The 530136-nt window shown below is 39.4% G+C and overlaps 3 protein-coding genes across 8 annotated transcripts; 2 read left to right on the plus strand and 1 right to left on the minus strand.

Moving 5' to 3' along the window:
• Positions 1-60043: 60043 nt before the first annotated feature.
• On the minus strand, positions 60044-392799 carry si:ch73-22o12.1 (nectin-2). 3 transcript variants are annotated; one of them, XM_057833548.1, is made up of 10 exons: positions 392406-392797; positions 276132-276241; positions 267321-267570; positions 256229-256522; positions 255981-256098; positions 246879-247027; positions 65267-65402; positions 62504-62561; positions 62213-62296; positions 60044-60766 (listed from the first exon to the last, which is right to left on the minus strand). In XM_057833548.1, exons 1-10 carry the CDS (start codon positions 392488-392490, stop codon positions 60560-60562), a joined length of 1491 nt encoding a protein of 496 aa, XP_057689531.1. In that variant the 5' UTR covers positions 392491-392797; the 3' UTR covers positions 60044-60559. The 3 variants fall into 3 exon arrangements, with proteins under 3 accessions (XP_057689531.1, XP_057689529.1, XP_057689528.1); XM_057833546.1 differs by having other exon boundaries at positions 62213-62299; positions 392406-392795; XM_057833545.1 differs by lacking the exons at positions 60044-60766; positions 62213-62296; positions 62504-62561; positions 65267-65402 and adding an exon at positions 197484-210473 and having other exon boundaries at positions 392406-392799.
• A 29217-nt stretch (positions 392800-422016) lies between these two features.
• g6fl (g6f-like) lies at positions 422017-479011 on the plus strand. 4 transcript variants are annotated; one of them, XM_057833375.1, is made up of 11 exons: positions 422017-422157; positions 422259-422411; positions 422550-422603; positions 429085-429351; positions 429594-429629; positions 432521-432847; positions 449572-449820; positions 473562-473684; positions 473802-473875; positions 474052-474078; positions 478425-479011. In XM_057833375.1, the coding sequence occupies exons 1-11, from the start codon at positions 422076-422078 to the stop codon at positions 478470-478472; spliced, it is 1440 nt and encodes a 479-aa protein (XP_057689358.1). In that variant the 5' UTR covers positions 422017-422075; the 3' UTR covers positions 478473-479011. The 4 variants fall into 4 exon arrangements, with proteins under 4 accessions (XP_057689358.1, XP_057689356.1, XP_057689357.1 ...); XM_057833373.1 differs by having other exon boundaries at positions 422259-422603; XM_057833374.1 differs by having other exon boundaries at positions 422259-422603; positions 473832-473875.
• A 2914-nt stretch (positions 479012-481925) lies between these two features.
• Positions 481926-527327, plus strand: abhd16a (abhydrolase domain containing 16A, phospholipase). Its single transcript, XM_057834325.1, has 20 exons — positions 481926-482049; positions 489137-489193; positions 489673-489739; positions 489912-489998; positions 491277-491362; positions 491446-491519; positions 499105-499206; positions 499327-499441; positions 510773-510874; positions 510938-511001; positions 511090-511139; positions 516196-516319; positions 517931-518035; positions 518109-518172; positions 518247-518303; positions 519079-519141; positions 520796-520872; positions 520957-521073; positions 521155-521201; positions 527034-527327. Exons 1-20 carry the CDS (start codon positions 481948-481950, stop codon positions 527115-527117), a joined length of 1644 nt encoding a protein of 547 aa, XP_057690308.1. The 5' UTR covers positions 481926-481947; the 3' UTR covers positions 527118-527327.
• Positions 527328-530136: the final 2809 nt, after the last annotated feature.

Genomic DNA, 530136 nt, shown 5'->3' on the forward strand with positions numbered 1-530136 from the left:
CATTTGCCGCGTCCATGTGTCACCCGGTCAGACATTACGCCATCAACATATGTGTGTTTTGGATGCATCAGTGCACTTGAGCAGCATCACTCACTATGCAGAGTCAGCATTTACTTATCCATTATTCATTGCTGTAGTGCAGGGGCGGGGGTCCCTTTTCCCTACATTCCATTTTTTATAATCTCATAAATTTACAAAATGAAATGTGACGATGCAACACTGTATTTAAACAGTCATGTCTCAATGAGTTCAGATTTGCACAAGTCATTTTTCAAGCAGTGTATTTTTGTTATTTAAATTTGTTTAATCCACACTGCAGACAACTGGTTGGCACCTAAAGGTTCACACAAGTAAATTAGGTCTAATGAAGAATATTGAGCCTATGAAATGTTCTGAACACTAGCCTTATTGTATGTTCCTTGATCATATAGCAAATTGGCGACTAATCCAGGGTGTCAGACCCCACTGAGGGTAAAATGTAGAGAAAATAGATGGAATATTACAATCATTGTTAAACAGCTCTGGATAAACTTGTGCATATGTATACAGAATAAAAAATGAATAAAATCTCACACCAAAATTGAGAATATCATTGGATAAACATATGAGGCCTAGTTTTTAAGAAAACAAGGATTCAAATTTTGTTCATTTTACAAGAATAGGCTCAAACTGACTTGAGTGAAATTCTTTGAATGTGTGATTTTGTATGTCCAAATCAAGAAAATCTTTGATCTTTGCCAGAACCATAGAAAATCTCAACCAAATTGAAATTTTTTAAAAAGGAAGCCATAAAGGAGTTTCCCAACAATGTTATCTGCCACTACTAATCTACAAGGATTTTCTTCACGAACAATCAGTAACACAATTTAGGATATTGATTACATCTTGCATTATTTCCTTTTACAGAATAACTTTGGGTGAAAGTACACATTCAAAGACACCCTCACATCTACATACTTGATTCACAAGGTCAACTTTACACGCGAGTGACTGTTATGACACGAGTGTGTTATTGTTAGGCCATATAAAGCTTTAACACGCCTTACATGACCTTATAGGGGAGCTATCGAGCATTTTATTCACTACTTAAATCTGTTCAAAACTTTTAATAGTACATGTATGTCTGTGACATGACCCAATGATAAGGAATCGTAGTGTACTGAGTTTTGCACTCCTTTTCTTGCTTTGCTACGGCTGGTTATGACGTTTTACTGTGAAATGTAAAATTACGGTAGGTCATTCTGAATATATTTAACCCCAGTTTTACAAAACTGTATATTATATACTGTACAGTAATTAAGCATATTGACACTGAGAAAAAAATGCATTTAATTTATCTTGGTCTCATTTTCCATATCAGAAGAACACTGTATTTGAACAGGGGTGTGTAGACTTTTAATATCCACTGTCTTTTCGCCGAGTAAAGGTTTAGAAACATTGCACTCGTGCTGCCAAATCAAATGTTCCTTTCTCAATGATGGACTCAATTGCTCACTCAAATGTTTGGTATTCGTGCTGTAGTGAGAGATAACATTTTGAGCGCACCTTTTTATTTTGCATCTCTCAAGTTGACACAAGCAAAGGAAATCACACAGAGAAAAAGAATAAATCAAACTGATATGACAGAGAACAGGCTACGCTCCAGGCCAACCTTGCCGGATTGGATATAAAAATCATTTTACGTAACAGCGCCACAGAATCAGCAGAAGGCGACCCTTATGCAGCAACTATGAGTCACGTTTCTTCCCCGCTGCGTTTCTTTCCCAAGCAACGGGACGAAGTAGCAGCGCAGAGAGGCTTCAGCCATGCACTGCTAATTTGCAAGGGAAAAGCAGAGCTTGTTCTCACACAAGGCCCCAGAGCGACGCGCTAACACGCTGCTGCGGTTTGATGTGCTTAAAGGGGACTGGCCACTAATGGATTTATTTCCAATCTGGTTGCAAAATGGCTGCCGCTGCCTATCCTTTCATAACCTCATCTAGTCCAACAAGTTGCATCCGTTTCCTTGCGTGTTTACTGGGGTAGAAGGGTAGCGGGGTATGAGGAAAAATATCCTCCAAATTCTTGGTCACCATGGTAACAGAAGTAAGATGACCTTGTCTGAGGCTTATTCTGCTGAGTCAGAAATGGAGGGATGGGCAGAATTAAAGGGTGGGTGCTGTTTCCCATTTTGATGCGGTGGGAGGATGCTCATCAATTTAGGCGTGGTAAATGCACTCACAAGCTGTACACATGTTGAAGTACAAAGTATTGATTTGACTCCTGTGCATCACAGTAGAAAAAAATGTTGTTTAAGTAATACAAATTACATAGAATTGATTTTTTCTGAAATTTAATAGTGGACAAAAAGTAAATAAAAGCCAGTATTTCAAGGAAGTGGCCACCCAACATGTGGGCAGACATGCCTAGGATAAAAGAAAGGGTTTGACGAATATATAAGTGTGGGCAAAATGAACTCTATACAACTATGGGGGCAGACATTTATCAATGTTGGCACTATCTCAGCCAATAAAATGTGATTATCCCATACTGCCCCTTCCAAGGATGTCATTAAAGCTCATTAGGACATGCAACTGTGATCAAGTCTACTTGTGTGTACGAGTGTGGGTATAGCTGATGTCACAAAGTGGTTGTGCTCGTACGTGGTGTCTTTTTTTTTTGTGAGAAGTTCTAAGAAGTTCCCAATATGCATACTTGAATATTTTTACTTGAGAGCTAACAATATTTCAAATATAAGTCATTTATACTAGGTGTTGTCCGTCCCTTTAACTGAAAAGTACAGGCTAAAATGTACTATGGCAAAAAATGGAAAACTTTTTTTTTTTCTTTCACAGCGTTTCCCCTCATATTTCCAACTCAAGAATTCAACTAGTTCCAAATTTTCGGGAGAACCTATTCTGTTATTTGCATAAAAACTGAAATCAAAGTAATATTGAATTAGTGCTTTTCATAGACATTGACTCGATTTTAACTGGGAGGGACTGGTAGCGAATGATCGGGAATTTGAAAATGAATTTGACATCTATCACTATCAATGGCAGCCAATCATTTAATGATCACACTCTAAGATGTCCGTCAATCACCAAGATTTCAACTGCACTTTTTTCTATTTTTATCTTTGTACAGTGTGTCGTCATATGCCTATGTTGAAAAGACAAATCTATTGCTACAAAGTAAGAAGGAGAACTACAGTGAATATATTTCGTAACACCACAGTAACTTATGTAGTACCATGTCACACACAATTTAAAGCGTCTACACGACACACACGCTGAGTCAAATGAAGGCCATGGAGCATTTTTGGAAACGTATGTGACGTGAAGCGTGAGTCAGGGCTGCGGATGAATACCAAATGTCACAAGGTCTCAGTGTCATACACCACAGGCTCACAGTGAGTGCTGTGCTGTATTTAGAATCACAGAAAACGTGTATACTCAACAGTAGGGGTGGACAAAATATGGATGAACAGATTTTTTACCCCTAAAATATATATTCATGCATTTAAAAAAAATTTTTTTTTTTTGACAAAAGGGATGTTTTCACCTTTTCAGGCAATCCTGAAATCCTGATTGTAAAGTACCACCCTTTTGAAAAAATACTTATAATTTATTCAAATACTGATATAGTTTTCACATTCTTTGCAGGCTGAAGGCCTGTGAAGTTGCCGCTGTTGTTCTTCTTCTTCTCGTTAAAGTTCTCGTTAACTTTGAAGTCCTACTCTATTGAAATAGCCCATGGTTTAAACCATTCTTTTTGATTGATTTGATTGGATTGTTGTATAACCAACCAATGTAGTATTCCACCCCTATGATTTTCTAAAAACTGCGGAGGATAACGTATTTTTGCACAATGCCTTTTGACCATGCTGGTTACCAGCCAGCATATTTTAAACGATTGAAGTAGGAACAGTTACAGATGTGCACATGAATTCTGGCAATGATCATCAGAATCATTTCAAGTGAGCCAGTTTCACCCGAGACACCTCACGTTTCAACATTTTCTCATATTGAATAATGTTTGCAAGCTCGTAAATTCTTTCGATGTTTTGCTACACTTAGCCACAATGCATCTATCTGGCATATTTGCTTGAATGTACTCAAATCTTTTGCAGAAAAAAACAGGTTTTACTCAATAGAAAAGAATAGGAAAATGTGACCTACAGTGGGGGAAAGAAGTATTTAGTCAACCACAAATTGTGCAAGTTCTCCTACTTTAAAAGATTAGAGAGGCCTGTAATTTTCAACATGGGTAAACCTCAACCATGAGAGACAGAATGTGGAAAAAAAAAACAAAAAATCACATTGTTTGATTTTTAAAGAATTTATTTCCAATTTAGAGTGGAAAATAAGACTTTGGTCACCTACAAACAAACAAGCTGATACACCGGCGCCCAGCCAGCGACCCGCGACGGAGCGCAGGGCGGATACCCAGCCAGAGAAGAGAGGGGAAGGCGGAGGCAGGAGAACGCCCAGGAACTGCCACGGGGCGATGCAAGATCGGAGACCCGACCCCCCAACCCACTCCCGCGGCCGGCAGCCGAGGCAGAGGGGAGGCCACACCCCGGGAGCCACGCCATATAGAAAAAGTGTGGGACCCACCTACCACCCTATTACTGTGGCTGCCAGGTTCCCGACTGGCAGCCATCACCCAGCACCGTGATGGGGGTGTGAGGGGAGGGTAGTGCAATGTATGCATTAAAATAGGAGAGCTTGGCTTGGGGCAGTGGGACCGCAGCATGGAGTTTCTGTCCAGCCGCCCGTCCCACCGCCCTTTGCCGGAGCTCTCCTGTGGAGTATGATGTGTGTGGTGCATTTAAAAAAGGTGCAGGGATGGCGGGGCCTGTGGTGAGGAGGCAGCCGTGAGCCCCCCCCCCCAACAGGTCCCAACCATCCCACAACCTTGGTGTGTGGTGCATTAAAAACAGGGGGGAGTCGGGCTGGGACTGTAAAGCCCCGTCCCAACTCTCCCCGGAGAAATGTATGAGCATGTAAGTGCCAGGGTGAAAAATATTGCGTCAAAATGATAACAAGAATGGTGAGCAAAAATCCCAGAACCATACAGGGGGACCTAGTGAATGACCTACAGAGAGCTGGGACCACAGTAAGAAAGACTACTATCAGTAACACAATGCGCCGCCAGGGACTCAAATCCTGCACTGCCAGACGTGTCCCCCTGCTGAAGAAAGTACACGTCCAGGCCCGTCTGCAGTTCGCTAGAGAGCATTTGGCTGATCCAGAAGAGGACTGGGAGAATGTGTTATGGTCAGATGGAACCGAAATAGAACTTTTTGGTAGAAACACAGGTTCTCGTGTTTGGAGGAGAAATAATACTGAATTGCATCCGAAGAACACCATACCCACTGTGAAGCATGGGGGTGGAAACATCATGCTTTGGGGCTGTTTTTCTGCAAAGGGACCAGGACGACTGATCTGTGTAAAGGAAAGAATGGGGCCATGTATCGGGAGATTTTGAGGGAAAATCTCTTTCCATCAGCAAGAACATTGAAGATGAGACGGTGCTGGGTCTTTCAGCATGACAATCTTTGCAACATGGTGAAGTCCAAGGAATGGTCAAAAAAGTTCAGAGAGGAGGTCATTGCACTTCATAAGCAAGGATATGGTTCAGAGTGGAGGTCATTGCATTTCATAAGCAAGGATATGGTTATAAAAAGATAGCAAAAGGACTAAAAATTTCAAGAGACACAATTGGGAACATACTGTAGTACGCACGTTTAAAGCTAAAGGCAAAGTGGAAATGCTATCTGGGCATTGTAAAAAGAGGTTACTGTCTGCAACTGCTGTGCGATACCTGAAACACAGCGACAGGACATGTCATAGGAAGGTATTCAGGTTTCATTCCAGACAATAAGACGCACACTGCGAAATGATGGCTTTCATGCAAGAACTTCCAGGCGCACCCTCTGCTTACTCCAAAGCACAAGAAGTATGCCAAAAACATTGTGGACAAACCACAAAGGTTTTGGGATACTGTTCTCTGAAGTGATGAGACCAAACTTTAACTTTTGGGGCCAATGGATCAACTGTACGTGTGGAGGAGAAAGAATGATGCATATAAAGAAAAGAACACCCTATCTACTGTGAAGCATGGTGGGGAGTAAGTCATGCTCTGGGTTTGTTTTGCTTCTTCAGGTACAAGGAAATTCAGCGTGTGCAAGGTGTTATGAATTCAGTTCAATACCAGGAGATCTTGGATGCAAATATCAGATTTAGAAATTCAGATTCAGAGATTTATTTGTCATTGACACCAGCTCTCACAAGATAACAACAGATGCAACGAAATTCCATTTGATGAGTAAGCATCGGGCTGCTGCAGACTTTGGTCCGCGCTGCCACTTCTCTCAAAAAAGAGTACGACCCGTCATGGCTGGAGGAAGGGGGAAGTCAGTGATAGTAAGAAAAAGGCGGTGGAGGACTGAAGGGGGGCGGGGGGTTCTGTGTGAGTATGTGTATGTGCAAGTGTATCAGTATTTGTAAGTGTCTGTAGACAAAATAAGAGTCGCAGGGCCCTGCGACCGGCCTTGGGAAGAGATCAAGGGCAAGAGATAGGGCCATCTGCGCGGCTCTCTCCAGGAGAAGGGAGCAGTGGGGTAAGGGTGTTCGGGAAAGGAAAGGAAACTTATAATCAAATTAAGCCGAATAAGTAATTTAATATAAGCGAATAAGTAATTTAATATCTCCAAATACGGTTGGTCTTCAGTCAAATTCGCGCTCTTCATGGCGTAGGCGAGATCTCAGGTCCCTTAAGTCATTGCCAATAGTCGCAGTCTGCCTTGACAGTTCAGTCACCTGCCCCGACAGTTCCGTGACCTGGCGCAAGGTAGCTTCCACTTTTCTCCATCCTTCCTCGGACCGAACCGTTAGTCCACGGAGCCAGTTCTCAGTCCGAGCCTCGATGCGATGTTCCAATGCCTTGAATCCCACCGTTTGATCCGTGATCAGTTTGTTGATTTCCTTGAAAGCTGCAGTCTTGGACCCTAACCCTAACCCTTTCCGGTAGAGCACAGCACCTCCTAAACCAAGCAGAAGGATCCCCACAATTGTTGCGCCACACAGCCAATGTCATGCAGTCATTGACAAAGCTGAGGCTTGGGTGAGGTTGGACCTTCCAACAGGACAATGATCCGAAGCATACCTCAACATCTACCACATCTTGGTTGCAAAAGCAGTACTGGAAGATTCTGGAGTGGCCATCGCAATCAACAGACTTAAATCCAATTGAAAATCACTGGTGGTATTTGAAAAAGGCAGTTGCAGCACGCAAGTCCCAAAATGTTAATGAAGTGGAGGCCATTGCCCATGAGAAATGGGCAAAGATACCTGTGGATCCCTGCAAGAAACTTGTGTCACGCTATGCTTCACGTCTAAAGAATATTATTGTTGCAAAGGATGTTGTACTAAGTCATAAAGCTATACATACCTAAGGGGTTGAATAATTTTATCAATGAAGTAATCACAGAAAGGACATAAATTGGAATATTCCCAAAAATATTTTTGTTATTTCAGTTGTATTTGTCTATGTGACAGGTCATTATTTAATGTGATTATAAACAAGATGAAAAATAAATGTCAAACTTGCAAAAACACATATTTACTGTGGGGGTTGAATAATTTTGAACACAACTGTACATTGGACCTTGTATGTCATAAACTGAATTCTACCTAACAAAGAATACTCCTTTTTTGCCATCCATTTCAAAACACACCAGCGCCAACTTGCCAAAACTGCAGCTTGTCCAAACTTGCACAGGCATATTTTTGATTAGAAATGTGTGCCTGTATAGCAGTGCGGGAGTCATCTGCGCGCGGTTGCGTGTGTGAAGGTGATCCTAGCTAATCCGCTTTTAGAAACGTCTGACATAATCTGTGCTCCGCTCACGGGGTCGTCAGCGGGGAGAGAAAGGCGGGTGGAAACGGGGGGCAAAACGAGGACTCGGGATCACCGGGGATAGATGATGGAGAGGCAGATGAGGTTAAGGAGAATGAGGGAAGTGGGGAAGGGAGGTATGGAAAATGACAGTGATGAAGGCGTGAGTCAGGTGGGTGGTGATGGAAAATTCCTTTGGGTGTTGGTGAGGAGGAAAGATAAGAACGCAGGATATGACTAGTCCTCTCAGTATGATAAACTCAATGGAATCCAGATTTGAAACTGACCATGTAGCATGCCTACATGAAAACACCAGGACACTCAATCGAGAGAACCCTGAATAAGCAGAAAATGTTCCTTTTGTCTGCTGTGTCATCATAAAATCTGTATTTATAACATTAGCAATAGCAACAACATCACAGTCTAATATCTTTCAAAACAAGAGCTGTGTAAAAAGCTAAGGTTCAACTCGAGGTAAAATGCAATTAAAAAATAATATCAAGAGTTTAGTGACCCAAATAAATCCCATATCTGCGCTAAAATATCTAAAAATACATTATTTAAGTGAAGGAAAAAAAGAAAATCAGAAAGAATTAATATGAATATATTATGAAAATAATAGAATTGTAAAATACACTGTGTACAATATTTTTATGTCATATCATGTGAAAGATGAAGTCATCTGGACATCAAAGTAAAAATATTAGTAAATGAAAGATTAATATAAAAAATATGACAATGTAGTAAAAGAGAAAAATTTAATATGAACTTATAGAAAAATGAGGAAGAAGTCAAATCACTGGCTAAAAATATAAACATATACATGTTATATGCAATTAGATGAAAAATGTAAAAATAACTGGAAAAATGCCCACCATTTGGTTTTAAAAAAAATCTGTCCATCTGAAATATAAAATCGATTGATAACTAGGGATGCAACGATACTCAGTTTTATATTGAACCGTTCGATACGTCTTCTTCGAATTAATACGCAAAAACATTCGATCCAATAGAAAAAGCTCCCAAAATATATTTTCCGAACTTTTTTTGTGGTCTCTCTCGCCATAATGTCCGGCACATCTTTGCCTTGTAAAAAAAAAAAAAAAAAAAAAAGCTATGAAAAGACTGCCCCCCGCTAGCAGCCCCCCCCTCCAATCCTCCCTCATACTGCCTGAAGAATGAGGATCATACTTCATTCACTTCACTCACTGCCTGAAGAATGAAGACCATTGCTCGTGAGGAAAGACAGAAGCAGGAGGCGGCTTGCCGGCTTCAACGTCGTACAAATCCATTGTGTGGCAGCATTTTGGGTTTGATGATACGCTATCCCCACACGTACATACTCAACAAAGACTATCTTTACGGATATGTACAGCAATGCTCGCCACTATATTGTTGCCGACTTGGCTGCTACGAATAGGCTCAGTTTGACACCAGACAAGCTAACTCACAGTTACATGATGAACAATGAGTGACAAATTAAGAGCGCTGTACTTCAAACTCATCCTGTTTATGAAAATCGATTGTCAAATGCTGGTGTTGTACAGTAATGAGCAGATGTGACTTCTGTGGCTTTTGTTAACTTTTTTATTGCCCCGACAACACTCGCGCAATTCACACTAGACATCATCAAATAGCAACCTAGATGTGCTACGTTAGATCCCCCCAAGTCCCATGCCATTGGCTGCGTGAGCCCAGAGTGATCATGGGATGCGTAGTCCATATACTACATCCATCCATCCATCTATCCATCCATCATCTTCCGCTTGCTCCGGGGTGGGGTCGCGGGGGCAGCAGCTTTAACAGGGAAGCCCAGACTTCCCTCTCCTCAGCCACCTCAACCAGCTCCTCCGGCGGGATCCCAAGTTGTTCCCAGGCCAGCCGAGAGACATAGTCTCTCCAGCGTGTTCTGGGTGGTCCCCGGGGCCTCCCGCCGGTGGGACATAGCCGGAACACCTCTCCGGGGAGGCGTCCAGGAGGCGTCTGAACCAGATGCCCTAGCCACCTCAGCTGGCTCCTCTCAACGCGGAGGAGTAGCGGCTCGACGCCGAGTCCCTCCCGGATGACTGAGCTTCTCACCCTATCTCTACGGGAGAGCCCGGACACCCGCATGGGAAACTCATTTCGGCCGCTTGTATCCGGGATCTTGTTCCTTCGGTCACAACCCACAGGTCGTGGCGATAAGTGAGGGTAGGAACGTAGCTCAACTGGTAAATCGAGAGCTTCACCCTTCGGCTCAGCTCCTTCGCCACTACGGACCGGTGCATAGTCCGCATTACTACAGACGCTGCACCGATCCGCCTGTCGATCTCCCGCTCCCTCCTACCCTCACTCGTGAACAAGACCCAAAGATACTTGAACTCCTCTACTTGGGGAAGGATCTCATCCCCGACCTGGAGAGGGCACTCCACCCTTTTCCGACTGAGGACCATGGTCTCGGATTTGGAGGTGCTGATATTCATCCCAACTGCTTCACACTCGGCTGCGAACCGCTCCAGTGAGAGTTGGAGGTCACAGCTTGATGAAGCCAACAGCATCACATCATCTGCAAAAAGCAGAGATGCAATGCTGAGGTCACCAAACCAGGCCCCCTCAAGGCTTCGGCTGTGCCTAGAAATGTCCATAAAAATTATGAACAGAATCGGTGACAAATGGCAGCCGTGGCAGAGTCCAACCCTCACTGGAAACAAATTCGACTTACTGCCGGCAATGCGGACCAAACTCTGACACCGGTCGTACAGGGACGGAACAGCCCTTACCACGGGGCTCGGTACTTCGTACTCCTGGAGCACCTCCGCAGGACTCCCCGAGGCACACGGTCAAACACCTTCTCCAGATCCACAAAACACATGTAGACTGGTTGGGCGAACTCCCATGCACCTTCGAGGACCCTGCCGAGGGTCTGATATTCTTCCCGACCGACCATCCTCTCCAGCACCCCTGAAAAGACTTTTCTGGGGAGGCTGATGAGTGTGATCCCTCTATAATTGGAACAAACCCTTCGGTCCCCCTTCTCAAAAAAGGGGACCACCACCCCGGTCTGCCAATCCAGAGGCACTGTCCCCGATGTCCACGCGTTATTGTAGAGGCGTGTCAGCCACGACAGCCCCACAACATCCAGAGCCTTTGGGAACTCCGGGGGGATCTCATCGACCCCGAGGCCTTGCCACCAAGGAGCTTCATATATTCGGATTAAAAACCGCCATGACTGGATGGAGCTTAAGCAGGCCAAATAAATTCATGCCAGTGACTATAGATAATGCTGTAAATATTGTTAATTCAGTACAAAACACAGATGGACTTGGACCACAAATAAGATGTTTTGCTCTTATTTGTAAGCATAACTGCTAAGAGAGCTGTAACAATCAACAGTGTGCCCCGCGTCACTTTACAAACAGTAAAGATCGTTCTCAGCACTTTTATACAAAATTTCTTCAGATCAGTAAGAAGTAAGCACACAAATATTCTGCACTAAAATGCAAGTTTATAAGATGGCATTGTTATTTTTGCTTGTTAGCAAAATAAGAAAATGTAAAAAAACAATAAGACTTGTATTTTTTGTTTCTGAGCATTAAATGTATTGAATCGAATCAAAAATTGTGTCCCTCGTATCGAAAATCGTACCGAACCGTGACTTAACTGTATCGTTGCATTCCTAATGATAACAAAACAAAACATAAAAATATGAAAAATACAATTCCAAATATACTTGGCCACTGTGCATTTTTTTTTTCATTGCAGTATTTGATTTAATTCGATTGTCCAATTGTCCCTCATTTTCTACACAGTAGACCATTCCCTGTTTTCACTGGTTTCCTCTGTCCTTGCTCACCCTATCTCCCTCCTCCCCCCTCAGTAGCTGTTCTTTCAGCACTGCCACCACTGCAGAAAAAAAATCAGGGCAGTTGCTCCCACCTCATTCATGTGTCATCAGACATCATGTAATGTTTATAAAGACATTGTCCATGTTCTCTTAATTGGCCAGAAAACCATGCATTTATACTATAAATAATATGGTAATCTGGTAAATCTATCCATGTCAGGGACATCAAGTGACAGGCAAAAATAATTCAATGTTTTTTCCATAAATGGCAGAAGCTACACTCAAAATAGCCTGACCATGTCAAATATGTGGCTTTTTTCAAAAATGATTTAATCTTTTATTGCAGACTTAATGAAGTAATTGGCATTGAGGGCGCGTGACGTCCAATCCATTTTGACTGTGAGAAACTGGCAGCGATCATTCACTGCCAACCTTATTCGATCAGTCACCCCTAATGAAAATAAATGTATTACAAATATATTTCCTAAAAAAGTCATGTTCACGTAAATGAAGTCAGAATTTTAAAAAGTTTTACAAAATATTTGTAATTTTAGTTTTAGTTTGAAAAAATAAAATAGAATAAAATAAAAAAGGTAAAAGGATGACAATAAAACAGTTGTGAACTTGCAGCTTTCCAAAAGACGCTTTGTTACATAGTAAAAAATGATAATTATAATGATAAAGCTGTGATTGATTAGGGGAAAAAAAATCTGAATTTGAATAAAGTAAAGAGTAAAATCATTAAAAAACAAAAAACAAAAATAAACTTAGGACACTTACAAGTAAACAAATCTGAAATTGTAGCATTATAAAAGTATGCGTGTACCACTGCAAAATTCGAGTGATCACATTTTGATTGTTTTCAGGAACACAATACACAGTAGTACCATAATTTTTGGACTATAAACTGCTACTTTTTCCCCCTCATTTAGAATCCTGCGGCCTATAGTCCAGTGTGGCTTATTTGTTGATTTATTCGGGTTCATAGGTAACACTTTACTTGACAACGGCGTCATAAGACTGTCATAAGACCATCATGATTATGACATGACACTATCATGGGCATTACTGAATGTTTATGTCATTAAGTGTCATCTGACAAAATAATGTCACTAACTCCATTTATGTCCATCTTGGATCTAAAATTACAACCATTCAAAAGTGAGATAATACCCAGATAACACTAAATGACATCTGTTATAAGTAGGGCTGTCAAACGATTAAAATTTTTAATCGAGTTAATTACAGCTTAAAAATTAATTAATCGTAATTAATCGCAATTCAAACCATCTATAAAATATGCCATATTTTTCTGTAAATTAATGTTGGAATGAAAAGATAAGACACAAGATGGATATATACATTCAACATATGGTACATAAGTACTGTATTTGTTTATCATAACAATAAATCAACAAGATGGCATTAACATTATTAACATTCTGTTAAAGCGATCCATGGACAGAAAGACTTGTAGTTCTTAAAAGATAAATGTTAGTACAAGTTGTAGAAATTTTATATCAAAACCCCTCTTAATGTTTTCGTTTTAATAAAATTTGTAAAATTTTCAATCAAAAAATAAACTAGTAGCCCGCCATAGTTGATGTCAATGATTACACAGTGCTCATGAGTGCTGAAGCCCATAAAATCATTCGCACCCAAGCCCCAGCAGAGGGCGACAAAACTCCAAAAAACACAAGTAACAAGTGGACATTGCACTGTGCTGTCATTTTAATCTGTTTGAGCGGGGCATGTGCGTTAATTGCGTCAAATATTTTAACGTGATTAATTTAAAAATTAATTACCGCCCGTTAACGCGATAATTTTGACAGCCCTAGTTATAAGCATTCATTCATGCTCATGACAGTGTCATGTCATAATTAATGACAGTCTTATGGTGCCACTGTCAAATAAAGTGTAACCAAATACAATAACTAGCAATTAATGAAACAACCAGAACAATAACTGAAGAAATAATTAGCACAGAAAATGAATTTTGTTCGTTAACATCTGTAGCGCTGCAATGCATGCTAAGAGGCATGTTAGACAACAACACTGTTGACAGCAGGTGGCAGCAGAGGTTGACTGTCTCCCCCAAGGGAGCAGTGATGGCCAAAAAGCTTCTTGAAGCAAAGATTTGCAGCCAATTGGTTCAAAGCTTCATAGTGGTTCATTTGGTCTTATGACAATCATTTCATGCCGCTGTCAAATCAAGTGTCACCAGTTAATATCTTTTGGTGTAAATATCTCATAATACAGTGAGGACTGCTGCTTATAGTCCAGTGTGAACAAATGCTGTTTTCGTGCCAAATTTGGTGAGTTGCGGCTTATAGTTAGGCGTGCCTTATAGTGCGAAAATTACGGTATTATAACCAGAATATTTTAAAATGTTACTAAATAGTTATTAAAAATTGGGACTGAGTAGAAATACTGTAGTTGTAACCTTATAGCCCAAAAAGAATGGAGTAATTAAAGCTGTGAGATTAATATTTTCATAAGAAAAAAAGTTCAAATTTCACAAATTTTTCAAATTAAAATTATGTTCCATTTCAAAGTCTTTGACACTGAAACATTCTCCTGCTGCTCTGTAAATGAGGTTACTAGAATGAGGGCAAAATAGCTTTCCACTGCTATTATTGCTCAGCAGATTAGCACCGGCGCACTTCAAACCTATTAGGGGAACATTAGAGCAAGCCTTTTTGTCTTTGGTGTGACTGTCAATCCGCTCTTCTTGTTGTGTAGCACAGTAGCAGGTGGCCACGTTTGGAGTCTGTTGGGGTTTATTGTGTGCTTGAGCTGCTTTCAGGCGGTTTGCTTTCAGGTCTGCTGAGCTTGGAGTGTGTCACCATCATTTACCACAAAGCAGAATGACACTGCAGGCTGTCTGGAAGCATGTCTCCAGTGCACCCTCCCAGCATCATCCTGACTCTTTCCTCACTGCAAATGCAAGCATTTTCTAGCACTGTGATAGTGGACTGTCATGCAAAGTGCAGCAAGGGGTCCAATCACCAAGCTAGTTGTAAATAACAACTGATAATTTTAACCTAATATAGCTAAAAATACACAAATGTTGGCAACAAATTTCAAAATATCAGACAAAAATAAATTTATGTAATAAAAAATATGCAAGGGAAAGACAATATTTGAAAAAAAAAAAAAAGAAAATATGCTAGGAATATGATGGAAATATGTACAGAATAAACAGTGGCAATTGCACCAAGACTGCAAGGAAAGATCAGCTTCCCCCTACTTGTCAAAAATAAGTGATCGAATGTATACTGTTGTGTGTACATGTCACTGACTAAAAAGGCGCTACAACTCGCTTAACTTTTGTTCAGAATTAGCATCTTATCACTGGTTAAGATGCGGCTTGCTTTTCATTCATTCGCGCAGCTTCACAATCCTTTAAACAGTTAAGAGTGCATTGCTCTACCACAGCGAAACGAGACGAGTCATTGGCTAAAGGCTGGGTTTATTCTGCCCACAGGACGCTGTGCATCTCTGGGGGTCTATAGGTAGTGGGCGGGGCTTGGCCGGCCCGGACGCTCTGCTTCTTTGCATGATGATTGGATGATCTGTCTGAAGCCGATTCCCTTTTTGATTGACTGTGATCTTGTCCTGTTATCTTCCAAGAGAGGCATTTTTCAATTTTCATGCTGTGCTGAGTTGAACCGGAGACTTTCAGAGTCATCCTAGCGATGCTTGCTTTGTTAATAACAACTAGCGAAAAACTGAGCTTCTATCTCTGGTGTTTTTTTTTATTATTATTTTTTAATTATTTTATTTTAGCTGCTTGTGTTTGGAGACTTGACTCCTGACACTCTAGTTTCATTCCCTACTGAGCAGTGGGTACTGCTGAGGCCCTCCACTGTAACAAAACACTCACAGGCTTCCCCTAATTGAAACACCAGCATCTGTCATTGTGTATAGAATAAAGAAACTAAAATACAATTTAAAAATAGTACAGTAAAAAAAAAAAAAAAAAAGCTACAAATGAAAATGTACAGGTGAAATAAAAATCAATATGAGGAAAAATAATTATATAAACGATTATTGGATACATTTTTTAAAAAATGTTGAAATAAATGAAATACCTATGGTCAACATATGAAATTATTAGACCAACAAAGCAAGATAAAAATTAAAAAGATTTACCAAAATATTAGAATATAAACTTGTTTTTTTTTTGAAGAAGAAGAAGAAGAAAATCAACAGATTGAAAATAATAGCATGATAAGAAAAAAACATATACAAGTAATAGATGCAATCTACAAAAAAATAGAGATATCGTAGAAAAAAAATATAAATACACAAATATAAAATCTATGTTAAAAAATGCAAAAATAAACAAAAAACTAAATGCAGTCTAAAAAAAATAATAAATGAAAACATTTATACAACAACAGAAAAAAAGGATGAGATCTACATATCATATGTTTAAAACCATTGGAAAAAGCAACAATTGTGGAAAAATACGAAATATTAGAAAAATACAAAATTAAATTTTATTAGACCGAATAAAAACATCAGATAGCAAAATAGTAGAAAACATTTTAAAAAACACTGTGACTTAGGCATTATTTCTAAAGAGCAGCACCCCCCCACATACACAAACCCCCCAGTTTGTGGTTGCTTTTGTCAGCATCTTGTAATACTAAACTCGTGCGTATGTGTGTGTGTACGCTACTCGAGGATCGACGGCAATGTTGCTGCAATGCCGACGTGTGCTCGTGTGTGCGAGGAGCCGGCCCTTTAATACCTGTCATCCAATCGTGCGGCAGGGGGATGCTGGGAGAGGGTTGTCCTTGGGAATAACCTTGCAGGGAAGCGGGCTGCGGGATGGGCCTAGGGGACGGAGAGGGTGGCAGGGATAAGAGAAGACAGTAACAAAAGACAAATGCCCTAAGAAAAGACATGTTAAAAAAAAAATATATATATAAGTCACAAAGTCATGCATAGCAGATGGGCGGCTGGGATGCATGAATGAGAGTGTGATAGTTGAGAACGCTAAGAGGATTTAAAGTTCAGCCGCATCGGTGAGCTTCGCGCACTTTGCTGTCTATTCCCTCCGTGACCGTCGAGCATGTCATCGTTTACAGATTAAAGCACACGTTCTTACTCCGATATTGCACAAGCATTCTCCGAAAGCAGGATTTGCAATGATGATACGTGATTGACTCAGTTGTCAGATGGGTGTAACAGTGTTGCAATAAACACTTGTCACAAATATGATGAAAGAACAACATTCCTGTAGTTACAAGTGGAACATTTTGAATTTGACGCTAAAATGATTTGTCAAGATGTGCTTTTTCTTTTTTTTTACTTCCATAATTAGGTCAGAATTAGAGTGAGGAGACCAGGCACAGGCAAGATGATGATGTATTCATTTACCGAATGCTAAGTAAGTCTGTAGTGTTCTCAGCATAAGGAAGACAGAAAGAAAAAAAAACAAGTTGACAGCCCACCAGATGCTTTGGTACCCTTATTCTGTTCCACATGACAAAGCATGCTTCTGTCGGGTTGCATGCGCCATTTGCTTGTAGGCGTCCACCCCATTAGCTTCCGCATATCAAAGCCACCCTTAAAATAGAAATGTTCTGTAAGTGTAATGGCATACTGTAAAGAAATAGATTGCTAACATTACGATTATGATTGTCACAATATAAAAATCCTAAACAATTCAAAATCACAAATTATCAGTGTTGTCACAGATTATTTGAAAAAGTAATTTAATTACTGATTACTGATTACGCCTCAAAAAGTAATCAAGTTACTACTTACTATACTGATTACTTCATTATCAAAGTAACTAAGTTACTTTAAAAGTAATTTAACATCAGGCACTTGTTACCAAATTTTTCTCCCTTTGCCACCTCAACATAAGAATGACACCAGAAAAATGTCATCGCATGCAACTGACTTACTGATAATTGAATTTAAAGGGCAAAATGAGAATTTTTCATACAGTGGGGCAAATAAGAATTTAGTCAACCACTAATTGTGCTAGTTCTCCCACTTGAAAATATTAAAGAGGCCTGTAATTGTCAACATGGGTACACCTCAACCATGAGAGACAGAATGTGGAGAAAAAAACAAAAAAACAACAACAACAGAAAATCACATTGTTTGATTTTCAAAGAATTTATTTGTAAATCACGGTGGAAAATAAGTATTTGGTCAATACAAAAAGGTTCATCTCAATACTTTGTTATGTACCCTTTGTTGGCAATAACGGAGGCCCAACGTTTTCTGTAACTCTTCACAAGCTTTTCACACACTGTTGCTGGTATTTTGGCCCATTCCTCCATGCAGATCTCCTCTAGAGCAGAGATGTTTTGGGGCTGTCGTTGGGGAACATGGACTTTCAACTCCCTCCACAGATTTTCTTTGGGGTTGAGATCTGGAGACTGGGTAGGCCACTCCAGGACCTTGAAATGCTTCTTACGAAGTCACTCCTTTGTTGCCGTGACTGTGTGTTTGGGATAATTGTCATGCTGAAAGACCCAGCCACGTCACATCTTCATTGCCCTCGCTGATGGAAGGAGATTTTCACTCAAAATCTCTTGATACATGGCCCCATTCATTCTTTCCTTTACACAGATCAGTCGTCCTGGTCCCTTTGCAGAAAAACAGCCCCAAAGCATGATGTTTCCACTCCCATGCTTCACAGTGGGTATGGTGTTCTTCGGATGCAATTCAGTATTCTTTCTCCTCCAAATAAGAGAACCTGTGTTTCTACCAAAAAGTGTTATTTTGGTTTCATTTGACCATCACACATTCTCCCAGTCATCTTCTGCATCATCCAAATGCTCTCTCGCGAACCGCAGACGGGCCTGAACTTGCACTTTCTTCAGCCTTTTAGCCTTTGTTACTGTGGTCCCAGCTCTCTGTAGGTCATTCACTAGGTCCCCCCGTGTGGTTCTGGGATTTTTGCTCACCGTTCTTGTTATCATTTTGACGCCACGGGGTGAGATCTTGCATGGAGCCCCAGATCAAGGGAGATTATCAGTGGTCTTGTATGTCTTCCTTCTAATAATTGCTTCCACAGTTGATTTCTTTAAACCAAGTGTATTACCTATTGCAGATTCAGTCTTCCCATCCTGGTGCAGGTCTACAATTTTGTCTCTGGTGTCCTTCGACAGCTCTTTGGTCTTGGCCATAGTGGAGTTTGGAGTGTGACTGACTGAGATTGTGGACAGGTGTCTTTTATACTGATAATGAGTTAAAACAGGTGCCATTAATACAGGTAACGAGTGGAGCCTCTTTAGACCTCGTCAGACCTCATTAGAAGAAGTTAGACCTCTTTGACAGCCAGAATTCTTGTTTGTTTGTAGGTGACCAAATACTTATTTTCCACTATAATTTGGAAATAAATTCTTTAAAAATCAAAATTTTTTCCACATTCTGTCTCTCATGGTTGAGGTGTACCCATGTTGACAATTACAGACCTCTGTAATCTTTTCTAGTAAGAGAACTTGCACAATTGGTGGTTGACTAAATACTTATTTTCCCCACTGTATAAGGCTTAATCTTCGAGTTAGCGGTGTTTTAATTGGTCAATGGAGTTGGAGTCCCGAAACTAACAAATAACTAACAATCCGCAGGGAAGTTGTTGAAATCAACTCCACCGACTAATTAAACCCCGCTAACTCAAATATTAAGCCTAATGTCAAAAATTCTGAATTTCGGGTTAGGGTTAACAGCATATCAGTGAAAACAATGCAAATTGACTGCATAGTAATCAAAAACACACGAATAAATTGCACAGTGCGATAAACACATAGGTGGGGGCAGGCACGGATGCGCGCGCACAACCTGGAAGTACGCCGTACACACACAATTTGGCCACTAAACGTGGCAGCAACTAAGCACTTTCCACTCAATCGGACTTACAACAAATCCAAAGATGCTAAACGAACACGTCACCTCACGGCATGAATGTGCAACACAAATATGATGTAAACAATGCTTGCCAACTTGGAGCGATGACTGCCCGTCGTTGCAACGAAAACTACGAAAAGGCCGCGCATATAGGGGCTCCAAACTATCGCTGATACCCTCCAGAATGAAGGAAAAATACTCACCTTCATTCAAGGATGTAAGCAGATCAACGTTCCCTCGCACATCTCAACACTCGGCTCGAATTTGCACCCGCACTGGCAGCCTGGCCCACGCCTTTCTCAGTCCCAAAACATGTAGCTCATGTGACTCGAGACCAAAACAGGAAGTAACTGTGAGAGGTTACCATGGAAACACAGACCGGGGAACCCTTTTCTAGCATTTTCTATTCAAAATGCTCTTCGTACATGACTAATATTCTTCATTCTACATACATAATGAGGCAATAACAAAATAGTAACTCACAGACACTAAGGAAACTAACTTTAAAAAGATTACGGATTTGGAAAAATGAACGTGTTAGATTACTCGTTACCTGAATGAAAGTAGTCAGATTACAATAACGCGTTACTTAGTAACGCGATACTGACAACACTGCTAGTCATATAACAACTTAGTTTTACATGAAAAAAAAAAAAAAAAAAAAAAAAAAAGGTCAAATATTAAGACAAAAATATGTCTATAAATATGATATATTATATAAACATGTTGGCCACCCCCACTTGCCGGTATAATGTCTGGAGGCGCCACTCGTACCCTACACAGCGGACATGTTTGCCTTGCGGTTTGATTTGCAGCCGTTAAAAATTGTGATGGTGCTGAAAACACAGGAATACTGGATCGGCCCAAATTTCATGACCAAATCCTATACTCCAAAAAGAGCCGTATCGAGCGGGGGTTGATACCGATACTGAGTATCCTATTGAGACAAGACCAAGGGCGTAGGTTTCCATAGGGACGGTAGGGACATAACACTACCAACTTTCAGGATGCTGAAACTGTCCCCACCAACTTTTAAGCAAACTTATTTGCCTTATATAATGACTTCAGTTATATGGATCATTTAGATTGTCTTCCCATATGTTGAAAGGATAGAATTGACCTGACCATTATTAAGTGAATTACAGTACTTTCATTATGTTCAGACTTACATTGACCCCTTTTCACTTGCTGAATGTGCCAGTCCATTTTTCCCGCAAACGCACATATGATTGGCTGATGACTTGACCCCCCCTCCCCACACACACACGCATCCACAGCCAGACAGAAATACAACTCCGCCCCCTTCGAAGATGAAGGATCTTAGAAGTTTTTTTCCCACTAGCAGCAGCCACTGTAAGTAATGTAAAAAGACGTCAATGTTGTGGAGGTGGGGAACAAACCACTAATTTTGCTACTGTAAGTCCGACCTGCATCACAGTTAGCATAACATTCATCTGTGTGAATTTCTCGAACTTCAGGAGGAAGCTACGTTGAGAGAAATATCTTCCTGTATGTTTTTTACTGTTAACGTTAAACTGGAAGAAATGTAGCGAACTAAGGCTTACCTCCTTATAGATAGTTAATTGATGATTAACAAGTTTGTATTTCTTGTGTATGTTCATATAATTTGTGTTCAAATATTGCAATTTAAATTTGCTAATAAAATCCAGACATTTATTCAAGTTTTCAAAATGGTTCTATTTTTGAAAACAACAGTTTGAATCGAAAGGTGTATCACCAATACACAGGAAAATTAGAATAAGTCAATACATATTTTTTTTTGCATCTAATCATTTAGCCTATCAATTAATTATGTTCATATTGGTGAGAAATGCGGCCCTGACCCCCGTTCACCCAGTCTGTTTGGTCTCATAAATGTCCCACCCCCAGCAAAAAGTGTACATAATTTATATTATCCCTACAAATGTTGAGACCAAACCTACGCCCTTGGACAAGACTAGTTTAAAAATAAATAACTTAAGTAAAAATATCTTTTGCAAATGGTAGGGCACTGTCCTTCTTGCCCCAAAAGCAAAAGACAAAATGCCTCACATCTTTATGACTACTCTGTATTTTAATACGAATCCATATTGTTAGTGTGGAGGTTCAGCATACAGTGAGGATGACTGACAGGTTGTCTCCATAAGGGAAACATTTATCCTTGGACAGATGCAGAGAGCGCTGCCCCGTCATGGCCGCACATCTCAAAAGACCCTGGAGACTGAAGGTCGCCGCGGCAACAATAGTTCTCTCTTATCCCCAACCCCAATTCATTTCACTCCTCATCACGTCACTCATTTATCATACACACACCAGTTTAAATATTAGGCACACACATTTAATTTACCTGTTTATCTCTTTATAGGTGTTTTATTGAATTGTAAATGTATTCGTGACTTTTTCATGTGTCATTGTGAGGATGCTTGGCAAAGCAAAGCTCCCCACATATATTTGTTTGTTTTTTCTTGTCCACTTTATGGGTGAGCCACACAGCACACACAATTTGATCAATTCTCACTATTACAATAAAAGCCATTCTGATTTCTTTCGATTTTGCTTCTCGCATTTACAGTTGCAGCAGAAAAGCTGATTTGCTGACCCAAAAAAAGCCTCATCATATCCAATGGCAAAAACACTGTAGATTTCAAAATTTTACTCGTCCTACATTTTTTTAATCCAATTTCCATAATTTACACATTTAAAAAATTCAGGAAAGTTGTATGTATACAGTTTTTTTCCAAAAATGTGTGGTTCCACCAAAATTAGAGAGCAAAACCTTCCAATTCATTTCAAATGGCCGCATTCATTTCTAATGCAAAAAAAATAATCACCCGACATCAACAGAACCTGAAAAAGCCTCAAAATCTACATAAAGGGAACCAAAAATGACCTAAAATCAACATGAAATGAGCCGAAAATGTACAAAGAAATGAACCCAGAATGCCCAAAATGTGCATGAAGTGACCCAAAATCAACAGGATGTGATCTATGTGACTCAAAAATGCCCTCCATTGACAACAATAGACTGGCTGTGAATGCTCATCTTTCAGTGCCATTGACGCCGGCTCCTCCCACTCAAAATGTATTGGATGTCTGTCAATGGCAGCTAATGACTCAACAAAGAAGTGACCCGAAAATGACCCAAAATTAATAGGAAGTGACCTAAAATCTACAGGACGTGACCCATGGGTGAGAGAGCAAGTATCCCTAGAAATTGGATTGTCTAGGTTTTTTTGTTTTTTGTTTTTTTTGGTTGATTTTAATGGTTCTGACTATCGTGGCAGTATTATAGGTGTAAATTTATTATTATTATTTTTTTTAAACCTGTCCTGTTCAGCCGTTTGACACGGAGATTGGAAGTCTAAGTGTCTGGTTGTTCTGAACAGTTTTAATGTTTCACATTGAGAGTATGACATACTCCCATTGTGATCATTCAACATACCTCGTTTATTATGACAAAGCAGCGAACAGGAATGGGTTATGGGGGAACAGAAGAAAAGAAACACAAGAGAAGAAAGAAAAGAAACACAAACAACAACAAGAAATACATACACTAACCATTAATATGTTGGTGCTATCGTCAGCTAGATGTATTTCTAGTTGACACCATGTGCAGTTTTACCTCCATAAATTTCTCATAGGGGTGGCCAGATGGGGCCACTTAAAATCTTGGGGTGGCACACCAAAACTAAAAGCCATAATTTCAGGTTTTCATTATATTATTGCAGTAAAAAGGTCAGGGGAAAACTATCAGAAAGACGTAAGGACACGGCTACTGATGTACTTAGGTTTATTGTGTAATATTTAATGTTACTAATGATTTAATGTGCATAGTCCATAACTGTCCACTCAACATTTTGAGTTCCACAACAATTCTGCTATATTGTGTTATGTATACATTAGGCATAAGGTGTACATTTAACAAACCAAAATAATCACTGGGGAAAAGCAGGTGCTGGAAGATACAAAAAAAAGCAAGTACAGAGGCAATCATAACTTAACTGGATAGTTCCCAACACAATGATAATGTGACACAAAAATAATTATTACTGAATGAACAAAACATAAAAAGTACTTCCCAACAGGGATCAACAGATTACCAGGCTATAACGTATATGAAATGCATAACTGATGCTACAGCAATCTAACGATATACAGGCAAGCGGGGTGGCCAGTGGGCCGTGGCCACCCCTGGCTGGTGGCGCCACTGACCATGAGGGGGACCTGTTGACCAGGGAAAGAAGGGGATGGGGGTGGGGGAGTCTATAAATTAAGTGATTGAAAGGGGTAGAGTGTATACAAATCAGCTCTGTGATCTAGAACCTAGTAATCGTGTGAATCCCTTGTGAGTGTAAGCTCGTTGGCGACCGACCCTACGCCGCCCCAACGCCACTCCCAGCACCGGGACCCCCTATCCGAGTGCACCCAACACTTAATCACATTTAGCTGCAAGCGAGCCCCACCATGTACGTAACAGCCACGCAGACAAGCGGAGACGCCACGCGGGCGCCACCCCAGGGCCACGGCCCCCACCCAGCCAGCCCGGGGAGGGAGGGTGGTCAGAGGTTGGGGGCAGCGTAGCCCATCCCTCATCCCGCAGCCCAGCAAAGGAGCCATCGTCCTCCCTCCCCCCGGGATCCATGGTGGTCCCCCGGGCCACCCGCGCACCCATCAGCCGGCCTTCAGGGATGGCAAGAGGCAACGTGCCACCAACCCCACGCACACCCCCGCCCCCGTCCGCCCACTCGGCCCGCGAGCCACTACCGCAGCCCCCAAACCGGCACGGCACGCCACTGGACCCCCAGCGGCCCACCAAGCCAAGGGCAGGGCTGGGTCCCCCCACGGAGTAGGCAACATCCAGCCGATACACTGGCGCCCAGCCAGCTACCTGGGACGGAGCGAAGGGCGGATACTCAGTCAGAGAAGAGAGGGGAAGGCGGAGGCAGAAGAACGCCGAGGAGCCGCCGTGCGGCGATGCGAGATCGGAGCCCCGACCTCCCCCCACTCCCGCGGCCGGCAGCCAGGGCAGAGGGCAGGCCACGCCCTGGGAGTGACGCCATAGAGAAAAAGTGTGGGACCAACCTACCACCCTATTACTGTGTCAGGTTCCCGGCTGGCAGCCATTACCCAGCACAGTGATGGGATTGTGAGGGGAGGGTTAGGGATAAAATGTTAATTCACAACACTTTTTTAATATGACGTCAAGCAATTTTTAACATGGCTCCTGTATTAGTGTGTGTAGGTTGACCGAATGAAGCATCTAATGTGTTTTTATGACTTCAAAAATGGAGTATGACTCAACAGTTCTATTTCATATTTAAAAATAAAGTCGGTCCATTCTCCATGTCAAGGCATCTCTCTTTTAATATTCAACGGATTATTGCCCGAAGCCCATCAAGTGGGAGTAAGTTTACATCTTGAATGTCGGCCACAAATTAGGCCGCCCACCACATGTCTGCTCCAGCTCCTTCTTCCTGCTAATAAGTGCACATGAATGCATCTACCCTGAGAAAATCACTTTCTCATAAAACATGTCAATAACCACAGAAACAAGGAATGAAGGCACATGCTTTGAGCTGTTGATTCGTTAGAAACTAAACACTAGAGACTTGTTGGCGTGCGGACAACAATGAAAACATAGTACAGAAACGAGCAGTTCGCATCATTCATAAGACTGGATTTCTGGATCACACCCATGAACTATTTCTTCAATCTAAATTGTTTAAATTTCAAGACATAGTCGATTACAACACTTCCATAATTCTATATAAAGCTTTTAACAACACATTACCCGCAAAGTTACAAACACATTTCACCATTCGTGAAAGAGCTCACAATTTAAGAGCTTGCGGGGAGTTCGTACTTCCTAGATTTAGAACGACTCGTAAGAGCTTCTGTGTGTCTGTACGAGGAGTTAAATTATGGAACAATCTGAGTTCATCACTAAGAGAGTGTAAAAATATTCACATATTTAAATTTCATTATAAACAATTAATTTGGTCTAAGTATACTCAGGGAGGGTCTTAAATGTACATCACTGTTTGTGTAGGTCTTTTTACCATACTGGTATGGATATACGCAATGTAAGTGTGTGTGTATTTGTATATATTTACACACACACACACATGTATATATATACACATATTTTGGTTTTGTTGTTCTTGTTTTCTCTCTTTTGACTGAGGGAATCGATATTGAGGGTTCGGCCCTCCCGTTACATGTGTTGGGGAAGGATGTATTCTATGTAACTAAACAGAAACAGGTTGCAGGAAAATAGTTATTTATTTTGATGATAATTGAGAAATCGGGGTGGGATTTAATAAGTTTTCTTCGTCCCACTCCCTTTCAGGCATTTTGTTTTGTTTTGTGTCTTTTTTTTTTTTTTTTGTCTCTGTTGTTTCTTGAAAGCAAAGATCTGTATTTGTGAAGATGAATGTAACTGCCTGCCTGAAATGAAATGAAATTAAAAAAAAAACAAACAAACAAAAAAAAAAAAAACAGCTGCCTTAATTTAAGTTGTTTTTTCATTCCATCATGTTTGACGAGCACTCGGAATGTTCTTTGGTCCTGTGTGGTATTCGCAAGAATCAAACTTGTATTTCTTCTCATTACTTTATTTGATGTTCGGCACACAGACATAACATTGGTTGAACATTTTGGTGTTTAAATGTACAGTTATTTAGCTTTTTCTCTATTATTACGCATCAGAAAAACAAAACAGGTTTTTTTTCTATTAATTACAGTAATTGTCAGACTATAAACTTCTGCTTTTTTCTAGTGTTGCACTAGTATCGGAAAGGACCCCGATACAGCATTAAAATGCAGGTATCGGTATATCGGCTTAAGAAATAATACGCCGATGCTGTGCAATATTCCGGCTGCTAGCTGCCTTTCCTAAGAATTTTTTTTTTTTTTTAGCCAAGGAGAGTTATCATTCAAGTAAGTATTGTTGAATGCGCTCATTTAGTGGTCATATTTTGAATGGCCTATTCTTTAAATGGTGGATAAATGTACTCGTTAAATGGTAATACCAGCCAGGATGTTTTATGAACGCTGGCATTGACATGAATATCTATAAAGATTTTAGCTTTGTTAGAAGGAGGGAGAACGGGAAAAAAGCAGGCTAATGAACTTGTTCTCTGCTAGCATAAGTGATTAGCACATGAGCTAAACTAATGTACTAATATGGCCTCTTCTGTATTGGCATTGACTGCCGACTTAATATGAGTATCAAGCTTGATACCAAATTGATAAAAAAAAAAAAAAAAAAAAAAAAAAAAAAGAAACATGAAAATTTGGCCTTTGAGAGCATTTTAATTTTGGAGTTTTAGAGGAGTTCATTCATTTATTGTCACCCATACCAGGTAGGCACAAAGGTTGTTAAGCAGTGTCTGACCAACCCATGACAGCAATTACTTTACATCCAAGTAAGTATACAGTACGTTAGTACTAAAAAGAAAGATACTGAATTTGTACAGGTATCGACAACTGCCGATAAATCACAGCCGGGTAGCGGAATCAGTACCGGGAACCAAAAAATGGTATCGGTGCAATACTTTTTTTAGACGTGACCGAAAATTCTGTGCCTAAAACTTTCGGTGGAAAATAGCTAAAGTTTTCTGTTAAAAGACTGTAAGTTTACCACCGAATAGTGTGAAGAACCACAGTCTTCTTTGATGACGCAATCAAAACATGGCGAGAAGCAACACTACCGGGCTGACAGCCCAACGTGTTTGCGCTTTGGAATTATTTTGAGGTATCAAAGAAATAAATAAATTATTAAATTAAGAAAAATAAATTTGCTTAATCGCTGCTACATGCTCGTTCTGAAGTTGCTTACAAAATGTTTGAGAGAAAAAGCATGTTATTTTGCCTCATTCAAATCTTAATATCTGAACATTTAAATATGTAAACTAAAGTGCAATCACATTCGTAAATTACTGCATCTGGTTTTTGAAATGTAAATAAACCAATCTATTGTGATAAAACGGCAAAATTGCAATAACTGCATTAACCATCAAAGTGAAGTCTAACTGTAACTGTAGTCTTGAAACAAATGTGAATAAGGAAAAACAATGCAATAAAATAATGCAACTGGTTAAACTAAAAAGAGTAGCTGAGATCTGTCATGACAGAAAATCGCTTCAATGATATCGGCGCCATCTAGCGTCGTGAATGGGGAGACTAGCTGAGATCTGTCATGACAGAACCTCGCTTCAATGATATCTGGCGCCATCTAGCGTCGTGAATGGATAGAATGTATAGACCGCGAATATAAGACGACCCCGTCTTTTTTTTTCAGTGTTATTTCAATGCAAAAAACACTGTTTTATATTCGGGCCAATATGGTGTTTAAATAGATACATGTGCATTTGCTGTGGTTTAGTACAATAATTTAATGGCACGACAACTGCCTCTTTTTGTCACATTTTTTCCCCTGACTTCCACAGCCCCTCTGCCAGTTGCCATTTAATCTGGCTGGGAGCTACTTCATCGCCGCTAGGGCTCGGCCCACTCGCCTGGCTCTCAAACGATTCCACTTGCTGCACAAGAAAACAAAGAATCATTTTAACTTAGCAACTGGTGGCGTAGGACACATTTTTCGAGTGTCCCAAACTTCCAAGAAAGCCCATTTATCAAGGTTTCATTGGCCGTGACGTCCACCGAACGAAATGCTACGATGATGCCGGCACCGCTGATAAAGAACGCGTCACCTTTTAAACAAAACAATATTTGGTTTTTGGTTTCGGCCAAAATTTTTGCTTTCGTTATATTCCTACTATTTTCCCACCTGACTTTAAACTCCGGTGGTTTTGTAGTCCAGTGTGGCTGATATATGGATTTTTACTGGCAAATAATCTTTCGATGCAGTGACGTTACCATGGGGGCGCAGGGGCGGGCAATGCCCACCCAAGGACAGGCTCTGCCCACCCGAAGAAAACTGGATGTAGTACTAACGGCAGTCTGGGCACCACGTATGGTATCCCATTCATATAGTACTGATGTGTTCTAAGTTTTAACGTTTGCGTTGTTACCTCCTCTTTCACCTTAAAAAAAAAATGAAATGTTGGTTTTGTTACTACCCACATTTACGGATATTATTGATTTTTTTTTTGTTTTTGTTTTTACATTTTATCAAAGTTTTCACCAGTGTTCACCTTGCTGTTGAGTTTGGAAGCATTCTGAGGGGGTCAAAGTAGGGCTCAAAGCGTCGGCGGGACAAAGAATGACTGCTAGGGGGCGCTACATAGTGTATTTGGAATTTGTATCCTCAAAGATTGCACCTGTCTTGACCTGCCTGCCAATTTTGGTGCATTTTGAAGCATTCTAAGGGCGTGCGGAACAAAAAATAACTATAATATCCATAATAATAAAACCGAGGAACCACAATAGTTTGCCTAAAAAAATACATTGTCACCTGCATGTCCATACCAGAGGTTGCGCTAGACATTTTCGTTGTCTGTCATTTTGACTGACAGGGTCATAAAAATCCGGTCATAGTCTATTTTTACCCGTCACGTAAATTTTTAAAATGATAATGATGACATATTCAATAGTATTTAGTTTTCATTCATTTTTAATTAATATTGTAACGCTTGCTTGGCGGCGAAAAATTAGACACGGAAGTCGTGGTATTTTTCTCCCTTTTTACTCTGCTTACCGCCAACAACTCCGCCCCCAAAGAAAAGGAGGCAACGATATAGACCCCAATCACCAACGTCACACAATGATCTTAATTGTGGTTGTCAGCCCAAAATCTTCTAAATATATATTAAATGCATCTTACCAGATATAAAAAGACTACTACATAGTCTGTGGTGATCGTTTGGTGCCCAGATTTCTTGTCGAATTACAGCAGTCCATCTCGCTCTCATCTTCGCGTCTCTCAGAATACGGTAGAACTTCAAGTCTCTCCGTCTATCTTCTCTGTTACAGCAACCAACCGCCACACACGCCTTCACCATTTTGATTATTAATATCAACGAGCAGAAAAACACGCCGTAATAGGAGGCATGTACGTAGCGGTAATGTATAAACATGACGGGCTGACACACAATATGGCGGCTCCGGTCAGGGGGGCGGAGTTGTGACGTCATGTGATTGGGGTGTATACACAGGCGGCAATCTTGTCCATCAATTGGATGACGCGCTGGCACACCGGGTGCACCAATAAGAACCTCGCGTTGATGTGTCAATCACGGTGCCGCCGCCAGACCCCGGTTACGCTACAATATTTTGACAGAATAGCCAACGACGTCATGCATTAAGAGAGACAATAGCTAATTAATATGCTAACTCGCCACCCTGTGGTCTGGGGTGTGAATTGCAACCTCTCAAAATGACTGACGGACTTCAGTTTTTTCCATCACCGTTTTAAAAAAACGGTCAACGACGGAAAACTTCCGGTTAACGCGACCCCTGGTCCATACTGTTCAGTTATGGATGTGTTCTAAGCAGGGGTGAAAGTGGGTAGAATTTGTTGCTGGAACTCCCCGATGTGAAGTTCGCCACGGAGCCAGAAATTTTGTTTATTTATTTAATTATTTTCTTTCTTTATATATATATTTTTTTGGTGGGTGGGGTGGCGGGGGGGGGGGGGGTGTACAAAAACAGATTTTCATTCAAAATTTTTTTCAATGATTTGCAAAATAAAAGTTAACAAAAACAGCAATAACCCCAACCTCCATCTCCTAATTTTTATTTTTCCTCATTTCCTCACATACTAAATGCCAATACTCAATTTTAACTACTTAAGAACATAGGGGGTATATTAAAATTGAAGTTATTGTAAACATTTACTTTTGCTTTCTTTTTTTTTTTTTTAAAATAATAGATATAAGTAACATACATTCCGAAAAATAAGTACAAATGACTTATATTTTGCAGAGTGAAATGGCATATCGCGCAAACATTGACTTTTTTAAATCATAATGAAATGAATTAGTAGCCTAACATAAATGAACAAATATAAGTCCAAAGTGCACATTGACAGCTAAGATGTTCTGAACCCCCCCAACAGAGCAAATAAAACTAAATATGATAAATAAGCCTTCTCAACTCTTTTACATATCGTTTTGACATTTTTGGAATCAAAGCACCATGTACCAAAACAGCATTCCAGCCCTGAATCTTATACCGGAACTGCGTTCCAGCCCTGATTCTTATACCGGAACTGCGTTCCTGACCGTTCTGGCCCAATTTCACCCCTGGTTCTAAGTCAAACAAAATAAAATCAACTTTTATTTGTTTAGACCAAATCATAACAACAGTTATCTCAAGGAGAAAACAAAACATGGTTAAATGTGCAGTAGCCCTACGCTGGATTTCGACCTTCTTGAGCATTGTAGCTTTTTAAATAAAAAAAAATTTTTTTTTTTTTTTAGACATTTTTTTATTGCCCCCCACCCAGGTAAGAATAATGCCCACCCAGACCTGGCATCCTGGTCACACCACTGTTTCGATGTGAATATCCCTGCGGCTTCCAGCCCAGTGTGGTTTATAAATGAACAAATGCCGTTTTCTTATAAAACTTTATGGGTGTGGCTCATAGTCAGGTAAGCCTCATAGTCTGAATATTACAGTAAACAAAATTCTATCTTCTTGGATGGATATGAGGAAGGAGTTGCCTTTCCCTTTAAAGTCAACTTTAACTGGGAGCAGCAGTTTGACATAATGATCACACTTTGCCCCTCATTTTAGACGATATTAAGTATTGTTAGTAAGTTAGTAAGTTTAGTAGTGGGTATTCTAACAAGTTTTGAGTGTTTAGAGGGGTGAACTTATAAGCCGCTCCAAGATTAAAGGGAATACTTATATATATGCACTGTTAAAATACAGGAAACATGTTTAAAGTGTTATTTTTATTATATTAGTAGCACATACAGTATACTTGTATAAGGCCTCTCTATATTGTGAAATTTAACCAATTTTGTGATATTAGCTCCTCTCTGTATGTTCTTATCCTCTTTCCTCCCCCTAAAGAGACTATTTTTGGCTCCCACTCGAGGTCTTATCGACCTACACGTTAGCGTCTTCCATATGCGTCCTTTCATACTAGTAGACATCTTGTGCTGTGTGTGAAGTGATGAGTAACACAGAGGCGCTGATGTGCACTGATTGGCTAATCCTCACCCTCCTACCACCGCTGTCCTCTGAGCCTTCCCATGATGCTCAGAGGAAGGAGAGCTCCCAAGGTTATATATGCCAACACATGGAGGGGTGGGGGTGACAAGCATTGAGCGTACACACACAAACACACACATACACCCACACACATATGCAGACTTATCCTTGACAAAGCTCAGGGGGGATTGTCACATTTCCATTTAAAGTGCTACACACATGTTACTGCAACACATAAGAGGTCATCTGGTAGCATCGGAAGAGCGACGTGACTGACACACAAGGACAAAACATGTGACCCTCAATGCTGTATGCATATATAGTTCTCTAAGATGCACTGATCGTTTTTTGTTGTTGTTTTTTTTTTTTAATGTTGGAATTATAGAGTATTGATTTTGGAAATAATAGATATATCAATTTCATTTTACAGTAATTAAATAAAATAATGATTAAAAAAAAATTTCATGGACTGGATTAATTGAGTTGCACACCATCATGTTCCTGGCTGTGCTGTACAGTGTGCTGTAAGAATATTTAAGTTAATCAATCCTAAAATATTGGTGGTCTTATTTGATACGTACTGTACATTACAGATGATGATGATAGCGTGCTTTACATTTTTTTTAGGTAGGTTTGGATTCACTCAAACTGGAAATGTTTTAATTTTTAAAAGTACTATGTAATTAGAAAAAAAAAAACTGGGGAAATGGATGTAAAACTTAACAATAGTTTTGATGATACAAAAAAATTTTTATAAATTAATTGCTTTGGACTTGAAAAAACATATGTATATGGCGAAAAACGTAGACAAGACTGAAAAAGCAGTTTTGCTCTTGCACCCCTCTTTAAAATAAACTGTTATATTTTTTAATAAACTGCTGTATTTTAAACCAAAAGAACTGTTGTGTTTGATAGAACAATATGTCTATATGCTGCCAAAGCAGATTCATGGCGCATTAAGCCCCCAAACTATATTTAATTTGTCTGTCTTACCCTGAAAACCCCCGTTTACAGACATCGCGCAACCGCTTTTGTTTCAACCCAGCCATAAAAACAACGGAAGTAATTATATTTATTATTCAAAAATGTCTGTCATTTTTATCTTAGAATCATTAATTGATGTCTAATATTTCGTTTTAAAAAAAAACAAACAAAAAAAACGACTTTAAAAAATAATTCACTCACATATTTTAAACTTTTAAACAAATTACGTCACAATGAAAAAATGGCGTCTGTGAAAAAGTCACGGATATCTACCTCATAACTATCCGTTTATTATTTATTTTTTTACTGTCGCATTTTCCCCAATATGTTAGATGATAAATAATTGATCCAAACAAATAAAAATTGAAAAAAAAAAAAAAAAAACGTTTAAAAGGGTAAATATATGAAAAAGAACATATCGACCACTCCTTGATGTCTGCGATTTCTGCATCGCGACCCTTGTTATATTACCATGTTTCACCCATAAAATCCCCCCAAAATCCGGCTGTGGCCATTCACATCTGTGTCTTGACACTCGATGATACATGCTACATGGAGTTTTTAGACCGAAACGAGGTAAATACACGATAATATTTCGTTAAAATCATGCCGTCTTTAATTCTGCTCTCGCGTGCTCTCGCCTCCAGTTAGGGTTTTTCTGTATAAACATTTTTTAATTTTTTTTCAAATACCCTCCAGTTCAAAAATTTTCTTCCCCCAGAAAATAGAGATTTTAAGCTTTCCAATGATGTATCACACATGGATATAGGACAATTTTGAAATTTGGTCAAATTGTTTTCCGCCTTATATATGATGTGATATGATTATTAGGTATTACCTAAAATATTCGTAGCATATTTCATATTTTGATAGACCAATATGTTGTATAGGGTCAGGGTTTGGATTATATAAATACCACAATCAAATTGATCCTTTTTAAAATATTAGAAATGCTAAAAATGCACAATTTTTAGGACTGATTCTTCTTTGTCAGCATTAGTAATAAATCTAAATATTTCAATGGTAGTTTTTTTTTTTTTTTTTTTTTTTACTCATCTATAACATGTTTCGGGAACCTTTTTGGCTAAGAGAGCAATGAATACCACATTTTTTAAAATGTAATTCTGTGAGAGCCATACATCATGTTTAAAACTCAAAATACAAGTAATGTGTGCATTTTATGTAATTTCAACAGCTTTAAAGTGCTTGTGACACGAAAAAGCATGTTTATTTCATAATACACGCGGTATTTTATGCTCCTGAATGATATGGACCGCTTGGATGTGTGTGGAAGCGATCGCTATATTTATTTAGTTTTTTGAATCCCGCGCCAGGAAAATGAGTGACTTCCGGCTTCGGTCTCGCATTGAGGAGGAGGGCGCTGTGACGTGTACGGTAGAAGACGTCCTCTTCACGCTACAGTGTACTGTTGTGTATGAGGACGAAGGATTCAGCTGATTTTGCGGATTAATACTTTTATTTTTTGCATCAAGCCAGCCAAACGGCTGCAGAAAAATCATTCTGTATGCGGGTTAGGCGTATGCGCCTTTTTGGAGTTTCAAAAGGTTCCCATTCACCGTGGATATTTACTGTGGGACCATTGGACTTACAAGGAAGTGAGTAAACATCTTGTTTTGTATTATGTCAAATACGAATACAGTGATTACAAAGTAAACACTATAAAATTCCTTTAAATAAAGGACTACTTACGTTTGATCATTGATAGGCATGTAAAAAGCTATCCTCACGCTCATTAGCAGTTAGCTATTAGCACGTTAGCTACACAACAATTCCAGCCACCCTCCTCCAGGGAACGAACTGTAAATTGCTCTCCGCCGGGCGGTTTGCCGATCCGCAAAGAAACTCGACAACCGGGTCGTCATGTCAAATAATCCAGGCTAGTTATGTGTGATTTTCCACTTTGAAGACTTTGAAACATCCCTCGGTTCGGGTTAGCATGTCGGCTAGCTGTCACTCCTTCTGGTCTGTTTACATTCTCCGAAGCCGGGGAAGGGAAATGACATATGTCCGATTTAGGTGTCATAAAATATCGTTCGGCAGGTGTGACAGTAAAGGTAAAGTCGACTGTTTTGACCATTATGGAGTAATTTTGCCATGTCGTCTTGAATAAATGGATTTTTATTATTTTATATTCCATTTAGCACAAGTTATTTGTCATGACCATGCCATTTATTTAGCAATTGGGGAAAGTACTTGGGTAAAAAGAATATCCTGTAAAAATATTGAAGTAAAGAGACAGAAACAATGACATTTTGCCGCTCTCTTCGTCGCGTTTTCCTCATTGTGAATAGTTCCCCCTCGACGGGCTGACTGGTCCTTCTCAAGCCATTTATATAGCTATTGGGGAAAATACTTGGATAAAAAGAATATCCTGTAAAAATATTGGGAGTAGAGAGACTGAAACAATGACATTTTGCAGCTCTCTTCGTCTCGTTTTCCTCGTTCTGAACAATTCCCCATCAATGGGCTGAATAGTAAAACCAATGAGCCTAGTCTACCGCTGACGTCATCCACCTGTTGGGGACGCTAAAGCCCTATAATTGTAGGCGTGGCTAACCGGCAGATTAAAAGACTAATTTCTCGTCATCTGTGCTTTCCTAAATTGTTGTATATGGTCGAATCGTCTCAAAATATGATTCTAATTCACATAATAATGCCATTTAAGACTTTTTTTCTGGTGTCGTATGCTCTTTAAAGTACTAGGGCTAAGGTTAGTCTCTGAATTCTTTTTAATAACATTGTTATGCAGTTGCTAATCAATGATGAGTATTTTTTACCATTCATGCGACTTCTGGTGCTGCATGGTTTTGCTGATGATTTTGCTTCATGCAGGCATTGAGAAACTTAGGATGCGTCTCTTTTCATGTTCACGATGCGCCACGAATACTGTTTTTCCCGCCACGCACGGAGCACAATCTGAGCACACCGAAACAAGTTTATCCATCGGTAGATTTTTTTTTCTTTAGCGAACTCAGTGAAGGACTTATATAAATCCTCCCCTGTTGTTGTCCCTTTCATGGTGAAAACCTTGTAATCACGCTGAATTGGGATAAATCGCTTACGTCTGTTGACTCATCCAAAGCGAGAGGAAAAACGGTGCCGCATTTATGTCCTTCACTTGCGTTGCCTCAATTTCATTTGAAATCATGACAGTCTTTATCCGAAAAGTTGTCAAAAACTCTCCACAAAGGCAAAGTCCTCTGTCAGTTCCTGCAGAAAAGTGCGATACTCTTCGTCTTTTTTTCTTTTCCCATCTTCTCAAAAGGGTTTCTAAAATTACTGTAGCTGATAAACACAGAAAATGAAACTAAAAACGAGGGTAGTTTACTTCGCGCACATGCGCACATCGGCCGCTATTTTCAACAGCTAAATACGGCGACCCCACTTGAACAGTGTCTCTGCCTTATCTGCGTTGCCAATGCGATTGATAGATAAATAAAAATATAGATAGACACAACGACATGTATGTTTGTTACTTTCCCACTAAAATTACTGCGAACTGGCTTTCTAATCGCCGGTTGTAGTATACAGACTACGTGTCTGTCCCATGATCACCCTGGGCTCACGCAGCCAATGGTATGGGACTTGGGGGGATCTAACGTAGCACATCTAGGTTGCTATTTGATGATGTCTAGTGTGAATTGCGCGGGTTTTGTCGGAGCATTAAAGTGCGTACACGCGACACGAGAAAAAAAGTCTTAAATAGGATTATTATGTGAATTAAAATCATATTATGAGACGATTCGACTATATACAACAATTTAGCAAAGCGCAGATGACGAGAAATTAGTCTTTTAATCTGCCTGTTAGCCATGCCTACCATTATAGGGCTCTAGCGTCCCCAACAGGTGGATGACGTCAGCGGAGTCACGATTTCATCTGATTTAGTATGCAGCCCATTGAGAGGGAATTATTCACAACGAGGAAAACGTGACAAAGAGAGCTGCAAAATGTCATTGTTTCAGTCCCTCTACTCAAATATTTTCACAGGATATTCTTTTTATCCAAGTATTTTTCCCCAATAGCTAAATAAATGGCTTGAGAAGGACCAGTCAGCCCGTTGAGGGGGAATTATTCAGAACGAGGAAAACGTGATGAAGAGAGCCGCAAAATGTCATTGTTTCAGTCTCTCTACAATATTTTTACAGGATATAATTTTTTATCCAAGTATTTTTCCCCAATAGCTAAATAAATGGCATGGTCATGACAAATAACAGTCTTGTGCTAAACGGAATATGAAATAATAAAAATGCATTTATTCAAGACGACATGGCAAAATTACTCCATAATGGTCAAAACTGTCGACTTCACCTTTACTGTCACACCTCCCAAACGATATTTTATGCAACCTAAATCAGGCTTATGTCATTTCCCTTTCCCGGCTTTGGAGAATGTAAACAAACCAAGAGGCATGACAGGTAGCCGACACGCTAACCCGAACCGAGTGATGTTTCAAAGTCTTCGAAGCGGAAAATCAGCCCGGATAATTTCACATGACGATTGGGTTGTCGATTGTTTTCGCCGATCGGCAAACCGCCCGGCGCAGACCAATTTACAGCTCGTTCCCCTGCTACAACGGACAGGAGAGCTCGTTGGGGAAGCAGCTGGACAATGACCGCTGAACATTTACATGCCAATCCATGATCAAACGTAAGTAGTCTTTTATTTAAAGAAAGTTTGTAGTGTTTACTTTGTAATCGCTGTATTCGCGGTTATTTTTAACTCAAAGTTGCAATTTCTGATCGGTCGGAAAATTTGACAGAACACCGGGCACTTGAAGAGGGGAATAAGCCGAGTATACTGGTAGTGCTCTCCCGGCTGGGGGATGTGTGACAAGCCGCCAGTCGTCGGCCGAGGAGACAAGGAGCATGTCACAAAATGCAAGCCACCTACATATTAAAATGATCCCAGTATTTGGCATAATACAAAACACGATGTTTACTCACTTCCTCATAAGTCCCATGGTCCCACAGTAGTAGGGCTTGTTTTGGCCAATATCCACCGGTGAATGGGAACCTTTTGAAACCCCAAAAAGGCGCACACGCCTCTCCCTCCTACAGCAAGATTTTTCTGCATCTGTTTGGCTGGCGTTATGCGAAAAATAAACATATTAATCTGCAAAATCAGCTGAATCCTTAGTCCTTCTCATACAACAGCATGGCTGTATAGTGAAGAGGACTTCTTCCGCCGTACACGTCACAGCGCCCTCTTTCTCAACTCGAGACTGTTGCCGGAAGTCAGTCATTTTCATGGCGCGGGATTCAAAAAACTAAATGAATATAGCGATCGCTTCCACACACATCTAAGCGGTCCATTTCATTCAGGAGCATAAAATACCACGTGTACTATGAAATAAACATGCTTTTTCGTCTGCTCATTGCTACACAACACCAGCATATGACCGGTGACCGTCGCTGTTTCGCGCAAAGAAGTATACGAAACTTTTATTTATTTATTTATTTTTTTAATGATTAAAGATTTGTCTGCGAGCCAGATGCAGTCGTCAAAAGAGCCAGAGCTGGCTCGCGAGCCATAGGTTCCTGACCCCTGATCTATGTTTACTATAGCTTCTGTTATTTTGATTTGATATTGTTTTCAAGACTAGAAATGCTCAAAATGTAAAATGTTTTTGGGTCTGATGACTGGTAAAATTTTATTGCATTATCTAAAACACAAGACAAAACAATGTTATATTTTAATTTATCAAGTACCACAGAATCTTGTAAAGAAAAAAAAATACAATTATGAAACATAATGGTAACATCATAGCTTCCATTAACCCTTTATAGGGCAAATGACTATTTTTGATAATTACAAAAAAAACCTTCAAGACCTTCAAGACTTACGTGGACCCCCATAACATTGTAAAGTTGAGACAGTATTTAATACTTTGCCTACCATTGACATGATAGACATCTACCGTATTTTTCGGACTATAAGTCGCAGTTTTTTTCATAGTTTGGCTGGGGGTGTGACTTATACTCAGGAGCGACTTGTGTGTGAAATGATTAACACATTATTATTAGGGCTGTCAAACGATTAAAAATTTTAATCAAGTTAATCACAGCTTAATAATTAATTAATCAATTTATTGCAATTCAAACCATCTCTAAAATATGCCATATTTTTCTGTAAATTATTGTTGGAATGGAAAGATAAGACACAAGACGGATATATACATTCAACATACTGTACATAAGTACTGTATTTGTTTATTATGACAATAAATAATAAGATGGCATTAACATTATTAACATTTTTTCTGTTAAAGGGATCCACGGATAGAAAGACTTGTAGTTCTTAAAAAGATAAATGTTAGTACATGTTATAATAATTTTATATTAAAACCCCTCTTAATGTTTTCGTTTTAATAAAATTTGTAAAATTTTCATTCAAAAAATGAACTAGTAGCTCGCCATTGTTGACGTCGCCGAACGGTGACGTCACATCGGGCTCCCTGCTGTTCTTCCAGTGTCTTTAACTACGTAAAGCAGTGATTGAAATACACCACAAGGTGTCAATAGCGAGTTTTAAATTACTTAAAAATCAAGCCCATGAGTGTGTTTTGTCCCTTGACTGACGCCGTAGTTCCCTGTTTCCTGGTCCATCCACGTCATTTGAGTGCTAGCTACACAACATACGAGACCTCTGATAGTTTGTATATTGTGACCAAATATTGCCATCCAGTGTATTTGTTGAGCTAAACGAAATGTTTGAATAGAGTTTGACCAAAGTCTGAGAAAGTTTTATGTGTATTTTGCATAGCTATTTTGATTGTGAATGCCAGTTCTCTTTGCATTGTTGTTTAACTGTGTGAGAATAGGGCCTCGCCTCATTAATACAGATTGAAGCGCCTTTTTTTTTTTTTTTGTGAACATTATTTTTTGGAGAGATAGAAATATTATTTTTGCTGTGCTTTCACTAAATGATACTTATGTTTGTTGTGAAGGAGTTGCCGAAGCTTATGCCAATAAACAGCGTGGTCCAATGAACGCCTGTGTCACTCTAAATGTGCAAAAAACGGCGTCATTGTAATCTGTTTGAGGCAGTGTATGAGAGGGTCATTCCGCACATGCGTTAAATGCGTCAAATATTTTAACGTGATTAATTTGAAAAATTAATTACCGCCCGTTAACGTGATAAATTTGACAGCACTAATTATTATATCATTTCACATGTTATTTTGGTGCTTTGGAGTGACATTGATGGTTTAGTAAACTTGTTAGCATGTTCTTTATGCTATAGTTATTTGAATAACTCCTAATAGCCATGTTACTTTAACATACCGGCCACGTTCGCATTTTGTTGTTCACACATTATGTAACATTATCATGCTGTACACTTATTCAGCATGTTGTTCTATATTGTATTTTGATTTTAAATTGCCTTTCAAGATGAAATATGTGATCTATGTGCTGGATTTTGTCAAGTAAATTTCCCCCCAAAAATGCGACTTATACTCCAGTGCGACTGATATATGTTTTCTTTCCTGTTCATTGGGCATTTTATGGCTGGTGCGACTTATATTCAGGTGCGACTTATAGTTCGAAAAATACGGTAGTTCATTTGAACTGGAAGAACTGGCTGCGAATTCTCATCTTTCCGTGGCAATGGCAGCCAATGAGTGTCCTATAAAGGGTTAACTGACCTTGCAATTTCCTCTACAATTCATGACCTTTCAGGCAGCCAAGATGAAGTTTTTTTTCTTCCCCATTTAAAGAGTAAAGTAGCACATCCTTTAATTGCATGTCTGCACCCCAGATAACCCACAATGCAGTGCAGCAGCGCTAGTCAGCAGGGTCCAGCTGTTCATGGCTGCTGTATTAGCCACATTATTGTGCCCGGGGACATGCTCAGTGGCTGAGCTCAATTAGGATTAAGTTGTGGCATATTAAAATAGACCTGTGGAGTCTGCCCACGTCAAAAGGTTAATCTCAATCTGCGTGACATGGAATCAGGAAGAGTTTTGTAATTACATGAGATGCTATTTTGCCCTTGAAACATTTTCTGTGTGGACATGTGGAGTTCTAATAATAATCCAATGACAACCCATGGAAGACAAAAATTAAGCCTTTATTGTTTCAAGTAGTGGAATAGAATTAATTAATGAGTCGCCTAAGTGTGTATATACAGAAACCTCATTAAAGTGAGTCGCTGTATGGCAAAAAGAAGTGCAAACAAGTAAGAGTAAATCTTGTGCACGTTGATAGAAGGAATGAGGCCATTAATCAGTGTTTTCTTCTTTTTCTTCTATTAGTCAAGTATTTCCTGGCAACCACTGTATTACTGTGCGTGTGTGTGCGTGGGTGAGTCGACACGTTTCCACTTGTACCCAGATATGTGATGAGGGATTAAAATGGAAGGAGTGATGATGATGATGACAACAAAGATGGAGCAGCAAGCCAAGAATAAATAACAAATTGTGCCAAATAATGAATGAAAATATATCAAGCGAAGTGTTGACTGCCAATAAACAGCTTGATGGCTGTGTTTTAGTGTGTTTCGGCTGAGTCAGAAACTAAATGCTTACAGGGAGCCACAAGGAAGGTATGCAACAAGGCAATTGGAGCTTTTGTCATTAAATATTCATCACCTCAAACCCTCCGGCAATGTTACTGCATTCAACAAACACACTGGAAAAAAAGGCAAACACAGGCATACCCCTACAGAGTTGTAAAATGTATGGAAACGATAACTTGCAGACACTATACTATACCATATACAGTGGGGCAAATAAGTATTAAATAAGTCAACCACTAATTGTACAAGTTCTCCCACTTGAAAATTACAGAGGCCTCTAATTGTCAACATGGGTAAACCTCATCCATGAGAGACCGAATGTGGGGAAAAAAACCCAGAAAATCACATTGTTTGATTTTTAAAGAATTTATTTGCAAATCATGGTGGAATATAAGTATTTGGTCAATACCAAAAGTTCATCTCAATACTTTGTTATGTACCCTTTGTTGGCAATAACAGAGACCAAACGTTTTCTGTAACTCTTCACAAGCTTTTCACACACTGTTGTTGGTATTTTGGCATTCCTCCATGCAGATCTCCTCTAGAGCAGAGATGTTTTGGGGCTGTCGTTGGGCAACACGGACTTTCGACTCCCTCCACAGATTTTCTACGGGGTTGAGATCTGGAGACTGGCTAGGCCAGGACCTTGAAATGCTTCTTACGAAGCCAGTCCTTTGTTGCCCTGGCTGTGTGTTTGGGATCATTGTCATGCTGAAAGACCCACCCACGTCTCATCTTCAATGCCCTTGCTGATGGAAGGACATTTTCACTCAAAATCTCTCGATACATGGCCCCATTCATTCTTTCCTTTACACAGATCACTCCTGGTCCCTTTGCAGAAAAACAGCCCCAAAGCATGATGTTTCCGCCCCCATGCTTCGCAGTGGGTATGATGTTTTTCGGATGCACTTCAGTATTCTTTCTCCTCCAAAAGCGAAACCTGTGTTTCTACCAAAAAGTTCTATTTTGGTTTCATCTGACCATTACACATTCTCTCAATCCTCTTCTGGATCATCCAAATGCTCTCAAGCGAACCGCAGACGGGCCTGGACGTGTACTGGCTTCAGCAGGGTGACACGTCTGGCAGTGCAGGATTTGAGTCCCTGGCGGCGCATTGTGTTACTGATAGTAGCCTTTGTTACTGTGGTCCCAGCTCTCTGTAGTTCATTCGCTAGGTCCCCCCATGTGGTTCTGGGATTTTTGCTCACCGTTCTTGTTATTATTTTGACGCCACGGGGTGAGATCTTGCATGGAGCCCCAGATCGAGGGAGATTATCAGTGGTATTGTATGTCTTCCATTTTCTAATAATTGCTCCCACAGTTGATTTCTTTACACCAAGCGAAGAGTGAAGAGTTACAGAAAATGTTTGGCCTCCGTTATTGCCAACAAAGGGTACACAACAAAGTATTGAGATGAACTTTTGCTATTGACCAAATACTTATTTTCCACCATTATTTGCAAATAAATTCTTTAAAAATCAAACAATGTGATTTTCTTTTTTTTTTCTTTTTTTTTCTCCACACTCGGACCTCATGGTTGAGGTTTACCCATGTTGACAATTTACATGCCTCTCTAATCTTTCCAAGTAGGAGAACTTGCACAATTGGTGGTTGACTAAATACTTATTTGCCCCAAGGTACATCCTTACAATGAATGTTTAGGAATGCAAAGGGCAGAATATTTTATGAGTATTTCACCAAATAAAATATTTTTTTATTCATTATTTTTCATTCATTCATATCATACCTGAAAATAGATCAATATATCCCGGACATGTCCACTTTATATATCCTGTCCGGGCATCCGGCGGGGTCTTTTCATTCGGGGTAAATTCATGTAAATGTCCGATTTTCATTATTTTTCATGGGACTGATTAGCGTGTGTTGAAATTGACTGATGATTTGCACAGAATACCACGGTACTGTGCTCCCTGTGACGAGTTCCCAGAGAGCTTGCCCAGTGGTTGGCTCTGGTGTGCTCCGTAACAGAAAATAGACGTCAGAGCAGTGTGCCATCTTCCCCCAAAGTGCTATAACACACACAAAAAAAACTAAAGACTAAAGTGAGGTTTTATTTTTTTATTTTATTTTTTGTGAGATTAGTATTGTTTCGAGGCTACGGTTTTATTTACATTATTTCACTGGAAACAGAAAAGAGCTTTTTGTTAAAGCTGGATTTTCTACAGAAGAGGTATTACTTACAACATTATTTCAGGTTTTGTGTACAGTAAGAATTGAAAGGACAGCTATTATTTTGTTAAAGGATAATTCGCTAAAACAGAAGAGCATTGTTTTTGTTTTTTTGTTTTTTTTTCATAATTTCATTCGATTATTGTTTTTAAACATTATTGTTCTGTTATTTTGGGAATAATAAAGCCTGCTGAGTAACCTCTGAGAATTTTGAATTTGTGTCTTTGGTTATATAGCTATTATTTTGTTATTAAAACTGAATTTTCTATCCAGACGGAGGAGGCACACTTTAAAAATATTAAAGTGATAAGGCATGTTTGAGTAAACTTAGAGTCAAATTTAAGTATCTCGAGGCCGGGCTGAGTGTCCACTTTTTGGAAATCAAAATATGGTCACCCTAAGCTAGTTAGCTATTGAAGTCAGTATGCACCTTGCCTAATTCAATCATGTCCATAAATGGAGTTGTTTTTCACAGAAAAGCGCTGACAGTTAGTTTTGCCTCAGATAATCATGGACTTAACTGCCAACAATAATCATGGACCTTTAACTTCCATCAGCAAGGCTCATGACCTATTTTGCAAGATGAGTTAATCACCAAACAGACATACCTCCTTATCTGTAGAGCATATAAGCAACGCCGAGCTCTCTGTTCAGGGTGCATTTCTCCACACAGCTTTTGTTCTGTCATTGAAACCACCCAGAAACTTCTGAAATTAAAACTGCGCAGTAATGATCTCTTGCCTCCAGTCTTTTATTTAGCCATCCTGACTAGCCGTCTCACCTGAATTGAAAACGAACACGCTGAGCACCTTAAAGACTGCCTCCAAAGCTATATACATACAGTGGGGAGAACAAGTATTTGATACACTGCCAATGGGTTTTCCCATTGGCAGTGTATCAAATACTTGTTCTCCCCACTGTAGATGCCTGTGCTCAGTGCGCGAGGTCAGTTTTTATGTACGTACAGTCAAATAAAGATCTTGAAGAATGCTTACTCACAGGTGGAAACTTAAGAAAATGAACAGTGACAGCAGTAGGAAACCGAAACTGTGAAAGAGTGAGCAGTAAAATCTCCAGCAGTCGTTCTGAGCAAAGACCTTATTGCTATTGATGTGAGTGTGTGTCATTGGTTTCCTGGCATTTCTAGACCTAAAGCACAGTATAAATTTGCAAAAATTCAATGCCCCAAAGGGAGCAATTGTGGGTCTAACTAGGATTGTGGTTTGTGTCTGTTTGTTGGTAGCATCCTGGCTTTCCTGGACCTAAATGTTTTTTAAGTAGAGATAGACCGATTAGTAGCCCTGATATTTGGAAAGTTGTGGTGATATCAGCCCCCCCCCCCCTTTTTTTTTTTTAAATCCGACCAGCTGATACGAAAAAAATCTAATCTAACTGGGGTATACATTTGTTATTTCGTTGATTAGTTTGTTGACTAGTCTAGACCTGTTTTTATATTTGTGGTTATATATTTTCTATGGAAAATTTTCAGACAGCTATTTATTTAACCTTTTATTCAACTTCTAAGGGATGTTTAAAAAAAAAAAAATCAGGCACTTCTGGATCGTGATTCAATAAACATGCTTTACGCATTTCAATGAAGTTCAGTGTTTGCATTATTAATTTTTTTTACGCAATTTTTACACTTTTACTGCGAATGAAAATCAGCTCCAAAAATCGGTTATAGGCCCCTCTAACTACAAATAATCGGTATCGGTCCTGAAAAGCCCATATCGGTCAATCTCTAATTTTAAGCAATGTAAAGGTGAGATTTTCAGGTCCTACCAGTTACACTGTTGGTGCGGGTTTTCCAGCCTTACTTGAGTAACCGATTTTGTGCTGCCTCGGGTCATGCATAGTGCCTGTTGTTATTTGAGATGTTAGCTATGTTTATCTTCTTAATGATATGCTTCTTAATGATAATCATGCATTTGATTGACATAGTCAGACACACTTAATTACAATAGTATAAATAGGGGTGTAGCATGTTGCCTCATCTTTCTGTTTGATCAGCTGTTCTCCCTTTTCACTCCTCTTCTGACTCACATGCATCCTCCCCAACAGTGCGGAGGCGTATTCTTGACAGCATCACTCACCGCGTTGTTGGCGTTCGTCCCGCCGTCCTCTTCTTCTCCTCTCGCACATTGTGTCCTTCTGGCCTGGTGTTTGCGCAAACAGTGGAGTCATGATGAACCAGGAAATATGGGGAGAGGAAAGAGAAGTTAGTAGTGTGAGGGCCTCAAATTTCTGGCAGAAATACATCATGAATTTTAGAAAGGTGTGACAAGTAGTGGTGGCTAGCTAATTTGGAAAACAAAAATCACAGAACATGTTACTACAGGGTGGGGCAGAGCAACTTGCTTATTTGAATTTGGTGCCCTGAAGCGATGGTTGCTCTGAGGATGGAAGGAATGGACTTATTTGAGAGGGTGTGGCTGAAAGTTTGGTCCTTAACGTGCGTTCTTTATTTTGTGTTTATTTTTGAGGAACCACAGTGAGCATCATGGAGTGGTCAAAGTTGGAACGCGCCTTCGCTGTTGAGGCATTTAAAAATTTTTTTTTTTTTTTAAGCCGTTGCTCAATCGTTGCAACGCAATGTGCATTCCGTAAACCTTTCAATAGTGCCCACCCATGGTTGTGTTCCTGGCCGGCAGTCGATTGTTTCATGGGTAAACAACTTCAGGGAAACGGGTGATGTAAAGGAAAAGAAACCTGGCCTCCCATGAACAGCAAGGTCAACCCAAAACATTGATGCGGTGAGACAACCTGTTTTGAGATCTCCCCAACAGTCTGCCTGCAAACACGCATCTGCTCTTGGGTTGTCTGCTTGTTCTGTGAGACAAATTCTCCATGAAGAATTGAAATTTCATCCCTACAAATTAGCTATGGTGCAGGAACTTAATCCGCGCGATTTTATGTATAAGTGTAATATTGAGGTAAAATGGAATTAAGTGAAAAGTTAACCACACTGTCTTCTTTGCAGTGGGAAGTGCATACAAAATATGCGGATTGGTCAGGTTCTTTGCACTTATAACTGTAAGAAATAGCTAATTTTAGCTGAAAATTCCATATAAAAGCAGAGGAACATCAAGACAGAACACTTTCATAGCACAAAATGAGAGGCAGGAAGTTTAATGCTTAGGCAGGCTAAGTCCGGTAAGTATCCAGACAAAACAGTTTAACTGTACTAACTCGACATATATTGGTTTCAAAAAATGGTTTGGGTATCGCTACAGCTAGCGAGCCTTTAGCCAGTGGTGCATTTCCAAACATCGTCAGTAGGAGGCGCTTCTCTTTGTTGCTATACACTTTGAACAATTAGCAGCTAAAGAGAGCTGAAGCGCCCCTCTCCAGAAATAAAAAAACTGGGAAAATAAAAAATAAAAAAATTAAAAAATGATATTAAAGCAATACAGCGTAATAAAAGATTTGGAAGTGCTCTTTTAACACAAATAGGGCAAAGACCTATTGTGAGTGTTAAAATTCACTCAAACTGAGGGTGAATTCTATTTTTTCTAAACTAAATATTCTTCTAATAGCGTGCTAAAAATTTTGGGGTGACATCATTACTGAAGTAGGAAGGTATTTAGCTCAACTTTCTCGTGTACCAACTTTGAGTTTTCAGATTTTGTTTAGTTACAAGGTAGTCGTGAAAAGGTTTCAACTTGGAAGGTACAGCTCTATCATACAAAGCAAGGCCAGATTGAGTAATTAACCGACGGCAACTTTTTAGCTCTTAAAATAGATGTAGAAAGTCATTGTCTGGGTCCTGGGCCTTATCAGACTCAAGCAGGCCTCTATTTAGAAATGTGCGTGTGCGCATGCGTGCGGACTTACCAACCAAGCTAGCAGCACACAGCCAAACATGCTCATCATGGTCATACACATGATAACTGTCCCATCAGATATGCATCCACATTGCTGTTTGTTTGTCCAGCCACACGAATAGAGGTCACCTTCTAATTCTCCAACCACCTTCTTTCCAGGAAGTGTTTCCACCCTCCCTCACGTAGAGCCCTCTTCTCTCAATCCTCGTCTTCTTGTCTCCTACCGCTATTTTTAACCGGCTTAGCGGCATAGAAACCAGTGGAGGTTTATTCTCGGCCTTCATCAGTTACCTGCCTCACAATTTGTCGGTTAATCTCGTTATGCTAGAATGTAAAAGACACTGTTTAAATTAAACTCTGAAACACCTGGACCCTACTGATCATTGTTTGTTTAGTCAAAATTCCATATCCTGCCATTTTCCCCTGCTTTTTAGCAGAAGCCAGTTTTTGTATTAACAATCAATATCATTTGGAAGTGTTTACCTGGACTACATACAGTGGGGAGAACAAGTATTTGATACACTGCCGATTTTCCTGGTTTTCCCACTTGCAAAGCATGTAGAGGTCTGTAATTTGTATCATAAGTTCTCTTCAACTGTGAGGGACGGAATCTAATACAAAAAAAAAAACAGAAAATCACGGTGTATGATTTTTAAATAATAAATTTGCATTTAATTGCATGAAATAAGTATTTGATACATCACAAAAATCTAACTTAATATTTGGTACAGAAACCTTTGTTTGCTACTACAGATACCAAACGTTTCCTGTAGTCCTTGACAAGGTTTGCACACACTGCAGCAGGGATTTTGGCCCACTCCTCCATGCAGATCTTCTCCAGAGCCTTCAGGTTTCGGGGCTGCTGCCGGGCAACACAGACTTTCAGCTCCCTCCATAGATTTTCTATAGGGTTCGGATCTGGTGACTGGCTAGGCCACTCCAGGACCTTAAGATGCGTCTTACGGAGCCACTCTTTAGTTGCCCTGGCTGTGTGCTTTGGGTCGTTGTCATGCTGGAAGACCCAGCCACGAACCATCTTCAGGGCTCTCACTGAAGGAAGGAGGTTGTCAGCCAAGATCTGAAGATACATAGCCCCATTCATCCTCCCCTCAATACGGTGCAGTCGTCCTGTACCCTTGGCAGAGAAGCAGCCCCAAAAAATGATGTTTCCTCCTCCATGTTTCACGGTTGGGATGGTGTTCTTAGGGTTGCACTCATCCTTCTTTTTCCTCCAAACACGACGAGCCGAGTTTAGACCAAAACGTTCCCTCTGGATCATCCAGATGTTCAGTGCCAAACTTCAGACGTGTCTGGACATGCACTGGCTTCAGCAGCGGGACCTTGCGTGCACTGTAGGATTTTAATCCATGACGGCGTAATGTGTTTCCGATGGTTTTCTTCAAGACTGTGGTTCCAGCTCTCTTCAGGTCATTGACCAGGTCCTGCTGTGTGTTTCTGGGCTGATCCCTCACCTTCCTCATGATCAGTGATGCCCCACGAGTTGAGATCTTGCATGGAGCCCCAGAACGAGGCAGATTGACCGTCAACTTGAACTTCTTCCATTTTTTAATAATCGCTCCAAAAGTTGTTACCTTCTCACCAAGCTGCTTGCTTATTTTCCTGTAGCCCATCCCAGCCTTGTGCAGGTCTATTATTTTATCCCTGATGTCCTTACACAGCTCTTTGGTCTTGGCCATTGTGTAGAGGTTGGAGTTTGTTTGTTTGAGCATGTGAAGAGGTGTCTTTTATACAGGTAACAAGTTCAAACAGGTGCAGTTATTTCAGGTAATGAGTGGAGAACAGGAGGGGTTCTTAAAAAAGAACTAAGAGACGAAATATTTTTTACTAGTTATTAATGTATCAAATACTTATTTCATGCAGTTAAATACAAATTTATTATTTAAAAATTATACAATGTGATTTTCTGGATTATTGTATTAGATTCTGTCCCTCACAGTTGAAGAGAATTTATGATACAAATTACAGACCTCTACATGGCTTACAAGTGGGAAAACCAGCAAAATCGGCAGCGTATCAAATACTTGCTCTCCCCACTGTAGCTCAGGAAAAACACTGATGCCACCTGCTCTAGAATTATGTTCTTTCAGTGATGGGCTGTGTTGTTTTTGGCGAACAATACCTTTTAGAATAACAGCCAAAAAGTTCAGCCTTGGTTTCATTGGAACAAACTTTCTCGCATTTTTGCAGATTTTATTATTTAATTTAACTTGCAAGACAAAAATAGGCATTCACATCACATTCATAGTTGTAATAGTTATTAACTATTCCTCTTGGTCTCGTATTTTATATCATTAAGCCCTGCATTTGAACAGCAGTGTGTAGATTTTTTACTCCTGGGTGTGCCACAAATTGTATTTTTTGCTGGGAAATAAATGAAACTTGTGTATAATGAAGGATTTAGCCCAAATCTTTTTTTTCAGGTCCACTCCGAGAGTGTTTAGAAGCTATTTAGGCCTCCTTTTTGGTGCAGTCAGTCTCTATGCGGCAAAAATTCCATTTAAAATGAATGGAAAATTTGGACGTGCATAGCCGTCAATGGCATGGCCTCCAAAACTGCGATATACCCCAAAAAATACCTTATACCCCCACCAAAAAAATGCCACATGGCAAAATCAATTTTGCCACATGGCAAAAAAAAAATGCCACATGAGTGTCATATTTGTATAGCACTTTCCCACCTTTCAAGGCGCTCAAAGCGCTTTACATTACATCGCCATCTACCTACTGGTGACGCAGCACCAGGAGCAACGTGGGGTTCAGTATCTTGCTCAAGGACACTTAGTTCATCAGGTCAGAGAATCGAACCCACAACCTCTGGGTTGGTGGACAACTACTCTACCACTGAGCAAAAGCAATTTTGCCACATGGCAAAGAAAAAATGCCACATGGCAAAAAAAAAAAAAAAAAAAAAGCCACATGGCATAATAAAAGCCACATGGCAAAATCAATTTCGCCACACGCCAAAAAATTCCACATGGCAAAAAAATGCCAAAAGGCAAAGAAAAAATGCCACATGGCAAAATCCATTTTGCCACACGCCAAAAAATGCCACTTGGCAAAATCCATTTTCCACATCGCAAAAAAATGCCACATGGCAAAATCCATTTTCCACATTGCTAAAAAAATGCCACATGGCAAAACAAAAAAATGCCACATGCCAAAAAATGCCACATGGCAAAATCCATTTCGCCACATGCCAAAAAATGCCACATGGCAAAAAAATGCCACAAGGCAAAGAAAAAATGCCACATGGCAAAATCCATTTTGCCACATGCCAAAAAATGCCACATGGCAAAATCCATTTTCCACATTGCAAAAAAAAAAAAAAAAAAAAAAATGCCACATGGCAAAAATTGCCCATTGGCAAAATCCATTTTCCACATCGCAAAAAAATGCCACATGGCAAAAAAATGGCCACATGGCAAAAAATGCCACTTGGCAAAATCCATTTTTCCACTTCGCAAAAAAAATGCCACATGGAAAAATCAATTTTGCCACACGGCAAAGAAAAAATGCCACATGGCTAATTCCATTTTGCCACATGGCAAAAAAATGCCATATTGCAAAGAAAAAATGCCACATGGCAAAATCCATTTTCCACATCACCAAAAAAAAAATGCCACCTGGCAAAATCCATTTTGCCACGTGGCAAAAGATTTTTGCTACATGGCAAAAAATGCCACATGGCAAAAAAATGCCACAAGGCAAAGAAAAAATTCCACATGGCAAAATCCATTTTGCCACACGCCAAAAAATGCCACATGGCAAAATCCATTTTCCACATTGCAAAAAAAAAAAAAAAAATGCCACATGGCAAAAATTGCCCATTGGCAAAAATCCATTTTCCACATCGCAAAAAAATGCCACATGGCAAAATCCATTTTCCACATTGCTAAAAAAATGCCACATGGCAAAACAAAAAAATGCCACATGCCAAAAAATGCCACATGGCAAAATCCATTTCGCCACATGCCAAAAAATGCCACATGGCAAAAAAATGCCACAAGGCAAAGAAAAAATGCCACATGGCGAAATCCATTTTGCCACACGCCAAAAAATGCCACATGGCAAAATCCATTTTCCACATCGCAAAAAAAATGCCACATGGCAAAATCCATTTTCCACATTGCAAAAAAAATGCCACATGGCTAAAAAAATTGCCACATGCCAAAAAATGCCACTTGGCAAAACCCATTTTTCCACTTCGCAAAAAAAATGCCACATGGAAAAATCCATTTTGCCACATGGCTAAAAAAAAAAAAAAAAAAAAAACACATGGCAAATTCCATTTTGCCACATGGCTAAAAAAAAAAAAAAAAAAAAAGCCACATGGCAAAATCCATTTTGCCACATGGGAAAGACAATGCCACATGGCAAAAAAATGCCACACGGCACAATCAATTTTTCCACAAGGCAAAAAAATATTGCCACATGGCAAATGGCAATGGCAAATACCACTTTTGGTTCTCGCTCTCTCTCCATTTTAGCAGATTTTGCTATTCGATTTAACTTGCAAGACAAAAATAGGCATTCACATCACATTCATAGTTGTAATAGTTATTACCTATTCCTCTTGGTCTCGTATTTTATATCATTAAGCCCTGCATTTGAACAGCGGTGTGTAGATTTTTTACTCTTGCGTGTGCCACAAATTGTATTTTTTACTGGGAAATAAATGAAACTTGTGTATAATGAAGGATTTATCCCAAATCTTTTTTTCAGGTCCACACCGAGAGTGTTTAGAAGCTATTTCGGCTTTTTGGTGCAGTCAGTCTCTATGCAGCAAATGAATCACACTGGTCTAAAAATGGCAGTTTTTTTTTTATGTCACTGGAGGATGTGGAGCTTAAGATAGAATGATGAGTCAGACGAGACTTGCGTGCATTTCATTGGATACCAATCATACCGAGCTTTTGAGTAAAGCCACCAGAAAAAGACATCTGCTCTCCTTGTGTGATGGATTTATTATCTCACCGCTTGGTATTCACGAGAATTGAAAACAGTATTATATTCCTCCAGTGTTAGGAGTTGCAATATATCCTGTTTTAAAACCCTACTGCCACCAGCTGGAAAAAGGGATGAATTACAGCAACTTTCAGATGGATTTTAGACCATGACAAGCATCTTTAAATTCCACATTTACTCATTCTCTGATGAAATTAAAAGGTGTGTTTGAATTTATAACTGAGCTCTTTAAAAAAATGCCTTTAAATAATATGGAATTTGATGCTATGGAATTACAACTATTTTATGCCAAAGGTTAGAAAGTATGTATTTGAATAAAATTACACATACAATAAATAAATTAGGGGTGTAAAACGATTAAAAATTTTAATCGAGTTAATTACAGCTTAAAAATTAATCAATCGTAATTAATCGCAATTAATCGCAATTCAAACCATCTATAAAATATGCCATATTTTTCTGTAAATTCATGTTGGAATGGAAAGATAAGACACAAGATGGATATATAAATTCAACATACGGTACATAAGTACTGTATTTGTTCATTATAACAATAAATCAACAAGATGGCATTACCATTATTAACATTCTGTTAAAGCGATCCATGGATAGAAAGACTTGTAGTTCTTAAAAGGTAAATGTTAGTACAAGTTATAGAAATTTTATATTAAAACCCCTCTTAATGTTTTCGTTTTAATAAAATTTGTAAAATTTTCAATCAAAAAATAAACTAGTAGCCCGCCAGTGTTGATGTCAATAATTACACAATGCTCATGGGTGCTGAAGCCTATAAGATCAGTCGCACCCAAGCGCCAGCAGAGGGCAACAAAACTCTGAAAAACACTACACAACAAGTACACATTCCACTGTGCTATCATTTTAATCTGTTTGAGCGGGGCATTTGTGCGTTAATTGCGTCAAATATTTTAATGTGATTAATTTAAAAAATGAATTACCGTCCGTTAACACGATAATTTTGACAGCCCTAAAATAAATACATAAAAATCACAGATGAAGGCTTTTTGACAATTACGGAACAGTCGGACCTTAACCCAATAGAGCACGAAGGAAGCAAAAAACAGAAACATAAAAAGGAAAAATAAGGGACAAAGATTCTATAGATACAGAAAACCAATTCAAGACTTTGAAGGCAAACAAATGGACTAATTAGTTCCCTGATATCAACCCAACAGTACGGGAAGACAGTGAGATCCCCAAACAAGACGTTGGATAGTCAACTTAATGAAAAAAAAAACAAACAAAAAAAACGTATTTTTGGACTATAAGTCGTACCTTAGTATAAATTGCACCAGCCCAAAAATGCGCAATGAAGCAGAAAAAAAACATAAGTTGCATTTTGGGGGGAAATTTACTAGATAAAATCCAACACATAGAACAGATATGTCATCTTGAAAGGCAATAGGGAACAACATGCTGAATAAGTGTACAGTATGATAATGTTACATGATGCATGAACAACGGAATGAGAATGTAGCCAGTATGTTAACGTAACATAGCTATTCATTCATTCAGTTATTCATTTTTTAAAAATTTCTAAACCTGTCCTGTTCAGCTGTTTGACACGGAGAATGGAAGTCTAAGTGCCCGGATGGTCTGAACAGTTTTAATGTTTCACATTGAGAGTCTGACATACTCCCATTGTGATCATTCAACATACCTCATTTATTATGACAAAGCAGCAAACAGGAAGGGTTATGGGGGAACAGAAGAAACACGAGAGAAGAAAGAAAAGAAACACAAACTACAACAAGAAATACATTGAATGTCTAGACCAGACATGTCCAAAGTCCGGCCCGGGTGCCAAATGCGGCCCGTGGTCACATTTCATCCGGCCCCCAGCCTCTGTCATAAAATCAATAACGTCTGGCCTGCACACAGACTTAATAAATTGGTCAGCAGGACTGCTTCCAGCATATGAAGTAGCTTACACACTAAATCAGGGGTCGGGAACCTTTTTGGCCGAGAGAGCCATGAACACCACATATTTTTAAAAGTAATTCTGTGAGAGCCATACAATATGTTTAAAACTAAAAATACAAGTAATATGTGCATTTTCAACACTTTGAAAGTACAATAAGTCTCTGAATTATTTTAAAATAATAATTAGATAATATTACAATAGTTATTTTATTATTTTGTTGTGTCCACAGAAAGATTCAACCTATGTTTAAAATGTTTAATCTTATTTCGTTGTGTTTGTGCTAGGGCTGTCAAACGCTTAAAATTTTAATCGAGTTAATTACAGCTTAAAAATTAATCATAATTAATCGCAATTCAAACCATCTATAAAATATGCCATATTTTTCTGTAAACTATATATATATTCTGTAAAATAAATTGTTGGAATGGAAAGATAAGACACAAGACACATTCAACATACGGTACATAAGGGCTGTATTTGTTTATTATAAGAATAAAACAACAAGATGGTATTAACATTATTAACATTCTGTTAAAGCGATCCATGGATAGAAAGACTTGTAGTTCTTAAAAGATAAATGTTAGGACAAGTTATATAAATTTGATATTAAAACCCCTCTCAATGTTTTCGTTTTAATAAAAATTGTAAAATTTTCAATCAAAAAATAAACTAGTAGCCTGCCATTGTTGATGTCAATAATTACTGACACAATGCTCATGGGTGCTGAAGCCTATAAAATCAGTCGCACCCAAGCGTCAGCAGAGGGCGGCAAAACTACATAAAACACAATTAACAAGTGGGCATTTCACTCTACTGACATTTAAATCTGTCTGAGCGGGACATGTACGTTAATTGCGTCAAATATTTTAGCGTAATTAATTTAAGAAATCAATTACCGCCCGTTAACGCGATAATTTTGACAGCCCTAGTTTGTGCAAAATACACGAGTTTCAGTCTAAAAAGACTGTTGTACTTACGGTTTTAAACCAGTAGGGGGCAGTGTTGGCTTCTTGGTGTGCATGGGCAATAACTGTCCGCATTTGAGAGCGAATAAGAAAAGAGCCGTCTGTGCAGCAATGCGAGATGGACGTTGTTAAAAGTTTTTTTTTTCTTGTGTCAGGTGAGAGAAAGAGTACAATTTGACTGTGTATATTAGCGGATTGCTTTATTTTAGGATGGTTGTGATATGTATTGTGTATTAATATAGTTCAGAAATATGTTGATCTTTAAGTATGTTTAAGTATGACTGCAGATGTGTTCGTAGTGGCACGCGGACGACGAGTGAATGCTAGTAGTGTCTAAAATTAAAAAATGAATATAATTATATAAGAATTAGCATTTTAGAGCAAATAAAAAATGAGCCGTCTGTGTGCAGCAATGCGAGACGGACGTTGTTGTTTTTATCGTTTCAGCTGTACAAGTAAAATGGAAATAAAACAAAATTAAATGTAGCAACAGACTGAAGCATTTCATCTCTGTCTGCACCACGCTACGGATGCATAGCTATTATTTAAACCAACTGCCAGACGCATCATCAGACTTTTGCGTTCTCCCATGCCGCACCTGTCCTGAATGTCGCTTGATCACTGGCTTGCCAAAGGAAAAAATGTGAGCGCCCCTTACTGGTTTCTAATTTTAACGCTTCCCCTGTGGCCCTTACGCCCGCCCGTTTTCCCCGAGGTTCTAGCGCCCTCTCATTACATAATTAAACTTTTTTTTTTTTTTTTTTAAATGAAGATTTGTCTGCCATCAAAAGAGCCATATCTGGCTCGCGAGCCATAGGTTCCTGACCCCTGCACTAAATGCTGCTTCTTATTTACCCACTAAAAGGCAGCAGCACTCTAAGCAACATTACCCCGTGTGACCCTTTATTCCAATTTTCTAAAATGGCGTCAATCAACAAAAAAAAGTTGACTGCGACGGCCGACGCTTCAAGAATAGGTGGAAATTGGACTATTTTTTTCACTAAAATACGCAACAACTGTGTCTACCTCATTTGCAAAGAGACGGTCGCCGTTTTTAAAGAGTTCAATGTGAGGCGATATTACCAAACAAGACACGCTGACATGTACGACAAGATTACAGGGAAGATACGCAGTGAGAAATTGAAGCAACTTGAAGCTAGTTCAATTTCACAGCAACAGTATTTCGCAAGAGAGTCGAAAGAGAACGCCACAAAGGCTAGTTGCGAGATTGTTGAAATTATCAATAAAAAAAATAAAATAAAGCAAATGTAACACATAGAATGGCTTGCTAAAATTTGCTTAAATATATTGTTCTACGTAAAGGACGTCAGCCAAGGTCGGCCCCCCTACATTTTTACCTCACCAAATCTGGCCCCCTTTGCAAAACGCTTGGACACCCCTGGTCTAGACTAACTACTAATACGTTGGTGCTATCGTCAGCTAGATGTATTTCCGGTTGTCAGCATGTGGGGGGGCCTGTATTAAGAGTTATTCAGATAACTATAGCATAAAGAACATGCTAACAAGTTTAGCAAACCATCAGTGTCACTCCAAAACACCAAAATTACATGTGAAATGATATAATAATTAAAGATGTCGGACCGACGTGATCGGACCCGATTTTCACGTCATTTTCAAAGTATCGGAATCGGCAAAAAAATATCGGACATGGCTTTTTTTTTTTAATATATATATATATTTTTAATTAAATCGTTTTCTAATTGTATTTAACGTTACAGACAAAATGTCTTACACTCATCCAGAGTCTTTAGTTTTGGCTTAAAGTAGGGCTATCAAATTGATCGCGTTAACGGCGGTAATTAATTTTTAAAAAATTAATCACGTTAAAATATTTAACGCAATTAACGCATGTGCCGCACGACCCACTCACGCATTGTCGCGTTCAATCTATAATGGCGCCGTTTTACCTATATATATAGAGTTAAAAGGCAGCATTAAATGAGTAGAGTGACTTTTGGCAATCATTGGAGCCTTTTTTTAAATGGCTAAAGCCTTACAATCCCTCTCTCAACAATTAGAAAAATTGTGGGAAGCAATGTGGGGAAGAAAGGTAGTAATTGATCTTTTTCTTAACACCCTATTTTATTTCCCAACGCAGAGAAGATATATCAATTGGTGCCACTACGCACAGTCATGGTTGCACTTCCCATCATGCATTTGGGCAGAACAGTTAAATGGCTACAGTACCATTTACTAAAAGCTCAACAAATACACTAGATGGCAATATTTAGTCACAATATACAAAGTCACATTTATCCTTTAAGAATTACAAGTCTTTCTATCCGTGGATCCCTCTCACAGAAGGAATGTTAATAATGTAAATGCCATCTTGAGGATTTATTGTCATAATAAACAAATACAGTACTTATGTACTGTATGTTGAATGTATATATTTGTCTGAGTTTTATTCATTTTTTTCTTAATGAATTGCCAAAATGTATATGATCGGGAAAAATTATCGGGAATGATTGGAATTGAATCGGGAGCAAAAAAAAAAAAAGCAATCGGATCGGGAAATATCGGGATCGGCAGATACTCAAACTAAAACGATCGGGGTCGGATCGGGAGCAAAAAAACATGATCAGAACAACCCTAATAATAATGTGTTAATAATTTCAGACATAAGTCTTCTCCAGAGTATAAATCGCACCTCCAGCCAAACTATGACAAAAACTGCGACTTGTCGCAGTTTGTCCGAAAAATACGCAATGTCCGAAAAATACGGGTAGTGGTCAGGTGTGAAAGTGGTTAGAATTTCTTGCTTGAACTCCCCGAAGTGAAAGTCACCACGGAGCCAGAAAATTTATTTATTTATTTATTTATTTTTGGGTTTGTCAGGCCGGTCAAAACTACTGAAATGCAAAGAAAACTTTTTTTGGGGGGGTGGGGGTGGGGTCAAAACTATTGAAATGCAAAGAAAACTGTTTTGGTCAGTTATTTCTATAACACAAACAAACACTGATTTTCATTCAAAATTGTATTTTTTTTTCAATGATTTGCAAAATAAAAGCAAAAACAGCTATAACCCCAACCTCCATCTCATAATTTCTATTTTCCCTCATTTCCTCACATACTAGATGCCAACTCTCAATTTTAACTACTTAAGAACATAAGATGTATATTGAAATTGAAGATAATGTAAACGTACTTTTTGCTGTGTTTTTTAATACTAAAGATATAAGTAACATACATTCAGAAAAAATAAGTACAAATGACTTATATTATGCAGAGTGAAATAGAATATATTTTGAAGATTGCACAAACATTTACTTTTTTAAATCATAAGGAAAGGTATCCTAACACAAATTAACAAATATAAGTCCAAAGTGCACATTGACAGCTAAGATGTTCTGAACCTACCCATCAGAGCAAATAAAACAAAATATGATAAATAAGCCACCTTAGTTCTTTCCTTGCTCTTCAAGATTTGATCCATTTTCTGTTGCATTGCCCTATTTTTTTATTTTTTATTTTTTTTGCTGTTTCAGGAAAATTGCATATCTGAACCAATCAGAGCTAACTATCTCTGGTGATCACTTGTCAGTATGTCAGCCAATTGAACAGATAAATGAGTCCAGGCGTTTTGCTTTGCTGCGTGGATTCGTCAGACTCAAATAACTGCAGCAGCTGGGGAAACCTCCATGCCGTCCGTGGAATAAAATAAATAATAAATATCGGTGGAAACGGATTACCCTACACAGCAATTTATTATGCTTGTTGTTAACACTTGTGTATGTAAATTTGATGTTGGTAGATTGTTTTCTTCTTGGAGATGAAATGCATGTGTGGCAGCTTTGTATTTTTCTTTTTCTACATAGCGTTTTGACAGTTGCCGTCATATTTTCAGACTCAAAGCACCGTATACTGGAACAGCGTTCCTGCCCTGAATCTTATACCGGAACTGCGTTTGGTTCTAATGTGGCGGATGTTTTGCGTGCTACCTGAACGGACCGCGTGGCTGATGTCACAGTAAGATAGTAAAATCTCTACCGCACGCTCTATCTCTTTTAATGATTTGTTGCTGGCATCAACTCTGGCAGACAGTAGGCGCGTTGTGTTGCACAAGTTGATGGAATAAATGATTAGAAACCTGACAAAGCTGGCAATTTCTTTGGCGATGTTACCATAATAACAATTGTCACTTAATTTTATAAAGACTGGCGAACGGAGGTTGGAGGAGGACCGTCAAGATCGTAGACATTCTACAGCCGTATCGTCGAGCCAGTTCACGGATGCGCACACCACGCTCATATTTTTCTATCATTTCCATCTTCATTTCACTGGTAAGCGTCACCTTTTCCTTTTTTTCACCACCTGCACTAACCTTCTTGGAACCAGTGTTGATTTCTCTCACAAAAAAAATCCGCAGTGCATCCGTCTTACGGCAAACAAAGAAACTGCGGCGCAGTCATAAATCGTAGTATTTTGAGCATGTCGTCAAATGTAGCAACAAATGGCGAATCAAATTTTACGTCGGATGTCAAAAAGATCGTGTGTTGAAGCAATCGTATGTCGAGGTACCACTGTACAAGACTATTCTAAGGTAGACAAATTGAAGATTGGTCAACTACCAAATCGGTACCTGATCTCAACCCTATGGAGCATTCAGCAAGTGAAGAAAACAAGAACCACAAACAAATTGGATAAAAACTTAACGGACTACAACCATTCATGCTTTACAGTTCACATAGTGTGAACGTACTGAGTCATGTGGAAATATTTATAATGAAAAAATTTAGCTAGATCGGCTTCACGCACACGATTATCAAATAAAAACCCTTTATTGTTATTCTATACAATAACATTAGCATTTATTTGCATTTTAAAAAATTTATTTAAAAATATTGTACAAGAAAACATGGAAAATTGTTTTAAAGGATATTTATTCATTTAAAACGTGTGAATTACAGTGTGGCAATCAATACAAAAGTAAATTCTTTACAAATAAAACAATGATTCGCAACATAATCAACAGATTGGCACAAAATAGGGGAGGGTTTCAAATGATTTACCCATTAAATCAGTACACGATCCGGCTTGCTGACATAATGTAGGGAATTAATCCTTAGCAGAGATTGTAACAGATTTTGTCAACCTAATCCAGATTCCCTCTGCAATCTACACCATGACGCTAGTTATACTAGTTACATGCTTAAAAAAGGTGACGTAACAGATACCATATAGAAATAAAATTGGTTTTATCCACTCTCGTGTAAAATGAATAAGTTATTTCTCTACAAGCACCTATAAATGTCCCTTTCAAAAAATTGAGATTTTGAACTTGTGCTGGCTCAAAATTAAAACAATGACTAAAAAAAAAGCTCGAAAAGTTTACATTATCAACACACACTCACACATGGTACACAAGAACACATCTCTGGAGAGAGGGCCACGTTTACACAAACATGGCAGAAGAAATAAAGCTGTCCCCACGGCTGACGTCGGGACCGTGATGAGACTCGTTTTCGCTACGCTCGTAGAACGGTGGTGCTTCACCGTTGCCCGGATCATCCCACCCGGAAGGAGCGGCGGCGTAGTAGTGGACTCGCGCCCTGTCATCGCCGTTGTCATCCTCGTCATCGTCATTATAAGCGTCCAGGTCCTGCAAGAAGGAGTTCTAGCCGTCAGTGAAGTCAACTCACATTTATTTGTACTTAATCCCAAAAGTTCTGCAACGATTAATCGATTAACTCGAGTAATTTAGTTAGAAAAAAGCTTCGGATCAAATTTTGCGGCTTCGAGTATTCGTTTGAGTGGCGTTGTAATGGTTTGTTTTGAAAGTGTTTGCATTTAGTTTTATATATTTGGGCGGATACACTGCCCTCTAGTGGCAAAAGTGAATATGACATAACTCATTTAACATGGCTGATTCCAGCTGCTCCCTGTTAAGACCAACATGAGTTTTTGTTGAAGCTAATATGTTTTTTTAAGCATTTGTAATTTAATTTATCAGCATATTTAACCATTTTTGTGGGAATGTGTGTTTGAACGATTTTTTGTAGAGCATTGTAAAAAAAAATAAAAAAACATTAGCATTTTGCAGCATTTAAGCTAGCGGACTTTTCCGATTCAAATTAGCCAATTTAATTTTGTTGTACTTAGATTTTTTTTTTAAAACCGTGTGAAACTAAGCTGAGGTTTTTTTTATTTTTTTTTTTTAATGAAAGTGCAATTCTGCATATTTTGAAGAAACACTCGGGAATTTCATTTTGTGTTTTAAATTTAAGGCTCTTTTGAAAGTGCAATCTTAGCAAGCCTTTGTTTTACATTTCCAAGAATTTATTCTGCAACGCATTAAATGTTCCTAATCTGAACACTCGATTTTTCGAACTAACTAGTTGATTAATTAATCGACTACTAAAATAATCGATAGCTGCAGCCCTACTTCACATGTTGCAGTGTTTACTATGGTAACATGTCGGGAGATCTCTGGTGTCGCCATTTACATGATTATTTGTACTTTAATAAAGAATTTAAGCGTTCCAAAATAGCTTTGTGAATCAATAAGTGTCAACAAAAATGCCATGTCAAAAAAAAATGTCAAAATTATTAGATTAGTCGATTAATCGTAAAACTAGTCGGCTGACTAATCAGGAGAAAATTTGTCGTTTAGGACAGCCCTAGTGTACCAGAACATATTTCCTCCACACCCTTCTCACCTTTTTAACCCCTGACCCATGAAGAGGGCCCCTGGATATGTTCGCCTTAGGCCCCAAAATTGCCAAGTCCGCCACTGCTGATGCCACACCTCCCACCTTTCAGGCAGTTTGGGGGATGAGGGGGGCTGCTAGTGGCAGAGTTTTTTTTTTTCAAGGCAAAGCTGCGGCGGACATTTTAGCAAGAGAGACGGCAAAAATAAATTTGGAAAATACATTTTGGGAGCTTTTCATTTGGATCGAATGTTTTTGCGTATTGAATCCAAGAGGGTGTATCGAACGGTTCAATATAAAACCGAGTATTGTTGCATCCTTAGGGACCACTGGTTTATATCATATCACGGAAATACAAAAATCCCCTCTTTGTGAGTTAAGGGCAGTGTTATTCTCACTGTGACTGGCTCTGCATCCTGGGTTCTGTAGTACTGATTTTGTAGAAGGTGCTCTTCTGATGCGGGGACGTGAGTGGTGGTCACCTGCTACACACGAACACAATTATTTTTAAGTGATTTTGCCATTGACGATGATGGACAACAAATCCATTTCAACTAGGAAGGTTTGCAGTGAATCCCAGTCCAAATGGATTGGTCGTCTATCACCATTAATGACAGCCAAAGTGTTAAAGTTGCATTATGCTTATTGTAATCACACAAAGGAGCAAATTATATGTGTTGAAGTCTCACCGGCCTCACGGCAGTGTTGTTCTTTTTGGGTGGCGGGGGCTTATGCTTGGGCGGACCGCTGCAAAATAACACACAGCAATTTTAAAGTGCATGTGACAGAAAAAGCATGTTTATTTCATAATACACACGGTATTTTATGCTCCTGAATGATATGGACCGCTTGGATGTGTGTGGAAGCGATCGCTATATTTATTTAGTTTTTTGAATCCCGCGCCATGAAAATGAGTGACTTCCACCTTCGGTCTTGCATTGAGGAGGAGGGCGCTGTGACGTGTACGGTTGAAGGCGTCCTCTTCACTTTCCAGCCGTACTGTTGTGTATGAGGACTAAGGATTCAGCTGATTTTGCGGATTAATACGTTTATTTTTTTACATCACGCCAGCCAAACGGCTGCAGAAAAATCTTGCTGTATGAGGGAGAAGCGTGTGCGCCTTTTTGGAGTTCCCATTCACCGTGGATATTGGCCAAAACAAGCCCGACTACTGTGGGACCATTGGACTTATGAGGAAGTGAGTAAGCATCTTGTTTTGTATTATGTGAAATACGAATACAGCGATTACAAAGTAAACACTACAAACTTTCTTTGAATAAAGGACGACTTACGTTTGATCATTGATAGGCATGTAAAAAGCTCTTCTCATGCACATTAGCTGCACGTTAGCTGCAGCAGAACAACTGCGGCCGCCCTCCTCCGGGGAACGAGCTGTAAATTGCTCTCCGCCGGGCGGTTTGCCGGTCCGCGAAGACAATCGACAACCCAGTCATCATGTCAAATAATCCGGGCTAGTTATGTGTTATTTTCCGTTTCGAAGACTTTGAAACCTCACTCGGTTCGGGTTAGCATGTCGGCTAGCTGTCACGCCTCTTGGTTTGTTTATATTTTCCGAAGCCGGGGAAGGGAAATGACATATGTCCGATTTAGGTGTCATAAAATATCGTTCGGGAGGTGCGACAGTAAAGGTGAAGTCGACAGTTTTGACCATCATGGAGTAATTTTGCCATGTCGTCCTGAATAAGTGCATTTTTATTATTTCTAGGGCTGTCAAAATTATCGCGTTAACGGGCGTTAATTAATTTTTTTAATTAATCACGTTAAAATATTTGACGCAATTAACGCACCCGCTGGCATATTGCCTCAAACATTACAATTAGGCCGTTTATGGACATTAAGAGTGAAGAGAATGCCACCGGCCGCTTGGGGGCAGCGCTGTTCCATACTCATGTTATGTCTTCTAAACGTGGGAGAATTAGTAGTTGTGAGACGTTTATGCTGTATTCACAATGCAATGCAAATTGCTATTTGTGCTCCACACATATTTCGGTAAGTTTTCTTTCTTTTAGTGGCAATTATGTGTCTCTTGTTTTATTTTGGGTAAGATATGTACAGATACAGTGGTGAGAACAAGTATTTGATACACTGCCAATGGGTTTTGGCAGTGTATCAAATACTTGTTTTCCCCACTGTATATGTTATACAGTAAAGGCGAGTGGACACAGGCGCGCCGTTTATTGGCATAAGCTTCTCCTTCACAACAAACATAAGTATCGTTTAGTGAAAGCACAACAAAAATAATATTCCTATCTCTCAAAAAAAAAAAAAATGTTCTCAAAAAGAAAAGCACTTCAGTCTATAGTAACGAGGCCCTATTCTGACACACAGTTAAACAACAATGCTAAATAAACTGGCATTCCATATCAATTTAGCTATGCAAAATACACGTAAAACTTTTCACTATTTTTATTCTTCTTATTATTATATTAACTCTACTTTTGATTGAAAATTTTACAAATTTTATTAAAATGAAAACATGAAGAGGGGTTTTAATATAAAATTACTATAACTTGTAACTATAACATTTATCGTTTAAGAACTACAAGTCTTTCTATCCGTGGATCACTTTAACAGAAAGAATGTTAAAAATGCCATTTGTGGATTTATTGTTACAATAAACAAATACAGTACTGATGTACAGTATGTTGTATGTATATATCCGTCATGTGTCTTATTTTTCCATTCCAACAATAATTTACATAAAAATATGGCATATTTTAGGGATGGTTTGAATTGCGATTAATTGCGATTAATTATGATTAATTAATTTTTAATTAACTCGATTAAAAATTTTAATCGTTTGACAGCCCTAATTATTTCATATTCCATTTAGCACAAGACTGTTATTTGTCATGACCATGCCATATTTTTAGCAATTGGGGAAAATACTTGGATAAAAAGAATATCCTGTAAAAATATTGAAGAGACAGAAACAATGACATTTTGCAGCTCTCTTCGTCACGTTTTCCTCATTGTGAATACTTCCCCCTCAACGGGCTGACTGGTCCTTCTCAAGCCATTTATTTAGCTATTGTGGAAAAATACTTGGATTAAAAGAATATCCTGTAAAAATATTGGAGTAGAGAGACTGAAACAATGACATTTTGCGGCTCTCTTCGTTGCGTTTTCCTCGTTCTGAATAATTCCCCCTCAATGGGCTGAATAGTAAAACCGATGAGCCCAGTCTCCCGCTGACGTCATCCACCTGTTGGGGACGCTCGAGCCCTATAACGGTAGGCGTGGCTAACCGGCAGATTAAAAAACGAATTTCTCATCATCTGCGCTTTGCTAAATTGTTGTATGTAGTCGAATCGTCTCAAAATATGATTCTAATTCACATAATAATGCTATTTAAGACTTTTCTTCTCCTGTCGTGTGCTCTTTAAAGCAAGTCTTTCCGCATAAGGAGCCATAATACATGGGAAACTTACTCTCCGTTGAGCTTCTTGGCACGATGTTTGCGGAACATGACGACAGCCGTGCCAATGATTGCCACGATGAGGATGACGCCGATGATGGCACCGATGATGCTTCCCGTAGTCGCACCTTTCTCAGGAAGACGAGTGCCTGAAAATCACAAAAGAGTTTAATTTCGTTTCATATTGAGTGGTAGCTTGACTAAAGAATTTTATGTGTTCCATGACAATGTAGCCAATTTTACCTGTGTTAACATGTTTTTAAAAAAAAATTCAATTACAAAATGTTTATTTAACAATAACCAGCGTTACTAGCATAGTTATGAATAAATTATATGCACTTCATAAAGGTACCTTTATTGAAAAGTCGATGAATAGGACTAAGCATGCATTAGGAGCCAATAGCCAATATACAGACATATACAAAGCGATGTCATTATACTGCAGTCTCCCAGGGGTATTATGGTAATGAGGAGGCAGTTAAAGGGCAGAGAAGATGTGAACACGACTTGATGATAACAAACTGCGTTCCTGCTAATTGGACAGGTCATGATTGAGTGTTTTTGTGATTGTCTAATTACATTTCTCCCCTAAAAATAAAACATCCTTACTGAAAGCAATTTTCCTGTGAGGCACATTGAAAAGCATATTTTTGTGCCAGGCTCCAAACAGATAATCATCAACTTTTTGTAAATATGCGTGATCTCATTTACGAACAGGGACAACACACATTTACATGTCTTAGTGTGGGGGGAAAAAGCAATATCAGTATCTGATGAACGATCATATTACAAATGTGCTCATTGTGAATGTAATAAAAGCTGATGGTTTTCTATTTGTCTTCACTATCCTTTAGATAAAGATGTTGAATCTTTCAAAAAACATGTAAAATGACTATGTATAATAATTCATTCAGATTAAAGAATGGTAATAAACTTTCATTTTCTTCCTTCCTTCCCGCATAATAGATGTTTTCTTTATTTTAAGCAAATAATATGCATAAATAATAGAAAAACAATAGAAAAGAAATTGGATCCACATTATTACAGTGCCTGTGACACGAAAAAGCATGTTTATTTCATAATACATGCGGTATTTTATGCTCCTGAATGATATGGACCACTTGGATGTGTGTGGAAGCGATCGCTATATTTATTTAGTTTTTTTAATCCCGCGCCATGAAAATGAGTTACTTCCAGCTTCGGTCTTGCATTGAGGAGGACGGCGCTGTGACGTGTACGAGAGAAGGAGTCCTCTTCACTATACAGCAGTACTGTTGTGTATGAGGACTAAGGATTCAGTTGATTTTGCGGATTAATACGTTTATTTTTCGCATCACGCCAGCCAAACGGCTGCAGAAAAATATGGCTGTATGAGGGAGAGGCATGTGCGACTTTTTTGGAGTTTCAAAAGGTTCCCATTCACCGTGGATATTGGCCAAAACAAGCCCTACTACTGTGGGACCATTGGACTTACGAGGAAGTGAGTAAACATTGTGTTTTGTATTACAGGGTGACCCAAAAAAAAAGTTTACACTCAGTTGACTGCTTGTTTAAAAGCCATTGAAACATATCTAAATAGGTTGTCATGCTTAAGTGATTCATTAAGGTCACTCAATGCAGCTGGTAATCTCTCGTCTCTACAATTCCTGTGCTTCTACTGAAAATGAACAAACTTTAGCTGTACCTGAATTGCTGCGTGCCGGTCTGACACCTACTGAGATTGCAGCAAATCTGAGAATATCCAGATGTGCAGGCTACAAAGTTAAAAAGAAGCTGAAAGATACTGGAACAGCCTCACGAAAACCTGGGTCTGGAAAACCCGATCTGTGCGGACCAAAAAGTTGATTGACAAGGTGATATGTGGCCACCCCAGAGTCCAGATCTCAATCCCCTGGATTATAGCATATGGGCAACTGTGGAGGACAGTGCCTGTAAGAAGCCACAAACTTCTGTGGCAGCCTTGGGGAGGTCCATTGTTAGATCTTGGGAAAAGATGACAGCATCCTACATAAAGAAGACCTGTCAAGCGTTCCGCAGGCGCCTGGAGGCTGTTGTGACACTTAAGGGAGGACACATTGAAAAATAGAGTGTACTGTACATGTTCTTTACAATAATGTATAATTTGTGATTAAATTCTAATTCTAAGATGAATAAACATGGCATTTAAGTTGTATTATGGCAGTGTAAACTTTTTTTGGGGTCACCCTGTATGTCAAATACTTGGATCATTTTAATATGTAGGTGGCTCGCATTTTGTGGCTGACATGCATGCGGGGCGGCTATTTTTCGGCACAACACCGGTGTCTTGTCGCACATCCACCCGCCGGGAGAGTAATATATTCAGATTATTGTGCTCATGTGCCCGGTGTTCTGTCAAATTTTCCGACCGATCAGAATTTGCTACTTTGAGTTAACAATAGTCGCGAATACAGCGATTACAAAGTAAACACAACAAACTTTCTTTAACTTAAGGACTACTACGTTTGATCATTGATAGGCATGTAAAAAGCTCTCCTCATGCACATTAGCTGCACGTTAGCTGCACAACAACTGCAGCCGCCCTCCTCCGGGGAGCGATCTGTAATTTGCTCTCCGGCGAAGACAATCGACAACCCAGTCGTCATGTCAAAACATCCGGGCTAGTTATGTGTGATTTTCCACTTCAAAGACTTTGAAACATCACTCGGTTCGGGTTAGCATCCCAGCTAGCTGTCACGCCTCTTGGCTTGTTTACATTCTCCCAAGCCAGGGAAGGAAAATGTCATAAGCCCGATTTAGGTGTCATATAATATCGTTCGGGAGGTGCGACAGTAAAGGTGAAGTCAACAGTTTTGACCATTATCGAGTAATTTTGCCATGTCATCCTGAATAGGTGCATTTTTATTATTTCATATTCCATAGCAATTGGGGAAAATACTTGGATAAAAAGAATATCCTGTGAAAATATTGGAGTAGAGAGACTGAAACAATGACATTTTGCGGCTCTCTTCGTCGCGTTTTCCTCATTCTGCATAATTCCCCCTCAATGGGCTGAATAGTAAAACCGATGAGCCCATTCTCCCACTGACGTCATCCACCTGTTGGGGACGCTAGAGCCCTACAACGGTAGGCGTGGCTAACCGGCAGATTAAAAGACTAATTTCTCGTCATCTGCTCTTTGCGAAATTGTTGTATATAGTCGAATCATCTCAAAATATGATTCTAATTCACATAATTATGCTATTTAAGACTTTTTTTCTCCTGTCGTATGCTCTTTAATGCAGATGATAGTATCCTACACATTTTAAGAATCATGATAAAACCTAGTAACTATTTCAAAATGACACATTCAGTTATTTGGGTGTATTAATAGGTATCCGATGAAAGTTTAATTTTCATTCATAATTTATAAAATAAATTCCATTCAATAAAATGTCTAATTTCAAAATGAAGAAAATAAAATGCAAACTATATACCTGCATAAGATGGTTGCGTGTACTCCAATGTAACATGAAAATACAAACATTTTAAACCGAAATATACAGTACAGGTCAAAAGTTTGGACACACCTTCTCATTTTTGCGTTTTCTTTAATTTCATGACCATTGTAATTGTAAATCGTCACTGAATGTAATAAAACTATGAATGAACGCGTGTGGAATTATGTGTTTGGCAAAAAAAAAAAAAAAAAAAAAGGTGAAATAACTGAAGCCATGTATCATATTCTAGTATCTTTAAAGTAGCCACTCTTTGATTACTTATTTGCACATTCTTGCCATTCTCTTAATGAGCGTCAAGAGGGAGTCACATACTGTAAAATGGTTTTTGACTTCACAGTTATGCCTTTTCAGGGTTGATTAATGGAATTTATTGCTCTATCAATGGCGCTGGTACCTTCATTTGTGTTGCATTGAATGAGGTGTGTCCATACACCAGTACTTCTCAAATAGTGGGGCGCGCCCCCCTGGGGGGCGCAGAGCGATGCCGGGGGGGTGCATGTGACCTCGGGGAACATGCTTTTTTTTGTTTTTTTGCCGTACTTGCACATCCACTCAGTAGGTGGCAGTGGCGCTCTTATTTTCAGAGTGCGCGCAGTATTTTTGAACTAAGGAAGAGCACTCAGCACACAGAAAACAGATATGAAGAGCAGTGTGCCACTGCCGTTTTCGAAAGCCATTTTCCGACCGGACTCACTCACGCAGCGACCCACTGTCTTGTCCGGTTCTCACGTCGCCGCCCGAGAAGTGCCATTTTCGGCTTGGGATCGTCACGACGACCGCCCTCACCTACGGTTCTACCTCGGCCGCCGAGAATGCGCTTTTTTCGTGCCGTTTGCCTTTTAGCTTTGACTTTTAATATAGTGGGTGATGAGGAAAGACCACTGTTTACTGTGTCTAAAAATAATTATAGCGGACAGCCAGAAGCCAAATCAATTAAGACGCCACTTAAAGACATTAGACCCCAATCTCATTGATAAGCCGCTTGATTGTTTTTCTGTGAAAACGTGCCGAATATTGCCAACAATCGTCCTGCTTTGTCAGTGTTATATCAATAATCCAGTGAGCATTGTTAGCATTCTCATTGCAAAATAACTCCACACCATTGCAAAGGAGGTAAATACTGTGAGCAGCAAAAATAAAAACTGTCCTGTCCAAGGACACTCTTTTTTTTCTTTTATTCAGTTTTGTTTTTTCGGTCAAATTTTTTGGCATATTGTCCTCATGAGTGAATGTTTCTAATCAATTTTAATTTGTTATTGTTTACTGATTTTATTACATTTTATTTTTCTATATCAAATGGTCAAAAATGTACCTTGAGTGTATTTTTTACAGTTTGGATGTGACTTTTTTTTAAATTCAGGCAAATTGATGCACGTCAAGTCTTCTCTGTTACAAACAAAACAATGTTAATAAAGTTATACTTTATTATAAGTTGATCTATGTTACTTTTTTTCTTTATTAGAAAAAAAAGGACACAATGTTAGGCAGATGCGTATTTATAATAGTAATTTTATAGACAAATGATACTATTTACAGTGGCGGCAGAGAGTTTGAGGGGGGGGCGCGAAACATTTACGGCTTCCTTGGGGGGGCGTGACAGAAAATAATTGAGAAGCACTGCCATACACGGAGATTAAGGGTAGGCCGGGGAGGAGCATAGCCTCCCTGGTGGCCGAAAAATATCATTGCATGTAATGGACTTTCCTACACAGTGTATATAAATTTGAAATTAAGACTTTGCCAGTAAAGTGTTGTCAATAAAAATTGTAAAGCAATACAACAAACAACATAAATAAACAAAATAAAATGGCCCAAAATACATTTTCAAACAGATCATGTGACTAGCACCTTAGAGACGGTCATTTGCTTTACTTAGCCAAAACTACCTGAGGACATAAAATACAAGATGGATAATGACGTAATTTTTTCAAACCTAAGTTTTCAAAAGCGACAACAACTACTGAATGAGAACCAAGGGTTTAAGATGTTGACCATGAAATGCCAGAGAGCACTGCCAAAATGGTAAGCAGAGTTTCAGTTTCCCCCACTAAAGACGCTAATTGTACAACAGAACCACCACTGGGTGTACCAAACTCAATGGAGGATGATCTTGGCCAAAAGCATAGCTGTCCTAAGCAGCCTACTTAAGAATTCCCCTAAAAAAAAAAAAAAAAAAAGATAGGAAACAAACAAACAAACAAAAAAAATCATTTTCAACTAGGCCTGTTGTGATAACAAATTTTAGTGCGCGATAATTTATCTAATAAATTATTGCGATATGCGATATTATTGCGCCCCCCCAATTAAAAAAAAAAAAACAATTTACAATGGCACAGTGAGAATACAGCATATATTAATAGATCAAGTACACCCATTTAAATGCGATAAGAAATCACAACTAAAACCAATAGACCATGCCTCTTAAGTAAAAGACAACAATATTAATACCGCACAGAAACACAGAATAAATAAAATGTGTTTTTCAAGAAAAAAAAATATAATTGCAGTTAATGACTTAAGCATTTAGGCAAATGAAAACTTTTCCCCTCATAGCTTCTGCAATGGTGTTCCATAGGGATGCAAAGATTCAGTTAAGTCACGGTTCGGTGCGATTTTCGATACGGGGGACACGATTTTCGATCTGATTTCAATACATTTAATGCTCTGAAAAAAAAAACCCACCACTATTTTTTGTTTCTTTTGTTTTTGTTTTTTTGTTTGCAAACGAGCAAAAATTAAATTGCCATCATATAAACTTGCATTTTAGTGCATAATATCTATGTGCTTACTTCTTACTGATCTGAAGAAATTTAGTATCAAAGTGCTGAGAACAATCTTTACTGTTTGTAAAGTGAGGCGGGGCACACTGTTGATTACTACAGCTCTCTTAGCAGCTAGGTTTACTACATGAGCAAGACATCCTATTTGTGGTCCGAATCCATCTGTGTCACGTACTGAATTAACAATATTTGCAGCATTATCTATAGTCACTAGTATGGATTGATTTGGCCTGCTTAACTTCCATTCAGTCATAGTGGTTTTAAATTCATCGATGTAGTATTTGGACTACGTGTCCCATAATCACTCTGGGCTCACGTAGCCAATGGCATGGGACGTAGCACATCTAGTTTGCTATTTCATGATATCTAGTGTACGCGCATTAAAAAAGTTAGCAAACGCCACAGAAGTCACGTCTGCTCATTAATGCACAACACCAGCATATGACAATCGACTTTCATAAACAGGACGAGTTTGAAGCACAGCGCTCTTAATTTGCCACTCAAATATCCCGTGTTCTGCCGAAAAATAGCTGCCCCGCGTGAAATGTCACCCCTGACAGGAGCGCCCACACATCAACAACACCGGCACGCCAGAGATGGTCCGCAGTCAATCCGGATCACTGACGCGGCCGGTATACGTTGAACAATAGGATATAATGGGAACGATTGGCTCCGGCGCTATTTTTTGCCGGACCTGGAATGAAGATTCATTTTGCGCAGTTGGTAACAAGGAATCCGAACTTTTAACAGCATGTCTGCCACACATGCACGCGATAAATCGCAGCGGAAAAATTACCGCCTTCATTTTTATTTATCGTGCGAAAAATGGAAATATTGCATATTGCGACAGGCTTATTTTCAACGTATAATTGTAAATATTCCTGCCTGGAATATTCACTCAAAAAAGATGCCGTCTCCTGTTTTGCTTGTCACCATTTTCAAACTGACCATGGTGAGGATTCGTTTCGCAAAGGTGTGAGTGACTGGAAAAAACTCAATTGGGAATCTGCATGGAATGCAAAAATCTATGAGCCATCTGCTTCATCACAAGTTAAGACAGAAAAAGGCGCACAAACACACACGTAGATGGGATGCCTGTATTAACATGTATGGGCTAAGCTACTAACTGAACGTATATCTTGTAAGTTAATTTTATTAGTGACACATCGTTTCGGGGTCATCAACATGTTTTGCCCCCCTCCCCCGCCAAGTCAAACTCTGCCTATGGGTGTGTCCAAACTTTTGGCCTGTACTTCACGTCTATCGCAATTCTCTGTCATTTCCTTTTTAAATGAATAGAGCTTATTTATTTTTTTGTTCAAGGGAAGACTTTTGCTTCGTATTTAATATTTTTTAACTTCAAGATGTGCATGAATGGTAAGCGGTTTGGAAAATGAATGAACATTTGCATGAGCGGCCTTACTTCCCATGACTGGCTGACATGCACAGTGGGGAGAACAAGTATTTGATACACTGCCGATTTTGCTGGGTTTCCCACTTGCAAGCCATGTAGAGGTCTGTAATTTGTATCATAATTTCTCTTCAACTGTGAGGGACGGAATCTAATACAAAAATCCAGAAAATCACATTGTATAATTTTTAAATAATACATTTGTATTTAACTGCATGAAATAAGCATTTGATACATTCTCAACTAGTAAATATTTCGGCTCTTAGTTCTTTTTTAAGAACCCCTCCTGTTCTCCACTCATTACCGGAAGTAATTGCACTTGTTTAAACTTGTTACCTGTATAAAAGACACCTGTTCACATGCTCAAACAAGCAAACTCCAACCTCTCCACAATGGCCAAGACCAAAGAGCTGTGTATGGACATCAGGGATAAAATAATACACCTGCACAAGGCTGGGATGGGCTACAGGAAAATAAGCAAGCAGCTTGGTAAGAAGGTAACAACTGTTTGAGCGATTATTAGAATGGTAATGGAATGGTGTTATACTTTTATAGTGCTTTTCCACTTTTCAAGGCGCTCAACATGAAAGAAGTTCAAGTTGACAGTCAATCTGCCTCGTTCTGGGGCTCCATGCAAGATCTCACCTCGTGGGGCATCACTGATCATGAGGAAGGTGAGGGATCAGCCCACAACTACACGGCAGGACCTGGTCAATGACCTGAAGAGAGCTGGAACCACAGTCTCGAAGAAAACTATCGGAAACACATTACGCCGTCATGGATTAAAATCCTACAGCGCACGCAAGGTCCCGCTGCTGAAGCCAGTGCATGTCCAGACACGTCTGAAGTTTGCCACTGACCATCTGGATGATCCAGAGGAGCAATGGGAGAAGGTCATGTGGTCGGATGACACCAAAATGGAACTTTTTGGTCTAAACTCGGCTCGTCGTGTTTGGAGGAAAAAGAAGGATGAGTACAACCCCAAGAACACCATCCCAACCGTGAAACATGGAGGAGGAAACATCATTTTTTTGGGGCTGCTTCTCTGCCAAGGATACAGGACGACTGCACCGTATTGAAGGGAGGATGGATGGGGCTATGCATTGCCAGATCTTGGCTGACAACCACCTCCTTCCTTCAGTGAGAGCCCTGAAGATGGGTCGTGGCTGGGTCTTCCAGCATGACAACGACCCAAAGCACACAGCCAAGGCAACTAAAGAGTGGCTCCGTAAGAAGCATCTTAAGGTCCTGGAGTGGCCTAGCCAGTCACCAGATCTGAACCCGATAGAAAATCTATGGAGGGAGCTGAAAGTCCGTGTTGCCCGGCAGCAGCCCTGAAACCTGAAGGCTCTGGAGAAGATCTGCACGGAGGAGTGGGCCAAAATCCCTGCTGCAGTGTGTGCAAACCTTGTCAAGGACGACAGGAAATGTTTGGTATCTGTAATAGCAAACACAGGTTTCTGTACCAAATATTAAGTTCGATTTTTGTGACGTATCAAATACTTATTTCATGCAATTAAATGTAAATTTATTATTTAAAAATCATACACCGTGATTTTCTGTTTTTTTGTATTGGATTCCGTCACTCAAAGTTGAAGAGAACTTATGATACAAATTACAGACCTCTACATGCTTTGCAAGTGGGAAAACCAGCAAAATCGGCAGTGCATCAAATACTTGTTCTGCCCATTGTAGTACTACCCTCTGTCCACATGGTGATGCTGTGCCTCCTCGTTTATATCCCAATTGCTCACTGGGCAGTGTTTTTATTTCAGTGTGATTGCTACTTACTGCACCAATTGTCTTTCCATCAGGACACTGACAGTCCTCCATTTTACTGCCGGCATTTCGTTCTATTTGAACCCACTGCGAAAAAGATACCACTTTACGTCCACGCCTTTATCTCAACAGTCGTCATTACATGCTCACAGTGTCATACCTGCTCAGCGGGGAGGCGTCTGACATGCGCTCCCACCTATTTGATAACCTCTGCCAGGGAATTCTGGCGGGAGACGAAGGCCAATTTCCAGCATGGAGGAGGTGCAGCATGTCAACTTGAACAACGTGTGCCCTCTGCTACGTACCATAATGAAATAAGCACACAGAGCACTGGCTTTGTGTGTTTGTGTGTCTGCAGAGGGTACACACACTAAATCTAAGGCTCACAGACAGAAAGACACAGATGCATACTGCTGCACTGTCTGGTAAACAGTAAGGTATGGAATTATGTATGAGGCAATACTGGGAGTTGCTACCATTCGAGCTGAAATGAATTTATGACTCTAAATCTAGTGTTTTCCATCACAACCAGACCCGGCTGCAGAAAGAAATTACATGGGAGCATTACATTTTTTTGAGGGGGCACACTTCTTCAACGTAAATTTAGCCTGAACAGTGGCGTTATTACCCGTACATTACTACATCAGTGCACTGAAATATTTTCTGTCACTGAAGTCACAAGTGGTAGTTCATCGTAAAATCTATAAGACAAACGAAAACATACCTGTCAACCCGAGGCCGTTGGCAGTCTTACAAATAGTGACGTATGCCCTTAAAAATTGGTGACTAATCTAACAAAGTTTTATATAGCGTGCAATATGAAACAAAAATAAAACTCAATTTTTAAAATAATATGAATTTATTGGTAATATTGTAACATATAACCTAGTGCAATCAAAGAACAATCAATATCTTCCGCTACATCGTGATTACTAAAATTTAACAGTGACTTTTGTTATAAATGTATGTAGCACTTTTGGCAATATCTATCATGTCTTGATGGCTGCACTTCATGGCACTTCAGCTCGCAATTCAGTTTGACTTGAATGTAGTTCGTTCATGTGTCCAATTATAAATTAAAAAGATCAGTTGATAGAATTAACTTACCGATGCAATCTATGAGTCAGGGAACATTTCTTTTGCCAATTCTGAGAAGTGATCAGCAATAGTTGAGGGCAAATTATGTTCGGCAACAAATTGGTAGAATGAAATCTCTGCTTTCGTCACTTTTCATTCTGCAGACTTCATCTTTACGACCAATGTTGTTAAAATGTTACTAAAAAGTAATTAATTATTTACAAATTACTTCTCCCAAAAGTAATAGAGTTAGTAACTCAGTTATATGCGAAAAACAATGGTGCATTTCTGTGTGCATTTTTTCAACTAAAGTGCTTCAGCGTAAACATATTAACATGAGCAGCCAATGGCTGGCTACTCGGCCCGCCCCCCCCCCCCCCCCTTATCTGTGATTGGCTAGAAATCGCCTTCGTTCGATGCTCAGATTGGTTGAATGGCGTACCGCACGCATGCTAATTTTAGACCGTGACGTCGCATCGTAAAGCCGAAGTGGGATATTATAGACCCGCCCTCGCATAGACTTAACGTAATTTGTGCTACTTTTCTCCGGTAATCTTTCAAAAACGAACATGCCGATTACGCATTGCTTTTTTGGAACTTGTAGAAACGACTCTAGACATTGCGACACATGAAGGATGGTTTCTTCATACGTTTCCGGAAACCAAAAACTCGGGAGGAAAAAATGTGAAGACCGAATCAACTTGCGCGGACTTTAACACTAGGTCGGTGAATCCATTCACATTTCATACGTAGTAAACATTTTGTTGGGTTAGCATGGTCTTTCAGAGGACAAAGAGGTAAGCCATTTTTATATTTTGAACTTATTTTTTTAGCGTAACGTTGTGCCGTACTGCTTCTGTCTGACAATGAATGACCTGAAAAGAATTACAATGGTCTCTGACTGCCACGGTTACCGTTTCTGTTATATATACAGTATATATATTAAAAAAAAAAAAAACTTCAGTAAGGGGGAAGTGTAAATAAATTTTAGAATTAAGATTTGTTATCAAGGAAAAAATTAAAAGTGTTCGTTGGCTGTCACTGAGTAGCATTTGCGATCGCTACACAAAGCTAACTAAATTACCCCCAAGAACGGTAAGAGACGTAGGACAACCAGAGGATATATAAGAAAGACAGGGCTGATGGTAAAGGATAGCTTGTTGAAACAGGAGAATGTCATTGTCAGTCGCGTCGATAAAAAAGCTAAGGCTATGCTTAGGTCGGCTCGTTTTTTTTCATCTTTTTCAGCCTTCGACACTCAAGCCATCTCTTTAACAGAACATTTTTATGTCTTTGCCAGTGAATTTGGCACCAGGCACATCATTTTCAGAGAGAATTGGTAGGTTTAGCTCTGTAAACATCTCCTTCGTACACAATTTCCATTCATTTCCTAAGTAGGGACAAGCCACCGTTTGTCCCTACTTAGCAACAGAAGCTAATGTCATGAATATTAATGAGCGGAAGTGACGTGTTGCCTGCGGTACGCCATTGAATGACGACAGATCAAGATAGGATGAATAGAGTGTTCGTCCTCTCCGTGTGTGTTTTGTGGAAGATTAGAAAAAAAAATACACAGTACAGTCTAATCGAGCTAGGGCGTGAACAGCAGTCTCTAAGGGCGGGCCCGGCCCCCTAATGCCCGCCCAAGCCGCCGGGTCTGATCACAACATATAGCATTCGAGATGGTGGTAAAGTGGAATTCCCATATGTGGAATCATTCCTTTAAATAAACTTTGGAGGTTTGGACGAGGAGTTTATTTGCAAGCAAAGTGCACCATTGTTTTTCTCTCTAGGTTACTTATAAGCAAAAGCTCATCATGACGACAATAGCTGTACATTGAGATATGAGTTAAGTCGTTCAAGGTTGTGTGTGTAACTCACACTTATTCCACATTATCTTTGTCATTGGAATGGAAGAAAATGACACTAATGGGTTCCAGCCTCACCGCATAAGTCAGTGTTTTTTCTTTTTTTTTTTTTTTTTGAATAAAATTCTATAATTTAGAATGCATTGACAAAACATACAGCAATTACATAATTATATAAAATGTAAAAAGGGCTTCAATTCTACGAACACTACGAACATTGGCCACCTGGGGGCAGTATAATTTAAATATTATACTGTATTACATACTGAATGGAGACCCCGTCAGCTTTTCTATGTGTTGTTCTTCACAGAAGATAAAGAATACAAATCTGAGAATAGTGATATATCTGTCTACAAGTGTTGCAGTACTTTTTGTTTTATAATCACACATTGCTTAAAGCGGTTACAACACTGCAACACAAATACTATTAGTTGATTATACAGTGCCTTGCAAAAGTATTCGGCCCCCTTGAACCTTGCAACCTTTCGCCACATTTCAGGCTTCAAACATATAGATATAAAATTGTAATTTTTTGTCAAGAATCAACAACAAGTGGGACACAATCGTGAAGTGGAACAAAATTTATTGGCTAATTTTAACTTTTTTAACAAATAAAAAACTGAAAAGTGGGGCGTGCAATATTATTCGGCCCCCTTGCGTTAATACTTTGTAGCGCCACCTTTTGCTCCAATTACAGCTGCAAGTCGCTTGGGGTATGTTTCTATCAGTTTTGCACATCGAGAGACTGACATTCTTGCCCATTCTTCCTTTCAAAACAGCTCGAGCTCAGTGAGGTTGGATGGAGAGTGTTTGTGAACAGCAGTCTTCAGCTCTTTCCACAGATTCTCGATTGGATTCAGGTCTGGACTTTGAATTGGCCATTCTAACACCTGGATACGTTTATTTTTGAACCATTCCATTGTAGATTTGGCTTTATGTTTTGGATCATTGTCCTGTTGGAAGATAAATCTCCGTCCCAGTCTCAGGTCTTGTGCAGATACCAACAGGTTTTCTTCCAGAATGTTCCTGTATTTGGCTGCATCCATCTTCCCATCAATTTTAACCATCTTCCCTGTCCCTGCTGAAGAAAAGCAGGCCCAAACCATGATGCTGCCACCACCATGTTTGACAGTGGGGATGGTGTGTTCAGGGTGATGAGCTGTGTTGCTTTTACGCCAAATATATCGTTTTGCATTGTGGCCAAAAAGTTCAATTTTGGTTTCATCTGACCAGAGCACCTTCTTCCACATGTTTGGTGTGTCTCCCAGGTGGCTTTAAATGAGACTTTTTATGGATATCTTTGAGAAATGGCTTTCTTCTTGCCACTCTTCCATAAAGGCCAGATTTGTGCAGTGTACGACTGATTGTTGTCCTATGGACAGACTCTCCCACCTTAGCTGTAGATCTCTGCAGTTCATCCAGAGTGATCATGGGCCTCTTGGCTGCATCTCTGATCAGTTTTCTCCTTGTTTGAGAAGAAAGTTTGGAAGGACGGCCGGGTCTTGGTAGATTTGCAGTGGTCTGATGCTCCTTCCATTTCAATATGATGGCTTGCACAGTGCTCCTTGAGATATTTAAAGCTTGGGAAATCTTTTTGTATCCAAATCCGGCTTTAAACTTCTCCACAACAGTATCTCGGACCTGCCTGGTGTGTTCCTTGGTTTTCATAATGCTCTCTGCACTTTAAACAGAACCCTGAGACTATCACAGAGCAGGTGCATTTATACGGAGACTTGATTACACACATTTGGATTCTATTTATCATCATCGGTCATTTAGGACAACATTAGATCATTCAGAGATCCTCACTGAACTTCTGGAGTGAGTTTGCTGCACTGAAAGTAAAGGGGCCGAATAATATTGCACGCCCCACTTTTCAGTTTTTTATTTGTTAAAAAAGTTTAAATTATCCAATAAATGGTGTTCCACTTCACGATTGTGTCCCACTTGTTGTTGATTCTTGACAAAAAAATTAAATTTCAAATCTTTATGTTTGAAGCCTGAAATGTGGCGAAAGGTTGCAAGATTCAAGGGGGCCGAATACTTTTGCAAGGCACTGTATATTATGGTATTTCTAAATATGTATTAACACTAAACGATCTTTAAGCCTCTAGGAAGAATCCTTTCACTATTTGCCTATCTATTGCTTATTGCAAACTGAGTTGCATTCACTAACACTATACAGTACTCATATTTATCCTACAGATTTGGAAATCCCTCAGAATGATGTCTTATTTTTCTTAAAGGGAACCTCGGACTTTAAGACTTGTAGGCTGTAAAAAGCCACAATTGTTCTCTTTTACTAATATTGTCATTGATTTAAAAATCTATAATATTTAGTACATGTTTTGACCTACGGAAGGCGCCATGTTTTATGGACACTCGGGATGATGACGTAGATCAGGTGTCCCCTAACTTTTTCCTGTGAGGGTTACCTAACTTTTCCCTTCTCTAATGAGGGGCCCCGCGGGGTCAGTTTGTAACAGAAAAAGTGTGACGATTGCAGGAGTGCCTAAATGTAAAAATTTATTGTTTTTCAGAAAGCCACAATCAAATAACCCTTTCTGGATTCTTCACATAAAAAAAGTAAATAAAATAAATAATAATAAATAATAACATTATCAGTTAAATAGATAATAACCAAATTACCCTCTCTGAGCTCTTCACAGAAAAAGGCCAGGAAATAAATAACACTAATGAGAAAAAAAAAAAAAAATCTAAATGCTCTCCGGTTTTGTTCAGGGGGCCGGACCAAATGTGGAGGTGGGCCGTATCCGGCCCGCGGGCCTTAGTTTGGGGACCCCTGACGTAGATTGTCACTTTCACTCGACAAATACTACTGTCTACCGGTGTTCTGCAATTCCTTCCTACGCGTTGAGACTTCTACACATTGCTCAGTGTCCTTGCGCAAGGATCCGCACGCATGTGCACATCGGTTAAAAGCAGCGAGTACTCACTATTTTTGTTTTTATTGAGTTTTATTACCTTTTCATTGCCTCAAAAATACTTTTTGCATGTATTTCCCTCCATACCTTTAACCGTTGCGTTTTCTTGTGATTATCTGTTGACCACATTAGTTACGTAGCGTATTTAAACCACCCTTATTTGATATTACTACGTTCAAGTATTTTCTTAAGGCATCTTTAGTATTTTTCTGTCTGTATGCATCTAAACAAAACAAGTTGAAAGCACAAGGTAGTACTTTGGGTGTCAAATTCGCCTCCAGTAGGACTTTTGCTGGTGTAACACATTTTGGCAGAACACAGTTTTTCCCCCCCTACTCCCGTCTCGTTTCATCCAGTCTTTCCTCTTCATTTTGCTTTTGCTGCTTGTTTTGTGAAATATTGACAGTGCTTTCATGCTTATTAATGTTCCTCTTGGGTTCAAATTGAAAAGGTTGAGTCATACTCTGGAAGCCCGGCCGCATAACCATGTGACGTCACCACCCTGCGACGTCAACAACAATGGCAACCTACAACTAATTTTTATTAGTTTATTAGTATTGCAAATTGTATAAAAACGAAAACATCAAGAGGGGTTTCAATATCAAATTATTCTAACTTATCATATGTTACTCTTTTAAAAAACACAAGGCTTTCTATTCGTGGATCCCTTTAAGAATGACCACACAGAACAGATCCCTTTTATAAAAGGATGAAAGGAAAACAAGCTGCTTGAAAACTTCTCACGTAGCATTGAAATAATCACAGTGATATCTGGCCAACAGAGGGCGCTAGGGCACCACCCTACACTCAACAACCATGTATACATTTATTAATTAATGCGCTATAGGGCTTATTCTTACTGGAGTCGTGGGTGTCTGGAGCCTATCTCAGCTGACCTGTACTGATCCCCAGCCAATTGCAGGGCAAATGTAAATAAAAAGCTCTCCACATTCACGCCTGAGGACAATCAGAGCCATCAATTAACCTAATAAAAATGTTTTTAGAATAGGAGGAAGCCAGGCCATGTAGGAGCCAACATTTAAACACACAAGCAGGATAAATAACAATAATCAGTTAAGTTGTTGCGGTCATCACTAACTTGTAACTGCAGTGTTTTCAGCATTTAAGGGCAAAAATTAATGTGGGAGCTACATATAGCATGCAAACTAATGTAAATTGTACAATCTCCATGTGATTTGATCTAAAAATTATACAACATTTTTTAGTTTTATTTCACTTTCATTGTGGTGTTATCTTAGCAAAAAATAAATTGGAACAGTGTTTCAATATTTTTGGACCTACTACCTCATAGTGAAGCATGGCATCGCATGGTAGTGCCACTGTGTGTGCATGTATGGCTTCAGATGAAAATTTCCCTTGCATTTATTGATGGTGTTGCCGCTTACAGAAGCAGGCGGATGATTTCTGCGTTTCGGCCAATATTATCCGCCGGAATTCAGTCAAATCCTTCAGAACTATTTGGATGGCGCTTTACAGTGCAGATGGAAAATGATCTGAAGCATACTGCGAAAGCAACCAAAGAGTTTATGAAGGCAAAGAACGAGAATGTTATGCAATAGCCAAGCTAATCATTTGACCTGAATCCAAATAAGCATACATGACACTAGCTGAACACAAAACTGAATAGAAAATGCCACAAAGAAGCAGGAACTGAGGAGTCTCAGTAAAGGCCTGGCTGATTCAAATATTCTAAAAGTATTTCCTCTGTAAAGGCCACTCATTTGACTCACTGGCTACATGTCCAATTTGACATTCAAACTGGATTGGACCACCTTTCAGAAATAAGAAATGCGGGACGCCCCCCCTCACGCCCAAAGCTGTACAGGCAGAGAAAAAAGGGGACATCCCCAAAACTCTGAAAATGCATAGAAATGTATCTACTCATTTATATTCCGTATTGAACTAATACGGAACGCAACATTTAATTCCGAATTTCGGATTGTTCCTTATTTTAAGGGACAGGTGGCAACCCTAAACTGGTGCCGTCAATGGCATTAAATCTTAGATTTCACTCTGTTATTTGCCATTTGACATTTTTGACAAAAAAAGACAATATCACTAATTCAATTGACATCGAGACAATTCCAGAGGTGGGTAGTAATGCATTGCATTTATTCCCCTGCATTCACTTGAGTAACTTTTTGGGAAAAATGAACTTCTAAGAGTAATTTTACCACAAAACACTTTTACTTTTAGATTTGTGCGTAGATTTGTGAAGAGGAAACGCTACTCTTACTCCGCTACTTTGGGCTATGCTAGTCGTTACATTTTTCCTCTTTACTCTACATTTTAGAGTTTACTTCATTTCTGCCAGAGATACCCACAGTGGCTCTACCAGTTTCACCAATGAGACGTCACAACTAGGGTTGTTCCGATCATGTTTTTTTTGCTCCCGATCCGATCCCGATCGTTTTAGTTTGATTATCTGCCGATCCCGATATTTCCCGATCCGATTGCTTTTTTTTTTGCTCCCGATTCAATTCCAATCATTCCCGAAAATGTTTCCCGATCATATACATTTTGGCAATGCATTAAGAAAAAAATGAATAAAACTCGGACGAATATATACATTCAACATACAGTACATAAGTACTGTATTAGTTTATTATGACAATAAATCCTCAAGATGGCATTTACATTATTAACATTCTTTCTGTGAGAGGGATCCACGGATAGAAAGACTTGTGACTTTGTATATTGTGACTAAATATTGCCATCTAGTGTATTTGTTGAGCTTTCAGTAAATGATACTGTAGCCATGCCCAACTGCATGATGGGAAGTGGAACTATGACTGTGCGTAGTGCTACCAATTGATATATCTTCTCTGCGTTGGGAAATAACATAAGGGGTTAAGAAAAAGATCAATTGCTACCTTGCTTACCCACATTGCTTCCCATGATATTTCTAATCGTAGTGAGAGGGGTTGTAAGGCTTTAGCCAATTAAAAAAAGGCTCCGAAGGCTGCCATAATTCACTCTACTCATTTTACACTGCCTTTTATCTCTCTATATAGGTAAAACTGCGCCATTACAGATTGAGCGCGAAAAAGCGGGAGTGGGTCGTGCAGCGCATGCATTAATTGCGTTAATATTTTAACGTGATACATGTTTAAAAAAATCAATTACCGCCGTTATCGGGATAAATTTGATAACCCTACCTTAAGCCTAAACTAAAGACTCTGGATGAGAGTAACATATAATGTCTGTAACGTTAAATACAATTAGAAAACAATAAAAAAAAAAAAAAAAAATATATATATATATATATATATATATATATATATTTAAAAAAGGCATGGTCGATATTTTTTTGCCGATTCCGATACTTTGAAAATGACGTGATCGGACCCAATCGATCGGCATTCACAACAGTAATCACATGACTCCAATATAACAATCAGATAGAATATAGTCACGTGACCACACACAAGTCGGATGTCCTATGAACACGCTAGCCTGTTCAATAATGGCATCCTTAAAGCACCGTGAAAAATAAATTACTGTGATCCCTCGCTAATTCGCGCTTCAGACTTCGCGCCCTCAGTCCATCGCGGATTCTTTTTTCATTCAAAAAAATAAAAAATAAAAAAAATAAAAAAATACAGATGAGCTTTCCCGAGCCAATTGTGCAGTCTCACTCTTTCTACCTACCTCCCTCCCTCCCTGTTTTTTGTTGGTCACGCAGTGAGTGCACTGGACTTCCTTATTAAAGTTAACAATAACTGACAGACATTGATGTTAGAGCTTGCCAGAGAAGCGAGCTTCAAAGTGCCGCATGCGTCAATCATTGTTTAACTTGTTAAACAGTTGCTGTGGCAGCTCATTGTGTGTAAATGAGCAGCTTGAGTGGATTTGAGTGGCCTCACTAAATGAAGCATTTAATAAAGCCAAGCATTGTTCTGCTTTGATTAAAAATAATTCGATGGGACATTAGCATGTTTAAAACTTATTACATTTTATAGTGCTTAAAAACCATTTTATGCATAAAAGTTTTTTTTTTTTTTTTTAATTATACTTTGGGAAAAAAAAGTGAAAAAACATTGCTTATATATCTTTCCAATGCTAAATTTGCATAAATACTGAATGCAAAAAAATTAAAATAAAAATTTAGGACGGGGGGGTGGGGTGCTACTTCGCGGGATTTTTTACTTATCGCGACACGTTCTGGTCCCCATTAACCATGAAAAAACAGGGATCACTGTATTTGACAGAGCGCTGCCATCAACATTATTTGAAAGAGGGGATTTCAACCTCTCTCCCAGTTTTTATTTGGTACCAATAGACTACGGAAAACTGAAGACATGATCGTTTTCATTTCATGGTAGGAAATAGGTTTTCTCCACTAGAGGGCACTCGTGCTCTTTGGATGGGTGATGTCTCATTTCAGTTGATTTTTCTCGTCGGAATTAATTGATTTTTGTGTATTTTTTTGGCCTTATAATCATGTAGTAGTACAGTATAATAATGAGTTTATATAGATGATGTGCTGTAAAAACATATACCATTGTTAAAAAAAAAGACATTTTCAGCAGTTCCTCATTACTTGAGTATTCTTTTCACTGAACTTTTTTTTTTTTTTTTTTTACATGTACTTGAATTAATTTTTTGGATGACTACTTTTACTTGAGTCATATTATTTTGAAGTAACGCTGTTCTTAATTGAGTAAATATGAAATATATTTATTAAATATTATTGAGTAATATTTTGGCTACTCTACCCACCTCTGTTCAATTCTCATTGTCACTGCATAACACCCCCCGAAAATGAAAATTGTGTCACGTTCCCAATAACTGTATTGGTGGACTGGACTGTAAATTGCCACCCCTGGATAAAACCCCAGCAGCCGTCACTGCATAATAGGGGTCTGCTATGGTATTACATCATGGCGACTAGCTTTGACATATTTACACAAACACGCAGCTCGGACGAGAGCCCTTTGACACTCTCGTGTTCCTGCAAGGGCAAACAACAGACTCACCCCACTCGCATCGCACACATGCAGATATGCATATTTAATAGGCAGACAGAAAGTGCATTGCAGCGAACGGGGAGAAGGTAGCTGCACTCTGACTAAATCAAGCAGTGTTTGTGGACAAAGTTCACATTCCAAGTGAAACAGTGAAAAGGTCACTGGCGCTCCTTTGGGCGGATCAATGTGAGGAGCAGCCTGTTAGTTACACATGTATACCTTCCTATCTGTTCTCTATGCCCTGACCCGTCACTCAACCATACACCAGTGCGCTCCCATGGGGCCTAAAGGAGGAGGAGGTGGTGGTGGTGGTGGTGATGGTAGAGGGATGATGGAATAGTAGAAGGAGGAAGAGATGAGGCTGAATGCTTGGCTGCAAGTGTCAGAAATGATAGCAGATCCACTTGAGCAAGTTAAAAATGCTGCTGGGTTGTTTGAAGCGTGGATGTCAAGGAATACTTAAACTTTTATTACCTCCAGCATTAGAGGAGGTCGTGTTTGTTTCTTTCACTCTTAGGATTTCTCGAGCTGATAACTGTTTTCTTAGTAGTTCTATGAAATGCATATACGACTAGAGATTGCCTTGAAATTGGGATCAATAACTTTCGGGTTAATTTGACACGCCAGGCTGTTTCATTCCACTGACATCATGGGGAGTGTGGTAATGAACCTAACACATATACCCAGGATTTTGTCACCAGAGTGCTAAAACATGGTCTTAAAGAGCACATGACAGGAGAAAAAAAGTCTTAAATAGCATTATTATGTGCATTAGAATCATATTTTGAGACGATTCGACTATGTACAAAAATTTAGCAAAGCGCAGATGATGAGAAATTAGTCTTTTAATCTGCCAGTTAGCCACGCCTACCATTATAGGGTACCCAACAGGTGTATGACGTCAGCGGTAGACTGGGCTCATCGGTTTTACTATTCAGCCCATTGAGGGGGAATTATTCAGAACGAGGAAAACGCAACGAAGAGAGCCGCAAAATTTCATTGTTTCAGTCTCTCTATTTTTACAGGATATTCTTTTTATCCAAGTATTTTTCCCCAATAGCTAAATAAATGGCTTGAGAAGGACCAGTCAGCCCGTCGAGGGGGAACTATTCACAATGAGGAAAACGCGATGAAGAGAGCTGCAAAATGTCAATGTTTCTGTCTCTTTACTTCAATATTTTTACAGGATATTGTTTTTATCCTAGTATTTTCCCCAATTGCTAAATAAATGGCATGGTCATGACAAATAACAGTCTTGTGCTAAATGGAATATGAAATAATAAAAATGCACTTATTCAGGACGACATGGCAAAATTACTCCATAATGGTCAAAACTGTCAACTTCACCTTTACTGTCGCACCTCCCGAACAATATTTTATGACACCTAAATCGGACATATGTCATTTCCCTTCCCGGCTTCGGTAAATATAAACAAACCAAGAGGCGTGACAGCTAGCCGACATGCTAACCCGAACCGAGTGAGGTTTCAAAGTCTTCGAAGCGGAAAATCACACAAAACTAGCCCAGATTATTTGACATGATGACTGGGTTGTCGATTGTCTTCGCGGACCGGCAAACCGCCCGGCGGAGAGCAATTTACAGCTCGTTCCCCGGAGGAGGGCAGCTGCAGTTGTTGTGCTGCAGCTAACGTGCAGCTAATGTGCATGAGAAGAGCTTTTTACATGCCTATCAATGATCAAACGTAAGTCGTCCTTTATTTAAAGAAAGTTTGTAGCGTTTACTTTGTAATCGCTGTATTCGTATTTGACATAATAAAAAACAAGATGCTTACTCACTTCCTCATAAGTCCAACGGTCCCACAGTAGTAGGGCTTGTTTTGGCAAATATCCACGGTGAATGAGAACCTTTTGAAACTCCAAAAAGGCGCACACGCCTCTCCCTAAAAAAAGCAGTATTTTTCTGCAGCCGTTTGGCTGGCGTGATGCGAAAAATAAATGTATTAATCCGCAAAATCAGCTGAATCCTTAGTCCTCATACACAACAGTACGGCTGTTCAGTGAAGAGGACGCCTTCACCCGTACACGTTACAGCACCCTCCTCCTCAATGCAAGACTGAAGCCGGAAGTTACTCATTTTCATGGCGCGGGATTCAAAAAACTAGATAAATATAGCGATCGCTTCCACACACATCCAAGCGGTCCATATCATTCAGGAGCATGAATTACCGTGTGTATTATGAAATACACATGCGTTTTCATGTCACATGCACTTTAATGCAAGCAAGAAGCAATACAGGGAAAAGAAGGGAGCTAGTTGACTGATAGCCAATAAATAAAAAGGAAAACCTCAACAACTCACCAATCAATCATCCAACCGACACACCTAGTGATGGATTAACCATCTGACCAGCAAACCAACGGACTGGACAAACAAACATACCTACTAACTACAAACCAAATAAAGAATCAACCCCCTGACCAACAAACAAACTGACTGATGACTAGGGATGGGAATCGAAATCCGATTCCAATTCCGAATTGGTTCCTAGTGTTTCGAGGCGTCGACATCACAATGAAAAAGCCTTAACGATCCCTTTAACGATTCCTAAGGACGCATATTGCGTCGTGACGTGTCTTGTTGTCCAGACGTGTCAAACTAGCATGGCGCCAAGAACCACTCGCTCCAAAGTTTTGCTACACTTCACCAGGAAAGAGGGTGGAAATGAAAGATTACGATGGTTTAGCACGAGCATTGCAGCCGTAAACATAACAATGACAGCACGTAGGTTCAAACGCTCGAAAGTGTGTCTTCACTTCACGAGGAAAAATTACATCAAAGCGACTTGCAGTCATTGCAAGGTGGAGATAACTGCCTCGGGAGGGAATACGACTGCACTGTCCTCACCGAGACGCTAAGGCTCAGTCCTGGTTATAAAGCTAGCTAAACTCCCAAAAGACGATGCAGAAGACGTTGGTATAATTTGTTGACTTTATTCAACCATCACTTGAAGAGTGAAACTAAAAATAGAAATGAAACAAATCAATTACGTCCCCAATAACAAACAGGTTTGCATTAACGTGAATCAGCGATGATTAGCTGCTAATACAATAATAACACAAATAGTTAGCATGCGTTCGCTAGCATTGGCACACCGCTTAAACCGCTACACAACTGGATTTAATTGTCCGATCGCGAGTGGAAGCACACAACAACAACACAAAAGATGATACATATAGACGTTGCCTCTGTAGATTATTTTACAACCATTAACAAAGAACGTAGGCTTGTGGCAGTGTTTCCCTCTCACTAACTAACTTGTTCACTCGCTTGGCTGCAGCACACGTTTGTTCTTCTTTTTCCCCAAATTAGAATCGATGAGAATTGATAAAGAATCGAATCGTTAAGCAATACTGATAATTAGGGTTGTTCCGATCATGTTTTTTTTGCTCCCGATCCGATCCCGATCATTTTAGTTTGAGTATCTTCCGATCCCGATATTTCCCGATCCGATTGTTTTTTTTTTTTTTTTTTGCTCCCGATTCAATTCCAATCATTCCCGATAATTTTTCCCGATCATATACATTTTGGCAATGCATTAAGAAAAAAATGAATAAAACTCGGACGAATTATTACATTCAACATACAGTACATAAGTACTGTATTTGTTTATTATGACAATAAATCCTCAAGATGGTATTTACATTATTAACATTCTTTCTGTGAGAGGGATCCATGGATAGAAAGACTTGTAATTCTTAAAGGATAAATTTGACTTTGTATATTGTGACTAAATATTGCCATCTAGTGTTGAGCTTTCAGTAAATGATACTGCAGCCATTTAACTTCTGCCCAAATGCATGATGGGAAGTGCAACCATGACTGTGCGTAGGGGCACCAATTGATATATCTTCTTTGCGTTGGGAAAGTACATAGGGTGTTAAGAAAATGATCAACTACTACCTTACTTCCCCACATTGCCTCCCACGTTATTTTTAATTGCTGAGAGAGGTATTGTAAGGCTTTAGTCACATAAAAAATGGCTCCAAAGGCTGTCAAAATTCCCTCTACTCATTATACGCTGCCTTTTAGCGCTATCTATAGGTAAAACGGCATCGCCGTTAACGCAATAAATTTCATAGCCCTTCTTTAAGCCAAAATTACTCTGGATGAGTGTAAGACATTTTGTCTGTAACGTTAAATACAATTAGAAAACGATTTAAATAAATAACTAAAATATATATATATATATATATATATATATATATATTTATACTAGAGCTGTCAAACGATTAAAATTTTTAATCGAGTTAATTACAGCTTAAAAATTAATTAATCGTAATTAATCCCAATTAATCGCAATTCAAACCATCTATAAAATATGCCATATTTTTCTGTAAATTATATATATATTCTGTAAAAGAATTTGTTGGAATGGAAAGATAAGACACAAGATGGATATATACATTCAACATACGGTACATAAGGACTGTAGTGGGCATTTCACTCTACTGTCGTTTAAATCTGTCTATGCTGTCCTCACTCCGAAGCGTCTACTTTTTCCAAAGCTAGACAGCTAGTGAACGATGCCTTAATAATCAGATTTCTTCCTTTTTCATCTGATTTATTAATAAAATGGCCTCAAACCACTGTCCTCTTTAGACCGTAGTGAAACTACAAAAAAAAAAGTACACAAGCATTGCATTAGCAACAACGTTAGCTTAGCACGCTATACAGGTTTACTAAACATAAACAAAAAGCGTCTCATACAAAAAATATAACATTTCGCTTACTAACATAATATGTACATTCTTTACAACAACCGTACTTACGGACAAATCTTGTCCAAGGATCATATAAGCACAACATTACAATGTAGGCGTCAGCCCGAGACGTCGTGCAGCCATATTGAACTGGCAAGAAAGCAATAAACCATGTCGCAAAGCGACCACAAGAGTTCACTGTTAGACAGCACAAAAAACCTTGCTGTAAAACTTACTAAAAGGCAGAATACTGTCTGAGCGGGACATGTGCGTTAATTGCGTCAAATATTTTAACGTGATTAATTTAAAAAATTAATTACCGCGCGTTAACGCGATAATTTTGACAGCCCTAATTTATACCAAAAAAAGGCATGTCCGATATTTAATTGCCGATTCAGATACCTTGAAAATGACGTGATCGGACATCTTTATCGATAATGGAATCAGAATCATAAAAATCGTATCAATTCCCATCCCTACTGATGACTGGATACCCACTGCACTAAGAGCTGTATGCCCTTTATGTATACCTACCATAAAACCAATTAATTAGATGACAAACCACCCAACAAACCAAAAGACTGAAGGGCCAACCAACCAACAATGAATCAACGTACGGTATTTTACTTATTACTGACCATCAAACCAACTAAACAACTTTCACCAACCAACCAATCCCCTAAAAAAACAACCAAAGGACCATGGAACTAATCCGTATCACTCAAACTGCCAGCCCTCAAGCCACAGTATGTAATTACATCCTGCCTGCAAAGCCATTTAATAAAACACTCGCACAGAAAGTGTATCAAGGTCATAAAAGAAAGGTTTTTTTTTTTTTTTTTGGTGGCTCAAAGACAATATATGAGGGGCATTCAAAAAGTAATGCACTCAAGTGTATTGCTCGTACAGGATTTTCCCAATCGTGTTTATATTTGGCACAAACATGATAGGACACACCTTTTTTCGATTGTTATATGTGTTTTTCTTATTTTCGGATTTTTAAAGCTTATACTAACTCATCAGCATAAGTTTTGTTGTCAGGATTGACAGAGGTGGATGGGTGACCACTACGGGGCTTATTGGCTATGCTGGCTTTACCCTCCTCTTCATGGTCTTCAGTATTGTTGTTAAATCGCTGTATCCATCTTTTTACAGTACTATAGTCTATGGTATCACCCTTGTAGACATTTTCCAGCCGGTTGTGAATCCTCAGAGGAGTTTCTCCCTCTGCAACAAGGAATTCGATTACAGCTCTTTGTTTCTGACGAGCTTCAAGAGGGGCGGCCATTTTGGAAGCTAGTTTAAGCTTTAAAAATCTGAAAATAACAAAAACACATAACAATCGCAAAAAGGTGTGTCCTTTAATGTTTGTGCCAAATATAAACAAGATTGGTAAAATCCTGTACGATAGGGGTGTGGATCTCCATTACTGTGGCGATTAGATATGCATCTCGATGCCCTTCCAGCGATACGATATAATTTGCGATACACTGAATCCCTGTCCGATACGATACTTGCGATTAATCCATGTTTCCGATACGATGCGATATGATTCACCCTCCATCCCAATTTGATATGATACAATACAACCTGTTCCCGATATGATGTGATGCACTTCGATAAAGTGCGATACACCTGTTTGTGATGCTTTTTGATAAATTAGTTCAATCAAACGTGATTCAGAGGGAAGCAAAAATCGTATATATCGTATTTTATCTACGAAGCAAGCAAACAAACAAAATAATATGGCAATTAAGTTGGTTACAAAAGGCTTTGCTTTATTAATATAAGAGTAAAACAAAACAAAAATAGCTTAAAGATGCTGTACGTGTAAACGTTACAGTAACATTAATCACTCTCAATGAGTGACTTAAAGTAACACTTTGCAATGTCTACATACTTGTCTGGGAGACAAAACCTAATATGAAATACACACAACTGCTTGTGCAAAGAAGACCACAACTTGGCAGTGGCATCTGCTGTAAACTGACCACTCTCACTGAGTGTAGTAAGTGCAATGTCCATCTATATCCCAAATAGTAATATGAAAAACAATAACAAATAATGACATTTCAGAATTAGGTCAATCTTTAACAAATCACAACTGCTTGTGAAAAGAACAATACAAACAACACGAACACCCTCTTTGCTATACCTGAATGCTAGCCTTGTTCCCATCCCCCACTGTCAGCCAGCAAGAATGCTGCTTCCATCTTGAGGACGGCAGACGCATTGAGGCTGACAGGAGGAGTAGGGGGACAAGGCTACCTGAATGCACCACCTGGATAGATGCGATGGAAGTGATTGTGATTGGCTGACGGTTAGAGTCATGTGTCATGGTAAGTCAATCAGAGCCGGTGTTTTCACACACAAACCGGAACAGCGCGTGCGGCAAACACACACACGCAAAACAGAAATTTGTCCTTTACGAAGTGGAGATATGAACACTATTTCAAATCAAAATACTTGAAGTACAGTAGGCTATGTCTACTTGACCAGTTGTCTCAGGTTGTGAGAGTTAGATTTAATTGATTAAACTCACTTTATATTGTTTACTGCTGATTGTTATTTTATTATATTGTTTACTGGTTATTTTTGTTGCACTTCAAGTGGAGGATAAATCTGTTGCTGGTGAGGTGCAATAATTATTACAAGGTTCTATAACACAACTACCTGTCTGTTGTTCTCTATTCTACTGACTCAAATACTGCTCAGAAAATTTCAAATTCTTTGACAAACAACAACTTCTTTTTTAAGTAACGAATATAATTACTTTCCCTGGCAACTAGTTACTTTTACTATATAGTAATTCAGTTACTAACTCAGTTACTTTTTGGAAGAAGTAGTGAGTAAATATTAGAGATGTCCCGATCGATCGGCATCCCGATTGATCGGGTCCGATCACGTCATTTTCAAAGTATCGGAATCGGCAAAAAAAATTCGGCCATGCCTTTTTTTAATGTATATATATATATTTTAATTAAATCGTTTTCTAATTGTATTTAACGTTACAGACATAATATGTTTCATACACTTATCCAGAGTCTTTAGTTTAGGCTTAAGGTAGGGTTATCAAACTTATCCCAATAACGGCGGTAATTAAGTTTTTTAAAAAAGTATCACGTTAAAATATTTAACGCAATTAATGCATGCGCTGCACGACCTACTTACTCATTGTCACGCTCCACCAGTAATGGCGCCATTTGGACAACATAGATGCTAAAAGACAGCGTAAAATGAGTAGAGTGAATTTTGGCAGCCTTTGGAGCCTTATTTTAATTGGCTAAAGCCTTACAATCCCTCTCCCTACGACTAGAAATATCATGGGAAGCAATGTGGGGAAGCAAGGTAGCAATTGATCTTTTTGACACCTTGAATGATATACCATCGCAGAGAAGATATATGAATTGGTAGCATTACGCACAGTCGTGGTTTCACTTGTCATGGTTCCACTTCCCATCATGCATTGGGCATGGCCTTCAGTATCATTTACTGAAAGCTCAAGAAATACACTAGATGGCAATATTTAGTCACAATATACAAAGTCACAAGTCTTTCTATCCATGGATCCCTCTCACAGAAAGAATGTTAATAATGTAAATGCCATCTTGAGGATTTATTGTCATAATAAACAAATACAGTACTTATGTACTGTATGTTGAATGTATATATTCGTCCGAGTTTTATTCATTTTTTTCTTAATGCATTGCCAAAATGTATATGATCGGGAAAAATTATCGGGAATGATTGGAATTGAATCGTGTGCAAAAAAAGCAATCGGATCGGGAAATATCGAGATCGGCAGATACTCAAACTAAAACGATCGGGAGCAAAAAACATGATCGGAACAACCCTAGTAACTATAACTAATTACATTTTGAAATAACACTGCTGGTGACTGAATATAACAAGGAAACCATAAATGTTAATTGTGTGCACAGTAATTCGAACATTTACAGTCTGATGAAAGAAGTCCACTTGCCTTCAGATCCTTGTTGGTCATCATGACCTGGATAACTAAAACCCTACACAGACAAAAGCATTCAATGACTCACCTGCTGTAAAATGAAATGTTAATTTCTATGAGATGAGTCTGGCTTTGCCTGTATGGATTTGATCTCTTCCATTCTTTTCATAAACTATGAGAGGACATTTGTTTGGATGACCTCAAAGTTTGAGTGTGGATGGAACACTCGGCCTGAGAGGAACTCGTTGACAGACAAGTCAAGGAGAGCCGTCGGGGGGTCCAGAGAGTGAAGTGGCGTTCTGGAGAATGACATTGTGCGTGTATGTGTGTGTGTGTGAGAGAAAGACTGAAGGGTGATGCAGAGGCAAGCCAGATGAAGGCTGTGATTAAGAGGCTGGCTTCAGATAAGCACAGAGGGATTTTCCCCACTCGCAGCTGCTTGTTCGCTTGCGATGACTGCTCACACACTTCAAGGCATGAAAATCAGGAAGCGGCAAGACACAGATCTACCATTCCTGCTCAATCCCTTGCTTCCCGTGACTACTCGGCAGGATTACCGTAAACACGCCTGGCTAGCCTGTATCGGGCCACCTTTGTTGACCTCCCTCCCTCCTCACCTAGCTGAAATTTGGGATTCCACTTGCTTGGTGAGGTAATAAAAAGGCAAAAATCTGCACCACCCTCACCCCGAGCAAACCCTTATCTGCTGTGCCTAACCAATGGAGATAAGCCTGTTTATATTACCCTCCCTGACCTCCTCCACACATACAAAAGTTAACACTTCAAAATTGTCATTCTTTCCACACTCACTGCATACCCATAGCAGAAAACTTTCAGCTAGATAATGTGACTGCTTTGGCTTAAGAGATTAGGTTCTTGATGGGGAGGGGGGCAATCCTACTGTAGCTAAGATCAATTCCTAATGGGTTGGCTTGACTTTTTAAAAGGGACAGTAGGGCAAAAAATATCCCCAACAGCCTCGGGTGACCTATGGGACCGGACCACATGGGCCATGTTGGCAGTGACGATGTAGGATTGTCCGACCTCGCATAAATCCCTTTCCAGAGTCTCCCTCAACGCAGCATGCTAGTCAGTAAGATGAGGAGCGTCTGTTTAATTATATAGACCAGCGGCGTTTGATCATCACCAACACCATTAATGCGCAAGACGGAGCAAACATTTGCTTGATTTCGTATTCCCTTTCAAAATCTCCTCCTTTTGCTTCAGAAATTTACATCCAAGCAAACTTTCCTCAAAGAGACATGACAGAGTTACCGTTTTTGTTTTTTAACCTTTAATAAGTCCTTTAAATATACTGTCATGTGCCTCCTGATGAAAACTGTCGTCGTGTCGAAAAAAAAAAATTCTAATATTTCTTTACTTCTTTAAACCAGCGAATCTTTCAAATGCACTTTAAGATGAAATATACATATCAACTTCAATTAGAGTGTCGATATCAAAGAGGAAAAACTTGGGAAGTTGGATATGAAATGCACACACTCACACTGATTAAACATACACACTATTATCTAACTCCTAGGCACCTTTGTGGAATATACCGTATTGGTTTTTCTGCATTGAAATGAGACTGAAAAAGAGCGGGTTGTCTTATATTCGCGGTCTAGACATTATACCCATTCACGATGCTAGATGGCGCCATATATCATTGAAGCGATGTTCTGTCATGACAGATCTCAGCTACTCTCCTCATTCATGACGCTAGATGGCGCCAGATATCATTGAAGCGATGTTCTGTCATGATAGATCTCAGCTACTCTCATTATTTTATTGCAATGTTTTTCCTTATTCAGATTTGTTTCAAGACTAGATACAGTTAGACTTCACTTTGATGGTTAATACAGTTATTGCAGTTTTGTTGTTTTATCACAATAGATTGGTTTATTTACATTTCAAAAACCAGAAGCCATTCATTTACGAATGTGATTGCACTTTAGTTTACATATTTAAATGTTCAGATATTAAGATTTGAATGAGGCAAAATAACATGCTGTTTCTCTCAAACATATTGTTATCATTTGTTTCGGATGTACTGTAATTATTTTCTGTATAAAAATTAATTTGGTGTTCAAAAAGTCTTTTTTCAAACTTGAGTCTTGAAAACGAGGGGGTCGTCTTATAATCGGGGCCGTCTTATATTCGGGCCAGTACGGTATATAAAAAACATTCTTTTAACGAGAAAATGCAAATTCTGGAGAAATTGCGATGTAGCATGTCATAGCTGTCATAGGCTGAGTTGGACTTTTATGGCAGGGGGGGTCACAATATGTTGATGACCCCGAAAAGCAGTGTCAGCAATTATATTAACTGACAACAATATTTGAAATAATAATTTGAAAATGAGAGTTTTTTTTTTTGTTTCCTTTCGTTCTTGAGGGGAATTCTTAAATCAGGCTGCTTAGGAAAGCTATACTTTTCGCCAAAATCGTCATCCACTGAATATGGTAAGCACGTTGGTGTCGTCACAATGTCAAAAATTGTATCCCCTGGGCGGAGCCACTGCGCTGCACTGATTTGCTTGATTTCCGTGTTTTGGTGATGGAGTTATCTACGAGATTTTAAAACATGGCCCATCCATAAAAAAAAGGCAATGTTTTACTGTTTTACTCGTAAGATGACCTAAAACTGTAATTACTGTAATTCAAGTCCTGTATGGAGTTTCTCCAGTTTAAAAACGTCGATGTCCAAAATATATAACTGTGGTTCTTTTCTGGCTTCAATTATTGTTTAAGTCGACTCAAAACTCGTGTGTGTGTGCGCTCCCGCGGCCAGCGGATACAATTTTTGACGGGGGTAACTACCTTGGCAAGACACCGGTGGTGGCTCTGTTGTACAATTAGCGTCTTTAGTGGGGCAAATTAAAACTCTGCTCACCATTTTGACGGTGGTCCCTGGCATTTCATGATCCACATTTTAATTGTTGGTTCTTGCTCAGTAGGTATTGTCGCTTTTGAAAGCTTAGGGTTGAAAAAATTACGTACATCCATCTTGCCTCTTCGATCCTCGGGTGGTTTTAGATAAGCAAAGCAAATGACCCTCTAAGGTGCTAGTCACATGATCTGTTCGAAAAATAATTTTGACCTGTTGTAAAAATATCTTTTTTTGTTCATTTCATTCATTTTTGTTGTTTTATTGCTTTACACCTTTTATAGACAATATTTTAACAGAAAACGCTTAATTTTAAAATCAGATGTAGGAAAGTCAATTACATGCAACAACACTTTTCGGCCTCTAGGGGGCCGTTTATGCTTCCTGTTGATTTGGGGGCATTTCGGCTTCACTTCCTGGACATATTGGGTCACTTCCTATTGATTTTAAGGCATTCCAGGGTCATGTGCTGATGATTTTGAGGTATTCCATAGCCACTTCCTGTTCATATTGGGTCAATATTCTGTTGATTTGGGTGCATTTCAGAGTCCCTTCCAGTTGATATGGATTCACTTAGGTTGGGAATCAATATGAAGGAACGGAAGTTTTTGTGCTATTGAAATTAATGGCAAATAGGGCCAATGGAAATGAATGGGAAATTTTGGCCATTACAAATGAATGGGTACGTTTTTGGCAAATTCTGGCCAAACCGTATATTTTTAGCAAAAACTGAAAAGTACTTTCGTGCCCCTTAGCATCCTGAATTTTGTGAAGGATTTTTCTTCAGAAGCAAATATGTCACATTTTGTGCAGCTTTTTCATTTTACTCTAATCCAAGGAACACATTTCCATTCCCTTTTCCTTTTCTAAAATGACTATCCTTTTGGCAAATTCAGTCTAAATTCATTCAACCAAGCCACAATAGCTTGAAAATAGAAAGCAGACACAAAATATCCGTAGGATCTACTTTCCCACAGTGAAAGACAGCGTGCACGCGACCAGCACAGTGCCTGGAGATGAGATGAGATTAGGACAGAATAAATTGATGGCCTCTGAAGGAGATTAAGTCAAAGAACAGCGTGTGTAATCTCATTGCTCACTAAGAGAAATCCTAGCCTTTGGATTGGGAGGTTAACTGGGCACAACCCATTGCAAATCTATTGATGCTGAGGCAGCGTGTACGCCCGCGATGGCGGGATAATGAGCCGCATAGAAAGAAGCACAGTGTGTATATAGACTGGAGAAAAATAGAGTGAATAAAGCAAGCGGTGGATGGACACGATACCGCATCGATGACGGCACACGTGGCCGTAAATTATTCATAATCAATGCATGTGCTGCACTGCAGATATTCTTTTTTTTTTAAACAGTCTAACTTCGGACAAAAGTATACAGACACTGAAGTACAGGGTGTTCATAAAGCCTCTTTACCATTTCAAAAATGTATTAAAAATGCAATTGATTAGATATTTTATTCAGATTTGTTCTATTGTATTCAGCGTTTATTGAAGTTTTTTTTTTAATGTCTTTTAATTAGGGGTGTAACGGTACACAAAAATCTCGGTTCGGTACGTACCTCGGTTTTGAAGTCACGGTTTGGTTCATTTTTGGTACAGTAAGAAAACAAAATGCAAAATATAAATGTGCTAGTTGTTTTTTTACACACTTTTGTGCTTTCAACAATAGGAACAGTAGCCTATACAAAGCTAGAATTCTGCTCAAAAAGTAGCGGGTATTTAAAGATAATAATCCAACAACAATTTGCCTTCCAGACCTCGCGTATTGGTCAACTTTCTTTCTGAAAGAAAGAAGAAAAAAGAAGTCCTGTGCTAAAGAGAAAAGCAATCCCATGACAAATGATTTTAATATGTATTTTACAAATGAAATGCCTCAATGAATCTTTTTTTCTAATGAACGGTTTTCAAAAGCTTTATTGGTGGATTTTCTCAAGTTAAAGCGCCAGAAATTAATAAATTTAATTGTCTAACCAGGATATGTGTATTCTTCTTATTATTTAGTTACAGGTGTTTTAGATCATTTCAATTTATTTTATTTAAATGGGCTATTATTTATTTTATTATGTGTTTGTATTTTACAAATGTGATGTAGTATTCATTTATATTGTATATTTTATGTTGTATATCTTTAGTTCCTATGTGAATATTAGTTCCTACTTTTTTTGTTGTGGTAGGAGGGTTTTGTATTGAACACGGGGCCGTGCTGGTTATTATTATAGCAGAGAAGACAACTGTAAATCAACAAAGACAAGTCAACTGTGCCCGATCTACCACTGAAGAGATCTGATGGACTCAAAAAGTGGGTTACGATTGCATATTAGTTTGAAAATCGACCGGATCCACCGTATTTTTACACGAGTGACTTCCGGTCTGCTAGCCAGTAGTATTGACGCAGGAGGGCCGCATCTCGCGTCAAATAATAAACTCTGCCGTTCTTTTCACGTGCATTGCGTTGAGCCGCTTCTGGGACGTGTCTAACACGCGGTCGCACTGCGACTGGTGTGCATTGGCTGATTGACTTTACCGGCCGCGTTTCACTGCGTTCTCGCGGCGGACACGTTGTCACGCCGTTGACGTTTCTTACTGTCCTACCATGTTGGTCCTCATTATAGCAGAGAAGACGGAGTAAATATAATCTACACAAAGAAACTGTAACCCGATCGACTCACAGCCTCGAAAAGTAAGAGTTACATTACGTCAGAAACTCGTTCGGTACGCCTCAGTTCCGAACCGAGCACCAAGTACCGAAATGGTTCAATACGAATACATGTACCGTTACACCCTTACTTTTATTACACTTCTACATGGGCACCATTAGTTGCACGAAGCACATCAAGACGGTACTCGATTTCTTGCCATGTTCGCTTTAGCATAGCCTCATCAATTGTGGCAATGGCATCAGTAATCCTTCGCTTAAGGTCAGTAATGTCCCTTATCTTTGTACGATAAATGATATCTTTAACATAGCCACATAGAAACAAGTCCAGTGGAGTGATATCTGGTGAACGTGGCGGCCAAAGAATAGACCCATCCCTTCCAATCCATCGGTCTGGAAATGTTTGATTGAGGAACCCACGAACATGCAGCCCCCAGTGTGGTGGTGCACCATCTTGCAGAAAAATGATGGTTGATTGAAGGTCATTCAGTTGTGGTGCCACATATTCAGTTAAAAGGTCAAGGTAAACATTAGCAGAAATTGATGTCTCGATGAAGAAAAAAATATTAAAATAAAAAACTTTAATAAACACGGAGTACAATAGAACAAATCTGAATAAAATATCTACCCTAATTTTCGGACTATAAGCCGCTACTTTTTTCCCCTCATTTTGAATCCTGCGGCTTATAGTCCAGTGCGGCTTATTTGATGATTTATTTGGGTTAATAGGTAAAACTTTATTTGACAGCTGCATCATAAGACTGTCATTAGAACGTCATAATCATGACATGACACTATCATGGGCATTACTGAATGCTTATGACAGATGTCAATATGTGACATGTGGCATATTATGTCACTAACTCCATTTATGTCCAGCTAGATCTTTTACGTCCATTCAAAAGTGAGATAATTTGCTGGATGACACTAAACGACCTCTATTATAAGTATTCAATAATGCTTATGACAGTGTCATGTAATAATTATGACAGTATTATGGCACCACTATCCAAAAATGTTACCAAATACAATAACTAGCAATTAATGAAATAACTGGAACAGTAACTGAAGAAATACTTAGCACAGAACATGAATTTTGATTGTTATTTACATCTGTAGTGCCGCAATGCATGCTAGGAGGAATGTTGGATGCAGACATGAAAATGGGTCAGGGGTTAAAAAGGTGAGAAGGTGTGGAGGACATATGTTCCGACGTTCTGCCAAAAATGTCTACATCGGCGAAACGTCCTATATGAGGCGAATTTGACACCCAAAGTACTACCGTGCACTCTCAACTTGTTTTGTTTAGATCAGTGCTTCTCAATTATTTTCTGTTACGCCCCCCCAAGGAAAACGTAAATGTTTCGCGCCCCCCCAAACTCTGCCGCCACTGTAAATAGTATCATTTGTCTATTACTATTATAAGTACGCCTCTGCCTCACATTGTATCCTTTTTTTCTATTAGAGAAAATAACAGAGAACAACTTATAAAGTATAACTTTATTAACATTGTTTTGTTTGTTACAGAAAAGACTTAACACGCATCAATTTGCCTGAATTTAAAAAAGAAAAAAAAAAGTCACATCCAAACTGTAAAAATACACTCAAGGTACATTTTTGACCATTTGATACTGAAAAATAAAATCAGTAAATACTAACAAATTCAAATTGATTAGAAATATTAACTCACGAGGACGATATGCCAAAAAATTTGACCGAAATAACAAAACTGAATAGAAGGGGAGATATTTTCGCTGCTCCCAGTATCACCTCCAGTTTGCAATGATGTGGGGTTATATTGCACTGAGCATGCTAACAGTGCTCACTGGTTTACTGATATAACACTGACAAAGCGGGACGATTGTTGGCAATATTCGGCACGTTTTCGCTGAAAAACAACCAAGCAGCTTATCAATGAGATTGGGGTCTAATGTCTTTAAGTGGCGTCTAAATGGATTTGGCTTCCGGCTGTCCGCTATAATCATTTTTAGACACAGTAAACTGGTCTTTCCTCATCTACCACTGTATTAAATGTCAAAGCCAAAAGGCAAACGGCCAGAAAAAAGCGCATTCTCGGCGGCCGAGGGAGAACCGTAGGTGAGGGCGGTCGTCGTGACGATCCCAAGCCGAAAATGGCACTTTTCGGACGGACACGTGAGAACCGGAGAAGACAGTGGGTCGCTGCGTGAGTCCGTCCAGAAAACGGCTTTCGAAAATGGCGCACAGCTCCCCAGCTCTTCATGAGTCTCTTCCGTGTGCTCTTGCTTACTTCAAAAATACTGCGCGCACTTTGAAAATGAGAGCGCCACTGCCACCCACTGAGTGGATGTGCAAATACACTTTATTCTAGTACGGCAAAAAAAACCCAAAAAAACTTATTTTTGAAGTACTGGTTTAGATGCATACAGGCAGAACGTACTAAAAAATGCCTTAATAAAATACTTAAATGTAGTTATATCAAATAAGGACGGTTTAAATGCACTACGTGACTAATGTGGTCAACTGCTTTAAAGCTACGACAAAAAAACATAAGAGTGAAAAATATGTATAGAAAACGTAAAAAAAAGTTTAAAAAACTCAATAAAAACAAAAATAGTGAGAACTCGCCGCTTTAACCAATGTGCGCATGCGTGCAAATGTTTGCGCGAGAGCACTGAGCAGACGTTTCGCCGCGTAGCAAGGAATTGCCGAACACCGGTACACTGTACAACCCAACAAAATACTGTATTGAGCTCTGTCGAACCACACTGTGTTTCATTAATCTGCAGGAGGCACCACAGACACATATACCTTGTGCTGGCCATGTTTTATTTAGAAACATAGTTTACTTTGAAGCTAAACGAGTTAGGTGTTCAACACTGCACGAATGTCGCACTGAAAAAAAGGCGCCACATGTCCCTGAAATACCAATTACAGTGTTATTAGAAAGAAGCTTGTGTTTCTTCTTTTAAATTACCGTTAAATACACAAGCTTGACGCTATTTTTTCACCGAAGATTTGGCTAGCTGTGGCAGTGCTCAACACAAGCTGCAACAAACGGCAGTAACACCGCAAAATATGAAAAGGATTAAAACCATAACCCACCAAATTCAATATGCTGGCAAATGCATTCATTTAAAAAATATTGGGCATGAAACCTCACCTCGTCCAGCGAACGTGAATTTGTGCTTAGGGCAAGATCATCTGTCGCAATTAGCGATCTTTGATGCTATCATTTTTCCCACTTCAAGCTTGTTCCTCACTCAGCGGCTGTGAGACTAAAATTAAAACCTCGACGAAGTTGCTCTCCTAGCTGAGCCTAGGCTAACATTCGTCTTTGTAAGTTTTTAATTAGTTTTTATGTTGAATTTGAAAGGAAAATGTGTTTTGTTTTTGGCGAACTTGTTCATGTTGCTAATCTGTTGAGCTACTCACACATGGAAAAATACCATTGTACAACGTTTTAAATGTATTCATTTTGTATATTTCAGTTACCACAATTTGAGAGCTCAATAAATTGAAGAAAAGTACGTCTTGTGTTTTGTTTTTGTGTTCGCTGGAATAGCGTCACTGACACACACCGCAACAAACCGGGGAAGGGGTGAGTGCTGCCGCCGCGAAACTTTTGGCTGTATTTTTGACACACGAAAAATAATAGCGAATCCCGTACTACGGTGGGACAGATCATTTTAGTGGTTTTGAAACCGCGACGTTTTCATAACATGGTAAACGGTGACACTGGTAACCAGCACATGCCTACTCCCAACCCCCCCCGCCCCCCCCTTTAAAAAGTTTCTCCTCGGATCTACACAGTTCACGTAGGTCACCCTTTCTGACTTCAAAACGGCGAATTTCACCGAAAGGTGAGAGATTTTCATGCCTGTGGATGACAACAGTGTTGACAGCAGGTGGCAGCAGAAGTTGACTGTCTCCCCCAAGCGACCAGTGATGGCCAAATGAAGATTTTTGAAACAATAAGGCTTTGCAGCCAATTGGTTCAAAGCTTCATGGTGGTTCATTTGGTTTCATGACAGTCTTATAATGCCTTTGTCAGATGAAGTGTTACCAGTTACTATCTTTTGGTGTAAATATCCCATAATACAATGAGGACAACTGCGGCTTATAGTCTAGTGCGGTTTATCAAATGCCGTTCTCATGTCAAATTTGGTGGCTGGCGGTTTATAGTCAGGTGTGCCTTATAGTCCAGAAATTACAGGAATCAATTGCATTTTTAATAGATTTTTGAAATGGTAAAGAGTAGGAATGGGAATCGAAATCCGATTCCAATTCGGAACCGGTTCCGAGTGTTTCGAGGCCTCGACATCACAATGAAAAAGCCTTAACGATCCCTTTAACGATTCCTAAAGACGCGTATTGCGTCGTGACGTGTCTTGTTGTCCAGACGCATCAAACTAGCATGGCGCCAAGAACCACTCGCTCCAAAGTTTGACTACACTTCACCAGGAAAGAGTGTGAAAATGAAAGGTTACGACGGGTAAGCACGAGCATTGCAGCCATAAATATAACAATGACAGCACGTAGGTTCAAACGCTCGAAAGTGTGTCTTCACTTCACGAGGAAAAATTACAACAAAGCGACTTGCAGTCATTGCAAGGTGGAGATAACTGCATCGGGAGGGAATACGACTGCGCTGTCCTCACAGAGAGGCTAAGGCTCAGTCCTGGCTATACAGCTAGCTAAACTCCCAAATGACGATGCAGAAGACGTTGGTATAATTTGCTGACTTTATTCAACCATCACTTGAAGGGTGAAACTAAGAATAGAAATGAAACAAATCAATTTCGTCCCCAACAACAAACAGGTTTGCATCAATGTAAATCAGCGATGATTAGCTGCTAATAACAGTAATAACAAATGGTTAGCATTCGTTCGCTAGCATTAGCACATCGTTCAAACCACTACACAACTGGATTCCAGTGTCCGATCGCGAGTGGAAACACAACAACAACAACACAAAAGATGATACATACAGGCGTTGCCTCTGTAGATATTAACATTAACAAAGAACGTAGGCTCGTAGAAGTGTTTCCCTCTCTCACTAACTCGCTCACTCGCTTGGATGCGGCATTTCTTCTTCGGGTGTAAGCGCGCTCTTCTTCACGTGAGCGCGTTCTTCTTCGCGTGAGGAAGCGCAAGGGCGCCCCCACTTGAGCGTGTAAGCACCACAAAAACTAAAAGGCATGCATTTCAATGTAATGGTAAATAATACACGTTAACCCAGTTGTAGCCAAACTGCGGCCCGCGGCCCAAATACGGCCCGCCTCCACATTTGATCCGGCCATTTTGAATTTTTTTTTTTTCTCAATCGTGTTATTTATTTCCTGGCCTTTTCCTTGAAGAATTCTGAGAGGGTTATTTGTTTATTATCTATTTAATTAGTAGTGTTTTTATTATTAATTATTATTATTATTATTATTATATTATTATTTTTATTTTATTTACATTCATTCCGTGAAGAATCCAGAAAGGGTTATTTGATTGTGGCTTTCTGAAAAACAATAATTTTTTACATTTATGCACTTCTGCAATCGTCACACTTTTTCTGTTACAAACTGACCCCGGCCCCTCATCAGAGAAGGGAAAAGTTATGTGGCCCTCACAGGAAAAAGTTTGGGGACCCCTGCTTTAACACATATTGCCAAAGGCAGAACAACAACCTATCTGCCAATATATACCAATATTTTTTATTTCTATTAGATAAATGTTTCAGTAAAATGTTACACATTCTTGTGTATTTGCCACTTATTGCCAAAGTTAACATTGAGGCTTTGGGCCTCTTTTGATCTCGTTGTGAGTTTGTAAGGTTGTGACTTCTGATAAAACAAACATGATGCCAATCAAAACGTTTGTTCTTCTTTTTCCCCAAATTAGAATCGATAAGAGAATCGATAAAGAATCGAATCGTTAAGCAATATCGATAATGGAATCGGAATCGTAAAAATCCTATCAATTCCCATCCCTAGTAAAGAGACTTTATGGACACCCTGTATTACTGCTTTGAATGCGATGAAAGGATGACATTTCAGAACAGTTTGCACCAATGTTTCTCCTTTTCAAGCAAGAATAATTCATCAATAGCCCCATAACAATACAAAACAGAGTGAGGTTGAGAGATGTTGAAAGTGAGTTCCCGTGAGATACTGTAAGCTCTCAGTGATGTCATGAAAAATTTATTGACATGTCACTTGACATCACGCTTGGTGATCCATCTTTTGTGATATGTGGCACAAAAAAAAGGTAAAGAAAAAGTCAAGAGTGCATAGTTAATCCACTGACTCTGGCTCAATTGAGCTCCGGTCACGCAAGATTTCGAGATAGACCGATTTAATATGTTGATACAAACAGACTCTTTATGTCATTATATGCAATCTGAAATAACAATTTCCTCTCATTTATTGGTATGTGTTTATGTTCAGCCATGCCAAAAATTCATAATTAGCTGTGATTACAATGCTTTCTATTCATTCAGGCAAAGACACTACTGAGCCTGCCTGCGTGACGGTGTCGCGTGGGCACATGACAGCGTTGCGACTTTTTTTTCTTCTAGAATTACACAGTGGTAATGGGGAGACTGCATGGTTTGGTTGTTTGCCTCAATGTGTGTGTCGCTGGGGAGACAGTGTGTTGCCTGCCACAGTGCATCAAAGCACACTTGGTTACCTTGGGAGAAAGCAGGAACCTTCTCTTTCGCTCTCTGACAAGGTCACCGAGCGCCGAGCGTCTGCCCGTCGATTTTTACAGTCCACTATATGTTACCGTAAACAAATGCAACGACGGGGTAGGAAACAATGTGAGTGAGAGTAGTTGCTTTTGCCAAATGTAGCCACTCAAGGATGTGCTGCAGTGCAAAGTTGTGTACTATGTTCAGTATATATAACCTCGGCGCAGGAAAAAGGCAGATGAATAAGAACACAATCCACCTAGTGTTGGTCAAAAGTATTGGCACCCCTGCAATTCTGTCAGATAATGCTCAATTTCTCCCAAAATTGATTGCAATTCATTTATTTTGCTTGCAATGAAAAAACACCAATGAGAATAGAGAAAAAAAAATAATTAAATCATGATCATTTTACACAAAACTCCCAAAAAGGGCCGGACAAAAGTATTGGCACCATTTGAAAAAGCATGTGATGCTTCTCTAATTTGTGTAATTAACAGCACCGGTTACTTACCTGTGGCACATTACAAGTGGTGGCAATAACTAAATCACACTTGCAGCCAGTTAAAATGGATTAAAGTTGACTCAACCTCTGACCTGTGTCCTTGTGTGTACCACATTGAGCATGGAGAAAAGAAAGAAGCCAAAAGAACTGTCTGAGGACTCGAGAAGCAAAATCGTGAGGAAGCATGGACAATCTCAAGGCTACAAGTCCATCTCAAAAGACCTGAATGTTCCTGTGTCTACCGTTCGCATTGTCATCAATACGTGTAAAGCCCATGACCTCCCTAGATGTGGACGGGGAAAAAAAATGATGAGAGATTTCAATGAAAGATTATGCGGATGTAGGATAAACAACCTCAACTAATATCCAATTAAGTTCAAGCTGTCCTGCAGTCCAAGGGTATAACGGTGTTGACTCGTACTATCCGTCGGCGTCTCAATGAAAAAGGACTCTAGGGTAGGATACCCAGGAAGACCCCACTTCTGACCCAGAGACATAAAAAAGCCAGGCTGGAGTTTGCCAAAACTTACCTGAGAAAGCCAAAAACATTTTGGAAGAAGGTTCTCTGGTCAGATGAGACACAAGTAGAGCTTTTAAGAAAAGGCATCAACAGAGTTAACAGGGAAAAAACAGGGCCTTCAAAGAAAAGAACACGGTCCCCACAGTCAAACATGGCGGAGGTTCCCTGATGTTTTAGGGTTGCTTTGCTTCCTCTGGCATTGGACTGCTTGACCGTGTGCATGGCATTATGAAGTCTGAACACTACCAACAAATTTTGCAGCATAATGTAGGGCAAAACACACTTCAAAAAGCACGAGAAAGTGGTTTGAGAGAAAGCACTTGAGACTTCTAAAGTGGCCAGCAATGAGTCCAGACCCGAATCCCAGAGAAAACCTGTGGAGAGATCTGAAAGTGGCAGTTTGGAGAAGGCACCCTTCAAATCTCTGAGACCTGGAGCAGTTGGCCAAAGAAGAATGGTCTAAAATTCCAGCAGAGCATTGTAAGAAACTGGTCTTCCAGCAGGACAATGACCCAAAACACACTTCAAAAAGCACTAGAAAGTGGTTTGATAAAAAGCACTGGAGACTTCTAATGTGGCCAGCAATGAGTCCAGACCAGAATCCCATAGACAGCCTGTGGAGAGATCTGAAAATGGCAGTTTGGAGAAGGAACCCTTCAAATCTCTGAGACCCGGAGCAGTTGGCAAAAGAAGAATGGTCTAAAATTGCAGCAGACCATTGTAAGACACTCATTGATGGATCCCGGAAGCGATTGTTCACAGTTATTTTGTCTAAAGGTTGTGCTACCAAGTATTAGACTGAGGGTACTAATGCTTTTGTAAGGCCCATTTTTGGAGTTTTGTGTAAAATGATAATGATTTTTTTTTTTCATTCTTTTTTTTTCTCTTATTGAAAGCAAAATAAATGACGATATTATAACAAAAGCATTTGTAATTGCAATAATTTTCTCGGAGAAATTGAGCATTATCTGACACAATTGCAGAGGTGCCAATACTTGTGGCCAGCACTGTAAGTGTCAGTGTTCAAAGAAAACACATACCTGTAAGTCGCACCTGAGTATAAGTTGTAGTTTTACGAGAAAAAAAAAGTGTGACTTATAGTCAAGAAAATATGGTATCGAGCTGAAGCAATTCAATATTTGACAATATAGTCTGCTACGATTCAACTCAATACAAGGGCCTTTGATCGAAGTTCGATGATCAATCCGACTTTAAACATTATTGTATTGCATTGAAACTTTAAATGACAGACACAAGCTTTGAAAACCAAACTGACTTGCAATACAGATGATGGAATACATACGCAATAGGATTTGACTGACAACAACAAGAGATAACTTCTCTGTTCAGCACAAAGGATAAAAGATGACAGGGAGAAGACGGATACATTCTTCAAGACGCGAACTCGCACAGGTTTTAGTATGCGCTAGAAACAAAAGGAAATCTACACTGTCAATGGCCCAGCCCAAGGTTAAAACATAACTCAAACACGACTGTGTTTACATATTTTTTAACTTTTCTCTATAGAAACGACAGTCAGAGATTGCATCCACTTTAAGACCATTTGTCTGTCTGTCACTAATCTCTTGTTTTTTTTCCTCCCGTGAAAGAACAAACAGCATTAGGCTCAGATAAAAGCTCCACAGCACCAATTTCTGAGCAAGCCTTTTAGGTTTTTTTTTTTAAGCTTGCTAAAACAACAGGTATTGCCTTGGCCTTGTCAGCGATGGCCATCATTTTAAATATATGTACAGTGGGGCAAATAAGTATTTAGTCAACCACTAATTGTGCAAGTTCTCCCACTTGAAAATATTATGAATAGAGAAGCCTGTAATTGTCAACATGGGTAAATCTCAACCATGAATGACAGAATGTGAAAAAAACAACAACACAAAATCACAGTTTGATTTTTAAAGAATTTATTTCCAAATTACAGTGGAAAATAAGTATTTGGTCACCTACAAACAAGCAAGATTTCTGGCTATCAAAGAGGTACCAGTATTAATGGCACCTGTTTTAACTCATTATCGGTATAAAAAACACCTGTCCATAACCTTAGTCAGTCACACTCCAAACTCCACTATGGCCAGGACCAAAGAGCTGTCAAAGGACACCAGAGACAAAATTGTAGACCTGCACCAGGCTGGGAAGACTGAATCTGCAATAGGTAAAACGCTTGGTGTACAGAAATCAACTGTGGGAGCAATTATTAGCAAATGGAAGACATACAAGACCACTGCAAATCTCCCTCGATCTGGGGCTCCATGCAAGATCTCACCCCGTGGCGTCAAAATGATAACAAGAACGGTGAGCAAAAATCCCAGAACCACACGGGCGGACCTAGTGAATGACCTACAGAGAGCTGGGACCACAGTAACAAAGGTCAGTAACACAATGTGCCGCCAGGGACTCAAATCCTGCACTGCCAGATGTGTCCCCCTGCTTAAGAAAGTACACGTCCAGGACCGTCTGCGGTTCGCTAGAGAGTATTTGGAAGATCCAGAAGAGGACTGGGAGAATGTGTTATGGTCAGATGCAACCAAAATAGAACTTTTTGGTAGAAACACAGGTTCTCGTGTTTGGAGGAAAACAAATACTGAATTGCATCCAGTTAGCCAATTGTTCTTTTGTTGTACATAGATGCTTTTTTTTTTTTTTTTTTTTTTAAATACCTTTTGAGGCTCAGCTCAGGTATTTTAATTTTTGATGTTCCTGATCCGATTACTCGATTATTCGAACTAACTAGTTCCTCGATTAATCGACTAATAACTGATAAATTAATAATAAATAATAGTAATATATTTATATATATTTATATATTATATATTTAATATATTTATTTATATATATAAAAATAGTAATAAATTGACGAATAATCAATAGCTGCAGCCCTAATTGTTATAATCATTTGTTTCGGATGTACTGTAATTATTTTCTGTATAAAAATTAATTTGGTGTTCAAAAAGTCTTTTTTTAAACTTGAGTCTTGAAAAAGAGGGCGTCGTCTTATAATCAGGGCCGACTAATATTCGGGCCAATACGGTATTTTGCAGATCCAGGGAGGGAGTTAACGTGTTTGGACTCTTACGCCGTCAATTTTTTTCTTTCTAAGAATCAACAGTCATCTTTCATCTACTCCAGTAGCAATTATTTTCATTTGTTGTATTATATAAAATAGTCACCAGTCCTGAAATGCATCAACAAAATTCATAGAAGATGATTTCACAAAATTTCCCCATTTATTAGCTGTTTGATAATGACTCACTCCTCGAATGATCGCTGTCAGCACAGATGCCAGCCCAATGAGTTAACAATAGCATTTTTCCGAAGCACAATTTCTCTGAAATAACCAACCTGCTTTTTCCACCACCCTAGCCTCAAGACATCACGTAGCCAGAGAGGAGCAGCTGCTGCGTTTACCTGGCCTCCCACCTCTGACTCAAAGGCACTCTCACCTCATTAGCCTGCACTCAGCCGAGCTCAAACGGCTTCGTCCTCCCTCACGTCCCGTCCAGTGCAGGAACAGAGCCGCGGTCCATTCCCCAGCGAAAAGCATATAATGGCCAATTATGTGGCGGACATGTCTTCTCGCAGTTTTCTGATAGTTTTATAGTATCATGCTTTGGCTGTTACCCTCCTAAAGTGGTGTCAAGTGTTGGGGAATTAAACTTTTCAGTGTATCATTTGTGCCTGAGCACGTTTACATGTGACGATACAAGATTGCATCGCTGGAGGGCAGCGCCAAAGGCTTTCCCTGGCGAACCACTAACTGAATTTAGGTGTCAAATGTTGCTAAACACGGCAGTTGTACCGCATCAGGCCTCAGCACAATCACATCGATTAAATGTGCTGAAGTGCAGGGATGAGCACTTCAACTAGTCAAAGAATTCTAGCAAAAAGCATCAAGGCCAATCCTTAGACATTCAGTCCCCGAGCGCACCAAAATAGTGAAGATTACTGCAATCTTCTTGACATTGTGGCTTTTTTTCTTGTTACTACTAAAATGCGTGCTCCAGCACAGCCCTGAGCGTCGACATCTAAAGTCTGGATTCTTTGACTTTAGTACAGCGCGGACACAGTGGCAAGCATTCCGGAGCATTTTTAAGAGTCTGATATTTGTCAGTTTTGGGAAATTCGTCAATAGTTAGTCAGTGCGTGTGAGGAAGAAGCTGCAGAGGAGTTGAGGACGGGAAAGAGACGTGAGCGAGATGTGTGGGAAGAAAAGCAATGGAAGACGACGGCATAAAAAGTGCATGGGCGGCGTAAGGAAAGTCTCTTGACAGCATCAACTAATGAGCTCATTCAGTGCTGGCAAGACATTTAATACAAATACTTTTAGGTATCTATACTTAAGTATTTTGAGGGGACGAGTGTACTTTTTCATTGGAAAACATTTGAATTTTCACCAGGGGTGAAAGTGGTTAGAATTTCTTGCCGGAACTCCCCGACGTGAAGGTCGCCACGGAGCCAGAAATTTTATTTATTTATTGATTGATTTTGGGGGGTAGGGGGGTGTAAAAAAAAAAACTACTGAAATGCAAAGAAAACTCTTTCTGGTCAGTTATTTCTGTAACACATACAAAAAGTGATTTTCATTGAAAATTGTATTTTTTCAATGGTTTGCAAATTATAAGTTAACAAAAACAGCTCCAACCTCCATCTCCTAATTTTTATTTTCCCTCATTTCCTCACATACTAAATGCCAAATCTCAATTTTAACTACTTAAGAACATAGGATGTATAATAAAATTGAAGTTAATATAAACATTTACTATTACTTACTTTTTTTTTCATAAGAAAGATATAAGTAACATACATTCAGAAAAATAAGTACAAATGACTTATATTATGCAGAGTGAAATGGAATATATTTTGAAGATCGCGCAAACATTGACTTTTTTAAATTAAAAGGAAATAAATAAGTAGCCTAACATAAATGAACAAATATAAGTCCAAACTGAAGCTCCCCATCAGAGCAAATAAAATTAAATATGATAAATAAGCCACCTTAACTCTTTCCTTGCTCTTAAAGATTTGATCCATTTTCTGTTGCATTGCCTTTTTTTTTTTTTTTTTTTTTTTTTTTTTTTTTTAATGTTTTTTTGCCTTTTCAGAAAACATGCACATTTGAACCAATCAGCGCTAACTATCTTTGGTGATCACATGTCAGTATGTCAGCCAAATGAACGGATAAATGAGTCCAGGTGTTTTGCTTTGCTGCGTGCATTCACACATTAACGTGACTCGTCATCGTCAAACTCAGATAACTACAGCAGCTGGGGGAACCTCCATGCCGTCCGTGGAATAAAATAAATAATAAATATCGGTGGAAACGGATTACGCTACACAAGCACTTTATTATGCTTGTTGTTAACACTTGTGTATGTAAATCTGAATGTTGTAGATTGTTTTCTTCTTGGAGATGAAATGCATGTGTAGCAGCTGTGTATTTTATTATTATTATTTTTTACATAGCGTTTTGACAGTTGCCGTCATACTTTCGGAATCAAAGCACCGTATACTGGAATGTTCTGGCCCTGAATCTTATACCGGAACTGCATTCTGGCCCTGATTCTTATACGGAACTGCGTTCCAGCGCTAAATCTTATACCGGAACTGCGTTCCTGACCGTTCACGCCCACTTTCACCCTTGATTTTCACTCTTTACGAGATGGCTTTGTGCCTTAACATAATATAGAACAATCATTTAACTTATTGTCTGCCATTGATGGCAATAGACGACAACCCATTTTGGGCTAAATAAAAAAATATATATGGCGGAAAACACTCAGGTGACTTGAATTTCCACTCTGAGACCCCCAATTTGGCCAAATTTCAAAATTGTCCAATATGCATGTGTGATACATCATTGAAAAGCTTAAAATCTCAATTTTCTGGGGGAAGAAAAATTTTGAACAGGAGGGCATTTTTGTTTTTTTTACCTGTCCTGCTCAGCTGTCTGACACGGAGAATGGAAGTCTAAGTGCCCGGATAGTCTGAACAGTTTTAATGTTTCACATTGAGTGTCTGACACACTCCCTTTGTGATCATTCAACATACCTCATTTATTATGACAAGCGACAGCGAACAGGAAGGGATTATGGGGGAACAGAAGAAAAGAAATGCAACAGAAGAAAGAAGAAACACAAACAACAACAAGAAATACATTGAACGCCTAACTACACTAACTACTAATATGTTGATGCTATCGTCAGCTAAATGTATTTCCGGTTGACACCATGTGGGGGGCCTGTTGACCAGGGAAAGAGGGGGAAGAACGTGGGGGAGTCTAAGCTAAGTGATAGAAAGGGGTAGAGTGTACACAAATCATCTCTGTGATTTAGAACCCAGTAATCGTGTGAATCCCTAGTGAGTGTAAGCCCGTTGGCGACCGACCCTACGCCGCCCCGCCCCCAATCCCAGCACCGGGACCCCCCACAGGAGGTGATTTAAAAAAAAATGTTTTTTTTTTTTTTAAACAGCAAAACCCTAACTGGAGATGAGAGCACGCGAGAGCAGAATTAAAGACGCCACGATTTTAACGAGATATTATCGCGTACCTACCTTGTTTCGATCCAAAAACTCCATGTAGCATGTATCACCGAGTGTCAAGAGACAGCCGTGAATGGCCAAAAGCAGATTTTGGGGGGATTTTATGGGTGAAACATGGTGATATAATAAGGGTCGCAATGCAGAATTCGCAGAAAAGGAGTGGTTGAGATTTTCTTTTTCATATGGTTACCCTTTTAAACGTTATTTTTCAATTTTTCTTTGTTTGAATTGATTATTTATCATCTAACATATCGGGGAAAATGCGACAGTAACAAAAAAATACAATTAAGCGATAGTTATGAGTAGGGCTGCGGCTATCGATTATTTTAGTAGTCGATTAATCGATGAACTACTTTGTCGAATAATCGTGTAATCGGATAAGAAACATGAAAAATTAAAATACCTGAACTGAGCCTCAAACGGTATAAAACAATTAAATAAGGATCTATGTACAACAAAAGAACAATTGGCCAACCTACATCGCAAAACTCCACTAGCTTAAATGCTATAAAACACATCCCAATCGATCAGGTCCGATCACGTCATTTTCAAAGTATCGGAATTGGCAAAAAAATAGCGGCCATGCCTTTTTTTATATATTTTTTAATTAAATCGTTTTCTAATTGTATTTAACGTTACAGACATAATATGTTACACTCATCCAGATTCTTTAGTTGAGGCTTAGGGTGGGGTTATCAAATTTATCCCGATAATGGCGGTAATTAATTATTTTAAAAATGTATTACGTTAAAATATTTAACGCAATTAATGCATGCGCTGCACGACCCACTCACGCATTGTCGCGCTCAATCTGTAATGGCGCCGTTTTACCTATATAGAGAGATAAAAGACAGCGTAAAATGAGTAGAGTGAATTTTGGCAGCCTTTGGGGCATTTTTTTTATTGGCTAAAGCCTTACAATCCCTCTCCCTACGATTAGAAATATCATGGGAAGCAATGTGGGGAAGCAAGGTAGCAATTGATCTTTTTCTGAACACCTTATTTTATTTCCCAACGCAGAGAAGATATATCAATTGGTAGCACTACGCACAGTCATGGTTCCACTTCCCATCATGCATTTGGGCATGGCTACAGTATCATTTACTGAAAGCTCAACAAATACACTAGATGGCAATATTTAGTCACAATATACAAAGTCACAAGTCTTTCTATCTGTGGATCCCTCTCACAGAAAGAATGTTAATAATGTAAATGCCATCTTGAGGATTTATTGTCATAATAAACTAATACAGTACTTATGTACTGTATGTTGAATGTATATATTCATCCGAGTTTTATTCATTTTTTTCTTAATGCATTGCCAAAATGTATATGATCGGGATAAATTATCGGGAATGATTGGAATTGAATCGGGAGCAAAAAAAAGCAATCGGATCGGGAAATATTGGGTTCGGCAGATACTCAAACTAAAATGATCGGGATCGGATCGGGAGCAAAAAAAACATGATCGGAACAACCCTACTCTTAACAAATGGTTCAGATATTTCCACAAAAACCGCTAAATATATAATATACCCATAAACTAAATTACGAATGCATAAAAAAAAAAAATTAGCTCAAACAAACACTTAGCTTATGTTGGTTTTAACATGAAGCAGCTGGATTGAGCCATGTGAAATGAGGCAGACTATAGGGCAGTGTATCCACTCAAATCAACACAACTGAATGCAAACACTTTCAAAATAAACCATTACAACGCCACAATAATTAAACGAATACTCGAAGCAGCAAAATTTAATTCGAATCTTTTTTTTCTAATCGAATACTCGAGTTACTCTATTAATCTTTGCAGCACTAGTTATGAGGTAGATATCCGTGACTTTTTTACAGACGGCAAATTTTTCATTGTGAACATAATTTGTTTAAAAGTTTAAAATATGCGAGTGAATAATATTTTAAAGTCGTTTTCTTCTTTAAACTAAATATTAGACATCAATTAATGATTCTAAGCTAAAAATGACAGACATTTTTAATCTAAAAATAATTAGCTTCTTTTTAGGGCTAGGTTGAAATAAAAGCAGTTGCGCGACGTCTGTAAACGGGGGTTTTCAGGGTAAAAGTGTAGGAACATTTCATCAAGGCATAGCTCAAACTGCATGTCTAAACTATTCAACATGCGTCAATTACAGTACTAGGTGATTTTGACTATGTGTGGGCAAGCAAAACAGCATGAGAACACTTTTATTTTTGACAGTTTTTTAAGAACCTTTGCTAGCTCCAATCTCATTACAACCGCCACTGTGTTTTGCTGTGTTTTTTGTTTGTTTACTCTGTTTCTACCTGTGAGCATGCTGTGAGACCAAGCGGCGCACAGCAGTAACAACCCCTCTCCTCCCTTCCATCCCTCCACACTCAACCTCATCGGGCATCTGATTAACGACAGGCCGGGCCATAACGTTCTCCATGTTGGTTTCTCCAGGCGACGTGTGGAGACTCAACAGAAAACGGGGGCGGGCTTGCCGCACTCGAGCTCAAAGGCTCGTTAAGGAAGACGTTTTCCTTCATTGCCATTCAACGGCACGTCGGCGCGTGGGCGGACGCGACCACAATAGAACACCCGGGAGATGCTTGTGTTTTACTTGATCGGCGTGGCAATGTACGCGTGTGCTTTTGTTGGTGCTCAAGTGTCGAGGACTGGCCGCCTGTTTGGGCCCGGTGTGAGTTGTGGGCTCGCAAATTTGATGCATTACTCGGTGGCAGAGGTGCTACAGGGATACACGGTTCAGTCGCCATGTGTGCAGTAAAGCCATACGGTACTTCTATACTGCCCACAAATGGCCAAGGCACACATCACAAGGACCAGTACGATTATAGAGGGAGGGCACTACATGTTGACGACCCCGAAACGCAGTGTCAACAATAAAATTAACTTACAAGAATATTTATAATAATAAGTTGAAAATAAGCATTTCTTGTTTCCCATCATTCTTGAGGGGAATCCTAAATAAGGCTGCTTAGGACAGCTATACTTTTTGCCAAGATCGTCATCCATTGAATATGGTACGCATGCCGGTGTCGTGCCAATGTAGTTACCCCTGTCAAAAATTGTAACCCCTGGGCAGAGCCACTGCGCTGGACTGATTTGCTTGATTTCCGTGTTTTGGTGATAGAGTTATCTACTAGACTTTAAAACATGGCCCGTCCATCAAAATAAAAAACTTTTTTTTTCCGTCATATAACATAAAATACTTAATGAACGTAAAATAAGGCAATGTTTTACTGTTTTACTCGTAGGATGACCTATAACTGGTATTGCAGTAATTCAAGTCCCTTATGTAATTTCTCCAGTTTCATAAATGCCGATGTCCAAAATATATAACTGTGGTTCTTTTCTGGCTTCAATTAATTGTTTAAGTCGACATATCTCAAAACTCGTGTGTGCGTGCGCTCCTACGGCCAGCGGGTACAATTTATGACGGGGGTAACTACACTGGCAAGACACTGGTGGTGGCTCTGTTGTACAATTAGCATCTTTAGTGGGGCAAATTGAAACTCCGCTCACCATTTTGGTGGTGCTCTCTGGAGTTTTATAGTCCACATTTTCAATTCTTGGTTCTTGCTCAGTAGTTGTTGTCGCTTTTGAAAGCTTAGGTTTGAAAAAATTACGTATATCCGTCTTGTCTCTTCAGTCCGCGGGTGGTTTTGGCAAAGCAAAGCAAATGACCCATCTAAGGTGCTAGCCACATGATCTGCTCGAAAAATAATTTTGACCCATTATAATTTTTTTTTTTTTTCATTCATTTTTTGTTGTTTTTTTTGGTGTGTGTTTTACAACTTTTATAGACAATATTTGACAGGAAAACCCTTAATTTTAAAATCAATATATAGGAAAGTCAAATAAATGCAATGAAACTTCTCGACCACCATGGCGTGCCTGGCCCCCCTGGTCACCCCTTTAACTCCAACTATGAGTACGATGTACATTAAATTGAAGCAATAAATGCGGGAACTTTGTAAAAGGTCATTCCAGAAATTAAAGACTTCATTCTCATATCAAAAATCCCAGAGCCACACGGGGGGACCTAGGGAATGACCAACAGAGAGCTGGGACCAGACTCTCAATGTAAAACATTAAAACTGTTCAGAATCTGGGCACTTAGACTTCCATTCTCTGTGTCAAACAGCTGAACAGGACAGGTTTAAAAAAACAGAGAGCTGGGACCACAGTAACAAAGGCTACTATCAGTAACACAATGCGCCGCAAGGGACTCAAATCCAGCACTGCCAGACGGGTCCCCCTGCTGAAGAAAGTACACGTCCAGGCCCGTCTGTGGTTCGCTAGAGAGAATTTGGATGATCCAGAAGAGGACTGGGAGAATGTGTTATGGTCAAATGAAACCAAAATAGAACTTTTTGGTAGAAACACAGGTTCTCGTGTTTGGAGGAGAAAGAATACTGAATTGCATCCGAAGAACACCATACCCACTGTGAAGCATTGGGGTGGAAACATCATGCTTTGGGGCTGTTTTTCTGCAAAGGGACCAGGACGACTGATCTGTGTAAAGGAAAGAATGAATGGGGCCATGTATCGAGAGATCTTGAGTGAAAATCTCCTTCCATCAGCAAGAGCATTGAAGATGAGATGTGGCTGGGTCTTTCAGCATGACAATGATCCCAAACACACAGCCAGGGCAACAAAGGAGTGGCTTCGTAAGAAGCCTTTCAAGGTCCTGGAGTGGCCTAGCCAGTCTCCAGATCTCAACCCCATAGAAAATCTGTGGAAGGAGTTGAAAGTCCGTGTTGCCCGACGACAACCCCAAAACATCAATGCTCTAGAGGAGATCTGCATGGAGGAATGGACCGAAATACCAGCAACAGTGTGTGAATAGCTTGTGAAGAGTTACAGAAACCGTTCGGCCTCCGTTATTGCCAATAAAGGGTACATAACAAAGTATTGAAATGAACTTTTGGTATCGACCAAGTACTTATTTTCCACCATGATTTGCAAATAAATCCTTTAAAAATCAAACAATGTGATTTTCTGTTTTTTTTTCTACATTCTGTCTCTCATGGTTGAGGTTTACCCATGTTGACAATTACAGGCCTCTCTAATATTTTCAAGTGGGTGAACTTGCACAATTAGTGGTTGACTAAATACTTATTTGCCCCACTGTATTTATACGTTTTTGGGAGCAAATGAGTTAATACGAATTTGCAAACTTGTTAACTGCAACACTGTTATGCCAATCATCAGAAGAACACAGTTATATATATATATATATATACATATATATATTTTTTTATTTTATAAGTAAATTTATCCTCTTGATTAGCAGTAACAGCTAGCTAACAGATATCTTCTACTCCTGAGAAAAAGCTAACTTTAGTAAGCTACGTATTTGCAAGCTCGTTATCATGATTATGTCAAATATTGTCAATAATTATTAAACAACAAAAAACAAACATTTTACCATTAATCTGTAGGCTGAACCAATGATGTTTTTTTTTTTTTTTTTGGAATCCAGTGTTTCAATTATTTTGAGGCCAAATGAAATATCCTTCAAATGTGGAATGACCCATATCTATGTCACTACTACACTGCCCACAAATCACAAAGGCACACACTAGAAGGGGCAGCACAATGCCCATTAATTCAAAGCAGTCAATGTTGTCTGACCACTTTCAAAAGTCAAACAATCCTAAGATATTTCCATGTCAAACATTTCATATCATGATACTTGCATTGTCCCCTGCTCAGCACATTTTGTATCCTAAAAATGCAAGAGCCACTGTTGATTGTTGTGGTTGTATTTTTTTGCTGTAAGTGTATTGCATCCTAGTTGGAGCTAAGCATCTTGTATTGATGTCATTAGAAAGAGTAGCTGGGAAGAACATGTTGGAGTTCATTACAGTTGATTAAATAACTGCGGCGGGAATCCAACTCCTAAAGCTGACATTAATATCTGCCATTTAAGGCTGTTGGAGACCCAGGAGACGCAAGTCCTGCCTCAAGCTACGCGATCAATACTCCCAAAACCTTCTTATGCCAGATGTGGGCCGCAAATGTTCTTGTAATCACATTTCCCGTGTGCACTCATAGACAACATCAGTGGATGCTACAACCACATCAGTTGGCCTCTTTGATACCACAGTGTGGGATCACGGGCTTACATCGAACTTCGTTATCCTCTCCCAGCTGGGACTTGCACGGCACTGACGGGAGTTCAAAGCTAGGGGTCACGAATTGTTCATCCTTACAGTATGTGTCTGATCTTTTGCTTTCGGTTTGACCTGTGAGGGGTGCCATCTCCTGCTGTAACGCCAACTCCTACACCTTCGCCACTCTCTCTTGTATGCCTCCACCTTACTAAACGTGCATCCCCTGCATATCAAAATGTCATCAATGAACATTAAGTTTCCATGGGGATTTTGATCTCAACTCATCTGTCAAGAGTGCAAAGCGGAAGCGAATCAGAGTAAACTATCTGCAGTGAAGTCTTTCGTTTTCTCTACACTACAAACCATGATCCTTCCATTCAGTAAATACCTTCAGATTGTCTTGATGTCTTTTACGTCATATAGTATAGGCAGTGTTTTTCAACCATTGTGCCGCAACATACTACAGCGCCATGGTGTAGCACCCGGTGTGCCGTTTAAAATCATCCGCTTTCACCTAATTGCTCTAAAACGTTTCTGAAAATGAATCCACAAATGTACTATTGCTGAGTGTTTGCGCTGTAAAAAAAAAAAAAAAAAAAAAAAAATTGGAATACTTTATATATAAGAAAAATATTTTTTTAAATTAACAAAAAATACACAAATAAAATGATATTTAATAATTTGTTTTTTAATCACATGACTCACCTATTTTTGAGGAAAAGAAAACCAAGATGTATTTCATGCAAGTGTTTTATACAAACATTTTCATTTGAAAAATCTAACATTGCGTTCCTCCTAATAAACAGCAACAAAATGAAAATGTGCTTCAGATGTCGAAATAACCCTTTTCTAGTTCACGACCAGTGTTGTTAATCTTACTGAAAAAAAGTAATTAATTATAGTTACAAATTACTTCTCCCAAAAAGTAATTGCGTTAGTAACTCAATTACCTGAATGTAAGAGTAATTAGTTACTTGGCAAAGTAATTGGTGATAATTACTTCTTTTTTTTCTCTCAAAAACAAAACAAAACAAAACAAAAAGAAACAAAAAACAAAAAAAAGGTCACAATGTGAAGTTTAAAGGGCTTTGGGGACAATTGGCCCTAGCCCAATTCTTGACCCTAATTTACCCTTTACCCTGAATCAACTGTTAAAAGTTGTTAAAATTGCTCCCATTATTGCATTAGTTCCCTTCTCTCTACTTTTGACATATGAAAGTTTTAAAACTGTTTCATCATTTAAAGATAGATTCAAGTCAAGATTTTGCCGATTTAGAAGTAATTTAGATAAAAAGTTACTTAGGTTCGCTAGGAAGGTTCTCTACAACAGAGCAGTCCTAAAAAGTCTACTGCTTTAAGATGGCGGCTGTTTACTAAGGCATCTAGTGCCGTGTCTGTCATTTTGCATCTAGTTATATCTATATACAGTATATGTGATATCTACCATGTCTACCATATCTACCATAACATGTGGGCATAGTTTGTAGGCTATCGGCTACAACATGTATTATTGGAGCTACCTAGCATCGCGTTTGCTCGGCGTCACAACTTTCTTGCCTCCTCCCCACTCCTGACTGCTCTGTCGTCTCGGTGAGTCAGTCTCCCTCAGACTTTTCGACCAATATAATAACGCAACATCCTCAGTAACGGTAACGGCGTTGCCAACATTAGAAAAGTAATTAATTAGATTACCCACTAGTGAAAAAAATAACACCGTTAGTAACGCCGTTATATTGTAGCGCCGTTATTAACAACACTGTTCACGACTTGTCACAAAATTGGCATTGAAAGAGTTACACATAACACGCCTAATGCACAGCGTCTTAAAAGCATACAGACACTAAATTATGTATTCTTGTGAGCTTAATTTTTTTTAAAACTACATTTACCATGCATTGTTATAGACAAGTTTCCGAGGTGTTTCCGCTTTACTTCCGCATTTCTGCTCGCGACTTCCGTTTGACACATTCTCTAACCAAGACAACAATGGAGCTGGAGTGGCATTACTCATCAAAATCCCTCAAAAAAGACCATTTGGAAATGTCGCATTCATTTGCCATCATCACGGCATGGGAGGACAACATGAAGAAATGGTCACGAGTCGCCATAACCAAAATATTTTTGTATTTTATTGATTTAATAGCAGTGGATGGAAACGGAATCAGGGCATTTAGGCAGCCATCAGGGCCTGCACATCAACAAAGTTGAATGTGTCCTAATGCATGAATATATTTTGTGTTCATGAAGGCAGCTGTGGAACCAAGACAGTGCCATCACAAAGCAATACCAGGTACAATTATGCTCAATTTGACACTTCTGCATTCGGCAAGTGTAATATTATTTGTAATTTCACCTCATTTTGGTCACCCAAGTGGCCGGCCTATCAATCTACACCTCATGTTAACACAGGATGCACTGTTAGAATTTTGTCCACCAACGATCACCGAAGTGATAACAACAAACATACAATCTTTTAGGCGAATCATTTAGGTGTAAAGCAGCGAGCCACATCCTATAGCTGGTCGCTGATCAAAACATTTCACTTCCAAGCATATGTACTGTATAGGCGCTTCCAGGAGTTCACACAACCAAGCACAGCACAGAAACTTGCGGAGAATCATCTACATCGTGCTGAAACCATTTTTGGGGATTCCGTGGGTTCCTCTGGTTTGATTTAGCAGTTTAATTACAACGTCTACACACCGCTTACTTCGACCACACTTAACTCACTGGGTTCTGATTCAATTTAGCTCCAGAGCACAAAGCTGAAAATCCATTTTAAAGCAATAAAACTGGCCACTGGAGGGCAGTAACGGATTTTGTAAAACCCACAACCCGATTCAATGGCAACGAACGGCTGGGCCGCACGGCCGGGGCGCTGGCAGAAGGTGACCGAACGGCGTCCAGGATGCCAGGTGGCCGACCGAGCAGAACAACCTAGAGGACACCAGGGATGCCAGGTGCTGGAAGAACGAGCAGAACGACCGGGACCACCAGTGCAGCGGACGATGCCGTTGAGTCTGTGCTGCTCGCCGAGCAGACCCCGCAGAAACTCAAAAAAAATCGATCTTTATGAGACAGGCGGCAATGAGGGAAATGTCTACCGGCTGTCGCGGCCGCAACAGCGTCAGTTACTTATGTGTAAATAAATTGTTACCTTGCTATCAAAAGCTCTATTTGCCTTGTTGTTTATGTTATTTTGTAAAAGGAAAACATTATTCAGATGTTTGGGATGTAACTAAAGCAAAACATAGCTGTGTTAAAGTAAAAGTTATGTTTGGAAATGTATGCTTTCACATAAAGCTCAATTTCTTTGTTTTTTTCATCAGAAAAGAAAGAATGGAAAAAGATAGGAACTTACTTTTTTTCCTGCTGAAAGAAGAGAGTCTAATCTTTCTTTTGGTGGGTTCTATGTTTATATACTGTAGCAATAGAACAGAATATTCTGTGGGCCTTGCAAAATCAGTCAAAATCCAGTAAAACGGCCGGGAGCGAAGGGGGTTGCACCGGTTAAAATAGCTGGGAGTGAATGAGTTAATGTTGTTCTCTCTAAACCGAGAGTCCATATTAGAAAATGTCAAAGATGGCGCCGCCCATGGTTCGCTCAGGAAACTTGTCGATAATGCATTCTTTAAGGCAGGGGTCATTTACTCATGTTTAATTAGTGTTTGATGGCAGGTGCAGCTCCAGATAACCTAATTGTATTAGAAGAAAAAACGGCAAACAAACAAAAAAAAAACGCAAAACTCGTCTTAAATAATCTCATTGATTGCTTTTATTGCAAACAAAGCGAATAATTGATTTTTCTACTTGAACCAAAGATTTTCCTGTACGCTGCTTTGTTGACCTCACGGAAAAAGAGGCATTATTATCCTCGTCATCATCATGCCTGTATTCCACTTTTCTGTGTCTTTACTGTCAACGAATGCTATTTTTTTAGCATTTGATTGTGACTGTGTGCCTCATCACTATGTGTGCGCGTTTGTGTCTGCTCTGCAGGAGCACGCCTAACAATCTTTGACATATCTGTGCCTTTTCCAGGCAAATCAGGGCCGGTGCCAAAATGCCAAGAAATCAATGCAACAGACTTGTTTTCTCCTCCTTTCTCTTGCTCTCTAAATCCTGCCTTCTCCTTGTTGTCGAGACCCTTTTTCTCTCGTTTATTTTTTTTGGTCTCCCTCGCTCCCTCCCCTGCCCGGTGTTTCGCTCCCAGCCTTATTAAAAATGGAAGCGAGTGTGTGCTGCATATTTAAAAAGGCTCGGCGGGTGGATTTAAGCGGCCGCCGGTGTTTAGCGTCTCCTCGGGGAGCTGCAATGAGCCCTTAAGCTGACTTCTCTGAGTGGAGCCTGACTGACTGCTGAGCGCCAGCTAAACCTTCAATAATGACTTGTGTACACACGTGTGCACACGTAGGGAAAGTGTATTTATTAGTGTGTTTAGCGGGTGAGAGTTTATTAGCGGAAAAAATCAGATGTGTCGTATGTTCATCATGGTACCACAGCATCAACCATCAACACTGAAAAACACTTCGTGTAAAGCGGTGAACCTTTTTTATTAGTCACCAAGGCTCCCTTTAGCCAACAAAACTTTTGCAGCAGCTCAGCTTGGAACCAATTTTGGAACCACTGAGAATCAACCAATTTTTGTCTGTTTCGGAGGACAATTCGGCTTCAAAATTCTTGAAAAATAAGCCTCTACTTTTCTGATTTTCCTGCTACATATTCATCAATTATAGGTTATAAACTATTAAAGGCTTCTTACAGATCAATGTTATATGACGTGATTTTTTTTTTGGTGTTTACACTATTTGGTACAGTGGGGCAAATAAATATTTAGTCAACCACTAATTGTGCAAGTTCTCCCACTTGAAAATATTAGAGAGGCCTGGAATTGTCAACATGGATAAACCTCAACCATGAGAGACAGAATGTGAAAAAGAAAAAGAAATCACATTGTTTAATTTTTAAATAATTTATTTGCAAATCATGGTGGAAAATAAGTATTTAGTCAATACCAAAAGTTCATCTCAATACTTTGTTATGTACCCTTTGTTGGCAATAACGGAGGCCAAACATTTTCTGTAATTCTTCACAAGCTTTTCACACACTGTTGCTGGTATTTTGGCCCATTCCTCCATGCAGCCTCCAGAGCAGTGATGTTTTGGGGCTGTCGTTGGGCAACACGGACTTTCAACTCCCTCCACAGATTTTCTATGGGGTTGAGATCTGGAGACTGGCTAGGCCACTCCAAGACCTTGAAATGCTGATGGAAGGAGATTTTCACTCAAAATCTCTCGTTACATGGCCCCATTCATTCTTTCCTTTACACAGATCAGTCATCCTGGTCCCTTTGCAGAAAAACAGCCCCAAAGCATGATGTTTCCACCCCCATGCTTTACAGTGGGTATGGTGTTCTTCGGAAGCAATTCAGTCCTCCCAGTCCTCTTCTGGATCATCCAAATGCTCTCTAGCGAACCAGAGACGGGCCTGGACGTGTACTTTCTTCAGCAGGGGGACACGTCTGGCAGTACAGGATTTGAGTCCCTGGCGGCTCATTGTGTTACTGATAGCAGCCTTTGTTACTGTGGTCCCAGCTCTCTGTAGGTCATTCACTAGGTCCCCCCGTGTGGTTCTGGGATTTTTGCTCACCGTTCTTGTTATCCTTTTGACGCCACGGGGTGTGATCTTGCATGGAGCCCCAGTTCGAGGGAGATTATCAGTGGTCTTGTAGGTCTTCCATTTTCTAATAATTGCTTCCACAGCTGATTTCTTTACACCAAGTGTTTTACCTATTGCAGATTCAGTCTCTCCCAGTCTGGTGCAGGTCTACAATTTTGTCTCTGGTGTCCTTCGACAGCTCTTTGGTCTTGGCCATAGTGGAGTTTGGAGTGTGACTGACTGAGATTGTGGACAGGTGTCTTTTATACCGATAATACCACATTCTGTCTTTCATGGTTGAGGTTTACCCATGTTGACAATTACAGGCCTCTCTAATCTTTTCAAGTAGGAGAACTTGCACAATTGGTGGTTGACTAAATACTTATTTGCCCAACTGTATGTACACACCTAAGGCCACTAAATTTCACAAATTTATTATTCTTATTTTACCATTATTATTATTATTATAACTAGAGTTGTCCGATATTATCGGGCAGCCGATAATACAGTGCCTTGCAAAAGTATTCGGCCCCCTTGAACCTTGCAACCTTTCGCCAGATTTCAGGCTTCAAACATAAAGATATAAAATTTTAATTTTTTGTCAAGAATCAACAACAAGTGGGACACAATCGTGAAGTGGAACAAAATTTATTGGATAATTTAAACTTTTTTAACAAATAAAAAACTGAAAAGTGGGGCGTGCAATATTATTCGGCCCCCTTGCGTTAATACTTTGTAGCGCCACCTTTTGCTCCAATTACAGCTGCAAGTCGCTTGGGGTATGTTTCTATCAGTTTTGCACATCGAGAGACTGACATTCTTGCCCATTCTTCCTTGCAAAACAGCTCGAGCTCAGTGAGGTTGGATGGAGAGTGTTTGTGAACAGCAGTCTTCAGCTCTTTCCACAGATTCTCGATTGGATTCAGGTCTGGACTTTGACTTGGCCATTCTAACACCTGGATACGTTTATTTTTGAACCATTCCATTGTAGATTTGGCTTTATGTTTCGGATCATTGTCCTGTTGGAAGATAAATCTCCGTCCCAGTCTCAGGTCTTGTGCAGATACCAACAGGTTTTCTTCCAGAATGTTCCTGTATTTGGCTGCATCCATCTTCCCGTCATTTTTAACCATCTTCCCTGTCCCTGCTGAAGAAAAGCAGGCCCAAACCATGATGCTGCCACCACCATGTTTGACAGTGGGGATGGTGTGTTCAGGGTGATGAGCTGTGTTGCTTTTACGCCAAACATATCGTTTTGCATTGTGGCCATAAAGTTCAATTTTTGTTTCATCTGACCAGAGCACCTTCTTCCACATGTTTGGTGTGTCTCCCAGGTGGCTTGTGGCAAACTTTAAACGAGACTTTTTATGGATATCTTTGAGAAATGGCTTTCTTCTTGCCACTCTTCCATAAAGGCCAGATTTGTGCAGTGTACGACTGATTGTTGTCCTATGGACAGACTCTCCCACCTCAGCTGTAAATCTCTGCAGTTCATCCAGAGTGATCATGGGCCTCTTGGCTGCATCTCTGATCAGTTTTCTCCTTGTTTGAGAAGAAAGTTTGGAAGGACGGCCGGGTCTTGGTAGATTTGCAGTGGTCTGATGCTCCTTCCATTTCAATATGATGGCTTGCACAGTGCTCCTTGAGATGTTTAAAGCTTGGGAAATATTTTTGTATCCAAATAGGCTTTAAACTTCTCCACAACAGTATCTCGGACCTGCCTGGTGTGTTCCTTGGTTTTCATAATGCTCTCTGCACTTTAAACAGAACCCTGAGACTATCACAGAGCAGGTGCATTTATACGGAGACTTGATTACACACAGGTGGATTCTATTTATCATCATCGGTCATTTAGGACAACACTGGATCATTCAGAGATCCTCACTGAACTTCTGGAGTGAGTTTGCTGCACTGAAAGTAAAGGGGCCGAATAATATTGCACGCCCCACTTTTCAGTTTTTTATTTGTTAAAAAAGTTTAAATTATCCAATAAATGTTGTTCCACTTCACGATTGTGTCCCACTTGTTGTTGATTCTTGACAAAAAAATTAAATTTCATATCTTTATGTTTGAAGCCTGAAATGTGGCGAAAGGTTACAAGATTCAAGGGGGCCGAATACTTTTGCAAGGCACTGTATATGCTGAAAAAAACATTTTAAAATATCGGATAATGTCGACAGAAGCACTATGTGAGCCATATGTGATATGGCAGTGCCGTATTGGCACTTTGCACGTGCAGCTGATTTTAAAAAACTGATGTTGCACTATTTTGATTTCAACAATAAATATAGTGGTGCAATATAGGCACTTTTCCCATAGCTTCAAATGAAGTTGTTCTCCTATTTTTCACTGAATGTTTATTTGGAAAACCTTGAAGTTGTTACATTTATCATTATTAAAGCATCCGGTGGTGCAGCACAATAAAATTAACCATAATAAGTAAAGTCCACGACCGCATATAGCGGCAACGCATAGACGTCACTATCAGTTGACGAGAAAGCTCCTACAGACATTGCGCCACGGCTTCCCGTAGGGTGCCGGCCAGGCAGACCGCCGTGCAGCTTTCACTGCTGTAAACTCAAATACACGCTGCGTTTAAACGCCGGATTTAGGTGGAAAGGGACGAAAGTTTTACTGCGTACAAGCAGGCAGGAGTGTCTCAAGAGTGATTTGGTCGAGGAGTCAAGGTAATTATTATATAAAATGCATGCACCATAGATGACTTTGAAATGTCTTGGAAAAAAATTAAAAGAATGGAAAAGATTGGCGTAACTTTAGCTTGAAAAATTTAGGTAAAATGAATGATAACTGGCCTTTTTTTTTTTTTTTTCGCTTTAAACCAAGGAACTAGACTGTTTTACGTTCATATCTATAGAGATGACGGGATTTACGTATTTATTTATAAGGATTTTAAATTTAAAAAGCTCTTTGTTTTGTGATGGCCGCCATGTTGGATTTTGTATCCATACAAAATAGCGTAACTTTACATTCAAATAATCAGGTAATTTTCGGCCAACTGCCCGTTTTTTGGCAGAACTAGTAATTTAGACATTTATGCGGCCATACAGCTTTATGTAACATTGCAATTTAAAAACGACGGGGGCCAGATAGCCGGCAAGACGTGCTAAAGCAATACTGACATCGGAATTCAACCTAAATAAGTTGTGATTTTTTTTTTTTAACGCAAAATTTGCTTTAGTTGAGTAAAATTAAGATGATTCTGCATGCTGCTGCTCAAGTATTAAGTTTCTTATGTGAAAATCGAGTGATTTATTAACTGTTAATAACTTATGTCAAAATTGAACTAAAAAAAAAAAAGTCAGTCGCTATATGTTAAATATTACTATTGATCCTGAAAAATTGGTGATTATTTCTGCATTTGGTGATTTTTGTGCATCTAAAAAATCGGAGAATTTGATAGCCAGTTTATGAATGAATGAATGAAATTTATTGTCATTGTCATCATCATCAGTATCATTGACAGGTACAGAATGTTGGATAGTTTGGCCAAGAAAGAGAATCATTGACAGACACAGAATATGGAATAATTTGCCCGAAAAGACGATGACAAAGGAAGACGGGAAAAAAGCATATGCTTATCGATACCCGTCCCCCAACAGCCCGGGACGCACAGTCTAGCATATTAGTGTTGCATAGTCCATTTTTTACTCATATATCTTCCCAAAAGTCATTGACTGCCATGGCATTACGCAATATTGTCCATTTGAGTAGGTTATGTTTTTGTTATACTTATATAAAAATAATTGATCAGCAGTTCATCAGGGAACCACTTTGAATTTTTTGATGCCGCTGCTCATGGGGATTCATATATGCCTAAGGGAGGCGCCTGTTTTGGTTTTAGGCCGCTAGCAGCTTTGGTTGTGAAAATATTTGAACGCCAAATTTCCCGTCAACTGATAGTGAAGTCTATAACCATAACTGGAAAGAGATATACCGTAATTTTCGGACTATTAACCGCTACATTTTCCCCCTCATTTTGAATACTGCGGCTTATAGTCCAGTGTGGTTTATTTGCCGATTTATTTGGGTTAATAGGTAACCGGTTAATATCTTTTGGTGTAAAATTACAGTCCTTGGGTAGATACTGCTGGAAAGGGAGTTTTGCTTTTCTTACTGGAGGATTCTCAGCAGCTTTGGTTTTGTAAATATTTGAATTTGAAGTTTTTGAAAATAGGCCAATCTCAAAAACAACAATAGAGGCTAAACAGTACAAGAGGGTTCATGTGCTCACCTTTTGTAGACGCACACGGGACTTAGTAACACACTAGGGACATTTTCCAATTAACACGACCTGAACCTACTGCTGGACAACTGAAAGGCAAGAAGCAACGAACTATCTCTCTTCCAATCTCGCTCTAAAAAATAACGAGCACAAAAGAAGAAGAAGAATCTAATAATGTATTTTTGGCACACCCTTACTAAGCTAACCGCATGATAATAATAACAATCTAAAAACATCTCCCGACTCCCACACCTAAAAATATTCTCCTCGGATCTACACAATTCACGTAGGTCACCCTTTGTGACTTCAAAACGGCGAATTTCGTTGAAAGGTGAGAGATTTCCATGCCTGATTCTAAATCTTTTATTTTTTTCAATTTGATTGAACTTGGTCATTTGGGGGTTGGTATTATACGGGGTATGCCAGACTTTTTGATATTTTAAAAGTAAAATAAATACGAACAAACACAAAATATTTTCAAGCATTCTTCTGGAATTACCTTTTGTATTTTTTGTGAAATTTTCTCAAAAGCCCTGAAGGATTATTCTGATAATTAACTAATTAGTTTTGTGATGTGTTGACTAATTTAATCATGTAGTATTAACCATGTCATATTTATGCCAGCAGGCAGCTAGTCTTATATAACCATTGTTAGCTTCAAGGTTGAAGGCTTTAAAGTTTAATAATTATTTTTAATAAAAATGTTCAACCCATACTAAAGATACTCCTTCCACCTTTATAAATGATGATGCAATTTTAATTAAAGGCCATACCTCAGTATTTGTGCTCAAAATGTACACTGAACCCTATTGATACAGTAATTAAATATGGATTATGTAGTTCTATGAATACAAAACATACTTATCCCAGTTCCCTCCGCTAAGGCATGAAACATTTTTAATACACAGAAAAGAATGCAATCAGATGAGTGAAATGATGAAAAGAAAGCACAGTGTATAGATTTTTTTGATTTCACGTTTTTACGAAACCTTCATTCAGGTAAAGCAATTGCGCATGATCTAATCGTGGGCACGTTTTGGCTGGTCGTCAGGTCTACATAATGTGTTTGTATATGCTACGATGAGGCCTTTCAGCTTGAGTAGCAAGTGTTTCTGTCATGTCGCCTTTCATTCCAGCTCGAAATTGGGCTCCAATTTTGTCCCCAAGTGTCCTTCAGTGAAAACGCTATTGATTGCCCTCAAAGCATTTGCCAAGACTAAACATGAGCAACACACACACAGACACAAACACACACACATATATATATTTACGTATATAGTGTTCCAGCCCCCCAGACATGGAGCATGTTGCTGAAGAGGTGGAGAAGATTAGGTAATATTGTACAGTGCATGAAGGAGAGGTTGCAGTATGCGGAACAATGAGATCAGTAGCCCCAGTGCATGAAAACACACTTCATAGGATCAGATGTATTCATTATTGATGCCGGCGGGGTTGTGTTAACGGTGTGTGACGCCGTTTGATGTGTGCGTACAAGCGGTGCGATAAGCGCTGACACGTGAGGGTTAAGCGGCAATGTGCATCTGTAGGTATTTTTTCTGACTTAAATGTGTTTTTTTAACTCATTACTTGCCATTGAGGGCAATAGATATTCGTTCATTTGAACATTCGTTCATTCGCTCCTCGCCCTTCCACTTCAGATGGATTGGACGTCCAGTAGTGACAAACATAGGTGTGGGAACCTCTTGGTACCTCATGATTCGATACGGCATGCGATACAAAGCTCACGATAACGATGATCTGACGATATGGCGATACAACGATTATCAATACATTGGTCAGGAAATCATTCTAGGATATTCTAAAAACAACTAATAAAAAGAAAAACAAGCTTCTGCTGTGAATTGGAATAAATTTATCACTAGTCCACGTCCAATCCATTTGAAATGGGGTTCATTCGCTGCCATCCCTCCCACCATCAAGGCTTCCAACGCAGTTTGGAAAGTTCCATAGCCACCTGAAATTTGCTATGGCTTCCCACTGGCTGGTTGTAGGACAAGGCAAAACATCGGGCTGGAGGGCTATCCACAATGCTTTGCAGACCTCCGACAAAACGCTGGACACAGTTCTCGACGCCAGTTTGAAGCTAGCCGCCACAGCTTGGTGGCTTCCACCCGAGGCTAGAATTTGTAATGTGACTGCCAGTCCCTGTGCGGCATTAACAGTCGGACAGACCACCTCCGCAACGGTCTTCGAACCCTAACCCTAAACCCTAACCCCTCAACATTTGTATGAGCAACATTTGTTGTTCATTGTTGATGAGCTGAAGATCCACATCCAAGCGTTCCATCTCCGTTGCCATTGTTGTCTAACCCAGAAGAAATTTAAAGGAATTTGACAGTCCCCCAAAACCGTAAAAACACAACGCCACAGCTCTATAGTGGCTTGGCGGTGAATTACAGAGCAATGTGTTCCCTTGACACAGAACTTCGAATGCTCATCGACGACGAAGGGTCTACGCCAGGGGGCCCCAAACTACGGCCCGCCTCCACATTTGGTCCGGCCCCCTGAACAATACCAGAGAGCATTTTTATCCCCCCCCCCCCCCCCCCAACGGTGTTATTTATTTCCTGGCTTTTTTTCTGTGAAGAATCCACAGAGGGTAATTTGGTTATTATCTATTTAATTAATAGTGTTATTGTAGGAAAGCCCCATTGCATGTTTGTGCTTTAGTTTAATTGTTACTACGCTGGCCCTTTACGAAAAGCAATGCGTGCACGAGTCACCTTCTCTCCTCCCTTGATTGGCGCGCACGAGTTACTGTCTCTCGTCCCTTCACTGCCGGTGTTCTGACAAATTTTGCAACTCATCAAAAATTGCTACTTTGCGGTTATGCCCATGCGCGTAACAATAGAAATGGCCGCGAATGCAGCGATTCCAAAGTAAACACTGCAAACTTTCTTTAAAGAAAGGAATATTTACTTAAGTTTGATCATGGAGAGACGTGTAGAAAAGTTTTCCTCAGACACATCCTACCATGTTAGCGGCACACAACAACTGCACCCCGCTGTCTCACTGTTAACGATTTCGCCATGTCGTTAAGTATTAATTTACGCCATTTTCGTGTTGCTCATGTATGTTTAGGGTGACCAAACGTCCTCTTTTGCCCGGACAAGTCCTACTTTCACGTAGTATCCTCGTCGTCCGGGCGGGTTTTATAAATTCATAAAAATGTCCGGTTTTTATGATTTTTCACGGGACCAATTTGAAGAGAATCCCTCTGGCCGCTGGGTGGCAGCACCTGCCTACGATGACATGGCTCCTAGCAGTAGGAAGGGAAGGAGTAGTTCTTCTTGTTTTTGTTGGCAGTTTACCCCTATCATGAGGCATTACCGCCATCTACTGGGTTGACGATTTGGCCGCAACACCTGCCCAGTTGTTTTGTTTTTTACGATAAATACATATATAATGGCAACTGTTGACTTCTGTTGGAGCTATGACTGTAAAATCCCGTTTGGTGTTGCATCGTTGCGCTGCCGATGATTGTAAACTTTTATAGCAAAGTTTGATTTTTGCCTCAGCTAGCTATCAGTAAGCTAAACCACGCTAGGCATTATAGGAAAAATAGTTTTGAACTGCTACGTTTGGAAACATGCTGGTTGAATAGTTTGTCAGTTTATTTTAGTTATCGTTTGTGTGCAATCCAGAACATTGAATGAGAATATTAACTGAATGGGAATAACAATTCGTCAAGGACAATTGTCGTGATAGTAATTTATGAAAATGTTTAGTTGGCACATAGCCTAATGTGTGTATGTGTATTGACTGGACTATATTTCCATGGGTCTGCATTCTATATATATTATTATTATTATTATTATTGTTATTTTTTTTTCCCTTCAAACTGCATTTTTCCACCCAGAGTGAGGGGGCACACTTTAAATATATTAAAGTGATACAGGCATCTTTGAATGAACTTCGAGTAAAATTCAAGTATCTTGAGGCCGGGCTCAGTGTCCTCTTTTTTTGGAAATCAAAATATGGTCACCCTATGAATGTTTATGATGTATCTAGTTTAGTTAGCACCTTTGGATAACATGTAAAAGAGGGCTTTTTCAGCGCCACAAAAGCTTTGGGAGCAAAATTTTATAAGGGAGAAAATTTTGACAGAACACCGGTGTACAAGAGTCACTTTTTCCTCCTTTCTCTGCCTGCGGTTCGTTCCTCAAGCTGCCATCCTGTTTAGTGGCAATCCAAGTGTTGTGTGTGAATGAGAGAGGTGTGTAGGCCTATATTGCAGAAGTGTGCCTTGGCTGTACATAAATCCTTGTATTCGTTAGCCGCCACGAGCTAACCGCTAGCCGCTGTGTGCTAACCGTAGCCACTAGCGCTAATCACTAATGCTAATCGTTGGCCCCTTTTGCTACATGGTGGAGGCTGAATTTTGTTTGTTAATTCACTTATATCAATTGTTAGTTATTTTCCTGCTTAATGTATATGCTCATTATTGTGAATGATTAGCATTGTATGCATTATGTAAGCAGATTATTTCATTTATATTTAATGTTGTCCCTGTTAATTTAGATATGTTTATAATACAGTATATGTTTATAGGTTATATATATTATATTACTGACATGTTATGTAGTTATATATTGCAGAAGTGTGCCTTGGCTGTGCATAAAACCCTTGTATTCGTTAGCCGCCACGAACTAACCGCTAGCCGCTGTGTGCTAACCGTAGCCGCTAGCGCTCATCGCTAATGCTAATCGTTGTCCCCTTGGGCTACATGGTGGAGGCTGAATTTTGTTTGTTGCCAAATCACTTATCTAAATTGTTAGTTATTGGAGACATGGATGGATGGATGGATGGAGACAGAAATATATATATATATATACTGTATAATACATATACTGTATATATAAACTGATTTTTTTTTTATTGACACGGCCACGTTGTGTTGAAGAAACGTATGTGGCGACCCGTTGCCGACCATTAACGGTACGTGACGTCACCATTTTGTTTTGGTAATACTTCACTCTAATCAGCCGAATGATTTCATCTGTGTTGAATTCAGCTTTTTTCACTCTTCATAAATCACAGAATTTAGTTTCTTGAACTCATTTGAGTCAACGTTTATTGCAGCTCCGCAACTCGGACCATAACAAACGTAAGCACACAGACTTCCTGTGTCTGTCAACTATATCTGTCCCTCAGGAAACTCAAACCCAAATAACAATAGTTCCTATTGTTACTGTCGTGTTGACAGCGATGAGCTCTCACGGATTTCCGACTTACGTTCTCACTTTCATTTTACCGTATAAATCCATGGAAGAAACATTTATTCATTCTTGATGAAACGAGCAAGTTATACAGCAGCCTTTAAAAGAAAAGTCACATCTGTTTTGTTTTCACCTAGATTCTGGTAAATTGGAGAGTTGTCTAATCAGGGCCGGCCCAGGCTATTTGGGGGCCCTAAGCAAAATAATGCAAAGGGGCCCATATTTTTGGCCCACCATTTCGTCACAGTGTATTGTGAAACCCATACATGCAATCCAACCCATACGTCCTTATTTTGTATATTAATCAGATTTTGTTGCACTGCATACTTCAAACTTCAAAGAAGAACTTCAAAGAAGTTAAGGAATAACTTTATTTTTTTAAGCTTGTAATCAAGTATCAAAACTCACAAAAGTCAAATAAAGCAAACTGTAGTAAACAAAATAGAATATAAATTAAACAATTGCCAAATTGGGGGCCCCCTAGTGGTCAGGGTCCCTAAGCAGCTGCATAGTTTGCATATAGGCTGGGCCGGCCCTGTGTCTAATCATATTATTACCGTAAATATTGTCAGTTTCTGGTAATGTTTTGAACTACCAATGTGCTATGCTTGTGCTGTGTTTCACCAGTCAGTAAAATGACATTTCTGTATCTGTACAGGAGCTCTGTTTTCTTGTATTCTATTTATTGGTGCTAAAATTAGGGTGCGCGTTATAAACGGTACAATAATTTCCCCTAGATTTTACAAGTAAATTTGAGGTGCACAATATACACGGGTGCGCCTTATATTCGGGAAATTACGGTATATATTATTATTGTATTTATTTGTGTTCCGTGAAGAATCCAAAAAGGGTTATTTGATTGTGGCTTTCTGAAAAACAATACATTTTTACATTTAAGCACTCCTGCAATCGTCACACTTTTTCTGTTACAAACTGACCCCGGCCCCTCATCAGAGAAGGGAAAAGTTATGTGGCCCCCACAGGAAAAAGTTTGGGGACCCCTGGTCTACGCTGTCGCTAAGCCGTCACCACAATGTAGAAGCACGAATTAGGCTTAAGGCATCTGATTAGAATGCCTCCTGGAAACTTGCCTGGTGAGGTGCTCACAGCAAGTTCCAGGAGGAAGCCCCAGGGACAACCTCGGACAAGCTTGAGACACTCCTGACTGGTCTGGGAACATCTTGCCTTTTCTATTACTAACAGGCAAAAGAAAAGTCACACTTTGCCATAATGAATCCTTGGTTGTCACGCGCCTGAAACGATCTTGTCGCCATTGATGTCGGATTAAAAGAAAATGGGTGTGTCTTACTCGTCCAACTTTTCTCATTAGGTTGGCCGCTTGTTTACCACGCTTTGACGAGTCGCTCAAAGGAAACGCGCACAAAGACGCCGTTTGTCTTGACGACTCGGATTGTTAATCACGGCGGAAACCTATTATCTGCACGTCCCCCAGCCGTCTGCTTTTAAACGCTGACAAAACCTGCCAGGCTGCTTACTAGAGAGCAACCATAAAGAGCAGCCATTGTCTCACGCAGAGAGCGACACAGATAAGAGGAGGCGGAGGCCCGCTCGACGGCAGACAGAAACAGGCAATTGTACCGAAAACATAAAGCGTTGTCGCTGAATTAATCTGCCAACAATGATGAAAGTACGCAAAACCGCGGTGAGCCTGCAGTCGTCTCCCTGAATTTATAATCAAGACTTAAATGTGTATATAAAGTTGCACATACATTGAACAATTGTATAAATAAGTTTTTTCCGAGCTGAACTCAAACGCGTCAAACCTTGTGCGTGCAGAAAAGACCTATTTCTCTCCTAATTTCTTTACAAATCAGTGTTAGCACATGCAAACTCCATCACAGGTAGGCAAAGTGTTAACTTTGAGGCGCATTCAACCATTCAAACCACAGCACTGTGAATTCCCATCAAATCGAAATGCAGTGGCACACATATCCGTGATCAATATGCAAGCGGTGTTGGATTCCCTCTTTTATATTTGCCATGTTTTGAGACTTCGGACAAGTGTTAAGCATCACGGCATGTGTCGGTAATGAATGACTCTGCGGGGGGAGCGAGGCATTAAGCATTCAATGCTCGGTGTACCTGAATTAGAAGGGAAAACGTGGCAAGGAAGAAAAAAGAAAATCCATCAACCTCATGGAGAGTTTGGGAAATGTCACCTTAATGGAGACGAAAAAGAAAGGTGCGGATGGATGACGATGACATTTTGACATTCAAACTATTCAGAAGACACTGAGAAACAGTGGCCAACAGACCCATTCAGAGTCCCCAAAATAGCATTTATTATATACCGTAATTTTCGGACTATAAGCCGCTACTTTTTCCCCTCATTTTAAATCCTGCAGTTTATAGTCCAGTGCAGTCCAGTTATCGATTTATTTAGGTTAATAACACTTTATTTGACAGTGACGTCACAAGACTGTCATAAGACCGTCAAAGTTATGACATGACACAGTCATTGGTATTAATGAATCCTTATGACAGACGTCATCAGTGGCGTGGGAAATGGGATGCTGAGGGTCCTGCAGCACCCCCTGGTGTTGGGGAGAAGTTGTTTTTTGTTACAAATATATAAATAAATAAAACATTGAAACAATAGCATATTTAATTTGGGGATTAAATATACATATATGTACAGGTAACACTTTACAACAAGTGTCCCTTGTTAACATCAACTGATTAACATCAATTAATGCATTTTTAGACAACAACTAATGTTTAATTAACATTACAATAATTCATTTAATCCCTTATCTAACATTTATTAATTTATTAATTAACATGAGTTAATGCAATGAGTTAATGCATTAGTTAATGCATTTTAAGACAATAACTAATGTTTAATTAACATTACAATAATTCATATAATCCCTTATTTAACATTTAGTGATATATTAATTGATATTAGTTAACGGATTAGTTGATGCACAACCAGACAGTAACTAATAGTTTGGCAAAATTAAAAAAAAAAAAAAAAAAAGGCCTATATAGGGTTAGGGTTTGTTAATTTAAGGGACACATGTGCTACACTTTACAATAAGGGTCCAAAATGCATTCAGTAATGGTTAATAAAGGTTAAGGGGGGGGGGGCTTTAGCATTTATAATTTCTTAGTTAAAGAGCATACGACAGGACAAAAAAATTCTTAAATAGCATTATTATGTGAATTAGAATCATATTTTGAGACGATTCAACTATATACAACAATTTAGCAAAGCGCAGATGACGAGAAATTAGTCTTTTAATCTGCTGATTAGCCACGCCTACCATTATAGGGCTCGAGCGTCCCCAACAGGTGGATGACGTCAGTGGGAAACTGGGCTCATCGGTTTTACTATTCAGCCCATTGAGGGGGAATTATTCAGAACGAGGAAAACGCGACGAAGAGAGCCGCAAAATGACATTGTTTCAGTCTCTCTACTCCAATATTTTTACAGGATATTCTTTTTATCCAAGTATTTTTCCACAATAGCTAAATAAATGGCTTGAGAATGACCAGTCAGCCCGTCGGGGGGGGGAGTATTCACAACGAGGAAAACGCGATGAAGAGAGCTGCAAAACGTCATTGTTTCTGTCTCTTTACTTCAAGATTTTTCTGCAGCCATTTGGCTGGCGTGATGCGAAAAATAAACTTATTAATCCGCAAAATCAGCTGAATCCTTAGTCCTCATACACAACAGTACGGCTGGAAAGTGAAGAGGACGCCTTCAACCGTACACGTCACAGCTCCCTCCTCCTCAATGCAAGACCGAAGGCGGAAGTCACTCATTTTCATGGCGCGGGATTAAAAAAACTAAATAAATATAGCAATCGCTTCCACACCATTCCATATCATTCAGGAGCATAAAATACCGCGTGTATTATGAAATAAACATGCTTTTTCGTGTCACATGCACTTTAAGGGACACATGTGCTACACTTTACAATAAGGGTCCGAAAAACATTCAGTAATGGTCAATTAAGGTTAAGTAGCACTTATGAGGTACGTTCACATGAAATAATACCATACTTAAGGTTAGGTTATAATATATAGTATACAGTATATAATACATTTATTAACATTATTTCACATATACATTATTGCATTAATAAATCAATAGTTATTAATGTATACTGGTACTAGTAAGTGATTGTTATTTTAAGATGAATAATATATATATAATACATTACCATTATTTCACATATACATTAGTGCATTAATAAATAGTTATTAATGTATAGTGGTACTAGTAAGTGATTACGTTATTTTAAAATGACAAACATTGCTCTGCGAGTATTTCGGTGCTGCTAACCTAACCTTAAGTATGGTATTATTTCACGTGAACGTACCTCATAAGTATTACTTAACCTTAATTAACCATTATTGAATGTTTTTGGACCCTATTTGTAAAGTGTAGCACATGTGTCCCTTAACTAAGAAATTATAAATGCTTAAGTTGCCCCCCCTTAACCTTTTTTAACCATTACTGAATGCTTTTTGGACCCTTATTGTAAAGTGTAGCACATGTGTCCCTTAACTAAGAAATTACAAATGCTTAAGTTAACAAACCATAACCCTAAACTCTAAACCCTAACCCTATATAGGCCTATATATTTTTTTTTAATTTTACCAAACCATTAGTTACTGTCTGGTTATGCATTAACTAATGCTTTACCTCATGTTAATTAATACATTAATAAATGTTAGATAAGCAATTATATTAATTATTGTAATGTTACTTAGACATTAGTTATTGTCTAAAAATGCATTAACTAATGTTAATTGAGAGACCCTTATTGTAAAGTGTTACCATGACATCTGTCATAAGAATTCATTAATGCCCATGACAGCGTCATAATTATGATGGTCTTACGACAGTCTTATGACACAGCTGTCAAATAAAGTGTTACAAGTTAATATCTTTTGGTGTAAAAATCCCATAATACAGTGAGGACAGCTGTGGCTTATGGTCCGGTGCGGCATAGCTATGAACAAATTCCGTTTTCGCGTCATATTTGATGCGCGGTGGTGTGCCTTATAGTCTGAAAATTACGGTATACTTTTCAATAACCCTTAAGCCAGAGTTATGCTCCTGCGTTGTGGTGACGGCGAAGTGACTACGGCGTCAATTAGCATTCGATAGTTCTGCGGTGAGGTAAAGCGTTGCTCTGTAATTTACCGCCAAGCCACTAGAGGGGTGTGGCGTTATGTTTGTACGATTTTGGGGCATGCCTGTTGACTTCCTCTAGTCTAGTTTAACAGAGAAAAAATAAACAATGCAAGATGGAACGCTTGAATGTGGATCTTCAGCTCATCAACATTGAATAAATGCTGATCATACAAATGTTGATGCGCAGGCGACGCAGAAGACGGTTTCAAGGCGGTCTGTCCGACTTTAGATGCCGCACAGAGAGTTCTAGCCTCGGGTGGAAATCAGCATGCTGTGGTGGTTAGCTTCAAACTGGCGTCGAGCACTGCGTCCAGCGTTTTGCCCGAGGTCTGCAAAGCCCTCCAGCCCAATTTGTTTGCCGTGTCCTACAACCAGCCAGTGGGAAGCCATAGCAAATTTCTGGCGGCTTTGGAACTTCCCAAACTGCGTTGGAAGCCTTGATGGTAACGTTATCATAAAAGCACAGAGGCACTCTCAACCAGTGATGATGTATCGAGTGTGAACTGTCTGTTGTTGAATATTAAACATCGAAACAACTTTTTTGACACCAAATCTGTGCTTCATTCTTCATATACTTGAAGTGTGACACGTAAATAAGTCACAGACTCACAGCAAACATATGTACAAAATAAATGATGAAGTGCACCAACCAAAAATACGACAAAGTGATTTGCTTGCCATTTGGCAATCTTCATAATCAGGGTCCCCCCAGAATTTATAAATCTAAATTCAAGACTTTTAAGCCTTTTTTTAATGCCATTTCAACTGAAAATGAATACTTTTCTTGCACCCATTATTTAGATCATATTGAATCATATTAAATAAATAAAGCACTGAACATCAAATTTAACCTCAATTACTAAGTGTTTGACAAAAGAATGCACATATATTGAAGATACAATTAAAACACATTTAAAGTAACAGTATAAAGTCTGTCAGAATTGTTTTAAACACACACACGCACACAATAATTATGGACAAAAAGAGGAGGAAGGCAGGACTCAGACCAGCCATCTTCTGCAACAGGCTAGCCACTAGTGCACCTGCCAAGACCCCGGTGAACATGGCTAACTCTTGAGTTAAAATGGCGAAATTCACATTCATTCGAAAGGCAAATCGAAATGTTTAAGCAGGTCCACTGCCTTCGCATGACCCATAAACTGCAACCTAAAGTATCTCTGGATGTAACTTGAGCCCCTATCACATATTCCAAAACAACGGGAATATCGCAGGACTTAACCGTGCAGCAGTTGTGTGTGAAAACAATTTCCCGGGTCGACTGACATGGGAAGCAGTGTGCGTGAAAGCAGGCGTTAAATTCCCGGGTCACAGAAGATGGCTAATGGCAGTAAGAGGAAAAGCGGTAAACAAACATCGCAATTATAAACAGCAAGCTGGAAACAGCTAAATTAAACTGAAAACATGACCAAAATTAAAATATCAATTATTACGTCGAGCCGGGCCAGGGTTTTTTCTCGCTAACTTTTTGAAATAACTATATATGATGTATGAATGATAAACTAAGGAATACTTGTTATAAAATAAATAATTTGGATTAAAAAAAAAGAAGGCGCTTTATGGTCATTGCAGAGCCAGAGCGTGCCTATACGCCCTTTTTAATCTTCCCCTCTGCGAGTCCGCAAAACCGCATGTTTATTTATATTTAACAAACTTTTCCAGCGTTATTTCGTTGTGTAAATAAATTAATAATGATCGTAAAAATATGTAGTCTATTTAAACATTAAGAAAATGTGCGTTTTTTTTTTTCTCTGCCAACTGAGAATTCATTACAAAAGACAGGCTTTTATGCAGACATCGTCACAAATGTTATCACACAAAACGCGGGTCGGGCTTTAATACCCGCGGACCAGTTCGGGTCGGGCTGGATTTTTTAGGCCCGATTTTACCTCTATCTTAAAGTCTCAATGAGCTTAAATTGGCTGCAGTTACGAAGTTGGGAATGCTCCCTCTGGAAAAAAACACGATTTTACTAACATTATGTTTAACAAACTTTTCCAGCGTTATTTCATTGTGTAAATACATTTATAATGATCATAAAAATATGTAGACTATTGAAACATTAAAAAAATGTGTGGGTTTTTTTCTGCCAACTGAAAATTCGTTACAAAAGACAATTACGACATCGGGAACGCTCCCTCTGGAACAAAACACAATATGACCAACATTGTAACAGCCGATGCCGACCAAAAATGACGTAATATCCGAAACAGATCACCAATGGACTCATTTGAAGTATATGAATGGTGGTCTGTTTTGGTGTTCAGAATCCACAATACTTCTGCCTGCAGGGTTTTCGTTCCACCGACAAACGGACGCATTCCCGATGCAGAGGTGGGTGGATTCTCCGTTTTGCCGGTTGTGGTGGTTTGGCACGCACGAGTTGCATTTCGATTAAATTCTATGCGTCATCTTCGTTATGGATTAAAAAAAAAAAAACTTTGTCGGTGATATAATTTAGGTTGCACTGAGATGTTCTTGAAAATTAAGACCACGGTCAAAAAAATTCCAGACTTACAATAGCTAATTAATACTTTTAATACCTTTAATCATGGAAAACTAAATTCAATGCTTTTTTAATACTTTTAATAACCCGCGGGTACCATGATAATGTCTTGACGAGACACTGTAGAAGTTGCCGTACTTGCTCTTCATTGATAATCTTGACGGCTTGGTCCATTTTTGCGGGTAGAAAAATAATGTTTGACAATGTCGGTGATTTTGCGCTTAACCGGAAACAACAGTCTGAGCGGACCAATCATAGTCCATTTCCACCACGTCACACGTGTTGATGCAACGCAATGTCAGAAAAAAAAGAAGGAGCCAGAGAGGCTACGGCAGAGGGTCGTAAATCGGGTCTTCCTTGACAGCGCGGGTCTGACGTGGAAGCATAACTCAGCCTTTACAGGGCACTCTTAACTAATTGGCTGCCATTGACGATGCTAGACGTCCAATGAATTTTAACTGGGAGTGGTGCATAAACAAATATTCAGCGGTAACCACCCTATTAGGTCACAAAGAACTGAAAACTGTCGCACAAAAAAAAGGTTTTGGGGGGACGAAATATAAGTGCGCACATCAGCTCTATGTATAGACCTATAACATATAATTCTTGCCAATGGTAAACTTATTCAATACTCCCTTTAAAGGGATCCTCTATTTTTAAGACAAGTAATTCTTATAAGATAAATGTTAGTATGAGTTATCATAATTTGATATTAAAACCCCTCTTAATGTTTTTGTTTTAATAAAGTTTGTAAAGTTATTTTAAGTGATAGGTCGCCATTCTTGTTACGTCGCAGTGCGTGACGTCACTGGCCTCGATGCCGAAATTCCAGCGTGTCAATAGTTAGCTATCCCAACATGTCGTCAGTTCTACCCTTCCTATTTGAACCAGATCTGAAAAGTGAAGAGCAGGACAGCACTGTCGGTCATTCACAAGACGAGCTTCAGGGAAAAATGCGTGCAGCAAATACCTGATCAGACAAAAGTTGGGCAAAACTGGTGATGCACTCGCTGTCTCGATGGCAACAGAGCGACAGAGTGCTATTGGGAACTCGGGTTGGGAGCGAGAGTGTTGGGAATTCCGATTTTATTAGCAGATATTCAAGGTAAGCATATTGCGTTTTCAAACATCCCAATATAATTATGTAGACTGTTAGCATCCAGAGCTGTCGTGTGCTTACAGTACAGGCCAAAGAGCACACCTTGTGTAATCCATGTCTTGTACATTGTAACGCGTGGTAGTTAGGATACGTGTATAAAAGTACCAAAAAGGGGAAAGGCTTTCACTTATGCACATTTATTCACAAAAAATAATATTTCCACCTTGACCACTCTTCACTGAGGAGCTCAACAGTGCGCAAACCCGTGTTCCCTGACGAACTCCAACATTGTTGTAAGGTCCACGTCAGTCACTGTCATCACTGTAGCGTGCCATAGTGCTTTAATTATTTAGTATGATTTGGGGAAAACTCCCACGAAGAATTGTCAACAAAAAAGATAGCAATAGTAATCCAAATCCGCGTTTTTTACCTCACTCGAAGATCCAGGAATTAGACTGATCCCATGGCAATGTTCCAGCGCGATCAGGCCGTCGATTCCACAAAATAGACTGATCTGAAAAGCCGCAGTTGGACCGACGAATCAAAACAATGGACAGATCCGAAACCAATATTGCAGACGCGGTGGGACCTTGCTTGACTAAGGATCCAGGATACATGTTCGGGCGCCAGTTGCATCGCGTGGTGGGTAGGATACGTGCACACAGGGACCAAAAAGGGGGAGAACCTTCCACTTATGCACATTTATTCACTAAAAATAATAATTCCACCTTGACCACTCACTTCACTCCCCTTGTTTCCATTTGACTGGAAATTGCATCCAAAAGCAGCACATCGTGGCATTTTACTTCGCGAGTTTAGGCAGCAATAAGCAATTGTTGAACACGCTACACATTTGGAAAGATGCCATTGACGTCATCACTGCGAGCCCACAAACCATGGCGTTAACTAACGGTCAAAATATGTACTAAATATTATAAAATATTGCCATTGATTTAACATTTTATGTGTTTCTAACAACATATTTAGATAACATAGAGGATCACTTTAACTAAAAAAATAGGGGATGGAATAGTGCCTAAAAATGTACCCCTTCAGTTCTGACACATGGATTATTGCAAGAGTTCTATAAGATCTGACTGCCTTTGAGACCCTGAAGGCCTCTTCATCTCTTTCACCTCGCACTGCCGACTCAAGTATGATGCCAAAGAGAATTCATTAGCTTTACCTTTCTCTTTTTTCATTGCAGAAGTTATTGACGAGTGTGGCTTGCCTGTTTCGTTGTGTAGGGCAACGCTACAGTACATTGTCAGTCTTTTTACTTTAAAGAATTCTGTTCTACAGTCTCTTTAAGTTCCACTGCTTCACATCTGTGTTTAATGGCTTAGCCATGACAGAGTTGCGTTCACAATAGCAGAAAATTAATTTAAAAACCCGTCGTTTCTTCAAAAAGTCCTGAATTTAGTCCTGTTGCTTTGTGCAAAAATGTGTCGCGGCCTCCTGTGTCTGTTCTTCTTGCAACACCGATTGCATTTAAACACTGATAAGCCCGAGTCGTATTTTAGGTCTAATTAGCCTCCAAGCTTTTGTCTGCCTTACTTTCATCTTAAATGTGCGGCCATCAAACGTAGTAATCTTTAGTCGACATCAAACAAAACTGTTTTTTGCGCTTAGCTTTGTTGCTTTTTGATTCTTTGGGTTTAGGGACATGCACTCTTGCGTATCCCGATGAGTCACATTCCAATTAACTTAAATGCTTGCTGAAAATGAGCCAGCGTGTTGAGGTGAAAATGGATCCCCCAGGTCGAACCAGTACAGAATAAAATTGGATGGAAATACAGTAATCCCTCGTTTTTTGCGGGACCAGAACTATCCGCGAAAAGTGAAAAACCGCAAAGTTGGATTTACCAAAAAAATACAAACAAAATATAATAAAGGTCGAAGTAAACAGTATTTTAATGCTGCAACGATTAATCGTTTCACTCGAGTAATTCGATTAGAAAAAAGATTCGAATTAAATTTGCTGCTTCCAGTATTCGTTTCATTAACGTGGCGTTGTAATGGTTTGTTTTGAAAGTGTTTGCATTTAGCTTAATTGATTTAGGTGGATACACTGCCTTCTAGTGGTAACAGTGAATATGAAATAACACATTTCACATGGTTGAATCCAGCTGCTTTCTGGTAAGACCAGCATAAGTTGAGTTTTTGTTTGAAATAATATTTTTTTAATGCATTCGTAATTTAGTTTACAGGTATAGTTAGCTGTGTGTTGTTGTTTTTTTTTTTTGTAGGAATACGTGTTTGAGCCATTTGTTAAGAAAATTGTCAAAAATGAAAAAAAGTTAGCATTTTCTAGCATTTAAGCTAGCAGACTTTTGCTATGTAAGTTAGCCAGTTGTACTTTTGTTGTACTTAGATACTCATTTATTTTATTTTTTTATATCGTTTGAGGTATTGTTTGAGGGCTTAGGTATTTTAATTCTTTATGTTCCTTATCTGATTACTCGATTATTCGAACTAACTAGTTCATCGATTAATCGACTACTAAAATAATCGATAGCTGCAGCCCTACAGTATTTATTTACATGTATTTACATATTGTATACTTCACCTTTTACTCAAAAAATTTAAGTTGGGGTAAATCGTCCCAATTTGGTTGGTGATGGATTCAAAAGATCTTTATTGTCACATGGCAAGTGGGAGGAATGGCAGCGTCATTCGCTGCCACCCTCCCAGTTTAAATGGATTGGACGTCTACTAGTGATAAACTCATTCCAATTCACAGCAGAAGCTTGTTTTTCTGTTTATTAGTTTTTTGTAGAATATTCTAGAGTGATTTCCTGACCAATGTATCGAAAATCGTATCGCTATATCGTCAGATCACCGTTATCGTGAGCTTTGTATCGCAAATCGTATCGTATCGTGAGGTACCACTAAAAGCAAAACGTGCACTATGTGGAACTACATTCTTTGGAAACTAATGATAATAGTAACAGTGCAAAATTTATCTTGAAAAAAAAAAAAAACAATAGTACTACACACTGTCTCAGCAACCTGTCTATTATACAAGTTGTTAAACCAAATAGATGTAACGTGGAATTTGGTGGGTGCGCCAAGAACAGACGGATATTAAAACATCATAGCAAAAGTAGCCTGGGATGCAGATATGAGGCTTAAACTCTTCCTCCGGGCTGTAAGACCCCAAGCCGAGCTGGTCCAATGACAAAGAAGCAGCCCCGGTATTAATATGGATGTGGAGCGCATACTTGCACATATAGTGAAAGATGAAGGAGTGCATTAGCCAGGCTTGATATTCCTGAATTTCAAAGAAGCGCGGGCGTGTGCGTGCATGTTTGCTGCTGGTGACCTTTGAGGTTCCTGAGGTGCTGAGCTGAAAGGCAGAAAAGACGGACGGCTGCCCGAGATAAGCAGAAAGATGAACGAGGAGCTGCCGTCTCATTCCTCCCGCCTTCCTCCCCCAGCTGTTGTCCTCTCTCCATCACGTCTCATTGTCACTCATTCCCCCCGCACCCCCAGCCCCACTTGCCCCCTGCCTCACGTGCGCTCTGCCGCCTCTTATTTCGCTCCCTCGCTCTCACTCCATCCACACAAATGAGTCAGTAAAACAGGTCAAGTGTTACAAAATTCACCCTGCAGCCCAACCTGCCTAATTCAAGGCCTGGCTCGTTGCACCGAGACAACTCACACACACACACGCGGCTTTCAGTGGAAGGATTTGCATGTATATCGTCTTTATATACCCTACATACTGCGTGGGCCATAACTCATCAAATACATCAACCACCCCGTCACCTCAAGTGATGTTCCTCAAGAGGGGATTTCAAGTGGAGTCTATTTAAGTGCAAATTCACATGTACTGTATATTCAGAAGTCACCCATTGTGCCCTACATTAAACACAAAATCAGAATGATCTTGTTTCAATCGAGTGGCTGGCAGCGAATTCCAGTTCAAATGGATTGCACATCTATCACCATCAGTGGTAGCCAATGTTCACTGGATTTGTCATGTTGTGTGTTCTTTTACCTAGTTTCTTTTTTGGCATTTAGCACCTGATTGAACCGGATAGCCGGGGCCATGCAACACACCTGTGGCGCATTAGGAACGCAATATTTAAAGCAGAAATGTGAAGTAATTTCATAACATGCCAAATAGGGTCACAATTAAAGTAATTAAACATTGTCCAACAAATAAAGCATGAAAAAATAATTTATATGATGTATATTTGACAAAATAATTGAGTTTCCGAAGTTCGAGCCTAAAAGGGGACGAACCCGGAAGTGATACGTCACACCGGGAACAGCGATGGCAGCTCCATACATACGGCCGCCATACAAAGCCCTTCAAACAATGATTCAAACAGCGATATAAGCGATAGAACGAGCGCAAGGGAGGGGATCCAAGTTTTTGAAGAGTTGGAGGAAGAAGAGGAGGTTGGAATTTTATGTTGGACCTAACATGTATTAGCCAGACGCTAATCAGGATGCAAAAAATGTGCCTAGACTACCTGACATGGAATGGATACAAGACCCATCGAGATTACAAGATTGATAAGATATAGGCTGTTATTATTTTCATGATTTGAAGATGCAGGCATTTGCACATAATTTTATGGTTTTGTCTATCTGATGACATTGTTAAAAAAAAATAATAATCAGACTTCATGTTCATTTTGGCAGATCTGGCAGCCTTCGTGCATGTAAAATAATAATATAAAAACATTGGGGGGAAAGAAGGAGATGAGTCATTGATGGCTTTCTCCACTTTATTGTGGCAAAAATAAGAAAACAAAATAATAGCGGACTGCCGCCACATTCGACCGCGTAGTTTTTCTTCTCGCTGATCTCCTCCTCGCCTCCTACTACTCCAGCGTCTCTTAAACGGATCATGCATAGTGTCTTGTTATGAGCTTTTTGTTTACAAATGTATCGAACACACAACGTGCTGACAACTTTCTTTCTTTATTAACACATGGAGCTAACACTATGAACACAGTTTGGGGCTCTCTGCAGGAAGTGGCGTCTAATGGCGTGAGGAAATGTAGTTTTTTCACACAAGTGAACAGATTGCAAAGCACCACTTCAGTGTTGTCCCGAGACCACATTTCCCATGATTCATTGCGTGACCTGCGCGCTCGCTGATTCGCTGTCAGACATTAAAACCAACACGCTTTGTTGTTGTCACCTGTCAGCGGCTCTCGTACGTAAAGCACAAACTAGAAGGCTATCAAGCGATCACCGTGAAAGAAACGCCGAACCGTACAAATGCAATGCAATCCTGGACGCATGAAGCTGGAAATACATAATACAAATACAAATAAATGTGCACAAACTCACCGGCGGTGTGTGTCTCTTACGGCAACGTGACCGTGAATTACTGCGACGCTGGCCCGCTAATATGCACATCCACACCCCTTTCCCGATTGACAGTGGATTAACCCTTTCGGACAAGATCGTAGATGACGCACAATTTAAACATGCTTAACCTAGCGAACGCAACAACAACTAAGATCGGGGATTGCCACGAGTAAACTTTCGGCTAACGTCGCTAGCTTATACTGTTCATTCCACAACAGTTGACAGCTCTGCTTTGACAAAGTCATCAGTCATCTATCCAAAAATCACACTTATTTTTTGGCAAATCCTTGATCATAAGCAGACCGGTTAAGGAAGCAGGCATCTTCGAAGTGTTTGCAGCAGAGAACACTACTCGATGATGGCGTGAAATTCATTCGCTTCGTGCGAACGAAAGATGTCCATTTACGTGCCGTGCTATCCTTTGGCCACTCATACAACTTTTCGTTTGAGTGAGAACAAAACATCGCCACACACCGCCGTGGCATCTTACCGAGAAGCAATGCAACAAACAATACTGTTCTATGGCGGACTTCCCTCGCACTTCCCGGTGCGACGTAATTTCCAAAGATTTCCGAAGAAAAGCATTTTCGTTGTCAAGGGCGTTGCTATGGGTTAAACAAAGAATCTGGAAGGGTTGCATTAAAAAAAAAAAAAATGAAAATATGCTTATAATTGTTTAGCCATTGATATTATTCAGAAACATGGTTGGCCAACCTTAGTTCACATTTCCGCTTTAAAGTGCCTGCGACAGCATAAAAAAAACCTTAAGTAGCATAATTATGTGAATTCGAATCATATTTTGAGACGATTCGACTATATACAACAATTTGGCAAAGGGCAGATGATGAGAAATCCGTTTTTTTAATCTGCTGTTTAGCCACGCCTGTCATTATAGCACTCTAGCGTCCCCAGCCGGAAGGTGACTTCGGCAGGGTCACGATGTCAGCTGACTTAGAATTTAGCCCATTGAGAGGGAAGATTCAGAACGAGGAAAATTCGACACAAAGCTGCAAAATGTCATCGTTTGAATCTCTCAAATCCAATATTTTTTAAAAATCTTATTATTCTTTTAATCTAAATATTTTCCCCCAATTGCTAAATAAATGGTATGGTCATGACAAATAACAGTCTTGTGCTAAATGGGATATGAAATATTAAAAATGCATTTATTCAGCAAGAGAGGGCAAAATTCCTGCATAATGGTCAAAACTGTTGACATCTTGCACCTCCCGAACGGTATTTTATGCCACTGGAGTTCGTCCGGCTTTTGTCATTTCCCTGCCCCGGCTTCGGAGATGGACGAAAGAGCGTAAACAAAGCAGAAGGCTTAACAGCTAGCCGACATGCTAACCCCAACCGAGCGGCGTCTCCAAGTCTTATTCACGCCTTTCAAAAACGAAAAAGCACACAAAACTACCCTGGATCATGTCACACGACAGCAAGGGTGACAGTCTTCACAGACAAATTGCGGCGAGCAAGTTACAGCTCGTCATTCCCCTGCTGCGTGCAGGAGTGCTCGATGAGGGGGAAGCAGCTGGACAATGACCACCGAGCGGTTGTTCCAATCTTTTTCACCTTTGGAAAATAAAAAAAAAGCCCCACAACTACCCCAACTCATATCACACACGACGGCGAGGGTGACAGCCTTCACCGGTCGGCGGCAACCAGCTCGTCGTTCCCCTGCTGCGGACAGGAATGCTCGTTGAGGGGGAAGCAGCTGGAGAATGACCGTCGGAGGAGTGTGTGACTGCCCGAGCCCAACCCGAGGATAGCGGTCTATTGCCGGGCACACAAAGAGGGCAGAAGGGGCTGGAAGTCTGGAAGATATGGCGAACCGCGGACGAGAGTGAGGGGCTTCATGAGCATAGCGCTTTCTCGGCGGGCACGTGAAGAAGACCGAGGGAGGTCTACTGTCCGCCACAGTTGACGCCAACAACAAAACATTAAAAGAGAACGTAAAATTTCTACCACACCTTTCTTACTCTGGCACGTCAGCCACGCGGTGCGTTCAGGTACAGCACACAAAACATTAGAGCCCGATTCGTTTCATTATTGCAGGAATTATTATTATTCAGTCATAATTTATTTGTTTTGCCATGTGTAATTGCCATTTGTAATAGTACCATGAGTATTTATTAAGGATTTAGTGTTGGGTTTCGGGTTTTGGAACAAATTTATGGAATTATAATATATTCTTACGGGAAAATCTTGCTTGACATACGACCATTTCGAGTTACAAACAAGGTCCTGGAACGAAATTACTTCGTATGTAGAGGCACCACCGTATATATTGAATATTAGGTACAATAACATTTTCCATGCTAATCAAAATTCTTATATCACAAGTTGCCATAGCTTTTTAGAACAGACGTGTGTTTTGTGTTCCAACCTTGCGCGCACCATTTTGGTGTTCTTTGTGCTACAAAAAACAAAAATATAAAACACATTAACAAATGTCTATCAACAATTAAACCTTTTCGCATTCTTTATTAGTGGGTGAACTAATTGTGAAGGCTTCAAAATGAAACAACAACACAAGAAAATTGGGCAAAAACAGCTTTTACTTGGCTTGTCTATAGTTAAGATTAGTATTGTGAAACAGCAAGTGCCTCAGCTTTGAGAAGCTAATTTGGTTCCTTCTAGCTGTTTTGAAATGACTTGGCCCATTTAGGATAAGTTGCAACATTGCACAGGCTCCAGAATAAGCTGAAAATAGTAAACACAATTGTGCCTCTTTAACTCATTGATTGCCGTTAACTTCCCAGTTCAAATGGATTGTACGTCTACTGATGACAAACTCTTTCATATTTAGGGCAGAAAGATGAAAAAAGAGCCACATGATTGGACGTGAGTCATCGTCAACGGCAGCCAATGAGGTTATAAATGTATTTAAAGCTGTATGTTTTTGTATGCCTTTTGGATTGACAGTAAAAATTGAAATGTGCATTTGTATGATTCAGAAGAGGACTGGGAGAATGTGTTATGGTCAGATGAAACCAAAATAGAACCTTTTGGTAGAAACACAGGTTCTCGTGTTTGGAGGAGAAAGAATACTGAATTGCATCCGAAGAACACCATACCCACTGTGAAGCATGGGGATGGAAACATCATGCTTTGGGGCTGTTTTTCTGCAAAGGGACCAGGACGACTGATCTGTGTAAAGGAAAGAATGAATGGGGCCATGTATAGAGAGATTTTGAGTGAAAATCTCCTTCCATCAGCAAGGGCATTGAAGATGAGATATGGCTGGGTCTTTCAGCATGACAATGATCCCAAACACACAGCCAGGGCAACAAAGGAGTGGCTTCGTAAGAAGCATTTCAAGGTCTTGGAGTGGCCTAGCCAGTCTCCAGATCTCAACCCCATAGAAAATCTGTGGAGGGAGTTTAAAGTCCGTGTTGCCCAATGACAGCCGCAAAACATCACTGTTCTAGAGGAGATCTGCATGGAGGAATGGGCCAAAATACCAGCAACAGTGTGTGAAAAGCTTGTGAGGAGTTACAGAAAACGTTTGGCCTCCATTATTGCCAACAAAGGGTACATAACAGAGTATTGAGATGAACTTTTGGTATTGACCAAATACTTATTTTCCACCACGATTTGCAAATAAATTCTTTAAAAATCAAACAATGTGATTTTCTTGGTTTTTCATGGGTTTACTCATGTTGACAATTACAGGCCTCTGTAGTATTTTCAAGTGGGAGAACTTGCACAATTAGTGGTTGACTAAATACTTATTTGCCCCACTGTATAATGTTATTGGATTTATTGGTATGATGTCATAATTCCTATTATATAATATCGGACCGATAATTATCGTGCACCTCTAATTTGATCATAAACGTATTGATTGTAATAAAAGTTTTAACAACTGGGCAGGCTCTCTGAGAACATGCCACAGGCAGCACAGTATCATAGTATTCCGTGCAAAATGTCAGTCAATTTCAACACAAGCTAATTGGTCCCGTGAAAAATAATGAAAACCGGACATTTTCATTAATTTATAAAACCCTGCCGGACGCTCCGGACAGGATGTGAAAAGTGGACATGACGTTTGGTCACTCTGCTAAAACTAGACAAAGACGAACACATTTTGAAATGACTAAAATATGAGTCAGAGTAATTTCATCCAAAAGACTCCGACTATGACGAAAATGAAAAGGGCTGCCAAAAACAACACTGGTTGTAGTAAAGATGATCTTACATTATGTAATGACAAGCATTTTAGTTGACTCTGTAGTGGTTTCGCTACAATGTTATGTGGGTCTTTATACATGTATGACCCTTTTAACACAACAACAGCTTGTTTCTTTGCGTAGGCTTTTACTACTGATGCGACTTACCTGAGATAAAACCTGTTGTGGTACAAACTAAAAAAACAAAGAACATTACTTGAATGCACTATGACCACCAGGGACTGCGTGTGTGTGTGTTTGTGCGTGTCGGTGGGGGTGTGTGTTTGTGAGCGTGACAGCGTGAGTCGAAATAAAAGAGATTTATATCAGGGAAAGAATGGTTTGTTGGAGCGCCTAAGAATAGATTCTGTGACGGAAATGATTTCGATGCTGTGTGCAAGCCGCTCTCTGTGCGTGTATGTGTGCGCGTGTGCAGAATTTGTCTCATTTCGTGTGTATTTGCCCCGAAGTGCTTTGCAGATCAAATGCACTTGCTGTTTAATTCACCGTCTCAACAGGCAGCTCTTACAAAGTGCACGTGCTCAGTGGGGCGTGCGCGGCACCGCGTGCATACACACATATAGAGAAACAAACACGGAGAATCTGAGATGGAATATGGAGATGAAGAGACTTTAAATATTTGGTCTGAGGAATGGCTGCGTCGTCAGCTGGGGAGTGTCAAGTGTGTCGTGATGGTGTTCGTGTGTATGTGCGCGTGGAAATGGGCTGCAGATGCTCGCCACACACACACAAGAGCTACTACAATAATCAGATGCAAGAGTGTCCTCAGCTGTTGAGAAACTTCATGCTTATGGGTGGAAAAAGTCCAGCATCTTGCACAATTGAGATTTGTTTTGTTTTGGTTTTTTGTGCTGAAGTAGCACAATTAGGATATAAAAATGCATAAAATCAAGAATGCTTAGATGTTACTTAAGCTTCTTTGTTCTTCTAAATCAGAGTTTGAATGCCAAAGTACGGTCTGCGGGCCAACTGCAGCCCGCTGAACAGTTTTTTACTGGCCTCCAGATAATAATGAAAACACCACAGAATATTGCCCGCACAAGAAGATTAAATGAAACCTACATTTTGTTGCATCTCTTAGCTTTAACACTAGATGGTGTACTTATACAGCAAATCTCCATTAGCTCAGGAGTCAAAACCTGACTACCGTATTTTTCGGACTACAAGTCGCACCTGAGTATAAGTCGTACAAGCCATAAAATGCCCAACGAAGAGAAAAAAAAAAACATATACAAGTCGCACCAGAGTATAAGTCGCATTTTTGGGGGAAATTTACTTGATAAAATCCAACACAGAGAAAAGACATGTCATCTTGAAAGGCAATTTAATATAAAAATTAGGGCTGTCAAAATTATTGCGTTAACGGGCGGTAATTATTTTTTTAAATTAATCATGTTAAAATATTTGACGCAATTAACGCACATGCCCCGCTCAGACAGATTTAAATGACAGTAGAGTGAAATGCCCACATGTTAATTGTGTTTTATGGAGTCTTGCCGCCCTCTGCTGGCGCTTGGGTGCGACTGATTTTATAGGCTTCAGCACCCATGAGCGGGCTACAACAATGGCGGGCTACTAGTTTATTTTTTGATTGAAATTTTTACAAATTTTATTAAAACGAAAACATTAAGAGGGGTTTTAATATAAGATTTCTATAACTTGTACTAACATTTATCTTTTAAGAACTACAAGTCTTTCTAGCCATGGATCGCTTTAACAGAATGTTAATAATGTTAATGCCATCTTGTTGATTTATTGTTATAATAAACAAATACAGTCCCTATGTATCGTATGTTGAATGTATATATCCATCTTGTGTCTTATCTTTCCATTCCAACAATAATTTACAGAAAAATATGGCATATTTTATGGATGGTTTGAATTGCGATTAATTACGATTAATTAATTTTTAAGCTGTAATTAAATCGATTAAAAATTTTAATCGTTTGACAGCCCTAATAAAAATACAATAGAGAACAACATGCTGAATAAGTGTACAGTGTACAGTGCATGAACAACGAAATGCGAATATACTGTCCTCACCAGGACGCTACGGCTCGGTCCTGGCTATTCAGCGGACTGAACTCCCAAATGACGATGCTGGACGTCCATATAATTTGCTGCATCAATTTCGTCCTCGATACCAAAAAGGTTCGCATCGACGTAAATAAATGATAATTCGGTGCTTTTACAGCAATGACATGACACAAACGGTTAGCATGCGCTCGCTAGCATTAGCGCATCGTTCAAACAACCACACAACTGCCTCTAAGTGTCCGATCGCGGGTGGAAAACCCACAACAACAGAAAAGATGATACACACAGGCATTGCCTCTGTAGGGATATTTTACAAGCATAAACAATGAACGTGGGTTCGCAGCCTTGTTTCTCTCTCGCTAACTCGCCCACTCACTCAGAGCTACGTAGCTTTCGGTCTTCTGGCGTGTGAGCGCTTTTCTTCACGTAAAGTGCAAGTGCGCCCCCACGTGGGCGTGAAAGCGCCACAAACTAAAAGCATGCATTTCAATATAAAAAAGTCAATAATACAATTGAACACACATTGCCAAAGGCAGAACGCGAACGTGGCCATAGCTATTAAGTTATTCAGATGACTATAGTTTAAAGAACATGCTAACAAGTTTACAAAACGATCAGTGTCACTCCAAAACATAAAATATAACATGTGAAATGATGTTATAATGTGTGAATAATTTCACACATAAGTCGCTCCTGAGTATAAGTCTTACCCCCAGCCAAACTATGAAAAAAACTGCGACTTATAGTCCGAAAAATATGGTACATGCTAAAATCAATGTAAGAAACTGAAGAATTGAAAGAAGGAAAATGAAAAAACAATAACTAATGCAGTCGTTTTTACGGGCAGGAGAATGTTAGTAACACAAAAAATTGAATACAGTATAAAGCACAATGGTACCTCGGGACACAGAAATTGAATACAGTGTAAAGCACAATGGCATCTCGGGATACGAAAGCCTCAGTACGCGAAAAATTCCTTTCACAAAAGATGTGTGAGGATTTTTTTCACTTCATAAATATTCATATATTGATAATATTCAGCATACGAAAGATAGTACGTACTGAAATAAACAAATCCCGCTGGCAGAAAATTTTAAAAGTCGCGCCATAAAATCCTGCTGCTCTATGAGTCAGAATCCCACCACGCTCAGGACCATGATCCTGCTCTCCTAGATAAAATGTTCACGGACAGCCAGCCAAGCCGGGGCAGGAGGCTGCTACCGTGGCAGCAGCTGCTCAGGTTCAGCTCCACCCGGAATGGGGGTCAGCTACAGTGCCAGCAGTCAGCCAGGTGGACCACCAACAGCTGGCGCAACAGGCCAGTACCCTTATGGGAAATTCGGGTTTGTAAGGTGGTGGGAACTTTGGGGGCAGAGAAGACGGGTGGGGGATGAAACTCTCAAAAGAATGGGTTTGTGTTATTTATTCTAATCACAGATTTTTTTTTTTTTTTTAATTTATGTTTTACAAGTTAGACCTATTGAGAAACTAATTGCTGACTGCATACTGTAAGTCCGTAAATAAGCCTAAATAATTGTAAATTGTTGTCATAACGTTTATACTATGGATATAATCCTAAATTGAGGCTTGTAAATCCCACAGCATGGCAAGTGGGCATTTGTGTGTTGTTTTCAGCACCATTTTCTACGTATGTTCCGGGACCTGTGCCCGTCTTGTCATCCCTGCGCGGTCATATGTACTTTGTGTTCCGGCACCTTATGATTTACAAATTAAGCACTGATTGTCACCTTAAGGCTGGAGGATGACCGTCGAGATCGTAGATATTCTACGGCCTTATTGTCGAGCCAGTTCACGGACACGCGCACGCTCGTATTTTTCTATCATTTCCATCTTCATTTCAGTGGTAATCATCACTTTTTTTTCCTTTTTTCACCCCCTGCACTAACATTCTTGGAACCCATGCTGATTTCTCTCACAAGAAAATCCGCCGTGCGTCCGTCTTACGGGAAAACAAATAAATTGTGGTGCTGTCATAAATCGTCATATTTCGAGCACGTTGTCAGATGTAGAAACAAATGGTGAGTCAAATTTTACGTCTGATGTCGAAAAGATCGTGTGTCGAAGTGATCGTTAACGTTAGTGATCGAAGCTAAAGAGGCTCTGACATTAGTTCCTCTAAAATTTTACTGATTTACGTGTATGTCAATCAAAAACAAATCCAACTAGGCCTGCAAGCAGGACTGAACGGGCCCTCGCAATCTAGCGCAACTCGGACGTCACGCAACCCGGACAGTGTGCAGGTCAGGGTGGTGGCAGATCGTCCTCTCTAGTCATCTCATTAGAACCAAACATGCTCGAAAGTTGCCTCTTTACATTCACACACCTAAGAGATAAAAACCCCTATTGGAGAGAGTACTACAAAAAAGGAGCGAATAAAGGGTCATCACGGCAACAGACAGAGACATGTGGACATGGGCCGTAAAATAAGTATTTTAAAAGGTCTTGAAACTACAATTACCAACCTAAAAAGAACTGGACATATGTTCGAAAAATGAGTGGCTTTCTATTGCCACTAGTTGGCGCTATAGCGTTGATGCAAATGACCCCTACAGGACCCTTCAGAGTATGACTCAACAAGCACGAGATGTTTGGCGCAGATATGTTGTAGAAGTTATGACTGTTCAAAAGTTGTGGTGAGACGAAATGGCTTCAGCCATTTTCACTTCTCCTGTTGGACTCTTCTGCTTCAACCAAACCTCAGTATTTTTCATCAGGCACCTGAACACATGTCTTATGGCTCCCCTGATGCAGGTTTCAGGTGAATATATTTTTTTTTTCCTTGGAGGAAGAGGCTGTTTAGTAAAAAAAGGCATTTCCTGTTCCCACTAGGGGGCGCTAGGCCTAATGGGTAATGTTTCAATGCACTCGTGTTAAGGGTGGGATCCCGCACATACATGCCAGATATGAAAAAAAAAGATTGAACGTTGTGTCAAGGAGCTATTAGTCTTTTACTGAATTTGTCATTTTGCCGAAAAAATGGCCGACTTTGGCACCACGCTCAGGTCAGACCCATGAATGAAAACGCACCATTTTGAAAATTTTAGATCTCCTATGTCTCCTGAATAGTCTCACCAATTTTAAAGATGATCCAACTAACTCCCTCTGTGACAAGGTCTCAATTGTGCACCCTGTTAATTGATAAAAAATTCACATTCGATCCAAAATACCCGATTTCCTGTTGGGTTTGGAATATGGGTTCAAGAGACTTTCTGGAGCAGTTTTGCACAAGGTATCAACTCCCCAAATTTCATTGCTCTACGTTAAAAAAACCTAATTGGAAAGGCCTTTTTGAAAAATTCAAGGGGGCGCCACTGAGCCATTTTGTTAGATTTTTTTGTAATGTTGCAAGATTATCAAAATCCACGCAAAGCCGCATGTATGTGCAAAATTTGGTGAGTTTTCGTGCATGTTCAGGCCTCCAAATGTAAACTATACTACAAATGCATAAAAATTTCACATTTGATCCAAAATACCCGATTTTCTGTTGGATTTGGAAAATGGGTGCAAGAGACTTTTTGGAACAGTTTTGCATAAGGTATAGACTCCCCAAATTTCATTGCTCTACGTTGAAAAAAACCAATAGGAAAGGCCTTTTTTAAAACTCCTTTCTGTCGCCACTAGTTGGCACTGTAGAGTTGATGCAAATGACCCTTACAAGACCCTTCAGGGTATGACTCTCAACAAGCACGGGAAGTTTGGCGCAGATATGTTGTATATCTGCTGAGTTATGACGGTCATTTTCACTTTCCAGTTTGGACCCCTCCGCTTCAACGAAACCTCAATATTTTTCATCAGACACCTGAACACAGGTCTTAAGGCTCCCCTGATGCAGGTTTGAGGTCAACAGATTTTTTTCCCTTGGAGGAGGAACCTGTCGGTAAAAAAAGGCATTTCCTGTTCTCACTAGGGGGCGCTAGGCCTAATGGGTAATATTTCAATGCACTCGTGTTAAGGGTGGGATACCGCACATACATACCAGATATGAAAAAGATTGAACGTTGTGTCAAGGAACTATTAGTCATTTACTGAACTTGTCATTTTGCCGAAAAAATGGACGACTTTGGCACCACGCCCAGGTCAGACCCGTGAATGAAAACGCACCATTTTGAAAACTTAAGATCTAATATGTCTCCTGAACAGTCTCACCAATTTTGAAGACCATCCAACTAACTCCCTCCGCGAAAAGGTCTCAAATGTGCACCCTGTAAATCGATAAAAATTTCATATTCGATCCAAAATAACCGATTTCCTGTTGGGTTTGGAATATGGATGTAAATGCTTTTTTGGAGCGGTTTTGGACAAGGTATAGACTCCCCAAAGTTCATCGCTCTACGTTGACAGACCCTAATGTTATAGGCCAATTTTAAAATTTCAAGGGGGCGCCACTGAGCCATTTTGTTATTTTTTTGCAACGTTGCAAAATTATCGAAATTTACAATTTTCCGCACGTATGTGCAAATTTTGGTGACTTTTCGTGCATGTTAAGGCCTCCAAATTGGCCGTTTTCATTTGCCCTGAAAAAAATAAAAAATAAATAAATAATAATAATCCTTTGCAAAACAATAGGGCCTTCGCACGCTTAGTGCTCGGGCCCTAACAAGGAAGTAATTCACTAGCAAACACCCCCCAAATGAGTACGCAATTGACCGGCACGTATCGTTAAATCTGAATGGACATTTTTGTTCTCTCGGGAGTCGGGACTGTTGCAACCACCGCAAAAGTGTTTTTTCAGATTTTTTTTTTCCTCAAGAGGAGAAATATCACACATTTTATGTCATCAGATAACTTCTCTGACTTGACTTATTTATCCACCTCATATACACGCACGCGCACACGCAAACAGATGAGTGGGAGGCTAAATCAACACAGCTGCAACAACTCAGCCTTCGTGACTCTTATCTCCGCTATGAGTGGTCTGCGCTGACTTTAATCAGCCTTCTGCCCGCTTTCCCTGCTCTCCATTTTGCCCTTTGCTCCCACATCTCTTCTCCAAGCCACTTTGCAATATTCATGCATGCATTTTCAACGTTGAGGCGGGAACCTAATAACCTACGCTGTAAGGAACACCAGATAGCAAACTACAGTATTGTCGACAAGCATTCTACAGTGGATTTTCTGTAAAAAAAAAAAAAAAAACCTTTAAAAGCAACAACTGTATTGTAATATATGATATACTGCTTGCCCTTCAGTGCTGTTGTGAGAAAGACATGCCTCATCATCATCATCGAACAGGAAGAGGTAAACGAGCAGGGGCCTCCAGGGGAAACAGGAGCATCCATTTCCTCTCTTTCGCTCGCAACGCCCAGCCTGTGTATTTATACACTGTACTTGTGTGTATGTGTGTGTGTGCAAAAAAACAGAAGATCGGATGTTATCGTTTACTGCTAGACAGCGGGCATGATAGCATTTTCAATTTCCTGCATGTTCTTACATCTGCGGTCCAAGTCCAACACGAGTCCAAGACGGGGGAAACACAAATAAGCGTTCAAGCAAGTGGGCTCTAACACAAGCACACACACACAAAAACAACTTCCCCCTTTATTTTTATAGGTCACTCGTGTTGAATTGATTGCTGATTCAAGCGATGGAGTTTTTATAAGGTGTTGTGGAGTGAAATTGATTGCAACTCAACTAGGGCTGCAGCTATCGAATATTTTAGTAATCGAGTAATCGACTGAAAATTTTATCGATTATTCGAGTAATCGGATAAAACAAATATATTTTTAGTTGAAGAGCAATTATAAATATACATGAGAAAACAAGACCGTTTTCAGTCAATCATTGTCTTTATTTTCGATGTATATTGTTGAAAACAGCCAACAATTGCATTTCAGATGTAACTAGAATACAAAAAAAGATTAATTCACTGCTTTCACTCAAAAAACTTTTAGATCTTAATAAAAAAAAAATATATATATATATACATATATATATATATATATATATATATCTTACCTAAAAATGCTGTTACGCATGATAATGCACATCACTTAAAAGTTAGGATTTTTCCCCACATGTTTCAATTGAATTTCTATTTGTGTCAAGCCATTTTGAAGTTCTAGTTAAGTTTTAAGTTAGTCTTAACTGATAGGATTTTGAGTTTTTGCAGTGTTCAAAATAAATGTATGATACAGGCTGTATTGGAGCACATTAGGGACCAGTGCTACTTGGTGTTTTATCCAGCAATGACTACTGAGGTAAAATTGATAGTTAGCATTAAGTTTTTATTTTACACCCTCATCACTCCACAATGCTATGTTATGGTAAAGCCTGTATGTAAGACACGTTAGCCACGCATCGACAGTGGTCATAATTAATAGAAACCTAGCCCTCCGCCGGGCTAATGTTACGTGAGCTAGTAGTGACAGTAATGGTAATCTTATTTATTAGCGCTTAGCGCTCGTTATTCGCGCTTAGCGCTCTACTGCCTTAAGATGGCGGCTGTTTACTAACGCTGCCCAGACGCGGCCGAGTCTGTCATTTCGCATCTAGTTCAACATACATGTGATCTCTATGAGACGCATCAGACGCTACCTGCTACCAACATAGCATCGTGCGGGCTAGTGTTTAACAACGTCGGCGTCGTTTTTGTAGCAGCTGTCGGCTGCAGTAAGTTTTTTTTTTTTTGCCTTCTTCCTCTCCGCACGTGACATCAGCGCGTTGTCCCGCATTAAAAGTAGTCCGAGCAAAACGTGATGCTTAGAGCTGTCAAAATAAACGATTACTCGAAGTGAATAAAATTACTCGGATCAGTTTTTAAACTCGAGTTACTCGAGTTGCTCGAGTATTCGTTTCAGCTCTAAATTCAACATGTGTGCAAGTCTAAAGTCGCACAGTTAAACAACTACCTGTAAAAATGTTTTAAGGCAGTGTTAAAATCAGTGTTGTTAATCTTACTTTAAAAATTTGATTAATTACAGCTACAAATTACTACTCCCAAAAAGCAATTGCGTTAGTAACTCAGTTACCTAAATGTAAGAGTCATTAGTTACTCAGCAAAGTAACTGGTGATAATTTTCTTTTTTTTTTCTTCTCAAAAAACAAAACAAAAACAAAAAAACAGGTCACACAATGTGAAGTTTAAAGGGTTTTTGGGACAATTGGTCCTCTCCCAATTCTTTACCCTAAACTTAACTTGACACAGGGGAATTGCGGATATTGCGATAACTAGACAGTAACCTTTGTGAAAGCTGTGAATGGCCACAGCTGGATTTTTTGGGGATTTTATGGGTGAAACATGGTAATATAGCAAGGGTTGCGATGCAGAAAACGCAGACATCAAGGAGTGGTCGAGAGTTTCTTTTTCATATATTTACCCTTTTAAACTTTTTTTTTTTTTTTTTAGGGCTGTCAAAATTATCGCGTTAACGGGCGGTAATTAATTTTTTAAATTAATCACGTTAAAATATTTGACGCAATTAATGCACAAATGCCCCGCTCAAACAGATTGAAATGACAGCACAGTGAAAGGTGTACTTGTTGTGTTTTTCGGAGTTTTGCCGCCCTCTGCTGGCGCTTGGGTGCGACTGATTTTATAGGCTTCAGCACCCATGAGCATTGTGTAAGTAATTATTGACATTAACAATGGCGGGCTACTAGTTTTTTTTTTGATTGAAAATTTTACAAATTTTATCTCAACGAAAACATGAAGAGGGGTTTTAATATAAAATTTCTATAACTTGTACAAACATTTATCTTTTAAGAACTACAAATCTTTCTATCCATGGATCGCTTTAACAGAATGTTAATAATGGTAATGCCATCTTGTTGATTTATTGTTATAATAAACAAATACCGTACTTATGTACCGTATGTTGAATGTATATATCCATCTTGTGTCTTATCTATCCATTCCAACAATAATTTACAGAAAAATATGGCATATTTTATAGATGGTTTGAATTGCGATTAATTGCGATTAATTACGATTAATTAATTTTTAAGCTGCAATTAACTCGATTAAAAATTTTAATCGTTTGACACCCCTAGTTTTTTTCCCCCCAATGTTTCTTTGTTTGGATCAATTATTTATCATCTAACATATCGGAGAAAATGCGACAGTAACAAATGAAAATACAATAAGTGATAGTTATGAGGTAGATATCCGTAACTTGTTTACAGACGCCATTTTTTTCATTGTGATGTAATTTGTTTAAAAGTTTAAAATATGCGAGTGAATAATTTTTTAAAGTCTTTTTTTTTTTTTTTTTTTTTTTAAATGTAATATTAGACATCAATTAATGATTCTAAGCTAAAAATGACAGACATTTTGAACAATAAGTATTATTAATTACCTCCATTTTATGGCTGGGTTGAAACAAAATCGGTTGCGCGACATCTGTAAACGGGGGTTTCCAGGGTAAAATGGACAAATTAAAAATACTTCGGGGGCTTAATGCGCCATGAATCTGCTATGGCAGCATATAGACATATTTTTCTATCAAACACAACAGTTCTTTTGGCTTAAAATACAGCAATTTCTTTTAAAGAGGAGTGCAAGAGCAGAAACTGCTTTTTCAGTCTTGTCTGTTTTAGTACTAGACGACTTACTAAAATGGAAGGCCCATGTGGAACAGCTGCGCAACAAGCTTGCCAGGAGCATTTCCATTCTCTTTAGAGCCCAAAATATGCTAGATGAGAAGGCTCTCCAAACTCTTTACAGTGCATTTGTCTTGTCGCACCTTAGTTACTGTTCGGAAATTTGGGGACACACACACACTACTCACCTTTATCCTCTTTTTATCCTTAAAAAAAAAAAAAGTAATTCGGATCATTCACAACACACCGTTCAGAGCACACACAAATGAGCGCTACATCAAATCCAAGCTATTAAAATTTTATGACCTGATAAACTTCAAAACTGTTCAAATGATGTACAAGGCCCACGCAAACTGTCTCCCGCCTAACCTACAAGCTCGATTCCAACTGAGGGAATCAAATTACGACCTAAGAGGAATCAGATTGTTTTCCTATCGGACAATTAGGACAACCTCAAAATCTTTCTCGATTACGAACATTGGGGCTCGCCTATGGAATATATGTGATGCAGCGCTTATGAGTATAGAATCATTTAGTTACTTCAAAAAGATCTATAAGGAAACCCTTCTGAGTCGCTACTCGAACCAAAATAACACATAACTCCACTGGCACACACACATCCACAACAAAATGTTCCCACAACAAAAAGATGATTGAATGTCAGGGACAGAGACATAGACATAACATTGTACGCCCTGAAGATATGCCCTGTAGCAAACTCAGATCACAAATCTCCAAGTGTAAATGCCCGCTGTGTGCTTTTAACGTTCGCTCGAAATAGAGCTGCTTGACTGGACGCTAAGCTCATTGGACAGAATCTTACAATATTGCAAGTGCCATGGCAATCAATAACTTTTGGGAAGTGAAAAAGGACAAAAACACAACAACAACAAAAAAACGAAAAAGAAAAGCTCATGTAATGTGATGTATGCAACTCTACCATGTTAGACTGAGCGTCCCCGGCTGTAGGGGGATGGGTATTGATAAGCATATGCTTTTCCCATCTGCCTTTGTCTGTCTACGGTTTCCTTCCTTTCTTCGCAAATTATTCCACACCACTTTTGTTATGTACTTCCTTAATCTAAGTACATGTAAGGCCGAGACTTGAATGGAACAACACTTTATTCAGTGTGCTTCTCAGCATATATGTCACAGAGACATCACAGAGATTCCTTTTTATACCGTAATACTACACCCACAGGAAGTGCACACTATGGCAACAGCAGTGTGACATAAATATGTCACATCTCCTCCCCCCTTACATAACATGTCCCAGAAATAAACACAAAAATACCTCCTGTTTTTCCCCCATTACTTATTACTTATAAATCCAATCTATCAGGCCTGTCGCGTGCAGGATAACGACGTTCCACAGTCACTTCCGATTTTCCACTTGTGGAAACAGGTTCTGTTTGTGCATTGGTTGAATTAGACACAATTACAGCAGGATTGTTTGGGTTTGACACATCCGGTAAGCCAGACATTTCTGGTATTTTTGGCACATCCGGTAAGCTTCATATTCATATTGACTTTGCGGGGCCTTTTGAAAATCAAATGTTTCTGGTTGCCATCGATGCCCATAGTAAGTGGCCAGAGGTAGCTATCATGAAATCAACCACATTGGAAAAGGCAATTGAGAAGTTAGGGGAGATGTTTAGTTGTTTCGGAGCCCCTGCACAACTCGTGTCAGACAATGGGCCCCAATTTGTGTCAAAAGAAATGGTTGAATTCCTGCAAGCCAATGGGGTTCAACACAATAAGTCGGCTCCCTATCACCCGGCCACCAACGGCTTGGCAGAGAGGTTTGTGCAGACCCTCAAACATCCTCTGAAAGCATCACAAGGGCAAAGTACACTCCATCATAGAATTTCTCCTCAAATACCGAACATCTGTGCATGCAACTACCAAGGTATCGCCAGCGAGCCTCATGTTTTCTCGAGAGATACGAACTGGCATTGGAGCTTCTGAAACCACCAACCCTGAGCGAGATTGTTCAAATGGATCAACGAAAGCAAGTCAAGTACAGAGACCTACGTTCCAAGAATCGAGTTTTTGCACCTGGTGACTCTGTTATGGCCCGTAGTTACCAGAGTAAGGAAAAGTGGGCCCCTGCCACCATCATTGCTCAAAATGGGCCTGTTTCCTACACAGTTCAGACAGCTGATGGTGTTTGGCGTCGCCATGTGGATCAATTGTTGGGAACACCAGACACTACTCCAGAACTGTCTATTGATTGTGATGATGCTAGCAGTGTAATTTTACCAGAAATGTCTAGCTTACCGGATGTGCCAAAAATACCAGAAATGTCTAGCTTAACGGATGTGTCAAACCCAAACAATCCTGCTGTAATTGTGTCTATTTCAACCAATGCACAAACGGAACCTGTTCCACATTTTGTAACTGTCAATGATGCCGATGATGATGACAATAAACATTTCATTCATTCCACCATGTATGTATATATATATATATATATATATATATATATATATAGGGCTGTCAAAATTAGCGCGTTAACGCGCGGTAATTAATTTTTTAAATTAATCACGTTAAAATATTTGACGCAATTAACGCACATGTCCCGCTCAGACAGTATTCTGCCTTTTGGTAAGTTTTACAGCAAGGTTTTTTGTGCTGTCTAACAGCGAACTCTTGTGGTCGCTTTGCGACATGGTTTATTGCTTTCATGCCAGTTCAATATGGCTGCACGACGTCTCGGGCTGACGCCTACATTGTAATGTTGTGCTTATATGATCCTTGGACAAGATTTGTCCGTAAGTATGGTTGTTGTAAAGAATGTACATATTATGTTAGTAAGCGAAATGTTATATTTTTTGTATGAGACGCTTTTTGTTTATGTTTAGTGAACCTGTATAGCGTGCTAAGCTAACGTTGTTGTTAATGCCATGCTTGTGTACTTTTTTTTGTAGTTTCACTACGGTCTAAAGAGGACAGTGGTTTGAGGCCATTTTATTAATAAATCAGATGAAAAAGAAAGAAGTCTGATTATTAAGGCGTTGTTCACTAGCTGTCTAGCTTTGGAAAAAGTAGACGCTTCGGAGTGAGGACAGCATAGACAGATTTAAAGGACAGTAGAGTGAAATGCCCACTACAGTCTTTATGTACCGTATGTTGAATGTATGTATATCCATCTTGTGTCTTATCTTTCCATTCCAACAAATTATTTTACAGAATATATATATAATTTACAGAAAAATATGGCATATTTTATAGATGGTTTGAATTGCGATTAATTACGATTAATTAATTTTTAAGCCGTAATTAACTCGATTAAAATTTTTAATCGTTTGACAGCCCTAATATACATATATACATACATATACATATATATACATAAATACATATACATATACATATATATATATATACATATACATATATATATATATATATATATATATATACACTGAATCTTGAAATAAGCAAACTTTATCCAATACAAACACATTAGAAATTTGGCCAAGTAGTAGCCGGGGGAACTTACTTTTAAATATTTATAGTTAATACAGAGCTAACATTTTAACACTTGGCTACATAATGCTGTCTCAACATCCTTTTAGTGTTGTTGTGATGCATAATTGCATCCATTCACAAATTTCTGGTTTGTCATTCAACTAAAACTCAAAGATGAAGCCCTCTAAAGTCTGCCTAGCAACAAGTGACATGCGTGAAGGGCAACCAGCCCCCCCAAATATTACGGACAGGAGATAAGAGCACATGTACGTTGATGACAGGAAGAAATTCTGGTCTGCTCGAAACATTCGCCTCAGTAAGCCTGATCGATGCGGCGCTACAGAACAACAAGTTTGTTTTATTATGTTCTCCCCCCAGGAGTGTCGTTTAGAATGATTGAAGGTTCAATTGTGGATTTTCCCCCTGTGGGGAGTTCAGCTCAAGGGAGTCCAGTTTTCACGGAATGCTATCGCTTGGCAAATGCAACAGAGGCTGTGGGAATAAATGTGGCGTGATCGACATGCCGAGAAGCTTTACGGCGGAGGAAAATTTGCGGACAATAGCAGAATGAACAAACGGATGACATGAAATTGAGTGGATGTGTCTCTTTTAACAAGACATATCGAAAACTAGGGGGGAAAAAAACATTCAATTGAAACTCACTTACTGCCTACTGTCCTAGTTAACTTGGATATCTCAATAGCTGTTAAGGGCTGATGCGATTAAATAATCAACTAATTTAATACTAATAATCAAAATACTCTTTGTCATTGCACATCTTAAGTAGACAGCAAAGGGCAATGTCATTTCAAGTATACCCCAGTGTGGATAGAATGGAATGCCTGCCAGGTTGCAAAACAGACGCCCTAGTTCAAAAGATGAAAAATGGGATCCAGGAGGGTAAGGGGGGGAGGGGGTATAAGACGCCTCACTCTACATCTTTGGAAGAAAATTGAGTAAACTAGGTTAAAAAAAATACAGCATACCAAAAAGCAACAGGAAAGAACAAAAAGAAGTCAAGACAAATATACAACGGTTTTAAGGTGGGAGGGGTGCGTCACGGAGGACATAGACATTGAACAGCTGGCAATCAGGCACTTACGCCACCCACCCATGCTACCGAAGACATGGGCAAGGGTCCGGGAGGAAACTCAGCGTTTATAAAATGAATCGGCAACTACAGTGGTACCTCTACATAAATTTTTCTCGACATACGACGTAAAATTTGACATGTCATATGTCGAGACAGAAATGCTCGAGATACGACATTATACGAAAGCGTCACAATGTCGTTGTTTTCCCGCAAGACGGCACACGTCAGATTTTCTTGTGAGACAAATCACGGGTCAAAGAAGGTGAATGCAGGTGGTAGTAGTGGTTAAAAAGGAAGGAGGTGACGCTTTCAATTGAAATGAAGAAATAAATCATAGAAAAATATGAGCGTGGTGTGCATGTGAGTGTACTGGAATTAGACGGAACACCATATCCTCCTCTACCACCACACCCTGCTGTTTCCACCGACCTGTATTTGCCAGTAAGTTAAGGTTGACAATAAAAACGCATTTTTTTTTTTTTTAATTTCTTATCTATTCATTATTTATTTGTTTTACATGTGTCTACTTTAATGTATTTGTTAAATTAGAACACCAGTCTCAATAGGTTAAGGTGACAATAAAAATGCTTTTTTAAATTTCCGATGTATTCATAATTTATCTGTTTTGCGATGTGTAATTGCACCTGCAGTATTTACTAAGGTTTTTGGGCTTTGGAACAAATTCATTGAAGTTTCATCTTACTGCGAAGAAAGAGGAAATGACGATCGGCCCGCCATTATATTTAGGTCATCAGCCTTCGTGCTGTGACCAGGAAATTTAAGGCCTGCTGTCACACATGCCTCGTACGGGGAAAGTCACAGACATAATACTAAGGCGTCTCTCTCCGTGTCTGACTTCTCGTGTCTTTCATTCAACGTAACCAGGGTCCCCCCAGGATGGATAAATCTAAATTAAAGACTTTTAAGACATTTTTTAATGCCATTTCAACTGAAAATTAATACTTTTCTCGCACCCATTATTTAGATAATATTGAATCATATTAAAAAAATAAAGCACAGAACATCAAATTTAACCTCAACTACTAAGTGTGTTTGACAAAAGAATGCACATTTACTGAAGATACAATTAAAACACATTTAAATATAAGGTCTTTCAGATTTTTTTTTTCCCAGGATAAAATGGATTTTACACTATTTTTGTAAAGCAACTTCAGAAATTACATTTGCAATACAACAGGTTTCCCTTTTAAGAGGACCTAGTCAAGGTGGTAGGTTGGTGATTGTCAAGTTAGTCACCTTAACTGGTGATTGTCAAGTTGGTCACCTTCACTGTAAAGTGCTTGGGAAAATCTTGCAATTGGCAGTGAAAGTTTAAAAAACAGCCACTAAATGGCAGTAGTTTACCATTAATTACCACAAAATAAAAAAGCTACACGCGACCATTTCCCTTGGTAATTGTTTTTTTCTAATCACATTACAAGAAGTATACAAAACACATGTTAATCCTTTGTTAGCTATTGAAGACATTTCTTTTAATCAGAAAGAGAAAATCCATACTCTTATTCAATCAAGAAAAACATTTAAATATACCAGGAGGTGTTTTACTATCACCTATATAATAATTTGCCTATCACCATGCCATGTTATTCAGATCAACGTTACCCCGCACTCGTTCCAATAATAGTGTCAACCGTGTTGTGTATCTGAGGGTGATGGTGGATCTACGACTCCGGTTTATCCATGCTAAGGCTAGTGTACCTGCCAATACCCAATTGAACATGGCTAAATCTTGAGTTAAAACTACGAAATTCACATTCATTCGAAAGGCAAACCGTGCAGAAATACATTTTTGCATCTAACACATTTTAATTGGAGAAATTGGCAACTTACTTTGAAATGTTAAGCAGGTCCACTGCCTTCGCATGACCCATAAACTGCGACCCAAAGTATCTGGATGCGACTTGGTCGCCGATCCAATACCTCACATGCTGGTCCAACTGTTTGGACTTGGTTGTCTTGTTGAGGCTTTCGTCGAACATAACAACTAAGGCATCTGAACAGTTCCTTACGTTAGCACACAGTACTGTGCGATTGCCTGCTGTTGTGATGTTGAGGCTAATGATGCTAACAGCGCGCACGCACGAGGTGCATTATGATTTGTAGTGCAGTGCGTCGTAAAAATTCTACGCGTCATCTTCGTTATGGATTTTAAAAAAAAAAAAAAAAAAATTCGCCACGGATATAATTTAGGTTGCACTGAGATGTTCTTCAAAATTAAAACCACGGTGAAAAAAATTCCAGACTTACAACAGCTAATTTAATACTTTTAATACCTTTAATAATGGACAACTAAATTCAATGCTTTTTTAATACTTTTAATAACCTGCGGGTACCCTGGCAACGCATAGTAATGCACAATGTCTCGTTGCCGAAACGGTGACAAAATCCGAGCGAAAAAAACTTAATGCACGAAAAATGTACAGATTTAGAACGTACGGCGTACACATTTAGAAATCTGTGCTCAATTGTACAAATTACGCCGAAACCGTACAACTTGACAGGTATGCTTGTAGTAACTAGCAACTGGGCGTTGTTTGTAGCGGCTGTCGGCCGCAGTAAAGTATTATTGTTTTTTTATCTAGCAGCATGAGTTGAACATGATATTTACTCTCGGTCCGTTCCTCACTGCGTCCCGAAGACCGTGCTGACTGTGTTTTAGTTCCACTTTACCTGGTATAATTCAATAATGGGAATTTGGATGTTTGTGAATCGTTCTCGAATCTTCCATGGCTGAATCGCAAATAATCTAAGAATCGGAAATTTCGTACGCCTCTAGAAGTGAATGAGTAATAAATAGAGGTGTGCAAAATTTCCGATTCTTAGATTATTCGCGATTCGGCCGTGGAAGATTCGAGAACGATTCACAAACATCCAAATTCCGATTATTGAAAAATGGCAAGTAAAGCGGAAGTACAACACACTCAGCGCGCCGCGCGGTCTTCGGGACGCAATGAGGAACGTAGCGAGAGTAGCTAAACATCATGCTTCTCATTACCCGGCCCCTCGGGTACTGCCACTGCTCAACTCACGGCTCTAGCTCAACTCATGCCACGAGATAAAAAAACACAACAACATAACTGACTGCTGCCGAAAAGCTGCTACAAAGTACATCCACATAATGTTACGGTAGATATCATTTATATAGGACTATATAGATTCGATAGCGTTAGCAACACATCTACAAAAAGCTAGATGCGGGCGTTAGTAAACGGCCGCCATCTTAAAGCAGTACACTTCCCTGCAAGGCTGTTGTAGCGAACCTTCCAAGCGAACCTAATTAACTTTTTATCTAAAATACTCTCAAATCGGTAAAATATTGACTTGAATCCATTTTTAAAATAGTTTTAAAACTTTCACATGTCGAAAGTAGACAAAAGGGAAATTATGGAATAACGAAAGCCATTTTTAACAACTTTTAACAACGGTTGATTCACAACATTCAATTAATTGAATGTTGTTTAAAGCTGCTGATACAGAATGGAGACTGGAGTTTTTTATTTACTTATTTTTGTATATTTGTTTAGTGTTATATGTTAACTTGATACTGAAATCGTAGTTTGGTTTTGAACACTTTTGGAACTAATGTACAAAACATTAAAAAAAAAAAAAAAAAAAAAAAGGAGAGGAGAGGAGTGCATCAATAATCGTTTTATAATCGAATCGGAGCCTCTGAATCGTAATCGAATCATTAGGTGCCCAAAGATTCCCAGCTCTAGTAATAAATATGGTATGGGTTCCTGCATTAAATTGCTCTCCGATGTACGCTTTTGGAGAAAGAATACACTAAACATGCATGATTGTTTTTTTTCTTGAGTCTATTCAATATTCTTGGACGATTGCGCCATGAAAAAAATGGTGCAAGCGTTCCATTTCATCACTGCTTGCCACTTTAATTATTCTTCTTTCACACGTGTAGCAAACAACAAGGTGCAATGAATAAAATGGCTGCAATCACCCATAAATGTAATGCTTTTACCAACAAACCCATTGGGGGGAAAATGATGACTGCTTTGGAGTGATGACAATCAGCATGAAGAGGAGAAAAAGATTGGCGCGCGCGCGCGTGTGCGCGTTCGCTGACGACAGGCGCTCGACGATAAGGACGCGGCCACATTTATCATATTCAACGTTTACTGCAGCGAGACAACTTGCTCCAAAAGCACACTGGCATTTTTCATCTTTACTAAAACAAAGAAAGTACACAAAGCCAGTGTAAACATCATCTAATGAATTCTCGTCTGGGTGCACATTTAGGAGGAAAATCTGCGCCAGTGATCAATTCATCAATCGAGGTTTGTACAAGGCGCATCGGTTCTCCCTGAATGGTAATGACTTTGCATTTTGGGTGGATGCAACACGCCTAACTTTGTGGAAAACTTAAACCAAAGAGGCCTAATCCTGTTTTTGTGCCATTGACAGCGATAGACGTCCAATCTACTTTGACTGGGAAGGCTGTCAGCGATAATTCGTCTATGGAGTTTTACAAGTTGGAAAGATTGTTAAAAGATTATTTTATCATAGACTAAACTATCAGTTGACGGAAAACGGGATGCCAGGCCGATTCGTATATGGGGCAGATTTTCAAAAACTTAGAAATCATAACCAAAGCAGCTAGTGAACAGGCATCTCCCTAAAACACGTAAAAGCCACATTTTTTTGGGATGGACACAGAAATGTCCAAATTACTAGTTTTTTGCCAAAAAAACGGAAAGTTGGCTGAAAATTACCTGATTATCTGAGCGTTAAATTAGGCTATTGTGTATTGATACAATATCCAACATGGTGGCCATCACAAAACAAAGAGCTTTTTAAGTTGAAAATTCTTGCAAATAAATGCATAAATCCCGGAATTTATATATATATGTATATTTGAACGTAAAGCAGTCTAGATTCTTGGTTAAACGCGAAAAACAGGGCAGTTATCATTTAGTTTACGTAAATATTTCAAGCTGAAGTTACGCTAATTTTTTCCTTTCATTTTATTTTTTTCATAGAATGTTTCAAAGTGCACGCATGGTGCTGTTTTATATAATAATTACCTTAAATCCTTGACCAGATGACTCTAGAGACACTCCTGCCTGCTTGTATGCACCAAAATTTTCGTCCGGTTTCCAACTAAATCCGGCATTAGAACGCAGCGTGTGTTTGAGTTGATCGCAGTAAAAGCTACCAGGACGCTTTGCCTGGCCCGGCCCCCTACGGGAAGCCGTGGCGAAATGTCTGTAGGAGCACTCTCATCAACTGATAGTGAAGTCTATGATTTTATGTTAGTGAAGATCATCTTGCCAGGCACCATGGTGACTGCTTGACGAACTCATTTTAACTAGGGATGCTCCAAACTAGGTTTTTTCCAACTGATTATGTTACCGATCATCTGTGAGTAAGATCTGCTGATCACAATACCATTACTGATTATATGGATTACTGTAGGTTTTTGTTCTTTCTTTTAGCTTTGTTTTTAGTTAACCTTAAAAAAGACCACCTTCATTTAACCAAAACACACATATATGTATTTTTTTAATATATTATTTTGAAATTAGTATAACAGATTTTGATATATGTTTATTTTGTATTTTGTATCTTTATTTTATAGATCAGGAGATGTAATTATTGATTGCGTGAATTGCTTTCTATATTTACTTATTATATTTATTATTCATTGATTATTTAAAGGGGACGAGAACGCCTTTATCATGTCTATCCTGGCAGAAAAACCTGAATTAAAAAAACAATTCTGATGTGTAATGGTGCAGACAAAAAAAGCCAGTATTTCCAAGAAGTGGCCGCCCGGCATGGTACCAGCCATTTAATCAGTCCAGGTAATATTTTAGCCAATCAAATTTGAGCATCCGAAATGACTTGCAGTTTCTCATTATGTCATTAATACCCACGATCACATGCACATGCGGTTGTTCATATTACTGTCTATGTATTTGGGTATAATTGACAACACAAAAATGGCTGCCGGTTAAAAAAAAAAAAAAAAAAAAATCCATCATTTAAGGTTTAAAATCAAATATCTTCCAAATGAATGTTATTTAAACCACATGTTGTCTTGCGCTTTTAAATGTTTATCGTGAACTGATGTGAGTCTGTGAAGCCCTTTAAGATATGTTTGATAATTCGCGATTACAGTGATCTCTTGCTACTTCGCGTTTCAAACCTCACAGACCTCAGATTTTTTTTTCCAATTGAAAAATAAATAAATAAATGCAGTATTTTATAGATCTGTCCCAATTCGATCACCTTGTCTCTCACTCTCTCTCCTGCCACTTTTCTTGGTCAGGCAGTGCACTGGAGTTGCTTATTAAAGTTAACGATGATTGACAGACGTTAAGGTTTGATTTTGCCAGAGATGCTTTGAAGCCGAAACTTCAAAGCGCCGCATGCGTCAATCATCATTTAACTTGTCAAATAGTTGCTGTGGCAACTCCTAAATTGCACTCAAATGTATTTTTAATAATTATACTTTGGGGAAAAAAAGTGAAAAAACATGTCGTACGTGTATCTCTTTCCAATGCTAAATCTGAAACACACTTGAAACACAAACTTAAAAACACATACACACACACACAAAAGAAAATGCACAACACAACACAGGATGCCCTAAAAATAAGCCCCGTTGTAAAGACTGAACATTAACTGCTGACATACGTGAATGCTGTTCACTTCAATTTGAACTGTAACAATTGTGTATAATGGAGTTGCTAAGCTGGTTGCCGAGTTCACTGGACAGAATTTTTTCAACAATGCGACCTACATTGAGCCAACGCCCAGGTCCAGCCAACACCTTCATGTCTGGATCTACGGAGGATGGCTGGGGGAAATGGAGGCCCATATGTTTGACGGCGCTTCAGATCGAGGATGTGGAAGATGTTTTCATTTTCGGCACACTGCTGGTTATCGCCCTACTGCTGCTTATTGGTGCCCTTTGGATGCACCGTTTCTCGGTGAGAGTGATGCGGCACCATAGAGAAACAATGGAGCTTGCTCGCAACATCGGCGACACTATCAATGCGGGGGTGCCAGCCTCAACAAGGCCCGTGATGATTTGTCCCAGGTGAAGATGGACCAAGCAGCGTCAAGTGTTGCCGCCGCTCAAATGGTGACAAAAAAATAATTACGGAGATTCGGGACCAAGAGAGGCTCGCTCGCGGGAACCATGCCAGGGCGGATGCAGACTAAACCACCTGACCGGATTGAGGCGGAGGTGGGGCTCCATGACTCCCTCGGCTAATCTTCTTTACACAAATCTGACAATCACCCTAATTGATGAACTTACAATTGATCGACAACTTTACCCAAGTGTTACGTCGAATCAATGACTTTTGGGAAGAAAATTCATGTGAAAACAACAAAAAAACGCTGCTCATGTACCGCAATGTATAATGCCTACTCTACCATGTATTGATTGTGCGTCCTTGGTTGAAGGGGACGGGACTTGATGAGCATATGCTTCTCCTGTCAGCCCTTGTCTTTTCTAAGTTTTTTTTTTTCTTCGGGTTAATCATATCACAAAGACATCTTGTAACTGTCAATGATACTGATGATGATGACAATAAATAAATAAATATGTCAAAAATTTGTGTGTCGCTACTTCTCGGTTTTTCACTTATTGCAGCGGGTTCTGGTCCCCATCTAAAAATTTTACTTGACTTCAATTTCCTGTTTGAATACAGAACAAAATCTGTAGCGATGATTCATTTTTAAAAGATAACAGAAAAATGTTAATTTACTCTTTTAGTAACAATTAAGAGATGGAAATAACTAGACTTTAAACGGACTCTAGAAACCCATAGATATCAAATTTTAAAAATGCCTCAAGGACGTTGCTTGGTTCACATAATTTAAAAGACGTCAGTTTCAGGTTTTATTCAAGTAAACGTTTCAGTAATTGTGCACATAAATATAATGACTCTGTGTTTCAGTTTACAAAGTAAAATTGGCCAATTTTCTTTTTTAATAATCAAGTTAATAATGTCTAACAGATCTCAAGACAAACAAAAGGGCACAAGTGAAATTAAAGTGCATTTGCTTTGATTAATAAAAAGAAAATCCTAAACATACTGCCTTCAGATACTTTTTATCACAATGTTTCCATCTTAGAGTAGACTGTCTTGTTTAGCCACCATTTGACTGTGCCCAGCTCGTCTGTCTCACTATATTTTGCCAGGTGTTTGTTCGAATGTGGAATTAAATTAGTTGTGTTGAAGCTTTTTGATGTGCTTCCCCCTGTGAAGTCTGATGTGTTGCAGCCTGCAAATTTAACATCACTCTAAAAAAAACATGAAGTTCCACATGGAAAACATGTTTGATTGGCTCTGTAGCTCCCAGCCCAGACGGTACATTATATTCTGAATTCAGCCCGGCAGTGTGATGGCGGGGAGGCAGAAAAGGGCGTGGTAGCCATGAACTGGTGTCACGCCAATTTATTGATGATGAGCTAATTAGTTAAAAAATTAAAAGTCTATCAAAACACATTTTGATGGCAAAAGATGTCCAGTCTAATTGATCTTTACTACTTTTTAACTCAATCACTGCCAGACGAAGTATATGGATAGTATTCAGAGTAGGGTTGTTCCGATCATGTTTTTTTTGCTCCCGATCCGATCCCGATCGTTTTAGTTTGAGTATCTGCCGATCCCGATATTTCCCGATCCGATTGCTTTTTTTTGCTCCCGATTCAATTCCAATCATTCCCGATAATTTTTCCCGATCATATACATTTTGGCAATGCATTAAGAAAAAAAATGAATAAAATTCGGACAAATATATACATTCAACATACAGTACATAAGTACTGTATTTGTTTATTATGACAATAAATCCTCAAGATGGCATTTACATTATTAACATTCTTTCTGTGAGAGGGATCCACGGATAGAAAGACTTGTGACTTTGTATATTGTGACTAAATATTGCCATCTAGTGTATCTGTTGAGCTTTCAGTAAATGATACTGTGGCCATCCCAAACGCATGATGGGAAGTGGAACCATGACTGTGCAACGTGCTACCAATTGCTATATCTTCTCTGCGTTGGGAAATAACATAAGGTGTTGAGACAATGATCAATTGCCACCTTGCTTCCCCACATTGCTTCCCATGATATTTCTAATCATTGGGAGAGGGATTGCAAGGCTTTAGCCAATTAATAAAAGGCTCCTAAGGCTGCTAAAGTTCACTCTACTCATTTTGCGATGCCTTTTATCTCTCTATATAGGTAAACCGGCGTCATTACAGATTGAGCTCAACAATGACTGATAGGGTCATGCAGCGCATGCATTATTTGCGTTAAATATTTTAACATGATACATTTTTTTAAAAATTAATTACCGCCGTTATCAGGATAAATTTAATAACCTACCTTAAGCCTAAACTAAAGACTCTGGATGAGTGTAACATATTATGTCTGTGACGTTAAATACAATTAGAAAACGATTGAATTAAAAGATATACTGTATATATATTAAAAAAAGGCATGGCCGATATTTTTTTGCCAATTCCGATACTTTGAAAATGATGTGATCGGACTCGAAGATTGTAGTCATGTACGAAGAGCATTTTGAATAGAAAATGTTAGAAAGTTTCCCGCTACGCATTCGTTTCCATGGTAACCGCTCATAGTTACTTTCTGTTTGGGGTCTCGAGTTACACGCGCTAAGTGCTTTGGGACTGAGAAAGGCGTGACGAACGCAGCTGCACATTTGAGCTGAGTTCCGGTGCACATTTGAGCTAAGTTCAGCCACCTGTTTAGATGTGCTAGGGAATGTTGATCTGTGTGTGTCCATGAATGAACGTGAGTATTATTCCTTCATTCTGGCGGGTTCCAGCGATAGGTTGGAGCTGCTACATGCGTGGCCGTTTCGTAGCTTTTACGTTGCATCAGTGGGTAGTCATCGCTCCAAGTCGGAAAACATTGTTTACACGTTCGTTTAGCATCTTTGGGATGTGTTGTAAGTCCGACTAAGTGTAAAGTGCTTAGTTGCCGCCATGTTTTGTTGCCAAATTGATCGCGTGTGTGTACGGCGTACTTCCGCTCCACCTTTGTGATTATTGCACTGTTTATTGCACAATTTATTTGTGTGTTGATTACCGTGCAGTCAATTTGCATTGTTTTACATAGGCACTCATATGCTAAACTCTAACCAGATGTTGAGAATTTTGACATTAGGCTTAATCTTCGAGTTAGTGGGGGTTTAATTAGTCGGAGTTGATTTCAACTCCTACAATCCATGCAGTTTGTCAGTTATTTTTTAGTTACAGGGCTCCCTAGTGGCTAAGCTAGCACGGGTCAATGGTTGTTGAAATCAACTCCATCGGCGAATGAAACCCCCGCTAACTCAAAGATTAAGCTTTAAGTGAAAAATTCTGATCTTCCTCTTTAAATTCAATTATCGGAAAGTCAATTACATGTGATGACATTTTTCCATTTTCATTCTTATGTTGACGCATCAAAGGGAGAAAAATTGGTAAAAATTAATAAAACCAATAAATTACTTTTAAAGTAACTTAGTCACTTTGATAATAAAGTAACTAGCTTACTTGATAATGTAATCAGTGAGGAGATTACTTTTTCAAGTAATCTTTTTCAACACTGTTAACAAGTACAATTGTGCTACCAGTGGCTGAATGCTGTTACCCGAAGAGCTATTGGCCAACTCCTAACCTACAGGGAACGATTAATGGGCAATTAGTTAATCAGCCCTGAAAGAAAAAAATAAATATCGGGCTCTGAGGAGGGATGCGTATACATTCCTAGAATATGCCTACAAAATGTCATAGTGATCCATCCACAAGTAACGGAGAACTAGCTCAAAATGATAGTGTACACACCAACAACAACATAAGCAGGAATTTGACAGGCCTTTAATCCGTAAAAAAAACCTATTGACATTGCTGCCAGCGTCTCCCAGTCAAAATGGATTGATGGTCTATCGCCATCAATGGCGTACAATGAGTTAATTGCTAGCATACTGTTTTTCCACCGCTCCAATATGTTCAATGGCGTCCTGCACGCAGGCTATTTTTAGAACGTGACGTAGCATCGTAAAGCGGAAGTAAAGCTGAAATAGGACATTATATAGACACGCCCTCGCATAGACCCAACGTAAAAAGTGCTACATTTCTCCGGTAAGCTTTCAAAAATGAACATGCCGATCACGCATTGCTTTTTTGGAACTTGTAGAAACGACTCTAGACATTACGACACATGAAGGATGTTTTCTTCATACGTTTCCGGAAACCAAAAACTCGAGAGGAAAAAATGTGAAGACCAAATCAATTTGCGCGGACTTTAACACCAGCTCGGCGAATCCATTCACGTTTCATATGCAGTAAACATTATGTTGGGTTGGCATGGTCTTTCAGAGGACAAAGAGGTAAGCCATTTTTATATTTTTAACTTAATTTTTTAGCGTAACGTTGTGCCGTACTGCTTCTGTCTGACAATGAATGACCTGAAAAGAATTACAATGGTATCTGACTGCCACTGTTACCGTTTCTGTTATATATATATAAAAAAACAACTTTAGTAAGGGGAAGTGTAAATAAATTATAGGATTAAGATGTGTTATCAATGAAAAAATTAAAAGTGTTCATTGGCTGTCACTGAGTAGCATTTGCGATCGCTACACAAAGCTGACTAAATTACCCCCAAGAACGGTAAGAGACGTAGGACAACCAGAAGATATATAAGAAAGACAGGGCTGATGGTAAAGGATAGCTTGTTGAAACAGGAGAATGTCATTGTCAGTCGCGTCGATAAAAAAGCTAAAGCTATGCTTAGGTCGGCTCATTTTTTTCGTCTTTTTCAGCCTTCGACACTAAAGCCATCTCTTTAACTGAACATTTTTATGTTCTTCCACATCTTTGCCAGTGAATTTAGCACCAGGCACATCATTTTCGGAGAGAATTGGTAGGTTTAACTCTGTAAACATCTCCTTCGTACACGATTTCCATTCACTTCCTATTAGGGACAAACGGTGGCTGGTCCTTACTTAGCAACAGTAGCTAATGTCATGAATATTAATGAGTGGAAGTGACGTGTTGCTTGCGGTACACCATTCAACACATCGTTATTCCACCACTGGATGGCGAAAGCACTGAATTAACCTCATAAGTCAAGGCGCTACCTTGACAAATAAACGTTGGAAAACACTGCTGTAAACATTTCACACCAGATTCACAGAAAGAGCTAAACAGGCAAAACAATGACAGCGTTGATTAAATACAAACTGCAACGTTTGTACTTAAGTGTCAGACAAACGGGCCTTAATATTTGATGATTCATCGCCTCGGGCGAGAATGTAAGTGTGAAGGCATCTTCAACGCTCATGAGGAAATATGCACCAGTCTACTTTCATAATTGAGGTCAGAGCAGATACAGTATTTCTTTTAATCCCTGTGAAGGAAGTAGGACGGGTTGGGCTGGTGGTCACATCCATCACATCCCAGAAAACAGGCCAGACCGTTCGTCACTCACTCTGGGATGTATTAGTCAGGTCTGGGGACTGACTTGGGCCACAGGTTAAGCGAGGAGGCATTGTCTTAACTCTTATCGCCAAACAGCCTAAAGTGCTTTAGAACACACACACGCACAGGCAAACGCACACAACGTGGTTAATCAACATTGTGGTTGCAGCTGCCACAGGTGAATTTCTGCAAATAGTAACCGGGGATGTTTATTCATTTAATTGCAGATGGAGAGGAAGACTTTATTTAGATAACAGATGGTGTCAAATGAAAGTGCAGTAAAAAAGTAGTTAAAAAAAACAAAACAAAACAAAAAAAACAATTGAAGAAAGGAACCATATTTTTTCCCCTCTCTCTTTAAATTGATGACAGCACCTGTCATACTCATTTAAAGCAACACCAGGTAACTTTTCAAACTTTATAAAATATTTTCATAAAATTTGTGGTGATATGTTGACTGACAGCTAGTTGAATGACACGTATTTTATATCTTAAGGGGGTCTGTATTGCTTTCACCAGCACTAATTAACTTTGAGGAGGGTGGCAGGAACCCTGCTACACAAAAAAAAAAAAAAAAGATGTGCAGACTGCTTTATGAAATATGTCACTTCCTCCTTTCCCCATTCATTATAAGGACGATGCGAACGCTTTCGCACGAATTCTGCAAAGATGGCAGAGCAAAAAAGAGACAAAAAGTTTTGTCCGAGGAGAAAAAAAAAAGGGAGGCTACCAGGATACTCAAGAATATTGCCCCGGCTTTCACTCGCTGGCGTGACGCCGGCCCCCCTCAACCGAACTCGTCATCGCTGCCAAATTCGGGTATGGTAGGGGGGCTAGCCACACGATTGCTAACTGTCATTTGCTATTGTTTAGCCACAACTGGATTCACCACCTTCATCTTTCACACATCCGTTGGAAAAAGAAATGTTGTTTAATACATCTGGAGGCGACAAGAAGATCATGCTTTTACGACACTATGCGGATGTGCGCTGGCCGTCATGGGAAACGCAGTCTTCTTGAAGGCAAAACATTCTCGCTTTTGTCTACTGGCGTGGCTAGAATCGACCAAAACGGAAAAGTTACCGAGTGTTGCTTTAAGTTGGGGGGGGGGGGGGCATATCGTAGTTCTGGTTTCCTTCGGAGGGCTTTTATTTTGGATTGACAGTGCTGGATGTCCAATCAATTTTGAAAGGTAGGGTTGGCAGCGATAAATATTCAGACCTCCCAGTCAATCAAAATGGATTGAACATAAACATAAATAATCCAAGACAAATCGAGAACTAACCGATTAGCAAATGAATTGACAACTATTTTGAAAGTCTATTGAAATACATATAAAAAGGAGACTAAAATTTATCGCGTTGACGCACGGTAATTAATTTTTTAAATTAATAACGTTAAAATATTTGACGCAATTAACGCACATGCCCCGCTCAAACAGATTAAAATGACAGCACAGTGCAATGTTACTTGTTACTTATGTTTTTAGGAGTTTTGTTGCACTATGCTGGCACTTGGGTGCGACTGATTTTATGGGCTGAAGCACCCATGAGCATTGTGTAATTATTGACATTAACAATGGCGGGCTACTAGTTTATTTTTTGATTGAAAATTTAACACATTTTATTAAAACGAAAACATTAAGAGGGGTTTTAATATAAATTTTCTATTACTTGTACTAACATTTATCTTTTAATCGCTTTAACAGAATGTTCATAATGTTAATGCCATCTTGTTGATTTATTGTTATAATAAACAAATACAGTACTTATGTACCGTATGTTGAATGTATATATCCATCTTGTGTCTTATCTTTCCATTCCAACAATTTACAGATTTTATAGATGGTTTGAATTGCGATTAATTACGATTAATTAATTTTTAAGCTGTAATTAACTCGATTAAAAATTTCAATCGTTTGACAGCCCTATTATATATATATATATATATATATATATATATATATATATATATATATATATATATATTAGGGCTGTCAAAATTATCGCGTTAACGGGCGTTAATTAATTTTGTAAATTAATCACGTTAAAATATTTGACGCAATTAACGCAGATGGCCCGCTCAGACAGATTTAAATGACTGTACAGTGAAACGCTCACTTGTTAATTGTGTTTTATGGAGTTTTGCCGCCCTCTGCTGGCGCTTGGGTGCGACTGATTTTATAGGCTTTAGCACCCATGAGCATTGTGTAAGTAATTATTGACATCAACAATGGCGGGCTACTAGTTTCTTTTTTGATTGAAAATTTTACAAATTTTATTAAAACGAAAACATTAAGAGAGCTTTCAATATGAAATTTCTATAACTTGTAATAACATTTTTCTTTTAAGAACTACAAGTCTTTCTATCCATGGATCGCTTTAACAGAATGTTAATAATGTTAATGCCATCTTGTTTATTTATTGTTATAATAATCAAATAGAGTCCTTATGTACCGTATGTTGAATGTATATATCTATCTTGTGTCTTATCTTTCCACTCCAACAATAATTTACAGAAAAATATGGCATCTTTTATAGATGGTTTGAATTGTGATTAATTGCGATTAATTACGATTAATTAATTTTTAAGCTGTAATTAACTCGATTAAAAATTTTAATCGTTTGACAGCCCTAATATTTATATATTCTTTTCATCGAGTTGTTTATTCTTCAGTTGTATGTTCTGTATTTTATATATGTACAAAAAAAGGGCAAACACATTTTTCCCATTTTGGGATTAATTAAAAACCGAGAATATTACGTTTTAAATGGTTAAACAATTTTTTTTTTTTTTTTTTTTAAAGAAAAGGACAAACCATTGCATATATTCCGGAGTCCTAGACATTATAAGGACGACATAAATGACATTAAAAAATTGTATTTTAGCATGAAACATGAAGCCAATGCACATGATTTCCTCAAGTGGGCCACACAAAACAATGCGGCGGGCAGGATCTGGCCCCCGAGCCTTGAGTTTGATATCATGCAATAGACAATCAATTGACATTTACAATCCATTTCATTTATTGTTATTTGACTCTGGGCTTAACATTTGAGCTGGAACTGTGCATTGAAACTAAAAAGCATTGAGAATACTATGTAACTATCATTGTTTTCCAAAACAAACATACAGTATGATTGCAAATACAGTATCTTCTTTTGATTCATTACAATGATAATCAGTCTTGTTTCATGATGGACAACGGAAATGTAAGAAGATATTTAAAATTGAGACGCAAAGTAGAGGACTTCGACCACTTTTAAGTAAATATTGGCCATGTTTACATGCAGCCAATAACTCTTTCACGGCCATGTAAACATACTCAAATACCTGATGAGATTGAACATCTCCCGCCGTCACCGACTCTGAAACATGCGCACAAAAACATGGATTTTTTTTTCTATCTCTTACACCCACACATAACCCATTTGAGCAAGTCGGAGTGGATAAGCCATCAGTGATTGACGTGCACACAAACACGTGAGGCATCTATTTGAGAGAAGTTTATTTCTTCAAGCGGATGACACACCCACAAATTTATTGACATGCATACACAATGGTTGCATCTACTGTATTTATTTCCTTTCTCAAATGAATAACACTGCAACACAGGCGGCAGTATTTTCAAGTGAACGACTATAAATTAACTCTGAGGAAAACTTTTTTATTGAGCTAGTTAAAAACAGCTGACAGACCATTTTTTTTGTCTGTCTCACTTTATCTCGTGCAACCCAGTTATATTTAAAGCTGTATGAAAAAACTTCGGAATTTTTTACCTTTCTGCATAAAATCACCATCAAATGTGATCTGATCTTAGTCAAAATCACACAGATGTAAAAACTGCTTTAACTGAAACCATCCAAACATTTATAGGTTTTCATAATTTAATGAGGACAGCATGCAAACAATGACAGAAGGGAAATAAGTGAACCCTCTGCCTAAGGACACTTAAAGAGCAATTGAAACCAACTTTTACCAAACAATTTAAGTCAGGTGTGCGCCCAATCACTGATGAGTGGTTGAAAGCTGCCCTGCCCAGTATAAAACTCACACCTAGTAAGAATTGTCTTGATGAGAAGCATAGTCTTATGTGCATCATGGCTTGGTCAAAAGAGCTGACTGAAGATCTGCGATCAAGGTTTGTGGGATTGTATAAAGCTGGGAAAGGATACAAAACCATCTCGAAAAGGCTGGATGTTCATCAATCGACAGTCAGAGAAGTTGTCTACAAATAGAGAGAGTTGGCACTGTTGCTTCTCTCCCAAGGAGTGGCTGTCGACCAAAGATGACGCCATGAGTTTAGCGCAGAATACTCAGAGAAGTAAAAAAGAACCCTCAAGTGTCTCCGAAAGACTTACAGAAATCACTGGCACAGTAAAGTATGTCTATGCACACGTCAATTATATGTAAAACTATGGCCAAGAATGGTGTTCATGGGAGGACTCCACGGAGGAAGCCACTGCTGTCTTAAAAAAAAAACAAAAAAAACATTGTGGACTGATGAAAGCAAAGTTGAATTGTTGGGAGTAACACACAACATCATGTGTGGAGGAAAAATAGAACAGCTCACAATCATCAACACCTCATCCCATATAATCATCTTCGACCCTGCAGCCCACATCATAGACAGTCAATTTTCCCTCACCATCGACAAGTGCACCCTGCCTCTCTCAACACATTCCTGCAACCTTGGTATCATTTTTGACAATAAACTAAGATTCGACCACCACGTCAACCATATCACCAGAACTGCCTTCTTCCACCTCAAGAACATAGCCCGTCTTCGCCCCTCCCTCACCTTCTCTGCTGCTGAAACCCTCATTCATGCCTTCATAACCTCCAGACATGACTACTGCAACAGCATTCTTATCGGTTCTCCATCCAAACTCATCAATAAACTACAATATATCCAAAACTCCGCTGCACGCCTTCTCACCCGGACCCCGTATAGGAACCACATGACCCTCGTCCTCCACAAACTGCACTGGCTTCCTATTTCATACCAAATTCAGTTCAAAATCATCCTTCTCACTTACAAAGCACTCAATAACTTGACCCCTCCCTACCTCACAGACCTTCTCTGTCCCCTCACCCCCTCCCGTCACCTCCGCTCTTCTAATGGAAACATCCTCGCACCGCCGAAATAAAGAACACACCGAACTTGGGGGGACAGAGCCTTTTTCGTTGCTGCCCCCTCCCATTGGAACTCACTCCCTAAACCCATCCGTACCTGTTCAGACCTTCCCACATTCAAAAAACTGTTAAAAACGCACCTTTTTTAAACTAGCTTTCAACTTATAATTATTTTCCTTGTTTTGTTCTGTTCACGTTGTTTGCTGTTTTTGTTCCTACTATAAAGCGTCTTTGAGCATTGGTAAAAGCACTCTACAAATAAAATGTATTATTATTGATTATTATTATCCCCACCGTGAAGCATGGTGGAGGGAGCATTATGATTTGGGGCCGTTTTGCTGCCTCAGGGCCTGGACAACTTGCAATCAAAATGGAAGGATCAATTCAAAAGTTTATCAAGATGTTTTGCAGGAAAACCTGAAGCCGTCTGTCAGACAGTTGAAGCTAAAATGAGGATGGATTCTGCAACAACACAATGATCCAAAACACACAAGTTCAACTTCAGAATTGTTTCAGAAGAACAAAATACACGTTCTGGAGTGGCCAAGTCAAAGTCCAGACTTGAACCCCATTGAGATGCTGTGGCATGACCTAAAGACAGCATTTCATGCCAGATATCCCAGGAATCTGACCGAACTATAGACCCTACTCACGTGACGTCACAGCCACGCCCCCGCGCCATGTTGTCCGTCTACTCGTCATGTTAATGCATTAGCGCTTCGTAAATTCCTCCTATTATGGCGTGTTTTTCTGCTCGTTAACATTAATAATCAAAATGGTGAAGTCGTGTGTGGCGGTTGGTTGCAAAAACAGAGAAGATAGACAGAGAGACTTGAAGTTTTACCGTATTCCGAGAGACCCGGAGAGGAGAACGAGATGGACTGCTGCAATTCGAAGAGAAAACTGTGCTCCAAACAATCACTACAGATTATGTAGTAGTCATTTTATATCTGGTAAGATGCATTTAATATATATTTAGAGGGTTTTGGGCTGACAACCACAATTAAGATCATTGCTAGGCTATCGCCGACAACATACACTCAGACGTTGTGAATGAACTACCTGAAAATATATAATTATAAGGGGATAATAAGACAGTTGTTATACAATTCATTTACATTTTCACTATTGAGGTCAAAAGCCAAAAAATAAATTCAACTAGGGACAATCTGGAGTAGTGCTATCACACTTCATATTTATTACATATTATATATGTATGTAGTGCAGTACTTCTCAAATAGTGGGGCGGGCCCCCCCAGGGGGGCGCAGAGCGATGCTGGGGGTGGCGCATGTGACCTTGGGGAACATCCTTTTTTGTCATACTAGAGAAAGTGTAATTGCACATCCACTCAGTGGGTGGCAGTGCCGCTCTCATTTCCAGCGTGTGTGCAGTACTTTTGAACCAAACAAGAGCACACAGCAAAGAGAACTGAAGCTATGAAAAGCTAAGACAAGGAAATATGACGAAGCATATGTAGCATTTAGCTTTTGGCTGTCTTTTAGTACAGTGGGAGACGAGGAAAGACCAGTCCGTCTACTTTGTCTAAAAATGTTCGCAGCGGACAGCAGGAATTATTTTTTCGCTTTGTCAGTGTTACATCAGTAAACCAGCGAGCACGGTTAGCATCATATAAGGTGGCATACCAAGTTGCTCAGTGCAAATAACCCCACACCATAGCAAAGCAGCTGATACTGCCTGCAGCAAAAATAAAAACTGTCCCTCTGCCAACTGCCATGTCGTTTTTGTTCTATTAATTTTTTGTTTTTTCGGTCTAATTGTTTGGCATGTTGTCTTCATGCTTGATGTTGCTAATGAATTTGAATTTTTTATTATTTATTGATTTAATTAAATGGTCAAAAAAATTATCGGTGTATTTTTACAGAATGATGTATTTTTTTGTTTTTTTTACACTTTATTGTAAGTTGATCTGTATTACTTTTAATTAATTATTACTCTTTAATATTAAAAATAACACTATTTTATGCAGAGTTATACTTATAATAATAAGAATTTTATATACAAATGATACTATAGTATATTTACAGTGGTGGCAGAGAGTTGGGGGGTCGCGGAACGCTTACGTCTTCCTGGGGGGGCGTAACAGAAAGTAATTGAGAAGCACTGATGTAGTGAGAGTGCTATCGCTAAACCATATAAACATTAAAAGCCCTAGCTCCATTGACAAATGACATGAAATACATTAGACTTGACAGTAGCAAGAACAAAAGATTTTGAATTGAAAATTTCGCAACTCACCTTCCCGAGCACAAGATAGATTCCTGCCGAATTTTCGTGGACGAGGACCTGTTTCACCCAACCAGCAACGAAGTATTTATAAGCCTCCAAGCTCTTAAAGTTTTTCAAACCTTCGTGAGAATAGGCTGATTTTGTGTGGACAAGATAGTTGTAAATATCAGGGCAGCAGATGTCAGGCAAAGACGGCGAAGACAGCGGGTCGAAAAACATCGACTTAGGCATCAAATATGGAAAAAAATGAAATGTGATGGTTTACTTACTTATTTTCCTCCACTTCTGTCATTGTTTGCTTAATATCTTCATTAAAATATGAAAACCTATACCGTATTTTTCGGACTATAAGTCGCAGTTTTTTCATAGTTTGGCTGGGGGTGCGACTTATACTCAGGAGCGACTTATGTGTGAAATTATTAACACATTATTATATTATTTCACATGCTATTTTGGTGTTTTGGAGTGACAGTGATGGTTTGGTAAACTTGTTAGCATGTTAATTATGCTATATTTATCTGAATAACTCTTAATTGCTGTGTTACGTTAACATATTGGCCACGTTAGCATTTCGTTGTTCATGCATTTTGTAACATCATGCTGTACACTTATTCAGCATGTTGTTCTCTATTGTATTTTTATTTTAAATTGCCTTTCAAAATGACATATCTGTTCTATGTGTTGGATTTTATCAAGTATATTTACCCCAAAAATGCGACTTATACTCCAGTGCGACTTATATATATGTTTTTTTCCTCTTCGTTGGGCATTTTATGGCTTGTGCGACTTATAGTCTGAAAAATACAGTCAACGTTTGGGTGGTTTTAGTTAAAGCAGATTGTTTTTTCATCTGTGTGATTTTGACAAAGATATGATCACATTTGATGGTGATTTTATGCAGAAATGGGAAAACTTCTTAAAGGTTCAGATACTTTTTCATACTACTGTATAACCTGTATAACATTATAATTGTGTGTGTATAGTAAAAACGCAAAGAAAAAAGTGCCTGCAATTTTGGAATCAGCATGGCATTTTTAGATTTACCCGCAAGATAATCTAACTCAACAGATTCTTTTTTCAAATTGTTCCCCGGTGCAATTGACAAACACAGACATGCAGCCATTAACAGCCATATACGTACATTTAGGAATGACCACGGCCAGCACGCCATTTGGCCGTGGGCCTACGCACCAGCATGTCTCATCACTGTAAAGTGCAGTTGAAGACCGCATTGGTGGTGCTGCTGTCACTTTGGCTTCAGATCCAGGTTAACGGCCCCAGGCTCACATCGGGGGGTTGGACGGACACGTTCTACTGTATGCTATAGAGGTCACCCTATTCACATCAGATATGCACCTTTGTCTCTAGCAACCCCCCACCCCAAAATGCTCGGAGGCTTTTACTCCACACATTCATCTGGCAAACCAAAGTGAACGTTTGTGTGTGCGCCCAAGCGCTTTTAGAAGTCACCAGCCTCCAATCCAAAGCAATTAGACTGTCCAGATGGCGCTCCTGGACTGGCAGTAAATAGCTATGCATTGACAGAAGACGCCTCACACAAACAAAAGAAATGGGAGCCAGCGATGACACGCGTCACGGGTACGCGACGGCAAACAACGGCGTCGTCGCCATTAACCAACTGTTCGACCAACATCCACAAAGTCAGTCACTTGTTAAAATTTGACTGAACAAATCTAGTTTGAGCCAGAATCCGAACAATGCGGCCTTTCTATGTCGAGTTCATTCGGTTAGCGGTGTTTGCTAATCTTTATTGAGCCAAGGAAAATATTTTACATGAGCAAAATCCCACGCCGCAAGACTAATTGGAAATCCACGTTCTCCGAATAACAACACTAACCGCGCCACCTTATCTTCACTGGATAACACACTGTCATCACGCTCCACTTCGTCGAGTACGTGTTAGCGAAAAGGCGCGTTCACTTTCGATGGCGACAAATGAGAGAAAGGTGAAAATGATCTTTAAAATGGCTTCTCCTCTTGCCACGCTCACTTTCCCACAAGACCGTTATCACGATTGAGTTGACACGTGAACAGATTCATCAAGGTTGAAGGAAGACAAATGGCAGGAAATGAGAGCGGGGCAAATAAAAGGAGCAGTGTGACCAGCTGTTTTCCACGCTGAAGTGAGGCATATATTTGTGACATGTTTCTATTTTTACAGGCTGAACACTGTCAAATCGCCACTGAGGTTGTTGTTCTTTGTGGACATCACCTTTGAAGTCCTTCTCCTACATCATTTCTGAACCTATCGTCTTGAAACTTGGTAGTTATGTAGCGTAGGCCAGTATTTAATCGATTTACAGAGCCTGATTTTTATTTTTTGTATCCATACTAGAGCTGGGAATCTTTGGGCACCTAACGATTCGATTACGATTACGATTCAGAGGCTCCGATTCGATTATAAAACGATTATTGATGCACCCTCCTCCTTTTTTTTTTTTTTTTTTTTTAATGTTTTATACATTAGTTCCGAAATTGTTCAAAAATACTCTCAGGCTAAACCAAACTACTATTTCAGTATCAAGTTAACATATAGCAGTAAAAAAATATACAAAAATAACAGTAAATAAAAAACTCCAATCCCCATTCTATATCAGCAGCTTTAAACTACATTCAATTAATTTAATGTTGTGAATCAACCGTTAAAGTTGTTAAAATTGCTCCCGTTATTCCTTAATTTCCCTTTTGTCTACTTTCGACATGTGAAAGTTTTAAAACTATTTTAAAGATAGATTCAAGTCAATATTTTACCGATTTAGGAGTATTTTAGATAAAAAGTTAATTAGGTTTGCTTGGAAGGTTCGCTACAACAGCCTTGCAGGGAAGTGTACTGTTTTAAGATGGCGGCCGTTTACTACGCCCGCATCTAGCTTTTTGTAGATGTGCTGCTAACGCTATCGAATCTATAATGCATCTAGTCCTATATAAATGATATCTACCGTAACATTATGTGGATGTACTTTGTAGCAGCTTTTCGGCAGCAGTCAGGTATGTTGTTCTGTTTTTTTATCTCGTGGCATGAGTTGAGCTAGAGCCGTGAGTTGAGCATTGGCATTACCCGAGGGGCTGGGTAATGACCAGCATGATGTTTAGCTACTCTCGCTCCGTTCCGAAGACCACGCGGCGCGCTGAGTGTCTTGTGCTTCCGCTTTACTTGGCATATTTCAATAATCGGAATTTGTATGTTTGTGAATCGTTCTCAAATCTTCCACGGCCGAATCGCGAATAATCTAAGAATCGGAAATTTTGCACACCTCTAATCCATACTAATTAAATATTCACAGAATTATTAACCAGTAGCAGGCATCCTTCTGTAGATTATGAATTTGCCATTAGAAGACATGTTTTAACAGCCTTTATCCTGTTAGTGTGCCGATTGTGTGGACTAAAAAACTCCAGCAGTATGGGCGGGGGTTAAAGTGGGCTGGAACAGTGTTCCGGTATGACATTCTGGGGTGGAACAGCGCAGAACGTTGCTTTGATCCCGAAAATATGATGGCAACTGTCAAACCTCCATTTTAAAAAAAAAAAAATGCCAGACTGCCACACGCATCTCCAAGAAGAAAACAATTTACTAACGTCATATTTACATACACAAGTGTGAAAAACAAGATTAATAAAGTGCTTGTGTAGCGTCATCCATTTCCATCGATATTTATTATTTATTCATTCCACGGACAGCACGGAGCTCCACAGCTGCAGCAGATATCGGAGTCTGCCGAGTCATGTCGATGTGCACATGCGCTCAGCTAACCACCCTCCCTAGCCTGGACTCCAGTTATCTGTTCAATTGGCTGACATATTGACATGTGATTAGCAGGGATAGTTAGCTCTGATTTTGGACCAAAAAAGGGAAGGTCAAAGATAAGCAGGCACCTTAGCAAAATGTCACTTACAGCTACAAATCAAGTCAGAAACCCTGGCGTAATTATTGACTCAAACCTAAAATTTGATAGCCATCTGAAGTCTGTCACTAAATCTGCTTATTACCACCTAAAAAAATATAGCCAGAATTAAGGGTCATTCTGACTCAACAAGACATGGAAAAACTTAAAAAAAAAAACATTAGAAAAACATTAGAAAATGGAATGTGCTAAACATGACGTTCAGTCTCAATTGGAGTGGAGCCCCATATACAGTGGGGAAAATAAGTATTTAGTCAACCACCAATTGTGCAAGTTCTCCTACTTGAAAAGATTAGAGAGGCCTGTAATTGTCTACATGGGTAAACCTCACCCATGACAGACAGAATGTGGAAAAAAAACAGAAAATCACATTTTTAAAGATTTTATTTCCAAATTAGAGTGGAAAATAAGTATTTGGTCACTGACAAACAAGCAAGATTTCTGGCTGTCAAAGAGGTCTAACTTCTTCTAACGAGGTCTAACGAGGCTCCACTCGTTACCTGTATTAATGGCACTTGTTTTAACTCATTATCGGTATAAAAGAGACCTTTCCACAATCTCAGTCAGTCACACTCCAAACTCCACTATGGCCAAGACGAAAGAGCTGTCGAAGCGCACCAGGGACAAAATTGTAGACCTGCACCAGGCTGGGAAGACTGAATCTGCAATAGGTAAAAAGCTTGGTGTAAAGAAATCAACTGTGGGAGCAATTATTAGAAATTGGAAGACATACAAGACCACTGATAATCTCCCTCAATCTGGGGCTCCATGCAAGATCTCACCCCGTGGCGTCAAAATGATAACAAGAACGGTGAGCAAAACTCCCAGAACCACACGGGGGGACCTAGTGAATGACCTACATAGAGCTGGGACCACAGTAACAAAGGCTACTATCAGTAACACAATTCGCCGCCAGGGACTCAAATCCTGCACTGCCAGACGTGTCCCCCTGCTGAAGAAAGTACACGTCCAGGCCCGTCTGCAGTTCGCTAGAGAGCATTTGGATGATCCAGAAGAGGACTGGGAGAATGTGTTATGGTCAGATGAAACCAAAATAGAACTTTTTGGTAGAAACACAGGTTCTTGTGTTTGGAGGAGAAAGAATACTGAATTGCATCCGAAGAACACCATACCCACTGTGAAGCAAGGGGGTGGAAACATTATGCTTTGGGGCTGTTTTTCTGCAAAGGGACCAGGACGACTGATCTGTGTAAAGGAAAGATTGAATGGGGCCATGTATCGAGAGATTTTGAGTGAAAATCTCCTTCCATCAGCAAGGGCATTGAAGATGAGACGTGGCTAGGTCTTTCAGCATGACAATGATCCCAAACATAAAGGCAGGGCAACAAAGGAGTGGCTTCGTAAGAAGCATTTTAATGTCCTGAAGTTGCCTAGCCAGTCTCCAGATCTCAACCCCATAGAAAATCTGTGGAGGGAGTGGAAAGTCCGTGTTGCCCAACGACAGTCCCAAAACATCACTGCTCTAGAAGAGATCTGCATGGAGGAAGGGGCCAAAATACCAGCAACAGTGTGTGAAAAGCTTGTGAAAACGTTTGGCCTCCATTATTGCCAACAAAGGGTACATAACAAAGTATTGAGATGAACTTTTGGTTTTGACCAAATACTTATTTTCCACCATGATTTGCAAATAAATTCTTTAAAAATCAAAAAATGTGATTTTCTGTTTTTTTTTTTTCCCCCACATTCTGTCTCTCATGGTTGAGGTTTACTCATGTTGACAGTTACAAGCCTCTGTAATATTTTCAAGTGGGAGAACTTGCACAATTAGTGGTTGACTAAATACTTATTTGCCCAACTGTAAGATATCACTTCGTGGGGTCTCAATGATCCTAAGAAAGGTGTGGAATCAGCCCAGAACTACACAACAGGATTTGTTCAATGAACTGAAAAGAGCTGGGACCACCGTTTCCGAGGTTACTTTTTGTAATATACTAAGACGTCATGGTTTGAAATCATGCATGGCACGGAAGGTTCCCCTGCTTGAACCAGCACATGTCAAGGCCCGTCTTAAGTTTGCCTACGGCCATTTGAGGAGTCATGGTAGAAGATTTTGTGGTCAGATGAGATAAAAATACAACTTTTTGATAACAATTCCACTAACGGTGTTTGGAGGAGGAAGAATGATGAGTACTATCCCAAGAACACCATCCCAACTGTGAAGCATGGGGGTGGTAGCATCATGCTTTGGGGGTGTTTTTCTGCGCATGGGACTGGACTAGTGCACTTTATTAAAGAGAGAATGATTGGAGCCCTGTACTGTAAGATTTAGGGGAACAACCTCCCTCCCTCAGTCAGAGCATTGAAGACGGGTCTTCCAATATGACAATGACCCGAATCACGCAGTCAGGAGAACCAAGGAGTGACTGCGTAAGAAGCATATCAAGGTTTTAGCATGGCCTAGCCCAGGGATGGGCAAACTATTCCACAAAGGGCCGCAGTGGGTGCGGGTTTTTGTTGCAACCCATTAAGAGGACACCTTTTCACCAATCTGCTGTTTTACAAAAGTCAGGTGCTTTGCATTTCTGCTGAAACCGCATTGGTTAAACTATCTGTGCTTGGTCAGTTGGAACAAAGACCAGGACCCACTGCGGCCCTCGAGGACCGGTTTGCCCACCCCTGGCCTAGCCAGTCTCCAGACCTAAACCCAATATAAAACCTATGGAGGGAGCTAAAACAGTGTTTCTCAGCGACAGCCCAGAAACCTGACTGATCTAGAAAAGATCTATGTGGAGGAGTGGGCCAAGATCCCTCCTGCAGTGTGTGCAAACAAAGACTCCAGTACCAAATATTAACATTCGTTTTCTCGGGTGTTCAAATACTTACAGTATTTGCAGCTGTATCACACAAATAAATCGTTAAAAAATCAGATGTTGTGATTTCTGGATTTTTCTTTTTAGATTCTCTCTCTTACAGTGGACATGCATCTACTATGAAGACTTCAGACCCCTACATGATTTCTAAGTGGGAGAACTTGCAAAATAGCAGGGTGTTCAAATACTTATTTTCTTCACTGTAATTAATGCGCACTTTGGACTTATTTTTGTTAATTTACCTATGTTGGGCTACTTATTTCCTTATATAAAAAAAAAAGTCAATGTTTGTGTCATCTTCAAAATATATTGCATTTCACTGTGCATAATGTAAGTCATTTGTACTTATTTTGTTCATGTATTACTTTAAAATACAATTTTGAATTACAATCAGTTTCTCATGTACACCTTGTTACAGTAACAGTAGGGGTGTGCCATCTTAGGCAGGGATTCAGGGTGCTACGATTCGATTCTTGAACGATGATCACTGTTTTGACGATGATCACGGTTATCACGAATCGATGCATCGTACATTGCTAATTAATAATGTTGACAAATTTTTGTCCATTATTTATTTAAAATGTCCCTTTGTTTCAACAAGAACAATGGAAACATGCCCATACAACAAAAAGCTGCCCTTAAGCTGCTTATTTATTTATACAAGAAAGTGAAAAAACATTAACCATTTTAAAAGGGACTACATATTTCACTCAACAATACAATGAAATTTACACAGGTGGAATGAATTCCACATTTTCTGGAAACAAAGAGTCTTTAGAAATAGGCCTTATTTTAACCAATATACTTTGTTTTCACAGATTTCTGTACTATTTTGCATGTTTGTAGTGTTACCGCTGTACTTGATGATTTTACACGTTCTGCATTTGAAATACAAGTTAGCGAATTGGCTAATTAGCTTAGCGCTTGGCGCTAACTATTAACACCTCAAAACCACAATAAAGGCTAAACAGTACAAGAGGGTTCGTGTACTCACCTTTTATAGACACACACTGGTCTTAGCAACACACTCAGGACATTTTTCAATTGACATGACTTGAAACTACAGCTGGACATCTAAAAGACAAGGAGCAACGAACTATCTCTCTTCCCCTCTCGCTTTAAAAAATACAGTGCACACAGAAGGGCCAGTCGTGCTTCTGCCTGTCTGGCTCCTGCCTGTCTCATACACAAATTTATTTTCCAGTCTTTTAAAAAGGAGTAAATCTATCACTCAGTTACAGGCAGCATCCATTATAACGTTGTGTATGCGTCCGTTAAAGGTGTCCAGGTGGCAGACGTGTCTTGAATTTCGTTCCGCTACGAGCGGCTGACATAAAGTTATGAGTGAAAATCATCGTTTTTGAACCTTTATGAATCGTAATCGACACATTTAATAATCGATTTTTTGGAACTCCTCTAAGTAACAGGCAGTGCTTAATTTATAAATCATAAGGTGCCGGAACGCAAAGTACATATGACAGCGCAGGGATGACTAGACACGCACAGGTCCCGGAACACAGGCAAAAACTGCTGTCAAAAACAACACGCAAATGCCCACTTGCCATACTGTGGGACTTACAAGCCTCAATTTCAGATAATATCCATGGTTCACCTGGCTGACTGCTGGCGCTGTAGCTGGTCCCGAATCCGGGTGGCGCTGAACCTGACCAGCTGCTGCCACGGTAGTAGCCTTCTGCTTGGCTGGCTCCCCGTGAACCTGGCTACCTGCTGCGGCACTAGCCTCCTGCTGCACCTGCTTCTCACTGTTAGCATGTTTGCTGCAGCTTCCCTGTTCGCCGGCTGTGGCTTTTTTGACTCGTTTTGAATCTTCCTTATTTTGAAAGAAAAACTGTAAATTCAATTGCCTTTTTGGCATGTTGAAATAATGTTTAATCCGATTCCGGGCTGCGTGCTTTCCAGATGCCGCCGAATTTTTTTTTTTTTTTTTTTAATGTCGGGGAGGGGCGTAATTTGTCATCACCAAATCTCCGACTCTTTCAAAGGACGTTTTTTTTTTTTTTTTTTTTTTTTAAATAAACAGCATACAATTGTTGGGATTTTTTTCTGTAAATGAATTTATGCACATTATTATTTTTTTATGAATTAAAAAAAAAAAAAAAAAAAAAATTTTATATAATATTATGGGCTCTTATTGGTGCGCCAGCACGACGCTCCGATTGGTGGACTGCATAGCCGCCCGCCAGTGACTTGTTTGTTTTGCATTAGGGTGGCGGAAAGAAGAATAAAATGAGGGGGTAAAAAGCGTCAAGGTTCCTGTGTTATTTTCGCTGCCAAGCTTTCACCTAGCAAGTGTTACAATTTAAAGCAACTGTTTTCTGTTAAGGCCAAATGCTCGATGAAAAGTTTGGGAAACCATGACTTTAGAGTGGTGGTTGGTTTCCAGTGTTATTTAATGTAAGCTCCGTGTCTCAAACTACCGTAAGTCGTGGCGTAATGTACTGAAGAGGGCGCCAGCATTAAAGGAGACGATTGTCGCTTTACGCTCTCCTCTAAAATACCTGGCATATTATTATCATGAATATTTACACTCAAAAGGTGCCGGAACGGACCAAAGAAGTCCCGGAACACGTCGAGTGTAAAATCAAGAGGTACCGGAACATGTTCCGGCACAAATTAACCCCTGGTAACAGGGTAATGCAGTCGCCCAAAGCATGTGTAAAAGCTATTTTTTGTTGTTTTTGTTTCGCAACCTCGTTTTAGGAGGTTTGCAAATAAATCAAGAAATAAATAAAGAAATCTGGCTCTGTGGCGACCTTTTTGTCTGGGAGTTCCGGCAAAAAATTCTAGCCACTTTCACCCCTGTGTATGGGTCTATTTAACTCATTGACGGGAATAGACCTCCAATAAATTTGAACTAGGAGGGCTGGCAACGAATGAACTGCCAGTCCTTCCTGTTATTTTGGAATGTCTACAACTAAAACTAATTGAAATTCACATCAGACAGATGAAAAGAGCCACATGATTGGACGCCTATTGCCGTCAATGGCACTGAAAGTGGGTGAAAGAGGCATGGCTATACCGTAAATAACACCAGGAAAGAAACCCTACTTCAAAACTGCATCAATCTTAGCTGCAGTAAAGAGACACACCAAAATGTGAAACACTTCAAAAATCAACAAATCTTTAATAATAACAACCAAGTACAAAAAATCAAGACATGACAGAAGCAGTGGGAACCAGTCTAATTCACCTGCTTGAATTTTTCTCTCTCCATTCTTCAGCTGCTTGAAAATCCATTTTCAAAAATACAAATTAAAAAAAAAAAAAAGCATCGAGTGAAAACAAAGAAAAACAACTTTCACAGAGCAGTCGATAAAAAGCACATTTCGGAATAAGAGTTGTTCTGCTGCGTGTGTACATTTCAAATTGTATAGACGACGAAGCATATTTGCCGGCGTTTTGGCAGCAATCACAGCACGCCAGTCGGGAATAAAGCACTCGCAAAGAAAAACTGTTTAAATTATAAAGCACTGAAAACAGCAAATGAAAATAAATCCTTCATGCGTTGCCGTCATTGAGCGATACACAAAACGTGACACCATAAATTAGTACTTTGCTTTTTTTCCTCTTCTCTGCTACATATTTATATATTTATACTATTTACACAGGAATGATTATTTGTTGTTTTTTTTTCCCCAAGGTGAGATGAAGGATGTTAAGGCTTTGTAATATCACAGGACGTTTGCTGACAATTCAAACAGTTGGAGACGTCGGTGTGGATGCTTCTGTTGTGTATATTATGATGTGAATTTTTTTAATTAACAATGAGGAATTTTTATATATCTGACTGATGGCAAGTGGAGCTCAAAATGTCAATATCATGCTGCTTCTTATCACTTACTGCCGCACTACAGAAGTAGTACATCAAATAGGGATGCCATTAAAAGAGTTGCTAGTGGCTGCCGGGTGGGATGAAGTATCAATATTATAATTTAGTGTAGAATGATATCTGTCGGTCGGGTGTAAATATTGAATATCAATTCCAAGAATAGCAGATGAGTAGCTAGCAGACTAACTTGCAAATCAAGTTGAGTATCTACTAAGGGTCGGACAAAATATCAATATTACGATGCATCGTTCGTTCCGGCTGAACTGCTATTGTGTGAATGTTCAGTCGTAATGATTGGACTGGATTTCACATTTATGTTCAGTTTTCTTGGGGGAAATTATATATCACCCATTTCTTAGTTTTCGAATTGTCGGCAAATCCCCAAAACCACTAGCTTTTAGCAAATTAAAAAAAATAAAAAAAATCTTCACATGAGCTATCAACATTGCAGTGTCTGAGCGTAAGCCACTGGTGTCAAACCCGGGGACCAGATCTGGCCCACGAAAGCAAATTCTGTGCATTGACTGTTTTATTTTAGAGGACATGTGACTATTTTGGGTAATTAAAAAAAAATAACCTCAAAAAACTGGTGTCCATGTACAGTGGGGCAAATAATATTTAGTCAACCACTAATTGTGCAAGTTCTCCCACTTGAAAATATTAGAGAGGCCTGTAATTGTCAACATGGGTAAACCTCAACCATGAGAGACAGAATGTGGGGAAAAAAACAGAAAAACACATTGTTTTGATTTTTAAAGAATTTATTTGCAAATCATGGTGGAAAATAAGTATTTGGTCAATACCAAAAGTTCATCTCAAAACTTTGTTATGTACCCTAACGGAGGCCAAACGTTTTCTCTAACTCTTCACAAGTTTTTCCACACACTGTTGCTGGTATTTTGGCCCATTCCTCCATGCAGATCTCTTCAGATCTCTGCAGTGATGTTTTGGGCCACGTCTCATCTTCAATGCCCTTGCTGACGGAAGGTGATTTTCACTCAAAATCTCTCAATACATGGCCCCATTCATTCTTTCCTTTACACAGATCAGTTGTCCTGGTCCTTTTGCAGAAAAACAGCCCCAAAGCATGATGTTTCCACCCCCATGCTTCACAGTAGGTATGGTGTTCTTCGGATGCAATTCATTATTCTTTCTCCACGAGAACCTGTGTTTCCACCAAAAAGTTGTATTTTGGTTTCATCTGACCATAACACATTCTCCCAGTCCTCTTCTGGATCATCCAAATGCTCTCTAGCGCACCGCAGACGGGCCTGGACGTGTACTTTCTTCAGCAGGGGGACACGTCTGGCAGTGCAGGATTTGAGTCCCTAGCGGCGCATTGTGTTACTGATGCTCCTTTCCCACTGAAACTAGTGGGTCAACGCGTGTTTTTTCCAAGCCGATGCAACCCACTAGCAATTGGCATTTGGCACCTTTCCCATTGACAAAAAAAAAATCTGTCTTTTTTTTTTTCCCCACCCGTCTAACCCCCCACCCCTCCTCAGCCATGCGTAAGGTTACGTGACGTCACCACGCTAAAATGCGCGTCGACAAGTGCGACCGAATTCATTCAGTTCAAGGAAGTAAACAATGCAGAGCAATATGGAACCCTCCTTTCCTTTTGTGTTCTCTCTTTTCATGCTTTTTACTGCCCTCAAAATGATCGAAATGCAGCAAAGGATCAACACTTTGCTTGTGCTGAGGCAACATAGGCGACGTGAATTCTTCTTCTTCTACTAGTTTTGTTATGAGCATCGACGTAACTACAGTTGGGGGGCGTGTTAAATGGGAGGCGACTGGCATGTTGTTATGACGCATCACGTAAGAGCCTACGTCACCACGTAGATTAGGGTGTTGACTGTTGACCCGGGGTTTTGCTTTCACACTGCATGACAATCAGAGCCGAGGTGATTTTAACGCGGGTCGCTTGGCGGGTTGATTGACACGGGTCGAGGCGGGTCGCTGCATCTTTCCCACTGCCACCAAAAGCCGATTGTTAGTGGGTTGACATGGGTTTTTTGGCCAGTGGGAAAAGGGTATGATAGTAGCCTTTGTTACTGTGGTCCCAGCTTTCTGAAGGTCATTCACTAAGTCCCCCTGTGTGGTTCTGGGATTTTTGCTCACCGTTCTTATCATTCTGGCGCCACGAGGTGAGATCTTGCATGGAGCCCCAGATCGAGGGAGATTTTCAGTGGTCTTGTATGTCTTCCATTTTCTAATAATTGCTCCCACAGTTGATTTCTTTACACAAAGTGTTTTACCTATTGCAGATTCAGCCTTCCAAGCCTGGTGCAGGTCTACAATTTTGTCTCTGGTGTCCTTCGACAGCTCTTTGGTCTTGGCCATAGTGGAGTTTGGAGTGTGACTGACTGAGGTTGTGGACATGTGTCTTTTATACCAATAATGAGTTAAAACAGGTGACATTAATACAGGTAACGAGTGGAGCCTCGTTAGAAGAAGTTAGACCTCTTTGACAGTCAGAAATCTTGCTTTTTTGTAGGTGACCAAATACTTATTTTCTACGCTAATTTGGAAATAAATTCTTTAAAAATGTGATGTGATTTTGTTTTTTGTTTTTTTCACATTCTGTCTCTCATGGTTGAGGTTTACCCATGTTGACAATTACAGGCCTCTCTAATCTTTTCAAGTAGGAGAACTTCCACAATTGGTGGTTGACTAAATACTTATTTGCCCCACCGTACAGACTTCCAGTGTAGATGTACAGTGGAGTGGACAAACCACTTCTCGGAAAAAAAGAGCAGGGGTGAAAAAGTGCACGGAGGCTTTCCGAATGATTCAGCCAACGGCTGGACTACTTCGGTGATGGAAAGCAACAGAGCGCAGGAGACAAATCGGACTCTTTCCAAACTAGCGGGTATATACAGAATACGCGCCTTGACAGAATAATGTGCAAAGAAGGAGGAAGAAGTGTTTTTTTCCCCCTTATGTTTGTGTGTGTGGGCCTGTGTCAGGCTATGGCAGGTATGAGGCTTCTTCAGCACAGTTTGGCTGTGGGAGTTGAGCATAATGAGAGCGGCTGCGGGGCGTTTGCGAGTGGGCGAATGCAACTCGGTGACGACGTACAACAAGCTCGCTTTGCCAATTGTTTTTGTATGTTTTCCCGTACTGTAATAAAAGGTTGGCCGACGGAAACCCCACTCCTACTTGATTGCAAAAGTTTACTCGCAACTCACGTCGCTAGTTGGTAAATTGTAACTGTGTGCGTCTTAAGAGGTTCACCTCGTCCCCTCAGAGAGCCAACTGTGCAAAACAACAGTGTGCTTATTGTGTGGAATTGTGGAAAGAGGCGCGTAAATTCAGCAAACATATAATCCCACCGTGCTATTCATTTCAGTAAAGATGTACATTCACAAGGACTGCCTTTACACCGCGCCACATGGGCTCCGTCTGGCTGGTATTTACATTTTCATAAATATGCACTTTTTTTTGTTTGTTTTCACAATAAAAATAAAGATGCTCACATTTATAGTATACACAAAAACACCCTCAAGACCAAAAACTGTACAGAGCTGGAGCATTTGGCCCGCCCGCCGCAATTTGCACCCCCCAGACATCAAACATTAAGAGCACATTTCTTTTTGCAGCAATGACACACACACACAAGTGCAAAAATATTTCTATTTTTTTTTTTTTTTTTTTACTTTTTTTCCTACTTTGGGGTGGGTCGTGGTAATCTCATTTTCCCGTATTTGTGTGTTGGGCTTTTTAAAAAGAAGCATAACTGACTAGGGATGTCCCGATCATATATTTTTGCACACGAGTCACCTGATTTTTAGAATCTGCCGAACTTCCAGAAATTCCAAACATGTTACTCTCCAACAGTCAAAATGTAAATTTTTCTTAACAAGAATAACGTAGAAAAATGCTTGCCTATATTAAATGCTTCATTGAGTGAGTCCACTTACGCTGCAGGGTACAACCTCTCACTTCCAAAACGAGTTGCCACAGCACACTTAAGCAGGTTTAACGATAATTGACAGATTTCTGCCTTTGATCGTAGAGCTACATAGCTTCTCTGGCAAGATTAAAGCTACAAACCTGTCAATCATAGTCAACTTTAAGTACCAAACACAAGCTGGACAGTTTGGCCGCACTGCTTAGCAGGAGGGATGTTGAGAGGCTGTGACGCTGTACAAGCATGAAGCAGAAAAACAAATATAATTAAAAACCCGAATCTTCTCATACAATTCCAATCCTCTGAAAAACGGCGCCATCGGCCCGATTTCAGATCACGTGATCCGATCGGGACATCCCCATTACTGACAGGCCACAATTCGTGAATTTAACTCTGGACAAAGTGTCCTCCAATTGGTCGCTGATAAAAATACAGGTAGGCCCCGTGTTACGACAGACCCGACTAACACCATTTCGATTTTACGAGGCCTGCGTCTTGTCATTTCTGTTTTTTTTTCTTAATGTTGACTTTTGTTTTGTAATGCATGCTTTTATTTTGGCGCAGGAAGCACGGAACAGGAAGCCAGCACATTTAAAGATGCGCCCGGCCTCCACGCACATAGAAAGCAGCCAAGAGACAGAGGTGACAGCCTGCGTGCACATTTGTTGCTTGTGAAGCATCCAGAGGCGACCACTGTATATAACCCCTTTTTGTACTGTTTATTGTGGGTTTTCAATTGTGGTCGAATACTTGGGGCGAGTTTATGTGTTTATTGATGATGTGGGGACGCTAATTGAGACATGCTAATCGTTTCTTATTGCCGCATCAGCAACTACTTGTAAAAGCAAACTTGAATTGCTTTTATTGAAGATGAGACTGAGGGGCAGTTTACATGGCGACTCTGCGACATGAAGACGCAATGACTAATGGCCTTGCATGCATATGGTGTCGGCAAAGACGAAAAATTCTGAATCCTGCCTCCAAAGTGGAAGAATTCGATTATGGGGGTCGCAGCACATTCATACGAATGGAAACCGCCTTCGCTTCTTTGATGTAAGCACTCGCAAGCACTCGCACACGTCACATGGGCGTGCGCAGCGGTGCTATTAAACATTAAAAACAGCAAATGGCGGAACGTCTGCTTTAATTGACCATTTTAATAATATTTTTAAATTTAAATATGTTGAATGTTTCCATTTTTTGTGCCTTTTGGAGCAAAACAAAAATGCCATTGCTTGGAGTGGGCGGGCATGTTTTTTTTTCCGGGCTGAGGAGCTTGGTGGGGTCAAAGTGCATAATTCGCTGTCACCTTGTAAATCTGCACTGCCCCCTAGGGCCTGGCATGAATACTACATCGTTTTCATGCAGAATTGTGACATTGTACGAATGGAGACTGAACCATATAAATGCAAATTTGAAATTTTTCGTATTCTCAGAGAGTCACCGTGTAAACAGCCCCTGATTTTATTTCATTTTATTTTATTTTAGTTTCATTCTGCAAGTGTTTCGGTCACGAGCAGCTGAATAAAGTCAGCAAACCACACGGACATCTGACATCAACTTTTCGGAGCTTTGCTCACTGTCTCGCTAGACTTTGCTCCATCGTCTTGGCGAGGACAGTGCTTTCACGTGTAATATATTTTAATGTAGAGGTATTTATAGGGTTAATTCCGATACGTGGAAATCTGGGTTACATTGCCAGCGCAGGAGCGGAACTTGTTCGTAAACCAGGGACTACCTGTAGTGGCAACACTGACGTTTGTCAGAGTCAGACGGGTTCTATCTTTTGCTTTAGTTCCTTTCTCACCGAGAGATGTGATTTTGTGCTACAGTACGGGGAATCCTCAGTTTGAGGTTCCCGCCACACAAAGTTTCGAGGTTACGAAGAACGAGCAATGAAATATTTAGCGCAGCAACGTGTAAATGTGATCACAGTACTATAAGGCACACTCAGCTATCACTGTACTTCCTGTTTTTCTGATTCTAACACAAGCGAAATTATTGGTCACCTTTGTTTTAGGCTATGTTTACACATCAGATCAGTTTCCAATTCTTTCTGTAACACACTTTTGATTTTTTTTCATGCCATGTGAACAGTAAATCCAATATTTTTAAATTTGAACTGGGCCTCCTTTGTGTCTGGATATACTAAATCAGATACGTCTAGCCCCTTTTAGACTTATATCCTGGTAAATTCCCGTGTAAGGTAATGCGGGATTTACCCGCGTCATTGCTTTCACACATAGAGATATCACGAGAACAACGCGGGTTGGACACTTTCACAGACTTATCCCATGTTGCCGACTCGGCACTCTCTCTCTCTTATAACCCAGACATTACGTCATTTTTTTGTCGGCATCGGCGACAAAATAAACCAAAAATGGAAGATGGACTCTCGGCTCTACGATCCAGTAGCAATTTTAATTTCGTTGTTTTCAGTTTTATTTTGCTATTTCCAGTTTGCCATGTTGATAACTGCGATGTTCGTTTACCGCTTTTCGTCTTACTGCGAAGAGGAAATGACGATCGGCCCGCTGTGATATTTACGTCATCAGCCATCGTGCTGTGTCCCGGGAATTTGACGTCTGCTTTCACACATACCGGGGAAAGTCCCGGACATTAGACTAAGAGGCGACTCAGTAAATGTCTGCATTATCTCAGTGTCAGTCGACCGAGGAAATTGCTTTCACACATAAGGGCTCCCCGTTAAAATCCCCGGATTTCGATGGTGTTTAGGTATGTGTGAAAGGGGCTTATGTGACGCTCCTGCAGCATAAACACTCAACCGTAAACGTATACATCATCAACAGGAAAAAGCCGTTAACACAGTTCCACAAAACAAACGTCAGGCCTGGACAAGCAACGGCGGACAAAGGTACCGAAAGTACTTTTCTTGATGCCATGTTTTAAGCTATTAGCAAGACTCTGACTCTGGACTCCGATTGGACAAAATTGAAAAATCTGAGACCTGCTGTGAACACACTGCAACACATGACGACATATTTTGTGCGCATGTCACTAACCGACGTGTTCTATTCACCAAAAAGTCGCATTTGTTTTTCAATATGAACAACTGCTAGGGTAATGTGATTTTAAGATCAAGATCAAAGTTTGGAATATTTTTTTCCAATCACTCTCTGTGATCAGCAGTGTCAGTGTTTACGAGATGCAAACTGATAAATTTTGCAGAATTTGAACAGTCACTCAAAAATAGTCCAATGTAGATGATTTACAGGTTCATTACACTCAAAAGTGAGGTCAACTGTAAAGCGCACAAAGAAAATTACATATATTGTGCCATAGACTTCACTATCAGTAGACGAGACTGTGCCTCCAGACATTGAGCCACGGCTTCCCATACGCCAGGCCAGGCTGAGCGATGTGGCAACACACGTTGCGTTCTAAGGCCAGATTTAGGGAAAACAGGACGAAAGTTTTAGTGCATACAAGCAGGCAGGAGTGTCTCAAGAGTGATTTGGTCGAGGATTCAAGGTAATTATTATATAAAATAGCACCATACATGCACTTGGAAACGTGGGGAAAAAAAATGGAAAAACTTAGCGGAGCTTTAGCTTGAAATGTTCACGTCACATTAATGATAACTGATTCTTTAACCAAGAATCTACACTGTTTCAGGTTCATATCTATAGAAATTCTGGAATTGACGCATTTATTTACAAGATTTTTCAACTTAAAAAGCTCTGTTTGGTGATGGCCACCACGTTGGATTTTGTATCCATACACAATAGTGTATATTTTACATTCAAATAATCAGGTAATTTTTGGCCAACTGCCTGTTTTTTGGCAAAAAAAGAAAAAACTAGTAATTTAGACATTTCTGCATCCATTAAAAAAAAATTATGCCTTTACGTGTTTCATCTTATGTAACATTTCACTCTAAACATGACGAAGGCCAGATAGCCGGCAAAATGTGCTGAGGCAATAGTGACATCTGAATTCAACCTAAATGAGTTGTGATTGCATATAGAAAAATGCAAAATTTGCTTTTGTTGAGTAACATTAAGAAGGTTATGCATGCTTTCATCAAGTATTAAGTTTCTGATGTGAAAATTGAGTGATTCATTAACTTTAGAAAACTCAAAATTTGCACTAAATAAAAAAAGTGCTATTGATCATGAAAATATCAGTGATTATCTCTGCATTTGGTGATTTTATGCATCTAGCGTACAATCTGAGAATTTTATAGCTATTTTAAGTTTTGTTATATAAGTAATAATCAAGAATTTATTCGGTAATAACTGAATTTTTGATGCCGCTGCTCAACTCATATATGCTTCAGGGAAGTGCCTGTTTTGGTTTTAGGTCGCTAGCGGCTTTGGTTTTGAAAATAATTTAAGTCTGTGAAAATAGCCCCTCTACAGAGAGGCCGCGCGTCCAGTTTCCCGTCAACTGACAGTGAAGTCTATGATTGTGCACAGAAATACAAATAACTTTTTGAAAGCCAGCTAGCTTAATGCTAACATACTGTACAATGGTTGACGTCATTTGATAAAAACTACCAATTAAAAGGAAAAACAAATCATGATCAGATAATGAAAAAAATTGGGGGTCCCGATTGCCAGCCCTAACGGCTTAAAAAAAAAAAAAAACGCACAAAAAAATCTGAATCACCCTGCAGTTTGTAAATAGCCTTACTGAGATGCCAAGCCTTTCCTCGAATAACAGATGTCTAAAAAAATCTTTCATCGTCCCCTCTCTGCCTTCAAGAAGGTTACGTACCCGAGAGGCTAAACAAGGTCTCTTCCGTTAGTCAAGGTTAAAAGCGCGAATATAGTCACCGCTGCCTTCGGCAGCACTTTAGCCAGCGTTTGACCTGACGAACGGCGGCGTGCAGCAGGACTCTGCTGGGCCGTACAGACTCATTTGCCAATGGCGTTGAAAAAAAGAAGCTGATCAGAAGGTCAGGAAAATTCACGATGCGGCCGATACGGTGACTAAACGGCAAGTACAGACGCAGCAAGGGAGCGCCCGGGAGGGCCTCCCGTGGCTCATTAGCGAGATGAATTAACAGTCAGGAGACAATCAGGCCTGGAGCTGCATCATAAAGGGCCATTTTGCCGCGTGTTGCCTGTTAGTCAATATAACTCCGCCGGCCGAGGCAAAGCTTTTATGTCCCCCAATCAATTCTCCACACTTAACGGCATCCGCTAATGGAGAAAAATATTGCATGATCTCAGAGGAAAATCTATAGATGCAAATGCGCCGATGCCTGGCGCCATCCGTCAAGCTACCGTTAGGCGGCGGAGGGCTGCCGCAGGTGGATTCGTCAGTGCTGCCGTGTCAGGCCGCATCAGAATGGAAAAGTCTAAGTGGGCTTGTTTGACACATCAAGTGTCCGTGACCTGAAAACCGCCCTAGTCTAAATCACAGTGGTCACAAACGCAAAAAAAATGTAACATTAAATACAGAGGCCAGGTCATAAAGTGGTGACAATCTGCTGGTCCTAGCTAAGCGTCTTCACGCTTCATTAGCAATCAAGTTCCTCCTGTCAGGAACACTCGTGACCGGACGCTCCCCTCTGCCATTCCCCGGACTCCTTTCGTCCCCCTTGACCCCGTCAACTCGACTACGCCTCACTCCCGTCACTCTCTTGTTTACCGTCTACCTTTTAGCTGGCGGCGCACGGCATGACGGTTTTGCATGTGAACACTGTGTCAGCGCTTCATAGCCAAAAAGCGCTCGGGTTTATACAGCACATAAAGACCCGTGGCTGCGAGGCTCAAGTCATTTTGTTCTGCGTTAGGCATTTATGTGAATGGACAGACAGAAGCGTGATGAAAGCAACATGTCATATGGCGGTATCAGGACTCGGAATAAAGGCTCAGCTGTTACACACGCAGAGAGCACTTAAAATGAATGGGCAGTAGAGTTTTCCTTTTTAGTTCTTTCGAGGCCGAACGATTCAATCACACAAAGAATAAGTACGGCCTCTGGCGTAAGAATATGTGGTGGATTATTCTTGCATCGCTGTACAAATGAGTTAATCAGGTGCCGTTCGTAACCTCAAAACGTGAAATATCTATCCCGGGGTTAACTGAGGACCCCCGTAGTAGATTCCTTTTTAAAAGTTGAGTGTTATATTACAAAATCCACAGAATCAAAAGAGTCAACCTTTGAGTTCATGGCTTCACGTCTACTTCCAGTTTGAATTAATCAAACCGATAGCTGCAGACTATGGAGCACGGGACTTAAAAAAAAAAAAAAAAAAAAAAAACAGATGTCAACCAACACAAATCTTAAAGATTTGGTGCCTTCAAAACCCATCATGAGCGACTAACCCACCCGGCGCACGTTACAGTACGACAGATTACTAAAAGCGGGGGTGAAAAAAACACGGTTTTCTACAGGAGACCTGAGAACGCCGAGCATACTGTGTGACAATTGCGATGCGTCACGGAGCGAATAAGAGTGAATTTTCTAAAGTTTTGATGTCATTTGGCCACGACATGATTTCTTCCATCTCTGTGATAGACCGTGAAACAGACAGCAAAACTCCACTCACAACACTACACAACAATGTCCTCTTCCAGTCCAGATTGGGGCTACACTTAATAATAGCATATATGGAAAATACATGATTTTTGTTTTAAAATAAGAGTGGTTTCCTTCTCTATCTATCTGACGGAGGCACAAAATATTCCCGGGACTCCTCCTCAACGCTTCTTTACTTCTCGTTTCTGCTTTATACGTAAACAGCAGTCCGAGAGATGACCGAGCCATCCCGTTGGGACTCCATGTCGTCGTCTAGGTATACCCCGATCATTTCCTCCTGCTCGTTGGGTGGGCGTAGCTGCAGGATGGGGGCGACACCGGAGAAGTGGTCGTACCGCTCCTCCTCCTCCAGCTCGTCGAACTTCCGCCTCTCGGCGTCGTCTAGCTCGCTGCTAAGTAGGATGTCCTGGGCTGTGGGAGTGCCGGCGACTACCTCGGGCCGGCCCCCGATAGTGAGGGGCCCGTGGTTGTTTTTCTCCCCCTGGTTGGCCGAGCCGTCGTCGTACACATATATTGGGCCGTTGTTGTTGCCGCCGACGCCGCCCGTGCCGTTCTTGTTGGCTGTCTTGCCGCCACCGAATATGCGCGCCTTCAAGTCGCTGCCGCCTTTGGCGCGGTAGCCCTGTTGCTGGCGGCGGCTACGAGTGACCAGCACGGCGACCAGCGCGGCCACCAAAAGCAGAGCCAGCAGGGAGCCGATCACAGCCCCCGCCACCACGCCGGCATTGGACGGATTCACTGTAGGCTCTGTAGGAGGGAGAGGAAGAAGGGTGGGAGAGAAAGAAGAGTGTAAATTGTGCCAAGAGAGGAAAGTCACCAGACACCAAAAGAGAAAGAAGAAATGGAGGTGGAAGGGCTTCGCTGATGTCATTGTAGTCTTGATATAAAACTCTTCATGTGTTAGTGTAGTGGCTTGCGCCCCAGTCTGATCGACCCAACAAAGTGTCAATCAATAACACTGCAATCTGGAAGACAGTTTGGTCACGCCACACAGCTAGCCAGTTAGCTTGGGCATTAGAAGCGTTGATGATTTTTGGAATACCCCCAACTCAAACATCACTGTCTACCAAACGTTCTGGTTCATGGAGATTAACACATCTTCCGATCTTTTTTTTTAATTTTTAATTTTTAAAAAAAATTTATTTCATCCACCACAGTATACTCGTATTAACTTATAGTTCATATTTTAGTGCTTAAAAAAGTATTTTTTTAATGTGTATTTAGTAGGGCTGTCAAAATTATCGCGTTAACGGGCGGTAATTAATTTAATCACGTTAAAATATGTGATGCAAGTAACGCATATGCCCCGCACCAACAGATTAAAATGACAGCACAGTGCCATGACCACTTGTTACTTGTGTTTTTTTTTTTTTTTTTTAGTTTTGTCGCCCATTGCTGAAGCTTGGGTGCGACTGATTTTATGGGTTTAAGCACCATGAGCATTGTGTAATTATTGACATCAACAATGGCGAGCTACTAGTTTATTTTTCGATTGAAAATTTTGCAAAATTTTATTAAAACGAAAACATTAAGAGGGGTTTTAATATAAAATTTCTATAACTTGTACTAACATTTATCTTCTAAGAACTAACATTTATCTTTTAAGAGCTACAAGTCTTTCTATCCATGGATCACTTTAACAGAATGTTAATGTTAATGTCATCTTGTTGATTTATTGTTATAATAAACAAATACAGTACTTATGTACCGTATGTTGAATGTATATATCCGTCTTGTGTCTTATCTTTCCATTCCAACAATAATTTACAGAAAAATATGGCATATTTTATAGATGGTTTGAAATGCAATTAATTACGATTAATTAATTTTTAAGCTGTGATTAACTCGATTAAAGATTTTAATCATTTGACAGCTCAAATATTTAGCTTTTTAGTTGACATGACCTTGAGTTTAAAAATCACCAAAAACCACTAACATTTAAAAGGGACTGTTCAAAATCCGGCATACTAGGCACTCTGCATATGCTTGATTAAATATAACATGTCCGATTACTAAGATGAATATTTTTCCGATTTTCAATCGCAATCTTAAAATTGCCGAACCCTACTGTAGGTGAAAGATTTCTGATTTTGTATGGTTACTATGTCGGCTTTATCTACAGTATCTGGATGCTAATTGCAACTCAGAATCAGCATCAATTGAACTAGTGCTGTAACGATTAATCGATTAACTAGTGTTATTCATTGAGAAAAAAAAGATACAATTTTGCTGCTTTGAGTATTTGTTTAATAAAGGCGTTGTAATGGTTTGTTTTGAAAGTGTCCGTATTTAGTTTTATTGATTTGGGTGGATATACTGCCTGTGAAGTGAATATGAAAACAACTCATTTCACATGGCTGAATCCAGCTGCTTCCTGTTAAGACCAACATAAGCTAAATTGATGTTTTTTGTTGTTGTTTTTTTTTTAAATGCATTTGTAATTTAGTTTATAGGTTTATTTAGCGCGTTTTTTGCGGGAATATGTGTTCGAACCATTAAGAGCATTGTAAAAAAAAAAATAATAATAAAGTTGGCATCTTAAAGCATTTAAGCTAGCGGACTTTTGCTATGTAAGTTAGCCAATTGTTCTTTTGTACTTAGACCTTCTTTTATTTCTTTTTTTCAAACCGGTTGAGGCTCAGCTCAGGTATTTTACTTTTTTTGTGTTCCTTATCCGATTACTCGATTATTTAAACTAACTAGTTCATCAATTAATCGTCTACTAAAATAATCGATAGTTGCAGCCCTAAATTGAACCCTGAGATGCTGGGGACATTTACAGGAACAAATATTCTTAATCGGTTACGTATCCAAGTAGGAACCCTGCCTGCCCCTGCTCCCCTTCTGAGATTAGAGGAGATATTGTCTATAGTGTGTCATCCTGCCAAGTGTACATTCACACTGTTTACTGTTGACTTTTGTGCAGAACTGTAAGTACAACCCAAATAAGGCTAGTCAAGTAGGTCAGACAGTTTCTCCAACAAAGAAAAAAAAAATTATTTTGTGTGCCTTTAAGCAAAAGAACAGCATGGATGCTCTAGGGTTAAGTAGCATATATCCAGGTAGCCTCTTGCTACTCTGACATTTCCCTTGCTGCCTACCAACTGCTCACATCCCCATTCCCACCACCATGTCACAAAGAGGTCTCTGACACTTTGCCCTTCATCCGCCAAGCATCCGTACAAGGCCGCCGCAGCGCCTGGCCACAAATCACGAAGCAGAGACGTTGGTGGCGGAGGGGAGTAGGCGAGGCCGGTGGGAAGTGCTTGCTGCGAGTCACGCGCAATTTTCGGGAGTGTAGAAGAGAATGGCACGTGTTTGTGTGTGTGCGCGGCGGAACAGGTGGAGGCCATGCGGGGGTTGATAATGATGAATGGAGCAGCGGAGGGTGGGAATTAGATGAAGAAGAGCAGGAGGAGGTGAAGGAAGAGGGTGAGTGAGTGACAAAGTGATGCAGCAGAATGACAGCGCCTCCTGGAAGGCATGCAGGAAAAGCACGACAGAGAGCCCCCGCCACCACAACCGGTCCCTCTCTCTTTCCTCTCCTCTCCCCTTTCCCAATACGAGTGTCCATTTGATTGGTAGAATCCCAAAAAGAAGCCTCTTATATTCTATTTGGACTTATTTGGAGTCTCAACAGGCAAGGACGCTGACATCCACAGCGCAGTATTTCTTCCGGCGCGTGAACACTGCAGAGAAGAAGCGGCAGCGTCTAAATCAGAGCTCCCGGATGACTCGTCAGCCATATACTGCGCTCGCTCACTCTCTCGCAACTCATACTTTCCTCTCCCATGTGCAACGCAATATTTTTTCAAAAAGGATGTTTGACAGCAAAAAGACTAAACATTGAAACTCTGCAAGCAATACCTAGCCTCAGTCTGAACTTGAATTGTTTTGTCTAAAAACTAAACGCAAGACATTAAATTACCATATTTACTCAAACAATAACGCTCCTAATCTTCCTTCTGGCGAGCCCCAGTTAGTCGCCACGCATGACATTTACTTGGACAAATATGTACCAAAGTAAACAAATTCACGCATTTTTCCAAAATAGGAAACATACTGGAACAACAATCTCAATTTCTGAAGCTGGTAGTGCTTTTGCCGGCGGAATAGTCAACAGTACGGACGCGCTGTAATCGTCAGCTTCCTATCACCGTGTCGGATGATTTAGGTCAGGAGATCCGAGCGAGCATCCGCTGCTCTGCGTTTAGCAATATCTGGCACCACAGACGTGCTTCAATTGGCACTATAAAGGAGGAGATTTACTAGAGTGTGCTAGAAGCTGAGTAAAGCCACAGGAATCACAACACAGCACAGCAGCGAGACTGCTTGGCACAGGCGCCGACTTTCGGGTGCCAAGGGTTCAGGGCTCTAGGTGCTCTTTGGGAGGCCAGCCAGTTGCCCAGCATGCAACCCCGCGACCATTGTCCAGTCCCGGTTGTCAGCAAGCGCAAACGCTAACCCTGCCTCGTCAGGATTTACTCCACTGTGAGGCAACAGATTAAAAACGTCCTCCAAACAAAATGGGTTGTTGTGCATTACAAGTGTCATCAGGAAAGAGAACAAGCAACCAAATTAAACCCTGAAGATGTTTTTCAATCAGTGCTTCATTAACTGTAAGTTACTCATATGTACAACACAATGTTACACTATAATTGCAGTTCCAGTTCTTGATTACTATTTGCCGAGTCATAGGCTAATCAAGTAAAATATTTTCTTTCCTTGTTAGCGTGATAAAACTGTGAATGAAATTACATCCATGCTTGTATGTTATCTGAACTTCTTTGTTAGTGATGGATATTTAACACAGAGTCCACATTAGCACTAGGTGTGTGACAAAAATATCGAAATGTTGATATATCGTGATACTTTGTATCCCAAAAAGGTTATCGATATGCTACTGCCAAGAATTGAGATATCGTTTTAAAAAGGTGTCAAGGGTTATTTGCAGGCCATGACATTGACTGGATGAGTCTTTCTCCAAGGAATGCTTTAACAGTTTTAGCTCTGTGGCATGATGCATTGTCATCTTGGAAAATGACAAACATATTTTCAATTGAAGGGATAAGCTGTCTAAAATTTCAATGTAAATTTGTGCATTTATTGAAGATTTGATCACAGCCATCTCCCCAGTGCCTTTGCCTGACACGCAGCCCCATATCATCAAGGACTGAGGGAATTTTGATGCCTTCTTCAGGCAATAATCTTTGTAAATCTCACTGAAACAGCACCAAACAAAAGTTCCAGCATCATCACCTTGTTAAGAGTCAAGAATCTGCATTGGACAAGGTATCAAGGGTCAAGAATCTGCATTGGACAAGGTGATGATGCTGGAACTTTGGTTTGGTGCTGTTCCAGTGAGATCTTAAATGGCCCAGAATTACCTAATTGCCTGGCATTGACGGCCATAGACGTTCAATCCCTTTGAAGTGGGAGGGATGGCAGCGAATGAACGAATGTTTTTCCGCTGCCATCCTCCCAGTTCCAATGGATTGGACTTCTACTAGTGATAAACTCATTCCAATTCACACGAGAAGCTTGTTTTTCTGTAAAGTAGTTGTTTGTAGAATGTCCTAGAAGGATTTCCTGACCAATGTATCGAAAATCGTTGTATCGCCATATAGTCAGATCGTTATCGTCAGCTTTGTATCGCAAATCGTATCGTAAGGTACCAAGAGGTTCCCACTCGTAATTAGTACTATATCATAACAGTGGTATTAACTCATTTGCACCCAAAAACGTATAAATATGTTCTATTTTTAATTGTTTCGGTGTCCCAAAGATGTATTTATACGTCTTTTACGTTTTTTTTTAACAAGAGACATCTCTAGGTTCTGCTTCAATTTAGCTCCAAAGCACAAAGCTGAAAATCCATTTTAAAGCAATAAAACTAGCCACTGGAGGGCAGTAGCGCATTTGGTAAGACCCCCAACCCAATTCAACGGAACGAACGGCCGGCTGCACAGCCAGGGCGCCGGCGGAAGACGACCGAATGGACATCCAGGATGCCAGGCGACGGACGACCGAGCAGAACAACCGGGAGGATGCCCGGGATGCCAGGCGCAAGACGACCGAGCAGAACGACCAGGACCACCAGTGCAGCGGACGATGCCGTTGAGTCCGTGCTGGAAAGACTCAAAAAAATTTATCTTTATGAGACAGGCGGCGATGAGGGAAAAGTTTACCCCGGCCGTCGCAGCCAAAACAGCGTCATCTCTCAGTTATGTGTACATAAATTGTTACTTGGCTAACAACAGCTCTATTTGTCTTGTTGTTTATGTTATTTTGTAAAAGGAAAACATTATTCAGATGTTTGGGATGTAACTAAAGCAAAAAATAGCTGTGTTAAAGTCAAAGTTATGTTTGAAATGTATGCGTTTACAAAAAAACTTAAGTTCTGTTTTTTCGTCAGAAATTGGGAAATTGCTCAAACTAAGCTATTTTCTAATGCTGTTTTCTAAAGAATGAAAAAAGATATGAACTAACATTTTTTTCCTGCTGAAAGAAGAGAGTCTAATCTTTCTTTTGGTGGGTTCCATGTTTATATGACAATAGAACAGAATTTTCTGTGGGCCTTGCAAAACCAGTCAAAATCCAGTAAAAACGGCCGAGAGCGAAGGGGGTTGCACCGGTGAAAATGGCTGGAAGTGAATGAGTTAAAATGCCTATGACAGCAAAAAGCATGTTTATTTCATATTTCACGCGGTATTTTATGCTCCTGAATGAAATGGACCGCATGAATGTGTGTGGAAGCGATCAATTTATATATTCAATTTTTTGAATCCCGCGCCATGAAAATGAGTGACCTCCGGCTCCATTCTCGGGTTGAGGACGAATGCAAATGTGACGTCACCCGGGTCAGCATCTCACAGTATGGCTTTGCTTTACTGCATGCAGATGGACTGCGGATTCAGCTGATTTTGCTGATTAATTTGTTTATTTTTTGCATCACGCCAGCCAAATGTTCTGCAGGTTTCTGTTGCTGCACCAGGAAGAGACGTGTGAGCCTTTTGGGGTTTCTAAAAGTTGCCGTTCACCCCGGAGATTTGCCAAAACAGGTCCGACAACGGTGGGACCATTGGACTTACGAGGAAGTGAGTAACTAACTGTTTTGTATTATGTCAAATACTGGGATCATGGCACACGTTTTAATAAGAGGTAGCTTGCATTTTGTAGCTAATTGTCCACCGAGAAGGCCACTCGGCTGACGACCGGCGGCTTGTCGCACACCTCCCTTGATCTTTTTCTCGTGCCCGCTGAGAGAACGCTATACTCTGCTTATGCTCGTGAAGCCACCCGCTCTTGTCTGCGGTTCGCCATATCGTCCAGACTTCCAGCCCCCTCTGCTCTCTTCGTGTGCCCAGGAATAGACCACTATCCTTGGGTTGGGCTCAGGCAGCCACGCACTCCTCCGATGTCGGCCGTTTTTTCCGGCGGTCATTCTTTAGCTGCTTCCCCGTCAATGAGCACTCCTGCACGCAGCAGGGGAACGACTTGCTGTAACTTGCTCGCCGCAAGTTGTCGGTGAAGACAGTCAACCCCGCCGCCGTGTGAGATGATCCGGGGTTGTTTTGTATGCTTTTTCATTTTTGAAAGGCGTGAATAAGACTTGGAAATGCCGCTCGGTTCGGGTTAGCATGTCGGCTAGCTGTCACGCCTCCTGCTTTGTTTACGCTCTTTCCTCCGTCTCTGAAGCCGGGGTAGGGAAATGACAAACGCCGGACGAACTCTGGTGGCATGAAATACCGTTCGGGAGGTGCAAGAAGTCAACAGTTTTGACCATTATGCAGTAATTTTGCCCTGTTGTACTGAATAAATGCATTTTTAGACTTATTTGTCATGACCATACCATTTATTTAGCAATTGGAGGAACATACTTAAAAGAATATCCTGTAAAAATATTGGAGTAGAGAGATTGAAACAACGATGACATTTTGCTGCTCTGTGTCGTATTTTCCTCGTTCTGAATCTTCCCCCTCAATGGGCTGAATTCTAAATCAGATGAAATCGTGACCCTGCCGGCGTCATCATCCAGCTAGGGACGCTAGAGTGCTATAATGACAGGTGGGTCTAAACTGCAGATTAAAGGCTAATTTCTCGTCATCTGCGCTTTGCCAAATTGTTGTATATAGTTGAATCGTCTCAAAATATGATTGTAATTCACATAATAATGCTATTTAAGATTTTTTTATGCTGTCAAAGGCATTTTAACACCGAGTTCACATTAGCACTACGTCATAACAGGGGTATTAAGCTAACTTAATACCATAACTATGGTACTCTTTTTTTTTTTTAAAGCTTGATCAGACTTTGAATTCATACATAACATTAAAACATGCCTGCTTCCATCATGCATTGTTAATGATGATTGGTTAACAATGAATTCAATAAATATAACATCAGCTGTGTGTCTGCTATGTTTAAAAGCTAATGCTACAAAGGGTAATATAAGCTTGTGGCTTTTTTTGTAAGATGAATAATTCATTGATCATAAAACATTCATATCAATGTAACATGTATAAATAAGATGTAGCTTCTAAGCTAATGCTACATGAGCTAATATGAGCTTGTGGTTTTATGCCAGCTCAATAGGACTACAAATATAATCTTGAAACTTATTTTTTGAAAGACCAATTTCCCATTAATCTAATATACAGTATAAGGCTCGTCTGCTAACCTCACAAGTTAGCAGGGCAGAGGAAGTACATTCACATCGTATTTTTTCATCAGCTCCATAAGGCTTTGGCTAAAAATGAAATATTCAGTCTTCATCCAGTTGTAATGTTTTTTTTTTTTTTTTTTCCAACAATGAATTCTGGCTATGAATATAACATCTAGCTCGCTTGTAGACTTATCTAATATGTGTTGGCAATTGAATGCAAGGCTGCCCCTTTATTTGTTAGGTTTTAAAAGAAAAAGAAAAGAAAAAAATATATATATATATTTATATATATACATTCCATTATAAATGCTAACATAAACCTCTCCAAAGACTATCAACAGGACAGCCTCATCAAGTTAGGAACTTTATGTAGAGGTTTTGATAACAAGAAAAGTCTTTATCAGTCATATAGTGCATTAGGATATTTATTGTGCAATGTGTCAAATACTGCATGTTCTTCGCACCGCATCAAACGAAAGAACACAGGCTTCTCTTTTCAGAAAAACAGACAAAAGAACCGACGCTTCTTTCGTCTGTGAGATTATGCTACACAATGAAAAGCAAATAACTCCGGGTGACACGTTTCAAATGTATTCCCGGTTGCCAAACTGATCAAAACCCCTTTGCTCTTAAAGTTCACCACCGTTCCCTCGGTTGCTCCGGCTTTCGCATTTCCGGCAGCCACTGCAGAGGATTAACCGGCAGCCGCTGTGGAAAACCAATCAGCCCTGTCCTCTTGTTGTCATTCACTCATTTTGTGATGCAATATGACACGAGCCCTCTCGATGAATACGAGGAGAGGGCCAACTGAATTATTTTGGTAACGGCGATTATTTTAATGAAACAAATTGCTAGTAATGCTACCGTCAAACACCTGCGCTTGCCCTTCTTTATAGAAGCCTCTCTCCATTCCTCCGGATCCCATTTTCTCCATCTCAGCTCACGCTCTAGCAGATGTCTCCTCTAAACCCATTTTCCATGCCATCTTTAATTTACACCCGCGTTTCTGTCATGTTACGTCTCCTTGCACTCCCTCACGCCGCGCTCGTCCCTTGACGTAAGCCCTCGGAAGGAAATTAATCATGTCATGTGGCTATACTTCATGATTATTTTACTATTCACCCAAGCTCTACAAATCACCCTCTCTTATTCTTGTGTTTATGTTTCGGGTAACTACACGACTTACTAGGTCATACCAAAAACGCAGCACTGACCAAAACAGTATGGAGCCTCTACGGCATGTTGCACATTATTTCCCTGTGCAGTATTAAAGATGATCTTATGTTTTACAAAGCGAGTTCCAGAATACCGATACGAGCACTCCAGGAAGTTGTGTGCTTACATGCCAGCTAACAATGCAACATATAACTTCCAATTAGTAGTAATAAGCATTTTACTTCAGCTGTCCATATTTCTAATAGGGTTGGGAATCTCTGGCATGAAGCCGATGTATCTAGATACACAGGTTACGATTCGATTAAAAAAACGATATATTTTTAAGGCCGAGCGAGTCGATACGATTCGATACAGTTTAAGAACGATATGATCGTAAACATTTGTTGTGTGTGTTCGTACAGTATTTCAAACATATAAAAAAGACCACATTTCTAATAGCAAGATTAAACAACAAAATTCCATACCAATGTTATGCTTCATTTTTTAATGAAAATAAATAAATAAATACATAAATAAACCTTACTACATGACCGTCATTTTGTTGGATGGGATTGATAATAAAATAAAACTCCAGTGACAGACAGCAATAAAGTGAAGTAATTTAATTACTGTATTTCCTAGTGTTTTGAACACAATAAGTAATTTAAGTGCAAACTTTCAACGTAAACATCTGACAAGCAAAAAATATTAATTATACGCAGCAGCTCTAGAAAAAAATAATTAAACCTGCTAGTGTTATCATAAATAAATAATAAATTATGCTTTACCACTAGTATAATTGGGAACTGATTCTCATGTTCATGTTTAAGTAGACTGTTTCATGGAAACAATATGCCGCCCTTTCCACCATTGTAGTGGGTTATTTTTCAGGGTTAAAAACTCAAGATCTCTCTACCGCTTCACACTAGCTCTGTCCCATGCGAACAGATCTGGCTGCCTTCATCACTTCAAAGTCGGACTTTTGTTTTCCTGGGTGCGTTGAAAATCAATTGCTGCACGTCGCTGGCATGGTGCTCAAACTGTCCATTGTTTTAGCATGTTGCTTCGTTGCCACTACTCGTTTCATTTTGGGCTGTGAAGAAAACGCTACGGAGTGTGCGTTACAGTAGTTTTGTTAGGTCTCGCGTTGTTATGACACGCCCGTCACGATCGAGTAATGACGGCGACTACTAGCGGTTCTGCCGAAATGCATGGGAAGTTAAGGCAACTACTACTGTGAGTGGTGCTTGTCCATATTATATCATGCGTGCAGTCACAATCTAAGTGCGCTGTGTGGTGAATGAAACAAGCGCAGCATGTGAAGTAAAAGCTACGTTATTATTATATTAAGCAATGAATTGGAACTAGGCATTAGAAGCCGATTCTTGTGCTCGCGATAGCTGAATTCTCTCTCTAGTATCGGTTCATTGAATATTTAATGGCTAATTACTATAGGTGGGCATCTTTGGGCACCTAACGATTCAATTACGATTACGATTCAGAGGCTTCGATTCAATTATAAATCGATTATTGATCCCCCCCCCCCCCCCGCTTTTTTAATGTTTTGTACATTTATTTATAAAATTGTTCAAAAATCATCTCAGGCTAAACCAAACTACTATTTCAGTATCAAGTTACCGGTTTAAAAAAAGTAATTAAAACACTCAAGTCCCCATTCTGTATCAGCAGCTTTAAACTACATTCAATTCATTTAATGTTGTGAATCAACCGTTGAAGTTGTTAAAATTGCTCCCGTTATTCCATAATTTCCCTTCTGTCTGCTTTTGACATGTCAAAGTTTTAAAAACGTTTCATGATTTAAAGATCGATTTAAGTCAAGATTTTGCCAATTTAGGGTATTTTAGATAAAGAGTAAATAGGTTCGCTACAACAGAGCCTTCTTGAGAAGTCTACTGCTTTAACATGGCGGCTGTTTACTAGTGCCGGCAAGTCTGTCACTTCGCAGCTAGTTCTACATATATGTGATATCTACCATAGCCGTATGTTGCCGTATGTTTGTAGCAACTAACAACTGGGCGCTGTTTGTAGCGGCTACCGGCCGCAGTCAGGTTCCGTTCCTCATTCCGTCCCGAAGACCGCGCTGACTGTATTTTATTTCCGCTTTTATAAATCGGAATTTGGATGTTTGTGAATTGTTCTCGAATCTTCCTCAGCCGAATCGCGAATAATCTAAGAATCGGAAATTTCGCACGTCTCTACTAATTACTGCCGAATGGTAACTTTACTATCGATACAGCTGTATCTCTCACCTGTAAAACCAGATATCCGGTCATATCGGTTTATCGTTCTCAAGCTTTATTTTTAATGACTGTGCTTTTGGGCTCGCTCCTATTGTACAGTCCTCTGATCATGTGCTGTTGGAGGCTCTTCTAGCAATTGGTTCTAAGAAATCGGCCGGCAAGGATAATCTTGATCCTTTCCCCATCTTTCTGCCCACTTAATTGCTAAATCACTATCACATATCGTTAAGCTGTCCTTGTCCTCTTGTGTTGTCCTGAGGATTTGGGAAAATGTTTTCCCTGCATAAAAAGGGAGAAGTAATAATTACAGGCCTATCTCTAGACTACTTTACATTACTCTAGATCAGAGGTATCAAACTCATTTTCGTTCGAGGATCAGCATTTATGGCAATTTGATCTCATGTGGGCTGGACTAGTTATTTTTTGGCCAAATAAGGCCAGGTTCATACCGCAGGTCTTAATGCACAAATCTGATATTTTTGTGTTTTTCCGACTCAAGTGAGGCATTAACTTGACGTTATGAACGGGACAGGTCGCATACAAGTAGACCATTTCACATTCAATCGAGGTCACTTTCGTATGTGGTTGAAATTCATGCCGCAATTACGTCAGCAAAGAGCGAAAGAGGCAGGGAGCTACGTCAGCTTGGCGCTATGCATGAGCGCCTAGCTTGATCTTGGCTTTTAGGGTCGACAACAGTCATAAAAAATTAATAAAAATTTTTGGTGGGAGTAAACCCCGAGAATGCTCGGTTTTCTTTCTGTGCACCAAATGAGCAATATTTCTAAGTGCGCTTGTCCTGATGTCCTCGATAATAACGTATTGCTCGGCCGCGGGCGCAGCACATTTGTTCCCGGAAATAATTAGCCCCCACACGAGCGAAGATGACTGGGAAACAGACGTCTTTGGAGATATTTTTACGGCGAAAAGGGCACCTGACGAGCCTACAACCTTGAAGACCCACGAACTGCGAAGGAGTGGATTCGTGACCCGTTTGTGAATAAACCGAGTGATTCGAGCATGTCTGTACAACAGGAAGATCAACTTGTAGAGATCGCAAATGACGGCGACCTTATTAAATGTACATTTGAGACAACAACTCTTCTGAGGTTCTGGATTAAAGTCATTCTGGAATACCCTGAAATCGCTACAAGAGCATTGAAAACCTTGCTACAATTTCCAACATCGTATCTTTGTGAAGCGGGCTTCTTAATTAATGTTTAATGACAAGGCGAAGTCATTAATGGTGAGAGCGGTGTGAAGTTGTTGTGTGCAGCTTACATGGCAGGATGTATCTGAGGAGAACTTTTCTACAAGTCCTTCCATGATCAAACGTAAGTTAATATTCCTTTCTTTCAAGAAAGTTTGTAGTGTTTACTTTGGAATCGGTGCATTTGCGCATTTTGCGGCTATGTTTAACGTTACACGCATGCGCAGAACCGCATCGTTGCAATTTTGATGGGTTGCAAAATTGGTCAGAACACCGGTCCGTGAAAAAAAGACCCAAATAACACCGGTCCGTGGTGCAAAAAAGGTTGGGGACCCCTGGCTTACATGACTGAGAGTCGGGGCAAACTGCCCATATGTGTGTGCGTCATGCACGCACAGTGCATGCATGTGTTCTATCAAGCCGTATAAACTTTGAATATAAGACTAAACGGGCAATGTTTATGTCAGTTCTTTGTGTCCTCTTTTTGGAAATCAAAATATGATCGCCCTAGAATGACGTAGAGCCAGCATTTGTAGGCATTTGTTTTGACGCTTGAGCGCATGCTGGGCAGTTTGCTCAGCACAGGTCGGACTAGTGCGCATGCGTGCTACATTTATGGGCTCAATGGAAAAAGGCAGTCTGAACCAGCACGCCAAAAAAAAAACATGAAGAAAAATCTGATTTCTGCATTAAGATCTGCGATATGAACATAGCCTATGTGAACTTAATGGCACTGGAAGATGAGCATTCACAGTCAGTCCTTCCAGTATAAGTGAAATGGACATCCATTGTTGTGAATGGCAGTTGGTTTTTGATAGGAGTGGGAACCTCTTGGTACCTCACGATACGATACGATCTGCGATACAAAGATCACGATAACGATGATCTGACGATATGGCGATACAACGATTATCGATACATTGGTCAGGAAATAATTCAGGATATTCTAAAAACAACTAATAAACAGAAAAACAAGCTTCTGGTGTGAATTAGATAAGAGTTTATCACTAGAAGACGTTCAATCCATTTGAACTGCCATCCCCCACTTCAAACGGATTGAACGTCTATGGCCGTCAGTGGCAGCCAATGCCAGGCAATGAGGCAATTTTGGGCCATTTAAGATCATTTACCTATTGATGTTCAGTTACTTTCTGTTGATTTTGGGATATTTTACAGGTCACTTCCTGTTTATTTTGAGTTACACAACAGGAAGTGACCAGGGAATCACCCAAATGAATAGGCAGGGACTCAAACTCAAGAGGAAATGACCTATAAATGCCCTAAAATGAACCGTAAGTGACCTGTAAATGCCCTGAAAATCGGACAGAATGACTGAATGCTCTGGTTTAAAATGAACGAATGTTCCCAGTCTAAATGGATTGGGCGTCAAGCATCATCAATGCAGCCTTAGAGTTCACTGAGACACTATTATGGTGGAAGATTTCGGTATCAACTTGCTGGTTCCTTTTTTATTTTTTGACATTGACACCTTTTTAAAATGATATCTCGATTCTTGGCAGGAGCATATCGATAACCTTTTGGGACACAAAGTATCACGATATATCACCATTTCGATATTTTGTCACACCCCTAGTTTTTGATCACTTCCTTGTTAACACATGGGTGCCATTGACAGTGCTAGACGTCCAACCATTCTGACTGAAAGACGGCAAATGAACAAATTTAACTGCGGACACGGAAGTGAACCAATTGAAGTCGTGCATGCCCTCGATCACCCAAATCTACGGTTTTACGGCACTAATCTGATTTTGTATGTACACAAGGTTCGTATGGGTCCTTGAAAATGCTTGGATTTTACTGTCGTGTTTTCAAGGTTTGAAAAATGCTTGAATATTGTGCCAAGACATTGAAAATCCTCGGAAGTGTTTGGTACACAATATTGTTCGGCAGCCTGTCTGCCTTTAAATCATAATTTCTCCAGCCTCCCAGGTCTTAGAACATTTTGGAAGACGTTTGCGTACTTGCGAGAAGGTACCGTATTTTATTACTGCCTCATTGTAAAAAAAAACAAAACAAAACATTGGGATATTGTTTAAAAGGTACTAGAAAAACTGGACAATTTGTCTTAAAAGTCCTTAAAGGGATCCTCAGATAGAAAACCTTGTAGTTCTCAAAAGATAAACGTTATTGTGACTTAATAATTTGATATAAAAACCCACTCTTGATGTTTTCGTTTTTATACAATTTGCAAAATTAATTTAACTAGTAGGTCGCCATTGTTGTTGAGGTTGCAGAACGGTGAAGTCACATGGTTACTAGCGACATAAACACGTCATCTGTTCAACGCTTTCAATTTGAACGAGAGGAACATTAATGAGCATGACAGCACCGTCGATATTTCACAAAACGAGCAGCAAAAGCAAAATGAACAGGAAAGAGGGATGATACAAGATGAGAGTATGACAAAAAAAAGTTATGCCAAAATTTGCTACACCAGCGAAATTTGCTACAAGAGGCGAATTTGACCCCCACAAAGTACTACCTTGGGCTTTCAGCTTGTTTTATTTAGATGCATACAGACAGAACATACTAAAGATGCCTTAAGAAAATACTTAAAAATAGTATTATCAAATAAGGGTGGTTTAAATACGCTGCGTCACTAATGTGGTCTACAGATCAACAATCTGCTTTAAAGCTACCACAAGAAAACACAATGCCTAAAAGTATGAGAGGGAAACACATACATAAATGTATTTTAAGGCAATGAACAGGTAATAAAAGACTCAATAAAAACACAAATTCTGTATTGGCCCGAATATAAGACGGCCCTGATTATAAGACGACCCCCTCTTTTTCAAGACTCAAGTTTGAAAAAAAGACTTTTTGAACACCAAATTAATTTTTATACAGAAAATAATTACAGTACATCTGAAACAAATTATTATAACAATATACTTGAGCGAAAAAACATGTTATTTTGCCTCATTCAAATCTTAATATCTGAAAGTAAACTAAAGTGCAATCACATTCGTAAATGAATGGCTTCAGGTTTTTGAAATGTAAATAAACCAATCTATTGGGATAAAACAACAAAATTGCAATAACTGCATTAACCATCAAAGTGAAGTCTAACTGTAACTGTAGTCTTGAAACAAATCTGAATAAGGAAAAACATTGCTATAAAATAATGCAAACTGGTTAAACTTGAGAGTAGCTGAGATCTGTCATGACAGAACATCGCTTCATTGATATCTGGCGCCATCGAGCGTCGTGAATGGGTATAACGTCTAGACCGCGAATATAAGGCGACCCCCAGTTTTTCAGTCTTATTTCAATGCAAAAAAAACATCCTATATTCGGGCCAATAAGATAGTAAGTACTCGCTACTTTTAACTGATGTGCGCATGTGTTGGACATCTCGCCGCGTAGAGGGAATTGCAGTAACCCGGTAGTGTCATCACCCCGAGCGTCTACTGCGCGCATAAAACATGGCGCCCTCCGTAGGTCAAAACATGTACTAAATATTATACATTTTTAAATCAATGGGAATATTTTTTTTGTTTCTAAAAACACATTTTAGTAAAAGAGAACAATTATAATAATAATAATAATAATGCTTTTTATTCATAACGCACTTTACATTTCAAACAAATCTTAAAGTGCACCTAATTGTGGCCTAGTAGAGCTTACTAGTCTTTATGTCCAAGTTTCCCTTTAAAAAGTGCTTGAATTTGGCCATGAAAAAGGTGTACGCACCCTTTGTACAGTATGAAGGAGCTACAACATGCCTAGCAGGCAGAACAACCCCGCGGGCCAAAATGGATCCCCTGCCGGGCCGCTCACATTTGTCGCCCCTGCTCTAGATCGCCACATCAGTCGTGCACTACAGCTAACCATAGTACTTTATATCACTTCGGTTACTGATCAGAGTTTTTGCGTTTCAGAAACTATAAGGTCCTGTGCTCTGTTTACCAAGTTTATTGAGGCGGTCAACACTTTTGATCATTTATGAACTATTGTACGCAAAATTGCCTGTGATGCAAGTGCTCGAAAGTGGATGCAGAATAATCGGATAGCTCTCCATTTATCAAACTAGCATGTTTTTTGTTGGCTATTTTGTTACTATGCTCGTGATGGCACCATTTGCTGAAACAGCCTGTTGGAGTACATTGAAACCTACGTAGGTAATTTTTCAGTACACCCATTTTATCACTCCACAATGTTCTGTGTTTACATTCCTGGAATCTCGGCAAACAATTATTTTAATTGTTGCCAACCAAAATAGCAGGAACTTACTTTCTTTATTAAGTTTCCTAGGTTTGTGCAGTTTCTCCATTATTAGTTCAATGTTGAAATTCAGTTTCACTTGTTATAATTTCACCCAAAATCACCAGGACGTGACCCGAATTTGCCCCAAATTCAACAGGAAGTGAGTGGGAGTTTAATGACCAGCATGAAAGCATTACCTAGAATACTACTAAAATTGTTTAACATCACTCCCAAAATTAGCTTGCACAAATCCAGCTAATGTTGAAGATCAGTAAACACCCGGCCACTATTTGCAGACATAACACTACAAAATAATTCCTATTTTTTATTGAACAGCAGAAATATTGTTTCGTCAGTACTTTTATAAAAAAACGTAAAAAAATAACACTTCCCATTGAAAAATGTTCATCCAGAGATTGCAAGAACTGCGGCAAAGTAGAAACTGGTGTGTGAATTGCTGCAAACACAATGGAAAACATTTCTCAATGTTTGGTACAGTCCCCATTTAGTTCAATAATCAATATAGCCCCCCCTTACCTGAAAAACACCCTCTGACCCTCATTTTCTCCTACAGGGCAGCACTAAACATCACAATTCACACACACAATGGCGACAGTTTGCCCCTTGGCGCCTGCTCGCGAATAGAACACAAGAAGTGCATTATCACCTCAGGCTCCGAGGAGGACTGCTACATGCAACCTGACAGTAATCTCTACCAAAATACATTCTGCATTCATATCAATGGGGAAGTAGTCCATAGTGAAATACCAATCTTGGCCAAATTCTTAGTTGACCTGATTCTCTTCCACATCAGCCATACAAAATGTGACAACCATTATATCCATGTTTAAAACGAATTTAGCCATATTGCATCTTAACAGAGAAATATTGAAGACAATCCTTACTGATGATATTATCCAGATATTTTTGAGTTAACGGCTTTTAGTATGATTGACGCTTATTGCAATATAACCTGCCTTGAAAGCAGGAGTAACGATTCTTAAAGTAGGTGAATACAAATATATCTTTCAAACATCCAAGAAACCACTGTGCTGTTTTGAAAAGTCCAGATTTTCCACCTCAGCAGAGGTCTATGGAGGCAAAACAAGGTGAAGTACTGACACTGAAAATGATGGAATTGTATTTTGACATTGTGTTTTTCTGATGTCAGTCCTAAGATTTCACCTTCACAACCCGTCAAAACGGTGCCAATTACTTGGAAAATGACAGAAAAAAATATGAAAAGGTAAAACCAAGACTATTGACAACAAAATAAGATGACAAAAGGCAATTTTGAATGAAAAAAAATGTTATGAAAGGAAAGTCTGTACAGACTGACATTGAAAAACATAATACAAATAAATAAGGAAACGCAAGGATTTAATTTTCATGTCTCGGTTATTTTTTTCAAAGCAGTCTTTTCCAGCGCAATACTTGTTTTAAGTCAATACATTCTACAATGTCAAAGTGTATTTTCAATGCCAAAACTTAACCGCAGTGTTCTAACTCTATCGAAGTCTGGCTGTATTTCAAGTTTTCAGTGTCGCTCCTGTCAGCGCTCTGCATCTCTCTCTCCCTAAAGTCTTGTTGCAAATCCTTTAGTGAAATGTTGTCTTCTTGAGACAACACTTTAAAGATTTAACAGCGTGAAGTAATGGAGACGTCAGGGGCTCCCCGTGCAAGCCCTATGCGGACACCTTCTAACAAGCCAAAGATGGAATTAAAATAAGTGGGTTAGGGAGAGAAGACATCCTGAAACACATGCCGCTGAATGAAGCAGATGAAACGCTGCAATATGTATACTGTGTTAACAAGGAGGTGGGGTGGAGAGAAAAACGATGTACAGTGGGGCAAATATGTATTTAGTCAACCACTAATTGTGCAAGTTCTCCCACTTGAAAATATTAGAGAGGCCTGTAATTGTCAACATGGGTAAACCTCAACCATGAGAGACAGAATGTGGAAAAAAAAACTAGGGCTGTCAAAATTATCGCGTTAACGGGCGTTAATTTTTAAAATTAATCACGTTAAAATATTTGACGCAATTAACGCAGATGTCCCGCTCAGACAGATTTAAATGACAGTACAGTGCAACGCTCACTTGTGTTTTATGGAGTTTTGCTGCCCTCTGCTGGCGCTTGGGTGCGACTGATTTTATAGGCTTCAGCACCCATTACATTGTGTAAGTAATTATTGACATCAAGAATGGCGGGCTACTAGTTTATTTTTTGATTGAAAATTTTACAAATTTTATTAAAACGAATACATTAAGAGGGGTTTTAATATAAAATTTCTATAACTTGTACTAACATTTTTTTAAGAACTACAAGTCCCTCTATCCATGGATTGCTTTAACAGAATGTTAATAATGTTAATGTCATCTTGTTAATTTATTGTTATAATAAACAAATACAGTCCTTATGTACCGTATGTTGAATGTATATATCCATCTTGTGTCTTATCTTTCCATTCCAACAATAATTTACAGAAAAATATGGCATATTTTATAGATGGTTTGAATTGCGATTAATTGCGATTAATTACGATTAATTAATTTTTAAGCTGTAATTAACTCGATTAAAAATTTTAATCGTTTGACAGCCCTAAAAAAAACAGAACATCACATTGTTTGATTTTTTTTTTTTAAATGTATTTGTAAATCATGGTGGAAAATAAGTGTTTGGTTAATACCAAAAGTTCATCTCAATACTTTGTTATGTACCCATTGTTGGCAATAATGGAGGCCAAACGTTTTCTGTAACTCTTCACAAGCTTTTCATACACTGTTGCTGGTATTTTGGCCCATTCCTCCATGCAGATCTCCTCTAGAGCAGTAATGTTTTGGGGGTGTCGTTGGGCAACACAGACTTTCAACTCCTTTCTATTTTGGTTTCATCTGACCATAACACATTCTCCCAGTCCTCTTCTGGATCATCCAAATGCTCTCAGGAGGACACGTCTGGCAGTGCAGTCCCTGGCCGCGCATTGTGTTAGTGATAGTAGCCTTTGTTACTGTGGTCCCAGCTCTCTGTAGGTCATTCACTAGGTCCTCCCGTGTGGTTCTGGGATTTTTGCTCACCGTTCTTGTGATCATTTTGACGCCACGGGGTGAGATCTTGCATGGAGCCCCAGATCGAGGGAGATTATCAGTGGTCTTGTATGTCTTCCTTTTTTTAATAATTGCTCCCACAGTTGATTTCTTTACACCAAGCGTTTTACCTATTGCAAATTCAGTCTTCCCAGCCTAGTGCAGGTCTACAATTTTGTCTCTGGTGTACTTCGACAGCTCTTTGTCATAGTGGAGTTTGGAGTGTGACTGACTCAGATTGTGGACAGGTGTCTTTTATACCGATAATGAGTTAAAACGGGTGCCATTAATACAGGAAACGAGTGGAGCCTCGTTAGAAGAAGTTAGAGCTCTTTGACAGCCAGAAATCTTTCTTGTTTGTAGGTGACCAAATACTTATTTTCCACTCATTTTCCACGAATTTGGAAATAAATTCTTCAAAAATCAAACGTGATTTTCTGTTTGTTTGTTTTTTTTCCACATTCTGTCTCTCGTGGTTGAGGTTTACCCATGTTGACAATTACAGGCCTCTCTAATCTTTTCAAGTAGGAAACCTTGCACAATTGGTGGTTGACTAAATATTTATTTGCCCCACTGTATACAAACTAACACCATATAATTGTTTCCATGTTGTGAGGCTTTATTCTTACTTTACTGGGAGGCTTCACATTATTTTGACACCTTGCACTGATAATGTGATGTTTATGTGGTATTAGTTGAACCAGACCATTTGTTCCACTAAAACCGTAGATAACCAAATACAACGTGCACCCGTGTATCACGCGCACCTTTAATTTACCCGTAAAATATAGGGAAAATTCTTGTACTCGTGCATAAAGCGCACCCTAATTTTGTCACCAATAAATATAAGTCTCGTGTCTCGAACTTTTATACGTTTCTTACCGGTGGTCGGAAAGAGCGGCTCACACTAGAAACGAAACGAACTCACGGACATCATTCCACCAATCAGAGTGAAGTATTACCGAAACAAAATGGTGACACCATATCCCGTAATAGTCGGCACGGATATGATGATAAAACACCAGTAAAATCTGCATTTTTTTATTTCTTTTGTCAAATATTTTTTTTAACAATAGAATTTTTTGTAGTAATTGCTCACAGTTTACGGTAATAATTTTCACAAAGTGACCGGTTGTAGCAAGTTTGAACAGAATTCACCTGCGGAACTAATGTTGACAAGTTGTGTAGTTCCCCGGGTGTAGCAAGTTTGAACAGAATTCACCTGCGGAACTAATGTTGACAAGTTGTGTAGTTCCCCCGGGAGAGTTTAGTTAAGGGAACAGACGGAAGTAAACAGATGTCTCCCGCGAGTTGCATGCAAGACTTTCATTGTTACTTTGTGAGTATCGATGTCAACATAACAACGCGGCTTGGCTCCGTGATACGACGCTCCTCAGACTCCTGTCCTAGCTCGCCACACGGTCAACATTTGTAAGAAACGGATCGCTGTATACGTTCCCTTCAAGACAACATGGCCGTGTCAATAAGCCGGCATGTTGCGACAATAAGGTAAGAAAAATACCAGTAAATAATAGAATAATTGTACAACAAAAGCATTTTAATTTTATTAGATGTGAAAAATATCATCATGAAAACAATGATTTACACGAACATAAAAGTTGATTATTTTATCACTGACACTGTCGTTCGTATCAGGTAATATTGTTCTGGTCCATGCTGACACTGGAAAATGAATCATGATGAATCTTTCTGTCTCCATCCCTGTACCTGTGTATAACGCGCACCCATGATTTTACAAGTGCATTTTGGGAGGAAAAGTGTGCATTGTATTTGGGTATCTACTAGAGGTGTGCAAAATTTCCGATTCTTAGATTATTCGCGATTCGGCCGTGGAAGATTCGAGAACGATTCACAAACATCCAAATTCCATTTCAAAATAAAAGACATACTTTAAAAATGACGGCAAAGTATAAGCGTGTTTTCATCGAAGGCCGTTTTTCGGAAACAGCCTTAAATCTCGTGACGTCTCTTCTTGCAAGATTTTACTGAAGGAAAATGGATGGCCAAAACCTGTGGCGGAGAACTTATCATCATCCAGTGTATTTGTTGAGCTAAACGACAGCTAAACGAAATGTTTGAATAGTTTGTCCAAAGTCTGAGCATCATTAATACAGATCGAGGTGCTTTTCTTTTTGTGAACATTATTTTTTTGAGAGATACAAATGTTATTTTTGCTCTGTATTCTGTCCTCAATGTGTGTGAGTACACACATTGACAGATAGCGAACAACAGAAGCTCCAAAGAGGAATCAGACGTTGAGGCAAAGTTGAATGGGCTTTACTGTAGCCATAAATTCTCTTGACAAGGGCACGTTTCTGTTTATTGTAAAATTGAAAATAATAAACATTGTGCCAATAACTTGCACAAGTCACAAAATATCACAAAGTATACGCACACGTTTCCATTTGAGCAGTAGCACTAGCCAATTAGCTCACAAGCAGCAAATAATGTAACTACATTGCACCATATATGCAAACAAAATGAAATGTATATCACCAATAATTACACAATGCTCATGAATATATACAAAGAAAGAATGCAACTCACAAACGATGCATGTATAAGAGACAAACAGTGTGATGAGACAGCGAGAACTGCCACTGAATACTGGATGCAGACGTTAGCTGGTCTGTATAGCACTGTATTGGTATGAGTTCGCATCAACACAATCACGTCAGCAGAGCATGCTGAAGCCTGAAACCCATAAAATGATTTGCACCCAAGCGCCAGCAGAGGGCGACAAAACACCAAAAAACACAAGTAACAAGTAGACATAACACTGTGCTGTCATTTTAATCTGTTTGAGCATGTGCGTTAAATGCGTCAAATATTTTAACGTGATTAATTTAAAAAAATAATTACCGCCCGTTAACGCGATAATTTTGACAGCCCTTATATATATACACACGTATATATATATATATATACATACACACACACATATATACATATATACACACATATATATATATATATATATATATATATATATATATATATATATATACACACATATAGACACTGTATATAGGAGCTTCCAGGAGTTCACACAATCATGCACTGCACAGAAGGTTCCAGAGTCATCTACGTCATGCTGAATCTATTTTTGGAGATTCCGTGGGTTCCTCTGATTTGATTTGGTAGTTTAAAACTTTGTCTACTTCAACCGCAATTCATGGTGTTCTGTCTAAACTAAAGATACACGATAATATCGGCTACCGATAATTATCGGCCGATAATGGCAATTATGACGTCACACAGATAATACAGATAATAAAAAAATCAACCGATAATGCAATCCGATAATTATATACTTGATTTAGCCTCCAAATGTGCGCAACCAAGCAGTTTTCTCCACTTCTTCACTGCCGCCTGCTCAACCCCTCCCCTCTCTGAAGCCTCTGTGGGAGGAGGGGTTTAGGAGTACGGCGTCATAGAGGAGGCAGTGTTACACATCAGTGTTGACACTGTTGAGGCGCTCTCACTAGCGTGCGTTGCTTTTCCCATGTGTGAAATGAAATAAACGATGCTCTCGCCATCTACAAAACAGTTCCTCAAGGCCTAAAGAAAGTGTCCTCATTGAACACCACTAGCACTAACCCAGCAGCCATTTAAAACTGCATCACAATGATTTTTGGAACGAATATGAGGCTGCTGCTAGCACGAATGCTAAAGCTATTGTTAACAAATAAACTATAAAGGAAGCTACGGGGCTTGTGACAACACAGAGACGCTGCGGTCCTCCCGGAGTCGGGGTGTTTGGGAATGCAGCCCAAAGCGAGTGGTAAACTCCCATCTATGGCTAAACACCTCACGAGATCGATAGTTGACAAGTAGCTGTCTTCCGACGGAGCCCGCCGGTCCGGCAGGCCGCCGCCGCCTCGCCCTAGGCGGGTAGAGGATGAGAGCAGAGCCATGCACCGAATGCGCCGCAGCGAGCCGGCCGGGGCGGGCGGATATCCGGTACGAACTTAGCTGCCACCGCCACTCCGGTTCAAGACAGAGGCCTGGCGCGGGTGCTAATTTGGCAGCCGGGCGGACTGAAGGGCACAGGCGGGAGGAAATTCCCGAAATGACCCGATAGCCAAATCCCTGGATGAAAAAATAATGCAGTTTATACGACCACGATTCTTCGTGAAAGACATGCCGATCACATCAGTTTTACCACGGACATTTACACAGGTGATGTCAACAAACCATGTTTATCATGACGGCACAGTGGTTAGTTGATAATTGTAACATGCACCAAACGACACAAAGAAGTCATCCAGTCAGTAATGCATTCAGTACGCTTTAAATTTATGACGTCTTAATCAGATCATTCTTCTTAAATCTAGTCAAATAATTTTCCCCATCTTGTTTGAGTGTTGAAGACTAGTTGAATGCGCCAGATTATTCCACTTACTTGAACTAAATATTGCAATTTGTTCTTATTAAGCCCAAACATCTAAAAAAAATAAGGTCATTTTCACCTAAATCAAGAAAAAATTGCTTTCAAATAATGTTTTGAACCATACATATTCTTGAATAAAGAACATTTCTGACAAGTTTTTTTTTTTTTTTTTTTTTTTTTTTTAGGATTATGTATAATAATTTATTGCTTAAAATAAGGCTGTTAATCTTATTTTCAGCTGGCCATTTTTCTTCAAGAAATCTGAGTGAAATATACTTGAAGTGCTGGCAGTTAATTTAACTTATTTCCAATAGATTTACACTGAAAACAAGGGACTTTAACTAGTCTTAAGGAGCTGTGTTTTTGCTGTGTAGTAATGTTATACTTTAGGAATGGCATACTTTTAAAGCCATTTTTGTGCAACTTATGTATTTACTCTGTAAGTAATTGTTGCCAAAAGTTTACCATTACACAATGTCAGACAATCTGTCTTTATTTAGATGTTGGAATTTACTACTACTACTACTTGTTCACATTTGATGTTGAAAAAAAAAAGAGCAATATTATTTTTGCACAGCAATATTTTCTCTTGTGTATACTTTAAAATTTTACATAAATCTTTAATAAAATTATCGGCTTGACATTATCGGTTATGGGTTGGAACGAGGAGGAAATTATCGGTTATCGGTATCGGCTGAAAAATGCATTATCGTGCATCACTAGTCTAAACCAGAAGTCCGGACCAGAAAAGAGATGGCGCCGACCATGTTTCGCTCAGAAAACTTGTCTATAGCCTATACAAAATAATTTGTTTACCAAACTTGGGGCTACTTGAAATCACGACTTCTTGAAATCGTTTTCGACTTCTTGAAATCTTTTCATATCTTCAACTTCAGAGTCAATTCTGAATAACTCCGCTAATTCTGCAAGTAGGGGGCACACCTCGAGCACCCTTTTCACAATTGTCGGTTTGAGAAAGTAAAACATATGACACAGCCGAACTATTTTGTCGGGAAAATAAGGTATATATAAACAACCCAAAATCAGCATGCTTCTTCTGAAGCCATGTCCAGCGCGATCATAAGCTCCAAGTGACCGAAAGTAATTAGAGAGATGGAGTGGAAGTAACCTCTGCTGCAGCTTTCCAAAAAAAGACGCATACCACCGTGGCGGTCTGCACCTCGAGCATAGCTGTGGAGCATTTACTGTCAAGCACGTTAAGTTATCGAATGAGGGGTGTGTGTGCATGTGTGCTAATGGGCGGCTGGCAGCGGGCCAGTTTGATTCCGCCGGCGGACTTGGCTCCACCGGACCTGTTCTCTGGCTAACGCTCGCATGACCGGAGAAACACACTCGCGGACAGAGCTGCACCAACTCAGACCGACCAGAAGCCACCCGGAGGACGAAGACGCGCCGGCCCCCTTTTGCCCTTGTGCTCCCTCCTAGCAGGAGTCGCGCGCATCGAATCAAAAGGACGTTTATTTCCGACAGACCCGAAAGCCCCTCAGACCATGTGTGCAGATTTAGACGAGGTCATCTTAACTTTTTTGAGTCACCACTGTACGGACTAAGACGGAGGACGGATGGAAGCGCATGAACACCCTCTGGGGACGAGCCTAGCAGAGGGATGCGCGAAGGGATGGAGACTACTTAGCTGTGATTAAGAAAAAGCTATACTGGTATGGAAGACGAGGAGGGTGGGGGGGTAGCAGTGGGAAGGGAGAGATAACTCTAGGGGGGCAGAAGTCTTCTCTGAGCAGCGGGGGAGATCAGACGCAAACTCACTGAAAGACAACCTGCGAGATAAGGAGCAGGAGGAGACGCAATAGAAAAAGCAAATGTCAGCAAACTACCGAGAGAAAGTGGGATATTTGGGTGTAAGGCTGCCTGCAGGTGCACAGGACAAGAAGTAGGACACGGATACCCATACAAGCATGCTGGTTGTAAGCTCATGCGCATGTGTGTCATGCAGCTGTGGGCTGGAAGGCGAGGTTGGGGGATGGAGGACCAGCTATCCAGCAGGTGTTGGCCATTTCACGCTTGTCGGCCCTTCTTAGCTCCGTTTGTCTACACGCTTCCACGTTAGCATCCACAGGTTTTTACTGCCAATCCATCTGGAGTCATTCCGCATCTCTTCTAGGTTCAAAGTAGTACGCACCACCAACATTCATATACACACTTAGAGTAAAAGTCATCCTATTCACATGTATACAAACTATGAACCGTTCTTCGGAAAGCTACAGCTTCTCACTGTGAATTTTATTCATCCTTAAAACACAATTATTATCCATCATATTTTGTATACTTTTGTTATGCTTGCATGAGAACATTGTAGCTATTCCCAAATATGGACTGTTATGTTCCTGTTTTTCAACATGCCCTGAATGACTACAAGGGAGGACTGTGGTTTCTTATCATCGTTCTAGCCAGCCGGTGGTCAAGGTTATAAGTTGAGGTGGTTTTCCCCTAGGAGAGATGTTTTTCTGTAACTTGAGATGTTTTTACCAGGAGATGATATAGTAAGTTTCGGTTGTGTTTCTATGATATCAACCCATAAATAGAGGCATGCCCTGCATTTCTCTTTTGTCCACATGCGGAGAGGCGCTTTGTGCGTGGCTCCGCGTCTTTACCCGAGAGCTCTTGTACATAAAGCCTTCAAAGCAAAGCAATCCATGGTTGGGGTCGTATTCATTTCTCTAATCGAGCTATCTAGGTAACACTTGTCTTTGAGTTCAAATTTGAATTTCCCTGACACTCACACAGTGTTATTTTCTAAATTACTCATAAATTAAGTAATGTTTTACCGATATTGATATTATTTTCAGAAGGTGCCCTGATACAGAACAAACTGCAAGCATCAGTATCAGCGCGGACTAACAAATAACGCGCCAATGCCATATGTACTCTTCGAGATGACGTTTACAACCGCGATAAAAAAACAGAGGAAGATGGTTTGTGCTGGCATGTAGGGTAGGGTACCAAAACACTGCCTATTGAGTTCCGTTTCCGACGTAACCAGTAGTGAACAGAATAAAAACAAAAACATTTTGGTCCCTGATTTCAGTGCCTTTTTACCGACCTATGTTGTAAAAATGTTTGACATCAGTGAGAGTAGTCCTGGTTGATATGATAGTAGAGATGACGATCCAATGACGCAAAGCAAGTTTGGCTTATAGATGAGGACAATGACAACAGCCATTTTTCAATTTGTATCACTCAATTATGTAATTTAATACAAACTGCCCAAAAATCTATTTGGGCTATTTTTCATAAGGTGTGATATGGCTAAAGTATTGGCCTATACCGCATAGCCTACATTGGGATCAATATCATGAAGCAAAATATGGTATAAACTAGGAGTGGGAACCTCTTGGTACCTCACATTACGATACGATTTGCAATACAAAGCTCACGATAACGATGATCTGACGATATGGCGATACAACGATTATCGATACATTGATCAGGAAATCATTCCAGGATATTCTACAAAGAACTAATAAACAGAAAAACAAGTTTCTGCTGTGAATTGGAATGAGTTTATCACTAGTAGACGTCCAATCCATTTGAAATGGGAGGGTGGCAGCGTCGTTCATTCGCTGCCATCCCTCCCACTTCACACGGATTGAACGTCTATGGCCGTCAGTGGCAGCCAGTGCTTGGCAATGAGGTAATTTTGGGCAAATTAAGGTTTTCAGTTACTCCCTGTTGATTTCGGGGTATTTTATGAGTCACTTCCTGTTTATTTTGAGTTACAGAACTGGAATTGACCTGGGAATCACCCAAATGAATAGGCAGTGACTCAAACTCAAGAGGAAATGACCTGTAAATACCCTAAAATGAACAGCAAGTGACCTGTAAATACCCTGACAATCGGACAGAATGACAGAATGCTCTGGTTTCGAATGAACGAATGTTCCCAGTCTAAATGGATTGGGCGTCGAGCATCATCAATGCAGCCTTAGAGTTCACTGAGACACTATTATGGTGGTAGATTTTGGTAGCAACTTGCTGGTTCCTTTTTATTTATTTATTTTTTTTTAGACATTGTCACCTTTTTACAACAATGTCTCGATTCTTGGCAGGAGCATATCAATAACCTTTTGGGATACAAAGTATCACGATATATCACCATTTCGATATTTTGTCACACCCCTAGTATAAACCCTCACCTCAGAAACTCACTTCAAGGTTTGTATTGTAAAGTCGTGCTTACCTTTGCATTACATTCAACGACAAAACAGCTAGAAGATTTTTTTAATACACCAAAGTTGACCGTTTTGACTGGTTAACAAAAATGGTCACAGATTTCAGCTGCAAAATGTAAAACCAGTTAGCAAGGCCGTTGCACAAATTTTCCAAAAATGTTTAAAATATGCGGCACAATTCTGCAAAAAGCAAACAATCTAGTCTTAGAATAATGTAAAAATGTTTATGTACATCTATACACATAAGATTGTAATGATCCATCCATACAGTTTCATCACGACACATAATTAAACTCCACTTTATCGCTTTCACAACAGCTGCAGCTATTCTAAAGCACTTTACAGAACGTGTCAAATAGCCGTCAGTCAAAATGTAGCATGATAGCGCACTTCAAGTCACACTCCAGGATTATTGTCCAGGGATTTGATTGCACACTCACGGTGAGTCATTTCACCACCCTTCTCCTTAAAATTGAACCAACACTTTCAAGTCAAACTGCTCCATTCCATCTGTCTGTTCTAACTGCAAATTCAGGTCCCATCTTGTTCTCCCTACCTCCCTCCCTGCTCTTCTGCTGGTGACTAAGACTTGTGGGAAGAAGGTGATGGACCACAAGAGATGGAGTAGGAAGATGACAGCAGAGAGAAACTGCACAAAGTTTAACTGGAGCTCTGGAAAAAAAGCAAGGGTGAGGTGAAAAGAAAAATGAGAAGAAGGAACGTGGGGATAATATATATTAAAGGAAAGGAGTGAGAAAGTGGTGAGCGGATGGTGAAATAGCGAGTAAAGCAGCCAGCAGCTCAAGCAGCAAAGGGTGACTGATCCGCTCTGAGAGGTTTGGAGACAAGACAGACACACGCTATATAGCCACAGATAGTGCAGGCCAACAGCTCTGCAGATAGGATGCAGTGGCACAAGACTCCCATGGGAGCTTTAAATGCCTTCAGCATCCTCTCTCGCTCTCTCTCTCTCTCGCTCTCCATCCCCTCGTGTCTTCGTTGGATTGCACGCTGGCACTGATTCATCCTGCTGCACACTCGCTGACTTCTCAGTCCATAAAAAGCCTCAATCTTCCTCCCCGCCCGCCTGCCTGCCTGGACTTTTACTTTTTACACCGGGGCTTTGCTCCTCGCCTATAAAACCGCAGCGGGATGTGTTGTGATCGCTTGTGCGACATAGAATGCACGCCAGAGCAGAGGGGTCCCACAGGAGGGGTGACGCACGCTGTGGCACCGTATGGGGAGCCCAGGGAATGGAAGAAAGACAGAAAAGAACTAAACGAGGGCAGGAACAAAGATTGCTCAAAGAAAAGCATGGTCGGTCATTCACCGCCAGCAGAAAATAATTTGCTCTTGAGTGGCGTAAAAAGGAGGAGGTGAGGCGTATTTTTGCAATGTAGGCGGGAATGACATTGAGGGACACAATTAAAACGGTTGAGGATCGGCAGGAGGGTGGGGGTATTGATTTTTCTGCACCTTAAGTGGCATTCTATTGCTCTGATTGCACATGGTGATAGTCAAAGTCCCAGTAAATGACAATAAATGTTGTCTACATTTCACACTTGTTATGAACAAACCTGCTAAATTGATTAATTAATTGGCAGCGATAGACCGTCGATCCATTTGAACAGGAAGGGGCTGGCCGCGATCAAATGATCAAGCCAAAAGGGGTAGCAATCTCGAAATGCCCCGATGCCTACGGCCATAGTCAATTAGAACACTGTCTGGGTCCTAGGGCGATCCCCCGGCCCATCTGAATCACACTCAACCAGCATTCAGGGATCAGACCAGGAAGCGCACAACACCCCACGCACACACCCACCAACACAGGAGCGGACCATGCCGCTGGGAGAGCAATGGCCCGTACCCACTCAGTGCAATGTAGCCACTGCCAGCACCCAAACAAGACATCAGGAAAGAACAGACAAAGAGTGGGGCAAGAGAATGAGAGGAGGCTACCACTGGGTGAAGATGGGGGAACACAGGCACACCAGTTCCACTGAAAAAGCCACCTGCCAAAAGAAATGTGGGACCCAGCTACCACCTTATTATTATGCTTGCCAGTTTCCCGAATGGCAACCATTAACTCAACACTGTGATGGAACTGCTCAGCAATAGAAGTGCTGGTTAATCATTTTAAAAGACTGGATTTCAAAATGTTGACAAATGGCTCTCAGCTAGGGATGCCAACAGTCCCGGATTGCGCTGGACATCCTGGAATTTAGGAAGTTCTGATTGGTACGCGGTAGAGCTGAAACGAATACTCGAGTAACTCTAGTTTAAAAACTGATCCGAGTAATTTTATTCACCTCCAGTAATCGTTTATTTTGACAGCTCTAAGCATCACGTTTTGCCCGGACTACTTTTAATGCGGGACAACGCGCTGATGTCACGTGCGTAGAGGGAGAAGCAAAAAAAAAAAAAAACTTACTGCAGCCGACAGCCGCAACAAACGACGCCGACGTTGCTAAATACTAGCCCGCACGATGCTACGTTGGTAGCAGGTAGCGTCTGATGAGTCTCATAGAGATCACATGTATGTTGAACTACATGCGAAATGACAGACTCGGCCGCGTCTGGGCAGCGTTAGTAAACAGCCGCCATCTTAAAGCACTAGAGCGCAAAGCGCTAATAAATAAGATTAACGTAACGTTAGCCCTGCGGAGGGCTAGGTTTCAATTAATTATGACCACTTTCGATGCGTGGCTAATGTGTCTTACATACAGGCTTTAACATAGCATAGCATTGTGGAGTGATGAGGGCGTAAAATAAAAACTCAATAATGCTAACTATCAATTTTAGCTCAGTAGTCATTGCTGGATAAAACACCAAGTAGCACTAGTCCCTAATGTGCTCCAATACAGCCTGTATCATACATTTATCTCGAACACTGCAAAATATTCAAAATCCTATCAGGACTTAGTTTAGAAAAAACTTAACTAGAACTTAAAAATGACTTGACACAAATAGAAATTCAATTGAAACACGTGGGGAAAAAATCCTAACTTTTAAGTGATGTGTGTTATCAAGCGTAAAGGCATTTTCAGGTGTGTATATAATTTATATATATTTTTTTTAAATAAGATCTTAAGGTTTTTTGAGTGAAAGCAGTGACTTAGTCTTTTTTTTTTTTAATTGTAGTTTCATCTGAGATGCAATTGTTGGCTGTTTTCAACAATATACATCGAAAATAAAGACATTGATTGACTGAAAATGGTTCAAGATTAGATGAAATGTCTTGTTTTCTCATGTATATTTATAATTGCTCTTCATCTAAAAATATATTTGTTTTATCCGATTACTCGATTAATCGATAGAATTTTCAGTCGATTACTCGATTACTAAAATATTCGATAGCTGCAGCTCTAGTACGCGGTAGGGCTGGGCGATATGGCCTTAAGTAGTATCACGGTAAATTGAGCAAATTTACCTCGATAACGATAAATGACGATAAATTCGCCCAAGCGGACTGTTATATAATTTGAAAATCTGAATCAATGCATGAAATACAAATTAACAGTTTCTCGTTAAATGTATTTACCAGCTTTCAAGTTGACAATCGCTCATTCAGTCTAAACATTAAGTATACAAACATTTCTTAAACAATAAGAATTCTAGTGTGAACATTTATAACAGCTTGTATGACTCGAAAAATGTACATTATAAAAATCAATATGACGACTGTGCAAACATGTCATTGTAACACAAATGACTTACAGCTTTAAGAGTACACTTCAAACAGACAACTTATTGGTAATGGCTGCTGTGACATAAGTACTCAAAACAAGTTTTTACGTCAAGGTTTCAGGTTCTTTTTTCCCACAGCAATTTTTAATACATGCACGCACACATGCACCCCCACACAGACACAACCACATTAATTCTATATTGCTCTTACGCCAATGAAATATGTAAGATTTTATGATGGCAGAATAAAGCAAGCACATACAGGAAAAAAGCTGTGGCCTTTAAACGGTCATATTATACATAGGCGTTACTGTTGGATTATACTTTATGCTGAGTGCTTTACCGTCATAAGAGCTATCAGAGAAATCACACAGAGAGACACAAAATAACGCGACATAATGATTGCTAGATGCAGTCCGTGCCCAGTCCACTCATTTCAGCAGTTTCGATAAGGTTAGAGCCGCTATCCAACTGCATCACGTTCATTTGTAGCGTTAGCCGCTAGTTTTAGCCTGTGGCCTGGCTACCAGTAGGAAGCACTGAAAGCACACTCTCCTGAAATCGTGAGAACCAGGGAGGACAGCAGGTGAAAGCCTGTCTGGAAGCCGCCAAAAGTCTACTTAATGTCGGTTGAAAGTTGGGTGAAGCTCCCTTAAGACCGACTCCATCACGTTTGCTGTAGCGTTAGCCGCTAGCGTTAGACTACCGGGCTTCTGTTGTTTGATTTGCTGATAACCACGTGACTTCATACGTAACTGACTGCTTTCTTGATGAACATAGCCGAACAACACAGAGTCAAAGCAGGATGAAAAGACTATATTTTCTTGTTTTATTAAATTACCGACTTTACCGACATGGTCAAAATTACGTCGGTCATCGTGAAGAATTTCGGTAACGGTAAATTTTCGGTTTACCACCCGGCTCTAGTACGCGGTGGTACCTGCTAGCGTTTAGCTTTGTCAGGCTAAATCAAAAACTTTATCAACACAAAGGGCTGGCTTTGATGTTATGTACCATTACAGAAGAATTATTTTATGGCTAACTATGTCTGGTTAGACAGAGTTAAAAAGGATGGCTTTGGACTGTTTTCTACAAGTAGCCTCTATGCTAGTGCCGACACATGGCAATTGGCTAACCATTTCCATTGAGCACTCTTTACCCCGGTAATACACCAGGCACGTATACGTCGCATCAATGTTGCCGCCGCATCAACGATGTGAAACGCGGCCGTTTAAGTCAAGCAGCGTGTGCACACCAGTCGCAGTGCGGCCCTAAGGGAGCGCCCGAAAAATGGATTATTAGCTGCATCGCGATTTGACACGTGACGATTCGATTTTGATTCATAAATGTTCAAAAACGATGATTTTCCCTAATAACTTTATGACAGCTGCTCATAACAGAACGAAATTCAAGACACGTCTGCCGCCCGGACACCTTTAACGGACGCACACACAACGTTATGATGGATGTCGCGGGTTACTGAGCGAGACTTTTACTCCTTTTCGAAAGACTGGAAAATAAATTTGCGTATGAAACAGGCAGAGACCCGGCGGTCACGCTTCTTTGCGCAAGTTATTTTTTAGAAGAAGAGAAGAGAGAGATAGAAGAGAGATAGTTCGTTGCTCCTTGTCTTTCAGTTATCCAGCAGTAGTATCAAGTCATGTCTATTGAAAAATGTCCTGAGTGTGTTCCCCGTGTGCATCTATAAGACGAGTACACGAACCCTCTTGTACTGTTTAGCCTTGATTGTTGTTGTTTTTGGGATGTTAACAGTTAGAGCCGAGCGCTAAGCTAATTAGCGAATTCACTAACGTATATTCCCATGTCCATTTGTGTGTTGTTTGTTGTGTATACAAATGTCACTCCAGATGTTTCAAACCAGGATTGAGTACAGCGGTAACACTACAAACATGCAAAATAGTACAGAAATCTGTGAAAACAAAGTATATTGGTTAAAAGAAGTCTTATTTCTAAAGACACTTTGTTTGTTTCCAGAAAATGTGGATTTTATTCCGCCAGTGTAAATTTTATTGTATTGTTGAGAGGAATAAGTACTTCCTTTGAAACAGCTAATGTTTTTACACCTTCTTGTGAAAAACAGTATCTCAAGGTCAGCTGTGTGTTGTATGGGCATGTTGAGGAATAAGTACTGCCTTTAAAATGGTTAATGTTTTTGCCCTTTCTTGTAAAAAAATAAGCAGTTTAAGGGCAGCTTTTTGTTGTATGGGCATGTTTCCATCGTTCCCGTTGAATCATTAGGCAATATTAAATAAATAATGGACATAAATTTGTTTGGCTATTTTATTTATTAGTGATGTACGATGCATCGATAATCGTGATAATCGTGATAACTGTGATCATCATCAATACTGTGATCATTGCTCAATAATCGAATCGTAGCACCCTGAATCGTAAACGAATCGAAACGTGGGGTTCCTAAGATGGCATACTCCTAGTGCGGCCACGTTTTAGACGCGTCCTAGAAGAGTTTCAACGTGTTGCACTCGAAAAGAACTGCAGAGTTTATTATTTGACGTGAGACGCGACCCTCCTGCTTTAATACTTCTAGGTATGATCAGGCAGATTGGAAGTCACTCGCGGAAAAAATACGGTGGATCCGGTTGACTTTCAAAATAATATGCAATTAATTTTATTATTTTCTGCATTGCGTTTTAACTTGAGAAAATTTATCAATAAAGCTTTTGAAAACCATTAATTAATAATTAATAATTAAGAAAAAAAAATGATTCATTGAGGCATTTAATTTGTAAAATACATGTTTGAATCTTTGCCATTGTGATTGTTTTTCTCTCTAGCACAGGACTTTTTTTCTTTCTTTCAGAAAGCAAGTTGACCAATACGCGGGATCTGAAAGGCAAATGATTGTTGTATTAGTATTTTTAAATACCCGCTACTCTCGTGCGGTTTTGCAATCCTCGCGTGAACCCATCGAACCGCTCCACAGACCCTCCGCTCGTAAAACGTGTCCTGTGGAAATTGGGGCGACTGTCAGTGGTGTGTTGACGCGAAGGCAACGTTGACGCGCCACAGACGTGCCTGGTGTATTAACGGGGTGAGGACAAAAATAGCCAATGGCCTCAACTTAGGCTTAGTGTGCTTACAGAAGAACAGTTAGCTATGGGTAGTTATACAGATTTTAAAATGGCAGATAGCCACACTTTGCTGTGACGAAACTGCTAAGCTAGTGCTTAGCCCAGTTCATCAAGCACTATAGACAATAGACCTTATTTCAATCAAATCTTTTTCTTAAATATGACATATTCAAACGTGAACAACTGCGGCTTATTGACTTCTTGCACGTGATGTCATGCTCTATAGTGCAGGAATCACAGTAGTTAAGAGTACTGCACTCCATCTTGCCTCAGTTGCTTTAAGAAGCAATTTTACACAAAAGTGGTCATTCTCAGCAATCAAAGGACTAATGGAGCAGGTACGCACACAAGGCACCATAAAAGTTCACTAGATGTGAGAGTCATTTTCCATCTGGGTAAAGCTCGGCCGACGTTTGCAGCCTTGCTTCTAATGAACGCAACTCGCTTGCTTTACTTAAGTCTTTCCTGTAATCACTTTTTAAAAAACATATATACATTTTTTTTTTTTGATGAAGGATTCACGGAGCTCATTAAAAATAAGAAAATGGTTGAAAGCCAAAGGATTGGAGAGGGCAAACAGTCAGCATAGAAACATTAATAGGGGAGTATGCGATGGAGCATTCGCCAAGAAAACGAAATGCCATTAAAAGTAGGACAGGAAGGGAGGTGATACACACTCGAATGTATATACCCACACATGATGGACTGAGCAGCTGGGCTTTTCGCTACATTACAGAAAGTGTGAGTATGTATGTGCGTCACTCCCTAGAGACCACATAAAAGCTGACTACATCAGGAATGTGTTGCCTGTGTGATAAAAGTCCTATTAAGTGTTTTTGTTAGGATGAAGGCATGTGATTTCATTTGTTGAAAGCGTGATTTGATTCTTTGACTTGAAACAATGTTATGACACTCCCAGCATAGTGTTGCTGAATAGATGATGATGAAAAGAACAGCTTTGAATCATCACAGAATGCAAAAAGAAACAACTTTTGCATCATTATCTACAATTGCAATAATTGTCCCTGGTGAGATTCCATACACTAGTTGAAAATGTGGTTTTCTTTTTAACATCCTCTGGCCTGCATGCATACACTGTTTAAGCGTGTTATTTGACTGACCTCTGACAAGTGCAGTGACCTGGTCCCTGCCGGTCCCGACGCGGTTCTTGACCTCGCAGACAAAAGTGGTGTTGACGGCCTCGTCCACCTTCAGTACCTTCAGCTGGTTGTCTTTGATTTGCACCGTATCAGGCATCGCTCCTGTCATACTGGAGAAAAATGTATCAGACTGGATTTACTCTACATAGTTCAAGCCACACATTTTTTTTGTTCCCCCTTTTTGGATAAGGGTGATATAGGTCAGGAGATAAATTCTATTGGGCCTAAAATGAGATATGAACCGGATGGCTGACAAATCTAACCTGGTAGTGCGAGTCTGACATTACTACGATTGATGGAGTACTCACAAACGCAGCAATACACAGCTACCGACTATAAAAGGTAAATCAAAACTTTGCAAAAGCATAGACCAAGGATTCACAACAGGACCTTCTGCAGGTTATGTGACATTAAAAGACCGACAGTGATCTGGTGTAATTATATAAGAGGTACTGTATTTACATTGATTTGAATCAACCCTAGAAACATGCAAACATGTACTGTATATTGTTTAGTAATTGCATGGTACCCTACTATTCCCAGACTAAGTATCCTCACAGTATTAGTATGATAATAATAATAATGACTAGGTATACTTGATTGAGCCATTACGTCTTCATTTTAACCCAATATTGTTCAAAGCTCCAGCAGACAGTCCTACTCAGGATTATTGGCAACCCTTCATGATTTGTATAATCCAGGGGTATCCAACTCCTGAATATACACCTGAATCAAATCATCAGCTCATCAGCAAGCTCTGCAGGAACCTGATAACAATCCTGATTATGGTGTGTTGGAGGAAGGAGACATGGAAAACAAGCTGAATAAGGGCATTCGAGGACCGGAATTGGATAACCCTGGTATAATCTCTACAGTACAGGAATAGAATAAATGGAAATTTATGTTATTTATTGAATTTCTCTTTCATCCATCCATCCGTCCATCCATTATCAACCGCTTAATCCGGGATCAGATCCTAGGGGCAGCAGCTTTAGCAGGGAAGCCCACACTTCCCTCTCCCCAGCTGCTTCAACCAGCTTCTTCGGCAGGTTCCCAAACCAGCCGGGTGACAAAGTCTGTCCTGCATGTCTTTGGGTCGTCCCAGGGGCCTCCCTCCAGTGCGACATACAAAGAACACCTCCTCCAGGGAGGACTCCGAAAGTCACCTCAGCTTGCTCCTCTCAACGCGGATGAGTAGCAGCTCAACCCTGAGTACCTCCCGGAAGCTTCTTCACCCTATCTCTAAGGTAAAGCCCGGACACCCTGCGGAGGAAACTCATTTTGGCCGCTTGTATCTGGGATCTTGTTCTTTTGTTCACATCCCACAGCTCGTGACCATAGGTGAGGGTAGGAACATAGATCAACTGGTAAATCGAGAGTTTCGCCTTTTGGCTCAGCTAGGACTGCTGCAGAGTCCATCACTGCAGACGCTGCACTGTTCCGCCTGTCGATCTTCCGCTCTCTCCTACCTTCACTTGTGAACAAGACCCCAAGAAACTTAAACTCCGCCACTTGGGGCAGGATCTCATCCCTGACCCGGAGAGGGCACACCACCCTTTTCCGACTGAGGACCATGGTCTCCGATTTGGAGGTGCTGATATTCATCCCAACTGCTTCACACTCGGCTGCGAACCACTCCAGTGAGAGTTAAAGATCACGGCTTGATGAAGCAGAGATGCAATGCTGAGGCCACAAAACCTGGCCTCCTCAACACCTAGAAATTCTGTCCATAACAGTTATAAACCATCGGAGCCAACACATCATCAGGTAGTGATCAGTTGACAGCTCCGCCCCTCTCTTCACCCGAGTGTCCAAAACATGCAGCCGCAAATCCCATGACATGACTAAAAAGTCGATCATCGAACTGTGGCCTAGGGTGGCCAAGTGCACATATGGACACCCCTATGTTTAAACTTGGTGTTCGTTATAGCCAAACCGTGACGTGCACAGAAGTCCAATAACAGAATGCCGCTCGAGTTCTGATCGGTGGGCCGTTCCTCCCAATCACACCCATTCAGGTCTCACTGTCATTGCCCACCTGAGCGCTAAGACCCACAGCAGAACGAGGGAGTCCCCAGAAGGAGCGCTCTCCAGCACACCCTCCAAGGACTCCAAAATGGGTGGGTACTCTGAGCTGCTGTTCGATGCATAAGCACAAACAACAGTCAAGACCCGTCCCCCCACCCGAAGGCAGAGGGAGGCTACCCTCTCGTCTACCGGGGTAAACCCCAACGTACACCAAGCCAGGGGCAGAGGCGTCGCGTCCCATTAGGCTAACCAGGCAACCCCCAGCCAGCAGGGGCCCCTAGAGGGCCAACAGATTTAGCACACGCAGCTTTACTGCACTGTCGCAGCGACAAGTGTAGGGAGTGTTTCAATACTATGGAATCATTTGGCAGATTATCTAACGATTCTGTTATCAATCCCAATCAGCACTAACCATGTCATGTAGATTATACATGTTTAAGAAAGTCCAATCAGCTATTAATACCATATGATTGTTTAAAGAGTGACGCACCAACTACTCTCTGGAAAGTCCTTGCCGAGTTGTTTTACGTTGATTTTCACAGGCCCCCTCATTATTCATGTGACTACTTAAAGAAATGGTGATTTTTCCCAAAAAGTCTATTAATGGGTCTATCGTATTCCTTGTCGAATACTCTATCAGAAAAATATAACATACAGTTGTGGTCAAGAGTTTACATACACCTGTGAAGAACATAATGTCATGGCTCTCTTGAGTTTCCAGTTATTTCTACAACTCTGATTTTTCTCTGATAGAGTGATTGGAACGGATACTTCTTTGTCACAAAAAACATTCATGAAGTTTGGTTCTTTTATGACTTTATTATGGGTGACCAGAAAAAAGTGATCAAATCTGCTGGGTCAAAAATATACATACAGCAGTGCTAATATTTGGTAACATGTCCCTTGCCCATTTTCACTTCAATTAGGCGCTTTTGGTAGCCATCCACAAGCTTCTGGCAAGCTTCTGGTTGAATCTTTGACCACTCCTCTTGACAGAATTGGTGCAGTTCAGTTAAATTTACCACTTTTGATGTGTGTTTGGGGTCATTGTCCTGTTGGAACACCCAACTGCGCCCAAGACCCAATCTTCGGGCTGATGACGTTAGGTTATCTTGAAGAATTTGAAGGTAATCCTCCTTCTTTATTATCCCATTTACTCTCTGTAAAGCACCAGTTCCATTGGCAGTAAAACAACCCCACAGCATAATACTACCACCACCATGCTTGACGGTAGGCATGGTGTACTTGGGGTTAAAGGCCTCACCTTTTCTCCTCCAAACATATTGTTGGGCATTGTGGCCAAACAGCTCGATTTTTGTTTCGTCTGACCAGAGAACTTTCCTCCAGAAGGTCTTATCTTTGTCCATGTGATCAGCAGCAAACTTCAGTCGAGCCTTAAGGTGCCGCTTTTGGAGAAAGGGCTTCCTTCTTGCACAGCAGCCTCTCAGTCCATGGAGATGCAAAACACGCTTGACTGTGGACACTGACATCTGTGTTCCAGCAGCTTCTAATTCTTGGCAGATCTGCTTTTTGGTGATTCTCGGTTGAATCTTCACCCTCCTGACCAATTTTCTCTCAGCAGCAGGTGATAGCTTGCATTTTCTTCCTGATCGTGGCAGTGACAAAACAGTGCCATGCACGTTATACTTACAAACAATTGTTTGCACTGTTGCTCTCAGGACCTGCAGCTGCTTTGAAATGGCCCCAAGTGACTTTCCTGACTTGTTCAAGTCAATGATTCGCTTTTTCAGATCCATGTATGTAAATTTTATACCCAGCAGATTTGATCACTTTTTCTGTTAACCCATCATAAAGTCATAAAAGAACCAAACTTCATGAATGTTTTTTGTGACAAAGAAGTATCTGTTCCAATCACTCTATCGGAGAAAAATCAGAGTTGTAGAAATAACTGGAAACTCAAGAGAACCATGACATTATGTTCTTCACAAGTGTATGTAAACTTTTGACCACAACTGTATATGCATCTAAAATAATCCTAAACGATTTTATTAGCAATTTTAATACTCCTTTTAGCAAGGTTCCTTGGGTATGCGTACGTTCCCATAGCAACCAGTCCTGTTATTGTCCTACGTCACAAACGCCGCGTATTCTGGGAGCAAGAATAGGCGTAAGGTGCGCATTTCGAGCAGAGGACGGCCACCTTTTAAAATGTGTGCGTCCATGAACGAATGTAAGTACATACATATCAGTCAGTGTAAAGTGCTTAGTTTTCGCCACTTTTATGGCCAACATGACCGAACGCAGCGCGCACTCACACCCCCCCACCTTTGTGTTAATTATACTGCGCGAGTATGTATGTGTGTCACGTGACTCAGAAGAGCCTCATGTTGCTTGTTGCCTGGGGCCCTCAGGGACCCTTGCTACGCCTCTGGCCGGGGGGAATTAAGTATGCCCACAGCTGCTTGGCGCCCCCCACCGTGGGCAACCCCAGAGTAGAACAGAGTCCAACCCCTCTCGAGAGGATTAGTATCAGAACCCAAATTGTGTGTAGAGGCGAGTCCGACTATATCTAGTCGGAACTTCTCTGCCTCACACATCAGCTCGGGCTCCTTCCCCACCAGAGAGGTGACATTCAATGTCCCAAGAGTTAGCTGCTGTAGCTGGGGGTCAGACCACCAAGGCTGCCGCTGTTGGCTGCCGCCCAACTCCCTACGCACCCGACCGCTTTAGCCCCTCCCAAAGGTGGTGTGCCTATGGGAAATATTTCTGTAAAAAATGTAAAATTAGTTAAGAAAATGTAGTATTTCTTTTCTTCTAATTTATTTGAAATATATATTTTTCAGTATAATTTGATATTTAAAACATGTAAACAATGATTTTACTATTTTTCTTTCATAATAAAAAAAATAAAAACCTTAATAAATAAATAAATAATAAACATACTTTATACCGTAATTTTCGGACTATAAGGCGCTGCCAACTATAAGCCGCCACCCAACAAATTTGACGTGAAAATGACATTTGTTCATAGATAAGCCGCACTTGACTGTAAGCCGCAGCTGTCCTCACTGTATTATGGGATATTTACACCAAATGATATTAACCGGTAACACTATTTGACAGCGGTGTCACACGACTGTTATATTACCAAATTAACCATCATGAAGCTTTGAACCTAACGGCTTCATTTGGCCTTCACGATCAACCTCTGCTGCCACCTGCTACCAACATTGTTGTTGTCCAACATGCCTCCTAGCATGCATTGCAGCACTACAGATGTAAATAACAATCAAATTTCATTTTCTGTGCAAATTACTTATTCAGTTACAGTTACAGTTGTTTCATTAATTGCTAGTTATGGTATTCGGTAAAATTTTATTTGACAGTGGCGCCATAAGATTGTCATTACACCATCATAATTATGACATAACAATGTCATGACCATTAATGAATGCTTATAATAGATGTCATTTAGTGTTATCCGGAAAATTATCTCACTTTTGAATGGATGCAAAAGATCCAAGCTGGACATAAATGGAGTCAGTGACACAATTTGCCGGCTGAAACTTAATGACATCTGTCATAAGCATTCAGTAATTCCCAATGATAGATAATTATGACAGTCTTATGACGCTGCAGTCAAATAAAGTGTTACCTATTAACACTGAAAATGAGGATTTGGACAATTTTAAGGTGAACAATGTCTCTAGACGATTCATCAGCTCACATAATAGGTACCAACTAATTTGAGAATTTATTAGTCGATTACCGTATTTTTCGGACTATAAGTCGCAGTTTCTCCCCCCCCCCCCCCAGAGTTTGGCTGGGTGTGCGACTTATACTCAGGAGCAACTTATGTGTGAAATTATTAACACATTATGGTATCATTTCACATGTTATTTTGGTGTTTTGGAGTGACACTGATGGTTTGGTAAACTTGTTAGCATGTTCTTTATGCTATAGTTATCTGAATAACTCTTAATAGCTATGGCCACGTTCACGTTCTGTCTTTGGCAATGTGTGTTCAATTGTATTATTGACTTTTTTATATTGAAATGCATGCTTTTAGTTTGTGGCGCTTTCACGCCCACATGAGGGCGCATTCGCACTTGTTTACGTGAAGAAGATCGCTCACACGCCAGAAGAAGAAGAACAGCTACCCAGCTTGAGTAAGTGGGCGAGTTAGCGAGAGAGAAACACGGCTGCGAACCTACGTTCATTGTTTATGCTTGTAAAACATCTCTACAGAGGCAACACTTGTGTTTATCATCTTTTTTGTTGTTGTTGTCTGTTTTCCACCCGCGATTGGACACTTAAAGCCAGTTGTGTGGTTGTTTGAACGATGTGCTGATGCTAGCGAACGCATGCTAACCGTTTGTGTCATTGCTGTAACAGCACCTAATCATCATTTATTTACTGTATTTTTCGGACTATAAGTCGCAGGTTTTTTTTCATAGTTTGGCTGGGGGTGCGACTTATACTCAGGAGTGACTTATGTGTGAAATTATTAACACATTATGACATCATTTCACAAGTTATTTTGGTGTTTTGGAGTGACACTGATGGCTTGGTAAACTTCTTAGCATGTTCTTTATGCTATAGTTATCTGAATAACTCTTAATAGCTATGTTACGTTAACATTAGGGCTGCAGCTATCGAATATTTTAGTAATCGAGTAATCGACTGGAAATTCTATCGATTAATCGAGTAATCGGATAAAACAAATATATTTTTAGGTGAAGAGCAATTAAAAATATACATGAGAAAACAAGACATTTCATCTAATCTTGAACCATTTTCAGTCAATCAAGGTCTTAATTTTCGATGTAGATTGTTGAAAACATCCAACAATTGCATCTCAGATTAACTAGAATAAAAAAAAAAGACTAATTCACTGCTTTCACTCAAAAAACCTTTAGATCTTATTAAAAAATATATATATAAAAAATGCCGTTACGCTTGATAGCACACATCACTTAAAAGTGTTTCAATTGAATTTCTATTTGTGTCAAGCCATTTTTAAGTTCTAGTTAAGTTTTAAGTTAGTCTAAACTGTAAGTCCTGATAGGATTTTGAGTTTTTGCAGTGTTCAAAATAAATGTATGATACAGGCTGTATTGGAGCACATTAGGGACCAGTGCTACTTGGTGTTTTATCCAGCAATGACTACTGAGTTAAAATTGATAGTTAGCATTATTGAGTTTTCATTTTACACCCTTATCACTCCACAACGCTATGTTATGTTAAAGCCTGTAAGTAAGAAACGTTAGCCACGCATCGACAGTGGTCATAAGTAACGTTAATCTTTATTTATTAGCGCTTAGCGCTCTTTATTAGCGCTTAGCGCTCTACTGCTTTAAGATGGCGGCTGTTTACTAACGCTGCCCAGACGCGGCCGAGTCTATCATTTAGCATCTAGTTCAACATACATGTGATCTCTATGAGACTCGTCAGACGCTACTTACCAACGTAGCATCGTGCGGGCTAGTATTTAGCAACGTCGGCATCGTTTGTAGTGGCTGTCGGTTGCAGTAAGTGTCGGTTGCAGTAAGTTTTTTTTTTTTTTTTCTTCTTCCTCTACGCACTTGACATCAGCGCGTTGTCCCGCATTAAAAGTAGTCCGAGCAAAACGTGATGCTTAGAGCTGTCAAAGTAAACGATTACTCGAGGTGAATAAAATTACTCCGATCAGTTTTTAAACTCGAGTTGCTCGAGTATTCGTTTCAGCTCTAGTTAACATACTGGCCACCTTTGCATTTTGTTGTTCATGCATCATGTAACATGATCATACTGAACACTTATTTAGCATGTTGTTCTCTACTGTATTTTTATTTGAAATTGCCTCTCAAGATGACATATCGGTTCTATGTGTTGGATTTTATCAAGTTAATTTCCCCCCAAAAATGCGACTTATACTCCGGTGCGACTTATATATGTTTTTTTCCTCTTCGTTGGGCATTTTATGGCTGGTGCGACTTATAATCAGGTGCGACTTATAGTCCGAAAAATACGGGACGTTGATGTGAACCTGTTTGGTATCGAGAACGAAATTGATTCTGCAAATTATACCGACTTCAAGCATCGTCATTTGGGAGTTTAGCTCGCTGTATAGCCAGGACCGAGCCGTAGCGTCCTGGTGAGGACAGTATATTTGTGTTACGTTGTTCATGCACACTTATTCAGCATGTTGTTCTCTATTGTATTTTTATATTAAATTGCCTTTCAAGATGACAGATCTGTTCTATGTGTTGGATTTTATCAAGTAAATTTCCCCCAAAATGCGACTTATACTCCGGTGACTTATATATGTTTTTTTTTTTCTCTTCGTTGGGCATTTTATGGCTGGTGCGACTTATACTCAGGTGTGACTTGTAGTCCGAAAATACAGTAATTGTGACAGCTCTACTGCCCAGTATTTATTATTGATGAATGGATTGTCAACGGTGATGCTTGTGTTTGACTGTGTTTGTCCATATCCAAAGTTTCAAATGCAAACACAATGGAATTCTGTTCATGACTCATTGTAAATGACTGTACAAATAGACAGTTGGATATATGCACTAAACCAAACTCCTTAGAAGCCAGACTGCTTACACAAGATTTTCATTTGCATAATGCACTCACTGTGCGATGTCATCCAAGTCCGCTAATCTTATCAGTGAAACATTTGCCTTCCTCAACATCCAATATTAAAATATGATAGATATGGCAAGGATCTGAGTTCAATATCTCATCACTATCGTTTCCTAGTTCTACACTTTCGGATGATTATTTCTGCCAATAGAGGCACAGTCAAGGTAATTGAAGAAAAATCAGAGTAGCCGAATGCAGCGAGTCATATTGTGTTTCTCATCGGGGAAGGGTTAAATTTTAGGTTCGAGTCCATTATGAGAAATTAAGTGGCTATTTCCATAATCGCAGCAGAGACCTGCAGTGGTAATAATAATTGAAAAAAAAAAAGTGCTGATTACAGCTTTACTTCTTGATTGAAGACTTGGAGATGAAGGGTGAGGAGAGAGGGACAAAGGATCCTAAAAATATATAGAAAGGGTGCGGAAATGAGCCGGTACTTACGACTTCCAAAGGACTGTCGTCGGTACTGGGTTTCCAGCAGCCTGGCAGGTGAGCAGCACATTTGTACGGCCTACGTACCAATTATTGTCATAACCCACAATTGTCACCTGGGGAGCGTCTGGGGAAAGAAAATGAGAGAAATGAATTTAGGGAAAATATCACAGTACAATGAGTTCTAATAATTACTTCAAGCTCAGATGGAGACAAAAAAAAAATTGAGCAATTGAATGAAAGTTGAAAAATCCTACATAAAACTTTGAGTTTCATCTGGAAGCTTTCCGGCGATGTCTGCGTCCGATGAGAAACAATGCAACTGATATCTTTGCCGTTGTCTGCCGCAGTGGGAGCCACACGGTACTCGCTGGTGACAGACACAGTGTTGTCCTGGCCCTGCTTGGATGTCGTGGTGGCGTTGCCATTGGCCGTGGTCACCCAGCGTATCTGTGCGGCGGGGCGGCCGTTGAGGGATTCGCAGCGCGCCACCGCCGTAGGTTTGGGGCCCGCTTCCACAGTTAAGGCAGATGCAGAGTTCTGGGGTTTTGCTGGTGGGAAAGTTTAAATGTTGAATGTAGATAACATAGATTTTCAACACCAAATTACACATTGAATTCAATTATACAGGGTCTGCGAAAAATAGAAAAGTAATTGAAAATGAAAATATCTGAGTAAATGTTTTAAAGATCAAATCAAATAGGCGTTGTGTTGTCTTTATCAGACTGCCAAAAGGGAGGTCACAAGTTCTCACTCACTTTGTTCTTGTTATGTTCTTCTTGATGAGGACACTAACTAAAATCAGCACTCCTCCGTAATATGTGTACGGTTCACTTATTAAATTTGGTAGATATATGCTGGCAATGTATAAGCATCGATCCTCAGAGCACGATTTAGAAATTTTGTCTCAGGGCATTACAATTACAAAAAGTGACTGCGGAATTATTGTTGGTTTCAACTTTTGCCGGATATAAAAAAATACTGAGAAAAAGACTTAGATCAACTCTTTCGGGAGTCGAGTCTGAGAGCCGACCAATAGCTTCGAAATGTAGTCTCAATTATAGAATACTCACTCAAATGTTTGTAAAATTCCGCCTTTTCACCATTTCCTGTGGGAAACTGGGAACATTACTTTTCCTTAGGATTTTAAGCTTTTGGTTTGGGGGGACAATTAGGCCTGGGCATCAAATCATTTTTATGAATTTGAGTTTTTTTATTGCAAATAATTACAAAAAAATATTTATTCGTTTCGAGGGATTTGCTGTTGTTGCTGATTTTTTTTATTTTTTTGATTTTTTTTTCCAAAAAATGAGATCTGGCAACCACTTAGTCAATAGATTAGTTGAGGAGAAAGTTGACTTCTTTGTGTAGTTATTATTTCCTGCTAGGGGGCTGATAGACGTGTTACACTTTCTTTTATGTTACTTTTGTTTAACATTTAACAATTTTTAAACAAATGTTTTGAGCTTCCTGTCTTTGGCTCTTATTGTTTCCCTTAAAGCGGGGGTGGGGCGTCATTGGGGGGCAAAAAAAAAAAAAAAAAAAAGATTTTCAGGTCACGTCACTCAGCCCAATTATAACTAAAAATTACACTAATATTTTTGTTAATTACAATAGCGTAGGCCTGCTTTCTTAGCAAATGAATATGATTTTGGGGTGCTCCGTTGATGTTAAAGCGCAATGGTATAAAATGGCAATAAAAGGTATAAAGCCACCTTGGTCGATTTTTCTGAGAAGTCATTTTGGAGATGCGAGGATTCAAACAGATTACATTTCAAGTCAGTTCAATTGTGAAGGATTCGTAATATGAGTCGCTACAAGCGTGGTAACGGAACAAATTAAACTCTAAATTCCTGGCTGTGCCTTATTTTCTGATATGCCATTTATTTAAAATCATGTATCCTGGCAACCTCTCACCGCTATTGCTTCACTCTCCTTTGTCTCCTCCCACCGAGAAACTGCATAAACAAACAATTACTGATATTAGTGCAATCACATTTTGAAATGTTTTTAATGAAGAGTGGCTGTCTCAGTCATTGACTATTTCTTGGAAAAGCATTACAATAAAATAATGGATCACCAACTATGACTCAGTACAGGCCCAATTCTGCCCCACACGCTTTGTTTGAAACTGGAATTTGATCAAAGCGGAGATGGACGCTGACAAGCTCGGATCGATATGCAGTCAAAGGAGGAGGCAGAGAAGGCGTGTTGCCTCGGTGAGTGAAGCGAGCAGAACCAGACGTACTGGTGTTGAGCCAAGGTTAGTCCAACAGTTCCATTGCATTAACAAGAACACCATTGATCTGACAATACCACTTATAATAGCAATTAAGCCGCTGCTGGGACGGGCTTTTAACCTCCATGGCACCTCTGAGAGACGCTGGCACGCCTGGGAACAGCTTGTATTTATGAATACGCAAAGAGGAGATCAATACTGACAACTGGCCACACACAGCAAGGCAAGTCTTGACAGCAAATCTCAAGTTAGATGATTAACGCCTAGTTTGAAAGCTACTCCATCGAGTGCTGGTTTAAGTTGTTTGCTGCCTCAAGTGGAGCTTTAAGGAATGTTTGATTCTCTACTGGTTGCATCCAAGTATTATGAACACTAGTCCAGGAGTGTCAAACTCTTCTTTGTAATGGGGCACATCGTAGTTATAGTTTCCTTGCTTTGACGGGCTATTATGTCTGCCAACTAGGGCTGCCACGATGAATGGAGAACTAATCGATTATTAATCAACAACTTTTTTTGATAGTTAATTGTTTAGAGACATTGACGACCTAAAAATGGTCAAACTCTTTTTTGAGCCTATTGAATGCAAATATCGAACTTTTGTCTACTTTAAAAAAAAATTATTATTTTTTTTAAAAACCTAAAAACTAAATAAATGTAGTCCCCAGGTTATGAACGAGTTCCGTTCCTACGCTGGCGACGGAAATCGGAATTAACACCTTAAAAAGAATAGCTACTGTATTTTTCGGACTATAAGTCGCAGTAGGCTGCACTAGTAGGCCTATTATCCGGATTAGTTGTTGTCAGGGAAGTTGAACTCCAAGACAAGTGTTACCTCGATAGTTTGATTAGAAAATGAATACGACCCCAACCATGGATTGCTTTTCTTCGAAGGCTTTATAAACAAGAGCTCTCGGGCAAAAAATGATGTGACCCAGCCAGGAGCTGAGATCACCCAGAAAGTACGAAGAAGTACAATAGAGGCTGGACATTTATGCTGTTGAAAGGGCTGTGCCGAAGCCCACCGTGAAACAAAACTTACTAAGAAACGAAACTCATCATCTCACAAACTTAGGTATTTTTCCATACAAAAACTTCTTTGAGCAGAGACCTTGAACACCGGTCCCGGCTAGAACGAAGATAAGCTTAGTCTGATAAACCACAGTCACTCATTGTATTCATTCAGGGCATATTGGAAAACAGGAACATAACAGTCCATATTCGGGCATATGGTGATACAGTCTGCAGTAGTCAACGCCATGAGAAGGCACACTCAACAGATTAATACTACAATGTTCTCATGCAAGCCTAACAAAAAGCATACAAAATATGATGCATAATGGTTGTGTTTTAAGCATGAATAGAATTCTCTAACAGTTGTTAGAAGGATAATGTAAATATGGACTGCTGCCTCCATTCAACAGTCTGATACTAAGGAAGTGAGTGCATGCCGTCGCCATTTTTAGTGCGGCATGACGGCATCATAAACAATGGAAGTGGACAGTTACGATTTGGCATTCCTGCTCCTCTTTTCTGCTACACACATTTTTCTTGAACCTTCAAACTATTTCGCAATAATAGGCTTCAATTCAGTGCCCATTTGTGGTCCTCCCATCGCATTGTCTCCGATTAGCCAGCTGCGGGGCTGGCCCCCGCAACTCAATGCCGATCAAACATGAGTATATAAAATGTGTCGAGGAAAACTGAACCCCGAAAACTGACCCGCGTGGTACCCCCAGTCAAACAGGCGCACGATCAGTTTTTTCCATGACATTTTTGCCTGTCGCCACTTCCAGGATCGCCACTGTTATGCACAAGCACTCCTGGTTGCGGCTTCCAGGAAATACACGCAGCGCCACACCATATGCTTCTATTTGTTATTTTCCAAGTGGTGAGAGCGCAACTGAGAATCGATTGTAACATCCCAAGTAATGATGTCAGGCTTTCGTTGTTTTCTAAAGATTTATTTCAATCACAACTCGGCGACTGCTCGTAAAAGCCGAGCGTACTCGGCCTTCACTCTCGCTCCTAAGTGATGCGTTCAATTGCGTTCAGGAAAAAAACAGTGATCACAAAATAATGACATTTTAGAAGGTGTAGTAATTTCGAAATTTGCCACTAGCGAGTAATGAGTTTCCGGTTCAGAGGTAAACCGCTCGGGCGATGAGGTAACACATGAGGCCACTCCTTTCAAGGCATGTTTGCGCAAATAACTTGCCTTAAACGCGCCTTAAACGTAAGTGTGGACAGATATAAATATAGTCGGCAAAATACCCTGGAGAAAATTATCTGTCCTAGTGTAGACGTAGCCTCAGTAGGAGACTCGTCTGACATGGATATAGGACAGCTGCTCTCTTTCCTACATAAGGCTGTAAGTTTTTTAAGCTAATATATATTTGTGTATGCATTTGTAATTAAGGTTAGAACTAAAGTTTGAGGAGTTATTTGCGAGCTATTTGCTATGAAAATTGTAACTACGTTAGCATTCGTCGCATTTAAGCTACAGGACTTTTGCTAGGCAAATTAGCCAAATTTAATCTACTAAATTTACATTTTGATCAGATGAGATGGACGTTTGAACACCAATTGTTTTGTGTCAGGTGTTTTGTTGTTAAAATGTATGTCGTTTTGAACATAAGTGAACATATGTATGTTACAGCTTTACAAAAAAGTCAAAAGTGAAGGAAAAAGTTTCAAAGTTTTAGTTAGTTTGTATATTGAATTTGAAAGGAAAATGTGTGTTTTGTTTTTGGCAACCTTTTACCATGGTGCTAATCTGTTGAAGCTACTCACATGGAAAAATCTAATTGTACAACATTTTAAATGTATTCATTTTGTATATTACACTTAGCACGATTTGAGAGCTCAATAAATTGAAGAACAGTACGCCTTATGTTTGAAGTATTTGTTTTTGGGTTAGCTGGCTGGCTAGCCGATAGCGCCACTTTCACACACAGCAACAAACGGGAGGGGGTGAGCGCTGCTGCGCCAAGCCGCTTCTGGCTGCATTTTTGACACAAGAAACATAGCGAATACCGCACTACGGTCTGACGGAAAATTTTAGTGGTTTTGAAACTGCGACGTTTTCACACCACGGTAAACCGTGAAACCGGTAACCGGCACACGCCTAGTGAGGACAGAACTCGTCAGGTTAATAAAGTTAAAAATAAGATGCTGCCTGGTACAATAAAGTACTGTTTACACAGCTTTAAGAAAGAAAGAAAAAAAAAAATGACTGGAGACAATGGCGGATGAGACTCCGGCGTCGTAATGTCAAAATCGCGTAAGTCAAGTCCGTTCTATCCAAGGGACTACCTGTATTCTTTTTTCTTTTTTTTTTTTTTTTAAACCCATTTTTCTTTCAAATATGTTTACATCTAATAAAAATAGAAAAGAGGAAAAATGGCAAAAAACATTTTACAGTTTATTTCAGTTTTACTAAAGCTAAAATATATATATATTATTTTTAAAAATGTATTTTAAAATTTAAATGTTTAAATGTAAATATTCTCTAAATTCTGTAATCTTTCACTCTTAAGTGAGGACTACATAGATTTTATTTACATTTTATTTTAGTAAAAAACCATTAAGTTGATGCACATGTTTTACTCTCGCGGGTCACACAAAACGTTATGGTGCCACAACTCGACCCCGGGGCTGGAGTTGGACACCTGTGCACGAGCTTTTGCCTTAATTTCTTCACCAACCGTTATTTCAATACAATCGACCAAATACTTCATGATAAATTGAACGATTAGTATGCACTCCATATTTAAGGCAAATTGGCTACTAAGATTAGAAGAGAATAAAGATGTTGCATATTTTAATTACAAAGACACACTGGACTATAATTACAAGCTTCTTGTTGTATGCCTCTGCAACTCACTTCAGCAGATAATATATTACATCCTGTGCAGACAAACAATTATCCACAGAGTATTTATAGTGAGTCTCTTATAGCAAAACACAGAGGTATGATGTCAATCATCTGATGATCAATAGCAGTAGTAAAAAAAACATGAAAAAAAGATTACGTGTTGAGAGTCTGTGCGTTTAACCTTTCAGCTAGAAAATGTCAATGCTCAATCATGCTGTCCTTTTGGACATTGGTGCGGTATTTTGTCATCGCTAACTGGAGACTTAGCCACAAATGCGTTTTAGTGCAATGGTGGGATGGCCTTTTCAAATGGTTCAAAATCCCAAAATTGACTTAAGTCCAACAAGGCTATGATTAGACAGAAAACCGCACGAGTTTTCTAGTATATGCGGATGTTTCTCTGGTGTGGTTTGTCTACTGTGCAGCATTTCAGAAAACTGGGAAATCAAATGTCTCATCTTTAACTAGAAATCCGTTTGAAATCTGTCTCCCTATTCGCTTACTGGGTGACTTCATCGAAAAGCAACACCGAATATCACCCAGAGACGCCCTCAAATATGATAAATGAGTTCATAAACCGTGTTTATTGGCTATGCTGTTCGCTGCCATTCAAAACTACCAGTTCTGAATGTAAATTGGTATGTAGATGTTGCCTCTCTGCATGCACTTACAGTAAAACGTCCAGTAAAATATCATAAAGTATGCCACAACAGATTACTTTTTATGACAAGGACTGACTTAGCAAATAAGCAACCAAATTTGCTTATCAAGGTTGTCAAAAATGCTTTATGATTCTGTTTGACTTAAAGGCTTTGAGGTCAGACCTCATCTCTAAGTGGAATATTTAAGTCTCAATAGCAGTATAAGCTGTGATTTTAGCTACAGTCATGGCTTAAACTAAAGCTCACTCCGAACCTGAACCTACAAAGCAGGGATATACCGAAAGCAAAATACTTGGCCGAAACCGGAAACCGAATATTGGGAACACTTGGCCGAAAAACCGAATAGTATGCATTAGGCCTGCACAATATATCGTTTGAACACATCACAATCTGCGCAATAGTCCCATCGCAGGACATGCAATAGTTTTTTTGTTTGTTTGTTTTGAACACATAAACTTTTGTTTTGCTTCATAAAAGCAGCAAGTGTGCAGTAATATATATTATATATATTAGTGTTGTCAAATTGATCCCGTTAATGGGCTGTAATTATTTTTTTTAATTAATCACGTTAAAATATTTGATGCATTTAACGCATGTGGGGAATGACCCGCTCATGCATTGCCTCAGATTACAATGACGCCGTTTTTTTGCACTTTGAGAGCTAAGAGGCAGAGAAACGTGTCTCGTTTTGTGATTTTTCTTAACAAATGTATACCACACGCGATGTGCTGGCACTGTTTCTTTATTAGCACATTCAGCTTCAACATTAACACAACTTACGGCTCTCGGCAGGCCGCAACTCTAACTCACTCCTGCATCATGTGAGTAAACTAAAGTGCACTTCAGGGTGCCTCGGATAATTCTATATCAGAATATTTCAAAAGGCGAGTGGACACAGGCGTTTATTGGACCGCACCGTTTATTGGCAAAAGCTTCGGCAACTCCTTCACGACAAACATTGGTATCATTTAGTGAAAGCACAACCAAAATAATATTCCTATCTCTACAAAAAAAATAATGTTCACAAAAAGAAAAGCGCTTCAATCTGTATTATTGAAGCTAGTGATGCACGATAATACATTTTTCAACCGATACCGATAACCGATAATTTCCTCCTCATTCCAACCAATAACCGATAATGTCAAGCCGAAAATTCTATCAAAAGATTTATGTAAAATTTTAAAGTATACACATGAGAAAATATTACTGGGCAAAAATATAATTTATTGCTCTTTTTTTTTCAACATAAATATGAACAAGTAGTCAATTCCAACATCTAAATAATGACAGATTGTCTAACATTGTGTAATGGTAAACCTTTGGCACCAATTACAGAGTAAATACCTAAGTTGCACAAAAATGCCTTTAAAAGTAAGCCATTCCTAACATATATAACATTACTACACTGCAAAAACACACCTCCTTAAAACTAGTCAGTTTTAAGTGGAAAAAAATTGGGAAAAAGCGAAATTATCTGCCAGCGCTTCAAGTGCATTTCTCTCAGATTTCTTTGAAGAAAAATAGCTAGCTGAAAATAATCTTAACAGCCTTATTTTAAGCAATAAAATATTATACTTGATCCTAAAAACAAACAAACTTGTGGCTACAGAATATTGTTGTTATTTCATTACAACAGGAATGTGCATATTTAAATTGATAAGTGTTAATAAGTGAAAATAAGTTTTGATTATCTACTGTGACTGTAATTGAGCAGACAAATAAATAATTTGAAAAGTGATTGCTAATGTTATCTGCTTTGTTGCACACTGTGAAAATGATTAACTCAAAAGAGCAAGATGTCATGTACCTATTCTTCAGCGCTTTGTCTACATTTGCGGCACTCACGACACTTGCTTTACAGCAGCTAAACTGATACACGGCAGTACTATTTGGACGGAGTTGGAGCTTGCATCCCCGTGCGTGTTGTTTTGTGTGAGTTTTGTTAAGCCGAAAATAAAGGCAGCGTTACAAAGTCATCTGACCGCTCGTCATTTTACATACTGAATGCATCACTGACTGGCTGACTTCGTTTTCTCCATGTTTAACTTATCATCTAACCACTGTGCCGTCATGATAAGCTTGCTCACTGGACACATCACTTTTCCAAATGTCCATGGTGAAAATGATGTGATTGGCATGTTTTTCATGAAGAATGGTGGTCGTATAAACTGCATTATTTTTTTTATCCGGGGCGTTGGCTCGCGGGTCATTTAGGTATAAAAAAAAAAAAAATCGTGTTTAATCTCGGCGGCGGCAGCTACGTTTGTACCTGCTAATCCGCCCGCCCCGGCCAGTTCGCCGCAGTGTATTCGGGGCCTGGCTCTGCTCCGGACGGAGGCGCACGCCGTGGGGAAACGCTCAAGAAACCGGGGTGTTCGCCGGAGGTCCCGCCGCCGGAGAACCGGGCTCGGCCCGCCCCGCTGCGGCGGCCTGCCGGACCGGCCAGAGCAGCGGGCTCCGTCGGAAGACGGCTACTTGTCGACTATCGGTCTCGAGTCGTGCCGGTGTTTAGCCTTAGATGAGAGTTTACCACCCGCCTTGGGCTGCAATCCCAAACAACCCGACTCTGTATCGTCACAAGCCCCGTAGTTTAGCTTGGTTTGTGTTTACAATAGCTTTAGCATTCCCGCTAGCAGCAGCCTCATATTCGTTCCAAAAATCTTTGTGATGCAGTTTTAAATGGTTGCTGGGTTAGTGGTGCTAAATGAGGACGCTTTCTTTCCGTCTCGTGGAACTTCTGCGGTGCATGTTTCACAGATGGCGAGAGCGTCATTTTTTTAGTAACAGTCGCCATAATATACTACTGCTTCTTGTCAAGGAACTCCGCCTCCTCAACCCTTCGTCCCTCAAGGGCTTCAGAGAGGGGAGGGGTTGAGGAGGCGGCGTGCTGAATTCTTCGGTTACGTACATTTGGAGGCTAAATCAAATTTGTAATTATCGAATTGCATTATCGGTTGAATTTTTTTATTATCTGGATTATCTGTGTGACGTCATAGTTGCCATTATCGGCCGATAATTATCGGTGACCGATATTATCGTGTATATTCTTTAATTGAAGCCCTATTCTCACACAGTTAAATTGAGAGAGAACTGGCATTCCCAATCAAAATAGCTATGCAAAATACACATAAAACTTACTCAGATTTTGGTAAACTCGATTCAAACATTTCGTTTAGCTCAACAAATACACTGGATGGCAAAGTTTAGTCACATTATACAAACTATTAGAGATCTCGTACGTTGTGAAGCCTGCACTCAAATGACCGTGAAGTACAATAAATGCACCAGTAAACAGGGAACTACGGCGTCAGTCGAGGGACAAAACACACTCTTTGGCTTGATTTCTCAGTAATTTAAAACCATTGACACCTTGTGGTGTATTTCAATCACTACCTTACGTAGTTAAAGACACTTTATCTTTTATGTGGTGTCACCGCTTGGCGACGTCAAAAATGGGGAGCTACTAGTTCATTTTTTGATTGAAAATTTAACAAACTTTATCAAAACGAAAACATTAAGAGGGGTTTTAATATAAAATTACTATAACTTGTATAAACATTTATCTTCTAAGAACTAACATTTATCTTTTAAGAGCTACAAGTCTTTCTATCCATGGATCCCTTTAACAGAATGTTAATAATGTTAATGCCATCTTGTTGATTTATTGTTATAATAAACAAATACAGTACTTATGTACAGTATGTTGAATGTATATATCCGTCTTGTGTCTTATCTTTCCATTCCAACAATAATTTACAGAAAAATATGGCATATTTTATAGATGGTTTGGAATTGCGATTTATCACGATTAATTAATTTTTGAGCTGTGATTAACTCAATTAAAAATTTTAGTCGTTTGACAGCCCTAATATATTTTTGTATTTATTTACATTTTTAACAAACAAAAAAAAAAAATTAATACGATACTATTTTTTTTTCATTTACATTTGTTGTATTGTTAATGATGAAAACAAAAAGTTTAAAAGTTTTTTCTGTAAATATTCCCTTTCAATTTCAAAGCAAAGCACATTTTATAAAAGGGAGGGGGGGGGGGTTAAATTTTTGCTGATTTCTGTGGTCCTCCAGCATCACAGAAATTTTGTTTAAATTTCATTTGTGCGACCAAACATGTGGTCTGACTCTGAGTAACAGCTTGCACTTTTAAACTATTTTGATGTAACATTGTTAAGTCATCCAAGTATAACACAAGCCACTATTTCTATCTTCCAAGAAGCAATTCCAGGAATAAGACTCTTTCTTTGCCCCAATATCATCATTAAAATGAGACCTTTTGGCCTATCGCCACGGATACCGTTATGAAAGTGTATGCACACACACACACACAAAATTAAAAATTGGAAGAAAAAAAAGAACGTCCAACAGTGAAGAAAAAAAGGAGAAAATGATTGAGCTCTCTTAGCATCTCAGCTGCCAATGAAGGTAATAGATGTGCAAAAATTGGAATTGGGAAGGCTGGTATTTAATTTCATTTTACTTCATTTTTATTTTTGAGAAATATGAACGCATGTCTGTGTTTAAAAAAAAAAAAAAAAAAAAAGTAAATGGAGACTTACTGAGCATAACCAGTTGCGTGACTCCCTGCTTGTGTCCACTGGGGTAGGACGCAAACTCGCAGATGTACTTCCCCTCATCAGTCATGCGAACATTGCTGATCTGGATGGAAGGGCTGGCCACGTTGGGGGGGCTCTCCATGAAGCTGACCCTGTCCTTGAGCGGCGACTCGGGGTAGTTGGGATCGTAGCTGGGGTGTAATACGGCAATGTTTGTCCGCTCCCCCTCCTTGGGCTCGTAGATCCAGGTGACCTGCAAGTGAAGGACACTAATTTAGCGGAGTACACGGAAACCGACATTCAGATCAAATTTGAGCATTTTTCCTCCTTTGCCATCAAAGTTAACAAAGTCATGAATATTGGATATCTATAAAAGGTGATCACATTGTGTGAAGAATGCTCAAAATTCAGTTGGGGATGAAAATAGCAAATGATAAACCAGTTCCATATAGGGATGGACAATTAAGTGTTCAATTATAATTAACCATTTATAATTAACCAGGAAAGGTTTCTTTTAAATATTTTTTAGTATGTTTTTGTTTGTTTCTGTAAGTTGCTGATCAGCTCTGAAGTTTCTGATCATGTAAAAAGCCCTATTAAAAATATCGGCCAATAAACTTGAACTGCTAAAACTCTGCATGGTTCTCCAAGCAGACAAGTCAAAGTAATTTCAGTGCTCTTCAACAGCATTACTTGCCCTAAAATTAATAATGAAAATTGGAATATTACTTGTTGGTAAAACGGTGACAGCGGTAGCATAAACGGATTTATCAAAGTGCCCATTGGATAATTTCATTTTTGTTTAGTGTGAAGTTATTTGGAAGGGGGAATTGCTAATCTATTCATTTATTTTAAACAAATTGCCATGAACGCGTCAAATACCAGTGATCGCGTTGCCGGTCAAAGTTACCAAATTAGAGACTGAAACAACCCAACTTCTTCAGACTTTGTTGGGCAAGTGACTATTTTGCAATCTAAAGAGGCCTACATGACCCAAAATGTGATATATGTGAACACCAGTGATAATTCTATATGCAGTGATCTTAATTTTTTGCGGTTAATGGGGAACAGAACCCGCTGCGATAAGTGAAAAACCATGAAGTAGCGCAATTTTTTATTTTATTTTTTTTGGTTTAATGTATTCATTCAGATTTAGCATTGGAAAGAGATACATATAAGACATGTTTTCTCACTTTTTTGCCAAAATCTAATTTTAGTATATTTTAATAGTTTTCAATCACTTCAAATGTAACAATTGTGTTTTTAACATGTTACTGTCCCACCGAATTATTTTTGAACAAAGTAGAAAAATGCTTGTTTTTATCAAATGCTTCATTGAGTGAATGCACTCAAATCCGCTCAAGCTGCTCACTTACACACAGTGAGTTGCAACAGCAACTGTTTAAAAAGTTAAAGTATTATTGACGTATTCTGCGCTTTGAAGTAAGCGTCTCTGGCAAGTTAAAACCTTAATGTCCGTCAATCATCGTTAACTTTAATAAGCAACTCCCCCCCCCAAAAAAACGTGATCGGATCGGGACAGCTCTATTAAATACTGCTTTTATGCTTGTATTTACATTTTAATTTAAAAAAGGATGGACTGAGGGCGCGAAGTTTGAAGCGCGAAGTATTGAGGGATCACTGTATATATTTTTTCAATTATTATTAATTATTGTATCGTATTTTATATGAATAAATAAAAATTCAAATTAACACAATTATAATAAAAACATAACTAAAACAAGTTTTTTTTTTTTTTTTAAATACACCATGGTTATGGCCACAAATATCACTCTATAGTAGATTTTTTATTTCGTAGTATGTAACTTATTGCCTGCCATTGGCAACTAAGGGCATCCAATTTCCTTAAACCGGAAGGAGTGGATATGAATGCTCATCTTTCAGTGCCATTGAGTTAAATGAATTTAAAAAGTTACTCAGCTACTTTTTAACACAACTGTATTAGCAACTTCTGTGTAGTAACCCAAATAGCAAACCGTTAGCTTAGCTTCTTCCAAAAATATTCTCTTTTGTTTGTATTTTTCATGTGTGGATGCCCTGCCATGCTCCCTCATACAAATTGAACAAAACAACAAAACAGAGCAAGCGCAAGAGGACGGACGGACGGACGGACGGACGGAAAACAACAAAACATTCTTGTGTGCATGTGTCGGTCATTTAATTGACAATACATTATAAAAGCATTAAGAAAACATTCAGCTTTTCCTAATTTTGCATCGTAAAAATCCATTGGTTGTTGAAAAGCTACTTGTAGCAAGCTTTAGGTAGCATTTATTAATCACTTTCATCATTAAATGTCTCAATTTTCTTCTAAACTCCACTCGGCTGCACGGAGAACATGAAAAACACCTAAGTGGAGCAGGTATGAATATGGATGTGAATTTTCAGGAGCAGCACGCCATTCCAACTACCTCCACCGCCACCTCCCCCTCAGAGCCCCTTCTCAGCTGCTCCCACAGACTTTCCACTTCATTGAGATGCAACTAAGGAGTGTTCCCATTAGCATACTCAATCCCCTAAAGCAAAATGAAGCTTAGCATTGTTTGTTTGGCGAAATAAAACGTTAAGCCTAAATGTGATAAAAACCTATTACTAGCCTTAGGATTATTTCCGCAAACCATGATTTGTTAGATTAAAATTTAATACTGGAGGCAAGTAAATCTTGTATCCCACAACCATTTTTCCATCAACAATTGAGGTCCGAGCAAAGCAAATGCAAAAAATTCACACAGAGATATAATTTTGGGAGGGGGCATCCTTTATCGCATGGACTGAACACCAGGGGCAATTTGGAATTACAATTTCTCCAAACTCAAATCACAACTCTTTGGAAATTGGGTGGGCAACATGACAGGACAACAGGACAAAAAGGCTCAAGAACCCCATGTCTAAAATTTAACAGTAGGGGTTGGGGGGTGTAACGGTACACAAAAATCTCGGTTCGGTACGTACTTCGGTTTTGAGGTCACGGGTCGGTTCATTTTTGGTACAGTAAGAAAACAAAATGTAAAATATAAATGTGCTAGGTGTTTATTACACACCTTTGTGCTTTCAACAACAGGAACATTAGCCTACAAAAAGCTACAATTCTGCTGAAAAAGTAGCAGGTATTTAAAGATAATCCAACAACAATTTGCCTTTCAGACCCCGCGTATTAGTCAGCTTTCTTTCTGAAAGAAGAAGAAAAAAGTCCTGTGCTAAAGAGAAAAGCAATCCCAATGACAAAGATTTTAACATGTATTTTACAAATTAAATGCCTCAATGAATCACTTTTTTTTTTCTTATGAACGGTTTTCAAAAGCTTTATTGGTGGATTTTCTCAAGTTAAAGCGCCACACAGAACTTAATAAATTTAACTGTGTAAGCAGGATCTTTGTATTATTCTTATTATTTAATTACAGGTGTTTTAGCTCATTTCAATTTATTGTATTTAAATGGGCTATTATTTATTTTATTATGTGTTTATATTTTACAAATGTGATGTAGTATTCATTTATATTGTATATTTTATGTTGTATAACTTTAGTTCCTATGTGAATATTAGTTCCTACTTGTTTTGTTGTGGTAGGAGGGTTTTGTACTGAACACGGGGCCGTGTTGGTTATTATTATAGCAGAAAAGACAGCAGTAAATCAACAAAGACAAGTCAACTGTGCCCCAATCTACCACTCAAGAGATCTGATGGACTCAAAAAGCGGGTTACGATTGCATATTAGTTTGAAAATCGACCGCATCCACCGTATTTTTTCACGAGTGACTTCCGGTCTGGCCGATTCTAGCTACCGGTAGTAGTATTGACGCAGGAGGGTAGCGTCTCGCGTCAAATAATAAACTCTGCCGTTCTTTTTGCATGCGTCGTGTTGAGCCGCTTCTGGGACGCGTCTAACACGCGGCCGCACTGCGACTGGTGTGCATTGGCTGATTGACTAACGCCAGCGTTTCACTGCGTTCTCGCGGCGGCCATGTTGTCGCGCCGTTGACGTTTCTGGGTTTTACTGTCGTACCGTGTTGGTCCTCATTATAGTAGAGAAGACTGAGTAAATATAATCTACACAAAAAAACTGTAAACCGATCGACTCACAGCCTCGAAAAGTAAGGGTTACATTATGTCAGAAACTCGTTCTGTACACCTCCGTTCCGAACCGAGGACCACGTACCGAAACGGTTCAATACAAATATATCGATCGGGTTACAGTTTCTTTGTGTTGATTATATTTACTCTGTCTTCTCTATTATAATGAGGACCAACACGGTAGGACAGTATAACCCAGAAACGTCAACGGCATGACAACGTGGTCGCCATGAGAACGCAGTGAATAATAGCCCATTTAAATAAAATAAATTGAAATGAGCTAAAACACCTGTAATTAAATAATAAGAATAATACACACATCCTGCTTACACAATTAAATTTGTTAATTTCTGTGTTGCGTTTTAACTTGAGAAAATCCACCAATAAAGCTTTGAAAACCGTTCATAAGAAAAGAAAAATAATTTATTGAGGCATTTCATTTGTAAAATACATGTTAAAATATTTGTCATTGGGATTGCTTTTCTCTTTAGCACAGGACTTTTTTCTTCTTCTTTCAGAAAGAAAGAAAGCTGATCTATACACAAAGGTCTGAAAGGCAAATTGTTGTTGGATTATCTTTAAATACCTGCTACTTTTTCAGCAGAATTGTAGCTTTTTGTAGGCTAATGTTCCTATTGTTGAAAGCACAAAGGTGTGTAATAAACAACTAGCACATTTATATTTTGCATTTTGTTTTCTTACGGTACCGAAAATGAACTGAACCGTGACCTCAAAACCGAGGTTCGTACCGAACCGAGATTTTTGTGTACCGTTACACCCCTATCAAATAATCAGATTCACTTCAGGCTTCAACTGATTTGCCGATGAACACTGACACGGCTTTAGAGTGAGCACAGAGAAGCCTGTTTAATGAAACGCAAAGTCGCATTTTGCCAGTCAGTTGGAATAGTTTTGAGGTTTCAGTGTCAGACAGTTATCAACATACTGTTCACCACAACGTATGTTAAAAAATCCGTAGGTGAGGATTACGACCAATTTGTCAGCATTTAAAACTGCATTAAAACAGCAGCAACAGCATTAAAAAGTCCTTTTCACACACATATCCAGGAAAATTCCAGTGTAAGGTGACGCGGGATTTACTCGCGTCATTGCTTTCACGTATGTAGAGATCTCCAGAGAATGACGCGGGTTGGACACTATTACACACTTGTCCCATGTTGCCCACTGGCGCTCTCTGTGCGGGGAAAGGCTACTGGCGCGATTTTATAACCCGGACATCACGTCCTTTTTGGTCGGCATCAATGTCTGTCACAATGTTGGTCAAATCGTGTTTTGTTCCGGACGGAGCGTGCCTGACGTCGTAACCATAGGCTGAGTTTGACTTTTGGGGCAGGGGGGGCAAAACATGTTGATGACCCCAAAACGCAGTGTCAGCTATAAAATTAACTGACAAGAATATTTATAATAATAAGTTGAAAATGAGCGTTTTTTTGTTTCCCATCATTCTTGAGGGGAATTCTACATCAGGCTGCTTAGGACAGCTGTACTTTTCACCAAGATCGTCATCCATTGAATATGGTACACCCGCCGGTGTCCTGCCAATGTCATTACCCCAGTCAAAAATTGTATACCAGGCGGAACCATATGTAGGTAGATTTGTGTCTTCATTGTCTTAAAAAAAAGTTGCTTCAACCAAAAAAAAAAAAAAAAAAAAAAAAAAAAAAAAAAAAAAGTTGCTTCAATCAAAATATATATTTTCAATTTTAAAAATATATAATATTTTTTTCAGTAGCGAAAGTAGAGTAGAAGAGGAAGTGACGATCAACTCGCCATGATATTTACGTCATCAGCCATCGTGCTGTGACCCGGGAATTTAACGCCTGCTTTCACGCACACTGCTTCCCGGAAGAATCCCGGACATGATACTAAGACGCGACCTATGAAATGTCCGCGAAATCTCCATGTCAGTGGACCCGGGAAATTGTTTTCACATACTACTGTTGCACGGTTAAATCCCGCGACATTGTTTTCGGAGTGTGTGAAAGGGGCTTAACAGACACGCAGCAGCAGCTTGTATGTTGCATTGGTCATGTGACACTACTTCACGTTTTACCGCACTACTTCAGGCAGGGTAACTTCACAATAACAGCATACGCTAGGTCATAGACTTCAGCATCCGTTGACGAGACAGCTCCTACAGACATCACGCCATGCCTTCCCGTAGGAGGCCGGCCCAGTCAGAGCATTTGGTGGCTTTCACTGTGACAAACTCAAACAGACGTTGCATTCTAACGCCGGATTTAGGTGGAAACAGGATGGAAGTTTTACCGCATACAAGCAGGCAGCAGTGTCTCAAGAGGGATTTGGTTGAGGATTCAAGGTAATTATTATATTAAATTAGCACCATGCATGCACTTTGAAACATTATAAAAAACATGAAATGAATGGAAAATATTAGTATAACTTTAGCCTGAAATATTTACGTACAATGAATGATAACTGCCCATTTTCCTGCTTTTAACCAAGGATGTAGACGGTTTTACGTTCATTTCTATAGAAATTCTGGGATTTAATTTTTTTCCAATAATTTTTCAATTTAAAAAGTTCTTTGTTACATTCAAATAATCAGGTAATTTTCAGCCAACTACTCATTTTTGGGCAGAAAATTGGTCATTTGGACATTTCTGCGTCCTTACAAAAAGCTAATTGAACTCTTACGTATTTTATTATATGTAACATTTCAGTCTAAAAACGACGAGGGCCAGATAGCCGGCAAGACGTGCTGAGGCAAAAGCAACATCAGAATTCAACCTAAATAAATTGTGATTGTATATAGAAAAATGCAAATTTTCCTTTTGTTGAGTAAAATTGAAATGATTCTGCATGCTTTCCTCAACTATTAAGTTTCTGATGTGAAAATTGAGTGATTTATTAGCTGTTGAAGATGAGTGGAATTTCCTTTTTTTGTATAAGTTTATTTATGTAAAAATGAATACTCAAACCTAACTTGTTTGCAGTCTTATTTTGATCTGGATAACGGATGTGGGAAAAAAGATTTGTGTAAAAAAGGATTTGTATTTTTTTATCAATTGGTTATTTGATATGGTTACCATGTTGGGTTAGTCATGTTTATATAGTAAAAAAAAAAAAAAAAAATTCCAAAGAGATTTTTTTCTCCTTTTTGCCGAGCTATAGGATCAGGACTAAAAATGAGTGTGTGTGTGGGTGATTGGGTGAGCCCTAATTACTTGTTAAAATGTTTTAAAAACTAGGCAAGTTAGTTGTGGAGCATATTTCATGTAGATTTGTTGACATATGGCACATGGACAAAGGTTCATTTTTGTTTTGAAGCAGTACCGTTTGCTCGTGAATGCTTACACATAACTTTAAGCATCCCTAAATTTACTGTACAATGAGGGTTTTAACGTCATGGATATTACAAAAGCCAGCCACTTCCCCTGTCCAGTATAAAACTGAAAACTTCCACACAGACCAAATTACATATGTTATGCTGAGAATCTTCTTACATCCTGTTCATTAACATAGTAGGCAACCACATGTACAGGGTGTTCCAAAATGGTTGACCCCATTCTAAATGCCCATTTCTCGGAAACTACTTGATAGATCTAAATGAAACAGAATACACTTTATGTTGAAGGTCATAAATCTTATTGGTTAAATTTACAAAGAAAAGCACAAATATTTGTTGGTTCTACGACAGATTTTCATAAATGTTCTATATGAGTGCCGCCTGCGACTCTGCAGACATCGAGTCGGTATTTGAGCTTGTGCCAAATTTGCTGAAATTTCTCGAAATCTTTAGTGCCAAGTCCTAATTTGTTTTGTAGTTGGTGCCTTCTTTGCAAAATTTGTGAAGAAGGCACACTGTACCGTCTTCGGCTGAATCTGAGTCCGAGCATACTCTAACACGCAAAATGCCTTTTCTTTTGAAGTGAACGGCATTTCTTAACCTGAAAAGATAGAAATGCCAAACGTTACTAGGGCTGCAGCTATCGAATATTTTACTAGTCGATTAATCGGTGGACTAGTTAGTTCGAATAATCGAGTAATCGGATAAGGAACATGAAAAATTAAAATACCCGATCTGAGCCTAAAACGGTATAAAAAATTTTTCTTAAAATGAGGATCTATGTACAACAAAAGAACAACTGGCTAACTTACACAGAAAAAGTCCGCTAGCTTAAATGCTATAAAATGCTAAAGTTTTTATTTTGTTTTGTTTTGTTTTTTTTGTTTTGTTTACAATGCTCTTGACAAATGGTTCAGAAACATTTTCCCACAAAAAAAACGGTTAAATATACCAATAAATTAAATCATGAATGCATTAAAAAACATTAGCTCAAACAAAAACTTGACTAATGTTGGTCTTAACAGGGAGCAGCTCGTTTCAGCCATAAGAAATGAGTTATATCATATTCATTGTTGCCACCCAAATCATTAAAACTACTTGCAAACACTTTCAAAATAAACCAATACAACGCCTAATTAATTAAACGAATACTCGAAGCAACAAAATTTAAATCGAACATTTTTTTCTAATCGAACGCTCGAGTTAATCGATTGATCGTTGCAGCACTAAACGTTACACACGAAAACTTGAAACGTTTCTACACATGCTGTGAAAATTTGAGGTCATTCCAACAAAAATTGTCAAAATTATGAGCCAACGAAACGGGGTCAAACATTTTGGAACACCCTGTATTTTTGACCATCAAAAAGTAAACAAGGAAATAACTTACCATTGTGATCTGAATCTTATTAGTGTCTGTGAAGGTACAAATTAAGTTGACTGTTTGCCCAGGGTAAGAGGTCACCTCGGGCTCCACTTTCACTTGCTGACCGAACACCCCTAAAAAACATACAGAAGAGAGAAAACATTAATTCTGCCGCTCAAAGTCGCAGAGAGGAGATGAGGCAAAGAGATGCACAAAATAAACTCTCCTGGTGATAAATGAGAACAGCGCAACAGTGTCTGCTACAACGTATGAACTCCGGCAAGTAGGCCAAGACACTGCAGTCCCCTGCATGACTGAGCCCATGTGGACAGAGGCCGAAATAAATATAAAAACAACAACAAAAAGTGGGGACATAAAGAAGACAGTCATAAATCATCTAGACGGCCCTACTGCTCCATCACCTCCCACTTGCAGATACCAATACATTCTTGAGTAGCGGCACAGAGTAAAAGATACAGATAGTCTTTGTTGCAGAAGCGGAGCTTTAGAATGACAGTCTGCCAATATGGGTAAATTGTGCATGTGTGTATGCGTGAATGTGTAATCCAGGTCTCTGTGAAAATGTAATTACTTGTATGAGTAAGCCAGCAATAAGTATATGTCAGCAAGATGGCACCTGTTTCAAGTAAAAGTGGATTACCTGCAAATACGCAATCTGAAATTTCTGCAACTGCAGTGTGTGTGTGCATAGTTGTGAATTTGTGCTCACAGTGTACACACCACACTGTAAGGTGTTAGAAGTGTTGTTTTTAAATCCCAACTCCCACTATACGAGTTAATCGCCTGCGACAGAACGTCTAAGCTGACAATTGAAGTGCTCACACGCCGTACACTACTGGAGTCCCTGCTGTTCTACTTCCGTCCTGTAGATGTTGCGAAGGTTTTAATGCATTTACAGTGGTATGAAAAAGTATCTGAACCTTTTGGAATTTCTTAAATTTCTGCATAAATTTACCATCAAATGTGATCTGATCTTTGTCAAAATCACACAGATAAAAAAAACTTTGAACTAAAACAACCCAACATTTATAGGTTTTCATATTTAAATGAGGATAGTATGCCAACAATGGCAGAAGGGGGAAAAATAAGTAAGTGAAACATCACATTTAATATTTTGTCCCCTCCTTTGGCAGCAATAACTTCAACCAGACGCTTCCTGTAGCTGCAGATCAGTCAGGCACATTGATCAGGACTATCTTGGCCCATTCTTCTTTAGTAAACTGCTGTAGTTCAGTCAGATTCCTGGGATATCTGGTGTGAATCGCTGTCTTTAGGTCATGCCACTGCATCTTAATGGGGTTCAAGTCTGGACTTTGATTTGGCCACTCCAGAATGTGTATTTTGTTCTTCTGAAACCATTGTGAAGTTGATTTACTTCTGTTTTTGATTATTGTCTTGTTGCAGCATTCATCCTCTTTTTAGCCTCAACTGTCTGACAGACGGCCTCGGGTTTTCCTGCAAAACATCCTGATAAACTTTTGAATTCATTCTTCCATTAATGATAGCAAGTCGTCCAGGCCCTGAGGCAGAAAAACAGCCCCAAATCATGATGCTCCCTCCACTGTGCTTCACAGTGGGGATGAGCTGTTGATGTTGGTGGGCTGTTCTAATTTTCCTCTACACGTGACATTGTGTGTTACTCCCAAACAATTCAACTTTGGTTTCATCAGTTTACAAAATATTTTGCCAAAACAGCAGGGGTTTCCTCCATAGAATCCTCCCATGAACACAATTCTTGGCCATAGTGTTACATATAGTTAATGTGTGCACAGAGATATTGGACTGTGCCAGTGATTTCTGTAAGTCTTTAGCAGACACTTGAGGGTTCTTTTTTACCTTTCTGAGTATTCTGCGCAGAACTCTTGCCATCATCTTTGGTGGAGGGCCACTCCTTGGGAGAGACGCAACAGTGCCAAACTCTCTCCATTTGTAGACAACTTTTCTGACTGTCGATTGACAACCATCCCGACTTTTAGACATAGTTTTATATCCTTTTCCAGCTTTATACAAATCAACAATCCTTGATCGCAGGTCTTCAGACGGTTCTTTTGACCGAACCATGATGCACATCAGACAATGCTTCTCATCAAGACAATTCTTACCAGGTGTGAGTTTTATAGTGGGCAGGGCAGCTTTGAACCACTCATCAGTGATTGGGCACAGATCTGACTTGAATTGCTTGGAAAAATTGGTTTCAATTGCTCTAAGTCTCCTTAGGCAGTGTGTTCACTTATTCCCCCCTCCCCCTTTTGTCATTGGTTCCATGCGATCCTCATTAAAATATGAAAACCTTTAAATGTTTGGGTGGTTTTAGTTAAAGCAGACACTGTTTTTCCATCTGTGTGATTTTGACAAAGATTAGACCACATTTGATAGTGATTTAATGCAAAAATGTGAGAAATTCCCAAAATGTTCAGATACTTTTCATACCACTATACATTGCTGGGAATTATAGAACATTTCATGAAACCCTCTGCTGACAAGCTGTATCGAGATGTTACTTTTCTTTTCAAGCAGAATTTGGCACCTGCCCACACTGCCGAAAGTACCAAAAGCTGGTTTGATGACGATCGTTTTACTGTGCCTACCTGTCTGGCAAACTCCCCTTACTTAAACCCCAAAGAGACACCAGACTTAACAAATAAAGATGAGATCAAAGCAGTTTTTGAAGCAATCGCAGGTTAATCAACCTCCACAGCAAAATTATGCAGTAATTCATGCAAATCAAAGTATGAAGTAGATAGATTTTTTTTTTTAAGCCTTAAATTTATGGTGGAAACATTGTTTTTGATTGGTTTAATGTGATGAACTGTTGAAGTTTAAAAAAGAAAGGCTTAAAATAGTTCCATGTTCTGAAATGTCTGACAAAAAATGAACATTTTCCACTACATTTTAATTACATGAGATGCAAAAGAAGTGGCTACGAATGATGCCGCCCAGTCATTTTCTTCTTCACAAAACTGAGTTGCGTCTATTTGTCTCAATGGCTTATTTTCCCAGAAACAAAATGGAAAAAAAAAAAAACACTCTTGAAACATTTTTTCTTTTATCTTGTCACTTTAGTAATTATTTGGATAAATTGTTTGGGCGAGGGCAGATGTTTTGATTTCGCAACAGGATTCAGCTGGGCTCAGGAGTGTGTTAATATTAGATGCGAAAAATAGCGACCAAATGATAACATTACAGTTTGTCATCCTCCTGTCTACGTATTTAAAGAAGACAATTTTCTTAAGTGGGTGACGCACATGGCGAAAAACTTGGGCATGTGGCCACAATTTAATAAAACACTTAATAATGTTATTTTATTTCACTGTTTATCCATGTTTTGCAGAACCGCATGAATAAGCATCACTATAAAGGACCGCAACATTGAGCCAATTGTACGTACTTTTCTTTAAAAGAATTTCCAGTCGAGTCCTAACCAACCATATGTGACAAAAAAGTTGTTTTAAGTCTACCCTCATTGTAAAAGAGTATATTTTACTTCACGGTACTTATCTCTGCAAAGAAGCTCTGGCTGGTACAGAATGCTAATCGAGAGTTGACTAGAACCTAGAATGGTCCTTTGATGTCTTGAATTAGCATCACTGTGAAACAGCTTTAAGTTTATGGCACTTTGCTATAAAGTTGCTCTGACTGGTCCAGATTGCTAATTGAGTGCTCACTAGATCCCAAAGAAAAACACTGTTGTCTTATATTAGCCTAACTGTAAACGACAGCAGTGAAAGTGGGGCAAATAAGTATTTAGTCAACCACCAATTGCGCAAGTTCTCCTACTTGAAAAGATTAGAGAGGCCTGTAATTGTCAACATGGGTAAACCTCAACCATGAGAGACAGAATGTGGGCGAAAAAAAAACAGAAAATCACATTGGAAATAAATTCTTTAAAAATCAAACAAATTAGAGTGGAAAACAAGTATTTGGTCACCTACAGACAAGCAAGATTTCTGGCTGTCTAACTTCTTCTAACGAGGTCTAACGAGGCTCCACTCGTTACCTGTATTAATGGCACCTGTTATCAGTATAAAAGACACCTGTCCACAACCTCAGTCAGTCACAGTCCAAACTCCACTATAGCCAAGACCAAAGAGCTGTCAAAGGACACCAGAGACAAAATTGTAGACCTGCACCAGGCTGGGAAGACAATCTGCAATTGGTAAAACACTTGGTGTAAAGCAGGGGTGTCCAAACTTTTTGCAAAGGGGGCCAGATTTGGTGTGATAAAAATGTGGGGGGCTGACCTTCGCTGACATCCTTTACGTAGAACAATATATTTAATCAAATTTTAGCAAGCCATTCTGTGTGTCACATTTGCTTTATCATTTTTTTAAATTAATAATTTCAACAATCTCGCAACTAGCCTTTGTGGCATTCTCTTTCGACTCTCGGGCTCTTGTGAAATACTGCAGCTGTAAAATTAAACTAGCATCAAATTGTTTGAATTTCTCGCTACGTATCTTCTCTGTAATCTTGTCGTACATGTCAGCCTGTCTTGTTTGGTAATATCGCCTCACATTGAACTCTTTAAAAACAGCGACAGTCTCTTTGCGAACGAGGCAGACACAGTTGATGCGTATTTTAGTGAAGAAATATTCCAATTTCCACCTATCCTTGAAGTGTTGACCATCGCAGTCAACTTTCTTTTTTTGTTGTTGATTGTTGTTATTTTAGAAAATTGGGAATAAAGGGTCACCCGGGGCAATGTTGCTTAGAGTGCTGCTGCCTTTTAGTGGGTAAATGAGGAGCAGAATTTAGTGTGTAAGCTACTTCATATGCCGGTAGCAGTACTGCTGACCAATTTATTAATCCTGTGTGCGGGCCAGACAATATTGATTTTATGACAGAGGCTGGGGGCTGGATGAAATTTGAAAAAGGGCCGCATTTGGCCCCCGGGCCGGACTTTGGACATGTCTGGTGTAAAGAAATCAACTGTGGGGGCAATTAGAAAATGGAGGACATACAAGACCACTTATAATTTCCCTCGATTTGGGGGGCTCAATGCAAGATCTCACCCCGTGGCGTCAAAATGATAAGAACGGTGAGCAAAAATCCCAGAACCACACGGGGAACCTAGTGAATGACCTACAGAGAGCTGGGACCACAGTAACAAAGGGCCGCCAGGGACTCAAATCCTGCACTGCCAGACATGTCCCCTTGCTGAAGCCAGTACACATCCAGGCCCGTCTGCGGTTCACTAGAGAGCATTTGGATGATCCAGAGGAGTGGGAGAATGTGTTATGGTCAGATGAAAACAAAATAGAACGTTTTGGTAGAAACGCAGGTTCTCGTGTTCAGAGGAAAAATACTGAATTGCATCCGAAGAACACCATACCCACTGTGAAGCATGGGGGTGGAAACATCATGCTTTGGGGCTGTTTTTCTGCAAAGGGGCCAGGACGACTGATCTGTGTAAAGGAAAGAATGAATGGGGCCATGTATCGAGAGATCTTGAGTGAAAATCTCCTTCCATCAGCAAGGGCATTGAAGATGAGACGTGGCTGAGTCTTTCAGCATGACAATGATCCCAAACGCACAGCCAGGGCAACAAAGGAGTGGCTTCGTAAGAAGCATTTTAAGGTCCTGGAGTGGCCTAGCCAGTCTCCAGATCTCAACCCCATAGAAAATCTGTGGAGGGAGTTGAAAGTTCGTGTTGCCCAGCGACAGACCCAAAACATCACTGCTCTAGAGGAGATCTGCATGGAGGAGTGGGCCAAAATACCAGCAACAGTGTGTGAAAAGCTTGTGAAAAGTTACAGAAACCGTTTGCCCTCCGTTTTTGCCAACAAAGGTTACATAACAAAGTATTGAGATGAACTTTTGGTCTTGACCAAATACTTATTTTCCACCATGATTTGCAAATAAATTCTTTAAAAATCAAACAATGTGATTTTCTGTTTTTTTTCCCCACATTCTGTCTCTCATGGTTGAGGTTTACCCAGGTTAACAATTACAGGCCTCTCTAATATTTTCAACTGAGAGAACTTTCACAATTAGTGGTTGACTAAATACTTATTTTCCCCACTGTAAGTGTCAGTCCCTAATCAAAAGTGTGTTGGTGCCTCAGATTTTAAAATAATACTAAGTGTAAGTTCTCCTCAAGACACGTGCAAACTAAAAATAGTGAAGTCCCACCTTTACATAAACAATTACCAGCAAATCTAGTTCAACTGGTTCGTGTTAAGCCAAAGTTGCTGTGTTGAAACTAATATCAGGAGGCTTGATAAAACACACACAAACACACAAGACTGAAAAGCTATAGGCTGAGAGATAAAAGGAAAAGGGCAGCGCTGTCTTTCTTTTTGACGAGCAATAAACTCCACACCTTATTTTCTCTGGGGAGATGTGAGATATCAATACGAGCGGTGAGGAATGAGGAAGAGAAAAGAGCAAGAAGGAAGAAAACAAGGCCTTTCCTAGAATAACAGCAGCTCTCAGAGGACGAGCCCAATTTGCAACCACAAAACAACACCCTTGTAAGCCACAGAGGACCCTTTGGACAGGAACCAGACGGCGGCCCGCCGAGGCTTGCGCCAGCTCGCTTCTCTGCCATTATTTTTTCTTTCCCAGCAAACCACGCAAAATTCCTACGTATGAAGGCCTGGCGATGGCTTCATTGTGATTTTTGCGTGCGCTTGCAGTATTTTGCCAGCAGGAGAAGGCTCTGTCGATCAACTTGAACTAGACGGACTAGCTCCAGATTAGCTCTGGGAACAAGTTTGTACTTAAGTTGCCACAGGATGGAGCAGGAGAAACAGAGGGGAAACACTAGAGCGCTTCATTAAGCATCTTGATTGGAGGAACTGACAAGCAAAAATGTCATTTAAAAGAAAAAAAATGGAAACTGAAGCTGCTTTGCTCTTGTATTTCATGCTAAATATTGAGTTGAGCATGGGTTTGATATATGATAGGGATTTTCAACACCAAATGACAGTAGTGAGTAGTGACTGAACTGGGACATGAGATATTTCATAAAGAGAATTTAATTTGCACATTCGTTAACTTGTCACTTCCCCATTGTTGTTTCTTACAAAAGATCTCCAGGTGTGCTCCAATTTCCATACAAAATGACTATTAAATTGCATAGCAGGTTATAGTGAACTCAAATAACATTCATTTGAAACAAATTCTGCTACTAAACTGAGAAACAAAGACAACCTAGCGCTAGTTTCATGATTAAGACGCAAAAAGGCAAGAAATAAAACCAAATTAGGCCATGGCAACAGTATGTATAAATGTCTAAACAATATTTAATAACAAAAAGACACACAATGAGGCCTTTTTTTAAGTCCATGTATGAAAACCCACACTTTTGGCAACACAAATCACTAGAACTGAGGTGCTTTGACCTATAAGTGTAATTACCCTTGACTTTGTTTACTTGTTTATCAAATCAATTTCCCCATTAAAATGCCATTACACTTTCCAACACCAGAAAAGAAAAAAAACACTCACTCATTTTTGTTACAAAACAAAACAAATACATTCCATTACATGTACCAGCAAAAAGTCGTAAATCTGGGTACCACTGTAAATCTGGCTTGTACTTTTTCCTTTGTTTTACATGCAACAACAACAGAAAAATTAACCAATATCTATTTTCCCCACCTTTGCATCACCATGACCCAGAAGACTTTCTTCTGCTGCGACTTCAATGGGGTTTTGTGCCCTTCCTGCCACCAGTGTTGTTAATCTTACTTTAAAAAAATAATTTGCTAGTTACAAATTACTTCTCCTATAAAGTAATTGAGTTAGTAACTCAGTTACCTCAACATAAGAGTCATTACTTACTCGGCAAAGTAACTGACGTTACTTTTCATGTTCTATACGTAATTACACGATCCATTCTATAACGTCTGTAAAATTTCCCCTGTAATGGTATACAAACTTTTAACCATCCAATTCTGTGAGAAAAAGCCTTGTTTTTCCTGTTGTACTGAACCCCGTGACCCCATAACGAGGTACGTACTGAACCGTGACTTGTGTGTACCGTCACACCCTTAACCCTTAAAAACCTGCAACATGAAGCAATTATCAGATAATCCCAACATTTGATAAATAAGGTCCTAATGAAACCTTTTTTTCAAATTTGTAAAAAGAAATGTCAAAATGAATATGTGTAATAAGCGCTCTAATATCTATAACCCTAGCCAAATCCTGTTTTGTTTTTTCTCATGGAACCTGCAGATGCATGTATTGACTTGCATCCATCTTTTTTTTCCAAAAAGAAATGTCAAAATTCTGAATTATTCTCAAAATCATGAAATTTTAGGTGTATCATGATACATTTGGCAGTAAAGGGCTAATAAAGATACCGTATTTTTTGGACTAAAAGTCGCAGTTTTTTTTCATAGTTTGGCCTGGGGTACGATTATACTCAGGAGCGACATATGTGTGAAATTATTAACACATTTTTATATCATTTCACATGTTATTTTAGTGTTTTGGAGTGACACTGATGATTTGGTAAATGTGTTAGCATGTTCTTTATGCTATAGTTATCTGAATAACTCTTAATAGCTATGTTACATTAACCTACCAGCCACGTTCGCATTTCATTGTTTATGCATCATGTAACCTTATCATATTGTACAATTATTCAGCATGTTGTTCTCTATTGTATTTTTATTTTAAATTGCCTTTCAAGATGACATATCTGTTCTGTGTGTTGGATTTTATCAAGTAAATTTTGCCCAAAATGTGACTTATACTCTGGTGCGACTTATAGTCCGAAAAATACGGTAGATATATTTTTCAATATTAAAATTTTAAAAAAAGAAATACAATAAAATAACCACACAAGGTTTATGGATATGTCATTCAAGAAAAGTTTAGGGCAAGAGACTATTTTTTGTAATAAAAAACAGAAACAAATTATTATTATATTGTAGCATTTACAAGGACAACGCCCACTTGGTAATGATAATGCATCCTGAAAAGGAAAACAGTCCATTATTTTCAATTAATTTTACCCACCTAAACGCCACGAACTGTGTGTAAAAAAAAAAAAAAAAAAAAAAAAAGGAGTGCGAGAGTTTAAGACAACGGTTGCAATGATAAAGGCTAATGCTAGCGAGAATGCGAATGCTAAGCTAACGCTACGAGCCACCTAACCTTGATTGTGGTAACTCACGGCTTCACACCCTCAGTAACAGTGATGGCATTGTTAAGATGAGAAAAGTAATTAATTAAGATTACTCACTAGAGGTGGGAATCTTTGGGCACCTAACGATTCGATTACGATTCAGAGACTCCGATTCGATTATAAATCGATTATAGATGGCACCCCCTCCATTTTTTTTTTTTTTTTTTTTTTTTTTTTTTTAATGTTTTGTATATTTGTTCCAAAATTGTTCAAAAATCCTCTCAGGCTAAATGAACCAAACTACTATTTTAGTATCAAGTTACCGGTTAAAAACCGTAAATAAAATACTCAAGTCCCCATTCTGTATCAGCAGCTTTGAACTACATTAAATTAATTTAATGTTTTGAATCAACCGTTAAAGTTGTTAAAATTGCCCCCGTTATTCCATAATTTCCCTCATGTCTACTTTCGACATGTGAGAGTTTTAAAACTGTTTCATCATTTAAAGATAGATTCAAGTCAAGATTTTGCCGATTTAGGGGTATTTTAGATTAAAAGTAATTAGGTTCTCCATAACAGACTACTACTACTGCTTTAAGATTGCGCCTGTTTACTAGCGCGGGAAAGTGTCATTTCACATCTAGTCTAGATATATGCGATATCTACCATAGCAGTATGTTGCCGTATGTTTGTAGCAACTACCAACTGGGCGCTGTTTGTAGCGGCTGACGGCCGCAGTCAAGTATTACCGGTATTGTTTTTTTTTTTTTACCTAGCGGCATTAGCTGCACATGATATTTACTCTCGGTCCAATCCTCATTGCATTCCGAAGACCGCACGGACTGCGTTTTATTTCCACTTTACCTGGTATAATTTAATAATTTGAATTTGGATGTTTGTGAATCGTTCTCGAATCTTCCACGGCCGAATCGCGAATAATCTAAGAATCGGAAATTTTGCACGCCTCTATTACTCACTACTGACAAAAATAATGCTGTTAGTAACGCCGTTGTACTCTAACACCGTTATTAACAACACTGCCCACCACTGATTATGAATCGGGAAATAGACCACGATTTAATACCGTTTTTGGGGGGGGGAATAAAAGAAGGAAATAGCCTCGTTTTCTGTTTTTCTCATTCTGAAATTTAAAAGTAAAGTGAAATGCTGAAAGGTATGTCTCTTTTCAGCCTACTGCCCAATCTCAGACACATCTCTTTAAAAATTATTAAGACAAGGCTTCACCACAGGCGAAAAAAAATCTTTTCACATTTACAGTATTTTTACATACCAGTTGAGAACCACCATTTTCAACAACTGGATTGTTGCCATTTGCCAAACTTAGCTGGAAGATTGGTACCCCCTCGTTCACTATGGCCGTCAAACATTCATGTACCACGATGTGGCGTCTTCACATCACGCGGCAAAATCAGAGCCGCCTGTCTGTCATTCGAGGGGCAATAAGAAGAGAGCCAACACAGGTCAACTCTTGCCAGAGTCGAGAAGAGACAGGCTGGCCTTATGAGATGCTACGCCGCCTTGGGGAAATTAATATTACACATACAAAAAGACACACAAAGGGCCTTTTGGTTGATGGTCCCTGAACCTTCAAGATTCGGTCATTCATGTAGAGGCGATGCGCGAAGGCAAGGCAAAAGGCATTTTGAAAGAATAATTGAGAGTATAAATATGTAAAGAGTGGCGGTCGTATGAAGAGGAAGAGAGGGAAACAAGCGGAGTGGCGGAACTGAGGGAATTGGAGGATAAAAAAGGCAGTTCAAGGGTAAGAACAAAGAGAGGACGGAGGGTTGGAGGGGAGGAGAACGGCAAAGACGTGTGTCGCCTACAAGTGACGCTGCAGACACCGACGGATGCCCTGAACATCTTCAAGTCGTCAACTTCTGTCATCTATGGTTATGTCTCATGGCAGATGGCCAAGAACACACACACACACACAAAGGCGCACATTAACAACAGGCTGCCTGATCCCCTGGCTGGTCACGTTGACATTTCCATATTTCCCACCATTGGTGTGTGAAGAAGAAAATGAACAAGGAGAGGAGGAAGCGAGGGGTAGGTGTGGATAAAAGAGTGTGAAAGAGAACACTGTGCCAGGAATAGGGAATGAAGGAGCGAAAGGGCGGCAGAGGAAGAGAAGGACGTGGAAAGGGAGAGACAATGTGATAAACAAGGTTAGCGGGAAACGGCCGGAGGGACAAAAAGCGACAAATAAGGCAGGGAGAAAGAGAAAAGAAGAGCAGCTGAAAAATGGAGCTCGTCAGGAGACCGAATGGAAAGAGGTGGCACGGGAAGAAAGAATCAGAGCGAAGCGGCTGAGAGCCTGACCTTGTAGAAAACACAAGTCACACACCCCCACCAAACACAGAACGAGAGAAAACATCTGTGAAAGCGCATCAATGCCAGAGAGTCACTTAAGAAAAGGCTCCAAGTAGGCACGGCAGCTCCCTCTCACCAGAGGCGTCGCGTCCCATTAGGCAAACTAGGCAATTGCCTAGGGCCCCCAGAGGGCCAACAGATTTAGCACACGCAGCTTTACAGCACTGTCGCAGCAACAAGTGTGGGGAGTCTTTCAATACCATGGAATCATTTGGCAGATTATCTAACGATTCTGTTATCAATCCCAATCAGCAATAACCATGTCACGTAGATTATACATGTTTAAGACAGTCCAATCAGCTATTAATACCACATGATTGTTTAAAGAGTGACTCACAAAGTACTCTCTGGAAAGTCCTTGCTGAGTTGTTTTACGTTGATTTTCACAGGCCACCTCATTATTCATGTGACTACTTAAAGAAATTGTGATTTTTCCAAAAAAGTCTATTAATGAGTATCATATTCCTCGTCGAAAACTCTATAAGAAAAATATAACATATATGCATCTAAAATAATCTTAAACGATTGTATTAGCAATTTTAATACTCCTTTTAGCAAGGTTGAATGAATAATGCAATGGGGGGGCACTTTGAGTGTCCTAAAAAGCGCGCTATGAGAGCGAGGCGTTAGACTTTTATTAAATATGCTATTGCTCCAAGTCCAACGGTCCCCCTTACTTGCACACGCTCGAAAGGCCCCATGTTGCTTGTTGCCTGGCGCCCCCGGGGACGCTTGCTACGCCACTGCCTCTCACAGCCCAAAAACATGAACGCCAGTTTATGCCAGACTACAATTTGTCCATTAAAGTGAAAGTAGGTTTGTCCATAAATGACTTGTCTGGCCACTAGTCAAGAATGAACCCCACCTCCCGCCTAGCTCACCTGTCCTCTTGTAGTACGAGTTATCATTCAAGTCATTAAAGAAAAAAATTAAATATGACACTTTTGATCACCAAGATTGATCCCTCCAAAAAAAAAAAAAAAAAACATCTTTGATCTTAAAAGTATCCTAGCCCAACTAGTATTCCAACTTGGGGACAAATCTGGGTTATAGTTTTGTGTTAAAAAAAAAAAAAAAAAAAAAAAAAAAAGTCAACTCTATACTTCTTGTGTAATCCCATATCCCATGCTGCAAAAAATGTATTAGCGTTGATTAATATTTAGTACAGCAAACTCATAGTCTGACTCAGTTGGACAGCAGGTTAATTTCCAGGTACCAAACTCCTGCAAATCCGTGAAATGGATTCCTGCCAATGTTTTCAAGTGAATTTGCTGGAAGCCACAACTTTGTCACAGAGAAATTGAAGAAAAGCTCCAAAAATTCATTCCCTTATAATGCAATAAGTTTGGTGTCAAGTCATCCTTGTATAATTCCGAAAAATAACAAATACCAGCGCCGAAAACCAGGCAATGTAATATAAAAATCCCAATTTTCTCTCCCGCCTATCTAGGACAGCTTGTCTGCATACAAAACAACACACACACACAGACACACAGTCTTGAGCCGGAATCTCCTCGCCTCATTCCCTCCGAGGCTGACTTTGACGCCTAATGGCATCCGTGCCCTCCGCGTGATCCCCACTATAACGGAGAAGAAGCGGCGCATCCGAATGGGGAAAGCGAGCGGAGGCCATCACCTAAAATATCCAATGGCCTTCACAGCTAACCCACTCTGCCACTTCATCAGGCTAGAGGCTGCAGACTGACAGGTTGGCTGCCAGCAGAGTGCCAGCATTGTCCATGCTCCTTCAGATTGCTTTCACTCTTCTGTGCCTCGGAATATACCAATTGATAGATATTTTTTAGCACGATACAAAATTTGAATATCAGACATTAACTCATTCACTCCCAGCCATTTTCACCAGAGCAAGTCCCTTCGCTCCCGGCCGTTTTACTGGATTTTGTCTGATTTTGCAAGGCCCACAGAAAATTCTGTTCTATTGCTATATAAACATGGAATCCACCAAAAGAAAGATTAGACTCTCTTCTTTCAGCAGGGAAAAAAAAGTTCATATCGTTTTCCATTGTTTAGAAATCAGCATTAGAAAGTAGCTTAGTTTAAGCAATTTTCCAATTTCTGATGAAAAAACAGAGAATTGAGCTTTTTGTGAAAAGCATACATTTCAAACATAACTGACTTTAACACAGCTATTTTTTGCTTTAGTTACATCCCAAACATCTGAATAATGTTTTCCTTTTACAAAATAACATGAACAAGACAAATAGATCTTTTGATAGCAAAGTAACAATTTATTTACACATAACTAACTGAGATGACGCTGTTGTGGCCGCGACAGACGGGTTCATTTTTCCCTCATCGCCGCCTGTCTCATAAAGATGGATTTGTTTGAGTCTCTGCGGGGTCTGCTCGGCGAGCAGCACGGACTCAACGACATCGTCCGCTGCACTGTGGTCCCGGTCGTTCTGCTCGGTCGTCCAACGCCTGGCATCCTGGGCGTCCTCTCGGTCATTCTGCTCGGTCGTCCAACACCTGGCATCCCGGGCGTCCTCTCAGTTGTTCTGCTCGGTCGTCCAAGGCCTGGCATCCCGGGTGTCCTCTCTGTTGTTCTGCTCGGTCGTCCGCCGCCTGGCATCCTTCTGCCGGCACCCCAGCTGTGTGGCCCGGCCGTTCGTTGACGTTGAATCGGGTTGCGGGTCTTACCAAATGCGCCACTGCCCTCCATTGGCCAGTTTTATTGCTTTAAAATGGATTTTCAGCTTTGTGCTTTGGCGCTCAGTTGAATCAGAACCCAGAGATTTCTCTTATGAAAAAAAAAAACGTAAAAGACGTCTTTGGAACACTGAAACAATTAAAAATAGAATGTATTTATACGTTTTTGGGAGCAAATGAGCTAAGGATCACAAGTCTGCAAGCATTTCTGATGATTTGGCACCGAAAAGGAGCAGCAAAGTCTTTAGTGCATGGAAGTGGTTTAGCAGAAAATTGTACTCTGCATGTAGTCAGGTGGGATAGGCTCCAGCACCCCTTCCCCCTTTTAAGCGGAAGTGGTACAGATAAATTAATATTATAAATTGGGCTGTCAAAATGATCGCGTTAACGGGCGTTAATTAATTTTTAAAATTAATCACGTTAAAATATTTGACGCAATTAACGCATGCACTGAATGAGCCGCTCTCGCATTGCCTCAAACAGATTTCAATGACGCCGTTTATGGACATTAAGAGTGAAGAGAATGCCACCGGCCGCTTGGGGGCAGCGCAGCGCCGTTCCATACTTATGTTATTCCTTCTAATAGTGGGAGAATTAGTAGTTGTGAGACGTTTATGCTGTTGCTTTGTGCTCCACACATATTTCGGTAAGTTTGCTTTCTTTTAGTGGCAATTATGTGTCTCTTGTTGTATTTTGGGTAAGATATGCACAGAGATATATCTGTTATAAAGGCGAGTGGACACAGGCGTTCTTTGGGCTGCGCCGTTTATTGGCATAAGCTTCTGCAACTCCTTCACAACAAACAGAAGTATCATTTAGTGAAAGCACAACAAAAATAAAATAGCTATCTCTCTCAAAAAAAAATCATGTTCACAAAAAGAAAAGCACTTCAGTCTGTAGTAATGAGGCCCTATTCTCACATAGCTAAACAACACTGCAAAGTGCAAAACTGCTGGCATTACTCAGAGTTTGGTCACTCAATTCTTATTATTGTTATTTTTATTCTTCTTATTATTATATTAACTCTACTTTTGATTGAAAATCGTACAAATTTTATTAAAACGAAAATATGAAGAGGGGTTTTAATATAAAATTACTATAACTTGTAACTATAACATTTATCTTTTATGAACTACAAGTCTTACTATCCGTGGATCACTTAAACAGAAAGAATGTTAATAATGCCATTTGTGGATTTATTGTTATAATAAACAAATACAGCACTTATGTACAGTATGTTGTATGTATATATCCGTCTTGTGTCTTATCTTTCCATTCCAACAATAATTTACAGAAAAATATGGCATATTTTAGCGATGGTTTGAATTGCGATTAATTACGATTAATTAATTTTTAAGCCGTAATTAACTCGATTAAAAATTTTAATCGTTTGACAGCCCTAATTATAAATTAATATCATTTACGGAGGTCCTTAGTTTACAACCATCCCTATGTACGTTGTTTCAAGGCCTCAAGTTTCTGTGAGAATCGCAAAACAATCTAAAACTTACAAAGTACATTCCACTTTTAATTACTAAAGAACAGAAAGCGGTACAAAATATTTTAACTTTGTTTCTTGCTCAAATAAGAAAGTCAATTTTTTAATTTGGTGTCTAAATAAATTTGACAATATTCTGTGGACCTTGAAAGATCAGGAAGCAATCTTTTAAAAAGCCCGGTGCTGAAGGAGTTGCTTTGTTGAAAAAGGCTGGTATTTAATGTTAGAGAAAAATGTTCCAAAACATTCTTAATATTTTTAAAAAGCTCAAGGTTTCCTGATTGGTTTGTAGCGTAGGCTATATGTGAGCATCGTCTTCACAACTGATGCGGAAATTCATGAGCATGTGCAGAGGTTCAGTTCAGTACAGTACAGTTTCTGTATGTACTGTAATTTTCGGACTATAAGCCGCTACTTTTTCCCCCTCATTTTGAATCCTGCAGCTTATTGTCCAGTGCGGCTTATTTGTTGATCTATTTGGGTTACCGTATTTTTCGGACTATGAGTAGCACCTGAGTATAAGTCGCACCAGCCATAAAATGCCCAATGAAGAGGAAAAAAACATACAAGTCGCACCGGAGTACAAGTCGCATTTTTGGGGGAAATTTACTTGATAAAATCCAACACATGGAACAGATATGTCATCTTGAAAGGCAATTTAAAGTAAAAATACAATAGAGAACAACATGCTGAATAACTGTACAGTATGATAATGTTACATGATGCATGAACAACGAAATGTGAACGTGGCCGTTATGTTAACGCAGTACTTCTCAAATAGTGGGGCGCGCCCCCCTGGGGGGGCGCAGAGCGATGCCAGGGGGGGCGCATGTGTCCTCGGGGAACATACTTTTTTCTTTTTTTTTTTTTTTTGCCGGACTGGAATTAAGTGTACTTGCACATCCACTCAGTGGGTGGCAGTGGCGCTCTCATTTTCAGAGTGCGTGCAGTATTTTTGAACTAAGGAAGAGCACTCAGCACACAGAAAACAGATATGAAGAGCAGCGCGCCGCCGCCGTTTTAGAAAGCCGTTTTCCGACCGGACTCACTCACGAAGCGACCCACTGTCTTGTCCAGTTCTCACGTCGCCGCCCGAGAAGTGCCATTTTCGGCTTGGGATCATCACGACGACCGCCCTCACCTACGGTTCTACCTCGGCCGCCGAGAATGCGCTTTTTTCGTGCCGTTTGTCTTTTAGCTTTGACTTTTAATACAATGGGTGATGAGGAAAGACCACTGTTTACTGTGTCTAAAAATAATTACAGCGGACTGCCAGAAGCCAAATCAATTAAGACGCCACTTAAAGACATTCGACCCCAATCTCATTGATAAGCCGCTTGATTGTTTTTCAGCGAAAACGTGCCGAATATTGCCAACAATAGTCCTGCTTTGTCAGTGTTATATCAATAAACCAGTGAGCATTGTTAGCATGCTCATTGCAAAATGACTCCACACCATTGCAAAGGAGGTAATACTGAGTGTGAGCAGCAAAAATAAAAACTGTCCTTCTGTCCAAGGACACTCTTTTTTTCCTTTATTCATTTTTGTTTTTTCGGTCATATCTTGGCATATTGTCCTCATGAGTGAATGTTTCTAATCAATTTGAATTTGTTATTATTTACGGATTTTATTACATTTTATTTTTCTGTATCAAATGGTCAAAAATGTACCTTGAGTGTATTTTTACAGTTTGAATGTGACTTTTTTTTTTAATTCGGGCAAATTGATGCACGTCAAGTCTTCTCTGTTACAAACAAAACAATGTTAATAAAGTTATACTTTATTATAAGTTGATCTATGTTACTTTTTTTCTTTATTAGAAAAAAAGGACACAATGTTAGGCAGATGCGTATTTATAATAGTAATTTTATAGACAAATAATACTATTTACAATGGCGGCAGAGAGTTTGGGGGGGCGCGAAACATTTACGTCTTGCTTGGGGGGGCGTAACAGAAAATAATTGAGAAGCACTGTGTTAACGTAACATAGCTATTAAGTGTTATTCAGTTAACTATAGCATATGGAACATGCTAACAAGTTTACCAAACGATCAGTATCACTCCAAAACACCAAAATAACATGTGAAATGATATATTAATGTGTTAATAATTTCACACATAAGTCGCTCCAGAGTATAAGTCGCACCCCCAGCCAAACGATGAAAAAACTGCGATTTATAGTCCGAAAAATACGGTAATAGGTAACGCTTTATTTGAAAGTGGCAGCATAAGACTGTCAAAAGACCGTCGTAATTAGCCCATGACACTATCATGGGCATTACTGAATGCTTAAGGCAGATGTTATTAAGCTTCCAGCAAATTATGGCACTAACTCCATTTATGTCCATCTTGAATCTTTCACATCCATTCAAAAGTGAGATAATTTGCTGGATGACATTAAATAACATCTGTTATGAGCATTCATTTTTGCTCATGACTGTTTCATGTTATAATTATGGCGCCACTGTCACATAAAGCATTACCAAATACCATAACTAGCAATTAATAAAACAACTGGAACAGAAACTGACGAAATAATTAGCACATGACATTTTTGAACAGTTACCGGTTAATATCTTTTGGTGTAAATATCCCATAATAAAGTGAGGACAGCTGCGGCTTATAGTCCACTGCGACTTATCTATGAACAACTGTTGTTTTCGTGTCAAATTTGGTGGGTTGCGGCTTATAGTCAGGTGCGCTTTATGGTCCGAAAATTACAGTACATCGCAAGGCTTGATGCTCAGTATGGATTTTTTGCAAATTCCGATTTTTGGGTGTAGGTCGTTTACGATACAAAACATATCGCAACTTCAGAATGCGTCCATGATCTGACACGTATATATGCCCTGTAACACATCGTCACATGTTGCAGTGTCTATGGAAGTTAACATGATCCCCTCGGAAGTTCTCCACTAGGAGTGGGAACCGCTTGGTACCTCACGATACTATACGATTTGCGATACAAAGCTCCAGATAACAATCTGAGGATATGGCGATACAACGATTATGAATACATTTGTAGAATATCCTCGAATGATTTTCAGACCAATAACTAATAAACAGAAAAACAAGCTTCTGCTGTGAATTGGAATGAGTTTATCACTAGTAGACGTCCAATCCATTTGAAATAGGAGGGTGGCAGCAAATGAACATTCGTTCATTCACTGCCATCCCTCCCACTTCAAACGGATTGAACGTCTATGGCCGTCAGTGGCACCCAATGCCAGGCAATGAGGTAATTTTGGGCCATTTAAGGTCATGTACCTGTTGATTTTCAGTTACTTCCTGTTGATTTTGGGCTATTTTATGGGTCACTTCCTGTTTATTTTGAGTTACATAACAGGAAGTGACCTGAGAATCACCCAAATTAATAGGCAGTGACTCAAACTCAACAGGAAATGTAAATGCCTAAATGCCCTAAAATGAACAGCAAGTGACCTGTAAATGCCCTGAAAATCTGACAGAATGACTGCGAATGCTCTGGTTTTGAATGAACGAACGTTGCTAGTCTAAATGGATTGGGCGTCGAGCACCGTCAATGCAACCTTAGAGTTAACTGAGACACTATTATAGTGGAAGATTTTGGTAGCAACTTGTTGGTTCCTTTTTATTTTATTTTTTTTAGACATTGACACCTTTTTAAAACGATATCTCGATTCTTGACAGGAGCATATCGATAACCTTTGGGGATACAAATGATCAGGATACATCACCATTTCGATATTTTGTCACACCCCTAGTCTCCACAGTCACACTTTTGTGGCAATTTTGAGGATTTTATGCTACTGGAGCTAACATTTTTTTAACCTGGCAGACTCACGTGTTGTATCAAAAAAGGAAAATGTATTTTATGTACCTTTGTTGTCCGTTCACCTCAGCTGTTTGACGAAACAAACGGTTGATGACGTATATGTCAGATATGTACAGATCGCATTCATACTACAGAGGCAAAGTATACAAATTATATCCACTTACGAATGAGCCCAGGTCTGATTTGATATAATCAAAATGAACTGTTGACACTCCCTGGAAAGAAAATTCAGTTAGGTGTCGCATTAAAGAAATCAGATTTGACCTGCAGTGTGAATTTCGCCACAGTTTGATAGCACAATTTATTACGCACCGATGCTGTGCTAACTACAATACATTTTTTTGTGAAAATACTTGGTCAAAAGGCCATAAATATGAAATAAACGAAGAATAAGAAGAAGGCTGGTTACTGAACATGACTTCTCTTGCCAAGTGACTGTTTTTAAGCCATTGTGTAAAGTAGTCGCTGTGTACCTTACTAATGTCAAAATCTTGAATTGATCTTTACTGTCCTATACCAACAACCTTCTGTGTGCTCAGCTATAAGAAACTTATTTTACCAATAGCTCCACTCTAGGCTGTTCACGGTAAAACACACCCTGCACCGAAATTACTGTTTAATGTCAATTTTTGACATATTTCATTAGTGCGATATTACCACAGTCAAAGGTCATATTCCAGACTTTGAAAGGGAAGATGTGGGAGTGGCATCTTTTGGTCTTTCTTGTGCCCCAATTCCTCTACAGCTAATTATATCCATTATTTTGGCACACAAAGTTCTCACTTTCTATTAAATTCTAGTTGTTGTTTTGCACACCCACTCCACTGGTGAACAATAACAGCTTTGACATAGGTGGTGGCAGAGTGGCCAGTCACTGTTCTGCCCTGATGGAATCTAGTTTCTGCCTGGTTACGTCCTCCCTCAAGCGAGGCGTTTTATTAAAGCGGAACTAGATGGCTTCACAGGCCAACCTATCAAAGCTGATGACTTGACAAGCTCCATTTTTGCACCCGAGGGCGGCACCCGTGTAATGAAATGAGGTTTTTCCTCGATACCGCCAGAGCCATTTGGGCAGGAACACAATGAATGTCAATGTCGGCAGCTTAATGATTGCCTGCCAGTGACCGCAGCGACGCAAACATCCACAAATATGATTAAAATGCTAAAATATGTTTCTTTTCTTTTTTTTGCTCTCAGTGCTTGACGTTCATATGGTTTGAGCCCTAGCCTTGGTTTCAAGCTTCTTATAACCGTCAACGACACTTGATATGCTAAAAAAAATATATGGCGGAAAACACAGACAATACTGAAAAAGCAGTTTCTGCTCTTGCACTCCTCTTTAAAAGAAACTGCTGTATTTTAAGCCAAAACAACTGTTGTGTTTGATAGAACAATATGTCGATATGCTGCCATAGCAGATTCATAGCGCATTAAGCCCCTGAACTATTTTTAATTTGTCCATTTAACCCTGAAAACCCCCGTTTACAGACGTCGCGCAACCGCTTTTTGTTTCAACGCAGCCATAAAAGGAAGGTAATTAATTATATTTAATATTCAAAATGTCTGTCGTTTTTAGCTTAGAATCACTGATGTCTTTGTTTTAAAAAAAAAAAAAAAAAAAAAAAAAAAGACTTTAAAAAATTATTCACTCACTTTTATGTTACTGTCGCATTTTCTCCTATATGTTTGATAAAAAATCAATCCAAACAAAGAAAAATTGGGGAAAAAAAAACGTTTAAAAGGGTAAATATATGAAAAAGAAAATCTCGACCACTCCTTGATGTCTGCAATTTCTGCATCGCAACCCTTGTTATATTACATATTTCACCCATAAAATCCCCCAAAAATCCCGCTGCGGCCATTCACAGCTGTGTTTTTACACTCAGTGACACATGCTCCATGGAGTTTTTGGATCGAAACAAGTACGCGGTAATATCTTGTTAAAGTCGTGTCGTCTGTAATTCTGCTCTCGCGTGCTCTCACCTCCAGATAGGGTTTTGCTGTTTAAAAAAACTTGTTTTTTTTGTTTTAAAAATGCCCTACTTTTTCAGAAAATTGAGATTTTAAGCTTTCCAATGATGTATCGCACATGCATATTGGACTATTTTGAAAGCTGGCTAAATTGGGGGTCTCAGAGCGGAACGTTAAATCGAGATTTTTCTGCCATATATGTTTTAATGGTTTTGCAAAAGTCCTTGATTCACTTCTATGACGACTGAAGATACTTGCACAACTCCAATTCAATGTACAGTGCAGGGAATCCTCCATTTATAGTGGTGGATGGTCCAGTCATACTGCGTTTTCAGGTTATGAAAGATGAAACTACTTCGCACTGTAGCTGTACTTAATACTTGTCACTGACAGGTAATGTTTATCCTACTAACATTAACTGTAATTATGACTTAAATGTTAAAGACTCCAGATTTGTTTGGTGTGTGCCATTTTAACATTTTACACCAAAATAATGATTTAATTTTACACTGGCAGCTTAATTTAGGAGTTCCCCAACTTAAGAATTTTCCCCAAGGTACGATCCATCTCTTTATTTATTTGCTTCGCGTCAGAATGTGTGTGAGAGCAAGCTTCGGATATGATACTACTCGAGCCAATTGAATTGAATTTTACAAACAAATCTTTTATGATGATAAAGAATGGTAATTTTTTTACAGTTTCATTCCATAAAGAACCACATCTTTTACAGTACATCGAACTGTATATGCACGCGTTCACAAGAGGTTTCTTTAATCTAAGTCCCCAGGCAGTGTGTTAGCGGTGACGCATTTCTCACGCTAGCACGTTCCAAATTTAGAAATTCATTGACTCATTTGAACCAGTGCTCAAAAGACTGCACATGCCGCATGCTCATTTGCTCTGCTAAATGTTAGCCGCTTCAGTGGCAGTCAAATGCCAAACCAAATAATTCATGAGATTTATGACACTTTAAATTACCTGACTTCTTACTGACATTTTCGTATGACCATAAAATTGGGGCACATCAGTCAACCACTTAACGTAAAAAAAAAATTTTTTTTTTAATACTATCGCACTGTTGCCGATTTATATTGTACGAATTGCTGATTAACGTGCCATGAAACAACTGAGGCAGGATGGAGTGCACTAAGGCTAGGTTCATACTGCAGGTCTTAATGCACAATTCCGATTTTTTGTCATATCATTTTTTTGGCGTGCCCATTCAAACTGCCTTTGTCTGCCCGTTCAACTATTACGCATGCGCTTAATTCTCAGTCCGACACTCGTTGAGCAAACTGACCTGCATGCGCAGAAGCATCAAAACAAATAACTACACACTGTGTATGCATGACGCACACACATAAGCCATATGTATGTCCGTCAGTTTGCCCCAACTCGGCCATGGAAGTAAGATTGAAATATTGCTCATTTGGCACACAGTAAGGAACCGAGCATTTTTAGGCTTATCCCTTTCTTCATTGTATTTTTTTATGGCTGTGGTCAAGTCCACCTCCTGCGCAGTAAAAGCCAGGCGCTAACGCTAATGAACAGCTACATCGCTGCAGTCTTGCGTGCCGCTCTCTCACTCTTTGCTGACGTAATTGATGCATGAATTTTGATTTGGGAGACTGGACAGTTCAGACCGCCGCGACATTCTGGAAAAATGTGGCCCAGATCGGATTTAAACCACATACGAAAGTGACCCAGATCGGATTTGAAATGGTCCACTTGTATGCGACTTGTCCCGTTCACACTGTCAAGTTAATGCCTCACACGAGTCGGAAAAAAAAAAAAAAAATCAGATTCGTGCATTACGACCTGCAGAATGAACCTAGCCTAAAAGCAGAGGCGCTGTTGATTCAGTCTCAGCTAGCATAAACAGGAGCCCAAAAAATTTAGACATGCACTACAAACATGAGTGTTCCCACTACATTCATTTAGGAGCAGCTGCCTGCCACACCTTCAAATGTAACCGCGCGCTTTTTTTTTTTTTAATACATATATATATATATATTGCTAATACACCGCGTATCTGCTCACATTTCAAACCCCACGGACGTTTGAAGGGCGTATGGCAGATGAGTTATTACTGGCTAATGGCTATAACGGAAAGTCGTAGGTCTCTTCTTACGTTACAGTGTAGTGTTGTTTGACATAGACACTTTTTACTGCCTCCTATGGCGTAGGACAATATCGGCTAACTGTGGTAGCAACTAGCAAGTCGAACCGAGTATACGGTAAATGTTGCAAAACGTGTGCTGGCTGGACTTTACACATCTAATATCTGAGCAATTAAAGTAAAAATTACCTTCCCAATATATGGATGACACCATTTAGTTACTTAACTTATCGGTAATTTAAGATAATTTGGCCCGGTGAAAACTCATTCCCAAAAAATATGAAATATCCAATTTATAGAATTGGTCTTATGATCTTATGAAAATATTTCTTATAGAAGAGAAAGACGCTTGATCAAGATGAATTGTCAAGTATTATTGGCTTGTAACTGACTTATGGATCAAGAACACTGAGAATGGTGAGTATTTTTTTTTAGATAAACTTGTTCTCATTATACAGTGTACATTATAATTCTGTAAAAAAAAATATATATATAATCTAAAAAAAAATACATTTAATTATATATACTTCATGGAAGCATGCATCCATAAAATAAATCAATTTAAAATAATTTAAAGTTTTGATTTATTTCTGCTTTCACTGCTGAAAAATAATCTTAGAGGAAACACTGAATATTGATGATGTGTTACTGCCTGATGAACTAATCAAAACACAAAATTTATTGGCTCTCATATCTGCCACACACCATTCATTTCCTGGTTCTTGCTCAATCACCTGTTACTTACACAGCAAAAGAGACATCAATAATTTTTTTTTTTTTTTAATTTTATTTAAAAAAAAAAAAAACAGTATCAGAAGGTGTTTTACTTAGATTTTGTTGTCTTTTGATTGCTTTGTTTCTGACAAACTCATCAAAACACTAACTTTATTTGCTCTCATATCTGCCACACATCATTTACTTCCTGGTTACTCACACAGCAACAGAGACATCAATTTAAAAAAAAACAAAAAAAAAAACAGTATCAATAGTTTCTATTGTTCCCTTTTATTAGCAAGTTGTGCTTTGTCATTGCTGCTGTATTGTACTGTCACGTGTGATTCAGTCAAAGGCCAAAAATTACAGCTAAGTTAGCGTCACTCCTCGTGTGGTAGTGCTTTTTTAAGACAGTTTCATAAATGTCATTTGTTAATTAAGTAGTAATTGACGACATATTTTAAAACTATGCCAATACTAATAGTTCCGCAAACAGCAGCGTTAGCTGCGTAATTAGCGGTTAGCTATTGCATAATTAGGCGCAACTACTACTGCAAACATCCACCTAATCCATTGAAAATTTCTTGTTAATATTTTATTTACTATATTTTTTAATGTCATGAATACAAACAGTCTCCTGTAGCTTGAGTGCTTGCCGACTCAGCAAGTGTAATATTAAACAAGTTAAAATGTAGTTAGCTAATTATTTTTAGCAAAAGTTCTAGTGAACAAGCTCAGTTCCGCAATTCTGCCTACTGTAGTGGAACGCACAATGCACCTTCGAAATCCAATCTATTGTTTCCATACACTTTCCTCTGGTATGAGAGGCAGCCTGCAAATCCTCCATGATTGCAGAGCTATAAGGCCAACCATTGCAGGACACTATTGGAAGACTCTGCTCTTTATTCAACAGAAAATACACCAGCTGAACTAAACCCTAAACCACTGCCCTTGGCATAGAGGCAAACCAAATTCCCACAAACCCATGAACAGCACAGCACTGGTTCCTCTGACCTTCACATCCACACACAGATGTGTGAGCTACCACACAAACCCTTCCACACATGCACTCGCATGTACTTTGGTATGCAAGGAGCAGAGTGGAGAAAGGCAGCTTAGCTTTGACAGGCGAGGCGGTTTGACAAGCCAAGAATAAAACTCGGAAATGAAGACTTGAGCCGCGCGTGTCATCTCCTTATTGACCTTTCCCGATGGACTCTCCAATCAATAGCACGCGACCAGGTTTTGCAAGCAGCCGCCTGTGCATTTACAGCATCTCCAATGGCGTCCCTCGTATAATCCATGTGTGCTGTCAGCTTCTGACGAGGGTTGCCGAAAACAAGTAGTTTAATACAGTGGTTGGACTAAGCCTGTCGCAATATACAATAATTACATTTATTGCACGGTAGATGAAAATGAAGGTGGTAATTTTTCCGCTGCTATTTATCACCTCGTGTGTGCACGTGTTGCAGACGTGCTGTTAAAAAGTTCAGCTTCCTTGTTACCAACTACGCAAAATGCATCTTCGTTCCGGGTCCGGCAAAAAATAGCGCCGGAGCCAATCCGTTCCCACTACATCCTATTCAACGTATACCGGCTGCGTCAGTGCTCCGGATTGAATGCGGACCATCTCCGGCATGCCGGAGCCCGCCGGATGGCTATTTTTTTTTATATTTGCCGGAGACGCATCCGTAAAAATGGGCGGAGCCAGGCCTGGAGTCAACAGTCCAGTTGCCTATTCACTGTTTAACCAGCGAACATGGACGAAGAACGCTCCATCATGGAGGTGGAAAGTCACAAAGTGATTCATGATGCAGCAGATCATAATTATAAGGACCATTAAAATGGTGTCTTATTATGTGCGTTTTTCTGGCAATGATATCAAACACACGACGTGTTGACAACTTTGTTTTTTAGTAACACACGGCGCTAACAGCACTTCCTCAACCTGCGACTCTCGGCAGGCTGTGCCGCGTCACATGAACATAACAACATCACCGCTGCGTGCACTTCAGGGTGCCTCGGAAAACATCCAATCAGAATATTACACATGGAACGCCATAGCAGAAGCTATGAGGGCAAACGTTTTCATTTGCCTAAATGCTTAAGCATACGACACGAGAAAAAAAGTCTTAAATGGCATTATTATGTGAATTAGAATCATATTTTGAGACGATTCGACTATATACAACAATTTAGCAAAGCACAGATGACGAGAAATTAGTCTTTTAATCTGCCAGTTAGCCACGCCTACCATTATAGGGCTTTAGCGTCCCCAACAGGTGGATGACGTCAGCGGTAGACTGGTCTCATCGATTTTACTATTCAGCCCATTGAGGGGGAATTATTCAGAACGAGGAAAACGCGACGAAGAAAGCCGCCAAATGTCATTGTTTCAGTCTCTCTACTCCAATATTTTTACAGGATATTCTTTTTATCCAAGTATTTTTCCCCAATAGCAATATAAATGGCTTGAGAAGGACCAGTCAGCCCGTTGAGGGAGAACTATTCAGAACGAGGAAAACGCGACGAAGAGAGCGGCAAAATGTCATTGTTTCTGTCTCTTTACTTCAATATTTTTACAGGATATTCTTTTTATCCAAGTATTTTTCCCCAATAGCTATATAAATGGCTTGAGAAGGACCAGTCAGCCCGTCCAGGGGGAACTATTCACAATGAGGAAAACGCGACGAAGAGAGCGGCAAAATGTCATTGTTTCTGTCTCTTTACTTCAATATTTTTACAGGATATTCTTTTTATCCAAGTATTTTCCCCAATTGCTAAATAAATGGCATGGTCATGACAAATAACAGTCTTGTGCTGAATGGAATATGAAATAATAAAAATGCATTTATTCAGGACGACATGGCAAAATTACTCCATAATGGTCAAAACTGTCGACTTCACCTTTACTGTCGCACCTCCCGAACTATATTTTATGACACCTAAATCGGACATATGTCATTTCCCTTCCCCGGCTTCGGAGAATGTAAACAAACCAGAAGGCCTGACAGCTAGCCGACATGCTAACCCGAACCGAGTGATGTTTCAAAGTCTTCAAAGCGGAAAATCACACATAACTATCCTGGATTATTTGACATGACGACCCGGTTGTCTATTGTCGTCGCGGATAGGCAAACTGCCCGGCGGAGAGCAATTTACAGTTCGTTCCCCGGAGGAGGGTGGCTGGAGTTGTTGTGCAGCTAACGGGCTGCTGCTAATGACCATTAGGACAGCTTTTTATATGCCTATCAAACGTAAGTAGTCCTTCATTTAAAGGAAGTTTGTAGTGTTTACTTTGTAATGGCTGTATTCGTATTTGACATAATACAAAACAAGATGTTTACTCACTTCCTCGTAAGTCCAATGGTCCCACAGTAAATATCCACGGTGAATGGGAACCTTTTGAAACTCCAAAAAGGCGCATACGCCTCTCCCTCATACAGAAGGATTTTTCTGCAGCCGTTTGGCTGGCGTGATGCGAAAAATAAACGTATTAATCCGCAAAATCAGCTGAATCATTCGTCCCCATACACAACAGTACGCTGTATAGTGAAGAGGACGTCTTCTACCGTACACGTCACAGCGCCCTCCTCCTCAATGCAAGACCGAAGCCGGAAGTCACTCATTTTCCTGGCGCGGGATTCAAAAAACTAAATAAATATAGCGATCGCCTCCACACACATCCAAGCGGTCCATATCATTCAGGAGCATAAAATACCGCGTGTATTATGAAATAAACATGCTTTTTCGTGTCACAGGCACTTTAAGTTATTAGGTGCAATTTTATTTTTTTCTTGAAAAGACATTTCTTCTGTGTTTCTGTGCAGTATTAATATTGTTGTCTTTTTCTTAAAAGAGATATGGTCCATTGTTTTTAGTTGTGACTTCTTAAAAAAAGTATTTTTTAATTCAAGAGTAAAGATCGTGTTTAAATGGGTGTACTTGATCTATACTGTATTCTCACTGTGTTATTGTAAATTGGTTTTAAAAAAAAATTGGGGGTGCGCAATAATATCGTATATCACAATATTTATGAGACAAATTATCACACACTAAAATTTGTTATCGCGACAGGCCTAAATTGGACTAATCTCAAATTGTTTTTGCAATGAGTTGATTAATCGCCTACATAAATCAGGTTATTATATAACACCCATTGGTTTTCCAGTGCAAAAGCAGATACAGTGGTGCCTCGATATACGATCACTTCGACACACGATCTTTTCGACATCAGACGTAAAATTTGACACGGCATTTGTTTTTACATCCGATGACATGCTCAAAATTCGACGATTTATGACAACATGACAGTTTCTTTGTTTTGCCCCAAAACAAGACGCACGGCAGATTTTCTTGAGAGAAATCAACACCGGTTCCAAGAAGGTTAGTGCAGGTGGTGAAAAAAGGTGACGCTTACTATTGAAAATGAAGATGGAAATGTTCGCAAAATATGAACGTGGTGCACGCATCTGTTAACTGGCTCGACAATACGGCCGTAAAATGTCTACGATCTTGACTGTCCTCCTCCGACCTCCGTTAGTCAGTCAAGTTAAGGTGACAATATTATTGTGGTAACATTGCCAAAGAAATCACCAGCTTCATCAGGTTTTTAATCACTTATTTCATAACTTGTGTTTCAGAACTTGTGCAACACAGCACTCCTACTGTTGTACAGTTGACGCGAACAAAATATTAAAAGTAAAATCTCTGCCGCATTTTTCTTACTTCGTCACATCAGCCGCGCGGTGCGTTCAAGTACAGCACGCAAAGTTTTCAGTCTGTGGAATGAATTAATGGAATTGTAATGTATTCTTATGGCAAAATCCTCATACGACCATTTTGACTTACAAACAAGGTCCTGCAACGAACTAACTCGTATGTAGAGTTACCTGTTGAGATAATGATTAGGTTTATTATACATTTGCTCAAGTAAATCGCCGCTGTATTTCATATATAGTTTGCTCATTGAATTAATGATTCTTTAGGTCACAATGATCAACTTCTCTATTAAACTGGTACCAACCAGTTTTATCCTGTATGCTGAAGAAGAAAGAAGAAGTAAAAGATGCTGCAGATGTTTGATAAATGATTTGCACAAATATGAGATGAGCGATCTGTACACATGTACTAATTACACTTACATGCACACACATTGACTGATTGCAGGGAAATATTTTGTTTATTTGCATGATAATTGGGAAGTCTGAGTGGGATTAAATAAGTTTTCTTCGTCCCACTCCCTTTCAGGCATTTTTTGGTTTCTTTTGTTGTTGTTGAAATCAGAGAAACTGTTTGTAAACTGAATGTAACTGCCTGAAATGAACTTAAAAATAAATAAATAAATAAAAAACCTTCACGGGGTTTCACCAGCTAGCTTCCCCAATTCCCTATTAGGGGAAGATATCCATCTGTTGCTAGGGCCAACCCAAATAAAAAGAAAGGTCACAGAAGGGGTAGGCTTAGAACAACTTGGGAAGTGTATTGTGTAGTGTAGTATTGCATTGTATAGTTCCCTTCCACTGTCCTTGCAAGTTTCACAAAAATTGTGTGCTTTCTCTACTTATTTTGTGTAAGATTTATTGTCATCCTAAGGATTTCTGTATGAACTTGACACACTATACATAATTCTGACTTGTTATAAGGGTTATTATCTGCCTTGAGGACTACAGAGATCACAGAATATTTACTTTTTTTTTATTTATTTTTTTTTTATAAAACCTAACAAAAACAGACTAATAAAGAAAAGTTAAAAATTGAAGTATTTTAAACAATTTTAAAATGAAAATACAGATTAGTTTTTTTCCTATTGTTTCTGTATTAAAGTTAAAATGAATACAAATAAAAATAAAGATTATTTTTCAATTTAAAAAAAATATATTAAACGATAAAGCAGTATACAGTTTTGTACTTGTTTTCATGTCTCAATTAAAAATGAATATGGTGAATATTTATATTCTCAAGGTTGATATTGTAATATAAAAAAGGATTTTTTTTTTTTCCTTCAATTTTTTACTATTAATCTATTGGCTGCTATTGACAGCAATAGATGTCAAACAAATTAACAAAGATAACATAAAATTTCATAGTTTAAAATTTTATAATTCATTCACTGACGCTGCCAACGACAGAGGTCCAATCCAGTTGGAGTCGGAGGGCTGTCAAGGATTCAACGATTGCTGCCAGCACTTCCCAGTTCAATAGATTGGCAACAAATGGCAGCGATGAGTTAGGAGTTAAGAGTGACCCAAAAAATTAGTATTTGGACAATTTTTAGGTCCATATTGTCTCTAAACGATTAATCGAAAATAGCCATCAATTATTACTGTTAAAACTGGAAAATAATGCTTATTGCCATATTGTGAAAGAACAAACTGTATGGATTCTCTAGATTGCAGATTCTGAACTAACGTGGGTGGGTCTTGAATGTATTCCCCACAATAAATGGGAGTTTCACTGTACCAAAAATTGAAACATGTGGTAGCCCTGACGCAACCAGACGAAGGCCTTCATTTTCACTTTGTTCGACGTGATATGATGAAATATTTGATAACTGAATGTGTGAATGCGAGAATGGGGGGAAGTGAGGAAAAGTCATGCAAGACGAGCCGAGTGGAGGAGACGTTCAGGGCGGGAACAGAGAGACACAAAAAGGCTTCAAAGCGTCAAGGAGAAATGAACAGCTGGAGGAGAAACCTGCACAGGGATGTGCATGCGTGCTTGCGTGTGCGTGTGTGTGTGCGTGCGTGCGTGAGCGAGCAAGAGTGAGAGACAGCGAGTCAGCGAGCATCCGCACACTGATGCATATTCCTATTAAGTCGCCTGTTTATACAAACATGCCCCGAGAAAAAGAGAGGATATTATTTGCAAAAATAAGCGTTTACCAATTCAATTTAGTGCATCACATTATTAAGAATGCCCAGGGAGAGATATATGGAAATATGGCTCATAAAAAGTGCATGAACTTTACCTCGAAATGCTAAAAACCCTCCTTGGTGCATGTGGTGGAGCGGGACTTTTAAGTCTGGCTATGGGGGTGTAGTATATATATATAATACAGTTAAAGGTCTGCTAAGTAAACAAAGTATATAGAATGCACAAGTGTGCCAAGCTGTGAGCGGTTTGACAGAGAACCAGAAAATGAATGAATTAGAATGAATTATCATTTCCAGGTAGCGGTAGTGTCCTTAATACACAATACACAGTATTTACATTACTATCACGGAGTAGTTTTCAAAACGGGAAAAACTATGAGTCTATATTAAGTTTGATGCTCCAGATAAGAATCTGGTGTACTCCATTGTCTTAAATTGCTGAATATAAACCGCTACTTTTTTCTCTCTCAATTGGAACGCTGTGGTTTTAATAACAAAGTGGCTTATATATGGATTTTTGGGGGACAAACAACCTTCGTTTTCTGAACAAACAAAAAAAATTACTCCACAGCATCATGATGACATTCCATTTTGCCACTACTCTCTACCAGCTAGAGCCAGTGTTCCATTATGACAACTCTCCTGAGTTACCATGTGTATCCACACGCACTCTATGTATATTCTTCAATGCACCCTGAGCTAGTATCGCATTCTAAAGGCTTTGTTTGTGAGGAGGCAAGTTTTTTTTGTTTTTTTTTAATTGTATATGCCGACTTGTCAGGAGAAAAAACCCTAGAGCCCACTACAGAAGAACCATTTATGTAAGGCCAACCATGGCGGGTTAGATATATACACTAGTAGCGACAAAGCTTGCCAGCCACTTTGGCAGTCTTCATCAAAAACTCTGGGGATTTTATAGACGATCAGGGCTCCATCAGATGTCATTTGCCACTACAGAAGAATGATTTCAGTTTAACAATGGGTGGTGAGGACGCTATGCTAGCGCCAATTAGCCATTTTCCTACTCCATCTAATGCATAATGCCAGTACAAAAGAACAGTTTACAGCTAGCTGTGGGTGCTTTGACAAATTTAAAGGGGAAGTTCAGAATTTTTCACATTAAGCTTAATCTTTGAGTTAGCGGGGGTTTAATTAGGAGTAGGAGTTGGATTTCAACAAATTCCGTGCAGTAGGTTAGTTATTTGTTAGTTTCAGGGCTCCGGAGTGGCTAAGCTAGCACGAGTCAATGGTGCAATCGTAGCATGCCAATAAAAAACATCATGCACACATGAAAATCACTGATGACCCATGCAATCAATGGTGTTGGCCATGTTTTCAGGATAAAATTATTAAAACTTACTATTGTATGCCAATAATTTTAGTATGAGCAGCAACATTTGTAATCCAGCAGCTCTGCAGGGAGCAGGGCGGAGTGATATCGCATAGTTTTTTACACCGCTGATTTTTTTGTGTCGTAGCAAGCAGCAAGTAACCACAGTTTATATTGTTCCTCATTCTTTATAGGGAATTTGTGGGATTTTTTCCTTCGCCCATTTCTTCTGTCTGTTTCCACAACCTCTAAATCAGGGGTTCCCAAACTATTCAACATTGGGCCGCTGTGGGTGCTGGATTAAATGCTACCTGCACGTTTTTTTTTGTTTTTCTTTTTGCTTTTAACCAAGAATCGAGACTGTTTTACGTACATATCTATGAAGAATTCAGGGATTTAAGTATTTATTCACAAGAATATTAACGTAAAAAGCTCTTTGTTGGGGTAAGGCGGCACCACAGTGTGATTTGAAGATTAGCAGCACATTCGACATATTTACTTAAAATAAATTCTACCTGCAAGTTTTTTTGCTTTTAAACAAGAATTGAGACTGTTTTACGTCCATGTCTATAAAGAATTGAGGGATTTAAGAATTTATTTACAAGAATATTAACGTAAAAAGCTCTTTGTTGTGGTAAGGCGGCGCCAAAGTGTGATTTGAAGATGAGCAGCACATTCGACATATTTAGTCAAGATAAATGCTAACTGGCAGTTTTTTTGGTTTTTTTTTTTTGCTTTTAACCAAGAATTGACTGTTTTACGTCCATATCTATAAAGAATTGAGGGATCTAGGCATTTATTCACAATAATCTTTTTAACGTAAAAAGCTCTTTGTCTGCGTTTCCACTTGGTCAGCTTTGACGGAGATGGGCTCCCTATTAATCGGCTCCGCGCCCAGTGTCCCGTCAATACCATTATGAGGTCTATGATGAAGCGACCAGTTTTTGTTGTTGTTGTTGTTGTTTTTTACCTTAAAGTTAAATTTGTATGGTTTCAGAGTGCCTCAGAAACACAAGTTGTGGTGTCTGGATCCCCTGACAGGCCACTGCATATGAATGAGGCACACACAACTTATCTTGATTAATTAACATCACGCTATTTTTGATCATTCAAATATTTCTGTGTAAAATCTATGCAAGTAATCCTATTTTAAGACTGACATCTGCAGTATATATTCAGGTGTGGTATACAGTAGTCAACCACTAATTGTGCAAGTTCTCCCACTTGAAAATATTAGAGAGGCCTGTAAATTGTCAACATGGGTAAACCTCATCCATGAGAGACAATGTAGGGGGAAAAAAACAGAAAATCACATTGTTTGATTTTTAAACAATTTATTTGCAAATCATGGTGGAAAATAGGTATTTGGTCAATACCAAAAGTTCATCTCAATACTCTGTTATGTACCCTTTGTTGGCTATAACGGAGGCCTAACGTTTTCTGTAACTCTTAACAAGTTTTTCACACACTGTTGCTGGTATTTTGGCCTATTCCTCCATGCAGATCTCCTCTAGAGCAGTGATATTTTGGGGCTGTCGTTGGGCAACACGGAATTTCAACCCCCTCCATAGATTTTCTATGGGGTTGAGATCTGGAGACTGGCTAGGCCACTCCAGGACCTTGAAATGCTTCTTACGAAGCCACTCCTTTCTTGCCCTGGCTGTGTGTTTGGGATCATTGTCATGCTGAAAGACCCAGCCACGTCTCATCTTCAATGCCCTTGCTGATGGAAGGAGATTTTCTCTCAATACATGGCCCCATTTATTCTTTCCTTTACACAGATCAGTCGTCCTAGTCCCTTTGCAGAAAAACAGCATCAAAGCATGATGTTTCCACCCCTATGCTTCACAGTGGGTATGGTGTTCTTCGGATGCAATTCAGTATTCTTTCTCCTCCTAACACGAGAACCTGTGTTTCCACCAAAAAGTTCTATTTTGGTTTCATCTGACCATAACACATTCTCCCAGTCCTCTTCTGGATCATCCAAATGCTCTCTAGCAAACCGCAGACGGGCCTGGACGTGTACTTTCTTCAGCAGGGGGACACATCTGCCAGGGCAGGATTTGAGTCTCTGGCAGCGCATTGTGTTACTGATAGTAGCCTTTGTTACTGTGGTCCCAGCTATCTGTAGGTCATTCACTAGGTCTCCCGTGTGGTTCTGGGATTTTTGCTCACCATTCTTGTTATCATTTTGACGCCACGAGGTGAGATCTTGCATGGAGCCCCAGATCGAGGGAGATTATCAGTGGTCTTGTATGTCTTCCATTTTCTAATAATTGCTCCCACAGTTGATTTCTTTACACCAATCGTTTTACCTATTGCAGATTCAGTCTTCCCAGCCTGATGCAGGTCTTCAATTTTGTCTCTGGTGTCCTTCGACAGCTCTTTGGTCTTGGCCATAGAGGAGTTTGGAGTGTGACTGACTGAGATTGTGGACAGGTGTCTTTCATACCGATAATGAGTTAAAACAGGTGCCATTAATACAGGTAACGAGTGGAGCCACATTAGAAGAAGTTAGACCTCTTTGACAGCCAGAAATCTTGCTTGTTTGTAGGTGACCAAATACTTATTTTCCACTCTAATTTGGAAATAAATTCTTAAAAATCAAACTGCGATTTTCTGGGGGGGGGTTTCACATTCTGTCTCTCATTGTTGAGGTTTACCCATGTTGACAATTACAGGCCTCTGTAATCTTTTCAAGTAGGAGAACCTGCACAATTGGAGGTTGACTAAATACTTATTTGCCCCACTGTATGTATGGATTTGTGTTTTGTGAAATTTTAAGCGGTGCGACTTATAGCCTGGTGTGCTCTAAAATGCAAGATTTACAGTCATTTACTATTCAACCACAAAACAAGGTGCTATTGTCAATGAAGCGGAAACAGGCAATTTGCCTCAAATATGAATCCAATGAAACCTGTTAAAGTTTAGTAGAACTGTGTTTAACACTATCCGTGGTATTTATTTATGATACTGCTTTAAAGTGTGACATTTGGCAGCAGAAGAAAAGACTGAGAATTAGAGATTTTTGCTTTCCATGGCAAGGCAAGTTGTAAGGTCTTGTCGCCTTCTGCTTTGATTTTTACAGACCAATGCAAAAGAACTTAGAAATATGTCTCTCAACAAATGAAAAAACTAAAATGCAAGATGCTTCTTATGTAATACTGCTCCATATCATCTCATTTAAATCAACAGTAAAACAAGAGTGGAAAATGTACAAGAATGTACAACAAGAATGTAAAGTGAGCAACTTTCTTGCTCTTTTCCTCCCAGTATGTGTCAGTTCTGAATGTTTAAACTTCCATCTAAAACATTGCTCGTACAGTTCATAAAGGCTTACTGGTGGTGACACATCATTTCTATGGAAATTCCTATGGGAGCCATGTGACAAAATATGAACAAATCAGAATATGATTGCAGAGACCGCACACCATAGACCACAAACAAATTGGCCCGTCAAATGTGATGCAAATGATGAGTCTGTGAATGAAACTGGAAAAGAAATACCCTCACATGTCAATTAATTAGGCACATCTCAGGAGAGGAAAAGAGGCAATATAATGCAACAGTCGCGCAGTAAATCGCCAGCCTTTGTGGAGGCTGTGACATTGCGATTTTATTGGTTGTATTTCACAGAGGTGCTGATTTATATTAATTGTCATTTTAATGGCTGTACAATGGTGGCGCGAGTGAACTCCACGAGGTCATGATGTGAGGTGATCCTGATACACGTTGCACTGTAAACGTGACATTATCATTTTTCACTTGACCTCAAGTCAGCTATCATCAACACTGTCGTGTGTTTTGCTTTAAATGGCTCCGGGTTTATGACAGTTTTGGCTTCTACGTTGGCAACGTATGTAAATTTGTATGCAACTTTACTCAGGCAAAAATATTTTTGGTGTGTGCTGTGTTTGGACGTTTAAATTTAATAATTGAATGACTTCACACATATACATGGGATGCTCTGTATTTGGAATTAGGTTTAAAATGGTGTGCCAAGAACTGGTTTTGCATAGAATAATATCAGAAAGCTCAGTAACTGTGGTACTAATGTTTTTTTTTTTTTTTTTTTAATTGTTAAATATTCATGGACCATACATGTTTTCGTGGAAATATTTAGTAAATTTCAAATTTTATTATTGCGCTAAATAGAGATGTCCCAATCGATCGGGTCCGATCACGTCATTTTCAAAGTATCGGAATCGGCAAAAATAAATATCGGCCATGCCTTTTTTTAATATGTATATATATTTTTTTTTTTTTTATGAAATCGTTTTCTAATTGTATTTAACGTTACAGACATAATATGTTTCACTCTTCAAGAGTCTTTAGTTTAGGCTTACGGTAGGGTTATCAAATTTATCCTAATAACGGCGGTAATTAATTTTTTAAAAAATTTATCACGTTAAAATATTTAACGCAATTAATGCATGCGCTGCACGACCCACTCACGCATTGTCGCGCTCAATCTGCAATGGTGCCGTCTTACCTATATGGAGAGATAAAAGGCAGCGTAAAATGAGTAGAGTGAATTTTGGCAGCCTTTGGAGCCTTTTTTAAATTGGCTAAAACCTTACAATCCCTCTCCCTACGATTAGAAATACCATGGGAAGCAATGAGGGGAAGCAAGGTAGCAATTGATCTTTATCTTAACACGTTATGTTATTTGCCAACGCAGAGAAGATATATCAATTGGTAGCACTACACACAGTCATGGTTCCACTTCCCATCATGCATTTGGGCATGACTACAGTATCATTTACTGAAAGCTCAACAAATACACTAGATGGCAATATTTAGTCACAATATACAAAGTCACAAGTCTTTCTATCCGTGGATCCCTCTCACAGAAATAATGTTAATGTAAATGCCATCTTGAGGATTTATTGTCATAATAAACAAATACAGTACTTATGTACTGTATGTTGAATGTATATATTCGTCCGAGTTTTATTCATTTTTTTCTTAATGCATTGCCAAAATGTATATGATCGGGAAAAATTATCGGAAATGATTGGAATTGAATCGGGAGCAAAAAAAAAAAAAAAAGCAATCAGATCGGGAAATATCGGGATCGGCAGATACTCAAACTAAAACGATCGGGATCGGATCGGGAGCAAAAAAACATGATCGGAACAACCCTAGCGCTAATGTCGGGTGGTGATTGTTCATAGCTTTGCTCCTAAATGTAGGTTGTCACCACAGAAGAAATAGACCTCTGGCACTTATCTGACATTTGAAAAGGTGATCAGGAATGTTCTTAACCATCACCTCATTCATATTTGAAGTCAGTCAAAGACAGCAAATCCCAGCACACACAGTACAGTGTTCATATATTTAGGTTTTTTTTTTTTGTGATTTGTGAAATCTCCCTGCTTATTACCTCCATCAGTAGGTGAAACGTACTGAAGTTGGAGGTTATTAAATTGGTTCCATATGTCTATGTTCAAGATAACTTAAGAATGAATACAGGGATTACTATCAAACTTACAGGATATGATTGTAATATGAAATTGAAGATGCGATTAAGTTTTGGAGATCAAAGGTCACAGAGGTCAAAAAAGGAATTTCGCTATTACTTGATTACTGGTTTTCCTATTTAATCTAAATTTGCAGGGTTGGTGACATGATGAGTGACAATATTTTGGGGAATGCGGGAAGAGCGTGCCCACTGTAACAAATTTGGCGATGCTTTGAATTTAGCTTCTTAGGCAGATATCTGCTCTCTGAGTGCTCCTCTAGTCTGTATATATTTTACCTGATCAGTTCATTAGCCTTATTTCCAATTACTTTCCATTTCATTCATGTAGAGCATCAAATAGTCTTTGATTTTTCACTTTGCCTTCAGATTTATATGACGGTTAACTCATTGGCTGCCAATAGTGATAGATATATCGGAGTTGCTTTAAAGATGAACATTTTTTATTTCACATTGGCCACTCAGTAACTTACTTATTACTACTTAACAAAACTCAAACTAAAGAAACGCATCAGCAAACCTCTTCCAATCCCTTTTGACGTAAATTAAACTATTGAATACGTGGTTGCAAATTCAATTCAAATCCGAATACCTTCAGTTTTGTCTTCAGCAGAAGAAATGCATGCTCAAGGGGATTTAGGTCAAGTAATTGAATGTCATTCCACTCCTTTGCTTAACTCATTTGCTCCCAAAAACGTATAAATACATTCTATTTTAATTGTTTCAGTGTTCCAAAGACTTATAACCCCCCCCCAAAAAGACATCTCTGGGTGGTGATTCAATTTAGCTCCAAAGCAAAAAGCTGAAAATCCATTTTAAAGCAATAAAATTGGCCACTGGAGGGCAGTAGCGCATTTGGTAAGACCCGCAACCCGATTCAACGGCAACGAACTGTGCGCCGGCGGAAGACGACCGAATGGATGCCAGGCCGCGGACAACCGGTAGGACGCCCGGGCTACCAGGCGCTGGACGACCGAGCAGAACGACCGGGACCACTAAGGACGATGCTTTTGAGTCTGAGCTGCTCGCGAGCAGAGCCCGCAGAGACTCAAAAAAGATTCATCTTTATGAGACAGATGGCGATGAGGGAAAAGTTTAACCGGCTGTCGCGGCCAGAACAGCGTCATCTTTCAGTTAGTTACATTGGGGAGAACAAGTATTTGATACACTGCCAATGGGAAAACCCATTGGCAGTGTATATGTGTGTATGTGTATATAAATTGTTACTTTGCTATCAAAAGCTTTATTTGTCTTGTTGTTTATCTTATTTAGTAAAAGGAAAACATTCAGATGTTTGGGATGTAACTAAAGCAAAAAATAGCTGTGTAAGTCAAAGTTAAGTTTGAAATGTATGCTTTCACAAAAAGCTCAATTTCTCCGTTTTTTCATCAGAAATTGGAAAATTGCTCAAACTAAGCTATTTTCTGATGCTGATTTCTAAAGAATGGAAAAAGATATGAACTAACTTTTTTTTCTGCTGAAAGAAGAGAGTCTAATCTTTCTTTTGGTGGGTTCCATGTTTATATAGCAATAGAACAGAACTTTCTGTGGGCCTTGCAAAAATCAGTCAAAATCCAGTAAAACGGCCGAGAGCGAAGGGCCTTGCTCCGGTGAAAATGGCTGGGAGTGAATGAGTTAAGAATGTCAAAATGTTACTTTAAACATGGCTGTACTTGGCCGATTTGGACATATTCATCATATAACTTGTCTTAAAGTCACCCATGTGTCATTTGTGCAGATAATGAATTCATAGTCTAACAGTTACACTAAATGGACTGTGGTCAACTATGGAGGTTTTACCATAAAAAAACAAAACAACACTTTGCTTCATGTTAGTACAACAAACTTAACACTCAAGCTCAAGAAAAAACCTGCATAATAGACAAAGTGTAGGTGCAAAATAATGTGCGTGAGGTAGAACTGAAACAAAACCCGAGCATACACACGATAGCCAGTGCACCACCACACCTCTTCCACACACACATTGAGGTTCGGGGTGGCGGGGGTAGTAGAGGCACTCTTCTCCACTGGGTGAATAATTCATACTCTGGTTGGAACGAAAGCACTGTGCTCTCCTCCTCCTGCTCTCATCTCTTCATTATTGATAAACAGCAACATCTACACTGTACTTGACCCAGGAGAGAGAGCGCGGAGAGGCACATGGGTGCGGGGGGCAACGCAAAAGACGGCAATAAAAGAATAACTGGCTGGAATAAAACGCAGTAAAAAGCAGAACAAGGGAAAAAACAAAGAAGGCTGGATGACAAGAAGAGAGTTTAACAGGCTGGCTGAGGCTGCTTTAGGGTCCGTAAAAGTCTTACAGGCGGAAGTGTAGTGTGTCCAGAAAAAGGCAGAGCCCTCCTGAGACGGACAAACACTGCACTGAATAAGTGACTGAATAAGTTAGAGGCTGGACGGCTGACAGACACCCAGTTCCCCCACGGCTCCTGGATCTGCTTTGTCGGACCCTTCACGTCAGTCTACCTCCACCGCATCGCTTCTTTCGTTCTATTATTTTCTATACACACACACACTCCCTCTTCTTGGTTATGTAGCCTCGTCCTGTCTTTTCATTTTGGAACAAATCCGTTTTATCCCTCTGGCTCATTCTACTCTCCCTTCGTTTTGAAGCGGCTGATTCATTTTCTGTCTGGCTTCTTCATACAAGACCTGTGTGCCAGCGCGCATCATGGTAATTGGACTAGCCATGAGAATTTTTTTTCTCTAGATAAAATACAGTGGAGAAAAAGCTCTTAAAAGCTTCACCTCCATTTTTGTTTGGATTTCCAATTGTGTTGCTGTCAGGAAACGTAAATCTGCAGGCGCAAGGTCTTGATTTTTGTATTTTTTCCATTTCTAAGCAACAATTCAACACTGTTAAGGTTAATTATGGATGAAAAGGCCATAAAAGAGGCCACATTTATAATAGAGGGGTCAAAAATGTATATAGCCTCGCTTGAAATCAGAAGGAAGTCAGATAAAATGCTTGTCTTATGTCTATATTTGAATGACAAAATGTTCGTGTGTCTTTTTGAACATGGCTTGTGACCTTTGTAGGCCTAAGAGGTGAAACTGGCTTTGGACTCTGGAGGAGAGCTGTCCTGACCAGTCAACGTAGTCGACGTCATCGCTTGGACGAGCACAACATCCCATCAACTGTTAATGAAGGGTTAAAAAATATGCGTGGAATCTTGACAATGGCGAAGGCTCAGCATGCAAGCGGGGAAAGCGGCACAAAGCCAAAAAAGCACACCAAAGTGGCCAAAACATTGACTTATTTCAACGAAACAAAAGAGTGTTCACTGTTGGGTCCAGTCTCTTCATTGCCAAGCTTGCATACCAGGCTGCATGTCGCCCATGAATGAACACCTAAAGCGCTGTCACCCAGTTGTAACTTTGGAAGACAACAGCAGACAACAAGCTGGCAGATCGCAAGTCCATCTGATTAACTAACAACATATTTTATTGAAGTTGCTAAGCCTGTCACGAAAGGGTGTAACGGTTCATGTATTTGTATTGAACTGTTTCGGTACGTAGTGCTCGGTTCGGAACAGAGGCATACCGAACGAGTTTCTGACGTAATGTAACCCTTACTTTTCGAGGCTGTGAGTCGATCGGGTTACAGTTTTTTTGTGTAGATTATACAGCATTTACTCAGTCTTCTCTACTATAATGAGGACCAACACGGTAGGACAGTATAACCCAGAAACGTCAAATGCACTACAACGTGGCCGCCGCGAGAACGCTGTGAAACGCGGGCGTTAAAGTCAATCAGCCAATGCACACCAGTCGCAGTGCGGCCGCGTGTTAGACGCGTCCCAGAAGCGGCTCAACACGACGCATGCGAAAAGAACGGCAGAGTTTATTATTTGACGCGAGACGCGACCGTCCTGCATCAATTAGTGTTGCACCGATACTATTTTTTGGTCCCGATACCGATAGCTGGCTGTGCAGTATCGGTCGATACCGATACCATAACGATACCACCCCGTTTATATATATATAATTTTTTTTTCCCCCCCAAAGAGCTACATAATTGGATGTGAAATCATTGCTATCAAGTCTTTGTCAGGCTGTTGCTTACCTTTGCAAAATAGGAAAAAGACTAGTACAAAGTATAATACTAGCCCAACAGTAAGAAAGTAAAAATAAGTTCATAATAATAAACTCTGAATGAACTGAGTAAACTTTTTTTAAACCTCTCAAAGGCCAAACAGTGCAACTTTCATGAAATTATTGTCACATTCTGCTGCTGGTTAGATTGTGTTTTGTTGCTGGGCTGTTAGTGGGGGCGTTCCTGACGTCGCACCTGAATCCAATGCGGGCTCATCAACGCAGCATTTAAGCACGGGTGAGCTCAGAGAAGGCTGCCGTGATATTTGTTTTGCTGATTGCCATTTGACATCTCGCACTATAGTCTCGCTACATTTGCTTGTTACGCCCCTGCATTGGGGTTTTTTTCTGTTAGTGTGCTGCACTCGTTTGTAACCTCTACCCTGTGCAGGTATTTGAGTGTTTTTATTTTGGCTTTTTGGCTCGCTGCCTATCGTCTTAGTTAACCTTCGAGTTTGTAGTATTGAGCTCCGTCGACCTGCTGTCACAGACTCCTTTTGTTATTTCTACTATCCCGCGATCGCGTGTAATTTTTTGTTTGCAATTAAACCCTTGTACGTATCCCCCGCTTGATGTCCGCTTCGAGATCCAACCTTGTTTCCGCATTTGCGGACGCTAACAATTATAAGTAATAATAATTGACCACAGCATCCCGTCTCTCTATTAGCCTCCTTTTTTTGGGGAGGGGGGGAGGGGGGGTCCCTTATTTCTATTTCTAAAAGGTGGCAACCCTACTTTGGAAACAGGTCCCAAATTACTGCGGCATTTCTTTCAGTAAAAGACAATAAAAGTAAAGTAGACGAAGTAAACTGACCAGAGATTGTTGCTCCGGTCTTGCGCCCTTCCTCTGGAGAGCAGTCCTGCTCTTGCAGGCTCAAACTCGTTGTGTTCGTTCACGTTTCGTCTTCAAATGTTTTATCAGGTGCGAGGTATTGAAACTGGCCGATTTAACTCCACATCTCCAAACTTTCAGGCCGCAAATCTTGCATGCAGCCATTGATTTTAATTTACGGGATTTCTATTTTGAAATATTCCCCGACCGCCGCCATGTTGGCGGCGCCGACATAGCGGCCTTGTCATTGGTCAGGAGTGGCTATTGGCCCGTTCTCATTGGTCTGGAGCAGGCCAATAGCGATAGCTGCGTGGTGTTCACGTGTCATCACACAACACAGAGACAAAGTGTAGTGAGCGCCAGGAGAAAAAAAAAGGCTGTGGTCAAATGTTATAATAATGGACCGGTAAATGGTATCGGCGCCGTCTTTGTTGGTACTCGCCGATACCGATACCACCATTTTGGGCCGGATCGGCGCCCCCCTGCCGATACTAGTATCGGTATCGGTGCATCTTTAGCGTCAATACTACTACTGGTAGCTAGGATCAGGTAGACCAGAAGTCACTCCCGTAAAAAATACGGTGGATCCGGTCGATTTTCAAACTAATATGCAATCGTAACCCACTTTTTGAGTCCATCAGATCTCCTGAGTGGTAGATCGGGGCACAGTTGACTTGTCTTTGTTGATTAACTGCTGTTTTCTCTACTATAATATCTCTACTATAATAATAACCAACACGGCCCCGTTCAATACAAAACCCTCCTACCACAACAAAACAAGTAGGAACTAATATTCACATAGGAACTAAAGTTATAAAACATAAAATATACAACATAAATGAATACTACATCACATTTGTCAAATAAAAACACATAACAAAATAAATAATAGCCCATTTAAATAAAATAAATTGAAATGCGCTAAAACACCTGTAATTAAATATAATAATACACAGATCCTGCTTACACAATTTATTAATTTCTGTGTGGCGCTTTAAATTGAGAAAATCAACCAATAAAGCTTTTGAAAACCATTCATAAGAAAAAAATTATGATTCATTGAGGCATTTCATTTGTAAAATACATGTTAAAATCTTTGTCATTGGGATTGCTTTCCTCTTTAGCACAGGACTTCTTTTTTCTTCTTTCTTTCAGATAGAAAGCTGACCAATACGCGGGGTCTGAAAAGCAAATTGTTGTTGGATTATTTTTAAATACCCGCTACTTTTTGAGCAGAATTCTAGCTTTGTATAGGCTGATGTTCCTATTGTTGAAAGCACAAAGGTGTGTAAATAAACAACTAGCAGATTTATATTTTGCATTTTGTTTTCTTACTGTACCAAAAATGAACCGAACCATGACCTCAAAACCGAGGTTCGTACCGAAACGAGATTTTTGTGTACCCTTACACCCATACTGTCGCGATATGCAATAAGTCCATTTATCGCAGGGTAAATAAAAATGAGAGCGGTAATATTCACGACTGCGTTTTATAGCCGCGTGTGTGCATGCATACATTTGTGCGTGCATGTACAAGTGCGTGTTGATGGCATATGAGACTCCAGTTTCTTTCACAGATGTTTGTTGGTTATCAAAATGCCGTAAAATTAAAGTTCAGACATACAAAATGACGAAACGCATGGATATTAAACACTGTAAACGTTTGCATTGCTACATTGAAGCTAATAGGGAAAAAAGACAACCTACAAACCTGCTATAAAACATCGGCAGTCTTCTCCAAAACACAAGCTTGCGGTTAAAAGGTCACACTTCAAACATGAAAAATCGCTGGTTAACAGCATTTGCAAAAAAAAAAAAAAGAAAAAAAAAAAAAGAAAAGAAAAAAATATTACTGACACCACATGCAATGACGAAAAGTGCCCTTTTTTGCGGAGTGTAAAACTTACGGTTAGCGGTTTAGCAAAGGTACTTCCGTTAAAGATTTCAAAATAAAAGCATGTCATGTTTAAAATATAAACAATGATTTCTGGTGTTAATCTCACATACTTCAAATTCTACACTAAGAACAGCTTTAAAATGACACCTTTTATAATAATTATTCATTGCCAATCAGATTTGCTATTATGTATAGTAGTATAATATATTAATGCGAGATTTTTTTTGTTTTTGAGAATTGTTTTGAATCATGTCGGAAAGGCGAAGTCAGTGTTCTGAATCTGTTTGCATTCCATTCTTTTGCACTAGTTAATGCTATCTGACCTCATTGTTCAGTTGTGATTAAATATTGTTATTTACATGTTTATTAGTACTTAAAGAATAAAGATTTACGTGTTCCAAAATGTTTTTGTGAATTAATACGTGTCAACAAAAATGTAATTGCTAGATTAGTTTTTTTAAAAAATGATTAGATTAGATTAGTCGACTAATCGTTAAAAAAAAAAAAAAAAGTCTGCTGGCTAATCGGGAAAAAAATCGTCGTTTGGTACAGCCCAATTTTGGAGGCTGAATTTAAAAAAAAAATTTTTTTTTTTAAAAATCAGGATGAGCAAAAAAAATTAAAATGCATTTTTCTTGCATTTTGTCTGCAATTCTGATCAAACATTTTGACCACTGATGTGTAATTTTTAGTATTGGAAATTTTTCAAAAGTAACACAATGAGTGTTAAAATATTGTACTGTAAAGATAAACAACATATAAAGTACATCTTTCCTACCAGTCCTTGTTGCAAACTTAAATCAGAGTGAATTTTTTTTCTCTGACCTTTTTTAATGGACTTATTCCATTCATCATTTCAGCCTGCATTACACATTCCACAGTATTGTGAGGAACAGAGCTGGAGAATGAAATTCAAGAATCAATGCAAAGCTTTGTACAAGCACAGTTCACGGCGGTGTGGAGGTCATCCCTGTTTGAAGCATCTCCGTTGCGCTGCCGTTGCTCATGTGGAGGCCTTGCACCTTTTTATCAGGCCTGACAGGGCGCTTGCCAGACGATCTTTCACACACACATCACAATAGGGAGTATGTTTATGCGCTCACGTACAAACTTGGAAGTGCTCGCACGTCGTACGCACTCATGAATTAAAGGCAATGTCACAAGTACACAAATGGAGAACAGTGCCAGGTAATTCAACAAATGCTCCCTTTGCGGTGTGTGTGTGCGTTAATCCATCACTTTGTGTATTTGTGCGCACATCCATCCTGGCAATGTGTTAGCATAATGTGATTATACGTCCTATTTTGGTGGGTGTGAGAGTCTGGAGAGGTGTCAGCGGATATTTCAGGGGGGGACCGCGAAGTGATCCTTTTCGGAGAATTAATGCGGTACCGCCCCTCAAAGTGAGAGAAATTCCATGACAACACCGCCTCGGGATCTAAACACAGCTGTGTTTTGCGGTTTTGTTGTTGTTTCGGTCACCTTTGCTCCACCTTGAGGGAGTACATTTCACTTCCCAGCTGCTCGTTCCTTTGAATAGTCCAGCGACAGCTCCCCCCAACCAACGCGATTGGTCAACTTCAGCTTGTCATTCATTCATGGACAGACACCACAAGGAGGAGCACTCCAGTTCATACATCACATTAAAGTATTGAAAACAAAGAGACAGTCCTGTCATATAAGACAGAGGCTAGGGCATTAAGCGTTGTCAGTCTACCGGGGGGGTGGGGCCACACCGCAGGGTAGCAAAATCAATGGCGGCCATATGGGAGACAGAAGGTCAGACACAACAAGTAAACAAACACAAAAGCACTGCTGAAATATTGTCATAAACTGATGATCGCGTCTGTCACAACATCCAGCGACGACCAGCTGGATTGAATTACTGATGAGTGTGTGTGTGTTTGCTTGGAGAAAGAAGGTGAAGCCGGGAATATTTGAGGACGCCAGGGAAGATTATGTTCCAAACAACTGTTACGGCTGCTCCTCATTAAGTTATTGCGCATGTTAAGACAAACCTTCAGCGTGTCCATGCTGGGAGACTGCACACTTGCGCCATTTTGAGTAAAAAATAGATGCGCTACACCAGATATGGGCAAATGTTTGTGCTTTTTTCCAAATATATACTTTAGGCCAGGTCGTTCATAGATTTGGCAATAACATCAATTAAAAGTGTATTACAGTTAGAGGTGCACGATAATTATTGGTCCGATGATAAGAATGATGACGTCATCCCAATAAATCCGATAACATAATTAATAGGCCCGATAATATATAATATCTTTACCACTGTGTCGGTTGATTGGGATGTGTGTGTTTGTTTCCACTCCTGTTTTGCCAGTATGCAAAGTTTTATTACTGTTGTAGAGGCCATATTTTTTCATCACTAAGTGATAAACTTTACTATGGCAATTAGTAAATGTTTGCATTTTACAGTTTTATGAATGTTTACAAGTTCTTGAGAGGCCTTTTGGTTGTTGATAGACTTGCTGTCCTATAATTACCAGGTTAAGAAAGTTGTTTCATGGACCAAGACCACAAAAGTCACCTCTCCTGTTGCACCAAATGTTTTATCTGCTGACAAAGCAGAAAACATGTTGGGATTACCGTAATTTCCCGAATATAAGGCGCACCCGTGTATAATGCACACCCCAAATTTACTTGTAAAATCTAGGGAAAATTATTGTACCCGTTTATAACGCATACCCTAATTTTAGCACCAATAAATAGAAGAATACAAGAACACAGAGCTTGTGTACAGATACAGAAATGTCATTTTACTGACTGGTGAAACACAGCACAAGCAGAGCACATTGGTAGTTCAAAACATTACCATAAACTGACAATATTTACGGTAATAACATGATTTGACAACTTCTCCATCTTACCAGAATCTAGGAGAAAACAAAACAGATGTGATCTTTCTATTAAAGGCTGCTGTATAACTTGCTCATTTCATCATGTTGAATAAATGTTTCTTCCATGGATTGATAAGGTAAAATGAAAGTGAAAACGTAAGTCGGAAATCCGTAAGAGCTCATCGCTGTCGACACGACAGGAACAATAGGAACTATTTTTATTTGGGTTTGAGTTTCCCGAGGGACAGATATAGTTGACGGACACAGGAAGTCTGTGTGCTTACGTTTGTTATGGTCCGAGTTGCGGAGCTGCAATAAACGTAGACTCAAACGAGTTCAAGAAACTAAATTCTGTGCTTTATGAAGAGTGAAAAAAGCAGAATTTAACACCGACGAAATCATTCAGCCGATTAGAGCAGACATGTCCAAAGTCCGGTCCGGGGGCCAAATGCGGCCCTTGGTCAAATTTCATCCGGCCCCCAGCCTCTGTCATAAAATCAATAACGTCTGGCCCGCACACAGACCTAATAAACTGGACAGCAGTACTGCTACCAGTATATGAAGCAGCTTACACACTAAATGCTGCCCCTCATTTCCCACTAAAAGGCAGTAGCACCTTCAGCAACATTACCCCGTGTGACCCTTTACTCCCAATTTTCTAGAATGGCGACAATCAACAACAACAACAAAAAGTTGACAGTGATGTCCGACGCTTCAAGGATAGGTGGAAATTGGACTATTTCTTCACTAAAATACGCAACAAGTGTGTCTGCCTTATTTGCAAAGAGACAGTCGCTGTCGTCGCTGCAGTCGCGATATTACCAAACAAGACACGCTGACATGTATGACAAGATTACCGGGAAGAGACGCAGCGAGAAATTGAAGCAACTCGAAGCTAGTTTAATTTCACAGCAGCAGTATTTCACAAGAGCCCGAGAGTCGAAAGAACACCACAAAGGCTAGTTGCGAGATTGTTGAAATTATTAATTAAAAAAAGAAAATGTGACACACAAAATGGCTTGCTAATATTTGCTTTAACATATTGTTCTACGTAAAGGACGTCAGCCAAGGTTGGCCCTCCACATTTTTACCACACCAAATCTGCCCCCCTTTGCAAAAAGTTTGGACACCCCTGGATTAGAGTGAAGTATTACCGAAACAAAATGGTGACGTCACGTACCGTAATGGTCGGCAACAGGTCGCCGCATACGTTTCTTCAACACAACGTGGCCGTGTCAATTAAAAAAAAAAAAAAAAAAAAACGGTTTATATATATTTCTGTCTCCATCCATGCACCCGTTTATAATGCGCACCATGATTTTACAAGTTGATTGGGGGGGCGTTATATTCGGGAAATTTCGGTATGTTTTAGTTCAGTGCTCATTGTTCAGGGGAATGCATCGTCAATGAAATTGGCTGATTGATTGTGATTGACTCAAATGATTTATTTGAAGTCAAAATTGTTCTTGTCTTTGTTTTGTTCATTATAATAATGTTCATGTCATCATGAAAATTCTGGTTAGGTCAAAGGCAAATCTACAGTATGCTGAATCCACCTCTAGTATTTTTGACCTACAGTTGTTCAAAAACTCAGGTGAATATACATTTTAACAATATACATATTATCGGTTATCGTATTGGTCTTGAGGAGCAGGATGTTATCGATATAGGTATCGGTTTCAAAAAAATGGATATCGTGCGCCGCTAATTACAGTGGTACCGCTACATACGAAGTTTATTCGTTCCAGGACCTTGTTTTTAAGTTGAAACGGCTGTACGCTGAGCAGGATTTTCCCATAAGAATACATTGTAAATCCATTAATTCGTTCCACAGCCCGAAACCCTCAACTAAATTGTCAATAAATACTGATGTTACTATTGCAAATATCAATTACAAAGAGCAAAACAAATAAATTATAAATAAAAATCGGAATAATAATAACAATAATACCTGTAATAATGTAACAAACCGGGTCCTCATGTGGCGAATGTGTTTGCGTGGTGTACCTGAACTCATCGCGTGGCTGACTTGATAAGAGTGAGCCTTTTCACTTTCACTTTTGTTTACTTGCTGCGGGGGACACTAGGCGTGTTGTGTTGCAGAAGTTGATGGAATAAATGATTAGAAACCTGACGAAGCTGGCGATTTCTTTGGCAATGTTACCACAATAATAATTGGTGAACTAATGAGGACCATCATAGACCATCTACGGCCGTATTGTTGAGCGAGTCATATCACTGATACTCACCCCACGCTCACATTTTTCTATCATAGCTATCTTCATGTCAATGGTAACGGTAAGCATCACCTTTTTCCTTTTTTTTTTTTTCACCACCTGCACTAACATTGTTGGAGCCCATGTTGATTTCTCTCACAAGAAAACCTGCCATGCGTCCGTCTTGCGGGAAAACAAAGAAACTGTGGTGCTGTCATAGATCGTCGTATTTAGAGCATGTCGTCGGATCTAGAAACAAATGGCGAGGCAAATTTTATGTTGGATGTTGAAAAGTGTGTCGAACCGATCGTATGTCGAGGTACCAGTGTAACTGGATAAAATATTTTATATTAAAAAATAATTAAATAAAAAAATACAAATAAGTATTTTTATAGAATAAAGCCTATTTGGCGTTTTCCCCCCTCCCCCCCAAAAAAGTTGGCTTTTTTTTTCCCCAAAGAAGAACATGTAACAGCAAGGAAAAGCACGATTTTGCCCCCCCATCAAGTGTTATTTTTATTTATTTAACATGACTACAACTATACTGCTAAAATGATTTAATTTGAAAAGAAAAAGTCTATATTACTGTTTCTCAGAATGAACAATAATTTACATTTTAGCATAATATCAAGGGGGAACAACTTGGAGATGACAAGTTGATTTTACAAGAATAAAATTATGTTACAATAAGATGTTTGATTTAATGCTGTATTTTATTTGCACTTACCTGAATATTTAACATATTCATCATCTATTGATAAATTTCAAATGCCTGTGAATTCCCCAATTAGAGTGATAGTTTTAACTCAAAGCTTCTCCTTATGAAACACAGTACAGGTCCTTCTAAAAAAAAATTAGCATATTGTGATAAAGTTCATTATTTTCTGTAATGTACTGATAAACATTAGACTTTCATATATTTTAGATTCATTACACACAACTGAAGTAGTTCGATTCATTACACACAACTGAAGTCGTTCAAACCTTTTATTGTTTTAATATTGATTATTTTGGCAAAAAAAAGTCAAGAAAAAACAAAAATCCCTATCTCAAAAAATTGGCATATTTAATCTGACCAATACAAAAAAGTGTTTTTTAATACAAAAAAAGTCAACCTTCAATTAACTATATCAGCTATGCACTCAGTACTTGGTCGGGAACACTTTTCCAGAAATGACTACTTCAATGCGGCGTGGCATGGAGGCAATCAGCCTGTGGCACTGCTGAGGTGTTATGGAGGCCCAGGATGCTTCGATAGAGGTCTTCAGCTCATCCACAGTGTTGGGTCTTTTGTCTCTCAACTTCCTCATCAATATTAAAACAATAAAAGACTTGAACTACTTCAGTTGTGTGTAATGAATCTAAAATATATGAAAGTATAATGTTTATCAGTACATTGCATCGGTACAGAAAATAATGAATTTTATCACAATATGCTAATTGTTTTAGAAGGACCTGTATGTACTGGACAAGCTATAATTAAAGTACACAGTGTATTTCTTTGGCATGTCAGTTTAAAAAAAAAAAAAAAACTTTTTAGCAATGCAAGCTATGAGTTACTTATGAGTTGAACCTGTTTTAATGTTGGCAATGAAAGGCGCAGCGCATTCGGAAATGGCCAACAAATAGCCGGAAGGAAGGAGACACGGACAACTGGAATGCTGCACAATACAGAAGCCCAGAAGCGGCTACAAGCAGAACAGGTTGTGTTTATTTGAGCAGCCACATTGTATACCTCAAGTTTCCGTCACGCTGGTCCGCAGGGAGCCGAGCGTGGGTGGAGAAGAACGGGCCATTGTCCAGAAAGTCAATAGCGCCCAGGTAAGATGAAACTGCTCGTCAACACTTTGCTATCAGTTCCAGTAAGGGAGGGGAAAAGTGATACCAAGCTGGATGAAGGGGGTGACTGACTAAATGAGTGAGTGAGTGAGAAAGAACAGGGAAAGGACTGTTTTTTTTTCCCCCTCTAATCTGCTACAGTATAGAAGAGTGATGGGGTGCAGAGATGTTTGATAAAGATCATCTCTTTGTACTGGCTATTAACATCAACTTTGATGCATCCCTGTAGAGGAGCCATAACACAACGGAGTCATTTTATCTTATCACAAGTCTGGCTCATGGTATACAACCAAAATATACTAAATGTTAATAGAAGGCAAGCTGGGTTGACACTAAATACATTCCAGGCCCAGAGTGCAACTACCATATAAAAGCACTCATAAAAAGGGCTAAGACGTAGTTACGGGCTATAAATACGCACAACAATGGCACGAGATTGTCCTTAAAGTAACTTTGAAGTGTGACTATTTATTCACCTAACCATTGGTTGGTCAGAGGATGCTTGATTTCACTAAAATATCAGTTAAAACATGGAGTATTTGTAATAAATACTGTATAATATCAACATTTTCCATGAAAAATAGCATTTGCATGCATCTCTAAAACATTCAAATGAAATTAGTAGTTAAGCTTTTATATTTTTAGGAAGAATAGCTTTTTAGATGCTACTACTTTTAAAGGGAACCTCAGACTTTAAGACTTGTTGGCTCTAATAAGTCACAATTGTTCTCTTTAGTTAAAATATGTAATTAAAAACACATAAAATATTGTCATTTATTTAAAAATCTATAATATTTAGTAAAACGATAATACATTTTTCAACTGATAACGATAATTTCCTCCTCGTTCCAACCGATAACCAATAATGTCAAGCCGATAATTCTATTAAAAGATTTATGTAAAATTTTAAAGTATACACAAGAGAATATATTACTGTGCAAAAATATAATTTATTGCTCTTTTTCAACATCAAATGTGAACAGGTTTTAAACTCCAACATCTAAATAAAGACAAGATTGTCTGACATTATGTAATGGTAAAAGTTTGGCAACACTTACTTACAGAGTAAATACCTAAGTTGCACAAAAATGCCTTTGAAAGTAAACCATTCCTAACATACTGTTTAACATTACTACACTGCAAAAAACACCTCCTTAAAACTAGTTAAATTTCCTTGTTTTCAGTGTAAATCTATTGAAAATAAAGGAAATTATGTGCCAGTGCTTCAAGTGTATTTCACTCAGATTTCTTGAAAATAGCTGAAAATAACCTTAACAGCCTTATATTAAGCAACAAATTATTAAACTTCATCCTAAAAAAACTTGTTTGTCATATAAGTTCTTTATTTAAAGAATACATATGGTTCAAAATATTATTTGAAAGCAATTTTTCCTTGATTTAGGTGAAAAATGACCAAATTTATTAGATTAATGGGCTTAATAAAAACAAATGGCAATATTTACTTCAAGTAAGTGGAATAATCTGGCGCATTCATTTGTTAACTAGTCTTTAACACTCAAAACAAGATGGGGAAAATTATTTGACTAGATTTAAGAAGAATGATATGATTAAGACGTCATAAATTTACAGCGTACAGAACGCATTACTGACTGGTTGACTTCTTTGTGAGTGTGGTTTGGTGCATGTTGAAATTATCAACCAAACACTGTGCAGTCATGATAAGCATGCTTACTTGACATCACTTGTCCAAATGTCCGTGGGGAAACTGATGTGATCGGCATGTTTTTCACGAAAAATGGCTCTCGGGTCACTTCGGTAAAAAAACGTCACTCGTCCTGCATTCCCTCCCGCCTGTGCCAATGCTAGATGAGTTGATCCGGAGATGAGTGGCAGCGCCAGCTACATTCGTACCGGATATCCGCCCGCCCCGGCCGGCTCACCACGGCGTATTCAGGGCCTGGCTCTGTTCCGGACGGAGGCACGCGCTTCGCGTCCCGCATGCCGTGGGGGAACACTCCAGAAACCGGGGTGTTCACCAGAGGTCCCGCCGCCGGGGAACCGGGCTCAGCCCGCCTGCCTGCCCCGCTAAGTGTGAGGCGACCGCAGCCTGCCAGACTGGCCAGAGCGGCGGGCTCCGTCGGAAGACGGCTACTTGTCGATTATCGGTCTAGTGCCGGTGTTTAGCCTTAGATGGAGTTTACCGTCAACATTAGTCACATAGCATATTTAAACCACCCTTTTTTGATATTAGAACGTCTAAGTATTTTCTTAAGGCATCTTTAGTATGTTCTGCCTGTATGCATCTAAACAAAACAAACTGAAAGCGCATGGTAGTACTTTGGGTTTTAAATTCGCCTCTTGTAGACGATTCGCCGGTGTAGCACATTTTGGCAGAACAGTTTTTTTCCTAATTTCGTCTCGTCTCATCCAGTCTTTCCTGTTCATTTTGCTTCTGCTGCTCGTTTTGTGAAATATCGACAGTGCTGTCATGCTCATTAATGTTCGTCTCGGGTTCAAATTGAAAGGGTTGAACAGATGACATGTTTAGTCAAACTCTGGAAGCCTGGCAGCGTAACAATGTGACGTCACCGTCCTGAGACGTCAACAACAATGGCAACCTACTAGTTAAATTAATTTTAGAAATTGTATAAAAACAAACACATAAAGGGGGGTTCCACTACCAAATTATTTTTGATGTATTATTATTATTATTATTATTATTATTATTATTATTAACTCATAATAACGTTTATCTTTTAAGAACTACAAGTCTTTCTATCGGTGAATCCCTTTAAATGATGTAACGGTAACGTCCAGCAAGTTATCACTACAAATCATCTATGTCCCTTAATTATGTGCAAGAAATGATATAGTAAGGATGAATTGGAGTACAGCAATTTTGGGGATTACAATTTTTTCAAGAGTAATTTTCCCAATTTTGAAGATACTAGCCCAATTAGTGTTGGTTATTGCTCTGAGGACAGGAACATGAACAACATGGCCCTTGTGTGAACTATGAGGAGGAGGCTCCAGTATTGATCAAAGCCTTCGCCTGATCTTGAGTCGGCGTCTAGAATGTAAACTTGAAAGGTCAAAAAGTCTGATAATATTTATTAAAATTGTCTGTTGTCTATATGACTCAATATACCCAGGAAATGAAAAGAGTAGGAAAGACCTTATTCTACAGGGGCAAGATGACGAATTGACTTTATTAGATGTGTAAATCTATGAATGTTTTGAACCGTTATTTTTACATCAAATTTAATTAGCAGTGTTGATTTAGCTCAATTGGACATATTCTGAAATCATGCCAATCCTGAGAAACAAACATATTGATAGATATTAAGTGATGTTGGCCCTGGTGATAAAAATCATTGCAATACTCACTGCCACAGGTTTTATGCTGTAAAGGCTCAGCAAACACAATCTACCCTATCTTCATTAAGAGGCGTATGTTCTAGAAGAATCCACAGTCAGGACATCATTACACTGGACTGGCGGGGGTTTGTTTACCATCAAGCCCCTTGAGGCAGCGTGACAGGAAAAGGATTGCGAGGTGAGCGATAGCTAGAAGGTGCTATGAACAGAGGACCCCCATGCCCCCACCATGCTCGACTGGCCAGCTTCAAGGACCCTTCAATAACACAGCCTCTGTGTAATTAGACAGCACTCTGTCACAGACACACACACACACACACAGCAAACAAATCCTTCTATTGGTGCCACATTAAAACGCTGCAGGGATATCCTCCCTCCCTTCGTTGGTGCCTTTTGCCTCGGAGACCCAACGCAAAAGGGGGATTTGTACAGATTTAATTACGTTCATGATTCTGCCATCTTTAGTTGTAATCGCTTAGGGTTGGGGTTAAGTAAATCCTCCTTCCTCACGAGCCACCCACACCCTTTTGTTGCCTTAAGCCGAGCAAACTGTACCATTTCAGAAGTGTTAGTCTTGAATATCAAATCACGCTGTATGATTTAATCACCAATTCAAACGAGTTTGGTAATCACACTTGCGCTCAAAATGTTTCTTTATCCCTAAATTCTTTAGGTGTTCTGCACTTGCACTTTGGTGCTAGAGCTAGACAGATAATGCCTCCACTTATGACAACAGTTGATGATCCCTGTGACTTCAGTTGCACTTACTAATTTGACGCTACTGCTAGACAGATAAAAACACCTCAGATTATGGCATGAGTTGATGATTCTTGTGACTTAAATCACCATGAAAATGACTAAGTATTAAACTGTAAAAAAAAAAAAAAAAAAAAAAAATTAACCGTTTGCATGCTGCTTCATAAAAATAAAAAACTAACTCCGCCATATGATAACAAGGTACACTTGGCTAGCGTGCCTACGCTAATCACTCAGTTGTGTAAATGTTACATGAAATTAGAAAATTTTAGCATCTTTCCGGATACAAATTCACAAAATACTAACACTACACATTACAAAGATCATTTTTACACACATACAGTGTGTGCTTGTCACAGGACAAAAAAGGAAACCTTTAAGACAGTCAAAGCAAAACTTCCAACATTGGAGCTCATCTTTGAATCACCCTAAAAGGGTGAAAGGAAGTTCAGAATTTTTGATATTAGGCTTAATATTCGAGTTGTTGGGGGTTTAATTAGTCGTTGGATTTGATTTTTTTTTTAAATCCATGCAGTTTGTCAGTTATTTGTTAGTTTCAGGGCTCTCGAGTGGCTAAGCTAGCACGAGTCAATGGTCCCATCTAGGGATGGGAATTGATATGATTTTTACGATTCCGATTCCCTTATCGATATTGCTTAATGATTCGATTCTTTATCGACTCTCTTATCGATTCTAATATGGGGAAAAAGAAGAACAAACGTTTTGATTGGCATCGAGTGTGTTTAATCAGACGTCACAACCGTACAAACTCACAACGAGGTCAAAAGAGGCCCAAGGTCTCAATGTTAACTGTGGAAATAAGTGGCAAATACACAAGAATGTGTAACATTTTACTGAAGCATTTTTCTAATAGAAATAAAAAAATAGGTATATATTGGCATATAGGTCGTTGTTCTGCCTTTGGCAATACTTGTTAAAGTGTATTATTTACCATTATATTAAAATACATGCCTTTTAGTTTTTAGCGTGCTTTCACGCTCAAGTGGGGGCGCCCTTGTGCTTCCTCACGCGAAGAAGAACCCGCTCACGTGAAGAAGAGCGCGCTTACAAGCGAAGAAGAAGTGTGGCTACAAAGCATCCAAGCGAGTTAGTGAGAGAGGGAAACTGCTACGAGCCTACGTTCTTTCTTAATGTTTGTAAAATATCTACAGAGGCAACGCCTGTATGTATCATCTTTTGTGTTGTTGTTGTTGCGTGTTTCCAATCGCGATCGGACACTTAAATCCAGTTAAGTAGTGGTTTGAACGACGTGCTAATGCTAGCGAATGCATGCTAAGCGTTTGTGTTATTACAGCATTAGCAGCTAATCATCGCTGATTTACGTTGATGCGACCCTTTTTGTTATTGGGGACAAAATTGATTTGTTTCATTTCTATTTCTAGTTTCACTCTTCAAGTGATGGTTGAATAAAGTCAGCAAATTATACAAACGTCTTCTGCATCGTCATTTGGGAGTGTAGCTCGCTGTATAGCCAGGACTGAGTCTTAGCGTTTCGGTGAGGACAGTGCAGTCGTATTCCCTCCCGATGCAGTTATCTCCACCTTGCAATGACTGCAAGTCGTTTTGTTGTAATTTTTCCTCTTGAAGTGAAAACACACTTTCGAGCATTTGAAACTACGTGCTGTCACTGTTATGTTTACGGCTGCAATGCTCGTGCTAAACCATCGTAACCTTTCATTTTCACCCTCTTTCCTGGTGAAGTGTAGCAAAACTTTGGAGCGAGTGGTTCTTGGCGCCATGCTAGTTTGATGCGTCTGGACAACATGACACATTACGTCACGTGATGACGCAATACGCGTCTTCAGGAATCGTTAAAGGGATCGTTAAGGCTTTTTCATTGTGATGTCAAGGCCTCGATACACTAGGAACCGGTTCTGAATTGGCATCGGATTTCGATTCCCATCCCTAGTCCCATCTTAACATACCAATAAAAACTAACATATGCAAGCATACGAATCACCGATGACCCATGCAATCAATAGCATTGGCTATGTTTTACGGATAAAGCTATTAAAACTTACCATTGCATGTCAATAATTTTAGTATGAATAGGAACATTTGTAATCCAGCAGCCCTGCAGGGAAGAGGCTGCAGAGTGGAGTGAATTTTTTTCCACCGGTGTGCTTATGTCGTAACCAGCAGCAAGTAACCACAGTTTATATTGTTCCTCGTTCTTCATAAGGAATTTGTGGAAACTTTCATTTGCCAATTTCGTCTGTTTCCACAGCCTCTAAATTCTCATTTCACCATGTTGCCGTTCTTTGGTCAAGACTCAGTAGATCGCTGCTGCATTTGAGTGAGGTGGGACGTTGGAGTTTTCCAACCTCTGACCAGGAAAAAAATCCTTGGAACGCCACTGGGAGGCCATAGTCGGGAAGTCGGGAGAAAAAAAAAAAAAGTTTCCCCGACTTCACGAGTTGCTTCAATCTGATGTTACTTGATGAAATGGTACTGCCCGTCGACAAATAGACCATCAATAAGAAAACTAAAGAAGGTGGTATACTAGTACAGTGTGTGCTATTTACTTTAGCAGTCATTTTTCCTCCACTATTTGATCGCTTACGAGAAGGCCAGTGGCGCCTCCAGAAATTTTTCCTAGGGGTGGCCAGATGGGGCCACTTAAAATCTTGGGGTGGCCAAAACTAAAAGCCATAATTTCAGGTTTTCATTATATTATTGCAGTAAAAAAGTCAGGGGAAAACTATCAGAAAGACTTAAGGACACGGCTACTGATATACTTTGGTGTATTGTGTAATATTTGATGTTACTAATGATTTAATGTGCATAGTCCATAATTGTCCAGTCAACATTTTGAGTTCCACAACAATTCTGTTTTATTGTGTTATGTATATATTAGGCATAAGGTGTACATTTAACTAGGGCAGTCAAACGATTAAATTTTTTAATCGAGTTAATCACCGCTTAAAAATGAATTAATCGTAATTAATCGCAATTCAAACCATCTCTAAAATATGCCATATTTTTCTGTAAATTATTGTTGGAATGGAAAGATAAGACAAGACGGATATATACATTCAACCTATTGTACATAAGTACTGTATTTGTTTATTATAACAATAAATCCACAAGATGGCATTAACATTATTAACATTCTTTCTGTGAAAGGGATCCACGGGTAGAAAGACTTGTAATTCTTAAAGGATAAATGTGAGTTTGTATGTTTCAGATTCAGATTCAGAATATTTATTGTCATTGTTGCAAAAAGCACAACGAAACTTTGCTTGGAGCATCCATACAACTAAGTTGGTAAATTGCAAAACCCATATAATAAATACCCTTAAGTACCAAGTGTAAACATTGACACAGTATTGTTGTGACTAATTATTGCCATCTAGTGTATTTGTTGAGCTTTCAGTAAATGATACTGTAGCGACTTAACTGTTCTGCCCAAATGCATGATGGGAAGTGGTGCAACCAAGACTGTGTGTGGTGGCTGCAAATGCTATATATTCTCTGCGTTGGGTACGCTACAGGGTGTTAAGAAAAAGATCAACTCCTGTCATGCTTCCCCACGTCGCTTCCCACAATATTTATAGTTGCTGTGTGAGAGATGACAAAGCTTTTGCCAATTAAAAGCACAGCCCCAATGAATGCTTGTATCTACTCCACTCACTTGACACTGCCTCTTATCTCTGTATATAAGTAAAATGGCGCCATTGTAGGCTGTTTGCGGCAATGCGTGAATGAGTCGTACCGCGAATGCGTTAATTGCCATAAATATTTTCACGTGATTAATTTTTTTAAATTACCGCCCGTTAACGCGATAAATTTGACAGCCCTACATTTAACAAAACAAAATAAATGCATTCATTTGGGATGAAATGCATAACTGATGCTACAACAATCTAACGATAGTCCGACTTCCCACCTTCCTTTAATGCAGCATGAGGACGAGTGCCCGAAGCACCCCTCTCTATTGTGTTCACATTACACATCTAAAAATAAATAAATATATACATAAATAGTCCTGCAGAATATAATGAATTACGGCAGTTTAGCGTGACATTGTTTTGGCCGCATGGATATTTGAAATAACGATCTGCATTTTGAATTTATTTGACTACGTTAGGTCCGTTAATATCGTTTTTTTATTGACATGCTAAGATGGGACCATAGACCTGCGCTAGCTTAGCCACCCCGGAGCCCTGTAACTAACATATAACTGATAAACTGCACAGAATTTGTTGAAATCAACTAATAAAACCCCCGCTAATAAGAAGATTAAGCCTAATGTCAAAAATTCTGAACTTTCGCCTTAACCATTTATAAGGCAACCATTTTTGGTCTTTAAAAAATATTTAATTCTACCTCATTAAGACCTGGTATCCACATACTCTACATGGAGGTCACATTTTGGGTCATGTCGTGGTATACACAGTGTGGCCATTTTGAATTGCTGCCAGCTTCTCCAAGGGAAAATGGATTGGACATCCCGCGCCATCAATGGCTGCCAATGAATTAAATGAGTTCCCTATAAAGAGTTAATAAGTTGGCATCCTTTTCACTAGAATTTAACTGAACCGCTGTGTGAAATATTAACAGGTGCGCACTCCTTCCTTCTTTGAGTGCTAAAGTGCTTCATGTTTTGGAGCATCGAGCCAATGTGTCTGAGCCCTAATGTACGGTAGTGCATGTCTGAGGCCACCTAGAGAGTCTCCGAAAGGCGGCGGAAACCTGCCTGTAAAGTGCACGCTTTTGAATCTGTGTGTGTGTGTTTGTGAGCGAGAGAGAGAGAGAGTTTGTATATATTCAGTGCACCTCACAGCCAAATCACAGCACCGGCAGGCAGCCTTCTCTAAAGCGAGGGAGACGAGTGAAGCAGATCAAACACAAGCCAACTAATCACAGACGCCGGCTAATTAGTGCAGCCCTCAAAGGGGAACCAGGAATGAGTGATGATTACCCCTTATGAATTTCCCAATGACGCTGTGCAGTATGCCACCACAAATAGTCCCAATTCAGGAGAGCGGCAGGGGTAAAGTGCAGCAAACGCCACCATCTTATCACCAGAGAGCAGCACGGGGGCAAAGTGGCGCTCGATATCTCTTATCTTAGTTTCAGTCATGTGCTGGGAAGGCGCAAACAGAAGCGTCGACTTTTAATCTCGCCCTTCGCAAACTAGACTGCACGTTGAGTTTTCCCATTAAGGGATTTCTGGAGCAGTTAAAATCCCAAGAGCGCAGACATTCCCGCCTCCGGAGCGCAGAGCGAGGTTGACGTTCCGGAGTGCAGAGTGCGGCTGCTGATTAGCGCTTGGATCTGCCACGCTGATCCCAGATTTCCACGAGATCAGAGGCCGCGCTTTTGAGCACGGGCGGTGGCAGCGGAGACAACCAATTAGAGAGGCACCGCCTGTCCGTGAACGCCTTTCCTCGAGCTGAAGCCATCAAAGTGACGTGAACTCCCCAGCTCTCGCCCTCCAAGTCCTACTTCGCCGAAGGTTCGCTCGTCTAATCTCAGTCAAGAGGCACCTGTCAGGCGGAGGCTCAGTTCACCAGCCAACCTCACAACGTCAGAGGCAGGAGTATAAAAACAGAGAAAGCCAGTAAAAGACTAACAACACTCACAGCTTAAACATTTGACACCTATTAAGTGGCCGGCTTCAATGTACGGTCTAATAGCCGAGAAGCGGTAAATGCAGATACAGATGGGATCCATGGGGCCGCGGTGTAATTAGATACTTCATAAGCAAACCTGAGCAGATAAGATTTGAGAGATGGAAGTATTTAAACATTATTTTGCATGCGAGACTTGAGCTGTTGCTAAAAAAACAGGTAGTCGCACTAATGATCTCATTTCACACAAGCAGGTGGAAACAGCGTTTCAGTAGATAGTTCCGCAATGTTTTTGCAGCACTTCATGATATTCCTTTTTTCAACTTCAGTTAAACCTGTTAGTAAAAGTAGCTCCGTCTCTAAGGACTCTGCCCCAATTACTCTAATGTAACAATAGGTTGGAATTTGAGGGACTGATGTAGTCCAAGTAAAAATAATGTGACCCAAGAGAGAAGGCGCAATAGTGACCAAACTGTGCCTGCAAGTGGGACCCACCATGAATTGGACCACCCTTGAGGAAAGGACATGCACAGGGGAACAAAATAAGGGGCAGTTTACATGGCGACTCTGCGACACAAAGACGCAATGACTGTGTTGCGGAGTGGCTTCGCGTGCATATAGTGTCGGCAAAGACGGAAGGCGAAGACGAAAAATTCTGAATCCTGCCTCCAAAGTGGAAGAACTGGATTGCGGCTGATTGAGGGGGGCTTTCTCGGCATGCATATCAAAGGCTCCCGCGGCGCGAGACCGCGCCGATAACGTCTGCACTCTTACACGTCACATTGGCCGTGCGCAGCGGTGCTACTAAACATTAAAAACAGCAAATATGGCGGAATGTCGGCTTTAATTTACTGTTTTAGTAATATTTTTAAAATAAATATGTTGAATGTTTCCATTTTTGTGCCTTTTTGAACAAAAGAAAAATGCCATTGCTTCAGGTGGGCGGGCACATTTTTTTCCCGGGTTGAGGAGCTTGGTGGGGTCAAAGTGCATCATTCGCTGTCACCTTGTAAATCTGCACTGCCCCCTAGGGCTTGGCATGAATACTACATCGTGTTCATGCGGAATTGTGACACTGTTCAAATGGAGACGGGCCCTTATAAATGTAAATTTGAAATGTTTCGTATTCTCGGAGAGTCACCATGTAAACGCCCCCTAAATTAAAGAGCTAAAATTTATGTACGTTGCAAGATCGGTACAGCTGCTGATGAATCAATCCACACTCAGTGTAATTGACTAGCAACCAATTCAGGGTGAAGTCTGGCTGAGTTATGCTCCAACTCCTGCTGGGATGCTCAACAGGATAGGCTTACACAAACATATGGATGGATGAAGTGCTAAAACCGTTGATGTTCCAAATACAGCACTGTGCCAGTCATTACTGGGATAACCACCACCCAAACAAACTCAGACGAATAAGGGTAATACGGCTAACTCAGCCAGATTTATAGAGGAACAATACCGTTTGTAAAACCTGCCAATTGACCAGTCAGCATTTTGTTTTGTTTTTTTTACGGGATTATCACCCCAAAATTGAAATGCAAGAAGCAGACAAACAAAAATATCCCAGACATATTGTCACAACTCCCCAGCCCCCTTACCCCCACCCAAGGAAAAGTCCTAATATGCTTATGAATTTTAACCGTGGCATCAGGAGGCCCAGCAAGTGGAAAGGAATTGGTAGGGCCTAATCAAAGATAACAAAATACCAGATTTGGGAATATAATTTAAACTCGCCAATTTACGCTTCGGCGAGCACATGGCGGGAGGAAAAAAGCGGCCTGCAGATAAATAAGAACATATTGGATGGGAGGCAGAGTGAGATGTGGAAGAGGGGGTGGGTTGCTGTGTGAGCTGCAAAGCAACAGCTGCTGAGCATCACATCTGCTCCAAGTGGAGTCATCAGCAAACAGACAGACTGGAACCTACCCACAGAGGCAGGCCCCAGGGAAGAAGGGCGGGAGACGGAGGGATGCAGGGAGGAAGAACGGAGGAGCAGCGTAGAGATGACGAAGATGCAATTAAAAGGAGATGAGAATGAGCCCACTCAAATAGTCTAATTCAGTACGAACAGTTCCGTCTAACCACCTGTTAATATTTTATGTTGCAGTCATCACTTTGGCTAAATGTATGGCTGGACAAAGGATAAATTGTTTAATATTATAATTGTGCCTACAAACGTCATCTGTATTCATTTCTATTGGCTGCACACAGTTTTTTTTTTTTTTTTTTTTGAATTACAGTGTTTACACAGTTGTGTGGGTAATTTGCTTTGTCAGGGATAACGTCGGCAAACAAAAAACTTTTTTTGTGCAGTTTTTCTGGAACAAGGAGAAAAGAAGACTACAATGTTGAGGATGTTTTGGGGAGTGTGTTTTCATAAAAATGGTTGTTTAGTGCCGGAATGTCTAAAGTTTCTGAAAGACATGGAATGTGAGAGTATCCCAAGAATGGAGGAAGCGTCAGGCTCTTGTAGCCCTTGTCATTTTATTGGCAAAGTATAGATTTACTATATTCTTATATACTATGTATTTTTTTTGTAAAATATTGAACATTACCTGTGAAACAATCCGATCGGATCGACACAAACTATCATTTCAAGCCATCCATAACCTGGAAACATTTTATGTCGGACCATTGTTAACCGAAGACCTTTACTCAATCAGGTAATGGTAGTAAAGAAGATGGTAAAGGGTGAGGCCATTTTTTTTTCGCCAAATAAACTCAAATGCGACCCTTCTTGCCTTTTGGCCGCTCTCCTCTCTTGCCGTCCCTTACATCCTTCCTCTCTCAGAATCAACTCACTCGCCGCCTTTCTCTACAGCTACGCTGGTAGAACAAGAGAAGCCTGTGAGGGAAAAGATGAAAGACCACTGAGGGGAGGTGTGTGTGTATGTGTGCGTTTGCAATGAATGAATGAGCACTCTATCCTTCATCCCCTACTCGGGCTGTCCTGGCCAAATACAATGGTAAGAAAACAACACTACAGGGGCAGTCAGAAGGTCACAAAGCAGACGGCATGGTTCTCCTGTGTTTACTCATCCTGTGTAGGTAGCGAGTGAGACGTAAGAGATGATTTTCCCCACGGCGACACCAGGGTTTACACCTCACCCCGCCATAGGAGAGGTGCACGCCCCGAGAAGATCTCACACTGATCAGCCAGTGCAGCATCACCCAACCCCGCGGCGGCATAGGCCTCATCATTTGGCAGCAAATGAAGGGGAAAGAAGCAGTGCAGTGGATGCTCGCCACTCGCAGCGGGCGCTAAGTTAGCAAAAGGACACAGCTCAGATTGTGCTAACGTCTCAGCGAAACTGGATACTGTAAGGCGGCGGTTTTCATGGTCTCTCTGTAGCTAGCCGTCACCTTAAGTCTTATCTGGTGCTTAAAAGAGCCGTTGCCTCGCTGTTTAAAAGGAACAACACAGCGTGTGTTTGTAAAATATTTACTCAGCAAAACAAAAGGTTGCTGTTTTGATGTTTTACAATGAAACAAGTGCAAACGCCAAATGTGTGCACCTGCTTAGCTTGACGTCTTTCAAACTTCAATAATGCCTTGGACCTATCTTGACTTAAAGTGCATTTATATTTAGGATGGGCATTTGACTACATTTCCCAAGTGAACTTTTTCCATGTTATTTTTCACGTACTTACCGTAATTTTCGCACTATAAGGCATACCTAACTATAAACTGCCACCCACCAAACTTGACACGAAAACGACATTTGTTCATAGTTAAAGCACACTGGACTATAAGCCGCAGCTGTTCTCACAGTATTATGGGATATTAACACCAAAAGATATTAACCGGTAACACTTTGACATCATAAGACTGTCATAAGACCAAACGGACCACTAAGAAGCTTTGAACCAATTGGCTGCAAAGGTTCATTGCTTCAAGAAGCTTCATTTGGCCATCACTGCTACCTTTGGGGAGACTATCAACCTCTGCTGCCACCTGGTGTTAACACTGTTGTTGTCCAACATGCCTCCTAGCATGCATTGCAGCACTACAGATGTAAACAACAATCAAAATTCATGTTCTGTGCTAATTATTTCTCCAGTTACTGTTCCAGTTGTTTCATTAAAAATTAAATATTACTAAACTACTAAATTAATATTTCACCACCACCACCTTCTGAGGCTAAAAGAATATAACTACTTTCAAAATGCTTGCATAATGTATCGGGTCATCCATAAACTAAACCATAAATTAAGTGATCTCATCCCAATCAGTACTCCTCATACATATACTACCAGAAGAAAAAAATCACATCACTGGAAAAAGCAGAAGTCTAAAGTCTACAAGCTTTGGCATTGTATGCAGAGGACCACCGATCTGGAATCAACTGGACGAAACACTGAAAATGTCACACTCCATCTCCATTTTTAAGAAAAAACTGAAAGCTCACCTCCTTCCAATGTGTACTTAATATGCTGAGTCTTTGACTAACACTACTATGGTATCCCATGTCAAATCCGATGTAATCAGAATGTTAAAATTTTCCATTGTCAACTGTGTATGTGTATGGGTGTGTGTATGTGTGTGCTGTTTGACTGGGCCCCTACCAAAAGCTTTAAATAGCTTATTCGGAGTGCCTCCTTCATGCATCTGATCAGATGAACTGCTTGTACATATGACAGTGTTCCTGTGTGTACCATGAAATGATGTGTGAATAAACTAAACTAAACATTAGCAGTTATGGTATTTGGATGACACTTAATGACATCTGTTATAAGCATTCAATAATGCCCATGATAGTGTAATGTCATAATTATGACTGTCTTATGACGCCACTGTTAAATAAATTGTTACCTATTAACTCAAATAAATCAACAAATAAGCAGCACTGGACTATAGGCCACAGGATTCAAAATGGAGGAAAAAAGTAGCGGTTTATAGTCCGAAAATTACTCAAAGTGTCCATTGTAATCTATGTTGTAATCTTTCTTGTAATCTTTTTTTTTTAAGCCTTCTAATTGAATAAAACGATATAAATCTATAATTTCGCCACATGTGTCATCAAACTAGGGCTGGGCGATTTTAAGCTCAAGATCATAGATCGAAAAAAAGTTTGATTAAATTGATCACCTTGAGCGACCCAATCAAAGATAGTAAAGATTTAAATTGGCACCCCAACTTTGAACCTTTGGTTTCATCTACTACTTAAGTGGGAACCCTGTCTCCAATTAGATGATCCAGAAGAGGATTAGGGCCACTGAAGGAAAAAAAAAAAGTGGCCAATGGTTCTCCTCCAAGTCAGCGGATTGTAACTACAGTGACGTTCTCAATGGCAAAACTATGCACTCACCTAGTGGAAATTGCAGGTGCCATGTTTATTCGAACAATAAATGGATTGAGTGTCTGATGTAAGAATCCATCTTCTGATCTACCATCTTTATGCCACACAAAGATATGCACTCCATTCCAGACATTTAAGGTAAATCACTTGCACAAAATCAATCCAAATGATCAATGAAATCCAATATTACACATGAAAAATGTTATTTGGTACAAGTTGAGTTGGATTGGGGTGTTATCATGAGTCTTAAAATGACAGTCAAATGGATTCAGAAATTACATTTTCTCCAACGCCTCATACACACAGAGTAAAGTACAGCAAGAGCAATACACCTCCCCCCTCCACGTTGCCAGAGGCAGTGAACATGTATCTGCGGATGACATCCAGGTGCACGCTTGATTCAATTCCCTCGACGTTGACTTAACACCTTCTCCCTTTGCCTCCCTGCTATCTCAATCTCACACCTTACATTACCCCCCTCGGCCCTCCTTAATCGCTTTCCTCGTCGCCTGCTCTGTTAATTTTGAGAGCATGATGAGCCGCCATTTTTGAGTTAACGGGAAAATTGAACCACGAGATTGAAGAGTAACGAGTAGAAGAGTAGATCGACTGAGCTTAGCAGTGTTGGCTTTTTGAGTCTGCTCGGTCATAAGCATGTGTTTGACAAGCAAGCAAATGAAATGATCACAGACTATGCAGATCTACAAACGCAGAATTAGTACTTGTGCTCCCACTCAATGTCACTCTTGTTTTGGATGTCTCGCACTCATGACTCTTTAACTAGGCGCTCAAAATAGATGCAAATGAACAGAGAGAGCGACAAAGAAACAGAGAGAGCGCAAGAGGAAGTCAGAAAGCACCCTGAGACTCTTCCCCAAAGTGCCAAATGTTTTTGGGGTTATTGTTCAACAAGTCCTATCGGGAGACAGATGCATGTTGGGAAGAAATCCCTATTTTATTAATGCTTCAGTCATTTCTCTGCATTTTGAGCTACTTAGCTCCCTTCCCATCACTCCCCGCTCTATCCACGCATTGCACCTGTGCCTCATTACCACCGCTGATGGTTTGGGCTTCCACCTCCCTTTAGCTACTGCCAACATCCATTTACCTCCAACAGCATGGCCGGCACTCGCCTCATCCCCTGGCAAGTTGTCCACACGATGCCTTTTCCCTTCCCCTCTACCCGATCACTTCTGCCATTACACACCAGCCTGCAAATCAGCTTTGTCAACCATCAGGTGATCTAATGATTTTGTGCCAGAACGACCAAGGCTTCCAATTTGTCAGCGGGCTGTCCAAGCAGCCGCTGTTTACAGCGGTACGTTTCTGCTTCTCTGGTTAACAACCTAAAGGCGCTTTAAAAACATATTTACACACGCTGACTCGCACTCCCCACATCCTTATAGCGTGTAATGCGCAGCTGGTGTCTTTATTTCCCCATTGGGTACTCTAAATTAAGCTAGAGCGATGGCAATACACGCTTGAGACCGAGGTTACGATTTTGTCTTTCCTCTTGAGGAATCAAACATGGTAAGAAAACAAAATTATTAACTGTAGTACAGTGACTCTTTTCACACTCTCTACTATAAAGTTATCAATTTGTGACTCAGTTGTGTGAAAGCCACCACCAAGGAGTAAGCCTGCAAATTGTGTGATTTATGGTGAAGTATCAGAGGTTTAACAGAAGTGAAAAAGTACTAGCAAACAGCTGTATTTGGAGTGTGTCGATGAAAACCATATTGTTTTATATGTCATACCTGATTTTGGTGCATCACCAGCCATTTCCTTCTCTGATTGAGGGCTACCTGTTGCTAGTTTCAACATGCTCTACAGTGAGGGGCAGAAGTATTTGCACCCCTTGTGATTTTGCAAGTTAACACACATAGAAAATAGGTAGAGGGCTGATATTTCAATCATAAATGTATTTCCACTTATAGAAACAATCTATTTAAAAAATCCAGAAATGAAATCACTTTTTTTTTTTTTTTTTTAATTTATTTGCAATTTACTAGGGTTCATAAGTATTTGTACCTCTGAGAATTAGCAATAATTATGACACTCAAATAGTAGTCAGTCTACCTTAAAAAAAGTCCACCTTTACCCCATGAGTAACCACCCACCCACCACCTGTTTGAGCTTAATATTGTCACCTGTGCACCCCACAGTCAGTCAATCCAACTGCTACCATTGGCAGGACCAGAGAGCTTTCGAAAGACACCTGAGAAAAAAATGTTCAGCTCGACAAAGCTGGAAAGGGCTATGGGACAGTTGGAAAGTAGCTTGGTGAGAATAAATCAACAGTTGCAGCAATTGTTAGAAAATGGAAAAGGCTAAACATGACTGATAATCTACCTCTGACTGGGGCTCCATGTAAAATCTCTCCTCGTGGGGCATCACGCATGATGAAAAAAGTGAGGGCTCAGATTAGAACTATACTGCAGGAGCTGGTCAATGACCTGATGAGAGCTGGATGTACAGTTTCAAAGGCTACCATCAGTAGAACACTACGATGGAATGGTTTAAAATCATGCATTGCTCAGAAGGTTCCCCAGTTGAGGCCGGTACATGTGAAGGCCCATCTGAAGTTTGCCAGGGACCATCTGAATGATGCAGAGGGGTCATGAGAGAAAGTCATGTCATCAGATGAGACCAAAGAACTTTTAGGTGCAAACTTTACTCGTCGTAAAAAGAGGGATGAGTACAATCCCAAGAACGCCATCCCCACTGTGAAGTAAGGGGGTGTAAATCTCATGCTTTGGGGCTGCTTTTCGGCAAAGGGGACAGGACGACTGTACAGTATGAAGCAGAGGATGAATGGTGAAATGTATCATCAGATTTTTAGCCACAAGCCCTGCCCCTCAGTCAGAGACTTGAAAATTAATCGTGGCTAGATCTTCCAAAAAGTTCTAAGTGGGTAAACTTGCAAAACCACAACGGGTGCAAATACTTTTGCTCCTTACTGTATTAAGTACAGTCATGTTTAGCATTCACCCCATTTTATTACAGGTGAAAAGAATTCTCATATGGAAAATCCCATTTTGTCCATGATGGCCAGAAACAAGGATGCCAGAAACATAGCTTAAATGTAGTCTTAGCTTACTGCAGGTTGTCGTGTTTCTGTATGAAAGCACACACAGCTGTGGCAATATCCCACTCTGCTGGTTTCAGCCCAAAACCCATGGGTGAGTAAATACCATAATCACCACGCTTCCTTTGGTCCTCACCAGTTTTAAATCACATGATATGCAGGAGCTACTGTACAGTCTCCATAGGGCAGGCAGTTTTGTATTCACCAATTTCAATTCCAAATAAAATTAGCCGAGAAAGTATGCACTTCCTTCATTGAAACAGTTGTAAAGAAAAAGACATCAAATGCCCACAGGCTGGCAAAGACGCAGCGTCGCTGACTTCAAAACCTAATCTGTTCAAGTTAATTAATGAACAGAAGCATTTATGCACTTGTAAATTAACCATTGTTATTGCTTTGTAAAAGGTAATCATATTTAATGAAACTGCACAGGGCTGTTTGAGTGGTGTTTAATTATGTAACATGTCACAAGTATGGCTATTTGCCTGAATGGAAGTCTCGTAGGGAAGATGTCAGTTTTGAATCCTTAAATATTACATGTAGTCTCACACTCAGCAAAATGTACAAGCAGCCCTTACTGCTTTTACACTATGACATATTACACCCAAAAGTGAGAAAGCCCATGTCATCAAACTGTCACAGTTGTCAGATACCATAGACTTGTAGCCTTGGCTGTAATTGCCAACTTGTGAATGTTAAACAGATTAAACTCCACCTTCTGGAGATGAATACTGATGCCAATTCCTAAACCAATTCCAGTGCTTATTGAGATACAGATTTCCAACAAACACCCATCTGTAGCTACTGTAGGCAAGTTGAATTGACCTGACTCGGCACATAACTCAGCCCTAATGTGGCCAAAGATGAAATGCAAGAAGATGTGCACTTAAGTAATCCCCAGTGACTGTGAATTTCCTCAACTGCTTGCAACAATCAACTCAGGCCTTTCATTGATACAATGAAATGTTGAATTATGCGTTAGATATGTAATCAGAGTGGTTTAACTATTATATCATGGCCTCGATCAGTTTCTTTTACGGCCAATTAACCCCTGGGTCGGCATTAAAGGAGAAAGTGAAAAGTGGAGCGTGTCCATTCCACCTGACAAATGAATGCAAGTACAGTATGTGAGTGCTGAAATGCAGTCACAAGAAGGAAAAGACCCTGCCTCCCCCAACATTAGCCTTGATGGCTTCACAGATAACCCGCCTGAGATGAGCACATGGCCAGTGGCTAGAAAGCCATGAGAGATTTTTGGTCACATTAGTTCGTCTAATGCAGCCAAAGTCAGCTTGTCGCACGCCGACGCTGCATAATTATGTCATCTGTTGGGTCGGGCTTTTGAAAAGGGCAGATGCACAGCAGAAAGCGAGCGTCGTTCCATGTTCTGAAATGTCAGAACACATTGAAAAAGGTGTTATTGCAAGTTCTCTATAATGGAAATAAAATAAGAGCTGAGAGTATTGAAAGAGTGGAGAAGTGTGGTTTTAAATAATTCCCTTGGTCAATAATGGAGAAAAATGTTAGCAGTGTGCAAAGTACGGGTCCGTCCTTTAACCCAGGCCACCAAAAGTGACACGTTCTCATTAGCACAGTCAATAACATTGAAGTTTATATCAGTCAATTGAAATCCTACAGTTTACCCCTATTGACTCAAATATTCGCCAAATTTTTCAACAGGTAGGCATGGGAGAATGTCTCAACTATGACTGCATCTATTGAATGTTTTAGTAATCGAGTAATCGACTGAAAATTCTATCGATTAATCGAGTAATCGAATAAAACATTTTTTTAGGTAAAGAGCAATTATACATACACATGAGAAAACAAGACATTTCATCTAGTATTAAACAATTTTCAGTCAATCAATGACTTTATTTTCGATGTACATTGTTGAAAACAGCCTACAATTGCATCTCAGATGTGACTGGAATAAAAATTTTAAAAATTTAAAAAGTTGTGTTTTTCAACCGGTGTGCCGTGGGAGATCGTCAGGTATGCGGCTAGAAATTATACAATATCGTTTTGTTTTTGTTTTTTTAACGTCGTCGGACAGAGATGCAGTAGGATGGAAGGAATAGGTAGAAAGTTTCGGTTTCGCTCATGTGTAGATGAGCGAGATATAGCTCATGTCGCGTTTAAGAACTGCTCAGATTTCCAGCCATCAGCCACCTTGCTGTTCGCGACAATGTGGACCCCAGCACGTCTACTGTACATCATTTGATTAGACTTGTCAAGTGTCGATATACACAAAAGTGTCCTTTCCATTTTATCCATATGTGACGACTGTCATCCCTCCCAGTGTTTTATTCCAACACATTGTCGAGGACAGCAAGGTAGCTGAAGGCTAGAAATCCGAGCAGTTCTTAAACGCAACACGAGCAGCTATCCAACAGCGCCATGATGCCAAGCAAGCTTAAACGTAATCTCCAAACGAAACACCGTCGCTTCAAAACAAGTCTATAGGCTATTTTGTTTGCCTTTGTGAAAACACAGAGAAACAGGCAACTTTTTTTTAGAAAAACTACAAAGGTAAATGAGAACGCCCTCAAAGCTTTGTTGCTGAACATGTTGCTAAAACCAAAAAGTCCCACACTGTAGCAGAGACATTAATACTACCTACCTGCAAAGCCATTGCATCAGCCCTGATGCGGTTAAAGACATTGCTAAAGTTCCCTCTGTCAGATAATTCTGAGCTTTCTTAAGCCTAACTGCTATAAAACATTAAAACAGAGAGACTGAGGGCTGTTGAAGAATCTTTTTGTGTGTATGTTTCTTCAATTCCAGCCAGGATATCAGCTTTGTGTTGATCTAAACAGGCTCAAGTCTCACATAAGTATAAATATTGAGAAATGATTTTGTAATTTAAAATGCTGTACGGACGGTAATTTTGTAACATTTTTGGTTTGTGGTGTGCCGCGAGATTTTTTCCAATGTAAAAACGTGCCGTGATTCAGAAAAGGTTGAAAAACACTGACAAAGAGCGCTGCCCTCAACATGACTCAAAAGCACGGATTTTAACCTCTCTCCCAGTCTTTATTTGGCACCGATTGACCGTGGAAAACCGGAGATATGATCCTTTTAATTTCATAATAGTAACTATGAAGGAACTATTCACTATACAAACTAGGAACTATTCTCTCCACTAGAGGGCACTCATGCTCTTTGTACAAATCATGCTTCATTTCTGTCATTTTTTTCTCTCGACGGAATTCAATGATTTTTTTTTTTTTTTTCCCTCTGGCTTAATGTAGTTATGTCATGGGTTATTGTACAGTATCATTGTAACAACAGTTTATATAGATAACTTTGTGCCGAGAAAAAAACTATTAAACATTTTTTTAAGCAGTTAAGTCACAACGTGACTCATTACTTGAGTATTCTTTTCACCAAATACTTTACTTTTACTTGAGTACATTTTTGGATGCCTACTATTACTTTTACTTGAGTAATATTATTTTGAAGTAAAACTACTCTTATTTGAGTACAATTTTTGGCTAATCGACCCACCTCTGCCTACGAGTCATTATTGCAATGTGAACTGCAACACACACAAAGAAAAAAAAAATCCAAATTGGGGATGAATGCAGCCAAAACTGACCCATTCTTTTGTTTCAAAAAACATCTAATGTGACCTTAATCTAAAGTACTTTTATAGTGCACGACAGTTTACCTCCCACCCCGATTGTGGCGGATGCTAATGCCATCAACTGACTCACCAGTAACTCTACTCCAGAGCACAATCCACTCCACACGATCAACATAATCCTTAATCAATGCCTAACCTTACGTAGGCTATAAGCATGAAAACATTGCGATGGACCGCTGAATAAACAGTGAAACTCCATATTTCATTCACTTCCTTTCAAGGCCATGTTTCCCTAAACCTTTCGTCCAAGTAACCTGCTTCATTAAAGTGGGTAGGGGCAGCTTCCATCAAGCGAACCGGATCCCCTCTTTCTCGTGACCCTGTCGTCCATCAAGCAGCGAATGACAGCCCCGCCTCAACCTCGCCCCATTCTTAAATAAACAAAAGCTAGAAGAAGAACGCCAGGGAGCGGAGGAGGAAATCAAAGTAGGACGCGCGCCCACACAAACCTAAGACGAGGCGGCCATGTCTGTCTTGGGAAAAGGAAGCGCCATCTAACAATGTAAAGGAAGGAAGATGTTCACAGCGGGCTATGCTGAAAGGGGCCATGTCTGACTGAGATGAAGAACTACTGTTATTGCTTTTTGTGCTGTAGTTTATCCCCGTGGCTCAGTAGGTGTTGTTGTTGTTGTTGTCTTGTTATTGATTTTTTTCGCCTCCTCTCCTTGTTCATTACCAATATTTGTGTTGTGTGTTTTGTTATTGTGATATCTTTTTTCCTATTTCAGTCCTAGGCCCCTTTAGTTTCAGAAAATAACAATTAGATTATAAATAAAAATGGGACTATTTTGCAGGATTACCATTTTAATTCCAGTTGTTGATTTGACTCTTTGCCCGATTTCAAATCAACAAAGAAAACTGTCTAGAGTTTTTAACGTATCAAGTGGATATTGTTTTTGTAGGGCTGTCAAACGATTAAATTTTTAAATCGAGTTAATCACAGCTTAAAAATTAATTAATTGAAATTAATCGCAATTCAAACCATCTATATAATATGCCATATTTTTCTGTAAATTATTGTTGGAATGGAAAGATAAGACAAGACTGATATATACATTCAACATACTGTACATAAGTACTGTATTTGTTTATTATAATAATAAATCAGCAAGATGGCATTAACATTAACATTCTGTTAAAGCGATCCATGGATAGAAAGACTTGTAGTTCTTAAAAGATAAATGTTAGTACAAGTTGTAGAAATTTTATATTAAAACCCCTCTTAATGTTTTCGTTTTAATAAAATGTCTAAAATTTTTAATCAAAAAATAAACTAGTAGCTCGCCATTGTTGATGTCAATAATTACACAATGCTCATTGTGCTTAAACCCATAAAATCAGTCGCAACCAAGCGCCAGCAGAGTGTGACAAAACACAAAGAAACACAAGTAACAAGTAGACATGACACTGCTGTCATTTTAATCTGTTTGAGCGTGACATGTGCGTCAATTGCGTCAAATATTTTAACGTGATTAATTAAAAAACTAATTACCGCCCGTTAACGCGATAATTTTGACAGCCCTAGTTTTTTGTTGTTGTTTTTTTCCCCTCACCCTGTATTTTAAGAATCACTAAAAAAATGTCTCAAGTCATTACATTTTATGTACTCTTTTCAGCTTCATTCCTGGATTCCTCAATCATTCTGTCATTGATTTTTCTTGTTTGCCAATAAGTATTATCTTTTGTCATTGTTTGTTACTTGCTTTTCTCTGGTTATCCTTTTGTCCAATTATTGTATTATTGTTCTGCTGTTTCCGCCGCATGGTCTCCATCACTCAATGTCTTTTTTTTTCCCCGTGGATCTTTCCCAGGGTACAACACAAATGTTGCCGTCGTCTTTGGTCTACGCTTTTCAGTCTATTATCCTCTTTCATATTCCCAAACTCTCCAACAAGTTTTCTTTTTTTCTAATTATATATATATATATATATATATATATATATATATATATATATATATATATATATTATATACAGTACATATATATATATATATAATCTAGAATCTTTTTTGTTCTGATTTTCCACTTCATCGAGTCCTGGTTTTGTTATTGCATTCTTTCATGTTGTTTAGGTTCTAAAACAGGCATGGTTGTACTTGCCAATTCCTCCGTTGGTGGTGTAGCAGTCTTTTGCCTTTGTTGTTTTACTCTATTTTCTTATCATTCATAGTCAGGTTCCGCGACCAGGTCCCACCAGGTTATGTGATACTGCCTATAGTCATTGCTTCCCTCTTCATCTATTCCCTCTTAAGCAATTTCCAGTCCAGTGACATTCCAAATGAAAAAATGTTTTTAAAATAAGACAGCAATAGATCTATTCTGGAGTCACTTGTTGCATTGCATATCTGCGATGCTCCAATAGGCCAGTCATACTATATGACTAAGATAGCAAACAGAGCAGGTTGTGATGAGAGAAGAGTCATTTGGGAAAAACAGGCAGGAGGGGGAGAGACTGCAAGGGAGGAAGAATTTAGGGACGGATAAGAGAAACGGTTGCATCAATAATCCATGTGTTGAGAGTAAGAAGCTGGGGGAGGGGGGCCCACAAACAAAGGAAAGATAAACCAACGGGAAGGCAAAAGTTGGTCGATGGAGCCTGAGGGATTTCTATTTAAATCCAGAACAATTGTGAACGCTCCTTTTAGTTTACACAAACGCCTCCTAAAAAGCCCCACCGATCCCCTGGCAGGATCCATTTTAAATGTGTGTGTTTCAAGGAGTGTGTTACATCCCTAATAATGGCTGGCATCACAGCAACCCTCTCCCCCAAAATCATTTCAGACTTTTTCTGTCTCTTCGACCACACACGCTGATGTATGCGCACAGCGTGACTGTGCTGTGTCAGAGATAAATTCATGAATCACTGGTGCACAAATCAGCCGCGAGCTTGCTGTGAGATGAGCAAAGTGGGAGGGGATTGAAAGGACAGGAGTAAGCGGTTCAAGTGATTCACTTTAAAAGCTCTTAAAAAGACGGCGGGACGGAAGAAACGGCTCCCAGCAACCTAAGTGAAGAAGGGAACGCGAACCCCTAGGGTCTCAGTGACAAGGACTAGTCAGCAGACTAGATACCCGCCTTCGCCATTTCCAACCACACAATCTCCCTTCCTCACCCTGCCTTTCTTCCCAAGGCAACCAAGACAGAAATCCAAAACAGCATGAAGCCACACTTGAGGTAAGCATGTACAAAATCTCCAGGGAGCTGGAATAAGTCTCATTTTCTACACATCGTCCAGTAAGTGCACTTTGAAGCACACATGAAAACCTGGTCCAACCACAGAGAACCTGCATGAGCCACCATTTCGTGTAGACGATCCAATCACCTCCTGCTGCTGAGCCATTTTCCCCTGAAGGGGAACTACTCAATGGCGGGCCTGTGCATTGATACAGGTGTGGCACAGAGGATGGAGACGGACTCAGACAAAAGATGGCCTTTTCAAAAGGCGCCCCCCCTAATCCAGCAACGTCCCACTCACCTGAATTAAGGCGTATGGAGTGGGGAAATTCTAAAGGACACGGAGGGGAGGATTTGAGAACAATTGTGTCTTTGTATTCTGTTACATTTACTATAACATTCTGTCAACGTTCCGATACTGTGGAGTGAGTAAGTCCAGATTTTAGCGAGAATTGTGCACTAGTACATACAGTGGGGCAAATAAGTATTTAGTCAACCACTAATTGTGCAAGTTCTCCCACTTGAAAATATTAGAGAGGCCTGTAATTGTCAACATGGGTAAACCTCAACCATGAGAGACAGAATGTGGGGGAAAAAAAAAAAAAAGTCACATTGATTTTTGAAGAATTTACTTGCAAATCATGGTGGAAAAAATAAGTATTAGGTCAATACCAAACGTTCATCTCAATACTTTGTTATGTACCATTTGTTGGCAATAACGGAGGCCAAACGTTTTCTGTAACTCTTCCCAAGCTTTTCCCACACTATTGCTGGTATTTTGGCCCATTTCTCCATGCAGATCTCCTCTAGAGCAGTGATGTTTTGCGGCTGTCGTTGGGCAACACGGACTTTCAACTCCCTCCACAGATTTTCTATGCGGTTGAGATCTGGAGATTGGCTAGGCCACTCCAGGACCTTGAAATGCTTCTTACGAAGCCACTCCTTTGTTGCCCTGGCTATGTGTTTGGGATCATTGTCATGTTGAAAGACCCAGCCACGTCTCATCTTCAATGCCCTTGCTGATGGAAGGAGATTTTCACTCAAGATCTCTCGATACATGGCCCCATTCATTCTCTCCTTTACACGGATCAGTCGTCCTGGTCCCTTTGCAGAAAAACAGCCCCAAAGCATGATGTTTCCACCCCCATGCTTCAGAGTGGGTATGGTGTTGTTCGGATGCAATACAGTATTCTTTCTCCTCCTGGCCTGGCCGTGTACTGGCTTCAGCAGGGGGACACGTCTGGCAGTGCAGGATTTGAGTCCCTGGCGGCGCATTGTAACCCTAACCCTTTTGCTCACCGTTCTTGTTATCATTTTGACGCCACGGGGTGAGATCTTGCATGGAGCCCCAGATCGAGGGAGATTATCAGTGGTCTTGTATGTCTTCCATTTTCTAATAATTGCTCCCACAGTTGATTTCTTTACACCAAGTGTTTTACCTATTGCTGATTCAGTCTTCCCAGTCTGGTGCAGGTCTACAATTTTGTCTCTGGTGTCCTTTGACACCTCTTTGGTCTTGGCCGTAGTGGAGTTTGGAGTGGGACTGAGGACAGGTGTCTTTTATAGCGATAATGAGTTAAAACAGGTGCCATTAATACAGGTAACGAGTGGAGCCTCGTTAAACCTCGTTAGAAGAAGTTAGACCTCTTTGACAGCAAGAAATCTTGCTTGTTTGTAGGTGACCAAATACTTATTTTCCACTCTAATTTGGAAACAAATTCTTTAAAAATAAAACAATGTGATTTTCTGTTTTTTTCCCACATTCTGTCTCTCATGGTTGAGGTTCACCCATGTTGTCAATTACAGGCCTCTCTAATCTTTTCAAGTAAGAGAACTTGCACAATTGGTGGTTGACTAATAACTTATTTTCCCCACTGTATAGACTGTAAACCCTACATTTGACAGAATCATTTTCAATGATATTCTGAACAATTCCTGAACTCCAGCAACCTTTAAAGTCCTTATTTTTCAACATGTTCACCCAGAACACTTGTACTTTTTTCAGTATTTTGATGAACCAACTTGATATTTTTTCGATACCAGATAAACATTCCAGTGTGGTCACAATATCAGTTCTTTTGATCTGAACTAAAACTGATATAAACTCGAGATTTTCTTCCTCGTACCAAATAGAATCAGCATGCAAAATGTGGTGCTTGTATCATCGTTTAAACTATTTTTGATTTATCATCCAGACAATGCCGCAATCCATCACTTATGGTTTTAACAATATAGTTGCTGTCGGAAAGACAAAGTTGATATTAAACTTATGACTGTCAACAAACAACTTAATATTTGCATAACAAACAACTAATGTTGCCGCTTCTAAATCCATCTCAAAGCAGTCAACTGGGTTTTTTTCTTTTCATCTGAGAAAAAGGAAAGAAAACAAAAAGATATGAAAACCATGGTTGTTTTTCAACAGTGATTATGTCATTAGACATCCATAACAAGTGGTCTCAATGCCCTTGGGTAATCCTTAGCCAATATCAATGGTTCCTAAAAGGCAAACGTCATGCCTGTCGGCATAATTATGCAAGGAGACAAATACAAAGATCAAAGTTGTTTTTATGATCGATTAGAAACATCAGAAGACATTTTTTGGTTTAGGTCAAGCAACCCAACTTAAAAGTGCATATATTAGATATGGAAAGAACACAGACAGGGAGGGTAAAAAGGAGGCGGGGGATTATTTGATAAACAATCAAACCAGAAAAGATAAAAAGACTGAAAGTAATGATGGTCGCCACAGTCAAGGGTAGGAACGGCAGGAACGGCATGCTATGAGCTAATTTGCACTTAAAATGCAAAGATTTTTGTTTTACTGCAGCCAATCGATAACCTAAATGGACAGACAACACCTTTATCCATCCCAGTAGAAAGAATCTTTATCTTTGTGATTTGTAATAATGGAGGTTTTTTTTTTTTTTTCCCCCAATTTCATCGTACAGCATTTAACTACTCCTTGCAGTTGACAACAACAGAACGCCAATTCATTGCGCAACAATGGCAACCACCAAGTTAACCGAGTGCCGTATAATGGGTCAAGTCAGCGCTTTGTGATAGCCATTCTGCAGGTCAGAGTGGCCATTAGGAGTGGGAACCTCTTGGTACCTCACAATACGATACAATTTGCGATACAAAGCTCACGATAACGATGATCTGACGATATGGCGATACAACGATTATCAATACATTTGTAGAATATCTTAGAATGATTTTCTGACCAACAACTAATAAACAGAAAAACAAGCTTCTGCTGTGAATTGGAATGAGTTTATCCCTAATAGACTTCCAATCCATTTGAAATGGGAGGGTGGCTGCCATCACTCCCACTTCAAACGGATTGAACGTCTATGGCCGTCAGTGGAAGCCAATGCCAGGCAATGAGGTAATTGTGGGCCATTTAAGATCATTTACCTTCAGTTACTTGCTGTTGATTTTGGGGTATTTTATGGGTCACTTTCTGTTAATTTTGAGTTACAGAACAGGAAGTGACCTGGAAATCACCCAAATGAATAGGCAGTGACTCAAACTCAACAGGAATTGACCTATAAATGCCCTAAAATGAACTGCAAGTGACCTGTAAATGCCCTGAAAGCCCCCAGTCTAAAAGGATTGGACGTCGTGCACCGTCAGTGAAGCCTTAGAGTTAACTGAGACATTATTATGGTGGAAGATTTTGGAAGCAACTCGTTGGTTTCTTTTTATTTTTTTTAGACATTGAAACCTTTTTAAAACAATATCTCGATTCTTGGCAGGAGCATATCGATAACCTTTTGGGATACAAAGTATCACGATATATCACCATTTCGATATTTTGTCACACTGGCTATACTGGCTCATACTGGCTATCTATTAGTTTTAAACACACAAAGAAAGCTACTGTACATGACAGTTTTTGCTCGGTTGTTGACACGTAAACACACCGTGAAAGTGCATTTAGAAGGAACACTTGCCAGCCTTCCATACAGATTATTGTTTGTGTCGTCTGTCAGTCTTGGCAAAATAAAAATGACTTTTAAGTCCCGCAAAGCGTATCGAGTTGTACAACATTGTACTTTGGGAATTAACTCTTCAAATGTAATCCGATTTCAATGTCAGTGTGAGATTCTTGTTGGATGAGTCAGGCTATGTTGGTGGCCTCGTGGCTGCCTGCAGGGGAGATGAGTGTGTGACAGCGCCGAAGCCAGGCCCAGTCAGCCTCATCCCGCATGAGCCGCACGACAGGTTTGCTCAGCGTGCACCCGCTCTCACTTTTCGCCTGGCTAACAACCTGATCTAACCATCAAATGAAGCCCGACTGTGGCGAGACATGCAGTTTTACCCGCCACATGGCGACAAATTCCATCCTATGGAGAGGGTGAGATAATAAGAGGGGGTGTAAAGAGGAAAGGTATCACAGCAGCTTAACCTTTACTAAAAAAATGCCTATCGTTGATAGGGTGGAAGGATTCATTACTGCCAGAAGAGAGATGGAAAAGTGTTTTCGCTAGGATATTTTTCAGCACCGAGGGCAGAATTAATTTAATTCTAAATGATTTGAAATGTATACATTTCATAAATAAAGATTTTTTTTAGTTTATTGAACAGAAGTATCAGCATCAGGAATAGTAAAATAAATGCTAAAATAAAATAAATACTAAAATTAATTAAATAAATACATACATAAATAAAAATAAATATAAAATAAATAAAAAATAGAAACATGTTGAAAAACAACTGCAACTACTACAAACTACAACGTCGTTGTAGTAAAGCCATGAGTCCGTAAGAGGCTAGCATCATCTCAATCACATGTCTCTCTTCTGAGAGAGATATTTCAATAAACTAATCTGAAAAATGCAGTCAACAGTTACATAATTATCTGTAGATATTAATGTTAGCCTAATGCTATCAATTCGTTTACTCACATTAGCGACGCATAGGTTACGTGCCAAATCAACTTAAACTGCCAACAAATCACGTAATCTTCGCAGGTCATTGATATAACGTCTTTTTAACTCTAACCGCGTGGAAATGAGACAAGCGTAATCCAACAGCAAAGCAGCGCTTGTACTCTCCGCATCTTGCCATAGGAGTTAGACGATATTGTCCCACACTCTGGGTGACAGTAAAAAATGTCCAAAGCATACAACCAACATTACACTGTCAGTAGAAGAGAACTACGACCATTAACTATAGCCAATAGCAGCTCGTCAGCTAAACATTCCCTGAAATATCTGTCTGGTTTAAAAAAATAAAATAAAAAATTTTTTAATCTGCATATACGTGGCATGTCAACAACTGGACAATTCAATGTCAATTCGCACACCCTCCGAGTAACACATTTTCCAAATTGCTTGATGCTTGACATATTAATGCCTTGTGAAGTCAAATGAAAGAGTTATGGCCCGTCAAAGTCTGGAAATTGAACGCAAAATTTTGGACCATATATGGAATCTATCATCTTTTGTAAAGTAAGTGTAAATTGCTTTATCTGTGTATTCTGGCCCCGTTTATCAGAATCTGTCACTCAAAAAATAGCAGTTGTATTATTTTTAGATATTGTAACCCATTAAAAGTGGATATTCTTAATGATACAATGCATTTTCTTGACATTTGGGGGCTCGTTGAGAAAGTTTTTTATTGGTGGGGTTTCAACTAATTATCCTATTTGAGAATTCAACTATGTACTAGTATTTCAAGTCATGGGCAGGGGTCGACAATATTAATGGCCGGGACGTACTTTTAGAATCGTCAGAGCCACAAGAATGCTCCAACCATTCGCCCTGTGGGGCCAGTAAAAATAAATAATGCGTCGATTAAAAATAAATAAATAAATAAAAATTCTGATTTCACATTTATTCCTAGTGGTTCCACGTTTTGATGACGCTATATTACCCCAATCAAAGACAACCTTACAGTCTATGCAGCCACCAGCTGCTCTCCGTGGCGCATAAACACACCTAGTTCACTCGCTCGCTCCCCCGTGAACACACACACTTCTGCTGATTTTCAGGATCTCGGTACCCACCTAATGTTATACTACTAGAGGACATGTTTCTGAAACCCCCAGCACCTGGCCAAGTACCGAGGGATAAAAGACCACTCAAGAAAGAGAAAGTCCCCGTAGGAGTTAAGGGAAAGCAAAATCCAATATAAAAAGAAAAGGGAGAGACATTTTCACCCCCAGTGGCGAGACAGCTGGAATTGGCTCGGCTATGACGAGACAAAAAATTAGGTTTACTGTGATGTGTGAGATTAATGCCCACATATGCAGACAAGTAAGTTAGAGAAAAGTTAACAAGTATGAAACATATAGTATGAACATCATGTTCTAATTAATCCGCGTGACTATGGAGAAAATAACATCGTCATAGCGACGCGACGGTCTATCTTGAAAATAATTAGCCATAATTGCCTGAGTCATCTCTTTGGCTTATAAAGTGTTGCCACGACAACTAAGCCAGGGGAGACTTCCAGAGGGCGGTAAGGAAAAGACTGGAAAGCTTCGCACAGGCCCCCTGGAGTTCCCAAGAAAAATGTTGGCTATACTGGAGTGATTATGGAATGGTTATGGCATTGGATTAGTGTTTTTGCACCGTTTTGCTGCACTTTTTATTAAATCAACCCAAAGAAAATGTAACATGTTATTCAAGAAAATTGTTCTTTTTCATGATTACTGGGTTGAATAACTGATGCGTTGACCTGGGCCAGTGGTTTTGATAGTGAGGCTAATAAACTGGGTGAGAGGGCCAGTGGCTAATTTCCCCTATTGTCTACCCCTGATGTGTACAGGAGGGCTGCAATTATACAGGTAGCCCCCGGGGTTACATACAAGTTCCGTTCCTACGCTGGCAACGTCACCCGAATTTCCGCATAAATCCAAATTAACCCTTTAAGTTACCCTAAATCTCAAAATAACTATCCAAAAACATGTACCGTAATTTTCCTCCACTTTGAACTCTGCGGCTTATACCGTAGGTAAACTCCTCTTCTTTTAACTGCCTACTTATGTTTCTGGTAGTAAAAACAAACCCCATATTTTAATCGATATTAACATTCAATGCCTGATTCACTTAATTAAAAAATAATGAATAGAAGGTTTCAATACTTCATGCTTGCTGACGGACGGTTAAGCACGTATGAACTTTGGAATAAGCCTCCAACCCTAAATAAATGTAGAGGAAACAATGGAGGAGTAAGAGAAAAATCGGAAACAGAGGACCTTGTTAAATTCTGGAGGAGAAAAAAACAAATGTCCGCAGGGAGTATTGGGGCAGCTTGCAATTTGGATCGCCTTAAAGACAAACTTCAGGGCCAGCGCAGGTAGTGGGAGAAAAGCGGTGGGTGGCGCCGCGAAATAGAGAAAGATCGCTCGAGGGGGGTAAAAGACTGCACAAGAGGATGCGAAGAAGCAACAGACATTCCAATTAGCCGAGGCCTCAATGAGGGATTGATGACTCACAAGAAGAGAGGGAGCAAGAAACGAGGCGATACAGCACGAGACGCGGCGCTTTAGTGAACAGATGGATCAATTATGCGGGCCCGAATTACAGCCAGAGGAAGTTTGGAGTATTAGGCAAATAGACGTAAACAGGCAAAGACGGCAAGAGGGCGCAGAAAGCAGTAATCGGGAGGGGGAGGAATTGGAGGTAAACAGTGCGGCCAAATTGCAGAGCAGCCAATCAACCTAGCAGACAAGAGACAAATTGCTCCAAACAAAGGCAGGCCAGCTGTCTCCTCGGAGACCGCATCCGACACGCCCCGCTCGGCAAGAACACAGAAGTAGATAACGGCGGAAACCTGCTGTCTCCGTTTGACCTCAATGTGGCGGCCGCTTCGGAGGGAGGATTTAAATGCCATTTCCGGGCTCGGGAGGCCAATGATGGTGACGCCGCTCGCTTGTCAGTGTCGCACGGCGCCAGCGTCGTTAAAACCAACAAGTGTTGCGCTACGTGTGCAGTCATGAAAAATTAAGGCACCGCATCTCAGCCACAGAACACACGACTTCATTATCGCGTGTTTTGGAGCGGATGATGTACAGCGGAGTGCCCGGCACTTCATCGCTCTTCCTTCAAAGACGTCTAATCTGTTTAAACTGGTAGAGATTGGCAGTTAATGATCATGTTTTAGTACCATTGACGATGATAGACGTCTCTCCCAGTCAAAATGGATTAGACGTCTATCATCGCCAATGGTAGCCAATGAGTCAAGTCATTCCCTGGCAGCTGTCACAGTCAAATGTATTTTTTAATACAATGCCATTAAGGCAAATAATAGTTAATGCTACTTAGTTACAGTATATGCTACACCAAACTATTTCCTAATATATCATTTTGTATAGGGATGTCCTGATCACATTTTTGTACCTGAGTCAGAGTCACCCGATTTTGAGAATCTACCAATACGGAGTCCCGATCCGATACCGAAAAAAAGTCTTGTTCAAAGTCTTAAACATGTTACTGTTGTACTGAATTTTTTAAAACAAGATTAACGTAGAAAAATAAGACTAAATGCTTAATTGAGTGAGTCCACTCAAATCCACTCACGCTGCTGAGAACACTTGCACACATACAGTGAGTTGCCACAGCACATGACCGCTAGTGTTTACCAAACTAAACGATGAATGACACATTTGGCGCCTTTCAAGGTAGCGGTCCCACGCTTCTCTGGCAAGATCAAAGCTTCAATGCCTGCCAATCATCGTTAACTTCAACAAACAAACAATGGACTGTTGACCAAGAAAAGCAGCAGGAGGGAGAGTGATAGGCTGTACGTGCATGAAGCAGAAGAACAAACATATTTTTTAAATTAAAAACCCAATCCTTTTCACCTGATTACGATCCTCTGAATAATGGCGCAATCGGCCCGATTTCCGATCACGTGATCGGGACATCTCTAATTTTGTACGAGCAAATTCTGATGGAGTGTTCCTGTATACTTGCTGGTTATAGTAGAGCTGCCACAAATTATTTTGATAGCCAACTAATCACCCCTTATTTTTGTGATGAGTCGACTAATCGGTTCATATGATCTTCTGATCTGATATTATGAATCAAATGTTATATCCAGTTAAATTACTCTATTACTTATATAATAAATATGAATATACATTGGAATCCAAAACGACGCTCTGAGGAACTTTTACTGTATTGAATTCCCAAAGCAAAATCAAATATTTGCAAATACCTCATTTTGATTCATTATAAAAGACAATGATTTTTTTTCTGTTGGAGACTAAAGAAATTTGAAAGTAAAAATATTTACTTTTACTTTTCTTTTTTATTCATAAAACTTTTTTAATTTAATTAATGACTCAACAAGACAATTATGGTTTACAATTTTTTTTTTTTAATAATTTCAAAGAGAATATTTACCTGTTTTCTCTTTTTTGTTTTTTGTTTTTTTGTTTTGGGATTATATAAATACCATTGAGAAGCTCAAAGAAAAATATTTGGATAATTTCAAGTCAACAATGGCCAAGCGATTAATCGACTGTCCAAATAGTTGTCAATTGTTTAGTCGATTAATCGTGAAAGCCGTAACAGCTTTACTTTTACATTTATGTTACAGCGATCACATGAAATCATGCTACATCATTGCTGATGGGAAAATTTGTTTCGGAATTAGAAAAAGCTTAGTACAACTTCAGCGCAGATTGCATTTGACATTTGAGGTTTTCACTACATGTGGAAGGAAACATTTTCTTTTTTTATGACAGGGTGTAGTTTTACACTCCTCGTCTCCAGGGATCACAGCCGGGGCAAGCGTGAATTGAAAGCAGTCGTAGGGAAGTTTTTCGGTGAGCATGACAACATCCAGAGACCTGAACAGGGCCCCATTTGCACCAAATTCAATTTCCTGATCCGCGGCCAGCCTGTCCAGCACCCCCCGGTGAGCGTGAATTCTGACATGACCTTGTCAACGACTGATGTGATGAAGACGTGGCACATGTGTGCATTATTAGTTGAGCTTAGTCTGGCTGCGGTGATGCTGTTGACATGTTGTTAAGAAGAGGAGGAGGGGGGGGACAAAATATGGAGACTAAAATAGAGCTGACCGACATAAAAGTCAGATGGTTTTATGTGTTCCATAAATTATTTCCTGTAACCTTGCGAGGCGGCTCGATTGGTAAGAATGCAGGTATGAGATCCTGCCAGGCTTCAGAGTGGCAACACTTCAACAGATAAATGAAATTGTGAAGTTGTTGGCCAATGAAAAGATCAGAATAGCTCCTTCAGAAAAAGAAGAGCACTCAAGTATTTTCCGAGTCGGGATGATGTTTTGAATCGTCTCCCGACTCGCTTTATGTAACCACAAACTACTTATCGTAGCTGCGCTGTAGACTTTACTCTTCTACTCAATGGCTTTAAATCATATACTGTATGTGAAACTGAGAGCATGCGAATCGCTGTGAAGGAGGCAGGCGAGCGTGGTGCCAATTGAAGCATGCACGTAGATGATTGAAAGCAGAGTCTTCTCTAGCGGCCACGCCCAGACAGTCCGGCAGGTGGAAGGCAGGCTCCAATTTCATGATTTTAGGGCTTTATTTGATATACTTGGCAATTTTCTTATTCATATTTGGAAATGTTGTTAACAATGCCTTTTCCACTTTACAAGCCTACTCATGTTGTTTTGAAGACCCATGCTGACAAAATGAAAGATGATTGTTACTTCGCTAGTTTTACAAACAAATCGCTGGCAGACACAAAATTCATCTAAGGTTTAAAGGCATTGGTATATGAAAGGCATAATTTTACTGAAGCAAGTTGGATTAATGCAGGAAAAACATGTCACTATTCGAACATAAATTATGCAGACATCAAAGTGGATGTCAGTGTAATGCTATGGTGATATTGTCAGCTTTGTGCACAAGTGTTATTTTATGTTGATACTGGTCTAGGGCTGGGCAGTAGGGCCTAAAAATAAAATCTACCGATTTTATTCAACAAAATTTTATTTGTGTTTTTTTCCTGTCCCTCCAGTTTATTAAATAGACAATAAGAACACAAGATAGAGAAAGCTTATCCTCCTCCTGTTGTTGCGTGTCCGTCAGTGACGCTACTCTGTGCTATAGACAGAAGCGTCGCGTCCCATTAGGCAAACCAGGCAATTGCCTAGGGCCCCCAGCCAGCAGGGGCCAATAGATTTAGCATATGCAGCTTCACTGCACTGTCGCAGCGACAAGTGCGACAGTGCCAGTGAAAGCCTTGTGTCTGAGTTCCCTGAAGGGGCCCCTTCACTTGCTCTAATCGCCCTCCCACTCACGTGACTCAGAGTGAGAGTGAGCGGCGATTTGGCTTTTTTTTAATTGGCGTATATCCGAAATGAAGAGAAGTTATCCTTCTGGAAGCAACAGAAGAGAAGAAAAGGAAGCTAAACAGCGAGCGGTGAGTGTACTATGTTATAGAGGTGTGCAAAAGTTCCGATTCTTAGATTATTCGCGATTCGGCCATGGAAGATTCGAGAACGATTCACAAACATCCAAATTCCGATTATTGAAATATGCCAAGTAAAGCGGAAGTACAACACACTCAGCGCGCCGCGCGGTCTTCGAGACAATGAGGAACGGAGCGAAAGTAGCTAAACATCATGCTTGTCATTACCCGGTACCTTGGTTAATGCCAATGCTCAACTCACGGCTCTAGCTCAACTCATGCCACGAGATAAAAAAACACAACAACATACCTGACCGCTGCCGAAAAGCTGCTACAAAGTACATCAACGTAATGTTAGGGTAGATATCATTTATATAGGACTAGATGACGTTAGTAAACGGCCGCCATCTTAAAGCAGTACACATCCCTGCAAGGCTGTTGTAGCGAACCTTCCATGCAAACCTAATTAACTTTTTATCTAAAATACTCCTAAATCGGTAAAATATTGACTTGAATCTGTCTTTAAAATAGTTTTAAAACTTTCACATGTCGAAAGTAGACAAAAGGGAAATTATGGAATAACGGGAACAATTTTAACAACTTTAACGGTTGATTCACAACATTAAATTAATTGAATGTAGTTTAAAGCTGCTGATACAGAATGGGGACTGGAGTTTTTTATTTACTGTTATTTTTGTATATTTGTTTACTGCTATATGTTAACTTCTTACCGAAATAGTAGTTTGGTTTAGCCTGAGAGTATTTTTGAACAATTTTGGAACTAATGTACAAAACATTAAAAAAAAAAAAGGAGGGGGGTGCATCAATAATCGTTTTATAATCGAATCGGAGCCTCTGAATCGTAATCGTAATCGAATCGTTAGGCGCCCAAAGATTCCCAGCTCTACTATGTTACTGTAGTTTTATGTCCTAATGTAGTAAAAAGCGCTCTATGAGACCGAGGCGTTATTATTAAATATGCTATTGCTGCAAATCCAACTGTCCCCCTTACTTGCACACGCTCGAAGGGCCCATGTTGCCTGTTGCCTGGGGCCCCCGGGGACCCTTGCTACGCCTCTGGCTATAGACTAGAGTTAACGCAATGGCTGGTGGAGAGCTTTTCCCCTGTCAAAAAAAAAACAATTAAATCGCTTGTATGGGAATATTTTGGCTACCGAAAAGAAGCAGACCGCCGCGGCTTAGAGGAGGAGGACATCCGACGTCAAGACTTGCTTGCGGAGGGTGGCTGCAACACCTCAAACTTGATTTCACATTTACGTGACCATCATCAGTCACTTTATACAAAATTTAAGGTAAGTAAACGCTGTCATTTACATTTCCCACCAGCTACGAGAGTTCTCTCCAGCGTGTTTGATGTGTCTAGGGATGGTAAAACAAGTAACTAACACGTAACTAGCTTGTTAAAAAGGCAGATAATGTGGCTAGTTAGCATGCCATGACTGCTAACGGGGTTCCTCTCTACCATTAGCCAACTTTTCTAAAGTCTTCCACGCTAGGGTACTTGCCAACATCCCGGATTGTGAGGGACAACACAGAATATAGGAAGTTCTGATTGGTACCGCCGTTGCCAACGCCGAGGGAACCAATCGGAATTTTCTATATTGCGTGGTGTCCCGCACAATCCGGGACTGCTGGCAACCTCAATTCTTTTGCCATTGTAAACATCTGTTCAAAATAACATTTTCATAATGGCGACACACTCGCTCTCCATTAATATTAAACTAATTAATATATTAAATATTAGTAGTGCTATATTAACCCAGAAAAGGTGAACATACTCACATTCCTGCATCATTACTTGGACTGAGAGAGAAATGTGTAGACAATGAGCAAGTCTCTAAAAATGTTGAGATGGAGCTTTAAAGTCAGTTACGTGCCTGACATACATACTGTATATTTTATTTAGAAGTGTTTTTACTTTTTTATGGAAAATAATTATTGTTGTTGTATTGTTTAGCAACTTGAGCTGTGGCTGTGTGTTTAGTCTGTAAGTTCTATTTGTTTCAATTTTATTTAAAATATTTCAGTTATTTATTTATTTAACATTATATTCATGTCAATGTTCCAATTTGCAAATATGTTGTGAAAAATTAAACCAATTTGCCATACGTTGTGAAAAATTAAAAATTCAATAATAAAATAGAATAATAAAATAAATATTCAATGGATTTTTTTTTTTACCCTTACATCTCAAAACAGATTTTAGAGCTATAATTGCAATACCTTGATACCGTGAAACCGCAGTATTTTTATTTAAGGTTCTCATCCTGTCAAAATCTCATACCAGCACATGCCTACTCTTAAGTGTTACACTTTGTTACTTTTGTTTGAGTTTTAAATATAAATTTGTGCTATTAGCACCCAAGTATATAGCAATAACAGCACTAAGAAAAAAAATGAATGGAATAATTTATTGAGTAACTGGTTGCTAGATTTCCTTTTGGGCAAAAATTTTTTTAAAAAAAACAAACATTCCGACTAATTATTTGTTCTATCATTCAAAACTCAATAATTGAAAATTAAATTATATAAAATCAATGTATCATCCAGATCAAGCACAATTATAGGCAGAATTCCAACAATCTAATTATAGCCTAATGTCAACTCAACTTCATGTAGTATTTTTACAAAACACAAGGGACAACAAACAAAATGACAGCGAAAGATTTTAAAAATTGATTTTTAAAAAAATTATCGTAACGATAATTTTTAAACTGGCGACCAGTAAAAGGTGTACGCCGCCTCTCAAAGTCAAACTAAGTCGCAACCCTAATGAGGACAAGCTGGATTGATGATTCAACTGTGCACTCTACTTTACCTCTGTACATGATTCATGCACTAGCAATTCCACAAACTCAACAGAATTCTTATCAATTGAAGTGATTATTATTCTTGTGCCAAGACAAACGGGTTGAGTATCAGAAAATGTTTCATTTCACAAAGTGTTCCGTGCAAAGAGGACACTGAGAAGGTGATGGAAAGACGTATCGTCACGCTGCCATTTCCGCAGCTTTAAATGTTTTCAATATCACGTAAGGGCACTGCATCATCAACCATTCAATACCTGATCGATACTGCAAACCACCTCCCACCTCGCCGACTACATTTAGACACATTAAAGGTGACTGCTAATGAGAAGCGGTGCATATGGCTGCATTTTTTTTTAAGGGAGAGTACATTGAGGACAATGTCAAGGACCTTGGTGCTTAATTCCATACAGTTGTGCTGAGCGCTCCATGGAGAAGATTTACAAAATGAAAGAATGTGACAAAGACGCAGGGATGGAGGGGGGAGCAGAGCGTGAGAGTGCTGGCCAGGCTGCAGGCAGTAATAAAAGGGAGAAAGGTTAGAGCTTGCAGTCCTTCACACAGTCCACAATGGATGGTTCTTTAACTATTAAATATGAGTCTCATGCTTTAAGGGCGAGACGTGCGGAGGGGAGGTGCGACTAAATTACAAATGAGCTGATCATTCGCGGCCTCCCCACTTGGCTCGCTCACACCCGTGTTCCAAATCCTACTTCATCCCCTCTGCCAAGATGCTGCGGTGTGGGATTTGAAAATGTCGACATCCTCAACCCCAGACTCTGACGCTTTTACTCATGCGGGGTCACAGGGAAATGAGTCTCCCAGGTCGAATTCATTAAAAAGGGGTTGGCTGTTTTTCCAATGGAAATGAACACTTGTTCTCCACTTTGTTCGGGACTGCGAGGTCTCTTCGACATAAGGAATTTGGCAGAGGATGTCTCGGCTAATGGTGTGGAAATGTGTGTGGGACAGGAAAAAAAAGAAGCCATAACATTTTCATGCAAGATAAGCTGCTGAAATACTACTCAAGCTAATAGTACAGTCTTAAAACCATCCATTATGGCGACTTGTAGCTGGTTCGGGTACATTAAGAAAGACTCCCATGCATACTGATCTAATGTAGCTCTTCCAAAAACATCGCCGAGTTGTGTTATTGGAAACCTCTCAACCGCCCAATTTTCATTAAAGACTTTTGGCACTACTTGTAAAGGCGGGCTTTCAGCATATTTTACTTTGGATCAGACGGGAACAACTCCAGCAGTCTGGATACCCCCTCGGAGCCAAACACAACCATCCCGCCGGGGGATTCTCAGTATGACCTCAGCAAATCGGCAGAGACACAGGAGGGGGTGAGGAGGAGGAGGAGGAGGAGGGTGGAACATGGAGCTGTCTCGCTATTCCAGCTAGACCGTTTTACTTAAATAACGTGCGATATGTATCACAATCAATTAATTGATCGCCCACAATTACATCAATTAGTAGAATGGACTGCTGATTAAAAATGTCTTGCAGCAATGGAGGTTGAAAAAATGTCTCACTCAATGATGAATCACAGACATTTTGTCAGTCTTGTGGTATGGGAATATTGGAGTTTTTTTGTGTTTTACAGCGACTCATAAAGCTTTGCTTGCCAGGTTTTGTCCAAACAAACAATGGCAAACTCATTTTAGTTCATACATCTGTATTTTATGTGATCAAACATAGTAACTAGGGTTGGGCATTATTTGAATTTGAACGGCTCCGGTTCAGATTACAAGCGATTCTCGATTCCAGTTCTTTTAATAGGAAGGGTGAAAAAAATGGTATAGTTTATTTTAATTTCTTAACTTCTCCATGTTTTTATTTTTTTTATTACCGTAATTTCACGACTATAACATGCACATTTTTTCCCCAAAATCAACTTGTAAAATCATGGTGCGCATTATAAACGGGTACAGGGATGGAGACAAAAATATAAAGACCGATTTTTTTTATTGACACGGCCATGTTGTGTTGAAGAAACTTATGCGGCGATCCGTTGCCGACCATTACGGTACGTGACGTCACCATTTTGTTTCGGTCGTGGCGAGCTAAGGAAGGAGTCGGAGGCGGAATATCAAACAACGCAGCTAATCCACGTTGCTTTATTGACATTTAGGCTGCAACAAAATACGGTAGCAATGTCTGTCTCACATGCAAACCGCGGAATATAACTATCTTTCCAGCTGCTCCCTCAACAAAATACCTCCCCCTGGGAACTATACAACGTGCCAACATAAGTTCCGCTGGTGAATTCTGTTGCACGGTAATACTTCACTCTGATTGGTCGAATGATTTCGTCTATGTTATATTCTGCTTTTTTCCCCCACTCTTCATAAAGCACAGAATTTAGTTTCTTGAACTCGTTTGAGTCAACATTTATTGCAGCTTCGCATCTAGGACCATAACAAACGTAACAACACAGACTTCCTGTGTCCGTCAACAATATCTGTCCCTCGGAAAACTCAAACCCAAATAACAACTCTTGTTAGTCTACAGCGATGCGCACTTTTGGTTTTCCAACTTCTAGCCTCACTTTTATTTTACCATATCTATCCATGGAAGAAACATGTATTCATCATGATGAAACGAGAAAGTTATACAGCAGCCTTTAAAAGAAAAGCCACATCTGTTTTGTTTTCTCCTGGATTCGGCTAAGTTGGAGAAGTTGTCAAATCATATTACTACCGTACATATTGTCAGTTTACGGTAATGTTTTGAACTACCAATGTGCTCTGCTTGTGCTGTGTTTCACCAGTCAGTAAAATGACATTTCTGTATCTATACAGGAGCTCTGTTTTCTTGTATTCTTCTATTTATTGGTGCTAAAATTAGGGTGCGTGTTATACACGGGTACAATAATTTTCCCTAGATTTTACAAGTAAATTTGGGGTGCGCGTTATACATGGGTGCGCCTTATATTCGGGAAATTACTGTATATGAAATTTCAATTAACTTTGCTATGCATTTCTCACAAGGCTATTTCTAACTTGTATATAAATATCAGTCTTTGAACTTGAATATGATGAAGTTTCTTTCCACAGGAGTGCACTTTCACAAAGATCTTTATTTTTTCAAAAGCTCACGGAGAACACATTTACACATATTCTTTTGCCCATGTTTAAGAGCAAGGGTCCTCAAATACAAATCTGGAAGGTCCACTGTCCACAATTATTTTTTTCTTGCTTAAGGGTTTTTAATGTTTTTGGATTTGATCGGTTGTTTTATTTGCTGGACTTTTATTGTGATGCGCTGTCTTTGTTTCTTTTTTTTTCTTAATGTCATTGTATAATATTTTCCTGCCTTTTATTCATCTTGAGCCACGTTTTGTTGTAAAGCACTTTGAGGGCCTTTCGGGTTTCGTAAAGGGCTATATAAATAAATTTGAGTTTTCTTTTGACCAAACAAAAGTACAATGCATATTCTGATTAAATAAAAATAACAAAACATTTTCTTGACTTAAAATAGAAATAGAAAAAAAAAATGCTGGTACAATGTTTACACATGTACACTAAATAAATGAAGATCTGTAATTAAGGTGCAAACAGTAACTATTGACAGTACATTTTGTAACTGTAAAACACTGCTGGACAAAAAAGAAAACGTGCAAAAATAGTAGTACCAAGCTTAATGACAAGCTCCGTCATTAAGGTGCAAACATAATAAATATTGACAGTAAATTTAACTGTAAAACACTGTTCAATGAGAGAAATGGCATTTAGGGGTCTCATAGATGTTTACTCACATCATCAGCCAGTGTGTCTTGTGGTTTTTGTTGTCATTTCCTCCTTTTCTTTTCCTTCGAACATTGCTGCACTCGCTTCAGTCATACACTCTTATTATTTCTCCATCAGAGAAGGGCTTCTTATGTTTGGCCAACACCATGACACTCTGAGTGAGCACTCCGTTGCAATTTTTTGTTGTGTCATAGATTTAACAATACCCTTGCTTGACTCTCGATATGACTGCTTCAACATGTTAATTTCTTGCTTTCTCGATTCTGATATTGGAGGAAACATCTTCAAAAGAGCTGTGCTCTTCAACATAATGGTGTTTCACATTTTCACTTTTTATCAAAGCAACTGTCTTGAAGCATATTAAGCACATACAGTGCCTTGCAAAAGTATTCGGCCCCCTTGAAGCTTGCAACCTTTCGCCACATTTCAGGCTTCAAACATAAAGATATAAAATTTTAATTTTTTGTCAAGAATCAACAACAAGTGGGACACAATCGTGAAGTGGAATAAAATTTATTGGATAATTTAAACTTTTTTGACAAATAAAAAACTGAAAAGTGGGGCGTGCAATATTATTCGGCCCCCTTGCGTTAATACTTTGTAGCGCCACCTTTTGCTCCAATTACAGCTGCAAGTCGCTTGGGGTATGTTTCTAGCAGTTTTGCACATCGAGAGACTGACATTCTTGCCCATTCTTCCTTGCAAAACAGCTCGAGCTCAGTGAGGTTGGATGGAGAGTGTTTGTGTACAGCAGTCTTCAGCTCTTTCCACAGATTCTCAATTGGATTCAGGTCTGGACTTTGACTTGGCCATTCTAACACCTGGATACATTTATTTTTGAACCATTCCAATGTAGATTTGGCTTTATGTTTTGGATCATTGTCCTGTTGGAAGATAAATCTCCGTCCCAGTCTCAGGTCTTGTGCAGATACCAACACGTTTTCTTCCAGAATGTTCCTGTATTTGGCTGCATCCATATTCCCGTCAATTTTAACCATCTTCCCTGTCCCTGCTGAAGAAAAGCAGGCCCAAACCATGATGCTGCCACCACCATGTTTGACAGTGGGGATGGTGTGTTCAGGGTGATGAGCTGTGTTTCTTTTACGCCAAACATATCGTTTTGCATTGTGGCCAAAAAGTTCAATTTTGGTTTCATCTGACCAGAGCACCTTCTTCCACATGTTTGGTGTATCTCCCAGGTGGCTTGTGGCAAACTTTAAACGAGACTTTTTATGGATATCTTTGAGAAATGGCTTTCTTCTTGCCACTCTTCCATAAAGGCCAGATTTGTGCAGTGTACGACTGATTGTTGTCCTATGGACAGACTCTCCCACCTCAGCTGTAGATCTCTGCAGTTCATCCAGAGTGATCATGGGCCTCTTGGCTGCATCTCTGATCAGTTTTCTCCTTGTTTGAGAAGAAAGTTTGGAAGGACGGCCGGGTCTTGGTAGATTTGCAGTGGTCTGATGCTCCTTCCATTTCAATATGATGGCTTGCACGGTGCTCCTTGAGATGTTTAAAGCTTGGGAAATCTTTTTGTATCCAAATCCGGCTTTAAACTTCTCCACAACAGTATCTCAGACCTGCCTGGTGTGTTCCTTGGTTTTCATAATGCTCTCTGCACTTTAAACAGAACCCTGAGACTATCACAGAGCAGGTGCATTTATACGGAGACTTGATTACACACAGGTGGATTCTATTTATCATCATCAGTCATTTAGGACAACATTGGATCATTCAGAGATCCTCACTGAACTTCTGGAGTGAGTTTGCTGCACTGAAAGTAAAGGGGCCGAATAATATTGCACACCCCACTTTTCAGTTTTTTATTTGTTAAAAAAGTTTAAATTATCCAATAAATGTTGTTCCACTTCACGATTGTGTCCCACTTGTTGTTGATTCTTGACAAAAAAATTAAATTTCATATCTTTTTGTTTGAAGCCTGAAATGTGGCGAAAGGTTGCAAGATTCAAGGGGGCCGGATACTTTTGCAAGGCACTGTAGGTTTGGTACTTGCAGTTGGTAAAATGGACGCATATTTGTCAGTCCATTCCTCATTGAAACAGCGATTTTCGTTGTCCAGTTTTCTTCTCTTGATCAACTTTGAGCATGCCATTTCGTAAGATTCAGTCTTGTACTGGGATTGCAAAGTGCCGGCCGGGTGCGACTCGTGTTTCACACTGTTGTGGTTCGTCCACTCTAACTAGTAGGATTCAGGCTCTCTCAGCCAATCAATCAATCAATTTTTTTTTTTTTAAAGTGCCATTTGCTCTGGGTCCACAGAGAGGTGTGTCCGCTAATTGAGGAGGCCGGTTTTATGGTAAAAATGGACAGTACTTATATAGTGCATTTATTTACATGGTTACCATGCCCAAAGCACATTAGCACACATTTACCCGTTCACACACAACCCATTGGAGGCAAATCAGGGTTCAGTGCCTTGCCCAAGGGCACTTCGACAGTGGGCAGTCGTAGCCGGGAATCGAACCGCTGACCCTTCGGTCCAAGGATAACTCCGGCTACCAACTGCGCCACAGCCGCCCATGTTTTAGAATGTCTTATGCTACAGGAATTTATTGTTTTGCATCATTTGTTTTAGGTGGTACTTCTACAAGATAGTTAAGAGCTGACATCTTGCAGATATGAGGCGGGGAGGGTTCTGTCCCTTGATCTTAAAATGACTACTTTTTAAGGTTTATTTCTTTCTAAACTGATGAATTGTTTATTCGTCCACAAGATGGCACTATCATAACTCCGGACTCTACAGTTTTTCTTTGGTTTTGCTATGTGCGCTTGGCTTCCCTTCGTGGTGACTCGCTGGAAGCAGCAGGCAAAAAGATCATCACTTTAGTTGGAAAAGAATCCTTGAGGTTTAATGACGCTACACATCTCTTCTGCACTACATATCGTTGGGAACCTTGATAAAACTATAGACTAAACTAAATAAAAATCTGCAAGTTTGAATGTTTCAAAAGAGGGGCCGATATCATTTCGGTGTGTTTATTCTGTTACTTTGTTGTCATTTATGTGAAGCGAAGCAACACATTTTTGTGCTAAGCTAAATTAGCCACTTCATATGGTTTGCTCATAACGGAGCTAGTCTTCATGTGGCTTCATCTTCGTGGTGTTCGGCAGCTATTTTTTCCAGTCGGCGGTCAGGGCAACTTGACTTGGAATCAAAATTTTAAAAATTGAACGGTTCCGGGAGAACCGGAGTGTTAGTCCCAGATTACATCGATGCTCGATGCTCAACCCTAATAGTGGCATTCAAATAAAATCTTCAGGACTGGTTCAGGCTTGAAGGATCAATAAAAACGGCTAAACCGAAATGGCAGGACTTCACGTGTTGGACAGAGATCTTGAGACTTAGTGGGTCGACCATGATATATCATGCATCCACTAAATTTTAATGTTGATAAGTGAACTTGCTTTTAAATTACCCTCAAGGGAAATATTTAGGTATGCAAATCGCACAAATGTTAGACCTCTCTTCATGGAGAAAATGGTTTAACACACAAAAATGACACCAATTATGAGCACAGCCGTTGTGTGACGAGCCACCCAACACGAGTGTAGCACAAAAATTCTGATACCCTTTAAACATGTACAAAGTAACTGAATAAATAGACACACACACACTCTTCATAGTTACTGTACCCGATTCAAACTGTTACCTGCTCTTTTTTTTTTTTTTTTTTTTTTTTTGCGCCTGAGAAACACACAAAGCCCGCTTCACTTCCTGGTACCATTAAAGCGTATGTCGTTCATCACTGGGACACATACTACAAAGTGTAGCTAATGCGTGATGGGTAGGTGGGAAAATACTCGCATTTGATTAGCAAAAAATGTACTGGTTTTAAAAACTGACAACGGCTATTACGCCTACTTCCTGAAAAGATGTGTTTCCACTTTGTCAAACAAGACTTTCTGTTGGAATGCACATGATTAAGGTGTTTTCTATTCCTTTAATGTTTCAAACCTGGGTTTGGGTTAAAGCCCTTGTTGTGGTTTCACTTATGAGAAAAAAGTTGGGGTACAGCTCAGGATACACGGACACCACATTCTGCAAACAAAGTAACTAGGAAATTAAACATATTTGAGAAGTCAATGATAACGAGTACCGATTGAACCAGACACGTGCAATGTGACAAAACCACAAGGTCAATTCAAGTGGATAAAACTAAATATTAAATATTTTTAAAAAGCAAGAAAGAATTGACTTCATTCAGCATCTTTAAGGAACCTGACGGTTCAAGACAGTGCGATACACTGTTAATGGTGAGACCCTGAACAGTTCTATCAGCACAACACTCCAAGAACTACAAATTAGTTCAACAAGGATTAAGTGTTTCCATCTGCAAAACATCACTTTAAAGTCAAGACCGATCACAATTTGGGGGTCATGCTAATTAACGAAAGCTGTTATGAGCACATTAAACTTACACATTAAATGCAAAACAGGATATAGACATCCAATTATCAGATATTCCAAACCTTCAACTAAAAGTGAAACTATTTTGTGCATGCCCCGTTGTTTGTGGCTCCCTCCAAAACATGTGTATTAAAAATCCAGCACTTGCTGCAAAGGTTTTAATGCTAACATAGCCTTTTGTAACAAAAATAATGGGAAAGGCTTCCCTAAAAGGGAGTCAGTTAAATGAGGAAGTCATTACACAGGACTTCCTCAGATGTGATGTCTGCATAAGATAACAGTTTCTGATGGGAATGACACGCGGACACACATAGACGCACACGTACACCTTGTCATGCTGCAACATGACGCCTCCTCTTCCTCATTACCGGAATGTCATTCGACTTCCTATGTTCCTCAGAGGATATATCCTTGTTTGGGGTTCAATATTACAACCTAAAATGCAACACACTGATTGACGCCAACACCCCCCGCCCCCGCCAACCTCTGCAGCTCTTCAGCTTAATCTCTCCTGTCTCCTAATATTCCCCAAGTCAACAATAAGCCTGATGGATTCTCTGCATCTCAGGTTACTAGTAATGAAAAGTCCACAAAGCAAAGTCATTTCACGAAAGCTCGTTTATCAAAATATACGAGTACAAAAAGCTTGAAAGACATCCAGCGTGTACATCATTGCAACCAGTGAACCGTTGTCCATATTAGAGAGGGGGGATAAAAAGTTAAAAATGAAAGCGCCTGCAGTGTTGAAATGTTTTCATTGAATTTAATATAGCGATCTTTTCATCCAAAGTGAAGATATTTGGATCAAAAATGCACTCCATTTTTTGAAAGGTTGGTAAAACCACACCCAAAACCGAAAACACACAAACATGCATGACCTTTAAAAAAAAAAAAAAAATACTGACATTTATCAGGCCAGAGCTGAATAGGGGAGGACAGCTCATTTCGTCTGGCTTAATGATAAGACCTAACCACCGTAATCATTAGCACTAAAATAAACAAACGCGTAAAGCCTTTGCCGAGCTAAGTGCTAATGAGATACTAAGCGCTTGCCTGTTCCTTCTTTTATTAGGCAGGAAAAAGGATAAACTCGTCGTGATCCATCAATTACATTCCTCTTAATAGAGCCAGTGTAATGCTCACTCTGGGCTGTGGTGATGATGAATGGCGACTGGCTTGGCAGCAGGACAGTGTTCCACACAGAAATGCTCAGCGAGTAAGGGAATGGTTACAGCTCATAAGGCCTGGTACACAAAAGGATTTTTCAAATCTTAAAAGATGATCTGTTGCAGACCCCACATAGATTCTTTTTTTCATATCCGACATTCAACAGTATGTCTTCCTGTGCGTTTCAATGTTTTCAACGCATAACACCACTTGCTAATAATCTGTTCCACGAACGATCTCGAAAAAGTCATTCAAAGCAGAAACCTCATGTGATCAACACCTCAACTAAGAACTAACACTAGTGGTGTGTTGTACAATTATGTAGTCGACAAAACAAACTTCCTCTGGAAGACTTCTTGCCATCTGGTGAGCCCAAAACAAAAGATACAAAGTCAAGCTGGACATGTTTGTCATTATTTGCGGTTCCTTCCCTTTTTCTCAGTCAAGACGCTTATTCAGTAGGCTACACTCCATCCCACATCACAATTCACAAAGCCCTGACATGACTACTAAGATTTTTGCTCGTAAATATTGAACGTGTTGAATATTTAAGATAGCCGTCCTGCTCTTTTAGGACCCCATTATCGGGACAAATTTACTCCTAGCGCACCTCAGACAAAAGGGTAATCTTATATTGTGCTGTTTATCATGCCCGGCAAGAAAGGGATGTGGAATTGTGATAGTTACAATGTGGTTTGAAGTCAAGTTACAGCACTGTGTGTAATTGATTCATTGATCCATTGATCCAAAGAAGATCTTTATTGTGTTTCTGTCCTATGTGGAATTTCTAATTTGTAATTGTTTATTTTTTTTTTAGATTTTTTTAACCACATTTGCACAACGTTTTAGCAATATAAAACATTGTGTTGGGATAAATTCATTTGAATAAAGAACTAAGACAGTTGAGAAATTTTGGCTTTGCTTTTTATTATTTCAGTTACTTCAGTTTTGTTTTTTGTTTTATTAATAAAAATTTAAAAAAATAAAAATAAAAAAAAATGAAGTTCTCAGATAAAAACACTGCATTAACAGAAACTAAAAATCAGGTGCATCAACCTACTGGTGCTTGTCGAAATGGTCAAAATCTGCCAATCACTGCACCTATAATGAAGCCTAGAAAGCATTGAAATCTAACCCAATTTAAAGGCGATGCGAACCAAGCTTGATTCATAAGGTCTGTTCAAAATGAACAGCTTTAGTGTTGAGTCTCAGCCAGCTTTTCTCTTAACTCAAAATCATCAGGGCTCCAGTCAAAATCGATGGCATGTCTATTGTCATCAATGGCTGTAAAAAAAAGTTAACTAGATGAAGAATCATGGAAGCAGGAGTGGTGGACTTTGTATCAACAACAACAACAACAAAATACAGTGGTACTTCTACATACCATTTAATTCATTACAGGACCTAGTTTGTTTCAAAATGTCGCATGTTGAATGGGATTTTCCCATAAGAATACATTATAATTCGATTAACTTGTTCCACAGCCCAAAAATCTATCAAAAGTCTTAATAAATACTGCTGGTACAATTAAAAATTGCAATTACACATACCAAAACAAATTATAACTACTAATCGGAATAATAGTAATAATAATAATAATAATAATGTAAGAAATTGGGTTCTAATGTGGCAGCTGTGCTTTGCATGCTATTCCTGAACTCACCGTGTGACTGACAAGAGAGAGGGGTGCGGTGGGAAGCGTTTACTTTTTTCACGTTGTTGTTGGCATTGGCTACAACGGACAGTTACGATGTTGAGTTGAACAAGTTCTGAAATAAATCATTAAAAACCTGACAGCTAGCGACTTCCTTGCCAATGTTACAACAAAAATAATTGTTACCTTAACATTTAAAGACTGGTGAACGGAGGTCAGAGGCGGGCCGTCAGATATATTCCGGCTATTTGTCAACCCAGTTTACTGACGCGCACACCACGCTCATATTTTCCAATCATTTCCATCTTAATTTCAATGCTAAGCGTGACCTTTTTCCTTTTTCACCACCTGCACCAACCTTCTCGGGACCCATGTTGATTTCTCTCACAAGAAAATCCGCCGTGTGCCCGTCTGGCGGGAAAACAATGAACAGATGAATGAACAATTGCGACAGAGTCATAAATCGCCGTATTTCGAGCATGTCGAAGAGTCAAATTTTACGTCGGATGTCTAAAGGATCGTACGTCGAGGTGCCACTGTATTCAAGTTAACAAAAAAGGCCATTATTGCTCCATTTTGTCCTCCTTAGTGCGATTTCGCTCAGTACTCCCAAGACCAAATGTTATTCTCTTCAACAGTGTTATGACCAATAAAAAAAAAAAAAAATACTGCCGTAGTGATTTGTTTCAACACATTCTGGTTCGCTTACATTTGAAAAAGGAAACCAAGTGAGAGAACTAACAGGTTTGCAAACACATCACCTGATTTGTGCCATTGAGGTGACCCCAAACATGAGATCCGGGGAAGTATTGTTCTTCTAAATTTGGTCTACTGGATCTCGCTTGATGTACTGTATCACATCCAGCTGAAATCCAGGCATTTTAACAGCACACATGAGCTCAGCTGGAGCCATGTTGACAGACCATGTCAGGCTTATTTTCTCCGCTAGCCACCATGTTGTTCCTGCCATAAACAGCAAGGCCTCGAGTCCAACAGGGGCAGGGCGAGGATTTGAATACACCAATGACTACTGTCACTCAAACAAAAGCACTGGAGTGGACGGGGGGGAAACAAAGATAGAAGAGAAGAGAAAGATGAGAACAAGGCCCCGGTCTGTGTGTACTAGACAGCAGAGGGGGGGTGGTGGTGGTGGTGGTTTCGGGGGGCTGAAGTGTGGGATGTAGATTGGCGGGAGGTTTGGAGTGTGGCCGGTACACAGTGGGCGTCACCATTGCCCGTCTTAAATGCTTGCTGCCAGCTCGCTTTAGAGGGGGAAAAAATGCTTCCAATCACTGAAATGAAGCCCACGGAAAACCATTCAGCATAACTTTGCATTCCAAGTGTTTTTTAGCAGTCTCCTCTAAGGTGAAGCAAATGAGCTGTGATTCATTTAAGAGCAGGCAGTGAGGCGGCCTCCTCCCCCGCGAATGACCCTACGTGCCCACTAGTTTCTCAAGCAGGCAGCCAGCCAGCCAGCCAGCCACCCCCTGCACGCATGCATGTAGCTTACTCAGCCATAAAGACAATACCCTTCGCCCGCAACCCCCCCCCCCCAAACTCCCCTCCACATAAGCCGAGCCCTCTTCAATAAAAACATCACCATGGTAATGGGCCAAGCCTTTTTTGACCCACATCCCTTGCAACTTTCATACGGAGGCATTTTTATATGACTTGTGGTAATGACTGAACTACTGTAATATTGACTGTAAAACATCACACTGCTTGGATTTCTTTAAACATTTTCCTATTTGTTCATCTTAGATTAGCAAGTGATAAATTGCCACCGTCTGTGTAGAATCATGGAATGAGCATTTAAAACACTTCTAAACCCCTTGTGTCAAAGAAATGCAAGAAGAAAAATCAAATGTTGCATTATACAGTATAAATAGCATTAAGACTGCTCTTCTCACAAGCAATGATCCATTTTTTGTTCTTTTTATATTTAAGTCCAAATTTGCTGGGAAGTGACACCATTTGCGATGTATCTGTAATTCTGTCACGTTGACTTGGAGAACCCCTTGGAATTTCCGTCCAGCATAATCATGTATATTTTTAGCAGTAACTTGTCAGCCAATTAGAGGCCCCTTTCATATGCCACTGTATTTGTGTGTTTAACTATCCAGTTCATTAAAAGGCTAACATTGCTTTGGCAACTCTGAATCTGTTCTCACGTGAGTGTACCTTAACTCTTTTCTTGCGACTGAGAACAATAGAAGTCCAATCCATTTTGACTGGTCTCCCCTTTGCTTTATAAGCCTGGTGGGACGCCAGGTTTTTCTTATAAGACTCTTCGCTTAAGTATTGTTCTTTCAACAGGAATCTGACTTTTATGCCATTTATTAATATTTTTAGTTTGGGGCTTTTTCAAGAGCAAACCCTGAAAAGTATTGCACGTCTATCGCTGTGACCTATTTGGAGACTTCATAGCTTCAATTTTGACTAATTTATATATATGGCGGAAAACACAGACAAGGCTGAATAAGCAGTTTCTGCTCTTGCACCCCTCTTTAAAATAAACTGTATTTTAAGCCGAAAGAACAAAAGAAAATAGAAAAGAAACAAAAGAACAAAAAACAAAAAGTGTTTGATAGAACAATATGTCTTGATGCTGTCATTGCAGTTTCATGGCGGATTAAGCCCCCGAACTATTTTTAATTTGTCCATTTTACCCTGGAGACCCCCCATTTACAGACACCGCACAACCGCTTTTGTTTCAACCCAGCCATAAAAAGAAGTAATTATACTTATTATTCGAAATGTCCATAATTTTTAGCTTAGCATCATTAATTGATGTCTTAATATATTCGTTTAAAAAAAATATATAATAAAACTTTATAAAATTATTCACTCGCATATTTTAAACTTTTAAACAAATTACATCACCATGAAAAAAAACTAGTGTCTGTAAATCGGTCACGGATATTTACCTGATAACTATCACTTAATTGTATTTGTTTTGTTACTCTCGCATTTTCCCCCGATATTTCAAATACATAATCGATACAAACAAATTCCCCAAAAAAAAAAAAAAATCTTTAAAAGGGTAAATATTTGAAAAAGAAAATCTTTACCACTCCTTGATGTCTGATATATATATATATATACACACACTTTATTTTTAATGCATAAATTAGAAACTAAACAACATTTAAAAGTAGGAAAGAATATTTTTATTCCACGTTTATTGTATATGTATATCCATATCAAATTAAGTGTAAAAAGTTGTTTCAAAGTTAATTTACTCTTTTAAAAAGATCTTTAATTTGATAAACAAAAACATTCAAAAAGTTTTTTTCCTTTAGTTTTTTTTTTTTTAATAAAAAAAATAAAATAAAACAAATGAATAAAAATAAAACATACTCGTATACCTTAAAGAGCATATGACACCAGAAAAAAAGTCTTAAATGGCATTATTATGTGAATTAGAATCATATTTTGAGACGATTCGACTATATACAACAATTTAGCAAAGCGCAGATGACGAGAAATTAGTATTTTAATCTGCCGGTTAGCCACGCCTACAATTATAGGGCTTTAGCGTCCCCAACAGGTGGATGACGTCAGTGGTAGACTAGGCTCATCGGTTTTACTATTCAGCCCATTGAGGGGGAATTGTTCAGAACGAGGAAAACGCGACGAAGAGAGCTGCAAAATGTCATTGTTTCAGTCTCTCTACTCCCAATATTTTTACAGGATATTCTTTTTACCCAAGTACTTTCTCCAATTGCTAAATAAATGGCATGGTCATGACAAATAACAATCTTGTGCTAAATGGAATATAAAATAATAAAAATCCATTTATTCAAGACGACATGGCAAAATTACTCCATAATGGTCAAAACAGTCGACTTCACCTTTACTGTCACACCTCCCGAACAATATTTTATGACACCTAAATCGGACATATGTAATTTCCCTTCCCCGGCTTCGGAGAATGTAAACAGACCAGAAGGAGTGACAGCTAGCCGACATGCTAACCCGAATCGAGGGATGTTTCAAAGTCTTCGAAGTGGAAAATCACACATAACTAGCCTGGATTATTTGACATGACGACCCGGTTGTCGAGTTTCTTTGTGGATCGGCAAACCGCCCGGCGGAGAGCAATTTACAGTTCGTTCCCTGGAGGAGGGTGGCTGGAATTGTTGTGCAGCTAACGTGCTAACAGCTAACTGCTAATGAGCATGAGGATAGCTTTTTACATGCCTATCAATGATCAAACGTAAGTAGTCCTTTATTTAAAGGAGTTTTATCGTGTTTACTTTGTAATCACTGGATTCGTATTTGACATAATACAAAACAAGATGTTTACTCACTTCCTTGTAAGTCCAATGGTCCCACAGTAAATATCCACGGTGAATGGGAACCTTTTGAAACTCCAAAAAGGCGCATACGCCTCTCCCGCATACAGAAAGATTTTTCTGCAGCCGTTTGGCTGGCGTGATGCAAAAAATAAAAGTATTAATCCGCAAAATCAGCTGAATCCTTCGTCTTCATACACAACAGAACACTGTATAGTGAAGAGAACGTCTTCTACCGTACACGTCACAGCGCCCTCCTCCTCAATGCAAGACCGAAGCCGGAAGTCACTCATTTTCATGGCGCGGGATTCAAAAAACTAAATAAATATAGCGATCGCTTCCACACACATCCAAGCGGTCCATATCATTCAGGGGCATAAAATACCGCGTGTATTATGAAATAAACATGCTTTTTCGTGTCACAGGCACTTTAACCTCTTTAGAAGCCATTGATGAAGATCCATTTCCAATGGGAAGATCACAATCCCTCTCAGTCAAAATGAATTGCATTTTATTATATGCGGTCCATTTAACCACAGAAACCAACCTTCATTAAAAATGCATCAGTCTCCTTTAGATTCATCATGAAACTTTTTATATTGGGTAAAAATCCAATCATCCCCCTCTTTTCAGACGTGAAGAAAGCAAAGCTTGTGGGCTTAGAGCTAGCTGTCAAAGTACAACAGGTATGAGAAGCGCTTCAATACACAGCCCTTGCATCGTTTTAAGTTGCACAAATCAAATGATTTAAATGCAAGAAAACTCAAAAGGAATGTTTCTGCCTGTACTGGTTAAGCTTTGCATTGCTCTACACTCATAAATATGGAAAAGCTTTTGTTTTGTGCCTCTCCTACTCCACAAGCACCATCAGAGTACTCCATGCGCTGCACAATCAAAGTAACATAAAAAGGTCTGCTGCATGAATAAGTCACCAGCGTGCATGCACGGTCAATCGTGAACATTTAGAATAGACGGTCGGGTGCAAGAATGGTGGATGCAGCAGCCCTACATACTTGCCCTAATTACTGCACTAAACAAACAGCCCGAGCGCAGAGGAAGCTGAGAAAATGTTCAACTGGTTTTCACGGACCTCGCATTCATATGTTAATCAGTTAGCTGCATGCCATGGATGCTTGATGTACTGACTGAATTGCTCCCAGTGACCTCACCTGTGCCTTTAACGGCACGCCAAATTCTTATTTGAACATTCTTTTTTTTTTTTTTTTTTTCAAACCAGCCTATGGGCAAAATACAGAAGGCTTATGTTTGTGCGCCACACTTTCAGTGAGTGGCATGAAAATGTGACTGAGGTTTTTGCATAATCACGCAGAGACACATATACAGACACAAAATACAGCCCAGGGGCCATTTGAGGCCCGACACAGTTTTGGGCTAGCCTGCGGCATTTATAAAGAGACCTGATGCCATTCACCTTGTTCAGTTCATATGACAAAATGACCAAGTATGCAAAAGATGTAGGAAAAGCAAGTGTATTCCGTCATCAACACAGCTACAGTTCTCACAGACTAGGTAGGGTCTGAGTCTCATTTTCTGTTTGATGCTCTTGGAATGAAATGTTACTAACTCACTACTCCTGCAGACACCTGGGAATACAATGACAGCTACAGGAATACACAGAAGTTTGTGAGGTCAGTGAAAGTGACCAATGTTGTCGCTGAGAGGTGAGAAACTGATGAGTGACTTTGTGACTCTGAGCACAATTGACCCAGAGCAGAAAAGCTGCTTACTACAAGTTGTAGAGTACCTCAGTAACAAGTGTGGCAGTTTTAAGAAAGCCACAATTAACAAGTAAAAATACATGTAATGTCGACATCCTGTCTGACAGTTTCTTACACCATACTGTATATGTGTCAGTGCAGTGCTATCATACAAACATATTGATGTCTTGCGGTGTCCCAATTGTTTGTGCATTAAAATTAGTTAAAAATTTACACAGGCATTCATTTGTTTTAGGTGTTTACCACCATATGCAAGAAACATTTATTGGCTTTCTTTTAGTACCACTTTCAATGCTATAGCATCACCCTCTAGGATGCTACAATGATAAAAAGGACATAATATCCTCAATTTTGCATTTTTTTGAAAAATTGCAATGAAAAAACTACATGGCTCTTGAGGCAGTCATAGCCAAGATTCTAGTTCAAAGTAACTGGCATATATTTTTTAATTTAGACGTTGCAGAATGGTAATAACATTAATTTGGACATGTTTGATGGAAAAGGTCAAACTTGAAGAGGCCATATTTAACAGGTTTTATTTAGGCTAGCGTATTCGGTACAAGAATTGCTAAGGTTCATGTGAAAAAACTTTGTTTGGATTCAGTACAATACAAAACAAAAGAACATATACTGTATATACATTCATTCAAACAATCTATCATGGAACATGGGATCTTCATGTACATACTAGATGCATGGTGTTGGTGCTTTATGATCGACTTCGATAAATAGCTTTACAATGCGTTTAAAAAGCGTGACTTGGGAGGTGAGAATGACTTGGTCTCTCTCATGATGATCATCGGTTTAACTGTTACAATTAAATGAGAAGCTAGTGATTACAGCTCATCAGTACTACCATTAACTCTTTCATTACCACTGATAGTGCTGTAACGATTAATCGATTAACTCGAGTATTCGATTAGAAAAAAAGATTTAAATTAAATTTTGCTGCTTCGAGTAATCGTAAAGTGGCATTGTAATACTTTATTTTTGAAAGTTTTTTCATTTTGTTTTATTGATTTTGGTGGATACACTGCCGTCTAGTCTGCCTCATTTCACATAGCTGAATCCAGGTGCTCTCTGTTAAGACAAACATGAGATAAGTTTTTGTTTGAGCTAATTTTTTTTTATGCATTCGTAATTTAGTTTATAGGTATATTTAGCCTATTTTGTGGGAATATGTCTGAACCATTTGTTAGCATTGTAAATTATAGCATTTAAACTAGCGGACTTTTGCTATGTAAATTAGCCAATTGTTCTTTAGTTGTACATAGATCCTCATTTATTTCTTTTTTATACCGTTTTAGGCTCAGGTCAGGTAATTACATTTTTCATGTTCTTTATCTGATTACTCGATTATTCGAACTCATGGTTCATCGATTAATCGACCACTAAAATAATCGATAGCTGCAGCCCTAGCCACTGACGATGAGAGACATCCAATCATGTGGCTCTATTCCTCCTCCTGCTGTGAATTTAAAGTTAGTTGGTCACTAGTAGACATCCAATCACTTTGAACTAGGGGGATTGTTAGCGAACTAACATAAATTGACAGTAGACATGTGCCGATCACCGGTTTAAAGGTATACCGTGGTATGAAAACGTCACGGTTTCAAAACCGCAATAAATTTCTGTCATACCGTCCCTACGGTATTAGCTATTTTTCTATGTACCAAAAATGCAGGGACAAAATCCCTCGCTTGCAGCTGCAAGGCTCAACGCTCCCCCACCCGTTCTTACTCAGTGTCAGTGAAACAGCTTTACTGCACGATGGCTGGAGGAGGTGAAAATTACGAACTGTGGGTTTAGGCTCACCTAAAAGACTGCATTTATTTTAATTTTATTTAGAATATTTCAGTTATTTTGTTGTTGTTTTCTTTTTTGTTTATTTTAACTTAACCTTATACTTATTTTATAATTTGCTAATATGTTTTGAAAAATAAAAATCCTGTTCAACCCAAGTTTTTCAACCCAGATACTTTATAGTAACACATTTTAGAGCTGTAATTGAAATCCTGTGATACCGTGATATTTTGGCTTAAGGTTATCATGCCGTCAGAATCTCATACCAGCACATGCCTTGTTGACATCCCTCCCATCATAGGCTGTTACAATATTTTAAAAAATAATGGCACAAAAAGATGTTTCTTTTTCAATGTGAAGGTGACAGTCTGCAGTGTATGTTGTGGAAAAAGCTGTCAAATCGATTGCTCAGCAGTTGAGACTCACAGTGCAGTGTTCTGGCAGACAAAAAAAAGTTGCACCTAAGCAAATAAACACAGCAAATTGTTCAGGTTCCCACTTTTCTATTCTCTCGAGTACATTAAGAGCAAAGTTAGCAGGGCCTGCAAGTCAAGTGGAACTAATAGAGGCTGATGTGTGGAATAAAGCAAGCATGGCAAGGAGAACTGGGTGGTTTTGGGACATGGCACCAAGGACACAAAAGTGTGTGTGTCTACACACAGCTATGGAAGTGGAAGCGAGGGGGAGTACCTGACCTGGGCCCAAGAAGGGAGCGCATAAAAATCTTGATTTGTTTGTTTGTTTGTCTAATGTTTTTACGTTTTCCATTTCAAAAGAAGTGGAGCCTCCAATTAATTGGTGTCATACATTCTCCAAAATATAGATTAATAATAACATAAATCGAAAGAAGGAACCTTAAGATCATAATCACCAACATATTGAACATTCAACCCCCCCCTTAAAAGTTGCAAAATGGTTAAGTCCGCCAACAGCAACCACCAACAAGTGAATAACTGCCACTATTTTTGAGTTAGTGGCAGCCAGATAACAATACTGTAGTATTCGAAATAACGATGCCAAACTTCCGCTGTTGTTTTCTCACGCTTAATCATGAAACAGCTGCGGTGGATATTTCGAGTTTAGACTGGTTATCCACTGGTTAACCACATATGCTAATGTTTCCATGAGAACTTGAGCACTTAGATCATGGGTGTCAAACCGGTCCTGAAAGGGCCGCAGTGGGTGCTGGATTTCATTCCAACCAAACGATATGAATACCTTTTCACCAATCTGGTGTCCTACAAGTGTAATCAGCGGAATGCAGTCAGGTGCTGCTTGTTTTAGCAGAAACATCATTGGTTGAAATTTCTGTGCAGGATCTTTTGGAACAAAGACCAGGACCCACTGCGGCCCTTTGTGGAATCGGTTCGACACCCCTGACTTAGATGAACTAACGAAAGTTGAAACAGGATGTGCCTGACACGTGTGACATACGTTAAAGATCACGTTGATACATTTGACTGAGCAATCCAATATTTGTTCAACCAACTACAACACATACAGTACATTAGCCATAAGAGGTTATGTCTTAGTGTTGGACTCCCCTGAGGAAATAGAAAGGTATAAAAGCAGGTACCAGACAAACATTATCCTATGTCACATTGTTTTCTCCAAACTGCAGTTTGTAATAAAGAAATTTCATCATTGTACAAAATTGTTCATTATCTTTTTAGTTTCCCTGGACAACAGCATAGAGCACGGCTACTATGGGCTCTAAGACAACAAACCAAGCTAACGTGCACCACGTGATGCGTTTAGTGACGACACGGAAATATGCAGCGTTCAACAAATTTGTCTAGTAAGATGCAGAACACATTCGACTTTTTTGCTACAGTATAAACCATCGATGTACAGTGATCCTGCGTTTTTCGCGCAACCCCCCCCCCCCCTTTTGGGATGTGTTCAACGTATTTATTCAGATTTAGCATTGGAAAGAGATAAATGTGACATGATTTTTCCCTTTTTTTTTTCCCAAAGTACAATTCTTTATTAAATGCTTCACAGCACAAAACACAACACAATGAGTTGCCATAGCACACTACAGCCAATGTTTAACAAGTTAAACGAGTCGGCGCCTTTGAAAGGTAGTTCTGTGGCAAGTTCAAAGCAGCTCCCTTGTCACTCATCGTTAACTTTAACAATCTGCAGTTGCCTGGTGAGAAAGAAAAGCTTCAGGAGGGAGAGTGAGAGGCTGTACGTGATCGGATGGGACATCTGTACAAAATCCTGCATTTTTTTTTTTTTATAGAAAAAAAAAAAAAACGATGGACTGAGGGTGCGATGTTTGAAGCGTGAAGTAGCGAGGTATCACGATATACTAAAACTAATTATTAAAAAATAAAGTTGAGCCTGCTGAATTTAACACAAAAAGTAACTTTAAATGTAAAGTTACTTACTAAAAAAAATGAAATAATTCAATTACTTTTCAAATGAGTAATCTACAATCCAGAATCAGATTACTATGTCAAAGTAACTGTGGCAACGCTGAATTCAGGTTAACATACAGTGGTATGGGGATGAGGTGTTGATGTTGGTGAGCTGTTCCATTTTTCCTCACACAACGTTATGTGTTACTCCAAAATAATTCAACTTTGGTTTCATCAGTCCACAAAATATTTTGCCAAAAAATCTGTGAAGGGTCCAAGTGCCTTTTTGCGAACATCAAATGAGCAACTATGTTTTTTTAGATAGCAGTGGCTTCCTCCGTGGAGTCCTCTCATGAACACCATTCTTGGTCATAGTTTTTAAATATAGTTGATGTGTGCACAGAGATATTGGACTGTGCCAGTGATTTCTGTAAGTCTTTAGCAGACACTCTAGGGTTCTTTTTTTAACTCCCTGAGTATTTTGCACTGAACTCTTGGCGTAATCTTTGGTGGACGGCTACTCCTTGCGAGAGAAGCAACAATGCCAAACTCTCTCCATTTGTAGACAACTTCTCTGACTGTCGAATGATGAACTTTTAGAGATGGTTTTCTATCCTTTCCCAGCTATATAACAAATCAACAATCCTTGATCGCAGGTCTTCACCATGATGCACATCAGACAATGCTTCTCATCATGACAATTCTTACCAGGTGTGTGTTTTATAGTGGGCAGGGCAGCTTTAAACCACTCATCAGTGATTGGGCACACACCTGACTTAAATTGTTTGGTAAAAAATGGTTTCAATTGCTGTTTAAGTCACCTTAGGCAGAGGGTTCACTTACTTATTTCCCCCCCCTTCTGTCATTGTTTGCATCCTATCCTCATGAAAATATAAAAACCTAGAAATGTTTGGTTGGTTTTAGTTAAAGCAGAAACTGTTTTTACATCTGTGTGATTCTGACAAAAGATCAGATCCATAGGCGGAGTTTGACTTTTGGGGCAGTAGGGGCACAACATGTTGACCCCGAAACGCAGCGTCAACAATAAAATTAACTCACAACAATAATTATGATAAGTTGAAAATGAGCGTTTTTTTTTTGTTGTTGTTTCCCCATCATTCTTGAGAGGAATTCTAAACCAGGCTGGTTGGGACAGCTATACTTTTCGCCAAGATCATCATCCATTGAATATGGTAACACCGCCGGTATCGTGGCAAAGTATCCCCTGGGTGGGGCCACTGCGCTGCACTGATTTGCTTGATTTCCATGTTTTGGTGATGCAGTTATCTTTGAGGTTTTAAAACATGGCCCATCCATCATAAAAAACTTTTACGTAACATACATACTGAACGTAAAAAATGGCAATGTTTCACTGTTTTACTCGTAGGATGACCTATAACTGTTATCACTGTAATTCAAGTCCTGTATGGAGTTTCTCCACTTGAATAAACGTCGATGTCCAAAATATACAACTGTGGTTCTTTTCTGGCTTCAGTTAATTGTTTAAGTCGACATGATTCATAACTAATTTGTGTGCGTGCGCTCCCGCGACCAGGGCACACAATTTTTGAAAGGGGTAAAAACATTGGCAAGACACCGGTGGTAGCCCGGTTGTACAATTAGCGCGTTAGTGGGGCAAATTGACACTCCGCTCACCATTTTGACGGTTGTCTCTAGCGTTTCATGGTCCACTTTTTCAATCCTTGGCTCTTTCTCAGTAGTTGTTGTCGCTTTTGAAAGCTTAGGTTTGAAAAAATTAGAGGAGTTCCAAAAAATCAATTATTACATGCATCGCGATTCGACACGTGACGATTCAATTACGATTCATAAAGGCTCAAAAACGATGATTTTCCCTCATAACTTTATGACAGCCACTCGTAGCGGAACAAAATTCAAACATGTCTATCGCCCGGACACTAACAGACGCACGCACGTTATAATGGATGCTGCCTGTAACTGAGTGAGAGATTTACTCTTTTTCAAAAGACTGGAAAATAAATTTGTGTACGAGACAGGCAGGGACAGAAGCCGAGCGCTTCTGCGCGCACGTTATTTTTTATAGCGAAAGGGGAGGAGAGATAGTTCATGCTCCTCGTCTTTCAGATATCCAGCTGTAGTTTCAAGTCATGTCAATTGAAAAATGTCCTGAGTGTGTTGCCAAGACCGTGTGCGTCAATAAGAGGTGAGTACGCAAACCCTCTTGTACTGTTTAGCCTTTATTGTTGTCATTTTTGAGGTGTTAATAGCTAGCGCCGAGCGCTAAGCTAATTAGCTAATTTGCTAACGTGTATTTCATATGCAGAACGTGTAAAACCATGATTAAGTACAGCGGTAACACTACAAACATGCGAAATAGTACAGAAATCTGTGAAAACAAAGTATATTGGTCTAAAGACACTTTGTTTCCAGAAAATGTGGAATTCATTCCACCTGTGTAAATTTTATTGTATTGTTGAGTGAAATTAGCACTCCCTTTAAAATGGTTAATGTTTTTGCACTTTTTTTGTAAAAATAAATAAATAATAAGCAGCTTAAGGGCAGCTTTTTGTTGCATGGGCATGTTTCCATCGTTCCTGTTGAATAAATAGGATATTTATAATAAATGATGGACAAAAATTTGTTTGTCTACTTTATTCATTAGCAATGTACGATGCATCGATAATCGTGATAACCGTGATCATCGTCAATACCTTGATCATCGTTCAAGAATCGAATCGTAGGCACCCTGAATCGTAATTGAATCGAATCGTGGAGTGCCTCAGATGGCACACCCGTAATATCCATCTTGGATCTTCTGTCCTCAGGTGGTTTTGGCTAAGCAAAACAAATGACCGTCTCTAAGTTGCTAGTCACGTGATCAGTTCGAAAAATTATTTTGACCCATTATAAATTTTTTTTTTTGTTCATTTCATTCATTTTTGTTGTTTGTTTCATTGCTTTACAACATTTATTGACAATATTTTCCTAGCCTGGTAAACCAGACTCATCGCTGTTCCAGCTATTGAGTCTGGCCACCATTCAGTGGATAAAATTTCCATGGCGGAGAAAGCCACAGCAAACAGACAGCGGAGTGGACCAATCAGCGACGAGCGGACGTGACATTAGTAAAGCGACAAAGGACTTGCGCGTGGAAGTAAACATTCGAGGAGAGCGGAGTTTATTCAACATGGCTAGCGAGAGATATACTTTTGTCAATGACTTGTATCGACGTGTTTTTGGTAATTTAAAACTGATTTTACCGTGGACTGGAACATATTCTCGGCTATCCTGTTCGCCATCGTGTTGTTGTGGAAACGACTTCCGACGCGGAAGAGTGACGTTGCTCGTTAAGAACACTTCACGCAAATAAACAAATCTGGTTGATTTTGTTCTTACTCGAGAGGCCGTTAATGGGCTGGGTCCCAGACTATTCTCACAGTGTTTGAAAAATACAGGGAGAACAGTCTGGCCGTGCCAGGCAAATATTTTCCCGGAAAATTCTTAATTTTAAATTCATATATAGGAAAGTCAATTACATGCAATGACATTTTTCGGCTACCAGGGGGAGGGGTTGGCCCCCTGGTCCCCCCTTAAACTCCGCTTATGATCAGATCACATTTGGCAGTGATTTTATGCAGACATGTGAGAAATTCCAAAAGGTTCAGATACTTTTTTCATGCCACTGTCCTTGAATTCAAGTTAACATAATCCACTTCAGACAGCTGCTGCTGCTGTTTGTATGCTCAAGTAAAGTCTTTAGCATAGCTAGTTGCCAACCAGGCTCCTTGCAGCTGTAAGTATGAAGATCATTTCTGGCCAGCTAACATTAGTTGTCAATACTGACCAGTTTTCGAAACAGACATTGGTGGTGTAGCAGCAGCACTATGGCTGACTATAGCATAGCTTGAGGCTCACTGACATTAGGAGTGTACAGGGTCCAGAATTTGTTGCGACGCCCCTGCACGCAGCTGTCAATAACCTGAACATACACCTTGCAGCCCAGCGGAGCCACACCTTAAACAGGCGCTACGTCACTCACCGAAACTCGTTTTAAAGAGCCGAAACGGGGCTGTAAACATGACTAGAATACAAAACTAACACACACACGGCTTGAATACGTAAGCAAAGTCGAGTATATAAAACCTCAAAGAAGGTTTACAACAAAACTGAAAGAAACGACTGTATAAAAGGCACCTGACCAGACTTTTCGCCGACCTGACAGGTGGCCAAAGTGGCGTCGAGACTAGTAATATACAAAAGTAGTTTGGAAATCCCCTTACCGTGCGGTAAAAGTGTTGAAGCCAGGAATAAAAGTAGCAATTTGACGAAGACTTGTCCACTTGATAGGGCGTCTTGTCCGGCCATGGTCGTTCCGAAATGTGCCGGAGGGGAAGAGCAGGTTCACTTCGCTTGGAAAGCAGACGGGAATAAAAAGTCCGTGGTGAGGAATATTCTCGCTTTTAAAAAGTCGCCTCCCGGCTGAAGTGGGTTCAGTTTAATTCCGTGATAGCACACACAGGTAAACGATTCGCCTCTTTTACTCCCGGCGGACTGACTCACTGTTGACTGTGTGTGTACGAGAGCGTATGTGTGTGTTGCAGCGCTACTTAACGCTCCATCAAATAGTCCGTCTTTCCCTCCAGAGCCGAGCGAGACCCGACCGAGCGAGTGTGGTGACGTCACCAGCGGAGAAGGCGTCACAAGTCCCGCCCTCTCGAACCCCCACCCTCCCCACCTCAGAACCTGCAAGGTTGGACCTGGTTGAGTTTGAGTTGAGTGGGTGGAAGTGTTTCGTGTACAACTTGTTGCAATAGCCCAAAGCGGTGCCATCCTCAAAAGTTGCGGAGACACACGCCGAGCGTATAATTGCTTCGCTTGTACTACTAAGTCACTCAATGCATCAAATTATAAATGTTATATGTGTGTACTTCGTAGATTTGAACTGAATGTCTGCAATGATCCAAGAGACAATACAGAACGTACAACCAGTTCAGTGGTTGTACAATGAGTGAGTGTCAGTGAAGTGGCTCATAGCGCCCTCTAGTGTTTATGCATCAGGATGAAGTCACAAAACATTATTCAAACATTACTCAGTCATCATTTAAGGCAGTGTTTCTCAATTATTTTCTGTTACGCCCCCCCAGGAAAACGTAAACGTTCCGCGCCCCCCCCCCCAAACTCTCTGCCACCACTTAAATATACTGTAGTATCATTTGTATATAAAAATCTTATTATTTTAAGTACCACTCTGCATAACATTGTTCTTTTTAATATGAAAGAAAAAATATAGATGAACTAACAATAAAGTGTAAAAAAAACAAAAAAAACCCACATCCTTTCTTGTAAAAATACACTCAAGATACATTTTTTGACCGTTTGATGCCGAAAAATAAAATTTAATAAAATCAATAAATGATAATAAATTCAAATTGATTAGCAACATTAACTCATTAGGGCAATATGTCGAACAATTAGACCGAAAAAACAACAATGAATACAACAAAAGGACAGTGTCATTGGACAGAGGGACAGTTTTTATTTTTGCTGCAGGCAGTATCACCTCCTTTGCTTATGGTGTGGGGTTGTTTTGCACTGAGAAACTTGGAATGCCACCTTATATGATGCTGACAGTGCTTGGTGGTTTACTGATGTAACACTAACAAAGCGGGAGGATTGTTGGCAATATTTGGCACTCGCTGACAAAAATTATTCCTGCTGTCCGCTGTGAAAGTAAATAGTCTGGTCTTTTCTCGTCTCCCGCTGTACTGAAAGTCAAAGCCAAAAGCTATATGCTACATATGCTTCGTCATTTCCTTGTCTAAGCTTTTCATATCTCCAGAGCTCTTTGCTGTGTGCTCTGGTTTTGTTCAAAAATACTTCGCACACGCTAAAAATGAGAGTGGCACTGCCAGCAATTGAGTGGATGTGCAATTACACTTTATTCTAGTATGACAAAAATGTATGTTCCCCAAGGTCACATGCGCCACCCCCAGCATCGCTCTGCGCCCCCCTGGGGGGGCCCGCCCCACTATTTGAGAAGTACTGATTTAAGGAAATTATATTTAATCAATGTATTTATTTCAACAATAAGTCATTAGATCAACATTAAAACCAAAACACCTTTTTCAGAAGCAATTGTAAGCCAATGTCATACCTGTCAACTCGAGGTCGTTGGCAATCTTACAAATAGTGACGTATGCCCTTACAAATTGGTGAGTAATCTTACAACGTTATCCATAGCGTGCAAGTTCAAACAAAAATAAAACTCAACTTTCAAAATAATATGAATTTATTGGTAATATTGTCACATCTACAATGGGGCAAATAAGTATTTAGTCACCCACCAATTGTGCTAGTTCTCCTACTTGAAAAGATTAGAGAGGCCTGTAATTGCCAACATGGGTAAACCTCAACCATGAGAGACAGAATGTGGAAAGAAAAAAAACAGAAAATCACATTGTTTGATTTTTAAATAATTTATTTCCAAATTAGAGTGGAAAATAAGTATTTGGTCACCTACAAACAAGCAAGATTTCTGGCTGTCAAAGAGATTTAACTTCTTCTAATGAGGTCTAACGAGGCTCCACTCGTTACCTGTATAAATGGCACCTGTTTTAACTCATTATCGGTATAAAAGACACCTGTCCACAACTCAGTCAGTCACACTCTAAACTCCACTATGGCCAAGACCAAAGAGCTGTCGAAGGACACCAGAGACAAAATTGTAGACCTGCATCTGACAGGGAAGACTGAATCTGCAATAGGTAAAACGCTTGGTGTAAAGAAATCAACTTTGGGAACAATTATTAGAAAATGGAAGACATACAAGACCACTGATAATCTCCCTCAATCTGGGGCTCCATGCAAGATCTCACCCCGTGGCGTAAAAATGATAACAAGAACGGTGAGCAAAAATCCCAGAACCACACAGGGGAACCTAGTGAATGACCTACAGAGAGCTGGGACCATAGTAACAAAGGCCACTATCAGTAACACAACGCGTCGCCAGGGACTCAAATCCTGCACTGCCAGATGTGTCCCCCTGCTGAAAAAAGTAAACGTCCAGGCCCTTCTGCGGTTCGCTAGAGAGCATTTGGATGATCCAGAAGAGGACTGGGAGAATGTGCTATGGTCAGATGAAACCAAAATAGAACTTTTTTGTAGAAACACAGGTTCTCGTATTTGGAGGAGAAAGAATACTGAATTGTATCCGAAGAACACCATACCCATTGTGAAGCATGGAGGTGGAAACATGCTTTGGGGCTGTTTTTCTGCAAAGGGACAAGGACGACTGATCTGTGTAAAGCAGGGGTGTCCAAACTTTTTGCAGAGGGGGCCAGATTTGGTGTGGTAAAAATGTGGAGGGCCGACCTTGGCCTTTACGTAGAACAATATATTTAAGCAAATTTTAGCAAGCCATTCTGTGTGTCACATTTGCTTTGTTATTTTAAAAAAAAATTAATTTAGGGCTGTCAAAATTATCGTGTTCACAGGTGGTAATTAATTTTTTAAATTAATCACGTTAAAATATTTGACAAAATTAACACACATACCCCGCTCAAACAGATTAAAAAGACAGCACAGTGTCATGTCCACTTGTTACTTGTGTTTTTTGGTGTTTTGTCGCCCTCTGCTGGCGCTTGGGTGCGACTGATTTTATGGGTTTCAGCACCATGAGCATTGTGTAATTATTGACGTCAACAATGGCGAGCTACCAGTTTATTTTTTGATTGAAAATTTTACAAATTTTTTAAAAACGAAAACATTAAGAGGAGTTTTAATATAACATTTCTATAACTTGTACTAACATTTATCTTTTAAGAACTACAAGTCTTTCTATCCATGGATCGCTTTAACAGAATGTTAACGTTAATGCCATCTTGTTGATTTATTGTTATAATAAACAAATACAGTACTTATGTACAGTATGTTGAATGTATATATCCGTCTTGTGTCTTATCTTTCCATTCGAACAATAATTTACAGAAAAATTTGGCATATTTTATAGATGGTTTGAATTGCGATTAATTACGATTAATTAATTTTTAAGCTGTGATTAACTCGATTAAAAATTTTAATCGTTTGACAGCCCTAAATTAATTATTTCAACAACCTCGCAACTAGCCTTTGTGGCGTTCTCTTTCGACTCTCGGGCTCTTGCGAAATACTGCTGCTGTAAAATTAAACTAGCTTCAAGTTTCTTCAATTTCTCGCAACATATCTTCCCTGTAATCTTGCCGTACATGTCATTGTGTCGTTTGTTAATATCACCTCACATTGAACTCTTTAAAAACAATGACTGTCTCTTTGCAAATGACGCAGACACAGTTGTTGCATATTTTAGAGAAGAAATACAGTAGTCCAATTTCCACCTATCCTTGAAGCGTCGGCCGTCACAGTCAACTTTCTTTTTTCTGTTGATTGTCGCCATTTTAGAAATGGGGAATAAGGGGTAACGCGGGGTAATGTTGCTTAGAGTGCTGCTGCCTTTTAGTGGGTAAATGAGGAGCAGCATTTAGTGTGTAAGATACTTCATATGCTGGTAGCAGTACTGCTGACCAATTTATTAAGTTTGTGTGCGGGCCAGACGTTATTGATTTTATGACAGAAGCTGGGGGCCGGATGAAATTTGACCACGGGCCGCATTTGGCCCCCGGGCCGGACTTTGGACATGTCTGGTGTAAAGGAAATAATGAATGAGGCCATGTATTGAGGTTTAACCATGTTGACAATTACAGGCCTCTCTAATATTTTCAAGTGGGAGAACTTGCACAATTAGAGGTTGATTAAATACTTATTTGCCCCACTGTAACCTGGTGCAATCAAAGAACAACCAATATCTTCAGTCACATCATGATTACTAAAATTTAGCAGTGACTTTTGTTATAATTGTATGTAGCACTTTTTTGCTATTTCTGTCATGTCTTTTAATGGCTGCACTTCATGGCACTTCAACTCCCAATTCAGTTTGACCTGAAGGTAGTTCGTTAGTGTGTCCAATTATGAATTAAAAAGGTCAGATGATAAAATGAACTTACCGATGCAATCTTTGAGTCAGGGAACTTTTCTTTTGCTAATTCTGAGAAGTGATCAGGTAAACTGTGTTCAACAAATTGGCAGAATAAAATCTCCGCTTTCGTCACTTTTAATTCTGCAGACTGCATCTTTATGACCAGTGTGGTTAATCTTACTTCAAAAAAGTAATTAATCACAGTTACAAATTACTTCTCCCAAAAAGTAATTTAGTAACTCAGTTACCTGAATGTAAGAGTAATTAGTTACTTGGGAAAGTAACTGGTGTTACCTTTAATGTTTAAAAAAAAAAAAAAAAAAAAAACAGTAACTTTGGCTGTTTGGAAGTCATTTAATGTTGTGAATCAACTGTTAAAGTTGATAAAATTGCTCCCGTTTTTGCATTAGTTCCCTTCTGTCTACTTTCGACCTGTGAAAGTTTTTAAACTGTTTCATCATTTAAAGCTAGATTCAAGTCAAGTTTTTGCCGATTTAGGAGTATTTTAGATAAAAAGTTACTTAGGAACGCTAGGAAGGTTCACTGCAACAGAGCCTTTCTGAGAAGTCTACTGCTTTAAGCTTTACTGCTTAGTAACATCGCCGAGTCTGTCATTTTGCATCTAGTTTTATATGCATGTGATATGTAGTTTAGCATCAAATAGGCGTAGATTTTAGGCTGTCGGCTTGAGTCAGGAAATATTGGAGCCACATAGCCTAGCATCGTGTTTGCAACAACGTCACAACTCTTTCCTCCTTCCCACGCCCGCTCTTCTCTCTCCGTATCTCTGATATTCTCGCGTCATTCAACCCCTGAGTAACACATAGTAACGTACATTGTCACCGTTGCCAAAACGGTGACAAAATCCGAATGGAGAAAAAAAACGTAATGCACGAAAAACATACAGATTTTGAACGTACGGCGTACACATTTAAAAATCAGTGCTCAAATTACGCCGAAATCGTACAACTTGACAGGTATGTAATGTTATTCCATAATCATATTTCAGGTACCATCAATTGTATTGTTTCAATGAATCTGCTGGCCAGTGGACAACATTTTTTTTTTTCATTTTCTCTTGTATGAGCTGTTTTAACTGACAAATTATTTTATAGATTTTCTTCACTGAACTCAAATCTGCATCAGGTTTTTTTTTCTGTATGCTTTAGTTTTCATGCTACTGACAATTGTTATATTCCTTTATTGTTTTTTTTTCCTCCACAGATTCTTATCAACCATTCAGTCCTTTAAGATAAAATATCAACATTTACTGAATGTCCTCTTGCTGTCTTGGTAACAAGTGTTTTTCAACCCTTTGAATTGCACTTTGAATTCCCTTGTGTTGAATTGTGCTATATAAATAAATTTGCCTTGCCTTGCCTTGCCTTTCTGAGTCACGGCACATTTTTACAATGGAAAAAAATCTCGCAGCACACCACAAGCCAAAAATGTTCACCAATTACTTTCTGTGCCGTATATTTAATTACAAAATAATTTCTCATAATTTATACTTACACAGCGTGAAAATTAAGCCTGTTTAGACGAACACAAAGCCAATATCCTGGCTGGAATCTTCAACAGCTCTCAGTCTCTCTCTGTTTTATTTATTATTTTTTTTTATAGCAGTTAGGCTTGAAAAGCTGACAAATATCAGAGAAGGTGACTTTAGCAATGTCTTTAACCCCACCAGGGCTGAGCATCTCGCTGACAATGGCTTTGCAGGCAAGTAGTATTAATGTCTCTGTCTCTGACTTTTTGGATTTAGCAACAAGTTCATCAACAAGGTAACTGGCTTTGAGGGTTTTCTCATTTACCTCTACAGTTTTTCTAAAAAAAAAAAAAAAAAAAAAGTTGCCTATTTCTGTGATTTCACAAAGGTGAACAAAATAGTCCATCAGCTTGTTTTGAAGTGATGGATGTTTCTTTTGGAGAGGATTTTTAAGCTTGCTCGGCACCATGGCGCTGTTGGATACCTGCTCGTGCCGTTTTCAAGAACTACTCGGATTTCTAGCCATCAGCCATCTTGCTGTCCCAGTCAATGTGTTGTAATAAAACACGGGGGGAGGATTGACGGTCGTCACAAATGGATAAAATGGAAATGACACTTTCATGTATATCGACACTTGACGAGTCTAATCAAATGATGTACAGTATATGTGCTCGGGTCCACATTGTCGCTGACAGCAAAGTAGCTGTGGCTAGAAATCCGAGCAGTTCTTGAACGCAACACGAGCAATACCTTGCTCATCTGCACATGACGAAACCCTCTACCTTCTCCTTCGTTCCAACTGCAACTCCGCCCAATGACGTTAAAAAAATAAAATAAAATAAAAGCAATACCGGATAATTTCTTGCAGCACACGTGATGATCTCTCACACCGACTGAAAAACACTGTACTAAACCAACCCTTAGGTTGTTCAAGTAGTCATTGGCGGCAAGTTGGTGTCCATTGGGACCATTGTTAGTAACACCTGCTCTAGGTCATCCGACCATTAACTACATTTTTAAAATCGACGTTGTTAGACTTAAAATCTTGTGGGCTACTAATTGTAAGGTATAATAATTGGCTCTCCAAAAAAACACCCAATTTAAAAATGTAGCACCACGCTGAGATTTACTACTATTTTTCCACATTATCTAATATTAATTTCTTAAATGATATTCTGTAGCCATAGGCGGAGTTTGACTTTTGTGGAAGGGGGGGGGGGGTATAAATGTTGATGACTCTGAATCGCAGTGTCAGCAATAAAAATTAACTTACAAGATAAATGCTCGGATAGTAGCTTAGCCCATGCTCGTACAGACAGGCATTCCAGCTGTGTGTGTGTGTGTGTGTGTGTTTGAGCGCGCATGTTTTTCTGTCATATCTAATGGAGAAGTAGACACCGCATCCATTTTGACAGAATATTTCAGCCAGGAACATTTATTCTAATATGTTGATAATGAATTTTTTTTTGGTTTGTTTTTTTCCCCATCATTTTTAAGGGTTAACGTCTTAAGTGGAGCAAACTGAAACTCCGTTCACCATTTTGGCGGAGCTCTCTGGCGTTTCATGGTCCACATTTCCACACTTTTCTTCTCGCTCAACAGTTGTTGTTGCTTATGAAGCTTAGGTTTGAAAAAATTACGTATATCCATCTTGCCTCTTCTGTCGTCAGGTGTTTTTGGGGGGGGCTAAGCAAAACAAATGACTGTCTCTAAGGTGCTAGTCACATGATCTGTTTGAAAAATACTTTTGACCCTTTATAAAAATATATTTTTTGTTGATTTCATTCATTTTTGTTGTTTGTTTTATTGCTTTACAACTTTTATAGACAACATTTTACCGGCAAAGTCTTAATCTCTACGTATGTCTGTAGCGCTGTTGTTAGCTACCAGGGTAGCTATTACGTTTTGCTAAATTACTCAGAAACACAAACATTTTCAATACACCTGTGAGAGAATGTTGTCAACAAAACCTAAGATAAAGGTTTGGTTCTCACTTTATAAGAGTCCAATCTGCTATCATATGACTTCAGAATCCGTTTACTTGTTGAACTCTCCTCACTGCATTGCATATAGTACCAACTTCTGCCATTCAACAAGCTGCTCTGAAATAGATTCAACTATTTTATTTCGCTCTGATTCAACTCATACAACCGATGTGCTTAAACATGTTTGATGACATCCATTTACTATACACTGAACCAGTCTATGACTGAACTTTCTACTCTATTTACTGTAGGCTCTTCTACTCACTTTTTGCCAATCTCGCAAACACGACACACTCCATTTGCGAAGCTGTTCTGAAAGGTGCGCAAGTTGAATCAACAGTAAATCCTACGAAGATTTTGCTGGTTAATTCACATAATATTGTGTATAGTAGTTTGTAAAGCCAATGTCAAATAAAAATCCGAGAAGTTCCTCATTTATTTCCAGGCTCACTAGATGAGTTTTTATCCCCTTTCTTTTTCTGAACAACCTTATATTTTGTTCTATTTTTTTTTTGCTCTGAATGCAAGAGCACACTCCAATAGCTAAGGCATTATCTAGTTTAGGTCTAATCCCTAAACCCAAGTGTCTTGCAGCCAGCGTAATTACATCTTCGGAAGTCGTGGAGTTCAAGGCGAGTTTTCTTCCTCTCGCCTCCATTTCCACAAGTGTCACCATCTTATTTAGTGTATTTGGCGAGGCGAGAGTTGTGAAGGCTGCGATAAACATCAGAGGTCAGGCAATGGCATGTGCACCAGAAAAACAAATTACACCATATTATGCCCTTCTTTTTCTTTTAGAGAGATTTCATTTTCCCTCAGATGCTTGGCCAAGCAAAGAGAGCCGCTGCAGATTTTAAATGCCAACAGAGTTTTCTTTAGCTTTATTATTATCGTTTGCAATCCCCTTTTGTGTAGAGCAACATCCGGCTCGGTGAAGGTGTCCCCACAGGGCAAGGACCTCCCCCTCCACGAACATAACCGCTGCTATTAATATGCATGCATACTGCCTTGGATCAAAGTTGCCCTAATACACCAGAGTCCAAAAATAATACGGGGGAAATATCATCATGTCCCCATGACTTGGTGTGACGTCAAAGTGAGAACTAGATATGAAATTCTCTGTCTATCCAGTATGGGCTGAAGAATGTTCGATATTGTAAAGCCTCCTCCAAAACAACAACCTTTCAGGAATTTGAAACAAAATGCCATCTTGTGACAGTTTCCAGACTTCGCTTTGCCTCTATGTGCTCACATCAGCGCAATGTCACCTAAAAATATGTTGAATCGCTAGTTTTATATTCCAGAACTCACTAATATCTGCTGTCCTCTTCACAAACTTTGCTCATAACAACCACTCCCCATACAAACAGCCTTTGTGACTATTTTTGGTCGTTTAAAAACTTAGCCTCATCAAGACTTGGCATACGCATACATGAAAATCAAATTTTGGATCATTTAGGCCACGACCATTTGATATACAAGAATGGCTTAAGTGACCCAAAATGTGATCATCACATATGTGGATGTCAGTTCTCAGTTACAGTATAGTTATTTTATTTTAATTTATTTTATTTTTGTATTGTTAATCATAATTTTTTATAATTTTTATGAATAAATACAATGACTCATGAAATATCAATTTAAAAAAATAACTTTTAAAGCAACACTAGGTAACATTTCAACCTTTTATAAAATATAATCTTAACTTTTGTGATAATATGTCGACTGACAACTAGTTGAATGACACCTCATTTATATCTTGAGTGGGTCTGTATCGCTTTCACCAGCACTAATTAACTTAAAGGAGGGTGGCAGGAATCCTGCCACACAAAAAAACTACAAATGTGCTGACTGCTTTACGGCATACTCCACTCCCCCCTTTCACCATTCATTATAAAGACGGAAGTCGATGCGAATGCTTTCGCGCTAATTCTGCAAAGATGGCAGAGCAAAAGAGACAAAAAGTTTTGTCTGAGGAGGGAAAAAAGGGAGGCTTAGGCCTGTCGCGATAACAAATTTTAGTGGGCGATAAATTATCTCATAAATTATTGCGATATTATTGCGCCCACACCCCACCTCCTCCAATTTTTTAAAACCAATTTACAATAACACAGTGAGAATACAGTATACATTAATATATCAAGTATGTAACGGGTACACAGAACGTGTATCCGTTGTAGCACGTGGAAACCTCCCCGCCGATTCCTTCATGTAAGGATGCTAACGGGTGCGCCGTTGGCTCAAGCTTATTGGCGCAGTGGTTACCGAACTTGCCTGCCGACTAGAATCGTCGCGGCGCACGGGTTCGCGTATCCGTTGTAGCACATGGAAACCTCCCCGCCGATTCCTTCATGTAAGGACGCTAACGGGTGCGCCGTTGGCTCGAGCTTATTGGCGCAGTGGTTACCGAACTTGCCTGCCGACTAGAATCGTCGCGGCGCACGGGTTTGCGATCCAGCCTAGTCAGAGGTGGGAGCGGAACGCGGGGCGGCACAGAACAGACTCGGGTTACAAGTACATCCATTTAAACGCAATAATTGTTTACTCTTAAATTCAAAAATACTTTTTAAGAAATTACAAACAATAGACCATGCCTCTTTTAAGTAAAAGACAACAATATTAATACCGCACAGAAACACAGAATAAATAAAATGTCTTTTTCAAGAAAAAAAAAAATTGCACTCAATAACTAAAGCATTGAGGCACAGAGGTATAATGCTGTAGGAACACAAGCAATTGCATTTCAACAACAACAGAGAGAAATACAATAATTAAGTAGCAGTAACAAAAATTTGGCTTCAATAAGTATATAACATTAAAAAGAAGTAAAACGGTCTCATTTCTTCAGCAATGTAGCGGACTACAGTTTTCGTGAGGGAACGCCATTTTGCGCGGTCTCGTTTGTATTTCTCACATCAAGCGAACACCTCTGTAATTGTCGATTGACGTGACGAGGAAGGCTCCGCTTGTTGCGATGCAGTTTTCTTACCAAGCAGCGAAAACTAAAGATAGTGATAGTGTTTCAAATGAGCATGAGCATGTAGCTGTTGACCCTCTTTGTTGAAACAACCTCCAAACACACTTTGCAGACTGGTTTGTCCTTTTTGGTTGCGCGCCATTTTCATTTGGTTTAAAATCAAAATATTCCGACACCGGTGGTGTGGTGTTTGTTTGTGGTGTTTCCTCACTCTGCTCGCTCATTGCTGTGTTGCCCTCCCCCTCAACCGAAATCGTCACCGCTGACGAATTTGGGCTGTGGTCGGTGGGTTAGCCACACTAAGCCACATGGTTGCTAACCGTCAGTTGCTATTGTTAAGCCACATCTGGATTCATTACCTCATTACTATTCATCCTTCACACAACCACTGGAAACAGAAATGTTGTTTAATCCATCTGCAGACAACAAGGAGATTGATTTTTGATTGATTGAGGATTTTACAACACAGTGTGGGCGTTCGCTGGTTCTTATGTGAAACGCAGCGCTGGTCCTCATGGGAAACGCAGCTTCCTTATGGCAAAACACTACTGCTTTTGTCCACCGGCGTCACTAAAATCGACCAAAACTGAAAAGTTACCAAGTGTTGCTTTAAATAAATAAAAACAGAAATACTGTACACTTTGGTTATGGCTCCCAATAACACTCAAAGGTTGATATATAATAAATAGCCAGTCAGCCATCTCCTGTGCCACTTATCCTCACAAGGTTTGCGGGGGTGCTGGAGCCTATCACAGCTAACTATGGGGAGGAGGCATTGTACATCCTGAACTGGTTGCCAGCCAAACGCAGAAATAATCAATCAAAAAGCATTGATAACAAACAACTTTTTTAAGGCCTTTTTAGTTTCTGATTAAAACATTTAACAAATGAATACAAATTTTAAATAAAAAAGTAATAATTGAAGTCTTGTCTTCTTATTAAAGCTTTTAAGACTTAAAATAAAAAATAATTATTGCTTTTTTTCCTTTTTTGTTTTCTATTAAAAAAATTAACTACGTTATTAAAAAAATAAATAAAACATAAGAGAATATTAACTATTAATTCATTGCCTGCCATTGACAAGGAAAGACGTCCACTTCATTTAAACTGGGAGGACTGTGAATGCTCATGTTTCAGTGCTAATGACAGCGCTAAACGCCTAGTGCAGGGGTGGGCAAACCGGTCCTCGAGGGCCGCAGTGGGTCCTGGTCTTTGTTCCAACTGATTCAGCACAGACAGTTTAACCAATGAGGTTTCAGTGGAAACAAGAAGCACCTGACTGCAATCAACTGATTGCACTTGTAAGAAACCAGATTGGTGAAAGGTTGTCCTCATGATGAGTATGAACAAAAACCTGCACCCACTGCGGCCCTTTGTGGAATAGTTTGCCCACCCCTGGCCTAGTGTGTTCTCACTGGAAGGGTTGGCAGCAAATGATCGCTGCCAACCTCTCCCAATCAAAATTAATTGGATGTTTAGTGCTGTCAATAGCAGCGAATGAGTTAAGCCAATGCCCAATTCAATATTGCGTAACAATAGCAGACAAAGTAAAGAAAAACATGCTATCCCGTGGTGAAATGGGGGTCTTTTTCCAACCTTTGACATCATGTGGCTCTCATAATTTTTACATAAAAGTTAGCGTTTCAGAACCTGCTAAAAGACACACAGAAAGAGAACAAAAACAGTCTGTTTGAGTCTGGCATTATTTTCTTGTAGATATAATTTTAAATTTAGTACTAAAAACATCCAGTGAAGAAAATAAGTACTTGAACACCCTGCTAATTGGCAAGTTCTCCAGTCTGAAATTTTAATGGTAGGTGCATGTTAACTCTGAGAGAGATCTAAAAAAAAACAACAACAAAAACAAGAAATCACAATGCATGATTTTTTAACAAATTATTCGTGTGATACAGCTGCAAATAAGTATTTGAACACCTGTCTAGAATTCTGACCCTGAAAGACCCGTTCCGCCTATTAAAGGTCCGCCTCCACTCCATGTATTATCCTGAATCACCTGCACCTGTTTGAGGTCGATAGCTGCATAAAGACACTTGTCCATCCCATACAATCAGTAAGACTCAAACTTGTAACATGGCCAAGACAAAAGAGCTGTCTAAACACACCAGAGACATAATTGTTTACCTTTACAAGGCTGGAAAGGCCTACGGAGCAATTGCTAAGCAGCTTGGTGAAAAAAGGTTCATTGCTGGAGCAATCATTAGAAAATGGAAGAAGCTTAACATGATGGTCAATCTCAATTGGAGTGGAGCCCATGTAAGATATCACCTTGTGTGTTCTCATGATCCTAAGAAAGATGAGGAATCAGCCCAGAACTGCAAGACAAGAGTTGGTCAATGGCCTGAAAAGAGCTTGGACCCCCGTTTCCAAGGTTACTGCTGGTAATACGATAAGACGTCATGGTTTGAAATCACGTGTACTGACTAGGCCCTGTTCCCACTCAAGTACTGGATGATAGTTAGGGGATTGTGATGATGATGTGGGCCTAGTGCAGTTTGAAGAAGCGAAGCAAACACCAGCAGTTCAAATAGTTTATTCTGGTGGCGTCTTGTAACTTAAAAGCACTTTGTCCAAATAAAAGTAGCAAACCAAAAGACTCAAAAACGTATTCAAAACGGAAGAAACAAAATGAGTATATTCCCTTCCTGCACACTGCACTAAAACACAGTCAAAAGCTGCCCTCCTAACTACCAACACCTGTGTCATGATTAGCTGTCATTTTAAGTGTACGAAGACTGACTCCAGGTCAGTAGACAGACACGACTTACAGCCCCTAGTGGCAAGGAGTTAATTACAAATAATAATACAATTCAGTAATATGGCTCTTACATCATGCATGGCACGGATGGTTCCCCTGCTTAAACTAGCAAATATCAAGGTACGTCTTAATTTTGCCTATGATCATTTGGATGATGCAGAGGAGTCATGGGAGCAAGTTTTGTGATCAGATGAGAGAAAAATACAAATTTTTAGTCATAATTCCACTAACCGTGTTTGGAGGAAGAAGTATGATGAGTACTATCCCAAGAACACCATCCCTACTGTGAAGCATGGGGATGGTAGCATCATGCTTTGGGGGTGCTTTTCTGCGCATGGAACTGCACTAGTGCACTGTATTAAAGAGAGGATAACTAGGGCTCTGTAAGATTTTGGGGAACAACCTCCTTCCCTCAGTCAGAGCATTGAAGATGGGTTGTGGCTGGGTCTTCCAATATGGCAATGACCCCAAGCACATACCCAGAGGCGTCGCGTCCCATTAGGCAAACCAGGCAATTGCCTAGGGCCCCCAGCCAGCAGGGGCTCCCAGAGGGCCAACAGATTTAGCACACGCAGCTTTACTGCACTGTCGCAGCGACGAGTGTAGGGAGTGTATCAATACCATGGAATCATTTGACAGATTATCTAATGACTCTGTTATCAATCACGTAGATTATGCATGTTTAAGAAAGTCCAATCAGCTATTAATACCACGATTGTTTAAAGAGTGACTCACCAAGTACACTCTGGAAAGTCCTTGCCGAGTTGTTTTACGTTGGTTTTCACAGGCCACCTCATTATTCATGTGACTACTTAAAGCAGTCATGTCCAAAGTCCGGCCCGGGGGCCAAATGCGGCCCGTGGTCAAATTTCATCCGGCCCCCAGCCTCTGTCATAAAATCGATAACGTCTGGCCTGCACACAGACTTAATAAATTGGTCAGCGGTACTGCTACCAGCATATGAAGTAGCTTACACACTAAATGCTGCTCCTCATTTACCCACTAAATGGCAGCAGCACTGTAAGCAACATTACCCCGTGTGACCCTCTACTTCCAATTTTCTAAAATGGCGACAACAAAAAAAGTTGACTGCGACGGCCAACGCTTCAAGGATAGGTGGAAATTGGACTATTTTTTCACTAAAATACGCAACAACTGTGTCTGCCTCATTTGCAGAGACAGTCACTGTTTTTAAAGACTTCAATGTGAGGCGATATTACCAAACAAGACACGCGGACATGTCTTCAAGATTTCAGGTAAAAAGACAGCCAGCACTTCTACAATTTGTAACCAGCCTTTATGCACATTTTATTGTCAGTGTTTGTAACCATAGGCGGAGTTTTACTTTTGTGGGGCTGGGGTTAAAGCATGTTGATGACAAACAAAAGTCAAAAGTTTGGACACACCTAAACATTTTTACGTTTTATATATTTTCACTACTATTGTAAATCCTCTCTGAATACATCAAAACTATGAACGAACATGTGAAATGGCCAAAAAAAAGTGAAATAACTGAAAACAGGTTTTATATTCTACATTCTTCAAAGTATCCACCTTTGAGGTGTCGCCAAACTTTTGGCCAAGACTTTATATATACATATTTATAAAACCCGTTCAAGCTCAGTTGTTGTTGGTTGCGTTTGAAAGCTTAGGTTCACAGAAATTCTAAATATCCATCTTGCCTCCACAGGTGTAGTTTTGGCTTAGCAAAGCAAAAGCTAGTATCTTAGGTGCTAGTCAAATGATCTGCTCGAAAAATGATTTTGACCCATTATGAAATACGTTGTAGGATTCTTGTTCATTTCATTAATTGTTGTTTGTTTTATTGTTTTACAACTTTTGTAGACAATATTTTAACAGCTAGGTCTTTATTTTAAAGGGGAAGTTCAGAATTTTTTACATTAGGCTTTATTTTGGATTTAGCGGGGGTTTATTTAGTCGTTGGAGTTGATTTGAACAAATTCCGTGCAGTTTGTCAGTTATTTGTTAGTTTCAAGGCTCCGGGGTGGCTAATCAACTCCATCGACTAATTAAACCCCCGCTAACTCAAAGATTAAGCCTTACGTGAAAAATTCAATTACATGCGATGACATTTTTTTGTTGCAATTTTTATGTTGAGGCAGCAAAAGGAGAAAAATTGGTAAAAAGTAACTGATAAGTTACTTTTAAAGTAACTTAGTTACTTTGATAATAAAGTAATCGGTGAAGTAACTAGATTACTTTTTTGAGGTGTAATCAGTAATCAGTAATTAAATTACTTTTTTAAGTAATCTGTGACAACACTGCCCCCGGGGACCTTTGCTACGCTCTGCACATAGCCAGGTAAACCAAGGAGTGGCTCCGTAAGAAGCATGTCAAGATTCTAGCATGGCCTAGCCAGTCTCCAGACCTAAACCCAATAGAAAACCTTTGGAGGGCGCTCAAACTCAGTTTTTCTCAGCGACAGCCCAGAAACCTGACTGATCTAGAAGAGATCTGTGAGGAGGAATGGGCCACGATCCCTCCTGCAGTGTGTGCAAACCTGGTGAAAAACTACAGGAAACGTCTGACCTCTGTAATTGCAAACAAAGGCTACTGTACCAAATATTAACATTCGTTTTCTCAGGTGTTCAAATACTTATTTGCAGCTGTATCACAAAAACAAATTGTTAAAAAATCAAATAGGCTATTGTGATTTCTGCAGTTTTCTTTTCAGATTATCTCTCTCATAGCGGACACGCATTTACGATGAAAATTTCAGACCCCTCTATGATTTCTGAAGTGGGAGAACTTGCAAAATAGCAGGGCATTCAAATACTTATTTTCTTCACTGTAAGCATCAATTTGTAGCATTAGAGAGACTTAATAACAAATGCTGCTGCAGTTCCAAAGAGCAAGACAATGTGCAATAGAGCCTTTCCAAAAGCATGATACTTAATCCATCATGGCAGCAATATTCAAAGCAACACGTTACTGATGAATAATATTGACTCTAGGTAAAGAGGCAGGAGAAGATATCTAAGGAAAAGAAGCAACAAATTGCAACGGAGTTATGTTTGCAAGCAATAACTTATTTAAGCTATTTGTGCTGTGCATAATTTACAGAATAAGATAAAATGCCAACTTTGCAAGTAAAACTTCAGACAGCAGTGAATATCCACATCAGCGTGAGTTTAGAATCTTCAATTGATTTTCACCCTTGACAACAACCTGATCAAAATATATATGACAGGCACGCATAGATCGAAAGAATGCTTAATGTAGTCCGTTTTCAGAAAATAGCTTGAAACTTAAGTCAGCAATACTTACCGTCTAGCTTAGGAAAAGTGGAGTTGAATTCATTTTTTTAACAACTTCTTTTGCTTTTTTTTTTTTTTTTGAAAGATAGGAACTTTTTCTTCTGGCTTCGACCCAGATGGTATAGAGGTTAGGAGATTTGACTTTCAGTGTTGCCATCTCATCAATTCAGGTCACACGAGTGACAATTCTTCACAAAATAGACAACATCAGCGGAATCGTTTTAACATTGTTTTCCGTATAACTAGAAAGCGAGCCCGGAAGAAGGCAATCTTGGAGTCAATCGCGCTGAACATTGCCAATGACATGGTGCCCATTTAAACGTTGTAAAAGCTGTGATTTATCGGCGTGTTGGAAACAGCCTCCAAACCGCAAATATTTTGCGAAGGTCACCTTGTTACACCGGTACAATTTAACATAACAAAAGAGCTGGCAAAAGAGATGCAGACCAGTCAAGTCATGAAATTTGATAGCTCATTATGTTAAATTGTTCATTCAAACATTCAAAATGTTGATTCAGTGAGGATGACTGATGTTTTTGAGAAAAAGAGATATTTTGTTCAAGAGTTGCATCTATTTTCACGTTATTTGTAATGAAAGGAATTGTTACCTCAGTTGTGTTCTCCAACGCATTTTTTTTTGTATCAAGAGAAAAAAAATCCAATTTCAATAGAGGAGAAAGCGAAACTTTTTTTATGATGTCATTGTAATTTGCTATTTCAATCAGCAAAGGCGTAAAAGCCATTAAAATTATAAATGGGATTTTTGTGGAAAACAAACAGAGCTACAACCACCCACTTCACTACAAAACATCTTATCAGCCCAGAGCAGGGGTCCCCAAACTTTTCCCTTCTCAGATGAGGCGCCGGGTCAGTTTGTAACAGAAAAAGTGACGATTGCAGGAGTGCCTAAATGTAAAAATTAATTGTTTTTCAGAAAGCCACAATCAAATAACCCTTTCTGGATTCTTCACGGAACAAAAGTAAATAAAATAAAAATAATAATATATTAATAACACTATTAATTAAATAGATAATAACCAAATAACCCTCTCTGTATTCTTCACAGACAAAAGCCAGGAAATAAATAACACTATTGAAAAAAAAAAAAATTGTTCAGGGGGCTGGACCAAATGGCCATATCTGGCCCGCGGGCCGTGGTTTGGGGACCCCTGGTCCAGAGATATGAAAAGCACAACCGACGAGCGCACGTGCCCTCTATTGGCTAACTTGAAACTTACATGCAACAATAAGTTTGCATCTAACGAATGTAATTAATCAGCTTTGAGAATTGTTTTTTTTTTTGTTTTTAATCGGGCTCCAAGAATCGATGCAACTAAATATTTTAGAATAGACCCATTGTACCAAATTTCATTCTGATCAGTTAGCGTATAATGGAGGAGTAGGAAGTGGCAGGACTCAGATGCGAGTCAGAGTTTTTTATTGTTAAAAGTAGTGAAGTAACGAGGTGCGCCGAGCCTTCGAAGCGTGTGTCGAGTCATTAATGGACGTTTCCGTGAAGTATGTGCCAAAGCTCGCTTCATTTAGGAGAGGTTCCGAAAACGATGACGTTCGAAGCCTCGCTGCCCAGCTGTACCACGTGATTGCTTCAGGGAGTGCTTTAGATTTTGCCGCGCAGTTTGACGGAACGCTTTAGTATATGAACACCTCTGGCGACATTCAAAATGTGAGTGTTTGAAGGAGAGTTGCAATCAGGTGAGAGTTTGGATAGTTTGGAGGTAGTTTCGAGAGTGAAAGCAGTGTTTCCCTTAGAATTTTTTGAAGCTGTGGTGGTGGGTTGCATCGGAGTCGGACAGCCTCACCATGTCGTGCCACGGTGAATTTTTAAATAAAAACCATAACAAAGATATATTTGAAATATTTCATTAGCTAGGCTAAAGTCGTAGCTCTCAGCTACGGTACATGTACGTAAAATGCGTAGCTGATTACAGCTACGTTACCCTACGTAATAATACGACTTTTTTTCTCATAGCAACAGTACGACTTACATCTCGTAGTGACTCAGGGGTCGGCAAACCAAAATGTTGAAAGAGCCATATTTGACCAAAAAATAAAAGAGAAAAAACTGATACAGTATGTCTGGAGCCGCAAAAAATTAAAAGCCTTGTATAAGCCTTATAATGATAGCAACACTGGCTGTATGTATCGATACTAGCTATATTAGCCTACTATCGAAATGACTAAGTTGGCTAGAAATACGTAATTAGCCTTCATGATTAAATGTTTATTTTCCCTGCAGTGGATCCTATGGAGAATGACGCACCACGTGACTACTCTGTTGTACGATGTCACCACAAGTTTAACTTCATTACAATATTATTGGATTGAAAGAATGTTTGTGTCATGTTTGTCCTCCTACAAATCCTATTAAAACAAAAAAATATATTTCCCTCTCCCATCTTTTTCCGTTTAAAAAAAAAAAAAAAAAAAAAAGGAGCCGCACGCGGCCCTAGAACCGTGGGTTGCAGACAACCGTCGTAATCCTTCTTTTTCCTTTTATTTGGCCCTTAGAAGTACTACATTACCACAAGAATAACAGTCCTTCTGTCAACGGACCCATTTCAAGGGGTGGGGGGGGGATTTCTAATAGCCGTGTAAAGAGTTTTACTAGATTCGGTGAGAAGGTGAATCGTTTTTTTTCGTTGTTCGTGAACTAAGGGGCCGTTTACATGGTGACTCTCCGAGAATACGAAAAATGTCAAATTTGCATTTGCATTTGCGTCTCCATTTGAAGAATGTCGCGATTCCGCATGAAAACGATGTAGTATTCATGCCAGGCCGTGGGGGGCAGTGCAGATTTGCTGGGCGACAGAGAATGAGGCACTTTGACCCCACCAAGCTCCCTCACCCCGGAAAAAAATATGCCCGCCCACTCGAAGCAACGTCGTTTTTCTTTTGTTCAAAAAGGCACAAAAATTGAAACGTTCAACATATTTAATTTAAAAATATTATTAAAACAGTAAATTAAAGCCGAAATTCCGCCATTTTTGCTGTTTTTAATGTTTAGGAGCACCGCTGCGCACGCCCAATGTGACGTGTATGAGTGCTGACGTTTTTGACGCGGTCTCGCGCCGCACGAGCCTTTGATATGCATGCCGAGGAAGCCCCCCTCAACCCCCCGCAATCGCATTCTTCCACTTTGGATGGAGGATTCAGATTTTTTCGTCTTTGCCTTCCGTCTTCGCCGTAACCATATGCACGCGAGGCGAGTCCGCAACTCAGTCATTGCGTCTTTGTGTCGCAGAGTCGCCATATAAACTGCCCCTAAATTTCCACACAAACGCACATCGAGGTGCCATTAACTTAGCAAGGAGAGGTATGAGCGTCATTTTTCGAGTGTCCCAGAGCTCGCAAAACTTGATAAAAAGCGCATGTATCAAAGTTTCGTCAACCGTAATTGCGTATATCCGTCAGCCGAAACAGCACAGATAAAGTACACCTTCCCCTCGTTGTCGAAGTTAGCGTGCCGGTGTCGTGCCGAAAAATAGCCACTCCGCGTGAAATGTCGCCCCTAACGGGAGCGCCCACACGTCACTCCTACAAACAGCTTTTTCTTACCAATCGGTGGACACGGAAACGACTTTCTTGTACCGTGAATATGTATCATTTTACTCTGCTTGAACTAATAAATCTTGTACTGTGACCGGCGCTCTGAAAAGAGAGCAAGATTTTATTTTGGGCTCCGTCTCTCCGCGCAAATTCAGTGAAACTATGCTTTCCGTCCAAGACGGCCGTCCACCGTTCACTTTCACCGAAAAGTCCGATCCCAACTATTGTCATGCCCCGGATATGGGGACGAAGGAGAGAAGTCTGTATTGGCTTACCCACTTTATTGTGGTAACAATAATAAAGAAAAATAATAACAAAATAACAGCGGGCTGCCACGTCATGCGACTGCTATCTCGCTCGTTCTCCCATTCTTCCTACTCGTTCCCCTTGCGTCACAGCTCCCCAGGCCGATCGTCTCTTAAGGTGGCCCCTCATAGTTACGAACATTACAATACACAATTAATAGGTTTCCGCTGAACTCTTCACACTCTGCTGCCGCTAGTTTGAAACGGCCTTAAAAAAATTAGATCAATAAAATGCATCTCATTTGCAAGGCGTGGCGGCTTTTATTTTGGTGTGGCGGTACACCACAATCTGTTGAATGTAGGGGAATCCCTGGAAAGGTTTAGGAGAGAGGAGAGAAGGACTAGTACAGTAGTTGATAGGATGGAGCCAGCAAGAAAGAGGATTTCTCCTGTGTGGAAAAACTTTTGTTTTCGAATGAAAATGAATGAACCCCCACCCCCATCCTGTACATCAATGTTCAAGTTACACTTTTACTGTCCTCAGCCTGATTACGTTCATGCCAATTTCAGAAAAAAATATTTCACAACCGCTCATATAATGATAATACCATTTGGGGCCAACCCCGCTTCTGGCTGCGCAGGGACAAAGCGCAAGACGAGCTCTGTACTAACACCCATCTCCATGCAATCCGCGACAGGACGACCACCAATGGGCACTGAAGTGAAGCATATTATTGCGACGTATATTTGAAGGTCCAAGAAAAACGTGTGAACGGACCATCAGCTCATCACAGCTCGTTCATGTCAAATGAGCCGTCCGGTTCCACATTTAAAATTACGGGTTGGCGGAGAGCCAAATGCACTCATCAAAAGAGCCAGATTTGGCTCACGAGACATAGGTTTCCGACCTCTGCTCTAACTTGTTGAATTGATTTCAACTAAATTATTCAAACAAATATTTCAGTGTTTCCAATGTCAATGTCTCAAAAATCCATTGCAATAATATTCACAATGGTAAAGTAATTATAAGGAGAAATGCCGCCAAATGAAGTTTAATTTCTATAAAGATTATCGACAAAAAATATGAAGATAAACAAAAAGCAATTTTGTACTTCAATTGGCATGAGCATGATGATTCCATTCACCGCCAATCAAAGTAACTCTGCTTATGCCCCCTTAATATGGCACATTCACATCTTATGGACTCATATACCCAGGTTTTTTGCTTGTTATGACAAAACAACCAAAATCAACCTAATTAAAAAAACAATTAAAATATGAAGGTTTCATTGTCATAAATTCATATTTATGGATTTGAAACTTTCCTTACAAAACTTACAAATCTAGAGGGGCGTTCTGAGAGAGCACACGTCTGCCTAAATAGGCTAATTCAAGCATTGCCATGTTTGGTAAAGTTCTAAGTGTAAAGTTATCACGAAATTTCTTTTCTGACCTCTGTGACCTTTGACCTCATTACCCATTTTTTTATATCACTACTTAGGTTTCATAGTACATAGTGCTATAATAAGCCCTTTATTAGTTCTTGAGTTAACTTTAACACAAACATACAGACGGACAAACAGATGTATGGAACCAAATACATTACCGTCACTTCAGTAAGTTTTACTTACTGAGTGAGGTAATTAAGGTTCATAATAGCACACCACTTTTTATATTATGACTCAAAGAGAACAAGGAAAAGTTTCTTAAGATGTGCTATTGTGTTGCATGACGACAGTTAGAATTCTAAAGGTTAATTCAACTATAAGAATTTTTTTTTCTTCCATTTTCAATCCCCACACTCGTTTTCCTGCAAGTGCCCACTTCACTCACAGTCTATTTCGTTTCTGGCCATCACAAAGCCTTCACTCCCTCTGATCGTTTGCACTTTCGGCCACAATTTCCGTTCTCCGCTCATCCCTCTCGTCCCCTCCTTTTCTTTCTTCCTCGGATTGCTTTGTCCACTCGTCCTTCGCGCCTCTCCGCCATTCAGGTCGTCCCTGGGATCTCTGGAGGCCCCTGTGGCACTGATAATGAGGCGCCTAGTTAACAGATACTACTCACTGGCGGTGGATTCATTAGCAGTGCCGAGCAAGGCTTATGGCGATTATTTACCCACAAACGAGGAGGCACACACACTTCCTTCTCCTGGCACTTCTCTCATCATTACATCCAAGCTCTTTCCCTGTCATTAGACTCCCACAATAACACTCTCCCGCTCCTTCCTTCCATCTCGCCTACTCCACGACCCCACCCCACCCCCCGCCTTCCACCCAATGGTAATTATGGAAAAATAGTGCTCAGGGGAGCTGATAATACCTTTAACTTAATTAAAGACGTTTATGGGATGTAAAAGACATGTCGCCCGGAGGGTTTGTGTGCACCCACGCTCACCCAAAACTCTTTCATTTCATCTCTCCCAATCCCCTCCTTTCATGTTCCAAGTTTCACGCAGATTCCCTTTGTCGGGGTCAAGAGTTTGACCATTAATTTCTCAAGTGCAAGCCAACCGTTGTATGTTAAAGCTTATAGAATACATACACAAGATTGTTAACCACACTTGAGCCCACTTGACATCTAACGAAAAATTGGCATCTGATGATAAATTCAATCACTTGTCGATCATAGTTATCATTTTGTACGATACAAATGATATGTGACTAGAAATAGTCTATAGAATACAGTCTAAAAGTCTTGTTGCTTATCCATTTTGTAGAAACAATTGCTAATAACTTCGACTGTCAAACGATTAAAATTTTTTATCGAGTTAATCACAGCTTAAAAATTAATTAATCGTGATTAATCACTATTCAACCCATCTATAAAATTGTTAGGTTTTGTGTTGGTTTTCTCCTAGTGTGACTTGTCCCTGTGATTGCCCATTGATTTCACCTGTTGTGCCTCCTAGCGTATCCTCCAACCTGCATCCTCCTGTGCTCATCTGTTCCTCGTTGTGTCGTTACCCCTTGTCTGTGTGTGTATATAAGCTAACCCTAACCCTAACCAGTTTCTTTTCACTCCTTGTTGCGTCATTGTCTGTGTCAATGTCAATTTCAAGTCTTTTCCAATCCCTCGTGTACCAGTTAAGTAAGTTTTAGGTTGAACATTGCCTTTTTGATCACCAGTCCTTTTGGTTGTACTTTGTGCTTTTGGTTAGTTGTTATTAAAACGTTTTTTGAGTTCACCGCCACCTGCCTTGCTGCTTTTTGTTTCCCTGCAATTGGGTCCACACCACCTGCCTTCCCGCGTTTCCCTGACAAAGATATGCCATATTTTTCTGTAAATTATTGTTGGAATGGAAAGATAAGACACAAGATGGATATATACATTCATCATACGGTACATAAGTACAGTATTTGTTTATTATAACAATAAATCAACAAGATGGCATTAACATTATTAACATTCTGTTAAAGCGATCCATGGATAGAAAGACTTGTAGTTCTTAAAAGATAAATGTTAGTACAAGTTATAGAAATGTTATATTAAAACCCCTCTTAATGTTTTTGTTTTAATAAAATTTGTAAAATTTTCAATCAAAAAATAAACTAGTAGCCCACCATTGTTGATGTCAATAATTACACAATGCTCATGGGTGCTGAAGCCCATAAAATCAGTAGCAACCAAGCGCCAGCAGAGGGGACAAAACTCCAAAAAACACAAGTAACAAGTGGACATTGCACTGTGCTGTCATTTTAATCTGTTTGAGTGGGGCATGTGCATTAATTGCGTCAAATATTTTAACGTGATTCATTTTAAAAATTAAGTACCGCCCGTTAACACGATAATTTTGACAGCCTTACTAATAACCTGACTTTTAATTATTCAATTGGTTTCAGAAATGCCTTAGTTGCCGCTTACATTCCTAACCATAAAAAGGGACAAATTCTGCAGCAGGATGGTGCTCCATGGCATACTTCAATCTCTATCTCAAAAATCCTCAAGGCAAAGAAGATAAAAATCCTCCAGGACTGGCCAGCCCAATCACAAGACATGAACATCATTGAGCATGTCTGGGTAGGATGAAAGAGGAAGCATGGAAGACGAAACCCAAGAATGTTGATGAACTCTAGGAGGCATGCAAGGCTGCTTTCTTTGATGTTGCTGATGACTTCATCAATAAATTGTATGAATCCTTGCCGAAGCCCATGGAAGTCATACAAAATATTAAATTTGGATCTCAGAGCACCACTACTTAATTCGCTTATGTTATGTAACATATTTTTGTATTTGAAGTACACTTTTTGTTCAATTTTCACACTAGTTTCTCTAGGCGACAAAACCTTGGTCTTGCCAAAATTTGACCTTTATGTCTTCATTAAATGATAAATCTTTTTTCAATGAAACTATATTTTTGTACATTCAACATCATTTGGGGGGGTCTTAGCTTTCATATGAGCCATTTCTGAAACCAATTGAATATTTAAAAGATTATTAGCAAATGTTTCTACAAAATGGATAAGCGACAAGACTTTTGTCATTGACTGTAGGTGTACAACATGGACTGATTGTTGTATTCTTTTCTGATTCTAAAAGTACAATATCGAATAACATGAATGAACAACTACAAAAAAAATACAACTAAACAAAATATGATCATGTGAACAACAACTCAATCTGTAGGGGAGAAAAAATACTAATCGATTAGCAAATTAATCGCCAACTATTTTGATAACCAATTAATCGTTTAGGACCTCTTCACCATAAACTTGTCTAAATTCTTGAACTCATAACAAGGACCAAATGAACCACCATGAAGCTTGAAACCAATTACCTGCAAGAAGCTTCATTTGGCCATCACTGCCCCCATGGGGGAGATACTCAAGGTCTGCTGCCACCTGCTGTGCACACTCTTGTCATCCAACATGCCTCCTAGCATGCATTGCAACTGTACATATGTAAATAGCAATCCAAATTTCATTTTCTGTGCTAATTATTTATTCAGTTACTGTTCCAGTTGTTTCATTAATTGCTAGTTATGGTATTTGGTAACACTTTATTTTACAGTGGCACCATAAAACTGTCATGAGACCAACATAATTATGACATGACACTGCCACGAGCATTAATGAATACTTATGACAGATGTCGTTTTGTGTCATCCAGCAAATTATCAAATTTTTGAATCGATATAAAGGATCCGAGCTGGACATAAATGGAGTGTTGGTGACATAATTTGCCGAATGATACTTAATGAAATATGTCACAAGCATTCATTAATGCCCATTATAGTGTCATAATCATGTCATAATTATGACGGTGTCATGGCAGTCTTATGACACCGCTGTCAGAAAAGTGTTAAAGGGTTAGCTATTAACCCAAATAAATCAACAAATAAGCCGCACTGGACTGTAAGCCGCAGGATTCAAAATGAGGGAAAAAAGTAGCGGCTTATAGCCCAAAAATTACGGTAACTTCTCAATTATAAATTAGGAGATGTCTTAATTACATTTTTGTTAAGTCAATGTAGGACATAAAAAAACTGCTTTTACTTTGGAAAACAATTCACATTTTTGCTCATTTTCAGACATCTTACTATCTAAACTAGCTTCTTAATGAGGCCGCAACAATTAATCGATCAATAAATTAGTTGCCAACGATTTTGATAATCAGTTTTTGCCGGCAGCTATGAGCAGTCCCCTTTGGTTCCTTGTTTGTGTGTAATGGAGACTGTACAAGCCAGTGATTAGTGCAAGAGAGAGAGAGTTCACTGCTACACTTAGGTTGGGTTGCTGATTCAATAATATTATGAAATGTCAAGAGTTAGTCTTTTGTGTTGTTAGATTCAGTTTGGCTCCATCAGAGGTGATAAAATGAAGCCAATTGCATTGTTTGTACTCTTTGTTGACGAGACATTACTACTTATCTCGGAGGACTAAACTAGTGGTTTTATAAAGAAACCACACATATAAACCCATTTATATAACAGGTTACAGTCTCAACACAAACTCCCATTCAAACTGTAAATTGTCATAGAAGAGACTCCCCTTTGAAATTGGATTTTGTCTTGATTGTTACTTACTACATCCCTCAAGTTAATATGTAAAGATAAATGAAAAAACACATTTATCCAATTAATCGTTTAATTAATTGGCCGATTAATCGATTACAAAAAGTAACCGTTAGTTGCAGCGCTATAAATCTGAGAATCATTTTTTTGGCTGTTGGAATTTACCATGTGCTATTGCAATAACATTTAAGGGGTTCAGTTCAAGACAAGAAGTGTAACTACCTTGCATGCTATCTACATGTCAAGTCTGTATACATATAAACACAGTACAGATAAGCTTCTGGCTAGTGAATATACCGCCTAGCCAAATACTGTCTTTATTATTTGTATTTCAGACTAAAACAGTACAAATGCTACCTCCAGCAGCATTTAAAATTATTTTACCAACAATTCATATGGATAACCTTATGTTTTCTTTAAAGGGTCACTTTGTTACTCGCAACTGCCAACTCCAGCCTAAAGCTAACTGCAGCTCGTGCATGGCGCGCATGACAGCACGGACATAAAGCAAAGTTTGGTCCTTCAAATCAGCACCAGAAACGTACAAACGGTTAGTAGCAAGTCTTAAGTGGGTTAGAAAAGTGTTTTTGCTAAGCAGAGACTCCGTGAAACAGCACTGTTACCGCAGGGAACGCGCGGGAACGTGCACAGCCGCATGTTCGCTCAAAGTGGTCAATCCGAACCCTCTCTATTGAAGGTAAGAAGAAGGGCTTTGAGTACTCATCATCTTTGTATTACTCTGTAAATTGTCACCGTTGCACTTCCCTGTTGCATTTGTATCCTAGAAAGAAAACTATTAAGATAGATACTGATGTTTCGTAAATTATTAAAGACCAAATGTGAAGTAAGGTTGGCCAACCATGTTTTTGAATAATATCAATGGCTAAACAATTATAAGCATATTTTCGTTATTTTTTTAACGCAACCCTTCCAGATTCTTTGTTTAACCCATAGCAACGCCCTTGACAACGAAAATGCTTTTCTTCGACAGTCTTCGGAAATCTTCGGAAATTACGTCACACAGAGAACTGCGAGGGAAGTCCGCCATAGAACAGTATTGTTGCATTGCTTCTCGGTACAATGCCACGGCGGTGTGTGGCGATGTATTGTTCTCAATCTAAAGAAAAGTTGAGTAGCCAAAGGATAGCAGGCACGTAAATGGACATCTTTTGTTCACACGAAGCGAAAGAATTTCACGCTATCATCGAGTAGTGTTCTCTGCTACAAACACTTTGAAGATGCCTGCTTCCTCAACTGGTCTGCTTATGATCAAGGATTTGCAAAAAAGTAAGTGTGATTTTTGGATAGATGACTGATGACCTTGTCAAAGCAGAGCTGCCATCTGTTGTGGAATGAACAGTAGAAGGTAGCGACGTTAGCCGGAAGGTAACTGGAGGCAAAACCCCGATTGTATTGTGAAATGAACAGTAGAAGCTAGCAACGTTAGCCGAAAGCTAACTCGTGGCAATCCCCGATCATAGTTGTATTGAGTTCATTTTGCCTACACTTATAAATTCGTCAAAACTTTTCTTTTATCCCAGGCAATAGTAGGTGGTTTATTTATCTGACATGTTTCGGCGAACACTTCCGCCTTCGTCGGAGGGTCCGAAGGCAGAAGTGTTCACCGAAACATGTCAGGTAAATAAAAGCTAACGTCGCTAGCTTGTACTGTTCATTCCACAACATGATCGGGGATTCGTCAAATTCTTTTATCCCAGGCAATAGAAGGTGGTTTATTTACCTGACATGCTTCAAATCATAAAAATAATAACAGCCTATATTTTACCAATCTTGTAATCTCGATGGGTCTTGTCTCCATTACATGTCAGGTAGTCTGGGCACATTGTTTGCATCCTGATTAGCGTCTGGCTAATACATATACGGTCCAACATAAAATTCCAACCTCCTCCTCTTCCTCCAACTCTTCAAAAACTTGGATCTCCTCACTTGCGCTCGATCTATCGCTTAAATCGCTGTTTGAATCATTGTTTGAAGGGCTTTGTAGGGCGGCCGTAGGAGCGCTGCCATCGCTGTTCTCGGTGTGATGTATCACTTCCGGGTTCATCCCCTTTGAGGCTCGAACTTCGGAAACGCGATTATTTTGTCAAATATACAAGATATAAATTATTTTTTCATGCTTTATTTGTTGGACAATGTTTAATTACTTTAATTGTGACCCTATTTGGCATTTTATGAAATTACTTCACATTTGGTCTTTAAATCTGTGGAATGGAAATTTTATTTGTGACATTTTCTTCAGTTATTCTGGTTAGCAGTGTTGAACCAAATTGTGAACAATTATACACTTTTCATCATTATAAATGCCCTCTAAGGGCAGCCTAACTACCTTCAGATCAAGTGGACAAGTTTAATGTTGTTTTAGCAATATTGTACTGAGTAGCCCAAACAAAGACAGAACAAAGAGTTTCCTACATGACAAGCAAGTTCCTCAGTTCCTCATTGTCTGTTTGCCCATGCGGAAGCTGTCCTGCCTTGCGTGGAGTTAAGACTATCAGGCTTGCACACACTTTGCCTGTATCCTGATGGATGGGAGGACAAAGGGGGAAACAGTTAAATTTGTCTGCCGGTGGTTTACTTTTCCTCAAATGTGCAATGGCGCGCATTTTCATCATCTTTCTTGCCATTCCCTCTCTATTTCTGCATTTCTATTGCGTCGACGCCTCAAGTATTCAAGGTACTTCAAGCAAATCTTTGAATGTTGTGATTTTAACTGTCAGGCCGCGTCTTCCCTGTTAGAGAAATTGTGAGCTTTTACCTGACGCTGCCTGTTCACAGGCATTCGTAACAACTGGGATGAAATTGTGGTGGGTAGAGAGCATCGAGCCACCACCTTAGAGTGCATCCATACGGAAGTGAGGGCCGGCGTGAAAATCATCTGGATGGCCAAAGCCTTCGGTGCGGACGACTGGAAACTGGTCCTCTCTGCCAGTGAGTTGGAGGAGTTCTCAGGCAGTGCCGCTAAGCCTTCCATGCGCCTGGCTGACCCCAACTTTCTAGACACGGGCAATTTCTCGCTGCTCCTTCAACCCTTCTTGGATGACGCTGGCTTCTACATGTGCTTGATAGAGCAGGTCGGGAAGAAAATCAAGGAGAAGATCATCCTTTTAGCTATCATCACCGGTAGGACATTTTAATTGAATCTTTATGGAGTAATGCTCTAAAATGAGGTTTAAAAGGTAGAAAAGATGTGTTGTGTCTAGTGTTGCAGCATTTTTTTTGTTTCCGACACCCAGCTGTGTAGCAAGGAATGTAAGCATTTACGATTTCTTAGTTAAGGGACACATGTGCTACACTTTACAATAAGGGTCCAAAAAGCATTCAGTAATGGTTAATAAAGGTTAAGAGGAGGGAACGTAAGCATTTTTAATTTTACCAAACCATTAGTTACTGTCTGGTTATGCATTAACTAATGCATTAACTAATGCATTAACTAATGCATTAACTCATATTAATTGATATATTAATAAATGATAGATACACAACTATATTGATTATTGTAATGTTACTTAATTATTAGTTATTGTCTAAAAATGCATTAACTAATGTTAATTAAGGGATCCTTATTGTAAAGTGTTACCTAACTCGGTATTGACTTACACTTTTATGTGATTTTGTTCACGTTGTACAACGTTCGATTCAAACCTTTGTTTTCAAAAACTAACATTTTGAATATTATATTAAAAAATGGGGAGCTATCCAAGAATGGGTCCATTTGTGGAGGACACTGGAGCACCCCAAGACCCAAAGTATTGTAATATGAAAGTGATTTGGGGAAAAAATTGATGAAAAAAAATCTGAGATATCCAAGGACCAATCTACATCTAAGTCATCCTAAACTACCCCAAGACTCGAACCAAAGTACTGTCATGAAATTCTGATGTGTGATTTTATTTCACATACCGTATTGGCTCGAATATAAGACGTTTTTTTTTTTTTTTTGCATTGAAATAAGACTGAAAAAGTGGGCGTCGTCTTATATTCGAGGTCCAGACATTATACCCATTCACGACGCTAGATGGCGCCAGATATCACTGAAGCGATGTTCTATCATGACAGATCTCAGCTACTCTCAAGTTTAACCAGTTTGCATTATTTTATTGCAATGTTTTTCCTTATTCAGATTTGTCTTAAGACTGCAGTTACAGTTAGACTTCACTTTGATGGTTAATGCAGTTATTGCAATTTTGTTGTTTTATCGCAATAGATTGGTTTAACCAGAAGCCATTCATTTACGAATGTGATTGCACTTTCGTTTATATATTTAAATGTTCAGATATTAAGATTTGAATGAGGCAAAATAACATGCTTTTTCTCTCAAATATAATGTTATAATAATTTGTTTCAGATGTACTGCAATTATTTTCTGTATAAACATTAATTTGATGTTCAAAAAGTCTTTTTTCAAACTTGAGTCTTGAAAAAGAGCGGGTCGTCTTCTAATCAGGGCCGTCTTATATTCGGGCCAATACGGTATTTTTTTTTCCATGTCAGTGTCCCTCTGAAGTGATGCCACCGCGTCACATTATGGTAATGCACATAATGCAAACAATGATCCAAATGAGAGACGGCTAATTTGACTTCGTCGTTTCTTGTGGAGGTTGGCCTGACCGCAGTAGTTTTGCAAGTTAGCAAGTTCACACAGATTAATGCTATGCTAACTCTGATGCAGGTCGGACTTTTAGTAGCAAAATTAGTGCTCTTTCCCCCACCTCCACAATATTGACGTCTTTTTACATTACATATGTTATCGTATTTTTACATATACATTACATAACCCTCCTGTTTGAAGGGAGTGGAGGAGGAGGCATGTGGTATTTCTGTCGGCGGGATTGTTTGAGTGTGCGTGTTAGTCTGTGTGGCGGGAGGAGGGGGTGGGGGGGTCAAGTCATCAGCCAATCAAACGTGCGTTTGAGGAGGAAAAATGGAACGGCACATTCAGCAAGTGAAAAGGGTTAAATAAATGTAAGTCTGAACATAATGAAAATAATTGACTTAATAATGGTATGGTCTATTCTATCCTTATCACATATGGGAAGACAATCTAAATTACCCATATAACTGAACTCATTTATATAATGCAAATAAGGTGGCTTAAAAGCTGGTGGGGACAATTTGAGCATCCTTTAAAGTCGGTAGTGTTACGTCCCTACCGTCCCTATGCAAACTTACACCCTTGTTGTTTAGTATCGGCCAATACGATACTGTACCGTTACTACGTAAAAAAAAAATTTGAAAAATCTTTTAATACTAAATTGCTGCATACTCACTTGAAAGTAATGTAGTTCCTATCATTGCTTGGTCAGTCACTGCTCAACTCATTGTCTGGCTTTGACAGCCCTAGTGGCCAGAAGAAGAACACATTTTATTTTATTTTTAACCTCATTTCGCTACCAACCCTGTAATTTCAAATAGATTGGATGTCCACTGATGATAAACACAATGAACGTCACAACAGAAGGATGATTGGCTTAAGTGGATTTAAAGGGGGGGCCAGGCCCCCCCTGGTGGCCGAAAAGTGTCATTGCATTTAATTGACTTTCCTATATATATATATATATATAAAAGTTATAAAGCAATAAAACTGCAACAAAAATGAATTAAATGAACAAAAAAATATATTTTTATAATGGGTCAAAATTATTTTTCTAACAAATCATGTCACTAGCAACTTAGACGGTCATTTGCTTTGCATATAAATTTCAACAAAAAAACAACATATTTTTCAAATATTTTTTCTTTGATTGAAAGTATTTTTTTGTTTGTTTGTTTGAAGCAACTTTTTGGGGGATTAAATGATTTAGACACAAATGTCTTACCTATATTATGGCCCAAACACAAAAAGGATTGCTTCAATCAAAACTTTTTCGATGAAAAATTAAGTGTTCAAACGCAAATTTTTCAATTTCAAATATTTTTTCGCATTCAAAAACTTTTACCATCATTGAAATTTTTCTTTTTTTGACTGAAGTGATTTTTCTTTTTGGAAATGTATATTTTTTGAAGCAACTTATTTTTTGATTGAATAATGACAAAAGTGTCCAAGCCAAAATGTGGCCCAAACACAAATTAACATCACTTCAATCAAAAAAGTTGATTCAATATAAAATTTAAAAAAAAAAATTTTTTTTAAACTTGACTTCAATCAAAAAAAAAAAAAAATCAAAGAAAAATAGCTTTCGCATGCATTTTTTTTGAGTTTCTAATTTGTTTTTGCATTCAAACACTTTTTTTTTTTTTTTTTTTTGATTGAAGCGACTTTTTTGGGGTTGAAAATATATATTTTGACTGAAGCAACTTTTTTTTTTTAATTGAAGCAACATTTTTTTTGATTGAATAATAATGACACAAATCTACTTCCATATATATATAGGATACAATTTTTGACTGGGGTAACTACATTAGCACTACACCGGCGGGCGTACCATACTCAATGGATGATGATCTTGGCGAAAAGTATTGCCTAAGCAGTCTGATTTAGAATTCCCCTCAAGAATTATGGGAAACAAAAACACTCATTGTCAAGTTATTATTATAAATATTCTTGTAAGTTAATTTTTTTGCTGACACTGTGTTTCGGGGTCATCAACATGTTGTGCCCCCCTACCCCAAAAGTCAAACTCCGCCTATGATGATTGGACACCGCACCTATCATTACCTTGGGGAATGTGTTTTACCTTTTTTTTACAGTGGCGTGCCCAGCTGCCAGGCATCCTGGGTAGGGCGACTAGCGGTTGAAAACGAGATCTCGAAAAGTACATAATGCCCAGCGTCATGTACAATCTACAGCATATACTTTTTGTCCTTGGATTTTTTGAGTGTTTGTAGTAAGTTTATAGTTCAGGTGTTACTTTTTTATGTTTTGCTTTTTCTTTGTCAGTCGTGCATTTTGACTGTTTTGTTTCCAAGACCCACAGAATATTTTGTTCTATGAATACAAAACACAGCAAACCTACAAATTGAAAGAGTAAACTCTCTTAAATCACCAGGGGAAAAAATCAAAACCCTTTTTCAGTTCTTTAGGAATCACACCTAGACTAAAGGTTGGTGGCATCAAAATGCACCAAATTTCAAACAAAAATCTCTCATCGGGACCCCCAAACTAGGATGATTTCATATCCAAATTGGTACATCAATTTAATTCAGAGCTGTTTAAAAGCTTGCAGTAGAGCAACATTAGACATTTGTCCACCTATCTCTGATCCCCAAAAAAATAATTTATAAGTGTAATAGTCAATGGCAGTGACTACAGGACTCAGATTCTAATTGCCAAAGGTATTTGTTAATGGCAATTGCAGTGAATGAGGTAATATGATGTTGCTATAACCGAATACTGCCACCCATCGCAGTTCATTGATGTTAGGTACAACCAATTCTTTTTATAAGCCTTTTATTTTTACTTATCTTTTTACTAAAATATGGTGGACCTCTCTACCACCAGGCTTTGCAGGATTTCTGGTGGAAATCCTGTGTATGTTATAGTGGATTCAGACTAAGCACGTCTCGGAATAGCCATAATCTGCAGTCATATCAAGTGAGTGAGCAGCATGGTAGGGTCAGTGAATCAAGAGCAGCTCCCACTTATCGAGTATCATTTAGACAAGCTCTCAATATGCTCCCCACTGTGTTCGTTATTTAATGATATATTGCATAACAATGTCTGAATGATTGATGTAGCTGAAATATTGATATAAATGTCACAATTGATTTTAGAGCATAATAATGTGCTAGCTTTTTCAGTATTGATCTACACCTTGTTGTTGCCAGTGGGTCTGGAACAAGGGCATAGGTTTGGTCTCAACATTGGTAGGGACGAAAAAACAGCATAACCTGCATGTACACTTCAGTTCAGTTTCAGTTTATTCACACATCGTATCATGGTACACACAAGAACATGGTAATATATACAGTACAAACAGTTCATCTGACAAGATGCATGAAAGGGACACTCCAAATAAGCTATTTAAAGCTTTTAGTAGGGGCCCAGTCAAACAGCACACACATACACACAATCATACACATAAATACAGTTAACTACGGAAAATTTCAACATTCTGATTACATCGGATTTGACATGTGATACCTTAGTAATATTATTCAAAGACAGCATATTAAGCATACATTGCATGGAGGTGAGTTGTCAGTTTTTTCTTAAAAATGGAGATGGAATGTGACATTTTAAGTGTTTTGTCCAGTTCATTCCAGATCAGTGGTCCTCTGCACACAATGCCAAAAGCTTGTAGCTTGTAGACTTTAGCCTTCTGTTTTTCACTGTGATGTGATTTTTTTCTTCTGGTAGTATATGTGTGCTGAGGAGTATAGATTGAGATGAGATCACTTAATTTATGGCTTAGTTTATGGATGACCTGATACAGTATGCAAGCATTTTAAGTAGTTGTGTTCAAAATGCACTTTTTGCTGGGGACGAGGCATTAATAAGACCAAATAGATCATTGAACAGGGGTCAGAGCCACATTTCTTACAAATATGAACAGAATTAATTGATAGGCGAAATGATCAAAGCAAAATGAATCTGTATTGACTTATTCTAACTTTTATATAAATGTGGTTCACGTGATACAACGTTCGATTCAAACCTTTGTTTTCAAAAACTACGAAAGAAACATTTTGAACAAAAGTCCGTTGTCGAATGAGTCCGCTTCTGGGGGACCTAGACTCAAAGTATTGGAATATAAAAGTGATTTTGGAAAAAAAAATTCATTAAAAAAATCTGAGATATCCAAAGACCGATCTACATCTGAGGCATCCAAAGTACTCTCATGAAATTCTGATGTGTGATTTCATCTCACTTTATATTCATGTCAGTGTCCCTCTGAAGTGGACCCATTCTTGGGACATGCACTCTGAAGCCACCGCATTGCATTACGGTAATGCACATAATGCAAACAATGATCCAGATGAGGGTCGGCTAGCTTGTGGAGGCTAGCCTGACCGCAGTAGTTTTGCAGGTTATCAAGTTCACACAGATTAATGCTATGCTAACTGTGATGCAAGTCAAACTTTTAGTAGCAAAATTAGTGGTGTTTCCCCCACCTCCACAACATTGACATCTTTTTACATTACTTACAGTGACTTGTGCTGGCTGGTAAAAAACATCTAATATCCCTCCTCTTCGAATGGGGTGGAGGAGGCAGCACGTATTTCTGTCGGCAAGGTTGTGTGAGTGTGCGTGTGTCTGTGTGGCGTGAGGAGGGGGCAGGGGAGTCAAGTCGTCAGCTAATCAAACGTGTGTTTGGGGGGTAGGGGGGGGATGTACCAGCACATTCACCAAGTGAAAAGGGATAAATGTAAGTCTGAACATAATGAAAATAATTCACTTAATAATGGTGTTCTATCCTTACAACATATGGGAAGACAATCAAAATCACCCATTTAACTGAACTCATTGTATAAAGCAAATAAGGTGGCTTAAAAGTTGGTGGGGTCAATTTGAGCATCCTGAAAGGTTGGTAGTGGTATGTGCCTACCGTCCCAATGCAAACCTCCACCCTTGGTCTGGAACTTATCCTTTAATAAACATAGCTTCACGATACAGCTAGAAAACCTTAAAAGAATTTTAAAATTTCAAATTTCTTTTCTCCAGTCTCCAGCATCCCTGCATCACCTATCCCTCGGAAGAGCACCCTGCGTCTGATGGCCAACATCATACCAGAGGTCATCACCAGCGTTATCTCTTGGGAATCACCAGACCGCACCTCTTTAAAGACCGTGTTGAAGCCCAACTCGGGGTTTGTGACCAAACTTCCCCAGGTCACGGACAACGATGCCGGCTCTTACAAGTGTACGGTTCATCTCCATGGGATGGACAACGCCACAAAGTTCACATTTGCCTTGGACATCACCGTTAATGGTGAGCAGAGATGCTAAACATGACGGCAGTGATGATGAGTGAGCCCAAAAGCCCACCAGCGGCATTATATATTAAAGCCTCCTCTGGCTATACTGCTCTTCGGTGTATTTATTTTATGGAGCAATTTCAAGATTCCAAACTCCACTGTAGATCTACACAGAAAAGTCTGCCTCTCCTGTGGGCTGTATGTATTATTTATTATTAGGCTAACACCCTCCCGCCTTTTTCCTCCCTCTCCACAGCTGTCAGTGAGGCCTCCTTCACCAGGATCCAGCATGGTGAGTGACGCCCGCAGGAAGTATAGTGTCAACATTTGGCTAATCAGACTGAGCAGAACACAATAGGACATTATCCCAATTGTTGCAGGGATGTTTTACCCCATCTGCACTCCCATCTGTTCTTCATCTTCCTCTATGTACAGTGGAACCCCTAAGGTTGAACATAATCTGTTACGGAACGTTGTTCAGACGGCTGTTGTTGTGGCCCCTATAAAAACAATATTTTATGTAGCATTTAACAATTATAAACCTTTGTACAAGTCTAAAATTGTTTTAGGCTGATACCAGTTGGAAAAATTACATCTAAACGGAAAGTAAGGGTGATTCGACTTTCGGATGACATTTCAGTATTAGCCAAAAATGTACTATAACATTTACAAATTATAATTTGACCCCTAAAATTTTGACCAACTGTTTAATGCTTCACTACTTTATACAGAAATTATAGCACATGTTTATCCATTATTCAGACAATAGATTTTCTGGTTCAATTAAAAATGCTATTTACAGTCCTTATCGGCCATTCACATTTTGGCATCACAAGACAAAGACGACACTTAACAAGTGCTCAACAGTAGTTCATCATTACGAAGATTCAAATAGGATGTTCCAGGAGATACGTAAACAATCACTGATCTTTTACGGTCGTAGTTTTATCTTTTAAGTAGTGCTGTCCAAATTTTTGCGTTAACGGGTGGTAATAAATTTTTTAAATTAATCACGTTACAATATTTGACGCAATTAACGCACATGCCCCGCTCAAACAGATTAAAATGACAGCACAGTGTCATGGCCACTTGTTACATGTGTTTTTTGGTGTTTTTGTCGCACTCTGCTGGCGCTTGGTTGCGACTGATTTTATGGGTTTAAGCACCATGAGCATTGCGTAATTATTGACATCAACAATGGCGAGCTACTAGTTTATTTCTTGATTGAAAATTTTACAAATTTTATTAAAACGAAAACATTAAGAGGGGTTTTAATACAAAATTTCTATAGCTTGTACTAACATTTATCTTTTAAGAACGACAAGTCTTTCTATCCATGGATCGCTTTAACAGAATGTCTTGTTGACTTAATTGTTATAATAAACAAATACAGTACTTATTTACAGTATGTTGAATGTATATATCCGTCTTATCTTTCCATTCAAACAATAATTTACAGAAAAATATGGCATATTTTATAGATGGTTTGAATTGCGATTAATTACGATTAATTTCTAAGCTGTGGTTAACTCAGGTAAAGATTTTAATTGTTTGACAGCCCTACTTTTAAGAAATCCAGGATTTAACAAACATGTAACAAACACTTGTGATTTTGCAAGTTCACCCACTTAGAAAATAGGTAGATGTCTGAAATTTCAATCATTGATGCATTTCCACTTGAAGAGATGTAATTTTTAAAAATCTGGAACTCACATTGTATGATTTTTCAATAATTTATTTGTAATTTACTGGGGTTCATAAGTATTTGTACCCCTGGGAAAATCAGTGCTAAGTTTAGTGCAGAAGCCTTTGTTTGCAATAACAGAGGTCAGATGCTTTCTGTAGTTCTTCACCAGGTTTTCACATATGGAAACAGGGATTTTGGCCCATTCCTCCACACAAATCTTCTCTAGATCTGTCAGGTTTCGGGGCTGTCATTGAGAAACACCAAGTTTCAGCTCCATCCGAAAAGTTTGTATTGGATTGGGGTCTAGAGACTGGCTATGCCACTCCAGAACCTTGATACGCTTTTTAAGCAGCCACTCATTGGTCAGCTTGGTTGTGTGCTTTGGATCATTGTCATATTGGAAGATCCAGCCATGACTCACCTTCAAGTCTTTCAGGGAAGGAGGTTGTGGCTCAGTATCTGAAGATACATTTCACCATTCATCTTTTGGTTTATACAGTCCTGTCCCCTTTGCCAAAAAGCAGCCCCAAAGCATGAGGTTTCCATCCCTATACTTCACAGTGGGGATGGTGTTCTTGGGATTGTACTCATCCTTCTTTTTCCTCCACACACGAAGAGTAAAATTTGCACCAAAAAGTTCTACTTTGGTCTCATCTGACCACATGACTTTCTCCCATGACCCCTCTGCATAATTCAGATGGTCCCTGACAAACTTCAGACGGGCCTTCACATGTACTGGCTTCAACTGGGAAACCTTCTGAGCAATGCATGATTTTAAACCATTGCACCATAGTGTTCTACTGACCGTAGCCCTTGGAACTATGCATCCAGCTCTATTCAGGTCATTGATCAGCTCCTGCCGTGTAGTTCTAGGCTAAGCCCTCATTTTTCTCATCATAAGTGATGCCCCACGAGGAGAGATTTTACATGGAGCCCCAGTCTGAGGTAGATTATCAGTCTTGTATAGCCTTTTCCGTTTTCTACCAATTGCTGCAACTGTTGATTTATTCTCACCAAGCTGCTTTCCCATAGCCTTTTCCAGCTTTGTGGACCTCAATAATTTTTTCTCAGCTGTCTTTCGAAAGCTCTCTGGTCTTGCCAATGGTCGCAGTTGGATCATGACTGACTGTGGGTTGCACAGGTGACAATAAAGAGCTCAAAGGGGTGGTGGGTCGATGGTTACTCATGAGGTAAAGTTGGACTTTTTAAAGGTAGACTGGCGACTCTTTGATTGTCATATTTATTACTGATTCTCAGGTGTACAAATACTTATGAACCCCAGTAAATTAAAAATAAATTATTGTAAAAAAATCAGACAATGTGATTCCTGGATTTTTTTTTAGATTATGTCTCTATGAGTAGAAATGTATCTATGACTGAAATTTCAGACCTTTACCTATTTTCTAAGTGTGTGAACTTGCAAAATCACTAAGGGTGCAAATACTTTTGCTCCTCACTGCATCTATAACATTCTAATGCTATTCTTACCTACGCAGGCCCTCCCACCTTCAAAGGCATTCAAGCCGGGACATCCTTTCACCTGACCTGTCCCGATATCCGAGGGGACTATGTCTTCCTCAACTGGCAAGACCCCAAGACGAGCAAGTTCAAGCTGTTGTACACACATGATTCTTGGAGGGGCAAGACGTGGATCAATCCAGAAAGCCATGACCTCCAGCTGGCCGGCACACCCTCCAACCCTGAGGCAGGCAGCTTCTCATTCATCCACACACCGGGCCTCAAAGACGGAGGCGTCTACATCTGTGATGTGCTTTCCAATGACAGTATATTAAGCCAGAGGACCCTGCTGATCGTTTTGAAAGGTAAATACTACACTGAGGAAGGGGAATGGGAGACATCAGGCTTGCTCAAAGTAATTTACACACACAGACTACTTTTCATTGTGTCAAAGTGCCATTTTGTCAGTGTTGTCCCATGAAAAGATATACTTAAATATCGGCAGAAATGCAAGGGGTGTACTCACTTTTGTGATACACTGTAATAGAGTATGAGTCAGCAAAAACAATGACAACAAGGTGACATGTATAAGACACTTGAGAAATGATACTGTTTACATTATTAAGGCAAGAAGGGAAAAAAACTAAAGATGATATCGACCAAAATATCCAGAAAAAATGAAGAATGAATAAACACATGGATAAACACATGGAAAAAAAGACTTTTTGAACACCAAATTAATTTTTATACAGAAAATAATTACAGTACATCTGAAACAAATGATTATAACAATATACAGTGGGGAGAACAAGTATTTGATACACTGCCGATTTTGCTGGGTTTCCCACTTGCAAGCCATGGAGAGGTCTGTAATTTGTATCATAAGTTCTCTTCAACTGTGAGGGAAGGAATCTAATACAAAAATCCAGAAAATCAATTTGTATAATTCTTAAATAATAAATTTGTATTTAACTGCATGAAATAAGTATTTGATACATTACCAACTAGTAAATATTTCGGCTCTTAGTTCTTTTTTAAGAGCCCCTCCTGTTCTCCACTCATTGCCGGAAGTAAATGCACCTGTTTGAACTTGTTACCTGTATAAAAGACACCTGTTCACTTGCTCAAACAAACAAACTCCAACCTCTCCACAATGGCCAAGACCAAAGAGCTGTGTAAGGACATCAGGGATAAAATAATACACCTGCACAAGACTGGGATGGGCTACAGGAAAATAAGCAAGCAGCTTGGTGAGAAGGTAACAACTGTTGGAGCGATTATTAGAAAATGGAAGAAGTCCAAGTTGACAGTCAATCTGCCTCGTTCTGGGGCTCCATGCAAGACCTCACCTCGTGGGGCATCACTGATCATGAGGAAGGTGAGGGATCAGCCCAGAACTACATGGCAGGACCAGGTCGATGACCTGAAGAGAGCTGGAACCACAGTCTCAAAGAAAACCATCGGAAACACATTACGCCGTCATGGATTAAAATCCTACAGCGCACGCAAGGTCCCGCTGCTGAAGCCAGTGCATGTCCAGACACGTCTGAAGTTTGCCACTGACCATCTGGATATCCAGAGGAGCAATGGGAGAAGGTCATGTGGTCGGATGAGACCAAAATTGAACTTTTTGGTCTAAACTCGGCTCGTCATGTTTGGAGGAAAAAGAAGGATGAGTACAACCCCAAGAACACCATCCCAACCGTGGAACATGGAGGAGGAAACATCATTTTTGGGGGGCTGCTTCTCTGCCAAGGGTACAGGACGACTGCACCGTATTGAGGGGAGGATGGATGGGGCTATGATCTTGACTGAAAACCTCCTTCCTTCAGTGAGAGCCCTGAAGATGGGTCGTGGCTGGGTGTTCCAGCATGACAACGAGCCAAAGCACACAGCCAGGGCAACTAAAGAGTGGCTCCGTAAGAAGCATCTTAAGGTCCTGGAGTGGCCTAGCCAGTCACCAGATCTGAAACCGATAAAAAATCTATGGAGGGAGCTGAAAGTCCGTGTTGCCCGGCAGCAGCCCCGAAACCTGAAGGCTGTGGAGAAGATCAGCATGGAGGAGTGGGCCAAAATCCTTGCCGCAGTGTGTGCAAACCATGACAAGGACTACAGGAAACGTTTGGTATCTGTAATAGCAAACAAAGGTTTCTGTACCAAATATTAAGTTCGATTTTCGTGGTGTATCAAATACTTATTTCATGCAATTAAATGCAAATTTATTATTTAAAAATCATACAACGTGTATTAGATTCCGTCCCTACCAGTTGAAGAGAACTTATGATACAATTTACAGACCCCTACATGCTTTGCAAGTGGGAAAACCAGCAAAATCAGCAGTGTATCAAATACTTGTTCTCTCCACTGTACTTGAGAGAAAAAGCATGTTATTTTGCTTCATTCAAATCTTAATACGTGAACATTTAAATATGTAACCTAAAGTGCAATCACATTCGTAAATGAATGGCTTCTGGTTTTTAAAATGTAAATAAACCAATCTATTGTGATAAAACAACAAAATTGCAATAACTGCATTAACCATCAAAGTGAAGTCTAACTGTAACTGTAGTCTTGAAACAAATCTGAATAAGGAAAAACATTGCAATAAAATAATGCAAACTGGTTAAACTAGTAGCTGAGATCTGTCATGACAGAACATCACTTCAATGATATCTGGCGCCATCTAGCGTCGTGAATGGGGAGAGTAGATGAGATTTGTCATAACAGAACACCGCTTCAATTATATCTGGCGTCATCTAGTGAAGTCTAACTGTAACTGTAGTCTTGAAACAAATCTGAATAAGGAAAAACATTGCAATAAAATAATGCAAACTGGTTAAACTAGTAGCTGAGATCTGTCATGACAGAACATCACTTCAATGATATCTGGCGCCATCTAGCGTCGTGAATGGGGAGAGTAGATGAGATTTGTCATAACAGAACACCGCTTCAATTATATCTGGCGTCATCTAGCGTCGTGAATGGGTATAATGTCTAGACCGCGAATATAAGACGATCTCCTCTTTTTCAATCTTATTTCAATGCAAAAAACATCGTCTTACATTCGGGCCAATACAGTACTATTAAGAGTTTACAAGAAGAATGAATAAACACATGGATAAAGATACTTACTATTAAGAGTTTACAAGAAGAAAAAAATAATAATAATAAGTAAAACCAATATAACACATTGAGGTTGCACAAAATGAAATAAGAATTAAAAATATACTGTATATGACAATGAGTGTGCAAGGTAATAATATGTCATCTCCTTTCCTCAACTAATTTTGCTTTAAAGCATCCATAATCAAGTTATTTTCAAAAATGTTCCGCTTCTACCCAAAATGGCTGATTTGCTGCTCAATTTCAGGCTGGGGTCCTTTAGACTTTTTTGTGTGACTTAACTACCTAATTTTGTGTTAATAGGTTAAACTGGTGAAGGGAGTTTTATTTTTCCTGATTTCATTTTTATTGAGCGCATTTTGTTCAGGTAGTGTTGAGAACCTACCAGAATAGACGTAATCGCAAAAAAAAAACAACTGGTGAGTTTTCGGGCACTTTGACACCATCCAAAGGTGATTCATTTCCCAGAAGAATTAAAAACAACATGGCCAGGAGACCCTTTGCAACGCTTGCTGCTAAGGCCCTTAAAATTTTCGTCTACCACAGTAAGCTCCACTGGGCTGATCAGCATCATTCTTTCAAAAGGGAAAGATGATTTATAGTTGTGGCAGTGGTGCGAAGGTCTAAATCCCCGGTTTAGGTGTTGCTGAGTATCGGTCTGATGAGTGCGAAGGCCACATCTCATGATTCATTTCCGTGCTCCACTAGAAAAGAGGGATGGAATGAAAGCTTGCATGTGTTCATAATGATTCAAGCAACCCTATTTCATCATTTCCACCCCCTGTTGTTTGTTACTTGTCTAAAGCTTGTTCAGTGGAATGGTCTGACATTTTGGAAGAAAAAGCGCCTCATTACGTTCCCGCCGAGAGTTAGATGAGAGGATATATTCAGCTTTACAGGCTGTTATTTAACTTCATATGCTATATGTCAAGTAGTTATCCCTCCAAACCTTTGATACTTTATCCCCCTTTAAAAATATGTCAAAATCCATCCATCTGTTCATTTGATACCATACATTATAGCGATTGTCTTTATTTAGGTTAGATGTACTATAAAAAAAACATTTTCAAAAAGTTACATTTACTGTATTTTCAAGACCAAGCTCATTTTCGGGTGATATTTTTGTATTTAACACACACACACACACAAGGCGCACTGCATTATTGGTGTTGGAATTCGCCTCCCCGGCCAAGCCGCACGGAAACTGCAACTGCCCGTGCGCCAACCAGGAAGGCGGAAATTTCGTGCGTTCATCTCTTGTGTTAACCCTTTTTACTGACTTCATGTTCCAAAAGTTTGAAGACGGCTCACCGAAAACAGGTTGACAATTTATTCGTCGACAATGGTCAAAAACAAGGCATAAAACAGACAATGGAGGAACAAGTCTGGATCCAAAACAAGGCTACATAGAAAATGTTTCCGAGCAGCGAAATCTGTGTTATCTCAGTGTCCAGTGTTTTTAAGTCCGTGGTAGAGTAGGCCGGGCCAAAGGTGTGTCCAGGCATTGCTTTTGGGACCTTCCCCCTGTGGCTGGTTTTGGGCGGTTTAGGTTCGTGCGCAGATGGGACGTGGTTGCCACAGCGACTGACGCTGGTCTTAACGTCCCAAGCGCCCACTATCAACTTTGTTATCCTGGCTGGCGCTACTTGTTTTGGGAGAAAGCGCGCTGGTCTTTGTCCTGATTGCCAGAGTTGGTGCGTCAATCTTGCTCGTGATGCACACGTTGGGCTTCTGTGATAAGATGGCGTTGTGTATCTATTCTGCTTCTTTAAACTATGGTGTGCTATTTATTTTATATTAGGTGTATTAGAGTAGTGCAGTCCTACAGTAAATGTGAGAAATGATTCTATTCCCTGATTAATTATATTACGTGTGTTCGAGTAATGCAAACAGTTAGACGGTGCCTACGAGAAACGGTACCATTTTGCCATCTCCCCCTCAGGAGCCCCGATAAGGGCCCCACTTTACTGTGTTCAAGAGCATGGAGTGAAGTCTGCCTAAACTATAGTTAGATGAATGTGTTAGACTAATGCAAACAATTATATAGTGTGTGTGAAAACGGTACCTATTCCCTTCATTGGGCGCATGAAAAACATATGCTACAGCATACACACTAACATGCGCGCTAGTTTGCGCTTTTTTTTTTTTTTTTTAATGTGTAAAAGGCAATGGGAGCAAAACTAAGTTCAATTATACTTCATTAAAGAATTTAACAAAGTACTCACATCAATTTTAATCAATCCACAAAGCCATTAAAGTCCTCATCTTCTGTATCCGAAATGAACAGCTGGGCTGGGTCTCCATCAAACACAGCAGGACACAAATAACCGACATAGATAGTCCCTATTTAGTTTTATATTCAAAGTTTATATGGATTGATGGCATGTACAAATATACAGATAGTTTGACCCGACTCTCAGCTGTGTAAGCAATCTTGAAATATTGCTCATTTGGAGCACAGAAAGAAAACTATTCTCAGGCCTATTTTTCGCCTGCCCTATTTATTTATTTATTTATTTATTTATTTTATGACTGTTGTCAAGCTCGCCTCTTCCCTAAAACCCGCGATCAAGCTAGGTGCTAACGCCAATGCACAGTTCCATCGCTAACGTGTGCCCTGTCTCTCTCGCTCTGCTCACGTAATTGCTGCATGAATTCCGATTCCGGGGACTTAACAGTTCAGACCACAGCCATATTCTGGAAAAATGTGGCCCAGATCGGATTTTAACCACATACGAAAGTGACCTTGATCGGATTTGAAATGGTCCACTTTTATGCGACCTGTCCCATTCAGACCGTCAAGTTAACGCCTGACTCGAGTCGTAAAAACACGAAAAAAATCGGATTTGTGCATTAAGACCTGCGGTATGAACTTTGTGTAGTTTCTCGGAGAATAAGTTTCTCCTAATCTTCTTGACGTACAGCACATACTCTAACCTACTTTTGTTAGCTCAGCAGTCAGCATGCGTGACTGCCAAGATGACAGTGTGGAATTGAATCCTTGTCGAGAAGGCAAAGAAATAGAAAAGGAACGCACCACCATCCAGACTGCATGGTTACACGTGGATTACAGTGTACAAAAAAAAAAAAGACATTAAAATTTCAACTACAAAAGCACTATACCATTTTATGTGTATTTCAGTTTTTCCTTTTTTTTTTTTTTTTTTTTTTTAATGGTAAAATTCTTCCAGCTACAAAACTTACCAGGTTATTTTTTTTACAGTGTGCGAGAACTGGAACCTATTAAAACATATATTATAAATAGGGCTGTCAAAATTATCGCGTTAACGAGCGGTAATTAATTTTTTAAAAATTAATCCCGTTAAAATATTTGACGCAATTAACGCACAAATGCCCCGCTCAAACAGATTTAAATGAGAGCACAGTGAAAGGTGTACTTGTTGTGTTTTTCGGAGTTTTGCTGCCCTCTGCTGGCGCTTGGGTGCGACTGATTTTATAGGCTTCAGCACCCATGAGCATTGTGTAAGTAATTATTGACATCAACAATGTCGGGCTACTAGTATATTTTTTGATTGAAAATTTTACAAATTTTATTAAAACGAAAACATGAAGAGGGGTTTTAATATAAAATTTCTATAACTTGTCTTTTAAGAACTACAAGTCTTTCTGTCCATGGATCGCTTTAACAGAATGTTAATAATGGTAATGCCATCTTGATTTATTGTTATAATAAAGAAATACAGTACTTATGTACCGTATGTTGAATGTATATATCCATCTTGTGTCTTATCTTTCCATTCCAACAATAATTTGCAGAAAAATGGCATAATTTATAGATGGTTTGAATTGCGATTAATTACGATTAATTAATTTTTAAGCTGTAATTAACTCGATTAAAAATTTGAATCATTTGACACCCCTAATTATTAGGTAAAAAAGAGTTTGGGAAAAAAAAAAAAACACAAAGGCATGATAAACAACAAGAGGTTGTAAAAGTACTCGTACTGTGTAGGTACCTTCCATCGCATAAATTTTCACATCTCTGGCAAGAGCAGTGTGTCATTAAATTGAGGTTCTAAGCTTTTTGCATTTTTAAGGCCAAATTATTATTGCCGCTTCGAGCACCGCACCTCTCCGCTCTGCTGCTATCAGAGCGGTTGCCCGGCGACATTATTGTGTCTCTGGCACATACGCCGCATCTGGTTGAAGTGAGAGTGTACCTAAAAAAAAATCAATTAAAAAGCAGCGATTGTTCCTTTCTCATTCTATTTGAACACCCTCACCTGAAATTAAAAGTTTTACATGATGAGCTCTTCAGGTTGATTATGGCGGAGGCCCTGTTGAGCCGGTTTACCCCCTCCAGTTTCGGATTTTACGCTGGTCCTGCGACATGGCTTGCTAATTATCACAACGAAATTAAGTTGATTTCACCCCCTCACTCATAATTCTCCACAGGAATAAAACTGAATAGGAATATAATCAAAAGTGTTCAAGTATTTCATTAAGGGCAAGCAGGTAGAAAAAATAAGCACTGCAGGAAGCGTTTATTAAAGCGTGTTTCAGCCAGGTATGGCATAATCACACACCTTGCTGAAACTCCACGAGTGGAAAAACAACAGATATGCTTCGACATGCCCGGATTGAAAATCTGATTTATACTGAACATCACTTCAAAGGTTGTGGTAATTGGTAAAATGTGACAAGCGATAGCGGAATCTATCGCATTCATATCAGATTGTGTATTTCCGAGACTTGGCTATAACTACAAGGTCCAGTGACGCATTTTATGGCACATAAAACAGTGAGAATGTATTTATCTGTAAATAATTATACGCTTGTGTTGTTCAGTAGTATTTGAAGTCACTGTCAAACTTGAATGAATATTCTTTTTTTTTTTTGTAGCAGAAAAAAGTAATTATCTGATGACAACAATCATTTTTTACATTCAAAAAGTTTGAAAATAAAAAGACTATACTCTAAAAGATGTAATTTTTCATCCTGAAAATATAATTTGAATCTTTTAAAGGGACACATGGATAAAAACCCTTGTAGTTCTTAAAAGATAACCGTTACTACGAGTTAAAATGCCGATGACAGCAAAAAGCATGTTTTTTGGATATTTCTCATGGTATTTTATGCTGCTGAATGAAAATGGATGTGTGTGGAAGCGATCGATTTATAATAGAGCTGTCGAACGAATTTTAATCGAGTTAATTACAGCTTAAAAATTAATTAATCGTAATTAATCGCAATTCAAACCAGCTAGAAAATATGCCAAATTTTTTCTGGAAATTATTGTTGGAATGGAATGATAAGACACAAGATGGATACAGAAACATTCAACATACGGTACATAAGTACTGTATTTATTTATTATAACAATAAATCAACAAGATGGCATTAATCGATCCATGGATAGAAAGACTTGTAGTTCTTAAAAGATAAATGTTAGTACAAGTTATAGAAATTTTATATTAAAACCCCTCTTAATGTTTTCGTTTTAATAAAATTTTTAAAATTTTCAATCAAAAAATAAACTAGTAGCCTGCCATTGTTGATGTCATTACACAATTCTCATGGGTGATGAAGCCCATAAAATCATTCGAAACTAAACGCCAGCAGAGGGCGACAAAACTCCAAAAAAAACACAAGTAAAAAGTGGGCATTGCACTGTGCTGTCATTTAAATCTGTTTGAGCGGGGCATATGCGTTAAATGCTGGCTAGGAGGCATGTTGGATGACAGCAGTGTTGACAGCAGGTGGCAGCAGAGGTTGACTGTCTCCCCCAAAGGAGAAGTAATGGCCAAATGAAGCTTCATAAAGCTTTGCAGCCAATAGGTTCAAGGCTTCATGGTGGTTCATTTGGTCTTTTAATGCCGCTGTCAAATAAAGTGTTCGCATCTTTTGGTGTAAATATCCCATAATCAGGAACGGTCAGGAACGCTGTTCCGGTACAAGATTCAGGGCTGGAACGCAGTTCCGGTAAAAGATTCAGTGACGGAACGCTGTTCCGGTATATGGTGCTTTGATTCTGAAAATATGACGGCAACTGTCAAAACGCTATATTAAAAAAACAAAAAAAACAAAGCTGCCACACATGCATTTCATTACAAAGAGAAAACAATCTACCAGCATCAGATTTGCATTCACAAGTGTTAACAACAAGCATAATTCCACCGATATTTTTTATTTATTTTATTCCACAGCCGGCATGGAGGTTTCACCAGCTGCTGCAGTTATCTGAGTCTGACGATGACGAGTCACGTCAATGTGCGAATGCACGCAGCAAAGCAAAATGCCTGGATTCATTTATCCGTTCAATTGGCTGACATACTGAGATGTGATCACCAGCGTTAGCTCTGATTGGTTCAAATGTGCATGTTTTCTGAAACAGCAAAAAAAAAAAAAAAAAAAAAAAAAAAGAAGGGACAATGCAACAGAAAATGGATCAAAGCTTCAAGAGCAAGGAAAGAGTTAAGGAGGCTTATATATCATATCTAGTTTATCGCTTATTTATCATATTTAGTTTTATTTGCTCTGATGGGGAGGTTCAGAACGTCTTAGCTGTCAATGTGCACTTTGGACCTATATTTGTTCATTTATGTTAGGCTACTTATTCATTTGCGTATGATTTAAAAAAGTCAATGTTTGCGCAATCTTAAAAATATATTCCATTTCACTCTGCATAATATGTCATTTGTACTTATTTTTCTGAATGTATGTTAGTTAATGTATGTATGTATGTATGTACGTTATTTAAAAAAAAAAAAAGAAGTAAATGTTTACATTAACTTCAATATTAATATAAATACATCTTGTGTTCCTAAGTAGTTAAAATTGAGAATTGGCATTTAGTATATAAGGAAATGAGGAGAAAATAATAATTAGGAGATGGAGGTTGGGGTTATAGCTGTTTTTGTTAACTTTTATTTTGCAAATCATCGAAAAAATAAATTTTGAATATAAATCAGTTTTTGTGTGTGTTATACTGACCAAAACAGTTTTGTTTGCATTTCGGTATTTTTGCACCCCCCCCCAAAAAAAACAAATAAATAAATAACATTTCTGGCTCCGTGGCGACCTTCATGTTGGGGAGTTCCAGCAAGAAATTCTAACCACTTTCACCCCCTGCCCATAATACAGTACAGTGAGTACAGCTGCGGCTGATAGTCCAGTGCGTCTTATCTATGAACAAATGCCATTTTCGTGTCAAATTTGGTGGGTGGCGGCTTATCGTCAGGTGCGCCCTATAGTCCGAATATTACGGTCCAGTACGGTTTTTCTCCTCTTGAAAAATATTTTTGTCTTGGAGAATTTGGATGTTTTTGGTTACTACTGTTTTGTTTTTAAAATTGCCTTTTTTTCCTCAATGAAAAGAATAAGGTTGCAATCCTGAACAAAAGTATTTGTAATGTTTTGTCAAAAAGCTAAGTGTGCTTATTTCTGTAAAATTACAATCATACAGTACATATATAAAAAAAAAAAAAACTTTTGTTTTCATTCCATTTAGTGTGGCCCTAATCTGTTTTACCATGAATGGGCCTTATTTCACGCTTTACAACACCCACACAGACACAATAAGTTGCCTTTAAAGGCGTAAACAAAAAAGCGAAGGCATACATCCCTGTAATGGTGGGCTCGGAAGAGTTTACTAATCACACTCCCTCGTGGCATCCATCACAGCTGCCCAGACATGACGAGCCGATCAGTCACTGTCACACATTTGCAGCCCCTCCGCACACACACAGACACACACGACTCTGTGCCCACATGGCAATCATGTGACGCATATATTTTTACCCCACCTCATTAAGAGTATCATTATGTATGATTATACCTGCCGGCTTCCCATGGAGGCTGTACGTAGGTGGCCCATGTTGATCACACTAATCAAGGCTGAAATATGTGTGGTTTTATGCCCCGTTGCGGGGGGGGATCTGCGGAGCTTGATTACGCCCAGATGGATTCTCATCTCACTATGATGAGACACTAAGCATCAGTCACAGTCAAGTGATGCATTAGCAGCAAATCACTTTAATGAATATATATTATTGTGACCTCTCCGTAGACTGTGCGCTGTTGTGTTTTTTTTCCCGTTCCCCTCTCACGTGGCTACCATCCCCTTTACCCCATTATTCCTTATCCGTCCTTGGCCTTTTCTGCAATCACGAAAGCTATTAAGTCACCTCCTTGTCTAGCCTACCTCCTTTGTCTCCCTGACGTTCTCACCAAGTCTATCCATTTGGTAATCTGTGGCCTGGTTTTACGTCAAGCGACGCAGGGGTGGTTTTGTTTTGACTCGCGAGACAAAATTTAAGATATGAGCACATGAGGTGCCGGGGGCTATTTAATAAATCTATTCCTGATCTTCTCCCGCGATCACGTCTAGCATCTGTTAGCCACATTAGCCTGATAGCGAGGCGGAGCATAGGGGGGTGCTGAGGGTGCGACAGCACCCGAGCCTGCAGAGGGCCCTGTCAGGGAAGCTCAAGTTTGAACTCCGAGATGAGTGTTACCTCGACAGCTAGATTAGAAAAATAAATACTACCACAACCATGGATTGATTTTTTTCGAAGGTTTTAGTACAAGAGCTCTTGGGTACAGACGCGGAATAACGCACAAAGTGCTTCTCCGCATGTGGACAAAAGAGAGATACAGGGCATCCCTCTATTTATGGGTTGACACCATAGAAACGAAATCGAAACTTAGTAAAAACATCTCAAGTTACAGAAAAACATCTCTCATAGTGGAAAACCACCTTAAGCTGTAACCTTGAATCACCAGCTGTGGCCAGGAAGAAGTTTGATAAGCCACAGTTGCTATATTGTATTCATTCAGGGCATATTGGAAAACAACAGGAACATGACAGTCCATAATTGGGCATATTGACTCCGTCTACAATCGTCAAGGCTATAAGAAGGCCCACTCAAAAAGATTACAACAGATTATTTTAACAATGATACTCTATGCTATAATGTTCTCATGCAAGCATAACAAAAGCATTCAACATATAATATACTGTATAATGGTTGTGTTTTAAGCATGAATAAATTCTCTCACAGGCCCCATTTGCGGGCGGAAAGCGGGCATGCTTGGGCAAGGGGAGGGTCAAACAGAAAGGTAAGACAATGTGCAGAGCTGTAATATTGTGTTTAAGTGTTAATATTCAGTGAGGCAAATAATTAAATTCGGTTCAATTCAATTTTATTTGTATAGCCCTAAATCACAACAAGGTTGTCTCAAAGGGCTTTGCGGAGGCAATATGATACACAGTCAGAAACAGCAAATGAAGTAAATAAAGTTGAATTAAAAAAAAAAAAAAAAGTAAATAAGTATTTAGTCAACCACTAATTCTGCAAGTTCTCCCACTTGAAAATATTAGCGAGGCCTGTAATTGTCAACATGGATAAACCTCAACCATGAGAGACAGAATGTGGAAGTAAAACAACAAAAAAATCACATTGTTTGAGTTTTAAAGAATTTATTTGCAAATCACGGTGGAAAATAAGTATTTGGTCAATACCAAAAGTTCATCTCAATACTTTGTTATGTACCCTTTGTTGGCAATAACGGAGGCCAAACGTTTTCTGTAACTCTTCACAAGCTTTTCACACACTGTTGCTGGTATCTTGGCCAATTCATCCATGCAGATCTCCTCTAGAGCAGTTACGGTTTGGGGCTGTCGTTGGGCAACACGGACTTTCAACTCCCTCCACAGATTTTCTATGGGGTTGAGATCGGGAGATTGGCTAGGCCACTCCAGGACCTTGAAATGCTTCTTACAAAGCCACTCCTTTGTTGCCCTGGCTGTGTGTTTGGGATCATTGTCATGCTGAAAGACCCACCCATGTCTCATCTTAAATGCCCTTGCTGATGGAAGGAGATTTTCACTCACAATCTCTCGATACATGGCCCCATTCATTCTTTCCTTTACACAGATGTGTAGTCCTGGTCCCTTTGCAGAAAAACAGCCCCAAAACATGATGTCCCCCCCCCATGCTTCATAGTGGATATGGTGTCCTTCGGATGCAATTCAGTATTCTTTCTCCTCCAAACACGAGAACCTGTGTTTCTACCAAAAAGTTCTATTTTGGTTTCATCTGACCTTAACACATTCTCCAAGTCCTCTTCTGGATCCTCCAAATGCTGTCTAGCGATCCGTAGATGGGCCTGGATGTGTACTTTCTTCAGCAAGAGGACACGTCTAGCAGTGCAGGACTTGAGTCCCTGGCGGCGCATTGTGTTACTGAAAGTAGCGTTTGTTACTGTGGTCCCAGCTCTCTGTAGATCATTCACTAGGTCCCCCCGTGTGGTTCTGGGATTTTTGCTCACCGTTCTTGTTATCATTTTGACGCCACGGGGTGAGATCTTGCATGGAGCCTCAGATCGAGGGAGATTATCAGTGGTCTTGTATGTCTTCCATTTTCTAATAATTGCTCCTACAGTTGATTTCTTTACACCAAGCGTTTTACCTATTGCAGATTCAGTCTTCCCAGCCTGGTGCAGGTCGACAATTTTGTCTCTGGTGTCTTTGGTCTTGGCCATAGTGGAGTTTGGAGTGTGACTGATGACAGGTGTCTTTTTATACCGATAATGAGTTAAAACAGGTGCCATTAATACAGGTAACGAGTGGAGCCTCGTTAGACCTCGTTAGAAGAAGTTAGACCTCTTTGACAGCCAGAAATCTTGCTTGTTTGTAGGTTACCAAATACTTATTTTCCCCTCTAATTTGGAAATAAATTCTTTAAAAATCAAGCAATGTTGATTTTCTGTTTTTTTCCCCCACATTCTGTCTCTCATGGTTAAGGTTTACCCATGTTGACAATTACAAGCCTCTTTTTTTTTTTTTTTTTTTTTTAAGCCCGGATTCAATATAATGGCATTCAAAACAACATACTTCACAGTATTTTATTTTTTACTTGCTCTTATTAATATGACGTACAATACATTTTTTGGGACAGTTCTTTTGTATTTAGAGGTACTTAAAGGGTTAATTCCGACTACATCGCCAGCGTAGGAACAGAACTCGTTCGTTACACAGGGACGACCTGCATCTCTAATCCCACCCCCGCTTGCAGGAGGGGCCTGCAGAAAATTTTCCACCAGCACTACCACTGCCCCACACATTCAATTCAATTTCAAATTTAGTGTACATACTCTCATAATGCTGAGCTATGATCATGTGTGAGTCATGTCTTCTTAAGAAGCTACTCAAATCTTATAGACATTAGCAAACGTACATTAAGACAATCATAAGAAAAATCATAAGAGCAGAAAGAGTGAATTATCGCACATTATGGTATCCTCATACTACAATATCATACTGACAAACAATAACAGTTAACACAAGGTACACAAAAAGAAAGAAAAAAAGAAAAAAAGAAATACTTCCCTAGAACAGGAGAATTTATAACCTAGGTATGTTGGAATTTTTATATGTCACATCAGATGATCGTGTTTAAGGGCCTGTGAAAGTGTGAGGGACCTGCGAATAATTATCCACTAGGACTCCCTCCCACCAAACATTCATCTCGAGGGGCCCATTTATACTAGTCATCGCACCCAGGCCCTGTTCACATATGTTCCGCCACTGCTAGCTGGCATTTGGTTGTAAATGATCGCTACCACCCTCCCAATCTAAATGGATTGGACGTCTATCACCGTCAACTGCAGCCAATAAGTTAATCATGTCATTGTTTTTTGTTTTTGTTTTTTTGTAGATTTTAAATTTGTGATGTGAGTGTTTTGAGTTGGGGTCACAGAACTAATTTAACTTTTATGTTACGGCAGCACTATATTCAAACTCCCATTACAACTTATGGAAAATTTAGAATTTTCAATGGATCTACCAGGCATGTTTTCTCCATGGAAACGACGAAACGTGTATTTTAAACAACGATATGACTTTAGCTGAAAGAGCATATAATGTCACACTTAGACAAGATGAGCGGACTCAGATGCAGAATTCAGTCTTTTAATAACATAAAATGGTCAGAGGTAAGTACAAACTGAGGGCGCTCCAGCAGGAGGAAATAACGGCCTATGAAACAAAAATAATAAAAACGGGAAACAAGAGAGCCAGGCAAAATGCACTGGAGTTTACAATTACAACAAAGGGCTATGCATGAGGCACAAAATAACAAAGAGCTATGGCAGAATACTATGAACAACTCACAACTTAGAATATCTCTGGCTATGGACTGGCTTTGGTGGCAACGAAGGGCGAAGACACTTTGGCACGAGACTAGGGAGTGACAAACAATTTAAGCATATGAGGAATAGGGCACAGGTGGGAACAATAGGTAATCATAATCAGAGACAGGTGAGAAAGCAGGACGGGTGAGTGGTGGAAACAGGAGGGTGAGGCTTCAAAATAAAGCAGGAAGAGACAATATACCAAGACGTGACAACCCTCACCCAGGCGTGACATACGACAGGAGAAAAAAAGTCTTAAATAGCATTATTATGTGAATTAGAATCATATTTTGAGACGATTCGACTATATCCAACAATTTAGCAAAGCGCAGATGACGAGAAATTAGCCACACCTACCATTATAGGGCTCTAGCGTCCCCAACTGGTGGATTACGTCAGCGGGTGAATGGGCTCATCAGTTTTATTACTCAGAACGAGGAAAACGCGACGAAGAGAGCCGCAAAATGTCATTGTTTCAGTCTCTCTACGCCAATATTTTTACAGGATATTCTTTTTATCCAGGTATTTTTCCCCAATAGCTAAATAAATGGCTTGAGAAGGACCAGTCAGCCCGTCGAGCGGGAACTATTCACAACGTGGGAAACGGGACGACGAGAGCTGCAAAATGTCATTGTTTCTGTCTCTTTACTTCAATATTTTTACAGGATATTCTATTTATCCAAGTATTTTCCCCAATTGCTCAATAAATGGCATGGTCATGACAAATAACAGTCTTGTGCTAAATGGAATATGAAATAATAAAAATGCACTTATTCAGGACGACATGGCAAAATTACTCCATAATGGTCAAAACTGTCGACTTCACCTTTACTGTCGCACCTCCCGAACGATATTTTATGACATCTAAATCGGACATATGTCATTTCCCTTCCCCGGCTTCGGAGAATGTAAACAAACCAAGAGGCGTGACAGCTCGCCGACATGCTAACCCGAACTGAGTGATGTTTCAAAGTCTTCGAAGCGGAAAATCACACGTAACTAGCCCGGATTATTTGACATGACGACTGGGTTGTCGATTGTCTTCGCAGATCGGCAAATCGCCCGGCGGAGAACAATTTACAGTTCGTTCCCCGGAGGAGGGCGGCTGCAGTTGTTGTGCAGCTAACGTGCAGCTAATGTGCACGAGGAGAGCTTTTTATATGCCTATCAATGATCAAACGTAAGTAGTCCTTTATGTAAAGAAAGTTTGTAGTGTTTACTTTGTAATCGCTGTATTAATATTTGACATAATACAAAACAAGATGTTTACTCACTTCCTCGTAAGTCAAATAGTCCCACAGTAGTAGGGCTTGGCCAATATCCACGGTGAATGGGAACCTTTTGAAACTCCAAAAAGGCGCACACGCCATTCCCTCATAAAGCAAGATTTTTCTGCAGCCGCTTGGCTGGCGTGATGCGAAAAATAAACTTATTAATCCGCAAAATCAGCTGAATCCTTAGTCCTCATACACAACAGTACCGCTATTTAGTGAAGAGGACGCCTTCACCCGTACACGTCACAGCGCCCTCCTCCTCAATGCAAGACCGAAGCTGGAAGTCACTCATTTTCATGGCGCGGGATTAAAAAAACTAAATAAATATAGCGATCGCTTCCAACACATCCAAGCGGTCCATATCATTCAGGAGCATAAAATCCTGCGTGTATTATGAAATAAACATGCTTTTTCGTGTCACATGCACTTTTATTAAAGGCCGCTAGCTAAAAGTTGTGTTAGCATATAATGGGAAAACTCCACCATTTGTTCCACTTACTTCTTGTTCCCTGTTTTTTCCCTATCTTCTTTCGCAGTTATGGGCCTGCATTTAGGTACCAAGTTGCAGTTGGAGTGCCTGTACAACGAGGCTTCTCAGGTCCAATATGCCAAGTGGGAGTACCAGAATAAGAGTCGGCTGTTACGGTCGAAGAGCAGCAGGCCCGGCAATGTTACGACCACTTTGCCCTTACCCGTCACAACCGACATGGAGGGCAACTACACGTGCACCTTACAATTTAAAAACGGCCAGACTATCAGCGCCAGGCATTCCGTCAAAAAGCAAGGTATCACTTTTGTAGTGGTTGTTGGTCAACTTCTTAAAAAATTAATACTGTTTAGGTCAGGCATGTCCAAAGTCCGGCCCAGGGGCCAAATGCGGCCCGTGGTCAAATTTCATCCGGCCCCCAGCCTCTGTCATAAAATCAATAACGTCTGGCCTGCACACAGACTTAATAAATTGGTCAGCAGTACTGCAACCAGCCTATGAAGTAGCTTACACACGAAATGCTGCTCCTCATTTACTGCTTTGCTTAGCCAAAACTACACCAGAGGAGGCAAGATGGATATTTAGAATTTCTTTAAACCTAAGCTTTCAAACGCTACCAACAACAACTTCAACAGCTGATTGAACTCGAACAGTATCAAGATGTGTGTATTTGATACACTGCCAATGGGTTTTCTCATTGTGAGTGTATCAAATACTTGTTCTCCCCACTGTACAGTATTGGCCAAAAGTTTGGAGACACCTCAAAGGTGGATACTTTGAAGAATGTAGAATACAAAACCTGTTTTCAGTTATTTCACTTTTTTGCCATTCCACATGTTCGTTCATAGTTTTGATGTCTTCAGTGAGAATTTACAATAGCAGTGAAAATATATAAAACGCAAAAATTATGAAGTGTGTCCAAACTTTTGACTTTCGTTTCAGTCTTCAACATGCTTCTCCCCGCAGTCCCACAAATGTAAAACTCCGCCTACGATTACAAACTCTTAACTATAAAATGTACATAATTACACATATTATAAAGGCTAGTTGCTGGCTGTCTCGTTACCTGTCGTCTTGTTTTGAGTTTTTTTCGCGACGCGTTGTGCTTTAATTCCAGGTGCTTCCTTGTTGAATTGGATGTCGAGTACAGTATATAGCGGTCGACAGTCCATCTGAGCCAGCGCAGAGTTTGCAACGCACGGAGATATTTTTGTCATCTTTACTGGACGGATATGTGAAGTAATGGCTGTATCTCCAGTGAGCAAATGCAGCCGTTTGTTGTATCTCTCAGGCTCCTTTACTGTTAGTATCCTGATAGGTAGCCAGGCTATGTGGCAGACGGTGCGCATACAGCATGGTACTGCACGTGACCTGTTTTTTTCCGATGAGAAAACGTGAGATGTGATGTCACTCCCAAACTCAAATGCGGTATTTTCTATTCAAATGCTCTTCGTACATGACCACAGTATTCTTCATTCTACATACATTATGAGGCAAAAACAAAATAGTAACGCACAGTTACTGAGGAAACTAATTTTAATCGGATTACTGGCTTGGAAAAACTAACGCGTTAGATTGCTCGTTACTGAAAGAAAGCAATCAGATTACAGTAACGCGTTACTTACGCGTTACTGACAATACTGGATTTCAAACATAACTTTGACTTTAACACAGCTATTTTTTGCTTTAGTTACAACCCAAACATCTGAATAATGTTTTCCTTTTACAAAATATAATACAGAACAAGACAAATAGAGCTTTTAATAGCAAAGTAACAATTTATTTACACATAACTAACTGAAAGATGACGCTGTTGTGGCCGAGATGACGTCGTTGTCGCCGCGTCAGCCGCGTAAACTTTTCCCTCATTGTTGTCTATCTCACAAAGATGGATTATTTTTTAGTCTCTGCGGGGTCTGCTCGGCGAACCCGCTGCACTGGTGGTCCCAGTCATTATGCTCGGTCGTCCAGCGCCTGGCATCCCGGGGGTCCTCTCGGTTGTTTTGTTCGGTCGTCCGCCATCTGGCATCATGCCGCCAGCGCTCCGACCCTTTTTCCCCGGCCGTTCATTGCTGTTGAATCGAGTTGCGGGTCTTACAAAATGCGCTACTGCCCTCCAGTGGCCAGTTTTATTGCTTTAAAATGGGTTTGGAGCTTTGTTCTTTGTTTCTCAGATAGATCAGAAGCTATAGGTGCTTCTTGTAAAAAATAAAAATAAAAAAAACGCAAAAGACAAAACTATTATTATTATTAAATTATAAGTTTCAAACATGTTACTGTCCCGAATGATTTTAAAAAAAGAATAAAGCAGAAAAATGCTTGTCTTTATTAAATGCTTCATTGAGTGAGTCCACTCAAATCCCCTCAAGGTGCTCACTTACACACAATGGGTTGCTACAGCAACTGTTTAACAAGTTAAACGATAGTTGACGTATGCGGTGCTTTGAAGTTTCGGCTTCTATGCATCTCTGGCAAGATTGAACCTTAACATCTGTCAATCGTCGTTAACTTTAAAAAGCAACTCCAGTGCACTGCCTGACCTAGAAAAGCGGCAGGAGCGAGAGTGAGAGACTATGTGATCGGATCGGGACAGCGCTATAAAATACTGCATTTATTTATTTATCTTTTAATTGAAAAAAAATCTGTGATGGACTCAGGGCGCGAAGTTTGAAGCACCAAGTAGTCACTGTATTTTATTCTATGGGGAGGTTTAAATGGCGACTCTGCGACACCAAGACGCAATGACTGTGTTGCGGAATGGCCTCGCCTTCATATGGTGTCGGCAAAAACGGAAGGCGAAGACGCAAACCACTGAATACGGGCTCCAAATTGGAAGGATTCGATTGCAGGGGTTTGGGGGGGCTTGTTCCGCATCCATATCAATGGAACGCTCCCACGCCGATAACGTCAGCACTCACACACGTCACATTGGGCGTGCGCAGTGGTGCTACTAAACATTAAAAACAGCAAATATCGCCATATTTGGCATTTGAATGTCGGCTTTAATTTATTTTCTATAATATTTTTTATTTAAATATGTGTTATGTTTTCATTTTTGTGCCTTATGGAGCAAAAGAAAAATGCCACTGCTTGGAGTGGGCTGGTATATTGTTTTCCAGGCTGAGGAGGTTGTTGGGGTCAAAGTGCATCATTGGCTGTCGCCTTGTAAATCTGCACTGCCCCCTAGGGCCTGGCATGAATAATACATCGTTTTCATGCGGAATTGCAACATTGTTCGAGACGGAACCATACAAGCCCGTCGACAGGGCTTATGTTATATTTCTTTTTTGTTTAAATCATTGTCTGATTAAACATTATGTTCTACTCGATATATACTTAAACAATTTCACATATTAGATATTTCAAATATATTTTTTTTCCTTTTTTCACACAACGCCCCCACCCCCACCTCCCCTGTCTTAGCAGAGAATGGTTTGACCCCGCTCTGGCACACTCAAGGCTACACTATGTACGTGCCCTGAAGCGGGAAATTAAAATCTGTCATTGTTTTAAACTCTAAACATGGCGAGTCATCATAAATCGGGTGCGCATCTGGAACCATATAAATACACATTTGAAATTTTTTGTATTCTCGGCAGGGGTGAAAGTCGGCCAGAACGGTCAGGAACGCAGTTCCGGTGTAAGATTCAGGGCCAGAACGCAGTTCCGGTATAAGATTCAGGGCCGGAATGCTGTTCCGGTATAGACGGTGCTTTGATTCTGAAAATATGGCAGCAACTGTCAATACGCTATGTAAAGAAAAAAAAACATGCTAAGCTGCCACACATGGATTTCAGCTCCAAGATGAAAACAATCTACCAACATCAGATTTACATACACAAGTGTTAACAACAAGCATAATAAAGTGCTTGTGTAGCGTTTCCACCAATATTTTTTATTGATTTTATTCCATGGACAGCATGGAGGTTTCCCCAGCTGCTGCAGTTATCTGCGTCTGACAATGATGAGTCACGTCATTGTGCGAAGCGCCTGATCTCATTTATCCATTCAATTGGCTGACATACTGACATGTGATTAGCTCTGATTGGTTCAAATGTGCAACTTTTCTGTAACGGCAAAAAAAAAAAGCTTGTTGAATTGATGCGACAAAAAAAGGGCAATGCAACATAAAATGGATCAAATCTTTTAGAGCAACGAAAGAGTTGAGGAGGCTTATATATCATATCTAGTTTTATTTACTCTGATGGGGAGGTTCAGAGCATCTTAGCTGTCAATTTGCACTTTGGAGTTATATTTGTTGATTTATGTTAGGCTACTTATTCATTTCCTTATGATTTGAAAAAGTCAATGTTTGCATCTTCAAAATGTATTCCATTTCACTCTGCATAATATGTCATTTGTACTTATTTTTCTGAATGTATGTTACTTATATCTTTATTCTTAAAAAAAAAAGGAAATGTTTACATATAACTTCAATTTTAATACATATCTCATGTTCTTAACTAGTTAAAATTGAGATTTGGCATTTAATATGTGAGGAAATGAGGGAAAATAAAAATTAGGAGATGGAGATTGGGGTTATTGCTGTTTTTGTTTTACTTTTATTTTGCAAATCATTGGAAAAAATTAAATTTTGTGCGAAAATCAGTTTTTGTATGTGTTGTAGAAATAACTGTTCTAAAACAGTTTTCTTCGCATTTCAGTAGTTTAAGAGGTTTGACACCCCCCCCAAATAAATAAATAAATAAATAAGGGCTGTCAAAATTATCGCGTTAACGCGCGGTAATTAATTTTTTTAATTAATCACGTTAAAATATTTGACGCAATTAACGCACATGTCCCGCACTGTCCCATGTCAGACAGTATTCTGCCTTTTGGTAAGTTTTACAGCAAGGTTTTTTGTGCTGTTTAACAGCGAACTCTTGTGGTCGCTTTGCGACATGGTTTATTGCTTTCTTGCCAGTTCAATATGGCTGCATGACGTCTCGGGCTGACGCCTACGTTGTAATGTTGTGCTTATATGATCCTTGAACAAGATTTGTCCGTAAGTATGGTTGTTGTAAAGAATGTACATAATATGTTAGTAAGCGAAATGTTATATTTTTTGTATGAGACGCTTTTTGTTTATGTTTAGTGAACCTGTATACCATGCTAAGCTAACGTTGTCGCTAATGCAATGCTTGTGTACTTTTTTTTTTGTAGTTTCACTACGGTCTAAAGAGAACAATGGTTTGAGGCCATTTTATTAATAGATCAGATGAAAAAGGAAGAAGTCTGATTATTAAGGCGTCGTTCACTAGCTGTCTAGCTTTGGAAAAAGTAGACGCTTCGGAGTGAGGACAGCATAGACAGATTTAAATGACAGTAGAGTGAAATGCCCACTAATACCGTATGTTGAATGTATATATCCATCTTGTGTCTTATCTTTCCATTCCAACAATTTATTTTACAGAATATATATATATAATTTACAGAAAAATATGGCATATTTTATAGATGGTTTGAATTGCGATTAATTGCGATTAATTACGATTAATTAATTTTTAAGCTGTAATTAACTCGATTAAAAATTTTAATCGTTTGACAGCCCTAAAATAAATAAATAAAACTTCTGGCTCTGTGGTGAACCTCACGTCGGGGAGTTCCGGCAAGAAATTCTAGCCACTTTCACCCCTGATTCTCGGAGAGTCACCATGTAAACGGCAATTGTGACAGGCAAGTAAACAAGTAGGTAGCCAATTGTTAGCAAACTAACATTAATAGTTAAGTCTATGTTTCTAATACATGCTGTCAAATATTTCTTTTATAAATCGATCATGAACTTACCTTTTGGGCAAGCATAAGTGTCCTTGGTGATGGTTGACATTTAGTTGTTTACTGTATGTATGTAATTACGGGTACCCCACGCACAGCGTTTCTGCAATTTTTAAGTTAGAAAAAAGATAAATCATGACCACTCAGTACATTCCTATGCAAATCAAAGGCTGATAAACAACTTTTGTGATTTGAGGGTCCATTATAGAATGACCCACCTACACATTGCCTCAAATTAACCATCAAACTAATAAGTACAAATTACAGTGAAAAGAAACAATAAATGTAGAGTAATGGAACTAATAGAAACCATGTTTCTCATATTCGGAGACCAATTACTGTATATAGAGCCTGCCACTGTGAAGTACATTTCTCCCCGCATGTGCGAGACGTGAAAGGTCTGCATCCATTAACCTGTCAAAGTGTGCTAAAATCAGCCTTTATTCAATCTGCTGTTTATAACTAAAAACCCATTCATTTGGGAACAGTTAGTTCTCGTTGTTGAAATTGATGTTGTACGTCATTTTTTTTTTTTTTTTAAATCAAGGGCTAACAATGAAGCACAATAAACCAGGGAAACACTTCAGAATATTTTTAATTATATGAACAAATTTCACTAGACAAAATACTAACGGCAATCAAAACACACCTTATCTCTCGGGGGTCGCACTTTCTCACCCCGTGATGCGGTCTTTTTCTATAAAAATCTCAAATACTCAAAACGCTCAGCCTCCTCTTTTAAAAGACATAAAGGTCAGCGTCTTATCTCTCTCTCCAAGCTAATACGCGGATATAAGGAGACAGAACCCCAGGACATATCCTCCAACAATAACTAAATTATTCAGGCTTATTGTGTTGGTGGTGGAGAACAGGAGGATGTGACAGTTAAATGGATCCCCTCTGGTTGAGATAAGTCCAATGCATCACTTGGACCACAGGGCCCAGGGCTCATCATAATGCACGCCGCCACTACTGCAGCTCGGGGAGTAATGGACACTTTGAGTGGGATGAAGACGAGGGCGCTAGATGCTTGGTTTTATCGGAAGGGAGAACATCTAGAGATCGAGAGACAGATAATGGCGAGATTTTACGGCTTTTATGGGAAAACTTTTTTTTTTTTTTCGCCATGGAGGATATCATTTCTTTATCATGAAAACTGTCTACAATACATAAGATTGCTAAAAAAAAAAAAAAAAGTTGACACACCCCTGTTCAAATGCCAGTTTTTTTATGATATGAAAAATAGGGGCAACATAATTAATTTCAAAATTAATCACAAAACATTTTCACAATTCGTGGCACCTATTGAGTTTACAAATAAAGTACACGTACACATTAGGATTGCAACAAAAGCTTATTTTATTAGTCACGACTACTTTTGGGATTAGTCGACTACTCGCTTCACATACTTTACATATGAAAAACATTATTTACTGTTATATTACTCTTGGCTTTTCATTTTACACAGAAATATGCATAGGAATCAAAAGCTATACTCAAAAAGTTGGACTATGAATATTATGTAAAGCTGTAACTGTATCATAGTTTTCCAAAGCAAAAGCAGATACTGTATTTGCAAATATCAAATTTAAATTTGTCACCAAAATAACCATCGGCGTTCATTGAGGACTACAGTAATCAGAGAATATTTAGTGTTTGTCGTTTTTTGTTTAATATTTAAAAAATGATTAAATACATTTTAAAATTTTGAAAATAAATAAAGGGAATATTTACTTTTCATGTTATGCTTTTTATAAAAATACAAATAATAAATCAAATACATAGAAAAGAAAAGCTCGTTTATTCATTTAAAAAAAAAATAATAATAATAATAGTTAAAATTAACAGATAATTAATTGTGGTGACTAGGGTTGTTCCGATCATGTTTTTTTGCTCCCGATCCGGTCCCGATTGTTTTAGTTTGAGTATCTGCCGATCCTGATATTTCTCAATGCGATGGCTTTTTTTTTTTTGCTCCCGATTCAATTCCAATCATTCCCGATAATTTTTCCCGATCATATACATTTTGGCAATGCATTAAGAAAAAAATGAATAAAACTAAACTAAATTCAACATACAGTACATAAGTACTGTATTTGTTTATTATGACAATAAATCCTCAAGATGGCATTTACATTATTAACATTCTTTCTGTGAGAGGGATCCACGGATAGAAAGACTTGTAATTCTTAAAGGATAAATGTGACTTTGTATATTATGACTAAATATTGCCATCTAGTGTATTTGTTGAGCTTTCAGTAAATGATACTGCAGCTATTTAACTTCTGCCCAAATGCATGATGGGAAGTGCAACCATGACTGTGTGTAGGGGCACCAATTGATATATCTTCTCTGCGTTGGGAAAGAACATAGGGTGTTAAGAAAATGATCAACTACTACCTTTCTTCCCCACATTGCCTTCACGTTATTATTAATTTCTGAGAGAGGTATTGTAAGGCTTTAGCTACGTAAAAAATGGCTCCAAAGGCTGTCAAAATTCTTTCTACTCATTACACGCTGCCTTTTAGCGCTATTTATAGGTAAAACGGCGTCTTTATAGATTGAACGCGACAATGCGTGAGTGTGTCGTGTAGCGCATGGGTTAATTATCTAACGTGATTAATTTTTAAAAAATTACCGCCGTTAACGCAATAAATTTGATAGCCCTATTTTAAGCCAAAACTACTCTGGATGACTGTAAGACACTTTGTCTGTAACGTTAAATACAATTAGAAAACGATTTAAATGAAAAATATATATATATTAAAAAAAGGCATGTCTGATATTTTTTTGCTGATTCTGATACTTTGAAAATGACGTGATCGGACCCGATCGATTGGGACATCTTTAGTGGTGACTATTAAGAAGCTTAAAAAAAAGATGTGGACAATATTTGGTCAGTAATGTCGCTAAAAATATTAAAACAACACTAGGTAACTTTTCAACTTTTATAAAATATTTTCATAACATTTGTGATAATATGTCGACTGACAACTAGTTGGATGACACCACTTTTATATCTTCAAGGGGTCTGTATCGCTTTCACCGACACTAATTAACTTTGAGGAGAGTGGCAGGAACCCTGCCACACCCAAAAAAAAAAACTACAAATGTGCTGACTGCTAACATTAAGACTTCCAACGCAGTTTGGGAAGTTCCATAGACGCCAGAAATCTGCCATGGCTTCCCACTGGCTGGTTTAGGACACGGCAAAAAAAATCAGGCTAGAGGGCTGTCCATAATTCTTTGCAGACCTCGGACAAAACGCTGGACGCTTTGCTCGACGCAAGTTTGAAGCTAGCCACCATAGCTAGCTGGTTTCCACCCGAGGCTAGAACTCTCTAAGTGGCATCAAAAGTTGGACAGACCGCCTCGGAACCGTTTTATGCGTCGTCTGCGCCTCAACATTTGTATGATCAACATTTATCAAATGTTGATGAGCTGAAGATCCACATTCAAGCGTTCCATCTTGCATTGTTTATTTATTTTTTTCTCCATTAAACTAGACAAGAGGAAGTCAACAAGCATGCCCCAAAACCGTACAAACATAACGCCACACCACTCTAGTGGCTTGGCGGTGAATTACAGAGCAACGTGTCACCTGGCCGGAGAACAATCAAATGTCGAATGACGTAGTCGCTGCGCCGTCACCGCAACGGTGGAGGATAACTCAGGCTTAAGTCGAAATAGTGGTATGTCGAGCAGGATTTTCCCATAAGAATATATTATAATTCCATTACTTCATTCCACAGCCTGAAAACCTACAGTAAGTCCTTAATAAATACTGCTGGTACCATTACAAATGGCAACTAGGCCTGCAAGCAGGACTGAACAGGCCCTCGCAGTTTGGTCCAACTCGGACGGCACGCAGCTCAGGGTGGTGACGGATCGTCCCCCTCTAATCATCTCATGAGAACCTAACATGTTCAAAACCCATCTCTTTTTTTAGGGATCAGAAATATATTCACACACGTAGGAGAAAAACCCCTAATGAAGTGAGTCCTACAAAAAGGAGGCGCTACTGAGCAGTGAAGCCACGCCCTTATTCAAAACCAAAATGAATTTTCTCGGGGGCGGCAGGCCTAATGGATAATATTTCAATGCAGTCGTGTTCAGGCCGGGATACCTCTCATACGTGCCAGATATCAAAAAGACTGCACCTTGTATCAGGGAGTTATTAGTCATTTACTGAATTTGGCATGTTGCCCAAAAAATGGCCGACTATGGTAACTCGCCCAGGTCAGGCCCGTGAATAAAAACTCACCATTTTGATGCCTCAAGATCTCATTTGTCTCATGAACAGTCTCACCAATTTTGAGGAGGATCGAGCTAACTCCCTTGGCGCCAAGGTCTCAAAATGTGCACCCTGTAAATCAAAAAAATATTTCACATTCAATTAAAAATACCCGATTTCCTGTTGGGTTTGGAATATGGGTGCAAGAGACTTTTTGGAGCAGTTTTGCACAACATATTGACTCCCCAAATTTCATCACACTACGTTCAGAAAAATCTAATAGGAGAGTCCTTTTTGAAAAATTCAAGAAGGTGCCACTGAGCCATTCTGTTAATTTTTTTCTCAACATTGCAAAATTATCTAAATATACACGAAGTCGCACGTATGTGCAAATTTTGGTGAGTTTTCGAGCATGTTCAGGCCTCCAAATTGGCCATTTTTCTTTCCCTGAAGAAAGAATAATAATCCTTTGCATTACAATAGGGCTTTCGCGCCAGTTGGTGCTCGGGCCCTAATTATGCAGCAAAACAAATAAATTATAAATAAATATCGGAATAATAGTATAATAATAATAATATTAATTAATAATGTAAGGAATCATGTTCTAATTTTGCGAATGTATTTTTCATGCTGTACCTGTGGCTAACTCAGAAGTGAGATAGGGAGGTAGTGAGGTAGGGATTTCACTTCTCTTTTAATGTCCAGTTGTTTTTGCCGTAAAATGCGGAGGACAGTAGGCGTGTTTTGTTGAACAAGTTCTTAGATAAATTATTAAAAACCTGGCGAAGGTGGCGATTTCTTTGGCGATGTTACCACAATAATAATTGACACCTTAACTTATAAAGACAGGTGAACGGCGGTCGGAGGAGGACCATCGAGAGTAGACATTTTACGGCCGTATTGTCGAGCCAGTTCAAGCACGCACACACCACGCTTAAATTTTTCTATCATTTCCATCTTTATTTCAATGGTAGGAGTCACCATTTTCTTTTTTTCATCACCTGCACCACCTTCTTGGAACCCATGTTGCTTTCTCACAAGAAAATCTACCATGCGTCTGTCTTGGGGGAAAACAAACTGCGGCGCTGTCATAAATCGTATTTCAAGCATGTCGTCGGATATAGCAAGAAATGGCGGGTCAAATTGTACGTCGGATGTTGAAAAGATTGTGTGTCTTGGCGATCGTATGTCGAGGTATGTAGAAATATATTTCCATTTATTCACAGTAATCACACGTGAAAAATGCCACTTACTTTTCTAACATATTCACACAGGCCCCTTTTGTCTTCTTACCAGTGTATGTAATTTGATCAGGGCGCGGGGTTGTACGTTCCATGCAAGTTACCCGAAAAGGGGGAAAAAGGCTATGCAGGGGGAGGCTGAAAGCACTTTTCTTTGTCACCTGGTACCTATATGTCTTGTCTTTTCTGTTTGTCTGTCTTAAAGTGTTAATTCTTTGTTCTTTTTTATTCCCGAATTCTGTGTCATCATCTCCTGTTCGTTATAAGAATAAAACAACCTGTAACATGCAAGAATCGACTCTTTTCCTTCAGGTAGCACTGTAACAATGTGTTAATAATTTCACACGTTCTCCAAAAAAACTGAGTTATAGTCCGAAAAATACTGGAATTTGATCAATGATATGTGGTTAATTAGTCGATTAATCGGGGCAGCCCAAATACACGCATACTTAGTGGAAGCAGTATAATCAAGTGAAAAAAATGAAGAGAATAGACTAGAATACATAAATGCACTTTCATAAAACAAATACCAGTTTAATTTCAAATGTAGGGCAGTTTTTGTCTTAGTATTCAGGCAAGGGAAATCAAAGTTGTTAGTTTATTTGTACCCCAGCAACAAAAGTCAGTTGAGGAAATGTGTTGTTGGTTTCAAATTCAGGTTTTAATGACAGTATCGATGTTGCAGTTTCTGCTCTGAATCAAACAATGGCTCTTGAGTTGTGGAAGCAATACTTTTTCACAACACTGCGGAATTTATTTCCAAGCTGTTGTTCATTATTCATTTGCATAATTTCCCTCGGAAGCCATATGGTCTAAGATTGCGCGAAATACAACTTCTTTGGTGTGCCACCCACCTCATCTCGCTGATACAACCCCCCTGCTTTCTAATTTGAGTTAGAAGCAGTGAGATGAACTGCAAGTGGAGGTAAAGAAAAGGTGAGAAGATGAGGGTGGTAAGAGGGAGAGACAGATAAAGCCTTTATGCTAAGCTGGCTTCACTCTGCACTCACTTACCATAATTCATATTTGAAATCTGGCATGGGGAACAGTGCAGGTCACCGCCGTGTTCCATTAGTAAAGACCCGGCACATACTGGACAATCAATTAGAGCTCACACGGCGCACGTGATGACTGATGGCTTTGAGGGGCGGCTAATAGCCATGACACCAGGGGCGAAGGTGGCACCTGGGAGTCGTTCCTTTTACAAACAAAATTTGTCAAGAGGCGCTTGAGTGGGCTGCACTTGTGCCGGGTTACTGACCTGCTGCATAAATTGTGTATTCATGATTGTAATTATGTCTAAATTGGGATTGAAGTGTTTTTTTCTGAATCAGTCTAAAGGTGGAAATAGTAATAATTCTCATGTAAAAGTACAATGACTGTGGTGCCTTGAGTTTAAATTGTTTCGTGCTTGTAACGTGAACGCTCTTAAGTCAAAACGTGTTTCACCAATGAAATGCACAGAGATGCCAGTTCATAATCACTTCGAGACTGAAACCCAAATTGTTTTGTGTTTTGTTGGTTTACTAACAGTATGGCCTGGTGTTGCTGAGGTGAAAAAGTGAATTTTGGTATTTTCTATGCTAATTTTTGGAGTTTCTAATTAATTTTCTGCACTAAAGCCTAGCATTTTTGGGTCTCTGATGTACAAAAAAAATCAAAGAAAATTTTTTGGGGGAATTTTTATTGACCTTTTGAAATTGTTTAACGATAAAGTAACAATTAGGAGTGTGACAATATATCGAAATGATGTTAGATCGCGATACTTTGTATGACAAAATGCTGTCACCTCCACAATAAGGGATTTTTTTGAGTTTCTAAATAATTTTCGAACTAAATGGAGACCTACAGAGAGCAAACCCCTCTATGAACACCCCTAGAGACATAAAATACAACTGTGTAAAATTTCATCAAAATCCACCCAGCCGTTTCAGAGTCCATAGGGAATAAACACACACACAAACACACACACAGAGTTCTATTTATATTTAAGTATAGATATGGCGGAAAACACTCAGGTGACTTGAAGTTCTGCTCTGAGAGTTTCAAAACTGTCCGATATGCATGTGTGATTCATCATTGGAAGGCTTAAAAATCTCGATTTTCTGGGTGAAAAAACATTTTGAACAGGAGGGCATCTTAAAAAAAAAAAAAAAAATTGAACTGCAAAACCCTATCTGGAGGCGAGAGCACGCAAGAGCAGAATTACAGATGCCATGACTTTAACGAGATATTATTGCGTACTTACCTTGTTTCGATCCAAAAACTCCACGTAGCATGTATCACTGAGTGTCAAGACACAGCTGTGAATGGCCACAGATTGATTTTTGGGGGATTTTATGGGTGAAACATGGTAATATAACAAGGATGCAGAAATCGCAGACATCATGGAGTGGTCAAGATTTTGTTTTTCATATATTTACCCTTTTAAACGTTTTTTTTATTATTATTTTTTTTTTTTTCAATTTTTCTTTGTTCAGGTCGATTAGTTATCATCTAACATATCGGAGAAACTGCGACAGTGACAGAAAATATAATTAAGCGATAGTTATGAGGTAGATATTCGTGACTTTTTTACAGACACCATTTTTTTTCATTGTGACGTAATTTGTTTAAAAGTTTAAAATATGCAAGTGAATAATTTTTAAGTTGTTTTTTTTTGTTGTTGTTTGTTTTAAACGAAATATGAGACATCAATTAATGGTTCTAAGCTAAAAACAACAGACATTTTGAATAATAAATATAAATAATTACCTTCGTTTTATGGCTGGGTTGAAACAAAAGCGGTTGCGCGACGTCTGTAAACGGGGGTTTCCAGGGTAAAATGGACAAATTAAAAATAGTTCAGGGGCTTAATGCGCCATGAATCTGCTATGGCAGCATATAGACATATTGTTCTATCCAACACAACAGTTGTTTTGGCTTAAAATACAGCAGTTTCTTTTAAAAAGGAGTGCAAGGGCAGAAACTGCTTTTTCGGTCTTGTGTGTGTTTTCAGCTATATAGATATTTAGTTATAGATGAGTAAGGAAAATAGAACTTGTCCGTGAAATATTGAACTTCATAAATCAGTAATGACCTAATCAAATAAAATGTAAGTAAATAAACAGTTTTTGCATCATAATGTATTTTTTTCCAGTAACTGCATTTCTTGGCTAACAGGATGAAGGTTGAGATACAATACAGTCAAGAAAACATTTAAAACTGAATCAGTAGCTGCAGTCATAATGCATAGTTTTCACTCATTATCAAGAATATCGCGGAAAACACTCAGGTGACTTGAAGTTCCGCTCTAAGACCCCCAATTTGGCCAACTTTAAAAATTGTCCAATATGCATGTATGATACATCATTGGAAAGCTTGAAATCTCAATTTTCTGGGGGAAGAAACATTTTGAACAGGAGGGCATCTTAAATAATAAAAATTAAACTGCAAAACCCTATCTGGAGGCGCGAGCACGCAGGAGCAGAATTACAGACGCCATGACTTTAACGAGATATTATTGCGTACTTACCTTGTTCCGATCCAAAAACTCCACGTAGCATGTATCACCAAGTGTCAAGACACAGCTGTGAATGGCCACAGATGGATTTTTTGGGGGGTTTTATGGGTAAAACATGGTAATATAACCAGGGTCGCAATGCACAAATCGCAGACATCATGGAGTGGTCGAGATTTTGATTTTCATATTTTTACCCTTTTAAATGTTTTTTTTTTTCAATTTTTCTTTGTTTAGGTCGATTATTTATCATCTAACATATCGGAGAAAATGCGACAGTAACAAAAAATACAATTAAGCAAAAGTTATGCGCTACTGTAGATATCCGTGACTTTTTTACAGTTACGATTTTTTTCAATGTGACATAATTTGTTTAAAAGTTTAAAATATGCAAGTGGATAATTTATTAAAGTCGGGGGGGGGGGGGTTGGGTAAGGAAAATACAATTTGTCAGTATAATATTGAACTTTATATAAACAGTAATGACCTAATCAAATAAAATGTAAGTAAATAAACCGTTTGTGCATCATAATGTATTTTTTCCCAGTAACAGTGTGCATTTCTTGGCTAACAGGATGAAGGTTGAGATACAATACAGTCAAGAAAACATTGAAAACTGAATCAGTAACTGCAGTCACAATGCATAGTTTTCACTGATTATCAAGAATATGCCAGACAACACTCAGTGGCCAACTTTAAAAATTGTCTGATATGCATATGTGATACATCATTGGAAAGCTTGAAATCTCAATTTTCTGGGGGAAGAAAAATTTTGAACAGGAGGGTATTTTTTTCAAAAATATTTTTTAAACAGCAAAACCCTATCTGGAGGTGAGAGCACGAGAGAGCAGAATAACAGACACCATGACTTTAACGAAATATTATCGCGTACTTACCTTGTTTCGATCCATGTAGCATGTATCACCGAGTGTCAAGACACAGTTGTGAATGGCCACAGCTGGATTTTGGGGGGATTTTATGGGTGAAACTTGATAATATAACAAGGGTCGCAATGCAGAAATCGCAGACATCAAGGAGTGGTCTTTTCATATATTTACCCATATAAACGTTTTTTTTTGTTTGTTTGTTTTGTTTTTTTTCCCTTTGTTTGGATTGATTTTGATTTGATTGACTTGAAGTTCTGCTCTGAGAATTTCAAAACTGTCCGATATGCATGTGTGATTCATCATTGGAAGGCTTAAAAATCTCGATTTTCTGGGTGAAAAAACATTTTGAACAGGAGGGCATCTTAAAAAAAAAAAAAAAAAGAACTGCAAAACCCTATCTGGAGGCGAGAGCACGCAAGAGCAGAATTACAGATGCCATGACTTTAACGAGATATTATTGCGTACTTACCTTGTTTCGATCCAAAAACTCCACGTAGCATGTATCACTGAGTGTCAAGACACAGCTGTGAATGGCCACAGATTGATTTTTTGTGGATTTTATGGGTGAAACATGGTAATATAACAAGGATGCAGAAATCGCAGACATCATGGAGTGGTCAAGATTTTGTTTTTCATATATTTACCCTTTTAAACGTTTTTTTATTATTATTATTTTTTTTTTTCAATTTTTCTTTGTTCAGGTCGATTAGTTATCATCTAACATATCGGAGAAACTGCGAGAGTGACAGAAAATATAATTAAGCGATAGTTATGAGGTAGATATTCGTGACTTTTTTACAGACACCATTTTTTTTCATTGTGACGTAATTTGTTTAAAAGTTTAAAATATGCAAGTGAATAATTTTTTTTAAGTTGGGTTTTTTTTGTTGTTGTTTGTTTTAAACGAAATATGAGACATCAATTAATGGTTCTAAGCTAAAAACGACAGACATTTTGAATAATAAATTTAAATAATTACCTTCGTTTTATGGCTGGGTTGAAACAAAAGCGGTTGCGCGACGTCTGTAAACGGGGGTTTCCAGGGTAAAATGGACAAATTAAAAATAGTTCAGGGGCTTAATGCGCCATGAATCTGCTATGGCAGCATATAGACATATTGTTCTATCCAACACAACAGTTGTTTTGGCTTAAAATACAGCAGTTTCTTTTAAAAAGGAGTGCAAGGGCAGAAACTGCTTTTTCGGTCTTGTGTGTGTTTTCAGCTATATAGATATTTAGATATAGATGAGTAAGGAAAATAGAACTTGTCCGTGAAATATTGAACTTCATAAAAACAGTAATGACCTAATCAAATAAAATGTAAGTAAATAAACCGTTTTTGCATCATAATGTATTTTTTCCAGTAACTGTGCATTTCTTGGCTAACAGGATGAAGGTTGAGATACAATACAGTGAAGAAAACATTTAAAACTGAATCAGTAGCTGCAGTCATAATGCATAGTTTTCACTCATTATCAAGAATATCGCGGAAAACACTCAGGTGACTTGAAGTTCCGCTCTAAGACCCCCAATTTGGCCAACTTTAAAAATTGTCCAATATGCATGTATAATACATCATTGGAAAGCTTGAAATCTCAATTTTCTGGGGGAAGAAACATTTTGAACAGGAGGGCATCTTAAATAATAAAAATTAAACTGCAAAACCCTATCTGGAGGCGCGAGCACGCAGGAGCAGAATTACAGACGCCATGACTTTAACGAGATATTATTGCGTACTTACCTTGTTCCGATCCAAAAACTCCACACTGTATGTATCACTGAGTGTCAAGACCAGTGTTGTTAATAACGGCGTTACAATATTACGGCGTTACTAACGGCGTTATTTTTTTCAGTAGTGGGTAATCTAATTAATTACTTTTCTCATGTTGGCAACGCCGTTACCGTTACTGAGGACGGAGAGGCATGCGTTACTATGCGTTATTATATTGGTCGAAAAGTCTGAGGGAGACGGACTCACCGAGACGACAGAGCAGTCAGGAGTTGGGAGGAGGCAAGAAAGTTGTGACGCCGAGCAAACGCGATGCTAGGTAGCTCCAATAATACATGTTGTAGCCGATAGCCTACAAACTACGCCCGCATGTTATGGTAGATATGGTAGACATGGTAGATATCACATATACTGTATATAGATATAACTAGATGCAAAATGACAGACACGGCACTAGATGCGTTAGTAAACAGCCGCCATCTTAAAGCAGTAGACTTTTTAGGACGGCTCTGTTGTAGAGAACATTCCTAGCGAACCTAAACTTTTTATCTAAAATACTTCTAAATCGGCAAAATCTTGACTTGAATCTATCTTTAAATGATGAAACAGTTTTAAAACGTTCATATGTCAAAAGTACAGAGAAGGGAACTAATGTAATAATGGGAGCAATTTTAACAACTTTTAACAGTTGATTCAGGGTAAAGGGATAAATTTGGTTTTTCTTTTTTTAAACGAAATATTGGACATCAATTAATGATTCTAAGCTAAAAATGACAGACATTTTAAATAATAAATATAATTAATTACCTTTGTTTTATGGCTGGGTTGAAACAAAAGCGGTTGCGTGACGTCTGTAAACGGGGGTTTCCAGGGTTAAATTGACAAATTAAAAATAGTTCAGGGGCTTAATGCGCTATGAATCTGCTATGGCAGCATATCGACATATTGTTCTATCAAACACAACAGTTGTTTTGGCTTAAAATACAGCAGTTTCTTTTAAACAGGAGTGCAAGAGCAGAAACTGCTTTTTCGGTCTTGTCTGTGTTTTCCGCCATATAGATATTTAGTTATAGATGAGTAAGGAAAATACCATTTGTCAGTATAATATTGAACTTTATATAAACAGTAATGACCTAATCAAATAAAATGTAAGTAAATAAACCATTTGTGCATCATAATGTATTTTTTCCCAGTAACAGTGTGCATTTCTTGGCTAACAGGATGAAGGTTGAGATACAATACAGTCAAGAAAACATTTAAAACTGAATCAGTAACTGCAGTCACAATGCATAGTTTTCACTGATTATCAAGAATATGCCAGAAAACACTCAGTGGCCAACTTTAAAAATTGTCTAATATGCATATGTGATACATCATTGGAAAGCTTGAAATCTCAATTTTCTGGGGGAAGAAAAATTTTGAACAGGAGGGTATTTTTTTCAAAAATATTTTTTAAACAGCAAAACCCTATCTGGAGGTGAGAGCACGAGAGAGCAGAATAACAGACACCATGACTTTAACGAAATATTATCGCGTACTTACCTTGTTTCGATCCATGTAGCATGTATCACCGAGTGTCAAGACACAGTTGTGAATGGCCACAGCTGGATTTTGGGGGGATTTTATGGGTGAAACATGGTAATATAACAAGGGTCGCAATGCAGAAATCGCAGACATCGAGGAGTGGTCGTTTCATATATTTACCCTTATAAACGTTTTTTTTTGTTTTTTTTTTTCCATTTGTTTGGATTGATTATCATCTAACATATCAGAGAAAATGCGACAGTAACAAAAAAAAAATACACTTAAGCGATAGTTATGATAGTTATTAGTTTACTGACACCATTTTTTTATTGTGACATAATTTGTTGAAAAGTTTAAAATATGCGAGTGAATAATTTTTTAAAGTCGTTTTTTTTTTTTTTTAAACAAAATATGAGACATCAATTAATGATTCTAAGCTAAAAACAACACACATTTTCAATGATAAATATAATTACCTTCGTTTTATGGCTGGGTCGAAACAAAAGCGGTTGCGCGACCTCTGTAAACGGGGGTTTTCAGGGTAAAACGGACAAATTAAAAATAGTTCGGGGGCTTAATGTGCCATGAATCTGCTATGGCAGCATATAGACATATTGTTCTATCAAACAGAACAGTTGTTTTGGCTTAAAATACAGCAGTTTCTTTTAACCCTTTAATGCCTGCAATATGAAGCAATTGTCAGGGAATCACAAAATTTGAAAAATAGGGTCTTAGTGAAACATTTTTTTTCAAATTTGTAAAAAAGAAAAAAAAAAATATGAGTAATAAGCACTCTAATATCCATAACCCTTGCTAAATCCTGTTGTTTTTTTTTTCTCATGGAACCTGCCGATGCATGAGTTGACTTGCATCCATTTTTTTTTTTTTTTTTTTTTTTTGAGGAAAGATATTTTAAAATTCTGAATTAGTCTCAAAATCATGAAGTTTTAAGTGTATCAAATGTGATAGATTTGGCAAGAAAGGGTTAAAGAGGAGTGCAACAGCAGAAACAGCTTTTTCAGTCTTGTCTGTGTTTTCCGCCAAGTGCATTTAAAGTTGTATAATTATGTTATGTTTTACTGTACTGTTAACAACATCTCTTGCAACACCATTTGTTTTCAGACATCTGCTTAAAAGGTTATGATCACCACCTTGCATTTCTCATGTGTTAGTATTTAACTTAGCGGGTGAAGTTTTGTGGTTATTTTTACTAATCTGTGTGTAATTTGCTTTTGTTTCATGTTTATTTTGGCAGTAGACTTCAAATGAGAGTCACAATATTTTAAATGTATTGTTCACAGTTTGCTAAACTGCTACTTGTCATAAAGTGACAAGCGTATAGCGCTCACAAGTCAAAGAAAAAAAAAATCCTCCAAATAACAGCTCATATCTTGAAAAACCCGCAAGTTGGGTTCCTCATGTCTCAAGGCACTCATGATATTTTACTCAAGTCATTTTTCATGCGCATCCCTCAAATAAGATGGAGAAGTCTTCAGACATTCACACATATTGGTAATCTATGCATGTTTTTGAGAATTCCGGTGTAAATAGCATACCAATTAGCAAACCCACACGATAACTTCACACAGTGTCAAGAACCACAATTCTAACCTTGAACCAAATTGTGAGGTATACTGTATGTATACTACCTCCTATCGCTCCACACGCAGCTGTCTCTGCACTTCCAAAGGCATGCCATGGCCATTATGCAAATGCTTTTAATGGACCTCATCGCACAGTGAATGACGCTGTGTGTGTGAGTGTGCTCGTGTGTGCAGTAAACATGTGCTGCCGTGCAATTCACGCACACAGCTCGCCCTCAGGCTGTGTCATGTGAGAGGAAATCTACCTTATGACTGTCCTAACTACTGAAGTGGTAAAAGTACTTAAAGATTGTACTTACGAATAAGTGCAGAGAAACTTGTGTGAAAATAAACTGATAAAAGTAGAAGCTTTAATTCAACTCCTTGATATTTGTAGGAAATAAAGCACTGACGTTGACTCTATAATATAGTACAGTGGTACCTTGACATACGATCGCTTCGACACACGATCTTTTCGACATCCGACGTAAAATTTGACATGCCGTTTGTTTCTATGAGGGGCCATACAATACATTTTTCATTCTGGCCCTCTCACACACATACATACTCTTCTCACATACATATATATTCACTCTCACGCACATATATTCTCCTCTCACATACATATATATTCACTCTCATACTCATGCATTTTCACTCTCACATTCATACATTCTCCTCCCACATACATATATATTCACTGTCTCACACACACATATATTCTCCTCTCACATCCATACATTCTCTTCTCACATACATATACAGTTGTGGTCAAAAGTGTACATACACTTGTGAAGAACATAATGTCATGGCTCTCTTGAGTTTCCAGTTATTTCTACAACTCTGATTTTTCTCTGATAGAGTGATTGGAACAGATACTTCTTTGTCACAAAAAACATGAAATTTGGTTCTTTTATGACTTTATTATGGGTGAACAGAAAAAAGTGATCAAATCTGCTGGGTCAAAAATATACATACAGCAGCGCTAATATTTGGTAACTTGTCCCTTGGCCATTTTCACTTCAATTAGGCGCTTTTGGTAGCCATCCACAAGCTTCTGGCAAGCTTCTGGTTGAATCTTTGACCACTCCTCTTGACAGAATTGGTGCAGTTCAGTTAAATTTGATGGCTTTCTGACATGGACTTGTTTCTTCAGCATTGTCCACAAGTTCTCAATGGGGTTTAAGTCAGGACTTTGGGAAGGCCATTCGAAAACTTTAATTCTAGCCTGATTTAGCCATTCCATTACCACTTTTGATGTGTTTGGGGTCATTGTCCTGTTGGAACACCCAACTGCGCCCAAGACCCAATCTTCGGGCTGATGACGTTAGGTTATCTTGAAGAATTTGAAGGTAATCCTCCTTCTTCATTATCCCATTTACTCTCTGTAAAGCACCAGTTCCATTGGCAGCAAAACAGCCCCACAGCATAATACTACCACCACCGTGCTTGACGGTAGGCATGGTGTACTTGGGGTTAAAGGCCTCACCTTTTCTCCTCCAAACATATTGCTGGGCATTGTGGCCAAACAGCTCGATTTTTGTTTCGTCTGACCACAGAACTTTCCTCCAGAAGGTCTTATCTTTGTCCATGTGATCAGCAGCAAACTTCAGTCGAGCCTTAAGGTGCCGCTTTTGGAGCAAGGGCTTCCTTCTTGCACGGCAGCCTCTCAGTCCATGGAGATGCAAAACACGCTTGACTGTGGACACTGACACCTGTGTTCCAGCAGCTTCTAACTCTTGGCAGATCTGCTTTTTGGTGATTCTCGGTTGAATCTTCACGCTAAAAAAGTCATAAAAGAACCAAACTTCATGAATGTTTTTTGTGACAAAGAAGTATCTTTTCCAATCACTCTATCGGAGAAAAATCTGAGTTGTAGAAATAACTGGAAACTCAAGAGAGCCATGACATTATGTTCTTCACATGTGTATGTAAACTTTTGATCACAACTGTATATTCACTGTCTCACACACACATATATTCTCCTCTCACATCCATATTCTCCTCTCACGTACATATATATTCACTGTCTCACACACACATATATTCTCCTCTCACATCCATACATTCTCCTCTCATATAAATATAAATTTCACTCATACACATACATACATTCTTTTGAGTAATGAACCAGGCTGGGTTGCTTTTAAAAGCCTCAGGAATCTTTTGCAGGGGTTTTGAGTTAATTCGTTGATTCAGATGATTAGGTTCGTAGCTTCTTTAGAGTACCTTTTCATGATATGCAAATTTTTTGAGATAGGGATTTTTGTTTTTTCTTGACTTTTTTGCCAAAATCATCAATATTAAAACAATGAAAGGCTTTAACTACTTCAGTTGTGTGTAATGAGTCTAGAATATTTGAAAGTCTAATGTTTATCAGTACATTACAGAAAATAATGAACTTTATCACAATATGCAAATTTTTGGAGAAGGACGAGTATATAGGCGCTTCCAGGAGTTCACGCACAGCACAGAAAGTCTCGGCGTCTCATCTACGTCGTGCTGAATCCATTTTTGGAGATTCCGTGGGTTCCACTGGTTTGATTTTGCAGTTTTAACTTTGTCAACAGACTGCTTACTTCAACCGCAATTCATGTTGTTCTTTCTAAACCGGAAATTCGGAGCAGAAATTTTCCAAAATGGCGCAACTCATGTTTCGCGTTTAGGATTCTACTAGTATATATGCCTGTGATTATTGTGATATTGACTCTTTAAATATCAACTGTTTCTGTTTAAATATCTGTTTCTCTTTCTCTAACGAGGCACAAAACTTCAACTATTAGCTAGCGGCTTCCCATCTGTGATGTTTTCCATTATATGTGAGCATTAAGCTAGCAGGGTATTGTTACGTTTTTCTTTGTTTTAAGTTAGTTTGACAGTAAACTTATCTTAACGTTAACCCAAACTGGGAGGACAGCCTCTCCCAGTCAAAATGGATTGGACGTCTAGCACACTCAATGGCAGCCAACGAGTTATTTAAAAAAAAAAAAAAAAAAAAAAAAAAACTTATTTGATTTTTGCACCGTTTTGATTTGATTTAGTTTTGTTCCATGTCTTGTTTTCCTTGTAACACAAGTGTTTTGAGTGTCAAGCATGGTCACGGAATGATTTAAACTTGTATCTCAAGGTACAACTGTATTAATTATTCCATGATTCTATTGTTTGGCTACTTTGACAGATTGGACTGCATGTGGCCCATGAGCAACAACAAGTTTGACAGCCCTGTCTTGAGTGGAATAAAAGGAGAAGTTGCTGAAATTTGCTGTGATGCCAACTAAATGGTGTTGATTTTTTTTCTGGTGACATCGCTGAGTGTCTGGTGTATGTGTCAGATTCATGTCAGACAGCGCCTTCTTCCTCCAGTGCCCCCACTGCGCGCGTGACTGACAGCTGAATGATGAAAATACATGTAACATGCCTGGAGGGCGGGTGGGGACTCGGGGTCTTTTTTATAGAGTTCAACCGTTTCCCTCTCCCACCCACCCCCGCTGCCTCGTGATTCGCAGAGCAACAACTTGTCAACTCCAAGAAATTGAAGTTTTTCTCTCATTTTTCTCTGGCTGGCAGAGATCGTCCCTGTGCCCTCTTCTTCCCTCCACCTCCTCCTCCTGACTTTATTACTTCTGGTGCTCCTGGTTGCCGCCGCCACGGCTGTGTTGCTATGGCGACAGAAGCGCATCTCCCGCCGAGGTGAGGCTATTGCCGTCTTTCTCCCTCCCTCAGACGGATGCGGCCCGGAACATCCTCTGGGGTTGTGATGAATCTGACCCTATCGCATCCTATACGTGCGTGTGTATGTGTATGCAGGTATTGAGCAGTCTTTGTCCGTTCATTCAGGCGAGACGGAGAACATCTACGAGAATCCCGAAGATGTCAGACAGGTGATAAAACATGGCCATTTTCCCTCCTGATGAAATGTCCTCCCCGTTTTCCCCAATCACCTCGCCTCCATCTTTTTCGGTTTACTTTTTTTTTTTTTTTTTTTTACCTACTTTCTACTTCCCTGTCTCCCTCGCTTGTCGCTCATTAAAAGCTGTTTTGCTCTCCACCCCAACAGGCTCTTCCACCGGGGTCAGTCTATATGGTGAGTTATTGCGCAATCTACTCTCACAAATAAAGGGGTAATGCTTTTGTTAGTGGGAACTTGTGATACAGCGAGCCCCTGTTTATTGTTGCAACACATCTAGGATATGTAAAAAAGACATTTTCAAGTGTTAACTAGTGCTAAAACAGAAACATGAAACTGACGGAAATGAAACATTGCTTATTAGGTATAAAAATGTTCAACCAAACCATATCAAAACAGTAATACAATACATACAATAAAATCAAATAACATGACCTACGAGTTTTTAGAAATACAATACAGTGGTACCTCGACATACGAACGCTTCGACGCACAATCTTTTCGACGTCCGGTGTAAAATTTGACATGCCATTTGTTTCTACATTCAACGACATGCTCGAAATATGACAATTAATGACAGTGCGGCAGTTTCTTTGTTTTCCGGCAAGATGTACGCATGGCAGATTTTCTTGTGAATGAAATCAACATTGGTTCCAAGAATGTTAGTGCAGGTGGTGAAAAAAAGGAAAAAGGTATTAATAAATGTTTTTAAGCACTTCTAATCCAGTAATTATGATAAGTTTTAAACATATTACTGTCCCACCAAATTATTTTTAAAGAAGAATAAAGTAGAAAAATGTTAGGCTTTATTAAATGCTTCACTGAGTGAGTCCTCTCAAATCCACTGAAGTTGCTCACTTACACAAAATGAGTTGCCACAGCAACTGTTTAACAAGTTAAATAATGATTGAAGCATGCAGCGCTTTGAAGTTTGCGTCTCTTGCAAGATCAAACCCAAACGTCTGTCAATCATCATTAACTTTAATAAGCAACTCCAGTGCACTGCCTGACCAACACATAGCAGGGGAGGGAAGGAAGGAGGGAGAGTGTGACTACACGACGGCTAATGTGTTTTTTTTTTTTTTTTTTAATTGAAAAAAAAAATCCGCGATAGACTGAGGGTGTGAAGTTTGAAGCGCGAAGTAGCAAGAGAGATCACTGTATTGTAACATCGCCAAACAGATCGCCAGCTTCGTCAGGTTTTTGATAATTCATTTCAGAAGTTGTGCAACACAAAACGCCTACTATCCACCGCAACTGACCCAACAACAGAACATAGAACATGAAAAGTGAAAGTAAAAACTTTAAAAAATGCACTTCTCTCACTCTGTCACGTCAGCCACGCGGTGCGTTCAAGTACACCAGCAAAGCACATCCGCTACATTTGAGCCCAATTCGTTACATTGCTACAGCTATTATTATAATTATTATGATTAGTATTATTATATTATTATTACGATTTTTATTCATAATTTATTTGTTTTGGTCTGTGTAACTGCTATTTGCAATAGTACCAGCAGTATTTATTCAGGATTTAGTGTAGGTTTTCGGGCTGTGGAATTGTAATGTATTCTTATACGAAAACCCTGCTCGACATACTACCATTTTGACTTACAAACAAGGTCCTGGAACAAATTAACTTTGTATGTAGCGGTACCACTGTATTTTTGTGTTGACATGCAAGCAGAATTTTGAGATATGAGAATACCCCATACCACTACCAATAAATAGTGCCAGAAAGATTGACAAAATCCAGCCTAACGTACATCCCTAAATGTCCAAATTGAGCAAGAAGAGAGAGAGAGAGAAAGCCCGCAAACAGTTTGCTGAAGACATGTCAACAAAGCACATGGATTACTGCAACCATGTCCTATGGTCTGATGATACGGGCGGGCTTTCTTGTGTACCGTCTTCAGAGGAGGCTTCCTCCTGGGGTGACAGCCATGCACACCAATTTGATGTAGAGTGCAGCGTATGGTCTGAGCACTAACAGGCTGTCCCCCCCACCTCTTCAATCTCTGCAGCAATGCTGACAGTACTCCTGTAACGAGTAACATGACATTTTGGAGGGAAAATGACAAGCAGTACTCAATTTGGACATTTAGGGATGTATGTAGTTTCTAAGGGGTGTACTCACTTTTGTTGTCAGGGGTTTGGATATTAATGGCTATATTTTGAGTTATTTTGAGGGGAAAATAAATTAACTCTATTACAAACGCTGCACAAACAAAACTTTTCATTGTGTCAGCGTGTCATTTTGTCAGTGTTGTCCCATGAAAATATATACTTAAATTTCAGCAGAAATGCTAGGGGTGTACTCACTTTTGTGATACACTGTATATCGTCGTTACCAATGTTGAGACCAAACCTACACCCTAGCATCTGTGTCGAGCATTAGTGATGTCAGTATTTTAGGAGTATCGGATGTGGTCACAACATCAGGGCTGATCTTGTACTCTTATATGTTTTTAGGACCATCGTGCTTTTTGGCTGCTGTAAATTAAACCTCTAGGCAAACATGTTCACTGAGTGCGACTACTTTTATTAAGAAACAAATGATAGTAACAGAGCATCTACTAGTTTTTGTAAAAAGAGCATTTCTTGAGGACATACCAGCAGAAGATAATACCGTATTGGCTCGAATATAAGACGGCCCTGATTATAAGACGACCCCGTCTTTTTCAAGACTCAAGTTTGAAAAAAGACTTTTTGAACACCAAATTCGTTTTTTTACAGAAAATAATTTACAGTACATCTGAAACAAATGATTATAACAATATATTTGAGAGAAAAAGCATGTTATTTTGCCTCATTCAAATCTTAATATCTGAACATTTAAATATGTAAACTAAAGTTCAATCACATTCGTAAATGAATGGCTTCTGGTTTTTGAAATGTAAATAAACCAATCTATTGTGATAAAACAACAAATTTACAATAATTGTATTAACCATCAAAGTAAAGTCTAACTGTAACTGTAGTCATGAAACAAATCTGAATAAGGAAAAACATTGCAATAAAATAATGCAAACTGGTTAAACTTGAGAGTAGCTGAGATGTCATGACAGAACATCGCTTCAATGACATCTGGCGCCATCTAGTGTCGTAAATGGGTATAACGTCTAGACCGTGAATATAAGACGATCCCCACTTTTTCAGTCTTATTTCAGTGCAAAAAACACCGTCTTATACTGGGCCAATACGGTATTTGTCATTTAATGGTTACATTTTTTTTCCCCCATTATTTTTACTCCCTAATTTTCGGACTATAAGCCGCTACTTTTTTCCCTCATTTTGAATCCTGCGGCTTGTAGTCCAGTGTGGCTTATTTGTTGATTTATTTGGGTTAATAGGTAACACTTTATTTGACAGCGACATCTGTCATAAGAACATCATAATTATGACATGACACTATCATGGGCATTACTGAATGCTTATGACGGATGTCAATATGTGTCATGTGGCATATTATGTCACTAAATCCATTTATGTCCAGCTCAGATCTTTTGCGCCCATTCAAAAGTGAGATAATTTGCTGGATGACACTAACTGACATCTATTATCAGCATTCATTAATGCTTATGACAGTGTAATGTAATAATTATGACTGTCTTATGACAGTATTATGGCATCACTATCCAAGAAAATGTTACCAAATACCATAACTAGCAATTAATGAAACAACTGGAACAGTAACTGAAGAAATAATTAGCACAGAACATGACTTTTACATCTGTAGCGCCGCCACGCATGCTAGGAGGAATGTTGGATGACAACAGAGTTGAGAGCAGGTGGCAGCAGAGGTTGACTGTCCACCCCAAGGAAGCAGTGATGGCCAAATGAAGCTTTTAGTGACAATAAGGCTTTGTAGCCAATTGGTTCAAAGCTTAATGGTGGGTTATTTGGTCTCATGACAGTCTTACGGTGCCATTGTCAATGAAGTGTTACCAGTTAATATCTTTTGGTGTAAATATCCCATAATACAATGAGGACAACTGCGGCTTATAGTCCAGTGCAGTTTATCTATGAACAAATGCTGTTTTCATGTCAAATTTGGTGGCTGGCGACTTATAGTCAGGTGCGCCTTATAGTCCAGAAATTACGGTAGTTACAAATATAGATATCGGATTGGCTCTGTATTGGCAAAACATATCTTTTAAAAAATTGGATCAGAAGTGTTGAGATAATTATCGAGCGTTTATTAAATAATTGCTTGTGCTCATATATAACCAATACAATCATTTGATCTCAGTTCATTTCATCAATATAATCATAATGGATGATTAATGCTTGCTAGAATAGGAAATGTTTGAAGTAATTTTAAAGTGTTTGATTACGCCAGAGATGTCTAACACATGATGAAAACTGAAATTATAAATGTCTACCTAAGGATTGTGGTTTGAACTTGACAAGAAGCCAAAAAAATCAGCATCCGAACATCCCTACCTCGAATATTATTGTAAGTGTTAAAAAGTTGTTTTTCATGTTTTTTAAATTTCTCCCTTTGTTTTTTATTTTTCTAGGATTTAAAGCCAAGACAAGTTGACGTTTACAAGGAACTAGAGCGCTAAGCACATAGAAGCATCACCTGTGTCTGTCTGTTTGTGCGTGCTATGTCGTGCAATGTGTTTTTGGAGCATCTGCCTGGTACTCTCCTTGCAGAGCCTGCACATAACGGTGACACTGTGGCACGATATCACTTCACGCTCTGACAGGAAACGCTTGGCCGACTATGTTGCTGTTTGTGTTGCGTGGGCTGTCTCTACGTGTATGTGTGTTGAAAGGTGAATAACATCCCTTTTTTGTGTTGTGTTGTTCTTTACGCCGCCCTTTTCAACGCCAGAACTGATCACCCACACGCACGAGTCGCCCTCATGCTGCTGTCACATCTGCTTGCCTGTGTGCAGCAGTGGGGGGCTCTTTTATTAGGAGCACAGCAATTGGGGGTTATAATTGGCCCTTGGAAGACTTGGAAATGGTACTCAAGTGTGTAAATGTTCTCAAGAATGATGCTTATTCTTTTGTTTGTCATTATGGAATTAAAGGAGATGAAGAGGTTTATTTAAGCAGAAGTGTACTGGATGTTAAGGGAGTTGTACATAAAATTGTTTTAAAAGTCCATCTGTATCTCTTCATGACTGTGTTTGATGCTTAACTGCCATTGACAGCAATAGACATTTTCACAGGGAGAGTTGCTCATAGTTAAAATGGATTGAACGCCTGTCACTGTCAATGTTAGTCAATGAGTTAAAAGTTAAGAAATTGTAATATTTTTATCTGTTTTGTTGTTTCAATCAATCATTCCGATTTTAAGACTCAGCTTCATTGAGGTACAGTAATAGTATTTGATCAAAGACTGCCTCAAATGACGTTTTTTTGAGCTATGAGTCATCACTTGTAAAACGTTTATGATTTAAATTATTGTTGTCAAAATTCAGCAAAATTCAGAATGACTTGCTTAGGGAAAATTTTAAACAGGCATAAAACAATGAACACTGCTTGTTTACTTTACACTAGGGCTGTCAAAATTATCGCGTTAACGGGCGGTTATTAATTTTTTAAATTAATCACGTTAAAATATTTGACGCATTTAACGCACATGCCCCGCTCAAACAGATTAAAATGACAGCACAGTGTCATCGCCACTTGTTACTTGTGTTTTTTGGGGTTTTGTCGCCCTCTGCTGGCGCTTGGGTACGACTGATTTTATGGGTTTCAGCACCATGAGCTGTGTAATTACTGACATCAACAATGGCGAGCTTCTAGTTTATTTTTTGATTGAAATTTTTACAAACTTTATTAAAACGAAAACATTAAAAGGGGTTTTAATATAAAATTTCTATAACTTGTACTAACATTTATCTTTTAAGAACTACAAGTCTTTCTATCCATGGATCGCTTTAACAGTATCTGTTGTGTATCTCTTTGGATCTCCAGCAAAGAGTGGCAACATGGGGGGCTTCAAAACAGCTCTCAAATGACCTGAATGAAAAAAATTGTTCAACATAACAGTTTAAGGAAAGGCTATAAAAAGCTATCTTTGACATTTCAGCTGTCAGTTTCCACTGTGAGAATCATAATGAGAAATGGAAGACCACAAACACAATTCTTATTAAGGGCACAAGTGGCAGTCCATGAATATCATAGATGACAAGGCGAAGGATAGTGTGAATGGTCAAAGGCACCCCATAGACCACCACTAAAGAACTATAACATAAATTGGCTGCAAATGGTTCACTGTGCATCATTCAAAAATTCAGCGTACTTCACAAGAGGAGAAGCTATATGTGAGGTATGCAGGTTTATTTTGAAAGAAAGTACATTAGACTGATATAACAAAGACTGATTTATTTTGTGATAACAACAGGTGTTATTCATATTGATTAAAGATCACTGCATTCCAAGAAAAGCAGGATATATTTTAGTGGCATATTCATCAAGTTGAGGGGCTGTGTGGCCAGTCTTGTTTCTGAGAAATTTGTTAAAAATGAAGGGTTGCGTGGATTCTTCTTGAGATTGACGTTAAACAGTTCAAAAGTTTAAAGGTGATATATGGATTTTGTCACTTTTTTACTCCCGACAGCCACCTCCGGCCTAAAGCGTAAGGTTATGAATGGCATGCATGCTTGTAGGAGCACCAATTTAAAGTAGCAAGTGTTTGGCCCATCAAAACAGTACCAGAAACGTAAAAACAACAAACGTGATTGTTTACTGTTAGTAGCTAGTCTTAAATAGATTAGAGAAGTGGATTAGAAAAGTGTTTTTGCCCAGCGGGGACGAGACTGAGGCACAGGCACGTGTTTGGCCAGTGTTTGACCCGAACACTCTCTGGAGATGGGAAGAAAAGGCTTGGGGGCAGTCTCAGTTAAAATGTCAGGGCTCTGTGGACTCATCAGGGCATTGGTGGTGCATGCATGGGGTAGAGAAATATTTTAAGTTAAAACTAATAATTCCGTATAGTACCTTTAAATTATGCCGGGGCTGGAAATTTCAACAATACAATGACGTCACCAAACTCTTCGGAATTTCATAATAAAACAATTTTTTCACTAATTGAAAACTTAACAAGCTAGTATGTAAGTGAATTCTAGTTCAGATTTCTTACAGATTTTAAATTTACTACAAATGATTTTGCCTTTTGCTGTTGATTTTCTCGTTGGAAAATTAAATGAAACTCCTTTTTTTTTTTTTTTTTTAAATCATGTCTACATTCTCATTTCATAGTTGCATCCTTGCATCACTTACTGTTTTTTATATGACATAAAATGACGCAAATTACGGATTTTTTAAATTATCTATGCAGTTCACGCCGTCTGTAGGTCTGTTATACTTCCTCATACCAAGTGCCAGTCAACCTTCCACTGAGCAAATCGATTTCTCCTTCATTAGATAGAGGGCTAGCATTTGAAAAATGGAATAAAGCCTACAAAATAAGGGCAAACCAGTCCAAATCCTGGTCTAAAACCCCACTTTGCCTAGATTTAGTCAGCGTACAAAATGGGACTCTGCATTTCTTAACCTTCAAGGAACCCCTGAGGCTTTCTCACCGAACATCAATTAAGAACCACTGTATTATACAAAGGAGCAAGTACAACTTTCTAAGAGAGCCACTCTTTTCCCATCGGCTTAACATCATTTAACTCTGGAGAGACTGTTCATGCTCAGCAACTATCAAACTTCAATTAAAAATACCTCCATACAGAATCTAGACACTCACTGGTAGTCAGAAGAAACGTCTAGGAGCCTTTTCTTTGGCAAAAGGAAGATCTATTGACTTGATTTTTTTCTTCTTCTGTTGGGGTGCCCAGATTTTTGCATTTGTATAATCTTGTTTTGATGCACATTGCATATTTTCAGTTGAAATTTTACTCTGTCCATCGTTTTTTGTTCCGGTAGATGAAATTTAAGTTTCTTATCTAAACACCCACATTTATATAAAAAATAATAGAGTCACAGGTCTTGGTGTTGCTTTATTACACTGTAAATAATAATTACCGCGTTTGGGGAATTTTGGCCATCACAAATTTCCGTCATCGTCTGGGAAACATGGCTGGCTGGATGTGGCTCCGTTGTGTTTTCGGGCCTCATCTGCAAAGAATTCACCGCGACCCGACCTCGACATGGATGACTGCCCATATTGCCAGGATGGTAGGTGCATGTTTATCTTTTTTCCTTTGTCTCGACGTGGCTAACGTTATTATACGAGCCGTTTTGGTTGCTTTTAGCTGGACGAGTAGCTCCACCGGAAGGTTACATGCGGAAGTGTCAAGTGTTTTTGAAAGCTTGCTGCCATTTTCATGAGATGAATGGCATTTTAAAAAAATATGAAATACAAGCGTTAATTATATGTGTTGTATTGGTATTCAATGTTTGTCAACCTTCGAGAACTTTCTCAATGACACTCTTTTGCTAATGCTAATGTTAGCATAATTATAGTGACGAGCAAATGAAGCCTTCTGAAACACCGAGGCTTTCTATTCTATTTTTTTAGGTAAAAAGTTATTGGAACCTTTGGTGTTTCATTGTGAGAACGAACAGCAATATCTCATGGTAGTATTAAATTACAGCTGCTACTTTATAATTTGACAAAAGCACCCGCACCAAAGTTTCAAAACGGAAAATATGCTTTAAAAGCTTACAAGATGCATGTTTGTAAATACAGTAGATGTGTTTATATTCAACCTATCGTGAGGTGGCTTCTGTCTTTTTTTTGTAAAGCTTAAAAACAGATATCGAACAAAAGCCATTTGTTCATGACTGGATTTGACTCTGGAAAAGTAAATTGTCACTAACCGCCTTAAAGAATTAACCTGTTGAGCTTTACCAGCACCTGAGCCAGATGTCACAATTTGTGCATGTAGAGGCATTATTCCAGGCATGAAAATGGGTCAGTGGTTAAGAAGGTGAGAAGGGTGTGGAGGAAATGTACTCTGTACAACTAGGGCTGTCCCAAACGACTAATTTTCTCCCGATTTGTCAGCCGACTATTTTTACGATTAGTCGACTAATCCAGTGTTTTTCAACCAGTGTGCCGTGAGAGATCGTCAGGTGTGCCGTGAGAAATTATCTAATGTCGCATTTATATATATATACACACACACACATATATATATATATATATATATATATATATATATATATATATTAGGGCTGTCAAAATTATCGTGTTAACGCGCGGTAATTAATTTTTTTAATTAATCACGTTAAAATATTTGACGCAATTAACGCACATGTCCTGCTCAGACAGTATTCTGCCTTTTGGTAAGTTTTACAGCAAGGCTTTTTGTGCTAACAGCGAACTCTTGTGGTCGCTTTGCGACATGGTTTATTGTTGTCTTGCCAGTTCAATATTTGCCTGGTACACCAGACTCACCGCTGTTCCAGCTATTGAGTCTGGCCACCATTCACTCGGATACAATTTCCAGGGCGGAGCAAGCCACAGCAAACAGACAGCGGAGTGGACCAATCAGCGACGGGCAGACGTGACGTTAGTAAAATGGCGACGGCAGGACGAGGGACCTGCGCGCGGAAGTAAACATACGAAGAGAGCGGAGTTTATTCAACATGGCTAGCGCGAGACAGACTGTTGTCAATGACTCGTGTCGATGTGTTTTTGGTCATTTAAAACTGATTTTACCGTGGACTGGAACATATTCTCGGCTCTGCCGTTCACCATCTGTGTTGTTGAAGAGACGACTTTCGACGCGCAAGAGTGACGTTGCTCGTGAAGAACACGTCACGCAAATAAACGAATCTGATTTGTTGATTGATTTTGTATCTGCTCGAAAAGGCCGTAAATGGGATGGTTCCCAGACTATTTCTCTCAGTGGAGAATAGTCTGGCAGAGCCAGGCAAGTTCAATATGGCTGCACGACGTCTCGGGCTGATGCCTACGTTGTAATGTTGTGCTTATATGATCCTTGGACAAGATGCGTCCGTAAGTATGGTTGTTGTAAATAATGTACATATTATGTTAGTAAGCGAAATGTTATATTTTTTGTATGAGACGCTTTTTGTTTATGTTTAGTGAACCTGTATAGCGTGCTAAGCTAACGTTGTTGCTAATGCAATGCTTGTGTACTTTTTTTTTTGTAGTTTTACGACGGTCTAAAGAGGACAATGGTTTGAGGCCATTTTATTAATAAATCAGATGAAAAAGGAAGACGTCTGATTATTATGGCGTCGTTCACTAGCTGTCTAGCTTTGGAAAAAGTAGACGCTTAGGAGTGAGGACAGCATAGACAGATTTAAATGACAGTAGAGTGAAATGCCCACTACAGTCCTTATTTACCGTATGTTGAATGTATATATCCATCTTGTGTCTTATCTTTCCATTCCAACAATTTATTTTACAGAATATATATATAATTTACAGAAAAATATGGCATATTTTATAGATGGTTTGAATTGAGATTAATTGCGATTAATTACGATTAATTGATTTTTAAGCTGTTATTAACTCGATTAAAAATTTTAATCGTTTGACAGCCCTTATATATATATATATATATATATATGTATAACTCCCACACCGTGACAGAGACATTAATACTACCTGCCTGCAAAAGTCTGCGAGATGCTCGGCCCTGATGTGGTTAAAAACATTGCTCAAGTCCCCTTGTCTGATAATTCTGAGCTTTTTCAAGCCTACCTGCTATTGAAAAAAAAATAAAAACAGAGAAAGACTGAGAGCTGTTGAAGAATAAGGATATCGACTTTGTGTTCATCCAAACAGGCTCAAGTGTCACACCGAGTAAGTATACATACATACTGAGAAATTATTTTATAATTAAATATACTATACAGCAAATAATTTTGGAACATTTTTAGTGTGTGGTGTGCCGCAAGATTTTTTCTGATGTAAAAACGTGCCGTGAGTCAAAAAAGGTTGAAAAACACTGTACTAATCTAATAATTTTCTCCCCCTTTTTTTTTATTTATTTATTTTTTTAAGTACAAATAAACACATAATTAACAACAATAAATCACAAATAAACAATGAGGTCAAATGCTGATATCATGAACTCATGCAAAAGAATGGAATGTAAACAGATTCAGAACACTGACTTCGCCTTTCCAACATGATTCCAAACAATTCTTAACTCATTCACTCCCAGCCATTTTCACAAGGCAACGCCCTTCGCTCCCGGCAGTTTTACTGGATTTTGACTGATTTTTCAAGGCTGACAGGAAATTCTGTTCTATTGCTATATAAACATGAAACCCACCGAAAGAAAGATGACTCTCTTCTTTCAGCAGGAAAAAAAGTTAGTTCATATCTTTTTCCATCTTTTAGAAATCAGCATTAGAAAACAGCTTAGCTTGAGCAATTTTCCAATTTCTGATGAAAAACAGAGAAATTTAGCTTTTTGTGAAAGCATACATTTCAAACATAACTTTGACTTTAACACAGCTATTTTTTTTTAGTTACATCCCAAACATCTGAATGTTTTCCTTTTACAAAATAACATAAACAACAAGACAAATGGTGGTTTTGATAGGAATGTAACAATTTATTTACACATAGCTAACTAAGAGATGACGCTGTTGTTGCCGCGACAGCCCCGTAAAACTTTTCCCTCATCGCCACCTGTCTCATAAAGATGGATTTTTTTTTTAGTCTCTGCGGGGTCTGCTTGGTGAGCAGCACGGACTCAACGACATCGTCCGCTGCACTGGTGGTCCCGGTCGTTCGGGTCGTTTGTCCAGCGCCTGGCATCCCGGGCGTCCTCTCGGTTGTTCTGCTTGGTTGTTCGCCGCCTGGCATCCTTCCGCCGGCGACCTGGCCGTGCTGCCCGGCGGTTTGTTGCCATTGAATCGGGTTGCGGGTCTTACCAAATGTGCTACTGCCCTCCAGTGGCCAGTTTTATTGCTTTAAAATGGATTTTCAGCTTTGTGCTTTGGAGCTCAGTTGAATCAGAACTCAAAGATGTCTCTTATGAAAAAAAAATGTAAAATTTGCGACCCTGAAACAATTAAAAATAGAACATATTTATATGTTTTTGGGAGCAAATGAGTTAAAAAAAAAAAAAAAAAAAAGTAATAATAATCGAGCAATAATATTATAGTATACTACTGTATAAAATAGTATTATAATAATTATTCATTGCCAATCAGATTTTTCATAAAGGGTGTCATTTTAAAGCTATTCTTAGTGTAGAGTCTGAATTCCGAAGTATGTGGGAATGACTCCAGATATCGTTATTTATATGCTAAGATACACTCTTACTTTTACACTCTACAAAAAACGCTTTTTGTCATTGCATGTGGTGTCAGTAATGGATTTTTTTTCTTTAATTTTTTTCCGTTTGCAAATGCTGTTAACCAGTGATTTTTCATGTTTGAAGTGTCACCTTTTAACCTCAAGTTTGGGTTTTGGAGGAGACTGACAATGTTGTATAGCAGGCTAAAGTGGTTAGTAGGTTGTCTTTTTTTTCCCCCATTAGCCTCAATGTAGCAGTGCTAAAATTTAGTGTTTAATATAGATGTGTTTCCTTATTCTGTATGTCTAAACTTTAATTCTACGGCGTGTTGATGACCAATAAACATCTGGTCAACCCCCCCCCCAACATATTTTTTTCCTCGGATCTACACAAATTCCGTAGGTCACCCTTTTTGACTACAAAATGGCGAATTTCACCGAAAGGTGAAAGATTTTCTAAGCCTGTTATTCTCACATACATAGATTACGTTTTTTTATGCCACCTTTCTAGCCATGGGCAAACAATACCAGCTAGTGTCATTTTAATTTGAAACGAACCGCTTTGTGTCCAGTGTTGCCAACCCCCCCAATAAGCAAATTAGCTATTGGCTGTCCTAAAAGTCACTCGATGACGCAATCACCTAATTTACTTTATTGGCAATTTACACTGTACATGTAATTGTATGTCGTAGCAGCAAAAAGTGAGTTGGAAAAAAAAAAAAAAAATCAATATGTTTATAACTAAAAATAAACCCTATCTTCTGTTAACATTGGCAAACTAAATGGACCAGAAAACAATACAGTACAATAGGGGGAAAAATGATGGTAACTGGTCGTTTTTGACGACAAAAAGACCTTAAATAGCTTTGAAAAGTCACGCGTCTCTGCGCGTGTCGACTCTAAACTGGCGTAGTTTACATCAACGAGCAAAACCCGTCATGTGATTGGTGACGCTCAACGTATTTTCAAGACGAATGAAGCTTTGGATGTCATCAGTCACGTGACAGAAGTCTAGTGCTGCAACGATTAATCGATTAACTCGAGTAATTTGATGAGAAAAAAGATTCGAATTAAATTTTGCTGCTTTGAGTATTCGTATAATTAAAGTGGCATTGTAATGGTTTGTTTTGAAAGTGTTTGCATTTTGTTTTATTGATTTGGGTGGAAACACTGCCTTCTAGTGGCAACAGTGAATATGACATAAATCATTTCACATGTCTGAATCCAGCTGCTCCCTGTTAAGAACAACATAGGTCAAGTTTTTGTTTGAGCTAATGTTTTTGTTAATACATTCATAATTTAGTTTATAGGTGTATTTGGCTTTTTTTGGGGGTATATGTGTTTGAACCATATGTGAAGAGCATTGTTAAAAAAAAAAAAAAATGTTAGCATTTAAGCTAGCGGACTTTTGCTATGTAAGTTGGCCAATTGTTGCGGGGTTTTTTGTACTTAGATCCTCATTTATTTGTTTATACTGTTTGAGGCTCAGGTATTTTATTTTTTTATGTTCCTTATCCAATTACTCGATTATTCGAACTAACAAGTTTATCGAACAATCGACTACTACAATAATCCCCGACACTTTGATTCGAAACAAGCTGCAGAGTTGTAGGTTTTTTTGTTGTTGTTGTTGTTGAGTTTTTTTGTGGTTTTTTTTTTTTTTCTTTTTTCTTTTTTTTTTTTTTTTTTTTGCCCATCACTACATAATTCACAATGCAGCAGCAGTGCTTTTTCCATGACTGGAGAAGTAAATACAGTATTAGGTTTACAGCAAGTATAATTTATTTATGCACTTTTTCGAGAGAGCGTTAACAATCAGTATAATTTAACCGAAGCACTGTGAGCATATACGAATCTGCTAAATCAAAATGGCAAACACGCTCATAGTGACACCGGAGTGTTTTCTTTTTCTACATATAAACATTTTAAATAAAACTGGATAACATTTTACCAAGTTTGCACAAAAATTTGCATTGAAAATGCCCCGAATGTCACTTTTTACGCTATTTTAGTTATTACTTTTTGATGCAGCTGACTATCCAATTTAAATTTCATTCATTCATTCATCTTCCGTGCTGCCTGTCCTCACAAGGGTCGCTGGGACTTCCTGGTGAGAAAAATTCTTAGATTTCTTTTTCCACTTAAATGAAATAGCTTGAAGCAGACATATTCACATGGTGCGTCAAGCCTGGAGGTCAACCTCATATTGCAGACGTCCAGAGGCGACAAAAATGCAATAGGGAAAAATAAAGTCAATTGAGAATCCTGCGAGGAGGCCGTTTTTTGCCGGCGAACAAGCCATGTAAACTGTCTCTTGGCTGGCTAGATGGTGAACAACTGGGGGGGCTGGGGGGAGTTGATTTAGAACCAGGTGAGTAGGCTGACTTTTGCCCTCAAACAAGCCAAACAAAGTGCCTCTCAGCCGGCTAGCCTGCGAGCAGCGGTGGGGGGCTGGAGGTTGCGGGATGAAAAATGCCAAAGGCAGGAACTGGTTGTGTGACAAAAGTATTGTACTTAACCACAGCAAATGCATGCATTTAAATACTGCAATATTTAAATATGCTTGGTCTGGTTCAGTTAAGAATTGTTTCTCAGCTCTTGCCTCCAATATTAGTGGGCCTAGAGGAAGAACGAAGAAGGCATAATAATGTAATGTGTGCCATTACACCGGGATCAGTTTCCAAACCTACCGTTTGCAGAGCGAATTCATTTGTAAATGCTATTATAGTCAAAAAAAAAAAAAGAAAAAAAAAAAGACACCAATAATGCACTTCAACCTGGGCGCACAACCAATTCGACCCATCTTATACATGAAACAGTTCCAAGAAATGGAACATGACTTCAGTGCCTCTTTAAGAAAATATGCTGTATTTTTAATGGAATTAACACTGGAGCAAATATTTTTGGTTTTTCGCAATTTCTAGGGAAGACTGCAAGAATAGTTTTAAGGGATTTTCTAATTAAATGTTGATTGAATTGTGGTTTTCCACTTTTTGTAATTTGTTTTTTTATTTTGTATCCCATTTTGTACAGGCATTCAACTACCAGCCAGGGAACTTGGAGAAACACACTGATAGCATTCTCGGATGGGTTAGTATGAAATTGCAGAAAAAATTATATACGTTTATGTTATTTGGGACACACTGGTAAATAAGGACAACATGTAATTATTGTTGTAATCCCGAGTAGAGTTGTATAATGTAGATATAGTGTATGCATATAGTTTAAGATGCAAGTCGTATGAGCTATGGATATATATATATATATATATATATATATATTTTTTTTTTTTTTTTTTTTTAATAAGTACATTCTTTGCTGTGACTTTAAACTTCTGTATTTTCAAGAAAAACATTGCCAATACAGAAATGTATTTTCAATATATCACAGTTCACCTGTATTTTAATGTATCTATACTACTTTAAAGTTATAAAGTTATTTTTGAAAATAAAGAGTAAAGAGTCATTCCCTTTTTAACTATTTAGAACTTTATGATATTCAAGTTGTCATATAGGGGCTGCTATGATTAATGGAAATATGTTGATAACAATACTTTGTGATTCCTCCAGGCTTCAGCTCTGTGGTATCTGTCCTATTGCAGCTCTCCTGTGCTCTTATGCTATCTGTATGGAAAAGGTAAGAAAAATAAAGCTTTACTTATTTAAAAAAAGAGTCATTTTTTTGTGTTTGCATTTGTCATTTGAAACAGGATTAAAGTTGCTGCTTGTTTAGTTTTGGAATCAAAACTGTAGCTATGACCAAAACCTTTGGTGCTATGGATTCATGCTCATCCTGTGCCTGTTCTCAGGCTACATCTGCAGCACGAAGTTGGCACCAGTGAGTCAGTACGTGGCGACGACGCTTCTGTGTCTCCTTGGAGTGGCATGCCTCCGAGGTAAGGCCTCACAAATGTACTGGGTAATTATCTAATGTTATGTCTGTAAACAAAATAACAGTGTGGATTAAGGGTGTGCCAAAAAATCAATTATTAGATGCATCACGATTCATAAATGTTCAAAAACGATGATTTTTCCCTAATAACTTAATGACAGCCGCTAGTAGCAGAACGAAATTCAAGACACGTTTGCCGCCCGGACACCTTTAATGGACGCACGCGCAACATTATGATGGATCCAGCTGGTTGCTGAGTGAGAGATGTACTCCTTTTCAAAAGACTGGAAAATGAATTTGTGTATGAAAGGCAGGGACCCGGCGGTCTTGCTTTGGCTCCACTTCTGTGTGCAAGTTATTTTTTTAAGCGAGCGGGAGATAGTTCGTTGCTCCTATCCTTTCAGTTGTCCCGCAGTAGGTTCAAGTCTTGTTAATTGGAAAATGCCCCTAATGTGTTGATAAGTCCTGTGTGCGTCTATAAGAGGTGAGTACCCGAACCCTCTTGTACTGTTTAGCTTTTATTGTTGTTTTGAGATGTTACCAGTTAGCGCCGAGCGCTATGCTAATTAGCGACTTCGTTAACATGTATTCCATGTCAAGTTGTGCGTTGTTTGGTGGTGTACAAAAGTTATTCCAGATGCAGAACGTTTAAAACCAGGATTAAGTACAGCAATACTACTACAAACATGTGAAATAGTACAGAAATCTGTGAAAACCAAGTATATTGGTTAAAACTCAAGTTCATGTCTTATTTCTAAAGACACTTGGTTTGTTTCCAGAAAATGTGGAATTCATTCCACCAGTGTAAATTGTATTGTATTGTTGAGAGAAATAAGTACTGCCTTTGAAACAGCTAATGTTTTTGCTTCTTGTGAAAAAGAGCATCTCAAGGTCAGCTGTGCTGTATAGGCATGTTGAGAAATAAGTGCTGCCTTTAAAATGGTTAATGTTTTTGCACGTTCTTGTAAAAAAAGCAGTTTAAGGGCAGCTTTTTGATGTATGGGCATGCTTCCATCGTTCCTGTTGAATCATTAGGATATTCTAAATAAATATTGGACATAAATTTGTTCAGCTACTTTATTAATTAGTAATGTATAATGCATCGTGATCATCGTCAACAGTGTGATCATCATTCAATAATCAAATCGTAGCACCCTGAATCGTTACTGAATCGAATCGTACAGTGCCTAAGATGGCACACCCTTAGTGTCGATTTGGAGTCATCTGCAACCGAACACCACTTTGAGCTTTATATTGACATTCTTGTTTTGCTCCCCTCAAGGCTGGGGAAGATGGAAGAACCCTCAGTATGTTAAATTCATTTCCATCTTGGACGAGGCGAAGAAAAATCCCTCACCAGAGAACAAAGTGAGTTTGCGTCATTTTCGACCGATGTTCGGCGAAGGAATTGAAAAGTAAAATGACTCTGTCTCTTTTTGCATTACTTGTAGAAGAAATTGAAATGCTACACATTTGACTTTTCTCACTGGCCGGCAGATTTTAGCTGGAGCGAAGTCAGCAACCCGTAAGCTCTTATTATTATTGTTGGGGTATAAAGTTTAACTCATTGGCTGTCACTTACGGTGATAGACATTAATCCATTTGAAGTGGGAGAGACTGGTAGCGAATGATCTCTGCCAGCCTTCCCAGTTCAAACAGGTTGGATTTCTATCGCCGTGTATGGCAGCCAATAAGTTGAACAAGTGTTTTTGTTCTGTACAGTGGTACCTCTACGTACGAATGTCTCTACAAGTGGAATTTTCAGGTTACGACACACCTCAACGAGAAAATATTGCCTCTTGTTATCAAAAAACTTTCAGGATTCGAGAGGCAAAAATATAATACAGCAAAGACTTTGGATGACTCACAATGACCAGTGTACAGTGATCCCTCGTTTTTCGCGGTTAATGGGGACCAGAACCAGCCGCGATAAGTGAAAAACCCCGAAGTTGCGCACCCCGCCCCCCAAATTTTTTTATGTGTGTGTGTGTGCTCAATGTATTTAGCATTGGAAAGAGATACATATAAGGCATGTTTTTTTTCTCACCTTTTCCCCAAAGTATGATTTTTAAAAATGTATATATATGTGTATATATATATATATATATTAGGGCTGTCAAAATTATCGTGTTAACAGGCGTTAATTTTTTTAATTAATCACGTTAAAATATTTGACGCAATTAACGCAGATGTCCCGCTCAGACAGATTTAAATGACTGTTCAGTGAAAAGCTCACTTGTTGTTATGGAGTTTTGCCGCCCTCTGCTGGCGCTTGGGTGAATGACCATCTATACAGTGAGGCCGTTTATGGACATTAAGAGTGAAGAGAATGCCACCGGCCGCTTGGGGGCAGCGCCGTTCCATACTCATGTTATTTCTTCAAAACGTGGGAGAATTAGTAGTTGTGAGACGTTTATGCTGTATTCACAATGCAACGCAAATTGCTATTTGTGCTCCACACATATTTCGGCAAGTTTTCTTTCTTTTAGTGGCAATTATGTGTTGTATTTGTTGTATTTTGGGTAAGATATGTACAGATATATTTAATACAGTAAAGGCGAGTGGACACAGGCGTTCTTTGGACCGCGCCGTTTATTGGCAACTCCTTCACAACAAACAGACAGTGGGGAGAACAAGTATTTGATACACAGCCAATGGGAAAACCCATTGGCAGTGTATCAGATACTTGCTCTCCCCAATGTAAGTATCGTTTAGTGAAAGCACAACAAAAATAATATTCCTATCTCTCCCAAAAAAAAAAAAAAAAATTCACAAAAAGAAAAGCACTTCAGTCTATAGTAATGAGGCCCTATTCTTAAACAACAATGCAAAATGAACTGGCATTCCATATCAAAATAGCTATGCAAAATACACGTAAAACTTTGGTCACTCTTTTTATTATTGTTATTTTTATTCTTCTTATTATTAACTCTACTTTTGATTGAAAATTTTACAAATTTTATTAAAACGAAAACATGAAGAGGGGTTTTATTATAAAATTACTATAACTTGTAACTATTACATTTATCGTTTAAGAGCTACAAGTCTTTCTATCCGTGGATCACTTTAACAGAAAGAATGTTAATGCCATTTGTGGATTTATTGTTTCAATAAACAAATACAGTACTTATGTACAGTATGTTGTATGTATATATCCGTCGTGTGTCTTATCTTTCCATTCCAACAATAATTTACAGTGAAATATGGCATATTTTAGAGATGGTTTGAATTGCGATTAATTACGATTAATTAATCTTTAAGCTGTAATTAACTCGATTAAAAAATTTTATCGTTTGACAGCCCTAATATATATATATATATATATATATATATATATATATATATACATATATATTAATAAATGGTTTAAGCACTTCAAAGGTAATAATTATGATCAGTTTTAAACATAACTGTCCAACCAAATCATTTTTGAACAAGAATATAGTACTGTAGTAGAAAAATGCTTGGCTTTATTAATTACTTCTGTTTATCTACCTTAGCTGTGACTCTTGGTGGACATGTAGAAATTACAAACTCCTCATGATCACTTCTGGCATTTAATTTATATGTCTCAAACGTCTCCACACACTAACACACATTCATTCCAAAGCGGCTTCCTTGCAGAAACTGTTTTACAATTTAAACGATGATTGACAGCTGCTGCGCTGTGATGTCCGCTTCTTTGGCAAGATCAAAGATACCAGCATCGTTAACTTTAATAAGCAAGTGCTGCAGTGACTGTGAGGTTCAAAGAGCGTGTGAGGCTGCGCAGAGCAGAAAGCAGGCCATATGTGGATTAAAAAAAATAAAAACTCGCACGTCCTTGCGATGGGACTATCGCGCATGCACTCATCGCAATGGCGATCTTTAAACGATATATCGTTCAGGCTTATTATTGTCTTTAAAAAGTTTTTAAAAGTCTTAAATTTGGCTTGCTGAACCCTGCAGAGAACCTGGTACAGGCCTCCTTGCGTTTTTGTGTTATGAAGCGTAAGATAGGCAATAGGCTGAAAGAGAAGGAAGATAAGATACAGTGGTACCTCAACATACAATCGCTTCGACACGCGGTCTTTTCGATATCCAACGTAAAATTTGACTCGCCATCTGTTTGTACATCCGACGACATGTTTGAAATACGACAATTTATGACAGCATCGTAGTTTGTTTTTCCGCAAGACTGATGCACAGCGGATTTTTTTGTGATGGAAATCTACATGGGTTCCAAGAAGGTTAGTGCAGGTGGTGAAAAATGGAAAAAGGTGACGCTTCGTCGCTTACCATTGAAATGAAGATGGAAATGAAAGAAAAAATTTGAGCGTGGTGTGCGCGTCTGTGAACTGGCTTATTTCAAAACTTGTGCAACACAACACACCTACTGTCCGCGCAGTCGAGGCCAGCAACAAAAGGACACTAAAAGAGAAAGTAAAATATCTACCACACCTATCTCACTGTCACGTCAGCCACGCGGTGTGTTCAGGTACAGCACGCAAAACACATCCGCCACATTAGAACCCAAGTCGTTATTATATATATAATCGTCAATTATTACAGGAGTTATTCTTTTTATTCCGATTTTTATTTATAATTTGTTTTGCTATGTGTAATTGCCATTTGTAATGGTACCAGTAGACACGTGCCTATTACCTGTTTCAAGTTATGCCGTGGTATGAAAACTTCAAGGTTTCAAAACTGCAAAAATTTTCCGTCATACCATCTGTAGATTCCAAAACGTAAAAAAAAAAAAAAAAAAAAAAAAAAAAAAAAAGCCCAGCTTCACGCTCTCCCTGCTCGTCTCCCTCACACACTCTGGGCAGCGGCCAAAAAAGACTTTCACTACTCGTTCTGAGTTCGTTCATTTAATCCAACAAAAAAGTAATCCACAGTTTGACATCCAAAAACGTAAACAAAAGAGCAACTGAGACATAGAGAGAGGTCATAAAACTGTTTTGGCTCCATCTTTGGCTTCTGCCTTAGCGCCAACTGCCCGCCCACACAGCTCCCTTTGCATATATATCGTACGACGTGACATCAGGAACTAGTTCTACAAATCACATAAACAAATCACAACTTGTTTAATAGAACCAAAATAAATTCTTCACAACTAACGTGAATAATTAACCAAACGTTATTTAGGCTCCTACACCGTCCTTAAGGTATTAGCTATTTTTTATGTCCCAAAAATGCGAGGCTCAACCCTCCCCCACCGGTTGTTGCTCAGTGTCAGTGAGTCAGCTGTGCTACACGATGGCTGACGGAGGTGAAACTCCTGAACTTTTCTCCTTCACCGAAGAAAACGAAATCTCTGGTATGGGAATACTTGGGCTTGATATCTCAAAGTATGTAACAAATTTTAGAGCTGTTATTGCAATACCGTGGTACTGTGAAACCGTGATATTTTATCTTAAGGTTGTCATACCGTCAGAATCTCATACCGGCACATGCAAAGGTACCAGCAGTATTTATTAAGGATTTAGTGTAGGTTTTCGGGCTGTGGAATGAATTAATGGAATTATAATGTATTCTTATGGGAAAATCTTGCTCAACATACGACTCACAAACAAGGTCCTGGAACAAATTAAAACTTTGTATGTAGAGTTACCACTGTATTTTACTTTTCTGTTTTCCTTTGCATTATGTTCTATTATCTACTTCATTGCAGGTATTAACGGTTAGGTTAGGTTTATGGAACGATTCAAATGTGTTTGGCTGTTGTTTTAATCTGGTTTTAACCTGGTTATAAAATTTAATTTGGCGTTTCAGTAGTGCTTGGAATGAATTGGAATGTGCATTTTCATGGAAACCTCTACTTACGGAATTATCAGGTTACGAGACTACTTACAGTTGCAATTTCGTAAATAGAGGTACCACTGTATATCCGTTTTAAATTACTGAAACTGTTGCTCTCTTTACCCATTTGTGGATTCATAATTACCAGAATTGCTCTATTTTTATTGTTTTCTTGTAATGCATGTCTTTGTTAGCCAAATTTAACTTGTGCAAAAAAATTGACCAAGACTTAGAAAAACTATACTCATAAGCACTCATAATAAGAGATTTCAAGATATGTAGGACTTTTTAATATCTCTTTGTGATTATTTAGTGTCATATTTATCGACTAAATGCAGACTCAAACTGACAAATCTGTCAAATTTTGAATGGTCTGCAAAAGGTTGTTAATGTTGATAGTTTTTATGTGCTTTATTACTCAAGTGAGGTAAACTATAAAGCTAAACCCTCAAAGAAAATTCCACAGATTGCACACTAAATTACTAATTGCATTTCATTTTTCAAGCGCCTGCTAGCTTAAGGCTCATGCACAATGGGAGACGTCATTGTCGAAAACTTAGCACTTAACAAAAACAACATAAAAAAACCCAAACAAACAAAAAAAATTTGAAACAAAATCATTTAAGGAATAGAGAAGATATGAAAAATGAATTTGTGGACTATTATTTTGGGGGGGGGGGGGGGGGGGGCAGATTGCCCAACCCTATACATACGTCAAGGTACCAATGTAGTTTATAATGTAAAGACAAAGTAGAATATAAAACCACTTCATTCCAAATTCAGGACATACCATAACCATAATTTTTGCACGACAAGGCGCACCTGACTGTAAGCCGCCACCCACCAAATTTGGCACGAGAACTGAATTTGTTCATAGATAAGCCGCACTGGACTATAAGCCGCAGCTTTCCTGCCTGTATTATGAGATATTTACACCAAAAGATATTAACCGGTAACACTATTTGACAGCGGCATCATATGACTGTCATAAGACCAAATGAACCACCGTGAAGCTTTGAAACAATTGGTGGCAAAACTTTATTGCTTCAAGAAGGTTCATTTGGCCATCACTGCTCTCTTGGGGAGACAGTCAACCTCTGCTGCCACCTGTTGTCAACACTGTTGCTGTCCATCATGCCTCCTAGCATGCACTGCAGCGCTACAGATGTAAATAACAATCAAAATTCATGTTCTGTGGTGATTATTTCTTCAGTTACTGTTCCGGTTGTTTCATTAATTGCTAGTTATTATATTGGTAACATTTTATTTGACAGTAGCGCTTTCATTAGACCAGTGCTTCTCAATTATTTTCTGTTAAGCCCCCCCAAGGAAGACGTAACTGTTTCGCGCCCCCCCCCCCCCAAACTCTGCCGCCACTGTAAATAGTATCACTTGTCTATAATATTACTATTATAAGTACGCCTCTGCCTTACATTGTATCCTTTTTTTTCTATTAGAGAAAATAGCAGAGATCAACTTATAAAGTATAACTTTATTAACATTGTTTTGTTTGTAGCAGAAAGGACAACGCGCATCAATTAGCCTGAATTTAAAAAAAAAAAAAAAAAATTTAAAGTCACATCCAAACTGTAAAAATACACTCAAGGTACATGTTTGACCATTTGATACAGACAAATAAATTCAGTAAATAATAACAAATTCAAATTGATTAGAAATATTAACTCATGAGGACAATATGCCAAAAAATTTGACCAAAAAAACAAAACTGAATAGAAGAAGAAAAAAAGTGTCCTTGGACAGAAGGACAGTTTTTATTTTCGCTGCTCCCAGTATCACCTCCAGTTTGCAATGATGTGGGGTTATTTTGCACTGAGCATGCTAACAGTGCTCACTGGTTCACTGATATCACACTGACAAAGCGGGACGATTGTTGGCAATATTCGGCACGTTTTCACTGAAAAACAACCAAGCGGCTTATCAATGAGATTGGGGTCTAATGTCTTTAAGTGGCATCTTAATTGATTTGGCTTCCGGCTGTCCGCTATAATCATTTTTAGACACAGTAAACAGTGGTCTTTCCTTGTCTACCACTGTATTAAATGTCGAAGCCAAAAGGCAAACGGCCCGAAAAAAAGCTCATTCTCGGCGGCCGAGGGAGAACCATAGGTGAGGGCGGTCGTCGTGACGATCCCAAGCTGAAAATGGCACTTCTCGGGCGGACACGCGAGAACCGGAGAAGACAGTGGGTTGCTGCGTGAGTCCGGCCGGAAAACGGCTTTCGAAAACGGCGCACAGCAGTCTCCAGCTCTTCATGAGTCTCTTCCGTGTGCTCTTACTTACTTCAAAAAATACTGCGCACACAATGAAAATGAGAGCGCCACTGCCACCCACTGAGTGGATGTGCAAGTACACTTTATTCTAGTACGGCAAAAAAAATAATAATAATAATGTTCCCCGAGGTCACACGCGCCACCCCTGGCATCGCTCTGCGCCCCCCTGGGGGGGCGCGCCACACTATTTGAGAAGTACTGCATTAGACAAACATACTTATGACATGACACTGTCATGTCATTAATGAATGCTTATAAGAGACGTCATTTAGTGTTATCCGGCAAATTATTTCACTTTTGAATGGATGTAAAAGATCCAAGATAGACATCAATGGAGTTAGTGACATAATTTGCCGGATGACACCAAATGACCTAAGGATTCAGTAATACCCATGATAGTGTCATGTCATAATTAAGACTGTCTTAAGACAGTTTTATGACGCCGCTGTCAAATGAAGTATTACCTATTAACCCAAATAAATCAACAAATAAGCTGCACTAGACTATAAGCCGCAGGATTCAAAATGAAGGAAAAAAGTAGTGGCTTATTGTCCGAAAATTACGGTAATTATGCATAAAATCCTGATTTTCTTCTCCCTTTTTTTTCTAGTGCAAAGTACAGTGGTGCCTGAAAATACAAGTGACTTATGAGTTTTAGAGATATGAGGTCTTATTCCTTTATATCTCTTATAATTTACCATATTATGGAGTGCTGTTTTCCTAATGAAACAAATACAAACGCATTAAAACTATAATGTGGTCTTGTAGGCTGGATGTGATTAATGGCATTTCTATGGGGGGAAAAATATTCAAGTAAAGAGTGGTTTAAGTAACAAATGTTGTCACAGAACGAATTAAAATAATATTTCAATTCAAGGCGTCGTTGCATTCGTGCTTGTTGTTTCCCACCATAAAGTCGAAAGAGGCCATTAGTCTCCATTAGTCTCAAACGTGGGTCCCACAATGTGTTTTCCGCCTAATATGTCTTTAGCTCCTAAGTTTGATATTCACGATCTCAACTGTGTGTGATAGGAAGGCGACCAAGGCCGGGGTCTCCCTGCTGAAGCACAAACCGCGAGGAACAACAGATGCTGCTTTGCGCTCTGTGCGCACTCTGCCTTGCCATGTCATCAGGTCCTTTCTTCACTTGCTCACTTTTCATGAGACGTGCTGGCGCTCGTGTTTCATCATGGCACCGCCTCCCACTCTTCGATGTCATTGTTTGGCTTTTTTTGTTTGTTTTTCTTTAAACAGCTTCCTTATTGTGCACACCTTTGGGAGGAGGATGCTGTATCCGGGCTCTGTAGGACTGCTGCAGAAAGCCATGAGGCCCATGCTGCAGCAAGGCATGGCCAAGCTTATAGAACAGGTAACACTTAGGAGGTATGTTTACATTGACAATTTTATTCGGATTAAAAATGCCTTATGTGCCCAACCTATTCAGAATATTCTAACCCATCTGGCATATTCCGATCAAGATTCTATTCCAAACGAGAGGGGTGGTTTATGCCCATTGATAATCCGATCGGCATGCATGAAAACACTTTATTCCAAAATTTTGTAACAAATTGTCCTTACCTGTGACGTTAGTATTGTATAGCCCCAAATATAAGACAGTGTTTTTATGCTTTGAAATAAGACTGAAAAAGTGGGAGTCGTCTTATAGTCGCGGTCAAGACGTTATACCTATTCTCGACGCTAGATGGCGCCAGATATCAATGAAGCAATGTTCTGTCGTGACAGATTTCAGCTACTCTCAAGTTTAACCAGTTTGCATTATTTTATTGCAATGTTTTTCCTTATTCAGATTTGTTTCTAGACTACACTTACAGTTAGACTTCAATTTGATGGTTAATGCAGTTATTGCAATTTTGGTGTTTTATCACAATAGATTGGTTTATTTACATTTCAAAAACCAGAAGCCATTCATTTACGAATGTGATTGCACTTTAGTTTACATATTTAAATGTTCAGATATTAAGATTTGAATGAGGCAAAATAACATGCTTTTTCTCTCAAATATATTGTTATAATCATTTGTTTCAGATGTAGTTATTTTCTGTATAAAAGTTAATTTGGTGTTAAAAAAAAGTCTTTTTTCAAACTTGAGTCTTGGAAAAAGAGGGGGTCGTCTTATAATCAGGGCCGTCTTATATTCGGGCTAATACGCTATATGTGTTTCTTTAATATCCCGGAAGCTAGTAGAAGCAGAGCAGGCATAAGAGTAGGCACAACTTGCGCAAGACTAAACCGGTCTGTATATGAGATGAACTCGTTGCTGGAGATATTTAAAAAATCTTAAAAATGTTGAAAGACTAGAGGGTGGACGAACAGGAAAAATACACAAAATATCGGCAACATTTAATGTCTAAATGGACAGAACGATGTTTTGTTGACATTAGGGCTGCAACTAACGATTATTTTCAGAATCGATTAAACGGACCATTAATTAAACGATTAATCGGATAAATGTCACTTTTTTTAATTACCTTTGTCAGGAATGAGCAGGCAGGTTGTATTAGAGCCTAGTTCGGGCCTAAAAAATCCAGCCCGACCCGACACGGCCCGCTGGTATTGAGGCCCGACCCGGCCCGAGCTCGATCACTTAACTAGATTTGCAGGCCCGAGCCCGAAAAACCCGATTTTTTTTTTTTTTTTTTTTTTTTTGAGTGACGCGGAAAAAACGCAGCAGCAGCAATTTAGTTTCATTTCTTCGAGTTGGCAGAAAAAAACGCAAGTTTTCTTAATGTTTAAATAATCTACATATTTTTTTGAGAATTATCAAAGCATTCACACAACGAAATAACGCTGGGAAAGTTTGTTAAACATTTCTGAGTGTGTGGGACATTGTTCTCACATGGACGTGCCTCTCTGACAAGGAGAGGGAACAAGAGAGGGCGGCGCCTCGGCCGTGCGCAAACTACAGCCGGAGGACAAGAAGAAAAAGCGGCCGGCGCCACGGCGTTCGTGCACACGCACAAGCAAAAGCACAATACAGAGAGCCTGCTCTCCATTTTTTTTATTTATTTATTTTTTTATTTTATTTTTTTGAGTGACGCGGAAAAAACGCAGCAGCAGCAATTTATTTTCATTTCTTCGAGTTGGCAGAAAAAAATGCAAGTTTTCTTAATGTTTAAATAATCTACATATTTTTTTGAGAATTATCAAAGCATTCACACAACGAAATAACGCTGGGAAAGTTTGTTAAACATATTTCTGAGTGTGTGGGATATTGTTCTCACATGGACGCGCCTCTCTGACAAGGAGAGGGAACAGGAGAGGGCGGCGCCTCGGCCGTGCAGCGGGAGGACAAGAAGAAAAAGCGGCCGGCGCCACGGCGTTCGTGCACAAGCAAAAGCGCAATACAGAGAGCATGCTCTCCATTTTTTATTTATTTATTTATTTTTTTTAAATAATTTATTAGTCCGGCATGGCGGCCCGACCCGACCTGACCCGAACGTGAATGCTTAAATTGTGGGCCCGGGTCGGGTCGGGTTCGGGCACAAAATCTAACCTCTAGGTTGTATGGACCCAAATGCAGGGAAACAAAAAATGCAGCGAGGCAGGTGGCAGTGAACGAAAAAAAAAACTTTTAATGATAACTAACAAAATCACAAAGTACAAACAAAAGGGCTATGGCTCAAAAGGCAATGTTCAAACAAAACTTACTTAAGCAGAGGGACTGGTACACGAGGGCGTGGAACGGACTTGACTTTGGTGAAGACGGACATAGACATAGACAATGACGCAACAAGGAGTGACAAGAAACTGGGTCATTATATACGCAGACAAGGGGTAACGAGACGAGGAACAGCTGGGTAACACAGGTGGATGTAGATTGCAGGATACACTGGGAGAACACACACAGGTGAGAGCAATGGGTAATCACAGGGACAAGTCACACTAGGAGAAACCAACACAAAACCTAACAGTACCCCCCCCCTCAAAGGACGGATCCCAGACGTCCTGAAGAAACAAAAAGTCAGAAGGTTGCTCAGAGGAGGGAGCAACACCAGCCCGTCAGGGCCAGTCAGGCAGGCGTCCAGGACGCCAGACATGGGTTGACCGCAAGGGTCGATCTGGAGGGCGTCCAGGGTGCCAGACGTTGGGCGACCGCACGGGCCGATCAGGTGGGTGTCCCAGACGAGGCAGTGCTCGGTCTTTCATGCCGCCAAGCCGTGGCAAGAAGCGGGGAGCAGCATCGTCGGGGCGAGGGCCAGGAACTTCAGCGTCTGCTGGCGGGACAGCAGCGGAGTCGTCTGCTGGCGGGACAGCAGCGGAGTCGTCTGCTGGCGGGACAGCAGCGGTGTCGTCTGCTGGCGGGACAGCAGCGGAGTCGTCTGCTGGCGGGACAGCAGCGGAGTCGTCTGCTGGCGGGACAGCAGCGGAGTCGTCTGCTGGCGGGACAGCAGCGGAGTCGTCTGCTGGCGGGACCGCAGCGGAGTCGTCTGCTGGCGGGACCGCAGCGGAGTCGTCTGCTGGCGGGACAGCAGCGGAGTCGTCTGCTGGCGGGACCGCAGCGGAGTCGTCTGCTGGCGGGACAGCAGCGGAGTCGTCTGCTGGCGGGACAGCAGCGGAGTCGTCTGCTGGCGGGACAGCAGCGGAGTCGTCTGCTGGCGGGACAGCAGCGGAGTCTGCTGGCGGAACAGCAGCGTGGTCGCAGGAGTCTGCTGGCGGAACAGCAGCGTGGTCGTCTGCTGGCGGGACAGCAGCGTGGTCGTCTGCTGGCGGGACAGCAGCGTGGTCGTCTGCTGGCGGGACAGCAGCGTGGTCGTCTGCTGGCGGGACAGCAGCGTGGTCGCAGGAATCTGCTGGCGGGACAGCAGCTTGGTCGCAGGAATCTGCTGGCGGGACAGCAGCTTGGTCGCAGGAGTCTGTTGGTGCAGTCGGCCCGGGCACAGGACTGCGTGGAGTCGGCGCGGGCACTTGACTGCGTGGAGCCGGCGCGGGAGGCACTTGACTGCGTGGAGCCGGCGCGGGAGGCACTTGACTGCGTGGAGCCGGCGCGGGAGGCACTTGACTGCGGGGAGCCGGCGCGGGAGGCACTTGACTGCGGGGAGCCGGCGCGGGAGGCACTTGACTGCGGGGAGCCGGCGCGGGAGGCACTTGACTGCGCGGAGCCGGCGCGGGAGGAACTTGTCTGCGCGGAGCCGGCGCGGGAGGAACTTGTCTGCGCGGAGCCGGCGCGGGAGGAACTTGTCTGCGGGGAGCCGGCGCGGGAGGAACTTGTCTGCGGGGAGCCGGCGCGGGAGGAACTTGACTGCGGGGAGCCGGCGCGGGAGGCACTTGACTGCGGGGAGCCGGCGCGGGAGGCACTTGTCTGCGGGGAGCCGGCGCGGGAGGAACTTGACTGCGGGGAGCCGGCGCGGGAGGAACTTGACTGCGGGGAGCCGGCGCGGGAGGAACTTGACTGCGGGGAGCCGGCGCGGGAGGAACTTGACTGCGGGGAGCCGGCGCGGGAGGAACTTGACTGCGGGGAGCCGGCGCGGGAGGAACTTGTCTGCGGGGAGCCGGCGCGGGAGGAACTTGTCTGCGGGGAGCCGGCGCGGGAGGAACTTGACTGCGGGGAGCCGGCGCGGGAGGAACTTGACTGCGGGGAGCCGGCGCGGGAGGAACTTGACTGCGGGGAGCCGGCGCGGGAGGAACTTGACTGCGGGGAGCCGGCGCGGGAGGAACTTGACTGCGGGGAGCCTCGGGAAGCCGAGCCGTCAAGACGTGCCCACGACGTCGCCGTGGACGAGATCGCCGAGGCTTTTGGACAGGGTTCTTGGACAGACTGGGTGGTATGGAATGAGGGAGGCCTGAAAAAAACTGAGAGGGTGAAGAAAAGGGCATGGGAAAAAAATCTGTGTCGGAGTCAGAATCAGAATAGAGGAGGTCATATAAATTGTGATCCTCCTCAAAGTCTGAAAAATCAGAATCCAAAAAAATGTGTTGTGGTCTGTGGGTGGTTTGAGGGTGTCGGCGCGGTGGCCGAAAATGAATCTTTCCCGCTGGGTCCAGGATTGGTTGCGTCATTCTGTCAGGAATGAGCAGGCAGGCAGGTTGTATGGACCCAAATGCAGGGAAACAAAAAATGCAGCGAGGCAGGTGGCAGTGAACTAAAAAAAAAACTTTTAATGATAACTAACAAAATCACAAAGTACAAACAAAAGGGCTATGGCTCAAAAGGCAATGTTCAAACAAAACTTACTTAAGCAGAGGGACTGGTACACGAGGGCGTGGAACGGACTTGACTTTGGTGAAGACGGACATAGACATAGACAATGACGCAACAAGGAGTGACAAGAAACTGGGTCATTATATACGCAGACAAGGGGTAATTAGACGAGGAACAGCTGGGTAACACAGGTGGATGTAGATTGCAGGATACACTGGGAGAACACACACAGGTGAGAGCAATGGGTAATCACAGGGACAAGTCACACTAGGAGAAACCAACACAAAACCTAACAACCTTAACAATTTACCTTGAGGTTGTTTTAGGCATGTTGCAAGTAACAATGAAGACAAAATGGATGACCATTCCCTTCAAAAATAATATTCTATTACAGCTTCATGACTTAACTGTGGTCTAAAACTGCCTTATCAAATTCGTTGGCAGCTAATTTATTAATCTATTTTAATTGATTAGTTGTTGCAGGCTTATTAAGAAGCTAGTTTAGACAGATTACCGAAAATTCATGTCCTACTTTGACTTAACAAAACTATAATGAGGACATCTGATAACATTTACAACTGAGAAGTTATATGTATGCTATAGTTTTAAGAATTTAGACAAGTTTAATGTGAAGACGATCCGCAATGATTAATTGGTTAGCAAAATAGTTGTCGATTAATTTGGTAATCGATTAGTTGTCAATTAATTGATTAGTTGCTGCACCTCTAGTTGACATTGAAGTCAGTAGGGCTTCCTCTTCCATTTTTTCTGGTATATTTGGCCATGGTGCATTCACATGCTGTGGGAAAGATTACGAGTACGTCCTGTTTATGTGCTTTTGTTGTTGTAGCAAAAAGAAATAGTGGAGAAATTTTTTTTTTTAGATCAATTAATTCATCTAAAACAAGAAGAAAATGCATCAAAATACAAGTGGTAAGTTTTTCTTCGAAACTAACCATAACCAACCAAACAACCAACCAAAATGTGCTAATTAAAAATAATCTTTAAAAGCGTCGTCATTTCGCGTCATCATTCTGTGCACGTCAGAATAATTTATGACTGACGTTCTGATGCATGAACACGCAAGACATAATCGGATCAAAATATTTAGTGTCCGTGAACACAGTGCATCCGATCATAATTTAAATCTGAACGTTTATCGGATTGAAGAAATTTTTTGAAATTGTAAACAGACCCAGTGACGCTTGTTTTCAATTCAAAAGGGGGTTTAGTTCTGCTTTCACTCTCAATATATTTAGACCGTGAAACACCTCTTATGACATCACACTCTGGTCTGAAGTTGTTTGTAGCACAGTAAGGCAGACACACTTTCGATGTCAAAACTACTGCACAGGTTGGGACTAAAGCTTGTTATTATGTTTCAGGAGATTACAGAGAGTAAATTTGGCCCAGAAAAATGTAAGGTACAATCAGGGCCGTTCCTGACCAATTTGGTGCCCTAGGCAACACATTTGTTGCCCCCCCCCACCCATCCCATTTTCAACACATATATTTAAACACTCACACTGAAAAGCACATTATCTCTTTGTAATTTATTATATAAAAAGACAACAAACAAGTGCATAAATTAAAAGAAAAATGCTGTAATAAGTATTCAAAAACAAATGCATTAAATGAATTAGAATTGTTATTACAATATGATTAACACCCACCCACACAAACCTATATAAAGACACACAGAACACTTTAAAATGGAACTTTTTTTTTTTTTTTCCACTTGACCTATAACCTTACTCACCTTGACTTCGCTGATGCAAAAGCATCAATTGCACTTTCATATGACAGTTGTTTTGGAAGGTGCACTTCTTTCCTGGACTTGGTGGGCTTGGACTTGGTGCTGATGTGGATAAGTTCGCTGTAAAAGATGGCCCAGGATGTACAGCGCTAGAAGGAAAATATTTCAGAAGAGCATCTACAAAGAGAAGAAAGTGCAATGTTACATTATATTAGTCAAATAGCTGTTGATTGTAAAACCAGCATGACATAACCATAATAGTGCCTAAATTCTTGCAGCCTACTGTACCTGTCTATTGAATCCGGCCACTATCTTTGATGGGCGTAGTTAAATGAAAATAAATTGTTGAAGCACGTCAACTACACAGGACTATCCAATAATAATGAATTAAATAATATATGATAGCAAAAATAAATAAATTGAATATGTTTTTACATGAACGTGATCCCCATTTTAATGAATTAATGACACATTTAATAACAAATGTTTGCATTTAAATCCGTGGCACTTTTAGTCCCCCATACCACAGAACTTTGAAATGATTAATTCCATATTTAATGGTGTATTTATTTAATTAACCTTGGCACTTTTAGGCAAGGCAAATTTATTTGAAAAGCACAATTTAACACAAGGTAAAAGTGGTTCACATTACATGAAAATAAGCAAGACAATTTTAGTCTCCCATACACTTTGTTCAAATTTCTCTAAAATTGGAGGGGGAGTAAATTTAACTGAAACTAATCCATAGCTGGCTAAATACTGAAAATATTTCTAAAACAACAGCCTGGCTAATGATACAGTATAATTTTGCTTTAGCACTAAGTCATATAAGCTATGTAAATAACCGCTAGCTTGCAGTTGCGCTAAATGTACGTGCTTATGCTGTTGAGAAAAATCATCACAACAAACCTCTGTTTTTCTTCACGTCTTTGCTGTCTTCTTTCTTTTTCTTCTCTGTCCCGGAGGGCTTTTGTCCTTTCATGAAATTGACTTGTCACAGTAATGTCGCTCAATTGCGGAGGATAAAAATAGCACCTTCAGGTAGCTCGCTGGTCTGCTGGGTGGTGAGTGAGACTAGGGTCTGTAGTGAAATTATCGCATCACAGGAAAAAGTGAAATGGGCAGAAGGCACACTAGAAAAATGATTTCATTATTATTTCAAGACTTATTATGAACGGTTTTGTTGTTCTTTTGTTTTATTGTTTTGTATAATTTTTTGAATACTGCTATCATCAAATATTATTTTAGTATTTTTCTTGACGCCTTTTTGGACGCTGGTGCTCCTTAGGCGGTTGCCTAAATCACCTTATGGGCGGCACGGGTGTGGGTACAATTTTATCTGCACAGGTCATGCTTTAAATGCTACATTTGAACATTTTTAAGTCCTGTATTATTGTGGGCTTCCCAGCAAAACAATCTTGTTTAACAAATTGCAAATAAAATATTCTGATCTGTAGTAGTGTTGGAAAATGTGATGAATTGCCAAAAGCAATGTTCACCTCTATATACTACAACAAAAATTAAGTTTAAAAAAAATTGTATGTAATGTAAAATAATTTCAAAACTTAATTTTTTTTACACCAAACAACAATAATATTGGGAAAAAAAGACTAGTTTGTCAATTGTCACCATATCACTGTTATTACATGAAAGTTTAATGAAAGAAAATGTTCAAACTCTGCTACAATTGCTTAGACATTTTTATAACCAAGTACAACGCATTCGTTAAATAGAATTTAGTTGTATTAAATTTTTATTTAATATAATAATTTGCATTTGACTCATTTAAAAATGTTTGTTTTTGAACATTTAAGTCAGTATTACATTTAAATTTAACTTTTTCGGGTTTTGATAAGCTCATTGTTCAAAAAAAAATTTTCTCTTAAGCATAATGTTAATGTGCAACCTTTGCTCACAATAAATTCACGTCTTCTTTAAGCAAAAAAAACTTTCAATAAAATGTTTGGAAACCACTGCCAAATACAGTATAATTAAAGCAAAAAGTGAAAATATGCTTCAAAATCCTTAACCACTGACTGTGTATTAAATCTTCAAAATCGGTTCGAAAACACTAACAGTTGCCCCAGTTTTCAAAAATTCTGGAGAAACTATTCAATTTTAGACTTGATAAATTTCTTGAAAAACATCAGATAATAAATGAGGGACAATATGGGTTTAGAACTAAAAGAACTACATCAATGGTAATAATTGACGCACTTGAAGAAGTCACGAATGCATTAGACAATAAAAAACATGCAATTGGTGTTTTTATTGATCTTAAAAAGGCATTTGACACAATAAATCACTTCATTTTACTAAATAAGTTGGAAAAATATGGAATTAGAGGTTTGGCTGGGGATTGGGTGAAGAGCTACTTAACGGATAGGCTACAGTATGTTAAGATGGGCGAGAACATATCTGGCACACTTCAAATGGGTTGTGGTGTCCCTCAAGGGTCTGTTTTGGGACCAAAACTGTTCATTTTGTATATAAATGATATCTTTGACGTATCTAATGTATTAAAACTTATATTATTTGCTGATGACACCAATGTATTTTATAGTCATGACAATTATAGCGAGCTTGTTACTACTATAAATAAGGAAATAAAAGCCATAAAGAAGTGGATGGATATGAATAAATTATCCTTAAATATTAAAAAAACAAAAGCAATACTGTTTGGCAATGTAATAGCAAATTCTGAGTTGCAAATAACTATTGAAGGCGTAACAATTGAAAAAGTAAATGAAGTAAAATTTCTGGGTATTATAATAGATAACAAATTGTCATGGAAACCCCATATTAAATACACAAAAAACAAAATCTCTAAGTGTCTGTCAATCATAAACAAAGCAAAACATTACCTTGATGTAATTGCACTTCGTACACTATACTGCACTTTGGTACTCCCATACTTTTCATATTGTGTCGAGGTATGGGGAAACACCTACCAAAGTGCATTAAATCCGTTAGTCATATTACAGAAACGAGCAATCCGGATCATACATAAAGTGGGATTTTTAGCTCACACCCATAATTTATTTACTCAATCCAAACTGTTAAAATTCAATGATCTTGTAAAATATTACACATCTATATTTTTATTTAAAGCCTTCCATAAATTATTACCCTTAAACTTACAATCCATTTCTACAGTGCGAGAGCAATCTCATAATTTGAGAGGATTTCACAACTTCTCAATACCAAAATTTCGCAGTACTCTTAAAGGATTCTGTATGTCTGTATGTGGGGTAAAACTCTGGAACAGTCTGGATTTAAAATTTAAGCAGTGTCAAAGTATTCAGAGATTCAAATTGTTCTATAAACATCAGGTCTGGTCAAAATACACAGAAAGTGGTCTCTAAATGTTTTGGGTATATACTGTATATATAATTATTACATATGCTATAGTTACTTATACATATTACTACTGATATATTGTGTTATCACTGCAACTATATATCACCACTGGCACCAGTAAAGGTGTTATTACATAAATTTTGATTTTAAATGTACAATTCATATATGGGGACGGCGGTAATGACGACGATGATGGCGGTGGTAGTGATGGTGGTGGTGATAGTGCAATGATGATGACGATTTTTGGGAAGTGACTGTATTTACATTGAATTTTTGGGGAGTAATTTGGGGGTGGGACCCAAAAAAAAAGCTCTGCTTCTTCCCACTCCTTTTCGAGCTACGTATATACTGTATGTATTTGTTATTAATTTTTGTTAAAATCAACATGTACTATTGTTATTGTTTTCCCCTATTCTAGCTGTTTTTGTTATTACTGCTCGAAATAAATTAATCAATTTAAAAAAAAAAAAAAAAGATGACAAATTTTAACGACTTTAAAATTGAAAGTAACAATATGTTGCTAAATAATTAACCACTGCATGATAGAACAAATGTAAAATGTGATTAGTGCTGCAACAATTAATCAATTTACTCAAGTATTTGATTAGAAAAAAAGATTCTAATTAAATTTTGCTGATTTGAGTAGTCGTTTAATTAAAGTGGGGTTGTAATGGTTTATTTTGAAACTGTTTACATTTAGGATTATTGATTTCGGTGGATACACTGCCCTCTGGTCTGCCTCATTTCACATGGCTGAATCCAGCTGCTCCCTGTTAATACCAACATAAGCTAAGTTTTTGTTTGAGCTAATATGTTTTTAATCCATTCGTAATTTAGCTTATAAGTATATTTGCCGTTTTTTGTCGGAATATGTGTCTGAACCATTTGTTAAGAGCATTGTAAAAAAAAAAAAAAAAAAAAAAAAGCATTTTATAGCGTTTAAGCTTGCAGACTTTTGCTATGTAAGTTAGCCAGTTATTCTTTTATTGTACATAGATCCTCATTAATTTTTTTTTTTAACCATTTGAGGCTCAGTTCCACTATCTTAATTTTTCATGTTCCTTATCCGATTACTCGATTATTCAAACTAACGAGTTTATCGATTAATCAACTTCTAAAATAATAGATAGCTGCAGCCCTAATTGTGATGCAAAATGATTAATAAACAGTCCAGTTTCAGTTATTGTTCACTCTTTTTAATTTTTTTAAAATTCGGTTAACAGAAAAGTTGTTTTTTTTCATTCGTAGTTTCATTATTCAGTTCATTTTCAAACTTGGTGGAAATACTAGTACTATTCAAAGCACTAGGACAAGCATGCAAAACCGGTATCATAAAAGAAAAGTCCTTACAAAACACTTCAAGTATCATAAAAGTACTACGAAAAGCTAATGAAACAAAATAATGTCCAACATGTGACTCACAGTATGGCGGGCAACGGAACAAGCTGGTGGCCTGTGATGGCAACGAGATCGACACCATGTTTGTCGACCGCAGGGATGGAGGTGGCAGCAATGGCCGCACTCTGGTAAGTCTTCACGCGTGTGTGCGTGTGCGCCAGGTGAGTCATGCTTGGGTCTTCCTCTCACAGGTCATCTGCTGCGAGGGCAATGCCGGCTTCTACGAGGTGGGATGCATGAACACTCCCCTGGAGGGTGAGAACTTGTACTCGCAAGTGTCTTATGTGTCATTCATCCTATTTCACGCCAGATTGAACCGTGTTTCGTTTGATACGCTTCGCAGGCGGCTACTCTGTCCTGGGCTGGAACCATCCGGGCTTCGGAGGCAGCACGGTAAACTCTTGTTTTTATCTGAAGAGACACCAGCAAGTTAGAATTGCAGTGAAATGAAGCATAAGAGGTTTTATTGATTATGACACATTTACTGCCATTGATCATGATAGACGTCTAATTACGGGTGGGCTTTACGGCAAAAAGATAATCTCCCGATTTTTCAAAAATAGAATCACGATTTAAATTTTTTTTTTTTTTTCCATTTATTATTTCTTAATTTTTTTTAAGTTGCACGTTACTAATGATATCCTCATATAAAACATTTAAAAGGAATATAAAACCCTGAAAAAAAATAATTTAAAGCCAAACAAGCTTGATTTTAGTGTTTTTTTTTTTTTAATCAAAATGTGCAATGAACGTAAACTTAAAAGGCAATGTACAACAACACATGAAACTTTTGTAAGAAATACTAAGCAAACCAAATAGTTTTTGTTTTCTTTTTAATTAATTTTCTTCATATGTAACCATACAAAAACAAGACCAGACAGAACAAATGAAGGCAAACCGACAATAACAAACAGCAACAAAAACAGCTAGCTGGGAATAGTAAACGGGTACATCATGAAAATGAGTGCAATACAATGAAAGCTATACAAGAGTGAAAGAATTATATCACACAAAAGCCCTCGCCATAATGGCAGAAACATTGTCGTGAGTGTAGTCAGGAATGTTTTCCATGAATGTTCAAAAACATCGTTTTGGAGTGCGAAAGACCGATAGGTTTTTTTAAGGGTCAAATAAAAATACAAACTTGGGTAACTGGTTGTCTCAAAGTGCAACAATTTTAAACAATTATCAAACTTCAGTGTTTACATATGGAGGAAAACACAGACAAGACTGAAAAAGCAGTTTCTGCTCTTGCACTCCTCTTTAAAAGAAACTGCTGTATTTGAAGCCAAAACAAATGTTGTGTTTGATAGAACAACATGTCTATATCCTGCCATAGCAGATTCATGGCGCATAAAGCCCCCAAACTATTTTTAATTTGTCCGTTTTACCCTGAAAACCCCCGTTTACAGATGTCGCGCAACCGCTTTTATTTCAACCCAGCCAATAAACGAAGGTAATTAATTATATTTATTATTCAAAATGTCTGTCGTTTTTAGCTTAGAATCATTAATTGATGTCTCATATTTCGTTTTAAAAAGGAATTTAAAAAATGATTCACATATTTTAAACTTTTAAACAAATCATGGCACAATGAAAAAATGGCGTCTGTAAAAAAGTCACGGATATCTACCTCATAACTATCGCTTAATTGTATTTTTTTTGTTACTGTCGCACTTTCTCCGATATGTTAGATGATAAATAATCGACCCAAACCAAAAAAATGTGGGGAAAAAAACGTTTCAAAGGGTAAATATATGAAAAAGAAACTCTCGACCACTCCTTGATGTCTGCGATTTCTGCATTGCGACCCTTGTTAAATTACCATGTTTCACCCATAAAAACCCCAAAAAATCCAGCTGTGGCCATTCACACCTGTGTCTTGACACTCAGCGATACATACTACATGGAGTTTTTGGATCGAAACAAGATAAGCACTCGATAATATCTCGTTAAAGTCATGGCGTCTGTAATTCTGCTCTCGCCTCCAGAGGGGGTTTTGCTGTTTAAAAAAACTTTTTAAAATTAAAAAAAAAAAAAATGCCCTCCTGTTCAAATTTTTTATTCCCCCAGAAAATTCGAGATTTTAAGCTTTCCAATTATGTATCGCACATGCATACCGGACTATTTGGAAAGTTGGCTAAATTGGGGGTCTCAGAGCGGAACTTCAAGGCTACGTTCATACTACAGGTCTTAATGCACGAATCCGATTTTTTCGTGTTTTTCCGACTTGAGTGAGGCATTAACTTGACGGTCTGAACGTGACAAGTCGCATAGAACTGGACCATTTCAAATCCGATCTGGGTCACTTTCGTATGTGGTTCAAATCCGATACTGGGCCACATTTTTCCAGACTGTCGCGTCGGTCTGTACTGTCCACTCTCCCAAATCGGATTTCATGCAGCAATTACGTCATCAAATAGCAAGAGAGACGTTACCGTACCGGTGCAGCTGTGCGTTATTAGCGCCTAGCTTGCAGTGAACACTGCTTTTGGGGAAGGGCTGAGCTTGACAACAGTCATAAAAAAATAAAAATGGGTTGAGGATAAGCCTGAGAATGATCGGTTTTCTGTCTGCTCCATATAAGCAATATGTCAACATTGCTTACACGGCCGAGAGTCGGGGCAAACTAACCGTGTGTGTGTGTGTGACATGCACGGACAGTGTGTGCATGCTATCGATCCATATAAACTTTGAATATAAGCCTAAACGGGGATTATTTATGTCTGTTATTTGTGTCCTCCTTTTGAAAAGCAAAATATGATATCCCCGGAACGACGGATGACGTGTGTCATTTGTTTTGATGCTTCTGCGCATGCGGGTCTTCTTGCTCAACGCGTGTCGGACTGCGAATTACTGCGCATGCGTAATACTTGAACGGTCTCAATGGACAAAGGCAGTCTGAACGGGCACGCCAAAAAAACGGATATGACAAAAAATTGGATTTGTGCATTAAGACCTGTACTATGAACGTAGCCCAAGTCACATGAGTGTTTTCCGCCATATATCTTTTTTTAGAACAATTTTTGTTATATCGTTAAGCATTTATGTCAATGAGAGACTCTTAAATCCCCGAGCCCATTTTAGCAGTTATTTTAAATACTCTTTGTTTTGCCTCTCTATACATCATAAATAATGTTTAATATGCGCATACTTGGTATTGTTTTTTTCCAACACCTTCACCTGTTTCACAGTTTTTTGTTTTTTTACTGTAACCTACTTCATGACAATATTAGGCCCCAAAATAGACAAAAATAAACAAAATCAAATTGAATTTTTTTTTTTTTTTTTTTTAATACGCAACTTATTAAAATAAAAAATAAAAACACGTTCAACGAAGGGTTTGGGAACTTGAAATACAGTAACACTATATACAAATAGATACAATAAAAAATACAATTATTAAAACATGATTTTAGTCACTTTTTTTCACCCCACAATGAGCGGACCACCAAAGGGCATGGAATTGAAGCAAATAATTGCAGCACACGTTTGAAGTGTCCAAGATCAATGTATCAATTAATGAGCAGCTGCCATAGCTCATTTATGTCAAGCGAGGCAGAGATCCAGATGCGCTCATCAAAAAAAGCCACATATAGCTCACGAGCAATACCTTCCTGACCCCTATAAACTATTCAATGATCTTTCAGCTTTATTAGATAGTCAACATGTTCAAGTCCTTACTGAGCTAATATTGTCATATCGCACACCACTATGTCTAATCCATTTCAACTGGAAGAGGCTGTCAGCGAATTATCATTTCCAGCCCTCTCAGTCAAAATTAATCAAATGAATAGCGCCACGGACAATCACACTTCTTGACGGAAGTGGGCAGGGTGAAAAATAAAAAAATATATATCCACAAGTTATTTTTCTTTTAATAATAAATTACTACAGTGATCCCTCGCTACTTCGCGCTTCATACTTCGCGCCCTGTCCATCGCAGATTTTTTTTTTTTTTTTTAATTTAAAAAATGAATAAATATAGATGAGCTGTCCCGATCCGATCAAGTAGTCTCACTCCCCTACCTACTGCTTTTCTTGGTCAGGCAGTGCACTTGAGTTGCTTATTAAGACAGACGTTAAGGTTTGATCTTTGTCAGAGCTAAAACTTCAAAGCCCCCGCATGCGTCAATCATCGTTTACCTTGTTAAACAGTTGCTGTAGCAACTCATTGTGTGTAAGTGAACAGCTTGAGCGGATCTGAGTGGACTCACTCAATGAAGCATTTAATAAAGACGAGCATTTTTCTACTTTATTCGTGTTTAAAAATAATTCGGCGGGACAGTAACATGTTTACAACTTAATGTTTGAAGTGCTTGAAGTGCTTAAAGAGCAATTAAAAAAATATATATATTGACATAAAACTTATTTTTTTATTCCTTTGGGAATAAAAGTGAAAAACATGACTTATATGTATCTCTTTTCAATGATAAATCTCAATAAATACATTAAACCCCCCCCCCCCAAATACATATGGCGGAAAACACTTAGATGACTTGAAGTTCCGCTCTGAGACCCCAATTTGGCCAAATTTCAAAATTGTCCGATTTTCACGTGTTATACATCATTCGAAAGCTTAAAATGTCAATTTTCTGAGGAGAGAAAAATTTTGACCAGGAGGGCATTTAAAAAAAAAAATTAAACAGCAAAACCCTAACTGGAGGTGAGAGCACGCAAGAGCAGAATTAAAAACTCCATGATTTTAACAAGGTTGTATCGCGCGCTTACCTTGCTGCGATCCAACAACTCCATATAGCATATATCATCGAGTGTCAAGAATGGCCACAGCTGGATTTTTTCGGGATTTTATAGGTGAAACATGGTCATATAACAGGGTTGTGATGCAGAAATCACAGACGTCAAGGAGTAATCGAGATTGGCATTTTCATATATTTACCATTTTAAACTTTTTTTTTTCAATTTTTCTTTGTTTGGATCCATTATTTATCACCTAAAATATTGATCCAAAATGTTTGCAAAGGAGGGCTAAACATTCGGGAATTCACTGTCACCGTGTGCTTCAAATAGATTGGACGTCTACTTGTGATAAACTCATTGAAGTTCACAGTAAAATGATGACCAGACGCGACATGACTGAATGTCTATCATCATCTTGAGAGGGGCAACAAGTACTCCTTTTTTATGGTGATGTGAATAGGTGGCAGCCATCTTGGGTAGGGCGACGTGGGGTTGCAATTTAGATCTCAAAAAGTACATTTCGCACAGCATCGGCATGTTATTTCTTAGTACTCCCCGACACCGATGCCATCATTTTAATGCGGAATCGGTACCGATTCCAGTATCATTGCAACAATGAAATTCTGTGTTGTCTTTTTGTTTCTTCCCAATTTATTAAAACAAATTATTTCCTCTGGGATGCACATGATGAAGGTGTTGTCTGCCCCTTTAGAATACAAATAATTGTTTTTTTGTCTTTCTATTCAAGGGGGTGCCTTTTCCACAAAATGAGGCCAATGCCATGGATGCGGTCATCCAGTTTGCTGTGCACAAGCTGAAATTCAGGCTAGAGAGCATCATCATATATGCGTGGTCCATAGGCGGATTCACAGGTGCCACAATACTTTTGTCCTTCTATTTTGGGTTTTGATCACAAATTGTTTTCCCTAGGGGTGTAACAATGCATTTATTGAAGGCCTTTGTATTGAATTATATTGTGAACAACTTAATATCAGCGTTAAATTTCTCCGAGAATATCGGCAACCTGATAATATCAACTGATACAAGCATTTTAAATAATATCTGAATAAATCGGTATTGGTTTTGCGCTATTATGTATGCTGAGTTGTGAATTAATGTTCATGGGCTGGTCATTGTTTAACACAGCTGCTTTGTTTAGAATGATCTTTAGATGTCTCCAAACTAAGATGCTTGGGATTTGTCAACTGGTGGGGAAGACTTGGTGCACAAATAAAATGAACAATAAATGAAAAATAATTAATTATAAACTCATCACATACAGCGACTGCGTCATCAGAAAGAAATGTTCACTGATAGAAGTAATAAACCTCGGAATTATAAGTAAAAATCAGTGCGAAAGCACAGAAAAATGCATCTTTTGAATTTAGTGGCTCTTTAGGGTAACTAGTGTTAATGTGGTTTAATTAATCCGGTTATTTAATTAGACATTATGGCTCATTTCAATTTATCATTTTGGCTCGTTTTCTATAACTTTAGTTGAAGGTATTCTCTTACTTTTAGAGAACGTTTTATTTTATTTGGAAAACCTTGAAGTTGTTACATTTATCATTATTAAAGCATCCAGCGGGCAATCACAATACAGTTAGCAATAATATGTTAAGTAAATGCCCGCAAGTTTCTGTATTGGTTGGATATCTCTATCGGATTTTTTAGTTGGACTTCATCGGAATATGGTGAAAAAGTCCTAATCGGACAACTTAAATTGGCATCTTTCGTATCGGTGTCAAAACATATACACATACGTTTTGCGCACGGTATGTACAGGACAGCAGGGTTGTCAACGGTACCGCCTGTGGGCTGGATGCGGTCTGCCAGGGGGTCCAGTCTGGCCCATGGGGTTGTTCCGCCTGACATGCACACCGTAGCTCATTCATACTGTACATATAAAATCAAATGCTTTTATTTTGACATTGGCACCATAGGACTGTAGATTTGTGATTTGTGCAATCAAGTGCGTGCACTACTGCAATTTTGTGTGCGCAGTTACCTTTGTTCATCTGTCTAATCAAGGATTCAGGATTTTTATTGTCCAACTAAAATGATCAGACCTCTAGAAGTGTTAATGGCAGCGTGAGTGAATGAGCTAATGGAAATACACTGGAAATACACGAAAAATCAACAGTGAAAATGACAAGAAGTGACCCGTAAGTATCTTAAAATTACGTGACGCAAATGTAACTAATTGCCTGCCATTAACAACAATAAACGTCCAATTCACTTTTACTGGAATGACTGGCTGTGAATACTCATCCTCAAGTGCCATTGACTGCACTCGACGTCCAGTCCATTCAAAATGCATTTGAAGTCAAGTGTCGTCAATGGCAGCCGATAAGTTACCTTATTTGGCTCAAAATAAACTAGTCCTGCCCACATGAGATTTAATAGTAATAAATGTGGCCCACGAATCAAAATGACGTTGACACCCCTGAAGTACAATATCCTAATGCTGTCCCCCTATGTAGCCAGTTGGGCAGTGATGTCATACCCAGAGATCCAATCGGTAGTGTTGGACGCCTGTTTCGACGACCTTCTACCTTTGGCCCTCAAAGTCATGCCTGATAGTTGGAGTGAGTGCTTCCTGGTTATTTTTCTCCCTTTAGCATTAGCATCTGCTAATGCATAATCTCTTTTATCTCTCAGGATCGCTGGTTCAGTACACAGTGCGACAGTATGTAAATCTCAATGTTTCAGAGCAACTCCTCAAGTGAGTTCAACAAAGTCTTTTTACTCAATTCATTAATCATGTGTAACTTACGGTATGTACTTGGCCATGCGCAGATACCAGGGTCCTGTTCTGCTGGTGCGGAGAACCAGGGATGAGATTATCACCACCACGTGAGTGGAACATATAACAGTCGATTACACCTTGTTAGGTGTCTGATTAGGGAAAAAATCCTGTAAACATTCAGGAACAAATTACAAATTCATGTCAGTCTTGACTATTTGAGTTATTCCAGAAATTGACATTTTGGTTTCAAAATTTTGCTCTAACGGTTCCACAGGTGTCAAACCAGTCCTCAAAGGGCCACAATGGGTACTGGATTTTATTCCAACCAAACAAGATGAATACCTTTTCACCAATCTGGTGTCTTACAAGTGTAATCAGTTGATTGGAGTCAGGTGCTGTTTATTCTAGCAGAAACCTCATTGGTTGAAGTGTCTGTGGTGGATCTGTTGGAACAAAGACCAGGACCCACTGCGGCCCTTTGTGGAATCGGTTTGACACCCATTCGTTTGGAAACCTGATGATGTCAAGTCTAGCACATCGTCTGATTGACTGCTTTCTTCTACAATGATTAAAATGTTTTGGTTACAGGGTTGAATGCGAGTTGAAGGACAAGTTTTGCGGATAATAATTCATTATTGAAATAACACCTTTATTATAATACATTTTCCTACAATTAGGAAAGAGAAATTTACTCAAAAACAGCATATTTCACTAGTTTGTTCAGTTGTTTTTTTTTTCCCAGTGTTCCACACTGTTCCAGATTTTGCTTCTCTTTTACCAGCTTAGATGGATTAAAAAATGCTTAATTATCAGGCTGATGTATTCAATCCAAAAATGCATCTTCGCATGTCCGTGACTAATTTGTGTTCTGGTGCTGCCCAGGGGTCCAGAAGACATCATGGCAAACCGAGGCAATGACCTCCTGCTTAAGCTGCTTCAGTTCAGGTCAATTGTGGTCTACACAAAACGTGCTCGTTTTCTGTTCAACTCATTGGCTGCTGCAGGCGTTAGGCCTGAACGAAGAAGAAAAAAAGTCCTGTGCTAAAGAGAAAAAAACATTGCAATGACAAAGATTTTAACATGATTTTAAAAGGCAAGGCAAATGTATTTATATAGCACAATAATTCAACACAAGGCGATTCAAAGTGATTTACATCACATGAAGACCATAAAAATCATATAAAATCAAAAGAACGTAAAAACAGACAATCAAAATAGGAAATAAAATTATACATAAAAATCACATTTAATCACGAAAAGAATTTAAAAAAGATACTACTACTAATAATAATAATAATAATAATTGAAATCAGCAATGGAGATAAGCACAAGAAGAATAGAAACCAAATCGATTGACGTATATAGACAGTTATGGATATGCAGTGCTAAACAAAAGTGTTTTCAGCCCTGATTTAAAGGAGCTAACAGTTTGAGCATACTTCAGACCTTCAGGTAACTTGTTCTAGAGGTGAGTAGCATGATAACTAAATGCTGCCTCGCCCTGCTTGGTTTTTGTTCTTGGAACATACAGGAGACCGGTGTCAGGGGTGTAGATGTTTCATAGGAGTCTAACAAATCAAGCATGTATTTTGGTGCAAGGCCATTTAGAGTTTTGTAGACGAGCAGTAGTATTTTATAGTCTATCCTTTGACTCACTGGAAGCCAGTGTAACAATATCAAAACCGGTGTAATGTGGTCCGGTTTCCTTGTATTTGTTAGGACTCTGGCTGCAGCATTCTGTACTAGCTGCAACTTCCTGACTGATTTTTTCATCAAGACCTGTAAATATACCGTTGCAATAGTCCAATCTGTTGCCAGTTACACACAACAATTCACACACACTCACACCGACGGAAAACTTGGAGTGTTCAATCAGCAGGAACCCTGAAAAAACCCACGCAGGCACGGGAAGAACATGCAAACTCCACAAAGAAACGCCACAGCCTGGATTGAACCCACAATCCCGGAACTTTAAGGTGGACATGCTAACCGCTGTTCACCGTGCCACCTTCATAATATTAATTCTTTTTAAACAGGAATAACTTATAAAAATGCTTGTCATTATTAAATGCTTCATTGGCTAAGTTCACGCAGTCTCTCACACGTCCTTCCTGCTAAGCAGAATTTTTTTTTTCTCATTTGTTTATTTGTGATTAAATGCAATTTTTATGTATAATTTTATTTCTTGTTTCGATTGTCTTTGTTTTTACGTTGTATTGATTTAATGTCATTTTTATGATCGTCATGTGATGTAAAGCACTTTGAACTGCCTTGTGTTGAATTGTGCTGTATAAATAAATATGCCTTGCCTTGCCATTACATATTGCAATGTTAATTTTTTCCAATATCGTTCAGGCCTACCTCAAAAACAACTATTGAAGTTATCTGGCGAAAATTCTTCTATTTTCATATTGAAATATAATATTGCAAATTCCCCCAAAATCGCAATGATAGTTTTTTTCTAATATTGTCAGGCCTCATAGACGTCCAATCCATTTGAACCTGATTGGACGCCTATCGCAGCCAATGAGGTCAACCTATAAACGGTGGTGGTTAACAGTACAAGTAAATGCAGTGACAAATTTTGTTTGGCTACCAGGTATCCAAACATAATGAGCTATGAAGGGGTCTGTGTGGTCCGGGAGTGGCTGCAGGCCTCCACCCCCGTAGCAGAAGGTAATCAACGATTATGGTTATTTCACAGGGAGTCGTGAATGATAATTTTACTTGAATCCTAACTTTGGCTAACCCTACTTGAAGCGTCCGTGTACAGCGCCTACCAGGTGGACGACGAATGGTGCGAGTCCATACTACTCTCGTACAAGAAGGACAATGATGCCACCGTTGATTCAGACGTCGTGTTTCCCTGGAATGTTGGTAAGAACGTCTTCATCCCTGCTTCTTTGTTGTAACCGTCAGGATTCGCAATCAAGCGATTTGCTCACTTTGTCTCCTTAGGGGAGAAAATGTTGATCAAGGAGAGGCAACAGCTGGCTCTTTTTTTGGTAAGTAAATCACTGAGACTGAAAAAAGCTTTTGAATACAATGTCTGTCAAATCCAATGATGGCTATATATTTTAAAAAATCCATTTCCAATGATGGCTACATCTGTCAAACGTCCGTTAATTCCAATGATGGCTGTATCCGTCATATATCCATCAATTCCAATGAATTATATTAGATAAAAGTCATAACATTTCAAAATGGCAGCTGTATGTTTCAACTCCAATGACAGCTGTATCTGTCGCTTATCCGTCATATTTAAAATGACTGCTATATCTGGTAAAAATTTATCAATTCAGAATTGCAGCTATCATTTCCAATGCTGGCTGATATCCCTTACATATCCTCAACTGCAATGACAGTTATAGCTCTCAAAATCTGTGAAATGGAATGACTGCTAAATCGGTCAACTCTAATGACTGAAAAATCCTTCAACTCCAATGACTTTTATACCGTCATTTTCGCACTATAAGGTACACCTGACTATAAGCCACCGCCCACAAAATTTGGCACGAAAATGACATTTGTTCATAGTTAAGCCGCACTGGATTTTAAGCCGCATCTGTCATCACTGTGTTATGGGATATTTACACCAAAAGATGTTAAACAGTAACACTATTTGACAACGGCATCATACAACTATCATAAGACCAAATGAACCACCATGAATCTTTGAACCAATTGGCTGCAAAGCTTCATTGTTTCAAGAAGCTTTATTTGGCCATGACTGCTTCCCTAGGGGCAGACAGTCAACCTCTGCTGTCAATACTGTTGTCGTCCAACATACCTCCTAGCATGCATTGCATTGTTACAGATGTAAATAACAATCAAAATTCATGTTCTGTGCTAATGATTTCTTCAGTTTCTGTTCAAGTTGTTTCATTAATTGCTAGTTATTGTGTTTGGTAACACTTTATTTGACCATGGCGCCATAAGACTGTCATTAGACAATCATAATTATGTCATGACGCTGTCATGAGCATTAATGAATGCTTATAACAGATGTCATTTAGTGTTACCCGGCAAATTATCTCTTTTGAATGGATGTAAAAGATACGAGCTGGACATAGATTTAATGACATAATTTGCCGGATGTCTTTTAACACATTCACTCCCAGCCATTTTCACCGGTGCAACCCCCATCGCTCCCGGCCATTTTACTGGATTTTGACTGATTTTGCAAGGCCCGCAGAAAATTCTTTTCTATTGCTATATAAACATGGAACCTGCCAAAAGAAAGATTACACTTTCTTCTTTCAGCAGGAAAAAAAGTTAGTTCATATCTTTTTCCATTCTCTAGAAATCAGCATTAGAAAATGGCTTAGTTTGAGCAATTTTCCCATTTCTCATGCAAAAACAGAGAAATTTAGCTTTTTGAGAAAGCATACATTTCAAACATAACTTTGACTTTAACACAGCTATTTTTTGCTTTAGTTTCATCCCAAACATCTGAATATTGTTTTCCATTTACAAAATAACATAAACAACAAGACAAATAGAGCTTTTGATAGCAAAGTAACAATTTATTTACACATAACTGAGAGATGACGCTGTTGTGGCTGTGACAGGCGGGGTAAACTTTTCCTTCATCGCCGCCCGTCTCATAAAGATGGATTTTTTTGAGTCTTTCTTTTGTGTTGACCACTGCCTCGTGGCATAGTTGCCTGGGGAACTTGTGTTCCTGGGGGGGAACAGGTTTGAACGTGCGCGTTTCCGTGAGGGACACTGGAGGGTGCGGGGGACGCGACCGGCCGAGCACGGCGGCATGTGCTTTGCTCAGCGAGCAGCACGGACTCAACGGCATCGTCCGCTGCACTGGTGGTCCCGCTCGTTCTGCTCGGTCATCCAACACCTGGCATCCCGGTTGTTCTGCTCGGTCGTCCGACGCCTAGCATCCTGGACATCCATTCGGTCGTCTTCCGCCAGCGCCCCGGCCGTGCGGCCCGGCCGTTAGTTCCATTGAGTCAGGTTGCGGGTCTTACCAAATGCGCTACTGCCCTCCAGTGGCCAGTTTTATTGCTTTAAAATGGATTTTCTGCGTTGTGCTTTGGAGCTAAGTTGATCAGAACCCAGAGATGTCTCTTGTAAAAAAAAAAAACATAAAAGACGTATAAATATGTCTTTAGGACACTGAAACAATTAACAATAGAATGTATTCATACGTTTTTGAGACAAATGGGTTTATGACATCCGTCATAAGTAAGGGTGTAACAGTACATGTATTTGTATTGAACCGTTTCGGTACGTGGTGCTCGGTTTGGAACGAAGGCATACCGAACGAGTTTCTGACGTAATGTAACCCTTACATTTTCGAGGCTGTGAGTCGATCGGGTTACACTTTTTTTGTGTTGATTATATTTACTCTTCTCTACTATAATGAGGACCAACACGGTACAACAGTATAACCCAGAAACGTCAACCGCGCGAAAACGAGGCCGCCGCGACAACGCGGGCGTTAAAGTCAATCAGCCAATGCACACCAGCCGCACTGCGGCCGCATGTTAGACGCGTCCCAGAAGTTGCTCAACACGATGCACGCGAAAAGAACGGCGGAGTTTATTATTTGACGCGAGACGCGACCCTCCTGCGTCAATACTACTACCGGTAGCTAGGATCGGGCAGAACGGAAGTCACTCGTGTAAAAATATGGTGGATCCGGTCCATTTTCAAACAAATATGCAATCGTAACCCCATTTTTGAGTCCATCAGATCTCTTGAGTGGTAGATCGGGGCACAGTTGACTTGTCTTTGTTGTTTTACTGCTCTCTTCTCTGCTATAATAATAACCAACACGGCCCCGTGTTCAATACAAAACCCTCCTACCACAACAAAACAAGTAGGAACTAATATTCACATAGGAACTAAAGTTACACAACATAAAATATACAAAATAAATGAATTCTACATCACATTTGTAAAATATAAACACATAATAAAATAAATAATAGTCCATTTAAATAAAGTAAATTGAAATGAGCGAAAACACCTGTAATTAAATAATAAGATCCTGCTTACACAATTAAATTGATTAATTTCTGTGGCACTTGAGAAAATCCACCAATAAAGCTTTTGAAAACCGTTCATAAGAAAAATGATTCATTGAGGCATTTCATTTGTAAAATACATGTTAAAATCTTTGTCATTGGGATTGCTTTTCTCTTTAGCACAGGACCTCTTTTTTCTTCTTTCTTTCAGAAAGAAAGCTGATCAATACGCGGGGTCTGAAAGGCAAATTGTTGTTGGATTATCTTTAAATACCCGCTACTTTTTGAGCAGAATTCTAGCTTTGAATAGGCTAATGTTCCTTTTGTTGAAAGCACAAAGGTGTGTAATAAACAACTAGCACATTTATATTTTGCATTTTGTTTTCTTACTGGACCGAAAATGAACTGAATTGTGACCTCAAAACCGAGGTACGTACTGAACCAAGATTTTTGTGTACCGTTATACCCCTATTGAACACTGATGCAATATTCGCCAAAAGTCTGCCATGATACGATTTTGTTTTGATTCAAGGGTCTCCAAACAATTTAATAAGATCTTATGTACACATTTAGCACAATAAGTTGCATTTTACCTAAAGCACAGGTGTCAAACTCTGGCCAGCGGGTCAGATTTGGCCCATTGTGTAATTATAATTGACCAGCGAGTCAATACTAACTGACTACTAAAGCTAGCCCATTAGTATACAGTGCCTTGCAAAAGTATTCAGCCCCCTTGAACCTTGCAACCTTTCGCCACATTTCAGGCTTCAAACATAAAGATATAAAGTTTTAATTTTTTGTCAAGAATCAACAACAAGTGGGACACAATCGTGAAGTGGAACAAAATTTATTGGATAATTTAAACTTTTTTAACAAATAAAAAACTGAAAAGTGGGGCGTGCAATATTATTCGGCCCCCTTGCGTTAATACTTTGTAGCGCCACCTTTGGCTCCAATTACAGCTGCAAGTCGCTTGGGGTATGTTTCTATCAGTTTTGCACATCGATAGACTGACATTCTTGCCCATTCTTCCTTGCAAAACAGCTCGAGCTCAGTGAGGTTGGATGGAGAGTGTTTGTGAACAGCAGTCTTCAGCTCTTTCCACAGATTCTCGATTGGATTCAGGTCTGGACTTTGACTTGGCCATTCTAACACCTGGATACGTTTATTTTTGAACCATTCCATTGTAGATTTGGCTTTATGTTTTGGATCATTGTCCTGTTGGAAGATAAATCTCCGTCCCAGTCTCAGGTCTTGTGCAGATACCAACAGGTTTTCTTCCAGAATGTTCCTGTATTTGGCTGCATCCATCTTCCCGTCAATTTTAACCATCTTCCCTGTCCCTGCTGAAGAAAAGCAGGCCCAAACCATGATGCTGCCACCACCATGTTTGACAGTGGGGATGGTGTGTTCAGGGTGATGAGCTGTGTTGCTTTTACGCCAAACATATCGTTTTGCATTGTGGCCAAAAAGTTCAATTTTGGTTTCATCTGACCAGAGCACCTTCTTCCACATGTTTGGTGTGTCTCCCAGGTGGCTTGTGGCAAACTTTAAACGAGACTTTTTATGGATATCTTTGAGAAATGGCTTTCTTCTTGCCACTCTTCCATAAAGGCCAGATTTGTGCAATGTACGACTGATTGTTGTCCTATGGACAGACTCTCCCACTTCAGCTGTAGATCTCTGCAGTTCATCCAGAGTGATCATGGGCCTCTTGGCTGCATCTCTGATCAGTTTTCTCCTTGTTTGAGAAGAAAGTTTGGAAGGACGGCCGGGTCTTGGTAGATTTGCAGTGGTCTGATGCTCCTTCCATTTCAATATGATGGCTTGCACAGTGCTCCTTGAGATGTTTAAAGCTTGGGAAATCTTTTTGTATCCAAATCCGACTTTAAACTTCTCCACAACAGTATCTCGGACCTGCCTGGTGTGTTCCTTGGTTTTCATAATGCTCTCTGCACTTTAAACAGAACCCTGAGACTATCACAGAGCAGGTGCATTTATACGGAGACTTGATTACACACAGGTGGATTCTATTTATCATCATCGGTCATTTAGGACAACATTGGATCATTCAGAGATCCTCACTGAACTTCTGGAGTGAGTTTTCTGCACTGAAAGTAAAGCTGCCGAATAATATTGCACGCCCCTTTTCAGTTTTTTATTTGTTAAAAAAGTTTAAATTATCCAATAAATGTTGTTCCACTTCACGATTGTGTCCCACTTGTTGTTGATTCTTGACAAAAAAATTAAATTTCATATCTTTATGTTTGAAGCCTGAAATGTGGTAAAAGGTTGCAAGATTCAAGGGGGGCGAATACTTTTGCAAGGCACTGTAAATCTATGGCTATAATCATCCCCAATTACCAGCTTTAACCGTTAATTCTAAATGATCATGATTATTTTTGTTCAAGCACCGGAATAATAGTATCATTGAAGCCCATCTATTAAATAAGCGATTATGTCCAATTCCGGATATGATGTCTCCCTCTGTCAACGGCAGTGGATTAATTAACTGTAAAATCACATTTTATACAAAATTTAAGTGTTGCACTTTGCGGTTTGCTACCAAGAAACATTGTTCCTTTTTATTTTTTCCATGACACCTCTTTCCCTTTTCTTAGTTACCATGGAAACCGTCTCACCTGAGCTTCAGGCTCGAGCGCCGTCATATATTTCCGCAGCAGCCGCCCTGGCTTATTGAAGTCATTTAACATGAAAGGAGAAGTGTGCCATCAATTAGGACTCTTGCTACACTATTCCTTTCTCAGTTCACCTCGAGTGAAGGGGGGAAAAAAACGAAGAAAAGGACATGAAGTGAAAAATAATTTGTCTCGTTTTCTCTCCCGCAAGGCTCGCAACCACATGAGGAACTTTGAGACGACGCACTGCACGCCGCTGCCTGCCTCCGAGTTCCGCATGCCGTGGGTGTTGTAGGGAAAGAAAGCTGTCAAAATGGTGGCGAAGTCGCCATTTTTTTTTTTTTTTTTGTTCTAGCTAAATTATTGCAAAAATGGGAGGCGTTTTTTAAGAAACCATCACTTAACCTTAAAAAATAAAAATAAAAAAGCCCTTTCCTCTCTTCTGGTATCCTGTATGTACTGTATGTCTGATAAATAATGCTGATTAAAACCTTTCAATAAGGGACTCAACTGTTTATTTTTTTATTTTTTGACGTTTTGGGTGCGCAATCCCACATCAGAAGGCTAAAAACATACATGCAACTATTTTGGAAATAATTTGAAACCTCGTGTTGATACCCTAACCCTCGCTTCAAAAGCCAAACTGCAACCCTAACCCGAATTTGAAACCCTAACCCTACGTAAGTGTCCTCTTTCAAACCCTAACCGTAGTTTCAAAATCCAAAACCCTAACCTGAGTTTGAAACCATATATTCAAACCCAGACCCAGGCTTCAAAACCCTAAACTGACACCTTTGAACCTGAGTTTGAAACCCTACTTTGAAACTTAAACTGAAACTCGAGCTTGAAAACCCGAGCTTGAAATCCAAAACTGAAACCCTTTTTTGAAACGCCAAGCTCAGTTTGAAATTGTAAGCTGAAACCCTAACCCAAGCTTGAATCTCTAAACTAAAACCCAAACATGACCTTTGATAACCTCACCATAGTTCTAAACCCTACCCCGAATGAAACCCTGATCCAATTTTGAAACCCTAACCCAAGCTTCAAATCCAAAACTGAAACCCTCACCATAGTTTGAAACCCTATCTTGAAACACTATCCCCAGTCATAGACTTCATTACTATTGACGTGGCATTTCGTCATTCTGCGTAACGCCTTATCAGAGGGGGCCGAGCTTCATTTCGTAATAGCCGAAGATGGCACACGCTCATGTCGTATTTAAGCTTGGATTTACTTACGATTGGATTTAACTACGAAAGCTGTACCACATACAAACAGGAAAGATTGTCTCAGGAGTGATTTGTTCGACGATTCTAGGTAAATATTTTTCGTACCATGCATACGTGATTGAAGCATTTACCCGCAGGATTTTTTTTTCTTTGTTTACACATGGAGGCGGCTAATTTTCGTAACTGACTAGCCTCATAGTTTACCTTTAACCAAGACTCGAGGCGGTTTTACGTCCATATCTTTAAAGAATTCAGGGATTTAAGCATTTATTCACAGGAATTTTTGCCACAAAAGCTCGTTTACGCCAGGGGGCCGCTAGCCTCATTCGCTAACTTAGAAGCATAGTACTTCGACAATATACGTAAAATAAACGCTAACTGCACGGTTTCTTTGCTTTTAACCAAGAATCTAGACAGTTTTACATCCATATCTATGAAGAATTTGGGGATTTAAGCATTTATTCACAAGAATTTTCGCCAGAAAAGCTCTGTTTACGTCAGGCAGCCACTAGCCTCATTCGCTAACAGTATATAGTGTACAATGATTATAAAGGGCTATTCTATTCTATAATAAGTTGTGATTGTATATAGAGGTTATTAATAATCTATTTACATATTATTTATAATTGATTCTGCATGTTTTCATCAAGTATTAAGTTTCTGATGTTAAATTGAGTGATTTATTAGCTTTTGAAATCTTTTAAATATATATATTTTTTTTTTAAGTTGCTATTTTGGTCAAAAACTTAAATATTGCTATTGATCCTGAAAATATAGGTGTAAATTTGGTGATTTTTGTGCATCTATGTAAAATCTCAAGACTTTTTTATACTTATATAAAAAATAATCAGGATTTTATAAGGGAACGACTTTGAATTTTTTGATGCCGCTGCTCATGGAGATTCATATATCCCTAAGGAAGGTGCCTGTTTTGGTTTTAAGTCTGTAGCAGCTTTGGTTTTGAAAATATTTGAAGTTTTTGAAAATAAGCCCCCTACGAATCGGCCCATTTTCCCATGTCATGTCAATAGGTTATGAAGTCTATGCCCCAGTTTGAATCATTAACTGAAACCCTAACAGTCTGCAAGTTCGGTCTTCGAGAGTTGCTATCCAGCTTGTTTTACATGTCTTCCGCCTTGTTATCAGGGTTTAGCTCTGGCAGAGCTTGCTGATGATTGATTCATGTGTGTTAAAGGAAGGACACATGGAAAACAAGCTGGATAGCGGCTCTCGAGGACCAAACCTGCAGACCCCTGCCCTAACCCGAACTTGAATCCCCACTGAAACCCTAACATGACCTTCAAAACCCTACTTTGAAATCACCGTTATTTGAAACCCGAAACCCTAACCCAAGCCAGAACCCCTCAACTGAAACCCTAACCTTACCATCAAAACCCTACTTTGAAACCCTACCTTGAAACCTTAACCCTAATTTGAAACCGTAAATTGAAACCGTGATTCAAAATTGAAACCCTACCCTGAACTTGAAATCTAAAACTGAAACCCTCACCATGGTTTGAAAACCTACCTTGAAACATTATCCACAGTCTGAAATTGTAAACTAAAACCCTGATCCGATGTTCAAACCCTAACCTGAGTTTGAAACTCTAACCTTATCTCGGACCCTATGTAAGCATCTTCTGGACATTTAGCATATATATACATATATATATATATCCTTTCCTAACCTGAGTTTGAAACCATAATCTGAAACAATAACCATAATCTGCAACCTTAAAAATAGTTTGAAACCGTATACTGAAACCCTAACCCGAGTTTGAAACCCAAACCCAGGCTTGAAACCCCTAAACTGACACCGTAACCCGAGTTTCAAAGCGTACTTTGAGCCGGAGTTTGAAACACTACTTTGATTCCTAAACTGAAACCCTAACCCCAACCTTACCTTCAAAACCCTACTTTGAAACCCTCGCCCAATTTAGAAACCTTAACCTGAGCTTCAAATCAAAGTAAAACCCTAAAAGTTTGAAAAGGTACCCCTAGCTTCAAAACCCTAAACTGAAACCCTCACAATTAGACGTGGGAATCTTTGGGCACCTAACGATTCAGATGCTACGATTCGATTAT

This window comes from Corythoichthys intestinalis, chromosome 4, assembly GCF_030265065.1.
Source record: "Corythoichthys intestinalis isolate RoL2023-P3 chromosome 4, ASM3026506v1, whole genome shotgun sequence".
NCBI classification, from domain to species: Eukaryota; Metazoa; Chordata; class Actinopteri; order Syngnathiformes; family Syngnathidae; genus Corythoichthys; species Corythoichthys intestinalis.

Excerpts from the sequence above, each read along its gene's own strand:
- si:ch73-22o12.1 (XM_057833545.1), bottom strand. The coding sequence starts at position 392,490 with ATGGCCGGACAAGACGCCCTATCAAGTGGACAAGTCTTCGTCAAATTG. Across the intron at positions 267,571-276,131 it reads ATAAGATTCAGATCACAATG|GTCACCTGGATCTACGAGCC; the intron begins GTAAGTTATTTC and ends CTTCACTTGCAG. Across the intron at positions 256,099-256,228 it reads GATGAAACTCAAAGTTTTAT|ACGCTCCCCAGGTGACAATT; the intron begins GTAGGATTTTTC and ends TTCTTTCCCCAG.
- g6fl (XM_057833373.1), top strand. The coding sequence starts at position 422,076 with ATGGCGCGCATTTTCATCATCTTTCTTGCCATTCCCTCTCTATTTCTG. Across the intron at positions 422,158-422,258 it reads CGACGCCTCAAGTATTCAAG|GCATTCGTAACAACTGGGAT; the intron begins GTACTTCAAGCA and ends GCCTGTTCACAG. Across the intron at positions 449,821-473,561 it reads GCATTCCGTCAAAAAGCAAG|AGATCGTCCCTGTGCCCTCT; the intron begins GTATCACTTTTG and ends TCTGGCTGGCAG.
- abhd16a (XM_057834325.1), top strand. The coding sequence starts at position 481,948 with ATGGCTGGCTGGATGTGGCTCCGTTGTGTTTTCGGGCCTCATCTGCAA. Across the intron at positions 516,320-517,930 it reads GTCCATAGGCGGATTCACAG|CCAGTTGGGCAGTGATGTCA; the intron begins GTGCCACAATAC and ends CCCCCTATGTAG. Across the intron at positions 518,173-518,246 it reads GTTTCAGAGCAACTCCTCAA|ATACCAGGGTCCTGTTCTGC; the intron begins GTGAGTTCAACA and ends GGCCATGCGCAG.